General features: G+C 42.6%; 2 protein-coding genes across 8 annotated transcripts; both read right to left on the bottom strand.

Annotated features, from left to right (window-relative positions):
• Positions 1 to 94,210: 94,210 nt before the first annotated feature.
• Positions 94,211 to 123,464, bottom strand: aebp2 (AE binding protein 2). Its single transcript, XM_060903853.1, has 8 exons — positions 122,469 to 123,464; positions 117,037 to 117,247; positions 108,430 to 108,537; positions 108,087 to 108,273; positions 107,875 to 107,999; positions 103,401 to 103,468; positions 102,698 to 102,811; positions 94,211 to 95,047 (listed from the first exon to the last, which is right to left on the bottom strand). Exons 1-8 carry the CDS (start codon positions 122,900 to 122,902, stop codon positions 95,035 to 95,037), a joined length of 1,260 nt encoding a protein of 419 aa, XP_060759836.1. The 5' UTR covers positions 122,903 to 123,464; the 3' UTR covers positions 94,211 to 95,034.
• Positions 123,465 to 128,870: 5,406 nt separating this feature from the next.
• Positions 128,871 to 378,511, bottom strand: plekha5 (pleckstrin homology domain containing, family A member 5). 7 transcript variants are annotated; one of them, XM_060903850.1, is made up of 30 exons: positions 378,343 to 378,508; positions 378,142 to 378,218; positions 377,372 to 377,429; positions 219,746 to 219,829; positions 195,514 to 195,634; positions 195,179 to 195,283; positions 194,034 to 194,106; positions 189,388 to 189,488; positions 188,479 to 188,594; positions 177,310 to 178,248; positions 175,297 to 175,747; positions 175,111 to 175,182; positions 168,269 to 168,388; positions 167,504 to 167,557; positions 160,300 to 160,380; positions 158,972 to 159,034; positions 150,908 to 150,988; positions 150,597 to 150,746; positions 147,020 to 147,121; positions 146,816 to 146,924; positions 146,694 to 146,725; positions 146,350 to 146,520; positions 145,926 to 146,046; positions 145,723 to 145,835; positions 139,444 to 139,638; positions 135,003 to 135,092; positions 134,787 to 134,887; positions 134,519 to 134,649; positions 134,126 to 134,235; positions 128,871 to 129,894 (listed from the first exon to the last, which is right to left on the bottom strand). In XM_060903850.1, exons 1-29 carry the CDS (start codon positions 378,432 to 378,434, stop codon positions 134,138 to 134,140), a joined length of 4,101 nt encoding a protein of 1,366 aa, XP_060759833.1. In that variant the 5' UTR covers positions 378,435 to 378,508; the 3' UTR covers positions 128,871 to 129,894; positions 134,126 to 134,137. The 7 variants fall into 7 exon arrangements, 6 of the variants coding, with proteins under 6 accessions (XP_060759833.1, XP_060759829.1, XP_060759828.1 ...); XR_009651086.1 differs by lacking the exons at positions 146,350 to 146,520; positions 160,300 to 160,380; positions 167,504 to 167,557; positions 168,269 to 168,388 and adding an exon at positions 130,153 to 130,229 and having other exon boundaries at positions 378,343 to 378,505; XM_060903846.1 differs by lacking the exons at positions 146,350 to 146,520; positions 160,300 to 160,380; positions 167,504 to 167,557; positions 168,269 to 168,388 and having other exon boundaries at positions 134,121 to 134,235; positions 378,343 to 378,505.
• Between the last annotated feature and the right edge of the window lie 89,262 nt (positions 378,512 to 467,773).

Below are 467,773 nucleotides of genomic sequence, written 5' to 3'. Positions count from 1 at the left end.
TGAAAAAAAAGGTATAATAGTTACAGAGTACAGGTAATGTAATATCCAGGCCAGAGCGTGTGCACCAATATCATCCAATGGATTGCTGTTAACACAAACACCAAATCAGGCTGCATGGTACCAAGTGTCTAATTTCATATTGAGCTTGTCGGAAAAGGAGGCAGATGAGGGCAAACATAAAGACATTTTTGGCTGCGTAGGAAAATGTGGCATCTTTCCGATTCATCAGTGCCAAAGAAGAATTTTCTTGCTCATGGAGTCAAACATTTAAAAAGAGATTGCCCTCTTGGGTGGTCAGTGAAGGTTTGCAAAGTATAAGAGGCATTAATGCTAAGTAAAGATATAAGGTGCAGTGTTTATGAGAACATGTAACCTGATAAATTACATTAGTTAGACTAAAGAAATTAGAAATAAATACTGTACCAGTGACTGTTTCATTTGAAATTAATTGTTGCTGTTATATGGTCAGTGCACATTTGATACAGTAAAAACTGATAATTAAAATAAAAGTGTTTACATTAGTGTATCTCCTGTAAACCTACTTCCTGTTTGTGTTTCTGATAAGGCATTGTGCTCTGACTGATTTCTTCTTTTGAATATTAGTAGTTGATAGAGCCTGCGATGACCTGGCGACTTGTCCAGGGTGTACCCCGCCTCTCACCCATAGTCAGCTGGGATAGGTTCCAGCTTGCCTGTGACCCTGTACAGGATAAGTGGCTACAGATAATGGATGGATGAATGGATGAATAGTTGATAGAGTCAAACAGGTGTGCAGTGTTTTGCAGATTTAGTCCAATTTGACATTAAAAATTAAATGTCGTAAATTAAGTGAGGGCGGCACGGTGGTGTAGTGGTTAGCGCTGTCGCCTCACAGCAAGAAGGTCCTGGGTTCGAGCCCCGGGGCCGGCGAGGGCCTTTCTGTGCGGAGTTTGCATGTTCTCCCCGTGTCCGCGTGGGTTTCCTCCGGGTGCTCCGGTTTCCCCCACAGTCCAAAGACATGCAGGTTAGGTTAACTGGTGACTCTAAATTGACCGTAGGTGTGAATGTGAGTGTGAATGGTTGTCTGTGTCTATGTGTCAGCCCTGTGATGACCTGGCGACTTGTCCAAGGTGTACCCCGCCTCTCGCCCGTAGTCAGCTGGGATAGGCTCCAGCTTGCCTGCGACCCTGTAGAAGGATAAAGCGTCTAGAGATAATGAGATGAGATGAGAAATTAAGTGTAAAATAAACAAAACTAATCCAAATAGAGTAAATAATAAACATTATATGAATCCTCGTATAATAATTTAATAATAATCATCACCTCAGGCTTGATCATTAGGGATAAATAAATTTATTATGAATAAAATTATTACTTCTTATGTTTAAAATCTTTATTTTCCTGTAAAACTGCTTTGCAACAATGTCTATTGTTAAAAGCATTATGCAATAAATTGACAATGTTCTTTTTAATTTAAATAATCATTGACATTGCTTTTCAATTGTATTGTTAATTTATTTAATTTTATTTACATTTAACATAATACATCAGGTTATTCATTTCAAATTATTTTAAAAATATTAATTTTCAAAATTTCATACTTACATTGCCATTAAAGCTTACATAATAATCTATTATGTAATAGCAATACAAGTCTTAGAACAATACTTAACCAACTCATCCTCGTACATAAGTCATTGGTTTTCAGATTACATCTATAAAGTCAGATTTAGAATTTCAACATTAGATAATTCATTATAATTAATATTAATTATTACAATGCTATCTAGGGCGGCATGGTGGTGTAGTGGTTAGTGCTGTCGCCTCACAGCAAGAAGATCCAGATTCGAGCCCTGTGGCCGACGAGGGGACTTTCACCCGTGTTCGCGTGGGTTTCTTCCGGGTGCTCCGGTTTCCCCCACAGTCCAAAGACATGCAGGTTAGGTTAACTGGTGACTCTAAATTGACCGTAGGTGTGAATGGTTGTCTGTGTCTATGTGTCAGCCCTGTGATGACCTGGCGACTTGTCCAGGGTGTACCCTGCCTTTCGCCTGTAGTCAGCTGGGATAGGCTCCAGCTTGCCTGCAACCCTGGAGAACAGGATAAAGTGGCTAAAGATAATGAGATGAGACAATGTTATCTAATATTGAAATTCAAAATCTGACTTTGTAAATCTAATCTGAATGTATCAGATTTTTTCAACAAATGTAAATTATTTCTAAATTGTTTGTTATTTAAATTTACAGAGAGAGAGAGAGAGAGAGATGTTAAAATATTTTAAAATGCATGTGATGCCCTCTGTGTTTTCACTGTCAGGCTACAATCCCACTGAATTTTCATGTTGTGTATTCTTTCACCAGGTTGAAGCGAAGGATACAGTGTCTTGCAAAAGTATTCCTCCCCCTTGGTGTTTGTCCTGTTTTGTCACATTACAAGCTGGAATTAAAATGGATTTTTGGTGGGTTAGCACCATTTGATTTACACAACATGCCTACCACTTTAAAGGTGAAAATTGTTGTTTTATTGTGACACAAGCAATAATTAAGATGAAAAAACAGAAATCTGGAGTGTGCATAGGTATCCCCCCCAAGTCAATACTTTGTAGAGCCATCTTTTGCTGCAATTACAGCTGCAAGTCTCTTGGGGTATGTCTCTATTAGCTTAGCACATCTAACCACTGGGATTTTTGCCCATTCCTCAAGGCAAAACTGCTCCAGCTCCTTCAAGTTAGATGGGTTGCATTGGTGTACAGCAATCTTCAAGTTATGCCACAGATTCTCAATTGGATTGAGGTCTGGGCTTTGATTTGGCCATTCCAAGACATTTACATGTTTCCCTTTAAACCACTCCAGAGTAGCTTCAGCAATATGTTGAGACTCATTGTCCTGCTGGAACATGAACTTTCGTCCCAGTCTCAAACCTCTGGCTGACTCAAACAGGTTTTCATCCAGAATTGCCCTATATTTAGTGCCATCCATCTTTTCTTCAGTCTTGACCAGCTTTCCTGTCCCTGCAGATGAAAAACATACCCACAGCATGATGCTGCCACCACCATGCTTCACTGTAGGAATGGTGTTCTCAGGGTTTTTGGGTTTGTGCCACACATGGCATTTCCCATGATGGCCAAAAAGATCAATGTTCATCTCATTTGACCAGATAAACTTCTTCCATGTGTTTGGGGAGTCTGCCACATGCTGTTGGGCAAACTCTAAACGTGTTTTCTTAAGCGATGACTTTTTTCCAGCCACTCTTGAGTATACAGCTTAAAGTGGTCCTATGGACAGATACTCCCATCTCCGCTGTGGATCTTTGCAGCTCATACAGTGTTATCTTTGGTGTCTTTGTTGCATCTCTGATTAATGTCCTCCTTGCCTGGTCTGTGAGTTTTGGTGAGTGGCCTTCTCTTGTCAGGTTTGTAGTGGTGACATATTCTTTCCATTTTGCTATAATGGATTTAATGGTGCTCCCTGGGATATTCAAAGTTTGGGATATTTTTTATAACCGAACACTGATACATACTTCTTCACAACTTTGTCTCTGACATGTTTGGAGGCTCCTTGGTTTTCATGTTGCTTGCTTAGTACTGTTGCAGAGTCATGGTCCTTCCAGAAGAGGTTGATTTATACAGACATTATGTGACAGATCATGTGACACTTTGATTGCACACAGGTGGCTCTTAGTCAACTAATTATGTGACTTATGAAGTGAATTGGTTGGACCAACTCTTATTTAGGGGTTTCATACAAAAGGGGGTGAATACCTATGCACGCTCCAGATTTCTGTTTTTTCACCTTAATTATTGTTTGTGTCACAATAAAACAACAATTTTCACCTTTAAAGTGGTAGGCATGCTGTGTAAATCCAGTAGTGCTAACCCTTCAAAAATCCATTTTAATTCCATCTTGCAATGCAACAAAACAGGACAAACACCAAGGGGGATGAATACTTTTGCAAGACACTGTATGTCATATTTCTGGGAAAGTAGTGGTTTGGCAAACAGCTAACCATAGCTAACTAGCTAGCTTGTTACTAGTGATGCAGTGTTGAATCTGCAGACTGCTAAGTGCTGCTAGCTTGTTAAACAGTTAAATAGAATAGCATTAGCAGGTTCAGAGGTAACATTTTAGCTCTTGCTATAGAATGATTAAAATATATTTGAGGACCCTTCTGTAAATCACTCTGTGATGTTGGCATCCTCAATAAAGTTCATTCATTCATTCATTCATTCATACATACTAAAGTCCACACTGCTGTTGTATGAACAGGGAGTTCTGGAACCATAAAATGAGCAGGTGCTCCATGTTTGATCTTCAAGAAAGATATGACCCCAGCACACACTTCTTTTCTATCGGCCTTTCCCACAATTGCCATATTTGTGAGGTTACAGTTAAAAAAGATGAATTTGGCATGAAGGAAAGTCTGAGAAGGGAAATGCAAAATGAACCACCATTTTTGCATACTGTCAGGTCAACACCAGAATCAGCAAGAAGCTACATTTCCCAAAACACACTATGGCATACAAACATGGCCACCATGGACTACACTTCCCAACATCCACAAATTTTATCACATTCACCAACTTTCTAAATCACACACAGTAAAAACAGACTACCAATAGAAGAGGAAACCTTTATTTGTCACATGCTCGTTCGTGCACAGTGAAATTCGTCCTCTGCATTTAACTTATCTGAAGCAGTGAACACATGCATGCACACAATATGCATGCAATAAACACTGAACAATTACATAAAGTGAACAATGAACAATTACATTAACCTAACCGTATGTCTTTGAACTGTGGGGAAAACCAGAGCATCTGGAGGAAACCCATGCAGACAGGGGAGAACATGCAAACTCCACATAGAAAGGCCTCTGTTGGCCACTGGGCTTGAGCCCAGAACCTTTTTGTTGTGAGGTGACAGTGCTAACCACTACACCACACTCTCCATACAGTATATAAGAACTTCATTTCCATATCCACTATGCAAAGTAATGCTCACTTGACCTTGCCAAGCCTTGATTTTTTTTTTGTATTGCTATTCTGTTTTTGACTTTGCTCTGCTCCTTGGATTTTTTTGGATTTTGGCCTGTATTGTTTGCTAATTGCCTGACCCTTTGCTGGGTTTTGGGACCATGTTTCTTGAGCATTATTTTTGCATTTGCATGCCAGACTCATGAATAAAAATTCTAATTGCATTTGCATCCACCTTTGCCTACGGTTGATTTTGCCGGAATCCTGGATGCAGCATGAGAATAAGGCCAACTGGTTGGAGACCACCAACAGCACTTGGCTTAGTTAGATGCTAAGCTAAACATTATCTCACACATTCTCTCCACAACCCCTGCTATGCCACATACCCCAACCTGTCATGGTCCCAGCCATACATGCCCTTCCTTTCTCCTTTTTCCCCCCTCTCCCTAACTGTTTGTTTGTTTGTTTGTGTGTGTGTCTTGGAGGCTGGCTGCATTTCCTTCTAATTGATGGCACATCTGATCCTCATCCCCTCTCTGTATGTATACTCCATCTTCACTCCTGTTCACTGCCAGTTCATTGTTCCAGTCATTGTGGTTGCACACATTCTCAGCCTTTGTTTTGTTGACAGCCTTAATTGTGTGTTTCTTTATCTGCCTGTCTCATGTTCACCACTCCCTCTGCTTCTTAAGAACAACTTTATTTATCACACGTACACTTAAGCACACAGTGAAATTCCTCTCTGCATTTAACCCATTTCTTGAAACCTCACTCACCATCACTACACCAGTCCTCTCTCCAGTCTCCCACCCTCCTGCCTACTGCTTGCCTATCTGCCCTCACCCCACTCCAGATCCACACTTCACATCATCAGCCTCTTGCCTTGTGCTCCCCACTATTTCAGGGGTTAAACACCGTGCACTTGATGCAGCAATCTGGGTAAGATTGTCTCTCCAGCCCCAGTCACTCACCTGCTCTCTCCTCACTCCCCTTACCCTTTATTTATTGAATAAACACTCACCTTTGACTCTGTCTGTTGTTCCTGTCCTGCATTTGGGTCTGCCTGGTTGACAGAATGAACTGAATCCTCCAATAGGTCACGGAGAGTCTCTGCACCCTGACTGCCCTCATTACCCTGGTTGAAACCCAGGTGGAATAAGTTTCCCCATTCTTCATTCCAGAACAGCCTGCCCCACCAGATCAGATCAGATCAATCAGCATCACTCTCATCTCCACCCTCAACTTAGTCTATCAAGCCTCCTGTGCTGGTGCCAGCTCCTTACTCTGGTGACCTGGGAAAGAGCACAGACTTCTTTCTCCCATGCTCACTGGCCTTCAAGCAGCAGCCTCAGACCTTCCATATAGATAAGTCCAAAGTCATATTCATTATGGGGCTACTTAGGGATCAAACCCTAGATTGGGGCATATCAGTGTCGAAGAACCAGCCTGATGTGTGTTCCTCCTTTCAGGGCTTCAACCACCCTGTGCAGGGCAATAAAGCTGCCAAGCATCTCCTCACACTCCATCAGGGTTCCCAGAGTGTCGTGGAGTATGCAATGTCATTCTGAATGCTGGGGCAGATCCGAGAAGGAACTACAAGGCATTCCAAGGGGTTTTCCATAACAGGATCAGAGACCAGATTAAGGATGAAATGGTGGCTAGGGATGACCCCACTGGACTGAATTCCCTAATTTTCCTGGCCACCCAGCTCAACAATCACCTCCGGAAGCATTGTAGGGAGAAACTGGGCTGCTTCTCAGTCAATCACTTTGCGTCTCTGGCCCATTTCCTCTCTCGCTTCCTGCCCCAGTGGACCCTTCATTTTGTCCCTTTTTATCAGTGCCCTGAGTCACCACCATACCCATCATGCCTAGCACCTCCAGTGAGAAGCCCATGCAGCTGGTTCAGGCCTGTCTCTCACCCACTGTACATTCCCAAAGGCTTAGGGCTGTGCCTATACTGCAGACAAGCTGGTTACCTCCTTCCTCATTGCACAGGGGGAGACTTACCAGTAGCTGTGGGGACCCTGGTGAGCTTAACCCTGACCCCATTGTCCCCCAGCCTCACCTGTAGCTCCCAGCCATGCTCAGCCTCAACTAGATCACTCTGCCCCTTCTAACACTAGTAGACTCCAGTGCCAAGGGCAACTTCTTGGATGAGAAGCTGGCTATCCCTTGCAGGTCAACACCTTCAATGGTCGACTGCTGGCCTAAGTCTGAGTCACCCACAGTACTGAGCCCATACGCCTCCTCCTCTCAGGCAACCACAGTGAATCCATTCAATTCAACCTCATCTCTTCTCCAAAGCCTCCCTTAGTGCTAGGGCACCCCTGGCTCACCCTCCACAATCCACATTTGGACTGGCCTTCCAGCAGGGTACTTAGTTGGAGCTTGTATTGCCATCTCCACTGCCTCAAATCAGCCTGCTCAAACCAAATGACCTTTCCTCTGTTCCCACTCAGTACCATGTGCTGGGGGAGGTGTTCAGTAAGGCTCTGGCCCTTTCCTTACACCCACACTGCCTTTAACACTGACCTTCCCCTGGGGCTCCACTCCCCACCAGTTGCCTCTATAACCTGTCTCAGCCAGAAAGGGAGGTCATGGAGACATATATAAATGACTCCCTCACAGCTGACATCATTTTCCCCTCTTCTTGTCATGTGGGGACAGGCTTCTTTTTTGTCAGCAAATAAGATGGTTTGCTCTGCACATGCATCAATTACCATGGCTTCAACAATATCATCATAAAAACAAGTACCCCTGCCACTTCTCAACTCATTACATTACATTACAGACATTTAGCAGAAACTCTTATCCAGAGCGGCATACAGCTAGCACACACATACCCAAAGCCTGGTGAGCAGTTGGGGGTTAGGTACCATGCTCAAGGGCACTTTAGCAATGGATTTGCCTGCTGGTCCAGGGAATTGCACCAGCAACCCTATAGGCCCAAGGTTGCTTCTCTAACCTTTAGGACATGGCTACCCCTTGGAAACTCTCAGCCTTTGAACCTCTCCATGGAGCAACTGTCTTCACTAATCTGGAGCTGTAGAATGCCAACCATCTGGTCAGATTTTGGAAGAGAGATCAATGAAAGACCACTTTCAACACCCCCTTAGGCATTTTGAGTACATTATCATGCCCTTTGGCCTTACTAATGCCCCAGCAATCTTTCAGGCCCTGGTGAATGATGTCCTTTGAGATTTCATCAACCCATGCACCTTTGTCTATCTGTGATATCCTGATCTGCGATGATCCACAGGATCCATCAGGTCCAACAAATCCACCAGTGCTGGAGGACAAGCTCTTTGGAAAAGCAGAGAAGTGTGAATTCCATGTCTCCTCAGTCACCATCTTTGGCTACATCATTGAGGAAAGACAAGTGAGGACCAACCCAGCCAAGGTTAGAGAAGTGACTGACCCAAGCTCACTTCTTGTAAGCAACTGCCACAGTTCCTGTGGTTCATTAATTTTTCTAAGTTGATCAGGGACTACAGCCAGGTGGCCTTCCCTCTCTCACAACTCACCTCACCTGCCCTACCCTTCTGCTGGATCCCCAAAGCAGGTGCTGCTTTTGCTGAACTGAATAAATGCTTCTCCTCTGCATCTTGATGCAACCTGATCCAGCCTGGCATTATAGTAGAGGTGGATGCCTCCAACTCTGGTGTAGGGGAGATTCTCTCCCAGTGATCAGGACCAAACCAGAAACTGCATCCCTATGTCTTCTTTCCTGACAGCCTAACAACCACTGAATACAACTTTGCTGTTAGTAATGGTGAGACTGCTGGCCATTAAGAAATGGAGAAACTTGTTGGAGAAAGCTGAATACCCCTTCATCATTTGGACTGACCAGAAGAACCTGGCATGCATCCAAGCTGCCAAGCACCTCAACACCTGCCAGGTGTGTTGAGCGCTATTCTTTGGCCAGCTGAGATTCACGATCACCTAACACATGGGCTCCAAAAATAGTACATCCAATGCACTCTCCCACCAACATGCCTGTGAGAGTACCCCCTCCAGCTGGACACCATCGTTCCATCTTCCTGCATAATGAACACTGTTAAAAATTCCCAACAGACCCAACCAATCTTGGCAATGGCCCCCCAGGCCGCTTCTTTGTCCTTAATTCAGTCTGCTCTCAAGTCCTACAGTGGATCCATGTGTCCCATTTTGCCTGGCATCCTGGGACCAATTGCACCCATTCCCTCCTGAAGTGATATTGAATATGTATTTGAGTTCCCCACCCTTGCTGCAGGTAGTGGGTGGAATGAACCAGCCCTTAAAGCCACCTTTCATGAGGGTTTCAATTAGGAAGTCATCACTGAAATGGCCTGCCAGAATGAACAAATTAATCTAGACTCCCTGATTGGTCTCACAATCTGAATCATCTGCTTCATAATGCCAGAGGAAACTGAACCTCATAGCCCATGAGTAACTATCCTGAACCCATGCATGGGTCATACCAAGTTGAATGATGGCAAACCAAGATGAATAATGGTGAAAGAGAGAAGCACCACAGAAGCAGGCTATGTTACAACTGGATCAAACCTGACAACTTTGTGGGGCAATGCTCCTTCCATGCCAAGACACTAGCCAAACAAGACCCACAGAGTACCAACACCTTCACCCACACTTCAACAGTGAGTCCATTTAATTTACTGTCTCACCAGTCATTCACCCTGAAAGTATAAAAACACTCATTCTTTCTTTATTCTGACAGTGCTGATTGATTTGGGGTCTGCTGGTAATTTCATCAACCAAGCCACAGTAAACAGATTGCATATTCCCACACAGCCTTTACAACACCCTCTGTACACATCCATGCTATCAATGAGATATGCCCAAAGGATCAAACCCATAGGATCATACTCTGCAGTCAACCCCTCCTCCTCCAAGTCAGTGCATTTGCACGAGGAGCACATATCATTTCTGGTCAACATTATCTTGAAACACCCAGTCACTCTTGGGAGCCCTTGGATGCACCTACATGAACTACAGATCTCCTGGACTGATAAGGAAATCACTCACTGGTCATATCACTGTCTCAGTCACTGTCTTCAAGCGCCTCAGCCCTTGTTAGCTTCAACCACAGTGGAGAGACCAGCAATTCGTGCACCACTGAGCATCCAAACAAAATATTAGGATTTCGAGGGAGTTTTTAGTAAGACCAAAGTCAGTGGCTGCACCACCCCTATGAGTATGCAGTTGAGCTCCTTTCTGGGACCACCCTCTTTGCAACCAAATTTATCCACTCTCCATAGTGGAATAAGTGATGAAGTGATGGACAACTATATTCAGGACGCACTGCAACAGAGGTCTGACAACTCTTAGAAACTCATTCTACAGAATGAGTTGTATGTTAAAGGGGAGAAATGCGATATCCATGTGCACACAATTTTCTCTGTTGTAATATATCATCAGCCCAGAGGGACTAACCATGGCCCAGACTAGTCCATGTTTCTGCTGTGACAGAATGACCCACACTCAAAATGATGAAGGATTCACAGACATTTCTTAGCTTTGTGAATTTATACTGATGATTCATTCAAGATTTTAAGCTCCATTTCACCCTCTGACATCTCTCCTCAAAAAGGGGCCCGAAATCTGACATGGAACAGCACAGCCAAGGAAGCCCTCAGCAAACTCTAGAAAGTATTCACCATAATCTGATCTGAAAGCATCCAGATCCTTCCAAACCTTTCATTCTGGAAGTAGATGCCTTAGAAACAGGTGTAGGAGCCATCCTGTCACAGCGGTTTGGGGACAAGTCTTCATCGTATACCCTTCACCCTCTTCTCTAAAAAGCTCTTGTTGATGGAGCAAAACTATGACATTGGAAAACAGAGTAGTCAAGCTGGCTTTGGAGGAATGGCATCACTGTCTGAAGGGAGCCACACATCCTTCTTTTACCATATTCACAGACCATAAGAACCTTGAGTACCTCAAAACAGCCAAACATCTTAACCCTTGTCAAGTTCATTGGGTCTTTTTTTTTTCATACTCAGAGGAAACCGCTTAATGTAAGGGCTTTTTGCTGCAATTCTCACTCTATTTCTCCAGCCAGGAGGATGTTTTGGAACAACAAAAGATCACACAGATTATCAGCCAGCTCACTGTGCTAAATTGGTGCCACAATTTAAAGTGCTAAATTGAGCCACAGTGGTATGATTCAAGGAGGGGAACAATTGGCCTCCAACAACTGCTTTGTTGAACCATTGCAATGTGTCTTTGAACATTCCTATGAAGGAAAAGGCATCAGAGAGCAACTATTCACCATATCCAATTGACAGACCATAAGAACCTTGAGTGCCTCCAAAGAGCCAAACATCTTAACCCTTGTTGAGCTTGTTGGGCTTTGGTTTTTGTTTTGTTTTTGATGATTCAACTTCATACTTTTTTATATAGACCGGTTTTCAAGAACACTAAAGTGAACTTCCTGTCATGTTTGTATTCAGCTGTCTCCAGAGAACAAAGAGAGGAGTATATTCTACCTCTTTCTTGCTTTGTGGGTGCCATTGTATGTTCAGGATATTGATATTGATGAGGAGAAAGCATGCACCCCTACCTGGTAAATCCCCAGTTCCTATTCTCCAAGCAAAAATTGTTTGATTGATTGAAAATTGATTGATCATTGATTGATTCTCAAAATCTTTACTTCTCATTCCCCTGGCTGGTTTACCCACAGCCTTCTCCACTGCAGAACTAATCTTCACTCATGTGTTTTAATACTTTGGTATCACAGAGTACATTGTCATTGTTCACATCATGAGCCTAGTCAAGTTTTATAGGAAAATTAGGAGAGATAGTAAACCTAACTTCAGGATATCATTTGCAAACTAATGAGCAGGGTGAAAGAGCCAACCAGAAGATTGGCTGGTTTCTCAGAGCCTTCTGTGCTGAGAATCAGGAAGTCTGGTCTCAGTTCCTCCCATGGGCCCAGTACAGCCAGAACTCCCTCTGCTGCTCAGTCACACATCTAACTCCCTTTCAGTGTGTGTTTGGCTACCAGCCCCCTCTGTTCCCTTGGAATGCCAACCTCACAGATTCACCAGCAGTGATGAATGGTTTAAATGAAGTTTGGGGAAACACATACAGGTGATTAGAACAAGTGGCCCAAGTAAAGAAAGATATTACTCAGAGGAGATACACCACAATATCAACCCAGGGAGCAAATCTGGCTGGCTACCAAGGACTTCAGAAACACTCAAGGTTGTAAAAAATATATAGGCACACACACACACACACACACACACACACACACACACAATATACAGTATGTGTGTGTATATATATACAGTATATATAATCTTAGGATCGTGCGTGTGTGTGTGTGTGTGTGTTCCTATAAAAGATACTAAGATGCTTCAATGACATTACATGTAAGCTCTCTTGCTCTCTTTAAGTCATCAGTTTATTTGTATAGTGCTTTTAACAACAGACATTGTCACAAAGCAGTTTTACAGAAAAAAACCCTCCATAATAGATTTATTTATCCATGATGAGCAAGCCTGTGGCAAGGAAAAACTCCCTCAGATGACATGAGGAAGAAACATTGAGAGGAACCAGACTCAAACAGGAACCCATCCTCATCTGGGTGATAACAGATATATGATGATTGTAAATAACTTGCTTCTATAGCTGTGTCCTACATAGTCACAAAGTACAACTGTGTAACCAGGAGATTCATTATAGTTTTAGCATGAAGTCTATTTTATTGATGTTATCAACTGTTCATTGATGGAGACTTGAGTGCAAGACTGCTCATGACATCTGCAATCCTAAAGTTATCATGGCAATTGTAGGCCTCAGCCATCGTAACAAAACTGAAAGTGTCCAGAGCCATCTCCTGTGTCTTTCAACTGCCCATATGGGGCCATCCTCCACAGGAGAGATGTGATGAGATATTAGCCAGAAGTATGGCATCAGGATGAATCAAGCAGGTCTGAAGAGCAGAAGAAGTCAGCATCACCGGTGTCTCAGGATTGACATGTAACTCAACAGATGGAGGTAGACAGAGGGAGAGACAGAGAGAGGACTAAAGAGAGAGAGTGACAACACAAGTTGTTAGGTTTGCCTGGTGTCACCTAATGGTTAAGAATAGTATACATTTTGTGCTGAGTGCAAGCAAGGACTCTGGCAAGACTAACTATGACAGCATAACTAAAAGGGAGAGCCAGAAGGTGATACAGATGTGAGGGAGCCTTGGAACATAAAGCAGCCAGCCACTCCACCATCAACAAACTCGAGTGAATGCATGAAGGGGGCAACACCATCCATACATCCCAGTTTACCAAAACAGTCTATGCCTGAGAACCCTCCAGATCTACTCCTTTACCTAATAAAACTCTATTAACAAATGGCTTGACTAAAAAGATATGTTTTCACCTTAGACTTAAACACAGAGACTGTGGCTGAGTCCTAAACATTACTTGGAATGCTATTCCATAACTGTGGGGCTCTATAAGAAAAGGCTCTGTCCCTGATGTAGCATTCATTATATGAGGTCCCAACAGATTGCCTGCACCTTTTGATCTAGGTAGGTGCGGTGGGTCATAAAAGACCAGAAGTTCATAATCAATGCGAAACTTGATTGGGAACCAATGCAATGTGGATAAGATAGGGGTGATGTGGTTATATTGTCTAGCTCTAGTAAGGACTCTTGTTGCTGCATCTTGAACTAACTGGAGCTTGTTTATGCACTTATTGGAACATCCAGACAGTAAGACAACCTATAATAAGAATAATTACAATAATCCAACCTAGAGGTAACAAAGGCATGAACTAGGTTTTTTTGCATCATGTAGTGACATTATATTTCTTATCTTAGCAATATTTCTGAGATAAAAGAACGCTATCCTCATAATTTTATCGATATGAGTTTCAAATGAAAGACTGGAGTCAATAATCACCCTGAGGTTGTTTACTGCTGCACATAAAGAAACAGAAATGCCATCCAGAGTTACTATGTAATCAGCAAACCTACTTCTAGCTGTATATGGTCCTAGTAAAAGTACTGTACTTCTGTCTTGTCAGAGTGAAGTAGAAGGAAGTTAATAAGTATCCAGTGTCTAATGTCTTTTACACATTTGTCAATTTTATTAAGCTGGTGTTTCTCATGTGGCTTTGTTGAAAAATACAACTGTATATTATCAGCATAACAGTGGAAGCTAATACCAATGTGCATGAATAATATTACCCAGAGGTAACATATATAAAGAAAAAAACAGTGGGCCTAAGACAATCTTGTGGAACATCAAACTTTACCTCAGTATGCATAGAAAAATCACCATTTACATCAACAAACTGATAGCGATCGGTTAAATAAGACCTGAGCCAGGAGAGGGCTGTTTCCTTAACTCTCACAACATTTTCTAGTCTATCCAGGAGAATGGAATGATCAATGGTGTCAAAAGCTGCACTAAAGTCAAGCAATACAAGCAGGGAGACACAGCCCTTATCAGAGGCCAACAATAGGTCATTTACTACTTTAACCAGTGCTATCTCTGTGTTATGATGAGGTCTAAATCCTGACATACATTTAATGGATGTTATTCTTATGTAGATATGAGCATAACTGCTGTACTATTTAACCATGATACTGCCAACTTGCACCATCATGCCATGCATCATGCTTCAAATCCATCATAACAGGACCATTAGCCACCAATACTCACACCAAAACACTGCTGTACATCAAAAGACAACCATCTTACTTTTGAAATCAACTAAACTCAACTTATGTCACAAAAATGGAATATCTCATAGAGTAGGATGGCTATGGTCCAGAAAAACAGTGCTGGATTCCAGCCCATCCTTGACCCCATCTTCTGGCAAGAATTTCACAGCCAACATCAGGAACATCCAGGAACACTTCACTCCTGGAGTGAAGTCCTGGGGGGGATCAGCAAGAATCTTTGTTTCCCAGAATGTACTGCAGTATACAAACATGGCCACCCTGCACTACACTTCCAAACATCCACAAACTTTGTGGAACTTTGAACTTTAGAAAGTCAGTGACTGTGAACTTCAATCACACACCTGAACACAATCACTACCACATAATCTCTATGGACTCTATTTCTACATTAACTTTACACAGTAATGCTCAGTGTGTACCTGTCAGTCCTGCGCACTTTGGTATGTGCAGTCCAGAGCACATCTGAGAGTTCTTCTGGTGTGCGCGCACGCAAGCTGTTAATGATGCACACCTGTGCGTGATTAAGGCACAATCAGTGCACCTATATAAAGTCAAGTCAAGTTAAGTTCATTTGTATAGTGTTTTTAATAACAAACATTGTCGCAAAACAGCTTCATAGAATTTGAACAACTTAAAACATGAGCTAATTTTATCCCTAATCTCTCCCCAATGAGCAAGCCTATGGCAATGGTGGCAAGGAAAAACTCCCTCAGATGACATGAGGAAGAAACCTCAAGAGGAACCAGACTCAAAAGGGAACCCATCCTCATTTTGGCAACAACAGACAACATGACTATAACATTAATAGTTTTAACATGAAGTCAGTTTCGTTGATGTTATAACTCTTCATTGATGGAAACTTGAGTGCAAAACTGTTCATGACAACTGCAGTCCTAAAGTTAACAAGTCAACTGTAGTCCTCAGCCATAAAAGCATTACTGTAAGTGTCCAGAGCGTCCTCCAGGTGTGACTTTCAACTGTCCACATGGGGCCATCCTCCACAGGAGCGATGCAATGAGACTCCAACCAGACACAGGGCACCAGAATGGATCAGGCAGGTCCAAGGAGCAGAAGAGGTCAGCATCTCAATCTCAGGACTGACATGTAACTCAGAGGGACAGATTTTTTTGGGGAGGGAGAGAGAGAAAACACAAGTTGTTAGGTATGCCCAATAAACGCTGTTTAAACACATGCTCAGTGCAAAGTATTGAGTTCTTTGGACACATTACTGAGTCTTATTTCCTGCATTGTTTTCCCGGTTCCCTGAAGTCCTAGTTCCTGTTCCTAGTTTCCGCTTTTGTCTCTGCCTGATTTAGTCTGTTTGTGCCTTGCCCGACCTTTTGCTAGTTTCACATTTATGAGCTTGTCTGTCGATTTGGATTGTTTGCCTGATTGTCACAATGTTTTTAATAAACACTTCTGCACTTGCATCCATCTACTACCAATCCCTGACAGAATACTTTGCCAAACAATGGATGTAGCAGAAATATTCCAGTACACCATTCCATTTCGCTTCCAGGTTTCCGTATCTCAGCTCCTAGCCTTTTATTTCCAACAGCATTTTGGAATGAGCCCCCTCGCACCCTACAAGGGAATATATCATCCTAGAGCATTCCGTCTGCAATGTGACATTTTCTACACAGACCTAGAAGAGCCCAAGCCACCAGAAACTATCTGGGTAAGCTTCATGGTCACTTGCCTCTCTGGACGAGCACGCCAATGGGCAGATTATCTTATTAGAGTAGAGCACCTGTGCCTTTGGAGCTCACAGACTTTTCTAGCCATGCTCCAGTTTATTTATGAGTCACTTGAAAAGGAGGACCCCTATGAAATTTTTTGGGAGGGGGCTATCACGCTTGAGGCCAATGCAGCGGCAGCAGAGGAGGCCGTTGCTCCAAAGCCCCTCCTAGAGGCCGTCATTCCAGATCCAATCCCACAGCTTGTTCCACAGTCAATCCCAGAGCCAGCACCTGAACCAGAGCCTGCATCAGAGCCAGAGCCAGCACCTGATCCAGAGCACAAGACAGATCCATCACCAGAGCCAGAACCAGAGCAAGAGACAGCACTCAAACCTGAGCCAGTGCCAGAGCCAGAGTCAGCACCAGAGCCAGAGTCAGAGCCAGAGTCAGAACCAGTGCCAGTGTCAGCTCCAGAACCAGTGCCAGTGTCAGCTCCAGTGCCAGTGCCAGAGTCAGAGCCAGTGCCAGCTCCAGCACAAGAGCCAGTGCCAGAACCTGAGCCAGTTCCAGAACCAATGCCAGAGGACGATGGAGCGGCCTCTGCCTCAGCCAGCTATGAAGATGTCATTGTCCCACCATTGCCCAGCTATGAAGATGCCATCGTTTTGCCACTGCCCGGCCACGAAGACATTGTTGTCTCACCGCTGGGTCCTGACCAGAACCAGAACAATGTGCAGACAGAGCTCGAGCCCATGTCTGAATCCAGTCCAGAGTCCAAGCCAAGTCCAGAGCTCAAGCCCACTTCCAGTCCAGAGTCCGAGTCAAGCCCATGCCTGAGTCCAGTCCAGAGTCCAGGTCATGTTCAGAGCTCAAACCCAAATCCAGTCCAGAGTCCAGGTCATGTTCAGAGCTCGAGCCCAAATCCAGTCCAGAGTCCAAGTTATGTCCTGAGCCTGAGCCCAAGCCCCCACCTGAGCCAAGTATCTGGTGCCACGTTGGCTCAGAGCGACGTGCTGATGGCATGGCACCCAGCATTAGGCCCTCATCCCTGGGGCCAGGAAGGATGGAGCTTCACTCCTGTAGGGAGCTCTTTGGGGGGGTTCTGTCAGTCCTGCGTCCTTTGGCATGCACACCAGAAGGACACTCGGATGCACTCCGGACTGTGCGCACGCAAAGCAGATGCTTGCGCGTGCACTGTTAATGATGCACACCTGTGCGTGATCAAGGTGCAATCAGAGCATCTATATAAAGACTGTTTAAGTGTATGCTCAGTGTGAATTATTGAGTTCTTTGGACACATTACCAAGCCTTATTTCCTGCGTTGTTTTCCCAGTTTCCTGAAGTCCTAGTTCCTGTTCCTAGTTTCCACTTTTGTCTCTGCCTGATTTAGTCTGTTTGTGCCTTGCCCAACCTTTTGCTAGTTTCACATTTATGAGCTTGTCTGTCGATTTGGATTGTTTGCCTGATTTGTCACGCTGTTCTTAATAACACTTCTGCGCTTGCATCTGTCTACTACCAATCCTTGACAGTACCTACCTGAACTTGGCAAGCCTTGATTTTTGTGTATTGCTATTTTGATTTTGACCTTGCTCTGCTCCTTGTTTTGTGATTTTGGATTTTGCTGATATTTATGTTTGCTAATCACCTGACATTTTGCTGGTTTCTTGGACCATATTTCTTGAAAATTGTTTTGGATTTGTTTGCCAGTTTCATCAATGCAACTTCTAACTGCATTTGCATTTGTCTTCACCTCCTTCTTATGACATATACCATGCTTTTTCATACATTTTATCTGCATACAGTGTGGCTGCAGCTGCATAGTGAAAGTTAGCTCTAAACACAGTGAGTTGTTTTAATAACAGCTCACAAATATGAGAGTACATTGTTTTAGTGTAAAAAAGAGCAAGCTTTCACTTCATAGCTACCCTTACGTCAAAGCACACATGTGCCAAAACGTTAATCTTTAGTGAAATCCAAGAGTTTGCATGCCTTAGTTTAGCTACCAGATGATGCTGAAACACACACACACACACACACACTCTCTCTCTCACGCACGTATGCATGCACACACACACAGTACACACACTCTCTCTCTCTCTCTCTCACACACACACACACACACACACACACACACAGTACTCTCTCTCACACACACACACACACACACACACAGTACACTCTCTCTCTCTCTCACACACACACACACACAGCTGCTCCATTATGATAGTCTGCTTAGGGTTCAAACAAAGTGAAGAAAGCATTTGTGTGTAAATAAATGAAAATTAATCTGAAACATTCAATTTCTGTTTATGATTTTTACATCATTTTAATTTCTGGTCTCTCAAATCTGCCAAATTTTTAAAGAGTGAAAAATGTTTGCAGACAATAGATTAGCTGAATGCTGAACATTTTTGTACTTGTAAATAAACAATTCCATCCAGAGACATTAATCAGGATGACTGTTTGACCAGTCCATGGTCTGCACTACTGGATCAGTTTGCTCAGTACTTGGGCATGAAGGAAAACTGAATCTGGTTAAAAAGTGGCATAAGAAAACTCTTTCTTTGGGGCCTCTCTTCAACAAAGAAAACTACAGCCAGCATTTTAACAGTCTATCCATTTTTACCCATTCTCAGATTATTCAAGTTTATGTTTGGAAATCTGCAAAAGGCAGAAGCTTGTTTTAGTTTGTGTAAAGAACAGATAATGTATTTAAGCAAGGCATATGCTCAGCAATAAATATAAAATAAATATCACCCATAAGAGCAAACAAAATATTAGGCTCTCAGCCTTTTGGTCTTCTACTGTGAGTTAATATTGTTGCTGGTGTCCAACTTTTGTAGACAACTGGCTGACACTTACATTCTTTTGCTTGTACTGTGTTCACACTAGTTAATGGAGTCATGCCTGACATCACTTTAGGGTCATTCAGTCAAGTCAACACCCACAAAACAACTGGGCCAGATGGCATCCTTGGCTGTGTGTTTCAAGTATGCATGGATCGGTCAGCTGGTGAAATGACAGATATTTATTGTCTCTCACTCTGTTTACCACTCCTGCCTGCTTTAAGAAGTCTTATTGTGCTTGTTTCTAAGCATAACAAGGCAACATGTCTTAAGGATTGGAGACCTGTCGTACTCACCTCCATCATCAACAAGTGTTTTGAGAAGCATATCAGAAACCTGAACTGCACCATGCTCCCTACCACCTTAGACCCTTTGCAACATGCCTATCATTATAACAGAACTCCATTACAGTACACATCACCCTCGCATGGAAAAGATGAAGACGTATGTGAGAATGCTGTGTGTAGATTACAGCTTAGCATTCAACAGAACTCAGGACTGGACACCAATTTCAGAGACTCAGGCTTGAACCCATCATTGTGCAGCTGGATCTTCAACTTCCTGACAGGGCCACACCAGGTGGTATACATTCAAACACTTCCTCAACACTAACATGTAGCATAAGTGCACCTCAAGGATGCATGCTAAGCCCTCTCTTCTACTCAGTGTACATCTGTGTGACCGTGTGGCCACAAGGAATTCAACAACAAATTTGTGGATGACACAACATTTAGGCCTGATCTCCAACTGTGACTATGAGGCCTCCAGAGAGAAGGTTAGAACCCTAAGACTGTGATGGCAGGAAAACAATCTCTCCCTGAATGTAGACAATACCAAGGATCTGATTGTGGTTGATAGAAAACAGGATCAGACAGGATCACACACATTGCTCACCCTAAACAGTGATGCAATAGAGAGGGTCAGCAACAAATTCCTTGTTTGATACTCACATCACTATGCTTGGCAATATGTGATATCTCATATGTGTATGTGTGTCTGTGTGTGCACAGCAAATGTACATATTTTTTGTCATTTTCATGGTTTCAATTGCAAGTGTTTTATACTTTTGATTTACTCCCTGCAAAAATGACAAATTACACTGAAGTATTTGCAGAATTTTTGTTTATTCCTTTAATATATACAGTAGTACATTCTATACAGTAGAAGTACCATGTTCCTGTTTTGTAATTAAATGTGTATTTTCTTGTCAACATCAGAAATGGCCTTGGCATCCAGAACACAACACAGCCTACATACCGGTACACGGCCACTGTGGACTGCAACACCCAACAACCCCAAAGACTGTCACATTCACTTTCACTGGCTTACTGATCACACATCTGAACACTATCACTCAAAGGACTTTCACAACAAATATTCAAAGCAAAGTATACACTCTATATTACATACCAGCCAGTACCAAGCCTTTATCTCGTCATAGTCCCTCTGTTTTTTATCCAATTTTTGATATTCAAGTTTTTGCTTTGCCTTACCTAGTTCATGTTGTTTGTTCATTATCTGATCATCATCTATTTATTGACCACATGTTTGTCTCATGATTTGGATCTCTAGGGGCTTCGGCAGCAACTAGTCTATCTGCTTCTGCACTTATTGAATGCCTGGAGAAATATTCTAGGGGTCCCTTAGTATGCAAAGACTTCCTACTCCAGTGTTCATTCTCCTTCTCAGGCCTAGCGGGAGTTCCTAAGCACACCAAGATTGCCCAGTTTGTCAACCTACTGACTGACAAAGGGCTTGCATGGGTGATACCTGTATGGTCCCAAGAGGGTGAGAAAATGGTTTTGTACAAGTGCTTCCATCAGCTCTGAGGAAGCGGAGGACCCTAAGTGCTGCTGAATTTGCTCTGAGCTTCCAGACATTAGCCACTGGAAGCAGCTGGAATGAGCCGACTCTCAAGGCAGCGTATTGTCAAGGGCTCAACACTGATATTCCTCACTGAGCTGGCCTTCCAGGATGACCAAGCCACCCTCGACTACCTTATCAACATATATATTTGTCTCAACGTCATGTTTCGGAATCGAGGAAGTATCAAAGCCACTGCCATCCTGACTCCTGAAATCTATGCCACAGAACCTATGCAACTTGACCAAGCCAAGCTAACCCATGTGGAATGCCAAAAGTGTAAGAAGGAGAAATTTTGCTGTTATACAAGCCATTCATTTATAATCACACTATCTGTTATCACCCAAATGAGGATGGGTTACCTGTTAGTCTGGTTCTTTGCAAGGTTTCTTCCTGAAGAAGTCTCAGGGAGTTTTTTCTGAGCCCCCTCACCTCAGGCTTGCTCATTAAAGTGCCATTCCACCATTGGATGTATTCTTTGGCATAAAATACAATATATTTTATGACAACATGACTAGACAGAGAAATCTTTTAGCTTCAAAATGATATATCAAACATAATTTTTTGACAATGACAAGTATATTAATTTTGCGACCAAAGTCACCTACCCTTTTAATTTCCGCGCGGTAGTGAAACGTGATGTCATCGGCAGGTTCCCCTTCTTGTGTACCACGTGTCGGTCTATTTTTAGACCAGGAAACCCCCAAAGTGAGAGAGTCATTTCTCCTCGTATATGGGGGCCAAAAAAATTGCGAAAAATTGAGTTAATCTTTCAGTTAGCTAGATTTATTGGTATTAGCTAGATTTATTGGTATTAGCTAGATTTATTGGTATTATTTTTATCGCGTTCTATCCGCCATTGCTGATAATATGTGCCACGTCACACGTCACGTGGTACACAAGAAGGGGAACCTGCCGATAACATCACGCGCGGAAATTAAAAGGGTAGGTGACTTTGGTTGCAAAATTAATGTACTTGTCGTTGGCAAAAAATTATGTTTGATATATTATTTTGAAGCTAAAAGATTTCTCTATCTAGTGATACCATTTATATATGTTGTCAAAATATATTGTATTTTATGCCAAAGAATACATCCAATGGTGGAATGGCACTTTAAGGATAAATGTACTAGGGATAAATGTATTAGTTCATATGTTTAAAATCTTTACTTTTCTGTAATGTTGCTTTGCAACAATGTTTATTGTTCAAAGTGCTGTACAAATAAATTGACTTGACTATTACTGTGGCAGCCCTCAGCATCAACTAGCACACGGCTCCTCTAGGTGATTGAGCAAGGCACCACAGCTGAATCCTGAGCTAGTACCCTCTATTTCTTGCTCCCACGCAGTGAGTCACTCCAAATTCTACTCTCATCAAAATTTTGTATTCTCTGTTCGGATCAGCCAAATGTCTGTCATGTTACAGTGATGATTGGCACTGGTGTCACTGGACTCTTCATAGACAGCACCCTCGCCAAGAAGCTCCAGCTACCACTTCAGCCACTGCAACACCCTCTCCATGTCCAAGCACTGGATGGAGGCCCCATTGGGGGGGAGGTCCATCACCCACTACATAGAACTCTACATTAGAAACATGCACCAGGAATGGATATCCCTCTTTTTCACAGTCACTACCAAGTTCCCCATGGTGCTCAGGTTCCCTTGAATGCAGACACATGACCCATAAATTTCCTGGAAGGAGAAGATCACATGAAGGACAATGTATTATCATGAGAAGTGTCTCGATGCAGTTTGTTCAATCAACATGACATTCACAAACATTAAAAGCCCTAGAACTCAGTCCCAAGTGGAAATTCCCCCCGAGTACCACAGATTCAAAGAGGTCTTCAGCAAGGCCAAGGCCAGTGGATTACCAGCACATTGCCCACGTTATGCCATCAAGCTCATGGCCAGAGCCACACTACCTCATATCTGCATTTATGCCTTGTCAACCAAAAATACTCAGTCAATGAATGAGTACAATGAGAAGGCTCTGAAACAGGAGTGCATTTGTCCTTTGAAGTCACCAGCATCTACTGGCTTCTCTGACATGGAGAAGAAAGGGGCTGACTATGACCATGTATTAACTATTAAGTCACAGTAAAATATTGCTATCCTCTGCTACTCATCTCTTTGACACTCAAACAGCTATGGGAGGCCAAAATCTTTCCAAAGTTGGACCTGAGGAGATACCCTGCAGTCGCCCGGCAGGTTCGGACTCAGAACCTGTGTCCTGCGTGCTGTGAAGCAACAGTGCTAACCACCCATCATTACCTCATCTCATTTAAAAATGTGTCTTAGTTATAATATATGCATTTCACCACATTACAGCAGCAAGTTTGCAATCTTGTCAACTATTATACATAGTTTTAGTAAAATCTCTGAGTTGCCAACTGGTTCAGTTGAAGACAGGGTAGTTCATTCCATCACCTGGAATCCAGACAGAGAAGAGCCTCAATGCAGGTTGTCCATGTATCTTGAGGGTAGATTGGAGCCATGTCAGCGGCTCAAAGGGAACATGCTACTGAGTTGGGTTTGGTCAGGTAGGTGATGTCTGGTCTGTTTTTAACCACTGCTTTATTCTTTTAAATCTACAGGAAGCCAGTGAAGGGAAGGCAGAAATAGGGTGATGTGGGAAAACTTGGGGAAGTTGAACACAAGTTAGCTGTTCCTGGTATGCAGTGGTTAGCACCTATGACAAGTGGTCCAAGAAGGACAACCAGTGAACCGATGGACAAAGTCATGGGCACCTATGGCATTGTGATGCTCTGGGCAATGTTCTGACGGGAAACCTTGGGTCCTTGCATTCATGCGAATGTTACTTTGGCACATACCACCTACTTAAGCATTGTTCCAGACCAAATATACTCCTTCATGGTAACAGTATTCCCTAATGGCAGTGGCCTCTTTCAGCTGCATAATGCACTCTGCCACACTACAAAACTTTTCAGGAATGGTTTGAGGAATATGGCATAGATTTCAAGATGTTGACTTGGCCTCCGGGCGGCACAGTGGTGTAGTGGTTAGTGCTGTCGCCTCACAGCAAGAAGGTCCGGGTTCGAGCCCCGTGGCCGGCGAGGGCCTTTCTGTGTAGAGTTTGTATGTTTTCCCTGTGTCCGTGTGGGTTTCCTCCGGGTGCTCTAGTTTCCCCCACAGTCCAAAGACATGCAGGTTAGGTTAACTAGTGACTTTAAATTGACCGTAGGTGTGAGTGTGAATGGTTGTCTGTGTCTATGTGTCAGCCCTGTGATGACCTGGTGACTTGTCCAGGGTGTACCCTGCCTTTCACCTGTAGTCAGCTGGGATAGGCTCCAGCTTGCCTGCGACCCTGTAGAACAGGATAAAGCGGCTAGAGATAATGAGATGAGATGAGATGAGATGAGATGAGATGAGACTTGGCCTCCAAATTCCCCAGATCTCAAGCTGGTCAAGTGTTTGTGGGATGTGCTGGACAAACAAGTCAGATCTATGGAGGCCCCACCCACAACTTACAGGACTTAAAGAATCTATTGCTAACATCTTGGTGCCAGATACCAGAGCACACCTTCAGAGGTCTTGTGGAGTCCATGTCTTGATGGGTCTGTGCTGTTTTGGTGGAACAAGGGTGACCTCCAGAATATTAGGCAGGTGTTTTTAATATTATTGCTGATTGACTCATGAATAGCATTTGGTTCTATTGGCATTTATTCAGCCAAGCATCTGCTGGAAAAATCTGTTCTTCTCCTCTATGGTCCTGCAACTCGGGGGCCAAAAAACAAGAATACACACTGCAATAAATGATATAAAATGCAGATACTTTAAATAAAGGAAAAGTAATCTAATGTTTCTCATTATGACATTATTATCTGAAAATATAAGACAGTTAAAGCTTTTTCTAGACATATGTTATTATTTTGAGCTTAAAATTACCCTATTGAGAGATAACTTTGCTTCTTTCTAGAAATAAATGCTAAAGAATAGATTAAAATCATTTAAAGCTTGAAATGAATAAAAATATTTTGAAATTGGTTTAAAAATCTTGCATTTTTTTATGAATATCCATCCATCCATTATCTGTAGCCGCTTATCCTGTCCTACAGGGTCGCAGGCAAGCTGGAGCCTATCCCAGCTAACTATGGGCAAGAGGCGGGGTACACCCTGGACAAGTCGCCAGGTCATCACAGGTCTGACACATAGATACAGACAACCATTCACACTCACACCTATGGTCAATTTATCCTGTTCTACAGGGTCGCAGGCAAGCTGGAGCCTATCCCAGCTGACTACAGGCGAAAGGCAGGGTACACCCTGGACAAGTTGCCAGGTCATCACAGGGCTGACACAGACAACCATTCACCCTCACACCTACGGTCAATTCAGAGTCACCAATTAGCCTAACTTGCATGCCTTTGGACTGTGGGGGAAACCGGAGCACCTAGAGGAAACCCACATGGACAGCATGCAAACTCAACACAGAAAGGCCCCCATGGGCCACTGGGCTTGAACCCAGAACCTTCTTGCTGTAAGGCGACAGCACTAACCACTGCACCACCATGCCACCTGCAGTTGATGTCATTTAACCATTTAACTTTGTCAGCAGTGACACTGAAATGTCAGTATGGATTTTTAAATACTGCATTTTCACCACTGGGTTTACCAAACATATCCAGTCATCAGTGGTTCACCTGACACTGATGAAGGATTAGAGGTATATTAATGCAAATTGTGTATGGAAAAAGATGTAGCTATATTCATTAACCCTTTGATGCAAAACATGGGTCAAAAGTGACCTGGCTGAGTTTTTATCTTCTATATCTTTGCAATAAATTAATTCCATCATTCAGTATTCAAGGTATTCCTCAATTAACTTGTTTTTGATCATCATACATCCTTATTTTATTTTTTCCTTTCTTACTTTTTGAATAAAAATTCTTTTTGTATCACTACTCTTCTAATGCACAACATGGGTCAAAAACGACCTGCATTCATTTTTCAGGTTATTTCATGTATGGCTGAGTGTTTCTATGATATACTTTTGAAATAAATTCATTTTGTCATTTACTTTTCCAAATATGCAGTAAATATCTTGTTTTTGTTTAGCACAAATCATCATTTTTTATTTTTCCTTTCTTAAGTTATGAACAAGCACAGCTTTTGTAATTCTACATCAAGTTTACACACATGGGTCAGAAACGGCATGCATTTACTCCAGCGTTTGGTGGGAACTGTGAATTGTGCTTGTGTCAGACATTTCACAGCTCAGCACAGCGCCCTTTGCCCATCTAATACATGTAAGTAATGTTTTTCAATTGTTCTAACATTACCTTAGAAAAAAATTGATTATGTTTAGGTTACCTTGAGAGTGAGTAGATTACTTGTCAGAAAGTTACAAGTAATTACTATTAGCTACCTAGCTGTTGACATATTCTACTTTAGTTAGCTAATTTTATTGTAGTTGGCTTAGCTAACTACATAGTTAATAAATAAATAACTGGCCCCATTCACTGCTAAAGTAATTACTTGAAACAAATTATTATTATAGTATTAAGACATTTAATTTTAAATCACACTTGGATGACCCATGTGTAGTAATATAAAAAGTATTTTTGTTCATTAAGTAGGAAAGAAAAAATTAAATTAATGATTTGTGGTAATTAAAAACAAGATATTTAAATAATACTTGGAATTTTCAATCATAAAATAAATTGATTTCAAAAGATAGAGCAAAGAAAAACTCAGTCAGCATGAAATAACCTTGAAAATGAATGCGGGTCATTTTTGACCCATGTTGTGCATTAGAAGGGGTGTGCATATGTTTTGCATCAAAGGGTTAAGTGTAAATTCACAATGTACACTAACAAGCAGGTCTAAAACCCGGGCACCACACAGGCTGTCATATCACCACCATGTCAGTGTCATTGTTGTGCTGAGAATTATCCATCACCATTCTATATCTGGTGATGGGTGTGGTGGGCTACAGCCATTATATTTACACTTATGTGGTAGTTTTAACTTATACTTTACTTATCCGAGAGTCTGAAGAGTCAAATGAGGATTCTGTCTTTGACTTTATTTTGCTTTCTTCACTTTAAGCACACACACACACACACACACACACACACACACACACACGGCACTGGGTTGCTCAGCTCTCTCTCTCTTGTTACCAGCTTCTGCATGCAAGAACACAAGATACATAAATAAACTGCCAGGAATCAGACACTGGTGAAACTCATCACATTACCTGCTGGTTCTACCTGACTCCTCGCCGCCCACAGCCGACACTCGACCACACCCCCACTGCCACAGTCAGTTTTTGGTTCCCACTAATTTGCATGATTCATGCTCAGAATGTTTCAGTGACTGTCAATATTTTATGACTTTCTGAGTGCTGAACCACACACTCACTCTGGGGAAATGTGATAAAACACACATTTTCACAAACCAATTCCTGCTCTCTGTTGTTAATGGGACAAGATGGCTTCTGAGACAGACTCTGGACACATGGGCCACAGCTGTTGACCTAACCATCTCAGGCTCAGTCTCTTAGCTGTTACGAAAACAATCCTCATTTATGAAGTTAAAAATAAATCACTGAATAATGAGAAGTAAACTCATTGGTTGGCGTTCAGGGAGGAAAACACTGCAAATATGAGTAAGAATTCAACAAGTGTTTTTTTTAAATTTGATTTGTGAATATACTCTCATTTGTGCTTGCCTGTGGTGGGATTGCTATTTTTAGAAATGTTAAAGCAAAAAAAAAAAAATTACTTAAATCTAGCAACTTGTGTACATTATTCTTGTAAAACACACACACACACACACACACACACACACACACACACACACACACACACACACCTAGACAGAGGTTAACATTTAATGACACTGAGTTGTGAGCTTGTTAAATGTGTCAGAGTGGATTGGACCCCTCTGCCTCTGTTCCATATTTACCTTGGAACTCGGAGCTCTGACCTCAGCTACCAACAGAATTAGTCAGAGGGATCTCTATTACCCACAACAAATGAGAAAATTCAAACTTATGACCAGAGATGTAAACTAATAATGAACTGACATGACATTTTTACACTAAATTGTATTAGCAGGTCAATATAAAGTAATTATAGAGGTGTATAATGAAAGCCACTAACCAATAATTCTTATATCAAATGTTGTGTCTCATAAACATCCCATTAAAATATAAAAAAAGAAATAACCCATAAGTTATTTATACTATAAATAGTATAAATAGCATCCATCCTAAATGCTAAGTATTGTATCTCGATAACTGATACTTTTACGTGTCAAATGCTTTGTATTTGTTTTCCTTCATTCTATTCTTTGACTCACAATTTTTTTTTAAATCTAATTGATCTGGCACACCTTTAAAAATATTTAAAAGTCTTTAGACTTCCCCACATTCTGTTTGTAAGCTATGGAGAACGATGTAGAACAGCTGGAGTACAGGCTGTTTGCTTTAAGCCACATTGCACATACCCTTAAAAATGATTTACTCATTCATCGTTCACTTCCCGTTTTTGGGACCCAACAGAATGGCCATTAATTTCTGTAATTTTCTCTGATAATACCAAATAAAGCTATGCATCATACATTTTGATGCAGGGGTTAGTGTGCAATGTAATTGCTTTATGTTTGTCTAAGGGCTGCCAGAAAAAACAGTCTGGATCCACTTCAGCACGAGGAACAGGAGCCCAAGCACAAAAGTGTGCTTTCACATGGCTAAGCCCGAGGGGAAGCACACGGCTCAGGGCCTGGGAGGATGACTACTCACTTTCAGCTCTTCCTCATACCTTATGGACATAACTTTATGAAACACCAGGAATGTTGGTGAAAAGTTTTTTAAAGAAAAAAATGACAGCCAGCACCTGGAGAATTCCAGTGTATGAGTCCATCGTGTAGAGGGAAGTGCTACATTACACACTCAGTCAATAACATGTTGATAGTTATTAATGATTCATTCATAACCCTGGTTGGACTGTTTTATGTGCTGTTATGTGTAGTAAGTATCAGTCAAGCTTTCCAGTAAGCTTTCGCTTAACTAACATTATTTAACACATGAACATGAACATGAACAAATCACATACTTCAAAAAAAGTCACACAAAAGTAAAGTAACACTTTAACTAGGACTTTAGTTTTCAAAATAGTAAACATTTTAAGTTGATTTCTAAGTTGCTCTCTCTCTCTCTCTCTCTCTCTCTCTCTCGGTGTGTGTGTGTGTGTGTGTGTTTACTACAAAAAATATCCAGCAATTTTTTTTTTTCAAGACTAAACATGTCTTGAAGTAGTGAAATTCCTGTAATGGCATGAATATTTTTCATTTATTTTTCATGTTTCTTTAATTGTGATTGAATGCTAGTTTCCAGGGCATCTATTTAACATCTACTCAGTGTAAAAAAAAAAACAACAACTGTATGCACCTCTCCCAAAGTATTCTACATCAGTTCAAAAGGGGAAAGCAGAGGTGCAGTGGTGGATGATGCTAAGTGCCAGGTCTGGAAGAGAGCTAAGAAATATCATGAACATTAAAGCTCATACTGCTTCTGGAGCTCTTGCTAATTTGCCTGGCTGATTTTTGTCACATTAAGCAAACCTCATTGCAGAACCAGCAATGTTTCCATGTAACAGACTCGTCCCCTGAGCTTTGGTTTTCCTCTCTGTCTCCAGTCAAGAGGTTCTCAGACCAGCCAATCTTGTTCCCCAATCTAATCTGCAAGTCCAGGAAGTCCATCAGAAATGTGCTATTCCCCTCCAAGTGAAAACACACTCCATCCAACTCCTTTTGCATCAGCATGTTGATAAGCTCAGAGCTGCTAACCTTTCAGGAATTTACAGTTAAAGATTTTCTTTCTTTTAAATTTCCAGGTGAACACTAGCCCACTCAGCGTTGAAATATTTTCCATTATCCCTTCCAGGTGTGAGAGACTGATTGCTGAAACCGTTTTCAGGCCACTTGAAAGTACTGGGGTTTTCTAACATAGAAAAGAAGAATTTAAAAAATATCTAAAGAAAAGAAATGAAATAAAACCATACAGAGACAATCACTCAACTCAAGCACAGCAGGTTAGTAAAGGTTCACATTCCCTATGGAGAAGATCAAGACTGCCAACAAAGCAAATCAAATTAAAACCATGTGTATGGGATTGTAATGAGTTGGCAAAGAGAAATAATGAGAAATAATAGTGTAATGAATTTCTAGCACCTTTAAATGGCAAATTCCAGATAGGATTTGCTGTGGAATGCTGGATTACCTTTGATGAGCAAGCTCCAGCTTTCTGGGTTTATTAATGGAGACAGTAATAAACAGTAAGATAGTGCAATGACAATCTTGTGCAATGATTGCTGTCTTGAATCTGTATATTAAGTACTGTACTTTAAGTTCAGTTTGATATCTTCACAATTCTCATACTAAAGAAGAAGAATGATAAAATGTACATTTAAAAAAATACCAACACTTATGAAAACAAGGGATTTTTTTTTAATGTTTTCATTTCATGTACTTTGTGGAAATACACCTAAAATATGCTTTTCTGGATTTGTAAAGCAATACCTTTTAAGTAACATACATGTTTAAAATTATACTCAGTATGCTGTAAGTCATCACACATTAATAAATGGATGACAATGTACTGTAGCTTAATTAAATAAAAGCGTATTTCACTGTCATGTCAACTTGAGTTTACAAGAGTGTTTAAAAAAGCATTTAAATTATGTATTAGTACATTTTAGTACATAATTAGTGCACTTCAGTTACTTTAGTTTTCAATGAAGTAGTTGTGATACTTGGGGGAAAAAAAACTATCCAAACACAAGCATTTTTGTAAATTCTTTTTTAGGTCAGAAAAAAGGAGGGCTTACACATACTTTTGTACATTTTTCACTTTATTTACCCTCTACTGTCAAAGTGAACTGGCTGGTTTTTTTTTTTAATAATAATATAAATTGATAAGGAAACAATGAATAGGTAAGTATGTGTTTATGGTAACATGAAGCACCACAGTAAACCAAATCCAAACCACTTCAAATTGTCTTATTTATAACAGTCTAAAACAAATAATTAACAGTTTAACAGAAGTAGAAGGGAATTGTTGCCATTCAATTTGTAATCATCAATTTTTACTAACTTGACCTTCACAAAGTTTAGTAGATACTGCTGCACTAAAATATACTGTATGTATTGAAAAGAAATGGAGAATACATTGCAAGTACTGTATGTATATTTTAGGATGCATTCAAAAAATATACTTCAATGAGATTATTTTAACATACTTAAATAAAAATATTTTCAAATTAAGACTACTATATTACTAAAAGTTATTTTTTAGTAAAGCCATAAGGTATTAATTCATGCTTCAATAAACATATTATTGCTAATCTGTTTGTTTCATGAGAACTTTTACTTATGTTTGCACAAGTTTAGATACTGAGTGAATTCATGTTTGGTTGATCGTCAGAAGTGTGATTATTTGCTATTATTGTGATGTGAAAATATCAATGTACTGAATATCTGTGCATTTTAATATAACTCAGATACATAACTCAATTGGGCAGCCCGGTGGTGTAGTGGTTAGCATTATCACCTCACAGCATGAAGGTTCTGGGTTTGAGCCCAGTGGTTGACGGGGGCCTTTCTGTGTGGAGTTTGTATGTTCTCCCTGTGTCTGCGTGGGTTTCCTCTGGGTACTCCCGTTTCCCCCACAGTCCAAAGACATGCAGGTTAGGCTGATTGGTGGCTCTAAATTGACCGTAGGTGTGAATGGTTGTGTGTCTCTATGTGTCAGCCCTGCGATGATCTGGCGACTTGTCCAGGGTGTACCCTGCCTCTCACCCATGGTCAGCTGGGATAGGCTCCAGCTTGCCCGCGACCCTGCACAGGATAAACGGTGACAGACAATGGATGGATGGACATAATTGATGTAGCAATTAGTGTATCAAATATATGTGAGTGTAGTAGAATGTGTGATTTTGCTATGTATAGCTACTTAATCCAGAATAGAGCACATGTCAGCATTGTTGGCTCAGTCCAGAACTCTCAGTCACTTGGTTTGGGGACATGAAGCTCAGTGTTTAAGGCTTTCTGCTACTGATCTGAAAGTTATTAGTTGTATTTAATTGTTTCATTTTAATTGCATACCAGGCTTGTAGTACTCGAGTCTGACTCGTGCCCTAATTTTAAAGACTTGTGACTTGACTTGGACTTGAGCACTGATGACTTGGACTTGGACTCGGACTCGTGTATTAACTACATTCAGGAACAAACTAATGTTAATGGCACTAAAATGCCTGGAGAAAACACCCCTAGGATTGTCCACTTTGCTTATACAGACTTCTCGTGCAGTGGGAAAAAGCGCACTGCTATGTGTTCCATATGTAGAAAAACTATTGAGGAGACGACGGGGACAACCTCGAACTTCAATCGTCATTTGGCAAGACTCCACCCAGAGAAGGAAGTGACACGCTATATTCATTGCACTGTTGATAGTGGGTCTTGCTTGCTGAGCGATGAACTAGCTAGTGTTAACCCTCTCTCATGTTATCTGCCTTGTTGATAGTGGGCGGGGCTTGCTGAGTGATGAACAAGCTTTTTATCTGTAGCCTATTAACAAAAATGGGGCAGTCAAGCAGTAATGTTAGTCCAACACAGTAGCAGAGACAGTTTTACATAAAGGCAGCAACAGCCACCGTCAAATGATGCGGTTGGAGTCTTGTTCTCGGACTCGACTCAGATCAATAGTGGACTCGGCTTGAAATTTTCTTTAATGACTTGGACTTGACTCGGACATGAACACTGAAAACTCGAGACTGGACTCAGACTCGAGGTTTAGTGACTCGACTACAACACTGTTGCGTACTTTAGTATGCATTTTTATAAAAGTACACTTAAATGCATTTTCTGAATTTTAGTAAATGTATTCAGGTATATTTAGTGACACTGAAGTATTTTAAAATGTACTTAAGTGCATTTTAGTTGCAGTGCTGATGTACATGTGACGTGCATCAGGACACACATTAGTATATTTATAAATATACTTCACAATTGTGTTGATGAATTACACTCTTAAATCTACTTGAACCAAATGCATTTAAGATATTTATTTATACACAGCTTAATTTTAATTACTATTTAAACCAAGTTGTTATGAGTTATTCCAAAATAATCCATTTTGTATGTTTTAAAGAGTTAAGTCTAAAAGAATGAGCTTTTCATATTAATTATGATTTTCAAAAGTACACAAATGTATTTTTCTTTTATAATGCTATGAACCAAAGTGGTCTGCTGAGGTCACCTTCAACCCAAATAGCAGGCAGATCTGGATACCCACAAGGAAATACTTCATTTTTCAAGTCTCCAATCTATCAGCTTTGTAAAGTGTGGGGGAAAGAGTTGAGAGAGTCCATAAACATGAGAAAAGCCAGACATTTCATATGTAAGTTTTAGAGTGGGTAGTTTGTCACTTCTCCGACAGGGTTAGGGTGACTTATGCTCAGATCTCATTTGTTTCCCTTTGCATAAGACCAAGAAAGGTCAGAATTACTGTATAATGTTCATATTTGAAATGATTGTTTTCACTTTAAATCTATTTCAGCAGAGAGGAAGTGACAGCTTGTTTTTACTTTCTCCTGCAAGACCAGTAAATACTTAAATATATAAAATCATTCACAAAAATTATTTTTTTGGAGAATTCTCTGTAGAACTAGAAGGTTTAGACATATTATCATTTAAGCCTCTTATTTGTTATGGGTGGATGAGTATTATCCCCTACAAAAAGATGTTTTTGGGGGAATATTTCATAGTTACACCTCTGTGTTGCAGACAGAAAACTATAAAACAGTGAAATAATTGCAGCTTCTAATGATGATGGGGATTATTTCCATGTCAGGTGTCACTGATCTGTTCTAATTCTGTGAAATCTTAGATTGTTTCTGTAAAATATTTTGAGTCCAATGATAAAGAAATCTTAAATAATTTCTCCAGCCTGTAAGCGGTCACATCCATGTAAAAGATACAATACAGGTTTATGACATCAAACAGATGAGATCCATGTCAATCCAGTGCCATAACGACAGACATTTACAGTTCAGACTTATATTACAGGAGGTCAGAGACAGAGGCAGCAACAACCCCTTGACAAAATATGTCCATAGAACTTCATCCAGTAACACAAAGTGTCTACACATAAGCAAAATAACTTCAGTAAAGTTTATCTTTACTCCTGAGACAATAAGACAAATATTCATGAGGTGTATTTACTGTCTTTAAAGTGTTACAATTGTTATGGATATCAAATGCATACCAGAGTTTAGAGAAATGCAAAAGAAGGAAGTTATTAACCTTGCAGTATGAGTACAAAGAGGACCATAAAACTACGATTGTGTTTTGTGAGCCATCAAATTCCCACGAGGTCACCAACTTAAGGACTGTCAGAAATAGGGGTACAGCAGGAGTTCATTTCTCTCCTCCAAGGTACAATCTACACTAATGTACCCTCTAGGGCTCATTATTGGACCTCAAGGTAATTATGTGTAACTTTTTAGGAACAAAAAGTTACAAATATATTCCCAAGCATCATATAAAAGGTACAAATAAATACCTTAGAGGATACTTCCCCTGTGACAAGCTGCTGTACACCTAAAAGTACAATGATGTAGTTTCAGTTGACTAGAAGTAATTTTCAAATATTTAGGTATTTCCATGGCAACATGGTAACAGTTGAATGAATTGTATGCAACTGACAAGCCCAAGTTTTGCTCAGCATTATATATATATATATATATATATATATATATATATATATATATATATATATATATATATAAACTGTGCAAAAGTCTTAGGCCCCCTCTTTTTTGTCATACAAACTTTGTTATAGATTTCTATTTTAGAACAAAATCATTTTAAAGTTCCAAATGTTCGTGTTCATCTCATCTCATTATCTCTAGCCGCTTTATCCTGTTCTACAGGGTCGCAGGCAAGCTGCAGCCTATCCCAGCTGACTACGGGCGAAAGGCGGGGTACACCCTGGACAAGTCGCCAGGTCATCACGGGGCTGACACATAGACACAGACAACCATTCACACTCACATTCACACCTACGGTCAATTTAGAGTCACCAGTTAACCTAACCTGCATGTCTTTGAACTGTGGGGGAAACCGGAGCACCCGGAGGAAACCCACGTGGACACGGGGAGAACATGCAAACTCCATACAGAAAGGCCCTCATCAGCCACGGGGCTCGAACCTGGACCTTCTTGCTGTGAGGTGACAGTGCTAACCACTACACCACCGTGCCACCCCAAATGTTGATTCTCCAGCACAAAATTAAATGTTACAGAAAAAAATGTTTGTATCTGATCCACATATTCCATAAGAGAACACTTTCCAGATCAAAAAAGAAAACTTAATGAAAGCTACTGGGTTTCACTGCAAAATTAAGAAGCAAGTGTGACTGTCAAAGTTTCCAGAAGAACTGGGTGTCAGTAATAGCACGGAAGATCTCAGTTCAGAGCGGCCTCCAAACATGGCTGTGATGAACTACAATTCCCAAGCACCACAGTGCCCCTCCTCCCCTGAGTACTGACAACACACTGGTTCCCAGTTTCTCACTAATCAGCCCATCTTTTTAAGCATGACTCAGACAGACAGACTTTGCGAAGTATTGCTCAGCGTTCACCACCTGATCGCACCGAGCCATATTTGCCAGTGATAGTTTTACTGTGTATCTGACCTCATTTCTGTTTGTTTATTACCTCGACCTTTGTTTATTCTTTGACATTCCATTCACACATTGATCGACCCTTGCCTGACATTGACCTTGTCTTCCGGATCACGATTTTGATTTGGCTGCCAGTTTGCGATGCACCCACTCTCCCCTGCGCCTGCATCAGTAAATGTCTGCACTCTGATAGGATACTTTGCCACTATGGATGCAGCAGAGGAAGCGAAGCAAACTGCTCTGAATGCACAGGTACAACTGATGGGAGATCAGCAGATGTTAAGTGAACTAAATACTCAAATGTCACAATTAACTGCTGTTGTCTCACAGGCCCTCCTGACACATCCCACGTCATCAACCAGTGCTGCCATGATGGTTCCTCGACCAGACAAATTCTCTAGAGAGGTATCGGACTGTAAAAGCTTCCTCCTCTAATGTTTGCTGTATTTCACTACCCTAACAAGCGCCACTGAAGAACAGAAAATCACACAATTCATTAACCTTCTCACCAGCAAAACAATGAGGTGGGCTAGTGCCATATGGGAACGTGGTGGTGAGCATACAACCTCATATGACCATTTCATTGAGTTATTTAAGAGGGTTTTTAATCATCAGCCTGAGGGAGTAGAAGTAGGAGAAAAGTTACTCACTTCCGGCAAGGAGAGAGAAGAGGCTGAGTATGCACTGGAAGTCCGCATGTTTGTGGCAGGAAGTGGATGGAACAAACCGGCACTCAAAACCACATTCCGCCAGTGTCTGAAACCTGAAATCTTCATCAAATCGGCATGTTGTGATGAACAATTGTCTTTGGACTCCTTAATCGACCTGGCAATCAGACTGGCCCATCTGCTCCTCAACCAACCCTCCTTGCAGCACACACTAGTTCCGCCACTACCTTCACAAAACCCCACACCAATGGAGGTCTCCAACACTTGTATGCTGCACTTTGAGAGAGAAAAAAGGCAGGAGGGATTATGCTTCTATTGCAGAGGACAGGGTCATTTCCTAGCACAATGTCCAGTTCGACCACCTAACCCAAGAAAATCTGGCCAACCTCAACCTGAATCCAGCTCTGACAGCCCGGTGAGTCACAGCCTGACATATATTCCACAATCTCTCACACTTCGTGTTTTACTGAGACTATCAGACTCAACCCATGTTCTTTCTGCCCTCATAGACTCTGGGGCAGAGGGCAATTTCATTGATCATGAGGTCGTTCAGAGCCTCAACCTGCCCACAGAAGGACTCCCACACCCAGTAAGCCTAAAAGCCACTGATGGCAGACCCATAGGAGAAGGGCTTTTCACAACTCACACTGCATCCATAAAGATTCAAATTGGTGCCCTTCATGTTGAATACATTTTCCTGTTTGTCACCCATACTGCTTGTCAGACTGTGGTTCTGGGTTTCCCTTGGCTACAACAACATGTCCCATTCATCTCTTGCCAACATCAAGAAATCCTGCAGTGGTCTCCTTCCTGTTTTCACCAATGCCTACAACTTCCACAAATCATCCTGACATCCATGGCCCTTGAGAGCCCCTTGCCTGGGGCCACTGAACATGTTCCTGCCTGTTATCATAAGCTCAAAGAAGTATTCAGAAAAGGTAAGGCCAGTGGCCTAATTCCTCACTGCCCATACAACTGTGCCATAGATCTCCTCCCAGGTATGACCCTTCCACACAATTGCATTTACCCACTATCCATCATGGAAAAGGGAGCCATGGAAGAATGCATCCAAGAGGCATTGAAATAAGGTTACATCCATTTATCCACTTCTCCAGCATCCGCCAGCTTCTTTTTTCTAGAAAAAAAGGGGGTCTGCATCCATGCATCAATTACTGAGGGTTAAATCAAGTCACCCTTAATTACCCCATCCACTTCCACTCATGCCATCAGCCCTAGATCAGCTTAGAGAAGCCTGCATCTTCACTAAACTTGACCTAAGAAGTGCCTATAACCTGGTCAGTATTCATGAAGGTGACGAGTGGAAGACCCCCTTCAGCACCACCTCAGGGCACTTTGAATATTTGGTGATGCTATATGGGCTTTCTTGCACTCCCAGTGTATTCCAGTGTTTAATCAACGATGTCCTCTGTGACAAGTTGGGATGGTATGTTATTGCATACATTGATGACATCCTCATCTATTCCCCCAATGAAGTCACTCACTGGCAACATGTTACCTCAGTGCTCACTAGGCTCCTTGACAACCAACTCTATGTAAAAGCAGAGAAGTGTGAATTTCATGTAACTTGAATTTCTTTCCTGCAGTACATCATTAGTGCTGAAGGAGTAAGCATGGATGCTAACAAGGTTACGGCGGTCACTTTCTGGCCTATACCCTCCACCATCAAGGAATTACAACATTTCCTGGGATTCACAAATTTCTGTCATAGATTCATTAGAGGGCTTAGTGCCATTGCAGTTCCTGTCACCTCCCTACTGAAAGAGGGACCCAGATGCCTAGAGTGGAACCAAGCTGCAGAGGAAGCTTTCAAGCATCTCAAGGCCATGTTCACCTCAGCACCCATCCTCCAACACCCAGATCCCACCAAACCTTTCACCATAGAAGTGGATGCTTCAGAGACTGGAGTAGGAAGGGTATTGTCCCAGCACTTTGGGGAAAAACCTAAGCAGCACCCCATAGCCTTCTTCTCCAAAAAAATGTCACCGGCGGAACAAAATTATGACATCGGCAACAGAGAACTTCTTGCTATCACACTGGCCCTAGAGGAATTGAGATATTGGCTAGAGGGTGCCAACCATCCATTTACCATCCTTACTGACCATAAAATTCTAGAGTGCCTCAAGACTGCCAAGTGATTGAGGCCCCGTCAGGCCAGATGGGCACTGTTCTTCAGCCGATTTTGATTCTCCATTTCCTATCACCCTAGTTCCAAAAATACTAATGCCAACACCCTTTCCAGACTTCACACAACCTCCAGTACCAGCAGATAACCTGCTCCCATCTTGACCCCCAACTGTTTTGTCAATGCTATCTCATGGGAGATAGATAAAGCCATAGCTCAGGCCCAGTCCTGCGACCTTCCAGACACCTGCCCTCTGGGTCACATGTACGCCCCTCCACAGTTCTGAGGACAGCTCATCACCTGGGCCCATTCATCCCCAGCGACAGGACACCCAGGTCATCAGCGAATGCTACTCTTGCAAAATAAGTATTCATGGGAAAACATGATTTCAGAAATAAACCCATTTGTTTCCTCCTGTTCTACCTGTGCTCAAGTGAAAGTGCCATGAGCTCCACCCACTGGAAAACTTTGTTCTCTGTCTACACCTCAAAGACCATGGACCAATATTGCCCTAGATTTTATCACCGATCGACCCAAATCACCAGACAATACTGTTATCATCATAACCATCAATCAAGTCTCCAAAGCAATCAAACTCATTCCCCTGCCCAGATTACCCACAGCACTTGAGACTGCAGAACTCCTTTTCTCCCATGTCTTCTGGTACTATGGCATTCCAGAGGACATCATAAGTGACAGAGGCCCTCAGTTTATGTTCAGGGTCTGGACCAGCTTCATGAATAAACTTGGGGCTTCAAGATACCATCTGCAATCCAGTGGCCAGGTGGAATGGGTGAATCAGGAAATTGGGTGTTTCTTGAGAGTGTATTGCATGGAGAATCCCAAGGATTGGTCACAATTCCACCCATGGGCTGAGTACACCCAAAACTCAATCAAGCACTCAGCCACCCAGGTCACACCTTTCCAGTGTATCTTTGGCTATCAGCCTCTACTGTTCCCATGGGATGACTCCAGCTATCAACTCCTGGTTCTGGCAGAGTGAGCAGGTTTGGGAGGGAGTTCACCAATGCCTAGAACTGGTAGCCAGCAGGGACAAGTGCTATGCTGACAAACACAGAGGGGACACACCTGTGTACTCTCCCGGTGACTGGGTTTGGGTATCCACCAAGGACTTACCTGACCCCGGTACATGCCATAAGCTCCAAGCCAGTTACATTGGCCCTTTCAAGATACTCAGCAGAATCAATGAGGTGTCCTATAAAGTCAGTAATAGCAGCCTCCCAACCTGGCCGCAATGAACTACAATTCCCAAGCACCACAATGCCCCACCTCCCCTGAGTACTGATGACACACTGGTTCCTAGTTTCCCACTAATCAGACCATCTATTTAAAGATGACTTAGACAGACAGACTTTGCAAAGTATCACTCAGTGTTCACCACCTGATCATACCGAGTTGTTTTTGTCAGTGATAGTTTTCCCATGTATTTGACCTCATTTCTGTTTGTTTCCGACCTTGACCTTTGTTTACTCTTTGACATTCTGTTCACACATCAATCAACCCTTGCCCAACACATCTTCCGGATCACGATTTTGATTTGGCTGCCAGTTTGCGATGCACCTGCTCTCCCCTGCACCTGCATCAGTAAGTGCCTGCACTCTGACATGGTGGCTGGTTCTGCAAGATGCTCATTAAAACCTACAGTTCATTTCCTTATAAAACTGCATTCATTGTACCTGAGACTACTATTTTTTAAAGCAAAGGGTCGCCTCACACCAGCTATTGACTTTGTTTCATTTATTATGGCTTACTGCTGTTTATAATACTTTTCTTAATGTTGAAACATTTCATTTCATTATTTTTAAGTCATTTTTGGTCTACAGCATTTCTTTACATGTGCCTAAGACTTTTGCATAGGACTGTACACACACCGATCAGCAATAACATTAAAATCATTGACAGGTGAAGTGAATAACATTGATTAAAAAGCAAAGCACAATTTTATTCATCACACACTTGTGAAACTTCCTCTCTGCATTTAACCAGTCTGAAGCAGTGAACACACACATGAGCAATGAGCACACACACACACACAGAGCAGTGGGCAGCCATGCTAACAGCACCCGGGGAGCAGTTGGGAGCTAGGTGCCTCACTCAAGGGCACCCCAGCCCAAGGCCATCCCATATAAACCTAACCTGCATGTCTTTGGATTGTGGGGGAAACCGGAGCACCCGGAGGAAACCCACGCAGACACGGGGAGAACATGCAAACTCCACACAGAAAGGCCCTTGCCGGCCGCTAGGTTCAAACCCAGAACCTTCTTGCTGTGAGGCAACCGTGCTAACCACTACACCACCATATCTCATTACAATGGCACTTGTTAAGGGGTGGGATATATTAGGCAGCAAGAGGACAGCCAGTTCTTGAAGTTGATGTCTTGGAAGCAGGAAAAATGGGTAAGTATAAGGATCTGAGCGGCTTTGACGATTAGATTAGATTAGATTAGATTAGATTAGATTAGATTAGATTAGATTAGATTAGATTAGATTAGATTAGATTAGATTAGATTAGATTAGATTAGATTAGATTAGATTAGATTAGATTAGATTAGATTAGATTAGATTAGATTAGATTTAGAACAGAACCCCGATTCCAAAAAAGTTGGGACAAATTGCAAATAAAAATGTAATGCAATGATGTGGAAGTTTCAAAATTCCATATTTTATTCAGAATAGAACACAGATGACATATCAAATGTTTAAACTGAGAAAATGTATCATTTAAAGAGAAAAATTAGGTGATTTTAAATTTCATGACAACAACACATCTCAAAAAAGTTGGGACAAGGCCATGTTTACCACTGTGAGACATCCCCTTTTCTCTTTACTTTTAATTGACTTTAAAGTATTGCTGCTGGTGTACAAATCTCTAAATGGTACAGGGCCCAATTACCTCTCTGATATGTTGCAGCGGCCTAACCCAATCAGATCTACCAGATCGCAGCAGCAAACTTTACTGGTAAAACCTGTTGTTAAAACAAAGTGTGGTGAAGCAGCTTTTAGTTACTATGCAGTACAGCTATGGAACCAACTCCCAGAGGACATCAAAAATGCTCCTGCTGTTGGCAGCTTCAAATCTAGACTAAAGACCAAGCTGTTTTCAGATGCTTTCTGCTAAATGATTAATATTGTCATCTTTACATGTTTTAAACTTTCTTAACTTTTACAGTCTTTGCATGTTTTAAACTTTACTTAACTTTTATTCTATTTTATTCTGCTGTTTTTTTACTGAAATTTTACTTCATTTTATTATTTTATTTCTACTATTGTTTAATTCTTGGGGCGGCATGGTGGTGTAGTGGTTAGCGCTGTCACCTCACAGCAAGAAGGTCCTGGGTTCGAGCCCCGGGGCCGGCGAGGGCCTTTCTGTGCGGAGTTTGCATGTTCTCCCCGTGTCCGCGTGGGTTTCCTCCGGGTGCTCCGGTTTCCCCCACAGTCCAAAGACATGCAGGTTAGGTTAACTGGTGACTCTAAATTGACCGTAGGTGTGAATGTGAGTGTGAATGGTTGTCTGTGTCTATGTGTCAGCCCTGTGATGACCTGGCGACTTGTCCAGGGTGTACCCCGCCTTTCGCCCGTAGTCAGCTGGGATAGGCTCCAGCTTGCCTGCGACCCTGTAGAAGGATAAAGCGGCTAGAGATAATGTGATGTGTGATGTGTGTGTTTAATTCTTATTATTTTTCTTCCCCGTTTATTGTATGTAATTTTATTTTCTATTGTTTACTGTTTTGCTTTTACTTCTGTAAAGCACATTGAACTGCCACTGTGTATGAAATGTGCTATATAAATAAACTTGCCTTGCCTTGCCTTTACAACAGTCTGTAAACGTCTGGGGACTGAGGAGACAAGTTGCTCAAGTTTAGGGATAGGAATGTTAACCCATTCTTGTCTCATGTAGGATTCTAGTTGCTCAACTGTCTTAGGTCTTTTTTGTTGTATCTTCCGTTTTATGATGCGCCAATGTTTTCTATGGGTGAAAGATCTGGACTACAGGCTGGCCAGTTCAGTACCCGGACCCTTCTTCTACGCAGCCATGATGCTGTAATTGATGCAGTATGTGGTTTGGCATTGTCATGTTGGAAAATGCAAGGTCTTCCCTGAAAGAGACGTCATCTGGATGGGAGCATATGTTGCTCTAGAACCTGGATATACCTTTCAGCATTGATGGTGTCTTTCCAGATGTGTAAGCTGCCCATGCCACACGCACTAATGCAACCCCATACCATCAGAGATGCAGGCTTCTGAACTGAGCGCTGATAACAACTTGGGTCGTCCTTCTCCTCTTTAGTCCGAATGACACAGCGTCCCTGATTTCCATAAAGAACTTCAAATTTTGATTCGTCTGACCACAGAACAGTTTTCCACTTTGCCACAGTCCATTTTAAATGAGCCTTGGCCCAGAGAAGACGTCTGCGCTTCTGGATCATGTTTAGGTACGGCTTCTTCTTTGAACTATAGAGTTTTAGCTGGCAACGGCGGATGGCACGGTGAATTGTGTTCACAGATAATGTTTTCTGGAAATATTCCTGAGCCCATTTTGAGATTTCCAATACAAAAGCATGCCTGTATGTGATGCAGTGCCGTCTAAGGGCCCGAAGATCACGGGCACCCAGTATGGTTTTCCGGCCTTGACCCTTACGCACAGAGATTCTTCCAGATTCTCTGAATCTTTTGATGACAGATGATGCATCTCTACATCTCACTGTAGATGATGATATGTTCAATCTCTTTGCAATTTTACACTGTCGAACTCCTTTCTGATATTGCTCCACTATTTGTCGGCACAGAATTAGGGGGATTGGTGATCCTCTTCCCATCTTTACTTCTGAGAGCCGCTGCCACTCCAAGATGCTCTTTTTATACCCAGTCATGTTAATGACCTATTGCCAATTGACCTAATGAGTTGCAATTTAGTCCTCCAGCTGTTCTTTTTTTGTACCTTTAATTTTTCCAGCCTCTTATTGCCCCTGTCCCAACTTTTTTGAGATGTATTGCTGTCATGAAATTTCAAATGAGCCAATATTTGGCATGAAATTTCAAAATGTCTCACTTTCAACATTTGATATGTTGTCTATGTTCTATTGTGAATACCATATCAGTTTTTGAGATTTGTAAATTATTGCATTCCGTTTTTATTTACAATTTGTACTTTGTCCCAACTTTTTTGGAATCGGGGTTGTAGATTCGATTAGATTAGATTAGATTAGATTAGATTAGATAGAACTTTATTGATCCCTTTGGGAGGGTTCCCTCGGGGAAATTAAAATTCCAGCAGCATCATTACAGGATAAACAAAAAATAGAAAATAGAGAAAACTTCTAGATAAATTAAATTAAATTAAGTATTTACATATACAAATATAAAAAAGAATAAGATATGGGGAGAAAAAAAAGTCCAGCAGGAGAGGTATTGCACATTATATTGCACATTTCTATTGCACATTGTCCAATATTGCTTTTTGTCAGGCTAGGCTACTGCTCCTTCCATTCCTCTGTCCTCCTGTTACCCCCCCCCCTCCCCCCAGAGAGGAGAGGAGTTGTACAGTCTGATGGTGTGAGGAACAAAGGAGTTTTTAAGTCTGTTAGTCCTGCACTTGGGAAGGAGCATTCTGTCACTGAACAGGCTCCTCTAATTGCTGATGACGGTGTGCAGAGGGTGACTGGCATCGTCCATGATGTTCAGTAGTTTGCCCATAGTCCTCTTCTCTGCCACCATCACCAGAGAGTCCAGCTTCATGCCGACCACAGAGCCGGCCCGCCTGATCAGTTTGTCCAGCCTGGATGTGTCCTTCTTGGATGTGCTGCCCCCCCCAGCACACCACAGTGTAAAACAGGACACTGGCGACCAAAGACTGATAGAACATCCGCAGGAGTTTCCTGCAGATGTTAAAGGACCGCAGCCTCCTCAGGAAGTATAGCCTGCTCTGACCCTTCCTGTACAAGTGGTTGGTGTTGCAAGTCCAGTCCAGCTTGCTGTCCAGCCACAGCCCAAGGTACTTGTAAGAATCCACAGCCTCCACCTCGACTCCCTTGATCAGAACTGGTCATGACCTTGGTCTGGACCTCCCAAAGTCAATGACCAGCTCCTTGGTCTTCGAGGTGTTGAGCTGCAGATGGTTCCTGTTGCACCAAATGGCAAAGTCCCTCACTAGGCTCCTATACTCCTCCTCTCTGTCGTCCCTGATACACCCCACGATGGCTGTGTCATCGGCGAACTTTTGAATGTGACACAGCTCCAAGTTGTAGCAGAAGTCCGCGGTGTACAGGGTGAAGAGAAGAGGGTCCAGCACCGTGCCCTGGGGTGCTCCAGTGCTGCTAATCACAGTGTCAGACATGATATCCTTCAGCCTGATGTATGGCAGCCTGTCGGTGAGGTAGCTGGAGATCCAGGTGACCAGGCAGGGGTCCACTTGCATCCTGTTCAGTTTGTCCTGAAGCATAAGGAGCTGGATGGTGTTGAAGGCACTTGAGAAGTCCAAGAAGAGGATCCTCACTGTGCCAGTTCCCTTATCCAGATGCGAGTGGGCTCGGTGTAGCAGGTAAAGGATGGCATCTTCCACACCAACACCTGCCCAGTACGCAAACTGCAGACATTCCTGGGCATGTTGCACCTGGGGTCTGAGGAGGCTGAGGAAGGGCCCAATTGTGATGGCTAGATGACTGGGTCTGAGCCTCTCCAAAATGGCACATCTTGAGGGGTTTTCCCAGTATGCGGTGGTTAATACCTACCAAAAGTGGTCCAAGGAAGTACAAAGGGTGAACCAGCAACAGGATAATGGGTATCAAATGCTCACTGATGCACATGGGGAGCAAAGGTGAGCCCATCTGATCTGATCCCACAGAAGAGTTACTGTAGCACAAACTGCTGAAAAAGTTAATGCTAACACCTTTCTGTTTTAGCCAGCATTAACTTTTTCAGCAGTTTGTGCTACAGTAGCTCTTCTGTGTTATAAAAAAAAAAATCTCCTTCTCACCCCCGGCAGGGGGGGGTGGTATCCATGTCATCCTCAAGTGCTGGTCCTCTACCAGAGGCCTGGGAGTTTGAGGGTTCTGCGCAGTATCTTCGATGTTCCTAGGACTGCGCTCTTCTGGACTGAGGCTTCAGATGTTGTTCCTGGGATTTGCTGGAGCCACTCTCCCAGTTTGGGGGTTACTGCCCCAAGTGCCCCCACTACCACAGGGACCACGCAACCCTTGACCTTCCACATCCGTTCCAGCTGCTCTTTCAACCCTTGATACTTCTCAAGTTTCTCATGTTCCTTCTTCCTGATGTTGGCGTCAGCTGGGATCGCCACATCTATCACCACCACCCTCTTCTGCTCTTTGTCCACCACCACTATGTCCGGTTGGTTAGCCAGGATCTGTTTGTCAGTCTGGAAGCTGAAGTCCCACAGAACCTTGGCCCTGTTGTTCTCAGCCACCTTCTGTGGTATGGCCCATTGGGACTTGGGTACTTCTATTCCATACTGGTTGCAGATGTTCCTGTATACTATCCCAGCCACTTGGTTGTGCCTCTCCATGTACGCTGATCCAGCTAGCATCTTACACCCTGCTACTATGTGCTGGACTGTTTCAGGGGCTTCTTTGCACAGTCTGCATCTTGGGTCTGATCTACTCTGGTAGATCCTGGCCTCTATGGCTCTTGTGCTTATGGCCTGTTCTTGTGCTGCCATGATTAGTGCCTCTGTGCTGTCTGTCAGTCCTGCATTATCCAGCCACTGGTAGGATTTCTTGATATCAGCCACTTCCTCTATCTGACGGTGGTACATGCCATGTAGGGGTTTGTCCCTCCAGGTTGTCTGTTCCTCCTCATGGTTCTGCTGCCTGAGACATTCACTTAGCAGTTCATCCTTTGGGGCCATCTTTCTGATGTATTCTCAGATTTTCGATGTTTCATCCTGGACTGTGGTCTTGATGCTCACTAGCCCTCGGCCTCCCTCTTTCCGCTTAGTGTATAGTCTCAGGGTGCTGGACTTGGAGTGGAACCCTCCATGCATGGTGAGGAGCTTTCTAGTCTTGATATCTGTGGCTTCTATCTCCTCCTTTGGCCAGTTTATGATACCAGCAGGGTATCTGATGACTGGTAGTGCATACATGTTGATGGCTCGGACCTTGTTTTTACCATTCAGCTGACTTTTCAGGACCTGCCTTACTCTCTGGAGGTATTTGGCTGTGGTTGACTTCCTTGTGGCCTCTTCATGGTTTCCATTAGCCTGTGGGATGCCAAGGTACTTGTAGCTGTCTTGGATATCACCTATGTTGCCCTCTGGTAGGTCAGTCCCCTCAGTCCGGATCATCTTGCCTCTCTTTGAGACCATCCGGCCACACTTGTCCAATCCGAATGACATCCCTATGTCATCGCTGTAGATCCGGGTGGTGTGGATCAGCGAGTCTATTTCTCGCTCGTTCCTGGCATACAGCTTGATGTCCTCCATGTAGAGCAGGTGGCTGATTGTTGCCCCACTACGGAATCGGTACCCATAGCCGCTCTTCTTGATGATCTGACTGAGGGGGTTCAGGTCTATGCAGAACAGCAGTGGTGATAGTGCATCTCCTTGGTATATGCCGCACTTGATGTTGACTTGGGCAATGGGTTTTGAGTTGGCCTCTAGGGTTGTCTTCCACATTTCCATTGAGTTCTGGATGAAGGTCCTTAGGTTCCTGTTGATCTTATACAGTTCCAGACATTCCAGTATCCATGTGTGTGGCATTGAGTCATAGGCTTTCTTGTAGTCAATCCAGGCAGTGCACAGGTTGGTCTGTCTCTTCTTACAGTCTCGGGCGACTGTTCTATCAACCAGTAGCTGGTGCTTGGCTCCTCTGGTGTTACTGCCAATTCCTTTCTGTGCCTTGCTCATGTATTGAGCCACATGCTTACTCATTTTTGCCGCAATGATGCCTGACAGGGCCTTCCATGTTGTGCAGAGACAGGTAATTGGCCGGTAGTTGGATGGGATGGGTCCCTTCTGGGGGTTCTTCATGATTAGGACTGTCCTGCCTTGGGTTAGCCATTCTGGGTGGGTCCCATCCCTCAGCAGCTGGTTCATCTGTGCTGCTAGGCGTTCATGGAGTGCAGTTAGCTTCTTCAGCCAGTACGTATGGATCATATCAGGGCCTGGTGCTGTCCAGCTCTTCATCTTTGACACTCTTTCTTGGACGTCTGCCATTGAGATGGTTACTGGTTCTTGTTCTGGGAGGTTGCTGTGGTCAGCTCTTAAGTCCACTAACCATTGGGCATCAGTGTTGTGTGATGCCTTTCTTTCCCATATGTCTTTCCAGTCTTTTTCCACCTCAGCTCTTGGTGGGTCTGACCGGTTGTTGTTTCCCTGCCACTGAGAGTACACCTTGGCTGGTTCAGTGGAGAACAGCTTGTTTATTCTCCTGGCCTCTCCCTCCTTGGTGTATCTCTTCAACCGGGTTGGCCTCTAATCGTCTTTTCCATGGTGGATACTGTTTGTTATGTCCCGAGCCCACCTTGTGTCCAAGCATCTCCATGATTACTGTTGCTGTACTGTGTATCAGCTTGTTGGTCTCAGTGATGGTTCTTGTGGAGATTGTCTTCAGAGCAGCATTCACATCTACTAGTAGATCTTCTGAAGGTACTTGGCAACTCAGCTTCGGTATTCGTCAGGGGCTCCAGGTTTCCAGTTGGGTCACGATCTTCCTTCTCAGGTCAGCAGCTCTTGTGTTGAGGCTGTTAGCTGTTGGGGCTTGGTACCCAATCTCTGGTTGTGGGGATGATGATGACATCTCCCCGCTGACCTGTCTTCCTGGCTCCCCCTTGCCGTATTTCATCTCTAGTTGTGATAGTAGATTTCGATTACAGATGTTGGAACACTGGGCTAATAGCGGTTTAGCCTTGATTGTGGGTATCGAAGTATCCAATGGTCCCACATTCGCTGCATGTATCCCCTCTCTCTGGGATTGCTTGTATAGTAGCATTCCAGCAATTCCGTATTTTCTGTCCTCATCCATCGATGTCTTGTTCCAGTAGCCCATTTCTCATCAGTTTGCCCTGGTTCCCTAGCAACTGACGCAGACCTTGTTGACCCGGGTGATGTCTGAGCCGGTATGACTCTATCAGTTATGTCTTCACTCATTCCTGAGGTAGGCTGATATATCATGAGGGGTCTTGCCTAAGGACCCTTACTGGATGATGTTTTGCCCCGACCTCCTGCGTCGTAGTCAGTGAGCATTACCACTGTACTATCCAGCTAATATATATATATATATATATATATATATATATATATATATATATATATATAAACCTGGTATATATATATATATATATATATATATATATATATATATATATATATATATATAATAAGTGGAAGAGTTAATTAACAAAATTGACATAATAGTACTCTGCATGTATTTAGAATCTTTTATTTATATATTTACTAATGTATTCAATTTATATAAAAGATAAAATCTGAAAAGACTATGTAAAATCCAAAAGAATAATCTGAATAAAATTCTAAAAATCTAAAGTCCTTCCCACACCATGCCCTGGTTTTCCTAGTCAGTTTCCCATCCCAGTACTAACCAGACCCGTAAGGCACATCAGGCGGCACCAATCTCCTCTTCCGTAGCCCTTGGCCTTTCACCTATACAGCTAGGGTTACAGTGGGGGGGCTAGTCTTCTGGTAACCACGAGAATTTGATTCCCCGCTCACATCTGTACTGCAGCGTGCCTTGCCAGATGGCAGTACTACCATTTTTATGATGGTCTTTGGCATGACCCAGTCTCAAGTATAACTCACAATCTCCCGATCAAGAGGCAGACACACTCACCACTAGACCAGCTTGCGGTATAAATAAAATTAACAGGCTATTTTCTGAATCTCCCTGGACCTCTGCAACGATCATCTACTGTTATGCTCTCAGAAAAAGAATAGTAAGGGAGCACATCCAGAGAGGGAAACAAAGCTGTACTGAATAGTTTTAAAATTAATTTCTGTACTCCATTCCTCCTTGGAGACAGAGTTTGATGAAAGGAGCAGGTTGTAATGTAGCAGGAGCTCTTAAGCACATCATATAATTGAGCTGAAAATCACTCACCGCTGCTGAAGATGGCTTCACATGGACATCACCATGAAGATCACTATGAGATTACTGTGGATGGTACCAATTAGAAACCATAAGGAGGGCTGTGGATGTTCTTCCTTGGATAGCCTTCAGACTGCAATTACTAAGAGCAGTTTACACTCAAGTCTCAGTCACTGAACCGTGAATAAGTTCAACACAATAATAATGAATTAAAAAATAACTCTGATGCTCAGACTCATAAGTTGTTCATAAGCTGATAAGTTCCTGGTTACACAATTGCACTTTTTGACGATAGGACATAAAGTTATAAAAGCAAATACCAAAGAAGTTGGGATGTTGTGTAAAATGTAACTAAAAACAGAATGTGATGATTTGCAAATCATGAAAACCCTATATTTCATTGAAAATGGTACAAAGACAACATATCAAATGTTGAAACTGAGAAATTTTATTGTTTTCTAAAAAAAATGTACTCATTTTGAATTTAAGGCCAGCAACATGTTTCAAAAAAGTTGTGACAGGGCAACAAAAGACTAGAAAAGTTGTGTAATATTTAAAAAAAATTTTGGTTAATTGGTAACAGGTCAGTAACATGATTGGATATAAAAAGAGCATCCCAGAGAGACAGGCTCTCAGAAGTAAAGATGGAGAAGGGTTCACCACTCTGTGAAAGACTGTATGGGCAAATAGTGCAACAATTTAAGAAAACGTTCCTCAAGGTAAAACTGCAAAGAATTTGGGGATAACATTGTCTATGGTACATAATCTCATTAAAAGATTCAGAGAATCTGGAGAAATCTCTGTACACAAGAGACAAGGACGAAAAATGGCATTGGATGCCTGTGATCTTCAAGCCCTCAGGAGACAGTGCATTAAAAGTAGACGTGTCTGTAGTGGAAATTACTGTATGGGCTCAGGAACACTTCAGAAAACCATCATCTGTGAAAATATTTAATTACTGCATTCACAAATGCAAGTTAAAACCAGACATAAACAATATCTAGAAACACTGCCACTGTCTCTGGGCACGAGCTCTTTTACGATGGACTGCGGCGAAGTGGAAAACTGTCCCGAGGTCTGGCAAATCAAAAGTAGAAATTCTTTTTAGAAATCATGGACACTATGTCCTCCAGGCTAAAGAGAAGAGGGACCATCTGGCTTGTTATCAGTGCACAGTTAAAAAGCCAGCATCTGTGATGGTATGAGGGTGCATTAGTGCACATGACACGGGTGGCTTGTACATCTGGGAAGACATCATTAATGCTGAATGATATATACAGGTTTTGCAGCGACATGCTGTCATCCAGATGATGCTTTTTTCAGGGAAGGCCTTCCCTCTTTCAGTAAGGCAATGCCAAACTGCTTTCTGCACATATTAAAACTGTATTTTGATATTGATGAAATTCAGAGGAAAGGTGAGCCATGGACCGAGGAACAATTGATTAGATTTTGATGCAAATCCAGGATTTTTTTTGTCTGTTCCAAACGTAACTTAAAAAGTAGTGAACGGATTTTGATGAAATTTGGTGTACAACTTTAATATTGTCCTAGGTTCAAATGATTTGATTTTGATGTTGATAATATGTGACTTGACAGAGGTATGAATTGTACCAAGTGCCCTTCTACTTAAAGCTGTACTAGCTAGGTCTGCCTCACTGTCCTGTTGCACTGAAAGGCACAAGCCCCATCTAACCATATGCTAATTTGCTAATTTATGTTATTAATACACTTTTGCTTCACATTTTTATTAAACCTATCCTGGACCATGTTCCTGAGGATATTGAAGGACCTCCAAACACTACATCAAGGAAACACTCAGATGTTGAGCAAAAAAGCAGCACTACCAGCTGAAGACTACAATAAAGGGGTCCACAATCAACTACCCCAAACTTGACGTTCACCTGCCTTGGACAGGATCAGAGAAACCAGAGTGTCATCTGTTCTGTGTGATACAGAATATACAGTAAATGTAGCATATTTCAACAGGGTGATTGTGGCAGCAGGGGCATGGTCAAGCGTCGGTCTGTGAATGGAGGGTGGAGTCAGGGAAGGTAAGTGGCAGAATCACTGCACCTGATGTCAGTTAACCTGTGTTTGTGTGTCTTCCCCAGTGACCGCACCCTATAAAAGGAGAGAGCGAGCAGAGGAAGGGAGCTCTCTCCCCAACCAGATGACTTGTGTGTGCGCGTGCATGTGTGGCTGGGAGAGTGTAAAGTCACTGAAAAGTGCAAAAATAAAGAGCTTTGGAAACTCAGTTCTGGCCTGCTGTACTTCTGTGCTCCACCCACCTGCTCAAAGTTCTACAGTGGTGCCGAAACCCGAGATTCGGAGCACAGAGGAGAACAGCCCCATGGAGTCCTCCCCCTTCGCTGACCTGATCCACGCCCTCGCCACGGCCCAGCAGAGCCAGCACCAGGCGCTAGTTGCCCTCTGGAAAGAGCAGGAGCAAAGGTTCGAGGCCCTGGTGCTGGCGCAACAGGAAGATCGTCAGGCGTTCCGGCACCTCCTTGCATCGGCGGGGTCCACCACCTCCACCGCCGCGGGCCCTCCCCACCTCACCCTAACGAAGATGGGCCCATACAATGACCCCGAGGCCTTCCTCGCGCTCTTTGAGCAAGCAGGAGAGGCCTGGGGCTGGCCAGTGGAACAGCGCGCAGTGCTCCTCCTCCCCCTGCTAATGGGCGAGGCGCAGCTGGCCGCACTACAGCTGCCCGCCGACAGCTGGCTGGTCTACGCAGACCTGCGCCAGGCTGTCCTCCAGCATGTGGGGCACACCCCAGAACAACATCGACAGCGCTTCCACGCTCTGCGCCTTGAGGAGGTCGGCCGGCCGTTTGCGTTTGGCCAGCAACTCTGGGATGCCTGCCGGTGGTGGCTGAGGGCTGACAACCATGACGCTGAGGGAATAGTCGATCTGGTGGTACTGGAGCAGTTCATCACCCGACTTCCCAAAGGGACCGTGGAGTGGGTCCAGTGCCATCGCCCGGTGTCGCTGGATCAGGCCATCGAGCTGGCGGAGGACCATTTGGCGGCTGTTCCCATGGCAGGACAACATGTCTCCTCTTCTCTCCTCTCTTTCTCTCTCTCTCTCCCTCTCCCCTTCTGTTCCTTGTTTTCGTCCCGTTCGCCCACCGTGGAGGCGGGGGCCGGCTCCACCCCAGCCAGCCCGCCACACCTGCGGTGCCCACCCGTTTCCCACTTCCGTGTCTGTCTCTCCCCCCCCTCAGGTGAGTGAGCCCCAGAACATCAGTGCAGAGAGAGAGCCTGGGCTGGTTTGCTGGCGCTGCGGGGAGCCAGGGCACCTCCAGCATCAGTGCTCGGTAATGGAGGTGGGCGCGGTGGTCCAGATCCCCGACGCGCCAGGGACCGCCCTCGATCGGGCCGGAGCATATTGCAAACCGGTGAGTATCCAAGGGGATACATATCAGGCTTTGGTGGACTCCGGCTGTAATCAGACCTCAATTCACCAAAGCCTGGTGTAAAACAAACCATTGGGGAGAGCACAATTGGTGAAGGTGTTGTGTGTGCATGGGGATGTTCACAACTACCCTTTAGTGTTGGTCCACATTCTATTTCGAGGGGAGAAATTTAGTGTAAGGCAGCAGTTAATCCTCACCTTACCCACTCGATAATTTTGGGGACAGATTGGCTGGGATTTTGGGAATTAATGACTCATTTAGTGAAGAGTGGGGCCTGCCATAGTTTAACAGGGGGAGGTCCCAGTCAGTGTGGCATTGGTGGGAGCAGCTGTCACAGAGCCGTCTATGTCATCACCACGTCAGAGTGAGGAGCAGCAGGCTCCTCCTCCCTCTCTCAGGGAATCCCTTGCGGATTTCCCGTTAGAGCAGTCGCGAGACGAGATTCTGCGGCATGCGTTTGACCAAGTGAGAGTAATTGATGGTCAAACGCTCCAGCCAAATGCCACCCCGTCCTTCCCCTATTTTTCCATTATGAAGGATAGATTATACCGAGTGACGCAGGACACTCAGACTAAGGAGCCGATCACACAACTTTTGATCCCAAAGAGCCGCCAGGAATTGGTATTCCAGGCACCTCACTTTAATCCCATGGCTGGACACTTGGGGCAGGATAAGACACTAGCCCGAATATTGGCCAGGGATTCGCGGCGATGTCCATAGGTGGTGTACGGCGTGCCGTGAATGCCAGTTAGAAAATCCAGCGGCCATTCCAAAAGCGCCTTTACGCCCTCTGCCATTAATCGAGACTCCATTCGAAAGAATTGGAATGGATTTCGTCGGGCCATTAGATCGGTCAACACGAGGGTATCGCTTTTAGTTCTGGTGGACTATGCAACGCGATACCCGGAAGCAGTGCCTCTTTGCAATATCTCAGCACGTAGTATTGCGGAAGCATTCTTCCACGTTATCTCCCGAGTTGGAATCCCCAAAGAGATTCTGACTGATCAAGGCACTATGTTTATGTCATGCACACTGCGCGAACTGTATGGGTTACTAGGAATTAAGCCAATCCGCACCAGCGTTTATCACCCACAAACGGACGGTTTAGTCAAACAGTTCAATCGCACCCTCAAGAACATAATTAAAAAGTTTGTATGCGAGGATGCACGCAATTGGGATAAATGGCTCGAACCCGTTATTCACAGTGCGAAAGGTCCCACAAGCCTCCACGGGGTTCTCCCCGTTCGAATTATTATATGGGCGTAAGCCGCGTGGCATCCTAGCTGTACTGCGGGAAAATTCGGAGGAGGGACCTTCAATGAGCAAAAATGAAATTCAATATGTTATCGACCTGCGCGCAAAACTCCACACACTCACACACTTAACCTAGGAGAATTTGCGGCAGGCCCAAGAACGGCAAATCTGCCTGTATGACAGGGGTACGCGCCTTAGGCAGTTTGCACTGGGAGATAAAGTACTCGTGCTGTTGCCTATGTCAAGCTCCAAATTGATCGCCAAGTGGCAAGGACCCTTTGAGGTCACACGGCGAGTCGGGGACATTGACTATGAGGTTAGGCGAACGGACAGGGGTGGGGTGCTACAGATTTACCACATCAATCTGCTCAAACTTTGGAACGAGGAGGTCCCCATGGTGTTGGTTCTGGAGAAGGCGGAGCTGGGGCCGGAGGTTCAAAAGGGAACATTGACATCACTTACCTCTCCGGTCCCCTGTGGAGACCACCTCTCCCCGACCCAACTCACGGAGGTTGCCCAGTTGCAGACCGAATTTTCGGACGTGTTCTCGCCCCTGCTCGGCCGCACCCACCTCATAGAACACCACACTAAAATGCCCCCGGGGGTGGTAGTGCACAGCCACCCTTACAGGCTACCCAAACACAAGAAAAAGGTGGTTCGGGAAGAATTCGAGGCCATGCTCGACATGGGCATCGTCGAGGAGTCCCACAGTGACTGGAGCAGCCCGGTGGTCTTGGTTCTCAAGGCCGATGGGTCGGTCCAGTTCTGTGTGGACTATAGAAAAGTCAACGCGGTGTCTAAATTCAATGTGTACCCAATGCCTCGTGTTGACGAGTTGCTGGATCGACTAAGCACGGCTCGCTTTTATTCGACACTGGATTTGACAAAGGGTTATTGGCAGATCCCCTTGACTCCATTATCCCGAGAAAAAATGGCCTTCTCCACACTGTTTGGCTTACACCAATTTGTCACACTTCCTTTTGGGCTGTTTGGGGCACCCGCAACGTTCCAGCGGCTCATGGACAGGGTCCTCCGCCCCCACGCCACCTATGCGGCCGCATACTTAAACGATATTATAATCTATAGTAATGACTGGCCGCGGCATCTGGAACACCTAAGGGCCGTCCTTGGGTCGCTGAGGCGAGCAGGTCTCACAGCCAACCCGAAGAAGTGTGCGATTGGGCAGGTGGAAGTATGGTATCTGGGCTTCCACTTGGGCAATGGGCAGGTGTGTCCCCAAATTAATAAGACAGCAGCGATTACGGCCTGCCCGAGGCCCAAGACCAAAAAGTGGGTGAGACAGTTCCTGGAGCTGGCTGGCTACTATCGTAGGTTTATACCTAATTATTCGGACGTCACCAGCCCGCTGACTGATCTCACTAAAAAGGGGGCACCAGATCCGGTCCAGTGGATGGAGCAATGTCAGCGGGCTTTCTCTGAGGTAAAGGCTGCACTGTGTGGGGGGCCACTGTTACACTCCCCTGACTTTTCTCTCCCCTTTATGTTGCAGACGGACGTGTTGGACAGATGGCTGGGGGCTGTTCTGTCCCAGGAGGTGGAGGGGGAGGATCGCCCAGTGCTGTACATCAGCAGAAAGCTGTCAGTGCGTGAGGGCCACTACAGCACGATAGAGAAGGAGTGCCTGGCCATCAAGTGGGCGGTCCTTGCCCTCCGCTACTACCTGTTGTGATGCCCTTTCACCCTCTGTTCGGACCATGCACCCCTCCAGTGGCTCCACTGCATGAAGGATGCCAATGTGCGGATCACCCGTTGGTACAGTGGGGCAAAAAAGTATTTAGTCAGTCACCAATTGTGCAAGTTCTCCCACTTAAAAAGATGAGAGAGGCCTGTAATTTTCATCATAGGTATACCTCAACTATGAGAGACAAAATGAGAAAAAAAATCCAGAAAATCACATTGTCTGATTTTTAAAGAATTTATTTGCAAATTATGGTGGAAAATAAGTATTTGGTCAATAACAAAAGTTCATCTCAATACTTTGTTATATACCCTTTGTTGGCAATGACAGAGGTCAAACGTTTTCTGTAAGTCTTCACAAGGTTTTCACACACTGTTGCTGGTATTTTGGCCCATTCCTCCATGCAGATCTCCTCTAGAGCAGTGATGTTTTGGGGCTGTCGCTGGGCAACACGGACTTTCAACTCCCTCCAAAGATTTTCTATGGGGTTGAGATCTGGAGACTGGCTAGGCCACTCCAGGACCTTGAAATGCTTCTTACGAAGCCACTCCTTTGTTGCCCGGGTGGTGTGTTTGGGATCATTGTCATGCTGAAAGACCCAGCCACGTTTCATCTTCAATGCCTTTGCTGATGGAAGGAGGTTTTCACTCAAAATCTCACGATACATGGCCCCATTCATTCTTTCCTTTACACGGGTCAGTCGTCCTGGTCCCTTTGCAGAAAAACAGCCCCAAAGCATGATGTTTCCATCCCCATGCTTCACAGTAGGTATGGTGTTCTTTGGATGCAACTCAGCATTCTTTCTCCTCCAAACAAGACAAGTTGAGTTCTTACCAAAAAGTTCTATTTTGGTTTCATCTGACCATATGACATTCTCCCAATCCTCTTCTGGATCATCCAAATGCTCTCTAGCAAACTTCAGATGGGCCTGGACATGTACTGGCTTAAGCAGGGAGACACGTCTGGCACTGCAGGATTTGAGTCCCTGGCGGCATAGTGTGTTACTGATGGTAGCCTTTGTTACTTTGGTCCCAGCTCTCTGCAGGTCATTCACTAGGTCCCCCCGAGTGGTTCTGGGATTTTTGCTCACCGTTCTTGTGATCATTTTGACCCCACGAGGTGAGATCTTGCATGGAGTCCCAGATCGAGGGAGATTATCAGTGGTCTTGTATGTCTTCCATTTTCTAATAATTGCTCCCACAGTTGATTTCTTCACACCAAGCTGCTTACCTATTGCAGATTCAGTCTTCCCAGCCTGGTGCAGGTCTACAATTTTGTTTCTGGTGTCCTTTGACAGCTCTTTGGTCTTGGCCATAGTGGAGTTTGGAGTGTGACTGTTTGAGGTTGTGGACAGGTGTCTTTTATACTGATAATGAGTTCAAACAGGTGCCATTAATACAGGTAACGAGTGGAGGACAGAGGAGCCTCTTAAAGAAGTTGCTACAGGTCTGTGAGAGCCAGAAATCTTCCTTGTTTGTAGGTGACCAAATACTTATTTTACTGAGGAATTTACCAATTAATTCATTAAAAATCCTACAATGTGATTTCCTGGATTCTTTCCCCCCACTCTGTCTCTCATAGTTGAGGTATACCTATGATGAAAATTACAGGCCTCTCTCATCTTTTTAAGTGGGAGAACTTGCACAATTGGTGGCTGACTAAATACTTTTTTGCCCCACTGTATCTGGCACTCCAGCCCTTTAACTTCAAGGTGGTCCACAGGCCGGGGGCGCAGATGGTTGTGGTGGACTTCCTCTCCTGCTGTGGGGATGGCTGCAGGATGTTGAAGGACTTCCAAACACTACATCAAGGAAACACTCAGATGTTGGGCAAAAAAGCAGCACTACCAGCTGAAGACTACAGTAAAGGGGTCCACAATCAACTACCCCAAACTTGACGTTCCCCTGCCTTGGACAGGCTCAGAGAAACCAGAGTGTCATCTGTTCTGTGTGATACAGAATACAAATGTAGCATATTTCAACAGGGTGATTGTGGTAGCGGGGGCGTGGTCAAGCATCGGTCTGTGAACGGAGGGCGGAGTCAAGGAAGGTAAGTGGCAGAATCACTGCACCTGATGTCAGTTAACCTGTGTTTGTGTATCTTCCCCAGTGACTGCGCCCTATAAAAGGAGAGAGCGAGCAGAGAAAGGGAGCTCTCTCCCCAACCAGATGACGTGTGTGTGTGTGTGTGTGTGTGCGCGCGCATGTGTGGCTGGGAGAGTGTAAAGTCACTGAAAAGTGCAAAAATAAAGAGCTTTGGAAACTCAGTTCTGGCCTGCCGTACTTCTGTGCTCCACCCACCCGCTCAAAGTTCTACAGTGATAATATCAGAACCCCAAATTTGAAAGCAGCCAAACTAATATGGAAAGCATACACAGAGCTTAAGTAATATTTAAACACATGAATACTACTATCATACTTTCACAAAGGCAGTGTTTTAACCTACATTTGAAGCATTTGAAGTCAACTGTTAACAGGAAACCCAATCTTATCCAAACAGGAACTGCACCCTAAAAATAACTTAGGGTTGTGTACCTTGCTTATGGGACCAAAGGCTCATGCAGAGCTTGTTGTATATATTGAGGTTTCAGTGTCTGGATATGATGAAAACAGATTCTTCTCATGCCCTATTGGACTTTGGGTCATCCATTATTTTAGACATGTGGACACAGTGCCATCTAAATAGTAGAACAAATCCCAGAAGCCACCATGGTGTCAGTGACAGATGTTTACAACGGGGTCATAAAATAGCAAAATCAGGAACATTCTCAGAGCATATCACTTTCAGAAGCCCTAAATCTCCATGCTGGTCAGATGAACAATTGCAGTCTATGACACATGGGGACACACACACACACACACACACACACACACATTTCCTCAGTACATTCCCCAGGGCTCTGGACTATGATCAGGCTGACAATACTACATGGCACGTATGTATATGGATGTATTTATTTATTTAATGTGCAGTGAAAGATGTCATATTTATGGAGACCTTTTAACAAACTGATCTTATCATAACTGACAGGTTGATTTTGTAGTTTGTTAATCCTATCTACCATGCCTTTCTCTATCCCCTGACCTCTCTTTGTCAACATCATGTCTCTAACAGGGTCTTTTTATGTGTGGCAGTCTGACTCCCTCTCTCGCTGTTTACACATCTCTTCTTTTTTTCCATAGCACCATGCTCTGAAACTCTTAAAAACAGAAGAGCCAGACAGAAACAGACTGAGCCCAAGCAAGCGCATGAGAGAAGCAGCAGCTGAATCAAATCTAAACAAGAAGCCAGGCCACTGTTTACACCACATGCATACAGTAGCGCTCCACCCCATTAGTGAGGCTGTTGTGACGCAGGCACTCAGCTGAATTGGCCTGGCCTGATTGCATTAAGTGCAGTAAACAGTGGGTTCAAACAGGGTTAGCTTCTGTGCTGCTGCCAAATGTGGTGATGAAGTGTGCAATCACATTCTGGGGCAGCACATTAACTGTAACTCTGCACACTGTGCAGATGTAAATCAAGGTCCTCCTGAGGCATTCCAACAAAAGGAGGGAGGTGGTCTGTGTCTCAAGTAGTCTCAAGATACTAACAAAGCCATCAACAGTCTAGCAAGATCAGTAATCAAAGAACAATTGACCACAAAAGTTTAAAAGTCGAAACAAAAAATGATAAAGTTACTAAAGGGAATCTTTCCTGAGACTGCAGACCTCTGCTCAGCCTTAAATATTGCATTTAAGAATGGAAAGACTATAACCCAAAACTCTACATCAGGAAAGTTTTAAATACACCATACGGACACAAATATGTAGATATCTGATCAGTCACACCCAGATGTCCTAGTGGAATGTCCCATTTCAGATTTAATCCCCTTTTCTGCTATAATAAGCTACACTCTTCTGGGAAGGTTTTCGACTAGAGTTTGGAGCATGACTGTGGGGATTTGTGTTCATTCAGCTACAAGAGCATTAGTGAGATCAGACACTGATGTTGGGATGTTGTTGAGGCTCCAGTTCCAGTTCATCCCAAAGGTGTTCAATGGGATTGAGTTCAGTCAGGGCTCTGTGCAGGACACTTGGGTTCTTCACTCCAAACTTTAAACACCATGTCTTCATGGAGCTCACTTTGTGTACAGGGGCATCATCATGCTGGAACAGGTTTGGAGTGGAGGGAAGTTGTAATGCTTAAATACAGCATAAAAAGACATTTTATAGACAAGTCAAGTGACCAATTTGTGTGTTCAGCCATCTTGTGGTGCTGCCATTACTGCAGTGGTACATCGTCATGACTGTGTGTCTGCTGTCACGTGCTGACAGTCTGACAGTGACAGCAGCATTGGTAGTTGGACTGATGACATTAGGCAGTGACCCCAGTTACTGAAATTACCTATATATATATATATATATATATATATATATATATATATATATATATATATATATTCTTTCTTCTTCTTCTTTTGGCTGCTCCCGATTAGGGGTTGCCACAGCGGATCTTTCATCTTCATTGCTCCCTGTCTTCTGCATCCTTCTCTACCACACCTGTCACTTTCATGTCCTCTCTCACCACATCCATGTATCTCCTCTTTGGCCTTCCTCGTTTTTGTTTGCCTGGCAGCTCCATCCTCAACATTCTCCTTCCAACATGCTCTGCATCTCTTCTCAGGATGTGCCCATGTCATCTCAGTCTCATCTCTCTTAGCTTAATTCCCAAGCTCTCCACATGTGCTGTCCCTCTGATGTGCTCGTTCCTTATCCTGTCCAACCTTGTCACTCCCATTGCAAACCTTAACATCCTCAACTCCGCCACCTCCAACTTTGCCTCCTGTCTCTTCGTTAAGGGTACGGTCTCCAATCCATACATCACAGCTGGTCTCACTACTGTCTTATACATCTTACCTTTCACTTTTGCTGGGACTTTCCTATCACAAATGACACCCGAAATCCTTCGCCAACTGCTCCACCCTGCCTGCACTCTCTTTCTCACCTCACTATCGCAGCCCCCATTTTCCTGCACAGTTGACCCCAGGTACTTGAATTCACCAACTTTCTTTACATCTACTCCTTGCATCTTCACTACACTCTCATCCCCATTCTCATTGATGCACATGTATTCTGTTTTGCTACTGCTCACCTTCATTCCTCTTCGTTCCAATGCATACCTCCATCTCTCCAAACCCAACTCAACCTCCTTTCTACTTTCACCACATATCACAATATCATCCGCAAACATCATGTTCCATGGTGACTCTTGCCTCACTTCATCCGTCAAGCTATCCATCAATATGGCAAACAAGAAAGGACTCAAAGCAGATCCTTGATGGAGTCCCACCTTCACCTTGAACCATTCCCTTTTGAGTCTGGTTCCTCTCGAGGTTTCTTCCTCATGTCGTCTGAGGGAGTTTTTCCTTGCCACCGTCGCCACAGGCTTGCTCATTGGGGATAGATTAGGGATAAAATTAGCTCATGTTTTAAGTCGTTCAAATTCTGTAAAGCTGCTTTGCGACAATGTTTATTGTTAAAAGCGCTGTACAAATAAATAAATAAACTTGATTCAGTTGTTCCAACTGCACACCTCACTGCTGTTTCACTGTTCTCATACATGTCTTGCACCACTCTAATATACTTCTCATTCACTCCACTCTTTTTTATACAATACCATAACTCATCTCTCGGCACTCTATCATATGCCTTCTCCAGGTCTACAAACACACAATGTAGCTTTCTCTGGCCTTCCCTGTACTTCCCCATTAACATTCTTAAAGCAAAAATTGCATCCAACATGCTCTTCCTTGGCATAAACCGTACTGCTGTTCACAGATTGCTACCTCTCTTCTCAGTCTCGCCTCCAATACCCTTTCCCATAGCTTCATGGTGTCGCTCATCAATTTTATTCCTCTGTAATTACTGCAGTTCTGTACATCATTATTCTTGTATATTGGGACTAGCACACACTTTCTCCATTCATTTGGCATTTTCTCATTCTCTAAGACCTTATTAAACAATCTCGTTAGGAGCTCCACAGCCATCTCATCTAAACATCTCCAAGCCTCAATCGGGATACCATCTGGTCCGACTGCTTTCCCAGTCTTCATTCTTTTCATGGCTGCCCTCACCTCATCCTTACTAACCAACTCTGCTTCCTGATTTGCTGTCTCCAGTGAATCTGACCTTTTCTCTCTTGGATTCTCCTCATTTAATAAATCCTCAAAGTACTCTTTCCACCTTCTTAATACACTCTTTTTGTTTGTCAGCACATTTCCATTTACATCTTTCATCACTCTTACCTGCTGTACATCCCTCACTTCCCTGTTTCTCTGCATAGCTAGTCTGTACAGGTCTTTCTCTCCTTCTTTGGTCTCCAGTCTTTCGTACAACTCCTGGTATGCATCTGCTTTCACCTTCGTTACCACTCTTTTTGCCTTCTGTCTCGTCTCTCTGTGTAGCAGCCTGCTTTCCTCGTCTCTCTGATCATCCCAATTCTTCTTTGCTAGCCTCTTCTCTTTTATAATTTCCTGCACTTCTTTGTTCCACCACCATGTCTCCTGGTCTTCCTTCCTCCTTCCCAATGACCACCCTAGCATCTTCCTTGCTGCCTCTCTTACTAGTACAACAGTAGTATTCCAATCTTCTGGCAGACTTCCATGACCACTCAATGCTTGTCTCATCCCTAAACTCCTTCTGATGTTTAACCTCTTTTAGTTTCCACCACTTAATCTTCGGCTCCACTATTTCATGCTTCCTCTTTTTCACTTATATATATATATATATATATATATATATATATATATATATATATATATATATATATATATTGTGTGTGTATATATATATATATATATATATATATATATATATATATATATATATATATATATATATATTGTGTGTGTATATATATATATATATATAGGTAGTCGTCAACTTACGACCGATCGACTTTACAACTGTCTGGTTATGACTGGCAAGTGTTTCCCAGCTGAGCAAGCTGAGCGTACGACAGTTTCCGCGCCAGCTCCCAGCAGCGCCTCTCGCCGCGTACAACAGTTTCCATGCCAGCTCCCGGCAGCACCTATCACCGCGTACAACAGTTTCCGCCCCAGCTCCAGGCACACGCGCAGTCTCTCTCTCGCTCCCTCGCGCACTCCATCATACAGTTTCCGCCCCAGCTCCTGGTTTATGAAACGAGCAAATCCTCCTGCCAGCCCGAGCGCTGCAACAGCTGATAATGACATAGACAACCCACAGCCAAGCACCAGTGATGCCAGCGGTCACTAAGTTTTGTATTTTGCTATGTTTTACATTTGTATTTTGGTATGTTTCAAACTAAAATGTTTTCTATTTTTCACACCTGTATTTTGTATTTTTTTGTTTTGCACATATTAAACGAATTGTACTGTATGCAGTGTAGTATGCAGTGTTTGACTTAAACCAAATAATGAGCCAAGGTAATGAAATAAGAAAATGTTGATAAAATAAGACTTTAAGATGATTACAATATCATTACACATCACAATATACTTACGTTCATTTAACATAGGCCGACTTACGACCAGATCGGTTTATGACCGGTCAGTCGTAACCAAACGCAGTCGTAAGTCGACGACTACCTGTATATATATGGCAAATTTAGTTAGACAATGGTTACAATAGTCAGAAATAGATAATGAAGAAATAGACAAAAAACAGACCACTTGACTATCTACCACATTGCAAGTGATTAATTGTGCTAATGTCACTGTACTAGCTAGCATAATCATTCAAAAGTTTTATTTAGCCATTACAGACCAAGTAAATTTGAAAAAAAAAATTATTTAGATATTAAAAATTACTGAATGAATCTCCTGGCATGTGATGAGCCACTTCTGGTGAACATGTTGGTCCTCTGCATGCCCAAGGAATTTATGTATGGTCTTCACTATTCATGAAGTAAATCTCATCTCATTATCTCTAGCTGCTTTATCCTGTTCTACAGGTTGCAGGCAAGCTGGAGCATATCCCAGCTGACTACAGGCGAAAGGCGGGGTACACCCTGGACAAGTCGCCAGGGCTTGACACATAGACACAGACAATCATTCACACTCACACCTACAGTCAATTTAGAGTCACCAGTTAACCTAACCTGCATGTCTTTAGACTGTGGGGGAAACCGGAGCACCCGGAGGAAACCCACGCGGACATGGGGAGAACATGCAAACTCTGCACAGAAAGGCCCTCGCCGGCCACAGGGCTCGAACCCGGACCTTCTTGCTGTGAGGTGACAGCGCTAACCACTACACCACCGTGCCACCCATAAAGTAAATACTTGTGCATATTGCATTCAGGGTTTTTTATTTTTTATTTTTTTACAAAGTTGAACTTTGCCAGTACTGTTGGAGCAACCAGTTCTTCCTGATTTCCTAGACATCACCTAAAACAGAAGAAGTTGGGATGGTGTGGAAAATGTAAATAAAAGAAGTAAGCACTGATTTCTAAATGTACTTTGACTTGTATTTCATTGCAGACAGAATGAACCCAAGATATTTCATGTTTTGTTGGTCAACTTCATTTCTGCATTTCAGTCCTGTGATACATTCCAAAAAAAAGTTAGGATGGGGGCAATTTAGGGCTATTAATGAGCTAAAACAATTAAATAATGATATGATGTGAAACAGGTGATATCAACAGATGACTGTAATAATGACTTGGTACAAAATCAATATCCAGGAAAGGCCTAGCCTTTGAGGAACAAAGATGGGCTGAGGATCTCCAGTTTGTCAACAAGTCCATGAAACAATTTTTGAAATGTTTAAAAACAATGTTCCTCAAAGAAAGATAGGAAGGGATTTGGATATTTCACCTTCTATGGTGCATAATATCATTAAATGATTCAAGGAATCTGGAGGAATACCAGTGTGTACAGGGCAAGGGCTCAAGCCTAATCTGAACCCCCATGATCTCCGATCCCTCACACGGCACTGCATCAAGAATCGGCATTCATCTATAGCTGATAGAACTACATGGGCTCAAGATTACTTTGGCAAACCTTTGTCAAGCTACAATACAGTGTTACATCCACAAATGCCAGTTAAAACTTTACTGTGCAAAATGGAAGCCTTATGTTAACTGTGTCCTGTCACAAGCCAGCCGGGAACATTTAGGTCCTGATCCAATCTTTTAGTCCATTCTCTGGTTTTCCCCTGAGCCTTGCCGATGCTGTGGCCAACACACTTATCTCTCATCAGCTCATACACAGCTCTATATTATGCCGCTCAGATAATCGTTCGACGCGGGATTTTCTTCGCCTCAGGATGTGGTTTTCTGCCTTTTTCTTCCCTGTTTATGTATCTAATGATTTTGTTACTTTGCTGCACATTGTGGAGTGACTTCACTCTTACAGTGGATAACTTTACATCGTGTTTTGGGACTGTGAGTGCGTTTTTTCTGACATGGAAGCACTTTGAACTTTTGGACTTTGTTTTTGTACTAAGAGCTGTTTTCCCACTGTGGGGCTGCATTTCTGGACTCTGTCATATTTTCCTTTTTTTTCGTCCATGCTTGTCTGACAGCTGATCATGTACCTCCAATTACCCATTCCTGTATTTCTCCTGTTGGCTGCTCCTCCCCTCCAGCCTTCCATAATTAGGATTAAAGACCTGCCCTCTTCTGTCCAAGTCATGTGAGTCTGCTTTTGGGTCTAGTCTACTCCTATTGCCTTTAGAGCATGACATAACAATCCCACCAGAGGAATGGACCCAGCAGACCTTTAAAACAGTTAGAGCTGCTTTGACCAAACAAAGCTCTATTTTGGGTTATCACCAGCAGGAGACTGCAGCTGTCCATCAGAGCTTAACAGCCATCACAGACACATTACAGAAACTCTCCTCACAGATGGAAAGCCTTCAGAATGCCATCCCCAGTCAACTGGCACCTGCGCCAGTCAGCTCACCCACTGCTCCAACAGCCACGCCAGCTCCACAACCCCTCTGAGAACCATGTCCGCCCACCCCTCAGCCTTACAATGGGGAGCCTGGGACCTGCCGCTCATTCATTTCACAGTGCTCCTTGTTGATGGAACTCCAGGCATCCACTGTCACTTCTGAGAGCTCTCCAGTCACCTATGTCATCACACTTCTGACTGGTAGGGCTCAGGAGTGGAGAACAGCAGTCTGGGACGCTGGGGCCCTTTGCTGTTCGAATTACAATGAATTTTCTGAAAAAATGCAAAAGGTTTTCAACTGGTCACCCAAGGGCAAGGAGGCAGCTTGGCAACTAATGGGGCTCAAGCAAGGCAGCCAGCCGGTTTATGACTATGCCATTGAGATTTGTACCTTGGCTGTGGCTGTGGACTGGAATGCCAGTGCCCTGTATGAGGCATTTTTTCATGGACTAAACAGCTCTGTTTTGGATGAGATCATCCCTCATAACCTCCCTGAGACTTTGGACAGCCTTGTGGACCTAGCTGGCTGGGTGGATATCTGGTGACACCAATGAAGCCTGAGAAGGAACCCCAGGTTTGAACTTAAGGACTTTTCTCCCTCATCTGAGGCCACTGCTTTCCCTGAACATGCAGTTAAGAAGAACTCAGATCACCCCCGAGGAGAGAAGGCACTGCTGTGAGACTAGGTCCTGCTTCTATTGTGGCAAACCCTTCTCACTGGCCATTAAAAGGGCCTGCCCACCAGTAGCAGCAGGGATACGGGTGGGTATACTGACGCAGCCTTCCCCTGCCGAGAGGCCGGTGCTGCCTGCTAAGATCATCTTTCAGAATAAGGTGTTACCCAGTAAAGGTGCTCATTGACTCTGGTGCAGACAAAAGCTTCATCAGAACCTCCTTTGCAGAAGAGCTGGGGGTCAACCTATGGAAGATAGACTACCCTCTAACCACCAGGGCACTCAATGGCACCAAACTCAGTCTTGTCTCCCACATCACAGAACCGCTCACTCTTAAGATCTCGGGAACCACGTAGAGTTTATTTCTTTCTTTGCCATGAATAACTCTCATGAGTCTATTTTTTTTGGTCTTCCTTGGTTGTGCCTGCATAATCCCTACCTGAATTGGAGTAACGGTACAGTCTTCTCTTGGAGCACCTGCTGCTCAGCCACCTCTCTGTCCTCTGCTAAGATTCCCCTTGCCTCCCAAGTCTCCAGTCCTGATGAGTCCATTGACCTTTCCAACATCCTTGCAGAATACCAGGACCTTAGCCAGGTGTTCAGTAGGGCCCAGGCCATCTCTCTCCCGCCTCATTAACCTTACGATTGCACCATAGATCTGCTTCTTGGTACCACCCCCCTGAGGTCGCATTTCTCAAATTCCCTCTCTCCCCCAGAGAGAGGCCATGGACAAGTATATATCAGAGTCTCTTGTGGCTGACATCATTCGCCCCCATCATCTCCAGCAGGAGCTGGTTTCTTTTTCGTGGTCAAGACAGACAAGTCTCTCAGGCCACACATCGATTATCGAGGCTTAAATGAGATCACCATTAAGAACCGCTACCCACTTCCTCTCATGTCCATGGCCTTTGAGCTGCTGCAGGTGGCCCAATTTTTCTCCAAGCTGGATCTCCACAGTGGCTATCACCTGGTACACATTAGGGAGGGGGACGAGTGGAAGATGGCCTTCAATACACCCCGGGCACAATGAATACTCGAGCTTACCTTTTGGCCTCACTAACGTGCCAGCAGTCTTCCAAACACTGGTCAACAACATTTTATGAGATTTCATTAACCAGTTCGTCTTTGTATACCTTGATGACATCTTGATCTTCTCTCCCATGCTCAAAACTCACTGGTCCCACGTCAGATAGGTTTTACAGTGGCTACTAGAAAATCAATTTTTTGCTAAAGCTGAGAAATGTGAATTCCATAAGCACACAATCTCATTTCTGGGTTTCATCATCTCCTCAGGTAAGGTCCAAGTGCACCCGGACAAGGTCAAGGCAGTCTCGGACTGGCCCACTTCCTCCTCTCGCAGGGAGCTGCAATGCTTCTTGGGGTTTGCTTATTTTTATCAAAGGTTCATTAGGAATTATAGCTCCATTGCTGCCCCTCTTACAGAACTCACATCCTCCAAGCGTCCTTTTCTCTGGAACAACCATGCTGAAAATGCTTTCACTTCCCTCAAAACCAGGTTTTCCACTGCTCCCATCCTTATTGTCCCAGACCCTACTGCTCAGTTCGTGCTTGAGGTGGATACCTTCGACACAGGAGTAGGGGCTCTCCTGTCCCAGAGATCATCTAAGGATGACAAGATGCACCCCTGTGCATTTTTCTTGCACCACTTGACTCCATCTAAGTACAACTATAGCATAGGTGATCAAGAACTGTTGGCCATCAGGTTGGCCCTGGAGGAGTGGAGACACTGGTTCGAGGGGACTGAGACCCCTTTTATCATATGGACTGACCATAAGAATCTTGAGTACATCAAGTCTGCCAAGCAACTTAATTCATGCCAAGCCAGGTGGTCCTTATTCTTTTCATGTTTTAACTTTGTGCTTTCTTTCAGACTGGGCTCCAAGAATGCCAAGCCAGATGACCTCTCCAGACAGTTTTCACCTGACTCTCAGCAAGACACCACAGAGCATATCCTTCCTGCCCACTGCCTTGTGGCTGCCACCCGGTTTGACATTGAGAAGTTTGTCCAGGAGGCTCTGGCCAGCAATCCAGGCCCAGATAACGGACCACCTAATGTTCTGTTTGTGCCCATTGACATACATTCCCAGGTGCTTCAGTGGGGGCAAAGTTCTTTTCTCGCTTGTCACCCTGGGGTGGCCCACACCCTTTTCATCGCTTTTGGTGGCCAATGATGTGGCAGGATGTCAAAACTTTTGTGGCAGCCTGCGACATGTGTTCAAGAAGCAAAACTGGTAACCAGCCCATGGCCAGGCTATTAAGACCACTACCTGTACCTCATTGTCCCTGGTCCCTCATTTCCATTGTTCCATTGTCCCTCATTCCCCAGTTCCAAGGGTAACACCTGTATTTTAACTATTATTGATTGTTTCTCTAAAGCGGCTCATTTTTTCCCTCTTCCCAAGTTGCCATCTGCTAAAGAGACTGCTGAGCTCCTTATTAACCATGTTTTCAGGATCCACAGCCTGCCACTGGACATTGTGTCCAACAGGGATCCTCAGTTCTCTGCTCACTTTTGGAAAGAATTATCTAAACTAATTGGAGCCACCCCGAGCCTTTCCTCAGGTTACCACCCTTAGACTAATGGTCAGACCAAGTGCACCAACCAGAGCCTGGAGGTTGCCCTACAATGCTTGACCTCAGATGATGCATTGTCCTGGAGCCAGGCCCTGCCTTGGATTGCATAGACACACAATAGCCTCCCATCATCCTCTACTGGATTGACCCTGTTCCAGTGTTGTCTCAGGTATCATCCACCTCTCTTTCCTAAGTAAGAGGAGGAAGCATCTGTCCCTTCACCCAAGGCCTTCATTCAACATTGTCACAGAATGTGGGCATGTGCCAGGCGTCGTCTACTACACTCCAGCCAATTATATAAAAGAGGAAGGCAGACCAACGTCATACACTAGCCCCAGGCTACCATCTTGGACAGAGGGTTATGTTATCCACCACCAACCTTCCCCTTCAAACCCCCTCCCATAAGCTGGCACCCAGATTTGTTGGTCCTTTTCCCATTTCCAAAGTTATCAACCCTACTACTGTTCATTTGAAGTTACCTAGGTCCATGCGTCATGTTCACCCTTCCTTCCATGTCTCTCAACTAAGACCACTGGTCTCTAGGTACTTTCATCTCCCTCCAAGTCCCTCCAGGTTCATCGATGGAGGTGAGGCCTACACCATCAAGAAGTTGCTAAAGGCACATTGAAGAGGTTGGGGGCTGCAGTACCTGGTTGATTGGAAGGGATATGACCCAGAGGAGAGGTGTTGGATCTCAGTATGCTTCATCTTGAACTCCTCACTCATCAGGGACTTCCGCCGCAATAACCCAGAGTCCCTGTCTGGGATGCCCAGAGGCGTCCTTAGGAGGGGAGCTACTGTCACGAGCCAGCCAGGAGCATCTAGGTCCTGATCCGATCTTTTACTCCATTCCCTGGGTTTCCCCTGAGCCTCCCCTGCGCTGCAGCCAGCACACCTGCCTCTCATCAGCTCATCCACGGCTCTATATTATGCCACTGGGATAATCATTCGGCACGGGCTTGTCGTCATCTCAGGATATGGTTTTCTGCCTTTTTTTCCCTGTTTATGTATCTAATTATTTTGTTACTATGCTGCGCACTGTGGAATGACTTCACTCTTTCAGTTTCAGTCTTTCAGCACACTTTACATTGTGTTTTGGAACTGTGAGTGTGTTTCTTCTGACACGGAAGCACTTTGAACTTCTGGACTTTGTTTTTGTACTAAGAGCTCTTTTCCTGCTGTGTGGCTGCATTTCTGGGCTCTGTCATGTTTCTCCTTTTTTTCTTCCACACTCGTCTGACAGCTGATCGCGTCTTTCCAATTACCCATTCCTGTATTTCTCCTGTTGGCTGCTCCTCCCCTCCAGCTTTCCACAATTAAGATTAGAGACCTTCCCTCTTTCACACTCACATTCACACCTATGGTCAATTTAGAGCCACCAATTAGCCTAACCTGCATGCCTTTGGACTGTGAGGGAAACCAGAGCACCTGGAGGAAACCCATGTGGACACAGGGAGAGCATGCAAACTCCACACAGAAAGGCCCCTGCTGGTCTCTGGGCTCGAACCCAGGACCTTCTTACTGTGAGGCAACAGTGCTAACCACTCCATGTGTTGGCCCTGCGATGACCTGGCGATTTGTCCAGGGTGTACCCTGCCTCTTGCCCATAGTCAGCTGGGATAGGCTCCAGCTTGCCTGCGACCCTGTAGGACAGGATAAGCAGCTACAGATAAAGGATGGATGGATGGACCTCCCCTCTTCTCTCCAAGTCATGTGAGTCTGCTTTTGGGTCTAGTCTACACTGTAAAAAATTATTTGTTGGGATAACTTAAATTGTGTAACCTGGTTGCCTTGAAAATTTGAGTTAGTTCAAAATAATATAATAAGTTGTCACAATGAGTGTCATTGTGCCAATTTATTATATTATTTTCAACTAACTCAAAATTTTAAGTTATACCAACAAATTATTTTTTACAGTGTACTCTGTGGCAGTTCGTATGGGTGGGTGCAGCACAGAGGACGGCAGGACAGAGATCAGGGTTTGAAATAGGGCTTTTATTGCCACACTTTTCAGTGAACAATATTTGTCTCAAACAGATAGACACACACGACAGGCATCTTGTTCAGGGATGAGCTCCTCTGCTCTCGCTCTCCCTCCTTAAGTAGGGCGCGGTCACTGGGAAGACACACAAATACAGGTTAATTGCTCTCAGGTGTAGTGATTCTGCCACTTACCTTCCCTGACTCCGCCCTCCTGTCACAGACCGGCGCTTGACCATGCCCCTGCTGCCACATACCCCCACCGCCCGACTCAGGCCGGGCAGCTGTCCGGCCTGCAGCCGACTCCCCTCCCCCTTGACGGGAGAGGAAGTCCGCCACGACCATCTGCACCTCCGGCCTGTGGACCACCTTGAAATTAAAGGGTTGGAGTGCCAGATACCAACGGGTGATCCGCGCATTGGCATCTTTCATGCGGTGGAGTCACTGGAGGGGCGCGTGGTCCGAACAGAGGGTGAAAGGGCACCCCAGCAGGTAGTAACAGAGGGCGAGGACCACCCACTTGATCGCCAGACACTCCTTTTCAATGGTGCTGTAGCGCCCCTCACACACTGACAGCTTCCTACTGATGTAGAGGACGGGGCGATCCTCCCCCTCCACCTCCTGGGACAAAACTGCCCCCAGCCCTCTGTCCGACGCATCTGTCTGCAACACAAAGGGGAGAGAAAAGTCAGGGGCGTGTAAAAGTGGCCCCCCACACAGTGCAGCCTTTACCTCTGAAAAAGCCCGCTGGCATTGCTCCGTCCACTGGACTGGATCTGGGCCCCCCTTTTTAGTGAGATCAGTCAGCGGGCTGGTGACGTCCGAATAATTAGGTATAAACCTACGGTAATAGCCAGCCAGCCCCAGGAACTGTCTCACCCCCTTTTTGGTCTTGGGCCTCGGGCAGGCCGCAATCACTGCCATCTTATTAATTTGGGGACGCACCTGCCCGTTGCCCAAGTGGAAGCCCAGATACCGTACTTCCACCCACCCAATCACACACTTCTTTGGGTTGGCTGTGAGCCCCGCTCGCCTCAGCGACCTAAGGACGGCCCTCAGATGTTCAAGGTGCCTCGGCCAGTCATTACTATAGATGATTATATCATCTAGATACGCGGCCGCATAAGTGGCGTGGGGGCGGAGGACTCTATCCATCAGCCGCTGAAACGTTGTGGGTGCCCCAAACAGCCCAAACGGAAGTGTGACGAATTGGTGTAAACCAAACAGTGTGGAAAAGGCCATTTTTTCTCGGGATAGTGGAGTCAAGGGGATCTGCCAATATCCCTTCGTCAAATCCAGTGTCGATTAAAAGCGAGCCGTGCCGAGTCGATCGAGCAACTCATCAATACAAGGCATTGGGTACGCGTCAAATTTAGACACCGCATTGACTTTTCTATAGTCCACACAGAACCGGACTGACCCGTCGGCCTTGGGTACCAAGACCACCTGGCTGCTCCAGTCACTGTGGGACTCCTCGATGATGCCCATTTCGAGCATGGTCTCAAGTTCTTCCCGAACCACATTTTTTTTCTGTTCAGGTAGCCTGTAAGGGTGGCTAAGCACTACCACCCCCGGGGGCATCTCTATGTGGTGCTCTATGAGGTTCGTGTGACCGGGCAGGGGCGAGAACACATCCGAAAACTCGGTCTGCAACTGGGCGACCTCCGTGAGTTGGGTCGGGGAGAGGTGGTCTCCACAGGGGACCGGAGAGGTACAGGATGCCAATGCCCCTTTTTGAACCTCCGGCCACAGCTCCGCCTTCTCCGGAACCACCGACACCAATGCCATGGGGACCTCCTTATTCCAGAGTTTCAGCAGATTGAGGTGGTAAATCTGTAGCGCCCCACCCCTGTCCGTTCACCTCACCTCATAGTTGACGTCCCCGACTCGCCGTGTGACCTCAAAGGGTCCTTGCCACTTGGCGATCAATTTGGAGCTGGAAGTGGGCAACAGTACGAGTACTTTATCTCCCTGTGTGAACTCCCTAAGGCGTGTACCCTTGTTGTACAGGCGGGCTTGCTGTTCCTGGGCCTGCCGCAAATTCTCCTGGGTTAGGTGGGTGAGCATGTGGAGTTTTGCACGCAGGTCCATAAAGTATTGAATTTCGTTCTTGCTTTGTGAAGGTCCCTCCTCCCAATTTTCCCACAGCACGTCTAGGATGCCGCGCGGCTTATACCCATATAATAATTCGAACGGGGAGAACCCTGTGGAGGCCTGGGGAACCTCTCGCACTGAGAACAACAAGGGCTCGAGCCACTTATCCCAATTACGTGCGTCCTCGCTTATGAATTTTTTAATGATATTTTTGAGGGTGCGGTTGAACCGTTCTACTAAACCGTCTGTTTGTGGGTGATACACACTGGTGCGGATCGGCTTAATCCCCAATAACCCATACAGTTCGCGCAGTGTTCGTGGCATAAACGTAGTGCCTTGATCAGTCAGAATCTCTTTCGGGATTCCGACTTGGGAGATGACGCGGAAGAGTGCCTCTGCAATACTGCGTGCTGAGATATTGCGCAGAGGCACTGCTTCCGGGTATCGCGTTGCATAGTCCACCAGAACTAATAGAAAGCGGTACCCCCGTGCTGACCGATCTAATGGCCCGACGAGATCCATCCCAATTCTCTCAAACGGGGATTCGATCAATGGAAGAGGTCGCAAAGGCGCTTTTGGAATGGCTGCTGGATTCACTAACTGGCATTCGCAGCATGCCGTACACCACCTACGAACATCGCCGTGAATCCCCGGCCAATAGAATCGGGCCATTATTCGGGCTAGTGTCTTATCCTGCCCTAAGTGTCCAGCCATGGGATTAAAGTGAGCCACCTGGAATACCAATTCCCGGCGGCTCTTCGGAATCAAAAGCTGCGTGACTCGCTCTTTAGTTTGAGTGTCCTGCGTCACTCGGTATAATCTATCCTTCATAATTGCGAAGTAGGGGAAGGACGGGGTGACGTTCGGCTGGAGTGTTTGACCATCGATTACTCTCACTTGGTCAAATGCATGTCACAGAGTCTCATCTCACGATTGTTCTAATGGGAAATCCGCGAGGGATTCCCCAATAGAGAGAGGAGGAGCCGGCGGCTCCTCACTCTGATGCGGAGATGACGTAGACGGCTCTGTGACAGCTGCTCCCACCAAAGCGACACCGGGACCTCCCCCTGTCGAATGGCAGGACCCAATCTTTACTAGGCATGTCATTAAACCCTGAAATCTCAGCCAATCAGTCCCCAAAATTAAAGAGTGGGTAAGGCGAGGACTAACCGCCGCCTTCACTATAAATTTTTCCCCTCTGAAAAAAATGTGAACCGACACCAAAGGGTAGCTGTGAACATCCCCATGCACACACAACACCTTCACCCCCTGTGCTCCCCCCAATGCCTCGTTTTGCACCAGGCTTTGGTGAATTGAGGTCTGGTTACAACCAGAATCCACCAACGCCTGATACTGTATGTATCCCCTTGGATACTCACTGGTATGCGATACGCTCCGGCCCGATCGAGGGTGGCCTCTGGCGCGTCGGGGATCCAAACCACTGCTCCCACTTCCATCGCCGTGCACTGCTGTTGAAGGTGGCCCGGCTCCCCGCAGCACCAGCAAACCGGCCCGGGCTTTCCCTCTGCACCGGTGATCTGGGGCTCACTCACCTGAGGTGGGGGAGAGACAGACACAGAAGGGAGAAATGGGAGGGCACCGCGGGTGCGGCGGGCCGGCTGGGGGGGTGCCGGCCCCTGCCTCCGCGGAGGGGGAATGGGGCAAGGACGGGACACAGGAGGAGGGGGAGAGAGAGAGAGAAGAGGAGAGAAGAGAAGATGCCATCTGCTGTCCTGCCGCCGGGACAGCCACCAAATGGTCCTCTGCCAGCTCCACTGCCTGATCCAGCGACTCCGGGCGGTGGCACTGGACCCACTCCGCGGTTCCTGCTGGCAAGCGGGCGACGAATTGTTCCAGCACCACCTGATCGATGATTTCCTCGGCGTCGCGGTTGTCGGCCCTCAATCACCCCCAGCAGGCGTCCTGGAGCTGCTGGCCAAACGCGAATGGCCGGCCAACTTCCTCCAAGCGCAACGCATGGAAGCACTTGCGCTGCTGCTCTGGGGTGCGCCCCACGCGCTGGAGGACGGCCCGGCGGAGGTCCGCGTAGGCCAGCCGGTGGTCGGCGGGGAGCTGTAGCGCTGCCAGCTGTGCCTCACCCGTTAGCAGGGGAGGAGGCGTGCCGCGCGCTGCTCCATCGGCCACCCCGAGGCTTCGGCGACTTGCTCGAAGAGTGTGATGAACGCCTCGGGGTCGTCCTGCGGGCCCATCTTGGTGACAGTGAGGGGAGACGGGCCCGCGATAGGAGCGCTGGTGGACCCCGCCGACATGAGGAGGTGCCAGAAAGCCTCTCGAGCTTCTTGTTGTGCCAGCACAAGGGCCTCGAAGCGTCACTCTTGCTCCTTCCAGAGGGTGACGAGTGCCTGGTGCTGGCTTTGCTGGGCCGTGGCGAGGGCGTGGACCAGGTCGGCGAACGGGGAGGACTCCATGGGGCTGCTGGGCTGGTGCTCCACTTTCCCGGGTTTTGGCACCACTGTGGCAGTTCGTATGGGTGGGTGGAGCACAAAGGACGGCAGGACAGAGATCAAGGTTTCAAATAGGGCTTTTATTGCCACACTTTTCAGTGAACAATATTTGTCTCAAACAGATAGACACACATGACAGGCGTCTTGTTCGGGGATGAGCTCCTCTGCTCTCGCTCTCCCTCCTTAAGTAGGGCGCAGTCACTGGGAAGACACACAAACAGGTTAATTGCTCTCAGGTGTAGTGATTCTGCCACTTACCTTCCCTGACTCTGCCCTCCTGTCACAGACTGGCGCTTGGCCATGCCCCCGCTGCCACATACTCCTATTGCCTTTATGGCGTGACATGTCCAGAAGTGCCATCGACTTCTCAGGGCTCGGAGGCATCTGGGATGGACCATCACACAGTGGAAACGTGTATTGTGGTCAGATGAATCAGTATTCCAGGTCTTTTTTGGAAGAAATGGACACCATGTGCTCCAGACCAAAGAGGAAGAGGACCATTCAGACTGTTACCAGGAACAAGTCCAAAAGCCAGGGTGTGTTATGGTATGGGGTTGTGTCAGTACCCTTGCCAAAGGTAACGTACACTTCTGTGATGGAGCATTAATGCAGAAAAGTACACTGAGATTTTGGAATAACATATGCTGCCTTCAAGACAACATCTTTTCTAGAGAGATTTCAACAAGACAATGCAAAACCACATTCTGCACATTACAAAGGTGTGGCTGTGGAAGAAGAGGGTGTGTGCCCTCTGTCCCCAAGAGAGAATGAGTGGAGAATTTTGAAATGAAAAATACGTCAGTGATGACACCATACTGTTACACACCTTAAGATCTGTTTACAGGAAGAATGGGACAAAATAACACCTGAAACACTTCATCACTTGGTGTTCTCAGTCCCTAAACATCTTTTAAGTGTTGTGAGGAGGAATGGAAACATTATAAAGTTGTAAATGCCTTAAGGCCCTTTTCCACTACCCTTTTTCAGCTCACTTCAGCTCGCTTCAGCTCACTTCAGCCCGACACGGCTCGCGTTTCGACTACCAAAAACCAGCACGACTCAGCTCGCTTCAGCCCTGCTTAGCCCCTAAAACTCGCACGGTTTTGGAGTGGGGCTGAAGCGAGCCAAAGCGAGCCGAGTGAGGTTGGGGGCATGAGCAGACACTCCCCTGTGCACTGATTGGTGAGGAGGAGTGTCCTCACATGCCCACACACGCCCCGCGAGCGCGCTGGGATCTGTAAACACCGCAAACCCGGAAGGAGAAGAATTACGAATTACGAGAATTTCTGAAGCCTTATGCACCTCGCCTCATCTATACGCTCTTGCCAGTATCTGTCCGCGTTGTCGGTGACAACAAGCCACAGCACCAAGACCAGCAACACTAACGACACCATGTCCTCCATGTTTATTGTTTACTATTCGGGTCGTGAGACTACCGCTTAAAAGCTCACTGATGTCACTGTTTGCGCTGCTTAACGACATCATCTGACGTCCACCCACTTTCGCTAACTCCACCCAATGTGTCCACCCACTTCCAGCCAGCACGGTTCAGCGCGGTTGTAGTCGAAATGCAACTCCAACAGCCCCGCTCAGCCCGACTCAGCACGGCACGGCTCAGCCCGACTCAGCCGCGTTTGTAGTGGAAAAGCAGCATTACTGTCCTAACTTTTTTTTAAATGTGTTGCAAGAATCAAAACTGAAATGTGTTCATTTTGAAGGAAAAAAAAACAAAAACAAAAAAACAATACAATTCATGAGGTGAGACATCAAATGACGTGGTGTTGTATTGTTCTGAGTGAAATACAGGTCAAAGATTATTTACAAATCATTTTTAGTTTAAATTTCAATTTCAACATACCATCCCATTTATTTATTTATTTATTTATTATTTGTATTTGGGATTCAAACTTTACAAATAACTTGCATTCATGCAAACACATATTGTAGGGAGATGTCGCCATAGTAATGGCAACTTGTACTTCTGATACTTTCCTGCATTCATCTATCCAACTGTGTGCTTCCAACTTTGTGGGAACAGTTTGAGGAAGAACCACAAGTGGGTATGATGGTCAGGTGTCCATGTACTTTTGGACATATTGTGTATATTGATCGATCCCTGCAGGAAAAAATAACGCTCAGCCTCATCCTGTAATTTATAACATGTTACTCATTAGTCAGTATTTCCTGTAGCCTTTGAAGCTATCCGTGCTGCTGCATGTACATGACGTCATCAAACGTGTGTGTTGCTGAGGTGTTATATAACATAGGCTGTGGGTATGAAGATCATTTATAGCATACTGCTGCACTTCTTTAACAAAAACATTTCTTTGAGATAAAATATTTACCTTTGAAGGCATATGGTGAAAATGTATTTCAGTAGTATAAGCTTTATATGTGTGTGAGACAGTTCCATTTAGATTACCAAAACACCATGGACAAATAGTTCATCTCATCTCATTATCTCTAGCCGCTTTATCCTTCTACAGGGTCGCAGGCAAGCTGGAGCCTATCCCAGCTGACTACGGGCGAAAGGCGGGGTATACCCTGGACAAGTCGCCAGGTCATCACAGGGCTGACACATAGACACAGACAACCGTTCACACTCACATTCACACCTATGGTCAATTTAGAGTCACCAGTTAACCTAACCTGCATGTCTTTGGACTGTGGGGGAAACCGGAGCACCCGGAGGAAACCCACGCGGACACGGGGAGAACATGCAAACTCCGCACAGAAAGGCCCTCGCCGGCCACGGGGCTCGAACCCAGGACCTTCTTGCTGTGAGGCGACAGCGCTAACCACTACACCACCGTGCCGCCTGGACAAATAGTTATTAAATTAAATGAATGAATGAATGAATGAATGGAAAAGGCCCACTTTCTATTGTCTGATTATTCTCATTATCCAAGTACAAAAGTTTGATTTGGTCAACCATAACATGAGAGAATCAAATAAAAATGATCATTTCATTCCCGTATCAGACCGGGGCTGTATTCACTGTAATGACAGCAATTATTAAATGTTTTTGGACACTGTGCTCTGACCGAAGTGTTCCTGTTAAAAGAAACAATTGTTAGTGTTTAATAAGAGTTTTTAAGAGTTTGTTTTGAAATGTTTTATGGTGTTTTGCTAGTTGCAATGCATTTTGGACATTGAATGAACTGTGTTTGTAAAATAAGACTGAAGAGTTTTAAGAAAGGAGCTTGGCAGTGAATAATGTTTGTTAGAAATGGTAAAAACTGTAATGGATCCTGGGTGTTTTGTTGCTCTTTTGTTGTTATCTTCACTCTGATAAAACTGTTCATGCTCTGCACGTTGTTTGGTTTGGCCAATAATCCGATTTTCGAAAGCTTATAACAGGCTTTTTTTAGTGTGTGAGTGTGAACATGTACATATATGTTGCATAGACTCACTCAATAATGCATCCACTAGCTGTCTCTGCGTGGAGCCGTCACCAGCTCGGGGCTGTGGAAAAATCAGTAGTGAGGCAGACAGTCGATAAACGCAGGCTAAATGTACTTTTGTAAGGAAATATTCAGATCTACAGGACTACACTTTTGTTTTAAAGCAATGTTATCATTTTCATATGAGTTTTATGGTTAAATGTTCCCTGTTCAAGTGTCTCAGTCTACACAGGATTGTTACACATTTATTCCAATGATCTATCTGTTTGTGTCATATAACCTAAAAAGGCATCAGTGCTGGAAATGAACATTCATTTTAATTAGTATTATGCAATTTACCAGACAACTAACTGGTATTTGTTCAATTAATGTCTGTTCATTAAAAAAGCAAGATCTGAGGGAAATGAAAACACAAGAAACGACTTACATCTGCTATACTACAATTAAAAATGCAATATAAACAAACAAAAAAGGCTTCATTACTTGATTTGAATCCATTTCATTTATTCTGAGCATGGAGATCTTTCTCAGCTGTGGAATCTATTTTGGTGGCTTCAAGAGTTTGCAGAATTCATTGAATAAAGATAAGCAAAAAGATTTGAAAGTGGCTTTGATAGAATGGGATACAGCATGAAGTCACCTGATGCATAAGCTTCTGTGCTGGGAATCATCTCGCCTTATCTCCATATTCATAGCAGGAACTGAGAGAGTGCTAGGCATCGGTTGTAATGAGGTCAAACTCAGCTTGCAGATCACGACAGCGCTTGAGTGGATTGGGGGATGGGATAACAGCACACATTCAGGGATATTAAGCATACAAGAAGTCAACTCTATCTTTATTTTTACATTTTGGTTGGTGAGAGCTGACTAGTCAATAAATCGACCTGACAGATAAACTTTAAACAGTTCCTATAGTCATGGCTATGCAACTGTACTATTAGTAGCAATAAGATTGTCAGTGGAGGAAGAAATAAAATCATTAAATGTATCATCAGACAGAAAGAAAGAGTTAAACCTCCAGGGCAGTGAGTATTGAGGCCGGAAAGATAATTGGATGTCTACGCTGTAGGGAACATGTTCAGAAATAACAACTGCGTGATATTTCATGGGTGTTACTTTATGAACGAGAGCAGTGTGTATAAAGAAATAATAAATCTTTGACCATGTGTGATGTACTCTTGAAAAACAAAACTTTGACCATTAGTGGTCATAAAATTAAATTTGGAAGATCAGAAGTATAATCACTTCATTTGTCAAATGTACAAGCACTCAGGAATTTAACTTGAGTGTAACATATAATGTGCAAACAAGCAAATGATGGTGTCACTTTTATGGGAACATGGTAAGAGTTGAACAAATCAGATGTACGTAGGCTCTATGGCACATAGTTTACATCCTTACTAAATATCAACAAGGAGCTTCACAAATATCTTAGATGCAAAAGATGGGTAATTAAAGTTGGATGTGTAAACAGGATTTTGTAGGAACCTGTCTGCAATATTTTTATTTGCCCCCATTTGGGTTAAATCTGGTTACCTTTGCATTAAAAAAAAAACCTTAAGAAATTAAACCTGACTTCAATATAAATATTTATAGTCTATGACTATTATTAATTCATTCATCTTCAGTAAGTGCTTTATCCTGCTCGGGGTCACAGTGGATTTGGAGCCTAGCCACATGCTGGATTGGATACTAGTAGATCATAAGGACCTTCATTCACATCTAGTGGTGAATTAGGTTAAAATTTAGCATCGTCACTCCACTTCCATGCATATTTTTGAAAGATGGGAGGAAACCAGAAACCCAGGAGAAAATCCACACTGAAAACTCCACACACACAGTAATTGAGCTCAAGACAGAACTGGGAACCCTGGAGCTGTGAGGCCACAACAGTACCTGCTCCCGTTATATACTGGAATTTTACACAGGGTTTTTTGTTGTTGTTTGCTTGTTTGTTTGCCTTTTGGTGGAGTGCAGTTTGCGCAGCACTGGCCCCACCCTTTACACCTGGGGTTCTTCTACCATAGCCAACTAACTAGGACGGTGATAGCACGGTCCTCCGGTCATAGGTTTTACATCGGACTGTCCTTGTCCTAGCCTCTGGCTTAAAAACCTTCCCCGGAGGCACAGGGGCAGTGGATTACTTTTATTCTGGCCTCTATCCATTGACCTGTCTGGCTTGGGTGACCCTACCAGGAACTTAAACTCCGGCCAGCATAGCTCTCAGGGTCATTGGGGCACACAAACCCCACCACCACGATCAGGTAGTAAGCCAGGTTTTTGTTTTTTTTTTTTTGGGGGGGGGGGTTCTTTGTGCAGGCTGAAGGACACGTCCACTAGCCTGCAGTAGATATGGATGGCACCCTTCATAGATCTTTGTTCGCAAAACCAAGCCATAGAATACACAGTTATACTGTAGTCAGAAGTTTACACACAGAGACAACATCATGACATTATCAGGCTTTCAGTAATTTCTTTGAACTGTTTGTTTGTTTGTTTGTTTGTTTGTTTGTTTGTTTTTCCCCCCTGTGGCAGAATTATTGTAAAACATACATCTTTAAAAGAAGAAAAAAAGAATTTGGAAGGCAATTTATTCTGGGTTTTCTGAAATCAACACTGGGTGAAAATTCTACCAAAATGATACCAAAGTCCAGTATTCCATTGACATTTATGTCCGTGTATTATTTCTGATAGTAAATATATGCATATAATTGTAACTACTGTATTCACAAATATTATACACACCATATATCTCATCTCATCTCATTATCTCTAGACGCTTTATCCTGTTCTACAGGGTCGCAGGCAAGCTGGAGCCTATCCCAGCTGACTACGGGCGAACGGCGGGGTACACCCTGGACAAGTCGCCAGGTCATCACAGGGCTGACACATAGACACAGACAACCATTCACACTCACACCTACGGTCAATTCAGAGGCACCAGTTAACCTAACCTGCATGTCTTTGGACTGTGGGGGAAACCGGAGCACCCGGAGGAAACCCATGCGGACAATATGCAAACTCCGCACAGAAAGGCCCTTGCCAGCCACAGGGCTCGAACCCGGACCTTCTTGCTGTGAGGCAACAGCGCTAACCACTATACCACCGTGCCGCCCCACACCATATATTCTTTTCTAAATACAGTTTCTGAAATGGGACTAAAAGATTTGATGAGCAATTTTTTTTTTCCCCACAAAAATAATTATTTTATTACTTTCTCAACAAACAGTCAATCCCAGAATTATTGCCACCTTGGTTATGAAAATAAAAAAATGTTTTAGTGGTTTGTCGTCGTTCGTGTGATCCCTTATACGAGTAAGTTGCGAAGTTCCAACCACTGAAGAGTGTCAGTGTCCTTGGCAATATGTATTAGAGAATCAGTTTGCTGTCCTTAGTCATATTATAGGTTTCAGCTCGAAACAGTAGCAGAGTCACCACTAGCAGGGAAACAGCATGGCCCCTTTTAGAGATTAATTAGCCAAACATCATACTAAAAATATTCGATTTTGACCCGTGCCTATAAAGACACCTGAAAACAACACTTTTCTGATTTCTTAGCTAAACCGTGGTCATACCAAACTAGAATAAAAATCACCTGGTGGAAAAGCCAGTTCCTTGAAAGGGAAAGGACATAGGACATGAAAAACCCTGTTTGGATGGGATTAAATTTGCATTACCCACTTCCACAGAGGTGCTGTTCTGTGATTTTATTTCTGTCTTGAATGTCAGTGTTTTTCTCCTTTCTCTCATTAAAAAAACATCAACCAATTCTGCAGTTGTCTGATCTTTATATATGCACTCACTGGCCACTTTATTAGGAACATTCACCTGCTGTTTGATGCAGTTCTCTAATCAGCCAATCCCTTGACAGCAGCACAATGCATCAAACCATGCAGATACAAATCAAGAGCTTAAGTTAATGTTCACAATGTTCAAACATCAGAATGGGAAAAACTGTCATCTCAAAGTGCAACTTTCACTGTGGCATGGGTGTTGGTTTGAGCCAGATGGACTGGTTTGAGTATTTCAGAACCTGCTGATCTCCTGGGGTTTTCACACACAACGGTCTCTAGAGTTTACACAGAATAGTGTGAAAAACAAAAAACACTGAGCGAGTGGGTGACAGTTCTGTGGGTGGAAACAAATGGCTTGTTGATAAGAGAGCTCAGAGGGAAATGGCCAAATTGTTTGGAGCTTTTTGGCCAGGAAGGATATAGTAACTCAGATAATCACTCTTTACAACCGTGGTGAGCAGAAAAGCATCTCAGCATGTAACAGCAGAAGAATACACTGGGTTCCTGTCCTGCAGCCAAGAACAGGAATCTTAGAATCAACAACAAGTTCTTATTAAAGTGGCCGGTGAGTGTAAACAGCTATGTATTTTACAGTTCCGTGTTGACAAATGAAGGATGGATGAAGTGTCGTATATTACAGTAATTGTTAAGTATTTGTGTTGTGTTTTTCTGTCAATGGCAAAAAGTATAAAGACGATTTTTGGGTCTGTATACTGATGTTCAGTTAAACAGGTACAGACTGGAGATACACTTGTGTTAAATTTGTAACAATTCTATTAAATAAGCTTACATTCAGCTGGTTGGTCATAAATCCAAACATTTCTGTAAATTGTAGTTAAATATCAGCATTTTTATCATTTATGCTCTTTGCATGGAATTGACCTGTTCAACAACATCCAGCAGTTTACAATACAAATGTTTTATTCTCTCTCTCTCTCGCTCTCTCTCTGCCTGCTAGGATTTTTATGTTAGAAATGAACCTCTGTATTTCTGTAGTCAGCTAACATTACTGTAGCTACTACAGTTACAATTAACAAGTTGGCAGATTTGTTGGAAAAGTCAGTAGCTTCCCTTTCAGCTGAACTTGCAAGCAATCGAGACTTTTTATAATGCTGGGAAAATCGCCATCCGAAGTCTCTACAGGGTAATAGACTGTGGAGTAAACAGAGAGTTGCTTTTACAACTGTGCTGTTGTGAGTCCATGTACCTGGAGTGACTGTTTTAATGTCTTTTACTGAAACAAGCAACACACAAACACAGAGGGGAAGAACATTAAACAAAAAAGATTGTTTTTGTGTATATATATATATATATATATATATATATATATATATATATATATATATATATATAGTTAGGTACATATATATTTGGACACTGACACAAATTTTCTTTTTTTTACCTGTTTACTGAAACATATTCAAGTTATAGTTATATAATGGACATGGACATAAAGTCCAGACTTTCAGTTTTCATTTGAGGGTATCCACATTAAAATTGGATGAAGGGTTTAGGAGTTTCAGCTCCTTAACATGTGCCACCCTGTTTTTAAAGGGACCAAAAGTAATTGGACAATTGACTCAAAGGCTATTTCATGGGCAGGTGTGGACAATTCCTTCGTTATGTCATTCTCAATTAAGCAGATAAAAGGCCTGGAGTTGATTTGAGGTGTGGTGCTTGCATTTGGAAGATTTTGCTGTGAAGAAAACATGCGGTCAAAGGAGCTCTCCATGTAGGTGAAACAAGCCATCCTTAAGCTGCGAAAACAGAAAAAACCCATCCAAGAAATTGTTACAATATTAGGAGTGGCAAAATCTACAGTTTGGTACATCCTGAGAAAGAAAGAAAGCACTGGTGAACTCATCAATGCAAAAAGACCTGGATGCCCACAGAAGACAACAGTGGTGGATGATTGCAGAATAATTTCCATGGTGAAGAGAAACCCCTTCACAACAGCCAACCAAGTGAAAACATTCTCCAGGAGGTAGGCATATCAATATCCAAATCTACCATAAAGAGAAGACTGCATGAAAGTAAATACAGAGGGTTCACTGCACGGTGCAAGCCACTCATAAGCCTCAAGAATAAAAAGGCTAGATTGGACTTTGCTAAAAAAACATCTAAAAAAGCCAGCACAGTTCTGAAAGAACATTCTTTGGACAGATGAAACCAAGATCAACCTCTACCAGAATGATGGAAAGAAAAAAGTATGGCAAAGGCGTGGTACAGCTCATGATCCAAAGCATACCACATCATCTGTAAAACACAGCAGAGACCGTGTGATGGCTTGGGCATGCATGGCTGCCAGTGGCACTGGGTCACTAGTGTTTATTGATGATGTGACACAGGACAGAAGCAGCCAGATGAATTCTGAGGTATTTAGAGACATACTGTGTGCTCAAATCCAGCCAAATGCAGCCAAACTGATTGGTCGGCGTTTCATAATACAGATGGACAATGACCTAAAACATAAAGCCAAAGCAACCCAGGAGTTTATTAAAGCAAAGAAGTGGAATATTCTTGAATGGCCAAGTCAGTCACCTGATCTCAACCCAATTGAGCACGCATTTCACTTGTTAAAGACTAAACTTCAGACAGAAAGGCCCACAAACAAACAGCAACTGAAAACCGCTGCAGTAAAGGCCTGGCAGAGCATTAAAAAGGAGGAAACACAACGTCTGGTGATGTCCATGAGTTCAAGACTTCAGGCAGTCATTGCCAACAAAGGGTTTTCAACCAAGTATTAGAAATGAACATTTTATTTACAATTATTTAATTTGTCCAATTACAACCCCGATTCCAAAAAGTTGGGACAAAGTACAAATTGTAAATAAAAACGGAATGCAATGATGTGGAAGCTTCAAAATTCCATATTTTATTCAGAATAGAACATAGATGACATATCAAATGTTTAAACTGAGAAAATGTATCATTTAAAGAGAAAAATTAGGTGATTTTAAATTTCATGACAACAACACATCTCAAAAAAGTTGGGACAAGGCCACGTTTACCACTGTGAGACATCCCCTTTTCTCTTTACAACAGTCTGTAAACGTCTGGGGACTGAGGAGACGAGTTGCTCAAGTTTAGGGATAGGAATGTTAACCCATTCTTGTCTAATGTAGGATTCTAGTTGCTCAACTGTCTTTTTGTCGTATCTTCCATTTTATGATGCGCCAAATGTTTTCTATGAGTGAAAGATCTGTACTGCAGGCTGGCCAGTTCAGTACCCGGACCCTTTTTCTACGCAGCCATGATGCTGTAATTGATGCAGTATGTGGTTTAGCATTGCCATGTTGGAAAATGCAAGGTCTTCCCTGAAAGAGACATCGTCTGGATGGGAGTATATGTTGCTCTAGAACCTGGATATACCTTTCAGCATTGATGGTGTCTTTCCAGATGTGTAAGCTGCCCATGCCACACGCACTAATGCAACCCCATACCATCAGAGATGCAGGCTTCTGAACTGAGCGCTGATAACAACTTGGGTCGTCCTTCTCCTCTTTAGTCTGAATGACACGGTGTCCCTGATTTCCATAAAGAACTTCAAATTTTGATTCGTCTGACCACAGAACAGTTTTCCACTTTGCCACAGTCCATTTTAAATGAGCCTTGGCCCAGAGAAGACGTCTGCACTTCTGGATCATGTTTAGATATGGCTTCTTCTTTGAACTATAGAGATTTAGCTGGCAACGGCGGATGGCATGGTGAATTGTGTTCACAGATAATGTTCTCTGGAAATATTCCTGAGCCCATTTTGTGATTTCCAATGCAGAAGCATGCCTGTATGTGATGCAGTGCCGTCTAAGGGCCAAAAGATCCTGGGCACCCAGTATGGTTTTCCGGCCTTGACCCTTACGCACAGAGATTCTTCCAGATTCTCTGAATCTTTTGATGATATTATGCACTGTAGATGATGATATGTTCAAACTCTTTGCAATTTTACACTGTCGAACTCCTTTCTGATATTGCTCCACTATTTGTCGGCACAGAATTAGGGGGATTGGTGATCCTCTTCCCATCTTTACTTCTGAGAGCCGCTGCCACTCCAAGATGCTCTTTTTATACCCAGTCATGTTAATGACCTATTGCCAATTGACCTAATGAGTTGCAATTTGGTCCTCCAGCTGTTCCTTTTCTGTACCTTTAACTTTTCCAGCCTCTTATTGCCCCTGTCCCAACTTTTTTGATATGTGTTGCTGTCATGAAATTTCAAATGAGCCAATATTTGGCATGAAATTTCAAAATGTCTCACTTTCGACATTTGATATGTTGTCTATGTTCTATTGTGAATACAATATCAGTTTTTGAGATTTGTAAATTATTGCATTCCGTTTTTATTTACACTTTGTACTTTGTCCCAAATTTTTTGGAATCGGGGTTGTACTTTTCAGCCCCTGAAATGAAGGGATTGTGTTTAAAAAATGTTTTAGTTCCTCACATTTTTATGCAATCATTTTGTTCAACCCACTGAATTAAAGCTGAAAGTCTGAACTTCAACTGCATCTGAATTGTTTTGTTCAAAATTCATTGTGGTAATGTACAGAACCAAAATTAGAAAAATGTTGTCTCTGTCCAAATATTTATGGACCTAACTGTATGGGGAAGCACGGTGGTGTAGTGGTTAGCACTGTCGCTTCACAGCAAGAAGGTCCTGGGTTCGAGCCCAGTGGCCGAAGAGGGCCTTTCTGTGCGGAGTTTGCATGTTCTCCCCGTGTCTGCATGGGTTTCCTCCGGGTGTTCCAGTTTCCCCCACAGTCCAAAGGCATGCAGGTTAGTTAGGCTAATTGGTGGCTCTAAATTGACCATAGGTGTGAATGGTTGTTTGTGTCTATGTGTTAGCCCTGCAATGACCTGGCGACTTGTCCAGGGTGTACCCCACCTCCCGCCCATAGTCAGCTGGGATAGGCTCCAGCTTGCCTACGACCCTGTAGAACAGAATAAGCAGCTACAGATAATGGATGGATGGGTGGATGGATATACTAGTGCATCTCAAAAAATTAGAATACCATGAAAAAGTTCCTTTTTTTTCATAATTTAATTCAAAAAGGTAAACTTTCATATATTCTATATTCATTACATGCAAAGTGAAATATTTAAAGCCTTTTTTGTTTTAATTTTGATGATTATGGCTTATAGCTCATGAAAATCAGAAATCTAGTATCTCAAATTATTAGAATATTCCCTAAGATCAATCAAAAAAAGGATTTACAATACAGAAATGTCCAACTTCTGAAAAGTATATTCATTTATACACTCAATACTTGGTTGGGGTTCCTTTACCATGAATTACTGTATCAATGCGGTGTGGCATGGAGGTGATCAGTCTGTGGCACTGCTGAGGTGTTATTAAAGCCCAGGTTGCCTTGATAGTGGCCTTCAGCGTATCTGTATTTTTGGGTCGGGTGTTTCTCATCTTCCTCTTGACAATACCCCATAGATTCTCTGTGGGGTTCAGGTCAGGCAAGTTGGCTGGCCAATCAAACACAGTAATATCATGGTCAGCAAACCATTTGGTAGTAGTTTTGGCACTGTGGGTAGGTGCTAAGTTCTGCTGGAAAAGGAAATCAGCATCTCCAAAAAGCTCGTCAGCAGATGGAAGCATGAAGTGCTCTAAAATCTCCTGGTAGATGGCTGTGTTGACTTTGGACTTGATAAAATACAGTGGACCAACACCAGCAGATGACATGGCACCCCAAATCATCACAGACTGTGGAAACTTCACACTGGGCTTCAAACACCTTGGATTCTGTGCCTCTCCACTCTTCCTCCAGACTCTAGAACCGTGATTTCCAAATTAAATGCAAAATGTACTTTCATCTGAAAAGAGGACTTTGGACCACTGAGCAACAGTCCATTTCTTTCTCTCCTTAGCCCAGATAAGACACTTCTGACATTGTCTCTGGCTCAGGAGTAGCTTGATATTAGGAAGGCGAAAGTTGTATCCCCTTTCTTGAAGATGTCTGTTCGTGATGGGTCTTGATACACTGACACCAGCCTCAGTCCACTCCTTGTGAAGCTCTCCCAAGTTCTTGAATCAACTTTTCTTGACAAGCCTCTCAAGACTGCGGCCATCCCTGTTGCTTGTGCACCTTTTCCAGCCACCCTTTTCAGCATTGACCTTTTGTGGCTTACTCTCCTTGTGGAGGGCATCAGTGATCATCTTCTGGACAACAATCAAGTCAGCAGTCTTCCCCATGATTGTGGTTGTGTGTACTGAACTAGACCGAGAGATACACTGTGTTCATACTGTTTTACTCAAACTCGAAATGAAATATTCTAATATTTTAAGATGTTTTTTTTATGTTTTTGTATTGTATGCCATACTGACTAAAATTAAAATAGAAAAATGCTTGAAACATTTTAGTTTATGTGTAATGAGTCTATAATATATAACATTTTCACTTTCTTAAATAACTGATGGAAAATATTGAACTTTTTCACAATATTCTAATTTTTTGAGATGCACTAGTATATAAATGTGTGTGTGTGTGTGTGTGTGTGTGTGTGTGCTGAACTGTAGCCAGCTGTTCTATAAATAAATGTAATTCATTCATTCATTAAAACAGTTACAGAACAGTGTTTACAAACATTGGTTTAAAATAAAAATTTTACATTATATTTAGCATGAAATTTTGCTTCATTAATATTTATGATTTTTTGGCTTAGTATTTGTGAAAAGTGAATGCTTCAAAAATAATGGACTATTTTAACATTAGTTTTATGCATTTAAATAAAACATGCAGCTGTAATGTCAGTGCTGGAACCCATTCTGGATTCCACTTCCCTGAACACACCACAGCCTACAAACATGGCCATCCTGGACTACAGCTCCCACCAGTACATCCCTCAGCCTCTGATTACACACACACCTGATCCCAATCACACTCACACCTTATATATAAACAGACTGACCTTACCACCCCTTTATTCCTCTTGTTGTATTTTTGGCTTTGTGATTTTGCCCTGTTTTATATATACGTTTTTTTTTTCTTTGTACTGATGTTTGCTGATCACCTGAACTTTTTTTTTTTTAATCATGAGCATAGACAGCAGTTGCATCCCTCTTAAGCTTAGGTCACAACCGGCTGTACGTGCTCCTATGGCCGGTCTACGTGCAAAAAACGCAAGAAACGCACGGAGGGCGCGCGTGTGACGTGCTGATTTTCGAGCCGTAGACTGGCCGCAGACAGGCCACAGAGGTTCTTTATCATGTCAAACAAACTCTACGGGCGCTTACATTTTTTTCAGGTTGCAAGACAAACTTACAGCCAATGTGCGTCTTTTTCCACGAACAAAAAAATGCAGTGATTTGGGAAACGCCAAAAATCGCACGGCCAAAAAATCGTACGTCTGGTTGTGACCTAGGCTTTAGAGCTCCTTTATGACAGCAGCATAATTGAGAAACAGAGTTGATATTTAATCAAAAGTAAAACTGTGAGCATTAATCATAACATTTGGGCAGTTTGTTGTCGAGGCTTTAAGATTAGTGTCTCAGGTACAATGAAAGGTGTGCACACACACACACACACACACACACCAGTAACTAACCATGAAAACATTCAGTACAGCTAACATTGTCACGTCTTTAATTCTTGCTGTTGGAGAGATGCAGAGCAAGTTAAACCGGAGACTTTCTACTTTAAAATAATTTTATATCAACTCTTTGTATTCAACAACAAAGCTGTTTGTACTTTAGCATCTCATCTCATTATCTCTAGCCGCTTTATCCTTCTACAGGGTCGCAGGCAAGCTGGAGCCTATCCCAGCTGACTACGGGCGAAAGGCGGGGTACACCCTGGACAAGTCGCCAGGTCATCACAGGGCTGACACATAGACACAGACAACCATTCACACTCACATTCACACCTACAGTCAATTTAGAGTCACCAGTTAACCTAACCTGCATGTCTTTGGACTGTGGGGGAAACCGGAGTACCCGGAGGAAACCCACGCGGACACGGGGAGAACATGCAAACTCCACACAGAAAGGCCCTCGCTGGCCCCGGGGCTCGAACCCAGGACCTTCTTGCTGTGAGGCGACAGCGCTAACCACTACACCACCGTGCCGCCCTACTTTAGCGTCTGCCATTTGGATTCCCTGTGTCTGAGTGAAGTCCGCCACGCTGTAGTACAGATGCTGTGGTTTATATGTGTAGATGTTCCAAAGGACCAAGCAGATAAAACAAGTTAAGATTCTTCAAGGTTCTGAAATTTATGATGAAAAGGGTCCCGAGACTCAGATATGATTTAAGAGGTGATGGAAGCATGTTGTTAATTGTAATGATACCACACCCCATGGAGAAGTGATATCCAACTGAGATCCATCTGTCAAACACTTGGCTTTTCAGTATTTGTTTTTTAATCTTGACATATTAAATTTTAAACAGAAGCATTGGATTCATCAAAGTTTGAAATAAGATGTACAACTTCATTAAACAATATTAACTTTAAAAAAAAATTCTCACTCATACTGACGAACACTGAACATGCTGCTAAAGTACACGCAGGTAACTCACTTGGGTTAATGAGTTGAACACAGGACTTTTCTTTTTTATGAGTTTCCTTGTTATGTGTTTATCTCATGTTGTGTGTTTACAAAACTGAACAGACTTCCAAATAAACGCTACCGTTAAAAAGTAACCTGATCTAACTTTTTGTTGGACATGACTTATTGTTTCATCCTCCTCTTCAGCCGACATATAGGCCGATGGACGAACTATTCGGCTCAGGTTTATTATGAAATATGAACTGTATAACTTTGGCCCATTACTGAGGTGTTTAACAGCTTATCGATACATAAACCAAGGAATAATAGTATGTAGGTTCACCAACTGCATCAGGGTTTGTGACTTTTATTTTGAAAATGGTGTCTGTTTCCTCAGTTGGTGTTAAAACGTTACTAAGTTTGTATAGCTGAGGATTATTAAACACTGATTCCATATTAACAGATTAACACTAACGTTTTACATGACCGCATTAATTTATAACATAATTTAAGCATCTACAGTCATTGATTTGGATCTTTCCATTTTGTGTCTGAGGGAATGTTTGATGAAGAGTAAAGCTTTACTGCCCCCTCATGGTGTGGTGGTGTATCACAGCCAGCAGGTCCAACTCATCTTCCAGTCATTTCTCATCTCATCTCATTATCTCTAGCCGCTTTATCCTTCTACAGGGTCGCAGGCAAGCTGGAGCCTATCCCAGCTGACTACGGGCGAAAGGCGGGGTACACCCTGGACAAGTCGCCAGGTCATCACAGGGCTGACACATAGACACAGACAACCATTCACACTCACATTCACACCTACGGTCAATTTAGAGTCACCAGTTAACCTAACCTGCATGTCTTTGGACTGTGGGGGAAACCGGAGCACCCGGAGGAAACCCACGCGGACACGGGGAGAACATGCAAACTCCACACAGAAAGGCCCTCGCCGGCCCCGGGGCTCGAACCCAGGACCTTCTTGCTGTGAGGCGACAGCGCTAACCACTACACCACCGTGCCGCCCCAGTCATTTCTGCTGATTTGTAATTAAACATATATCTGTGCATCACAGACTGCTAATAAGGGTGTATCAGAGAGGCATGTAGTCTGTTCTGTTTGCTCCATCTCGAAATCATCCTTGAATTTAAGAAGTAATAGATTTTTGTAGCACAACAGGTAGTGTTGTCCAGGTGCTGGGTTGAGCTGCAGAGTTTTGCGTTTCCTCCCACATTAAAAACATGTCCTGTGGTTTGTCTGCTCTAAATGTACCCTATTCTGACCAGGATAAAGTAGGTTATTGTTGTTTGAGGTCAATACTAAGTGTGTTAGGAAGCTATTTGGCCACCAGAATAGTTTCATTGCACCTTGGCATTGATCCTACAAGTCTCTGGAAACTGGTGCAGGTGTCTGGAGGGATGAACACCAATCAGCATGAAGCTCTTTACAAGCCATGGGCGAATGGTTAGCGAAGCAGCTTTGGGAACAAAAGGGCACCGGTTTGATTCCCTGGACCAGCAGCAATGGCTGAAGTGCCCTTGAGCAAGCCCCCAAACCCCTGACTGCTCCCCAGGCTACTCTGGGTAAGTTTTACATCACTTTGGACAAGATCTGCTAAATGCCTGTAATGTAGTCCAAGAGTGGTGGTGTAAAGTGCTCCAGAATCTCCTATACATGTTCAACTGGGCTGAGATCTGGTGAGGGTGAAAGCTATTTGTACATGAATTTCCATCTCATCAAACCTTTCACACAAGTTCTTATACCCTGTGTGTGGGTGGATGGGGGCAGGGTCATCCTGGAACAGACCACTCCCATCAGGATAGAATCACTTCATCATAGGATAAAAATGATCAGTCAGAAGAACTTTGTATTGATTTGTTGTGGCTCTGCTCTGAGTGGACAAGTTCCCACAAACCATCCCAGTGAAAATGGAGCCAACAGGTTTTCCAGGACAGTACTAGCGACTCCTTCAGGTCAGGTCAGATGGATCCTGCTACTGGTAGCAGTGTAACCCAGTACAACCTGCCGCATGGACGTCGTCCATCTAAACTGGCTCCCCCACCAGTTAATACTGGTGAGGAGGGTGGCATGACACCCAGCAGGATGAAAAACAATACCTGTCAAAGGGCATATGAGCTCCGCATGAGCCAACGGCCATCATGCAACAGCAACAGGATGTTCCTGCGGCCGTCTTAGCACTGCTCTGCCGCTAATCGAACAGGGCACCTTGCCAAGAGGGTATCACATTGCGCTGGGTGGTACTGACATCTTAAGCACAGCCACACAGAACTTCATGAAATGAAACCTATAGTTTCTACAAATAATGCTACCGCGTTCAGGTGAACTGACACGCCACCTTCTATGGCAGTGGCAAGAAATACTAGTGACTCCTTTACATGTGGTCGGTGGGCAGATAAGATGCTATAAAACTCTGCTTGTAATCTAATGCACAGAAGACACCAATTTCAGCTCTGGAAAGTCTGTAGCGTTCAGAATGTGATATGGAAAGGCCTCCACACAGTAATCCTCCTCACATACCTAATCCCTGTTCGTAGGATTAACTTTCAGATGGTGATTGCTTTCGGGTTATTGTGCATGTAGTGAACACAGATGGGTTTCACTACTGAACACTGTTTCTTGTTTGTTTTACACAGCTAGGTTAAACTAACACACAATCCATCCATGGGAGTGTGTGACTTGATTAATAAATCAGTTTATAAATCAGTTTACAGGTGCTTACAAGCAGGCAACTGGTCATGTGGATGTGTGAAGACAAACACAAATAAAGGCAGACGAGGTTTGGTATCATTTTCTGTTTTTACTACAAAGACAGAGTTCAGATCCAGCAGTACATGGGTTCAGTCACTCCATAGACTACAGAGCACAACCATTATCGATTAAAAAACAAACAAAAAAAACCCCAAAACAAAAAAACCTTTTCTATACAAGTCTAAAATGCTAGTGTTTCCTGTAGCACCATTTCTTTGAGATGTCTTTAGGGTCCTTGGCTCATATATAAGTAGAGTAAGGTCACTATCAAAGAGCGCACACGTTAACATTAACATCATTCTGATCTACTGTAAAGCACACGGTAGCAGTACTCGAGAAACATCGCAGTGAGAAAAGGGGTCACTACATCTAGTCTTTGACTAAAAATGTGTTGGAACATTCACACCGTTCCAAGCTAAATAACTATCCCATTCTATCTCTCTGTGCAGTAATATTTCCTGAAGTTTGTGGAATCTCACAGGTATCTACAGTACAGTAAAATTCTTCAGTACAAAAATATATTACAAATCTCCAGGCATATTTACATGGGCACTTTCTCAACAAATACATCTATAGGATTTCTATAAAGCTAGTGAGGAAAGCTGTGGACAAAGGGAGAGCAATTCAACTTTAACTTTATAGTGGTGTTAAGAAAAACGAAGCATTTCAAAGTCTAGCACCAGTCAAGAGTCCAATATTGTGCAATTTCTTCCTCTTCAGAGATTGAAACATATTTAAAATTCTGGGCGTTAAAAAAAAAAAAAGAGCAGTAATAATTTTAACTCCTGCCTCAACAGATCCACAAGTCCACTCGAGTTTTGAAACATCAGCAGGTGATGATGCTCCCCATCTCCTAGAAAAACATCCTAAAAAACAAGCAAACATTCACATTCAATAGGAAAAACAGACATTTACACAGCAGATCATGAGTTCTATACCAAACCAAGATAAGATTCCCACAGGAGAGCCATATCATTGGGTTTCAGAATACATTCTCTCTCATTAAAACGTCTTCAGACCTGATTTATTTAAAGACGTATGATAGCATGTTTAACAAGTCCAGTGTGTAGATCCTGCCCTAACTGAATGAGTTCTGAAAGTCTGTTCTTCTACAGCACTCTTCAACTGGCAAAACGTGCTCCAAACAGTGGAACTGGTTAGCCTGGGCCCGCCCATCCTAAGCGTGACGCAACACGAGGGCCTGTTGCGAGCTTAGTCTGGCCAGGCAAGCTATCTACAGCTCTTCCAAGCTCCCGAAAAATCGGGAACCAATCAACTTTGAGCATCTCCAACGGCCCTGGGTAGAGGCGTGTTCAAGGCACTGACGTAGTAGAACTGCGACCGGAAGCCATAGATTGTTTACAGAATCTATGCCGGAAGCGCTTCATTCACGCTTCCGCATTTATTACGCATAGATGCTGTATTGAAAGCATTCAACGGGAAGTTCTCATTGAAAACGGAGCAAAGAGCAGCCCTGGAGGTATTTATTGAAAGGAAGGACGTTTTCGCCTTGCTCCCGACCGGCTTCGGTAAGAGTTTAATCTACCAGTTAGCCCCGTCGCGTCGCATACGTCAGAGGAAAGAGTGATGTGATTGGTGTAAGCTTCGTCACAGCCTTTTCTGGCTTCGACCAGTAACAAACTGAGGCATTTCAGGGAGGCGGGTCAACCACGGGCTCTGGGAAACGGTTGGGCTTAATATCTTGGCCAGACCAATAGCTCGTAGAGCTTTGTCGCGTTAGCCAGACTAGGAACTGGTATTAGTGTTAAGTTTCACTGATAACTGAGTGGACAGTTCTGACAAATCCAACTGTATGAGGAGGAAACCAGCAGTGCTGTGAGCAGTAACTTGGATTAAATGTTCACATTACCAGGCTGAAGTGCGAGCAGGCCAACTTCAAGGTTAAGGCACGAAGCGCACGCACACCATTAGGACTAATTACCATGCACCTGTTCCTGATTGGAGCTCAATCACAGCACACACATACAGTGGGGCAAAAAAGTATTTAGTCAGCCACCAATTCTGCAAGTTCTCCCACTTAAAAAGATGAGAGAGGCCTGTAATTTTCATCATAGGTTCACTTCGAGTATGAGAGACAGAATGGGGGGAAAGAATTCAGGAAATCACATTGTAGGATTTTTAATGAATTAATTGGTAAATTCCTCGGTAAAATAAGTATTTGGTCACCTACAATCAAGCAAGATTTCTGGCTCTCACAGACCTGTAACAACTTCTTTAAGAGGCTCCTCTGTCCTCCACTCGTTACCTGTATTAATGGCACCTGTTTGAACTTGTTATCAGTATAAAAGACACCTATCCACAACCTCAAACAGTCACACTCCAAACTCCACTATGGCCAAGACCAAAGAGCTGTCAAAGGACACCAGAAACAAAATTGTAGACCTGCACCAGGCTGGGAAGACTGAATCTGCACTAGGTAAGCAGCTTGGTGTGAAAAAAATCAACTGTGGGAGCAATTATTAGAAAATGGAAGACATACAAGACCACTGATAATCTCCCTCGATCTGGGGCTCTACGCAAGATCTCACCCCGTGGGGTCAAAATGATCACAAGAATGGTGAGCAAAAATCCCAGAACCACACGGGGGGAACTACTGAATGACCTGCAGAGAGCTGGGACCAAAGTAACAAAGGCTACCATCAGTAACACACTACGCCGCCAGGGACTCAAATCCTGCAGTGCCAGATGTGTCCCCCTGCTTAAGCCAGTACATGTCCAGGCCCGTCTGAAGTTTGCTAGAGAGCATTTGGATGATCCAGAAGAGGATTGGGAGAATGTCATATGGTCAGATGAAACCAAAATAGAACTTTTTGGTAAAAACTCAACTTGTCGTGTTTGGAGGAGAAAGAATGCCGAGTTGCATCCAAAGAACACCATACCTACTGTGAAGCATGGGGGTGGAAACATCATGCTTTGGGGCTGTTTTTCTGCAAAGGGACCAGGACGACTGATCCATGTAAAGGAAAGAATGAATGGGGCCATGTATCGTGAGATTTTGAGTGAAAACCTCCTTCCATCAGCAAGGGCATTGAAGATGAAATGTGGCTGGGTCTTTCAGCATGACAATGATCCCAAACACACCGCCCGGGCAACAAAGGAGTGGCTTCGTAAGAAGCATTTCAAGGTCCTGGAGTGGCCTAGCCAGTCTCCAGATCTCAACCCCATAGAAAATCTTTGGAGGGAGTTGAAAGTCCGTGTTGCCCAGCGACAGCCCCAAAACATCACTGCTCTAGAGGAGATCTGCATGGAGGAATGGGCCAAAATACCAGCAACAGTGTGTGAAAACCTTGTGAAGACTTACAGAAAACATTTGACCTCTGTCATTGCCAACAAAGGGGAACTAAAGTATTGAGATGAACTTTTGTTACTGACCAAATACTTATTTTCCACCATAATTTGCAAATAAATTATTTAAAAATCAGACAATGTGATTTTCTGGATTTTTTTTTCTCATTCTGTCTCTCATAGTTGAAATGTACCTATGATGAAAATTACAGGCCTCTCTCATCTTTTTAAGTGGGAGAACTTGCACAATTGGTGACTGACTAAATACTTTTTTGCCCCACTGTAAGAACTCTTAGTAACACACAGACTTTGCGAAAGCCTTGTATTTAGTGTCACTTTTCTGATTTTGACCCCGTTTGTGTTTTTGGGCCGAGTATTGTATTCCCTCCAATATCCTGTCTGTGCTTCACTCCACCACTGCCTGCTTTTTTGACTCTGCCTTTGTCTCCGTTTTGGATCGGTTTGTGAGCGCATTTTCAATAAAACTCTTCCTGCACTTGCATGACAGAAACTGTCAACTGTCCAACAAGCAAGTGGACTAATAAAACTGTTTTAACTCATTTTATACGAAATGGTCATGAATATTTTCAGTAGAATGTGTTAAATAATCCCACATAAATAAATAAATCAATCACTGGATAAATACCCATCTATTTTATGGAAATAAAGATAAAAATTTCACTGTCTGGTGGTCAAGTGTTTGAGACACTTTGCCTTGCACTTATGCTCGGGTTCCCTGTGGTGGTACACGTACGTACGTCGTATGGTCACAAAAGCCATCAAAAATCAGCTTGATGCCTTCTTTAAGTATGGAGCGCTGCTATATTTATAAAAAAATAAATAAAAAATCATATTTGATAAAACAGTCACCATGTCCTGACAGTAGTAAAGGAGACAGATAACTGGGTGAAATCAGGCTCCTCTGGTCTACCTGGTGTGCCCAACTAATGCCATCTGCAGGAATCCACCATGGCCAAATCAAAACAACCAGTCAGAGCCTGACAGCGTGTCAATCACCACTTGTGAACATGCTGTGGGCAGCCCCCCCCCACCTCCCTTGTGCATACTCTCACTCATGAACGCCTGAAAGGATCTTAAACTGATGCCGAGTTAGCCACATTTCTGCTCAACGGGTAATTACTTTGATTTTCAAAATAAATTAACCACAAAACTAAGTGTGTTACAGTAAGCACATCTCATGTTGCTGTGATGCTGCAATCGGCCTGAAGTTAGCTCGTTTCTGAGGCCAAGGCTTCTGGGTAGCGTTGTTTTATTTGAAGGTTGCTGTAAACATCTTTGTGAAGTGCTCAGGTAGTCGTATCGGCTTGGTGTCTGTCCTGATATGTTTGCCTGTGCTCTCACAGCTAAATGGTCTCTAACAGTTTACAGCTTATTTAGCTCTATTCACGACAGGTTCTGTTATCAAACAACTTCAGTTGCTGTGGTTGCTTTCTTGCACGTGCACTGAGGGGGAGGGGCTTTGGAGACAGGACTGGAATGCAGCAGAGAGAGGGGGAGGGACCTAGAAGTTTTACTTGTTCAAATTTTCAAGATGAAGTCCAATCCTAATGACTGCAGCTTTAATGTGGAGCTCACAGACTGGCTTGAGGAGGCTCAGGTTGCCAGGTTTTAAAAAAAGTGTCACCAAAAACCTAACTAAAAAGCCAAACAAAAACACAAAACTATCCCAAAATTCATTTCAAATTCAGGCACAGGTTCAAAAATTCTCTATTCCCCCACCCCATAGTCTGCAGAATGTGGAGATCATACTGAAAATCTGGCAACCCTGTTCACAGAAAAAATACCAAGCATATGAATGAGATGTACTGTTTGCGTTTGATCTGACAGCTGCCCGACTGAACTCCAAAATAAAACTATATTGCTACTGTATTTCTTTTACTGAGCCGATTCTAATTCAGTAAAATTCAGTTAAAACTCCTGAACTATGAGTACAGCTACCCACAAGGTGGTGGGCTTTCTCCTCACTGGACACTAATGACTTCACCTCCACGGACCCCTCTGTCAAAACTACACTACCATCATCGGCTTCACCCGTGACGGTCAGGAGTCTGCTTACAGACACCTGGCTGAACAGGTGGGTCCTCTGGAGCAGTCACAACCACCTGGAGCTGAACACGCTCAAAGCAGTGGAGATGTTGGGCGATTTCAGGAGAAGTGTCCTCGGTTCCAGAGAACTACGATCAGTAGGGACTTGAAGTGGGACAGTAACATCAACTCTGTCACTAAGAGAGCCATCAGAGATGATGTCCACCCTGCCTCAGGAGCAGGTTAAGTAGTTTTACAGCACCGTCAAAAAGTCCATCATCACCACCACATGACGATGTTCACAAACCGAGCGCATCATCAGGTCTGCAGAAAAGACCCTCGATGTAAGGCTAAAGTCACTCCACTCAACACCTGTATTTATTACGTCGGCAGTTGAACGCATTTTTGAAACAGATTCTTCAATGGGAGAGCTGCGTTGTCATCATGGTGCCACAATAAATCATACGGAGTAGGGGTCGACCGATAATCGGCCTGGCCGATATATCGGGCCGATATTCTGCATTTTTAGGATTATCGGTATCGGCCATAATTTCCACCAATATGCCGATAACATGCCTTTTTGCAGCCATTTCGTTCCTAACGCGACTGTCACTGCACGTCCTTTCCTGCACTCGCCTCCGAGTTCAAGAACACGGCCCCGCCCACCACAACATCTGATTTGTTTGGCACAAGAGATATAGCCAATCAACATGCGTAGCTAAACGCTGTGAACTGTTTCAAGGCAAGGTAAGGACACGCTGCTTTTGCCGCAATAAAGTCACAAACACACAAGCTGCAAAAGCACATCATTATATGTTTACATTCTTCATCTACTACTCGTTAAAATTGTCCATTTGCATCTGTGTAGCCAGGCAAACTTAGCTTACGGAAGGAAGCACTTGAATTAGCCTACAACCAACTAGTCTCGCTGAAACTACATGTAATGCTTCCTTCACTACAATATAATCCTCCTAAATTGGGAATATTAGGCTTGGGCATTAAAAGCATTAGAATGTAGATGGTTACTTGTTAAGTTGTTACATAATAGGGAGTGATAGCCGACTTTATGTTTGATTTTACTTTTTAAAAAATGCTGCAGGCAGCTCCCTACACTTGATTTATTTAACAACTACTTGAAGTTGGTAAGTCTTACTTAGTTCTTAGTGTAAAATAATCCAGAGTGTATTTTCATTTATTTTCCACTGAAAATGGTGAGCTGTAATATAGTAGGGAGTGATTTATTTTTTTATTGGTGAATATTTATTTTATTATCATTTTATTTCTCATTTTATTCTAACTAATGTTTGACTTTATTGTACAAATGCTGCTGGCATCTCCCTGCACAAAATTTCATGTTCAATTTTACAATTAAACATACATTTCATGGATATGAAGGTCTGTGTCAGTGTGTGCTATGTTTAATTTCATGTGAATTATAATGTTTACATTTATTGGTTGCACATATTGGTTATCGGCATCCTAATTCCATAATAATCGGTATCGGCCCTGAAAAAAACATATCGGTCGATCCCTAATACGGAGGGATGTGAAACTTGGGTCATCCGATCACTGATCACCCGGTTCACTGCTGCTGACCGGGGCTGGATCACACGCACTACCATGACTTAACCTAGATCTAAATTTGAAGCTGTATTTTAGGACGACCCAGAATACACATGGAATGATGACATTGTCCACAAAATCCTCCACCACGTCGTCTTTCTTTTTTTGTAAACGTATGTAGGCGTGTGAACAAAGTTACTGGCGCATTATATGAAGATAAGTTTTAATACGGTTAAATCTCATTTGTTAGTTAATACAACTATCACTTGTTATTTTCAAGTCATTTAGATCATTTCATCTCATCACGTTGTTTTTGCGTTTCGTACAAGTTGGACGTCTGGGTGGAAGTTGCAGAAATCGGGTGGGTTTGCCACTGAAACGGCTCATTAATCAGGATTTATATTACCCACATCATGCATTTATGTTTTTGTGGTAGTTTATGTTTACTCTGGTGATGAAAATTTTGCTAAATTCCAAGTAGTATGGAAGTCACGCCCGCTTTTTTTGGTTTGTGCCAAGTTTTTATTTAATTAGTTTTAATAATAACAAAGCTCAATTTATATAGTGCCTTTCTCAAAACCCAAGGCCGCTTTACAATTATGGCAGGGGGTGGGAGGAAAAAAAAAAAAAGTCCACCAAATAGGTCAGGATGTCATTCCATTGGCGTAGCAGCCACAGTCTCACCAAAACAAGTCCCACACTGCCAGCACAACCGCCGCGCCACCGCCGGGCAACATCACTTGGAACACCTCGCCACGGATCCACAAAGCGAGCACAGACGCACAGCCACGCAGAGTGCTGGTATGTCCTAAACTGCCTGAACAGCCACCGCGACGCCACTGAGCAACATCACTCGGAACATCACGCCAAGCACTAAAGCACCGCTGCACAGAGCACTGGATAACCACGATGTTAAAATGAGCAACGAGCTCACTGCAGTCCATAGCTAGGAGCACAGGCATCACCCACAGCGAACCAAGGCCTGGAGGGAACCGACGCCCAAAACTGGATCCAGAGCTACACCACAACCGGCGGACAAAAACACTCAAACAAACATCAAACTACACAAACAAACAAAAAAAAAAGGGAGAGAAAAATAAAATAAAAAGCTCCGGTGAGAAGCAGCAGCCACAATGCGCACGATGTACTCTCAACTGGAAACGGAGTGTGTCATTAATTAATAAACTAATTAATTTGCGACTTAATTAATAAATTATTTGCCATCATTTTCACAGACTTTAAATTACCTGGAACGCCTTTTATTTTACCGAGCCATGTCGAAAGATGGAGAAGTTATAACATTTCGAATGGAATCTTTCCAGGACAGTGGTCACACTTCCTCTGATCATTTTCATTTGCTCTTTATGGAGAACAATCGATCAAAATTAGCCCAAATTTTCAACATTCAAACTAGCATAAATTGTTCAAATTTGTCACAGAAATAAAATTTAAACTGAATTATAAGAGTTTATTTCAAGCCCTTTTCGGTGGTACCATTTTCTCAGACTGAGTGCATCATTTTTTGTTTTTTTGTCACATACCTTCTGTATACACTACTTAAGGACTAACTGATGAGGATGAAAGTGTACCGTCCGTCTCACCTGTAGATGTTTGGGTCCAGTAGTACGGCTGTATCCTGGGGCAGCTGTGAGAGATGCACCACTTTGGTCTTCATTTGTGGACGGTCGCTCTCACTCACCCACGAGTCTGGCAATCTGAGAGAGAGAGAGAGAGAGAGAGAGGACTTGATAAGTACTGAATCAATGTTTGAAGAATGAACAGCAATGTGGATTAATAATATTCATAAACCTTCTCTGGGAAACTCTCTTCTCCTACACTGACGTCTGCCATCACGCTAACTGATCCCTATTCATCTTCCTCTCTCACACAACCACCATCAGCAAACTAGTTGGATGTATGCTCGCAATACCCTCTCAGAAGATTAGAAACATTGTGCACAGGATGAAGCCTGGAGTGTTTAGTTCAGTGAGTAAATAAATGGAAACGTTTAACCATTCAGAGTCACGTACAATACTACTACAGGAATGACATTATAAATATGCTTTCATCAGATAACAGATCGCCAGTGCCAAAACAAATGAAAGCAACATTTAAACCAGACTTTCTATCCATCGTGGGCTTTGTATGGTAGAATTACCAGTTAATGGAGACACAATCTTATCCTCGCATAGCTAACTCGAAAAAATATGGCTGCGTCTTTAAACCATGAATGACATGTTCTCCATTAGAGGTGGAAGAGAAGCAGACTGATACACTGATAATAGTTTGGTGAACTGTACTCACATGTCCTCTGGAGTCCAGTGGAGCAGCACCTTCACCTTCCCTGAATCCTCCTTCCGTCTTGCAATGACCTATAAATTGAAATGCATACAAATTATTTTGGGGTTTATAGAGCTGAGGATATTTCAGGAAGACCTTGAGAAACGCAGTGCCCTGGTCAGCATAAACACAGCCAGGGTTTCCCCTAAAGCATCATAGTGTAGCGGCCCCGCTACGCTTAATTTCATCTCATCTCATTATCTCTAGCCGCTTTATCCTGTTCTACAGGGTCGCAGGCAAGCTGGAGCCTATCCCAGCTGACTACGGGCGAAAGGTGGGGTACACCCTGGACAAGTCGCCAGGTCATCACAGGGCTGACACATAGACACACACAACCATTCACACCTACGGTCAATTTAGAGTCACCAGTTAACCTAACCTGCATGTCTTTGGACTGTGAGGGAAACCGGGGCACCCGGAGGAAACCCACGCGGACACGGGGAGAACATGCAAACTCCACACAGAAAGGCCCTCACCGGCCACGGGGCTCGAACCCGGACCTTCTTGCTGTGAGGCGACAGCGCTAACCACTACACCACCGTGCCGCCTACGCTTAATTTATTACGGAGTTTTTCACAAAGAAAAAGCTCGGCAACAGTGGCAGATCATAGCTGTGAGACCATGACGGCCAATTCGCTGCATGCTGCTGACCAGCCGACATTGAGAGTATTTTGTCATCCGCACCATTACCAAAATTTAACGATCAGTATTTTGAACAACTTATGCCATGTTGCGTCACCGTTCACTTTCTTTGATGCAAAATAAATTGCAGTCTCCGCTGGAACAGGACACTGCTTGTGAGACGCAAGTGGGTATTGTATTGGCTTTTTTCCCCTGTTTTTGGGGTCGGAATTCAGTAAAATTGTAAGTAAAATATAGCCTTTGCCCCCAACATGTTGAACTGGTAAAAATCAGCTTGAGATGTCACCAGAAGCCACGAAATGAACCCTGATATTTCAAAATTTTCCAGGAGAGCACACCTGCCCCCAGACCCCCCCGCTTACACGTCATCTACAGGACCATGCTCTTTGCACTGAGGAAGAGAGACACGACACACTCCTCATTCCAGTTTTTCTTGGGGAAACCCGAACAGCTTAGTGACAAGTTCATTAGTGAAGGTTTTGGGAGGGATGAGGTTCTGCTCCACAGCTGTGATTGTGTGCTTTACCATGTTTCTTCCATCCACTAGGATGGTACAGTTTATTGCCTTTAACATCGGCTAATAAAGGTGGAATTCCTCTGAGATCTTTGGCCGACACCCGTTACCAATTCAACAACTATTTACTCTCTTCAATCTTAGGTAACATAATATAACGGCATATTAGGGCCATTGTTGGTTTTATATAAAAAATAAAGCCACACAGAGCTGAGGGAGGGGTAATCCACTGAGTCACAAATTTCCAAGGAGGGGAAAAAAAGTCCCCACTCAGTGCATATTTTTTTTTTGGGGTCAAGGAACCAGATCACTTTGCAAGATCAGATCGATGTCATCACACCACAGACACCACAGCTGAGCTGAGAGTTACAGGAAATGCAGTCTTTCTTCCCCGACTGCACACAATATAAAAGAATAAAGGGCTAAGAGATTTAACTACATTTCCCAGAATGCACTGCAGCCGGGAAGCATGTGATTGTAGTCTCAGAGAATATCCAAGTTTTTCCTCATATTTACATCAATCCCAGGAGTCCCCCTCCCTAGAACATTACCCCCCTCACCAGCTTTGTATTTTTATTTTTTTTAAACCTACAATGGCCCGAATACACCTCCGGAACATTCCCACTCTGTTTTGTATGATACACAGGTCTGAGACACAGCCCCTGTATTTCTGAGAAGTCTCAACAGTACTGAAGATGTGTTATAAAAATAAACTTTAAAATTTTTGTGAACAACAGTGTAGCTGTGAAGCGAGTACACAGCTACAGGCCTTAATTTAAAGCCAAGAGGGCAGCAGGTCAATCCTTCAGCTGAGAACGTACACAGCCGTCTGAGCAGTTAGCTGACAGGAGACAAGTTCGAAAGAAGGAGAAAAAGAGAATGTCAATAACAACTAGCTAATTTGTATTCAGAGATAACACATGCAATTTGCAAACTGCCTGGGTAATAATCATCCCAAAGCTTAAACACGGGGGGGGAATAAAACTAACATACCTGATGAGCAGGTGGTACATTTGACTAGCTTTTGCCCCAAAGACCCGGACACACCACCAAACCCACACCATTAGCCACTAGATTGCTAAAATAACTTCATCACTGGTAGCCATCCAACTTAACCCATTTGCTAGATAATTAGAGAACAAATAAAATAAATTGCATTACCAAGTTCAGTAATAAAAAGTGAATTAAGCTCAGTCTTTCTTTCTCTCAATCATGGATCAGACGCTCTCACTCCTCCACTTCACTTGTCTGCTTTCACACCTACCTGAAATCGACACACTTGGTTGGTTGGTTTGTTCTGGCCTGGTTTTACATTATACATGTTTATTTAAAAAAAAAAAAAAAAAAAAAAAAAAAACACAAGTGAAACAAACCTGCAAGTGCACGGAGAAAAAAAAAAATCTTGTTCTTCTGAGCACAGGGAACACGGAGCCGTGGATAAATAAATATCATTATAAATAATAGTTTAGCAGCACGGTAGTGTAGTGGTTAGCATGGTCGTCTCACAGCAAGAAGGTTCTGGGTTCGATCCCAGTGGCCGATGGGGGCCTTTCTGTGTGAAGTCTGCATGTTCTCCCCACAGTCCTAAGTAGGGGTGGGTATTGGCAAAGAAGTCACGATTCAATTCGAATCACGATTCACATGCTACGATGCGATACTATCACGATGCATCACGATTCTTGAATTATTGCGATGCATTGCGATATATTCAACATACTTCAGTGAAAATGTAAAAAAAAAAAAAATAGAGCATAATTACCAGTGGCTGTGTACGATCTGGATAGTGTCTCCAATTGATGCATAACTTGGAGCAACTCAGTTCATAACTGAATTTAATGAAACGACTTTGGAGGTAGTTGCCATTAAAACAAATACTGTTTCCATACTTAACGAGTGGACACACTAATGACAAAAATTGCATAGGATTTATAAAACTAAAAATAATAAAAGAAAACTAATAGCAGCAGTTTTCAATTTCTTTGCAGCACCTGCAGTATGGGAGGACAAGGCAATAATAAATATCAAAATATATATATACTATATTACTCAGTACATTAAATTATCATCATCATTATATTATTTGTTACATTACTTTACATTATATTTAAATGCCTTATGCATTTATAGTTTGTGGAGCATCCTCAAATTAGGAAACAATACACTCATTTAGCATATTTCTTTTAGCATGTTGTAGTACCGCAGCAGTTATGTCAGACTCGGTGAGTGTGCAGATGTCCTTCTCAGATTTACGTATTTCTGCAGACAGGAGTGCAGCGTGGATGGCAGGCTGTTGCTCTAAAAAGCGCTCAAGCATGTCGTGCGCGCTGTTCCAGCGAGATTTGTAAACAGAGTCGCAGTCGCATATGATGTCTATGCAGAATGTCTAGGTCGCAGTAGCCCGCCGCCGGAAATGCCACTGGCATGAAGGCAGCGGGCGTCAAAGACTCCACGGCGACATCTACAGGACTGGAAGTTGTATTCTACTTGTTTTTGGCTGATGTTCGCCAACCATTCATACAATTTTATTTATTCATTTTTTAAAATTAATAATCGATATTTGGCGTCAAGAATCGATGCAGTATATCGTGAAAGTTAGTATCGCGATGCATTGTCATGACGATTATTTTGCACACCCCTAGTCCTAAGGCCTTCAGATTCAGTAAAATACCCCCCCACTAGGGTTGCACAAGCCAGTGCATGCTTAGTGCCGGTCCCAAGCCTGGACAGATTGGGGAGGGTTGTGTCAGGAGGGGCATCCGGTGTAAAAACTGACACCAAATCAAATATACACATCATGATGATCCTCTGATGGGAGCAGCCAAAAGACGGAGATTATAAACAATAGTTTTTTAAAGTGGCTTTGTTTTTAATTTGGCATCCAAATATCCTGAACACACAGCACTCCTGCAGCACTACAGCTCTGTCCTTTGGCTCGCACACACATCAAGGAAACAAATGCTGCCTACAATCCAAATGTACGTCATGTCTGGGTCACTTCAGGATCGAATCACTTTCTCACAATCTAACCACGCTCAAGTTCAACTGGAACCAGACCAAGATCATGTCACTCAGATGGTCCGAGTTCCCAACAAACCTGACCCGAGCAGCGAGGGTGACTCGAGGCAGCTGAGAAACACCATGTTTAAGAGCATTTATCCCACTGACTTGATAATGACTCGTTTCATGTACAACAAATATCTGACTTGCAGCTTAAAGATATTTCCTGAAGGATGAATGGAACAAGTAAGTGTTCACATGCTTGCACACGTCCTGCACACTCACCGTGCTGTGAAACACCACACTGTGGCCCTTGCCCTGGCTCTCAATGTGGGTTGCCAGATTGAGACAGATGGCACGATGACGGATGGCATCCATCGTTTGTGCATCAAAGAAGTCATGTGGCCGAGCTGGAACAGGAAGTTTGGGTGAGAAAAGCGATACATAAAAGATAAACCACTGCTATTAAAAAAAGTGACTGGGACACCAATACATACGCAATGACCTCCTGCATTTGTTCTTCAGCTTCCTGCGTTTGCTGAGCCCTGCTTTGGAAGGCGACTCTTCCTTAAGCTTGGCCTGGCTGGACAGCTTGGATGAGTTCTGTGAGCTGAAGTGGGTGGGTACGTGACGCGCTAGTCCTCCCTGAGACGCAAAGGTGGCATTGCAACCACCCACTACACACTGGGAAAAAAAAAAAAAAAGAATGATTCAATGAAACCAGATGAAGGAGTGAATAAACAAATGCCAACTTTTTAGGAATTACTAAAGAGTGAAACTCTTGGTACACAAGCTGGGTGATGTAACGGACTCGCACTAATCCACAGAACTCGGTCTTACCTTGAAAGGTTTATCACCACTGTGGGAAAGCATGTGTCTCTGGAGCCAGCTCTGGCTAGTGGAGGGTGTGTTGTACACCTTACAGCCTTTCCACAGACACACAAACACCTAGCACACACACATTAAACAGCAAGGCTGGTCAATACGGTGAGAACATCGAGATACAGTTGAACAGAGCATGTTACATTGACGTGCCCAGATCATACACAACTGTATCACCACTAGTGCTGATGGAATCTTCTGCTCACACAGACACCAGCAGCTTTAGTTCAATGTCCAGGATGCACATCACACTCGAGGAGTATAAACAGCGGCAGATAAGTATTTAGATCATGAAACAAACATGTCAGTTACGGGTCTCCGTGAACACTGACCCCAACATACCGGAAGAACGTGTACTGTAATACTGTTCAGTTCTGATCCGTCTGAAAGTGTTTAAACACACTAGGGCTGAACGATCTATCGTTTTCGACCGAAAATCGCGATGTCAGACAACACGATTTTGTGATCGTCAAAGCCGCGGTTTTTCTCAGTGCTCCTAAACTGACCCATGTTTTGTTTCGTCAAATAAATTGTCCTCATTTTTTTACACTACAGACAAAAAAAATTACGTTCAGGAAAGCCTTGTGGCACTCAGTGTGAAAGAATTTTGTGAATATCTCCTTCCGTTTTCGTGTAAATCCCCATTGTTTGGAGGGAGCGCACTGAGGAAAAAGTGCGCTTTCTCTGTGTCTGAGCGCGCGGGTGGGGGAGGGGCTGATCGCTCTCTCTCACACACACAGGAGGGAGGGGCCCTGCAATAGCGACTGCTACAGCCACTGCATCATTCTTATTTCCCACAGGGGAATTGTTGGCTCTAGTTATAATTTACAATGCTTATGTACATTCTTTTACAAAAGTGCAATATTTTGATGCTGCTGAGCCATTGATCAGCCTTTTTTTATGTCTGATATGTTGTAGATGGGAAAAGTAAAAGAAGCAAAAGTTTACTTAAGAAAGATGGCTCTCTTTTTATTATTTTAAGTTATTATAACTTGTTCCTCAGGCACTCAATGTTAATAAACAGGCCTACATTTGAAATCTGTTGACCTCAGTTTTCATTCTTGCATTAGCTTTATAGAATTCATTGTATTAATTAATTTGCACTGAAACTTGATTTAAAGAAAAAAAATCGTGGTTGAAATCGAAATCGCAATATCTGCCAGAAAAATCACAATTCAATTTTTTCTTAAAATCGTTCAGCTCTAAAACACACCTTACAACACAACGCTTGGTGGCTCTTTAAAATAGTATTAAATGTATTAACTTATTAATATTTTGCAGGAAACTCTCTTATTGACATTTATTTCCCAACACCAATAAAGCAGATGAATCCTAACATCAGCCAATTGATACATGGGTCAGGCCCTAATAGTAACAGCCTTCCTATCTCCACTCACTGGCCACTTTATTAGGAACACCCATACATCCACCTGCTGTTTTCTGCAAGCCAATACCTTGACAGCAGCACAATGCATAAAATCAGAATGCAAAAAATTGCGATCTCAAAGCAGGCTTATAGTACTCGAGTCTGACTCGTGCCCTAATTTTAAGGACTCGTGACTTGACCTGGACTTGAGCACTGATGACTCGGATTTGGACTCGTGCATTAACTGCACTCAGACCCGTAAATTGGAGACGAGGACTCTGATTTTTTTTTTTTTTTGTAACATGCCATAATAATTTGGCATAAAAATATTTGTATTTACATTACTTTTTATACTAATTTTGTGCAAGAGAATGCACATTCACCTGTTCATACGTCATGTTCAGGAACAAACTAACGTTAACGGCGCTAAAATGCCTGGAGAGAACGCCCCAAGGATTGTTCACTTTGCTTATACAGACTTCTTATGAAGTGGCGGGAAAAAAAAAAAAGAACACACTGCTGTGTGTTCCATACGTAAAAGAACCATCAAGGAGACGACGGGGACAACCTCGAACTTCAATAGTCATCTGGCAAAACTCCACCCAAAGAAGGAAGTGATGCGCTATGTTCATTGCACCGGTGATAGTGGGCGGGACTTGCTTGCTGAGCGATAAACTAGCTAGTGTTAACCCTCTCATGTTATTTGCCTTGTTAATAGTGGGCGGGGCTTGCTGAGCAACAAACAAGCTTTTTATCTGTAGCCTAGTAACTAAAATGGGGCAGTCGAGCAGTAACGTTACTCCAGCACAGTAGCAGAGACGCTTTCACATAAAAGGCAGCAACAGCCACCGTCAAATGGTGCGGATGGAGTCTTGTTCTTGGACTTGAACACTGGGGACTCGAACTAGAGGTTTAGTGACTTGACTACAACACTGTCTCAAAGTGTGACTTTCACTGTGGCATAGGTGTTGGGTTGAGCATTTCAGAAATTGCTGATCTCCTGGGGTTTTCTCTCTCACACACACACCAGTCTCTAAAGTTTACACAGAATGGTGTGAAAAACATCACTGAATGAGTGAGTGAGTGACAGTTCTGTGGGTGGAAACAAACACCTTGTTGATGAAAGATCGGAAGGAAATGGCCAGGTTGGTTTGAGTCTTTTTGCCTGGAAGGATATAGTAACTCATATAATCACTCTTTACAACCATGGTGAGCAGAAAAGCATCTCAGCATGCAACAGCAGAACACACTGGGTTCCACTCCTGCAGCCAAGAACAGGAATCTTAGAATCAACAACACATTCCTATTAAAGTGGCCGGTAAGTGTATCGCTTGAGCAGAAATTAAAAACAAATCTGAGACATGGAAAGGAAGAGAACAGAGCAAAGATGTGCATTTTAAAATGAACATTCCCAGCTTGATCTGACTAACACATTTACAGTGGATTAAAGTGTGCTGATCTCATCATCTACAGCAGTATGGCTGTGTAGAACGTCATCCCTTCCCTCATTCCTTTATCATTCCAGCGTTTCCCAAAGAATGAGACTGTGTGTGGTGAGGGGGTGGAGATGTGTAGAAGGAGGCACACCCACAGTTCATGAAATTCAAATTATTAAATAATACCCGCAAACGTTTTTACTGCCAAGTACTTTGTGACAAATAAATAATCCAACTGAATGAGCAGACACACAGAGAGAGAGAGAGAGAGAGAGAGAGAGAGAGCAGGGCGAGGAGGGATGAGTGAATCAATGTGCAGCTCTGTAATGAAACAGGACACTGATTTTAAAGAGTAAATACTGTATGTGGCGGTTGGTGTTGATATCGTGGAGCGAGAACACAACTAACTCGAGGCGAGTGAAACACTGCATTCTGTAACCTCAGCCTGGTACACGGTGCCACTCCTACAGCCTCCACAACCAAGTATTCAACTGTGCACCAGTTTACACTAACAAAACAACTCGCCAATTTTCTTTCAATGCACATTCATTCCACAAAATAACTGCAGATCGATGCGATTTGTATCGGCTCACTACTGCCACCGCAAGGTCTTTACACATGCAGGGTGAAGCAAATAAACCGCGCAAAAGTCCAGGCTGATGAATTTAATGCAACATTAATATTAAACATTTCACATGAGATGCTTATGTGAACATTCTACAAAAATAATTATGTGATCGATTCATAACAGGTGGCGATGAGCTGGTGCTTCTTCTTTCATAATTAAAGAAAAAGTGCTGTGCCGGTGTTCCTCTGCTGAGCAGTAGGTGAGAGCGTGGGGAGTTTCACTGCTGGGTTCAGGAGTTATGGAGACTGAGATCAAGCTTCGGCTACAGACCACAGACTGGACACACACTGCTTTCGTTACTGAGATCCTTGACTGTTTTTCCCCCCGAACACTGTCTTTACACTATCATTTTCAGTTTCCTTGTGAAACAGCGCTGGGGTTTGAAACACAAACTGAGCGAGAGACTCGACCAAGCCTGCAGCAGGGTGTTCCTTTCACAGATGAAATATTAGAAAAATCTAACCTGCTACAAAAAAATTGCTTTTTCACATACGAACATTTGCCTTTCATGTGAAAGTGTTCATTTATGGGATAGTCACTCGAAGATGTATTTTTTCAGATGCTGTATGCGTAAAGGCCTTAAAGTTCAATAAACCACCAGATTCAGAATTCTTCACACAGAGCTCTATGCAGAAAAACAGTGTTCTGTGAGAGAAACCATAAATACATTCTTAAATTTCTTTAACACAAAAGCATTGTTTAACCCTCTGGGGTCTGAGGGTATTTTCTGGCACACTAACAATTTTGGCATGCTCTGATTTTGTCAAATTCTGAAAATACTGCTTAGATTTGTAAAGTCAGATGACTTCTTTTGTATTCAGCACAAGTTCAGCTACAATAATTTCTGTAGTATGTGTCATGATTGTACTGAAAGAAAAAAAAAATGTTGGAAAAAGCAGTTTTAGAACTGTGTTGGAATGTGTGAAAAAAACATGACCTTACTTATTGTGTTGAACCATTTGGGTCACTTGAGGTGAGTCTGTTCAGCACAAACTTAAATCTGCTCTATTGATTTGGACAATTAACCAGCCATCAAAAAAATTGTCTCTTATTGTTTTGGGATGAAGGGTTGGCAATGGGAGGGGTATTCAATGAGAAAAGTAAAAATTTCCATTCCATTCAATGAGAAGAGTAAAAATTTCCATTCCATTGCCAACTCTTAATCCCATCAGGTCAGGCCACAATGGGTAAGATCTTTCCCCCCCTGCCACACACACACACACACACACACATTCCAATACAGTTATAAAACTGCTTTTTACAACAGCTTCATTTATCTGGTATTTGACTATTCAGTGTGTCTTGAAATTAACTCTTGTACCATTTTACTCAGTTCAGAGCCCCAACCAACTCTGTTACACAGTTACTCTGTAATTTTGCTCCCAATCCAAATTTTACTCTAAACTCAAGCAAAATTAACTATTTTTGAGAAAAATACTCAGTCATTTTTCCTGTGTATGCACTACAGCACACATATCAACCTATCTCCTCATAATAAATAGAAGAAATATTTAAACTTACTTGAGTTGATCTTTGGCTGGATGAAGTAAAATAAAATAAATAGAATAAATAAATAGAAATTTTAAAAAGGCACTGCATCAGTGTCGCAGTTCTCAAGATCGAACTGAACTGCTGTCCTGAATCATTCGAAGCACATAAAATCCATGTGCCATCTCGCAACAAGTTTTACAGTGGTGCTTGAAAGTTTGTGAATCCTTTAGAATTTGATATTTCTGCATAAATATAACCTAAAACATCATCAGATTTTCACACAAGTCCTAAAAGTAGATAAAGAGAACCCAGTTAAACAAATGAGACCAAAATATTATATTTGGTCATTTATTTATTGAGGAAAATGATGCAATATTACACATCTGAGAGTGTCAAAAGTATGTAAACCTCTAGGATTAGCAGTTAATTTGAATGTGAAATTAGAGTCAGGTGTTTTCAATCAATGGGATGACGATCAGGTGCGAGTGGGCACCCTGTTTTATTTAAAGAACAGGGATCCATCAAAGTCTGATCTTCACAACACGTTTGTGGAAGTGTATCATGGCACAAACAAAGGAGATTTCTGAGAACCTCAGAAAAAGCGTTGTTGATGCTCATCAGGCTGGAAAAAAAGTTACAAAACCATCTCTAAAAAGAGTTTGGACTCCACCAATCCACAGTCAGACAGACAGATTGTGTACAAATGGAGGAAATTCAAGACCATTGTTACCCTCCCCAGGAGTGGTCAACCAACAAAGATCACTCCAAGAGCAAGGCATGTAATAGTCGGCGAGGCCACAAAGGACCCCAGGGTAACTTCTAAGCAACTGAAGGCCCTTCTCACATTAGCAAATGTTAATGATCATGAGTCCACCTTCAGAAGAACACTGAACAACAAATGGTGTGCATGGCAGGGTTGCAAGGAGAAAGCCACTGCTCTCCAAAAAGAACATTGCTGCTCGTCTGCAGTTTGCTAAAGATCACATGGACAAGCCAGAAGGCTATTGGAAAAATGTTTTGTAGACGGAGGAGACCAAAACAGAACTGTTTGGTTTAAATGAGAAGCGTTATGTTTGGGGAAAAAGGAAAACGCTTCATTCCAGCATAAGAACCTTATCTCATCTGTGAAACATGGTGGTGGTAGTATCATGGGTTTGGGCCCGTTTTGCTGCATCTGGGCCAGGACGGCTTGCCATCATTGATGGAACAATGAATTCTGAATTATACCAGCAAATTCTAAAGGAAAATGTCAGGACATCTGTCCATGAACTGAATCTCAAGAGAAGGTGGGTCATGCAGCAAGACAACGACCCCAAACACACAAGTTGTTCTACCAAAGAATGGTTAAAGAAGAATAAAGTTAATGTTTTGGAATGGCCAAGTCAAAGTCCTGACCTTAATCCAATCGAAATGTTGTGGAAGGACCTGAAGCGAGCAGTTCATGTGACGAAACCCACCAACATCCCAGAGTTGAAGCTGTTCTGTATGGAGGAATGGGCTAAAATTCCTCCAAGCCGGTGTGCAGGACTGATCAACAGTTACCGCAAACGTTTGGTTGCAGTTATTGCTGCACAAGGGGGTCACGCCAGATACTGAAAGCAAAGGTTCACATACTTTTGCCACTCACAGATATGTAATATTGGATCATTTTCCTCAATAAATAAATGACCAAGTATAATATTTTGGTCTCATTTGTTTAACTGGGTTCTCTATCTATTTTTAGGACTTGTGTGAAAATCTGATGATGTTTTGGGTCATATCTATGCAGAAATATAGAAAATTCTAAAGGGTTCACAAACTTTCAAGCACCACTGTACCTCAAACAGCCTAAACTAGGGCTACGTTTACATTAGACCGTATCTGTCTCGTTTTCTTCGCGGATGCACTGTCCGTTTACATTAAACCGCCTGGAAATGCCAGGAAACGGGAATCCGCCAGCGTCCACGTATTCAATCCAGATCGTGTCAGCTCCGGTGCTGTGTAAACATTCAGAATACGCGGATACGCTGTGCTGAGCTCTAGCTGGCGTCTCACTGGACAACGTCACTGTGACATCCACCTTCCTGATTCGCTGGCGTTGGTCATGTGATGCGACTGCTGAAAAACGGCGCAGACTTCTGCCTTGTATCACCTTTCATTAAAGAGTATAAAAGTATGAAAATACTGCAAATACTGATGCAAATACTGCCCATTGTGTAGTTATGATTGTCTTTAGGCTTGCCATCCTTCCACTTGCAAGTGATAAGTGATATGCGCTGGGATCACACACACAGCGGCTCAGTCCCGAATCACAGGTTGTTCACTTCACTCGCGCGCTCTGTGAGCTGCGCAAGGCCAGAGTGCGCACCCTCCAGAGGGCACTCGCTGTTCAGGGCGGAGGGATTTGGAGCGCAGGATGCCTGCGGAGCTGAGCGTATCCGTGTATTGGTATTGCTGTGTGCACGCAAATTGTGTATTGCTGTCGCTGTGTGCACACTAATCGTTTTAAAAACGTTAATCTGATGATCCGCTGATACGGTCTAATGTAAACATGGGCTAGGACTGACAGATTTTATCCTGTTTACGGTGGGCGTTCCCACCGTGAAAAAGAAAGCAATCAAAACTGAAAGAGGGAAAGTGATTATCATGCCGTTACCATGCGAACAGTTTTTTATGATTGTGTAAGTGGGCGCTCAGTGCTCCGACTCCAGTGTGACTGAGTAAGGGAACAAGTTTTATGTTTCATCTAATTTAAGTAATTTAAAAACTATTATAATATTTGGCAGTGGGTACATAGGAAAGTGTAAAGTTTCTGTCACCATATTTATCATGCTTATATGATAAAAAGTTGAAGATATTTAGCCAAATACATGATCTACTCATTCTAAACCTGCCGAGCTTCGCCAGTGAAGCTCTCAACCCCAGAGGGTTACTTTAGGAAATGTGTCTATTTTTTCCACTGAAGCTCTCCAACCAACAGAACTGGGTCTAAAACTAACTTCACGCCGGTTCAGAGAAACATGGATGTTTGGAGGGTCAAGAGTTTGGATGGCAAACTGAACAAAAGCGTGTTGAACGAAATCATGTACCTAAAAACGATCGAGGAAAGTGAGCCAGAGTGAATTTTCAGGGTGAGAGGAGTACAGCTGAAACTTCTACATGAAAACTGACCGTTCCAAAGTGAAAGTTAAGACTTAAACAGTCCTGCTTTTTTTTTTTAAACATTCAGAAACAAACGAGGCTAAAACTGAACGGACATAAAGAAAAGAACACATCTGAAGTAATTATTTCAGCCAAAATAATGAGGGTTACATTTGATATCTGTAAGACAACCATGACTGTTTAAACTTACAGATCATTAAACTGAAATTTCTGACCGCACGCACGTGCGCTGATCATGAATAAAAATAAGCGAGTCATGATGCTGAAACACGCGTCGAAAATGTTAGAGATGAAATCTGACCCAGTGTAGAGAGCATGAGAGTGCCATGACTGTACAGAAAGGCTCATTAACCACACCCTTGCAACTCTGCAGTTTACAGAAAAATAAAAATAAAAAAATTAAAAAACTGGTCGTTACTAATTGTAGTTAGTTATTTTAATTATTCCACATCCTTAATATTCATCACTGCGTAAGAACAGCAGTAACGGAGTGTGTTACTGACCCCTCCACGCTGACCATCGACGTGGACGGAGCGTATGTGCTCAGCCAGGTCTGGGCTGCTGGTGAAGAGCAGAGGGCACTGATCCCAACAGCAGGGATAAGAGGAACCTTTGGTAGATGCTGGAGCTGCTCCTCCGTGGCCGTTCATCATGGCCGGCGTGGAGCGTCCGCTGGATGCTGTGCTCTCCATGTCCATCAGGGTGCTGCTGATACTAAAACACACACACACACACACACAGTTCCAATTGTATTTATAGTTTAGATGAATTAACCCATGTTCACACTCACTAGTGAGGGACATCTGAGTTGAGATTTTCTTAAATCTATGCAAATTAAGTACAATGCAGGAAAGTGATAAATCTAAACAACTGGCTTGAATGACATTTTTTCCCCCGATTAACCCTTTGCTGTGAGTGGTCTGATCTTAATTCAGCCCCCACCTGAAATTGTGTACTATTTCCTGTGTGGAAGAAAAAGATACAACACTTGTCATTTCTGATCCTGGAACCTACTCGCCGACTGCCTACACCCTAAAAAATAAAGGTGCTTCAGTGGTTCTTCAAATCTCTGGATGGTTCCACGGAGAGTCAAAACTCTGTGATGAACCATTACATTATGCGAAAGGTTCTTCACATTGGAAATGGTTCTTCAGAGCCTGGCATTCTCTTACCATTTGCTGGTCAATGCACATAGGCTATGTTTACACAAATCTGTCTTCACTGCTCAAACAAATGGTTTAAATGGTTCTTTAAAGAACTGTTGCATGAACAGTTCTTTGAAGCCCTGAAAAAAGGTTCTTCTATGGCATCGCCCTGAAGAACCGGTACTGGCCCCATTATTTTTTAGAGTGTACTGGGTTTGCTGCTGTTCCAAATGACCGGCAACCTGACGGGTATCTGGGATTCACGGAACCAGTAACATTCGTGTTCAATTTCACCCCTCTTCCATGTGAATAACCCTGTGCCCCCGAGGTCAGGAGACCCTGGCTCATACAAGGTCACCTCGGAACCAGTTCCTGCATTCGCACATTTGTGGTAACTGCGTCTGGGTAAAGTGCACGGTGATGCCCAGGCAGCTCTCCTGGACTGGCACACCCTTCTGTAGTGCCCATAAGAACGACACACTCCTCGCAGAACGGCACGTCGACGTACAGGCTGGATGTCCAACCTGCTTGTAGGCCATGATGAGGAGGTCCATCACCCAGTGGGCCAGTCTTCACCCATTCCCTTACACAGAGAGAGACTGGTAAATAGCTGGTCCCTGTCATGAGCTTCAGAGAACACCATAAGGCACATACCGGACACAAAAGAGAACGTTCTGAAGGTTGGTCCTTGTCAAATGCTGTGAGGATATTTCGCTTGTTCATAAACTTGAGCAATGACTTCAGGCAGAAAGGCAGGTTGGGTGATGGAGGCCTTGAGGTCTGGACCAGCAAGTCCTTATCCCCGTGTCCTGTCAGTGGTCACCACTGAGATGTGCGGGGTATGGAACTGATGGTCATCTGTGGCTCTAAGAGATTTGTGGTCTTGTGAGCTCAAGAACCATAAATCTGTAAGCCAAAGGGTGGCGTATGGTGTTTTCCCCAGTGAAAAGCCAAAGCTAGCAGCTTTAGTGATGAAAGGAGTACGCTCTGGTGCACTACCAACCAGTGTGGGGGGAGAAAAGGGGAGGAAGCACCACTGTGAATCATGCCTTCTTACCCCTCCCTCAGACAAAGCAATGCCAACAAAGAACAATGAAGCGGTGTGAAAGGGTGAATAGGCTTTTACGGGGGGGGAGCTGTGCCTCTGTCCAACTTTTATTCTCTCTCTCGCTCTCTCTCTCTCACACACGTTTAAACAAAGGGACGGACAAGAACCCTACACAATTCCAGAAGCTGCCCCTCACCCAAAACCCCATACAGGGTTTAAACTGGAACGCTAAGAGTCTTTGTATACAGATGCACTCCATGTTTTTCTGGAGTTTAAAACACTACCGAGGGTGGTACCAATCAGTCCCAGGATCAGAACAGGAACTCAAATCATCGCGAAAGCATTTCATAAAGGATTCACTACTGCGACAATAAACTGTTAGATACTGGTTAAACTATAATCGTGCTATTCATACATTTGATCAGGACTTTGGTGATTTGGAGTAAATCAGTAACTCAGTAAGCAGTGATTCACACCAACTAAGAAAATGGTGCTCACCAGTATCAGAATTTAATAAACTGCTCGTAATGGTTAGTTTGTCCAGTCATGCAACTTGGTCCTGCAGATATTTTTATCCTTGGTTGGAGAAAGACCAGATGACCGTCGTCCAACGTTCACCTGCCCGGTTTTTTATGTCCAGGTGTGTCATGATAGTCTAACGGTATTGTTCGAGCATCAAAAAACACATTCAGTAGACTGAGAAAGTAGACTGTTTATATTTACTTACAAAATACCTTACGTTACTTGAGGTATCAAAGGTTTAAGATTAAGGTCATAATCAAAAGTAACCTCTCTTTATATTGACTACAGGGTTATTTTAAAAAAAAAAACCCGAGCATGCTGGTCTCACACGCTAATGCTAGTCAATTCAGTCCACAGCAGGCAGCAGCTGGATGGGATGACTTTCCCACAAGTCTAAGATCTGGTGTGTGGGAAAGTGTACGTCACTGTGGTCAGCCATGATGCTCACGGTCAGTGAGAGGTGAACACAAGATGTTTCTGATTTTTTTTTGTCCTTATCCTTTATCTATTTATATAAAAAAAAAAAAGAAGCCACACTGCCTTTACAGTACACTGACCGAATTTCTTTTTGGAACTGGAAGCATTTACATATAAAGAGACTTAACCATTTTCCTTTGCTAGGACTGGCTTTATTAGATAGTGAATGAAGTTGCTGTGTTGAATTTTGTGTAACGGGCATCATTTTGTTTACATGCCGTGTCGAGACGATCCCACTGCCTTTCTGCTGCTGAGCTGGAGGCTGTGTTTAGATTGGATTCTGAAACACGTCTCCATGGGAGGAGGTCAGTGCTGCTGCATCAGGAAGTGCCATAGTAGGTCACACCGTCGCTCAGGGAGAACAGTGGACAAGGGAATACGTTTTCTCACCATTCCTACATGGGAAAAACAAGATCCGATCTTGTGCATCAGTGGTGCCCGACACTGCTACGGCTCGCGACATGGCTCAAACCCACTGCCTAGGACTCAATCACAAAACTGAATGTTTTTGAATCCCATTGCAATTAAATACTCTTTTTTTTTCCCCTTTCTTCTCCATCAGGTTTGACCGATTTAAACAACTTTTGAGCCAAACAAAAAAGGTACGCAGGAAACCACCATTGCAGGCTCAGGTACCAGAGCACGTTCCTCACAAGATGGCGCCCTGTCCCAACACGACGTGATGCACCTTCACATTCCCCATTTATATACTTTAGTACATAAGTGATGTAAGAGCTGAACTATGAAGAGCTTCAGTTTAAAAAAAATTGTAATATTTAGTTGTCTTTTTTTTTTTTAACTGGATGAGTATAGATTTTGTCCGATACAGAAGGTTTTAGTATCAGAAGAGTTCTATCATGTCATCTCTACTCATGATACATGTAAATACCAAAATCTGGTCAAGCTGGCACCCCCAGCTGAAAAGAAACCAAAAGAAGATTCTTATCTGTGCTAGTTTGGTATTTGAATGACGCTATATGACCAAAAGTATGTGCACCCCTAACCAGCACACCCATATGCCCTTGTTGAACATCTCATTCCACTCCGTTCTTCTCTTCTGGGAAGGCTTTCCACTAGATTTTGGGGCGCGATTGTGGGGATGTGTGTTTGTTCGGTTCAGCTCTAAGAGCATTAATGAGATCAGACGCTGATGTTGAGTTCCAGTGAAGGAACGTGGCAGTGTACATTTGGCTGGCACGGTCGTCTCACAGCAAGAAGGTTCTGGGTTCGAGCCCAGCGGCCGGTGGAGGCCTTTCTGCGTGGAGTGTGCATGTTGTCTGCGTGGCTTTGCTACGGGACGGCCTTGGGCTGAGGTGCCCTTGAGCAAGGCCCCTGACTCCCACCTGCTTCAGGTGGGTTAAAGGCAAAGAGGATGAATAAAAGTTGTTCTACATAAATCGGGCGGCACGGTGGTATAGTGGTTAGCACGGTCGCCTCACAGCAAGAAGGTTCTGGGTTCGAACCCAGCGGCCGGCGAGGGCCTTTCTGTGTGGAGTCTTGCATCTTGTCCCCGTGGGTTTCCTCCGGGTGCTCCGGTTTCCCCCCAAAGTTCAGTTAACATGGGGTGACCTTGGGCCGAAGTGCCCTTGAGCAAGGTACCTAACCCCTGAATGTTCTGCAGGCGCTCTGGTGTGGCTGCGTGTGTGTTCACTGCTTCAGATGGGTTAAATGCAGAAGATGAATTTCATTGTGCATGTGACAAATAAAAGGTTTCTTCTTCTATATATTCTATACAAAACGTGTGCTGGTGGCACGGTGGTGTAGTGGTTAGTGCTGTCGCCTCACAGCAAGAAGGTCCAGGTTCGAGCCCCGTGGCCGGCGAGGGCCTTTCTGTGCGGAGTTTGCATGGTGTCCGCGTGGGTTTCCCCCACAGTCCAAAGACATGCAGGTTAGGTTAACTGGTGACTCTAAATTGACCGTAGGTGTGAATGTGAATGGTTGTCTATGTGTCAGCCCTGTGATGACCTGGCGACTTGTCCAGGGTGTACCCCGCCTATCGCCCGTAGTCAGCTGGGATAGGCTCCAGCTTGCCTGCGACCCTGTAGAACAGGATAAAGCGGCTAGAGATAATGAGATGAGATGAGAAAATGTGTGCTGGCGGCATGGTAGTGTAGTGGTTAGCGCTGTCGCCTCACAGCAAGAAGGTCCGGGTTCGAGCCCCGTGGCCGACGAGGGCCTTTCTGTGCGGAGTTTGCATGTTGTCCGTGTGGGTTTTCTCTGGTTAACTGGTGACTCTAAATTGACCGTAGGTGTGAATGGTTGCCTGTGTCTATGTGTCAGCCCTGTGATGACCTGGCGACTTGTCCAGGGTGTACCCCGCCTTTCGCCTGTAGTCAGCTGGGATAGGCTCCAGCTTGCCTGCGACCCTGTAGAACAGGATAAAGCGGCTAGAGATAATGAGATGAGATGAGAAAACGTGTGCTTCAAACTTTCTCCAGGAACAGTTTGGAGAAGAAGCGCATACGGTCAGGTGTGCGCGTACTTTTGGCCGTTAAAGGCCAGGTCTCAAATAAAACCAAACCAAAACTCAACTCCAACTTCATGGAGATGTCCAGGTCTGGTGCTGACCGAAAGAGATGGTTAAGAAGAATGTCTGAAAACCCCAAACAAACAAAAACTATGAAGAAACCGGCCTGAGAGCGATGGACAGTCCAGAGAAGCAGGGGGCTGGTGTGAGAGGGGCTGTGAGCAGGGTTACCCCGCTGGTGATGGGGTGTAAGGGACATGAGCGGTGTAAACAGACCTGTCCTCGGAGTCGATGCGGCTGAGCGGTTCTCCGTCCGAGGAGGAGATCTCCACACTGGCCCTGCGCTTCATCTCGGTGCCCGTTTTGTCTTCTCCCTTCCTCACGGCGCAGTGGAGCGGCGAGGACACGCTCTCCTCCTCCTCCCTTTGTTCTTGCCTCAGCTCCCCCGTCACGTCCGTCGAGTTCTCCGCACCGCCGCCGCCTTTCTGCACCAACGCCGCCTCCGTGTCCATCTCCTTCTCCTCCGGACCGTCTCTGCTCAGCCCTTCGTCGGTGGACGGGGTCTCCTCGGAAGCCGCGGGTTTCTCCTCCTCGTCCATCTTCACACACTCGCTCTCAGCCGGTTCCTGATCCGGAGCGCGCAGGCCCTCGGGGTTCGCCGTGCCGCTCTGCTCCTCGCTGGGGTTCGGGGAGTCCTGCTCGGAGGCCATCTTGGACAAAAAGACTGTCGAGTAGCTTAAAGTTTAAAGTTTCGAGGGCAGACAAGAGAAAGGAAATCGGTTCCCGTCAGGCCGCGAGCGCGCGCGCGCACACACACGCATACATACACACAGCGCGAAGGGACGTGAGGGGCGGAGCCACGGCCGTGACGTACAACTCCGTGCCTCCACGTGGTGATCACGCTGCCTCGCGCCTTCGCAAACTTCCAGCCAAACAATAGCCTGTGCTGGAAACCGAACCGAAGAGTTTCCGTCTTCGCAACCGCGAGCATCCGATCGAATCGCTGTCCAACTCGGAAAGAAGGCTCTCGGAAAACTCCGAGTCGCGGCTCCGTGACGTCACTCCAACATGGCGGCGCTCATAGTCAAAAGTCAGGACTTGAAAGAGCACCGCGAGTTAAGGTTTCGCATCTAAACCTGCCGCGTCGAGTCAGTGTTACAGGTTGAACCGCTGTTGAGCGATCGACAGGAAATCCTTTACAACTCGTCGACTGTGTTTACGGCTCACGCTGTGAGCGCCATGTTGGTGTCACGTCACACCGAACAACTCGAGAACGAGGTGGAGCACGTGGGTGACTCCCTCTGGTGTCGAGCTTGGCTTGTCCCATTTAAATTTTTTAATTTCTAACAAAATCAGAGAATTGCGTCTTAAACTATTACATAACATCTATTCTACTAATGCATACATCTCCAGATTTTCCGATATTATGACAGCTGTACCTTTTGTAAAAAAAAAAAGATAAAGTGTCATTCATTTATTTTATAAATGCCCATTTGGGGAAATTTTCTTTTCTCTAAAACTACAGTCAAGTATCACTTTGATGAGAAAATCATTATTTTTGGCACTTTCTCATACAATAATAAATCTCCTTATGGTGGCACGGTGGTGTAGTGGTTAGCGCTGTCACCTCACAGCAAGAAGGTCCGGGTTCGAGCCCCGTGGCCGGCGAGGGCCTTTCTGTGCGGAGTTTGCATGTTCTCCCCGTGTCCGCGTGGGTTTCCTCCGGGTGCTCCGGTTTCCCCCACAGTCCAAAGACATGTAGGTTAGGTTAACTGGTGACTCTAAATTGACTGTAGGTGTGAATGTGAGTGTGAATGGTTGTCTGTGTCTATGTGTCAGCCCTGTGATGACCTGGCGACTTGTCCAGGGTGTACCCCGCCTTTCGCCCGTAGTCAGCTGGGATAGGCTCCAGCTTGCCTGCAACCCTGTAGAACAGGATAAAGCGGCTAGAGATAATGAGATGAGATGAGACATTAATGGCCCTTTTCCACTACCCTTTTTCAGCTCGCTTCAGCTCACTTCAGCCCGACACGGCTCGCGTTTCGACTACCTTAGAGCGGCACGACTCAGCTCGCTTCAGCCCTGCTTAGCACCCAAAACTCGCACAGTTTTGGAGTGGGGCTGAAGCGAGCCAAACCGAGCCGAGTGGGGCTAGGGGCGTGAGGAGACACTCCCCTGTGCACTGATTGGTGAGGAGGAGTGTCCTCACATGCCCACACACGCCCCGCGAGCACGCTGGGATCTGTAAACCCGGAAGAATTACGAATTACGAGAATTTCTGAAGCCTTATGCGCCTCGCCTCATCTATACGCTCTTGCCAGTATCAGTTGGCGTTGTCGGTGATAAGCCACAGCACCAAGACCTGCAACACTAACGACTCCATGTTTATTGTTTACTATCCGGGTCGTGAGACTACCGCTTAAAAGATCACTGATGTCACTGTTTGCGCCGCCTAACGACATCACGTGACGTCCACCCACTTTCGCTAACTCCATCCAATGTGTCCACCCACTTCCAGCCAGCACGGTTCAGCGCGGTTGTAGTCGAAATGCAACTCCAACAGCCCCACTCAGCCCGACTCAGCACGGCACGGCTCAGCCCAACTCAGCCGCGTTGGTAGTGGAAAAGCGGCATAAGTGAAATTGTCTGTCATTTCAATTTGCCCTGTTTTATATCTCCTTTTCTTTCTTTAAACTTATTTCCATTTATTATTTTGTTATTTTCACTTATCTTATTACCCCTATTTTTTTTCTATATTATTTACTTTTTGATTTATGCCTTTGTCATGTCTTGGAATGTCTGTCACTTATTCTTACTGTTTTGTTGTTGTATTGTCTAATCTTAAATTAAAATAAATAAAAACCTAAAAAAAAAAAAGGTGGAGCACGTGGGTGATGGTGAGGGATTGGATTAAAGGCGGGGCTACATATGCCCCGCCTCGTTCTCCGGGCTGTTCCTGAGTAGGAATTCCGAGTTGATGGAGCGTTCGCGTTAGGGTTTCCTGGTCGGGAATTTCGAGTTACGACTTTCAGTCGAATGCAGCCCTCGAGCAGTCGCGTCGCTTTCATGTTCACGTTTGGGTGATCCAAATACTGACAATGAGGTTACTGTGGCATGAGCACAGATCATATTACACAACATGTGCTCCAAAAGTCCCAGGGTGGGAAATGGCCCTCTTACAGCTTGCACATCACCATAACATGACCTGCATTCTTGGTGTTCAGCTTGATGTGATTCCACCAGATGTGTGAATGAGGTATTTTATTGTACTGGAGTACTGCACTAAACACCTGGAAGAAAAAAAAAACTGCAGTAATGATTATGTTAAAAAAAAAAAGTAGACAGATGTTTTGCAGCATTGTGAAGTTCTTATGAAGATCAGCCAGTCCAGCAGGTGGGGCAATAACCACACAGAACAGGAACATGTCCAGCAGATGGCGCTAAAGATGCCAAATCGTGTGTGTGTGTGGTGCAATGCAAGATCTGCTGCATCAAAGTTATTTATCTGCTACAGTAAATAAAGGAGGGGGGCACAGTGGTGTAGTGGTTAGCACTGTCGCCTCACAGCAAGAAGGTCCGGGTTCGAGCCCCGTGGCCGGCGAGGGCCTTTCTGTGTGGAGTTTGCATGTTCTCCCCGTGGGTTTCCCCCACAGTTCAAAGACATGCAGGTTAGGTTAACTGGTGACTCTAAATTGACCGTAGGTGTGAATGTGAGTGTGAATGGTTGTCTGTGTCTATGTGTCAGCCCTGTGATGACCTGGCGACTTGTCCAGGGTGTACCCCACCTTTCGCCCGTAGTCAGCTGGGATAGGCTCCAGCTTGCCTGCAACCCTGTAGAACAGGATAAAGCAGCTAGAGATAATGAGATGAGATCATTCTTCTTTGGAAAATTCGTCACTGCCCTCACAAACCAGTTTATCAGCTTAAAGAACATCAGTGAGGCTCTGTTTTTTGTTGATTACTGTCGTGGTAAAAGATTTTTGACCCATGAGAAGTAAAACTGATTCATGGATTCAGTTAACAAGTGACTAATAGTTGTTGCATTTGCTAACAAATTACTTCATTATAATGCAGGATCCGTAAACCCAATGAGGTTTCAGGACATTCTCAGCTATAAGAATGGACTGAATTTGATGTGGTATTCTCAGCCTGCCTGCTTACTGCTGGGTAAATACAGACAAAAATGTGTCTCTCTCACATTGTAGGGGAAAGGGGGGGCATTAGGTCCCACACTTTGTTTTTAATTCTATGGTGTAAATAATGTTACTTTAATAACCATGTAATAAAACAAACAATTACAAAATATAGCCACAAGCAGTGATGAGGGGCCCGTGCACCTCCGGTTCCGTGACCCGTCACACATGTTCATCATACAGCATCTGAGATGTGCGACAAAAGCCTGGGTATGTGATGTGTGCACCACCAGTGATGAGTTTTTAGGCAATGGAGTCAGTAGTGTCCAGGTCCAAACGGTGGCGTTATACCAGAAGGTCACTTTGGGCATGTGGATATCATCAGAAACATCATATCCTATAACCTGTGAAGTTTGAGCTATATCAGGCAATGCATGGCAAATTTATGACATATTTCCTGTTTGCAAATACCACATCATTAATACAGCTAATGTTTTCATCTTTGTAATGGGGGGGTGGCAGCGACATTTCTGTTTTTCATGTATTTTGATCATGCACTGCATAAAAAAAGTGGGATTTTCCTCCCTGAGTGCACCGTAGACCGATTCTACAACTGCTTTAGTTAATTAGAAAAGACTATGGTCCACCAGTCCAGGAGCAGATGAAGCGATCTGGCAAAGATTCTAGCGCTCTGCTAAAGAGTTGCTCCTCAGCTCCACCAATCAACTAATTAATGTAGTGCCTACTAATTAAAGACAATATGAAAATCTCTGGGGCGGCACGGTGGTGTAGTGGTTAGCGCTGTCGCCTCACAGCAAGAAGGTCCTGGGTTCGAGCCCCGGAGCCGGCAAGGGCCTTTCTGTGTGGAGTTTGCATGTTCTCCCCGTGTCCGCGTGGGTTTCCTCCGGGTGCTCCGGTTTCCCCCACAGTCCAAAGACATGCAGGTTAGGTTAACTGGTGACTCTAAATTGACCGTAGGTGTGAATGTGAGTGTGAATGGTTGTCTGTGTCTATGTGTCAGCCCTGTGATGACCTGGCGACTTGTCCAGGGTGTACCCCGCCTTTCGCCCGTAGTCAGCTGGGATAGGCTCCAGCTTGCCTGCGACCCTGTAGAAGGATAAAGCGGCTACAGATAATGAGATGATGAGATGAGATGAAAATCTCTGGTACGGACACAGTTTAGATTTATAGACTCAAATTGTAGGCTAGCTGAAACAGATGTTTTTGACCCATGAAAGTAAATATATTAATTTAAATTACCACATATGCCATGAGTAATGGACAATGTATTTGAAAATATACAAAAACACACAACACAATTTAAATAAACAGTTCACTTAAATCCAAGCAATTTCAAGGTATGGTAATATTATTATTATTGAGGATATAAATGATTCCCAATCTCCCATAGCCTAAATTGTAGCCATAGCTGAATTGACGGCCTCGCCTAAATGACTAGCCTTAATCAAAATATGTAGTCCGTTACACATCATAACAAATTATACAAATTACTGACACTTTGGTAACATTACCACAAACCTACAGCTTTACATAGCCAGCTACTCTGTGGAATAACACACCAATTTGTGTGTCAGTTAGCTTGAACTGTTACAATTTTACCTCAGCTAGATTTCTGTTACAGCAACGCTACATCTAGAAACAACTTCAGCTGACTGATTGGCGCTGCACTGAGCTTTCTCCTGCTAGCATTGGCCGCAGTACGCTACGGTTTGTACGGCTACAGTGTGACAAGCAATGTTATGTCTAGACAACATCGCAAAATATAGTTGACACATTTAAAGGCTCAATAACATCGATGACCGTCGCTTCGGCCTACAAGAAAAGACTATGGTCCACCAGTCCAGGAGTGGATGAAGCGATCTGGCAAAGATTCTAGCGCTCTGCTAAAGAGTTGCTCCTCAGCTCCACCAATCAAAATACCGGAAAGGCTATCGCCAGAGGTGTTCTAGAACATCTCTGCTATCGGCCTGAGCCATCTTAAAGCGATCCACAAAACAATACGCAAGGCATCTGCTGAAATCTGGTAGATGTTTCGGTCTGTTTTTTTCCCCCCCTTCGGGTCTGTCGGTCATGGTTGAAAATGGGGACGTTTCCAGGGACAGCTCACCAAAAACGGGGACGTCTGGTCACCCTACGTAATACCCCCCCCCCCCCCCCCCCCCCCCCCCCCCCCACAGGTGAGTTTGAATGTCTGGAGGAGCTAATGCTGCTTGCCTGCGTTGTATTTCTTTTTCATTACTCCTCTTTCTTTCTCCCTTAAATTAAGTGCCAGGAAGATTAGCAAAGAACAAATTCATTACGTCATTCACTGAATGTGTGTACACTGGCCGAATTACATTAAGCCCTAGTCTGATTGGATTTGACTCATTAGATTGGCCAGATGCATCTAATGATGTGGAAGGAATTTATACCTGGTATTGATTTTCCTTCTTGTTATATCAACTTTGAATGTAATTGCAAGTCTCTTTTTAAAATCTCAGATACAGAACGGTTTAAATAATAATTAATAATAATAACAGCAGACACCTTTTATAACAACATTTATTTCACATGATATAAAACAGATGAGATTTGCATATTGACTCCTTAGATAAGCTTTTATAATTTTATTGTATGGTGTACATTATATACAATATGATCTTTACATCTTCTACAATAAAGTTAACACCAAAACCCTGGTTATTGCTTTTTACCTTTACATGTGCTATACTTCTCTTGATCTAGACCCCAACATGGACAGAGACCACACTAAACCAAATCTTCTTTAATACTCTCTTTAATACTTTAGTTTAAATATATCTCAGCCATAGAAATATAAACTGAATGTTCATGAACGTTCTGTTGGGGACCAGTGCTGCAGGAAATCACAGACTATCTAAAGTTTCTTTACAAAGCTAAAATAATGTATTTTCATCTGCAGTGATATAGCAGTGCTTTAATGAACACATCTTTCACGCTGTATGTGTTCTGTACAGATAATTTGATATCCACACGTTACTACTTTAAAAAAAAAATATCAGTGAGGCGTTATACAGTGCAAAAGATATGAATACTAAAACCGGAGTGTTTAACAACGGTAAAAGAGTCAGAGTTTTTAAATAACGAATTAAGCAGATTCTGTGCATAAGTTCTGGGTGTTTGAAGTACCATGTGTGCATGTGTGTGCAGCTCTAACCCACTTCCCACCCACTAAAGAGACCGTGGCTGCTCTTAATAATAAACCTGTAAATCAGTAGAGCCTCCTCACAGCACTGCTCAGATCCTTTTATACAAAATGCCTACTAGAACATGGAATAAAACTCGCAATCGTCATAAACACAATGAAACATGAACATAAGAACAATATTATAAATAATAATAACATTAATAACTCTAAGGTAACCTGTTTGTCTAATTCTTCTGTGGCAGTTGGTAAATAGAGCAATGGCATGAGCTACGACTGGGTTGGGTTTGCAGCCTCTCGCTCTCTACAAGGCTGCGGATTTGGTTCTCTCTTGTAGGACCCTCCGTCGCGCGTCAGTGTTTAGGAATGATGATGGCAACGCTGGCTGGGAGAGAGCACAAACAATTAACCATCACTTCAGCTGAAAATGTTATTTAAGCCATGCCAAGTATAACATGCTACCAGCTTTGAGTAGATCAACTTTTATAATAATGAAGTAAGCTTTAAACCCGTATATAGTATAACCTTAATCCTTATTTATACCTTAAAATCAGGCTTGAATAGACTAAACCTTACACTATAAGACTTAATACTAACTTAATATTGATGTTAAAAAACCAAGCAAGTGCAATGTAACTTCTACCTTGGATGGTATATTAACATCAGTTCATCTACAGTGGTGCTTGAAAGATTGTGAACCCTTTCAGATTTTCACACGTCCTAAAAGTAGATAAAGAACCCAGTTAAACAAATGAGATGAAAATTATACTTGGTCATGTAAGTACTGAGGAAAATGCTCCAACGTCACCCATCAACGAGTGTCAAAAGTATATGAACACCCAGGGTAAGCAGTTAATTTACAGTCAGGTGTTTTCAGGTCAGTGGGATGAGAATCAGATGAGTTCACCTTGTTTTATTTAAAGAACCGAGCTCTATCAAAGTCTGACCTTCACAGCACGTTTGTGGAAGTGCACAAACAAAGGAGATTTCTGAGGACCTCAGAAAAAGAGTAGCTGATGCTCATCAGGCTGGAAAAGGTCACAAAACTATCTGTAAAGTGTTTGGACTCCACCAGTTCACAGTCAGACAGATGGAGGAAGTTCAAGATCACTGTTACCCTCCTCAGGAGTGGACCAACAAACATCACTCCAAGAGCAAGGTGTTTGATGGTCCACGAGGTCACAAAGGAACCCAGGGTGACTTCTAAACAACTAAAGGCCTCTCTCTCATTGGGAAATGTAAATGTTCACGAGTCCACCATCAGGAGAACACTGAACACCAGTGGTGTGTGTGTGTGTGTGTGTGTGTGTGTGTGGGGGGGGGGGGGGGGGGGGTTTACAAGGAGAAGGATACTGTTCTCCAAAAAGAACATTTCTGCCCATCTACAGTTGCTAAAGATCATGAGGACAAGGCAGAAGGTTATTGGAAAAATTCTGTGAATAGATGAGACCAAAATAGAACATTTTGGTTTAAATGAGAAGCGTTATGTTTGGAGAAAGAAAACGCCGCATTCCAGCATAAGAACCTTATCCCATCTGTGAAACATGGTGGTGGTAGTATCATGGTTTAGTCCTGTTTTGCTGCATCTGGGAGGCATTCATATCGCAGGCTTGGATAATGTAGCCAAGTCCTGACTTTAATCCAACGGCAATGTTGTGTGAGCAGTTCATGTGAGAAAACACACCAACACCCCAGAGCTGAAGCTGTTCTATACAGAGGAATGGGATAAAACTCCTCCAAGCCGATGTGAAGGATCTGGATCAACAGTTACAGAAAACACTGAGTTCAGTTATTGTTGCACAAGGAGCTCACACCAGATACTGAAGTAAAGGTTCATATACTTTTGCTGTTCACTGATTTGTAATATTGGATCATTTTCCTCAATAAATAAATGACCAAGTATAATATGTTTTTCATTTTTGTCTCTTTATCTACTTTTAGGATGCGTGTGAAAATCTGATCTAGAAACAGAAAATTCTCAAGGGTTCACAAGCTTTCAAACACCACTGTGAGTGATGCAGGTGCTCATCTTACTAAATAAAACAAAATCCCCATAATGTCCACCTTAGCTGGATATTTGATGCCTTTTCGCACTGCGTGCTGTATTATTTTCTGACGGTTTCTCACTGGTTTTCAGGTAATGAAGCCCAATTAACTGGCTAATTACTGTTTCGTGTCCATCACTGCTATGTGAGGAAATAAAAATTAAATCATGAACACACAACAGTTAAAGATAAAGGCTTATTTTAAAACAAAGGCAAGAAAATTTAAAGATAAAAACAGAGGAACCATGACTTACAGCATGCTGAAGCTACTATATACATGCTGATATTATTCTGTGATACTACTAGAGTGGCGGATACAATTATCAACACCTTAATGATCTTTTGGCCGTTGCAAAAGTAGAAAAGACTTTCAATACGTAAACTGTGCATGAATAATTACTCAAACTTCCGCTGGAAAAAAAAAAAAGAGCTGATTCCCAATTACTTAGCGTATCAGATCATGTGACACCGTTCCATAATTATTGACACCTTTGTCCACAGTTAGACACCGTTCCACAATTATCGACATCCAGATGATTATCGATCTCAAAAAAAGAAAAAAAAAATCAGTACAAGTTAACAGTTTTTATTTAAAATTTGTTTTACATACTGTAGACTTGTATCTCATCTCATCTCATTATCTCTAGCCGCTTTATCCTGTTCTACAGGGTCGCAGGCAAGCCGGAGCCTATCCCAGCTGACTACGGGCGAAAGGCGGGGTACACCCTGGACAAGTCGCCAGGTCATCACAGGGCTGACACATAGACACAGACAACCATTCACACTCACATTCACACCTACGGTCAATTTAGAGTCACCAGTTAACCTAACCTGCATGTCTTTGGACTGTGGGGGAAACCGGAGCACCCGGAGGAAACCCACGCGGACACGGGGAGAACATGCAAACTCCGCACAGAAAGGCCCTCACCGGCCACGGGGCTCGAATCCGGATCTTCTTGCTGTGAGGCGACAGCGCTAACCACTACACCACCGTGCCACCCATAGACTTGTATTTAGTACAAAATATCTTTTATATAAATATGTCTGTGTTTACATAAATGAGGAAGTACTTCTTATGTTTGTAAACAAATGAACTGATAATGTTTAACCTGTATCAGAAAATCTTTTTGTTCCACTTTCTAAGTATTTTCGTAGATCACATTTTGTTAATCATTTGTTGTTTGTATTAATTTCTAGTTTTGTAGTTTACCAATAAATATCACCAGGCAATTGACATGGTAATTGCATGAAAATCCAGGTCAATGGTTGCATATCATTCCTCGAACCAAAATATAAAATGTCTACTGATACTGTAATATGTGGTAGAGATTTATAACTAAAAAAAAAAAAAATTCTGAATGGAATAGAAAAATCTGAATATTTCAAGCATGTACTTTTTTTTTAACGTATATGCTCGGAATTTAATTCTGGTCTAATTCTATTTATTGCAATCGGATTCCAAATACTCTGTAAAACATTCCATTCTGTTATGAATCAGAAAAAAAAAAATTATAAAATCACAACACTTATTATTATTATTTTTTAAAGTACTTGATCTATTTCAACAATGTTACACAAAGATCGATCCATAACAGTTGTAAATGTCCCTTAATTCCACAGCGTGTCGATAATGGTGGATACCGGTGAAAGTGATCACTATTATCGACACCTCACGTGACTTCTCAAACGCGCGTTTAGATATAAAATGGCGACTGACAAATGAAAGAGTAAGAGACAAAGGAGGTTTCGACGAGGAGATCATGAAATATCGGTGAATTTGAGAAGTAAAAACATGTCCATGATCTTTCCACCATGCTTACCTGCGATGATAATGTCTGGGTTTTCCTCAAATTGCTGATCGTGCTAAAAAAAATTCCATCTCAGGTAAACAAGCTGTCTCATCGGACGACAAGATCAAAGGGCGAGGTGGGCGGGTCTTCGGGTTGATTAATTAACCAATAATAACTGCTGTAACTGAAACTCACTTTTGTAAAATTGTTTATTGGTAAATCTGAAAAGGTGTCGATAATTATGGACCGTCCATAATTGTAGCCACTGCTCTAATTATTATTATGTATTTTATGTTCTTTTTCGGTGTGTTTAACATGCAAAACCACAAAATGACTGCTCAATGATCAAGTCACAGGACTGGGCGAGCCAACAAGCCCCCGTTTTGCAGCCCCTGCTGTCACATGGCTCCTTCTCTCAGGAGAAATTTGACTAAATTGTTGCTACATCCATGACTTTAGTCCTCAATACATCAATTGATTCACGATCAGTAATGAATCAGTGCGTGACCTTGTGACAAACAGTGGTGTTCTCTAAACCCAGACATTTTATTTTCCACTCAGTGTTTGTTTTCTTTCACTTTATGGTGCAAATACACATGAACATGATTATCTTTAAAAACCAACTACCTTTTATCTATTGATTTACTGAAGTGATTAATTAATAAATTTAACACTGTATTCATTCATCAGAACGACATTTAGATTCCAGTCATGACCGTTTCCAACAGCATCAGTAAAGTATCACAGTGAATTATAACAGGACAGTAAACCCTTACTGTACTTTTTTTCTCCACTACACACACATGAAGTGGGAACCGTCAGGGAGGTGAGGAGGGGAGGAAGGAAGAGGAGAGGAGCTTGGAGACTGAGGCGAACTGGAAAGGCTGTTCACTGCAAACCATTTGACAAAACAAGACCATAAACAGGCACCAAAGCACAAAATGTTCATCATACAGATTAAGAACATGCATTAAGCCATTAGACATAAAAACACACACTGACTGTCAGAGAGACAAACAATTTATCAGTAAAATAACTGGGGAATAAAACAAGAGAGTTTGTCTGATGACATCACGTCCCAAAGGGTTTTATTCCTCTTACACGCCACCAATCTGTCAATGCCATCAGTCAGCAAAATGCCATCGTGCTTTAATACGAGAGCACTTGATCTCACCTGAAATCGTCGTGCTGTGTTTGGAGGAGGTCAGATTGTATGAGTCTTTGATCTGATCTTGACTTTGTTCAGAGAGATTTTCATCGTCATTTTCCTCTGTGTCCACTCGCACCATCACTGCAGTCTGGAGACTAACATACGACACAGCAAACCGTACGTACTTGGAAAATTACACACACACACACACACATACACACACATACACACACACACACACACACACACACACACACACACACACACACACACACACACACACCCACCCTACCTGTCCTGAGTGCCCAGGGGTTTGTGGTGCTCTGGGCTTCTGCTGGCTTCAAAGACCTTTTCACCAAACTCAGACCCTGACATCACTTTCCCCTGCTCCTGCTGATTACAGAGAAAGAGGAAAAAAGCACAAGGTACAACAGACTCTGGTAAAAACAGCAAGTGAATTGTTTCAAAACAAGAAAGCCTTCTTCCATCCCAGGTCTTGCTGAGTTACCTCCACTGCTTTGCAGTTTTCTTTGAATGTTGTGGCTCTGATCTGGTACGAGTCTCCAGCTGATCCAGCCTCCCTTCTTTTTGTGCTCATCTAACACACACACACACACACACACACACACACACACACACACACACACACACACACACACACACACACACCAATATTCATTTGTGTGCGTAATGGGGAGGGGAAAAAATAGATACCCTGTGTGTACATATAGCTACTGCTTATAAATAAAATATTTTTTCTGATCCCATGTCCAAAGAGTAAATATAGCATATACTAGTGCATCTCAAAAAATTAGAATACCATGAAAAAGTTCCTTTTTTTTCATAATTTAATTCAAAAAGGTAAACTTTCATATATTCTATATTCATTACATGCAAAGTGAAATATTTAAAGCCTTTTTTGTTTTAATTTTGATGATTATGGCTTATAGCTCATGAAAATCAGAAATCCAGTATTTCAAATTATTAGAATATTCCCCAAGATCAATCAAAAAAAGGATTTACAATACAGAAATGTCCAACTTCTGAAAAGTATATTCATTTATACACTCAATACTTGGTTGGGGCTCCTTTACCATGAATTACTGTATCAATGCGGTGTGGCATGGAGGTGATCAGTCTGTGGCACTGCCAAGGTGTTATTGAAGCCCAGGTTGCTTTGATAGTGGCCTTCAGCGTATCTGTATTTTTGGGTCGGGTGTTTCTCATCTTCCTCTTGACAATACCCCATAGATTCTCTATGGGGTTCAGGTCAGGCAAGTTGGCTGGCCAATCAAACACAGTAATATCATGGTCAGCAAACCATTTGGTAGTAGTTTTGGCACTGTGGGTAGGTGCCAAGTCCTGCTGGAAAAGGAAATTAGCATCTCCAAAAAGCTCATCAGCAGATGGAAGCATGAAGTGCTCTAAAATCTCCTGGTAGATGGCTGTGTTGGCTTTGGACTTGATAAATTACAGTGGACCAACACCAGCAGATGACATGGCACCCCAAATCATCACAGACTGTGGAAACTTCACACTGGGCTTCAAAACACCTTGGATTCTGTGCCTCTCCACTCTTCCTCCAGACTCTAGAACCATGATTTCCAGATTAAATGCAGAATGTACTTTCATCTGAAAAGAGGACTTTGGACCACTGAGCAACAGTCCATTTCTTTCTCTCCTTAGCCCAGATAAGACACTTCTGACATTGTCTCTGGCTCAAGAGTAGCTTGATATTAGGAATGCGAAAGTTGTATCCCCTTTCTTGAAGATGTCTGTTCGTGATGGGTCTTGATACACTGACACCAGCCTCAGTCCACTCCTTGTGAAGATCTCCCAAGTTCTTGAATCAACTTTTCTTGACAATCCTCTCAAGACTGCGGCCATCCCTGTTGCTTGTGCACCTTTTCCAGCCACCCTTTTCAGCAATGGCCTTTTGTGGCTTACTCTCCTTGTGGAGGGCATCAGTGATCATCTTCTGGACAACAGTCAAGTCAGCAGTCTTCCCCATGATTGTGGTTGTGTGTACTGAACTAGACTGAGAGATGCACTGTGTTCATACTGTTTTACTCAAACTCGAAATGAAATATTCTAATATTTTGAGATGGGTTTTTTTTTTTTTTAATGTTTTTGTACTGTATACCATACTGATTAAAATTAAAATAGAAAAATGCTTGAAACATTTTAGTTTATGTGTAATGAGTCTATAATATATAACATTTTCACTTTCTTAAATAACTGATGGAAAATATTGAACTTTTTCACAATATTCTAATTTTTTGAGATGCACTAGTATACATGTTATCAATTATACTCTCCTCATCTCTTACAAGCATCACCAAGCTGTGAGCAGCATCAGGGCTTGGAATATTTTGGTTACCAATTTTTTTTTTTTACTGCGTTTTGTTTAAAATACAGTGCTGTGAACGAGATCGATTTTCAAAATGCTAAGAAAGCACTTGTTCATGAATTGTCTTAGAAGCGTTATTTAGTACTAATGATAATCAAAAGGTAAATTTTCTTAAAATAAACACCACATACTTGATATCGAATCAGTAGCCTTGGCAAACCACAAGGTGAATTTCATTTGTCTTTTTATCTGCCAATTATCTTCCAATACTGCGAAGTTATAACGAGGTTTCTCTTATTTCGTTTCTGGTTCCAAAGTTTATCAAGAAGTAGAACGGGTAATCGAACTTGATCAGGAAAAGTGCTGATTGGTTACAAAGTTTCGGTATTGTTACACTCATTCTTACAACACGATGACATCGTGGCTTCACCACTCGGTTCTTGTGTACCTTTGATAACGCGAGATCAGCTGTTTGTATCAAGATCACGACTTGCCGTTCTGGTGATTGTAATGCTTATGCGTATGCACAGTGCGCTATTGTTATACTCATTCTTACAACATGATGACATAGTGGCTACTGCCTTGCTTCGCCTCTATGAGGCAGTAGTCACAAAAACAAAAACACTGAACATTAACATTCGTATCCTAATAGTGCAGGCTGGTATTAAAGCTGAATGTCTGTAATTGTGTCCCTTTGAATTCATTATAATATTCACGATTATATTTAATTATAACCATTTACCTTCCATAAAAGCCACCAGAACTGTCAGAATGGCAGGAGTACCATAAAAACACCAACAAATCAGAATCTCACACTTCATCTTATGCAAAAAATTATATACGGTGGTGCTTGAAAGTTTGTAAACCCTTTACAATTTTCTACATTTCTGCATAAATATGACCTAAAACATTATCAGATTTTCACACAAGTCCTAAAAGTAGATAAAGAGAACCCAGTTAAACAAATGAGACAAAAATATTATACTTGGTCATTTATTTATTGAGGAAAATGATCCAATATTACATATCTGTGAGTGGCAAAAGTATGTGAACCTCTAGGATTAGCAGTTAATTTGAAGGTGAAATTAGAGTCAGGTGTTTGTCATCCCATTGATTGAAATCAGGTGTGAGTGGGCACCCTGTTTTATTTAAAGAACAGGGATCTATCAAAGTCTGATCTTCACAACACATGTTTGTGGAAGCGTATCATGGCATGAACAAAGGAGATTTCTGAGGACCTCAGAAAAAGCGTTGTTGATGCTCATCAGGCTGGAAAAGGTTACAAAACCATCTCTAAAGAGTTTGGACTCCACCAATCCACAGTCAGACAGATTGTGTACAAATGGAGGAAATTCAAGACCATTGTTACCCTCCCCAGGAGTGGTCGACCAACAAAGATCACTCCAAGAGCAAGGCGTGTAATAGTCGGCGAGGTCACAAAGGACCCCAGGGCAACTTCTAAGCAACTGAAGGCCTCTCTCACATTGGCTAATGTTAATGATCATGAGTCCATCATCAAGAGAACACTGAACAACAATGGTGTGCATGGCAGGGTTACAAGGAGAAAGCCACTGCTCTCCAAAAAGAACATTGCTGCTCGTCTGCAGTTTGCTGAAGATCACGTGGAGGAACTATTGGAAAAATGTTTTGTGGACAGATGAGACCAAAATAGAACTTTTTGGTTTAAATGAGAAGTGTTATGTTTGGAGAAAGGAAAAAACACTGCATTCCAGCATAAGAACCTTATCCCATCTGTGAAACATGGTGGTGGTAGTATCATGGTTTGGGCCTGTTTTGCTGCATCTGGGCCAGGATGGCTTGCCATCATTGATGGAACAATGAATTCTGAATTATACCAGCGAATTCTAAAGGAAAATGTTAGGACATCTGTCCATGAACTGAATCTCAAGAGAAGGTTGGTCATGCAGCAAGACAACGACCCTAAGCACACAAGTCGTTCTACCAAAGAATGGCTAAAGAAGAATAAAAGTTAATGTTTTGGAATGGCCAAGTCAAAGTCCTGACCTTAATCCAATTTAAATGCTGTGGAAGGACCTGAAGCGAGCAGTTCATGTGACGAAACCCACCAACATCCCAGAGTTGAAGCTGTTCTGTATGGAGGAATGGGCTAAAATTCCTCCAAGCCGGTGTGCAGGACTGATCAACAGCTCCCGGAAACGTTTGGTCGCAGTTATTGCTGCACAAGGGGGTCACACCAGATACTGAAAGCAAAAGTTCACATACTTTTGCCACTCACAGATATGTAATATTGGATCATTTTCCTCAATAAATAAATGACCAAGTATAATATTTTTGTCTCATTTGTTTAACTGGGTTCTCTTTATCTACTTTAAGGACTTGTGTGAAAATCTGATGATGTTTTAGGTCATATTTATGCAGAAATACAGAAAATTCTAAAGGGTTTACCAACTTTCAAGGTCTATTGTACTTTGTCTGATTAAAGCGACAGCACGTGCTGTAATGGTCATCAAATAGTCTGGAAAATATTGGAAAAAAAACCCCCAAACAAACAACGCAGGAGTATTTAATACTCCAACACGTTGCAGTTAATGATTTTGCGTATGGATGGTGTTGTTACCTGCAGGGTGTAGTAATAGGGGGTGTCTTTGGTGAAGGAAAGACTGCGGGACAGAGAACCATCTTCCCTCCTTCTCTCTCGCAGCGCGCCCTGCTGGTGCCTCCGAATCCGCTCCATCTGCTCCTCCACACTCATGCGCTGACGGACTCCCTCGACACTACTGCTGACGTGCTCCACTGTACTGTTTGGACGGTTCTGATGAAGATGTGCATAAACACACAGACAGACAGAGTGCTGTATTTTTAAAAATATATATTCACTAAGAGGTGTGCACACCTTGTACGTTTTCTCTTTTTTTCCCCTAAAATGTTTGTGGTTTTCACTTGAAAGTTGTTGGTTGCTGTAACACACTCAAGGTGAGAAAGATCCGGCACGATTTATTTATTCTGGTTTCGTTTTGTACTTCCTGAAACCTGTTCATTTTAACAGGAGTGCATGGACTTTTTATATCCTCTGGACACTGGGTTTGGGAAATCTTCACACCCCTTCACAATTAACTGTGTTATAGATTTCATTTAAAATGGACCATTATTAAGCCACACACCAGAACCAATAACCTCACCAAAACAAAGCAAAACCTGAAATATCTCCTTTAGATAAGTTTGATCCAACTATATGTGTACGTTCCTTTGTTAATTTATTGCTGCGTTTGGTGAAGGTGGGCAAAAAGAAGTACAACCTCGGTTCCAAAAAAATCAGGATGCTGTGTAAACTGTAAATAAAAACAATGCAATAATTAGACTTTTTTTTGAAACGTGTTGCTGACATCAAATTCAAAATGAGCCTACATTTTTCAAAATAAAATTTCTCAGTTTCAACATTTGATATGTTGTCTTTGTACTATTTTCAATGAAATGTAGGGTTTCCGTGATTTGTAAATCTTCACGTTCGGTTTTTATTCATATTTCACACAGTGTCCCAGCTTTTTTGGAATTGGGGTTGTACTTTAAAGTGAATTTAATGTCCCTAAACCCCACTTTTTTTCCTTGTACAAAGCAACAATCATGTTGATTGACCATGTGTTTTTGAACCATAGATGATCCAAAAGGCCATAAATTAATGGAAAATCAATACGATCAGCTGATTTTCACAAAATCTGCCGAGACTGAACCGGAAGATCCCGAAGGGGTGCGTGACGTCACACATGCAACAATCCAGGTATCAGTTTCGTTCCCATGTGCAGCAGCAGTGGTTAGACCAGTCTCAATACGTAATCACATTTTGGGGAGAATTCTGATAGTGATTGGGATTCTTATATGTTGGATGAAGGGGCAGATGATTATCAAGGATATTCTGGAGTAAACGGTTATCTTTTCAAGCCCCCAAGACAAGAAACTGCCAGTTCACGACACACTTCCTCTGTAGCGCGCGAAAGATGGATAGATAGAGAGATGTGCAGAACGCAGTGGTTACCTTTCATTGTTTTCCTGAACAAAACTAAAAACAAATCAAGTCTTGCAATCTGACAGCATTTAACACGTATCAATTAATAATAATAATAATAGTTATTATTAAGTTCAACTTATATAGTGCCTTTCACACACCCAAGGTTGCTTTACAATTGAGGGAAAGAAAGGAAAAAAATCCACCAAAAGAGGGTCAGGATGTGATTCCAATGGCGTAGCTAACACAGTCCCACCAGGTGCACAAAGATAAATCCCACACCGCCTGCACAGCCGCCGGGCAACATCACTCGGAGCACCGCACCAAGCACAAAATAATTCATGATTGCGCGTGAGCATTTTTCTTCCTGTTAAAGCGCATCAGATATGATAAGATCGGATGTCGCGAGTGTGTAAATGTTGCTCGTAATCTTGCATCTGGTGCGTGTGCAATAATGGGGGAAATTGACAAACTGTCCAAACGTCAGATCAAATGTCATTTATTAAATAAATGGGTTTCTTTTTTGCTTCAATAATTCCCATGTGGTTGTTCTGGTGGTGACGAACACTCGATGAATCAGATTGCTTATTAGTAGGCGACAAAATCTGCCCGCTTCGCTTGCACAAACTTCACCCACTGTCGCTTTAGATTAATGTCATTTCTCGGAAATGCATGAACCAAATGTCCTGTCGTATATGAACTTGAACATCCAAACGCAACGCATCACTTTCACATTGTTATTTTCTGCAAGATTCCTCCAACAATATCCAATTTCAGCGAGTAAATAAGCACGGAGTCAGATCAACCGAAATTACCCAGATAACCGAGGTTCCACGTGTGACGTCATGAGAGATTAGCCCTGGGGCAAGGCTTCCTTTTTCTGGTATCCGGAAGCCACGATTTATTGATAGTTTTGAGCTTGATAAGAAAATAAATAATTTATATTTCCCCCCCGCTTTATTAATTCATTTTGGCAGCTACTAATGATATATATTCATTTTAAACCATTACATACACTTTAATGAGAGAGTTAATGAACGTTTTGGACTGTCAGGTGATAATGCAACTTGGGTCTGTGGCAGGGGCTTTAGCCAACATGACCCATTCACTCGCAGGTCAGTTGAGGCCACATGCCTACCACTGATACTTCTGTCATGCCATTTGGATGTTGCCTTGCATATGAGGCACACAGAAAATTTGTTAACCATTCTGCTGCTTGGTTTGGACTGTATGATCGGCTCACTCAGTGTTGCTCATCACATCAAACCTGTGTGTGTGTGTGTGTGTGTGTGTGTGCATGCACCAGGGTTGTTTTTTTGGACCTGCTCTCAAAGACACCCGAGTGAGCTGCTTTAGATTTGAAAATGCTAGTCATTGGACAACAACTACCCACAGAACAGTGGACCCAGAAGACAATGTTGCAGGGGTCTAAACTTCAGTCCTGCCCCCTTATGGTACTCAAAGCCTCATGAACATCAGACTCCATCAAATTTGCTCCTTTGAGTTTCTTTTCACTTGGACAGAGACATGATTGAAAAAGGAAAGCCTCTGATCGCCAGAGCAATCAGCCTGTGTGGGACATGAGTGATGTCTGCACCCAGAGGTGGTGTCCCAGAGTTCTTCCAAAAGTAGTCTCCTTCTGGCTTGTATTTAGAGACAGGTTAATGTTTATCAACTCTAACAGAGGCCATTTTGGAGGATCTCAGGGCCGAGGGTGGTGTTTTGCTCAGGGTAGACACACGTGTGTGTGTGTGTGTGTGTGTGTGTGTGTGTGTGTGTGTGTGTGTGTGTGTGTGTGTGTGTGAGAATGAGATCTCTAAACACCTTTCCACTAAGTCTTAAGGTGAGATGGTTCTGGGTGGAACAAGACAGGTGAAATTCAGTGTCTGTAACTGTGGTTGGAGAAGACAGTGTTCCTACCAGCTGTCATTCAGAATGCAAGGGACCAGTATGACGCTGGTATTTACTGGGATGTCTTGATATACATACATACATACATACGTGTCTTGCAAAAGTATTCATCCCCCTTGGTGTTTGTCCTGTTTTGCTACATTACAAGCTGGAATTAAAATGGATTTTTGGGGGGTTAGCACCATTTGATTTACACAACATGCCTACAACTTTAAAGTGCATATCACAGGTAAATTCAGGAGCAAGATCGATGTAATTCTCCTATTTTATATTCAACTTTGGTCAAATATCTGTCACATTTTGCGCAATTTTTTTTACCTTGCGCAATACCAGAAAAATTAAGTTGAAATCAAGCCATTTGAGGTGAACTGGTCCACCTCTGAAAAAACTTGGCATTTGGATTTCCTGGCAAACATTGATTTTTCTCATTATTAGATGGGTAATGACCGAAAGAACAAGATCGCGGATACAAGCGGCCGAAATGAGTTTCCTTCGCAGGGTGGCTGGGCGCTCCCTTAGAGATAGGGTGAGAAGCACAGTCACTTGGGAGGAGCTCTGAGTAGAGCCGCTGCTCCTCCACATCGAGAGGAATCAGCTGAGGTGGCTTGGGCATCTCTTTCGGATGCCTCCTGGACGCCTCCCTGGGGAGGTGTTCCAGGCATGTCCCCCCGGGAGGAGGCCCCGGGGAAAACCCAGGACACGCTGGAGGGACTATGTCTCTTGGCTGGCCTGGGAACGCTTCAGTGTTCTTCCCGAGGAGCTGGCCGAGGTGTCTGGGGAAAGGGAAGTTTGGGCTTCCATGCTCAGACTGCTGCCCCCGCGACCCGGCCCCGGATAAGCGGATGAAGACGAGATGAGACATTGATTTTTGTGACGTCGTGTGCGGGACGCCTCCTTCTGAATCCTACGTCAGCGCTGGTTTGTTTATGAGAAAACGACCTGGTGATTTTCTGCAAATTTCTTCAACGTTATCACGTAATTATTAAAATGGTTAAAAGATGCATCATAGGAGGGTGTAGCAACACCAATCTTGATGGGATTAGTACTCATCGTTTCCCAAAAGACCGGACAATGAGAGAGAAACGGGAGTGCTTGGTCTACACAGGCTGTGCACTGAAACCGTGCAAAGCTCGCGCAGCCTGCTGGTGCTTCCGCAGGTAATGTCACAAATCTGGCTCCAGACTCCCTTGGGATTTTTCCAGATGCGTTTTGTTAGTTTATTTTTTTCTGCTGTAGACAGATGGCCTTGCGCAAAATTACCCTTCTGGATGATTGTGTAAAGGGACATACTTTCATATAAAAGAAACCCGAAATTGGTCCAGGATATGCACTTTAAAGGTGCACATTGTTATTTTATTGCAACACGAACAATAATTAAGATGAAAAAACAAATCTACCTGGAGTGTGCACAGGTATTCACCCTCTTTCATATGAAACCCCTAAATAAGAGCTGGTCCAACCAATTCACTTCATAAGTCACATAGTTGATTTAAGATCCACCTGTGTGCAATCAAAGTGTCACATGATCTGTCACATGATGTCTGTATAAATCAACCTGTTCTGGAAGGACCCTGATTCTGCAACACTACTGAGCAAGTAACATGAAAGACAAGGAGCCTCCAAACATGTCAGAGACAAAGTTGTGGAGAAGTATAGATCAGGGTTGGGTTATAAAAAATATCCCAAACTTTGAATATCCCAGGGAGCGCCATTAAATCCATTATAGCAAAATGGAAAGAATATGGCACCACTACAAACCTGACGAGAAGGCCCCGCCCACCAAAACTCACAGACTGGGCAAGGAAGGCATTAATCAGAGATGCAACAAAGACACCAAAGATAACGCTGAAGGAGCTGCAAAGATCCACAGTGGAGGTGGGAGTATTTGTCCATAGGACCACTTTAAGCTGTACACTCCACTTTATGGAAGACTGGCCAGAAAAAAGCCATCGCTTCAATAAACATGTTTGGAGTTTGTCCAATAGCATGTGGCAGACTCCCCAAATACATGGAAGAAGGTTCTCTGGTCAAATAAGACTAAAATTGATCTTTCTGGCCATCATGGGAAATGCCATGTGTGGCACCCAACACCCTGAGAACACCATTCCTACAGTGAAGCATGGTGGTGGCAGCATCATGCTGTGGGGATGTTTTTCATCTGCAGGGACAGGAAAGCTGGTCAGGACTGAAGGAAAGATGGATGGCACTAAATACAGGGCAATTCTGGAGGAAAACCTGTTTGAGTCAGCCAGAGGTTTGAGACTGGGATGAAGGTTCACATTCCAGCAGGACAATGACCCTAAACATACTGTTAAAGCTACACTGGAGAAGTGGTTTAAAGGGAAACATTTAAATGTCTTGGAATGACCTAATCAAAGCCCATTAAGAATCTGTGGTATAACTTGATTTCTGTACGACAACACAACTCATCTAACTTGAAGGAGTTGGAGCAGTTTTGCCTTGAGGAATGGGCAAAAATCCCAGTGGCTAGATGTGCTAAGCTAATAGAGACATACTCCAAGAGGTTTGCAGCTGTAATTGCAGCAAAAGGTGGCTCTACAAAGTATTGACTTTGGGGAGGTGAATACCTATGCACACTCCAGATTTCTGTTTTTTTCATCTTAATTATTGTTTGCGTCACAATAAAGCAACAATTTGCACCTTTAAAGTGGTAGGCATGTTGTGGAAATCAAATAGTGCTAACCCACCAAAAATCCATTTTAATTACAGCTTGTAATGTGACAAAAAACAGGACAAACACCAAGGGGGATGAATACTTTTGCCAGACACTGTACATACAAGAAGCTCTCCAGGTGATACTCACCACCCCTGGTCTTTATCTGGCATTCATACAGCCAAAGTTACACAACTAGCAACCTGAACTCATTCAACAAATGCTGGTTAACAGAAGTATACCCATGTGGCTTCAGCAATGGTTCTTAAAGCAAGCCACAGCAGAAAATTAGGTGAGTGAAGGGGACTTACTGATTTTGCTTCAGGTTTCTTGGCCTTCCTCAGAGTCACATAAGAAGCAATAGTGGAGGACACTGGCATCGGAGACTTTGTCCTTGGGCTCACTACTCCCACAGGATAGGACACTGAAACAAGGGATTGGTGAAAAATGAGGTTTGAAGGATGAAATGACTTTTGTACTCCAATTTGGTGTGGTAAAAAGTGCTTCAGTGCACCTTTAGTATTCGAGGACTCTTTCTCAGCAGACTGTTCAGATTTCTCCTCTCCATTGCTCTCATCAACTTCAGCCACTGTCGTCAGCTCCGGCTCACTCTTATACAGCCTGTAGTCTGGACCCTGGGGAGGATTGGGCTTCAAGTCGTCATATTACTCACACATCATCACCGTGTCATGTACATGAATGATGTGGGGAGATATGATGAGGCAAAATGTTAACTCTGTAATCTGACCTCAAAATTCAAAAGAGAATCAAAATCAGAGGAAACGAAAAGATTTTCCCAGAATAAAATAAATGAGGATACTGGGACACACAAAAAAAAACCCATTATAAAGTAAAGTAAAGCTCAGAGGACACTGCTGGTGAAGGAGCATGGGTATGATGGGGGTATGAGATGAGATGAGGGTTCAGCAGCCTCTTACGCTGTGACTGCCATTGCGCTGGGCAGCTTTGCGGTCTTCAGGCTGGTGAGGGCCTGTGCGAGGTGGGTGGAGCTGAGTGTGGCTGGGGCCGGGCAGGTGGGGCACGCACAGGCGCCCTCTGCCCTCATAAACATGGGGAAGTGGAGGACGTGGGGGCACTGAATCAGACTCCTACAGATTGAAAATATTCCCAAGATAGAGGTAAAAGTCTGGCCACTCTTTGGAGGTGAATCACATATCGGACCCTGACTGTAACACGGACATTTAACTCAAGTGTGTGTGTGTGTGTGTGTGTGTGTGTGTGTGAAAGAAAATCAGAGCCGGGCTGAGAAAAATATACAAACCTCCTTTTTTTGAAGGCCAGAGGATGGAAAGCCTATGGGGGGAAAAGAAGAGTCATGCAAAGATTTAATCTATGACATTTGGACTTGATATAGTTTGAATTTATGTTAAAAATGTGTGTTACTTGGCTCAGCGCTTCTCTTTGGCTTATTTTTGTTCAGTGCATCCATTACGTCCTGAATCCTCCATAGCTCCTTTTGAATCTGCACGTGCTGCTGACTTGGGGGTTCGGTCTGTTAACACACACAGACACTTCTTATCAGCTTGTCTTATATGTATGATGATAGCAGACAACATTTACTTTCAGTAATGGAGAAGTTGAAGCTACCTGTGGACTGCCGAGAGCCTCCAACTGATCCAGCAGGTTCCTCTTAGCCAAAGTCACGTCAGCCTCCAGATTATCGTACTCTTTCCAACTTCTATCCAGCTCCTAGAAAACAAGAAAACAAATACAAAATGCATGAGGAGGCCTGGATTTGCTTTTCGACCATCAAAATATAAGTAAAAGGGTTATGGAGAATGACCTCCAGAGGACTGCGACTTTCAAATGCAAAATAGTACGTGTTTATCGCGTATCTACCATTCTGGGGTGTTTCCACCTTTAGGCACAAACACCAGGGTGGTGTAAGAGCAAACAGACTAATAATAGATATAGCGCTTACAGAGGAATTTACTAAGCCTTAATCACCTGCGCTGTGTCCGAAATCACTCACTACTCATTATATAGTGGAGTATACAGTGCGTTCGCCGTTTTGTAGTGCTGTCCGAATGGATAGTGAGAATTATTACTCCTCCTATAGTGGACTCATAGTATCCCACAATGTACCGTGAAAAGTAGTGTACAACCTATGGTCACTAACCAAGCAATATATCATCATGCACTGTGGTCGCACTGAAAGGAAAGCTGTTTCATAAGAACCGTTAAATATTTTAGATTGAGTATAGCAGTAGTTTGTTTTTCCTCATGACAATGGGCACGAGACAAAGTTATAAGTAGTGGCGTGAAAATGTCAATAATATTGTAGTGTGTTGGGGTGAATGGACAAAGAACAACTTTATTCATCACACACTTGTGAAATTCCTCTGCATTTAACCCATCTGAAGCAGTGAACACACATGCACACACGTGAGCAAGGAGCACACACATATACCCAGAGCAGTGGGCAGCCATGCTAACAGCGCCCGGGGAGCAGTTGGGAATTAGGTGCCTCGCTCAAGGGCACCTCAGCCCAAGGCCGTCCCATATTAACCTAACCGCATGTCTTTGGACTGTGGGGGAAACCGGAGCACCCGGAGGAAACCCACGTAAACACAGGGAGAACATGCAAACTCCACACAGAAAGGCCCCTGCTGGCTGCTGGGCTTGAACCCAGAACCTTCTTGCTGTGAGGTGACAGTGCCGACCACGACACCACCGTGCCGCCCATGGAGGAACACATACATTATAAACGGACATTCAAGTACAATTAAAAATAGTAAAATAATAGAAAATAAGCTAAAATAGAATAAGACAGATAAAATACAAGCATACAAGTTACAGCGTAGAGCGAGGAATTAATCAAAAGCCTCAAATTTGATTTAATAAAAGGCAGTGGTAAAGAAGAAAAAGTATTCAGCCTTGATTTAAAATAACTGAAAGATGCAGCAGAGTACAGCAAAGTACTTTGTATTGATTAATGTGGGGAAAAAAAAACACTCAGTATAATATGGATTTATCACAAAAATACATGCATGCATTTATTTTGAAAGCCCACCAGCCAACTGATCTGGCACATTTTAATTGTGTGACAGTAATGATGTAAATAATGGCGCGACAGAGTAGTGTCCGAAAGTGTTTCTCCCCCCCTTCCAGTTCACTCAGTGCTCTGAATGAAAAGTCTGTGTTACACTTCCTGTCATGACAGATGCTCATGTGTGAAGGTGAATCTCTGTGTTTGTGGTGATTTTTTTTTTTTTTGAGAGAGAGAGAGAGAGAGAGAGAGACTTAGACTTGGAGAAAGAAAGACTTGGAGAAAAAGAGAAACTTAGAGAGAGAGAAAGAGAAAGAGACTTAGAGAGAGACAGAGACTTAAAGAGAGAGAAAGAAAGACTTCGAGAAAGAGAAAAAGAGATTTAGTGAGAGAGACAGAGACTTAAAAAGAGAGAGAAAAATAGAGAGACTTAGCAAGAAAGACAGAAAGAGAGACTTAGAGATCGAGAGACTTAAGAAAGAGAGACTTAGGCCGAATCCCATTTCACCCCTTGGACCAACCCCTTGGCCCTTCCCCTCCATTTTGCGCGTTCACGTGAAGGGGTAGGGGTATCCCAATCCCAGTTAACGCGGAGGGGTAGGGGAAGGGGTAAGGCTTCTGTACCCCTCCAAACGGAGATTTTCCAGGAGCTGACTCCGAACGAAGGGGTTTGAGTGATTTCCCACAATGCCATGCGGATTTCAGCGAGATTTCATGCGGATTTCAGAAAGATGGCGGTTCCCGCGGCGAAAGATTGTCATAAATGTATTTTCTCCATTATTTACGTGTTTTAAGTTGTTATCCAGAGGAAACACGCCGCTTGATTCGCTTTCAAGCTGAGAATGAGCAGCGATTTCTGAAATCCAAGCTGCTGCTAAAAAGCTTTGGGAGTGAGTATTGTTTTCGGTTGCTTGACTGCGTACGTTTTGTTCTGTTATTCTTGCTTTTATTGTTTACATGAGTGTTCTGACACCTCATTCTGTAGGATGTGGTGCACGAAGCGCCAAAGATATCCCATTCAGTGGTGTTAGTTAACAAATCACACCCTGCCAGCAGAGATCTCTGACTGTAGCGGCTGGTCGCAGCCAATGACGCATTTGGTCGCGTTTTGCTAACGTAAACGCTGACGGAGGTACGCGATGACGTATGCGATCGTTGAAGGGCTATCCCAATACGTAAGGCTGCTGGGCCATAGAAGGTTCACGCTGCACGCTGCACGCTACACGTTCACGTGAAGAACCGGACCCTGGGCCATTAAACTTCATGCTTGGATGTTCACGTGTTGCGTCTGTTCTACTTTGACCGAGTAACCAACAATACGGACTCTTCGGATGACGACGATTGCCTCATTCTGCTTTTACTGAGACAGAGGAAGAGAAAAAGGAACAGAATTTGGAGCCGAGAACACTTCCTTCTGAGAGAAACCCGTGGTGAATTTCACCGAACATTCTATAATCTGCTTGACAATCCCGATGAAGAACTATTTTTCAATTATACCATTCAATTATATTTTTTCTGAAGTTTTCCCCCTGAAAGCACAGAGTTATCTCCCTAGACCCGTTCTGATTGGCTGGCGCGGCGGTGACCGCATGCATTGACTGGAATTTCCATCTTCACGCCTAGAAAAAAGTGTGCATGTTCATTTCACGCTTCACGCGTGAAGTGTGCAGCGTGCAACGTGAACGCCGTTCTATGGCCCAGAGCAAGTCATGCTACGTTTGTCCACTTTTCTTTACACGCGTGTAGCGTGTAGTGTGCAGCATGCAGCGTGAACCTTCTATGGCCCAGCTGCCTAAGGGTTGAATTTCAAGCCCTATCCCTTGTAGCTCAGTTTCAAGGGGAAGGGCCAAGGGGAAGGCGGAGGGGAAGGGGGAGGGGTAGGGGTAGAAATTAGAATTGGGATTGGGCCTTAGAGAGAGAAAGACAGAGAACGAGACTTAGAGAAACTTGGAGAGAAAGAAAAATAGAGAGACTTAGAGAAAGACAGAGAGAGAGAGAGAGAGAGACCTTTAACCACAGGTGGACCAGTCGTTTTGAGGTATTATTTAAAACTTTTCATTGTCCATTTAATTTCTGTTTTCGGTATACTGTTGTTGCCAGACCTGATCACCAAATAAAATCTGACCGCTTTCCCCCCTCATTGTAATGCAAGTGTGTGTGTAGGGACCGACTCACAGCGCTGACCCGGGACAGTTCTCTACAGGAGCTCAGAAGGCCACTCTGCAGTACATCCCTCTGCTGTATGAGGCTCTGCACAGCCGCTGGGTTATCTGCGCTCATCTCGAGCTCCTGACTCGCTGATAAAAGTGCTGTTTCCAGGGTGTGCTACACACAGGAGACACACAACCCCACATACACACGTCATCTTTAAACTAAACAAATACAAACCGCACTTCCACTTGTGACCATCAGGCTTGGACCAATAATAATAATAATAATAATAATAATAATAATAATTTTTAAAACAAATAAATCTTCAGCTCTACCTTCTCTCTGTGAAGTTGCTGAAGCTTCTCCTCTTGTGTCCGTACCACTTTGCCTTGTTCACACAATCTGCTTAACTTAGCCTAAAGAAATACAGTCGGGTCCATAAGTATTTGGACAGTGACAGTTTCTGTAACGTTGCCTCAGTACACCACCACTGTAGATTTGAAATTAAACCATTGAGATGGGATTGAAGTGTAAAACTGTTCAGTTCTTACAGTTAGCCATTTTTACGCAGTCCCTACACAGACCCATTTTCACAGGCTCAAAAGCAACTGGACAAACCAACACGTTACAAAAAGATGCTTCGCCATCCAAAAACTTATGGACCTGACTAAGCAGGAGTAGAATTCCTTTTCTGACCTGAAGGTACAGAATAACAGAATATCAAACAGCTCATGAGTACCAAGGGACCACCACTGAGCGGGTATTAATTGTGTAGTAGTTCATTCTCAGTCCAAGAGGACCAGAAACTCAAATATCGTGTAAACTAGAAAATGTTACAAACAGGAAAGATGACAAGAGTGCTCTGAGAGCACAATATCCCCCGCTGGCAACTAGGCCATAACTCTGGTAAAATGCGACTGAATTGAACAAAGTTACAATATTCGTATTACCGACATATAACAAAGAATCTTGTTAAGTTTCGTGAAATTCCTCCAAAAACTGTGAGAGGAGTTGATTTCAGAAGGTGAGCATCCTTCCTGGGACGGACAGACATCGCCATGACACAATCCCCTTTCGGGCCTTTTGGCCAGCGGGGGATAAAAATTGTGAGGGAAGTTGATTTAAGAAAGCAAGCACACCTTGATGAAACTGCCAAAGTACAAGTTTGTTAATAATCAAGGGCATAACTCTGGTAAAATTTTCCAAATTAAACGAAATTTCAATATGCGTATAACTGTCCTATAACAAAGCCTTTTACCAAGTTTGGTGAAATTCCTCCACAAATTGAGAGGAGTCGATTTCAGAAGAACGTACACCCTCATGAAATTGTCAATGCACAAATTATTTAATCAAGGGTCAAAACTCTGGTGAAATTTTCACAAATGAAATTAAATCGCAATATGTGTATTACAGTCATATAACAAGGCATTTTGCCAACCTTCGAGAAATTCGTCCAAAAATTGAGAGAGGAGTTGATGTCAGAAGGCGAGCACATCTTCATGAAATTGTGAAAGTACAAGGTTGTTAATCAAGGGCTGTAACTCTGGTAAAATGCGACCGAATTCAATGAAATTACAATATGCTTATTACTGATATATAACAAAGAATCCTGCCAAGTTTTGTGAAATTCCTCTAAAAAATAGTGAGAGGAGTTGATTTCAGAAGGTGAGCACCATACCTGTCAACCCTCCCGTTTTTCCCGGGAAATCCCTTATTTTGACTTATTTCCCGCTGTCTTCCCGTTTTTTTATTTTCCCGAAAATATCCCACATTTTCACATTATATAAAAGTCCCGTATTTTCACAATATAAAATAGTCGGTAGGTCCAGAATTCATGACGCGCCTCTGACAGGAGTTTACAGCAGGAAGTCGGGCAATGACTTCACGTCCCCGCCTTCTCAGGCATCAGTAATTACAGAACTACGTCCGGAGGCGAGGCTGAACAAGTGATTAGGTCCAGTGTTGCCAGATTGGGAGGTTTCCCGCCCAAGTTGGGCGGTTTCAAGTGCATTTTGGCAGGTTTTGAACATATTTTGGGCTGGAAAACGTCAGCAGTATCTGGCAACACTGATTAGGTCTGAGGTGAAGATGGCGATGCTAATAGCTAAGAAAAACATTAGCCTCTCTTTCTTTGATGATTTCAACAAGTGCGTGGCTGGAATGTTCCCAGACTCTTCCATCGCAAATAAATTTTCCATGGGGAAAACAAAAGCCTCCCAAATAATCAAAGGTAAGCTACACAAGTTTACATTAAGTATGTCCTGGCTAAGACCTCATAAATAGCCTAGTGTAAACTAATTGGTGTATTAACCGTTTTATCCACTCATTGTCTATTTTATTTTCTATCTGAAACTTACCCATTTTAAATCACTCTTGGTTTAATATCTTATATTACTCTTTATCTCTTTATTACTCTATCTATCTATCTATCTATCTATCTATCTATCTATCTATCTATCTATCTATCTATCTATCTATCATTCCAAGGCCATGACTATGGTAAAGCCATAATAAATTGCAATGGAATTGAATTTATTGACTGGTTATATAATGACCTTTCTTATTTTAACATAAGATACGTATTTTAGCCCTTAATTTGGGAAATAACTGGTACCTCATCTCATCTCATTATCTCTAGCCGCTTTATCCTGTTCTACAGGGTCGCAGGCAAGCTGGAGCCTATCCCAGCTGACTACGGGCGAAAGGCGGGGTACACCCTGGACAAGTCGCCAGGTCATCACAGGGCCGACACATAGACACAGACAACCATTCACACTCACATTCACACCTACGGTCAATTTAGAGTCACCAGTTAACCTAACCTGCATGTCTTTGGACTGTGGGGGAAACCGGAGCACCCGGAGGAAACCCACGCGGACACGGGGAGAACATGCAAACTCCGCACAGAAAGGCCATCGCCGGCCCTGGGGCTCGAACCCAGGACCTTCTTGCTGTGAGGCGACAGCGCTAACCACTACACCACCGTGCCGCCCATACCTGGTACCACTGAAAGCAAATAAAAATAAATGTATAGTTTATTAACAAATGCACTCTATAAACCATAAGCATATTGAGTTTGGGTCTTGGCTATCACCAACATGCACCAGAGTACAGGAAATCACAAATACTAGATAGAAAATTGCCCCCCATTCAACTACACACCCACTTTTGGTGAAGGGTATGACTTTCTGAAATTTTCCCTTATTTTGAGTTAAAAATCTGGGAAATATCCCTTTTTTTTCAAACCTCAAAGTTGACAGGTATGGTGAGCACCCTTCCCGGGAGGGACACATATACATCGCAACGACAATCCCCCTTCAGGCCTTTCAGCCAGTGGGGGATAAAAACTTCACAACAGAAAAATTTACTTTCTTCCTATTCCAGGAAAATTAAGTTAAATAAAAAAAAATGTGCATATAAACCTTTCATATCTCAAACACAACACTTTCCCCTAAATGTCTGTTAGTTACTGTACAACCCTGTACACACACACACACACACACACACACACCTGATTGATTGTGCCGAGTGGTGCAGTAAAGCAAACAGCATTTTAATCACTTTCTCATCATCCTTATAATGATCATTAATGGTATACTTATCTAACGTCATCTTCGTCAAGCATACACGGACAGATTTTATTTCGCACTAACGAACTTAAAACATTCTCCGTTTACCTTGAGAGAAAGCAAGGACACTATCTTTTCAAGTAAAAACGAGAGGAGCATCCAGGGGGTGAGTTAATGTCACCTGCACATCTGTTAATCGTTCGAGACACACATGTTGAAGAACCGCCTGCTGTTTTTACTGTGGAAAAAGAAACCGACTCTATTGTACACATGATTGAGTGATAACCCGGAGCAGCATACGCTGAGGTCAGAATGCAGAGATCCTACAACACATAAGAAGCGCTCACTGCTCGGATAACCTGTGGAGGTCCAGTAGTCAATCCGTTCCACAGACTGATTACAAGTCAGTCATTTTACACCGACGGAGTACCTCCACTTGGTGGCGCATTGAATAAAATGGTCAAGAATTTTATGGACAAGACACAAGAAGTGACACATGCGTTGGCCTTGTGCTTTACTGACAGTAGTGCTTGAAAGTTTGTGAACCCTTTAGAATTTTCTATATTTCTGCATAAATATGACCTAAAACATCATCAGATTTTCACACAAGTCCTTAAAGTAGATAAAGAGAACCCAGTTAAACAAATGAGACAAAAATATTATACTTGGCCATTTATTTATTGAGGAAAATGATCCAATATTACATATCTGTGAGTGGCAAAAGTATGTGAACCTTTGCTTTCAGTATCTGGTGTGACCCCCTTGTGCAGCAATAACTGCAACTAAATGTTTCCGGTAACTGTTGATCAGTCCTGCACACCGGCTTGGAGGAATTTTAGCCCATTCCTCCGTACAGAACAGCTTCAACTCTGGGATGTTGGTGGGTTTCGTCACATGAACTGCTTGCTTCAGGTCCTTCCACAACATTTCGATTGGATTAAGGTCAGGACTTTGACTTGGCCATTCAAAAACATTAACTTTATTCTTCTTTAACCATTCTTTGGTAGAACGACTTGTGTGCTTGGGGTCGTTGTCTTGCTGCATGACCCACCTTCTCTTGAGATTCAGTTCATGGACAGATGTCCTGACATTTTCCTTTAGAATTTGCTGGTATAATTCATTGTTCCGTCAATGATGGCAAGCCGACTCTAAATTGACCGTAGGTGTGAATGTGAGTGTGAATGGTTGTCTGTGTCTATGTGTCAGCCCTGTGATGACCTGGCGACTTGTCCAGGGTGTACCCCGCCTTTTGCCCGTAGTCAGCTGGGATAGGCTCCAGCTTGCCTGCGACCCTGTAGAAGGATAAAGCGGCTAGAGATAATGAGATGAGATGAGATGATGGCAAGCCGTCCTGGCCCAGATGCAGCAAAACAGGCCCAAACCATGATACTACCACCACCATGTTTCACAGATGGGATAAGGTTCTTATGCTGGAATGCAGTGTTTTCCTTTTTCCCCCAAACATAACGCTTCTCATTTAAACCAAAAAGTTCTATTCTGGCCTCATCCGTCCACAAAACATTTTTCCAATAGCATTCTGGCTTGTCCACGTGATCTTTAGCAAACTGCAGATGAGCAGCAATGTTCTTTTTGGAGAGCAGTGGCTTTCTCCTTGCAACCCTGCCATGCACACCATTGTTGTTCAGTGTTCTCCTGATGGTGGACTCATGAACATTAACATTAGCCAATGTGAGAGAGGCCTCCAGTTGCTCAGAAGTTACCCAGGGGTCCTTTGTGACCTCGCCGACTATTACACGCCTTGCTCTTGGAGTGATCTTTGTTGGTCGACCACTCCTGGGGAGGGTAACAATGGTCTTGAATTTCCTCCATTTGTACACAATCTGTCTGACTGTGGATTGGTGGAGTTCAAACTCTTTAGAGATGGTTTTGCAACCTTTTCCAGCCTGATGAGCATCAACAACGCTTTTTCTGAGGTCCTCAGAAATCTCCTTTGTTCGTGTCGTGATACACTTCCACAAACGTGTTGTGAAGATCAGACTTTGATAGATCCCTGTTCTTTAAATAAAACAGGGTGCCCACTCACACCTGATTGTCATCCCATTGATTGAAAACACCTGACTCTAATTTCACATTCAAATTACCTGCTAATCCTAGAGGGTCACATACTTTTGCCACTCACAGATATGTAATATTGGATCATTTTCCTCAATAAATAAATGACCAAGTATAATATTTTTGTCTCATTTGTTTAACTGTGTTCTCTTTATCTACTTTTAGGACTTGTGTGAAAATCGGATGATGTTTTAGGTCATATTTATGCAGAAATATAGAAAATTCTAAAGGGTTCACAAATTTTCAAGCACCACTCTGTGTGATTATCGTGTGTATCTATTAGGAACCAGTGTTACTTACAGTGGTGTTTGAAAGTTTGTGAACCCTTTAGAATTTTCTATATTTCTGCATAAATATGACCTAAAACATCATCCGATTTTCACACGAGTCCTAAAAGTAGATAAAGAGAACCCAGTTAAACAAATGAGACAAAAATATTATACTTGGTCATTTATTTATTGAGGAAAATGATCCAATATTACATATCTGTGAGTGGCAAAAGTATGTGAACCTCTAGGATTAGCAGTTAATTTGAAGGTGAAATTAGAGTCAGGTGTTTTCAATCAATGAGACAACAATCAGGTGTGAGTGGGCACCCTGTTTTATTTAAAGAACAGGGATCTATCAAAGTCTGATAGATACAACACATGTTTGTGGAAGTGTATCATGGCACCAACAAAGGAGATTTCTGAGGACCTCAGAAAAAGTGTTGTTGATGCTCATCAGGCTGGAAAAGTTTACAAAACCATCTCTAAAGAGTTTGAACTCCACCAATCCACATTCAGACAGACTGTGTACAAATGGAGGAAATTCAAGACCATTGTTACCCTCCCCAGGAGTGGTCGACCAACAAAGATCACTCCAAGATAAAGGCGTGTAATAGTCGGCGAGGTCACAAAGGACCTCAGGGGAACTTCTCAGCAACTGAAGGCCTCTCTCACATTGGCTAATGTTAATGTTCATGGGTCCACCATCAGGAGAACACTGAACAACAATGATGTGCATGGCAGGGTTACAAGGAGAAAGACACTGCTCTCCAAAAAGAACATTGCTGCTTGTCTGCAGTTTGCTAAGATCATGTGGACAAGCCAGAATGCTATTGGAAAAATGTTTTGTGGATAAATGAGACCAAAATAGAACTTTTTGGTTTCAATGAGAAGCGTTATGTTTGGAGAAAGGAAAACACTGCATTCCAGCATAAGAACCTTATCCCATCTGTGAAACATGGTGGTGGTAGTATCATGGTTTGGGCCTGTTTTGCTGCATCTGGGCCAGGACAGCTTGCCATCATTGATGGAACAATGAATTCTGAATTATACCAGTGAATTCTAAAGAAAAACGTCAGGACATCTGTCCATGAACTGAGGCCAAGTTTACATTAGACCGTATCTGTCTCGTTTTCTTCGCGGATGCACTGTCCGTTTACATTAAAACGCCTGGAAACGCCGGGAAACGGGAATCCGCCAGGGTCCACGTATTCAATCTAGATCGTGTCTGGTTCGGTGCTGTGTAAACATTGAGAATACGCGGATACGCTGTGCTGAGCTCTAGCTGGCGTCGTCATTGGACAACGTCACTGTGACATCCACCTTCCTGATTCGCTGGCGTTGGTCATGTGACGCGACTGCTGAAAAATGGCACGGACTTCCGCCTTGTATCACCTTTCATTAAAGAGTATAAAAGTATGAAAATACTGCAAATACTGATGCAAATACTGCCCATTGTGTAGTTATGATTGTCTTTAGGCTTGCCATCCTTCCACTTGCAAGTGGTAAGTGATATGCGCTGGGATCACACACACAGCGGCTCAGTCCTGAATTACTGCTTGTGCACTTCACTCGCGCGCTCTGTGAGCTGCGCAGGGCCGGAGTGCGCACCCTCCAGAGGGCACTCGCTGTTCAGGGCGGAGTGATTTGGAGCGCAGGATGCCTGCGGAGCCGAGCGTGAACGTGTATTGGTGTTGCTGTGTGCACGCGAATCGTGTATTGGTGTTGCTGTGTGCACACTAATCGTTTTAAAAACGTTAATCCGATGATCCGCTGATACGGTCTAATGTAAACTTGGCCTGAATCTCAAGAGAAGGTGGGTCATGCAGGAAGACAACGACCCTAAGCACACAAGTCGTTCTACCAAAGAATGGTTAAAGAAGAATAAAGTTAATGTTTTGGAATGGCCAAGTCAAAGTCCTGACCTTAATCCAATTGAAATGCTGTGGAAGGACCTGAAGCGAGCAGTTCATGTGAGGAAACCCACCAACATCCCAGAGTTGAAGCTGTTCTGTATGGAGGAATGGGCTAAAATTCCTCCAAGCTGGTGTGCAGGACTGATCAACAGTTACCGGAAACAATTAGTTGCAGTTATTGCTGCACAAGGGGGTCACACCAGATACTGAAAGCAAAGCTTCACATACTTTTGCCACTCACAGATATGTAATATTGGATCATTTTCCTCAATAAATAAATGACCAAGTATAATATTTTTGTCTCATTTGTTTAACTGGGTTCTCTTTATCTACTTTTAGGACTTGTGTGAAAATCTGATGATGTTTAAGGTCATATTTTTGCAGAAATATAGAAAATTCTAAAGGGTTCACAAACTTTCAAGCACCACTGTAAGCATCGAGAAACACAAAGATACTTATTACAACAAGAGTCAAATATTTACACACACACAGAAATCCAACATCTGAATGCAATAAATCTGTTCTATTGATACACTGCTGTAAGCTTTATGAAGAATATACTATAGTCGACTTACATCAACGTCCAGTTCTTCAGGTCTGTAGCCATAAACGCTGTCACTGTACGCCTCAGGGCTCATCTGCAATAATAAGCAACAGTCACATGCAGGTCTGAAAAACCTTCAGGTGTGCAACCATGGAGCTACAGCTACCCTTACAGTGCAAGAACACTGAGAAGTCTTAGCATTACTGCTACTATCTCAAATGTCAGGATTAAAGCAAGGCACTCATCGTAGTGCAACATAAGAATGTTCTTGTGCTGCGGGATGACGATGTAATGCATTGGACATCCTACAAGTCGATCAAGTTTACTGTAGCAGAAATATCTGACTAAAATTCATAACAGAATTCATTCTCTCTCACGCGCGCGCACACACTCTCCAAGTTGATGACAAAGGAAGCAGGGGAGTGAGGATGAAAAGTCAGCAGCAGCACTTTTATAAGCATTTATGTTCTAAAAGTGGCAAAGGTGTGGTGCGTCACTGGCATACAACATGTTTGTGAAACATTCATAACTTGCCGTATTACAAGACACCAGGAGCAGAGAGCGACATACATACGGAAAGACAAGATTCCATATGGAGGGAAAAAAAAAAAGCTTGCATGAGCTGTTCCACAGAATGCAGGAGGAAGATGAATTTTCAAATCGGGCTTATGATGAAAACTAAAGGAAACATTTGCATGTCTCCATGATTCCTGTTCACTTTTAATAAAACAGTGATTTAAAATGCTAGGCTACGTTTGAGTTCTCAGCCGAGCCCGCTGCCATGGCAGATCCTCTCAGGGGATGGAAAGCAAGATGCAGCAGGGGTGGCTGAGAGGACGATCTCCATGAGCTGTACACGAGGTACAGCACCGATAGGCTCAATTACCACCACCACCACCACAATCATCATTCCTTTCAGCCTGTTTGGTCATTTCCAGAGTAGATATAAGTAATAAACATACAACAGAAATTCCACAACTAACTGGGGGAATGAGAGGCTCCAGCTCCCTTTAATCACAAAAAGAAATGTGACCACATAAAATGTTGGCTGTGTCCAGATAAGTCATCTTCCTTGTTTTGTGTGAAATAAAACTTTGCAGCCAGCATGAATGGGCATTGCAAATGACTTTCGATGGGGTGATTAGGCCAGCATCTGCCGCAGAATTTGCATGGCATTGTAGAGAACACAATACATTCAAGCCATGCCAACACCATTCGCAAGAAAATAACAACCACCAAAAAGAACAATGGAATGTGCTTTAATAGACCCAACACTGGATGAGACCGTGAGGGAGGAGTAACAGGAGGTCCTGTGATACGAGAGACAGGTGCAAAACTGGGTGTACATCAAGACCTTACTTGCTGGTATAGTTGAGGCCTCGGTGCTGAGCTCTCAATCATAGTGTGAATCATGAAGATTATAGGCTCATTCTGCTTCATCTGGTACAGTGAGGAGGAGGAAGAGCATTCAGCATACAACACAACTGCTAAAGAGCGTGTGTGTGTGTGTGTGTGTGTGTGTGTGTGTGTGTGTGTGTGTGTGTGTGTGTGTTCATGTCCTTGCTATACTGTGTATGAGAGCCTGCAAAAAACTTGAAGTCCTCACTGAAAAGTAAGCAACAACACACGGCAGAAAATGCACTTACACAAAAATAATCCACACTGAAGTGGTGTGATGCAGCCTGATGCAACGCAGAGTTACTGTTCCCACCCAGAAGTGGATTATTTACATATAACTGCACAATCTGGAGTGTTACTCCACTTATACCACAGCTATCAATATGTTTCACTTGTTAACGAAAGACATGTAGCACACGTTAACACTTTATAGTTATATTTAATGATGTGGAACACACGAGGGATGAGTTACTTTTCTCACTTGTGTTATACTCCACGAGGAAGTCGTTCCCTGACCTTCATATCTCACGCAACCCCCCAAAAAAGGGGGGGGGGGGAGGGGCAGCTTCATTTTACTGAGGAATTGGAAAGCATAAACTCCTGTCCTGAAGACTTTCCAATGTTGGGAAACTTTGCAGAGTACCATGACTGTTACAAAACACCGACACTTGAGACTCCTTCCATAAATGTTACATAAATGTCTACTGACAAAAAACATCACCACATTGATAAGTTATTTAACAAAGAAAAAATATATACATTTTTTAAACTCATTAATCTTTAGTGATGTAGAGCAGGGGTTTTCAACCTTTTCTACTTCAAGGCCCATCTATTCATACTTGTAAATAGTCGGGGCCCATTAAAAAAAGATCCCCAATTATTTTGGCTCATCTATTGTAAAATGTATTAATGGGATGCAACATCACTCCCTGTTACAGATGGGAGCCCAGGAATTAAATCAATGCAATAAAAGCAAACCGTTTTTAATTGTAGGTTTTGTATTTAAAACTGTACGGATGAGCCAGAAGCCGAACCATGCATACAGGGCACTCTCAGTCAAAAGGGATTAATGATCCAAAAGTGAAGTCTGGTCCATTAACACAAGAACTTATTGCCATGTTTTTGTTCAGCAAACAAGCACGTTATTAAAACCAAGAAGTGGATATAGAAACCACTCAGTGGGATGAGATCCTTACACGCGAACAAAGAAGGATTTTTCCTATGAAAGAAAAATGTACTCACTAAATTTGACATTAGCAGGATAAATTTTGTTCCTATTGCAGCCGTAACTAAATACAAAGACATTAGTTATGCATGCTATTAACTTAAAGGGCTGATGACATGAACATGACTCTATGCAATTTCTTAAATAAACTATACAACATGGCAAACATGTTAGATTTCTGTTATAATTACGTGAAAAGAAGCTGTTGTTACGCAAATATCCAACTTTTAATTGCACAGCGCAAGAAAACTGGGTCCATGGCTCGCGGCCATGCTGTGACGTCAGCGGGAGAACACGCTGCGGTTCACTCGCTGTCTACTCTGGTTCTACTCAATGGAAATGGCGCATGAAAACGCCAGTGAACTCTCTAGTGCTAGCTCTTCCTCTTCTGGGAGTCTAGAATTGTGTTGATCTCTTCCGAATAGAATCTATGATAGCCTACCCTCTTTACCCTTTGCCTCTCGTTGCTAGGCGGCAGTTACATGAAAGCCGCAAGCTTTCACAAGCAAATACATGACTGATATCACGCCGACTTTATGATTACATTTATGATTATCATGTAGAATCTATAGCTCTACGTACCTTTATCTTATGTCATTTCACAACACATGTTCTGACAGGAGGACTGTCTTTGGATCCGGCATAGCTACTAGTAGACCCCCTCCGGAATACTGGCAGTGTTGCCAGATTGGGAGGAATCCCGCCCAGTTGGGCGGTTTCAAGTGCATTTTGGTGGGTTTTGAACATATTTTGGGCTGGAAAACTTCAGCAGTATCTGTTGCCAGATACTGCTGACGTTTTCCAGCCCAAAATATGTTCAAAACCCACCAAAATGCACTTGAAACCGCTCAACTGGGCGGGAAACCTCCCAATCTGGCAACACTATGTAGGCACTGCTGATGGTAGTAACACACGTTTGTGCTGAACTGAACACCCAAGAGATTCTTTTAAGCTGGGAAGGGTGTCAAAACAATCCAAATCGAAGTGTTCAGAGCACAGGACGGATGTTGGTGAGGGCTCCCACTTGTCACGAGTGCGCCTGACTTGCTTCACCCACTTCGCATGCAGCTCGGGATCTCTGGGAAACTTGAATAAACTTACCCCATCCTTGTAGGTTTTGGAGCAAAAGCCGGCAACACAACGCGAAGGCATAATAACTTATATATATATATATATATATATATATATATATATATATATATATATAAAATAATGTATAATAATAATACTAATAATGACAAACTGAACACCTGTCGCATCAACAACAAACTGGTAAGTTAGGAGGAAGGTTCTTTCGCTGATGTCATATAGCTCCTCCTCCTCTTTCGTCTCCTGGGTGCTGCAGCCCTGTCAAATTTGCCCAAATAGCCACGTTTTTTTTTTATCATAACTTGTAAAATAGGCGCCTTCGTGAATTAATATATGGATCATCGGGAATTACTTTTTATGCTATAAAACATCGCCAAAGATGTCAAAAACGTGTCATCAGCACTTTAATGTGAAGATGATTAAATCAACAGATTTTAAGTTTTTTTTTTTAATATTGTGTTTATTTTTAGTCTTCTGTATTTGTAATTATTTGCATCTGTCCATGCACGACCCCACCAGCTCTGCTGATCAACTTATGTTTAAATGAAGTCATTCATTCATCCACTGAGTTGGAAAATTATTAATCCGTTGAGTTCCCTGAATACTCAAACTACCTGGTGCTGCAGACATCATTCTACACGGACACACAGATGAAAACCTGGAAGAACATGGAGGTGTACAACTTTTTATACATGTGGCTGAGTTAAAGATCTGGGGATCAGGACACTACAAGATCAATCCTGTATCGTTTTTGCCCGGGTAAGGAGGAATTTCTGAGCTTTTTGTACGTGTCTTTGCGATGGTTGCTAGGACACTACAAGTTTTAGTATCAAAAACCACAGATGCTCAATTCTCAATCCTCCCTGCTCTTCTCTTCCAGCAGGCATCACAGATCCATATATTTACCCACAAACATTTATTTATTCAGCCCACTGCATGCACGATCCATCTCTCTCTCTCTCTCTCTCTCTCTCTCTCTGTGTGTGTGTGTGGGTGCAAGAGGAATGTCACAAAAATAAAGGCTTGTTCTTCTTAATTTACCACAAATGTATTTATTCCACTTGAAAAGCGTTCGGGAAACCAGCTACCGGATTTGGGACACTATGACATCCTGAAATATTTAGTATTTGGCTTCAAACTTGGGGGGGGGGGGGGGGGGGGGGGGAGTCGCGGCCCATTGGCCTAGTGGTTGAGAAACACTGATGTAGAGCGTCTGCTGCACACATCCCTGTGTATGAGCTGTTACTAATAACGCATTAGAATGAGTGCATTAATATCAAACTGTCATTCATGTCATGGCTGGATCACATTCCAGAATAAGAGTTTCACAATCACTTTCTACACAAAACATTTTTTTAATTGAAGTGCATTAAGCGGATGGTATAAATACTCCACTTCCCCACAAAACAAACTCCAATAAATCACTCAGTATTAAGGACCACAAATAAACCTTAATGTTCATTACTTGATAAACAATACAATTAAAAACCATGGATAAAAGTAACTGGCTTAAATGTGAGCTGAATTTAATAAATAAATAAATAAATAAATAAAATACCCAGAAGTAGTCAGGACTTGGATCATGATTTTATTGATCCCAGAAGACATTTTTGAAAAATAACATTTTATAGGTAATAAAAAATATAGATGTACACATGCGAAACTTGGTTGCATGTATACCCAGTGACGGGCAATAAGGTTCCACAACGTGATACTAAAAAAAAAAATTCTCTTTAAAAAGTGACATGTCAGTGAGCAAATACTCCATCCATGTGTCCTTCCCTGTATCTCCTTCTCACATGCTCATTGGGCGATTACTCAATTAGTCAGTCATTCCTGGCATGTCATGATTGTGAACTCATGGATTTATCATGGTATTCCGAAACTAAATTTGTGTTTCCAAGTTCGTTTGTTTTTTAATATGGAATTTTATGTGGAACCCATTATATTAATGGGTTTACCTTTAGGGACGATATAACTGTTTTGGCCTTTAGTGATTCATGGAAAAGTCTTAATAATGTGCGCAGACTGAGTGTCTCCAAGCTACAGAGCTTCTGATCTGAGAAGCAGCAGAATTTTGAGTGGGACGACTTGGTCTACCAGCGAACATGATGGAACCCCTGGGTGTTTAAAATGGGGTTTGGTAGAAATGCTTGGTGTGCTTTGAGTATACGGCTGGCATGTCACTGTCCGAGCCAATCAAAATGGCCATTATGATCTCATGGTCTACTGGGAATGTCTTCCATTTAGGATACAGTGAGTGAGTGAGGAAGGGATAACAGTCCGAGGGCTCCTTGCCCCATGCTGGTGTGTATTACTCCCTGCCTAAAGCTTCTCCAGTGCTTCAGTTCATGACTACAGAAATCCTGCTTCACTGTCCACCAGCTCCTGTCCCAGCACCCATGGCCTCTGCTTCTGGACCCATATTAGCATAACCTCGGCTAGTAAACCTGTACCTGCTGAAAAATGCACATACAGCTCCAAGCTTTCATGAATCTAAAGAACATGCATCATAATCAACAGATGCAGGAAGCAGACCAAGATCTAACCAGCTGCAACCTTGTTTGGTTTCATGTGTCAGAGATTCCTCTTAGATTTATCAACAATTGCAACATTTCATTTATTAATAATAAATTACACATTTACACTTTTCTCAGAGTTACAGTTAATGTTACTCGAGTCTTCAGGACAGAAAGGTTTGCAGTTTCTCTGTAAGATGAAAAGCTGCACATTTTGCCTCATTCATTTCAAGAAAGAGAAAAGAAGAGAATCTGGTGAGGGAACAAGAAGGAGTTTCTCGCTGCTATAACTAACCCATGTCTCTGAAAACTTACGGCCTGCTCCTGTTACAGAGCACTGATCCCGGAGACTCCTTTCATAAACGTTACACAAACACCGCCTTCACCAAATCACTGATTATCTGTTTGCTTTATAATACATTTTCATTTGATTTATTATGAATTATGTGGAGCGTCTGCCTCGTGAACGAGCTGTTACAGGAACGATAATGTATTCAATTTAGTGTGTTAATATAAACCTGTCATCTGTGCTGCTATAGAAAATTAATCAATCCCCTCAGGTTCAAACTGTGGTATAAAAGTACTGTAATTACTGCGACCATATTCTTTAGAATAGTCCCAATCACTGCTCCAGGATTAAGCAGGAGTCCCGCCTCCTGACGGCTGAGGTCGAGTTAACCCCTCCTGCCATGACCTCAAACTTCTGCTCCTTCACTTGTTTGTGCTTTCTCAGGATCTGATCCTGTTTCTAAATATGCTCATGTGTCTTCTTTCAGTTCTTCTCTACCATATGTCTGTAATGTTTTATTTATCATGGTGTTTAAGGGTCTCTTTAACTGCTTACGTATTTTAAATCCATAACCTGAGAACTCAACACCCCCCCCCGGTATGTTTTGTGTTGAAGGTTCTTTTGTGTTCTGTATTATCAGGGATGACGAGAGCATTAGACATGTGTGCAGCTGCATATTTATACAACACTGATGTTCCAAGAGACTATAAAATTTATAACCTCTGGTTCAGAAAATACTATCCACCCACCACAACAAGTTATTTGGATAGGTTGTAGGGGGAGAAGGAAAAAGAAAAAAAAAAAAAAAAACACAACACACTTTGAGAGCCAAAAAAACCACAGAACTGCAGTGAGAGTGAGATTATTGCTTCATGTGAAAAATAGGACGTGCCAGATCCGGTGTTATTTTACAAGTTAGGTAGAAGCTGTATTGCTAAATTAAGACAAATTTGCAGTGATTAATGTGATAATTACAACCAGGACTATTCGTGCAGCAATATAACGGCAACTAATTAGAGGTTTATTTCAAATCTTCTCTTTTATATTGTGTATTAGTGGTTGTTTATTTGCTTCTATTTAAATTGTCTCCTGATCTGACGTTACATCGAATTGCATTTGGCAGCAAAAGGGGGGAAAAAAAATTCAGCATCTGCAGTCCACATTTTCTCTCTCATGTACGTTTCAGGGGCTTAAAACCCTTCGTCTAGACACTACTGGGGAGAAAAAGAATCACATACCCCAGGAAAATTAGACAATCTGTGCAAGCTGACTCTGAATAGCTGAACATTAACATATCCTCGGAGCTTAAGTCAGCACAACTGAAATGAGAAATATTACTGCAACCTGTGTTCTCATGAACGAGATGCGTGTGCGTGCTATTCAAGAACCTGTAAGAGTTTCAGTGCCCTTGTTTCTGTTTTGGGATCAGGCCATTTCAATTCTCAACTTAAATTCACTGATGGGGATTACAACGATTAACAGTAAAGTAAAATGCATCAGAAATATCTGGAAACAGTTTAGTTGAAAAAGGTGAATAATTGAAAAATAAATAAATAAATAAATAAATAAAAAAAACCTCAGTTTTTTTCTACAAATGTTAATTTACGCTTCCGTTGCCAATAAACCCTTTTCCAATGAATATTTGATTAAAAATCATTAGCTGGAAATGACATTTTTAAATATTAAGATTCATCTCAGCTTTGTATAGACTGAATGGTCAACGCCTGGCTTCATCGAAAAAAAAAAAAAAACAACACTTCATTATACATTAATTATCCGTGAACAAAAACCCTCTCCAGTGGTTACTGAACATGAATGAATGAAAGACTTATGTACAAAAGATTAGATATGCTCCTTAATTAATTACGGCCATAACAATCTCCCTTTGTGCCTTTTGTGGTTTATTACTGTACGCTGAAATACGTTAAAACAAGTTAATGTTTATCAGACAAGAAAGCCGAGTGATAGAAAGGAGTAATAATAATAATAATACTATTATATACACAGTACTCCTAGAGAGAGAGAGAGAGAGAGAGCCCTCACCTGGCTGTCCAGATACAAGAGATTCCTCTGCAGGTGATGAGAAAGCACCTTATTCTAGTGAAGGCAGTGAAAAAGAGAAAGAAGAGGGCTAAGGAGAAGAGTAGTGAGAAACAGAGGACTCCCTCAAGCAGGCAATAGATTCACACACACAAAAAAATTGACTAATAAGCCATTCACAACTCAAAAAAAAAAAAATAATAATTCAAGCGGTTGTCGGCTGGGACAAGTGCAGTGCAGGGGCTTAGTAACTTCATGCACTAGAGGGTCATAGAAAATACATACAAGCAGACTTAAGGGAAGCATACACACAAAAAACACTGGTTATAAAAGAAAGATACACAAGTGTCTGTGTGTAACTGTCCTTGGAGCCAGTCCCCAGGAAGAACACAATTACAGTCTCACACATACACACGCCACTGTAAACTGCGTGTACACGAGTCTAAAATACGATCAAAAATATTAAAATTGAATTATGTCATTCAGGCTGGAGCTCCTGGCTGTCAGTGGCACCTGTGAACTGGCCCCAGGTCCATAAACTGTCCCAGGACACACTGCTCAAACAGGAATAACAGTCTATTAACATGACAATACAGCTTGATGCAGATGTACATGTTGACTTTTACCACCGTTAGTATGGGGTAAGATGGACCAACCAAGAAATAAAAAGTAACACGCAGCAGCATGCTGTAAAGCGGGGGGCAAAAAAAAAGAAAAAAAAACGAGCATTCCTTCACAGACTCGCGCATATAATCCTCCAAGGCTGACCTTCGGGTTGGCGGCGTCAACGTTTAACTGCATTAGCTGAGCGAGAGTCTGTTCTCGGATGCTGTTGAGCTCAGCCTGCTGCCGTCGCAGCTTGATAAGCAGCAGGGTCAGCTCTTCTGGCTGGGGTCACAGGAAACAATATGGACAGGAACCACAGTTAGAAAACCTTCAGAAGTGCTGGAAATACCATGACGATGGCTCGGGAGGGATGAAGGGTTGGACTTGCTCTACGGGGAAAGGAGTGTGGAACTGTACTTATAACGTAAAAGTGCACAATAGTCACTACGTCCAATATCGAACCTAGTGTTTAACATATTCCTTCTCCTTGACCATCAGAAACGAGCTGTGTGACGTGAAATATCAAAGTTCCTTTGAACTAACTGAACATTTACACTCAGTAATTGAACTTAAAACTAGATTATCAAAAAAATAATAATAATGGAGTCCTGTATCAAGTAAAGTTCTGGAAGCACTTGTTTTCACAGGACGGCTTCCTGGATACAGCGAGTTTATTGCCGTTTCCACCCCTGTATTTTATCTCTGAATTACACTGAAAACAGCAGCCTGTCCCACAGATTTCATTAGCTTGGGTTTGAACGACACAAGATGTTGTGTGTCAGACAACGGAGAGTTATTTTAAATCTATGAAGCGAGAAGCTCTTACTGCTGTCTCCTACTGCTTGGGTCTTGGAGGCGTGAAGAAATCTGATCTAATACAGTGCTAATGCCAAGGCAAGAGCTGGAGGAGGAAAATATACATCACAGTGAGCTGTCTAGCTTGTTGTTAACAAAAGACAAATATGGAGGCATCCATGTTTTTTTTTTCCCCCTCTCACTTTGCAGCTCATGGAGGTCGAAAATTAGGTCATTTCAAGCTCCGACTTCCCACTCCCAAGGAAAGTTAAATACTTCACTAAGGCTGACTCTAGTATGACATTAGTGATCACATGGTGTTGTCCAGATGGGGAGAAGATACCCGTTTTCATAAATACCCGGTTACATGTAAACGAAGTATAAGGCATTCATTGTTGGATGATGGGGAAACTAATCTGTTAAGCTGAAGTCTGATAATGTTCAGGAAGGGTTAAACTGCTTCAAACACCATTTGTGGACTACTACCACCACCACTAATAACAACAACCTACTGGTGGAGGCATAAAAACGATTGATCAGACTTTCTTCCCTTTTTCCTCAGACAAGTTGAAGTGCATGACGGTGTCTGACATGAAGGCACATTTTATTGTTATCCAATTTAAATAAAAATGATGGCATGTCAACTGAGATGACGAAGCTGCAGTATTCCCGTGGCCAAAAAAGGTGATCGTTACAATGACTAAGCACTTTTTTGAAGAGAAAAAAAAAAAAAAAATTATGCACTCAAAATGTAATGCGTCTTTCTCATCTCTGACTCATTGTGTAATTTAATTTAACAAGAGTGCTCCGAGAGCACAATATGCCCTGCTATAAGATATTGCAAACAAAATTGCAATACGAGTATTACTGTCCTATAACAAAGCCTTCTGCCAAGTTTCATGAAATTCCTCCAAACATTGTGAGAGGAGTTGATTTCAGAAGGTAAGTACCCTTTCCTGGGACGGACTTACATACATCACCATGACATAATCCCCCTTCGGGCCTTTCGGCCAGCGGGGGATAAAAAAATGCAAGTAAGCTAAGTTCTAAACTCCTGAACTCTCATTTCATATTAAATATATGAGAAAAGTGGCTTCAATTAATCAAACTGTTATTTTGTTTTTGATGAAAACAATGTATTTTAGATTCATCCATCAGTTTAGTCTCCGCTTCTGGTCAGTGCATGTGTTTCACGAGCAGAGGTGGACAGTAGCAAAGTACATTTACTTGAGTACTGTACTTAAGTACATTAATGCCGCTTTTCCACTACCAACGCGGCTGAGTTGGGCTGAGCTGTGCGGTGCTGAGTTGGGCTGAGTCGAGCTGAGTGGGGCTGTTGGAGTTGCATTTCGACTATAACCGCACTGAACCATGCTGGCTGGAAGTGGGTGGACACATTGGGTGGAGTTAGAGAAAGTGGGTGGACGTCACGTGATGTCGTTAGGCGGCGCAAACAGTGACATCAGTGACCTTTTAAGCGGTAGTCTCACGACCTGGATAGTAAACAATAAACATGGAGTCGTTAGTGTTGCTGGTCTTGGTGCTGTGGCTTGTTGTCACCGACAACGCCAACAGATACTGGCAAGAGCGTATAGATGAGGCGAGGTGCATAAGGCTTCAGAAATTCTTGTAATTCTTAATTCTTCTTCTTCCAGGTTTACGGTGTTTACAGATCCCAGCGTGCTCGCGGGGCGTGTGTGGGCATGTGAGGACACGCCTCCTCACCAATCAGTGCACAGGGGAGTGTTTCCTCACGCCCCTAGCCCCACTCGGCTCGGTTTGGCTCGCTTCAGCCCCACTCCAAAACCGTGCGAGTTTTGGGGGCTGAGCAGGGCTGAAGCGAGCTGAGTCGTGCTGTTCTGAGGTAGTCGAAACGCGAGCCGTGTCGGGCTGAAGTGAGCTGAAAAAGGGTAGTGGAAAAGGGCCATGAGTATCTGTACTTTTGGAAACTTATGACTTTAACTTCACTACATTTGAAAGACAAAAATATCATACTTTTTACTCCATTACATTTCTATCAAGGTCCTCGTTACTATGAAGCAGCTTTGAAAGTGGATGTTTTTGTCTTTTCTAAAACGTGAGTGTTTTTTTTTTTGCAGGGGACACGGAGTCAGCCTATCAGTAATCACTAGGGTCTGGTCATGTACATAGGCTGTATAAAATCAAGTTCAATGATTTCTCAGCAGCATTATGTGAACACGATTAGCTGACGGCAGAATGGAAGGAGGCGGTTCTTCTGTGGAATGCCTGCACTCCCAGCCCATGAATCCATGTTTCAGTTTGCTGAAAGGATAAAAGATTCGTTTTGTTTTAAATGTTTTCTTTGTTTGCTGAAAACAAACCACATCACAGCCTACAAAAACTCACCGTCCGACCTGCGGAAGCATATTGAGGTCTGTAAATGTTTTATTCCAAGAGAAAGCTTGTAATGAAGTTGTCTGTGCTTTTAGAGCTAGCGATAACGTTGCAACAGCTATGCAGTCTGGTTAGTCAAATGACTTTCTATGGATTTGCCCACCAAGTTACCGCAGCCTTGTCCACGGCTAACATTAACACATAGCTAGGTAACTTGGACACTGTTAGTTAGCATGTAAAAACGGAGTTACGCTAACATGAATAACGTTGACTTATCTGAAGTCCTTTTAGAAATATGTTTTAGCATAATCTTGCCAAATAAACAGAAATCTTTCTTTTCTAGTAGCGTTAGCTACTCAATATGATTTAGAGTTTGAAAAGTGTTTGCCAACATGTCAGGTGGAGTTTCACCGACTAGCTAGCTTAACGGTAAACCACCATGATGGCATGACATGCGTTCATTTTCTGAATTCACATTTCTGTCTTTAGTAACGACATTAGGTTTTGTAAGTGTTGTGGCAATAATACAACAATGCGTTGACAGAAAATGTACTTTTAATACTTAAGCATTTTTAAAAGCAAGTACTTCAGTACTTTAACTTAAGTAAAAAATTGACTGTCCAACTTTCACTTGTATCAGAGTAACATTTGACCAGTGGGATCTGTACTTTGACTTAGGTCAATGAAGTTGGGTACTTTGTCCACCTCTGTCCACTAGTTACAAGTTAATTGATTTAAAAAGCCATCAAGTGCCATTAAACATATACACTCACCGGCCACTTTAATAGGGACTTCTTGTTGCTTCTAAGATCCCTGTTCTTGGCTGCAGGAGTGGAACCCAATGCGTTCTTCTGCTGTTGCATGCTGAGATGCTTTTCTGCTCACCACGGTTATAAAGAGTGATTATGAGAGTTACTATATCCTTCCTGGCAAAAAAAAAAAAAATCTAGACCCAATCTGGCTAGTTTCCTCTGTCCTCTCTTATCAACAAGGCGTTTGTTTCCACCTACAGAACTGTCGCCAACTCACTCGACATTTTTTGTTTTTCGCACCATTCTGTGTAGGGACTGTTGTGTGTGAAAACCCCAGGAGATCAGCAGTTTCTGAAATACTCAAACCAGTCAATCTGGCTCAAACCAACACCCATGCCACAGTGAAAGAAAGTCACATTTTGAGATCACAATTTTTCCCATTGTTTGAACATTGTGAACATTAACTAAAGCTCTTGATTTGTATCTGCATGATTTGATGCATCGTGCTGCTGTCAAAGGACCAGCTGATTAGAGAACTGCATCAAACAGCAAATGGATGTATGGGTGTTCCTAATAAAGTGGCCGGTGAGTGTAAACTCAATACGAGCCAACTTTTGGTGTCAAACAGTTTTGAGAAGGAGAGAGTTTGTGAAGACATTTTCATCCCTCATTCATCTCTACCAATCAGTCACTGACTGAGGGGATAGGAAGGCACACGCTTCAGTTTTGGAGAGACTTTTCCAACCAAATTGCTGGATACAAATCACCTTTTCCAACACACTGAAGCTGTTCAGAATGAAGCATTAAATCAGGCTTAATAATGCTGCTTAAAAGCCTTCTGATATTTACCTGTACATCTTCACCATTCTTCAAACTTGTGTTCCAGTAAAGACAGTTTGTACTAAAATAACCACTTTTATTTGTTCTGTTGGCAAAATGCACTTTGTATAAACTTTGTGCAATATAATGTTCTGAAACAAAACCAAAAACCGTTGCCTTGTATATTAAAATAGCAGCTTTGGAACGCTATTGATAAGGACATATCTGTACACACCAGCTTGTGGAATTTTACGGTTTGTGCTCCAACATATACCTATACAACCATCTGCAATGATTTACCAGAGTCTGTTATCATCAAAATATGCTGAAATGCAACGAACGTTACGCACATACAGCAGCTTTCGTAAATCCCCTGCTTCAAAATGCATAGACAAGTTGGCTGGCTAAATGCTCAACCTTACTGTGATGGACAGCTAAGCTGGTTTTTCTCTTCTTCTCATGAGTGCAGTGACACAGAGGCTTAATCAGGAATAATCAGATTATACGCTAAAAACATTTTATAGGACAGTTAGTTTACCTTGTGTATCTCTTAAGGCATGTAACATGATAGATTAAGCTGCAGAGGGCAACTATGCAGCAAATAATCCCTACATGCTTTAAAGTGTCCATGATCGTTCCTGTCCCAGAGTAACCCCAGACCACCTGCCTCAACAACTACTGCCCAGGAGCCCTGACCTCAGTTCTGATGAACTTGTCATGACCTCTTCACTTCCAACCCTAATACCCATTGTCAAGTTTGCTGATGACACTGTTGGGGTGAGCCTGATCTCTGATAATGACGAGACCAAAAGCTTGGAGCATTGGTGCCAGGAGAACAATATGAAAGTGGACTTCAACAGGAGAGGTGCTACCACCCCCTGAAGATCAATGGAGCCTCAGTGGACAGTTTTCATTACCTTAGTGTTCACATCATGCAGGACCCGTCATAGCCTGGTCAGATTAACACCCTGGTGAAGAAGGCTCATCAGCATCTTTACCACCATCAATGCTTAACAGACTAAGATGCTAAGGAACTTTTACACCTGCACCGTCCTGACAGAAAGCATCTCAGCCTAGTTTGGGAACAGCACCAAGCAGGACAGGTGAGCTCTCCAGTGGGTGCCGCATCCGCACTGAGCTCCCATCTCCAGCACCGCTTGCTGGAGATGGACTGCTTTTCCATCTCCAGCAAGTGGTGCTGGACCAAGGCCAGGAAGATGGTGAAGGACCTCAGGTCATCCTAACAATGGACTCTTCTCTCTGTTGCAGTCAGGGAAGTGTTTCTGCTCCCTGAAGGCCATTCAGGCCCTCAACCAGGACGACACCTATGACTAGAGCTTTGACTTGTTTGCACAACACCCATACCCCCTACATTCCTGTTAACATACAGTACCAGTCAAGAGTTTGTACACCTCTACTCATTTTTGACTATTTTCTACATTGTTGAACAATACTGAAGACATTAAAACTATGAAATAAATGGAACACATATGGAATTATGTGGTAAACAAAATATGGTTGATATTTTAGATTCTTCAGCATATCCAGCGTTTCCCTTGATGACACTTTGCACACTATTGGCATCATCTTAACCAGCTTCATGAGGTCATCAGCTGGAATGCTTTTCAATTAATAGGTGTGCCTCGTCAAAAGGTAATTAGTGGACGAGTTTCTTGCCTTCTTAATGTGTTTGAGATCAGTCTATACATGCAGTTTTCACAGGAAAATCCCAGTGCTCAAACCAAGAGTAAGCATTCAGAACTATTAATGAGTCAATCTAACAGCGCATAAGTGGGCAGCAAGAAACACCTGTGAGAGGCATATGTTCCATTATTTTTGATCACTTGAAAGGGTGGGTTCAAAAATGTGCAAAGTTCTAAGGTATGTAACACATCTAGATGCAAATATCAGGAAATGAAAGCTGAACTTCTGATCTATGGTCTCGGTCATCTTCTGATCTCAAACCGACGTCTTCAGTGTATCGCAAAAACAAAAGAACTGGCCTTTATGTTCCAATACTTTTGGAGGAGACTAGATATATCAGTATATAGAAGCAGCAGCTATGCTCCAACAGAATGGTCCCTATTTTGACTTCACAAAACAACAATCAGAAACAGGTATTATAGTTGACCATGAAACCCTTTTACTGTGGATGGTGCGGCCTTCACAGGCACAAAAGTACATAACGTCCTTTTCCCATTCGTTCATTAATTGTATTGTAATTAGGACCATGGAGAGTGTTTTACTGTAACAATACAGAATCAGAGAGGAGAAGTAGCCTACCGTTTTACCCTGCAGGGACTGCGGCGTGATGCTCTGAGCTGCTGGGACCCTGCAATCAGGTGGGTATGCATACTGACGGAGAGCCAAGCAAAAAAAAAAAAAAAAGCACAAAGCACCCAGTGAGGAAAAGAAAAAAAAAAATTATATAACTATGCTCATTTAAATGATACTTTGATCAGTTCCTACCTTTGCAAGGTGTGCTCTGTGACGCCGGTCAATGCTGACATCTCCACGGAACACAGGTGAGGAAACTTCAGAGCATGTGCTGGGATCGTAGGGCCGGTTGGGGGAGACAGAGTGGTACACAGCCAAGGAGCCATGTGAGGGCGATGAGGGGATGGACTCGGCAATATGGCTCAGAGTCTTGGGGCTGGGCATTGTGCTGTAGCCCATACGGCTGTAGGCCTGCCTCTGCTGCCACTCATACAGCTGCCACAAGGTGTCATCTCGCATAGAGCGCCTCTTCTCTGCGGTCATGGGCTGCAGCGCACAGTCGTACACCGAGCCTGCCACACTACAGATGCTGTCCGGCCGCAGCATGTTGCGTGGAAGCGTGCGGTAGCCCTCGGGATAGCGTGGCACCACGTGCGTCCGATGGCTAGGCATGTTCCTGGGCAGAGTCTGATATGAAGTGATGCTGAAACAGAGATGAAATATCAGCATCACGTGATCAGCCATGTCTTCCTGGCTAAAACGCTACATTATTCACCATTTGGGTCATTCCTTGTTTGTGCTTCGTTTCTTCTGTGTCTGGAAAAAAACAAGTCATGAAGTCTGAAGCATAAATCTTTAATTAATGCGTTTTGGTTCATTATATACAGGTTTGAAGGTGCTGAAAATCAAGGACTGCTATTCTGCACTCTCAATCGTCCCATTACAGCCCCATGTGCCTTTTGAATCCCATTCTGGACTCCGATCATTCTTTCTGCACCTCCCTCATTAAAACTCTTTGTAAAACAAATAGTGGTAGAAAACACAGTATTTAACATAAAATGTTGGTATGCAAAATACAGTCCCTTCAAAGCAATGCTAATTCTATATTCACATAATTAAGGAAAATTAAATCTCAATTAGGGGGAGAAAAAAAAGAAAAGAGCGACGTTGTCTGGCTGCTGTTTAGTTCTAATACCCTTAAAAAAAAAAAAACTATCCAGCTGAAACATGACATTGAATCTTCAAATGAGCAAGCAAAATTGGACAAGAACACCTGGAAGCAGTACATTTCTTGTACATGATGAATTTTGAGGCAGAGGTTATTCAGAGTAAAAAGCACCTGGAGGCCTCGGGGAAAGAGCTTCAACAGTAACACGGCCTACAGCCAAACTGACCATGGAGCAGCTCTACAATGGTCAAAAATGTCAGTAGGCTACACTGGGTGGGTGGGGGACGACTATGTGGTCAGGCAAAGTTAAGAGAAAATGTGTGCTCTATATTCAAACAAAAATCACATAATTGTGTAGAGAGTGAGTGTGATCCAGTGACCAAAGATTATGATTCAATCATGTTATCAAATCTCGTGAGATGATGAGGTGGTTCTTGCATTAAATTACTAAATAATAAAAAAAATAAAAAATAAAAATCATGTGCCGCATGGAGATGTAGTGGTTGACGTGGATACCTAATATCCTCAAGGTCCTGGGTTGGATCCTGGAGCTCAGGTGACTGTCTGTCTCATTCAACATCAAAAGCATTAAGACCCATCATCTGTTTAACTGCGAGATCAAATCCCGACAATGCCACAGGAGACTGGGAGGAGGTATGAGGGGCGTGAGGGGCACACACTCCCTCCGCTCTCAGGCACAGGTACACTAACCAATCACGACGTCTATGAGCTCAGGCATACGGAAGTGGGAGGATAGCGTTTTCCTCTGAGTGTGTGACGCAGCGTGATGTGATGCAGTTGGCAGGCTTGGTGCGTCTCGGAGGAAGCATTTGATAGCTGTTGTATGATGGAGGAGAGCTGATTGGTGGGTGGGAATTAATGGAGATTAAATGAGACAAAAATTAGGGAATAAAAAATAATTTATTCCAAGGCTTCAAATATATGCAGTGTGATCAAATCCATGCCGAGCATAAAAAAAAAAAAAAAGTAGTGTAACAAAGTGACTATGTTAAACTAATACATTTCATCTGTGTGGAGCCAATGAACACATTTCAATCAACTTTTTTTCAGTGTATGGAGCTGGAGTGTAAACGTACCTCTTATTGTCGTCATCCTGGACCCTGGTGCGGTGTGTCCTAAAATACTGCTCTAGCTGAATGGAATTCGACCTGCTTAAGCTCCTCTCTGGCTCTGCAAGCTGCTGGGGCTTTACTGCTGTCCTGTGTGGAATGGTGTTTTTCATTTCTCCTGGGCTCTGCTCTCCTCCAGAGCCATTCACTTGCGTAGCTTTATACTGAGCCGAGGCTCCTCTACTCTGCAGCTGCCACGAGGAAGACGCAGCCGGGACGACGCTGGCTGCCTGCACAGGCTGAAGCTTGACGGTGTCATGTTTAGTGAGTGTCTGTTCCACGCTCTCATCCTTCTGCGTGCTGTACTTCTCCTCTTCTCGCTGAAGCCTGGACCTCTCAGCTTCCTTCTGCACAGCGGCCTTCTGTGTAGGTCGTCCTCCATCTTTATGGAGATATTTCTCACCGTCTTTGTGCACACCATGTATTTTGTTGTCCTTTGGAAGCACATGCTTGTCACTGTCTTTGTGCAGAGTGTGTCTTTGCATTTCTTTCTGCAGCAGATCTATTTCTTCATCTCTCTGGAGGGCATGCCGTTTACCATCCTTCTGCAGAGTAGAGGCGTACTTTTCTCCATCTTTATGTACACCAACTGTTTCCAAATCTTTCTGTAGCATGTATCTATATCCACTCTTCTGAAGAGGACACTTCTGTCCATCTTTCTCTAGAGCATATTTTTCACCATCTTTTTGAACTTGGTACTTTTCGGAGTCTTTCTGAACGACACATTTTTCCTTCTCTCTGTGGATTCTGGGCTGTTTCTCCAGATGTTTCTGCTTTTTGTCCTCAAGCTGAAGACTCTCGCAGTTTCTCTCGTTATTTTGGATCTCGGGTTGAGTCAGAACCCAGTGATTTAACATATTGTTCATCTCCAGGGGGCTGCATTGGTCTACCTTTATGTTTTCCAGTCTGATATAGAAAAAAAAATACACAGAATACACACAGTACATAAGGAAAACATGTAAACAGACACTGTGTTATAAAGCTATAAATGCATGGCCCAGAACCTTCTACCTAGGTTTTATATTGCTGACAGAAAAATCACCATATTTACTTTCGGACTCAGGGTACCCCGATTTAACGTTCGAATACTTGCCGTCATGATTCAGAGGCACTTTCAGTCAGTCAGTCAGTCAGTCAGTTTATTATTCATGCTTGTTTTGAATTTACTGGTTGACTTATTTGAAGATCCTAAGTCATTTTAGGGGTGCTATAGCGAAAAGAAAGGCTTACATTTTGAGTAATATCCAGCTAAAGCTCTTAAGAGGTTATCCATGACTTCCTGTTTCACTGGGGTGTAAATATGAGGCGAGACAGAGGCCAAATTCCCTTAGGCAGTCATCCACATGGACTATTCATAACCAGCTAAAACTGGTGCATGGTTGGATCTTCACCTTATGAACCACAGAGACTTTTTTTTTTTTTAAACTAACCCTTAAAGGGGGGGGGGGGGGGGGGGGGGGGGAAGAGACCAACAACTTATTACCAAAGGGTGCCAATACTTCTAGAATCGACTGTAAGATGCACAAGCCCTGCACTCCTGCGGGACCCGACGCAAAGCAGTGCGGCGCGGGACAAATTTTGAAAGCTCATTGCGGGCGCTGGCGGGAGGGGGAGTGCACAATGCGGGAGCGGGCGGGAGAGGTGATAAGCTGCAGTCCCGCTAACTAAAAACGTGTTTAAAATACAATTTATAAATTATTAATTTATGTCTATCATATATAATTTGGCCCTGTGATGACCTGGCGACTTGTCCAGGGTGTACCCCGCCTTTCGCCCGTAGTCAGCTGGGATAGGCTCCAGCTTGCCTGCGACCCTGTAGAACAGGATAAAGCGGCTACAGATAATGAGATGAGATGAGATATATAATTTGTGCTGGATATTTTATTTGGCATTAATAAAAACATTTTAAGATGCCTAAATTTGCGGATGTGGTCTAATCTCGCGTACGTTTCCGAATCATATGAGAGGAGAATGAAATCGCGGTTGGAATCATAACGCCACAGACTCGGAAGTGGGAGTGCGAGTGCGCAAAGCGAGAGCTGTCAATCAAAGCGAGAGCTGTCAATCATGAGCGCATGCAGCGCTCAACATGGAATGTGTCAGCAGAATGTCAGAGTCTAAACAATAAACTTACAATAAACCTAACAATGCCACCTATAAATACACATGTAGATCTACATAACGTTATCTGTGCCATCTCACAGCAGTTTGCTTAGCTATTTTTAATCAGGGCAAATAGCCTTATAGCCAAAACTAGTATATGATGCTTTAATTTATGGAGATGCCTTTTGTTTACACGTGATTTCTTAAATGAGGAGTATTGCAATTTTATATTAGTCTAAATGAACATCTACACCAAGTTGCAAGCATCAGGGGAAGATTATGGACGCACCAAATTTGGCTTAACGGTCATTTAATGGTGAAATGGCGTTCGCACTGTCAGCCAACTTCGGGTTGTTTCTCTGAATTCCGACAATAAACGAGACCATCCGAACACATCTGAAAACATCGTGGTTTGAACTGTGTTGGTTCAAATCAACTTGGTTCAGACCAAGTTGTTACTACAGCTTTGGGAAACAGTCGTTTTTTGGATGTTAGTTAGTTCAAACTTGCATTGTACCATATTGGTTTAATGCTAACTTGGTTGGTTGTTTGGGAAACGCACCCCTGAATGTGAGCTGTAGATATTTATGCTCAAATCCACTCAAAGTAGGGGGCGGGGCACCATCACGCTGTGTCTTTAAATTATATTAATTTCTTATAGGCCTACTTGTATTTCCTAGAATGTAAATGTGAGGAGTGACATACAAGCTATGTGCAATGTACAATATTCTTAATATCCACTGTAGATTTTGGTAGGTGTGTTGGGTATCTCTGTAAAGCCTCAGCTGCGCATGCCGCCTGGCAACGCGCACCCTCACTACGTGCGCTAGGTGAAGGATCGGTCAGTGGAGAGCTCAGCTAAGCTCAGCATGTTTAATTCCCCAAGCCAATGACAAGAACTTTCGTGAGAAATAATGCGAACGTCTGCATCATGCGGGATTTGTGGGCAGGAGCAGGACAAAATATGGCAGGCGCGGGCGGGAGCGGGACTGAAAATCATAATTCTTTGCGGGAGCGGGACTGCACAATGTGGGAGCGGGCGGGAGCGGGACTGAAAATTCTGTCCCGGGCAGACCTCTAATGCACAATGCAGACATCCGTGACCAGGAGCCCAAGAGACTGGGAGGCATGTGAGGGGCACACACACACTCCCCTCTTGATCACAGTTACACAAACCGATCACGGGCATCTAAGAGCTCATGCATGTCGAAGTGGGCGGATAGCGTTTTCCTCAGAGTGTGTGACGCAGCATGAAATGATGCATCTGACTGGGTTTGTGTGTCTTAAAGGAAGCATTTGATAGCGGTTGTATGATTGAGGAGAGCTGACTGGTTTGTGGGAATGAATAAAGATCAACTTGGACAGAAAGAGCAAAATAAAATTGATAAAATTATCTGATAATTATCTAAAACAGTGTCGGAGGAAAATAAATAATTTGTTCTAGGGCTTTCAATATGCATGCTCAAACACATGCCAGGTGTTAATTAATAAATAAATAGAAGAAACTGTTTTAAATGCAGTTTAATTTAAAATAACATTGTATAAATGGAATTAATTACGTGTAAGAGATTAATTTCTGTTCAAGTAATGTACACATTTAAATTAAACTAAGCTCAGTTAACTTCTTGTTAGTGTCTGGAGTGAAAATGGAACAGCTCTGTCAGTAGAGTATATAATGGAGTATTTTATTAAATGAGGCTTCAAAACTGTACCTCTTGGTGTCATCATCCTGGACCCTGGAGCGGTATGTCCTAAAATACAGCTCCAACTGAATGGAATTAGACCTGCTTAAGCTCCTCTCTCTCACTTGTGTATGGATGCACAAACACTGATGAGCCATAACATCAACACCACCTGACTAATATAGCGTAGGTCTCCCTTGTGTCAGTAAAACGGCTCTGACCCATCAAGGCCTGGACTCCACAAGACCTCTGAAGGTGTGCTGTGGTATTTGGTACCAAGACGTTATCAGCAGATCCTTTAAGTTCAGAAATTTGTGGGTGGAGCCTCCATGGATCAGACTTGCTTGTCGATCGGATTGAGATCTGAGGAATTCAGAGGCCGAGTCAACACCTTGAACTCAGTCATGTTCCTGAATGGTTTTGCAGTGTATCAGGGTGCATTATCCTGCTGAAAGATGTCACTGATATTAAGGAATACCATTGCCATGAAGGGGTGAACTTGGTCTGTAATATTTAGGTAGGTGCTGCGTGTCAAAGTAACATCCACATGAACGCCAGGACCCAAGGTTTCCCAGCAGAGCATCACACTGCGTGCACTCGCTTGCCTTCTTCACATAGTGCATCCTGGTAAGTGACACACACACACACACACACACGCACCTGGGCGTCCACATGATTCATCAGACCAGGCCACTTCTTCTACTGCTACATGGTCCAGTTCTGATACTCAGGTGCCTACTGTAAGTGTTACGGTGGTGGACATGGGTCAGCATGGGCACTCTGACCGATCTGCATCTACACAGCTCCATACAGAGCAAGCTGCAACTAACTGTGTGTTCTGCCTCCTTTCTATTATAGCCAGCATCAAGTTTTACAGCAATCTGTGCTACAGTAGCTCTTCTGGGGGATCGGACCAGATGGGGTAGCCTCAGTTTCCCAGGCACATCAGTGAGTCTTGGGCGCCCATGAGCCTGTCACCAGTTCCCCGGTTGTCTTTCCTTGGACCACTTTTGGTAGGTACTAAGCACTGCATACCAGGAACACCCTGCAGGACCTGCTGTTTTGGAAATGCTCTGAACCAGTCATCTAGCCATCACAATTTGGCCCTTGTCAAGGTCACTCAGGTCCTTACGCTTGCCCATTTTTCCTGCTTCCAACACATCAACATCAAGAACTGACTGTTCTCTTGCTGCCCAATATATCCAGCCCCTTGCTACAGTTACAGCTGATCGGTGTGTGTGTGTTATATTAATTACACACACACACATATCCACTGTTACTCCAGGAAATCTATCTGCTGCCCAAACAAAAATTATTCTCGAGGCCTGATTTGTTCAAACCCTCACCGAAACACCTTGCTTTACCACCTCGCAAGGGTGTTAATTCATTCCCTGGTAGTTCATAGCTGAGAAATGATTCATCTGCTATACTGTTACCCTTGAAGGTGTTCTCACATTTAATTCATTGTTAGATTGTTTTGGCTTTAATCCAATCAGGTTCTAATGAGAATCAAGCAATCAGTGGGCATGAAGCTTCAGAGATGGAACAGGTTTTTTTGGTCTTCGCTGGTTTCTGTGTATACGCAATGTTGTCTATGTTTAAACAATCACATCATGCTTTTAAAAAAAAAAAGTTTTTACCATATGACCAAATGAATTAGACATTCTTTACCTGGAAACCTTATTATTTAATTGATGCAGTAGATGCGCTCAAAGCCCTTTTTAGTGACAAAAATTTTTGTCAAACATAATTGTAATAATAAGAACAAGAAGTTTGTCTCTCAAACATTTCATAATGGAAGTGTAGCTTCCTTTAACTCTCCAGCTTTGTTTTTTTGTTAGTACAAAGTGCTTGATGTGTGTGCACACAATCACAAAAGAGTAAAGATCATTAGAAAGGCTCTTCAGGTAACACAGGTTCCTATCAATACCACTTCCCAAATACCTTCAGACAGACTTAGGCTACATCCACACGACAACGGCAACGAGATGTTATTTAAAAATATATCGCGTCCAAATGGGCAACAATCAGTAAAATATCTCGTCCATATGGCAACGCAACGCTTGCTGAAAACGATGCAATACACATGCCACACCTCTAGGGGCGCTGCAAGACGGTCCCTTCGGAGACACCAGAACAATAGAAGAAGTAAGGACGCATGCGCATAATGCGCGAGACTTCATATTAGCCACAAAGTCAGGAAAATCTGTTTGTAAAATTACATTATAAATGACCAAATACAATGAAAAGTATTTTTCCAGTCTCACCTGTGAAAGGTAATCCCATGTGATCTCGTTTGGACGGCAAACCTGTTGGTACAGTTAAACGCAGCTAATCTTTATTCTCCGCTTTGACCTCTCCAATATGGCGGTGAGGATGACGTATGATTCTACGCGGAAGGCGGCGTCTTTAATGGTCCGTAATAAATTGAATACTACACGTTGATGGATTAATTTGTTTCTCACCTGTGAAAGGTAATCCCATGTGATCTCGTTTGGACGGTAAACCTGTTGGTACAGTTAAAGGCAGCACATGAATCTTTATTCTCCGCTTTGACCTCTCCAATATGGCGGCGAGGATGATGTATGATTCTATGCGGAAGGCGGCGTCTTTAATGGTCCGGAATAAATTGGATTAATTTGCTCCTCTACGCCCTTTTTGAGGAATGTATTGTTGGACTTAAATCAACATCTGAAGAGGTGAGATCGCTCCTTTTTTTCCCTATTTTTGCTGGCGGGATTGCACCATTACACAATAAATATTCACAGTGAAAATATTTTGTAAGCGCGTTTCATGAACCAAGTTATAGGATTTGTTGACAACTCGCATCGCAATGAGAAGATCATTGGCACTACTGGTGTTAAGAATCAGACCATTTCATAAATGAATATTTTGCTGTAGAGCTGCAGTGTTTGTACAATTGCATGTTTTTGCTTCACTATTACTGTCACTATTCTGCTTCTTGCATTACTACTGTGAACTAAAACTGAACATAATAATAATAATAATAATAATAATATCCAAGCTCGTGTTTCACTCTCACTAGTGCTCTGTAAGGCTTTTTCCTGGTGATATTCGTTACACTTCTACCCGGCGTGAAGCACTCACAGTCATGTGGTTGTGACGTCATCGTAAACAAATCCGTTCTACTCATCCAGACGACTTCACAACGGCAACGTTGCCAGATCTTTCCACTCTGGAACCCGTTCTCAAAAAGATTGCGTTTTGGGCACCCAAAACGCCGGTGACGTGTGGACACCAGGCCTAAACGATAAGCAATTGTATCGGAGTCACCTGAATCTGTTGCCGTGTGGACAGGGCCTTAGAAAGTGGGCAATTACCTTCGAATACTGCATCTGCTCTAAAAGCCCTAGGGAGAGAATTAAGCAGTCTCCAGTGCCTCAAGAAAATATTCACCCCATAGTGATTATTTCTCTTTTTTTTCCAATATTGCAACATCAAATATAACTCTAATCAGAATGGGATGTCTCTTTTTGGTCCTCTTCAATTGACTCGATACAGAAATAAAATTAAATAAAGAATTTCAATGTCTTTGAAATGATTTAGAAATAAAAGAAAATTAAAAGCTGCTGAGTATGCAGCACCCCAGACTGGAGCAGTTGCAGATTTGAACCATCTTGGATGTGTGCCCATAAGCTTTGCATATTTAGATTTTGGCATCCCCCCCCCCATTCCTCAGCGCAGATTTTCTCCAACTCTTCCAAATTGGATGGGAAGTCATGCCACAGACTCCAAACTGGAATTAAGTCGGGACTTTGACTTGCTCATTCCAAGATATACACACACTTTTTCGATACCCAATCTATATCCAGCTTTGGCTCACTGTCCTGTTTGAACATACACACAGTCATGGCCAAAAGTATTGAGACGGACACAAATTTTGCTGCTTCAGTGTTTTTAGATCTTTTGGTCAGATGTTTCTGTGGTATACTGAAGTACAATTATAAGCATTTCAAAGACTTTTATTGACAAATACATCAAGTTTATGCAAAGAGTCAATATTTACAGTGCTGGCCCTTCTTTTTCAAGACTCCTGCAATTCACCTTGCCATGCTGGATATCAGCTTCTGGGCCAAATCCTGGCTGATGGCAACCCATTCTTGCATAATCAGTGCTTGGAGTTTATCACAATTTTTGGGTTTGTTTGTCCACCCACTTTTTGAGGACTGACCACAGGTTCTCGATGGGATTAAGATCTGGGGAGTTTCCTGGCCATGGACCCAAAATTTCAAAGTTTTGTTCCCTGAGCCACTTAGTTATCACTTTTGCCTTGTGACATGGTGCGCCATCATGCTGGAAAAAGCATTATTCATCACCAAATTGCTCCTGGATCGTTGGGAGAAGTTGCTCTTAGAGGATGTTTTGATACCATTCTTTATTCATGGCAGTGTTCTTAGGCAAAATTGTGAGTGAGCCCACTCCCTTGGATGAGAAGCAACCCCACACATGAATAGTCTCAGGATGTTTTACTGTTGGCATGACACAGGACTCATGGTGGCATGCTCCTTTTCTTCTCTGGACAAGCATTTTCCAGATGTCCCAAACAGTCTGAAGGGGGCTTCATCAGAGAAAATAACTTTACCCCAGTCCTCTGCAGTCCAAGCCCTGTACTTCCTGCAGAATGTTAGTCTGTCCTTGATGTTTTTCTTGGAGAGAAGTGGCTTCTTTACTGCCCTTCTTGACATCAGGCCATCCTCCAAAAGTATTTGCCTCACTGTGCGTGCAGATGCACTCACACCTGCCTGCTGCCATTCCTGAGCAAGCTTTGCACTGGTGGTGACCCGAGCCCGTAGCTGAATCCTCTTTAGGAGACTGTCCAGACACTTGCTGGACTTTCTTGGGCACCCTGAAGCCTTCTTCACAGCAATTGAACCTCTCTCCTTGAAGTTCCTGAGCACCAAGTCACAAGGCAAAAGTGATAACCAAGTGGCTCGGGGAACAAAACATTAAAATTTTGGGTCCATGGCCAGGAGACTCCCCAGATCTTAATCCCATCGAGAACCTGTGGTCAATCCTCAAAAAGCGGGTGGACAAACAAAAACCCAAAAATTGTGATAAACTCCAAGCACTGATTAGGCAAGAATGGGTTGCCATCGGTCAGGATTTGGCCCAGAAGCTGATAGCCAGCATGCCAGGGCGAACTGTAGGAGTCTTGAAAAAGAAGGGTCAACACTGTAAATATTGACCCTCTGCATAAACTTGATGTATCTGTCAATAAAAGCCATTGAAACTTATGAAAATGCTTATAATTGTATTTCAGTATATCATAGAAACATCTGACCAAAAGCTCTAAAAAACCACTAAAGCAGCAAACTTTGTGAAAACCAAAATTTGTGTTGGTCTCAAAACTTTTGGCCACAACTGTACTGTACATGTTCACCCTAAAGGCAGATATCTGCAGATTCACCTCAGCAATTTGGCTCCATCCATACTGCTTGTAATGGCGACAAAATTTCCAGCTGAAAAGATGATGCTACCACCACCATCCTTGATCACAGGACTGATGGTACCTGGGTGTTTGGCTGTATTTGGTTTACACCAAACATAAAGCTTTAGAGCAAATTGCTCAACTTTAGTCTCATCATACCACAAAATCCTTCTGCAAAAGCTCTGAGATTTTCCCACATGGTCTTTCTCAGAAGTGGCTTCTTTCTGGCCACTCTCCCTCGAGGCCTGATCACTGAACAGCTGAGGGCTGCAGTGGTTTTCTGATTTCAGCCAGTGAGCTCTGGAACCCCTACAGTGTTGTAGCTGGATCCTTGGACACTTCTGACAACTGCTCTTCTTACCCAAGCATCTTAAGATGGTTCAAAGCTTTGCCAAGGTTTTAAAAACCCTCTCCATCCATTTTCCCTGCTGACAACTTCGTCTTGAAGCTTCACAGCCGGTTTCTTGATGCTCAAGAGAGCAGGAATGACCTGATCAGCCAATTTCACTCAGAGGTGTCCCAAAGTCAGAGATATTAATTGTGCAAACATAGAATTGGACACAGGAGGATTTTAAATGAACACTGGTGTACCCTGTTTAACATATTTAGTGTGAGCGCTTGAAAATGAAATACCAGTCCTATTTTAGATTGCTAAAAAGGGAGGAGGGGGATTGAACACTTTCAATGAATATGCAGTTTTTAGATTTTTTAGTTGCTAATCCTGAGAACGTCTAAACAGGGCAGTCTTGCGTTGTGGTAGAACAGGAGATTTGCCGTATGAATATAGAGCTGATAAATCTACAGCAATAATCTGGAAGAATCACATCGCCAGTGCGTTGTGGAATCCAGGCCATAAAGAACTGAGTCAGCTCTGAGAACAAAATGGGTCCAACCCAATTTTTTTTTTTTTTTTGGTTTCAGGCCAGAATCTGATAGAAAAATAAACCATAATAAAACCTCATCTGCAAGTTATTATGTGAACTCGGTTTTATACAATTCTGATTTAGGTAAGTAAATCTTAATTTATAAACACAGGCGAGCCAAATTTCCTTTCTGAACAAACAAAACCTTATTTCATAGAAATGAAATGCTGAACAGAAATAAACTGAGCCAAAATAATAAATGTAACCTCAAAAACCCATGCTGTGATATCCAAACATCCAATACAACTCCACGTCTAGGTCAGAACTGCTGTGGTGCCTCTTGCACACAAAGGTGAAGTAACAACAAATAAGCTGTGGTTTAATACAGCTCTTCGTAGGCATGTAACGATTCACCCAATTCAGGATTTGAGTCACGATATTTTGTTCAGGATTCGATTTCCCATGATATTTAAAAAAAAAAAAAAAAAAGGCCAGAAATTTTTCCTTTACCAAAAATTGCAACACTTCCTTTCCTATTGTTTATCAATTTAAATATTCCTTTTGTTAAATTAAAAAAAAGTTTCATTTTCTTAATAAACCAACAATAATAATTTGTCCACATTTGTAAAGGTTGGAGTAAAACATAATAGCCTATTAACTCAAATATTAACTTTTTTCCATTTGTAATAAAGTTAACAACAAATATTCATTTTCTTAATAAACTTTTATGAACATTTGTTTTGCTTCTCTTTTCTTCATCTTTCAGCAGTCTGTAAAAAGGGCTCCGATTTCTTGTTAAAGCAATTTGTACAGTCACACAGCAGCTCTTTACCATGTTTTTGTGGCATTAGAGCTGTGTTACTTGTGCCTACGGTGAAGTCACGTGCATTCCCACTCTTGTCTAAACAATGCAATTACAGCTGGGGAAAAACAGCCTGATGATCATGATTCATTTTTTTTTCTTTGATTCAAAACATCATAAATTAGTATCATGATTCATTGTTGCATGCCTACATCTTTTTGTTCAGCATCCTTTTACCTTTTGATTGGCTCAGTGTGGACCAGTGTAGCGTCAGTCATCACTTTTATCCAAGACTCCATTTCTTTGGCTGTGTCAGTGCAAAAGTAGTACGTCCGCATGTTTGGGTGTGTGGCCTGCTCAAGGGAAGACAAGATCAACAGAATGGCCTGGAAGAGGAAAAAACAAAAGGAAAAATGTGTTTGAAAGCAGACCAGAGTTAAAATGACTTTTGTGAAAGTTGAGTGACATGGAGATGTATATACTTTTGGTCATTGCTTATGCTTTCAGCAGTCGACTAACTCGGACATCACTGGTTTTATTATAAGGGTCATGTACTGCTCTGGTTAAAAAGGAAAATAAAACATTTTCTGCACACCCCTTTGTGTCGTGGTCTGGGAAAATCCGTTCCTGTGGTTGAATTCTGGCAAAGAGCCAACAAAAAGTGCAAAAATCAGTTTTTGCCCAAAATAGTTGTCTTCAATACTATATATAGTAGAAAACAACATTTCAGCATGTAAAGGGTTTTCCCAGGCCACTACACAAAGGCTGTGATAAGGCGATATGTCTCCTGAGAACTCACCATGTTAGTTGATCTCTTTTACAGAAATGCTCCAGTATACACAACCTCAAGAAACACAAATCGAAACACAGAGTCGCAACAAGAGCAGATACTTAATGAATTTACACATTATTTGACTAAAACAGCAAACAGGAAAAGACTAATCATGCAAAGTGCTCTTCCATTACAGATTTGTTAGCATGAATGATGAGATTGCTGCACTGTATAATGAAATGCTTCAGAAAGTTAGATATAAAAATGGTGCATTAAAATACTACATACAATTGCATATTAACATGTGAACATCATCTTAACCTCTGTGCTTGTTTGAGAGGGTAAAAAAAGAAACATGAGTGACAGACTCAGACCTTGAAGGCGTATTTCTTGCTTATGTGGTCATCCACAGATAACAGAGAGATATGGAAGCTCGGTAAAAGGATGCTCCCAAGGATTCCTTCTTCTTTCTCATCTAAGGAAAGTAAATTCAGGAAATTGTATGAATTTGCCTTCACATTGTGGCTATGATATCTGTGAAAATCATCACGCAGAATCGCTGTCCGCTTGTTTGAGATGGCCGTCTCGCACAGCACCTGACAGCCCGAGACGTTCAGCCAAGTGGAAACACTCATCAGATCCTTATGGCTGTTTGGTTCTGCCAGTGTCCGTGGCTCATTCTCTCCACCTGCCATGCTGTATACCACTGTTTCTCAAAGTGTGGTCTGCGAGTTGATGTCGTAAAATATCACATTTTATCAGCGTTTCTCAAATTGTCTACATGACTCCAAAAGCAAAGTTATGAGTAGCACAGATGAGTTGTTTTCTATATTAAAGAATAAAGTCCTGTGTAAATTCAAATTGTAGCCTACTATTTGAATTCATCTGGCATGAAGCAAGCCAACAGTTTTGCGCCTACAGCTACGTCAGTTGAGGTTACACTTTCATATCAACATCACCTCTGAATGTGGAGGGAAAGTGGAATGTGGAGAAACTACAAGTAACCAAATAAGACTTGGCATCAAACTGTCAAAAAGATAATAGATCGGTGTCTGAGGACCGGGTCAGTCAAAAGAAAAGCACAAGAAACATTCGACACGAGCAAGGACAGAGTGCAAAGACATGAGGATTCTTTGTTTGAGAAAACAAAGCAGCGCAACCGGATCAGTATGAGATTAAAACTGTCCAGTTTGGAGCCAGATATTGCTTCACCGATGGATCAAAATAAGCAGCACCATTCTTCCAATAATGCTTGGTTCACACATTGGCGTTTCATCCTTGTGTATGTACGGCGTATCAGGATACGTGGCAGTAAGAAAGGAACGTCACAGCATCGCCAGCTCACGTAGCCAATACTCTAGGATGCATAACACGATCTCCTTGTACACCAGGGTGCGGCGTATTTGTAAGTCTGCACTTAAAGATCCGTAGCAGCTTTGATACGTTACACGTCACGCGTACGCTGTAAAAACGAAAGCTACGCAGCAGGAACATTGCTTGAATGCCTATTACACCGTGCGAACGCTTTAGCTGACGTGTCTGATGAAGGTGGCTCCGGGGCTGGCTGGGTGGATGCGGCTAATGTCTTCCCTCTTCCTTTGCCCTCCTTGAATCCCGACTTCTTCATTGGCATGATGCTTTCTTGACTGTGACGAAGGACAACGAACGCAGTGTGGGGCCCCCTTTTATACCCACCTGTGGACGCCGCAGATATGCCGCAGCAATGTCACATGCAAGAACGAAACGGTTACGCCGCGGCAACACATCATACGCCACACATACACCTCAGTACACCATACCTTTACGGTACGTCCCTTGAACCCCATACAAACCCCCAGATACGCTACAAAAACATCACACATACGCCGTGTACATCACAGGACTTCAATTTTGGACAAAACACACCTCATTTCTTGGCGTTTGACCCACACACCACTTACATGGCAAGATATGAGACAGTGTGATTTTAGCCTTAAGAGAAGGACAACAAATGAGTGAGTTGGCGAAACTATTTGTAAAACTGTCATTTCATTAGTGTGTAATTTGTAATATACTGTTGATGTAGGCTCATTGTTTTTTGTTCGGGATATTTAGGGGATTAGGTGGTCCGCAATATATATATATTTTTTTAATGGATAAAGTGATCCTTGGTCTGAAAACACTGCTGTACACCTACACAAACTCTTGTTTTGGTACCACTAATCATCATCTGATTCGGATCCAAAAACACAATATACAGTGATGGAAACAATTAAGAGACCAGTGTTAATAATGTTCACCATTAAATGTGGCCTGTTAATTTTTCCCTTAGCTGTCCAGGACCTTCTCAAACATCTTTAGGAGTCTTGAAACTGCACGATTCCGGTCACTGCTTGTTGCAGCAATATTGATTATTTTGTCTTTTGTGAAGACAGACGCGTCTTCAGCTCTGTGTTCACATTAGTGAGCGATAGGTCACTTGTTTGCCTCGAGTGCATGAACTTTTCCCATTTGTCCGTCCAGCATCTTTAGCTCCATTGAGAAAGGGGAGTGGCCAAAACGTAAAGCTATGGCGGACGATTTACTCCAGTATACGCTTTGCTTTTAAAATTCATCTCAATTATTTCTAGTATTTTAATAAAGTGAAAAATGTATAAAAGTTGGTTGGTTGATATATGTGCATATTAGCCAGGCTTCATATTTGTTTTGCTAACAGAGTAACAGTGAACGCTCACTGTACTAGTGATGCACACTCACCAGCGGCACCATCATATGCCTATCTATAATTAGGGCCCGAGCACCGTAGGTGCAAAGCCCTATTGTTTTTTTAGCATGTTTTTTTCTTCTTGTTTTTTTTTCTTCCATGCGCCAACTCATTTTTGAAGCACTTGTGATGATCAAAAACTCAAGAATTTTGGCATGCTGATCAAATGTGCGTAAAATGACAAAGTTACATTGAGCAAGGGACTGGGCGTGGTCCCGAAGTGCTATAGAGCCCCTGAGAGCAAGCTATGGTTGAGATGAAGTTGTTCAGATGGGCACAAGATTTGGTGTGATCAATACTCGTGATGCAAGACAAAGTTCACTTGGCTGTATTTGACTCCGCCCAAAGGAAGTCAGCCAAGCTGGATAGAATGTGGGATTTTTAAACTTTCCTGTCTTGTTTTGAGGGGCTTATGATGGCTAAAACCTCATGGAATTTTGCAAATGCATTTATTCAATGATATAATTTGAGTTGATATGGTAAATCAGTCTAGGTGGGCTTCATTAACTACATAGCGCCCCCTAGTTCAAAAATACAGATTTGACACCTTGGAAATATTTGAAAACTCATGCACTCGTGAAAACAGGGCAAAAGTTTATTATTCTTAGGTTATTTGCCTTGGGCGAGGCTAGAAGACATCATAGCGCGAGGGCACTTTATTGCCACTAGCAGCTATATTTATTCTTCTATTTTGATAAACACAAAATGTTTGAAAATGTGTTGCTTGCTATGTAATATATCCGTCCATATGTCAAAGCAATGGCCGTAAACGAGATTCATTGAGACCTGTGCGAGACATCGTAGGACGGAAGTAAAATGTACAGTGGAAATCAAAGTGACCAACATCTGCCAACGTTCCCTGTGTCTGAAATCGCTCACTTGTTCACTACTCCTTATATAGGGAGTTACTATATAGAGGACTATATAGTGAGGCATTGGTAAAATGAAAAAAAAAAAAAAAAGCTTTCGGACACTTGTCCGTCACGCTGGTATTTACGTCATTACTGTCGCTCAATTAAAACGTGCCAGATCAGTCGGCTGGTGGGTTTTCAAAATAATAAATACATGCATGTGTTTTTGTGATAAATCCATATTATACTGAGCGTATTTCACACAATCAATACAAAGTACCTGCATCTTTCAGTTTGTTTATTAATTTATTTTAAAATCAAGGCCAAATACTTTGTTCTTTGCCGCTGCTTTTTATTAAATCAAATTTGAGAATTTTAATTTGATTTCTTTCAGTGCGGCCACAATGCACAATGGGATATATTGCTTTGGTTAGTGACCATCGTTGCACACCACTTTTCGTGATGCATTATGGGATACTTTGAGTGCACTATACAGGGTGTAAATAATCTTCACTAAGGTTTCAGACAGCACTACAAAATGGCGTCCTCACAAAATAGTGCCCTATATAGTGAGTAGGGAGCGATTTCGGACACAGGAAGAGTGACCAACATCTGCCAACATTGTCAAAAGACGCGCGCGCCCTCTTTCGAATGCTGATGTAATCAAGCCGGAAGTTTTGTTTGTTTTGATAGTAATCAGGAAAGTCTGAAAAAAGTAGGCAGTAATCGCCATTTAAACTCATTTTTGTGCAATATTTTATTTGGAAAACAGTTTTCAAAATGGCAGCACTGACACCTGGCTGACACTTCACGTTTCGAAGTCTCACACAAGTCTCGTGAAGATCGCACGGATAAGCGACGCCCGCCGTGGACCAAACGAACTAAATTCAACATGGCTAAAAACCGAATAGACCAATAAGTATAATATTTAATTGCCATTAGTTGCCAATACAAGTCATGATATAAGGTTACTAAAACCGAAAACGTAATTGAATAACACATTAATGAAAAAAATAAAGCAAGTTTAAAAATGACTTCAGTTCTCCTTTAACCAGCATACAATTAGTAGCTACAAATGCTTTCTGAAAGCTTTATTTTATCCCATGATGTTTGCATGAGACAAATTAAAATGAAACCACAGTGATGAACTTTTCTTCCATTTTCTGTCTGTCAGTAGATAGGAACTGAAGTTGTGAGAGGTGAACTGAAAAGAATGCTGTACCAGATCACTGATCTGAGGAATCATTTGAGTCGATCATTTGGATTTGTCACTTTGATGTGTTATACCTAATTTGAATAAGGATGAAAAATTCACAGCTTGCATTGCGACTTTGCTGCTCGTGAAGTTGAACTCGTGAAACTGAACACTCATCACTGTCACTCGCTGGGGTGAACACAGCTTAAGGCAGACAGATAAAAAGCTTACCTTTATAGTAGAAGAGGCACATGTCTGACAACACGAACCACCTCTTCTTCCACATCTTCATCCCTGTGCTGTCCTGTAGGAGTACACAGTCAGAGCATGCAACTACTGAGCTTTTTCCCCCTCAGAGGACAGCCTTCTGACACCCTCAGCTACGATGACTCATGTGTCGAAAGATGCTTCATGTGGCCTGCCTTTTTCTCTGAATTAAAATATCTTCAATGCAGTTTCCAAATGTACATCTTTCTACATCTTTGCGTACATCTGTTACTAAGGATGTAATTGCACAGAAGCTGCACAGAAAACGTCAATGAAGGAAACTGTCATGGTTAAAGCTATACGGCCTTTCAGATTTTAAGTGCAAGTCATAAAAAGAATTTTCCCCGACACCCAGTTATTTTTGTTCAGTGGACCGAAAGCTACTGAATTAGAATCACAGACTTCCAATTTTATTATTTTTTTAATAGCGCAATTCAGGAATTTATCTCCACGTGGCCCTAAATTCTCTGCTATTTTTTCCTGCTTCACCATGACCCAATTCAAGATACTACGTCATGCATCACGTAGTGGGCTTTCCCCATTCATGCAAGGCATTATGGGATACAAATTTGAAACAGGAGAGAAAAATGGAGAATGTGAGTGTGCGAATGAAATGTGAAAGACCGACTACAGGAACGGAAAGCGAGAAGAAAAGACGTTATGTTATATACGAAGGAAAGGAAACACAGGACCAAACTAATACCAAACTAATAAATATTGGTGCTCAGCGAGCACCTCGGTGCGATCAGCTGTTTGTTTAGCGACAGAATGATGGAACTGTCAGTGCACGCTCAAAGGTAAACCTGTAGATGGCAGTAATGCAACATTGTGGACGCCAGCTGCCGTAAAACCCAAAAGAAGGTGGTAAACCTGCGCATGTGCACACGGACTTCCTCGGTCTGCTTGACTGCCCAATTTCATGCACATTATTTGCTTTATTCCCCTCAAATTAAATCACTTCCCAGCCACAGAATGGCGTGTTTTTTTGAGATATTACACAAAAACATATCACAATGACCACATTTCAGAGGGAACTAAATTTCACCGATTTTATTAAATAGAAAGGCCGTCTCGCTTTAAATAATGCTGATGAACAGTGTTAGATGCACCTGTTTATAAAGCCAGCTGCGTTTCACCACTGGAGCATTTGGGTTTCTCTTTATGGAGTGTGACCGCTTGCCAAAATTGTGGACTTTTTTAGATGGCCTTGATTGCTAGTAAAAAAAGAAGGGGAAAAAAAAAAAACTATAAATAGTCAATTTCAGCAAGAATAATGTACTAGATTTTTCTGTTCATGCATTTTAAATACGGTTAGACACTGTTGAGTTTTCATCTCCATTAGAGAGAGCGTCTACATCACAAGTGGCCACTTGCAGCACAAAATGAGGAAGGCAAGGTACTTATTTTCCCTGAAAATTTTAACTAGAGAGAGAGACTGACTCACTCTAGTTGCTGGACTGCTTGGGTGTGTCACGTAGTCTGAGCCTCCTGTGTAGTTGGATGCCTCACTCATGATGCTCGTGGGTCGTTCCTTCTTCTCAGTGACCGGTGTTTTCACTGTTGGTCTGAGGAAAAGGGGGGGGGGAGAATTAATGAGGAAAAGGGGGCAGAGAATGAGGTCTATCCATGGGCATTGTTGGTACTGCCTAGACAAATCAACAGAAAGTTACAGATGCAGCAGAAACTGAGTGAAGCAGTGTTCCTCTGTCCAAAATACATCAAGCACATCTACCTGTCCATCCAGCTATTTACAGTGGCGCTTGAAAGTTTGTAAACCCTTTAGAATTTTCTATATTTCTGCATACATATGACCTAAAACATCATCAGATTTTCACACAAGTCCTAAAAGTAGATAAAGAGAACCCAGTTAAACAAATGAGACAAAAATATTATACTTGGTCATTTATTTATTTATTGAGGAAAATGATCCAATATTACATATCTGTGAGTCGCAAAAGTATGTGAACCTTTGCTTTCAGTATCTGGTATGACCCCCTTGTGCAGCAATAACTGCAACTAAACGTTTCCGGTAACTGTTGATCAGTCCTGCACACCGGCTTGGAGGAATTTTAGCCCATTCCTCCATACAGAACAGCTTCAACTCTGGGATGTTGGTGGGTTTCATCATATGAACTGCTCACTTCAAGTCCTTCCACAACATTTCGATTGGATTAAGGTCAGGACTTTGACTTGGCCATTCCAAAACATTAACATTATTCTTCTTTAACCACTCTTTGGTAGAATGGCTTGTGTGCTTGTTGTCTTGCTGCATGACCCACCTTCTCTTGAGATTCAGTTCATGGACAGATGTCCTGACATTTTCCTTTAGAATTCGCTGGTATAATTCAGAATTCATTGTTCCATCAATGATGGCAAGCCGTCCTGGCCCAGATACAGCAAAACAGGACCAAACAATGATACTACCACCACCATGTTTCACAGATGGGATAAGGTTCTTATGCTGGAATGCAGTGTTTTCCTTTCTCCAAACATAACGCTTCTCGTTTAAACCAAAAAATTACATTTTGGTCTCATCTGTCCACAAAAACATTTTTCCAATAGCCTTCTGGCTTGTCCATGTGATCTTTAGCAAACTGCAGACGAGCAGCAATGTTCTTTTTGGAGAGCAGTGGCTTTCTCCTTGCAACCCTGCCATGCACACCATTGTTGTTCAGTGTTCTCCTGATGGTGGACTCATGAACATTGGCTAATGTTAATGTGAGAGAGGCCTTCAATTGCTTAAAAGTTACCCTGGGGTCCTTTGTGACCTCGCCAACTATTACACACCTTGCTCTTGGAGTGATCTTTGTTGGTCGACCACTCCTGGGGAGGGTAACAGTGGTCTTGAATTTCCTCCATTTGTACACAATCTGTCTGACTGTGGATTGGTGGAGTCTAAACTCTTTAGAGATGGTTTTGCAACCTTTTCCAGCCTGATGAGCATCAACAACGCTTTTTCTGAGGTCCTCAGAAATCTCCTTTGTTTATGCCATGATACACTTCCACAAATGTGTGTTGTGAAGATCAGACTTTGATAGATCCCTGTTCTTTAAATAAAACAGGGTGCCCACTCGCACCTGATTGTCATCCCATTGATTGAAAACAACTGACTAATTTCACATTCAAATTAACTGCTAATCCTAGAGGTTCACATACTTTTGCCACTCACAGATATGTAATATTGGATCATTTTCCTCAATAAATAAATGATCAAGCCTAATATTTTTGTCTCATTTGTTTAACTGGGTTCTCTTTATCTACTTTTAGGACTTGTGTGAAAATCTGATGTTTTAGGTCATATTTATGCAGAAATATAGAAAATTCTAACTTTCAAGCGCCACTGTATCCAAGCTTATGATCAGCTCAACAAAGTCTAGTCCTTCTTGTTACTAATGTGTATACCAGTATTCCCTTAAAATATACTTCATACAGGCAAGAAAGTTACTGAAGAAAAAAAAGTATTCCAGACATGTGACCTTGCTGTGACCTTGACCCTGTTTAGCTCGATTCCAAAATCTAAATCGGGTTCATCTGCTGGTTACGAAAATAATTCCATACAAGTCCTACAAACACTGAACAAGAAATAGAAACACTGAAATGCATATAAATCCTGAATAGGACTCAAGGTTCTATGTACAGACAGATCTGAAGAATTGTTGAGATTGGCTTGATGTACAGACTCTGGTCATAAAGACCATCAGATCAGTCGTATAAAACTGATATAAAAGACTTGAAGTCTGTGGTTCAACAAAGATTAAACCGCAGTTGAGGTGTTGGTCCATCCTCAAGCACAAGAACAGCTTCAGAGTCTCTGGAGATCTACAGATCTACTTGAATGATGGAACACCATTCTTCCACAAGATCTACTGTATTCGATGACATGTTGAAAATTAATTTTTTATTCCCTGTTCATTACCAGGCTGCAAATGCTGGTCAATATTGGTTTTATCCAAAAATGTTGTAGGATAAGCTAAATCATGAGACACCAATATGATAAAAAAAAAAAAAAAACAGGCAAAGGTCAGGCAATGAACCAGGGCAGGATCAGTAACAACGCTTGGTATCGATGGGTGTTAAACACAGAGCTAATACTTCGCAGTGACCTGTTGTATGATCAGTCAGCTGGTGAACGTGGCCGTCTCTGTGGTTGTTGTAGTTTGTGGCAGACATGTTTGTTTGTAGGCTGTGGTGTGTTCTGGGTGTTGTAAATAAACGCCATTTTTGTTGAGAGGCTGCGCATGAATTTAAACAAATAAAATAAAATTCAGTACAAAATTGACAGATTCTTGCTGCACAAAATCAGGTAAATTAATATAAAAATACAGCGACAGTATTTCAGGGCCACAAGAATATAATTCATGTCTGAAACCTTCTGTTTTTAGTTCTCTTCCTCTCGGTCAAAGATCTTGTTCTCTTCAAACATGTTCACCTCATCCTTCAGAGGGGGAAAAAATATCACTAGAATCAAACCTCATGTGTTTATAGCTCATGCACAGTGGATATTAGTTTGATGACAGAGGTAGATATGGCTCTTTGCATTAAAAGCTATGCATTGAACACCCACTGTATTAAAATGAAGGTTCTTGCGAGTCATGAGTAAAATTTATTAAGCAATAAAGCAGAGTGTGAATTAATAAGTAATAATCTGTTCATTGACACTGGCTGTGTGTCTTATGTTTTATGAGCATTTGTCAGTATGAACACATTTGAGAGAAGTTGCAGAATTATGAATTAAAGACTGGAATCGTGTACAAGTCTGAAGTTACTCACTCCACAACAAGATCAACTGTGAGCTACTGCTCATTTACGTATCCACCCACTCTCGCTTGTATCAGAATGCAAGCAATCGAAGGAATAGGACACTTATTATGAATGTTGACCTCAATAAATAATTAACCCTGAAACAAGTTAGTAAAGAGCAGTGTTCTCCCCAGGGATTTCAAATAGCATCCTGGTAAACTGTCATTTTGCTTCTTGAAATAGCATCAAAATCCACCCTATGTTTCGTAAAAACATTCAGTTGGTAAACAGGAAGTTGACGTGTGACAGACCTGAAAACGATATACACAGTATAGAACCCCAAGCTGAATCTCGGTACCAAATATCAAGCAGTTGTGATTTGTAGTTGCTGAGAAAAATGTTATGAAAATTGTGTAAATCCACCCTATACGTTTCGTAACTACTGTACATTTAGTCGGTAAACAGGAAGTCGATGTGCGATAGACCTGAAAACGGTATAAAACCCCAAGCTGAAGTTTGGTACCAAGTGGCTATGATTTGTGGTTGCCGAGATAAAGGGTATTTCGGATGGACGAATTCACGGACGGACAGAGGTATACCTCCTTTGGAGCAGGGGGTATAATGATAAACACAGTCAGATGATTGATCATTTGCCCAGTTGTGTATCCTTAACATGGTTTGTTCATTCACAAAGCTGCAAATCTTTCTGCTGCTTTCATTGCTGAGGATCACTGCGATCTTCTCCGTGCTAGAATGTTCCAGTGATGACACTCCTGTTCTCCTGGACAGGCACCCAGCAGGGTCTACATGCTGATTAACACATGCTTATGCTGCATTACTGCATAAACACCACACCTCTTTGTGTAAAGAGTCCAGAATAAAATCCCATCGCTGTGGTGTGCAGAAAGCTCTGGGATGTTTCGAGCAAATGTTCAAACACCAAAGAATGCTATTAGTGTGCCACTGTTCCAGACTCGTACATCACAAATGTCCAACAAAAAAATGTACAAGGGAATAGAAGGAAGAAGCCAAATGCAATAAGTGGGCAATTTATCAAGTTCCTACACTGAGGCTAAAATACCAGGCCACTGCTGCTGGAGAGCAGCACACGTGCACAAAGCTACAAAGTGTGGAAAACACATTGACACCTCCATGGTCATGCTTTGTTAGCAACAAGTTAGCAAGCAAACTGTACGTTGACTGATCTAAAGTCAATACTTGTATATCCATGATAACTCATTGTATGGTAAGAAGTGATACTTTATTCACTCTTCATACTGGGAGTGGCCATGATGATTTGATGCCACCACTGGCTGAACTTGAGGATAAGGAGAACATCCAGGAATAGCAATTCCAAGCTGACGGTGTGTTTCTTTTGATTTCAAAAACTAAAATATTTTATTCACAAAAGTATCCAGAGCCTTTATGCAACACTTTGTAGAAGCCTCTTTGGCAGCGTTTATAACCACAAGTCTTCTTGGATACATCCCTACAAGCTTTGCATACCTGGATTTTGGCAGTTTATCCTAGTCTTCTTGGCAGATCCTCTCAAGCGCCATCAGATCAGATGGTTAGTGTGTGTGTGTGAGCTGCCATCTTCAGGTCTTTCTACAGTTGTTTGATGGGGTTGAGCTTTGACTGGGAACTCCAGTGATGTTTTAGCTCCATGTTTAGGGCAGAGGTGTCAACACTGACAAATGAAAAAGAGTAGCATCTTTGAGTGCAGTGTGGTGAAGCCAAGTGAAGCGAGGCTTCCTATTAGGCAGGGGGTCTGGGAGCCACCGAGGGCCCCAGAAACCAAACTTCAGGGAAGCTCAGAGATGCAATCCAGGCCATTTTGAGCTACTTTTTGAGGAAAATAAACACAGGGTTTACTGTACAGTATAAGCTCAATTATCCAAACTCTCTGGGGGGGAAAATCTGGCTGACTAAGAGGATGTTCAGATAAAAGGGGTTCAGATAATTGAGCTTATCCTGTAATACAGTGTTTCAGTCGTTTCATCATGATCAACAACAAAAGCCAGAGTAAAAGATTTATGTCTAGGTCTTTCAATAATAACAAAATTAATATTGTATTTACTTCCTGAACTGTGCACCAGTCTAATACTGGACTTAACTTCATAAAGTCAGTACTGAAAGATGGCCATCTGTACAACATTTAATTAAACTGAGCAAGCTGAAGTTACTCAGATAATTTGTTGCATCTAGCTGACTTTACTTTTGCCAGTGGACTTCTGTTGTATGACTGGCAGTGGCACACTGAACCTTTGGCTATCATGAATGGCTTGATTGTGACCATCTACACAGAGTACAGGTCAGCATGCTCATTGTCCAGCTTCGACTGTACAATATACGGCCACTCATTCAGCCAGAAATTGCTGTTCACACAGCCTCCTCTTTTTAGACAGAGACTCCATCATTCACAATCCATGGTCTGTCTTCACTTCACACCTGACACTAATTTGTGAGAAAAATCAAGTTTCAGTTCTGGAACACGACTGACAAAGACAGTTTACTTCCATGAAGATGACTACACATATCTACTGTGCGTTTCTGAACACTGCATTTAACACGCTCTCTGATTGGCTGAAGGCATGAATCAGGTCACCTCTCGGCCAATCACAGCACAGCTAACATACGGAAATTCCCGGAATTATCCGAATCAGTGTAAAAACACTGAAACGTGAAACAGTCAGAACGCTGAAAATATGTCGATTCGATCAACACACGGGCAAAACCGGTTTAAAAATGTATTATATTCAGGTCTACGCGTAGCACCACAATTGTGCTTCAAATCTGTAGCTGCTACGCCTGAATCCTGTATGTTGGCATCTCTGTTAGGGCCATCGTCGTGTTGAAACGTGAACTGTAACCCCAGTCTGAGTCTCTGTGCACTCTGGAGGAGGTTTTCTTCATGATGTCCCTCAGTTGTTACCAGTCTCTTGTCCCTGCCACTGAAAAGCAATCCCACACCATGATGCTGCCACCACCATGTTTCACTGTAGGGATGGTATTAGATAGGTGATGTGCAGACATAGTGCTTGCTGTTCTATGCAAAGAGTTTAAGTTTCTCTTTCTCAAACCAGAGAATAAATTTCCACATGTTGCCAGAGTCCTTTATGCTGTCAAATATCCTCATCACTCTACCAAGAAGCAGCTTGTTGACTGTGACCAAAAGTGTCAGGGCGACGTGAAACTTGCTAAGGGACATTAACCCTGCTAACTGTGCGTTATACAATCATTCTGAGACAGAAATAGAACAGTTTAAAGGAATCATTGAAAGCCAATATTGCCATGACATTCATGTCTGTAAACGTCTGACCTCAACCACACACTTTCTTTTCTGTTTTAAAAACCTGTTTATGACCCATTTTTTACTCTTGAATACTATAAATATTAAATATAGAATCTAAAATCTCCGATGTTATTGAAGCTGAATGTCTGCATCCGCTCTTCAGTACGACTGTCACTCTTTCTCCTGAATACGTGACACATCCGAGTTACATCGCCACGTTTCTTTTTCAGATCCTTTAACAGGATGTGAATCTCATTTGCACGTTTGCACACGAGTCTCTGCTGCATTCACAAGTGGAGCTCAGCCTGGACTAGAGGAAGTAAGGAGAGATATGAAAGAAGAAAAGTTGCATTTAAACCACAGAAGCACTGTTTTTGTGAACTGTATTAAATTCAGTTGCCAACACTGCACTTGTAGCAGTTCGTTGTATCGGGAACGATATTAGCACATATCTATCCAGTTAATTAACTGCTAGTAAAGCGTTACTAGTAAATCACCCTGGTACTCTGTTTATACATCAGTCCTTTTTCAAGAATAATTTACAGTCAATCAATGATCTATTTTTCTGTTAGTTAACTGTTGCCTTGACTCATTTCAGTCATTGGATAGATTCAGCCATTTAAAAGGCAATGTCTTTTAGTGTCATTTAACAGGGGAAAAAAAACACAACAGACAAAACTCAATATAATAATCATACATTATGACTATTTTTTCTTTTTTTTTGGGGGGGGCACCTATCAAGGTGACGACAGGGACAGCCTCAAACGTCATTTGGTAAGACTCCACCAAGAGAAGGAAGTGATGCGCTACACATGTTCATTGCTCTGTTAGCGGGGCTTGCTTGCTGAGCGATGAACTCGCTAGTGTTAACCCTCTCTCATGTTATTGGTCCTGTTGATAGCGAGCGGGGCTTGCTGAGCAATGAACAAGCTTTTTATTTGTAGCTTATGAAATAAAATAGGGCAGTCGAGCAGTAACGTTAGTCCAACACAGTAGCAGAGACGGTTTCACATAAAGGCAGCAACGGTCACCATCAAATAGTGCCGTTGGAGTCTTGTTCTTGGACTCAAAATTTTCTTGAAATGGCTTGGACTTGAACACTGGGGACTCGAGACTGGACTCGGACTCGAGGTTTAGTGACTCAACAACACTGCGAGTAACCCACTGAACACCCAAGTTTAGATACAAACTACACTCATACTGCAACATTACAGTCAATTCTTATAGAACGCTAGCTCAAGTTACCTTTAAGAACTTTAGGTTTTGTTGTAATGATTTAATATTAATAGCCAGAGTGCCAGCAACTCAGTAGCTCACACGGCTGTACCATGAGAAACCAGACTCATTTATAACTGGCCAAGTTGTTCATGAAAACAACTGGAACGATTTGATCTTTCAAACAAAACAATCAAAATCCAGTGAAAACTCAGGGAAGAGTAGTGATTTTCCTCAAAGTTCATTAACCGGCCTAATTAGTAACTTGTTAATAAGAAATCACAAAACCAGGGAGTAACTTTTGTGCAGACTGATTAGATCTTCCAAACAAAATCAAAATCCAACGAAAACTCAGGGAGGAGTAGCGATTTTTGTGAATTGTGGACGGACAGACCGATGCCACGTGATGGCAATAGCTCATCGGCCTACGGACATGTGAGCTAATAAATGAGTGGTAGAGGATTTAATTTAAAAAATAAAAATAAATAAATAAAAAAAAGCTCTTATGTTGGATATAGCCACATTACAACTAAAATAGATTCTAACCCTTTACAAAATCATGAACAAAGTGTGCAGTTACATACACAATTGCAATTTTGGGCCACTGTTTCAAAAACAAGCATGATTTTGAGAATAAAGTTATACTGTATAACTGTCATTTCCGTTTCTGGTTGAGAGTACACTGTGCACATTTTGGCTGCCACTTCTCACTGGAGCTTTTTCTCCTCCCTTTGTTTTTCTTTTCGTGTTTGTATAGTTTGATGTTTGTTCTTTGTTTGAACGTTTTGTCCACCGGTTGTGGTGTAGCTCTGGAACCAGTTTTGGGCATCGGTTTCCTTCAGGCCTTGGTCTGCCGTGGGTGATGCCTGTGCTGCTCGCTATGGACTGCAGTGAGCTTGTTGCTCTTTTCATCATCGGGATTGTCCAGTGCTCTGTGCGGCGGTGCTCCTGTGCTTGGCACGGTGTTTCGAGCGATGTTGCCACGTGGCGTCACGGTGGCTGTGCAGGTCATTTGCGACATACCAGTGCTCTGTACAGTGGTGCTTCTGTGCTCGCTTTGTGGATCCATGGTGCGGTGTTCCAAGTAATATTGCCCGGTGGCTGTGCAGGTGGTGTGGGATTTATCTTCATGTGCCTTTTGCTGGGACTGTGGGTAGCTACGCCATTGGAATTACATCCTGACCCTCTTTTGGCGGACTCTTCCCCCCCCCCAAATGTAAAGCGACCTTGGGTGTGAGAAAGGCACTATATAAATTGAACTAATAATTATCATTTATTATTATACCAAAGGGACACTTTTTCATGGAATAAAAACACGCATTCTATTCCCTTCTAGTGGGTTTACTGATTGCATGCAATACTGTTATCATATTGCTTATCCTCAGTGTATTACACCACTCTCCCCAATGGAGAATGAGTGTGCAATATTGTTATAATATTGCACATTGTCAAGACAACACATCATCACACGTTAAAGCTCATGCAAAGATCCAGTGACAAATTTTTTTGTTGCTCATGCGCAGAATCATTTCTTTGTCGGCTGGGAAAGAGAGAAAATCTAGTACTAGGTGTGAAGGAAATTTAGTGAATGAACATTCCTATTCTCTGTATTTCTGTGTGCTGAGCTCAAGTGGCCTAGTGTACTGAGAAAAGTTGTTTTTCCACATGCTGTAATCGCCTTTCTGTGGCCTTGGCTGGTGATAAGCAGGGTGTCTGGGTTCTCCCTAACCATGCATATGCCTGCACTTCCCAGAGCACACCAGGTGCACACTTCAACAAAGCTTCATGGAAAATCTTGAGCCAATCATGTGAAGACGCGAGCAGTAAGCGAATGCCTTTAGAGTATAATAGATAACAGCCACTAAAACACAACTCAGAGTGCGCGTACTCTCGGCATCACTGAAGTGGTGTCTTCTTTTCTTCTTTTTTCCTTTCCTATTTTATATATCTATTTTATATGTTCTACTATAATAAATAACTGAAAAGACAACTGCTAAGCGTTCTGAAGTGTTTATTAGAAGTTTCCATTACAATTTGGTGTCCCTGGGTGGGCCCTACCCGTCTGATCCTCGAATGACGAGACACTCCCAAGGCTACAGTGCGGAGCTGAGAACTCGGACGAGAGACCAGACCATCAGGGATCACCAAACCAGTAAGTGATAACTTTGCATTCTTATGTAAAGAAATTAGTGGAAACAGTATTTAAAGACTGATACAAGACATGAACAGAGATTTGTCCTAGTCAATGAAGACTGATGGACAAAGATTGTCCCAGTCAAGGAAGACTGATATAAGAGACAGACAGAAGTTTGTCTGAGCCCAGGAGGACTGCTAAGCTGTGGTACCATCAATATGTTTGCAGAAACGGATAAAACAATTTTGAGACAATAAACCGCGAGTAGTTTATTGGGTTGTGTAAGAGAAAATCCTCCTAAGTGACGACTGGGTAATGGCTCACCTACTTGAGTGAGGGAAGTACGGGTGCGTGTTTTGACGGATTCACGTTCAGCGATTCATAACTGGGAAAGAATTGAATCTTGCTCCCTTTGTTCTGTGTGAACAACTGGCCTGTCGTAGGAACGGGATAGAGAGGTTCGATCACGAAGTCGCCAAGACACACCGGTGTCCACGCAAAATATTGATGAATTAACAGAGTACTGTCCTCCTCCAAATTCTGAAACAGAGAAATAGATTTTGTACACATGCATGAGTTGTCTTTGAGGTTGTTGTGCTAAATGATACCTACTTTAGTTTAAGGCAAATGTCAGATAAATTGTTTACTAATAAGAACATAACTAAAGGATTATTGTGTCACATTTTTGGACATAGTCCAACTTCTTGTTCTTGCGATCCTGATAAAAACTCAGCCATTGTTGTCATAACCTACTGATACAACAGTGTACAATGGGGAACAGAAACGGTAAGTTAGGGAAAGAAAAGAAAAAAAGCAAGCAAGCCTGAGGCTACACGTGCTATAATAAGAATTGGGTGTTCCTATGACAGCCCAAACATCCAGTTTATGAAAACCTCGTATGGTGAGGATTGTTTGGCACAGTTTGACATACAGTATGGGTAAAGGACTTAGGATTCCCTGAGAAGGGCAGTTTTAGTCCCAGGCAGATAGAACAGTTAGAAGAAAAGTTGAAACGGAAGGAAAGAGTCTGCAGATAATGTTAAGTTCTTAGGGGACTGGAGGGCGTTTTCTGCATGGAAAGAAGAAACACTTAAGAGAGAGTACAAAAGAGAGAAACAACAGGCAGGACTATCACCCTCTTCTCAGTGTTTGAAATTTCAGATGGACCCTGACCTGGAGTCTGCCCCACCACCCTGACACACACTGCCTCCTCAGCAAGGCGGAGCATCACTCCCACAAGCGCCTCACCCACAGAAAGGGGGAGAAGTCGAGGCAAAGCAAAAAAAAAAAAAAAGAGCCTCTGGAATCTCTCCCAGCCTACCAGCCGCCTCCAGCGTCAGCGCTTCTCCATCACACGAGATCCGGTCTTGCATATAGCGATGGAAGAGACACTCTCCTGGACCTGACCACATGCTCACCAGTGGGTCCACAAGGCCGTAACCTAAAGTCTGAAGTCCTTCATCTTCCAACGGTGGAAGTGGCTGGAGCTGACGGTGTGCTTCTAGTCCACAGACCCTGGATGACAGCTGACATGAAGGAAAGCATGGCTTCTCTTCCCAACGTGAGAGAGGTAGGAGGAAAGAGATTTGGTAATGAACTGTTGATGTTTTGCAGAGAATTCCGGCCGACCACCCATGAACTTCGCCGCCTACTCATGACCAAGATGGGTATAGACTGGAACGAGATTTCCAGAGAGCGGCCAGAAGCCGACCAGCGGATGGCAATAGTGAGTATAGAAATACCCTCACTGCTCTCTGTGCTCGTCTGATTGAAGCTTTTCTCTTGAACATAGACATGACTAAGATCAGCATGTGTTAGCAAGAAGATGGTGAAGTGGGGTCAGCGTTTCTCGCTCGTCTCACCGCCATGCATGAGAAACACAGTGGCCTGACCAGACCCGTGACCCTGGCTGGAGTGGAAGGCACTCCTGAAGTCTGGGAAGCGCACCTGCGGAACAGTTTCATGAACGGTATGAATCCAGCAGTGGCCAAGTCAGTAAAGCAGCTCCGTCTCCTGTGGGAAACCGCCAGCCTCACCAAGATCGAGCAGTACGCTGTGCATGCAGAAAGGCTGCTGAAAGAGAAGGAGACGACAAAGTCAACAAAAAGAGACCAAGACCTACACGCCGCCGCTCTCACTCTTCTCCAGACTGCTCAGCCTGGACCTAGAGGAAGAGGTTGAGTAGGGGCCGAGGCAGGATGACCTGGGGTGACCCGTCCTGGATAAAAGGCGCAACCTGCTACAACTGCAATCAGAAGGGACACATTGCTTTAGATTGTCTCCACAGTAGCAAACAGAGGCCCCATAAGGAGTGCAGCAAAGCAGACTGACGGGCGGACTCCGGGAACAGGGCCCCGCACAGAGAACAGGGGAGGTAACACACACCTGATGATATACATACACACGGACAGGAACATTCACATAACATTCAACACATTAGTAGTAGCACCTGCATGCCACAGCAAGACGACACAGAAACGCCCAATATACCAGTCCAAACCGATACACCTGAAGTTGCATTAAGTTTGTTAAAATACACAACTACTCCCTTCTCTAAACTCCCTTGTATGCCCCTCACTGTATGTGGGCATGTGCGGGACACTCAGTCATACAACATGGGGTACTTCCAGTTGACCCATCGCTCAGCTCAAATTCTATTCAGACGATGGGCATCTCAGGACGACCTGTAACCGAAACTTTCTCAGTCAACCTCCCATGTAAAAAGCGAGGGAGGAATAGTTATGTCCCACTCATTCCTCATCTCACATACAACCCCGATTCCAAATAAGTTGGGACAAAGTACAAAGTGGAAAGTGAGACATTTTGAAATTTCATGCCAAATATTGGCTCATTTGAAATTTCATGACAGCAACACATCTCAAAAAAGTTGGGATAGGGGCAATAAGAGGCTGGAAAAGTTAAAAGGTACAAAAAAGGAACAGCTGGACGACCAAATTGCAACTCATTAGGTCAATTGGCAATAGGTAATTAACATGACTGGGTATAAAAAGAGCATCTTGGAGTGGCAGCGGCTCTTAGAAGTAAAGATGGGAAGAGGATCACCAATCCCCCTAATTCTGCGCCGACAAATAGTGGAGCAATATCAGAAAGGAGTTTGACAGTGTAAAATTGCAAAGAGTTCGAACATATCATCTACTGTACCATGCACAATATCATCAAAAGATTCAGAGAATCTGGAAGAATCTCTGTGAGTAAGGGTCAAGGTCGGAAAACCATACTGGGTGTCCGTGATCTTTGGGCCCTTAGACGGCACTGCATCACATACAGACATGCTTCTGGATTGGAAATCACAAAATGGGCTCCGGAATATTTCCAGAGAACATTATCTGTGAACACAATTCACCGTGCCATCCGCCGTTGCCAGCTAAAACTCTATAGTTCAAAGAAGAAGCCGTATCTAAACATGATCCAGAAGCGCAGACGTCTTCTCTGGGCCAAGGCTCATTTAAAATGGACTGTGGCAAAGTGGAAAACTGTTCTGTGGTCAGACGAATCAAAATTTGAAGTTCTTTATGGAAATCAGGGACGCCGTGTCATTCGGACTAAAGAGGAGAAGGACGACCCAAGTTGTTATCAGTGCTCAGTTCAGAAGCCTGCATCTCTGATGGTATGGGGTTGCATTAGTGCATGCGGCATGGGCAGCTTACACATCTGGAAAGACACCATCAATGCTGAAAGGTATATCCAGGTTCTAGAGCAACATATGCTCCCATCCAGACGACATCTCTTTCAGGGAAGACCTTGCATTTTCCAACATGACAATGCCAAACCACATACTGCATCAATTACAGCATCATGGCTGCGTAGAAGAAGGGTCCGGGTACTGAACTGGCCAGCCTGCAGTCCAGATCTTTCACCCATAGAAAACATTTGGCGCATCATAAAACGGAAGATACGACAAAGACCTAAGACAGTTGAGCAACTAGAATCCTACATGAGACAAGAATGGGTAAACATTCCTATCCCTAAACTTGAGCAACTTGTCTCCTCAGTCCCCAGACGTTTACAGACTGTTGTAAAGAGAAAAGGGGATGTCTCACAGTGGTAAACATGGCCTTGTCCCAACTTTTTTGAAATGTGTTGTTGTCGTCATGAAATTTAAAAAAAAAAAAACACCTAATTTTTCTCTTTAAATGATACATTTTCTCAGTTTAAACATTTGATATGTCATCTATGTTCTATTCTGAATAAAATATGGACTTTTGAAACTTCCACATCATTGCATTCCGTTTTTATTTACAATTTGTACTTTGTCCCAACTTTTTTGGAATCGGGGTTGTACATGTCCAGTAAATTTGCTAGCATATGATTTAATGTGCAAATTAGAAGTAAATCTCACATCCACTCCAGATGGACTAACTATTGAAGTAAGTGAAATGTAGTGTGCGCAGTATGGTCTTGGAAGCCCCCTGTATGTGTATGTCTGGTGGCTCTGCTCAGATCAACTCACACAAACTCCCAAACACCTTGTACAGCTCACACACTTGAACACCATCAGTTGACACAGATTATATGAAAAAGGAAGATTTGCATTGCACAGCACATGTTCACCAAGGGCAAGATGTCGAGTTTGAAAAGACTTGGTTTGCAGACCCCCACGCACGTGAAAGATTGACCCTCAAAACTATGTATTGGTCTAAACATTATTGCGCTGTGCAGGTCCATTTTACTCGTTGTCCAAACATCTGCATCAATGTTCATCGCAGTGTTCTCAAACACGTAATGCGCGGCCTTGTGTCAGAGGACTCTGAGGTCGGCTGCTGCCAGCATGATTTCTTTGACATCATTAATTCTATACCCCATGTCTCGTTAGCAAAGCCACGAGCCGCCCATTGGAAAGACGTGAGGAAATGGGTCAAGAAGTGCGCAGTCAATGGCAATGAATGGTCCCAAAACAGAGGACCCTAGTGTGTTGTTTTACCAAAAGCTTGGGGTCTACAAACAAAGTCATGCTGTGTGTGTGCATGTTAAGCACAGCGTAATATTAGCCACTGATAACCAGGGTCCTGGGGACCCCGGCCATAGTGGCCTGTTTGTCTGTTTCCACAGGCATAACTCCAGCAGGTGCGCACCCCAAGTTGGCGGGAGTTCCAAATTCCATTTGGGCGAAGGGTAAACATGATGTAGGCCGAATAAAGAATGCTGAACCAGTGGTGATCACCCCCAAATCATATTTCAGGCCTAAACAGACCCAGTACCCACTCAAACCAGAAGCAATCACAGGTATAAGACCGGTCTTTGATTCGTTGCTGAAGGCAGGTGTAATTGTCCCTTGCCAGGACTCTCCAGTGCGCACTCCTATTTTCCCAGTTAAGAAGGCAAGAAAACCGTCCCAGCCCGATGAGTGAAGGTTTGTCCAAGATCTGCAAGCAGTCAGTGCTGCGGTTGTTCCATGCGCACTTGACGTCCCTAAAGAGCACTCTGCAGACCACACCCACTCTGGGATTGCCTGACCCCAATAAACCATTTGTTCAAACTGTAGATGAAAAGAAGGGTTTCATGATCTCTGTTCTTTTGCAGAAGCACAGGGATAGATTAAGACCTGTAGCCTACTTCTCCAGCAAACTGGACCCAGTGGTGGCTGGACTTCCTGTTTGCCTGAGTGCAGTTGCTGCAGCTGAAAAGGCGGTAACTGCTTCCAGAAATATTGTGGGGTACTCTAATCTCACCCCTTTGGTCCCACATGCTGTCTCCCTGCTTCTGTTGGAGAAAAAAACGTCACATTTGTCAGCACAGAGATGGTTAAAGTATAACACTGTCATACTTGATATGCCCAACATCATTGTGAAACGTTGTTCTGTTCTGAATCCTGCCTCTCTTCTCCCTACAGAGGACAATGGAGAGCCACATGACTGTGTTGCTCTTACTAATGATTTTTGTTCCCCCAGGGCAGACTTAAAGAGCGACCCTTTAGGAAAATCCAGACATAGTCCTCTATGTGGATGGTTCAGCCTCCAGAGACCCAGAGACGGGAAAGAACAAAGTAGGTTTTGCTGTAGTGTCAGATCACGAGGTCCTCAAGGCGTCGTGTCGGTCCTCAAACCTGTTGGCGCAGGCCGCAGAGCTCTGTGCCCTTATCGAGGCATACAAATTGGCTGCAGGGCAATCTGTCAATATTTTTACGGACAGTAGGTACGCATTTGGCGTTGTGCACGATTTTGGCACCATTTGGAAACACAAATTCTCTCACTAGCACAGGATCTCCCATTGCACATCATAAACTGGTCTCTGAGTTGTTGGATGCTATTCTACTCCCTAGAGCCATTGCTGTGTGCAAGTGTGCTGCCCATACTAACAATACTGATCTTGTGTCTCAAGGAAATGACAGGGTGGATGCGGCAGCTAAGTGTGCAGCCTCAACTTCCAGTTCACCCTCTAACCTTGCTTTTCCTCAGGTTTCTACCCCCTGTTTACAGCTAGCAGACCTTCAGAGCACTGCCACCCAGGATGACCGACGAGTCTGGAAACGGGCCGGCTGTATCTTTGCAAACTCGGTCTGGGTTTGTCCCTTGGGCCATCCCTGTCTACCAAAGCACATGTTCCCTTTCTATGCAAAATTGGCACATGGGCTCACCCATGTGTCAAAAAGGGGGGATGGTAGCAAAAGTAACAAAGAGATGGTTCACAAACGGGTTTTCAAATTATGCTGCGAAATTTTGCAAGCAATGCTTGATATGCGCACAACATAATGCAGGTCAAGGTATCAAACTAACTCAAGCAGCACACCCAATACCAGACAAACCATTTGATCATCTCCAAATGGACTTCATTGAACTGACAGTGAGGGAAAATGGGTCCCTTAAAAATAAACTAAGCAAAGCTTGTGCAGAAACAGGGCTAGGATGGACAAAGGTTCTCCCTGTAGTACTCACACAAATGAGGATGCAAACTAGGCCTAAACATGGGTTAAGCACATTTGAAATTCTGTTTGGACAAGTACCCAACACGGGGATAGGGCCAGCCCAAGGAACACTGCTGAACACCACACTGTGTGATGATGCAATGTTGAATTACTGTGCAACGCTGTCCTCTGCTTTGAAATCTATCCACAAACAGGTAAAAGAAGCGCTTCCCAAGCCCTCTGAAGGACCTCTGCACGCTCTACAACCAGGGGATTGGATAGTGGTGAAGGACTTCCGACGAACCAAGTGGAACAAGCCATGGTGGAATGGCCCATTCCAGGTTCTGCTCACGACCCCAACGGCAGTGAAGGTCACAGGCAGAGTGACGTGGATCCACGCTAGCCACCGCAGGAGGGTTCCTGAACTGGCTGAGCAGGAGGAAAAGGAAGGCCTAAGTGACCCGGACGCTGGTAAAGCACATGAGGAAGAAAAGCATCACTGCATGGAACAGTGCAAGTATCACATCAATCACGCACGCACCCTCAATAGAGAAGAGTATTTCAGTATCTAGTCAGTAAACTGGTTTCAGAAGTCCCAAGTTTCTCCAAGCCCCGGTGAGGTGGGACGAAGGCTGATAGGGCATGCCCGCCCTCTGAGCACCAATACACGTCAAGAAGGGCAAGGGTTAACTCGGAGACATAGTTAACATAAAATGAAGGGGGTAAATCATAAGCTATGTCCAGTCATGGGCCTGAGCATCCTGATCCTGCTGGGGCTCATGGGAAGATTCGTGTGGTGGTCGATACAGGGAACCCAGGCTGACACAGAGTCGAAGACCGTTGGTTTAGTGGATCGAAGACTCTGATTCTATACACCATACCGGTCCTGGGTTTAGTGATTGTGACACTATGTTTGCTCCCTGTTTTCTGTCAATGTTGTATGTCTGTGTTTCAGAGGCAGCTGACAAATATTGATTACCAGATGGGAAAATAGACCCAGACGACTTACCTGACTGGCCTCCAAACCCACACGAAGACTATAACCCACCGTTTGATGACATCAGCACAGCTGATATGAAACTATATGACACTAGCTTAAAACACACTAATTTGTGGTTGTTTTTCTGTTCTATTGTTTCCTGATCTATGTATATAGCTTTCTAGCATTAACTTAAGACGTCTATGTCTTACAGAACAGCCTTAGCATTATCCCTGTATGCTCAATGACGTGTTAAGTCGAATCTCTCTGGAAACTCTTACCACTGAAATTGTGTACATTTCTTTCCTTTAGCAATTATTATCCTGTAGGATAAAAAAGGGGGGAAATGTGAAGGAAATTTAGTGAATGAACATTCCTATTCTCTGTATTTCTGTGTGTTGAGCTCAAGTGGCCTAGTGTACTGAGAAAAGTTGTTTTTCCACATGCTGTAATCGCCTTTCTGTGGCCTTGGCTGGTGATAAGCAGGGTGTCTGGGTTCTCCCTAACCATGCATATGCCTGCACATCCCAGAGCACGCCAGGTACACACTTTAACAAAGCTTCATAGAAAATCTTGAGCCAATCACGTGAAGACGCGAGCAGTAAGCGAATGCCTTTAGAGTATAATAGATAACAGCCACTAAAACACAACTCAGTGCACGCATACTCTCAGCATCACTGAAGTGGTGTCTTCTTTTCTTCTTCTTTTTTCCTTTCCTATTTTATATATCTATTTTATATGCTCTACTATAATAAATAACTGAAAAGACAACTGCTAAGCGTTCTGAAGTGTTTATTAGAAGTTTCCATTACACTAGGTTTAAGCACTAAATAAACAAACTGAAAACTGAAACTAAAAGACACGCTGAACACCCGAAAGGCTACCAAAACTTCATTAGATATTTTCACCCATATTTTCAAGAGAAAAACTGGAAGAGACACACATCGGAGATGTAAAACTTCTGCGCTAGTGAGTGACTGACAGTTTGTAGACAAACATGGCCGTGAGGTTTGCTTCATTAAAAGTGGAAGATTTAAAGAGAAAGACATGGTGAACACCCGAAAGGCTACCAAAACTTCACTGGATATTCTTCACACATATTTACAAGAGAAAAACATACCAATGGACATCGAAAAACTGGAAGAGAGACAGCAATATTGGAAATATTGTCAAAAGTTCTACTTGGAGGTGAGGAAAAGAGACAGAGACTTTTACAAGAGGACTTCACTTATGGACTTCACTCAGCAAAGCCCTTTTGTTTTGAGCAACTGTGATGTAACAATTATGACCAAAAGTAACTGTGAACTTGAACCGTCAACCTGGATATAGCTTGTATACAAGTTGGGTTGTTGTTCAGGCTTTTTGGACTTGTACTATTTTTATTGTTAGAACTTTGACTTTGTACATTGGATTGACAGAACTTTGAATTACATTCAATCAGACTCAGCATTCAGTATTATCAAGTTACTGCCCTGTTCTTAATTTTCTGTAAAATCTCTAATTGTTCCATAGAATGTATAATAATAATAATAATAATAATATCGGCTGGTTATTTTTGTGGACTATCAGATATATTCCATTCAGCTATTCGTCTTCGACTCATTCAATATCATACTAGCTGAATGGAATATATCTGATATACCACGAAAAAAGACAGCCAATATTATTTAAATATTATAAATTGAGAAAAAATCTGATATTATGAAATGTCATATTCCAAGAATAAAGTCATAATATTTTGAGAATAATGCCATAATACTCTGACAAAACAGCACACATCAGAGCCACATTGTGTTAAAATGAGGGATGTTCAGGATTTATTCAAGTTGTACTTTAGTATTGGTTCTACAAATAAAGAAACACTTACCCTTCTGTCCCATCGGCACCAGATTATTGTTATTAGTATTACAACCTTGAGAAGACCATGTAAGAAACTGTTTATTTACAAGGAAGATCCACAAAATTAAAAAAAATAATAATATTACAAGAAAAAGTTGTGACTTTTGAGAATAAAGTTATAATTCTGTAAAACAGTATTTAGAACGTTCATGTGTTAAAATGACATCAGTTGAGGATTTGGTGCAGAAATTGTCGGATGGTTATAACGTGGTTTGAACTTGGCATAAGGCTTAAGGTTTTTTTTTTTTTCCCTCAGAATCCACATGACAGAACACATTGGGGGCTTGACAGCAAGCATGCCACAGTTCCACTGCTTCAGGAACTGTAATTCACACAATTATTCACACGGTCCCCTGTGAAACTCCACGCCCTGATTGAATGGCATGCAGATGTAACTGTTTACCCCGTTCACACTCGCACTGAAGACCATTTATTGATGGTGATGATGCTGTAATGGTGTTGTGTGGGAACGGGAGCAAAACAGTAAGGTTTGGACGGGAACGGGAGCAAAACAGTAAGGTAACATTAATCTATCCCTTGGCGACCTAGTAACATTTACGATAATCTGTTGCCATGGTACCAGTGGGACCTGGAACCACTGGATTAATGCGTTGTGACTGGTCGTGATGATGTAATGATCTCGCGATAGAACTACTGAGACCGACATAATCTGAACACTCAGACTGCCTCACCAGCGGCAAATTCAAAACATGAAAAGAAATCAGCAGGTATGGCTGGATATGGCCTTGTGACTGAAACGTCATATCCGGTCTTGCACGTTTTACATGTCTCCCGGACATTTGTGCTCCATAAATACAGTCAGGTGGGAACAAATGAGTGTTACTTTACTGTTATGGAAGACTGAGTGGGAATGAAAATTTGGTGTCTACCCCATGCAGTCCCCCCCGATACATTACCAAGTTGCATATGTGAAAGGGGTTGTTGAGAGCCTTGAAAGTGACCACTCTCAGATTTTTTTCCTTCAACAAAGCAGACGATGCGAGTCGAAGTGCTGGTGTGTGTCTTGTCCCAAAGCCAATGCTACTAAATATACCCTGATCAAACAATGATTTGCTCGATGCACAGCAGAGTAGATTCGCATGACGCACATTTGAGATTCTGGAGGTGTGCATGTCCGCTTACCCATAAACCCCTTGTCTGTGTCCAAATCTCTCACACACATCTTGGTTTTGTGCAAACTCAGAAATTCCACGATTACACATGCTTCATGACATGCACTTCAGAACAATTTGGAATACAGCACAAAAGGCACATAAATGCACAACTGGCTGAAGATAAATGAGAGAAGTTCAGCCAGCCTTCAACATAACAGAAGATGAAGAAAGAAATAGAGAGGGAAAAAAAACCAAAGCGTCATTCCATGCCAAATCAACAAATATCTGACAAATTTATGCTCGACCATCTCAGATTTCAATGAAATTTGGAGGACTCAGAGATACTATTAAAAGAAGTTAATCCCCAAAACTTGAGCTTCCTATCACCAATAGTTTCAGAGATGCAGGCATTTGAATTTTTCGATTTTTTTGTTTTTTGCTCAAAACATACATATTTCAAAGTGCAATGTAATCTTTATTATGCAAGATAGAAACCTAAAATTTTGCACAGAGAGACTCAATGTGTTGTACTACAAGCTTCAACTTAGAATTTTAATGGTCATTGTATATTAGATGGTGATTTTAACAAGGAAATTAAAAAGACAAATTTGCATTTTTTGCATTTTTAATTCATTCTGGAAGCTTGCCTGTGGCAGTAATGCTTAAACTAAGAATGTTATTCAAATCTACACAGAAATATCTACCAATTTCAGTTTTACCAAGTCTCCACTATTCCTAGTTTGTCTGCAATAGGGTTTTGAAATTCGCCGATTTCTAAAACATGCCATTTTCAGTAGCAAGAAATCCAATGTGGGATAGCAGTTAGGAACTTGTACATTTTTTTCCAGTAATCCCCAAGACCCATATTTTATATTTCCAAATTTTTGTTCTGTGTCTCAAGTATTTTTAAACTACAGGGGTTTAAAAAAAAATCCATTTTCACCAAATTCCAATTTTTTATATATTTTCATACAACTGATATTTGAGGGTTAATAAATGCTTCAATAAGGCTCAAGTAGGTTAGGAGACATGTTTCTTCCTCAATTTTAAATAAAATTTCAATTAATGCTCAGTATTAATTATTTGTAAATTGATTTTAATCTAAGACTGTGTAACATTAGCAATCAATGACCAGCTATTGTGTACCAGTCAACAGCCAGCCTTATCAATATCAACACAGCACAATACCTTTGATACCAGAACAGGTGGCTCATATCTTATAGTTTTAGAGTCTGTAAACTGCATACTTGTTCAGATAACATTATATTGCTTGGATTATATTAAATACATTGCAATACAGAGCACTGAGAAAATTTACCAATGTTATTAACTGAATGTGTTTCTTTGCAAGGATTGGATATTTTGAATAGTTGACTAGGGAATTTAATTGTAGTTGCTTTCAATTTGAGATCAGTATAAAATGAGTTTGTTCTTAGACATCTAGAAATGGCTGAACTTCCTCCCTGTTCTATAGGAATTGGACTCAAGAAAGATTCTGACTGCCATAAACTAACATACAACAGAAATTGTAAGTTAAATACACTCTCTCAGTATAGTTTGGAGCAAATTTCATTAATTAATAAAATTTCATTTTAGAACGTAAAGTTTCTTCTACTCGTTGCAGCTTTGCTTTGCCATATGCAGCTTTCTGTTTGTGGCTATACTTGGCAATTTTCAGTGGAGAGCAACCAATTGACAAGGGTTTTGTCAAGTGATTCAGCTACCTCACCAGTGTATGTTGGATCCACATCTACACACATGCTCTCTTGTTCTGATTCTGTAGAACCTGCTGAATCTGCTTGGCTGAAATGTTCTTTCACTCTGTGAACATTTAGAACACAATTTTTGTCCAGGTTTAATATTTTTATTTATCAGTTTTGAAAGTGAATCTGCTGTTTCAGGAAGAATGGAACGTAATTCTGTTTTAACTTTTTTCTTGTGCCTTTCATATGGATCACAACAACTTTTCTGTAGCTCTTCATATTTCATCAGAAACAGTTTCTCATGATGCAGACATACTGTGTCTGTGCTTGAAATGTTCTCAAGTTCAGTTCTCTGTTTAATTAATTAAATTTGCTCCAAACTATACTGAGAGAGTGTATTTAACTTACAATTTCTGTTGTATGTTAGTTTATGGCAGTCAGAATCTTTCTTTAGTCCAGTTCCTATAGAACAGGGAGGAAGTTCAGCCATTTCTAGATGTCTAAGAACAAACTCATTTATACTGATCTCAAATTGAAAGCAACTACAATTAAATTCTCTAGTCAACTATTCAAAATATCCAATCCTTGTAAAGAAACACATTCAGTTAATAACATTGGTAAATTTTCTCAGTGCTCTGTATTACAATGTATTTAATATAATCCAAGCAATATAATGTTATCTGAACAAGTATGCAGTTTACAGACTCTAAAACTAAGATATGAGCCACCTGTTCTGGTATCAAAGGTCACCTATTGTGCTGTGTTGATATTGATAAGGCTGGCTGTTGACTGGTACACAATAGCTGATCATTGATTGCTAATGTTACACAGTCCTAGATTAAAATCAATTTACAAATAATTAATACTGAGCATTAATTGAAATTTTATTTAAAATTGAGGAAGAAACATGTCTCCTAACCTACTTGAGCCTTATTGAAGCATTTATTAACCCTCAAATATCAGTTATATGAAAATATATCAAAAATTCGAATTTGGTGAAAATGGATTTTTTTAAACCCCTGTAGTTTAAAAATACTTGAGAGACACAGAACAAAAATTTGGAAATATAAAATATGGGTCTTGGGGATTACTGAAAAAAATGTACAAGTTCCTAACTGCTATCCCACATTGGATTTCTTGCTACTGAAAATGGCATGTTTCAGAAATCGGCGAATTTCAAAACCCTATTGCAGACAAACTAGGAATAGTGGAGACTTGGTAAAACTGAAATTGGTAGATATTTCTGTGTAGATTTGAATAACATTCTTAGTTTAAGCATTACTGCCACAGGCAAGCTTCCAGAATGAGTTAAAAATGCAAAAAATGCAAATTTGTCTTTTTAATTTCCTTGTTAAAATCACCATCTAATATACAATGACCATTGAAATTCTAAGTTGAAGCTTGTAGTACAAGACATTGAGTCTCTCTGTGCAAAACTTTAGGTTTCTATCTTGCATAATAAAGATTACATTGCACTTTGAAATATGTATGTTTTGAGCAAAAAACAAAAAAATCGAAAAATTCAAATGCCTGCATCTCTGAAACTATTGGTGATAGGAAGCTCAAGTTTTGGGGATTAACTTCTTTTAATAGTATCTCTGAGCCCTCCAAATTTCATTGAAATCTGAGATGGTCGAGCATAACCTCTTGTTGATTTGGCATGGAATGACCCCAAAACAAACAAACAAACAAACAAACAAACAAACAAACAAACAAACAAACAAAAACACTTACTGTTCGTTGACAACAAAGATGCAGTTGTCTTGTGATGGTGCACCAGAGACCGGATGTTTGCAGGTCACTTTCCGCTCATTGTGACTGTGAGAGAGAGAGAGAGAGAGAGAGAGAGAGAGAGAGAGGGGCGCAATCATAAGTGTTGCTATACGCTTTGTATGTTTTGCCGTTCATTCATTCAGCTTCAATAAACACTTGATCCTGAGACCATCCAGAGAATACGCCGTGAAAGAAAGAAACGAACGAACGAAAGAACAAAAGGAACATCTTTATTCATCACATACTTGTGAAATTCCTCTCTGCATTTAACCCATCTAAAGCAGTGAACACACATGCGCGCGCACACATACCCAGAGCATTGGGCAGCCATGCTAACAGCGTCCGGGGAGCAGTTGGGAGTTAGGTGCCTCGCTCAAGGGCACCTCAGCCCAAGGCCATCCCATATTAACCTAACCGCATGTCTTTGGACTGTGGGAGAAACCGGAGTCCATTGAGTCTTTACCAACAGATCGTCCTCAAAAAAAAAAAGGAATAGAAAATAAAATTCTCTTCCCCTGCTCTGTATAACACCACTGAAATCACCATTCATTTGTTTAGAATTGAGTTGACCTGACGATTCAGCACAGCACACACCACAAACTGTAAAATTGCTGAATTTTGAGACATTGTGACCAAATTCTGGTGAAAACAGCTAAGATCAAGTTTTGGTTAGTTTTCTGCCCGAGAGACTGATGATAACGAAAAACGAGTGCGCTCTGAGAGCACAATATCCCCCGCTGGCAACTCTGCCATAACTTTGGTAAAATGTGACTGAATTATGCATAGCAACATATAACAAAGAATCCTGTCAAGTTTCGTGAAATTCCTCCAAAAATTGCAAGAGGAGTCGTTTTCAGAAGGTGAGTACCCTTCCCGGGACAGATGGATGGACATTGTGAGGGAAGTTGATTTCAGAAAGCAAGCACACCTTGATGAAATTGCCACAGTACAAGTTTGTTAATAATCAAGGGCGTAACTCTGGTCAAATTCGCCCAAATTAAACAAAATTTCAACGTGTGTAACTGTCGTATAACAAAGCCTTTTGCCAAGTTTGGTGAATTCCTCCATAAATTGTGAGAGGAGTTGATTTCAGAAGAACGTACACCTTCATGAAACTGTCAGGTGTTATTTAATCAAGGGTCAAAACTCTGGGAAAATTTTCACAAACTAAATTAAATCGCAATCTGCGTATTACCGTCATATAACGAGGCCTTTTACCAAGTTTCATGAGAGGAGTTGATGTCAGAAGGTGAGCACACCTTCATGAAATTGTGAAAGTACAAGGTTGTTAATCAAGGGCTGTAACTCTGGTAAAATGCGACCAAATTGAACAAAAATAACAATATGCGTACTACCGATATATAACAATGCCTTTTGCCTTTTGAGTTCAGAATGAACACACACTCTTGTAATTATCAACACATAATTTTGTTAATCAAGGGCTGTAACTTGTAAAATGTGACCCAATTTAATGAAATTACAATATGCGTATTAACGACATGTAACAAAGAATCCTGCCAAGCTTCGTAAAATTCCTCCAAAAATTGAGAGAGGAGTTGATTTCAGAAGATGAGCACCCTTTCTGGGACGGATGGACATCGCCACGGCATAATCCCCCTTTGGACCTTTGTCCAGCAGGGGATAAAAACTGCTTAAAAATGCACCAAATCTCTGGACCTGCATCACAGGAATGAACACTGTTCTTCCAAAATATAGTTGGTGTTTGATAGTGATTGTGGTTGAGAGTGCCGTCTACCATGTCATTCCAAAACCTCTAATAGTTGTTCATCCAGGTTGAGATCTATTGAGTGTGAAGGCCATATTACACACATTACTTTCACACTCTTCAAACTATTCAGTTATTCCTTCAGCTCTGTGGATGGAGAAGAGTCTTCCTGGAAGAGACCACTCCAGGAAGACATGTAGACATGGTTAGACGTTTCATCACAGTGTAAAGATGAGTCAAAATAACTTTGTATTGATTTGCAGTAATGCTTTTCTCTAAGGCAGAGGACACAGATGGAAAAAAAAATTGAACGTGATCGTATCAGACCTGACAACCTTCACACATTTTGCTGAGAATCACTCTCTGCTGCTGCTGATGGCCCCAAATGGAGAACCTCAAATTTGCCATGAGATTGCTGTGGATGGATTACACAGATACCCTAAAGTAAGCATATCAGACGCTCGCTGGTTGTGCTGTGAAAATTGTCCATATAGACACTCATCTAAGTTTCCAAATCTATCATTGCTTCACTCTTGAATATTTTCTATTGTGAACACTATCATTAAAAAGCTTACAATCTCTGCTTTCCAAAGAAATGTATCTGGTTAAGATCTGTTCAGTACTTTGGGAGTAACGGCAGGTTGAAGTCGGTACAACAGAGTAAAACCTCTGCTCGCGGGACGTCAGGAAACTGCCGGTACTTTTCTTTTTGAGTCACAAGAAAGTGGTCAGGCTCTCTCTCTCTCCTGATCAGTTTCCCACTGGATTACTCATGGATATCAATCAGCTAACTTTTTTGGGATGTTCTCCCACTCTCCCTGTTTCTAATGAAGGATTAAGCAAAATTTTCTGTTTGCTAGTTTTGATGTCATGATTCACAGGAGACTTTGAAATGAGTTTTCATAGCTTTACCTACTTATTTTTTTCAAATCAAACTGATTCATATAAATAACTAACTAGTTTAGAATATAACTAGTTGTTTTGATGAAAAATATTGAGATCTTAGTGGTCGGAATGAGATTTAAAAAAAACAGAAGTCAGAAACGTGTCAATTTCAATTCAGTTAATGTGAATTGTTTATTGGATGTGGATCAGACAGTTTTTTTGAGGTTCACCTTGAAAAGCTGTGAATATTAATCGAAATAATCATTTATATTCTTTCATATAAACACTAGTAGGTCCTACTTTCTGAGAAATACAAAGCCCTACAGAGCACAAAGAGGGTATTAGAAATAACATTTTATTACTTTTTACTGAGTGTACCGATTTAATGGTTTACCTAATTAGCATAATTAATATTCATTTGCATCATTAGTTTTTACAAATTTTTCAAATTACGTATTCAGTATACAACCATCTGTACGCCTGCCAATTTCCATGCAAATAGCTTGAAAAATAAAGTTAAGAAAAAACATTTGATTTGACATTTATTATCAAAATATTTCTCATTTTATTAAATATCGGAATGCATTTTTGATCGCTATTTTGTCACTGCTATAGCAAGTTATGAGTGTTTGAAATATGCTATGTAATACATCAGTCCATATGTCAAAGTAATGGCCGTAAACGAGATTCGTTGAGACCTGTGCGAGACATTGTAGGACGGAAGTAAAACATACAGCAGAAATCAAAGTGACCAACATCTTCCTCATTTGTAACATGGTCCTGCCATCTCACTTGGCAATTGGGACAGCTTCCCACTTTGGTATAGGAGTTCGCACATTCCAGGTTCCAATCTTTGTTATCCTTTTGGCACTCGGAATCCGGCACTTCGAGGCCCTAACTTCCTTGTGGCTTTCATTAGGGTCAGTCATTACAGGGTTTTGTCCATCACTTTCTTCTTTGCGCTGACTTCTTTGACTTTCACTTGCTGTTTCCGTAGCATTTTGAGATTTTTACAGGGTCGGGCTGCTAACCCGGCACCTAACCAGCTATGGTGGGGTGTTTGGGCCACTAAAAAACAGTGTCTGAAAATGTCAATAAATGTCCTGAAAATTGTGTAAAAACAAGTAACAGCAGGAAGAAAATAATGACGATGAAAAGAGAACACTGATAGAAAAAAGGAAATTAAATTTCCAAGATTTGCATGTACATGCCACTCATCTCATCTCATCTCATCTCATTATATCTAGCCGCTTTATCCTTCTACAGGGTCACAGGCAAGCTGGAGCCTATCCCAGCTGACTACGGGCGAAAGGCGGGGTACACCCTGGACAAGTCGCCAGGTCATCACAGGGCTGACACATAGACACAGACAACCATTCACACTCACACCTACGGTCAATTAGAGCCACCAGTTAACCTAACCTGCATGTCTTTGGACTGTGGGGGAAACCGGAGCACCCGGAGGAAACCCACGCGGACACGGGGAGAACATGCAAACTCTGCACAGAAAGGCCCTCGCCGGCCATGGGGCTCGAACCCAGGACCTTCTTGCTGTGAGGCGACAGCGCTAACTACTACACCACCGTGCCGCCCCACATGCCAATCAGTTGAGAAAAATTATTTTTGTTTGTGAAGGTGAAATTTATCATGAGAAAAAAGTCGTATTACAAGTAATAGATGTGACAAGTAATTAAACTTAACTTTGGCACGTGAAACTGATGTTTTGACGTCACAGCAACACGTTTCTTGCACATGCGTTGACCATGGCTATAGATGCATTTCCACACTACGGTGGATATCCATTTCTGTTCACAGAGTGCTCAATTAAAAGAAAACAGCATTAGAGAAGTGAAAATTTTTACCATCTATCCCATTGTTATTTCAATGACAGGTTTAAAGAATGATGCAAAAACACGATAGTTATTATTCAAAGTGCAAGCTGTTCATCTGATTGACTTGTGCGAACTGTCTAATCTGTGCACTGCGGGGTTTTTTTTTCACACAATCTACAAATGAGTGTTTGTGGCTTATTAATTTGATAATTTAGTGTTAATGTTTCTTAGCAGTTGATAGCATTGAACAAAAAAAAAAAAAAAATCCATCCATCCATTATCTTCAGCCACTTATCCTGTGCAGGGTCGTGGGCAAGCTGGAGCCTATCCCAGCTGACTATGGGTGAGAGGTGGGGTACACCCTGGACAAGTCGCCAGATCACAGGGCTGACACACAGAGATAAACAACCATTCACACTCACATTCACACCTACGGTCAATTTAGAGCCACCAATTAGCCTAATCTACAGATCTTTAGACTGTGGGGGAAATTGGAGCACCCGGAGGAAACCCACACAAACACAGGAAGAACATGCAAACTCCACACAGAAAGGCCCCCGTTGACCACTGGGCTCGAACCCAGGACCTTCTTGCTGTGAGGCGACAATGCTAACCACTACACCACCGTGCCACCCCAAAAAAAGAAACACTGAAATCAAATATAAACATGCTGCAAAGTGAATTTCCTTGTAAACTAGCTACAGCTTTAAGACTTGTCTTGATGATCAAACAACCCTTACATCTCAGCGTAATCTCTTCTTCTTCATCATCATCTTGCTTCACAATTGCCGTATTATCAACAATTGATCTATTAATTTTGGTCGTTTTGTCATTGCTGAACGTTTATATTGCATTTTTATTTAACAGTCAGTTGAATTTGTGATTTGATCAGAAGTGACTGAAGTTATCTATGAAGGTGCCCACAATTCAAGGTTTGTTATGGCTTAACTACAAATACCCAAAGACACCAAAGAATAGGATTTTCAGTCCACGTTTCGGGGATCAACAACTGATCCTTAGCATGCACAGCAGCAGAAATTCCAGCTTCCAGTCCCTAAACAATCATAAGAAATCCCTTTTGATATCAAGATGAGTATTTTTTTTTCAATTACTGTGACCATAATCCAGAGCTGTGCTCAAGAACAGAGTTGTGCTAAGTGACTTTGGATTTGTGTGAAAATACTTTTGTGTTAAATAACCAGATACCCTTGGGGATCACCACATGACACAGGGGCCACAGTAGAGGAGGCATTACCCATGACTACTGCGAAAGTTCTGCTTGACGAATATGCTTGAGACCAGTCTGGAGCAGTCTCCCTGATGCCAACCCACCATCAGCTGCAAGTAAAAGGTCTTAAGGTCACTTCAACGAGACCAGTTTGGTGACATGACATATATGGAAGCCAGATTGAAATGTGTCAAAAATGTCATTTTTGTTCATAAAAATGTGTGGTACCACACAGATACCCTAAAAATTGTAGTGGATGGATCACACGGATTATAGCCTAAAAATTGCACTTACTGAAGTATCTTTCATTATCCAGTGGATAACTTCACTTAGATACTATACAGTGGATATAAAACGTGTACACACTGTTAAAATGATAGGTTTTTCTGATGTAAAAAAAAAAATGAGACCATGATAAATAATTTCAAAACTTTTCCCACCTTTAATGTGACCTAGAACCTGTACAATTCAATTGAATAAACAAACATCTGTTGGGGAAAACATGAAAAAATAAACATACAATAAGCTGGTTGCATAAGTGTGCACACCCTTAAACTAATACTTTGTTGAAGCACCTTTTGATTTAATTACAGCATTCAGTCTTTTTGGGTCGGAGTCTATCAGCCTGCCACATCTAGACTTGGCAATATTTGCCCACTCTTCTTTGCAAAAGCACTCCAAATCTGTCAGATTGCAAGGGCATCTCTTGTGCACAGCCCTCTTCAGGTCACCCCACAGATTTTCAATTGGATTTAAATCTGGGCTCTGGCTGGGCTGTTCCAAAACTTTTTTGGGGTCACCGTCATGCTGAAAGATGAAATTCATCTTCAGCTTTCTAGCAGATACCTGAAGGTTTTGGGCCAAAATTGACTGGTATTTAGAACTGTTCATAATTCCCTCCACCTTGACTAAAGCCCCTGTTCCAGCTGAAGAAAAACAACTCCAAAACATGCTGCTGCCACCACCATGCTTCACTGAGTTCTTTTGGTGATGCACAGTGTTGTTTTTGCGCCAAACATACCTTTTGGAATTGTGGCCAACACATGCTTTTGGGAGAGTTGATGTATTTTTTTGCAAAATTTAGCTGGGCTTGGATGTTTTTCTTTGACCCTACCTCATAGTCCAGATATATAGAAAATATGGGAGATTGCGGTCACATGTAGCACACAGCCAGTACTTGCCAGAAATTCCTGCAGCTCCTTCAGTGTTGCTGTAGGCCTCTTGGCAGCCTCCCTGACCAGTTTTCGTCTTGTGTTTTCATCAATTTTGGAGGGAAGTCACTGTTGTCCCATATTTTCTCCACTGCTTGATGACTGTCTTCACTGTGCTCCATGGTATATCTAATGCCGTGGAAATGTTTTCGTACCCTTCTCGTGATTGATACCTTTCAACAATGAGATCCCTTTGATGCTTTGTAAGCTCTCGGTGAACCCTGGCTTTTGCTGGAGGATGCAACTGAGTAAATGTCTGAACTTTGTTTGGGGTTAATCAGAGTCATTTTAACTGATGGCAGATGTGAACCCAAAAAGACTGAATGCTGTAATTAAATCAAAAAGTGTTTCAACAAAGTATTAGTGCACACTTGTGCAACCAGCTTATTGTACTTTTTTTTTATTCATGTTTTTCCTCCTAACAGATTTGTTTGTTTTTCAATTGAATTGTACAGGTTCTAGGTCACATTAAAGGTGGGAAAAGTTTTGAAATGATTTATCGTGGTCTCTTTTTTTTTAACATCAGAAAAACCTATCATTTTAATGGGGTGTGTACACTTTTTATATCCACTGTAGATTACAGAAGCTAAAGACTAATGAACTCCAAAAAGACACTAAAGTTAAGGTACTGTTTGATTGTATAGCATACAGTTGTGGAATATTTCACAAATCGGTGCATCAAGTTTATGGAAAGCTCAGTGGAGCACAAAGGAAGGCAGCTGTGAGAGTAACAAGGTCTTACTGGAGCAGCTGTCCCTGACATTCAAGGTGACCTTACACAGAGCCCCAGGCTGGAGTCTCACTGTCACAACACATCCTGCCTCAAACGCTGACATGAAATTACATTTATAGTTACCATGGTTTCTGGTGTTTAGCTGAGACGCGAACTGTGAAGACAGCATTTTTGTGTTCCATCCTAAAAAATATCCTGTGCACTATTACATTTGTTTGCACCACCGCAGGCAAGATATGCAAATATAAACCGCCAGTCGCCATCAGAGTCACACACCAGCAGTGGAATGTACATACTGGAATTAGTCACAAAACCAATAATGGAAATGAGAATTTTTCTTAACTCGAGCTAATCTTACAGCTCCACCGAGACATCTGAAAACATAATGAAAATCAGTTAACCTATTTGGATATGGCTGATTTTATTAAATGTACTAATGGTTAATTAAAACATAAAAACAACAAAGTGACCATGCAGCCAAGTGTCGCGCCTTCTGTTGTTTAAACGGCTGAAATGCAGACAGCGTTCTTTGTCTTTAGCTTGCTCCTGACCTTTGGGAGATGAAAAACAGAGGTCACCTCCCTGTGGTGCTGCTGCTGTCATTTACACCAGCTCTGTGTGTGACCTGAACACTAAACGTTCTCCAGCTCCATATCAGCTGATAAATTAGACCTTTAAAGCATTAAACTGGTGCTCTGTTTAAAATATGAAGGAAAAAAACCCTATAATAATAATAATACAAAACAGGAAGTTGATTATAAACAATGAGAAAGAAAATGAGTGCTGCAAGTGAAAGTATCTAGAATATGGTCAAATGTATCTTGCATTTCCTATTTTAAGATAATAACAAAAATAAGATTATTAAACCTAAAAATTGATCAAGCTTCAAATTTTCTTTTGCGACTGACATATAATTTTGCTTCTGTCTAGAAATGAATGCCAAAAATTAATAACATTACCTGCCAAGAGAACAAGACTATTTCAAGCTTGAAAGTAGTAAACATGTCTAAAAATAGGTTCATTGGTGTAAACATACAATAGAAAATAGTAGATATAGCTGAAAGATATCTTCACTTGCCAAGATGTGATTTTTTTTTTCCCCTGTGGAGTGCTGGTTAGGGACTGTGCAAATATTTAAAAACAAGACTGCATTTAATAAACCCTTGCATCTTGTATTGGACAGTGCTGTCGTCGAGTCACTGAACCTCGAGTCTGAGTCCAGTCTCGAATCCCCACTGTTCAAGTCTGAGTCAAGTCCAAGTCATTAAAAAAAAAAAAAAAAAAGTCCGAGAACAAGACTCCAGCTGCGCTATTAAAGTGCCATTCCACCATTGGATGTATTCTTTGGCATAAAATACAATATATTTTATGACAACATGACTAGACAGAGAAATCTTTTAGCTTCAAAATGATATATCAAACAATTTTTTGACAACGACAAGTATATTAATTTTGCGACCAAAGTCACCTACCCTTTTAATTTCCGTGCGGTAATGAAACGTGATGTCATCGGCAGGTTCCCCTTCTTGTGTACCACGTGTCGGTCTATTTTTAGACCAGGAAACCCCCAAAGTGAGAGAGTCATTTCTCCTCGTATATGGGGGCCAAAAAAATAGCAAAAAATTGAGTTAATCTTTCAGTTAGCTAGATTTATTGGTATTAGCTAGATTTATTGGTATTAGCTAGATTTATTGGTATTATTTTTATCGCGTTCTATCCGTCATTGCTGATAATGTGTGCCACGTCACGTGGTACACAAGAAGGGGAACCTGCCGATGACATCACGCGCGGAAATTAAAAGGGTAGGTGACTTTGGTCGCAAAATTAATATACTTGTCGTTGTCAAAAAATTATGTTTGATATATCATTTTGAAGCTAAAAGATTTCTCTATCTAGTGATACCGTTTATATATGTTGTCAAAATATATTGTATTTTATGCCAAAGAATACATCCAATGGTGGAATGGCACTTTAACATTCATTTGTTAGAAGGTGTGTTTATTAATACAAGTGAAGACCGGTAAACAAGCCAGAACGGCAGACAAAATAGTAAAACGGTGAAACAGGCAATAGGTCAGGCGAGGCACAAACAAGCTATCGTAGACTCGACAGAATCAAAGAAGAGAAAGAGGAAATCAGGGATCAGGAAACCAAACAAGGAAATAAGGCTCGGAAATGTGTCAGCAACGCAACTCAATACTTCGCAAAGTAAGTGTGTTTTCACAGTTTTTATATCAGCGTGCTGATTGCACCTTAATCCTGTGCAGGTGCGAGTCATTAACAGTGCATGCGCTGTCCAGAGCGTGCCCGAGAGTCTATCTGATGCATGTGCCGAGGTGCGCAGGTATGACACTCTGGCACGAAATTAGTACAAAAATTAATGTCGATATAAATATCTTCTGCCAAATTGTTATGGCCTGTTACAAAAAAAATAAAGAAAAAATCTGAGTCCTCATCTCCAATTTACGAGTCCGAGTCATCAGTGCTCAAGTCCAAGTCGAGTCACGAGTCCTTAAAAGAGAACTGAAGGCAAATTTATCATCAAAATTCTATTTCTCATTTTATTAAATATAGGAATGCATTTTTGATAGCTATTTTGTCACTGCTATAGCAAGTTATGAGTGTTTGAAATATGCAATGTAATACATCAGTCCACATGTCAAAGCAATGGCCGTAAACAAGATTCATTGAGGCCTGTGCGAGATATCGCAGGACGGAAGTAAAATGTACAGCGGAAATCAAAGTGACCAACATCTGCCAATGTTGTCAAAAGACGCGCGCGCCCTCTTTCGAGTGCTGATGTAATCAAGCCGGAAGTTTTGTTTGTTCTGATAGCAATCAGGAAAGTTTGAAAAAAGTAGGCAGTAACAGTCATTTAAACTCATTTTTGTGCAATATTTCGTTTGGAAAACAGTTTTCAAAATGGCGGCACTGACACCTGGCTGACACTTCACGTTTCGAGGTCTCGCACAAGTCTCGTGAAGATCGCGCGGATAAGCGACGCCCGCCATGGAATAAAACGAACTAAATTCAACATGGCTAAAAACCGAATAGGCCGATAAGTATAATATTTAATTGCAATTAGTTGCCAATACAAGTCAAGATATAAGGTTACTAAAACCGAAAACGTAAATGAATAACACGTTAATTAAGAAATAAATTAATTTTAAAAATGACTTCAGGAGCGGCACGGTGGTGTAGTGGTTAGCGCTGTCGCCTCACAGCAAAAAGGTCCGGGTTTGGGCCCCGTGGCTGACGAGGGCCTTTCTGTGTGGAGTTTGCATGTTTTCCCCGTGTCCGCGTGGGTTTCCTCCGGGTGCTCCGGTTTCCCCCACAGTCCAAAGACATGCAGGTTAGGTTAACTGGTGACTCTAAATTGACCGTAGGTGTGAATGGTTGTCTGTGTCTATGTGTCAGCCCTGTGATGACCTGGCGACTTGTCCAGGGTGTACCCCGCCTTTCGCCCGTAGTCAGCTGGGATAGGCTCCAGCTTGCCTGCGACCCTGTAGAACAGGATAAAGCGGCTAGAGATAATGAGATGAGATGACTTCAGTTCTCCTTTAAAATTAGGGCACAGGTCCTGGACTCTAGCACTACAAGCCTGGTATTGGACACATGATGCCAGTGTAAACTTGTTTTCTGCAAAGTCTTTTGTAAAATATGAATTTGCACAAGTCTGATTCCGTCGACTTGGACATTAATCATGAGGTTAAAGTGAACATGTTGAGCTGAACTACCCCATTATGTGAACTGTATGCCTGTACATTGCCTTTGCCCGACACCTTAAAAACATGTAGTTCTGCCTTTTTGTCACAGCTCAAGTTCTGGAAAAGAAAACAAGTGAGTACTTGAATTCCTGGGTGAGGGTTTGATGTTGCACGATGCATGAAGTTTCACATGTTCTCCTGGTGTCCACCTTGGGGGAGTTTGCACTTTCGTAGAGAGGCTGGTGAGGGAACGACTGTTTATAGCTGCTATAACGCAAATGAGAACCAGGACTAACTTGTCTCGCAGGTGTTCCACAGTGTAACCTGAGCGTGAATCAGGACTACACCCTGGATAGGATGTTTCATACACTCGTTCAAAGCTCATGGCAGTCTTGGGTCACTGGTATACTTTTTAAAAGGTGACAGAAAACAGGCTCTCCAGTTTTCTCTCACCTCTAAAAAGTATACCAGTGACCCAAGACTGCCATGAGCTGTGAACGAGTGTATGAAACATCCTATCCAGGGTGTAGTCCTGATTCACGCTCAGGTTACACTGTGGAACACCTGCGAGACAAGTTAGTCCTGGTTCTCACTTGCGTTATAGCAGCTATAAACAGTCGTTCCCTCACCAGCCTCTCTACGAAAGTGCAAACTCCCCCACCCTTAAAACTTACTGATCATTACAAACACTCGAGATGAAATCTTTACAGGAGCGTAAACCACCAATGTCATGTTGCACAGTGATACTAGGACAATCAATTTCTGCATTAACAGACAGAAGAGAGAGCAGGACAGCATCAGCAATGCATCCAACTGTAACCATGGCTTCAATACACTTTGGGTAATTTTGCCTCATTCTCCACCACCACCAGAATATTTATCCTGTTATTATATCGTATCACAATTACACAACCTGCTCAACACATTGTAGAGTTTTGTGACGTCTCCTAGACACACGTCTCCGAACACCATCCTCCTGTGAAAGAGACAGTCCCGAGCGCTTCTGACGAGTCCATGAAGTGTGTATGATGGTGCAGTAGTGAAGCACACACTCCTGCCTTTCACTTCAAAACAGCGCTGTGCCAAAGCCCCGTTTGCTGAAGCTTGCCTGATGAGAGTTAGCCAGTGGACTCCTACATGCACATGACAACCACACAAAAAGGACACTTCACATGTAGAAATAAATATGGTTCTTAGTATTTTTCGATATACAGTGGATATAAAAAAAAGTGTACACACCCACAGACCACAATAAATAATTTCAAAACTTTTCCCACCTTTAATGTGACCTAGAACCTATACAATTCAATTGAAAAACAAACAAATCTGTTGGGGGGGGGGGGGGGGGGGGGGGGAGTACAATAAGCTGGTTGCATAAGTGCGCACACCCTTAAACTAACCCTTTCTTGAAGCATCTTTTGATTTAATTACAGCATTCAGTCTTTTTGGGTTCACACCTGCCATCAACTAAAATGACTGATTAACTCCAAATAAAGTTCAGACATTTACTCAGTTGCATCCTTCAGTTCACAGACAGCTTACAAAGCATCAAAGGGATCTCATTGTTGAAAGGTATCAGTCAGGAGAAGGGTACAAAAAATTTCCATGACATCACGTGCAGCAGTAAAAGACCTCGGAGTGATTATTGACCCCAGTCTTTCATTCGAAACTCACATTGATAACGTTACCCGGATCGCTTTCTTTCACCTCAGAAATATTTCTAAGATAAGAAATTTAATGCCACTACATGACGCGGAAAAACTAGTTCATGCTTTCGTTACCTCCAGGTTGGATTATTGTAATGCCTTACTGTCTGGATCACGGGCGATTGCTTAAGACAACGAGGGAGGCTCAGCCTCCTCTAAAAATGACGAACATCGAATCATAGAAATATATGTGCTCAACCCAACTACAGTGCGAAATCATTCCGTTATAACTTTCCCCAGTTCACCTAATGTGTGCATGAGTTTTTCCCCCTCGTGACAGCGCGATGCAGCCCAGACTCAGTGCACTTCAATGGCATTGGGAGCTCTGCGCTTTCAATCTCAAAAGGCAAGACGGTTATTGGACAAATACTGCGAAAATGCCCGCCCACGGACTCCCACGGACTCCCAGCCTCAGTGGACTTCAATGGCATTTGGGAGCTATGCGCTTTTCAATCTCAAAATGCAAGATGATTATTGGACAAATACTGCGAAAACGCCCACCTACGGACTCCGAGCCTCACATGGGAGGGACATGGCAGTTTCCGCGAGGAGACTGGTGATTGGTGAAAGTGGCCGGATATTTTCTTTGATTGACAGCTCGTTTCAAATGTAGACAGGCAGCGGCGGATTTCAGTTCAGTCCCATGCGGATTCGCAAGTGCTGTGGTGTATTGTAAGAGATCAGCTTACATTTCAATTTCATTCATTACATACGGTTTCTACCAGCTTTTTTGAACTTGAGGGGGCTAGTCAGCTAGCAAGAAAGCTGCGCACGGATGCCAAGCATTGCTGATTTAATTTTGGCGAAGCCATTTGCCAGTCTTTCTTTCGAGGAAAAAATTAAAGAGGAGGGTAGACCAACGCCTCAAATTGACTTGGTGAAAAAGGTAGGGAATAATACTCATTCCTTTCAGCTCTCCTGGTACGAGAAAGTGAATTGGCTAACAGCAAGTGACCCACATCAACAACAGTAAATAGGCTACTTTAGTAATATGTCATGGATGGACCAAAAATATAGAATCTATTTAAAATGTTTATGCTGAGTATATTATATTGGAATATATATTTTTCTGGATATGAATTAAACACAGCTACAATTCGGAAAACATTTTTAAACAAAAACACAGCCGAGAACATTTCAGACTACAGACCTGGATTAAAAGTGAAGGGTTATCAAAATTGTCAAAACATTTCTCAGTCAAAATAAGTAAAATATAGGGAAAGTGTCATTGAATGCTGAGCAGGCTTTTAGGCAGGATTTTTTTTTAGGGAGTCTAACTTTTTTGCAGGTGTCACTGTATGTGGCGAGGTGTAGCGGCGCGTTGAGCGCCGCTGGCACGAGTGTTTTAGGGGGTTCCGGGGGTACTCCCCCGGAAAATTTTGAAATTTCTAATGCTCTCAAATGCTATTTCCTTCATTTTGACAGCAAATTTTGAGCAATACAGCCAAGTGTTTTTGCCTTTGTTACAACATTCTTGTATCAATAGTATGAATAGGGTCCCTTTCAATGTACAAAGGAAGCTGCAAGTCTCAGGTACGACTGGAAGGTGGTATTTCTACTTTATGTCGTTGTGTTCAAAAGATATGGGCTGTCAAACACACTTTGACAGATTGTGACACCCTATAGGGTTGGTTGTCACAATGTTATTTCAATGGGGCGGTACAGGAACCGAAAATACATACATATTTTTGAGAATTATGTAAAAATGTTAAAGAAAATGTATTCAAAATACATGTAGGTATAACAGATTGGTAATACAATATCAACTTTGGGAACACCAAAACAAAATACACTGCAAACTGCGTATATTTTTAATGAATATTATTATTAAAATGGGTATATTTCTGGGATTTTTTGAGCTGGAGTTGCATATTAAGCATGACAAATTAGCTATAAAGCTTTCTGATCGCAGAATACTACATAAATAAAGCTTGTTGTAGCTGTGTTTGTCTCAGTCAGTAGTGCACCTATTGCAATTGCATTACATGTGACAACCAACCCCGAACACAGTGTGACAACCAACCCCGGCTGACCAGTTTTGCTTTCAAAGCCGCTAGCGTCCAAAGATTTAGTATAACAAAGAAAAAAACACACAGGAAATATGGCTAAGTCTTCAAACATTATAATGGTATTCGTTTTTTCAATAGAAACCCATTAATTACAAAGCTAGAAGCTATCTTCCTTACCAAATATCCCACGTGTTCGTCCTTTTCACGTGCGTTCTTTGGAATCCCAGCATCCTTTAGAACGTGTCGTATTTGATTATTGTTTAGCCTACTAGAAATACTACCCGCCGGCTCGACTACCACACTCTCCACTACGTAGCCTGTAATGTTGGGAAAATCTGCATGAAAATGTGTTATTTACTGTTAAAAGGATTTATTCGGGATAAATAACATGTCAGGTAAGGCCGGTTTTCTATAGACTACATTCCACATTTAGCTGCGGCAATATAGTCTACGGCTATATTGTCTGGATATTTATGCCAGTGTCTCCTAGGCATACATCTTTTCCCCCTCTGCTCTGGGAACGCATATTACAAGTGCTTTGTACACCAAATTTATTTAATAACCCATTTATTTATAACGAGGGCTCTCACAACTTTGAAATTAGTGCAGCCATAGAAACGCGTGTTTCTGTAGCTCTGCGGCGGGTGCCTATATTTTGTACTCTGGGCTCGTGCTGTTGCTATGGTAACCCTGGGCGTCTTCGGGAAAGACAGCTGTCAAAGCGAGACTTCTGAAATTTCCAAAATGGCGGTGTCAACAAAGCTTGTAGATCCTCGGAAAGCTCAGACTCGGCGATTTTTTAACATATTCAGCTAAGTTACCGGACATAACACGGGCGGAAATATTAGGGCGTCGTACTAAAAAGTAGGGCGTCCAATTTCTTGTTTTTTTCAGTACAGGGCGTCGAAAAGACGCCCAGACGCCCCTCTATCTAAAAGCCTGATGCTGAGGTTCCTGACAAAGAGCTGCTTTCAGTAATGATCAGTTTTTAAACAACATGCCACAATTTTAAAATATAAAATGTTAAAATATACCCCCCCCCCAACACCACTATCATGTATATTGGACAGTAGGCTAATGGGCCAAAAGAACCTGTTATTTCATAGTTTGTGACCCTGCCAACAATCAGCCAGATCAGAGGCAAGAGTATGGGCAAAACTGATGTTTTTTTCTTTTAAAATTTGGAAATATCATAACCCACCAGCCTCCCCTGTTTGAAAGACTACCAGCCGCCACTGGTCTGGATGTTCCAATAAGTGCATAAACAAGCTCCAGTTAGTTCAAAATGCAGCAGCAAGAGTCCTTACTAGAACTAGAAAATATGACCACATCACCCCTGTCTTATCCACACTGCATTGGCTCCCAATCAAATTTCGTATTGATTATAAAATACTACTATTGACCTTTAAAAGCACTGAATGGTCTCGCACCACAATACCTGAGGGAACTTCTGCTCCTTTATGACCCTCCACGCCTACTTAGATCAAAAGGTGCAGGCTATCTGCTGGTACCCCGTATAGTGAAGGCTACATCAGGGGGCAGAGCCTTTTCTTACAAAGCCCCACAGTTATGGAACAGTCTTCCAAGTAGTGTTCGGGAATCAGACACAGTCTGAGTGTTTAAGTCTAGGCTGAAAACATCTGTTTAGTCAAGCCTTTTGTTAATGGTGTTTATGAGGTAAAGGTGTAGATCTGGAGGGTCCTCAGACAGTGTTTTGATAAACTGGGATGTATGGATGCTGTCAGTCCCCCACTCGCTTGCTCACTCGGGTTTGTTGACGGTGTAGTGGCTGACTGCTTTATGTCCCGGGGCTCCTTCATGCCTGTGTTACCTTCTGGCTCTCCCGTTTTAGTTATGCTGTCATAGTTAGTTGCCGGAGTCCCTGCTTGTACTCAGTGCAATATGTATACTGTTCCTACTTATTCAGGGGACATTGGGCATACCCAACAACCTGTGTTTTCTCTCTCTTCTCCCCCCCAAATCTGTCCCTCTGAGTTACATGTCGGTCCTGGGATCGAGATGCTGGCCTCTTCTGCTCCTCGGACCTGCCTGGTCCATCCTGGTGCCCTGTGTCTGGTTGGAGTCTCATCGCATCACTCCTGTGGAGGGCGGCCCCATGTGGACAGTTGGGGGTCATGCCTGGAGGACGCTCTGGACTCCTGCAGTGGTGTTTGTGTGGCTGGGGACTGCAGTTGACTTGCTGACTTTAGGACTGCGGTTGTCGTGAACGGTTTTGCACTCGGGTTTCCGTTGGTGGGGGGTTTATAGCATCAACAAAGCTGACTTTGTTAGGACTGTTAATGTTATAGTCATGTTGTCTGTTGTTGCCCGGATGGGGATGGGTTCCCTTTCGAGTCTGGTTCCTCTCGAGGTTTCTTCGTCGTGTTGTCTGAGGGAGTTTTTCCTTGCCACCGTCACCACAGGCGTGCTCGTTGGGGATAGATTGGGGATAAAATTAGCTCATATTTTAAGTCGTTCAAATTCTGTAGAGCTGCTTTGCGACAATGTTTATTGTTAAAAGCGCTATACAAATAAATTTGACTTGACTACATATATCATGGAGCACAGTGAAGACAGTCAGCAAGCAGTGGAGAAAATATGGGACAACAGTGACATTACCGAGAACTGGATGTCCCTCCAAAATTGATGAAAAGACGAAAACTGGTCAGGGGAGGCTGCCAAGAGGCCTACAGCAACACTGAAAGAGCTGCAGGAATTTCTGGCAAGTACTGGCTGTGTGCTACATGTGACAATCTCCTGTATTCTCCACATGTCTGGACTATGAGGTAGGGTCAAAGAAAAACATCCAGGACTGGATAAATTTTGCAAAAAAAAATACATCAACTCTCCCAAAAGCATGTGGGAAAATGTGTTATGGTCTGATGAAACCAAGGTTGAACTTTTTGGCCACAATTCCAAAAGGTATGTTTGACGCAAACATAACACTGCACATCACCAAAAGAACACCATACCCACGGTGAAGCATGATGGTGGCAGCATCATGTTTTGGAGTTGTTTTCCTTCAGCTGGAACAGGGGCTTTAGTCAAGGTGGAGGGAATTATGAACAATTCTAAATACCAGTCAATTTTGGCCCAAAACCTTCAGGTGTATGCTAGAAAGCTGAAGATGAATTTCATCTTTCAGCACGACAGTGGCCCCAAGCATAAATCGAAATCAGCAACAGAATGGCCCAGCCAGAGCCCAGACCTAAATCCAATTGAAAATCTGTGGGGTGACCTGAAGAGGGCTGTGCACAAGAGACGCCCTCACAGTCTGACAGATTTGGAGCGCTTTTACAAGGAAGAGTGGGCAAATATTGCCAAGTCTAGATGGGGCAGGCTGATAGACTCCGACCCAAAAAGACTGAATGCTGTAATTAAATCAAAAGGTGCTTCAATAAAAGTATTAGATTAAGGGTGTGCACACTTATGCAACCAGCTTATTGTACTTTTTTATTTTTTATGTTTTTCCCCCGAACAGATTTGTTTGTTTTTCAATTGAATTGTACAGGTTCTAGGTCACATTAAAGGTGGGAAAAGTTTTTAAATTATTTATCATGGTCTCATTTTTTTACATCAGAAAAACCGATCATTTTAACAGGGTGTGTACACTTAATATCCACTGTATAAGTAACTAAACACAGTTTTCCTTTATGTATTGACTTGCACTGTGTTCTAATGGAATCCTGTTACAGGAGTAAAGGAGATCAAAACTGCATCTTCCACACATGGAAACAAACTGGTGCACGCTTTAGGATTGAGAGACCAAAAAAAAAAAAATTCTTTAAAAAGATCCACCTGGTATACATTTATTTCTCAGGCTCTATCTGTTCAACATCTTTTTAATAATAAGGTCTGATGCCATTTTCAACCTGTCCACAAGATGGCGCAATGAACTGAACAGACTCGACCAGATTTTTTTTTTTTGCGCCCCCCTGACTGGAATGTAATTGGAAGTGGTCCTGCTGTCAACCATTTGAGTCCTGCAATGAAAACTGGGCATTAATGGAACTGAAGACCGAGAGACAAAGTCAAAGATGGGTTTGTGAGCATCCCTGAACAAAAAAAAAAAAAATGTATGTGCTGCATGGGGAGCAGTACTGAGTCGACAGGGCTCAATGTTCAAGCTTGTTGCTGGATCATAAGGAAGAGCAAAACAACACATCACATCCGAATGGAGTCAAAGGCACAAATCACAGTCAGACAAAAGTAAATGTTTATGCCATGAAGTAGAGCTGGGCGATCTGGCAAAGATGTATATATTTTTTAAAGCTGGATAATGATCGCAAGCACTTATTATTATTATTATTATTTTCATGCTGGTTTTCAAGCCTGTTCAGAGCAATCAAAAACTAATTTCCTTGTTGATGAAAGGCATGCTCACTGTCCACTTTATGAAGAAAATCAGCCAATCATGTGGCAGCAGTACGATGCATTAAATCATGCAGATACAGGTCAAGAGCTTCAGTTAAAGCTAGACTGCCTTTCAGATTTAAGTGTAGGTCATAAAAAGAATTTTCCCTGACATCCAATTATTTTTGCTTAGTGGACCAAAAGCTACTGAATTCAAATCACAGACTTCCAATTTTATTCGGCTTTTTTTTTTAACAGAACAATTAATGAATTTAAGGCCATGTGGCCCTAAATTCTCCGCAATTTTTTCCTGCTTTACCATGACCCAATTGAGCATCACATCACGTGGTGGGCTTTCTCCATTCATGCAAGGCATTGTGGGATACAAATTTGAAACAGGAGAGAAAAATGGCGGACGTGTGTGAATGAAATGTGAACGACAGACTACAGCAACAGAAAGCAAGAAGAAAAGACATTATGTTATATACGAAGGGAAGGAAAGGAAACATAGGACCAAACTAATAAATATCTGCGTTCAGTGAGCACCGCAGTGTGATCAGCTGTTCGTTTAGCAACAGAATGATGGAACTGTCAGTGCACGGTCAAAGGTAAACCTGCGCATGCGAACACACACACACGCACTTCCTCTGTCTGCTTGACTGCGCAATTTCATGCATATTATTTGCTCAGGAATCCCCTCAAATTAAATAACTTCCCAGACACAGAATGGCCTGTTTTTTTTTGTTTGTTTTTTGAGATATTACAGAAATAACTAGATAGAATTCAACGCCAACGGCGTCGATGGGGATGCCTCCGCCCGGTAGACTACACGCCTTAAGTTGTGATTTGCGGATGGACATTTGACCTCACAGTAATCTTGACCTGGTGAAATTACGTGTATCAGCCTTGGAGATATTGTGTTCACAAGGTTTTCAGACAGACATTTGACCTCACAGTGACCTTGACCTTAGACCTTTTCATCTCAAAATCTAATCAAATCAGTTTGTCTTTGTCCCCAAATGCACAAAATGGTGAAATTCCTTTGATTTGCCTTGGAGATAGTGTTCACAAAGCTTTCGGACAGACATTTGACCTCACAGTGACCTTGACCTTAGACCTCTTGATCTCAAAATCTAATCAGTTTATATTTGTCCCAAAATGCACAAATGGTGAAAGTTTGGTGAAATTCCTTTCATTCGCCTTAGAGATATTGTGTTCAAAAGGTGTTCGGACGGACAGACATTTGACCTCACAGTGACCTTGACCTTAGGCCTTTTGATCTCAAAATCTAATCAGTTCATGTTTGTCCCAAAGCGCACAAATGGTGAAAGTTTGGTGAAATTCCTTTCATTAGCCTTTGAGATATCGTGTTCACAAGGTTTTGGGACAGACGCACAGACAACCCGAAAACATAATGCCTCCTGCACCTTACGGTGGTGGAGGCATAAAAAAAAACCCAAACCATCTGGAACAAAATCCGACTTCCACCTCCCCGTGGTGTGCTGGGGGCAACAGGCCTTGCCTGGCTAACGAAAGCGGTAATTTACCAGGTAGGTGACCTTATTCTCTAGGCGGTTCATCTTTGTCCCCAACTGCACAGATGCTGAAAGATATTGTGTTAACAATGCTTTGGGATGAGCATTTGACCTAACAGTAACTTCACCTTTTGACCTCAAAATCTAATAAGTTCATCTTTGTCCAAGTGCTGAATATTAAGTGACTTTCCTTTCATGTGCTGTTGAGATACTGCGTTCACAAGGTTTTGGGGCAGACATGTGACCTCAAATTAACCTTGGCCTTGGGCCTTCATATTCTTATCATTTCATCTTTGTCCCCAGGTGCACAAATGCTGAAAGTGTGGTGAAATTCCTTTTATTAGCCTTTGAGATATTGTGTTCACAAGGTTTTTGAACAGACATTTGACCTCACAGTGACCTTGACCTTAGACCTTTTGATCTCAAAATCTAAATCAGTTCATGTTTGTCCCAAAGTGCACAAATGGTGAAAGTTTGGTGAAATTCCTTTCATTAGCCTTTGAGATATCGCGTTCACAAGGTTTCGGGACGGACGCACGCACAACCCGAAAACATAATGCCTCCTGCACCTTATGGTGGCGGAGGCATAAAAACACATCACAATGACCACATTTCAGAGGGAACTAAATTTCAATTTCACCGATTTTCTGAAATCGAAAGGTAGTCTATAGCTTCAATGTTCACTTCAAACATCAGAATGAAAAACATGACATGGGTGTTGATGCCAGTTGGACTGGTTTGAGTTTTTCAGAAACTGCTGATCTCCTGGAATTTCCACACACAACAGTCTCTAGAGCTTAGAAAGAATGGTGCGAAAAACAAAACACATCCTGAACACCTTGCTGATGAGAGAGATCAGAGAAGAATGAATAGATGGGTCTGAGCTGACAGGAAGGCAACCCAAATAATCACTCTTTACAACCATGCTGAGAAGAAAGGCATCTCTGAAGTGGTTGGTAGGTCATGGCAGATAGTAGGGTCAGAATTTGGTGATTCCATGGACTCAAACTGCTTTGTATCAATAGGTTGGCTGGTGGTGGTGATATAACGGCGTATTAACGGATGACTCTAGCATGAGATAAGTAAGGAGTAACAGATGTGCAACTATCCAAAGATGATCTTCACCAGGGTGGTGTGATGCGACAAAATGAAGAGTTCTTGTCACCAGCACGAAGTGAATCATTTTCATATACAGTAATTACACATTCTGGAGTGTGTTATTCCACTGATACCACATCAGATATATAGAGGATATTACACAGTTGCACAAAGATATGAAGTTTATCTTCGGGTGGTGAACATAGTCATGATTGAGCAACACGAACGAGTCAAATATTTTTCAACACGAGAAGATAAACTTCATATCTTCGCACCACTGTGTAATGTTCTTTATATTATATGGACACATTCGCAAAAAATATTCAAGTTAATCAAAAGAATCTTCATTTTGAACTGATTTGCCATTTTGACAACACGTGCCAAATCAGCGGGAAAACAATGGGAGTGATGTAATCGGAGTGAAATATCGGGAATTATTATACATCCAGGACACATTTTCGATGGAATAAAAACGTGTTCTATTCCCTTCTAGCGGGTTTCATTCATTTGGTTTGATAGCATGCAATATTGTTAACATATCGCTTATCCTACGTGTACGACATCACTCCACCCAACGGAGAATGAGCATTGAATACAGTTTATGATATTGCATGGTTGTCAAGACAACATGACATCAGATGTCGGTGCTGATGCAAATATCCAATGAGAAAGTTTTCTGCTGCGCATGTACACAACTATTTCTCTGTTGTTTGGGAAAGAGAAAGACAAGGCTAATCCAGTGCTAGGATTAGCCATGCTATAATAAAGCACTAAATAAACTAAAAACTGAAACTAAAGATGCTTTGAACACCCGAAAGGCTACCAAAAAGTTCATGTGATATTCTTCACACATTTACAAGCAGTGGCAAGCCGTTACTATTAGAGCTGGGACTTGAGCTCAGCCAAACCTTAGCCAGACACCAAAAAAGCAACAGGGCAAAGGATTTTGTAAGGGATTAGCGGCAGGCTGCCAGGTCACTCCGTTGTGCGTAGCTGTCGATGTGGATTTTAAAAATAACTCGGTAAATTGCAATCGGGAAATGAATACGCAAGTATGAATGAAAAACACTGTAGTGAGCATGCATCATGGAAGAAGAGTCTGGAGACAGAAATCTTAGTTTCTCAGTCATTAGCCTGTGCTACTTGCTCTCGATAGCATGGTTTGACCACTACTGATGAACGCTACACCGGCTGGAAGGCTCTGACGGCACTGACTCGTGGTTAAGCTTGCATTGGCCCTTGAGAAGGCTGAGGACAATAACATTTTGGTCCCTCCCACTATAAATCAAAATCTGATTGGTTAATTCATCTGTCACTTTCTACATAAACGTACACTGACATGGCCTTCTGTCCCGGCAATGAAGTCCTAACCAATGAGTGAGCAGCTCTAAACTTCTCAGCCTAGACACAACAAAAAAATCTCATTGGATAACTCGATTTTAATGTTTTCAGGACAGCAACCCTTTCATTTCTGAAGCACTTTTAATAGAAAATGAGGCCAAATTAGAAGAGAATAAATTATAATGGAATTATGAAAGAATGCGAGCAATTAAAGAATGAAAGAAATGAAAGGCTTATTTGTCCTGAAAACATGAACTCCATTCAGTTTGTCTTCAACTTGTTCAGTTTCATGCTAGCTGAATGGAATATATCTGATAGACCACTCAATGCCAGTCAATATTATTTAAATTTGTCACTCAGATCTTCTTCAAAAACTCATTTTTCACACGAGTTTTTCAACACAAGATAAACTTCATATCTTCAAACCAACGTGAGATTATTTTTATTATTTAGACACAAACAAAAAGTCTTCAAAATTATCAAAACAATTCATCAATTTCCTCATGAGTGAAGATACTGGAAATTATTATACATACGGGCCACTTTTTCCATGGAATAAAAACATGTATTCTATTCCCTTCTAGCAGGTTTATTGATGACATGCAATATTATCATATTGCTTATCCTCCATGTATTACGCCACTCTCCCCAATGGAGAATGAGCATGCAATATTGTTTATAATATTGCATATTTTCAAGACCACACGACGTCACACATTGGAGCTCATGCAAAGATCCAATGACGAAACTTTTCTGCTACGCATGCGCACAATCATTTCTTTGTTGGCCGGGAAAGAGAGAAGCTCCAGTGCTAGGTTTAAGCACTAAATAAATAAACTGAAACTAAAGACGCGCTGAACACCCGAAAAGCTACCAAAACTTCATTAGATATTCTTCAGGCGTATTTACAAGAGAAAAACATACCAACAGACATCGAAAAACTGGAAGAGAGAGCAACAGCGGAAATATTGTCAAAGTTCTACTTGGAGGTGAGGAAAAGTGACGGAGACTTTTACAAAAGGACTTCACTCGTGGACCTCACTCAGCAAAGCCCTTTTGTTCTGAACAACTGCAATGGAACAATTAACTACGACCAACAGTAACTTTGAACTTGAACTGTCTACCTGGATATAGCTTGTATAAAAGTTGGGTTGTTGTTCAGGCTTTTTGGACTTGTACCATTTTTATTATTAGAACTTTGAATTTGTACATTGGATTGACAGAACATTGAATTACATTCGATCAGAATCAGCACTCAATATTGGCAAGTTACTGCCCTGTTCTTAACTTTTTGTAAAATCTATAATTGTTCCATTGAATGTGTATGTATAATAATAATAATAATAATAATAATAATAATAATGGCTGTCTTTTTTTCGTGGTATATCAGATATATTCCATTCAGCTACTCATCTTCAACTCGTTCAATATCATGCTAACTGAATGGAATATATCTGATGTACCACGAAAAAAAGACAGCCAATATTATTTAAATATGTTACTCAACGTCCCCCGGATGTAGTTCATATGAAAAATACAAAAGTGGTGTATTTCCCAGTAAAACAGTCGTGTCTGTGTAATAACTGTTTATTTATTAATGATGGACATACTGTGCTCTATAAAAGGTTTATAGTTAAGATTTAATGTTATGTCCCAGAGACAAGTTAATTTCTGCTATCACTTACACTACCAGCCCCCTCTTCCTGCATTGGGAATCTTCGCAAAACCCTGTGACTCTGACAATGCACAAACACACAAGACGTCTTCCATAAATGTCATCACAGCAACAATTATGATTTTTCTTTGTTACACATTTAAAAAAATCTATTTATTATTAGCCTGAGATTATGTGGATTCTCCGCTGTTCATAAGCTGTTATTACAGAAACTAACATTAAATTAATGCTCTCGTTTTAAACCTAACATTCATGTTCGAGACAGAACTACTGCCTGAGCCGTGCTCCTTTACAAAAACACACACGTCTTCTGACCAATCAGACTCAAGAAGTCAATTGTGCTGTGGTACAAGTATGTAGAACATTCTGAAACAACATTCTGGTCAATCTCCTTATCGCATTATGTCAAGGAAATAAACACATTTTATAACGTTCGAGATGTTTTTCATTTCTGTTCGCTGCGTAGGTGCACTTGGCCTACTTGTATAGGTGGCTCCCATGCCACAGCTCTTGGATGTCCAGTTTGAGTGGGGCATACATCCTTCTCTTATACACCCACACAGAGCAGCTCACTCGTACCTCTCACAGAGCATACGGCATGATTCACACTCTCCAAGCCTGCAATGTTCTTCATGCAATCCTGATATTGTACTCAGCATGATGCATGGAACTAAATTTCTGGTGTTACAATCTTTTCAGTGCTTGTGTACACATAGAAATTAACATCCAAACCTTAGGATTTGCTCATCTCCAAAATGAAAACAGTCTTGCAGTATGTGCACCATCAAGCGAATGTGCCATCAATTTTAATATCTCTCTCATGCCTTTTGGGTATTTTCAGTCCAGTGCCAATATTTTTCTAGGCAGAGCACACACAGCTCTCCTCAGTCAGTCATTTTCTCAGCCTAGTTTTAGAGCTGTCATATTACACATGAACTCTCAGCTCCGTGATGACGCAGAAAGATGGATCTGTGGTTGGCTCAAAGGACAGGGTTCTTGTTTTTTCAAACAAATTAAAGTGGCCCACTCTTTATATTTCCTGATGGTCAGTAGGAGAAGCGAGTGGCCACAGTCCAGAATATCTGGAGATATTCAGACACTTGAGGGATTCACTCTATAGAAAAAGGTGAACATTTTTACGAACCGAGTGGTGACATGCAGTCTGCTCCAGCACTGTCAAGTCATCAGCACAGTCAGACATTTTGACTGTGAAGCACACTTGTATAACTGCAGGTATACATGCAGCTGGAGGAAAGAAGAGGAAAAAAAAAGAAAACCCCACCCACGATAAACTGTGAGCTACCGCTCACTTGCATATCCCCCTGCTCTCGCTTATCAGAATGCAAAGAATTGACACTTATTATGAATGTTGACTTCAACAAATAATTAACCTTGAAACAAGTACGTAAAGAGCAGTCTCTCTCCCCAGGGATCTCAAAATCCACCCTATATATTTCGTAAACACATTCAGTCAGTAAACAGGAAGCCGATGTGCGACAGACCTGAAAACCTTATGCATGGTATAGAACCCCAAGCTGAAGCTCAGTACCAAATATCAAACAGTTGTGATTTGTAGTTGCTGAGAAAAATGTGATGAAAATTTTGTAAATCCATGCTGTGTGTTTCGTAAATACATTCAGTCGGTCAACAGGAAGTCGATGTGCGACAGACCTGAAAATGGTAAACACGGTATAGAATCCCAAGCTGAAGCTCAGTACCAAATATCAAGCAGTTGTGATTTGTAGTTGCTCAGAAAAAGTGTTATGAAAATTTTGTAAATACATTACTGTAAGTTGGTAAACAGGAAGTCGATGTGCGACAGACCTGAAAATGGTATACACAGTACAGAACCCCAAGCTGAAGCTTGGTACCAAACAGCTATGATTTGTGGTTGCTGAGAAAAAGGATGTTTCGGACGGACAGAAATACAGTGATACGGACGGACGGATGGACAGACAGAGGTAAACCAGTATGCCCCCCTCCTTCGGAGCAGGCGTATAAAAAGAAAGCACATTGTCTTCAACAAGGCATGAGAATGAGAAGAGACTGTAATGGTGGAGACTGCAAGAACAAACGAGAGTGTCTCCAGCACATTCAGTGAAATCCTGGAGAAAAGCACAGAGCTGTGATCAAGTCCACTTATCCATCATGTATTCCACGAGCTGGCTATTCACTGTGCATCCTGCGAAAAGGTGTCATGTACAGTACCCAGGTCCAAAATTAATTCTGCTCATTTTGTTCAACCAAGTGTTACCTAGGTAAAATGAGACTTTCATTCATGACAGGTGATTGTGCAAACACAATGGAGCTAGCTAATACAATTTTCATTTATTTCTTACTTGCACAAATAACCTGGAAAAGATGGAGAATATGATAAAAAAAAATAAATAAAATAATGGTTTTAGCCATGGCCTCAACACGAGTATTACGTGGCCGAGAAAACCCATCTAGATCAACACTGTTCGAGTCCAGAGTGTGTTTTTACCTGGGTTTCCTGTCTGTCATTTTATAGACACTCCCCCAACCCCCCTTCACCGCAGTGTGTTTGGAAAGCCAGATTATTCTGTTGGAGCAAGAACAACTCTTTGCACACTTTTACTCCTGAAGACAGAACTATTTTAGCACAACACAAATAAGAACAAGAGTGCTCTGAGAGCACAATACCCCCCTGCTGGCAACTATGCCATAACTCTGGTAAAATGTGACTGAATTGAACGAAACTGCAATATGCGTATTACTGACATATACGTAACAAAGGATCCTGCCAAATTTTGTGCAATTCCCCCAAAAATTGTGAGAGGAGCTGATTTCAGAAGGTGAGCATCCTTCCCGGGATGGACAGACAGACATCGCCACGACATAATCCTCCTTCGGGCCTCTCAGCCAGCGGGGGATAACAAATACACTTCCAAACCAAGCTATTAATTGAGACAACCCTTTTTTTTTTCGACCAAGTCTCAGTCTGAAGCTGCATCCAGTTTCTTTTTTTCAAAACACTCTTTTAGACAGACCACATCAATATACATTTGTCATGTATTTTCTTGGCATTCAGGATCATAGCCGAGAGCTATAAACAACAACACGGACACAAAAAGAAAGGCCGTGTAAATGACTTTACATAACGTAAGAAAGACAGAATTTTAAAGGAATTGTCTGTCCAGTAGTCCAAACAACAATTTATCACACATTAAATTACCAATATTATTATATGCTGGATAGTTTTTTTTTTTTTTAACTTTTAGAGGTCATAATTATGACATTTCATTAGATCACGACAATTCTGTACTGCTCTGTCATGGTGCATAGCAGCTACTGAAAACACTTAACTAGGAAACAAACACCAAAATACTCAAGATACACCAAAGTACAGTTACTCAATATGTCTGATTTTCCACCCACACCCTGGCTATTTTAAACACCTTTTATGAATGATTGAGCTTATGTGAGTACTGAGAAGGGCATATTGCAAAAACAGAGTTTATTGTACTCATTTACCCTTGGACAAGTTTCAGAAATTTGAGAACTGAAAAGAATCCCAGGAATTTGATCATTTGAGGGTGACTGCTGCTGCTGTTCACCATCTCATTTCATGTCCCAGTGGGGCTTTTTAGGATGCACGGCACTAACAGACTACAATCTTCAGCTGCAGTGCAAAACAGGGCAATGAAATGCAAGACAAAAGACTGAAAATGTTCCCCACAGAAGCTGGAGTTTTTCTCTTTTGATTCCCTTTAACAAGCAAATTGACACCAATCTAAAGACTATGAAGGAGAATATAGAGCAGTGAAAACCTTCACTAAACATGTTACTATGCCAGAAAAGATTACTGCAGCTCTGTGATTTGACGGAATTAGGCTAAGTAAATATGGTGTAAGGCGAAGTGAGAGCAGGTCCAGGTCTGTTTCAAACATTTCAGCTCACCATACTACTCAGGGTGCATGTATGGATCTTCCACAACACAGCAGGTCGCTTCATGTCATGTCAACTAACCCTTGAAAAAGCTATAGCTTGAGGACAATTTAAAGGTTGGACAGCTTCCAAGCTGAGGAAAACAGGCTTCTGATCGCAATTAAAAACTAGAAGATATGTTGGTCTCCGTGTTTCCAAGTGGTTGCCTCAGTCTCAAATTATAGTTTAGAGATAGATCTGAGCACAGCCTACAAACTGCAGGTGGCTTAGCATTCATTCATCATAAAGTGACAGCTACTGGCACACTTTCAGTTTGTTCTCTATCCAGGTCTACTGTAAACCCTGCTGAAGCGTTAAATCCGAAGAGATCACAATTTGATCAGTGGTCTAATTCTTTGTCTATAAATATCAGATAAAGCTCATATCCTGGCTCAAATGGGGCACTTGTAGTCTTTAAGAATGTATTTGTTTCCATAAGGTCCACAAGCAGTATGGTTGCATATCAGAGCAAGCTCAGAAGTGACATACTGTACACTTGTGACTCTGTATCACAGCACAAGCTTCATGGGCAAGGTAAAAAAAATTGCAGAGAATGCAGAATGTTACAGACATTTGACCAAAGTTTAATATAAAATAGGAGAATTATTATCTTGCTCCTGAATTTACCCATGATATGCACTTTAAACCTATCCAGTGAACTGTCATACCAGTTGTCTCATACTCTGCGAGTTATGCATTCTTTCCTGTTACATGGTGTGATGGTGGCTCAAAGAAACCCCCGCCTGAACATCACGTCACTCTTCACTCTGCCACCCTCATGGTGCTGAAAAGACCGCTCCGCTTCAGCACCAGTGTTTCAGCACACAAGAGACAGTGTGGCCACGGAGTGGAGCCAGCCAACTACAGCACAGTAGTTGTGTAGAGTGGTCCTAGGGCCACTCAGCTTCCCCACAGAACTCCTCGCTCCCCCGTCTGAGTAAATCAGAATGCTCTAAAGCCTGACCAGATGTATCCACATCCCTGCAAGACAATCCCATGCCCACCACTCCCAAGACACAAAATCGCCAGACCCAGCCTAGAAGCCTTGGCTCACTGGTTGCATGGTACACATTCCCCAGAGCCCTCATCCTCCAAGTGTCCCTTTGCAAGCGGAAGGACATCCATTTTGAGTCCTGCTCAATTCTGGCAGTACCATCATCCTGGCCTGCAGGACACGGCCGCGCACTCAAGGTCACCTGCATACATGGGGACACATGATGTCCAGATCCACAACAAAAGAGGTGAGTGGATGCTGACTGTTGGTGTGATTGCTGACTTTGCGGTCCCTCTCCTACTAGAGCGAGTTTGGCTTGGCTTCCCCAAGCTGCTTCCTGCCATAAGGAGGGCGAGATGCCGACAGCTGTGCCAGAGGTCTTGAACCCACTCCATGCCACCCCATGATATGTGCTTGGTTGGCAAACGAGGATGATGGCAACAGAGCCACTGAAGACGAGTCAAACACATTCACTATCCCATTTGTGTGTTTAAGCAAGTGACCAAGGAGGGGAACTTTGGGTAGGAACAAAAGCAGGATTAGCAACTAAAGCATAGCTAGAAGCAGGTACGACTCATCGAGGGCGGGGGTCAACAACTGGGGTGGTTTCTCCCAGCCTCCTACTTCTTTGTCCACCAGGGGGGCTTTTCTACCATCACATGGTGCATCGTGGCCAGTCCACTGAGCTACTCCTTGTTCCCTGCTCAAAAATGGACCTGGTAATGCACCTCACCTATTCCCAACCCTTGGGTAGGTCACCTGGTGGCACAGAATACCATTGAAAAGATTTGGGACCAATTCCTCTGACTGGAAATGAACACAGAGGTGAAAATTTTCTGCCACTGCTGCCCCCAATGTCAACACACTGCCCTGAAGAAACTTGCCCCAGGACCACTCATTCCCCTGCCCATCATCAGAGTCCCCTTCAAGAGAGTGGGCAGGGATCCCCGCTGAAATCTGTTCGGGGTCACAAATATATCATCATTGTGGACTATGCCACCTGCTACCCTGATGCAGTCCCTCTCCGAAAAGTGTCCTCCAAAAACATTGCCAGAGAACTGGTCCTGCTATTCTCGCATGTGGGCCTCCTAATGGACCAGGGTACACCTTTCATGTCAAAACTTATAGCTGCAGAAGCTGGCAGACATCTGTCAACACAGGTCTGCATCATCCCCAAAATGGCAGTCTGGTCGAGCGCCTGAACCAGACCCTGAAGAGGATGTTACAGTGTGTGGTACATGAGGACAGCAGGAACTGAGACTTTCTCGTCACCTACATCGTGTTTGTGGCACACGAGACCCCCTAAGCTTCCAACAGATTCACACCGTTTGAGCTCTTGTTTGAGAGGAAACCCCAGGGCTTGCTGGATGTCACAAAATAGGCCTGGGAGAGACAGCTACTCTCATTTCACATCACAATCGAGCTTGTGCAACAGATGCAAGAGTAGATTGACAAGGTGGCACTGACTGTCCATTGTTACATACATGAGACCCAGGCCAAGCAAAGGAGAATCTACAATCACCTTGCCCAACCCCAGGAATTCCAGCCTGGTGACCAAATCCTGTTGCTGCTTCCATCTGCCAGTTGCAAGTTCCTTGCATGCTGGCAAGGGCCTTTCATGGTAATGAAATGTGTCGGCTCAGTCACCTATCGCCTGCAGCAACCTGTAAAGCAAAAGTCCACTCAAGTGCATCATGTTAACCTTCTAAAACATCGCCACTTTCAGCTTTGGCTACTGTTTCCACAGAACCTCCAAGGCACACTCTGGTTCAACAAAACCATCGTCCGTGAAAACAGTTCGTTACTGCATCCACACATGCAAGTTAAAACCAGATATAAACAATATCCAGAAACACTGCCACCTTCTCTGGGCCTGAGCTCTTTTACAATGGACTGTGGCAAAGTGGAAAACTGTCCCAAGGTCTGATGAATCAAAATTAGAAATTCTTTTTAGAAATCATGGACACCACATCCTCCAGGCTAAAGAGGAGAGGGAGCATCTGGCTTATCATCAGTGCACAGTTCAAACGCCAGCATCTGTGATGGTATGAGGGTGCATTAGTGCACATGACATGGGTAGCTTGTACATCTGGGAAGGCATCATTAATGCTGAATGATATATGCACGTTTCAGAACATGCTGCCATCCAGACAAATTCTTTTTCAGGAAAGGCCTTCCTTCTTTCAGCAAGACAATGCCAAACCGCTTACTGCACATATTAAAATTGCATGATTCCGTAGTAAGAGTCTGGGTTCTAAATCAGCCTGCCTGCAGTCCAGACCTGTCTCCCATTTGACACATTATGATGCGCAAAATACGACAAAGGAGACCCTGAACTGTCAAGCAACTGAAATTGTATGTCAAGCAAAAATGGGACATTTCGCTTTCAAAACTACAACAATTGGTCTCCTCAGTTCCCAGATGTTTACAGTGTTGTTAATAGTAGAGGTGATGAACACAGTGGTAAACATGCCCCTGTCCTAACTTTTCTGAAACATGTTGCTGACATCAAATTCAAAGTGAGCATATATTTTTCAAAAAGCAATAAAATCTCAGTTTCAACATATGCTGTCTTTGTACCATTTTCAATGAAATATAGTTTCCATAATTTGCAAATAATCACATTGTTTTTATTGACAGTTTACACAGCATCCCAACTTTTTTGGAATTAGGGATGTACATTAAGTTAACCTAGTAAAGTGGAGTCAGATAATTAAATCAAATCAAGCATACATTCAACTGCCACCATTTCTGTCCTTGGTTATAGGATAGCAGCAGGGTAATGTAATATGACTATATTTTAGCTCGACACAAGTTCTACATTTAAACTCCTGAATTTATTCTTTTTAAATAATAAAAATGCACAAGCTACGACTCAATTTGTTTTCTTTAATCTTGCATTTTCTATTAATATCTTTAAATACCTTTAAAAAGTTTATATACCTTTTCAAGCATGCTCTATGACCACATTATAAACTCGTTGTGACCATAATTAAGTGTAGGTAAGCAAGCTGCTCTCTGCCAAGCCATGGTTCCTCTGTCCACACGTCTCATTTGTGTGTGTGACTTTTCGACACTTAGTGGGAGTAGTCCCAAACGCTGAGAAAAATGGAGGAAGAAAATGGAGAACATTGTACAAAAATAATACAGATAGATATTTAGTCAGTGCCTGAAAGAGTTTCTGAGCAAAATATTTGCAAAAGTACAAAATGAAACCAAATGGAATAATTTTATAGCATATGAACCATCGAATTTTGTCGTGCATGTCATTTTAATAAATAACTGCATTGTCTTGCAACAGTGAGATCAATAATGAGATACGCATCATACAACCCCGATTCCAAAAAAGTTGGGACAAAGTACAAATTGTAAATAAAAACAGAATGCAATGATGTGGAAGTTTCAAAATTCCATATTTTATTCAGAATAGAACATAGATGAGATATATATATATATATATATATATATATTTATTTATTAATGGGCGGCACGGTGGTGTAGTGGTTAGCGCTGTCGCCTCACAGCAAGAAGGTCCTGGGTTCGAGCCCCGGGGCCGGCGAGGGCCTTTCTGTGCGGAGTTTGCATGTTCTCCCCGTGTCCGCGTGGGTTTCCTCCGGGTGCTCCGGTTTCCCCCACAGTCCAAAGACATGCAGGTTAGGTTAACTGGTGACTCTAAATTGACCGTAGGTGTGAATGTGAGTGTGAATGGTTGTCTGTGTCTATGTGTCAGCCCTGTGATGACCTGGCAACTTGTCCAGGGTGTACCCCGCCTTTCACCCGTAGTCAGCTGGGATAGGCTCCAGCTTGCCTGCAACCCTGTAGAAGGATAAAGCGGCTAGAGATAATGAGATGAGATATATATTAATGTTTAAACTGAGAAAATGTATCATTTAAAGAGAAAAATTAGGTGACTTTCAATTTCATGACAATACATCTCAAAAAAGTTGGGACAAGGCCATGTTTACCACTGTGAGACATCCCCTTTTCTCTTTACAACAGTCTGTAAACTTCTGGGGACTGAGGAGAAAAGTTGCTCAAGTTTAGGGAGAGGAATGTTAACCCATTCTTGTCTCATGTAGGATTCTAGTTGTTCAACTGTCTTAGATCTTTGTCGTATCTTCCGTTTTATGATGCGCCAAATGTTTTCTATGGGTGAAAGATCTGGACTGCAGGCTGGCCAGTTCAGTACCCAGACCCTTCTTCTACGCAGCCATGATGCTGTAACTGATGCAGTATGTGGTTTGGCATTGTCATGTTGGAAAATGCAAGGTCTTCCCTGAAAGAGACGTCGTCTGGATGGGAGCATATGTTGCTCTAGAACCTGGATATACCTTTCAGCATTGATGGTGTCTTTTCAGATGTGTAAGCTCCCCATGCCACATGCACTAATGCAACCCCATACCATCAGAGATGCAGGCTTCTGAACTGAGCGCTGATAACAACTTGGGTCGTCCTTCTCCTCTTTAGTCCGAATGACACGGAGTCCCTGATTTCCATAAAGAACTTCAAATTTTGATTCGTCTGACCACAGAACAGTTTTCCACTTTGCCTGCCACAGTCCATTTTAAATGAGCCTTGGCCCAGAGAAGACGTCTGCGCTTCTGGATCATGTTTAGATACAGCTTCTTCTTTGAACTATAGAGTCTTAGCTGGCAACGGCGGATGGCACGGTGAATTGTGTTCACAGATAATGTTCTCTGGAAATATTCCTGAGCCCATTTTGTGATTTCCAATACAGAAGCATGCCTGTATGTGATGCAGTGCCGTCTAAGGGCCCGAAGATCACGGGCACCCAGTATGGTTTTCCGGCCTTGACCCTTATGCACAGAGATTCTTCCAGATTCTCTGAATCTTTTAATGATATTATGCACTGTAGATATGTTCAAACTCTTTGCAATTTTACACTGTCGAACTCCTTTCTGATATTGCACCACTATTTGTCGGCGCAGAATTAGGGGGATTGGCGATCCTCTTCCCATCTTTACTTCTGAGAGCCGCTGCCACCTCCAAGATGCTCTTTTTATACCCAGTCATGTTAATGACCTATTGCCAATTGACCTAATGAGTTGCAATTTGGTCTTCCAGCTGTTCCGTTTTTGTACCTTTAACTTTTCCAGCCTCTTATTGCCCCTGTCCCAACTTTTTTGAGATGTGTTGCTGTCATGAAATTTCAAATGAGCCAATATTTGGCATGAAATTTCAAAATGTCTCACTCTCGACATTTGATATGTTGTCTATGTTCTATTGTGAATACAATATCAGTTTTTGAGATTTGTCAATTATTGCATTCCATTTTTATTTACAATTTGTACTTTGTCCCAACTTTTTTGGAATCGGGGTTGTAGTTACGATACATATTTATTCCTTTCTTTGACACCACATGCCATGCGCCAGAAACACCACAATATTTATGTTGTGACTGTGCTGGGTGCCTGGTGGACAGCAGTGAACCAACACTTTCACTTTACAGTAGTACTGTAGAGTTACCATCCAAAATCACACTCAAGCTAGGAGCATGCAGAGTCATTAGGACTAATTACCATTCCTGATTAAAAGCTCAATCACAGCGCAGACAGACATATAAGGACTCTCAGTAACACACAGACTTTGCAAAAGCCTTGTATTTTGTGTCACTTTTCTGGTTTTGACCCAGTTTGTGTTTTTAGACTGTGAGTATTGCATTACCTCTAATATCCTGTCTGTGCCTCACTCCACCACTGCCTGTTTTTCGACTCTGCCTTTGCCTCCGTTTTGGATCGCTTTGAGAGCGTGTTTTCAATAAAACTCTTCCTGCACTTACATCTGTCTATCGCCCTTACATGACAAACTGTCAACTGTCCAACAATCGAGTTGACTAATAAAGCTGTTTCGACTCATTTTATATGAAACTTGTCAATATTTTCTGTAAAATGTGTTAGTAAATAATCCCACTTTTTTTTAAAAAAGCATATTAAAAATAAGTCTGGATAAAAACCCATCTATTTTATGGAAACAAAGATACAGATTTCACTGTCCAGTGGTCAGGTGCTTGAGATACGTTGCTTTGCACTTACGATCGGGTTCCCTGTGGTGGTACACATTTGTATGCACGGACGTCACATGGTCAAAGATCATGTTGATGCATTTTCTTAAGTATGGAGCTCCACTAACGCCTGCTTCAATCTAGCTTTTTTTTAATTATTATTACGAGGGTTGGCTCAATCTGAATAAAATGTCATGCATCACAAAAAATGTATAGTAACACTACGAATCTTCACAAACACATTGAGAAGGTTCCTCTGCAGGGTTGCTGGGTTTACTCTATGTTATAGTGCGAGTTGCACAACAGAATCATGCTGCTGCAGTGATGTCCAAGTCTATTAAACCAAATGATACTCCACAGCGTCGCTCCATGGCTTTAGGTTTTATTTTGTGTGAATTTTTAATTTGTTAAAATAAAAACAAGCTTTTGAATAGGACTGTTTTTTGCCCAAGCCTAGCATTTAGCTTGCATCAAAACACAACAAATCATGCTTACAGCTATGTGCCATGTAGCACCAAAATAAAATGTATACAAATTTTTAGTCCAAGGAAAAATAATGCACAATGCTGTCTGCAGTGTTTTAGCGTTTTAACTGCAACTAGTTAGCCATGAAAAAATGAGGATGTGCCAATGCACAGTGTGTGCTCGTAAATGCAATCAATCAATTCCTACACATGAACAATTTTGTACACCAAGTCTGCATTGAAAAGTGTGAAACATGCCACAGTAACCAACTATAGAGTTTGTTGCCGAGTTGCAAACCATAAACAATAGCCTTAGCATGAATACTTTTCCACATTAATCACTAGATCTCAAACTTCTACGTGAAAAAGGTGGACAGTAAACATAGCAACATTCCAGCCTTCATCTACTCGTACAAAGACAAGATGAGGTTAGTCAGGTATAAAAGGCAGTGCATTAGGTTCTGGCCTGAATTCAGATGACATGTTTTAAAAGAATGGTTAAAGATGGCGGCTGCATCGCCAACAATCACTAAAGTTACAACCAGGCTTGGAGTACTCGGACTCTAGTCCGATTCGTGTCCTAATTTTAACGACTTGTGACTTGACTCGGACTTGAGCACTGATGACTTGGACTTGTGCATTAACTGCATTTGGACTTGTAAACTGGAGACAAGGACTCGGATTTTTCTTTATTTTTTTTGCCATAATAATTTATTTATATCTACATGAATTTTATATTAATTTTGTGCAAGAGAATGCATGCTCACCTGTTCATACATCATGTTCAGGAACAAACCAACATTAATGGTGCTAAAAGGTCTGGAGAGAACGCCCCTAGGATTGTCCGCTTTGTTTATACAGACTTCTCGTGCAGTGGGGGGAGCACTGCTATGTGTTCCATATGTAAAAGAACCATCAAGGAGACGACAGGGACAACCTCGAACTTCAATCGTCCTTTGGCAAGACTCCACCCAGAGAAGGAAGTGACACGCTATGTTCATTGCTCTGTTGATAGCGGGGCTTGCTTGCTGAGCGATGAACTAGCTAGTGTTAACCCTCTCTCATGTTATTTGCCCTGTTGATAATGGGCGGGGCTTGCTGAGCAACGAACAAGCTTTTTATCTGTAGCCTATTAACTAAAATGGGGCAGTCGAGCAGTAACGTTAGTCCAACACAGTAGCAGAGACACTTTAACATAAAGGCAGCAACAGCCACCATCAGATGCTGTGGGTGGAGTCTTGTTCTCAGACTCGACTCGAAATTTTCTTTAATGATTTGAACACTGGGGACTTGAGGTTTAGTGACTCAACTACAACACTGGTTACAACACAGATCAGCTTCTTGGCCTGTATAAACTATTTGATCCACCAATCATGTGGCAGCTACACAATGCATAAAATCATGCGGGCACATTTCAAGAGCTTTCTGAAAGTGGAAAGTTCCCCTGTTCTTGGCTGACAGAAGTGGACCCTGCTACAATCTGAAATGAACTCTGCCTCAAGGTTCGACATGTTATGGTGATGATACACGGGGCAACTTTTTGGGCAATGTTGCCGAGCAATGTTGCTGGGCAATTGCGTTTTGACTCTTTTCTATTGAGATTGGGCAACATTGCTTCTTTCTGAATGGTTTTGATAATCTCTGGCAACTTTTTGAGATAAGCCAATCAGAACGCGAGTATCGAGTCATGTGACCTCCGGTGAGGTTCGGATCAGAAATTTCAAACAAATATGGCGGCCGCTCAGTGAGATGGAGAGACTCCTCATCTGTTTTTACGCCGGTAAGTTATTTTAATATTCTATATGGAGGAATTTACCTCACCAAAGCTCTAAAAAACAACAGACAGCTTGATTAAATGGTCACAGCAAAAATTAAGACATCGATTTTTTTTTAGCTAACTGTAAACTGCCGTTGCTAACTGTTGTTGCCCTGAAAAGTTGCCCTGTGTCTCACCTAGTTGCCCGTTGCCAGCAACTTTGCTCGGCAACATTGCCCAAAAAGTTGCCCCGTGTATCATCACCATTAGATACTTTTCTACTCACCATGGTTGTAAAGAGTGATTATCCAAGTTACCTGTCTGCTGGACCCAGTCACCAACATGCATTTCCACCCAGGTGTGCACATGTTCTTAGGTGTACATGTTTGAACACGCTAAACATCCTGTTAAAGTGACTGATATTGCTGGACCAAATGAAAATATAATTAACACTTTCCTCTTCTGGTAATCACTCAGCAGTAAGGGATTGTTCACCTAGGGCTGAAATGAAGGTGATGGTTACATAACAGCCTCCTGGTCTTATAGGGTGTGTTGTCCTATATATAGCTTCCAGTAGGGGCTGATCATACATCAGCAATGTGCGAACGTGTGTGGGTGTGCATCTACCTGCCTGGAAATGTGTTCATACTGTATAAGAGTCTGATGTCAATCAGTGGAGAACAGGGGAAGAAAATTTCAGCTGGCACAAGCTTCACAAAATACATGACTGCCACAGGACATGCGTATGGCTTTATCTACAGTACAGGTACACGTGTCTGTATTTACCTGAGAAGCATACGTAAAGAAAAATAAATATATACACACTTTTCCAGGATATATTTAGCAGAAACTATTCAAAGGAAATGTATATGATGTGTTGGATTTTACTAAAGAATACACAGCTCATTTTAAACCCACTATTTAAAGAGAAAAGAAGACATCATTTAGGGCATTGTAAAGCATCATCAATAAATAAATAGCATTTAAAAAAAAAACAAAAAAAAACACTAGACTGAAAAACATCCATTCATATGTCCCATCTTAATTCCATGAGCTCAGTATGTGAGCTCCATCAAACCAGAAGCAATGACGGGGGGAGGAGAAGAAAAAAAAAAAAGCTTTCTGCATCCTTCTAGCTGCATGTTCACATGAATAAGAGCATCTAAATTAGCCTGCTCTCTGCCTGCACCATCACATCTATTCATTCAGAGTAAACAACATAAGCAGCTGGCAGACTTTATCTTCTGCAAACACAACAGCAACATAAAGAGAGAGAGAGAGAGAGAGAGAGAGAGAGAGAGAGAGAGAGAGAGAGAGACTCACAGACAGACAGACACTCACAGATCGAAGATGTGATTGAAATGCTGCTGCTGCTTCCAGAGCTTCTCCAAGCTGCACCTCACATGCGTCTCTGTGGTGAGAGGCTCAAACTGAGCATGCCCAGAACACTACACACAGGTTTATACACAGCAACACAGCTGAGGTTACCGGCGATACCTCATTCACCACCGCACAGGTTACTGCCCACACTCAAACCTGATTACAACATCACAACCCTCTGAAAGCCAAATCCTTTTCTATCAATTCAAACTGGCTATGAATATATGACCAATTATGCTGGGGTGTGTGTGTGTGTGTGTGTGTGTGTGTGCACACGGTCCTGCTGAGCTTTTATTTTTTACCATCCTGTGGTAATGGTTCTATGCACAGTCTTTGTGAAACTAACTAGGTCATTGGTTTAAGTACAAGAAACCGAGAGGAAAGATGGACAGAATGAGAATATCACCATCTCATCACCTCCAACTGTGTTTTAATAAGAAATAAATATAAACTCTGATTGGAATCAGCTTGGTTGATGCTAAAATTCTGTAATGTAATTTTTGCATTTGACATTTGTTCCCTTTTTGTGAATTCATTTATTTTTGAAGACATTAAATTCAAATCTCATTAAGGTACTTTAAACGCAGCATGACCCTTTTACTGGCAGTTTGTTAGCAAACTATATTTATATTTAAAAAAAAAAAAAAAAAAGTGCTCAGAGCACAATATTCCCTGCTGGCAACTCTGCCATAACTCTGGTAAAATGCAACTGAACTGAACGAAATTACAATATGCATATTACCGACATATAACAAAGAATCCTTTCAGAAGAACGTACACCCTCATGAAATTGTAAAAGTTACTTAATCAAGGATCAAAACTCTGGGAAATTTTTCACAAATGAAATTAAATCGCAATATACATATTACCATCATATAACAAGGCCTTTTGACAAGCTTTGAGAAATTCATCCAAAAATTGTGAGAGGAGTTGATGTCAGAAGGCGAGTGCACCTTCATGAAACTGTGAAAGTACAAGGTTGTTAATCAAGGGCTGGAACTCCGTTAAAATGCAACAGAATTGAACAAAATAACAATATGCATACTACCGACATATAACAAAGCCTTTTGCCAAGTTTCGTGAAATTCCTCCACAAATTGTGAAAGGAGTTGATTTCAGAAGGAAAATTGTCAAAAGTATAATTTTGTTAATCAAGGGCTGTAACGCTGGTAAAACGTGACCGAATTTAATGAAATCGCAATATGTGCATTACCGACATATAACAAAGAATCCTGCCAAGTTTAGTGAAATTCTTCCAAAAATTGTGAGAAGAGTTGATTTCAGAATGTGAGTACCCTTCCCAGGACGGACAGACGGACATCGCCACAATATAATCCCACTTCGGACCTTTTGGCCAACAGGGGATAAAAGTATATCTATGTTTTTATATAATAAAAATCAGTCAGGACTCTTCATAAGTAAACAATTTCAGTTACAAAAATAAAATTCTTTTCCAATTCCAATATTTGCCATTTGTTCTATGATCTGATATCCTTTGGGCTAAACAAGCAAAAACATGGTGTCACAAACACTGCACACATTGAGGATGATTATTAGGGAATAATAATAATAATAATAATAATTCCTTTAATAATCACTGAGCACTTTAGTAGGAACACTACAGTAATACTGAGTAGATCTCCATTTGCTCTCAAGATGATGGAAACATTTCTTTGAGATTCTGGTCCATTGTGACTCGGTTGCATTACGCAATTCCTGCAGATTTTTCAAGAACACTTTCATGCTGCGAGTCTCCTGTTCTACCACATCCCAAAAGGTGTTCTACTGGATTCAGATCCGGTGACTGAAGGCCGCTGAAGAACACCGAACCCATCGTCATGTTCATGAACCCGGTTTGAGACGACGTTTGCTTTGTGACATGGTATATTATGCTGGAATGAGCCATTAGAAGATGGCAAGTTGTGACCATGAAGGGATGAACATGATCAACAATACTCAAATACGCTGGCATTCAATCCATGACTGACTGGTATTAACGGCCCAAAGCATGCCAAGAAATCATTCCCCACACCAATACGCTACCTTCATCATCCTGGACTGCTGACTCAAGGCAAGTTGGGTTCATGTTGCTGGTACTACAACCCCGATTCCAAAAAAGTTGGGACAAAGTACAAATTGTAAATAAAAATGGAATGCAATAATTTACAAAATCTCAAAAACTGATATTGTATTCACAATAGAACATAGACAACATATCAAATGTCGAAAGTGAGACATTTTGAAATTTCATGCCAAATATTGGCTCATTTGAAATTTCATGACAGCAACACATCTCAAAAAAGTTGGGACAGGGGCAATAAGAGGCTGGAAAAGTTAAAGGTACAAAAAAGGAACAGCTGGAGGACCAAATTGCAACTCATTAGGTCAATTGGCAATAGGTCATTAACATGACTGGGTATAAAAAGAGCATCTTGGAGTGGCAGCGGCTCTCAGAAGTAAAGATGGGAAGAGGATCACCAATCCCCCCAATTTTGCGCCGACAAATAGTGGAGCAATATCAGAAAGGAGTTCGACAGTGTAAAATTGCAAAGAGTTTGAACATATCATCGACAGTGCATAATATCATCAAAAGATTCAGAGAATCTGGAAGAATCTCTGTGCGTAAGTGTCAAGGCCGGAAAACCAGACTGGGTGCCCGTGATCTTCGGGCCCTTAGACGGCACTGCATCACATACAGGCATGCTTCTGTATTGGAAATCACAAAATGGGCTCAGGAATATTTCCAGAGAACATTATCTGTGAACACAATTCACCATGCCATCCGCCGTTGCCAGCTAAGACTCTATAGTTCAAAGAAGAAGCCGTATCTAAACATGATCCAGAAGCGCAGACATCTTCTTTGGGCCAAGGCTCATTTAAAATGGACTGTGGCAAAGTGGAAAACTGTTCTGTGGTCAGACGAATCAAAATTTGAAGTTCTTTATGGAAATCAGGGACGCTGTGTCATTCGGACTAAAGGCCAATTTATGCTGACAACCCAGTCCTCGCAGACGGTGTCGCAGATAGTGTCTGCGTAGCCCCCCCACCTTCGCAGACGCTCTGCGCGCACCTCCCAAAAATTGTGACCACCGCAGAAGCCTCGCAGACAGCGTCGCAGACAAGAGGGCTCTGATTGGTCCACTCTACATCCGCTGTACACGCACTTCCGCTTCCCTACTTTCCCGGTTTGTTTTGTTTTCACGACCGGCATTTTTAAAAACACGAGCGAAGATGGAGCAGCACGAAGAGTGGTTGATTGAGGGAGGGAGGAAGTACGTACATCTATACGACTCCAGTTCTAGTCATTATAAAAAAAAAGTTCTAGTTATTATAAGTAACCGGAGGATAAACACTCCACTAACCACACCCACCAACTACTCCTAGCGACTTCGCGCCCCCTTGCGTTGTGCCGGTGAATAACATCGCGCATGCCTATTACTCCCCGCTCAACAATAAATTACAACTGTCTGCGAAAAGCTATCTGCGAAAGCCTTGTCGCAAGAGCATGCAGAGGCCTTAAAGAGGAGAAAGACGACCCAAGTTGTTATCGGCGCTCAGTTCAGAAGCCTGCATCTCTGATGGTATGGGGTTGCATTAGTGCATGTGGCATGGGCAGCTTACACATCTGGAAAGACACCATCAATGCTGAAAGGTATATCCAGGTTCTAGAGCAACATATGCTCCCATCCAGACGACGTCTCTTTCAGGGAAGACCTTGCATTTTCCAACATGACAATGCCAAACCACATACTGCATCAATTACAGCATCATGGCTGCGTAGAAGAAGGGTCCGGGTACTGAACTGGCCAGCCTGCAGTCCAGATCTTTCACCCATAGAAAACATTTGGCACATCATAAAATGGAAGATACAACAAAAAGACAGTTGAGCAACTAGAATCCTACATTAGACAAGAATGGGTTAACGTTCCTATCCCTAAACTTGAGCAACTTGTCTCCTCAGTCCCCAGACGTTTACAGACTGTTGTAAAGAGAAAAGGGGATGTCTCACAGTGGTAAACATGGCCTTGTCCCAACTTTGAGATGTGTTGTTGTCATGAAATTTAAAATCACCTAATTTTTCTCTTTAAATGATATACTTTCTCAGTTTAAACATTTGATATGTCATCTATGTTCTATTCTGAATAAAATATGGAATTTTGAAACTTCCACATCATTGCATTCCGTTTTTATTTACAATTTGTACTTTGTCCCAACTTTTTTGGAATCGGGGTTGTAAATTCTGACCCTACCATCTGTGTCCCTCAGCAGAAACCAAGATTCATCAGACCAGGCTACGTTTTTCCAGTCTTCAGCTGTCCAGTTTTGGTGACTCTGTCCCCACTGCAGACTCAGCTTTCTGTTCTTGGCTAAGAGAAGAAGAACCTGATGTGGTGATCTGCTGTTGGTGCTCATCAGCCTCAAGGTTTGATGTGTTGTGTGTGCTGAGATGCTTTTCTGCTCACCACAATTGTACAGAGTGGTTATTTGAGTTACTGTAGCCTTTGTCAGATCCAACCAGTCTGGCTGTTCTCCTCAGACCTCTCAACAAGATGTTTCCGTCTGAAGAACTGCTGCTCACAGGACCTCCCCCATATTGCACCATTTTATTTAAGTCGAGAGACTGTTGTGTGTGAAAACCCCAGGAGACCAGCAGTTTCTGAAAAACTCAAACCAGCCCATTTGACACCAACCACCATGCCACAGTTTAAATCCCAGAGACAGATCAGACTTTTTCTTCATTCTGATGTTTAATACAAACATGAACTGAAGCGTTTGCCCTGTAGCGGTATGATTTTACACATTGCGCTGCTGCCACATGATTAGCTGATTAGATAACTGTATAAAACAGCAAGTGTTCCTAATAAAGTGGTCAGGGAGTGTATACACATTACCTTTCATACATACAGTGGAGCTCAAAGGGCTTCACAATGAAAGAGATAAAAATATGTTCTAACACATTTTTAAAACAAATATTAAAACTGTAGGATAATTATAAAAGGCGGAAAATAAGAACAAAAGAAAACAACCCATAAAAAGAGAAAAAAGAAAGAAAGAAAGAAAGAAAGAAAGAAAGAAAGAAAGAAAGAAAGAAAGAAGAAAAAATATCAAGATAAATCAAAGTACAAGAAACAAACAAAAAAAAGCAAGAAAACATGAAACTGAAGCACTGAACTTAAAAGCCATGCTAAAGAAATTGATTTTTTCGCATCTTTTTAAAGGAGTTCATCAAGGGGTACTGACTGATATAGACTGGGAGTGAAAAGTGGACAAAGTTTCTTAAAGTTAAAAAAAAAAAAGGGAACATTTTGGGAAACTAGCATTTGTTGGCAAACTGATTTTGGGTATAATCCATCAGGCTCCACACCAGCTCTTCACTAAACAGAGCCACAAACTCTGAGTGACCTTCACACTTTAGTGAGTTCGAGACAGCACACTGGTCAGTGAAAGGGGTTTCCAGAAAGAGATGAAAAAGGCAGATCTAGATATGAACATGAGATGAGGGACTCTCTGGAATGCACAGTTAAACCAGTCATTAGTAACATACTCCTGGGTGAATACTGCCCCCTTCCTTGGGGGGCAAACAAACAAACAAAAAAAACAATTTTTTTGGCACAACTGAAACTCCAATGCCCCAAAATCAATTTTACTCTTTTGCCTGAGGAAAGGTACCGACACACAAACATACTTAAGCAATCAAGTGCATCTGAAACATGGAAATCAATATGCAAGTTTTTTGAGATGAGATTTGTCAGTCTTAATTGTTAGAGGTCTTATTTCGTAACCTGAGTGAATTGAGGACAAACGGACTTTCGAGATAGAGAACATTAGCCGACTACCTTCAGCTTACATTTTGTCCACCTTTTGTGACCTTGATCAAGTCCTGAATTTCTGAATACAGTGACATTCTTCTCAGTGGAGAAGTCAAAACAGACCCCCTTAAAATAATAATTACTGCTTTTATCTCACAGTAACCCTGTATCTACAGTTCCAGAAAAAAAAAGAATAAATGAAAAAGGGAGACTGACAGATTGCCAGAGAGAGAGAGAAAGAAAAAAGAACCACAACCCATCAATGCCATCCCTGCACTACCTCTGTCTAGTTGCCATGGCTACCATCTGTCTCTAATGCACACACACACACACACACACACACACACACACACACACACACACGCTGTTGGAAAAGGGCAGCACACTGTGCCAAAGGAACACACTCCCCTCGTGCCTCACTGATCCTCAGTGACAAGTACCACAGGGCATCAACATAAAGCACGTCCGAGCCCCTTAGGCAGTCCTCAAGGCCAAGAGAGACCGAGCCCCTTAGGCAGAGTTGCCAAGGCTGTGAGAGTCCGAGCCCCTGAGGCCGAGAGAGACAGAGTCCAAGCCCCTTAGGCCGAGTCCCCAAGGCCGAGAGAGACGGAGTCTGAGCCCGTTAGGCAGAGTCCCCAAGGCTGCGAGAGTCCGAGCCCCCGAGGCCAAGAGAGACGGAGTCCGAGCCTCTGAGGTCGAGAGAGAGTGTCCGAGCCCCTTAGGCCGAGTCCCCGAGGCAGAGAGTCTGAGGCCCCGAGGCAGAGAGAGACGGAGTTTGAGCCTCTGAGGCCAAGAGAGAGAGTCCGAGCCCCTTAGGCCAAGTCCCAGAGGCTGCGAGAGTCCGAGCCCCTTAGGCCGAGTCCCCAAGGCCAAGAGACACACAGAGTCCGAGCCCCTTAGACTGAGTCCCCAGAACCGCGAGAGTCCAAGTCCCCGAGGCCGAGAGGGGTCATAGTTTATCCCTTAACTTGACGTTACAGAACCCATTGTTACACTCATTACTGACCTGCAATCATCTCAACTTCTTTCTCTGATCTAATCAAATTAGCATCACGGTTTAATCAAGCCCACAAAGCATTTCCCCTGAAACCCTTGACTGTATCCCATCATACCTCACTGTACCTCATTAAATGTGAATGAAGACCTTAGGACAGAAAATTAAGCTTGGAAGGAAGTAGCAGAGCTTGTTGAGTATCTGGAGCTAGTAAAGTTAGCTTGCTTTGCTCTCAGAATTGCAACGTTACTAAGAACATCCGCATGTAACATGTAAATCCAACAACCGCTCATCAATCAGATTCATACATTCTCTAGTTTAATCTTTAATGAGTTAGAGCTTTAGAAACTATACACACAGCTACGCTGGTTTCTCATCAGAACTTAAAATAATACTGGACAGGCCACACCCACAAGCAATGATAGGAAAGAGCAGAGATTTTCTAGTGTGAGGACTGTGTTCTACCAGGATACTTTGGAATGAAATTCCCTGGAATGCAACAGAATTCACAACGCCATCAGTCTTCACCAGCACCCACAGACACCCAGCCACAAAACAGCACCAAAGCATCATGAACAGATTTTATTTGCACTACAAATCCCAGTGTTCTACTAGAAGATCAAGTTTGTGGTTTGATTGATTTATATACAATTTTACCAAATGTTTTCAAATTTCAGATAACTAAAGCATCTTACATACAGAACAAGGAAAAGGAGAAAAGCTTACCTGTTCCGTTGTTCACAAAAATCCAGCAGGACATGAAACAGAACAAGACAGAAGTAGTTTTGGTTAATAGTGGAGATGTTACAGGATCAAACCATCTCAGTAACGACTTAAACAGCTTGCTAAAAATATCAGAATGGTGATTATGCGATTTTCAGTTTATGATAAACATTTATGAACGAACTCGGCCAGACGGGCTGTGTTCCCTCCCTGAACTGGAAAATGTCAGCATTTCACTGAAAAAAGCTGACATCTGAAACACATCCTGCGCAAACACACAATTTACACATTATGGTAAGACACTTCATATGAGTGCGTCCATGGAAAGGTTTTATTTCATTACTCTGAAAAAGTCATAGCCTTTCACTTTTACCCGGATCATTAAACTAGCGAGCCAATTATTTCCTTTGCAAAGACGAACCATTAATGACTCACCCACTAAAAATGACAGCTATTGGACAGCAAAATGACAAAACACTGTTTAAAAAAGTGAGGCACTTCTGGAAGAAGGTCGAGACTGACATAATAAGAATATTCAGATCACAAACGGTGTGTGCGTGATGGAAAGAGGTTTAAAGTGGAATTACACAGGAATCCTGATGTACCGTAGCTAAATGACAGCAGTTAAGCCCAAAGAATTCTGGGTGCTTCCATGATAAACAACTACAAATCTGCACAAGCACTCGACATTGACTTCCACAACATTGTGAAAATGGATATTATGAGACAATATTTTGTTTCTAACACTTTAAACAGGTTGGAAGACTGCAGGACTTTCTGGATCAGACTTATTCCGGATCCTGGGCTTGCTCAGTCACCACTGGCATTACTTGGATACTATCTAGTCCTGGGTGTGACTTTAAACTGCAACCGGTGGAGAGTCTCAGATCCGGGAGGACTTGCGTATTGGGAAAAGTGGAGTTACCCCTTAATCACCATTGCTCCCAGGTCCGCTCTGACCCAGAGTGGTAGCACCTGCCTGGGTTCCAGCTGTGGGTTAAATAGTGCATCACCAATAAAGCGCTGGCAGCAGGGCACTTTTTGGTGCGATGTGGTAGATGAACCCAACAGGGTCAATGGCACACCATCAGATGGCATGCGGAAGAGCCACTCAAATGGCCAACGGATGGCATCACTCGGCAAGTCAGTCATCGCTGTGGGGCAGCTTCCATACCCGTCAGGTCCATGGCACTTTTGTGCACCACTTGGCCTCAAGTCTGGAGGTCCAGAGACAAAACACGATGGGGGCACGACATTGTCTTACCTTACCGTGCAAGGTGCTTTGTTTTTTTTTTTTTTAAGATTTTTTGGGGCTTTTTTCACCTTTATTGGATAGGACAGTGTAGAGACAGGAAATGAGCGGGAGAGACGGGGAGGGATCGGGAAATGACCTCGGGTCGGAATCGAACCCGGGTCCCCAGATTTATGGTATGGCGCCTTAGTCGACTGAGCCATGGCGCCCCCGCAAGGTGCTTTGTTAGGAGAGAATAATACATGAGAGCTCACGAGGCCATGGCGGCTCAGCCGGGCCATTTGTGCCGCTGCTGCGGGCCGTGTGACCCATCTGCATTTCTGTGCATCCTAATGAAGCAGTCATCATCACTAGTGATGGACAGCCAACAACTCTACGATCACTAGAACCTCCAGAGGTCTGATCTTGTACCCATTATTCAATATTTATATGAATAATCTCATCAGGTTCAGACCCAAACTGTGTCTCACAGTCATGCAGATGGTACTCGGGTACACGAGTCTCTCTTGCCACATGATTACAGCCCAGTACACAGGGTCAATTTTATCAAAAATGTATGCAAGTAAAACAAATCGACATCATCTTCAAATGAAGCAAGCACAAAATAGTTTGACAGCACAAGAGTGACTCAGCCCAGTTTTGATTCCATGCCTCGAAAACGACTATTTACTTACTGATTACAAAAAAGTATTTTTTTTCTATTTACCTGTAATTATTCTTATTTTAATGGAGTGCTTTGTTGTTGGGAGCCTGAAAACCAAATTTCATTCACCTTTTATGCATTTTAATTCCTGCGTAGACTGTAAAATGTACATGATTTACTCAGTTACTGCTCTGAATGAGTCAACGTCTCAGGAACAGGAATGTATTACTGTATTTTATCCTATGTTGACTCAATAATGACTTTTTAATTAATATTTTTAGCACAGAGAGATTTTGTGCACTGACTGCAGCCTCACCATTTTAGTTACTCTGATCAGGAAGGAACATCTGGTTTAAATTAAACGTTTGGAGATGTGGATTAAGGAAAAGCGAACGAGTCCAGCACAGCATGTGAATTTCCATCTGAATTTCAGCAGCTCAATGTGGAACAAGAAAAATCAATAACACACTGCCATATTAATGCTACTGTTTTACTCAGTGGTTTACTTAGGAAGCTGAATTAAGTACTGCTGAACTGAAGATGAATAAGGAACTAGCTCCCCCTGCTGGACTGCAGCAGATATCACATCAAACCCAAATAAAACAACATTAAAAATTATTCCACTACATTACAGCAGCAGGAGGGTTTTGGCGAGAGCTTTTGCACGCAGATATTACAGGGTTACATATAGAATGTTAATTAATTAACACACACACACACACACACACACACCCTTGCCTATGCTGACTACAATTCCAGTGGGTTGACATTTTACACTACAGCACTGCAAAAAGGTTTAATTATAGTCTTAACAAATGGTCTGTAATTTAGTACTCAAGATATTCTAAGCTTTTCAGGCTTTGTCTAAAAAGTATGTACAACTTATGTACACCTTCAACAGTCCTTTATTCGCTAAAATATTACTTGTGATCAAATTGCCGAGCGTGTGGCGTCCATCCAGCATTGATGAGAAAGAGCAGTAGCCAAAATGTAGACTGTGGCACACAATTTAGTCGACTTTAAAACGAATTCACATTGTTTCATGCGTGTACTGTACGTTTATATTAGCCAGCCTTTGTATTAGCATTGCTAGCAGGTTAGCAGTGCAAGCTAACTGCATGAACAACATCTCTGTTGACCAGAGTCAACACCATACACCAATACATCATCTCCTAACTAGTTTGAGATGATAAAAATCAGGTACCACATGAGGAACTCGCTTTGTGCTCAGGAGCATCATCATGCTGGAACATAAGCCCATTGGGATTGTTGCTTGGATTTGTCACTTTACTGTGTCAAGTTGAGAAAATCTATTCCGGTACGTTGCTTTGTCATGTGCCGCTGTTGCTGAAATTGTGGCTCTGTGTCTCTCACACACAAAATTAAAGACACCTGTCACTTTGTTGCTCTCGTGTGAATCAGTTCAACATAGTTAATAGAAAATCTGCTACACAGGCACTCTATGACCAAAAGTAATGTCCAGCATGTGCACACCCACGTGTGGTTCTTCCCCAAACTGCTGCCACAAAGTCTGAAAAAGTGTTCTCTAGAATGTCTTTGTACGCTGTAACTTCAGTTTCCCTTCACTGGAACCAAGAGTCCAAACCTGTTCCAGCATGATGATGCTCCTGAGCACAAAGCGAGCTCCATGAAGACATGGTGTGTGAACGTTGGCGTGAAGAACTCGAGTGTCCTGCACAGAGCCCTGACTGAACTCAACACCTTTGGGATGAATTGGAACACTGACTGTACCCCAGGCCTCCTCACCAGGAGGAGGAAGAGAATCATTCCAGTCTTCATCTGTCCAGTTTTGGTGCATCTCTGCTGTTAACCGTTTCAGATTCCTGTTCTTGGCGGACAGGAGAGGAACCTGATGTGGCCCTTCTGCTGTTGTAGCTCATCCACATCAAGGTTTGATGTGTTGTTGAGATGCTTTTCTGCTCACCATGGTTGTAAAGAGTGCTTATTTGTTCAAGCTCCCATAGACTTCTGGTCATTTTCCAACAAGGTGTTTCAGCCTGCAGACCCTCTGCACACAGGATTCCTCCCCTCCCCTTATCCAGCACCATTCTGTGTAAACTCGAGAGAATGTTGTGTGTGAAAACCCCAGGAGAGCAGCAGTTTCTGAAATACTCAAACCAGTCCATCTGGCTCAAACCGGCACCCGTGCCACAGTGAACGAAAGTCACACTGAGATCACAATTTTTCCCATTCTGGGGTTTGAACATTGTGAACATTAACTGAAGCTCCTGATCAGTATCTGTACGATTTAGACAACATGCTGCTGTCACGATTGGCTGACTGGATAACTGAATGAATTTATGTATTTAGGGCCACATTTATAAACTGAAGTGTTATACCCAGAGTGTATATATTTCTTGAAAGCTGCTCTGTGGTGAAGCCCATTGTTAAAATTGCTGTACAAATAAAATTGAATTAAATGAGCAGTTGTACAAGTGTTCCTATTAAATTGGACAGATACACTGCACACACAGAGCATTACTTCAACCTAAACCATACATCAAAACACTCTGCTATAATACTAGCACTATTCTGACCTTCATTCTCTTTTATTACTTCATTTACAGAATGGTGTTGTGCAATTTTGGCTCAAGTTCAGATGCAGGCTATAATTAGCGGGTGGCGTCCGGGTGGAGCAGGAAATGCTAAATCATAACTGAAATCAGTGTGTGGTCCTGGGGTCATAAACGTACAGACAATTGAAGTGCTGATCTAAGACAAGCTGAACTTTAAATAGAGCCTTTCATATGGGTGTTCAAATAAAGCAACACTTCCACCGACAGGTCAGAGCCACAAGGCCACAATTAGCATCACCTATATACTGTACTTGGCCAAGTTCTTCTTTCCTGTGTTAGCAGTTTTTTTAGCTTGCAGATTTGGTTTCCATCAATTTAAAAAAAAATAAAAATAAAAAATGAAAAATAAAATACACCCGCAACCAGGAACGTCTTAAAGCAAAGATGTCTGAAGGAATGCAAAGAAGATGCAAATTTATACGCATCCAATTACAACCTGAAGATGATTCAAGGCCTCCTTCTCTGAATTTTCACAAAATTCATTTTAACACCTCAATCTTCCTCGTTGGTCTTTATGGGACATTTGTTTGCTCAGAGATGCTATTTGCCATGCTCAAGCAGATAAACAAACACATTATGAATTGCCAAGGTAATAATTAAGGCGAGTGTATGCGATTGCTTGGTGGTAAGGGTATGAACTGGAGGGAGGGGTTTTCTCTCTCTACCCCCGTGCCTCTGTATTCATGTATGCAACCAGGATTACCATTATTAACAAGATTTAAAGTCAGAGCACATTTCAATTACACTGCACATTAGCATGAACAGAATGGGAGGCCTGGAAGAAAAAAAAAAAAAAAACATATGGGCTGATTTCTGCAGCCCCTGAGGAGGGAGGAACATCCATCCATCCATCCATTATTCGTAAATCGCTTCTACTGTACAGGGTCGCAGGCAAGCTGGAGCCTATCCCAGCTGACTATGGGCGAGAGGTGGGTTACACCGTGGACAAGTCACCAGATCATCACAGGACTGACACAAAGAGAAAATTCACACTCACATTCAAACCTACGGTCAATTTGGAGCCACCAATTAGTCTAACCTGCATGTCTTTGGACTGTGGGGGAAACCAGAGCACCCGGAGGAAACCCACGCAGACACGGGGAGAACATGCAAACTCCACACAGAAAGGCCCTCGCCGGCCACTAGGCTCAAACCCAGAACCTTCTTGTTGTGAGGTGACAGTGCTAACTGCTACACCACCGTGCCACTGAGGGAGGGACAGTGACATGAATAACAATACAAGACCCTTAAACTTTATCAGCAGAAATCACATTTTGTTCTGATTCATTAATGCTCACCGTTTGCCGAAACTCCAAACCCAGATGACTAAAGTCTAATGCTGCAATCCACTCAATCTTGAAAATTTCCAAATCACTTTTCCCAGTTCTAATTAAAGTGCATTCTCATACTTTCAGAAAAAAAAGGATGCCCAAAAATAAGGTAATATTAAAATATAGGGTTAGTCAAAATTATGTTAACACTAATGGATTATTTTTCTCCTGAATGTGTGGTGCGTCATGACCGCTGCTGGCATAATTGGGCCCTACTTTTTTGACACCCCAACAGTGATGTCAGACGTCTACTTACAGATGGTGCAGCAGTACGCCATTGATGAACCTCCACTACAGATCCGATTGGCAAGGTATTTCCAACAGGATGGCGCACTGCCACATTTTGGCCGTACTGTTCGTGCTCATCTCGAACATACATTTCCAGGTCGATGGACAGGTCGCAGTGGACCATTGCCGTGGCCTCCACACTCCCCTGATTTGACGCCCTATGATTTCTGGTTATGGGGTATGGTAAAGGAGCGCGTGTGTATAGCAGGAAAGTTTGTGATATCAATGACCTCAAGGACAGAATAAGGACTGTGGGATCATCTATTCCCCACGAAATGTGTGTCCGGGCTTTAAATGGTACTGTTGCTCGCTGGTTTTTGTGTGTTGAACACGATGGCGAACAGGTTGAGACTGTCCTGTAAATCATTTTGCACATATGATGCACGTTTTGTGAACAAATGGTTCCTACCATTGAAGTGTTAACAAATTTTGACTAACCCTGTAATTAGGATGGATATCAATACACAGGCGATTATAGAAAATCGCACGCGCTGATTATCGAGAAATGGTCTGAATTTATAGTCCAATCACATCGAGCGACTCGGCAAAATGGCAGCCAATCACGTAGTCACCGTAAGTGAGGAAGAATTACAAACGATGAAAGAAAATGCTGTTCGTAAAAGCACTAAAGATGCTATGAAGTTTGGTCGAAACTATTCAAAAGGTAAGGTAGGATTGTGATTTATTTCAGTGATTTCTAAACTAAGTATTTTATGTGACTTGGCGTAGATAAGTGACAAGTCTGTGCCACTATTACATTTACACGAAGACTTTAAAGATTGAAGTAACTTAAGACGATATTAATTTTCTGAAAAACACAATTGTTCACCTCAGGCTCAGTGAATATTGGCGAATAAGAACCTCGACTTCATCTCGATTATTATTCACTTCACCTTCAGAAAATAACTGTTAAAGAGTAATACGGTAATATTGTAGTCTTAAGGTAATAGTGTAATAATTAGGATTAGTAATAAAGTAAATAGTAATACACTAGTGTGTTGGGCTAATCTCTGAATTTGCTAAAAAGTCCGACATGAATTATTTTTGCATTTTGAGTGATGAGAAACAACATAAAAACGAGTCAACTGTCTTGTTCATCTTTGCTCATAAAAATGGTCACAATCACATTAGTAAAACTGGGCTGAACTCAATGGACTTGTTACAAAGTTGTTAAAGTATCTTCACAAAACAAAAGCACACACCGATACTGTTTCGTGTCACGTGTGTTTATTACAGAGAACTTGGGCGAGGTGGACGTTGAATGTTCGAGTTGCGCATTTCCTTGTTTGATTACAACGGATTGAAGTGCTCCGAGTCATGTTTCCGCTCTCTCGCTCTGACTGTAAGCATGTCATCACCACAAAAACAAACAAAAAAGGGGCTGAGGTCTTAATCTCATGCATTAACTAAGTGCCATGGTAAGTAGGTCTTTCTGTTAGCTGTGGAATCAAATAGCAGTCACAATGCTGTAATGCAAGTCGACTGAGACAGGAGTGGACGGTCCGAATCATTCCAGAAGCAGCTCACGTGCTCTACTCAGAAATGTCCCATGTGTCTCTCTCATTCACATTCAATATCACAGCCCTGCACAGCAACATGTGTAAATGTGGGTGCGGGCCATTACATTACAGAGTTTGCAGCAGGCTTCTTACAGAACACATCTGGAACGCTAGCCAACAGTGCAACAGCTTCATGATTTCAGGGTGTAGAAAAGGGCAAAACAATGAGACTGAAAGAACACAGATGATGTCTGTTACCTCGCCTGGGACGGAGTCAACCAGGGGGGCGAGGTACTGTTTTCGGTGAGGTTTCTTTGTTAGCAACATTACGGGAAAATGGCTCGACCAATCAGCATGAAACTTTCAGGATAGATGGGCACTGGTCTCAAATAGAACAGTCAACATTTTAAGGGTCATCCGGTCAAGGTCACCAAAAAGGTCAAAATCTTTTTTTTTCCCCTGCAATATCTTCATTCATATTCCAAAATGTTCATCTTTCAGTTCTGCTTCCACTGATATGCTACATGACGGGATATATCTCAGTTTTCTTTCAAACTTTCATTTGTTTGTGTCTCTGTCAACAATCTAGCGTCTGGACGGTTGCACCGGTTGACTTCAAATTTTCAGGGTAGGTGGGCAATGGTCTCTAGATTACCTGACTAAATTTTGGGGGTAATTGGGTCAAGGTGAAGGTCACCGGAAAGGTCAGCCTTTTGGTCAAAATAACATTTTTCATTATAACTCAAACAGTTGCCGATAGACAGATGTTTACTATTATGAGCATATAGGAACTCCCATATGGCCTTTCATTTGGCACCATGATCTCTGACCTTGAAAGGTCAAACTCAAGGTCACAGATTTTCAAAGGGCTGTAACTTGAAAATGGTTGATGGAGACAGATATTTACCATTATCAACTTGTATGAAGTGCCATATGGGCTTTCATTTAGCACCATGACCTTTGAAATGTCAAACTGAAGGTCATGGATTTTCATAGGACTATAACCTGACAGCTGATGATGAAGAAATATTACCATCAACATATAGGTATACAATAAGCACTGCCGGGCAAGGTTTGTTTTGCCTGGCAACACTTTTTTTTCCCCCCCTTCCTGAGATGCAGTGACACCTCAGGGGTTAAACTTCTAATTAGAAGGTACCGATTTTGAATGCTGCATTTAACTTGCCTCTGAAGTGGGAACTCGGAGCTCGAAACTTGGAATTGAGTATTATTTGACCAAGTTACAAGTGAATATGTTTGGATGTTGATTTATTTCTGGAAATTCTTGGATACACAGTCAGTGTGTGTGTGTCTGCCATGTTGCATTGAGGTCACATGCTGAACTCTGACTTGATTCCGAGGATTCCAAGTTCCTTCGTAGGAATTATTTATTTTCTGTAATAAGAAGTTAGGACTCGCACATTATCTTTTCCTACATTCGGTGGCATAGAGCTAGTTCTTTTAGAACATCTCCATACATGTCAACCTATACGGAATGTCCGTATTTTATACGGATTTGATTCAATAAACGTAGTATACGGGCGTATAAATAAAGTTATACGGATTCTTTAAAAAAAAAAACTTCAATATTTATTTAGAGCTATAATCAATTCCCACGATGATAAAAGAGTGCATAACATTTACAAACGTACTGTACACTACAGAAAGCACAAACAGCCAGTAAAGAGTCTTATGAAATCGCGTGTTATCTTGTGGTAGCGAGACTTCGTTCCACTTTTGATCATGCGCACACCACATTGCAAGAATCCCGCCAACCGTGAAGTCATAGACATATAAACATAGACGCCGCCTTCTGCGTAGAATCATACGTCATCCTCGCCGCCATATTGGATCTGGCAAAGTGGAGATTCTTCAACCGTCTCTGGTATAGCGTCTAGACAGTAGCCGAGAATAAAGATGCCTCATTCATGTGCTGCGTTTAACTGTACCAACAGGTTTACCATCCAAACGAGATCACATGGGATTACCTTTCACAGGTGAGACTGGAAAAATACTTTTCATTGTATTTGGTCATTATAACGTAATTTTACGAACAGATTTTCCTGACTTTGTGGCTAATATGAAGTCTCGCACATAATAGCCGCTCGGTGAAACCTGTCTCCAAACAACGAAGTATTTCCTTCGTAACTACGCTGATAACACTTTGTGTTTTTGTCAAACATTGGAGCTTTTTATTCATTCTAAAGGTTTATTATTATTAATATTGAATAAAAAGTAACTGGGATATATCATTGTTAATTATCATTCAAATTTTAGGTAAATTATTTTAATTTGCATCTTATACGGATTTTATAAGGGAAATACGGATTTTGGAGGTTGGTTATACAGGTTTGATTGACCAAAGGTTGACATGTATGCATCTCTGGAATTAAAAAAATAAATAAAAAATATTATATATCTGAATTTGAGAGAAAAACAGAAATGGAGCAAGCGAGTGAGCGAATACCACAGTGCCAAATATATCTAAACAATGTGAAATGATTACGTGTATTATGTTTCTCATAGACAGTTTAATAGCCGTATTCTTGTACCAACCACGTTTCCTGTTTCACTGCTAGTGCACAACAATTTCCAGCCATAGTTGCTTAGTCTACTGTAGGCCTTCACTTTGTGTCATAGTAGAAAATGACCAATTCTTATAACTGCAGTTGTTTTAGTATTAAAGAATAAGGGAGACGATGTGATTTTCTTTAGCATGTATGATGCTCAAATATAATTTCCACCCACAAAAAAAAAAAAACTGAAAACATTGGAAGAATAAATAACTCCAATGCAATGGCACCGTCCTGTCAGTTTTGCAGGACTTGACTGAATCTGAGCAGAAGCTAAAGCTCTATACACTTCAGAATTCATCCTGCTACTTCTATCAGGAGTCACTTCATCAATAAACACCAGTGACCCAGTTCCACTGGTAGACGTACACACCCACATTCATCACGTTTGACAGATGAAGTGGTATATACTTTGGATCATGAGCCCTTCTTTTCCTTCACCATACCCTTCTCTTCCCATCATTCTGGTACAAGTGAATCTTGGTTTCATCTTCCAGCCAATCTTGTTCCAGAACTGAGCAGAATTTCTAGCCAAGTCTAATCTGGCCTTTCTGTTCAAGTGTTACCAGTGATTTGTATCTTGAGGTAAGCCCTATTTACATCCATGAAAATATCTTGATTGTAGACAATGACAGGCCAACCTCCTTAAGTGCGCTCTTGACTTGGCTAGATGTTGTGAAAGGGTTTTTCTTCACCAAGGAAAGAATTTTATGATCATCCACTTTAGTTGTCTTTGGCGGGCTTTTGGTGTTGATCTAATCAGTGCATTCCTTCTTTTTGAGAATGTACCAAAATTATTGATTTGGTCACTCCTAAAGTTTCTGCTACATCTCCGATAGATCTGTTTTGGGTTTTTTTTTTTCAGCCTAATGATGGCTTCCTTCACTTGCATCAACACCTCTTTGGCTTGCATATCGAAAGGTCGTTAATTTATCATACAATGATGAGGAAACAAGCAAAAACTGGCTGATTATTTTTGAGCCTGTTAAAATGGAGGGACAATTTTAGATATGTTAAACCGATTGAATTAAAACTGAAAAGGCGACACTTCAATTACATCTTCATTTCAAGTCCACCGTGGTGATATACAGAGGCAACATTACAAAAAACTAACTGTCCAAATATGCTTTACAATTACAAGATCAAGAACTTTGACACTGAAAGCTGAGGCAAGCTGAACATGTCCATTATAGGCAATTATTAAAGGATGGAGGTCCATTATGGGAGGGTGCTGGGGGCGGTTTCACAGAGGGAAACTATTTCACTGCCATTGTCCTGAACATTGTGCCTGTGACAAATAAAACCTGAACGTGAATAACTCCTTGTTTCTTGACAGAAATTTTAGGTGAGCAAAGCAGGTCTGTTAAAAGCAATATAAATTAGACATGTTAAGTTTTCAACAGATGCCTGTTCTTGCTTAAATTCTTAGTTAGCAAGATAACCATCTTCATAAACTTTTGGTCATATTTCTACTGTGCTTCATGATAAACATGTCTGTGCAGTAACCGTGAGCACGGGGAAGTAGCCCATGCTGCATTACCTCTCAAGACAGCAGCAGTATTCAGACACACGGTTCAGCCAACATGCGTATGTAAAATAAAAAAAAGCCAGGATACAAGATTTATTTTTAATTTAATTTTACACATTTATTAAACGTAAAGGTTGTCCCACAACACTGGATCTCCGCATCCCCATGTAATCAGCACCACTAAAGCTCTGATCATCAACAACAAGGTCACTTGTACAAGACCTAGAATGCCTCCATGCAGAACTCACTGCAAAACACCAACCTCATGTTCATGCAACCATTTCTGTATTGGTTTAGATGATCATTAGTGGTTAGCACCATCATCTCACAGCAAGAAGGTTCTGGGTTCGAGCCCCATGGCTAAAGGGGGCCTTTCTGTGTGGAGTTTGCACATTCTCCTCATGTCTGTGTGGGTTTCCTCCAGGTGCTCCGGTTTCCCCCATAGTTCAAAGACATGCAGTTAGGTTAACATGTGGCAGCCATGGCCTGAAATGCCCTTAAGCAAGGCGCCCAACCCCTACTACTCCCCAGGTGTTGTAGCATGGCTGCCCACTGCTCTGGGTATGTATATGCGATCATTGCTCACTTGTGTGCATTCACGGCTTCAGATGGGTTAAATACAGAGGAGGAATTACACTGTGGGCTTAAATCTGTGCTCAAGTGTACATGTGACAAAGGCTTCTTGGATAAACATTATTTAGTTAGAAAAATCAGTCTAAACCACCTGGCAGAAGCAGCCAGGCTTTGTGCTAAAATATCAGTCTGCCCGTCCACCCGATTTATATTGCTAGGAATTTTATTCAATCCTTTAAAAGCATTCACCCATATCCATGAAGTTTAACATAAAATCTGATAATATAACATTTTATAAATAAGGCCTCAGAGGTGCAGTGTGAAGCCACTCCCACCAGAACCCCACTAGACAGCTAGAGTTGTTACCCATTCAAAGAACCTTGTCAACAGATACCTCAGAAGCTATGATTAGCAAAGCTAGCTAATCAGCAAAACCTCTTTAGCTTGCTCCAAAACCTACAGCATGGTCTTGTCCTGATCCAGACCTACTGAGAGATAGCTTAAAGAACTATAGTAACTTGTGATTTTTATGAAGCTTTAAGAATGTCTGGTAACTGCAGATGCTGTGGAGAATTTCTGGCACTCCTTTGTCGAACTCTCTCAATTCAGACACAATGGAGGGCTTCTGAATGAACTTCCTGCTTCTGGTCCGGTCATGGCTTCTCAATGGGGTTCACGCAAAGACTTTTTACTAGGCCACTCTAAAATCATAAATTTGGTTTCTTCTGAGCCATTCCAAGGTGGACTCGCTCTCGTGCTTCAGAACACAAACTAATGACAGTACATTCTTACTCAGGATCTTCTGGTAGACAGCAGAATTCATGGTTCTGTAAATTAAAGCAAGTTGCTCTATTAACAAAAAAAGCATCCCTACATCACACTACTACCATCATGTTTAAAGGATATGTTTTTATTTTGAAATGCTATGCTGGCTTTATGCCAGATATAATGGGAGCCATATCTTCCAGAAAATTCCACTTTTGATTCATCAATGAATAGAACATTAGCCCGGAAGGGTTGAGGGGTCATGGGTGAGACGAGCTTTTATGGTCCTCTTGGTTAGCAGTGGTTTTCGCCTTGCAACTCTCCCATAGATATAATCCCCCCAGTCTCTTTTTAATGCTTGAATCATGAACCTTATATGAAAAAATAACTTCCTCTGGGGTATTTTGTAACTTCCTGATGTCCGTGCAGTTTTGGAGGAATTCTGGTAGGCCAGCCATTTCTGGGAAAAAAACACCGTTCCAAGTTGTATCCTCTTGGAGATAATGGCTGCCACTGTGTAATGAACCAACCAATAAACAAACAAAACAAACCCCTTGGACATGAAATCTTTCTCTGAGCACCCGAGCTACTGATTCGTCAAACCCTGAATCATATGTAAAGCATACAGTATGCAAAAGAAATTAGTATATCCCTGTAATGCAATAGTAATTGCATGACTTCTAAGTTGAACAGTAGGGCATTTGCCCTTACGTAAAATTAAAAACTCACAGTTCAGATTTACAACATGAGAAACACAGACCCCACAGGAGGAAGTCAACACAACAGATGTCAGTACATCTTTCTGATATGGACAGTCTAAAGACACACTTAGAAGATAGCTCTGGACACTTAGTTTTGCTATGATGGTTTGGGACTGCGGTTGTCAACTGGTTTTGCGTTCGGGTCTCTATCAATGAACAGATGGTGGCTTTAACAAAATAGACTTCATGCTAAAACTATAATAAATTTCCTGGTTACACAGTTGTGCTTTGTGACACACTTCTAGAAGTGATTTATTTATAAAATCACGCTATCTGTTATCACCCAGATAAAGATGGGTTCCCTTTTGAGTCTGGTTCTTCTCAAGGTTTCTTCCTCACCACTGTCGCCTCAGGGCTTGATCATTAGGAATAAATTTATTACTTCATACAGTGCTCAGCATAAATGAGTACACCCCCTTTGAAAAGTAACATTTTAAACAATATCTCAATGAACACCAACAATTTCCAAAATGTTGACAAGACAAAAGTTTAATATAACATCTGTTTAACTAACATGAAAGTAAGGTTAATAATATAAACTTAGATTACGCATTTTTCAGTTTTACTCAAATTAGGGTGGTGCAAAAATGTGTACACCCCACAACAAAAACTACGACATCTAGTACTTTGTATGGCCTCCATGATTTTTAATGACAGCACCAAGTCTTCTAGGCATGGAATGAACAAGTTGGCAACATTTTGCAACATCAATCTTTTTCCATTCTTCAACAATGACCTCTTTTAGTGACTGGATGCTGGATGGAGAGTGATGCTCAACTTGTCTCTTCAGAATTCCCCATAGGTGTTCGACTGGGTTCAGATCACGAGACATGCTTGGCCACAATCACTTTCACCCTGTTCTTCAGAAATCCAACAGTGGCCTTAGATGCATGTTTAGGATCATTGCCATGTTGGAAAAGTGCACGACAACCAAGGGCACGGAGTGATGGTAGCATCTTCTCTTTCAGTATAGAGCAATACGTCTATGAAATTCATGAATTTCATCAATGAAATGCAGCTCCCCAACACCAGCAGCACTCATGCAGCCCCACATAAGGACACTGCCACCACCATGTTTCACTGTAGGCACCATGCATTTTTCTTTGTATTCCTCACCTTTGCGACGCCATACAGTTTTGAAGCCATCAGTTCCAAAAACATTTATCTTGGTCTCATCACTCCAGAGTATAGAGTCCCAGTAGTCTTCATCTTTGTCAGCATGGCAAACTCTAAGGAGGGCTTTTTTGTGCCTGGGCTTTAGGAGAGGCTTCTTTCGTGGACGGCATCCATGCATGCCATTCCTCTGCAGTGTACGCCATATTGTGTCACGGGAAATAGTCACCCCAGTTTGGCTTTCTACTTCTTTAGATAACTGCAGTGAACTTGCATGCTAATTTTCTTCAACCCTTCTCATCAGAAGACGCTCCTGTCGAGGTGTTAACTTCCGTGGACGACCTGGACATCTCTGTGAGATGGTTGCAGTTCCACCTTTCTTAAATTTTTGTACCACTTTTGCTACAGTATTCTGACCGATAAGTAAAGCTTTGCAGATCTTCTTGTAGCCTTCACCTTTGTTGTGGAAAGAAATTATTTTCTTTGAGGAATTCTGAAGAGACAAGTTGAGCATCACTCTCCATCCAGCATCCAGTCACTTAGAGGTCATTGTTGAAGAATGGAAAAAAAAGGTCGATGTTGCAAAATGTCGCCAACTTGTTCATTCCATGCCTAGAAGACTTGGTGCTGTCATTAAAAATCATGGAGGCCATACAAAGTACTAGATGTCGTAGTTTTTGTTGTGGGGTGTACTCATTTTTGCACCACCCTAATTTGAGTAAAACTGAAAAATGTGTAATCTAAGTTTATATTATTAACTTTACTTTCACATTATAAGTTAAACAGATGTTATATTAAACGTTGTCTTGTCAACATTTTGGAAATTGTGTTCATTGAGATATTGTTTAAAATGTTACTTTTCAAAGGAGGTGCACTCATTTACACTGAGCACTGTATGTTTAAAATCTTTACTTTTCTATGGAGCTGCTTTGCGACAATCTATTGTTAAAGTACTATACAAATACATTGCCTTGACCTTTCATTACAGAGATTCAAATCTTAAATTTTTTTCAATATTTTGTATGTCCACCATTATTTTTGATGACTTAGGATACCAGTGTTGCACAAATTTCTGGGAGAAATGTTTTGCCATTCTTCAGAGGCAATTTCTTTCAGCTGCTCTTTACTGAAGGAGTTGTGCTTCTCTACCTTTCTGTTTAAAATACTCCAAACGTGTTCTATTGGATTCAAGTCAGACGACATACTTGTCCAGGTCATAATTTTCACTTTTTTCTTCTTGAGAAACTCTTGTGTGATTTTGGCAGTGTGCTTTGGAGCATTACCATGCTGAAATATTCCTCTTCTGCCAAGCTTCTGGGGACTGGGAATCGTGTTGTCAGCCAGTATTTTGGTATATCCACAGGCATTCACTGTGGTAGTCCTGGCCAGGTCCATACCAAACATACTGGACACCATCTGAGCTAAACAAATTTATCTTGGTCTCATCTGACCAAAGAATGTACTCCCAGTATTAATCAGGCTTCTTTTCATTTTCTTTAGCAAAGGTTAATCTTGCAGTTTTACGTGAAAGAGCAAGGAAGACTAGGGTTTCCCCCCATGGATGCTGTCCATAGAGGTTGATGTTATGCAAAGTCCTTCGCACTGTCTGAGCTGTCAAAGAAACTCCGATTTCCACTGATGACCTCTGAGACAAGTCCGAAGCACTTGTCCATCTGTTATTCAGACCTAGACCATTCACTGTTCGAGGTGTCATTTTAGAAGGATGGCCACTGCAGCTCTGATTAGTGGTACTATGGCTTGTCTTATACCTCCTGATTACTGCTGCAACTGTGTTTTCATTTATTTTTAATTGGTCATTGATCTTGTGGCTATTTCCATATTTGTGAAGTCTCACAATCAGGTTCTTCAGTTCCTCTGGAAATTATTTTCCATGTGGAGCCATGACACAGGTAGACTCAGCCCAAGCGGTCCAAAACTGAGAAAAGTTCTAATGTTCACAGGTCATTTTATAACCATGTTCATACAATTAAGCCGATTACAAATCACAAGTGTACTCAATGATCACAGGTTTTCTAACCCTTTACTTTTGTTGCATTGGGTTTCTACTTTGGGGTCTGTATTTTCAGTCTAGTCTGTTTTTGACTGTTCATAAGAGGAAATGTTTGACGTCAATTTAGAAATAATGCAATTATCGAGAGGGGATACAATTTTGAATAATTCGACATTTAACTGATATTACAAAGGGGTGTAGTCACTGTTATATATACACTGCACATTTATACTTTGCTTAGCTTGAGATCAGACTTGGGTTTCAGTTCATTGTTAAGAAAAACTTAACCTTGGACCTTCAAAAAAAAAAAAAAAACAGCACTTGTAAATTTGTTGTGAACTGAGATATGTGCCTACAATCAAAGCTGCAAAATACCACCTAGCCCATAGCCTAGGAGGATACGCTAACAAACAAGCCGAAATTCAGATAACCCTTTACACCAGGGAAAACACCACAGTAAACATGAAAAGAAAACGGACTCGTGTAACCTCACACAGCACTTACTGAAATTACAGGTTGTGAGGTTTGTGGCTACACAGCATCATAATGCTGCCCTGGTATCCTCTAGAAACTACAGAGGCTGAAATGTGAAATGCCTTTGCGGATGTGTGCCCTCTCTCTGTCCCTCAGACAGCTGCTGACCTCGAGATGAAGACAGGAAGATGAAAGTAGGCTGCATCAAGAAGGACAACACGGCCTCCTCAGGATCAATGCAGGAGAACGAGTCATAATACCAGCAGAGGGCTCTTTTAAACACACAGCAGCTGGCTGTTTATATCAGGGGAATCTGTTTAGTGCTTACAGGAATAGCAAATTTATACAATTACTTCTGAATATTTCACAGAACAGAAATGATTTTTACAGTAATATGTTCAAGCTAAGCACTGGCTTAGACATAACCGCTCATTTTCTTTTCCAAATCAACTCGATGTCTTTTGTCTCATGTTTCAGACAGAGTTCCCCCACCACCACCACCTTGCAATTTATCTTTCTACAGAAAATGACAAGTGACTGGGGGTCTTGTAACTGCTATCTCGCTGAACCACAAGGCGGTCTTTTCCAACTCCCACGCAGACTGTGTGAATAAGAGTTGATGGAGACGCAATCCAACTCTCACACACACACACACACACACACAAGAATAGCTACATTTTCCAAAGCCAACAGCCAACCTTGTGTCCCGATGACTGAACACTGCATAATCCTCAGCTGTTCTCGTTGATGCTGACAAGCTTTTCTTAAACTATGCTTAAGGCCAAAAGTTTAGACACCTTGGCTAAACGCTACACATTTCACTATAATCATACATTTCCTGTATTAAGTCAATTAAAGCATCTACTCGTTTTATTTAACCCCAACACTAGGTTATTCTACCCATCCATCCATTATCTGTAACTGCTTATCCTGTGCAGGGTCACAGGCAAGCTGTACCCTATCCCAGTTGACTATGGGCAAGAGGTGGAGTACACCCTGGACAAGTCGCCAGATCATCGCAGGGCTGACACACAGACAAACAACCATTCACACCTACAGTCAATTTAGAGCCACCAATTAGCCTAACCTGCAAGTCTTTGGACTGCGGGGGAAACCGGAGCACCCAGAGGAAAGCCACATAGACACGGGGAGAACATGCAAACTCCACACAGAAAGGCCCCTATTGGCCACTGGGCTCGAACCCTGAACCTTCTTGCTGTGAGGCGACAGTGCTAACCACTACACCACCGTGCTGCCCCTAGGTTATTCTAAAACGTTCTAAAAGGAAGATTTCAAAAATTGATGGAATAATTTTTTACAAGTTTCTGACTGGATAATTTTCAGAAATCAGGAGTTGGGGGCGTCGTGGCTCAGGTGGTTAAGGCGCCATACCATGAATGCGGGCGACCCGGGTTCGATTCCGGCCCGAGGTCATTTCCCGATCCCTTCCCGTCTCTCTCTCTCCCGCTCATTTCCTGTCTCTACACTGTCCTATCCAATAAAGATGCAAAAAGCCCCCAAAAAAAAATCAAAAAAAAAAAAAGAAATCAGGAGTTAATTGGAGAATGCATGTGAGGGGTTAACGGAGTGCATGTGGCGATATTTAAGGGCCTACATTTAGAGACCGTGCCTTTATATCTTGAAAATCCATGCAATTCGGCCAAGACCTCAAATAAAATTGGACCTCCACAAGTCCAGTTCCTCCTTAGAAACACCTGAAAGTAAGCAGAGCATCTGTACAAACTGCATACAAAATATGGTCATGTGAAAAAAAAAGTACTGTACATCCCATGGAAACCATAAATTTTTTTCCTCAACATATTTAAACAAGCACACATTTCACCCTTTTGATACAGTGCCTACAGATAAAGGTGATGAACAAAACAAGGAAAATAAGCACTTTTGTTGAAAAAAATTAAAGCATCAATAGAAGTCATATTCTTCAGTGGAGAAAATAAGTACACCCTTTGCTTCAGAAGCTAGTATTGCCCCTTCAACAGAAATAACTTTTAGGTGTTTTGCATAATCATCCACCAGTCTCAGACATCGGCTTGCTAAATTTTAGACCACTCTTCAGGCAAAATTCCTTCACAATTGCAAGATATTGAGGGCTTTCTTGCATGTTCTGCCCTTTTCAAATCTCCCTACAAAGGGGTTTAAATCTGGGCTTTGACAAGGCCATTCCACAACCCTCCGTTTCTTCTTTTTGAGCCGTTCCTTGGTGGATTTGCTCATGTGCTTAGGATCATTATCTTGTTGAAAGGTCCACCTCCGGTTCAACTTCAACTTTCAAACAGATGGCCTCACATTATCTTCAAGCACTCTTTGATATTATTCAGAATTCAGAGTTGAATCAATGAATGCAAGCTTCCCAGTCCCTGAGGCAGCAAAGCAACCCCAAACCATAACATTTTCACCACCGTGATTCACAGGTGGTATGAGGTTCTGCTCCTGAAAAGCCGTCTTTGGTTTGTGCCACACACGTGGACTCTTACTGTGGCTAAACAACTCTACCTTTGATTCATCTTTCCAGAGAACATTATTCCAAAAGGCCTGGTCTTTGCCTGTATGTTCATTGGCAAACTGTAGCCTTGCTTTAACGTTCCTTTTGGAGAGTAAATGCTTTTTCCTGGCACGCCTCCCATGCACGTCAAATGTGCCCAATCTCTGATTGTAGATGTTTCCACTTTCACACCAACAGTTGCAAGAGTTACCTGAAGATCCTGTGATGAAATTTTTGGGTTCTTAGAGGCTTCTTTTAGCAGCACGCGGTCTACTCTTGGGCTGAATTTGCTGCCAGTCCTGGACAAATTGGCAGTTGTTTGAAATCTACAGCTACGGAAACCCCTTGCCGATTCATCGGCATCCACAGCCTTTTTTCCCCTGAGGTCCTTAGAGAGCGCTTTAGATCTTAGCATGAGGATACCCCACACACTTCAACAGCAAAGAGAACACCAGACCCGAGATGTCAGGTTTAAATAAGACGGGTTCCACCTGCAGGAGGTTCTGATCGATGGCACCTCATCTGGAACACCAGAGTCTAATTTTATGGACTTGAAAGTGTGATAATTGTAAGAGTATACTTATTTTTTTTTTTAAATCTAAATTATGAAAATGACTTCAAAATGTAAATTGTGTGCGTCATATGTTGGAGTATATTCCTTTTATCTGTAGGTGCTGTATCAGAGAGAGTGAAATGTTTGCTTGGTTAAATATGTTGAGAAAAGTCTACAATTTCCATGGGATGTACTTATTTTTTCACATGACTATAAAAAATTTTTGGGACCACACATTGCATCATTCAGGAAGAAAGCACAAACTGGAGTTGGCAGCATCATGTAGCAAAATATCTACATCTCCAATCAAAGCCTTTACTCTAAGACCAACATTAAAAAGCCAGTCTGAAGTTTGCAGATAATCACCAGTCGTGTGGAGGAGTGTTCTCTGGTCAGATGAAATAAAAATTGAAAAGCTGGCCATTTCTGGACCATAATGATCAGTGCTGCGTATGGAGGGAAAAAAATAATAGAAAAAAAAAGAAGAATGAGGCTTTTAATGTGAAGAATACTATCCCAAATGTGAAGCATGGGGGTGGTAGCATCATGTTGTGGGGGAATACATTTTGTTGGAAATGTAAACTGTTGGCCTCAACTGTAAGTGATCAAAGCCTCAGTGTTGTTGTTTTTTTGAGTAGAAGAACTTTAATAGCACATTCTTGCATGACCAGTGTGCTAAGATTCAAGCTCAGGCCTGATGATCAGCTGATGAATAACTAAAAACACTCCCCTTCTCTCTCCCTCCATTACACACACAAACTCAGTTTTCATATGTAATATATTGTCTTCTGTTCAGATACAAGCACCAAAACCAACAGGTTCTTCTACTCCTTACACACACCAACCCAAAAAGACACACACCACTCACTATCTCTGCTACACAAAACCTCATTATTTTAATTAACAAACTTGAGTACAACACCAACACATTTTGTAACTAGAATAACCTGTCCACTGATCAAAATTAAATTCAAGTGCATGTTACAAATCCTACATACGCTGGCGGGGGCTGCCATGGTCCCAAAGCAGTGACTCAATCATGTTCCTAATGGCACAAGTGAGGGGGAAGAGTCATATTCGTGATTCAGAGACAGACCGGTCCTGCTGGGTGAGATTCATGAGTTTTCTACATGTCGGTGCCAGTAAAAAGAGCCTCCATCTCTTACTGAATACAACTAACAGAGTTCAATATCCAATATTCAACTGACATGAACCTTCGAGCAAACACTGCAGTGTCCCCCACACACACACTTTTTTTGGGTTTTAGTTGAAATGCTATACTGATGGTATTAATTTCTATCAGTAGCATTGTATTCTGTTTAATTTTGGATACTTATCTGTTAAATTGGGGGCAAAAATATTCCAGAACTGTTTCTGGAATTTGACTGGAAAACAGTCAACCGTCAGCAGTGTTTACCTTCAACGTACGGTAACTTCACAACTGCACTGACTTATGAGAAGAGCAACAAATTCCAGTCTAATCCCAGAATAAAGGAATGCAACAGTTTGGTGATGTCAGCAGGTCACTGGCTTGATCCAGTCCTGGATAAATTGGCAAGCAAGGGATACGCTTTCGTTCAAGTGTGATTCACAGAAGATTATCTGTTCCTATACTTCTGCTCACTTGAAAACTGGGTGGTCTACCAGTGTTGTAGTCAAGTCACTAAACCTCGAGTCAGAGTCCAGTCTCAAGTCTCCTGTTCAAGCCAGTCGTTTAAAAAAAAATAAATAAAAATTGAGTCAAGTCCACTATTGAGCCGAGTCGAGTCCAAGAACAAGACTCCAACTGCACCATTTGACGGTGGCTGTTTCAGCACCATTAACATCAGTTTGTTCCTGAACATGACATATGAACAGGTGAATGTGCTTCTCTGTCAGGGAGTGTGAAGTATTCTGTCAGAGATGGTGGGGAGATGGATGCAAGTGCAGAAGGTGTGTTTATTAATACAAGTGAAGACAAACAATCCAGAACGGCAAGCAAAATTGTAAAACGGTGAAACAGGCAATAGGTCAAGCAAGGCACAAACAGGCTATCGTAGACTCAGCAGAATCAAAGACGAGAAACAGGAAATCAGGGATCAGGAAACCAAACAAGGAAATAAGGCTCGGTAATGTGTCAGCAACACAACAATACTTCGCAAAGTAAGTGCGTTTTCACAATTTTTATATAGGCGCGCCGATTGTGCCTTAATTCTGTGCAGGTGCGAGTCATTTATGGTGCACGCATGCTGTCTGGAGTGCGCCCGAGAGTCTCTGATTCAAGGCACACAAGTGTAACACTCTTGCATGAATTTAGTACAAAAATTAATGTAGCTATAAATATCTCATGCCAAATTATTATGGCATGTTACAAAAAATAAATCAATTTAAAAAAAAAAAGTCCTCGTCTCCAATTTACAAGTTAATGCATGAATCCGAGTCATGAGTGCTCAAGCCCAAGTCAAGTCATGAGTCCTTAAAATTAGGGCACGAGTCGGACTCGAGTCAGAGTCCTGGACTCGAGCACTACAAACCTGTTGTCTGCCACCAAAGCTGCCATGTTCCAAGTTGTTTAACACCTCTAGATGTAAATATCAGGAAATGAAAACTGAAATTCTGATCTACTGTCTCATTCATTTGATGATCTCAAACCCAAGTGTCTTCAGTATACATCACAAACCAATGAATTGGTCTTGTCATTCCAATACTTTTGGAGGGGACCGTATACGGTATAAGAACTTCGTCAAAATGACCACAGAACTCAGAATTACAATTGTGCCCTGGTCTGTGTCCAACAAAATGACCAGAACACAACACTATGTTAAAGGCGTTCTTTATATTGTTTTATGGACCAGCCTGTGCAGGTGTCGTGAGCAGATATGTGCAGTGGTCTCTGCCAACACTTGCTCGTGTGTACTGGAGGGCATGTAACGCATGAGTGCATACAGAGAATAAGATGAAAAATGTGTGCAGTATGTGCACTGCTGAAAGGGAAAAACCATCAGTATAGATCTTGTGTTGAAATGTTAAAAGCAAAAGAAAGACTGAATAATGTTGATATGACTTATATCAGTTCACATTTGGTAGAAATGAGTTATATTTCTCATATAAAAATATTATGAGCAGAAATAACTGCTGGAGTCGTTTGGGGAAAAGAAATAAAAATGAACAGAAAATGGATTCGGATTGACAAAGCTTTGTTGCGATTCTGGAGGTGTGCACGTCTCTTCCTCTGTAAGCTACGCTCACTCCAGCGATTATCTAAAGCACAGTCATGTACATACACACGCCCACAGCTGTCCCACAGTGCACTATACTAATGCCAGATTTCAGACAGCTCGCGTCTGAGAAAATAGATAAGAGGAGGACACAAGGACACCAAGTCGTGGGAACTTCCAGCCTGTTATGGTTAGATGTGATGTACACATATATATATACACGAGCTGTTCTTGGTTAAAATGTGAAAAAGCAGCCTACACAACCTGACACATAACAGCACTTCCTCTTTCAGCATTAATACGTCTTTCTGGACCAGCGATGGACAACTGAACACGAGCACATAGATGTAAGGGTGGACAATAATATATCACGAAACATGATACAATGACCCATATTATGAGATCATTTTGCTCACAAACTGCTACTAAATGTTAAATTTCAGAAGAAAGAAAAAAAAAAAACCTGTTCCATAATGTATGCCAACAAAAACGTTCTACAGTGGATACATTAAAAAAAAAAAAACTACGTTAAACCACGGTAGAACCTTTTTCACCTTTATTGTGAACAACAAATGAAAATCAGGTGACAAACAACAAGAAATGTTTTTGGGGAAAAAAGAAAAATAAAAACTTTCAATACCAGCTTATACAAGCGTGCACGCCCTTTCATAATTGGGAAAGTGTCCGTGTTCAGAATCAACCAATCACATTCAAACTCATTAAATACTACTTCGTATACACCTGCCATCAATTACAGTGACTAACCCCAAATAAAGTACAACTGGTCTTATCGGATTTTCCTGACATCATCTTGGGAATATCTAAATGGAAAAGCCGGGGGCCAGAAAGAGCTTACGGGATCTCATCGTTGAAAAATATCAACCAGGAAAGGGTTACAAAAAATTCCCCACGAATTGAATATACCATGGAACACTGTACAGACAATAAATCAACAAGTGGAGCACATACGGCACAACAGGGACATTACTAAGAACAGGACGTCCTTCTAAAATTGATAAGGAGAAAGCTGGTCAGGGAAGCTGCCAAGAGGCCTACAGCAACATTAAAAGAATTGCAGCAATTTTTGGCAAGTACTGGTTGCTTCCTACATGTGACAATCTCCTGAATTCCTCATGTCTGGGCTACAGGTTACAGTGGCAAGATGGAAGCCTTTTTATAAACCCCCCCCCCAAAAAAAAATAAATAAATAAATAAATAAATAAAACCCACAGGCACATCAGCAAAAGAACACAATCCCCACAGTGAAGCATGGTGGTGGCAGTATCATGCTTTAGGGCTGTTTTTCTTCAGCTGTAACTGGGGCTTTAATCAGGCTTCTGCTAAAACACTCAAGATGAAGAGGAATTTCATTTTTCAGCATAACAAAGACCTAAAGCATGCCTTCAAATCGGCAAAGGCGTAGCTTCACCAAAACAAGTTCCAGGTTTTTGGAATAGCCCAGATCTAAACCCAGTCATATATCCGTGGGGTGACCCAAAGCGGGCTGTGTATAAGAGTTGCAGACAGACAATCTGACAGTGTTAAAATATTGCGAAATCTGATGTTGCAAACTAAGATGGTGGCGCGTACACACGCAGCAGCTCCTCTCTGTCCTGACAGAATGGTGTTTTCTTGTTTGTGTTTTAAAACAGCGTGCATCTGTTCATCTTTGTCACGTCAATCAGTCTTAAGGCGCACATACTCCCGTGAGTTTCTGCTCAACATCCGCAGAACTATATTCACGGATATAAATCCAGCAGACGCGGAAGTGCTATGCGACTACGGTTTGCTCCGGAGGCCTGCTCAACCACCGACCCCCACTCCTGCATCCAGCCCACAGTGGAGGTGCCACAGGCGGAACATGCAGAAGCAGAAGAGGGGCAAGCGCGGAGGTATCCGGGCTAGGCTAGCCCTCACCGGCCGGCTATCCCTACCATCACTCTGGCCAACGTACGCTTGCTGGACAACAAGCTGGATTATGTCCGCCTACTCCGCTCATCTTCCAAGTCTGTGAGTGAGTGTTGTGTCCTCGTGTTTGTGGAAACATGGCTTAACGACAGCGTCCTGGACTGTGCCATTCAGCTAGCCCGGCTAACATCCTACCGGTCAGACAGAGCGCTAGCCGGGGGGGAGGCTCGTGACGGAGGACTCTGTGTTTACATCAGTGATGCCTAGTGCCGCGATGCTGTTGTGGTCTGCAAACACTGCTCACCACTGGTGGAGTTTATAATTAAGTGCCAGCCATTCTACCTACCAAGGGGATTTACAGCCATATTGCTGGTAGCAATATACATCCCTTCCAGCTCCAATAGCAAGAGGAGTGAAGCACTGAATGAACTCTATCAGCACATCAGTGAGCAGCAGATAGCCCACCCAGATGCCTTCCTCATCCTGGCTGGGGATTTCAACCATGCAAACCCCAAGAGCGTGTTTCCAAAACTCTATGGACATATCAACTTTCCCACACGTGGAAACAATACTCTGGACAAATGTTTACACCATGCATAGAGGCACCTACAAAGCCCTACCTCTCCCCCACCTTGGGGCCTCAGATCACTCCACTGTTATGCTAATGCCAGCACACAGGCCACTGGTTAAAGTCACCAAACCAGCTACAAAGCAGGTACGTGTGTGGCCAGAGGGGTCCTCAGAGGTACTCCAGGACTGTCTTTCCACCACTGACTGGAGCATGTTCAGACAGGCGGCCACCTATGACAACACTACAGATCTCCAGGAGTACACAGAGACTGTCACTGCCTACATGAGGAAGTGCATGGATGACGTTACAGTCACTAGAATCATCTCCATTCGGGCAAATCAGAAGCCATGGCTGACAGGGGAAGTCCACAGGCTCCTGAGGGCTTGGAATGCCGCCTTCAGAGCTGGGGACGAGGTGGGCCTGAGGACAGCTAGGGCCAACCTGTCACAAGGCATCAGGGTGGCCAAGAGACAGTATTCCAGGAACATTGCTGACTACTTCAACGACAGCAGTGACACCAGGAACCTGTGGCTGGGGATTCAGACCATCACAGACTACAAGCCCTTGCCACAGACCTGTGATAACTCCACCTCTCTGCTGAATCAGTTGAATGCCTTCTTCGCTCGCTTTGAGGCAGACAACAGCACCACGGCACAGAAGACCCCACCACCTCCCGGCGACCAGGTGTTGATGCTGTCCCCAGACAGAGTGAGGAGAGCTCTCAGGACAACAAATGCACAGAAAGCCCCGGGTCCTGATAACATTCCTGGTCGTGTCCTGAAAGACTGTGCCGAGGAGCTCACAGATGTCTTTACAGACATCTTCAACATCTCATTGAGCCAGGCTGTTGTCCCCATGTGCCTCAAAACCACCACCATCATCCCGGTCCCAAAGAAGCCGTCTCCCTCCTGCTTCAATGACTACCGCCCGGTCACACTCACTCCCATCCTCATAAAGTGCTTCAAGCGGCTAGTCATGCGGCATATCAAGTCTGCCCTCCCCCCCGCCCTGGACCCTTTCCAGTTTGCATCAGTCCAACCGTTTGACGCCATCTCCACTGCCCTCCACTTAGCCCTCACCCACCTGGAGACAAAAGACTCGTATGTCAGAATGCTGTTCATAGACGTTAGCTCAGCATTCAACACAATCATTCCTCAGCAGCTCATTCATAAATTGGACCAGCTGGGACTCAACACCTCCCTGTGCAACTGGCTGCTGGACTTCCTGACAGGGAGACCACAGGCTGTACAGGTCGGCAGCAACTCCTCCAGCACCATCACACTGAACACGGGGGGCCCCCCAAGGATGTGTGCTGAGCCCCCTCCTCTTCACTCTGCTGACCCATGACTGCACACCAATATCCAGCTCCAACCTCTTCATTAAGTTTGTGGACGACACGACTGTGGTGGGTCTCATCAACAATGGCGATGAGACAATCTACAGGAGTGAGGTGAGCCGCTTGGCCATGTGATGCAAGGACAACAATCTCCGCCTGAACGTGGAGAAGATGAAGGAGATTGTTGTGGACTTCAGGACAGCGCACACCCAGCATGCTCCACTAACTATCAACGGTGCTGCAGTGGAGAGGGTGAGCAGCACCAAGTTTTTCGGTGTGCACATCTCTGAAGACCTGTCCTGGAGCAACAACACCGCATCACTGGCCAAAAAAGCCCAACAGCGTTTGTACTTCCTCCGCAAACTGAGGAGAGCAAGAGCCCCGGCCCCCATCATGCACACATTCTACAGCGGCACCATCGAGAACATCCTGACCAGCTGCATCACCATGTGGTATGGCACCTGCACCATGTCCTGCTGCAAGACTCTGCAGCGCATCATGAGAGCAGCTGAGAGGATCATTGGTGTCTCTCTCCCTTCTCTTATGGATATCTATAACTCCCGCCCCACCCGCAAAGCCATCAGGATTGCAGGTGACCCCACCCACCCATCTCACAACCTCTTCAGCCTGCTGCCGTCTGGGAGGAGACTGCAGAGTCTCCAGGCCAAAACCAGCAGGCTCAAGGACAGTTTCTTTCACCAGGCGGTCAGGAGGCTCAACTCCCTCCCTGTTCTGCCCCTCCTCCCCCCTGCCACAGATTCTGCCCGTACACCCCCCTGCCCCCCCTTCAGCATTTGACATCATGTCACCCTCACAGCCCCCCCCAACGCACACGCACACACTCCCTCTCAACATTCATTCGCACACTGAACTCAGGGACTGCACATTTCACTTTACCTCGCTCATTTGCACTATTCCGCACTACCTCACCTTAACAGCTATTAGTTTATTGTTTATACTGCTTATTTCATGTTTACCTGCTATACCTCAAGTGCTCTTGACTGTCCTTTTGCTCCAATATTATATATGTCTATTTCTTATCTAGAGTGCTTATACTGTTTATATTGTTTATTTCAGTTATTCTATTTTTATTTACTGCATTGCCTGTTTGCACCGTGGGTCAGAGAGAACTGAAATTTCATCTGTGCTGTATGTCGAGCATGTATAGCATATTTGACAATAAAGTTGTCTTGACTTGGTCCACTCTTACCCAAAGAGACTAAATGCTAGGATAAAATCTAAAGGTGTGTCAACCAATTATTTTAGAGGTGTGCACACTTGGACAAACAGGTTACTTTAAAAGGATGCAATTTCACAAAAAATTAGGAAAGATTTATCTTGGTTTCATTTGCTATACAGTACATGTATAATCCCCCCTCAACAAGTCATTTTACATGGTAAAATCCTGTGGGGGGGAAACAGAACACCATCATAAGAGTAATAAATAAGAGTAAACTGTAAAAGAATAAGAGCAGATAAGAGCTAGTGAGCATACAGAGGAAGCAAATCCTCTCCTTCCCTCCCCGATTCAAACTGCATTCACATTTCGCAAAGCAGGAGTCATGTGTGCAGGAACCGACTGATGACTCAGCCTGGGCAAGAAGGCCTGCCCACAGCCAGTTGATTGACAGCTTGGATGCTCAAGAAACTCGAGCAGAATGCAACACAGAAAAATAAAAGCATGTATTTTCTTATTCTTTTGCAACACACACACACACTTGTAAAAAATGTTATCATCTGTAAATATTTAACATCAAATCAGCTGCTTGTAGACAGGTTGTGATTATTTTTTTTTTAAATGGAAGAGAGTACTGTGAAATAAATGATCACAATATCGACGTTACCCAATGCTAAATAAACACACACAATAACACACTTTCAGATTAAAGCCATAGTGTGGGCGATTCGATGAGTTCAGATTGTGAATGGTTAAAATGTCTCCCCAATCGCTCCGTACAGAGATCATGTGTACACTCCGACGTAGCACTCCAAATTGTTTAATGAACCAGACTTGACCCCATTCTCTAGTTCACCTCGCGTTCTCCCTGACAAACATATGAACAAACCAATAATAATACACAAGAGTAGGTGCTTTCTTCGCTTACACACGTCCATTTCTTAAGCACCTGGATGTCCATTACATGCATCGAAGTCACCTGTGACCTGGGTGATGTATGCCCCCTGCCCCAGCACTAAAGGTACATTCACGCAGGAAGTGACCTCTTGCCGCCATCTCGCGTTGGTACGGTAAGTAGGTTTCAGGAGTGTACAGGCATCACTGGTAGTCTTGTAACTCAAGACAAGTTGGAGCTGTGAACTTTTGCCTTCCAAAGACTGCGATTAGCCTTTTATTTACAGTTAAGTGTTCCGTAGGCTAAGTAAATCTTTTTTCCTTAAGCCGTATATGAGTGGACTCGCTCTGATTCGGCAGTCTAAGAGGAATAACCAAGTTCGTGATCAGGCGGTGTCTCTCGCCTTACTGATCTTGAAAGCAATTACTTTCAGTATCAGGCTGAGATCTCCCCTCGTAGCTCTGCGTTACGAAATGCAAACTGTGTTAGCATAAGAGGCCTTTGAGAGTTGGACGGTAACTATCCACTTTCATGTGCAATTGTTATCAAAGCCTGGCTACTCACCTAGATTAATGAATAAACTACATTTAAGTTAGGGGTTATTCCCCGCGAATTTTGTTTATATTGTAGAATTGACGTGTTGTTTGTAGGGAAGTTTAATTATGCAATTAGGCTGTGTTCATTTATAATTAATGAAGCACAAAGCGGTTGTTCGCCCCTAACTGCACCAAATACACTTGCTGCATAGTATTTCACTTACACAGCTACCTAGGAGAAACCTTAAGAATAGGCTACTGCATCAGCCTCGGTCTAGTGGAAGCAGTAGTTGATGTTTATGATGTGCACTGATTGCCAAGCCCTTCTTGAGCCAGATGATGGCTATGATCAATGTCCCCCTTACTTTGGGGTTGAACACTTAAGGCAGGGACTGACAGAGCTGGCATGCATGAACTGCAGCTGCATGAGTCAAGCAACACGGTCGGCCAGGCTAGCCCAACGAGAGAGCAAAAATAAGCTCTCAATTGCCTTCGGCACAGAGGAACAGCGCTGTGTCTCCTAATGTACACAAGCGCCGCAGGTCTAAGTCACGGGAGGCTCCCACTAGGGGCAAACGTAGCCAAGTGGAGCCCCTAGCCCAGAAGGAAGGTTGAAACCTACAGGTTACACAGGCTAGATAGCAGTTTGCCAGTCTGCGCCATGACCCCTCCCCCCTCCAGACAGAGCCCCTCTGTGGCATTAAGTACAGCTCAGACAATACCACGGCCGATAAGGACTTGTATTCAAACCACTGCTGACTTCTGGCAGTCAGATTCACTGTTTGTCATGCAGGGCATAGGCGAGATCATGCCTTGTCCAAGCAGCAGCTGTCGAAATGGATTGTAGATGCTATTGTCTATGCCTATGGGGTAGTGGTTTCCCAATCCCTCAGGTGAGGGGTCACTCAACGAAGAGTGTGTCATGGGCGGCCCTACGAGGGGTTCCACTTTCAGATATCTGTGCAGCTGCATCATGGACATCAACCTGTACATTTGCAAGATTCTATAGGGTTAATGTGGTCTCTCACAGCCCAGTGGCAACAGCCATTCTTCCTATTCCTTCACAGCTCTCTTAAAGGGGAAAGGTGGTCTTCCTTGTGACCTTGTTGGTATTAATCATCCAAGTGCTTAAAGCACCACCTCTGGCAGTCAGTAGAAATGAAACAGAACAATGGTTATGTATGCAACCGTGGTTCTATGAATTTCAAATGACCGCCAGAGCTTGGCAGTCACTAGGAATACTCGCGAGAAGATTGCCAAGAGGTCACTTCATGGGTGAATGCGCCTATAGTGCCAGGGCAAGGGGCATACGTCACCCAGGTCACTTTGTTGATACAAAACACTCGACTTACACGTACACGTGATGGACATACAGGTGCTTAAAGCACCGCCTCTTGCGGTCATCCAAAATTCATAGAACCACGGTTACATACGTAATTATCGTTTTATAAACTGCTGGAATGTTCACACAGTCCAAACAACGACTGTTTGCAAAATAGGCAAAGACAAGACTGGTACATTGAAGAAGCACAAGGAATTTGTTTAACCACGTGAACAGCACTGCAGCCAGAAAGACTGCTGAAGTTACCACAATAGCAAGTTTATTAGACAAAGGCACTTCTTATCAGAAAACAAGCAAGTCCTGGAAAGATAACTGTACTGATGCCGTGACATTTTACCTGGTCAAAGATATGGTTTTTGATACGTATTGATAGACATTTTACCTGGTCCATCAATACGTTCAAAAACAATATGTTCTTCAGCTGTACACAGAGAGAAGTGCAATAAAAGAACCCCAGCACAATGAAATGCACAAATCACTTATTTTAAAAAGGTTAAACCAACTCAATGTCAATGTATTCAGTATCCACGCATATTTAAATACTTACCCATCAATCATCTTTCCATTTACTGCATAATACCGAAGACATTCATGGAGGCAAAGCATTTTTTATTTAACATCTTTTTTTTTTTTTAGAAATAATTTCTGCATTTTATGTTTCCTTGTAAAGCTGCAGTACAATTTTCAAAAGGAAAATTAGCTCAGCAACTTCATAAAATAATCTTAAAAACCAAAATGAAAAACAAAATCATGATCAACATCATGGATCGTGATCCAGCTTCCAAAAAATAAATAAGTTTTATATTATACATTAAAAAACCCTGATATTTTGGCCAGATCCCAGAGCCCTAAGGCCAACACTAATACATGCACACAGAGTGGAGGTCATGAGCTCTTAAATTATTCAGGGAATTTTGGAGAAGCCTCGCCTCACACTGCTGTCAGACTGGAAGCTCGTCAGTGACAGACCGTTAACAATACAACTAAAAAGATTTTAAAGCCTAGGTGAGACAGAGAGTCCTCTCTAATACCCCGTGTTCACCTTTTGCACTTTGAACCTCTGAACCGTTTGAAGTTTGCACAGTCGACTGCACAAGATGGAGAACGGCGACTTTATAAAATTTTTATATGCGCCGTGTTACAACCTAGAAGCAAGCAGTGTTGCAAAAAAATTACATCACTGTATTAGAAGACGATGCAGCCTTTGTCACATGCACACAAGCACAGTGAAATGGGGTGACGTGACGATATAACATCGATATCATAGTCAATTGTGCCACAATCACCTTCACTGAGATAGCATGATTTCTTTATATATCGTTTTAATGAAAACTGGAAGCAGCTGATTGGGTTAGAAGTATTTTTATACTTAATTCTGTCTTAAAATTGTATTTTTTTTCCTCAGCAGATAATGTCCCTCCATCTCCTCCTGTCCTCCGTATCTTCTGTCACAACAACTGTCCTCCTTCACCACTAATTTATATATATGATTAAATATATACATTTTTAAACAAAATTTAGTTAATTTTTTTTTAAATGCAGCACTTTTGCTGGCAATTTATTTTACTGCAGTCAGTCAGAAACTAAATGATAAATCATGAATATAAATAAAAGTCAGGGCGGCACGGTGGTGTAGTAGTTAGCGCCGTCACCTCACAGCAAGAAGGTCTGGGTTCGAGCCCCGTGGCCGACAAGGGCCTTTCTGTGTGGAGTTTGTATGTTCTCCCCGTGTCCGCGTGGGTTTCCTCCGGGTGCTCCGGTTTCCCCCACAGTCCAAAGACATGCAGGTTAGGTTAACTGGTGACTCTAAATTGACCGTAGGTGTGAATGTGAGAGTGTGAATGGTTGACTGTGTCTGTCAGCCCTGTGATGACCTGGCGACTTGTCCAGGGTGTACCCCGCCTTTCGCCCGTAGTCAGCTGGGATAGGCTCCAGCTTGCCTGCGACCTTGTAGAACAGGATAAAGCGGCTAGAGATAATGAGATGAGATAAACAAAAGTCATTTTGACCTGTAAACAAATGCCGTTTTCCTTTTGTTCGTCACTCAGAACATCTCACATTTGTGCATGAACACTACAGTTCTGGACTTTGGCTCAGTTAAAAAGAGGCTACAGTCATACGTATAAGCAGTGAGACATGCATCACTACGTTCAGAGCCAAGCAGGAAGCCAACGGCTGTTAAAAAAAAAAAAGTGTGGGGGGGGGGGGGGGGGGGGGTGGCGATGATTTACTGTAAGGTCTAGAAACACAGCAATAACGGAGCCACTAGAACACACTGATCAAATTCAGTTTCGGGCAATAAAAACAGGAAGCAGACATAGCTAATTAAAGCACAATTAATTAGGATTATTAAACAATTCAAATACAATAAGAGCATTAAATCACATGCACTAGTTTTTTGTTCTGTTTTTAATTAAAAAAAAGGACACTGCTTGGGAGATTATTATACAACTAAAGAGATGTCACTTTGTGATTTCAAAAATTAGTCAACTTAAGCTAAAACATTTAATCAAAAATAAATAAATTAATTAAAAAAAAAAAATGCCAAGGGGGGTCCAGGAGAGCATAATCAGCTGTGTGTTCCAAGTGGGAGGAATGGCCTTCATCCCTTTGCTGTCTATTACAGCACCACTACATAATCATATCAGAGCTCCCGTGTGTATACGACAGCAGTTCGTGCTCTCCTTTAATCACATTCAGCCATCCTGTGGTCAGAGTGTCTCTACGCTTATCTTAGGCCTCGCCATCCCCGGGTGGTCACGAGTCGGGAATTAGAAATTAACTGTTTTTAGCACAGTGTTATTTGATTGCAACTGTTGAAGCCTCTTTTTATTTATTTATTTAAACATTTTGTGTTAAAGGAGAACTGAAGGCAATTTTTTAAATTATCAAAATTCTATTTCTCATTTTCTTAAATATAGGAATGCATTTTTGATTGCTATTTTGTCACTGCTATAGCAAGTCATGAGTGTTTGAAATACGCTATGTATTAGATCAGTCCATATGTCAAAGCGATGGCCGTAAACGAGATTCATTGAGACCTGTGCGAGACATCGTAGGACGGAAGTAAAACGTACAGCGGAAATCAAAGTGACCGACATCTGCCAACGTTCCCTGTGTCCGAAATCACTCACTCGTTCACTACTCCCTATATAGGGAATCACTATATAGAGGACTATACAGTGACCTCATTGGTAAAATGAAAAAACGCTTTTGGACACTTGTACGTCGCGATGGTATTTACATCATTACTGTCACACAATTAAAACGTGCCAGATCCGTCGGCTGGTGGATTTTCAAAATAATAAATACATGCATGTTTTTGTGATAAATCCATATTATACTGAGTGTAATTCCCACATTAATCAATACAAAGTACCTGCATCTTTCAGGTTTTTTTTTTTTAAATCAAGGCTGAATACTTTCTTCTTTGCCGCTGCCTTTTATTAAATCAAATTTGAGACTTTTAATTTGATTTCTTTCAGCGCGACCGCAATGCATGATGGGATATATTGCTTTGGTTAGTGACCATCGTTCTACACTACTTTTCGTGATGCACTGTGGGATACTTTGAGTGCATTATATAGGGTGTAAATAATCCTCACTAAGGTTTCGGACAGCGCTATAAAACGGCGTCCTCACTATATAGTGCCCTATATAGTGAGTAGGGAGTGATTTCGGACACCGGGGTTGTCAAAAGACGCGCGCGCCCTCTTTCGAATGCTGGCGTAATCAAGCCGGAAGTTTTGTTTGTTTTGATAGCAAATCAGGAAAGTTTGAAAAAGTAGGCAGTAATCGTCATTTAAACTCGTTTTTGTGCAACATTTCGTTTGGAAAACAGTTTTCAAAATGGCGGCTGACACTTCACGTTTCAAAGTCTCGCACAAGTCTCGTGAAGATTGCGTGGATAAGCAACGCCTGCCGTGGACCAAACGAACTAAAAAATTCAACATGGCTAAAACCCCGAATAGGCCGATAAGTATATTATTTAATTGCAATTAGTTGCCAATACAAGTCACGATATAAGGTTACTAAAACCGAAAACGTAACTGGATAACACTAAGAAATAAAGCAAGTTTAAAAATGACTTCAGTTCTCCTTTAAAATGATGTTTGTGTAAAAATAAGGAAATGGACATAAGGCTGTGTTGGACTTTGTTCATGACGCAAGCAGCCGTGTTGATTTGAGGTCACTTGCTGAACCCAAGTTGAGGAGACCATCCTGAGGTCCTTAGTAGGAATTCCGAGACGAGGCGTACGTAGGTTTTTTCATACTTCCTCGTTAGAGTTACCATTTTTGGTCGAATGCAGTATTATAAGTGATAAGTAATGAAGGTGACGAGATGGAGTAGGAAGGGAAGTTATGGTTTTTAGGCCGTGGAAAGACACAAAGATGGAAATGTAGAAACTATTTCAGAAAAAAAAAATCGTGACATAAAATGACAGCCATTTATTTTGGTACTCGTATTTTGGATTGTTGATGGCCATCAGCCTTTTGGATCGCTGCCAGTCTTTTGTTCACAGTCACTTAATTTGACTGATTAGAAACGATTCTGTCAGCTGGACACACTGCTTCATCACACAGTGGTGGGTTAAAACCATTTACCACCACAACAGCAGCAGAAGCAGAAAGATCTCCATATAGATTTGATCACTGTGAGTGACCCCATGTCACCCCAGACATTCTCTGGAGGTGGCGCTCATAACAAGCCACAAATCTGTAACATCATACCACCAGAACGACCAGTCAGGGGTTAACATTATACTGCCTGAGACTCTGCTCCTTTCTCAAACCCAATAACTGCTCGCTGATGGTAAAATGTTATTCAGTCAATGACAATTAAAATACAGCACAAACAGCCCACATTATTACTCCCCCCAAGAGTTGTTTTTTTTTTTTAATTGAAATCAAATCAGTCCTCAGCACAGTGGCTGCTTCTTCCTGAAACATTCCGATTCTTTATTAACAAATTCTATTTAACACATTTATAATTAACTAAATTCCCATAAAAGGAGACACACTCGCTCGCTCTCATCTCATCTGAGCAGCTTGGATTTGTGCTTTATATTCCATCTGTAATATTTGCAGTTTCCTCTCTCACAAAAGTCTCAGAAGCTTTCAGTGTAATCTTTTTGTGTTTTTTTTTTTTTTTCCCTGATGTAGCTGGCTGTGTCTCGAACCGCACACCAGCACACTACATACATCAAAACTGCTCACTGCTGCAGTTGATCTGAGACAACAAGCTACTGGGCAATAGGACGATATAAATATCATGATAACCTACACAATTACACAATACACTTTTCCCAGATATTGTCGGTATCGTTTTTATAATAGCAACAACAAACAGCTAATCCGGCGTTAAAAAGGGACACTTTTTTTTTTTAATTAAATTAAAAAAAAAAAAAAGGGATGTCGCTATTTTTGTACACATTACAATAAAAAAGTTCAAATACAGCCAGTTTAATTCAACATTTCTAATAAAATTGAGAAGAACGTACAATGGAACATGGTGGTGGATGCACTGGATGAGCCCTGAGCTAACACCGTCAGGTTAAAGACAGGACTGAGCATTTCACAGCTATCCTTGATTAGAGTAATGAGATGATTACAGATCACTTTTGGCCAGAATCCTTTATCCTGGACACTGGAGACTGAAGTGATAATCTGTTAGTGTTAGCACTGCCAAGGCAGCGAGCCTGCTCTTCATCACTACAGTTAGCACAATGTACAATCTGCAGAAAGAACAGCAAGGAATCATGACAAGACGAGATGAGTAATGTAGGTGATGAGAGAATTAGCGACAGATGTTAGCCTGTCAATTCCCTCAAAACGGTGTCGCTGTAGGCACACAGGGAACAGTGTAAAGAAACAAGGTCAGCTAAAGATGAGCAGAACTTTTCTCAGCAAAAGAAGGAGGACAGTTTGGCACTGATGAGGTCATTTCCTCTGCCGGCTCTCTAACGTACGTCACTGCGCAGATGTACATCAGCAGGAACCTGGAGCGCTAGGCTAACTAGACAGGCGAGAACTCCAAGAGGTGCCTTACAGCTGAAATATATCTTTCACATGCCGAATCGACTGATCAGAAGAAAACACCACAGAACAGCAACCCAACACGTCACCCTCACTTTCATCAGGACAGTGTTCTGAGGAGGCGACATGAGGTCATACGATATCATCTTAAATCTCTTCACAGCCATAAGTAAAGTGCCTTTAGCTTTCAGCACTTCACTGCAGCGTTTACATCACAAGTTCCCAAACTAACACAAACAGGCTCACGAGGAAACTTGGAGATTAAATGTTAGAGAGATTGAAGATGGATTATGGCGCTAATATTCTGAAATGTTACTAAGAGTTGCTTTTCAACAAGCCACGTTTGCATCAAGTATAAACGTTGCATTTAATCCTTCAGATGTACACAAGGTCTTCAGATGAGTGTGTGTGAGAAGAACACCACTCGTGTTGCTACTGCTTCTGCAAGCACACGCAATCAAGTGTTGGATATGATCCAGGCTGCTTCGTTTCAGGCCGTATCACACCACCGTGGCGTTGATTAACTTCCAACAATGCAACACTTCCCACTTTACTGTTGAGTCTGTGCAAGGGATGTTCTTTTGGTTTTTAGTTACTTACACTACCGTTCAAAAGTTTGGGGTCACCCAGAAAATTTTGCGTTTTCCATGAAAAGTCACACTTTTATTTACCACCATAAATTGTAAAATGAATAGAAAATATAGTCAAGACATTTTTCTGGCCATTTTGAGCATTTAATCGACCCTACAAATGTGATGCTCCAGAAACTCAATCTGCTCAAAGGAAGGTCAGTTTTATAGCTTCTCTAGAGAGCTAAACTGTTTTCAGCTGTGCTAACATGATTGTACAAGGGTTTTCTAATCATCCATTAGCCTTCTGAGGCAATGAGCAAACACATTGTACCATTAGAACACTGGAGTGATAGTTGCTGGAAATGGGCCTCTATACACCTATGGAGATATTGCACCAAAAACCAGACATTTGCAGCTAGAATAGTCATTTACCACATTAGCAATGTATAGAGTGTATTTCTGATTAGTTTAAAGTGATCTTCATTGAAAAGAACAGTGCTTTTCTTTCAAAAATAAGGACATTTCAAAGTGACCCCAAACTTTTGAACGGTAGTGTATATTAAACAGACATATTAGTGAAATGAGATCAACTGTGAGCTACTGCTCGCTTACATACCCCCCCCGCTTATATCAGAATGCAAGCAATCGAAGGAATAGGACACTTATTATGAATGTTGACTTTAACAAATAATTAACCCTGAAACAAACAACTAAGTAAAAAGCAGTGTCTCGCCCCAGGGATTTCAAATAGCATCCTGGTAAACTGTCATTTTAAAATAGCATTCTATTTCTTGAAATAGCGTCAAAATCCACCCTATATGTTTCGTAAATACATTCAGTCGGTAAACAGGAAGTCTATGGGGGACAGACCTGAAAACGGTATACATGGTATAGAACCCCAAGCTGAAGCTTGGTACCAAATATCAAGCAGTTGTGATTTGTCGTTGCTGATAAAAGTGCTACGAAAATTGTCAATCCATGCTGTGTGTTTCGTAAATACATTCAGTCGGTAAACAGGAAGTCGATGTGCAACAGACCTGAAAACCTTATACACGATATAGAACCCCAAGCTGAAGTTTGGTACCAAGTGGCTATGATTTGTGGTTGCTGGGAAAAAGGGTGTTTTGGACGAACGGAAATACGGACAGACAGAGATAAAAGTAGTATACCCTGGACAAAAGGAGGACAAACTAGAACAAAAAACACAGGAGGGCCAAGGCTGAACGTTCATTTGGGGTCATTTCAAAGAACAGCAACTTTATTCATCACACGTACACTTGTGAAATTCCTTTCTGCATTTAACCCATCTGAAGCAGTGAACACACACAGACCCAGAGCAGTGGGCAGACATGCTACAGCACCTGGGTAGCAGTTGGGGGTTAGGTGCCTCGCTCAAGGGCACCTGAGCCTAAGGCTGCCTCATGTTAACCTAACCTGCATGTCTTTGGACTGTGGGGGAAACCAGAGCACCTGGAGGAAACCCACACAGACAACATGGGGAGAACACGCAAACTCTGCACAGAAAGGCCTCCGTCGGCCGCTGGGCTCGAACCCAGAACCCTCTTGCTGCGAGGAGACAGTGCTAACCACTACACCACCATGCCGCCCTTTAGCCAAAAAGTTTCGAGACCCCTGGTTTACATAATCTCTGGAACACATGATTGATAAAAGTCAGAACTTTTTTTTTTAAATTATTTGCAACAGATTCTTTTTTATTTAAATAAATCAATTGTTCCAAGCGTTCCCTATTTTGATGAAACTAAGAAGTGTGAGACATGAATACAAAATGAAAAGCGTCAAAGGTCTTTTGTTAAAAATGGAAAAAAAAATTCAGGCGTTAAATGCATTAAAATCAGCAGGTCAGTGATGCACAGGTACTGCTGGGTCAGACAGTGAGCAATAAAGTTTTATTCTCATTACACTTTCCAAAGGATCCATACTCGGAGATGACTGATAAACACCTACAGACCCCCCCCCCCAAAAAAAATCATCATTTTTGCTCAGCACTGCCTGAGGCTCTCTCCTGTCTCACACGGCTTTTCTACACTGTTTTTCAAGACTATTTCCACTCTTGGTGAGCACAGTTGATTACAAGCCTGTTTAACAAGATAAAATGAGCATTAAACGACAGGAATCCACATGGGACAGAAGAACCCTAAACCATGAAGACAAACATGCTGAAAGATTAAGAGGAGGCTGATGCTTTAACCACTGTGCCTTATCACTGACTCAAGCAGAGCTCCAGCTGCTCGCGAGTGGGGTTAAACACTAATGAATCAGGAACGTCATGTGCATTTTAAACATGCTTCCTCGACGAAAAGATGAACGTTAGAATTTAACATCTCATTGACAAACCCACGTAAAAGCACGTGGTACATCCTAATCTAATACTAACCCACATTCCGGAAATCTGAGACCTTCACAGAGACATATAACAGTAACGAGGTACATTTCGGTGGGGGGGGGGGGGGGGGGGCCTGATGAGGGAATGACTGTTTATTATGCTGCACTTGATTTACCTCATGAGCCACAATGCCCTCATGAATATCATTCCAAAACTATTTTCAGTATTTTTTTTTTTTCAGGAACACAACTGAAATGTGTTCAGTTATGAGTATGAGGAACAGAAGCTCCTGAGTGTTGGGGGGGTTAAACTTAATCACAGAGCCTGCCTTATGCTCATCACTCAAGGCCAAGGAGATCACAGACATGATTTACACACATCCTGTCTCGAGCTATTTATTCCCTGTAGTTGCTTACCTGCACATATACAGAGACCATCTTAAAAAAAAAAAAAAAAGATTTCTATTTATAGATACAGTCCAGACGAGAGAGAGAGAGAGAGATTTAAAGCTGCCTTTATTTGCATGTTACATTTCTCTAAGAATGAACAGAAACAGGGCTCGACATTAACTTTTAAACCCACTTGCCCCGGGGGGGGGGGGGGGGGGGGGGGGGGGGGGGCAAGTAGAGGTAAATTTCCACTTGCCCCCTATTTTGAGAGTACTTTTTTTTTTTAGGAAAACCATAGAATAGTTGTGAATTGCAACATAAAATGAAGATCACACATCGAGTTGAAGTTTGGTTATTGGTTACTTTTTACGGACAATAACAATTTTATCCAAAATAGTTTTTCCTGCCTTAGTTGATATATTTCCATTGCACATGCATGCAGCTGTTGCAAATTCAGTGTGTTTGTGTAGAACTCTCTCAGACTGTAGGTTCATTACTTGATAATGTAGAAATCATAAAATAAAGTTGGTATGAAGAAAACAATAGGGTGCCAAGATTTTTGAATAGTACCGTGTTTGAGAATATTTATATATTTTTTTTTGTTACATCATCCACCTCTAGGTTTAAAAAAAAAAAAAATTTAAAATAAAAACCCACACCCCGCGCTGCATCATGACAGACAGGATAATGTTTGAGTCTGAAATTATTTAGTGTGTAGGTTGTGGGTGTTTTATACAAACCTGGCAACCTGTAACTGAATCAGTGCAGCTGGTCTGTCATGACACAGCGCGGGTTTTTTTTGTGTGTTTTTTTTTTTAATAAACCTAGAGGTGGATGATAGAACAAAAAAAACAAAACAAAACAAAAAAAACCCTGATATATAAATATTTTGCACAGGACTGTGTTCCTCTGAGAACAGAAACAAAGCTCCAGCTCTCTCTGCTGTTATGCCATGCACACATGTAGCTGGGTATTTTTAAAACCGAACATTTCCCCCCCTCCGTTTATAAAAATGTTTTATCCACACCACCTCGTCTTCGAAAAAAAATCCCTTCCACACATAACCGAACATCTGCGTTTTCAATCACACTCATAAGCATTCCAAACCTGTAGATGGCATTATTTCCCCAAATCCTACCCCCTAATCACATCGCCTGTGCTCTTGGAGCAGTAGTTGGGCTTCTAAAATTAAACATGTAAATAGCACCTGCACAATAATTAACGCTTTCAAGGCACTACTCCGATCCATTACTCTTTAGCTAGCCGCACACTACGCCGATTTTCAGCGTACCGAGCCAACTGAAGTCGCGAGTCAGGCGTAAAGACTAGTTTTCGATGGTACCGACTCATCTCGCAGCCGATTCGAAAAACTAATCGGGAGCCAGACTGATCGGCGAGAGTCGCTAGCAATAGCCAATCATATCTTTCGCATATAACACGTGACATCATTAATCACAATTTCTAGCACGAGAAATACGTGTTGGTAGCACCTAATGCAGGTATATACTGTAATTCCATAGACTGAAGCTTTATCCATAGACACAGTGGGCTGGAAAGCCACTCTGCTCAAGTTGTGTGGCTGAATTCCAAATCGCTTTAACTCCCCTATATAAGTGCACTATTTAAGGTTTGAAATAATAGCTCATGCAGCCTAGATAGTGCGCTACATATTCCATGTTGTGTCATTTGTAATTCAGCCTGTAGCATCTTCAAGTGTTGGATTTAACAGTAACTATATCCAATAGCCAATCACAAAGCTATTAAGTTGTCACGTGTCGCTTCAATCGCGACTGCACTCGTCAACAGTCGGGGGATGTGTGCGTGCCCTGTCGGGAGTCGGCTCTGAAATGGGTCGGTTCGGTACCGCGTGGATCGCCGTAGTGTGCGGCTAGCTTAAGTCCATGCTTAATCTGGCTTCTGCAGTAAACAAAGGTCGCACGTTTGACGTCAGGGCAGATTTGTCGTCATTTTTTGGCGCAGATTGTGACATTCTAAAACGCAAAACTCCGGTTATCTCTGTCTACATGAAAAGGCATACACGGAGTTTTCAAAAATCTTCACTTTGCCCGGAGTTTTTTTAAAATTCGTTTTTGATGTGTTTTCATGTGGATGTCAGGCCAAAACGTAGAAAAATATCTTCGATTTAGCAGATACCCGGCTACGTGTGGACGGGGTCACAATCTGTTCTGTTCTTTCAGGATTTATCGTGCATGTCGCTCCTTGTTGAGGTTTTTTTTTTTATGCCCAAGTTGTTTGAAACCAATCTGGGTTTGTGTCGAATAAGGAAGCTGTGTCGCCTGTAAGAAAATCAAACACTTTCATGAAGAAGCTGACTCGAATGCGAGCAGAAAATAAATAAATAAGACAAGATTCTTAAGCAAACTCTTCCATCCTCACTTCCGACTTTGTTTTTGTAAAATACATTTTAAATACAATTGTGAATTTCTCTGGAGTTTTCAGGCTGAGCTCCTCTCCTTGTCTTCTTTAACCACTCATTTCCTCGTTGTTCTTGAAGCATTTGCTTCTATTTGTTAACATTTTTCTTGACAGCGGGGAGACGGTAATGCCTTTTATCTATTTATCTGTTTGAACAAGCAAAACCAGCGCAAAAATGAACCATACTGAAGACGGATTAAGCCTTGCTTCCATGAAAGACGGTGTCTGTCTGACCCCAGCTGTAATTATGACGTGATGCCATGCACAGGGTGTCTAAACAGTACGCATACCATACTACAACAGTGGGGGTATATAAAATAACTTGTAAAGCAGTAAAAGAAAACAACCAAGACATAATGGCAGATACATAGTGAGGGACGCTTTTAGGAACTGAAATGAAAGATCAAAAAGCCTAATTTTTGTGGTGCGAGTTCATAATATATGCTCATTCCAACTTGCCCAAATGCATGTTTCACTTGCCCCGGGCAATCGGGCAGTCCTTAATGTCCCTGAGAAAATAAAGCCGTTATTCAAACAGATGTTTTGAGAAGAAGATAAACACTTTAGAGATGACTACAAATGAATGTGTCTATTAATCTACAGAAGACAAAAACCTGACCCTGTGCCCACACCTGACAAAATCCTGGCAACCTGTGAGTCACCTTTAAAGAAAGCAAATTCAACTGAGTCTGGTTTTTACTACAGTATGAGAGAGAGAGAGAGAGAGAGAGAGAGAGAGAGAAGGAATGTGTGTGTATCAGGGAGTATATTTCCCACCATGTAAGGGCAGGTCGGGGCAGAAAGCAAGAGGACAGCAGCTTTCGGAGGAGATGCAGTCAGAGATATTGCAGAACACTTTTCTGCAACATAAATATCAAATCCACAGCCATGAGGGACGCTCACGGCTCATCCACGCTGTTTGGTTTTCACTGCAGCAGTATTTACTCGAAAACTCCACAAACTGTCCATTTTATTGTGTTATAGTAACAGCATAAGAAGCCGTCCAGACTGAAATTTACTTTCGTTTTTCTGCCTGCGATTTCATCCTTATTTATCTCAGCACAAATCTCCTCGTAGACAGCACAAACACCAGCTTATGATCCCTGCAAAACTGAATCTCAGCGACGCTCTGATGTGAAATATTTTCATCTGATAGTTTCCACAGATTCTCAGAGGGATTTTTTTGGTTCAGCTAGCTCCAACATGCAAGTGAACATACATACATTCAATCAGCAAAGATGACACTTTAATAAACACAGATGGCTCGTACACACACGCCTATGTGGAGTAATCTGGGTTTGAACTCTCAGAAAATAAAACCGTGACATTTATTTCCGGTAGGTTTCCTTTTAGTTTGTGTGTGTGTGTGTGTGTGTGGGGGGGGGGGGGGGGCGCAAGAGTGCTCCGAGAGCACAATATTCTCCACTGGCAACTATATCCAAGTGCTTAATACACCCTCATGAAATTGTCGAGGTACAAGTTTGGTAATCAAGGGCCATAACTCAGAAAAAAATTCAACTGCATTGAACTAAATTCCCATATGCACATTATCAGCATATAACAAGGCCTTTTGCCAAGTTTCGTGAAATTCCTCCAAGAATTGAGAGGAGTTCGTTTCAGAAGACAAGCACGCCCTCATGTATTTGTCAAAGTATAATTTTGTGAATCAAAGGCTGTAACTCTGGTAAAATGCAACTGAATTGAACGAAATTACAATATATGCATTACCGACATATAACAAAGAATCCTGCCAAGTTTCGTGAAATTCCTCCAAAAATTGTGAGAGGAGTTGATTTCAGAAGTGAGCACCCTTCCTGGGATGGACGGACAGACAGACAGAGCCAAGACAATCCCCCTCTGGGCCTTTCAGTCAGCAGGGGATATTATAATTAAAAAAAAAAAAAAAAAAACACCCAGAGTTGCTTGGCATTGTGATTCAGTTTCTCTCAGTTGGGTCCCTTTTCTTTTCTCTTTTCCCTTCTCCAAAAACTCCAACATATCCCACACAAAACGTTCATCACAAAGCCACGTTTCTGTGCTTGAATTCCACGAGTTTCTGCGAATTTCAGCAATAGCTCTTCTTTATCTTTCTGTAAGCTGTAAAAAGTTTGCTCCAATTTTTTGTTGATTGATTTGTACAGTCAGTCAATCGCAAAACAGCTCTTTCACTTTTTTTTTTTTGTGTCCACTTATGGCAATGTCACATGCACGACTTCATCCTCTCGTTTTGGACTGAAGAGCAGTCTTGACATTTCGATGGCTCACTATCGCCTCTTGAGGTGCAAAGTGGTATTACAAGATAGATGGCGTTTCATGTCTCTGGGCTAGCTGGTTAGCATGCTAACTTCAGGAGATACAGTGGGGCAAAAAAGTATTTAGTCAGTCACCAATTGTGCAAGTTCTCCCACTTAAAAAGATGAGAGAGGCCTGTAATTTTCATCATAGGCACATTTCAACTATGAGAGACAGAATGAGAAAAAAAATCCAGAAAATCACAGTGTCTGATTTTTAAAGAATTTGTTTGCAAATTATGGTGGAAAATAAGTATTTGGTCAATAACAAAAGTTCATCTCAATACTTTGTTATTTACCCTTTGTTGGCAATGACAGAGATCAAACGTTTTCTGTAAGTCTTCACAAGGTTTTCACACACTGTTGCTGGTATTTTGGCCCATTCCTCCATGCAGATCTCCTCTAGAGCAGTGATGTTTTGGGGCTGTCGCTGGGCAACACGGACTTTCAACTCCCTCCAAAGATTTTCTATGGGGTTGAGATCTGGAGACTGGCTAGGCCACTCCAGGACCTTGAAATGCTTCTTACGAAGCCACTCCTTCGTTGCCCGGGTGGTGTGTTTGGGATCATTGTCATGCTGAAAGACCCAGCCACGTTTCATCTTCAATGCCCTTGCTGATGGAAGGAGGTTTTCACTCAAAATCTCACGATACATGGCCCCATTCATTCTTTCCTTTACACGGATCAGTCGTCCTGGTCCCTTTGCAGAAAAACAGCCCCAAAGCATGATTTTTCCACCCCCATGCTTCACAGTAGGTATGGTGTTCTTTGGATGCAACTCAGCATTCTTTCTCTTCCAAACACGACAAGTTGAGTTTTTACCAAAAAGTTCTATTTTGGTTTCATCTGACCATATGACATTCTCCCAATCCTCTTCTGGATCATCCAAATGCTCTCTAGCAAACTTCAGACAGGCCTGGACATGTACTGGCTTAAGCAGGGGGACACGTCTGGCACTGCAGGATTTGAGTCCCTGGCCGCGTAGTGTGTTACTGATGGTAGCCTTTGTTACTTTGGTCCCAGCTCTCTGCAGGTCATTCACTAGGTCCCCCCGTGTGGTTCTGGGATTTTTGCTCACCATTCTTGTGATCATTTTGACCCCACGGGGTGAGATCTTGCGTGGAGCCCCAGATTGAGGGAGATTATCAGTGGTCTTGTATGTCTTCCATTTTCTAATAATTGCTCCCACAGTTGATTTCTTCACACCAAGCTGCTTACCTATTGCAGATTCAGTCTTCCCAGCCTGGTGCAGGTCTACAATTTTGTTTCTGGTGTCCTTTGACAGCTCTTTGGTCTTGGCCATAGTGGAGTTTGGAGTGTGACTGTTTGAGGTTGTGGACAGGTGTCTTTTATACTGATAACGAGTTCAAACAGGTGCCATTAATACAGGTAACAAGTGGAGGACAGAGGAGCCTCTTAAAGAAGTTACAGGTCTGTGAAAGCCAGAAATCTTGCTTGATTGTAGGTGACCAAATACTTATTTTACCGAGGAATTTACCAATTAATTCATTAAAAATCCTACAATGTGATTTCCTGGATTCTTTCCCCCATTCTGTCTCTCATAGTTGAAGTGTACCCATGATGAAAATTACAGGCCTCTCATCTTTTTAAGTGGGAGAACTTGCACAATTGGTGGCTGACAATACTTTTTTGCCCCACTGTATCTCTGCAACACGATATATAGATAACAGAAATGACGTCAAACTTCCATTCTGTTGATAATTTTAGTTCATCCTTTGAATGTTTTAAATTCACCTTTAATTCTATACCCGCTTAAAAAAAAAAAAAACTCAGAATTATCACTGCCCACTTGGAACACAGCATTCAGGTTTTTTTGGCTGTTTAATTGTTCCCACACTTGTGGCAATTCCTTCAGATTAAATCCAATCCCTCACATGGTACACGCTTCAGTCAATAGTGTTTCTGCACAATGTTTGTGCATTCCACCCAGAGTGTGTCCTATTACCCGTTCAGAGAGAAGGCACTGCTGAAACTGAGAGTAGAGGTTAGAAAAGACCCCCACAGAGCGACTTTGAGGACCTCAGTGGAATGAATCCATGACTGGCTCTCACAGCATGAAGGGAATGGACAGAACTGGTCAGAAATCTACAACCATCCTCTCCTTCTGTCGCTGTTCTCAGTGAGCTGAGACTGAGTCCCATGATGGTACAGACCTTCCTGACCAGATTAATGATGTGCTTGGCATCCGATGCAGGAATAAGTGGCCGGTCACTCATGAATACTACACGGTCTTACCTTGGAAGTAGGAACTTAGAATTACATAATTTCAACCTCCACGTGTTCAAGCTGCCAAGTAGGAAGAAAACCACAGACGCCTCCATGTTCATCTTTTGTCATCAACAAGCTCGCCAACAAACCGATGACTGATGTGTAGTTGTTACCTCCTCAAAACACAGAATGGCGTTATAGGTTCATGACCATGTCTGTATGCTGATTAATCTAAAGTAAATACAGGAGTTGTTTATACAGTTCAACTCATTTAAAGCAGAATGAAAGCAAATTTATCATCAAAATTCTATTTCTCATTTTATTAATTTTATTAATTTATTTATTTAGCTTTTGCCATAGGAATATATATATATATATACACACACACACACACACCATGGCATGGGAAACCACAACAGCTTGCGCCAATTACAGTGGCCCCATTGTACCGAATCTGCATGTCTAAACTGTGGGGGAAACCGGAGCACCCAGAGGAAACCCACGCGGACACGGGGAAAACATGCAAACTCCACACAGAAAGGCCCCTGTCGGCCACGGGGCTCGAACCCGGACCTTCTTGCTGTGAGGCAACAGCGCTAACTACAACACCACCGTGCCGCCCTGCTGCGAGTTTATGAGTAAAAATTCTGAGTTGAGGGGCGTTTCTTTGGTTTATCAGAGTTGATGTGTTGAATGCAGCAACAGTTCGTGACTCTACAGGCATCGACCTGCATCATCAGTTTGTTCCCCAGTCAAAGCAGCAGGATGGTATTAAAAGCAGTGAAGAAATTAAAGAACGTGATCCACACACTGGGTATGTTGTGTGCAAAACACATGACTGATTTACTGCACTAATATGGCTGGCCAATCAGAATGCCTTAGCAAGATTACTGTCCAATCAATGTACAGACTTTTCAGTAAAAATGAAAATATCCACCAGCATATTTTACAGTGGAGTATCAGGTGCTTTTCCTTCAATGCAGTCACCCATCTCTCCCTCTCATGCTAGTATACATGCACTAAAAGTCTGTGATTTCTGTGAATGTTTGCTGATATGGGGACAATTTTTTTTAAATAAAATGACGATGCAAAAGTGGAAATGAGGATGAACTTTATGAAGCTCCCATGACAAATATGTTGCAGTCATTACAGCCCATTTTAAACCAGGTGAACTAATCACACATTAAAACTGCTTCTGTGTTAATCGCTGTGACCTTTTACACCTCAGATGCGCATACCCATCAAGTGTCTAACAAGAAAAACTACCATATAATTATCGAGTGCTTATTTCGATATTCTGTAAATGCTATAATACTAAACTGGGGTGGGTTTCCCAAAAGCATCTTAACACTAAGAGTGTCTTAACTAGCAGAGAGAGAGAGAGCATTCATTGTGTTGCTCGCGCTACCATTTAACTATGATCTTTGTGCTGCGATGCTTTTGGGAGACTCCGGCCAGATTGGGATCACATTCCTGATGGCATAGAATAAGAGAGAGACACACATATAGAAGAGAAGAGTATGGAGGAGGAAAGGAAGGGCTCATGATCCAAAGCACACCACATCATCTGTCAAACATGGTGGATGTGGGCGTGTACACCTGCCAATGGAACTGGGTCACTGGTGTTTATTGATGAAGTGACTGCTGATAGAAGTAACAGGATGAATTCTGGAGTGTATAGAGCTTTAGTTTCTGCTCAGATTCAGTCAAATGCTGCAAAACTGATTAATAAAGCTTCAGGAGTACAGATGGATAACAACCCAAATCAGACCATGTAAACAACCCAAGAGCTGCTGAAGGGGGAAAAAAAATGGATGTTCTTTAAATGGCAGAGCCAGTCAACCCATTTGAGCTGCTTTTTCATTCACTGAAGTCGAAACTGAAGGCAGAAAGACCCACAAACAAGCAGCAGCTGAAGGCAAATGCAGTAAAGACCTGGCAAAGCATCTCAAAGGAGGAAACTCAGCATATGGTGAGGTCCATGGGCTCGCATCTAAAATATTAAAAATTATGCTTATATTTGTAATTACGTTAGTTTGTCAAACTAATTAGAGCCTGTGAAAATGGAGGGGCTATGTAAAAAAAAAAATGGCTGTAGTTCCTAAATGTTGAATTCGATCCGAAAGTCTATACTTCCATCCCATCTTGGTGACTTTGTTTTAAATCCATCTGAAACGGAGGGCCTGCAGGCTGAAACACTTTGCTGATGAGAGAGATCAGTCTGAATTGACTGGAAGTCTATCATCAAATCACTCTCATTACAACCATGAAGAGCTGAAAAGCATCTCTGATCACACAACACATCCACCCTTGAGGTGGACAGGCTACAACAGAAGACGACCACATCAGGCTCCACGTGTGCACAATGGTATCTTAAAACCTCAGCTAACAGTGTAAATCAGCAGTTGGTCTACTACTGACAGCAGTGAGCATGACAATATGAAAGTACTGATTCTTTTATCCCATAGACAGCTCTTTGGTCTTCATGTTGATTTGTCCTTTTTAACAACAAGAATAGATGTTCAGAGCTATTAATTGTTTCAACAATCTAACAGGACACATCTGGGCAACGAGACCGTCAGTGATGGTGTAGCTCACTCCGGCCCAGTCTAGTCCAGAAGGAACGATCTAAAGTGGGCCACCTTGTGCAATAAGCGTTGCAAGCTATATTACACTATATACAAGCTATATCCACCCTAGGAATACAGACCTATTTGCCAGAAAGAATCCAAAACGGTGAGGAATTGACCAAGAAGTCGTGATTTTTGTGGAACTGCTCATTAAGGCTCAATTAGTCCATAACTTCATTAATAATTAAGCAAATCTGGGTAGAAGTTATATGCACCCTAGGTACCCCTACCTTCATGCCAGAAAGACACTGAGGAATTGAGTGAGGAATTCGGTGAGGAATTGAGGGAGAAGAAGTGATGTGTGGAAACTGCTCATTAGGGATTGGTTAATTATTAACTGCAATTATGCAAATTTGGGTAGAAGCCATATGCAGACCTACCTTCCTGCCAAAAAGAATAAAAATCAGTGAAGAATTGAGGGAGAAGCGATTTTCGTGAAATGTGGACGACGCCAGATGGACAACACACGATGAGCGCAGCTCATCACCCGTCAGCCGGATGAGCAAACAAGAAACGCATGTTCCAATACTTTTGATCACTTGAAAAATGGGTGGGTTCAAACAAAAGGCACAGTGTTCCAAATCATTAAAACACATCTCAATGTAAATATCAGGAAATAAAAGCTGAAATTCTGATCGACTGTCTCGTATTCATCTTTTGATCTCAAACCCAAATATTTTCAGTGTAGAGAGCTTTGCATTCCAGTACTTTTGAAGGGGACTGTCGAGGTGATTTTCACTGCCAGTGAAACCAGTGCTAGCTAGCTATATATATATATATATATATATATATATATATATATATATAAAATAAAAAGAAGAAGCCTTTATCTGTCACATGCACACTTCAAGCACAGTGAAATTCATCCCCTGCATTTAACCCATATGAAGCAGTGAACACACACACACGCGCACACGCACTCAGCAGTGGGCAGCCACACCAGAGCGCCCAGGGAGCAGTCAGGGGTTAGGTACCTTGCTCAAGAGCACCTCAGCCCAAGGCCACCCCACGTCAACCTAACTGCATGTCTTTGGATTGTGGGAGAAACCGGAGAACCCGGAGGAAACCCATGCAGACATGGGGAGGACATGCAAACTCCACACAGAAACGCCCTCGCAAGCCGCTGGATATATATATATATTTTTTTTTTTTTTATGTTGCACGGTCAATTTGTGATTTTGCTTAAGGTTTCTGGAAGTTCATTTGTATAGTGCTTTTAACAGACATTGTCGCACAGCAGCTTGACAGAAAATTAAAAGACTTTCAACATGAGCTAATATTATCCCTAATTTATCCCAGTGAGCAAGGCTGAGGTGACGGTGGTGAGGAAAAACTCCCTCAGACGATACGAGGAAGAAATCTCGAGAGGAACCAGACTCAAAAGGGAACCCATCCTCATCTGGGTGATAACAGATAGCGTCATTATAAATAACTCGCTTCTATAACTGTGTCTTATAGAGTCAAAGTACAACTGAGTAACCAGAAAATTCATTAGGAGTTTTACCATGAAGTCTGTTTTGCTTGAAGTTACAGTATAAACTGTTCATTGATGGAGATTTGAGTGTAAAACTGTTTATGACAACTGCAGTCCAAAAGGTACATGGTGATTGTAGTCCTTAGCCATCGCAGCAAAATTGTAAGCGTCCAGAGCCACCTTAAGCGTGTGTTCACACACAAAAGGGTATCCAGATTATTCTCACCAGCCCTGTTAGTTATACAAAACTAATTTCTTGCCATGTTCAACACAATTCCATGTTATCTCCTGAAACTGTGCTGGGGAAGGGAGAGAAGGAACGACGGTAATAAAACTTCAGTTAACAATTACAAACATCTCCTCTATCTGCTCTGTGCACCTGGATTAAGCAATTACTCCAGCAAACATCTGCACAGCTATTTACTAATCATGCATTCCATCACCAAACAACTCTTCATTAATCCTTTACATGTGCCGTCAGCTTCAGTACATCGCAGATTCAGCTCAAACAACAATTAGCTCGTCAGCTAAATTATTCCATCAGCAACAGCTGCTCATGCTTGGGTTCTGAGACCAGACTGCCAAATTTCAAAATTCTGTACATCACAGAGGAGGAAAACATTTCTGCACAACTCAGTGCTGACCGTCAATGCAACCTACACACAGGTTTTGGGATGATCTATAGTACTGTGCAAAAGTCTTAGGCGCGCACACACGTAAAGAAATGCTGAAGACCAAAAAAAAAAGGCTTAAAAATACTATAAACGGTAATCAGTAGGCCATAATAAATGAAACAAAGTCAATATTTGGTGTGAGACGACCCCTTTGGTTTTAAATAAATAAATAAAATAAAGTAATCAGTAAGCCATAATAAATGAAAGTCAATATTTGGTGTGAGACTACCCTTTGCTTTTAAAAAATATACATAAAAATACCATAAACAGTAAGCCATAATAAATGAAACAAAGTCAATATTTGGTCTGAGACGACCCTTTGCTTTAAAATAAATAATAAAATAAAATAGTCTGAAGTCCACTGAGTGCAGTTTTATAAGGAAATGAGTTGTAGTTTTAACTGAGCATCTTACAGAACCAGCCACAGTTCTTCTGGACACTTTGTCACACTCACTTCATTTTGTACCAAAACCCAGCAGAGTTCGTTATGTTTTCTTTTTTAATCCGAAAAGCACTTCCTTATATAATATGCTGCTCAGATATAAAAACATTTGTTTCTCTCTTACATTTTATTTTAAGCTGGAAAACGAACGTTTGGACTCTAAAATGTTTTTGTAATGTTATGAGTCAATGTAGAAATCATAAAATAGAAATCTATAACAAAAGTTAGTTTGAAGAAAAACAAGGTGCCTCAGACTTTCCACAGTACTGTAGGTTTCACTGCTGGACGTCTTGTTTTCTAGGATGCATGTGTTCATGCTGGGTGAAATCATTATTTGTGAATCATACTGGAATGAGAATAAAACTACCGTACATATGCTTTTTGTATATTTCAAAGTAAATAACAGCTTTGCTTCAGAGCTGTATAATCCTATTAGATACAGGGTGGTATGCATACAGAATACAGTTCCTGTTGAAGGCAGAAATCCCACAGATGACAAAAAACGAAAAAGAAAAATCCTATTCTGCCAAATCCATATGCCTCTCAGTCCACATCACCCCAAAACCTCATATTACATTTAATCATTATTTATCTTCACCCTGCCTGCCAAGTTCAGCATCTGCAAAAGAATACAAGGTTAAAATCCACAGCAGCCTGATCCTCAGACGATGAAGATCGGTGGTTAAAAAGCCACCTTCGTTAATGGGTATCTTTGTGTAGAAGTCTGGCCAGAGCATGGGAGGAGCCCACGAAAGGCTGCAGTTAGCGTTTCCTGCAGTAGCAGCAGGGTTCCAGACAGGATTCAGTGGGGATTACTGGAAGTGCAGACTATATGGAAAGTGTCGTTATAGCCAAATATCTGCAGGATAATACGAGACACAGAATCCTGTCCAAATAGAGCTAGACTGCATCAGCTGTTTGCCATGGAGGGCTGGAACACTCGAACATGGACTTGTTTTGGTGGCTTGGAGAGACTTTTACGATTCCTTGGCTAAAATGCATCTATAAACACCTCCTGAAGTAGGCCAAGTGACTGTATATACACAAGAAAAAAAAAAAAGAAATAAGAAGCAGAACACTAGCAAGTGTTCAAGAAATTCATCCAGGATGGCAACTCGGTCAGAAAGTAATGCAGCGGAGCTTTAAAGGGGAACTGAAGGCAAAATTTATTATCAAAATTCTATTTCTCTCATTTTATTAAATATAGGAATGCATTTTTGAGAGCTATTTTGTCACTGCTGTAGCAAGTTATGAGTGTTTGAAATATGCTCTGTAATATATCCGTCCATATGTCAAAGCAATGGCCGTAAATGAAATTCGTTGAGACCTGTGCGAGACATCGTAGGACGGAAGTAAAACGTACAGCGGAAATCAAAGTGACCAACTTCTGTCAACATTCCGTGTCCGAAATCGCTCACTTGTTCACTACTCCCTATACAGGGAATCACTATGTAGAGGACTAAATAGTGAGCTCACTGGTAAAATGGAAAAAACGCTTTCGAACACTTGTTCGTCGCGCTGGTATTTACGTCATTACTGTCGCACAAATAAAACGTGCCAGATCAGCCGGCTGGTGGGTTTTCAAAACAATAAATACATGCATGTGTTTTTGTGATTAAATCCATATATTATACTGAGCGTATTTCCCACATTAATAGTCGATACAAAGTACCTGTATCTTTCAGGTTTTTTTGTTTTTTTTTTTAAATCAAGGCTGAATACTTTCTTCTTCGCCGCTGCCTTTTATTAAATTAAAATTGAGACTTTTAATTTGATTTCTTTCAGCGTGACCGCAATGCATGATGGGATATATTGCTTAGGTTAGTGACCATCATTGTACACTACTTTTCGTGATGCATTGTGGGATACTTTGAGTGCACTATACAGGGTGTAAATAATCCTTACTAAGGTTTCGGACAGCACTACAAAATAGCGTCCTCACGATATAGTGCTCTATATAGTGAGTAGGGAGCGAGTTCGGACACGGGTTGTCAAAAGACGCACGCACCCTCTTTCGAGTGCTGATGTAATCAAGCCAGAAGTTTTGTTTGTTTTGATAGCAATCAGGAAAGTTTGGGGAAAAAAAATAGGAAGTAATCGTCATTTAAACTCATTTTTGTGCAATATTTCGTTTGGAAAACAGTTTTCAAAATGGTGGCACTGACACCTGGCTGACACTTGACGTTTCGAAGTCTCGCACAAGTCTCGTGAAGATCGCGTGGATAAGCGACGCCTGCGGTGGACCAAACAAACTAAATTCAACATGGCTAAAAACCGAATAGGCCGATAAGTCTCATCTCATCTCATTATCTCTAGCCGCTTTATCCTGTTCTACAGGGTCGCAGGCAAGCTGGAGCCTATCCCAGCTGATTACGGGCGAAAGGCGGGGTACACCCTGGACAAGTCGCCAGGTCATCACAGGGCTGACACATAGACACAGACAACCATTCACACTCACATTCACACCTACGGTCAATTTAGAGTCACCAGTTAACCTAACCTGCATGTCTTTGGACTGTGGGGGAAACCGGAGCACCCGGAGGAAACCCACGCGGACACGGGGAGAACATGCAAACTCTGCACAGAAAGGCCTTCACCGGCCACGGGGCTCGAACCCGGACCTTCTTGCTGTGAGGCGACAGCGCTAACCACTACACCACCGTGCCGCCCTAGGCCGATAAGTATAATATTTAACTGCAACTAGTTGCCAATACGAGTCACAACATAAGGTTACTAAAACCGAAAACATAATTGAATAACACGTTAATTAAGAAATAAAGCAAGTTTAAAAATTACTTCAGGTCCCCGTTAATTTTGGCAAACATGCAGCTCGACCCCTGAGCGAGAGACGTCACTCTGACATCACCTGTGCCTTCTGGTTGCCAAGACCTAGCAGGAGACGAGTGATTTCTAAGAACAAAGCCAGAATTAGTTTTCGAAAATGTAGTGTTGAGTGTCAGAATTGTAAGTACTCATAATCACACTTGTTTTAAGTGCATACAATTGAATCAGACACCTTTCCAAGCCAGCAGAAGACGGTTGCAGTTACAGGATTTCATGTCTCGTAAAGGAGTGCTATATTAGTCTATTTGTGTGCACTGGTGTCTTAACACTTTGCCTAAGGGTGTAATTAGAAGTTGGTCAACTGCTGACGCAGACAGAAGAGACACAGCTTGAACATGATAATTACTTCTTTACTACTGCCTTACTTACTGTGAGAAATAATAGCAGTCGAGAACTCATCCATAGGATAACATGAAGCACACCCGTGCAAGAGAAAATGAAGCAAGGTGAGCAGTCAGATATTTTGAGATATGGGGATGCGTTCCGCTTGCAAAAAGCAGGTTCCTCAGTACAGTTGGACTTCAATGATGCATTTAACACTTTCATTAATAGCTTATTTAACCCTGTGGGGTCGAGAACTTCTCCAGCGAAGTTTGACAGGTTTAGAATGAGCAAGTCATGGATTTCGATAAATATCTTCAAGTTTTTAATCATACAAGCATGATAAACATATTGACAGAAGCTTTATACTTTACACTTTCTCCTGTGCCCACTGCCAAATATTATTATAGTTTTTAAAATTACTTAAATGAGATGAAACAAAGCTTGTCCCCTTCCTCAGTCACACCAGAGTCAGAGTGCTGAGCGCCCACTTACACATTCATAAAAGACTGTTCCGATGGTAACGGCATGATCATCACTTTCACACTTTCGGTTTCAGTAGGTTTCTCTTTTGTGGTGGAAACGCCCACCGTAAACAGGATAAAATCTGTCAGCCTTAGTTTAGGCTATTTGGTGGTAAAACTTGTTGCGAGATGGCACACGGATTTTTTTTTTTTTATACGCTTCGGGTGATTCAGGACAGCGATTCAGTTCAATCTTGAGAACTGAGACACTGATAACGGTGCCCTTTTTTTTTTAAACTTCGACTTGATCCAGCAAAAGATCAACTCCAGCAAGTTTAAATATTTCTTCTATTTATTACGAGCGGATCGGTTGATATGCATGCGCTGTAGTGCATACACAGGAAAAATGATGGAGCAATTAAAAGTAAATTAAACGGAGCAATTAAATGTATTAAATGACGGAGCAATTAAAAGTATTTTCCTCAAAAATAGTTAATTTTGCTCCATTTTGAGTTTAGAGAGTAAAATTTGGAGTAGGAGAAAAATTACAGAGCAATTGTGTAACAGAGTTGGTTGTGGCTCTGAACTGAGTAAAATGGTACAAGAGTTAATTTCAAGACACACTGAATAGTCAAATACCAAAATAAAGTCAAATACCAGATAAATGAAGCTGTTGTAAAAAGCAGTTTGAGAACTGTGTTGGAATGTGTGTAAAAACATGATCTTACCCATTGTGACTTGAGCTGATGGGACCAAGAGTTGGCAGTGGGAGGGGTTTTCACTCTTCTCATTGAATGGAATGGAAATTTTTAGACTTCTCATTGAATACCCCTCCCACTGCGAACCCTTTATCCCAAAACAATAGGACATAAATGTTTTGATGGCCAATTAATTGTCCAAAATCAATGGATCAGATTTAAGTTTTTGTGCTCGATCCATTCCTAAGACTGAATAGAATCACCTCAAGTGACCAAAACAGTTCAACACCATGAGTAAGGTCATGTTTTGTTTTTCCATACATTCCAATGCAGTTCTAAAACTGTGTTTTACAACATTTTCATTTATCTGTTTATTTTAAAAGGATAGTTCAGGATTTTTGACATGAATCTGTATGGCATCCCCATCAATAGTGTCGTGCAAACACACTGACTTACCCCTGACAGCATCCTGTGAGTCCAGTTCTTGTCCAGTTTTGGTCCAGACGAAAGTAGTCCGGCAAGTTTGTTGGGGTCATGAAAGTAAAAGGGTTTTCGTCTCAAAACAGTATGTGTTCAAAAGAGTGATATATTTGCATCACAAAACCGTTGCTAAATAAGAAGTCAGACCTCGAAATCGCTTGGCACTATTTTCTCTCCCTTCTTATCACTGCGCGCTGCCACCAGGTGACAGCCACGGCTGTTTCATTCATTGTTTTCGTGATGAGAATTTCGGCTCTTTTTCCGGAGCCGGCTCTTTTGGCTCTTCTTACTATAAGGAGCCGGCTCTTTCGGCTCCCAAACGGCTCCTGAGATTTTATTTTTGATTTAATTGCTGCAATTAACTAGTTAATTAATTACATTATTATTTATATTTTATCAATAGGATGTTTTCCATTTTATTTTTTAGTTTTTGTAGCCATTGTAAAGCTTTGTAAAGTATAGCAGTGTAACAATGTTCTAGCTATAGAAATAAAACTTACTTACCAATTAATAAATTATTTCCTCACAAACATAATGCAAAACTGTGTTATATTACCAATATAAAATACACAGAAGACATCAACTGTTTATCCTTTATGGCTTTATTTCACACTCGACCTTGAACAAAATGCCACAAAATAAATTATGAAGTATAAATCAGGCCTAAGAAACTATGAAGCAAAGTTGGAAATTATTTTAACAAACACAGAACAATGTGCAACAAAATATGTGGCACCTTGAGCGCATGGAAAAAGAGAAAAAAAGTGCCGCACTCTGCTCCACCAGTAATGAGAAGCCTCTGGAACAGCAAATACGCTCCTGTTATAATGACTGCTGTCTCGTTGTATACCGCAGATTAATCTGGCCATGCCAAGGCGGTTGCCGACCGAACCTGTCAATTTATGAGCGACAATTTATATCATGAGCTTTAGGAATTCACGGCAACAAAACAATGATCATGGTTGTCAAATAGACAATCATCCTTCAGCTGAGCTGAACTCTGTCTCTCTCTCTCTCTGAGGCACCTAAGGACAAAAAACTAATTCGGCTCCCACCGAAGAGCCGGCTCCCGTCGTTCACTTCAAAGAGCCGGCTCTTTGAACCGGATCGTTCGCGACCGACACATCACTACATTGTTTACTGCTAGCAAAGTTAGCGACAACATGTCTGACTACGACGGTGAAATGTGTGCGGAGATTCAGCCACATCTTTGTTGCTACAGCCTGGATAGTCGCAAGTGCGCACCATTTTCACAAATATATTATTGTATAGGTTATAGAAGGTGATAAATTTGTCGCTGTTCTTACTCTCAAATTAGCTTGTTAGCGCTGCTGATCTGAACTCCTAATCACTGCCAAACAATGGGAAAGGTGTTGATTCCTGTGCAGATGTCAACATGACAGCGCGCAGTGATGCCGAGGGAGAGAAAATAGTGCCAAGCGATTTCGAGGTCTGACTTTTTATTTGGCAACGGTTTTGTGACGCAAATATGTCACTCTTTTGAATACATACTGTTTTGAGACGAAAAATGTTTTACTTTCGTGACCCCAACAAACTTGCCGGACTACTTTCGTCTGGACCAAAACTGGACAAGAACTGGACTCACAGGATGCTGTCAGGGGTAAGTCAGTGTGTTTGCACGACACTATTGATGGGGATGCCATACAGATTCATGTCAAAAATCCCAAACTATCCCTTTAAGTACAATCATGACATACATACTACAGATATATTGTAGCTGAACTTGTGCTGAATACCAAAAAAAAAAAAAAAGTCATATGACTTTGACGAAACTGAAAATCAGGAGCATGCCACAATCATTAGAGTGCCAGAAAATACCATCAGACCTCAGAGGGTTAAAAACATCCTTTAAAAAAAATAATAATAAATTTTATTTATATATATATATATATATATATATATATATATATATATATATATATATATATATATATGACCCTTTCCATATATCGCAAATATTAAAAAGGAATATCACTAGTGAAAAAGGATAGCTAAAAATACAAAATGTTCCAATGTTTAAACAATAGTTCAGCTCTAACATATTTAATGTAGATTACCAAATTATAGAAAATATCATTTTTGAACAATATAAACAATAGAAAGACATTTATAAAAGTTCAGGACTGTTGCATGATGTATCTGATTTCAGAAGTTTACAAAAATCTTTACAAAATAGTTTTACAAAAGCGCTCATTTCTGTCTAAAATAAAAATCATTACCTTAATTTGGTAAAGATACACCAGAGATGTGCAACATCGAGATCTAGAGAGCAACAGAAATCAGGACAATGATTTATATTAAATTATAATAAGGGTCTCTTTCTGGTTCCTAAAAAGCAGCCTTAAACTGACTGTACACAAGTGTGAACACAGCACGAAAGGGTTAAATGTGGAATTTCACATTCTGCCTGGAAATCAAAGGAATGATATTAAGTTGATTAGTATCGGGGGCTTTCATTCGGTTGGTCAGAACCACAACGGCTGTTGCAACTCAAGCTATAACTGAGTGCAGTACTAATTCACACAAAATGAAAGCAAAACAATGCACACCAAAGCACAATATGACTTCATTTCTGTTAGTAGAGTCAGGTTCCAGTTTATTAGGTACACCTGCCTCGTACCTGCACTCCCTGGACGTTTTATTAAGATGTGAGTGCAGATGTATAGCTTCCGTCATAATCTCAGGGTTAAATCCAAAACTAGGAAGAAGTCTAAAATAAGAAACATTAATTCCACAACAGAAATGCTGGACAAACTGGACATTCAGGTCAAGGTTAGAGAGGGAGAAACATCGCATGGCTGTTGTAGCAGGATATCCAGAGCAATCACAGCATCTCCAGCCGCTTCGGTTTACACCTGCGACTTTATGTCAAGAATCTCTGATCAGATACACTCCTGGTACTTTAGACACTTTAAACAAGCAGATGTAATTTAAACTGATCCAACTCTGTTTCTCAGTCAAGGCATGTTTTTCTTCCACCATTTCACTGCTCTGTGTGTGAGTGCTGACCTCAGAGGCTACCCATTATAAAACTAACGAGAAAATGAGCAAAAATACCAATATCAAAAAATGAATAAAAGCAGGCAGATTAAGTATTCCGAGCTTCACATATTTTCTGAATTATAAGTAGCTTTAGTCCTGGGACTTGTTTTGTTCAATAGAATTTGTGAAGGACTATGAATCATGAAATCATTTTAATTAATTGACTTTTTAAAAAAAGAAAAATTGCTTCTTTAACATGCTTTACCCGAAATGCTTTATTTTCAGTCAGATCTTCTGTAAAGCACTTCGAGATTTTGAACTCAAAATGAAAAGTACAGGCCTATAAATAAATATTATTTGATGCTGCTGGTGATGCATCTTGACCTTTTCATGTTTCGCATTCTGTAAGCTCTAACATGATACTTGAGTCACTGCAGATACACCGGGGCTCGTACATCCAGCCAAAGTGTAAAAGCCGCAGGGAAAGCCATGGTGATGGGTTAGGGGATGCAGCACACTGAATACAAATTCACCATCGGATATTTATTCACAATGACTGCGTATGTGTGAGATTTTATAACAACTTCCAATGCAACACTCAGGTTTATTACGATGCATGCCATTTTCTCATGATAGACTTAACAATACACAATAAATATTAAGGTTTTAACTCAAATATACCATTTTAGAGTCATGAATGAAAAATAAATTAGTCCCGGTTTGAAATTCATAACATCAAACCAAAAGTGTGATTCTGGATCATCAAAGTCAGTATCTTGTATGGCCACCTCCGGCATTACACAGCCTGAATTCTCCAATGTACTGAGTCGATCAGTTGCCAGATTTCAGCCCGTGTGATGTGTTCCCATTCCTCACGAACTGCCTGGCGCAACTGTAGGATTGTGAAGGGTTCTGGATCACGCCTTCTCACCCAACGATCCAGAATATCCCATAGGTGCTCTGTAGGGTTTAAATCTGGGGGAAATGCGGGCTAATCAAGACACGGAACATTGTTCTGCCTCAGGTATTCCTGACAGACTCTGGCGATATGTGGTCTCGCATTATCCTGTTTCAGCATTAGGTGGTAGCAAGTCACCAGTGGAACCACGACAGGGGCCAAAACGTCATCATGATAATGGGCTGTATTGAGGTTTCTATCGGTGAAAACAAGCACAGTCTTGTGTCTGCTGCTTATTCCTGCCCACACCATGACAGCTGGTCCACTCCAGCAGTCACACTCCAGGACAGTGTCAGCATAACGTTCCTGTCCCCTACGCCAAACTCACTCAACTTGAACTTCGATTTGTTAGAAAACAGGCCCCTGTTCCACCTGAGCGCATTCCAGCCCAAATGTGCCCTTGCCCATTCCAGACAGACATGGCAACAAGCAGGAGTCAACACCAGACCACAACTGGGACATTGGTTGTGCTTGCGGCTTCACACAAGCAACTGTGTACTGTTTGGTCGCTGATCCTGTTCTGGTGATGACCTCTGGTCTGTGCAGCGGTGACTGTAGCTGGCAGAAAGAGATTGCAAAGGTTCTGGAGACGAATATGGCGGTCTTGCTGAGGGGTGGTGGTCGTTAGTGCTTTCTGTGCCATTATACCAGGTCCAGAGACGCGAAATGGTCGACACATTGACGACCAGAGCTCTTGCAACCAGTCTTTGTGATATTCTGCCAACAAGCATACCGATGGCTCTTTCTCGCTGATTTTGACGTAGTCGTGCCATGGTCGAACGTTGCACCAGTACAATGCCAGTGAGTACTTAAATTGCCCATTGCTGTGGCTATTTATTGACCAAGTTTAAGAAGGACTGGTCAAGGAGTTCTACTCAACCCGAGTGGAGTCGCAAACTTCTAAACAATGTGCATTCAAGTGGAATGAACTGCCCATGCAATTGAATACAAACAAATCTCGTGAGCTTTTAAGGTGTAGTTTAGGCATCATTACCCAAAACCATCATCTTATTTTGCGTACACAATATTTCAAAATTTGAAGTCTTGCGTTGGAAGTTTTGGTCAGTGTATATAAATAAAATACATACAGTTGGAAAAGATGCAGAAGGGACTGTGATGGCAAGAGGCAAGCATGGGGACAACAGCTGAGCTGGACTCAACTATATACAATCCAAGTTATTTAAAAACAATAATAAAACAAGCAGCTAAACTCTCTCAGCCTAGTAACGTCTGACCTCAGCTTGTGCGATTCTAATTTTTCCCTGATCACAATTTTCCATTTTAAAATATCAAATTATTTATTGGTCCAGAACCTATAAGGGGCGGCACGGTGGTGCAGTGGTCATCACGGTCACCTCACAGCAAGAAGGTTCCGGGTTTGAACCTCACAGCCGACGGAGGCCTTTCTGTGTGGAGTTTGCATGTTCTCCCTGCATCTGTGTGGGTTTCCTCCCACAGTTCAAAGACATTCAGGTTTGGTAAAATACTCCCCAGTGGGGTTGTACCAGCCAGTGCATACTTAGTGCTGGGCCCAAGCCCAGATAGATTGGGGAGGGCTGCATCAGGAAGGACTAGTAAGGCCTTAAAAAGACAGAAAAACAAGCAAAGAGAGTAGGCAAGGGGTTTATAATATTTACTATTGACAAGCAGTGTATTTAAATCACTTAAATATAATCCCTATGAACTTTATTTTTGAAGTGTTAACTTTGACACTTTGTTGTTGGACTTTATAAAGGTCATAGGCAATGGTCAGAGATGAAACGTAGAATATCAACTTTATTGTCTAGAAGAGTGACCCAAAAAGCAAATTCAATCTTCTTGGTGTCTAATTTGCACCCGAAAATTGAATAAAACTGTTAAAATATACTGTTTTGCCCAATTTCCAAAGGTTTGTTTACATCTCATTGATGCGCACTTTCACCACCAGAGGACCGTCGTCGTGACGTCATTTAAGGCAAACAGATCGGGAGCAGCTCTGTGTTTACTTGTGAACCAAGCACACGTGTACGGACATTGGTCATGAGAGGTTGTGTAAAATGTCTGATCGCGATTTTGAAGTAGGAACTCTACAAATTGAATCTCGAGAGGTGAAACCATACATGTATGAACCTATGGCCGTTGTGAAGCAATCGGTGAATGCGGCTCACTGGTTTGACCGTGCGGCCTCGGAATCGGACAGTGATTCGGCCGACTCTGATCGCGGTGACCCCGGACCTCAACAAGACTCACGCCCAAATGATTTATCCTGGTAGTTATGATAAATTCCTATTCTCATCGTAATACTAAATAAGAGCCCTTTTGAAGGATAATTAAACCGCCCTCCCTAGTGGATATAGGTAGCGATTACTTGACAGTGCGCCGGTAGGCCACATTAGCCTGCCATCTGCGACATTATACAATTTATAGCCGACTCTAAGCGAGGAAATATCCCTTTGTCTCATTTCCACAATGATTGTACAGGATCCCTCAGGATTCTTGACTTGTCAATTGCAAGCAAAAGTAAAAATGTTTACCTCCAATCTTCTCCTTTTTGCTTGAGCGTTGCTGGTCCGTTTCTTCTTTGACTGCTTGATTTTGTTTCACGCGCACAATCCACTCTCTCCGCCTTGTCTCCTCTTCCGGAAAAAGCCAACCCTCTCGCTCCGCCTCTTCTCCTTTTTCGGAAAAAGCCAATCCACTCTCTCTGCCTCTTCTCCTCTCTCGGTAAAAGGTAGAAACTTCTTCCTGAACCAATCCCATTGTTACAGTTCACTGCACAACAATAAGGCATGGTTTTTCTTTGGAAATTCCTGAACACACATCTGCACTCAAGCCGAACGGCAATGTAAGTAAACGGAAGTGGACTCAACTCAAGCGGTTTGTTTGTCTTGAATGATGCCGAGTGGTCATGAAAAATCGCCAAATAGAAATTCGTCACAATCCGCGATAACTTATTTTAATTATTACTTATTAACAATACTTCTTGGGACCAGAAGAAAATTACAGAGGGTTTCAAAATGTGCATAAATTGTAAATTGTTGCCGATGACCTTTAAGGTCAAACTCGTTGTCCTTGCTCCTCTTTGAGATAAAAACTGCCTGGGTGAAATTTTCCAACATATTCAAGTCTAACATACACCGATATTAATGAACTCAAAACATTCTCCATTATCGTTACAGAAAATGAGGATGCCACACGAGGCCCGTCAAGATCATGTGAGTTTGGGGGAAGGGCTTCCATTCATCCATCCATTATCCATAACCACTTATTCTTGTACAGGGTCGCAGGCAAGCTGGAGCCTATCCCAGCTGACTATAGGCGAGAGGCAGGGTACACCCTGGACAAGTCGCCAGTTCATCACAGGCCTGACACAGAGACAACCATTCACATTCACACCTACGGTCAATTTAGAGTCACCAGTTAACCTAACCTGCATGTCTTTGGACTGTGGGGGAAACCGGAGCACCCGGAGGAAACCCACGCAGACATGGAGAGAACATGCAAACTCCACACAGAAAGGCCCCCCATCAGCCTCTGGGCTCAAACCCAGGACCTTCTTGCTGTGAGGCGACAGCGCTAACCACTACACCACTGTACGGTTTCCATGCAGCATCAAACAGATCATCTGCACAGGTTCACATGCTGACTGGTGCGTGTATCATTTTACTGGGGGAAAAAAAACAGACTCCCCTTTTGGCATATTTTAGAGCGATACCTTGTACTAGTGTACTCTGATGTTAAAGGGAAACTGAAGGCAAGGTTTTTTTTTTTTACCATCAAAATTCTATTTCTCTCATTTTCTTAAATATAGGAATGCATTTTTGATTGCTATTTTGTCACTGCTACAGCAAGTTATGAGTGTTTGAAACATGCTATGTAATACATCCGTTCATGTCAAAACAATGGGCGTAAACGAAATTCATTGAGACCTGTGCGAGACATCGTAGGACGGAAGTAAAACGTACAGCGGAAATCAAAGTGACCAACATCTGTCAACATTCCCTGTGTCTGAAATCGCTCACTCGTTCACTACTCCCTATATAGGGAATTACTATATAGAGGACTATACAGTGAGCTCATTGGTAAAATGAAAGACACTTTCGGACACGAGTCCGTCGCGATGGTATTTGTCATTACTGTCACACAATTAAAACGTGCCAGATCAGACGGCTGGTGGGTTTTCAAAATAAATACATGCATGTATTTTTGTGATAAACCCATATTATACTGAGCGTATTTCCCACATTAATAAATACAAAGTACCTGCATCTTTCATTTTTTTTTTTTAAATCAAGGCTGAATGCTTTTCTTTGCCGCTGCCTTTTATTAAATCAAATTTGAGACACTTAATTTGATTTATTTCAGCGCGACCACAATGCATGATGGGATATATTGCTTTGGTTCGTGACCATCATTGTACACTACTTTTCGTGATGCATTGTGGAATACTTTGAGTGCAATATATAGGGTGTAAATAATCCTCACTAAGGTTTCGGACAGCACTACAAAATGGCGTCCTCACTATATAGTTTCGGACACGGGTTGTCAAAAGATGCACGCACCCTCTTTCGAATGCTGACGTAATCAAGCTGGAAGTTTTGTTTGTTTTGATAGCAAATCAGGAAAGTTTGAAAAAAGTAGGCAGTAATTGTCATTTAAACTCGTTTTTGTGCAATATTTCGTTTGGAAAACAGTTTTTAATATGGCGGCACCGACACCTGGCTGACACTTCACATTTCGAAGTCTCGTACAAGTCTCGCGAAGATCGCGCGGATAAGCGACGCCCGCCGTGGACCAAACGAACTAAATTCAACATGGCTAAAAACTGAATAGGCCGAGATGTATAATATTTAATTGCAATTAGTTGCCAATACAAGTCACGATATAAGGTTACTAAAACCAAAAACGACATTGAATACCACGTTAATTAAGAAATAAAGCAAGTTTAAAAATGACTTCAGTTCCCCTTTAAAGCTGGAGTATGTAATCACCACCACCAAATATCATGGGAGTGTGATATCTTCGTGCAGAGACAATAAAATCATTATAAATCGCACAAACTTAGTATGACCAATAATGCAACATGATTGCAGATACAAAAAAAATAAAATAAAAGTTTTATAAAGGATTCCCAAGCTGGTGGAGTTAAATAAATAAATTAAAAAAAAAAAATCTGCTGTTTATCAGTCCACCCATCAAGGTAGCCAGAAATAAAATGAACATCTATTTAAAATCTACACTTCCATAATGAAAAGGTTGGTCTGTAAGCCTTGTTGTAGACGGACATGTGGTAACGTACCGTCAGACACCCACGTGTCTTCAAGTTGGTACCATCTCATTGTCTTGCAGAAGCTGGTTATTTCCTTGTTCACCTGGCCAATGTAAACACGTCACGTCATGTCATAATATCGAGGAAGGAGACGTTATACAAATACAAAACAGCCGTTTGAGCATTTGATGATTATTTGTTAAACGAGGCGATGTGGCAACCGTCTGAAAATAGAGAACAGTAGCAATGAAATCCATGTTAAATAGATGGAGGTGTGGAGTATAAACTCCAGGCTGGTGGTGTAAAAATCAGGACCTCCAACACTGGAAAACAGATCAGCACAGGGCTTTTAGCAAAGCTGCTGAAAAAGAAGCACAGCCTCATGAAATTAAAAACACGACCAGATTCTCCTCGCACAGAGGAAGCTATTCACACAAACTGCAGGGAGGGTCATGAGTGGACGTAAAGAGAGCGAGCTGTGGTGAGTCTTAGCGGTAGGTCACAACTCTGAATCTCACACACACACACACCAGAGCCTCCCTGCAGATTTCTCTTACACAATAATGAATCCAACACGTTAACACATTGTGAAATATGCCAAGGAGAACAAGAGCGCCTGTTCATCCGAGCTGTGGATGGTCTAATGTGATCAGAAATAAGTTCATGTTTAGCATATCAGTGTGTGCATAACATTCCAACAACGTTTTTAAAATGCAGTACAAAGTCTATACTTTCTGGTTTCTCAGTAAAATGACTACCTTTTTTTTTTTTTTTTTTAAAGAGAGAGATGCTTGTGAGGGAATGACTGTTTATCGCAGCTATAACAGACATGAGCAGAAACAGGAACCAACTTGGCTCTCAGATATTCCACAACACTAAATCACACTAAACCATTCAAATGTGCAACGCGTCATTCATTAATAATAAATTACACATTGTAATCTTTGACAAACCAATACGGTATGAGCAAAATCAAAAACACACACCCCATGTGCTTATGCCAACATAATCCACCTCAGTTCTGATAATTCCACTAGCAGCAACTATACTTCATCTGCCACATCATTAAGTATAAATATGCAAGTGATTATAGAAAATCACGCGTGCTGACTGGTCAAGAAATTCAGACCATTTCTCAATATTCACCTCGAGCGACTCGGCACAATGGCGGCTGATCACTTCTTCACCGAAAGTGAGGAAGAATTACAAATGATGTAAGAAAACGCTGTTTCTAAAAGCACTAATGCTTAGTTCACACATTGGCATTTCAGCCTTGCGTATGTACGCCGCATCAAGAAGAAAGAAACGTCACAGCATCGCCAGCTCATGTAGCCAATACTCTAGGATGCGTAACACGATCTCCTTGTACTCCAGGGTGCAGCGCATTTTTAAGTCCACACTTAAAATCCGTAGCACATACGTAGCTGCTTTAATAAGTCTCATGTACACCTTATTACGCCATAACTTTACGTCCCTTGAACCCCATATACGCCACAGGAGCGCCACAGATACGCCGTGTACGTCACAGGACTTTAATTTTGGGCAAAATACAGGGATGTGATTTGGGGCTGGTGAAATTATCTGAAAATTTTAGGCGGGGGTCTGGGGGCCGCAGGCCCCCAGCTGGTCCAGGGCAGCGCCTTGGTGGGGGGACAAGGGGGGAAGCCCCCCGAAGCTCCTGGGTTTTGGGGTTTTCTGACTTAAAAATTGTACTAAAATGGCAAGCAAAGCACACAAGAAAAAACTTGTCATGATTAACAAATTCAAGCCAATTTAATGGTCAACATGCAACTCTGACACACACACACTCTCACACACACTCTCACACACACTCTCACACACACTCTCACACACACTCTCACACACACTCTCACACACACTCTCACACACCCCCAAAGAACCAGCGCGAGCAGGGCACGCTAGCCCCGCGCTTTGGGACGTAATTCGTCCCGAGGCGAGCCGCGGCGCTCCGCTTAGGTTTCGTTTCTATCCCGGGCTCCAGCCCGACTTTGGACGCTCGTAGCTCAGGCAGGGGAGGTCCCAGTATCCCCAAACTTGACAGCCAGATACCTCTGCCCTCTCCCCAAAGAACGAAATCGCTGAACAAATGTCTCACAGTCTTATGTCCAACGTCTGTAGCAACCTCTTTCTCCAACCATTCCCAGCGGAACTTGTTTTTCACTATTCTGTCGATTTCTTTAACTCGATTTGCATCTTTACGCTCGATCACGGAGGCTGCCATCTTTCAACTCTTTGTTTGAAGCGAGCTTACGTACAGCTATCTAACAAGCGCGTTCATTGGTTGTTACAGAGCGATGGGCCAATCACGTACCTCGTTTCGTCTCAATGACGTAATTGCGTAAATGACGTAATTAGGTCAATGAGATGAAACGAGGTACGTGATTGGCCCATCGCTCTGTAACAACCAATGAACACGCTCGCTTCAAACAAACAGTTGAAAGATGGCAGCCTCCGTGATCGAGGCATAAAGATGCAAATCCGAGGCTGCCATCTTTCAAACAAAGTCGGAACGAATAGGATACGAATGTGGATTTGAGGGAAAAATCGGAAACATTTTTTTTTTCAAGTTTTGAGGTGAAAAAAGCGGAATTCCGCGAATTCGCGGAAAAATCACATCCCTGAAAATACGCCTTCTTTCTTGGCGTTTGACCCACACACCGCTTACGTGGCAAGATACGAGACCGTGTGATAGTAGCCTAAAGATGTGCTGAAGTTTGCTCTAAAACTATTCAAAGGTAAGGTGGAGTTGTGATTTATTTTATCCGTTTCAAAACAAAAAGCATTTTATGTGACGAGTCTGCGCTGCGGCATTATTACGTTTATAAGTCGCTTTTGAAGACTAAAATGGATTTTTTTTACCATCTTTAAAAAAAAATGTGTTTTAATTTTTAAAAAATAATAATTCACCCGTGTATTTATACTAAAACAATTATCCACCTCAGGCTCAGTGAATATTAATGATCATTATGCAATATTGTAATCGATCATATCGCTTATCCTCCACGTATTACGCCACTCTCCCCAATGGAGAATGAGCGTGCAATATTGTTATTACATTGCACGTTGTCAAGACAACACGACATCACACGTCAGAGCTCATGCGAAGATCCAATGACAAAACTTTTCTGCTGTGCACGCACACAATCATTTCTTTGTCGGCCAGGAAAGAGAGAAGACGAGGCTAATCCAGTGCTACTGCTAGGATTAGCAATGCTATAATTAAGCACTAAATAAACATGAAACCGAAGATGTGCTGAACACCCAAAAGGCTAGCAAAACTTCATTAGATATTCTTCACACATAAGAGAAAAAAAAAAAAAACATAACAGACATCGAAAAACTGGAAGAGAGACACATCAGAGATGTAAAATTTCCACACTAGCGAGGGACTGAGAGTTTGTGAACAAACATGGCTATGAGGTTCACTTCGTTAAAAATGGAAGATTGAGAGAATTTTGGCTGCTAGGTTGCTCCGTTTTGTGTAGTTGTCAATGTTGATTTAAAAAAAAAAAAGTAACAAAGTAAATTATACAGGGAAATGAATACTTAAGTCTGAGTGAAAAATACTGTGGCGAGCGTATGTGGAAGAAGAGTCTTGGGACAGAAACCTTAGTTGCTTGGTTGTTAGCCTGTACTACTTATGAACCCTACACCGGCTGGAAGGTGACTTCACTGCCGCGCTAACAGCGCCAATTTGCAGGTAAGCTAGCGTTGGCCTTTGAGAATGCGGAGTGTATAGGTATAATAATAATAATGGCTTTTTTCCATGGTATATCAGATATATTCCATTCATCTACTTGTCTTCGACTTATTCAATATCACGCTAGCTGAATGGAATATATTGGACATACCACTCAAAGCCAGCCAATATTATTTCAAATCAGTGTTTCTCAACCATTGGGCCAGCGCCATCTAGTGGGCTGCAAATCCCCCCCAGGCTGAAGCTAATTTTTACTCGTAGTAGGGTACAATTGCTGGGTTGCATCTGACATCACATCCACCTCATTAAGCTATGTCGTACGACAGCTCGCGATGCTTTGCGATAAGTTATTGATGAAAATGAGGCATTTTGGTGGCAATACAGGGGAGCTAAAAGTTGTGGTCACTCAGTATGCAAACACTTGACTGTCACGCCTTCACGCACTTAAGTCTGGCGCAGCTCAAGCGGCCCCGCTCGCTCACAGAGCATGTGGTGCGTGTTCTTGGGACCCAATCATTATGGGAAACACCTGATATTGCTTTGAGCGCAATCAGCAAATACGGACATGGACGCTGTTTTCACAGAGGCTTTCCGAAGTATCACCACGGTCACGTTTGTTTCTAGCCAAGTTTATAACACTGTTTAAAATATTCTGCTTTATGATTCTGCTTAGTTTGCATTTTGTTTTTGTAAAGATCACGCCTGCTAACAAAACACTCTTCCTGCACTTAGATCAGTCTACCGCTGTCTATCTTGTGTCCTGATCCCCAGATCTTTAACCCAGCCACATAAAAAATTCTTCTCTTCCATGCTCTTACAGGTTTTCATCTGTGTGTCCATGTAGAACGATGTCTGCAGCACGAGGTAATTTGAGATGTCGGGAACTCAACGGATGGATAATTTTCCAACTCGTAGAAAAAAATCCTTCTTTGTTAGCGTGCAAAGATCTAATCCCATTGAGTGGTTTCTATATCCACTTCTTGGTTTTAATAACTTGCTTGTTTGCTGTACACAAACATGGCAATAAGTTATTGTGTTAATGGACCAGACTCCACTTTTGGATCATTAATCCCTTTTGGCTGAGAATGACCTGCATGTATTGGTTTGGCTTCTGGCACATCAATACAGTTTTAAATACAAAATCCATAATTAAAAAGACAGTTTGGTTTTATTGCATTTATTTAATTCCTGGGCTCTCATCTGTAACAGGGAGTGATGCTGCATTCCATTAATACACTTTACAGAAGGATTATCAGATTCTAATAGAATAGATGGGCCAAAATAAATCTGGGATCTTTTGTAATGGGCTCCGACTCGTTACAAGTATGAATAGGTGGGCCTTAAAGTAGAAAAGGTTGAGAACCCCTGATTTAAATAATAACCTCAACTTCATTTCAATTATTATTCACTTCAACTTTGGTGAATAATTGTTAAAATAACCATCATCTGCTGTACATTACTCCTTAAATCATCAAGGTTAACTTCATCAATAATTACAGTACGTATACTCCACAGAGTCGCATAAATAACACATGACTATTGCTAAAAGCATACTAAATGTGGATTTTTCTCAGCTTAAGTGGATAAACGGGCACGTTCGTCTTCAAAAGGCACAAAGTTGTGACCTGGATGTGAAGTGTTTTTGCACAGATGGCCTGTTTGGCTCGATTTCTTTCAGCATTTTGTTTCTATGAAATAAGGGTCGGTTATGCTGTTCACAAAGGAACTTGGCTCACATGCCTTTGGAAATGAAAACTTAATTCAATCTTGCTTCAGCTCAATCAGACATAACAGAACTGAAATAAAAAGTTCACAAAACTACCAAGGCTGCAAAAGGATTTCGTTTTCTTGCTGATTTTGACCTCATACTGCTTTATAGAAACCATCTCTCTCACATGCATCCATAACCGTCTAGACACGCCTACATTATTTCAGCTGCACAGACATCGTTCCTCTGATCTTGGATAGCTGTAGTCTGCTGAATGCTTGCCATGTGACTGGCTCACAATTATAATTTAATGTTTCATGTAAATTAGATATACGTGAGAGGTGTGTGTCATTTGCATATGGTATTTAAATGTGGACGAACTCTCCAAACAGGTATTTATTTTTATTAAATAATACTTTGTTGCCACACAACTGAAGCTGACTCAAGTGTCCTCAAATTACTCATACTCCGGTCATTAAACAGCTCAGCAGTCTGACCGGAGCAGACTACATTACTGCGGATTGGTCACGTGGCAGTGTGGCGGGTGAGCAGTCCTGAATCACATACCCACTCGAATGTGCACTGTAGCCCCACATAAATCAGCTGTAACACACACAGACAGATCCGACAGACCAGCGTCAGCAAAACACTCCTCTGAGCAAACCCAGCTCTCACACACATTAAGAGGAGAGCATCAAATTAATCAGCACTCCAGCATCCCTCATGCTGGTTGTTGAGCTATTTAGTGAACACTCATCATCATGACAAAACAATAAATAACAGCATTAGAAGTGGATAACCTCAGGGGAAGTGCTGACATCAGCATGACAAGTGACCAGTGAGCTGCGAGCTCGCACGGTAATTTCTCTCATATAACTGAACTCCACCAATTCTACCATGAAGAGTTTCCTACTTGCAAATAGCTCCAATGTAATGCTTGAGTAAAAAAAAAAAAAAATTATATATATATATATATATATATATATATATATATATATATATATATATATATATATATATATACACACACACACACACAGTTGTGGTCAGAAGTTTACATACAGTGACATCATCTTGGATATGAATGTCATGGCAATATTTGGGCTTTCAGTAATTTCTTTGAACTGTTCTTTTTCTGTGGCGTAATGATTGTACAGCATACATATTTAATAAAAAAAAAATAAAAAAAAAACACTAGAATTTGGTGCACAAGTTTTAATTTTCTTTGGGTTTTCTGAAATCAACACCGGGTCAAAATTATACATACAGGGTCAAAAATTTACATACACCCACTTAAATTATTAATTCAGAGGTGCTGAAACTTCCAAAATCTCTCTTATCTTGCCAAGGCCGAGGTCCCTTAACTTCCTGTTAGTGATCATGAGTGACTACAGCTGGTAGCTTCTCTGTGTCTTTGTAAAAAGGGTTTATTTACAGCACTCACTGGATTGACCAACACAGAGTTAAATGGGAACGTCCAAGGAGCTCAGTGCAGATCTGAGAAAGAGGATTGCAGATGTACACAACTCCAGAATGTCTCTTGGAGCCATTTCTAAACAACTGCAAATTTCAAGATCAGTTCAAACAATTGTATGCAAGTTATTGTGAGGTGTAGTCACTTTGCATCAAGAAAACCCAAACTGTCACCCTCAGCTGAAAGGAAATTGGTTTGGATAGTCAGGAACAACCTGGGAACCACCATGGCACAGCCCTGGCATGAACTGGAAGCTGATGGATCACTGTCTACAGTTCAGATCACCATGGAATAAGAGGCTGCTATCCAAGAAGTAACCCCCTGCTCCAAAATTGACACCTTCAAGCTTTACTAAAGTTTGAAGCTGACCACACGGACAAAGAAAAAGCCTTCTGGAGGAAAGCTGTATGGTCAGATGAGACAAAGATCGAGTTGTTTGACCACAATGACCACCATGTACAGAGGGACACTGTACCAGCTGGTGGTGGTGGTAGGATCATCATGCTCCAGGGCTGTCTTACTGCTGGTGAAATTGGTTCATTGCACAAAGTGGATGGAACAATGAAGGAGGAGGACTATCTCAGAATTCAGCATAACCTCAAACCATTGGAAACTTGAACATGATTGGGAGTCACAACACGACAGTGAACCCAAACACACATCAGAGCTGGTTGTGGAGGATAAAGCAGGCTAATGTTAAGCTTAAAACAAGTCCTGACTTCAACCCTATTGAAAATATATGGACCATGCTTACAAGTCGAGTTCATGCCAAGAGAAAAAAAAAAACAAACAACTAACTTAATTGAACTCCACCAATTCTACCATGAAGAGTTGTGAAATACCCAACCAGAATTCTGCCAGAAGCTTGTTCATGGTAAACAAACATGTTTGGTCAAGGTGAATCTTGCGAAGAGACATTTTACCCAAATATTAGGTGTGTTGTATGTATAATTTTGACCCTGTGTTGATTTCAGAAAACCCAAAGAAAATTAAAACTTGTGCACCAAATTCTAGTGTTTTTTTTAAGATGTATGCTGTATAATCATTCTGCCACAGAAAAAGAACAGTTCAAAGAAATTACTGAAAGCCAAAATATTGCCATGACATTCATAACCAAGATGATGTCACTGTATGTAAACTTCTGACCACAACTGTAACTGTGGTTTCATCCTGCCATATACAACCGCTCATTAAATGTGCATACAGATATTATAAAGAGAAATAAGGCTTGGATGAAACTAGCAGCCATCGTTGGTACCCATGGAAAAAGTGTTTTGTACTGTAGCTAGTACAGTTAGCTTGTGCTGCCAATCGCTAACAAAGCCTCGCACATAACATGAAAAATTAGTCAAACCATTTTCACACTGTTTAGCATGGTATTTAATCTGTATTGTTTTAGAATACATGTAGATATATTGCAGTGCCTCTGGGGAGTTTGTTTGGTTTTTTTTGTGGCAAGGACAGATCATCCTCCTCCTCCAGCCTCAGCCAGGATTCCTCTTCCAGCACCGCACCTTCCTGTCAGCCCTGGCCATATGGAGATCTCGTACCCCAATCCTAGTGTCCTGAGAGATTATGGCATGGAAGGAGAGTTTGAGATTTCACTGGGTGGCGGCTTGGGCTCCAGAGGGGTGGCGGCTTGGGCTCCCAGAGGAGAAGTCGAAACATAGCTTCTCCTTCGGCTCGGAAACAGCACCCAGAGAACAGCACGCTCCTCTGTCCAAGTCCTACAGAGACAGATGGGAAGTCCCCATAGAGCTCCTCCAGGGTGGAATGAGCAGACCGGTGGATATTTTGCACACATTGTAGAAGGTTGGGGTCCGTCCCATCTAGACTTTGCTGTAGTTCGAGTGTTCGGGCCCGTGTCTCAGCATCGTAAAGGAGGATGGGTTCGACGACAGATCTGAACAGGTTTATCTTCAGTTTGCTGGCAAGGTTAGAGCGCCATATTTTGTCATCAAGAGTGTTACAAGCTTTCAAGGCCAGTGGAAAGGAAGCCCAAGTATAAAGGAGCCCAAGTACTTCAGTGTTCCAGCTCACTTTCCAAGACGGCGGAGTGCCAAGGATGATCACAGGCACGTTTGCGCTCATCACGATAGAAAATTAGCCACACTGAGCAACTGTGCCAGGTAGATTACTTTTGTAAAATAAAAGTAAGCAATCCTGAAACTTCTGAGTTAACCAGTTTAATAAAGCCAGCATTTGAGAGCAGGACGCACATTCTGGAGAGCAGGGCGCGGCTCCCTGGTCAAATAAACTAGCTGAACACTGTACCTGAAGTGATTAAAGGGGAACTGAAGGAAAATTTTTATGATCAAAATTCTCTCATTTTATTAAATATAAGAATGCATTTTTGATAGATATTTTGTCACTGCTATAGCAAGTTATGAGTGTTTGAAATATGCTAAGTAATATATATATCAGTCCATATGTCAAAGCAATGGCCGTATACGAGACTCATTGAGACCTGTGCGAGACATCATAGGACAGAAGTAAAACATACAGCGGAAATCAAACAGTGTCCGAAATCACTCACTCGTTCACTACTCCCTACATAGGGAATTACTATATAGAGGACTATATAGTGAGTTCATTGGCAAAATGAAAACACACTTTCGGACAGTAGCCCGTCGCGATGGCATTTATGTCATTACTGTCGCACAATTAAAAATGTGCCAGATCCGTCGGCTGGTGGGTTTTCAAAATAATAAATACATGCATGTGTTTTTGTGATAAATCCATATTATCTCATCTCATCTCATTATCTCTAGCCGCTTTATCCTTCTACAGGGTCGCAGGCAAGCTGGAGCCTATCCCAGCTGACTATGGGCGAAAGGCGGGGTACACCCTGGACAAGTCGCCAGGTCATCGCAGGGCTGACACATAGACACAGACAACCATTCACACTCACATTCACACCTACGGTCAATTTAGAGTCACCAGTTAACCTAACCTGCATGTCTTTGGACTGTGGGGGAAACCGGAGCACCCGGAGGAAACCCACGCGGACACGGGGAGAACATGCAAACTCCACACAGAAAGGCCCTCGCCGGCCCCGGGGCTCGAACCCAGGACCTTCTTGCTGTGAGGCGACAGCGCTAACCACTACACCACCGTGCCGCCCTAAATCCATATTATACTGAGCATATTTCCCACATTAATCAATACAAAAGTACCTGCATCTTTCAGTTTTTTTTAATTAAGGCTTAATACTTTCTTCTTTGCCGCTGCCTTTTATTAAATCAAATTTGAGGTTTTTACTTTGATTTCTTTCAGCGTGACCACAATGCATGATAGGATACAGTGGTGCTTGAAAGTTTGTTAACCCTTTAGAATTTTCTATATTTCTGCATAAATATGACCTAAAACATCATCAGATTTTCACACAAGTCCTAAAGGTAGATAAAGAGAACCCAGTTAAACAAATGAGACAAAAATATTATACTTGGTCATTTATTTATTGAGGAAAATGATCCAATATTACATACCTGTGAGTGGCAAAAGTATGTGAACCTTTGCTTTCAGTATCTGGTGTGACCCCCTTGTGCAGCAATAACTGCAACTAAACGTTTCCGGTAACTGTTGATCAGTCCTGCACACCGGCTTGGAGGAATTTTAGCCCGTTCCTCCGTACAGAACAGCTTCAAATCTGGGATGTTGGTGGGTTTCCTCACATGAACTGCTCGCTTCAGGTCCTTCCACAACATTTCCATTGGATTAAGGTCAGGACTTTGACTTGGCCATTCCAAAACATTCACTTTATTCTTCTTTAACCATTCTTTGGTAGAATGACTTGTGTGCTTAGGGTCATTGTCTTGCTACATGACCCACCTTCTCTTGAGATTCAGTTCATAGACAGATGTTCTGACATTTTCCTTTCGAATTCACTGGTATAATTCAGAATTCATCGTTCCATCAATGGTGTCAAGCCGTCCTGGCCCAGATGCAGCAAAACAGGCCCAAACCATGATACTACCACCACCATGTTTCACAGATGGGATAAGGTTCTTATGCTGGAATGCAGTGGTTTCCTTTCTCCAAACATAACGCTTCTCATTTAAACCAAAAAGTTCTATTTTGGTCTCATCCACCCACAAAACATTTTTCCAATAGCCTTCTGGCTTGTCCACATGATCTTTAGCAAACTGCAGATGAGCAGCAATGTTCTTTTTGGAGAGCAGTGGCTTTCTCTTTGCAACCCTGCCATGCACACCATTGTTGTTCAGTGTTCTCCTGATGGTGGACTCATGAACATTAACATCAGCCAATGTGAGAGAGGTTTTCAGTTGCTTAGAAGTTACCCTGGGGTCCTTTGTGACCTCACTGACTATTACACGCCTTGCTCTTGGAGTGATCTTTGTTGGTCGACCACTCCTGGGGAGGGTAACAATGGTCTTGAATTTCCTCCATTTGTACACAGTCTGTCTGACTGTGGATTGGTGGAGTCCAAACTCTTTAGAGATGGTTTTGTAACCTTTTCCAGCCTGATGAGCATCAACAACACTTTTTCTGAGGTCCTCAGAAATCTCCTTTGTTCGTGCCATGATACACTTTCACAAACGTGTTGTGAAGATCAGACTTGGATAGATCCCTGTTCTTTAAATAAAACAGGGTGCCCACTAACACCTGATTGTCATCCCATTGATTGAAAACACCTGACTAATTTCACCTTCAAATTAACTGCTAATCCTAGAGGTTCACATACTTTTGCCACTCACGGATATGTAATATTGGATCATTTTCCTCAATAAATAAATGACCAAGTATAATATTTTTGTCTTATTTGTTTAACTGGGTTCTCTTTATCAACTTTTAGGACTTGTGTGAAAATCTGATGTTTTATGTCATCTTTATGCAAAAATACAGAAAATTCTAAAGAGTTCACAAACTTTCAAGCACCACTGTATATTGTTTTGGTTAGTGACCATCATTCTACACTACTTTTCGTGATGCATTGTAGGATACTTTGAGTGCACTATACAGGGTGTAAATAATCCTCACTAAGGTTTCGGACAGCACTACAAAATGGCGTCCCCAATATATAGTGCCCTATATAGTGAGTAGGGAGCGATTTCAGACACAGGGGTTGTCAAAAGACGTGCGTGCCTTCTTTTGAATGCGGACATAATCAAGCCGGAAGTTGTTTGTTTTGATAGCAATCAGGAAAATTTGAAAAAAGTAGGCAGTAATTATTATTTAAACTCGTTTTTGTGCAATATTTCGTTTGGAAAACAGTTTTCAAAATGGCAGCACTGAGACCTGACTGACACTTAACGTTTCGAGGTCTCGCGGATAAGCGACGCCTGCTGTGGACCAAACGAACTAAATTCAACATGGCTAAAAACTGAATAGGCCGATAAGTATAATATTTAATTGCAATTAGTTGCCAATACAAGTCACGATATAAGGTTACTAAAACTGAAAACCTAATTGAATAACACGTTATTAAGAAATAAAGCAAGTTTAAAAAATGACTTCAGTTCCCCTTTAATTTGCTGTACTCCATGGGCTTGCACTGCTAACCTGTCTACAACACAAATACCAATTGTTCCCATATTATTAAAATACATTGTAAAGACGTGTCCTGTAGGCTATACTTTTGTTTTTACTTTTACTCATCAGAATTAAAATGCTTGGACGGTACAACAGTAGGGTCGGCGCCATGGCCATAAGAGACGAACAAGTGACACAAGGTTAAACCATTAGGATCTCCATTTCTTGGGTGTATCTGAATAAACACACTGGATTGAAAATGCAGTCTCATTTCCAAACTAACCAGCAGATTCCTGGAGCTCTGTTCAGAACACCACAGATAAGTCTCAATAACACACAGAAACCAGGCAATTATCCCACACGTGAAGTGCAATTTGCAGTCAGCGGAGTGCAGCACATTACAGAGCCCGAGTACAGCACAGCACAGATGTGCGCATCACTTGGTTTCAGGATGGAAAAAGGGAAAAAAAAATAAAAAGTACAAATTTATCAAACAAATGAATAAAATATTAAGAGTTAAAACTGGCGCGGCACGGTGGTGTAGTGGTTAGCGCTGTCGCCTCACAGCACGAAGGTCCTGGGTTTGAGCCCAGCGGCCGGCGAGGACCTTTCTGTGCGGAGTTTGCATTTTCTCCCCGTGTCCGTGTGGGTTTCCTCCGGGTGCTCCGGTTTCCCCCACAGTCCAAAGACATGCAGGTTAGGTTAACTGGTGACTCTAAATTGACCGTAGGTATGAATGTGAGTGTGAATGGTTGTCTGTGTCCATGTGTCAGCCCTGTGATGACCTGGCGACTTGTTCAGGGTGTACCCCGCCTTTCGCCCGTAGTCAGCTGGGATAGGCTCCAGCTTGCCTGTGACCCTGTAGAACAGGATAAAGCGGCTAGAGATAATGGATGGATGGAGTTAAAACTGAAATGTGGGTGTAATACTGTTGTTTTGAATAGCAAAATATTCTGCTACCTTTGAATACCTCAGCATGACTTGTGTATTCCTCTTATTATAAAAACCTATTATGCGCGCGCACACACGAGACGACACTCAGGGAAAGACAGACTGGCAGCACCATTTGTGATTGCTATTTCTTTAAATCAATGCCGTTTCTCTTCAAATTGCAAGCAGAGTAAACAGAAAAGCTGCACTTGCCATTAGCCAGCTCGTTCCTTCAAACCACACAAAACCTCAATTTGTGTCATTTGTCCCAATGTGTAATTTGTACTTTGAGTGCTCAATGTCTGTTTGGCTATTTTCACACTAGACTCAATACTCGAGTCCACACTCAGGACTGCTTCTCATTTGGGGTGGGGTTCAAACACAGGTGGGTGGGTGGGTGTGTGTTCACATGAACTGTGGCTTGACTGGTAAATATTCAGGAGGAATTGTGCAATCAATCAATCAATCATTACTCCATATATTATGTATGGTTTAATTTCTTGGGGTAATGCATGCAAGACCTTTTTAAATCGAATCCTCGTCCTCCAAAAGCATGCATTACGTCTTATTTTGTCCAAACAAAGGAACACGCAATACCTCTCTTCTTAAAAAGGCAAAACTATTACCGATAGAATGTTTATTTTACGAAATTGTCGCCAATTTAATGTACGATGTACACGCAAATACTGCTTCAACATATATATTGAAGCTGTTTACCAAAATCTCAAGCGTCCATTCCTATGGAACCCGTTCCTCAACCGCCGATGATTTTTACATAAAACATTCAAGACTTAATATTCAAAAAAAAAAAAAGCTTTTTCACACATCGGAGTGAAGATCTGGAATGAGATCTTCAACCAATCTAAAAACTCTTTTAGAAAAGTTTTAAAAGTAAAACTTTAAGATTTTTGAAAACGAAGATAGTTATCTTGAACAAATGAAACAGTAACTTCCTTGTTTATATTTATTAACTTATCTGGTAATTCTGTCACCAAATTTCTATTGTTTCTCAGCCTCTTTCTCCCCTCTCAAATGCTTTGCTTCTTTTGTCGCTGTTCGAAATTATGGTGTTTGTAATTTATGTACAGACTGGCCTGCCTTGCTTAGTTTTAGTACGACCTGCAGGCCGGGCCAATTCATTTTCATGTATTTTATCTGACCGAATTTTATTTGACTTAATAAAGAGATGAAGTATAATAATTCCACACTTGTGGATGCAGGTTTGTAAAAACGGTACACACTAGCTGAACCAATAACCTTCCTTGGCATGTGACGGCGACCAGCTTCCACACCTAATGTGGACCGTCATGTTTTTGTTAAACGGACACCAAGATGACCACGATCAAGAGGACCGGGGACTGGATTTCTGGACACTCAAGCATTTCACCAGTCATACTAAACCTTGGGGGGACCAAACCAACCAAGTACATTTGCTTCTAGATCACCATTCTAAGATATTTAGAAAAATTCACGATCAGAACAATAATCCGCTTCAGTTGATTTTATGATTCAGGTGTGCTTTTTCCAATCTACGTTCACTTCCATAAATTTGTCCCAATGCACATGAAATCAAGCGGAGCTTTCAAATGTAATGGCTTTAACAGTGATTGCATAGGCAAAGACTGGTCAACAGATCGGGCCAAGTGAGAACAAATATAACATCTAAGGGAACTGAAAGCTGCTGAGAGGATCCGGAGTCAGGTGTAGGAGGCGAGAGTAGGTTTAGAAGTTGTTCGTGAATATTCTGGTCACATTCAGAAAAGAAAATATAAAGCGTTCTTTTTCATTCTTATGATTATCATTCACTATTTGACCTGAGAGACCCAACAGGATATATAAAAACTGAAACTGTATGCAAATACACTTCCCTAATTACTCCGTTATTTGGATAACCACAAGGCTGCCTTTTACAGAGACGCTTATCAACACACTGCACCTTTTTGATTCATTGTCCAGTTCTTTGGTTTGGACTGAAATCATCAGCACTCACATTAAAGCTGTACTGCCTTTCAGATTTTTCACGTTTAGGTTATAAAAAGAATCCCCCCCTCCCCAAACACCCGATTATTTTTGTTTAGTGGACCGAAAGCTACTGATTTCTTATCACAGACTTCCAATTTTATAACTTTTTTCCCCCCTAAAAGAACAATTAATGAATTTAGATCCACATGGCCCTAAATTCTCCACTATTTTTTCCTGCTTCACCATGACCCAGTTCAAGATACTACACCATGCATCACATTACGTGGTGGGCTTTCCCCAGTCGCGCAAGGTATTGTGGGCTACAAATTTGAAACAGGAGAGAAAAATGGAGGACGTGAGTGTGCGAATGAAACGTGAAAGACCGACTACAGTAACGGAAAGCGAGAAGAAAAGACGTTATGTTATATGAAGGAAAGGAAGCGCAGGAAATATCAAACTAATAAATAAAATCAACGCTCAGCGAGCACCTCGGTGTGATCAACTGGTCATTTAGCGACAGAATGATGGAACGGTCAGTGTACGGTCAAAGGTAAACCTGCGCATGTGCACACTTCCTCAGTCTGCGTGACGGGAGCGATTTCATGCACATTATTTGCTCAGGAATCCCCTCAAATTAAATAACTTCCCAGCCACAGAATGGTCGTCTTTTTTTTTTTTAAAGATATTACAAAAATAGGTGGCACGGTGGTGTAGTGGTTAGCGCTGTCGCCTCAGAGCAAGAAGGTCCGGGTTCGAGCCCCGTGGCCGGCGAGGGCCTTTCTGTGCGGAGTTTGCATGTTCTCCCCGTGTCCGCGTGGGTTTCCTCCGGGTGCTCCGGTTTCCCCCACAGTCCAAAGACATGCAGGTTAGGTTAATTGGTGACTCTAAATTGACCGTAGGTGTGAATGTGAGTGTGAATGGTTGTCTGTGTCTATGTGTCAGCCCTGTGATGACCTGGCGACTTGTCCAGGGTGTACCCCACCTTTCGCCCGTAGTCAGCTGGGATAGGCTCCAGCTTGCCCACGACCCTGTAGAACAGGATAAAGCGGCTAGAGATAATGAGATGAGATTACAAAAATAAATATAAAATCACAATGACCAAATTTCAAAGGGAACTAAATTCACCGACTTTATGAAATCGAAAGGCCGTCTCACTTTAAAGAGGAGTTTCACACACTGTCACACTTAAGAGTGCAGGAATAATCCTGATGTTTTCCATCTTCAAAGGGAAGAAATACTGATATTTTACTTCTTAGAAATCTTCAGCTAGTACTTACATACAGTACCAGTCAAAAGTTTGTACACCTTTACTCTACTCATTGATAGGTGTTTCTATAGTGTGACTATTCTCTACATTGTAGAACAAAACTGAAGACACTGAAACTATGAAATAACACCTGGAACATAATTCCATATATGTGGGAAAGTTTATTAAAAAAAAAAAACCATTTGATATTTTAGATTCTTCAGCATATCCAGTGTTTACCTTGATGGTACTTTGCACACTATTATCGTTATCGTAACCAGCTTCATGAGGTCGTCACCCGGAATACTTTTCAATTAACAGCTGTACCTCGTCAAAAGGTAGTTCGTGGAGGAGTTTCTTACCTTCTTAATGCTTTTGAGATCAAATAATAAATACATAGCCCTATTCTACAACTGTAGTAACCCATATATCAAGAACCGAACAACTAAGTAAAGACAAACAACATCCATCATTACTTTACGACATAAAGTGACTTCTCATCTCATCTCATTATCTCTAGCCGCTTTATCCTTCTACAGGGTCGCAGGCAAGCTGGAGCCTATCCCAGCTGACTACGGGCGAAAGGCGGGGTACACCCTGGACAAGTCGCCAGGTCATCACAGGGCTGACACATAGACACAGACAACCATTCACACTCACATTCACACCTACGGTCAATTTAGAGTCACCAGTTAACCTAACCTGCATGTCTTTGGACTGTGGGGGAAACCGGAGCACCCGGAGGAAACCCACGCGGACACGGGGAGAACATGCAAACTCCACACAGAAAGGCCCTCGCCGGCCCCGGGGCTCGAACCCCGGACCTTCTTGCTGTGAGGCGACAGCGCTAACCACTACACCACCGTGCCGCCACATAAAGTGACTTAATTTATAAAAATAAATTAAAAAAAATATTGACTAAGCAGTAGGCGTGTCCAAACTTCTAACTGGTACTGTATGTTTGTTATTAAAGCCTGATCCATATACAAAACCTTCCATGGCTATTCATTAAGCAAAAACATCTGTGTAGAAATTTCCAACTGTGTAATGAATGACTTGTTCAGCACAACACTATTTTAGTATATATTACATTTACATTACATGCATAATTCACACATTAAAGCAATATTTCAATATAAAAATGGATCTACTTGCAAATTTCAATACCTTCTAATGCAGCAGGGTTTTTCCCCCTCCATAATGTGTAGATGAATAATAGAACCATTAGCTTATCAAAAAAGCAGCACGGAATTAACAGGTGGGTATAAAATATTCCCTTTTGAGACATAATAAATATCGACCCTATATTCTGTATCAGTTAATCCCATTATGTCAGATCTGTTATGGACACCTTTGTGTGATAAAGTATTTATCTGTACACGCTCTTACACTGATGATATTCAGGAAGTTTGACTCTGCGTCTCCGATTGTTACATGCCCATGTTTGCCATGTATCTGAATTCTATACAAGGTAGCACTTTATACAGACACAAAGACTACCTTGGCAAGCAAGCATTTCAATGTCTGGTGGGGGAAGAAAAAAAAGGCACTCAATATTTACACCATGAATAAAATATTACTGCACCATGACCTCCCTCCCCTTTTAAATTTCTACCAGTTATTTACAATATTATGAAGGTAAAGCACATTTCTGAATATACGATTCTGTGCAATACCCCTCTGGTCTGGACATATGATCCTAGAATCAATGCCCGTGTCTCCATGTCTATTGTTTTGACAGACATGTTTGTTTGCTAATTATGTTTCATTCTCATAACTGCAAAAGGAACAAGACGAACTATGAGCTACTGCTCACGTATCACCCCGCTCTCGCTTATATCAGGATGCAAGCTATCGAAGGAATAGGACACTTATTACGAATGTTGACTTCAACAAATAATTAACCCTGAAACAAGTAGGTAAAGAGCAGTGTTCTCTCCAGGGATTTCAAATAGCATCCTGGTAAACCATCATTTTGAAATAGCCTTAAAGTCCATCCTACGGTATATGTTTCGTAAATACATTCAGTTGGTAAACAGGAAGTTGATGTGTGACAGACCTGAAAATGGTAATACACGGTATAGAACCCCAAGCTGAAGCTCGGTACCAAATATCAAGTGGTTATGATTTGTGGTTGCTGAAAAAATAAAAAGGGTGTTTCGGACAGAGGTAAACCAGTATACCTCCCCTCCAGAGCAGGGATATAGACCCCTTCGCAGTAAACGTCATTCATATGCAAGAGGAAATTGCGCGCACAGCCTGGACCCAAAAAAGACTCAGCGACGGTAGAGACGAGAAGAAATGCCTAGTTGTTGTGTTGTCGGTTGTCAGAATCGTAGCAGTGATGGGGTTAAAATGTACAGAATTCCAGCAGGATCTTACCCATTCCAAAAAATATATATATATATATTATATATTCGCCGACGTCTATGACTACAAACCATCAAACGTGTAGACTGGGATGAAAGCGCCATCAAAAATACGCGGGTTTGCAGCGCCCACTTCATCACAGGTAAGATCAGGCTATTTATTAAATCTTTCTTTTTTATTCTTTCTAGTCTTCGTTTATTGATGTAGCAAAATACTTTGGTAACGTTTGTCTGATTAGCTGGGTCATAGTTACACAATGTAATGAATATTGTTAGCATGTTAACTTAGCTTTGCATGCAGTTTTGTTTGTAGGAGAGGTCTCGCTTGACTCAAGCAGTCCAGATTTTGTGCCATCATTATTTGTGTATGCCGAAAATCACAATTTTAAAGCAAGGATGGAAAGGTAAAATTGTGTGCCCTCACTCTAAATGCCAACTTACGTTGACTGCTCTAACCTAGCTCCCACCCTGTTCAGTTTCATTTCTGGTCTCTGCCTCTCGTTTTTTACGCAGCTCTGATTTCTCTTTACACTCTTTACACTATCATTCCTTTCATGCCATTACCTCCTGCAAATTGCTGTTCAGTGTTTGTATTTGCTGTTGTAGCTAAAGCCACATTGCCATCACATCACTGGCATAATTTGATTAAAACAAAATGAATATGAATGTCCCATTGTTAATCAAGTTGTAGTCTCACTGTAACCAGAATGTTGATGGCAGGCTACTTTTGTAAATAGTTTTTTTTTTTTTTTTTTGAGTTTGACATTTTTTGTAAATAGTATGACTGCCTTCAGGTATCAGAGGAAAAAACTTACTAACATCGTCCGTCCACTCTTTAATTAAATACGGATCCGGTAGGCGATGTCCGCTTGTTAGAGTTAACTTATTTATGTAGCATTCTCGATCTTGTAAAGACAATTGTTTTGCGTAATCTGACAGCTCATAATGCCGGTCTATGGGCAGCGCCATTGTTTCTGAGTCCAGGCTACGCGCGCATCCTGGCAACGGTCGGTTTGTTTACAAACATGCGAAGGGGTCTATAATAAGATGGGATTCAATTTGGGAGATTTAGTACTTATTTTACTCATTATTTCTACTCGTTTTAAGATTATTGTTGCTGTAATGTGACCATCACATCTCTGTTTGTGTACTGTGCAAGATCCACTGCTATTATTTTTTTCCATTATCATTTAAACGCATCACAACAATAAATAAATACTTTGCTTTATTTGAGTCAGTCAGCACCAACACTGCAGGCTGATAAACTCACTCTGACCCCGTCCACAAACATATGCATATCGGGGGGGGGCTGATGACTTGGAACTACTGCTTGAGGTTACACTTGGGTCTTATCCAAAATGCCCGTTTGCAGTGGAGTGGTGGATTCAGGAGCGGTAGAGCACATTCAGATAGTCAGGCCCCTCCACATGCGGGTGCAAGAATAAAACCAAATTACACATATAGAATATGAAATTACACACTACAAAATAACCTGATCAACTGCTGTGAAAAACAGAGTCCTGGAACATTCAGAACATGCACAAAATTGCAAAGGGTTAGCATCAGAATGGGTCAGATTTAAAACTAACTTTTTCATTTTTAATTGATTAATCCATCAATTAATTTTCCAATTAATCTATTTTCTGACTGCTTGATTAATCCTTTGGTTCACTTTCCAATAAATAACCATAACTTCCACCATTAATCTTTCACCTCAGCAAAATAAAATCAGTAACATATTGCAACATGAAACTGATGAATGAAGGAACCATTTCAAACTTTTACCTAGTGATACTATTCATCACAAAAGTTAAGAGTAACGCTGTGTCGGCTGAATTAACAGTGGTTTTTACGCCATCAGACCATTAATTCCCATAGATAGTGTTGAGTAGGATTTACAGAAATGGACTTGTATTATTTATCTGTGAAAGGTTTCCTACACCGATTTACAGCATGAAGGTAATGGAAAATCGACGTTGTTTAGTTTTATAGGTTCCGTGTGCATGTACACAAACTGTTTACAAGTGGAAAACACTCAGTGCGTTTACATGCACATCCAAATCGAGCTACTGTCGGTAATCAAGCTAAGGGTCCCAGCAGGGGTGCCAGAGAAATCCAATCCTACATGCACACAAGGAAATCGAGCTATTGTGTGAGGTACATTGTGCACCCGAGCCACAGGTGGCGCTACACGCCCCATCGTGTTGCTACACTTCCGGTTGTCGTCATGAAGAGGAGGAGTGATTTCCACTTTACATTCACACCACATGTCATTGCCACCTGTTGGCTACAAACTGTCCTGCGCAGACCACTGTTTTGTAAGACAACTTATTTTGCACAATTGTATAATTTTTCTAAAGTCCATTTTTTGCTTACAATTTAACTTATGTCTTAATAAACACACAAAAAGTTCAATTGTTTTTGTTTTTTGTCTCCTTGTTCCTCCTGACCTCTTCTGCTGCTCACTACTACTACTACTGTTGTCATGCCGACCGAGGCTGTTGTGTTTCCCGCTTGTGGTCTCGTCACTCGTCACTTCCGGAAGGGAAGTAAGTAGCTCGACTACGTAGCTCGATAGGGTTTACATGCACCAAGTAGCTCGGCTACAATCGCATAATCTAGGTCGCGTAGCTCGATTACGAGAAATCCAGTTCGTTTCGATTTCAGCCGAGCTAAGGTGTATCCATGGCATTTAGAACTTCGATTTCAGTCAAGCTATGGCAGAAATTCGATTTTCTCTATGTGCATGTAAACGCACTCAGTGTTGCCATACTATCCATTAGCATCTGCTCTAGTGAGTCTTCGTTCAGTTCTTGTCTACAAGACCTCACACAAAGACACAACGACTCCCAGGCACGGACATCAACCAATCAGACAAAACTCACTGGAATGTCAGGGAGACCCACACTTTCTTTTGACATGTCCATGCATAGCAGTCGTGCTGCACCATTTCAGGTTTTACAAAGCATGCAGAGAACCATTTTATTATTAGGTTCCTGCTTAAAGGATAAATTATCATATTCCACATGCCTGGGAATTGCTGGGTTTCACGTGACGTCACATCCGCCTCATTAGATATTCAAAACTTTAGCTGGTGGTCTACCAAAGCTCAGTTGACAAAGCGTTTATACGGAGAAGGTGCATTGCTCGCATGAAAAATGCCTTACGCTTGCGTTGTTCGAATCAATCAAACCGTGAAACTGATCCAAGTTTCTTCAGGGTTCCCCGTGAACTAATAAAGGGTGAACGAGCACAGGATTTCACAAAAAGACGTCGAGAAAGGTGGCTTTTCAGTGAACCCCTCACTGAAATCGAAGGGAGCCAATTTGAAGCATGCTCAAGTTTGCAGTGATCACTTGGTGAAAGGTTTGTATTTCCCTCTCAGCAATGTCCTTAGTGTTTTCCAAGTACTTTTCTTGCCATGTGTCGTTATTTTACAGTACTTTTTTTTAGTCCTGAAGTGATAAAGTCCTCAGCTGTTTCTTTGTTTACTCCTCAAATCCATATGCATGAAGACTGCGACAAAATTCTTCCCCAGCTGTACAGATACAATGTGCCGTGATCACTTCTCTGTCTTACTTAATCCAGGTCTTTAAAGGGGTTTCTGATGATCTTTGTGAATGATTTACCTGAGAGATAAGAGTCAACACAAGTGAGAATCAAGCGAACTGTTGTTTGTTTACACTTCAACTTGCAGCGCTTCGTTGTAAAGACGCAAACGAAAAGCTTAAAACATACTTACACGGGCAAAAACGATACAGGATTCATTCGGCAGCGACTTGATACCAAGGTCCTTTACCCAGCCACATACAAAAAAAAGTTATAAGCCTCTATACTTTTCCACGCTTTCATCTGTTTTGCGGTGTAGAAGGATGTCTGCAACACCAGATAATTCGAGATGTCAGGGAACTCGACTGAAGGGTAGTTTTCGAGATCGTATGACAAATCCTTCTTTCCCAGACCGTAGGGGTCGATTCCATTGCACATAGCGATCTTCTGAATATATCTAAAGCGAGCAGTGGCTTCTAGAGCGTACTCCGATAAGTTATCACTAGTTGTTTGCACTGCGGCAGCCGTTTAGACCACCAGCTATTTCACTTCTGGTAAAACTTTCCGCTAAGAAAAAAAAGTCACATGACTGAAACCCAGCAATGGAAGATGTGAACATATACAGTGCAATGCATCGACATATTTACATCAATTATGCTGCCACGTCGTTCCAGCCCTAGTAAGGTTATCATCAGAATGGGTCAGAATCTTCTGAAGCATTTTCAAAAACATATGTTCTCTCATTTCACATGAAAGGAGTGAAAATAGAGTTTCCACCTTAGAGGGTGGGCTTTTCAAAAGCTTTATTTTTCAGTAACCAAAAATGTTCTGTGGAGGCAAGGTCTGAACACAGAATAAACGAAGGAATAAAAACCACCTATATACGTGTCTGTATCTTGTGCTCAGTAGAAGCTTTTTGAGGAATACAAGCAACACCACAGCGTGGATAAAAGAATACTTGGGCCTGTTTTTGTCAGAGACCAAAGAAACCAAGACTTTAAATTAGTAATTTACTCGTCAATTAGGTCGTTACATAGCGAGTATGCAATACTGCTCATACTCATCCATCCAAGTAGCCACATGTTCCAGTTAACAATCCAAACTGTATACTTTCAGCTCTGCAACATCACCACGTCCTGACAGGAGGTGACCAAATAAGAGCTGAATCTTATCAGAAGTAGTGCAATGACTTTTGACCTCGGCACCACAGCCAATGGGGAGGAATCAACCAAATGAGGTGGGGTTGCGCGCGCACACACACCTGTAGCTGAATTTTTGGTGAACAAAACAAAACAGCATGGCTCAGTATATTCATGTCTGATTCTTTAAGGATGGGCAACATGATAAAAATAGGAGATCATGAACATTTTAACATGCTGTTTATGTCAATATTTAAGTTTGGTAAATAACTGCCTGATAAAGAGTAGCGTTTCATTTAAACCCCCAACCCCATAGACACACCCCTTTCATAGCTATATCAAGAAAAATAAAACTATAATAAATAGAAACAAGAGTGCTCTGAGAGCACAATATCCCCCACTGGCAACTCGGCCATAACTCTGGTAAAATGCAACTGAACTGAATGACATTGCAATATGTGTATTATTACAGACAAAGAATCCTGCCAAGTTTCGTGAAATTCCTCCAAAAATTGAGAGAGGAGTTGTTTTCAGAAGGTGAGCACCCTTCCCGGGACGGACATCACCACGACATAATCCCCCTTCGGGCCTTTCAGCCAGCAGGGGATAAAAATTGAGAGGGAAGTTGATTTCAGAAAGCAAGAACACCTTGATGAAATTGCCAAAGTACAAGTGTGTTAACAATCAAGGGCATAACTCTGGTAAAATGTGCCCAAATTAAACGAAATTTCAATATGCATATAACTGTGATCTAACAAAGCCTTTTGCCAAGTTTGATGAAATTCCTCCACAAATTGTGAGAGGAGTCGATTTCAGAAGAACGTACACCCTCATGAAATTGCCAAAGTACAAGTTATTTAATTGTAGGTACAGTCCGTCTAAGAACTACAACACAGTCCCTTTAAGGACTACAACTCCCATCACCAGCTTCCGCGTTGACCTACGTCACGCGTGGGCGGGATCATCTATGTCACTTCCTCCACGACTCCATAAGGGAAGCGGAAATCCGCCATACTTTCTCTTTCCATCTGGACCAGCTGCCTGGACACAAGGAGGATCGCTCGTTCCGCCAAGCACTCAAGATGAGACGTGTTTTCTTCTCTTTCTTGCAAGATCCACGATTTAACGCGATTTCTTGGTTTACCTTTGGCCACGGTAGACTCTAAGATCACACGATTTTTAAACTCAGCTTGAGTTACAACCGGTTTTATTCATTATCAGTACGTACGACTGTAGCCCAAGCAGTTAATTTAAAATTAGAAGCGACTGGATCCTTCTAATTAATTCTCTGTGCACATTGTCTGATCAGAGACTTTCTTTCCATCAAGAGCGACCACAAGTCAGACCAAGAAATTCTCTGCGCCTCACGGAGGTCTCCACAACGGTGAAACTCCAAAAATCTCGGAACATCAGTCTCATAATCTCGAGTAGAGGCGAGATACTGAAGTAAGACTTGGCATTTGGGGCAAAAACCTAGTCTTAGGAATTAGCTTTTATGAAGTGTGAATTTAAACTCAGGAACGGTTTAAATGTGTACACTGTAAACACACAGCGTGTTGAATTGATGATTGTTCTATTTTATTTTAATCTCTCAATTGTTTTATAGATAGGCGTTGCATGCTTCTCTCTCTATTCCTGGCTAACACTTTAATTTCATTATTACATGTATTTTGACCTCATCAAGATTTCAGTGGATTTAGTAATGTTATAAGCTAGTGAAATTAGCCTATGGCTAATTCTTTTGTTCCATTAGCATCCAGGGCTAATTGTATTGTCTCAAGGGAACACGTGGCGGCCCTCCTCCACAGGCCTCACAAACACACCTTAGCTAGCATCCCTTTGTCTTAGCTAGCGACACAAGGCTAATCTGTGTCTCCACACGTGGCCAACACATCTTAGCTAGCAACCAGAGCTAAATCCTTTGTTCTCAAACCCCACGTGGTGACACCCCCCCCCCCTTAGCTAGCCTTCCTTTGTCTTAGCTAGCAACACAAAGCTAATTCTTTTGTCTTAGCAACCAAAGCTAATTCTTTTGAGTTAGCTATCGGAGCTAATTCTTTTGTGTAGGCCACACACACAAGGCCTCTCACACCCACCCCCACACGCTCATCAAGTATATATCATATTTGTATATATTTCATTTGACATTATTCATTTTTATCTTTGTTATAATAAATTCATTTATTATTGAAACCGTTTGTGTTCCAATATCTTTGAAGTACCAAATCTCAAAGAATTCAAAAGGTGCATATGAGTTATGTAATATGGTAAGTGATCATAATTTGGAATATACCATAATTTAGCTGTTTGATAATTTATTATTAAGCACCAAAATTAATGGTATTAATTAATGAGACTGATCCAATGAGACTGATTCCATGAGTGATTTAATGATATGAGACTGATTTAATGACAATAATTAATGAGACTGATTTAATGAGAATGATTCAATGAGACTGATTCAATTTAATTATTAACCTTCAGATTTAATGAGATTGATCACTCAATTACCCATTGCACCTACATAATCAAGGGTCAAAACTCTGGTAAAATTTTCACAAATGAAATTAAATCGCAATATGCGTATTACCATCATATAACAAGGCCTTTTGACAAGCTTCGAGAAATTCGTCCAAAAATTGTGAGAGGAGTTGATGTCAGAAGGCGAGCACACCTTCATGAAATCGTTAAAGTACAAGGTGGTTAATCAAGGGATGTAACTCTGGTAAAATGCGATTGAATTGAACAAAATGTATGTACTAATGACATAATGCCTTTTGCCAAGTTTCGTGAAATTCCTCCAAAAATTGGGAGAGGAGTTGCTTTCAGAAGGAAAACACACTCATGAAATTGTCAAAGTATAATTTTGTTAATCAAGGCCTGTAACTCTGGTAAAATGTGGCCCAATTTAACAAAATTACAATATGTGTATTCCTGACATATAACAAAGAATCCTGCCAAGCTTCATGAAATTCCTCCAAAAATTGTGAGAAGAGTTGATTTCAGAAGGCGAGCACCCTTCCCGGGATGGACATCGCCGCGACATAATCCCCCTTCGGGCCTTTCATCCAGCGGGGGATAAAACCACAACATTTGTACATTCTTGTACAATACAGTAAATGTTTAAGGCCCTGTACAAGATTTTTAAATTGGATCAGCTCCTTCCAAGCAGGTTCTCGTTGCTATAAAAAAAATAAATAAAATAAATCACAAAGCCTGTGATCTCAGAAAAGTGCGTCATGACAACCTGCTACGATATCAATATTATAGTCATATTGATCCATCCTTCACCACACATCAGCCAGCTACGTCTCAGAGCAAGAAAAGTGGATGTGGATTTCAGTTCTTCCTCCAAATCCGTGTCATTCTGAGGTAAATGGTGAAGCCCTCCCTCATCCCCTTCGACAGTCAATCACAGGTCGCATACACACTTCTATCAAGCTCTACATCATCTTTTCCGATGACCAGAGGGAAGAGAACAGGGACAGAAGGAATCACATATGAGCTCCTGCTGCATAGCAGCTGCTGTGAAGACAATCTCTGAATCACAATACTGTTCCTAGGTGACATTGAAAAAGCAGATTCTCAGACTGCAGCATGATGAATATGCATCTGCAGTGTGCTTTTCACGGCATTTTACAGAAGATGGCTTTTGAGTATGATGGAACATTAGAGACGAGTGCTCGTTTTAGGGAATGAGCAGCAGCCGCAGACAAACAGCACGTCTGAAAGCACAGCAATGTCCTGCGTGTGCAAAATAGAGTGACCAAGATACAGAAATCCACTTATGAATCTTCTTTTCAAGCTGGAGTAATGAACGGTCCCATATCGTTCTAAATCTCTGGCTGTCTGCCATCTACTGCTGCTGTAATTGAAGGAATTCTGCTGTGCACACAGCCACCGGTCAAAGGGCGCTGGCAGGAACTGGGCTTTTATGCTGAGCGAAGATGTGGCTTGTCATTTCTCTTGTCATTGGGTTTAGAGTGACTTCTAGATCAGCATAAAGCCTTCTTCTTTGGTGTTATTGATGGAAATGCTTCTGAGGAAGCAAGAGCCAGCCTGATGGAATCTGTACATGCTTTGCGGGAAGGCATTCACAGATAATCCACGTCACGAAACGAGAAGAACGTGCAGCCAAGTGAATGTACAATGAACATAATGCACAGCCCTGAGACTCTGCTACCGATGTTGATATGAGATCACTCTATCTTCTGTGTAAACAGATAAAGATATACAGCGTCTACAGACTTAAAAGGGAACTGAAGTCATTTTTAAACTTGCTTTATTTCTTAACGTCATTCAATGACGTTTTCGGTTTGAGTAACCTTATATTGTGACTCGTATTGGCAACTAATTGCAATTAAATATACTTATCGGCCTATTCAGTTTTTAGCCATGTTGAATTTAGTTCGTTTGGTCCACGGCGGGCGTCGCTTATCCGCACGATCTTCACGAGACTTGTGCGAGACTTCGAAATGTGAAGTGTCAGCCAGGTGTCAGTGCCGCCATTTTGAAAACTGTTTTCCAAACGAAATATTGCACAAAAATGAGTTTAAATGACAATTACTGCCTGCTTTTTTTCAAACTTTCCTGATTGCCATCAAAACAAACAAAACTTCCAGCTTGATTACATCAGCACTCGAAAGAGGGCACGCACGTCTTTTGACAACCCATATCCGAAATCGCTCCCTACTCACTATATAGGGCATTATACAGTGAGGACGCCATTTTGTAGTGCTGTCCGAAACCTTAGTAAGGATTATTTACACCCTATATAGTGCACTCAAAGTATCCCACAATGCATCACAAAAAGTAGTGTACAACGATGTGGTCACTAACCAAAACAATACATCCCATCATGCATTGCAGTCACGCTGAAAAAAATCAAATTAAAAGTCTCAAATTTGATTTAATAAAAGGTAGCAGCAAAGAAGAAAGTATTCAGCTCTGATTTAAAATAAAACTGAAAGATGCAGGTACTTTGTATTTATTAATGTGGGAAATACGCTCAGTATAATATGGATTTAATCACAAAAATACGTGTGTGTTTATTATTTTTGAAAACCCACCAGCCGTCTGATCCGGCACGTTTTAATTGTGCGACAGTAATGACAAATACCATCGCAACGGATTTGTGTCCAAAATCATTTTTTCATTTTACCAAAGAAAAGTAGGGAGTAGTGAACGAGTGAGCGATTTCGGACACAGGGAACACTGGCAGATGTTGGTCACTTTGATTTCCGCTGTATGTTTTACTTCCATCCTACGATGTCTCGCACAGGTCTCAATGAATCTCGTTTACAGCTATTGCTTTGACATATGGACAGATATATTACAGAGCATATTTCAAAACACTCATAACTGGCTATAGCAGTGACAAAATAGCTATCAAAAATACATTCCTATATTTAATAAAATGAGAAATAGAATTTTGATGATTAAAAAAATGTGCCTTCAGTTCCCCTTTAAAGTCTTGTATCTCATGGCATATTGAGGAGGAAGGTATATACACACACACACACACACACACACACACACACACACACGCTAGGACTTCCTTGCTCAACCTGGAAAAGGTACATTAAAGTGATTGCTGCTGTCCAAGCCCAATCATTCCAGTCAAGTGTTTAGTACTCGTGGTGGGGGGGGTTGCACGGAAAAGGGTTAAGGCCTCTGCATGCTCTTGCGACAAGGCTTTCGCAGACAGTTGTAATTTATCGTTGAGCGGGGAGTAATAGGCGTGCGCAATGTTATTCACCGGCACAACGCAAGGGGGTGCGAAGTCGCGAAATCGCTAGGAGTAGTTGGTGGGTGTGGTTAGTGGAGTGTTTATCCTCCGGTTACTTATAATGACTAGAACTGGAGTCGTATAGATGTCCGTACTTCCTCACTTCCTCGATCAACCGCTCTTCGTGCTGCTCCATCTTCGCTCGTGTTTTTAAAAATGGCAGTCGTGAAAACAAACCAAACTGGGAAAGTAGGGAAGCCGAAGTGCGTGTACAGCGGATGTAGAGTGGACCAATCAGAGCCCTCTTGTCTGTGACACTGTCTGCGAGGGTCACAATTTTTGGGAGGTGCGCGCAGAGCGTCTGCGAGGGGGGGGCTTCGCAGACGCCATCTGCGACGCCATCTGCGAGGACTGGGTTGTCAGCATAAATTGGCCTTTAGACCACAAATCACACTCATCACTTATTGACTCAAACACACAGGAAAAGGAAGGGAGTGCCAATTAATCAGATTGCTATGTGCAAGATTTTGTTCATACAAAACCAACAGAGTGGTGGAAATGAAGGTCACCAATCAAGCATCAACCCAACAATTCTTCAAGAGGAGGAGTATACAATATATTGTACAACCCCGGTTCCAAAAAATTGGGACGCTGTATGTAATGATTTGCAAATCGTTTTTGACCTGTATTCAATTGAATATAATGCAAAAAGACAAGACATCCATCCATTATCCATAACCGCTTATCAGGGTCTGTATAGGGTCTCAGGCAAGCTGGAGCCTATCCCAGCTGACTATGGGCAAGAGGTGGTGGAAAGAAGACCCTGGACAAGTGAGCAGATCATCGCAGGGCTGACAGATGCCCCTTTTCCACCAAAGCAGTTCCAGGGCTGGTTCGGGGCCAGTGCTTGGTTTGGAACCGGGTTTTCTGTTTCCACTGACAAAGAACTGGCTCTGGGCCAGAAAAACCGGTTCCAGGCTAGCACCAACTCTTTGCTGGGCCAGAGGAAAGAACCGCTTACGGGGGGGGTTGTTAAGACCAACAACAAGACCGCGGAAGATCGCCATTTTTAAGTGACGAGAAGCAGCAGCTGTACAAACGCGAAGTCATCCATTATTATTATTAATGCTGTTGTTGTTGCTGCTGCTTTTTCTGTGTTGTTTTTGCTTCGATATTCGCGCCAAGGTTTATACAAACGTAGCGACGTAACTGACGTATACAGCGATGTAATGACGTATACAACGACGTAACTGATGTATACAGCGACGTAATGACGTGGCTTCCCTTAGTACCGCGAGCTATGGAAAAGCAAACTGGTTCTCAGCTGGCTCGCAAGTTGAATGAGTTGTGAACCAGCACCAGCACTGGCCCCGAACCAGCCCTGGAACTGATTTGGTGGAAAAGTGGTAACAGAGAGACACAACCATTCACACTCACATTCACACCTACGGTCAATTTAGAGCCACCAATTATCCTAACCTGCAGATCTTTGGACTGTGGGGGAAACCGGAGCACCTGGAGGAAACTCACACAGACACTGGGAGAACATGCAAACTCCTCACAAAAAGGCCTTCATCAGCCACTGGGCTCGAACCCAGAATCTTCTTGCTATGAAGCGACAGTGCTAAAGACAAGACATTTAATGTTCAAACCGAGACACCATTTTATTTATTGAATACACTCACTCATTCTAAATTTAATGTCTAATACTTTCCAGAAAAGTTAGGACAGGGACAACAAAAGATTGACAAGATTGCGGAATGCTCAAAACACACCAGTTTGGGTAAACAGGTTAATTGGTAGCAAGTGATAGTATCATGACTGTGTATACAAGGCATATACACAAGTAAGGATGGGGTGAGGTTCACTACTTCGTGAAAAACTGTCTGGGCAAATAGCCCAAAAGTTGAAGAACAAGGTTTCTCAACATATAACTGCAAAGAACCTTCTGATTTCACCAACAATCCATATCATCATCATCCAAAGACTCAGGAAACCCAAAGAAATCTTTACACCCAAAAAAAAAAAAAAAAAAAATCTAGTGCCTCTGTATTAAAAACCAACATGATTGTAGAAAGGACATTACTACATGGGCTTGGGAACACTTTGGAAACCCGTTGTCAGTAAAACACAGTTCCATCACTGCATCTACCATGCAAAGTGAAAACCATACAGCAACAACATCCAGAAACGTCACTGAATTCTCTGGGCCTGAGCTCATCTCAGATGGACTGATGCAATTAGGCGTATCAGACGCTCACTGGCCGTGCTGTAAAAGATGAGCGTCTGCATGCACAGTTAAGTTTACAAACCAGTCATTGTTTAACTCTTGAATATTTTCTATCATTAAAAAGCTTATAATCTCTGCTTTCCAAAGAAATTGATCTCTAAGAACTGTTCAGTACTTTGGGAGTAACGGCAGGTTGAAGTCGGTACAACAGAGTAAAAACTCTGCTCACGGGACATCAGGAAACTGAAAGTGGTCAGGCTCTCTCTCTTCTGATCAGTTTCTGACTGGATTACTCATATCAATCAGATAACTTTTACAGGGATGTTCTCTCGCTCTCAATGTTTCTGATGAAGAATTCAGCAAAATTTCCCACCTGCTTGGTTTGTTATGAAGATTCATGGGAGACTCTGAAGTGAGTTTTCATAGCTTTAGCAATTTAATTTTTCAAATCAAACTGATTCATGTAAATAAATAACTATTTTAGAATATACCTGCAGTTGTTTTGATGAAAACATTGAGATCTTAGTGGTCGGAATGATATTTTTAAAAAAAAACGGAAGTCAGAAACGAGAGCGTCAATTTCAGTTCAGTTAACGTGAATTGTTTATTGGATGTGGATCTCTCAGTTTTTTCGAGGCAAGCCTTGAAAGCTGTGCATATTAAATCAAAATAATCACTTATTTTCTTTCATATAAACACTAGCAGGCCCTACCTTTGAGAAATACAAAGACCTACAGAACACAGAGGGGATTATAAATAATCTTTTATTACTTTTTTATTGAGTGTACCGATTTAACAGTTTTACCCAATTAGAATAATTAATACTAATTAAATACCAACTTCCATAATTTGCTTTTACTAATTTTTCAAACTTTGTATTCAGTATCCAACTATCTAATGTGCCTGCCAATTTCCATGTACGGTAAATATCTTGAAAAATAAAAAGTTTAAAAAAAAAAAAAAAAGAAAGAAAAACATTTGATCTCATTGGTTAATAAGGCCCATTTTGGACCATGTGATCCTCATACAGAATATTACGTGAGCTTTCTAAAAATTAAGCCATTTTTTCAATCTTTGATTTCTAGTATCTCAAAAATGGATAAACATTTTAATTCTGTAAAAAGTCTGTTCTGCATTCAATTCGAGCAGTTTCAAGCTATTTGGATTGAATTTTCACCTGATATGCCTAATGTAAAATGGAAGTGTGCGCTGTGGTCTGACGAGTCCACATTTCAAACTCATATCATCTCTAGCTGCTTTATCCTGTTCTACAGGGTCACAGGCAAGCTGGAGCCTATCCCAGCTGACTACGGGCGAAAGGCGGGGTACACCCTGGACAAGTCGCCAGGTCATCACAGGGCTGACACATAGGCCAAGTTTACATTAGACCGTATCTGTCTCGTTTTCTTCATGGATGCACTGTCCGTTTACATTAAAACGCCTGGAAACGCCGGGAAACGGGAATCTGCCAGGGTCCACGTATTCAATCCAGATCGTGTCTGGTCCAGTGCTGTGTAAACATTGAGAATACGCGGATACGCTGTGCTGAGCTCTAGCTGGCGTCGTCATTAGACAACGTCACTGTGACATCCACCTTCCTGATTCGCTGGCGTTGGTCATGTGACGCGACTGCTGAAAAACGGCGCGGACTTCCGCCTTGTATCACCTTTCATTAAAGAGTATAAAAGTATGAAAATACTGCAAATACTGATGCAAATACTGCCCATTGTGTAGTTATGATTGTCTTTAGGCTTGCCATCCTTCCACTTGCAAGTGGTAAGTGACGCGCATGCCCGACATGCACTGAGATCACACACACAGCGGCTCAGTCCCAAATCACTGCTCGTGTGCTATACTCACGCGCTCTGTGAGCTGCGCAGGGCCGGAGTGCGCACCCTCCAGAGGGCACTCGCTGTTCAGGGCGGAGTGATTTGGAGCGCAGGATGCCTGCGGAGCCGAGCGTATCCGTGTACTGGCGTTGCTATGTGCACGCGAATCGTGTATTGGCGTTGCTGTGTGAACGCTAATCGTTTTAAAAACGTTAATCTGATGATCCGCTGATACGGTCTAATGTAAACCCCACCATAGACACAGACAACCATTCACACTCACATTCACACCTACGGTCAATTTAGAGTCACCAGTTAACCTAACCTGCATGTCTTTGGACTGTGGGGGAAACCGGAGCACCTGGAGGAAACCCACGCGGACACGGGGAGAACATGCAAACTCCACACAGAAAGGCCCTCGCCGGCCACGGGGCTCGAACCCAGGACTTTCTTGCTCTGAGGCGACAGAACTAACCACTACACCACCGTGCCACCCACATTTCAAACTGGTTTTGGAAATCTTGGACATTATGTCCTCTGACCTAAACAGGAAAAGGACCATCCAGATTGTTACCAGCACATAGTTCAAAAGCCAGCATCTGTGATGGTGTAGGCAGTGCCTATGGCAGGGGTAACATGCACATCTGTGAAGGCTCCATGAATGAAGAAAGGTAAGTACAGGTTTTGGAGCAGCAGACAACGTCTTTTCAGGGACGTCCCTGCTTTTCCAGCAAGACAACACAAAGCCACATTCTGCATGTGCTACAACAGCGTGGCTTCATTGTAAAAGAGCACAGGTGCTAAACTGGCCTGCCTGCCTCCCAGTGAAAATGTGTGGCACATTATGAAGTGCAAAATACAACAACAGAGACCCCAGACAGTTCAGCAACTAAAGTTGTAGATCAAGCAAGAATGGGAAAGAATTTCACTTTCAAAACTTCAACAGTTCGTGTCCTTGGCTCCCAAATGCTTACCGGGTATTGTTAAAAGTATGCAATAGTGGTGTAACACAACAGTAAACATGTCACTGTCCCACTTTTTTGGAACATGTTGCAAGCATCAAATTTAGAAGGGGTGTATATTTACCAAAAACAAAGTTTATCAGTTTGAACATTAAATATCTTGTCAGTCTCGTCAATTGAACATATGGCGAGATTTGTAAATCACTGCATTGTGTGTTTATTTACATTTTACACAATGTTCCAGCATTTTTTGGAATCAGGACTGTATAATAGTCACCGAGTAGATGGCTTGTTTGAACAAAGCAAAAAATAAAAACAACCAGGCATGCTGCTATAGGAAAATAATAACAGGGTGGTGTGATGCAGCTGATTAACTTTAAAGGGGAACTGAAGGCAAATTCATCAAAATTCTATTTCTCATTTCATTAAATATAGGGATACAGTTTTGAGAGCCATTTTGTCACTGCTATAGCAAGTTATGAGTGTTTGAAATATGCTATGTAATATAATCAGTCCATAAGCAATGACCGTAAACAAGATTCATTGAGACCTGTGTGAGATATCGTAGGATGGAAGTCAAGTCAAGTTTATTTGTATAGTGCTTTTAACAATAAACATTGTCGCAAAGCAGCTTTACAGAATTTGAGTAAGGGTATCTCACTGGGCTGTGACAGCTTGTGACAAATTGTGAACGTCATTCGTGAGAGAGTTCCAAAAGTGTCTTGAAACATACGCAGGGCTTCTCAATGTCCTCGCATGAGTGGCAAAGTGTCACTCCTTCGTCGCTGAAATTTTGAACATGTTCAAAATATCAATTCAGTGTGATTCCAAGTGAAAATTGTCTCTAATTCACATATTTTATCGCAATTGTGTCTCCAACTAGTTGCAGGCTGTCGCACCCCAGTGAGATACTGGCTTAAAATGTACAGCAGAAATCAAAGTGACCAACATCTGCCAATGTTCCCTGTGTCTGAAATCGCTCACTCGTTCATTACTCCCTATATAGGGAATTACCATCGCAATGGTATTTACGTCATTACTGTCGCACAATTAAAATGTGCCAGATCAGTCGGCTGGTGGGTTTTCAAAATAAATACATGCATGTGTTTTTGTGATAAATCCATATTATACCGAGCATATTTCCTACATTAATAAATACAAAGTACCTGCATCTTTCAGTTTTTTTTTAAATCAAGGCTGAATACTTTCTTCTTTGCTGCTGCCTTTTATTAAATCAAATTTGAGACTTTTAATTTGATTTCTTTCAGCGCGACCGCAATGCATGATGGGATATATTGCTTTGGTTAGTGACCATCGTTGTACACTACTTTTCGTGATGCATTGTGGGATACTTTGAGTGCACTATATAGGGTGTAAATAATCCTCACTAAGGTTTCGGACAGCACTACAAAATGATGTCCTCACTATATAGTGCCCTATATAGTGAGTAGGGAGCGATTTCGGACACAGGTGTTGTCAAAAGACGCGCGCGCCCTCTTTCGAATGCTGATGTAATCAAGCCGGAAGTTTTGTTTGTTTTGATAGCAATCAGGAAAGTTTGGAAAAAAAAAAAGTAGGCAGCAATTGTCATTTAAACTCGTTTTTGTGCAATATTTTGTTCGGAAAACAGTTTTCAAAATGGCGGCACTGACACCTGGCTGACACTTCATGTTTTGAAATCTCGCACAAGTCTCGTGAAGATCGTGCGGATAAGCGACGCCTGCCATGGACCAAACGAACTAAATTCAACATGGCTAAAAACCAAATAGGCCAATAAGTATAATATTTAATTGCAATTAGTTCCCAATACGAGTCACGATATAAGGTTACTAAAACCGAAAACGTAATTGAATAACATGTTAATTAAGAAATAAAGCAAGTTTAAGCAATCTGATGATCTTTTGAGAGATTAGTTAGACTCCTTGGAGCAAATGAAGCAGTTGTAGACTGTACAGAAGCTGTAACATAAGGACTAATTTATCCACAGGTGAAAGGACATCCTTAATATATAATTACTGAAGCCAGGGTTTAAGTGCAAAGTAACCAAGATCACAATTAACTAATAATATTGCAGCAGCCTGAGCTGTACAGAAAAAAAGCATAAAAGCTGCTGTAACAGTCTCGAGACTCGAGTGCTGCCAAATTTTGCTAATTTGTTGTCAAATTTAGTTTTGTCAATGCAAAAATATTTTTGCTACCAAGCTATTTGCGCCATTTTAAAACATATCTGAGGATTAATTTCATTCAGTGGACTATACTCATGTCTTATGATAAGCATATTTGTTGATCCCGTATTGCTGGGTTTCAGTCACGTGACTTTTCTTATGAATGAATGAACGAACCCTTTATTGTCACTGTTACCAGTGAAATTGACCATCAACCTGTTTTAGCGGAAAGTTTTGCTGGAAGTGAAATAGCTGGTGGTCTAAACGGCTGCCGTAGTGCAAACAACTAGTGATAACTTATGAGAGTACGCTCTAGAAGCCACTGCTCGCTTTAGATATATTCAGAAGATTGCTATGTGCAATGGAGTCGACTCCTACAGTCTAGGAAAGAAGGATTTCTCGTACGATCTCGAAAACTACCCTTCAGTCAAGTTCCCTGAAATCTCCAACCATCTGGTGTTGCAGACATCCTTCTACACCGCAAAACAGATGAAAGCGTGGAAGAGTATAGACGCTTTTTTTTTGGGGGGGGGTATATGTGGCTGGGTAAAGGACCTCAGTATCAAGTCACTGTTGAATGGATCCTGTATGGTTTTTGCCCATGTAAGTATCTTTAAGCTTTTCGTTCGTGTCTTTACAACGAAGTGCTGCAAGTTGAAGTGTAAACAACAACACTTTGCTTGATTCTCACTTGTGTTTGCTCTTATCTCTCAGGTAAATCATTCACAAAGATCATCAGAAACCCCTTTAAAGACCTGGATCTTAGTTAAACAAGATGGAGAAGTGATCACGGCGCATTGTAACTGTACGGCTGGGGAAAAATTTTGTTGCGACCTTCATGCATATGGACTTTGAGGAGTAAACAAAGAAACAGCTGGGGACTTTAGCACTTCGTGACTAAAAAAAGTACCGTAAAATAACACATAGCAAGAAAAGTACTTGGAAAATACTAAGGACGTAGCTGAGAGGGAAATGCAAACTTTTCACCAAGTGATCACTGCAAACTCGAGCATGCTTCAACTCAGCTCCCTTCGATTTTAGTAAGGGGTTCACTGAAAAGCCACCTTTCTCGACATTTTTTTGTGAAATCCTGTGTTTATTCACCCTTTTTTTATTAGTTCACGGGGAATTTCATCAGTTTCACGGTTTGATCAATTCGAACAAGGCATTTTTCATGTGGGCAATGCACCTTCTCCATACAAACGCTTTGTCAACTGAGCTTTAGTAGACCACCAGCTAAAGTTTTGAATAACTAATGAGGCGGATGCGACGTCACGTCAAATCCAGCAATAGTAAGGGTCATCAAGAACGCATTTCAAAGGAGCATTTGGGAAAACAATCAACTTATAAAATAACTATCTATTCTTCAGTGACTCGTGTCCAGCTTGGCTTCTGTACCTGATCCTCTGTTCCAGCTTGCTGTGATTTATCCAAATCACATGCATTTATATACATTATTTTTAGACTTTTAGCTCATCGGATCACAGACTAGTCACAGGACTCGAGTTCAGAAAGAGCAGTTCTCACAGGCTTTCATACATTTTTCACTCTATTTATCCTCTCTGATCTGATTAGTAAAGTGACAACACAACTTGTTAAAAAAAAAGTTGACAAGCAAAACGTGTGTGTGTGGGGGGGGGGGGGGGGGGGACGACACTATCTCATCTATTCAGATTCCAATATTATGAATAGCTAAATTAATTAATCATTTGGAACAAAATGATAAGTTTTAGCTATCCAGTCATGCTAGTTGCTGATCTAAACCAAATAAATTTAGAATACTTTCATACATGCAGGATTTAGTGCGTGAATCGAACCTTCGATATATTCCTCTTTGATGCAAGTAAGAACACCGCAATTTCACTCGCATGCACACAAAACAGTCTGAGACCATTTGAGCGATGTGATTTCAGTCTGGTTCAGATGCAGTGGGGAAAAAAGTCATTTGATCCTGAATCGACTCGACCTCAACGTGAACCAAACTTGCCATGTGCAGACATTTCCTGCAGACGCGAACAGCTAAAATAGGCTGCAAGGTACAAACCGAGCCAAAAGAACAAAACTGTAGAGCCGCAGAAATGTCATGTGTTCTGGATATTTGGACCAAACAAAATGAGAGAATAAATGGTGGATCCATACACAAGGTTTTTGCGTTACTATACTTTATCTCGCAAACATTTATATAATTATCTGAATTACATTTATCTAAATTATACACAATTACATAGTAATTAATAATATACTTAGCAATGTATTATATAAATTACATAATTATCTAGTAATTCATCGTCAGATCTGTGATCTCTGTGCTTCAGGGGATTTTTGAGTTCAGTGCACACGTGGTAAAGATTTGTTTAGTTCCCCCCCACTGCAATATTTCTAAGTGAAAGAGTATTATGAGTTTTTCATTTGCACACTCCTTTCAGAAATTATTATTTTTTATTTCTGCTCTTTGCTTCAGGTAAAGTTTTACACAAACAGTAATACTATATGGATTCTGAATTTGTAACACCACAGAAAAATGTGTTCTTGACCACTCAGCCAAAGCAAACAATTTTGCCAAATATATAAAACTAGGTTTTCAAAATTGTGGAAAAAAAAAAAAAAGCAGTACTCTACTCCGAGATGCTGAGGTGGGGGGGCGTGTCCACTGAAGGCACTAAAACCACGCCCATGTATGGGAAAAGTGCAGCCTCTCTTACCTGTCAAATACCACTAGGACCTCAAAAATTAATGTTAGCAGCTTTATTGGAGGCGTACAGCCGTAGATGTTTGAGCCACCAGAGCCATGATCGGATTCAGAATCAGAGGGACACTGACCGACCCGAAAATCAACCGCCTTCCTCTCGGTCTGCAAAAGAATGCTAATTTTCTGTCCCATTTTTCTGTCAAGTTAGCAGTATGCAATACTGATTAGCATAACCTTGCCAAAATAATCAACTATCAATAAATGGCATGGAACAAAACACTGTCACTTTATCAGAGTTTTACTTGTATACGTATACAGATCAAACAACAACCATCTTCTGCACTCCACCATGTTAAGGGGAGAGACACTTGGCACGAACCAAGTGAGGCCTTAATGAGGCCTGTTAGCCCACAAAAGGGATATAAGCTCCAGGGAACCAAAAAGTGAGAGCAGGATGGGTGAAATAGTACATTCTGCCTGGTAAACAGCTCTAATCAACTAAGTGCCTGAGTCGGGACTTGAACCGTGAGCACCAACAGGCCACATCACATGGCTAGCTCCCAAACTGTTTGCTATGGTACATGTAATAACTTAATCGAGCAGGATAACCACTGATGGTAATGCAGTCTGAATTTTGAGAACATTATAGTGTCAGGGGAAGGGTTATGCTGAGTTCAGCTCCAGGGAGTCATCGAGCCACTATTTCTGACCCGGACAAAAAATCCTGAACACAGAAATGATGAAAAACTAACACTCACGCCACAGTCTTTTCAGCAGCTATTTTCTAACATGTATAATACGGTGGTCCCGAAATGTATGGGAAAATTTTTTTTTTTTTACCAAAACATTCCGACCACCCTACCATTTTTTTTTACATAGGCTAAAAGAAGGCAACTAGCAAAATTTCAGAAAAATTGGTTAATATTTAGAGGTGCCACACGAGGTTGCAAATCGGGTTAAGCCATTAACATTAGTTGGTGCGTAGACTGTTGCAGAGGAGATCTCAAACCCCCAAAAAGTCACAGTTCTAGAGGGAATATGCCACTTCTATGAAAAAGAAGAGGCAGGAAGAGTTTATAGACTGATAGAAGGTCAACTTTCATGCACTAAGGGTTCTTAAACAATGAGCACTGATCGTAATATGCTGATGAAGTTGTGAATGTTTTTCTTTCTATGTTTTTCAGATGGCTAGCAACAGTAACACAAGTAATACCGGTGGTGCAAAGCACAAAACCAGAAAGGACAATTATGTTTGGCTAATTGGTCCCACTTCCAAGGAACTGTCTGGGAGAAAGCTTCCTTCTGCTAGGGAAGTCCTTAGTGTGTTCTTTTATCTCCACAAGATACCATAATACCGAAGGGTTTAGAAAATCACAGACAAGTAATAGCTATTGTTACTTTGAACACAGGAAGTTATATTACTGTATTGTTTGTATTAATATGAAACAGTTAATAAGCCACATTATTTTATATTGTGTCTTGAGTGAAAACTTTAATGGCTTTGTGGCACCTCTAAACATTGTTCAATCTTAACCAAATTTCGCACAATAACTTCTTTTAGGCAATGTAAAAAAAAAGGTAAGGTGGTCGTAACAAAATCCTAAAAAAAAAATTTTGGGACCACCCTAATGCATAATGTGCTGAATGGCAAACCTTTAAAGGAGAACTGAAGGCAAGTTTCTTTTATCATCAAAATTCTATTTCTCATTTTCTTAAATATAGGAATGCATTTCTGATAGCTATTTTGTCACTGCTATAGCAAGTTATGAGTGTTTGAAATACACTATGTAATACATCAGTCCATATGTCAAAGAAACGGCCATAAACGAGATTCATTGAGACCTGTGCGAGACATCGTAGGACGGAAGTAAAACATACAGTGGAAATCAAAGTGATCAACATCTGCCAACGTTCCCTGTGTCCGAAATCAATCACTCGTTCACTACTCCCTACATAGGGAATTACTATATAGAGGACTATACAGCGAGCTCATTGGTAAAATGAAAAAAAAAAAAAACGCTTTCGGACACTTGTCCGTCGCGCTGGTATTTACATCATTACTGTCACACAAAACGTGCCAGATCAGCTGGCTGGTGGGTTTTCAAAATAATAAATACATGCATGTATTTTTGTGATAAACCCATATTATACTGAGCATATTTCACACATTAATCAATACAAAGTACCTGCATCTTTCAGTTTTATTTTTTAAATCAAGGCTGAATACTTTCTTCTTTGCCGACGCCTTTTATTAAATCAAATTTGAGACTTTTAATTTGATTTCTTTCAGCGCGACCGCAAAAAAAGATGCGTGTGCCCTCTTTCAAATGCTGATGTAATCAAGCCAGAAGTTTTGTTTGTTCTGATAGCAATCAGGAAAGTTTGAAAAAAGTAGGCAGTAATTGTCATTTAAACTCATTTCTGTGCAATACTTCATTTGGAAAACAGTTTTCAAGATGGCGGCACTGACACCTGGCTGACACTTCACGTTTCGAAGTCTCGCACAAGTCTCGTGAAGCTCGTGCAGATAAGTGATGCCTGCCGTGGACCAAACGAACTAAATTCAACATGGATAAAAACTGAACAGGCCGATAAGTATAATATTTAATTGCAATTAGTTGCCAATACGAGTCACGATAAGGTTAATCACGAGTCATGTAATTGAATAACACGTTAATTAAGAAATAAAGCAAGTTTAAAAATGACTTCAGTTCCACTTTAAGTATGTATAGGGTAAAATCAAAACAAACAGCAAACAAAACCAAAAGGAACAATTTCAAGCAGTGTCAGTAAATGGACGAACAGGTGTGAAAGCTCCCTTACGCAGTTGTACTGTCACAGATTTTAGTGGAAAAGAAGAAGCAGCAGCTGTTATTTGTCACAAATACACTCAAGCACAGTGAAATTCATCCTCTGCATTTAAACCCATCTGAAGCAGTGAACACACGCACGTACATACATACCCAGAGCAGTGGGCAGCTATGCTATAGCACCTGGGGAGCAGTTGGGGGTTAGGTGTCTGGCTCAAGGGCACCTCAGGCCACGGCTGCCCCATGTTAACCAACCGCATGTCTTTGGACTGTGAGGGAAACCAGAGCACTCGGAGGAAACCCACACAGACACAGGGAGAACATGTAAACTCCATACAGAAAGGACCCCATCAGCCGCGGAGATCGAACTCAGAACCTTCTTGCTGTGAGGTGACAGCACGAATCACTACACCGCCGTGTCGCCCCCAGACAGTGTCATTTTATATTCCATCGATCACCCTGAACTGGAAGCCTCTCAGGTTATTCTCTGTGTAGGCCAGGGTGAATTTTACACTTTCTGAGCAGACATTAGCAACTGTCCTGTACTCAGTATGGCTGTCCGGATCGTCACAACACAGCTTCAGGTTATATGAAGTGCGACAGGAAATTCACCACCAAGTGAGTAAAACCTGACTGAGTTTCCTTTGCATGAGCCTGTGCTCCCGACGCCCAATCACTGATGGCTAATGCTACCAAACAGCCAATCACTGCCCACCATTGTTTGTTCTTCATACAGTATGAAACTTCTTTCTTGCAATATTTACAATAACAAAAGCAAATCATTCCATCTGTAACCATTTCCTGTGGGTCTATTCCCCTCACTACCCAACTTCATTTTGTCTACCTCCATGATCGAAATCATTGTATTTTGAAAACACCTAAATCAACCAAAGAATTTTTTATTCTACATGAAAAAAAAGTTATGACTTGTTACATTATATTTGCTTACAAATCAGTCGATGATGAGGTCACCTGCTGGCTTTGAGCCACTTTTTCAGCATGCATGAGCTACCTTGTTCCGAAACAAGCAGTCAGCATTCAATGTCTGTCAGCCACACATGCTTGAAAGAATACGAGCGAGGGTTTTTCTGGCTGAAAGCAGGGTATTACAACACCGTTTTGTGATCAGAGGCAGGTGGATATAGATTCATTTGCATTGCAGAGATGCAGACTTTCAAAGTGGGCCGTGCACAAGTCCGCAAAGTGAATATTAATAATGTTTAGGTCCCTGAGGAGAGAAGAGCCGACAAGAAGAACCTGTTTAGCCAAACCCACAACTGAGTCACTCATGTCTGCTCTCACTCAGCAAAGGAAATGCGAGTTATCCCAAGTGACTCCAGTGCACGACGGGACATGACTGAGGAGCACAAGGGCGGCAGTGGGTGGGTGGGTGAAAAAGAGAGAGACAGACAGAGAAAGAGAAGACACAGCTAATCAGACACACACGCAAAAAAAAAATGAGATGATCCACAAATAGCTACAAATCAAACTCACTTGATGAAGCAGCGTGCTCCCTCGAACGTATATCCTTCCTCCCATCCGGTTGGTAAATCTAAGGAGGCAAACAAAAATAATAATAGTTAGCCTTTTTTTTTTTTTTTAAATCTTGGTCTAGATTTGCCTCTCTAGAAGAGCGAGCCTGCCCTAGCAGCTGGAGGAAGAGAGCAACAGCTTCCTGAAGCTACAGATCTGCAGTGCTTGGTGGTCAAGATCACAGCTCTTCTCTTTAGCTGGGCTTCAGGCAACTCTTAGACACATTATTATTATTATTCACCAACACCAAGCTGTCACCTGCATGCAACTTACACTGTTTACAAATACAATGTATCTGTATTATATACAAATTGTAATACAAACGCTCTTTGTATTATACATCATGTTTGTATATATAAAGGAAGCTTTGATGTTTTAGTGATCAAAGTGAGAAGAGTCACTGAGGTTTTGTAACGCACAGGCCACGTTAAGCGTGTGTGTGTGTGTGTGTGGTGGGCTGTCAGCTGAATACGGGATGCGATCAAAGCACATCAAAGCAAGCACACCGATGCTCGCGCGTGAGACGTGACTGTGTGCCAGAGAGCGGAGCTGAACGTGTGGATATGCTCAGAAGGTGTGTGTGTGCACTACTCTCTCTCTCTCTCTCTCTCTCTCTCTCTGCCACTGCTGCTGTGACTGCTGCAGAATTCCGTCATGACTTCTGGGCTTTTTTTCCTCTCTCTGCGTCTCCTTCTTCCACACAACCATTCCCTCTTAGGGAAAACCATTACCTGGAGTTTTCCTGTGCCCAGTAATCACCGCTTCACCAGTGACAGGATGAAGCCAAGTCGTGCTCTTTGCTTCTTCACTGTTGGGTAAAAAAGAAATAAGAGCATGTAAAAAAGCAGCACTCGAACACCACCGCGGGGGGCTTGCGTTCAAGCCCAAAACACTGCCATATCCAAAGGGTTTTAAATCCACATGATATTTACTTGATGAAGAATACTCTTCCGTCCCGGATCACCCCGTAACTCCAAGAAGAAGGTAAGCAAGAGAGCCAGTCAGGGTTTAGATCCGCCGCCATGTCTACACTACACCACACCACACTACACTACACTACAACTGAAGAGCAGCCAGCAGCGTGCACGAGCCGCGCGTGTCCGCCGCTCTTTCTCTCTCTGTCTCGCGCGTGCACGGCATCCCTGAGCAACAACCCTGTGCGCGCACACGCACGCACCACAAACTACTTTGATTTAAAATCTCATCTCATCTCATTATCTCGCAGGAGCCTATCCTAGCTGACTACGGGCGAAAGGCGGGGTACACCCTGGACAAGTCGCCAGGCCATCACAGGGCTGACACATTCACATCACCAGTTAACCTAACCTGCATGTCTTTGGATTGTGGGGGAAACCGGAGCACCCGGAGGAAACCCACATGGACACGGGGAGAACATGCAAACTCCGCACAGAAAGGCCCTCGCCGGCCACGGGGCTCGAACCCGGACCTTCTTGCTGTGAGGCGACAGCGCTAACCACTACACCACCGTGCCGCCCAAAATGAGCATTAAAAAAAAAAAAAAAAAAACACTAAAATTTCTGCTTCAGCATTTGATATGTTGTCTTTGTACTATTTTCAAGAAATATAGGGTTTCCATGATTTGCAAATTATCGCATTCTGGTTTTATTTACATTTTACACAGCATCCCAACTTTTTTTTTTAGAATTGAGTTGTATATTTGGTTTCTTGTAGTCTTATAATAGAAAAATACTACAAAAATAGAACTTGCTAAGATGCCGGGGTTTTTTTTCTTCAGTGAATTCAGAACTGAGCTGAATATAAATTCCAGTAAACCAGAGTTCATTAAGTTCTCGATATATAACATGGTGTATTTTAATTTTTCCTTATTTATGTGGACTTTTTTTTTTATTTATAGATCAGATAAGCATTAGATAATGCAGGTGTATTTCATTAATAAAAATATGAATTGATGCATGTGTAAACTTACATTCTTACTGTACTTTGTTAACAAAGTTCACAGATTGTTAATGTTAATTAATGCACTAAATCATGTTAGTTAAGGGAACCTTAATGTAAAGTGTTATGGCTGTGGTGAATAAATCATAGTTAAGGTGGTTTACAGCCAGTTCTCTGTGCTATGATTGATTCATGAGTTCTTATGGGCCTGCTTTAAAAGGTACAGGAATTGGGGCTGTTTGTCTTCATAAAGGGAAAACTACTGTCACATTATCATCAAACCTTTTTTTCATTCAAATATGATTCACACGCCATAGTCATTTATTTTAATGAGAAACACAGTCATACAGCTTGATATTCATTATCTATGAAAATACATAATTGAAGAGCATTCTGGTGGCACCATGGTGTAGCAGGTAGTGTTGGTGCTTTTACAGCCCAATAATTTGATCCTGAACTCTGTTTGCAGTTTCATATGCTTCCCTCTGTGTCCGTGTGGCTTTCCATCTGGTACTCTGCTTTCCTCACAGCTCCAAAACCATGCCAGTAAGTGGATTAGCTGCTTGAAATTGACCACTTGGTGTTAACACGTGTGTGTTTATGTGTGTGATGACTTGCAGTGGAGTGACAGCCCATCTAGAGTGCATGCTGCATACACCTAGAGGATGTATCTCATAATTCTTGACCTCTAACTTGGAAAAAAACAAAACAAAAAAATGCTCCTCGGTTCCTACACTGAAAGTCGGGGTGGTCTCCACAGATCCCAGTTCCTCAAATGCCCCTTTTCCACCAAATCAGTTCAAGGGCTGGTTCGGGGCCAGTGCTTAGTTTGGAACCGGGTTTTCTCTTTCCACTGACAAAGAACTGGCTCTGGGGCCAGAGAAACCGGTTCCAGGCTAGCACCAGCTCTTTGCTGGGCCAGAGGAAAGAACCGCTTACGTCAGCAGGGGGACAGGGGCGGAGTTGTTAAGACCAACAACGATAGCAAGACCGCGAAAGGTCGCCATTTTTAAATAAGCGACGAGATATCATGGATGCAGTAAAGCAGCAGTCATCCATTATTGTTGTTGTTGTTGTTGCTGCTTCTTCTTCTTCTTCTCCATGTTGTTGTTGCTTCGATGTTTGCGCCAAGGTTTATGCAAACGCAGCGACGTAACTGACGTATACAGTGATGTAATGATGTGGCTCCCCTTAGCACCCCGAGCTATGGAAAAGCAAACTGGTTCTCAGCTGGCTCGCAAGTTGAACGAGTTGTGAACCAGCACTGGCCCTGAACCAGCCCTGGAACTGATTTGGTGGAAAAGGGGTAAAAGTTCAGCAGGTGGCATCAAATCCACATGGCTTGTAACAGCATGAACAGGAAACAAAGTAGTAGTACTACCCTTTAACCCTTTGATGCAAAACATGGGTCAAAAGTGACCTGGCTGAGTTTTTATCTTCTATATCTTTGCAATAAATTAATTCCATCATTCAGTATTCAAAGTGTTCCTCAATTAACTTGTTTTTGATCATCATACATCCTAATTTTATTTTTTCCTTTCTTACTTTTTGAATAAAAACCCTTTATGTATCACTACCCTTCTAATGCACAACATGGGTCAAAAACGACCTGCATTCATTTTCCAGGTTATTTCATGTATGGCTGAGTGCTTCTATGATATACTTTTGAAATAAATTCATTTTGTCATTTACTTTTCCAAATATGCAGTAAATATCTTGTTTTTGCTTAGCACAAATCATCATTTTTATTTTTCCTTTCTTAAGTTATGAACAAGCACAGCTTTTGTAATTCTACATCAAGTTTACACACATGGGTCAGAAACGACCCGCATGCATTTACTCCAGCGTTTGGTGGGAACTGTGAATTGTGCTTGTGTCAGACATTTCACAGCTCAGCACAGCGCCCTTTGCCCATCTAATACATGTAAGTAATGTTTTTCAATTGTTCTAACATTACCTTAGAAAAAAATTGATTATGTTTAGGTTACCTTGAGAGTGAGTAGATTACTTGTCAGAAAGTTACAAGTAATTACTATTAGCTACCAAGCTGTTGACATATTCTACTTTAGTTAGCTAATTTTATTGTAGTTGGCTTAGCTAACTACATAGTTAATAAATAAATAACTGGCCCCATTCACTGCTAAAGTAATTACTTGAAACAAATTATTGTTATAGTATTAAGACATTTCATTTTAAATTACACTTGGATGACCCATGTGTAGTAATATAAAACATATTTTTGTTCATAAAGTAGGAAAGAAAAAATTAAATTAATGATTTGTGGTAATTAAAAACAAGATATTTAAAGAATACTTGGAATATTCAATCATAAAATACAACCCCGATTCCAAAAAAGTTGGGACAAAGTCCAAATTGTAAATAAAAACGGAATGCAATAATTTACAAATCTCAAAAACTGATATTGTATTCACAATAGAACATAGACAACATATCAAATGTCAAAAGTGAGACATTTTGAAATTTCATGCCAAATATTGGCTCATTTGAAATTTCATGACAGCAACACATCTCAAAAAAGTTGGGACAGGGGCAATAATGGCCCTTTTCCACTACCCTTTTTCAGCTCACTTCAGCTCGCTTCAGCTCACTTCAGCCCGACACGGCTCGCGTTTCGACTACCAAAAACCAGCACGACTCAGCTCGTTTCAGCCCTGCTTAGCCCCTAAAACTCGCACCGTTTTGGAGTGGGGCTGAAGCGAGCCAAACCGTGCCGAGTGAGGCTGGGGGCGTGAGCAGACACTCCCCTGTGCACTGATTGGTGAGGAGGCGTGTCCTCACATGCCCACACACGCCCCGCGAGCGCGCTGGGATCTGTAAACACCGCAAACCCGGAAGAATAATAATTACGAATTACGAGAATTTCTGAAGCCTTATGCGCCTCGCCTCATCTATACGCTCTTGCCAGTATCTGTTGGCGTTGTCGGTGACAACAAGCCACAGCACCAAGACCAGCAACACTAACGACTCCATGTCCTCCATGTTTATTGTTTACTATTCGGGTCGTGAGACTACCGCTTAAAAGCTCACTGAATCAGTGACATACAGAGCATCGTGGACGAGTTCGCGGAGCGCAAGGCTCGTCGTATGCCCTTCAAATAATGCGCGCAGTAGGCTATTGATGTTTTATTATGAGCCATGTACAGTATGTCACCTGTTTTTTTGTTTCTGAGTTACATGTTCGTTTGAAGGACTTAATGTACAAAATAACATAGTTGCACCCCGTAGTGTTGAAATTGGTAAACACAGTGCATTCAGTGAGGTTTGCACCGCCCTCCTTTTATTTCTGACTCTTCCTGTCACCGTTGCAACCTCTGAGCGCTCATTCGTATGCCCTTCAAATAATGTGCGCAGTATAGGCTATTGATGTTTTATTATGAGCCATGTACAGTATCCTAATGTTTTTTGTTTCTGAGTTACATGTTCGTTTGAAGGACTTGATGTACTAAATAACATAGTTGCACCCGGTAGTGTTGAAATTGGTAAACACCGCAGTTGCGGACATTTTGTAGCCTAAAATGATGTTATGATAAGCTTTAATAAAGGGCCCGGTCATTTGCCCCGCCCCCGGCCCGGCTCTGACTTGTTCCGCCACTGTCACTGATGTCACTGTTTGCGCTGCTTAACGACATCACGTGACGTCCACCCACTTTCGCTAACTCCACCCAATGTGTCCACCCACTTCCAGCCAGCACGGTTCAGCGCGGTTGTAGTCGAAATGCAACTCCAACAGCCCCACTCAGCTCGACTCAGCTCGACTCAGCACGGCACGGCTCAGCCGCGTTTGTAGTGGAAAAGCGGCATAAGAGGCTGGAAAAGTTAAAGGTACAAAAAAGGAACAGCTGGAGGACCAAATTGCAACTCATTAGGTCAATTGGCAATAGGTCATTAACATGACTGGGTATAAAAAGAGCATCTTGGAGTGGCAGCGGCTCTCAGAAGTAAAGATGGGAAGAGGATCACCAATCCCCCTAATTCTGTGCCGACAAATAGTGGAGCAATATCAGAAAGGAGTTCGACAGTGTAAAATTGCAAAGAGTTTGAACATATCATCATCTACAGTGCATAATATCATCAAAAGATTCAGAGAATCTGGAAGAATCTCTGTGCGTAAGGGTCAAGGCCGGAAAACCATACTGGGTGCCCGTGATCTTCGGGACCTTAGACGGCACTGCATCACATACAGGCATGCTTCTGTATTGGAAATCACAAAATGGGCTCAGGAATATTTCCAGAGAACATTATCTGTGAACACAATTCACCGTGCCATCCGCCGTTGCCAACTAAAACTCTATAGTTCAAAGAAGAAGCCGTATCTAAATATGATCCAGAAGCGCAGACGTCTTCTCTGGGCCAAGGCTTATTTAAAATGGACTGTGGCAAAGTGGAAAACCGTTCTGTGGTCAGACGAATCAAAATTTGAAGTTCTTTATGGAAATCAGGGACGCCGTGTCATTCGGACTAAAGAGGAGAAGGACGACCCAAGTTGTTATCAGCGCTCAGTTCAGAAGCCTGCATCTCTGATGGTATGGGGTTGCATTAGTGCATGTGGCATGGGCAGCTTACACATCTGGAAAGACACCATCAATGCTGAAAGGTATATCCAGGTTCTAGAGCAACATAATTATGCTCCCATCCAGACGACGTCTCTTTCAGGGAAGACCTTGCATTTTCCAACATGACAATGCCAAACCACATACTGCATCAATTACAGCATCATGGCTGCGTAGAAGAAGGGTCCGGGTACTGAACTGGCCAGTCTGCAGTCCAGATCTTTCACCCATAGAAAACATTTGGCGCATCATAAAATGGAAGATACGACAAAAAAGACCTAAGACAGTTGAGCAACTAGAATCCTACATGAGACAAGAATGGGTTAACATTCCTATCCCTAAACTTGAGCAACTTGTCTCTTCAGTCCTCAGACATTTACAGACTGTTGTAAAGAGAAAAGGGGATGTCTCACAGTGGTAAACATGGCCTTGTCCAGACTTTTTTGAGATGTGTTGATGTCATGAAATTTAAAATCACCTAATTTTTCTCTTTAAATGATACATTTTTTCAGTTTAAACATTTGATATGTCATCTATGTTCTATTCTGAATAAAATATGGAATTTTGAAACTTCCACATCATTGCATTCCGCTTTTATTTACAATTTGTACTTTGTCCCAACTTTTTTGGAATCGGGGTTGTAAATTGATTTCAAAAGATAGAGCAAAGAAAAACTCAGTCAGGATGAAATAACCTGGAAAATGAATGCAGGTCATTTTTGACCCATGTTGTGCATTAGATGGGGTGTGCATATGTTTTGTATCAAAGGGTTAAATAAGTTACACTGTTTTTACAAATATTTGCTTGTTAGCTGGCTAGCTTGTTGTTAACAGAAGATGACAATGAATATATCCATGTTTCTCATCTGTGTTTATTCTCTGCTGAATCTGAGGCAAGTAAAATGCAGAATTATTCTTGCCTTGAACCCATTGGATTCAGTATAGAAATTCATGACAAAGTATTTTGAAATATTATTAAAAGCTGCAACATTCTTTCACTTTAACATTTTAAATCAACATATACTGAGCTTGGTTCAGATTTTTCATCTCAGAGGGTGCCTCTCCATTTTCTTACCAGTGTCTCTGTGGTCTGTTTGTCCAGAGAATTTTCTGTGTGTGTGTGTGTGTGTGTTTGTTCTTGCTCCCTGTTGGCTGGTAAAGGATCACTAGGTCAGAGGGGAATGGAAAAGAAGAAGAGATCTGGAGTTAACTCTTCAGCAGTCAAGCTACGCTCCCTTCCTCACATCCTTTAGTCTTTGGCAGTGACTTCACTCTAGATTATTTTTGTAAAATATGTATTAAAATGTGAATTTTCAGTGACTTGTAATCCAAATGCATTCTGGGGCCTATGTGGCATTCACCATGCTTTTCAAAACTCAATACTTTCCATTGTTGAGCCATAATATATGTTTGAGTCAAACTTAACAAGTTGAACTGGGATTGAGGTAATCAGAAAGTATTGTATTTTCATCTTACTAAAAATGGAATGGTATTATTATTATTATTATTATTTTAATTAATTAATTTTTTTTAAGATCATGCTGCTGTTCCTATGGAGCAATATGGTCATATCCTTTGACACTGATTTTACCCCGGGCCTACCTTTCAAGCACAATGGTAGAGTTGCTATAGAACAGAAATTATCTAAATAGTTTTAAATAAATAATTAATTTTCCTGGTGGCACGGTGGTGTACTGGTCAGCGCTGTCGCCTCACAGCAAGAAGGTCCGGGTTCGAGCCCCATGGCCAGCCAGGGCCTTTCTGTGCGGAGTTTGCTTGTTCTCCCCGTGTCTGCGTGGGTTTCCTCCGGGTGCTCCGGTTTCCCCCACAGTCCAAAGACATGCAGGTTAGGTTACCTGGTGACTCTAAATTGACTGTAGGTGTGAATGTGAGTGTGAATGGTTGTCTGTGTCTATGTGTCAGCCCTCTGATGACCTGGTGACTTGTCCAGGGTGTACCCCGCCTTTCGCCTGTAGTCAGCTGAGATAGGCTCCAGCTTGCCTGCGACCCTGTAGGACAGGATAAAGCGGCTAGAGGTAATGAGATGAGATTAATTAATTTTCCTTTTACACATGAAAACTTGACAGTAATTTAATTTCATCAGGTAAATATAGTTACTTTTTAATATTTGAGTATATTTAAAAGTATCAACTTTTTTTTTTACATTCACTTGAGTACAATTTGAAATACTTCCACCAAGATTGGAAGATTTTGAAAGTACACACACACACACACACACACACACAGTGTGCTTGAAAGTTTGTGAACCCTTTAGAATTTTCTCAATTTCTTCATAAATATGACCTAAAACATCATCAGATTTTCACACAAGTCCTAAAAGTAGATACAAAGAACCCAGTTAAACAACTGAGACAAAAAATATTGTACTTGGTCATTTATTTACTGAGGAAAATGATCCAATATTACATATCTGTGAGTGGCAAAAGTATGTGAACCTTTGCTTTCAGTATCTGGTGTGACCCCCTTGTGGAGCAATAACTGCAACTAAACGTTTCCGGTAACTGTTGAGCAGTCCTGCACACCGGCTTGGAGGAATTTTAGCTCATTCCTCTGTACAGAACAGCTTCAACTCTGGGATGTTGGTGGGTTTCCTTATATGAATAGAATAGAATAGAATGCCTTTATTGTCACTATACACATGTACAATGAGATTAAAGCATCTCCAATAACAGTGCAAACAGCGTATATATATATATATATATATATATATATATATATATATATATATATATATAGAGAGAGAGAGAGAGAGAGAGAGGAAGGGAAAAAAAGGGGGGGTGTAAGTAGGGTAAGGTGCACAGTCCTGAGGTGTATGTGTTGTGTTACACATTATGGAGTGAGGTATTGCTCATTGCACAAATAAAGTATTGCACACAGAGAGTCACATTATAAATTATTGCACGAAAGAGTCACATTCATCTCATCTCATTATCTTTAGCCGCTTTATCCTGTTCTACAGGGTCGCAGGCAAGCTGGAGCCTATCCCAGCTGACTACGGGCGAAAGGCGGGGTACACCCTGGACAAGTTGCCAGGTCATCACAGGGCTGACATATAAACACAGACAACCATTCACACCTACGGTCAATTTAGAGTCACCAGTTAACCTAACCTGCATGTCTTTGGACTGTGGGGGAAACTGGAGCACCTGGAGGAAACCCACGAGGACAACATGCAAACTCCGCACAGAAAGGCCCTCACCGGCCATGGGGCTCGAACCCGGACCTTCTTGCTGTGAGGCGACAGCACTAACCACTACACCACCGTGCCGCAGAGAGTCACATTATAAAATAAAATATTACACATTTATGAAGTATTTCAAGGTAAGATAAGGTGAGACTTGAGGTGTATGTGCTGTGTGTAAGGTGCACAGTCCTGACATGTATGTGTTGTGTGTAAGGTGCACAGTCCTGAGGTGCATGTGCTGTGTGTAAGGTGCACAGTCCTGAGGTGAGGTGAGTGAGGTGAATGTGTTGTGTTTCACATTATGGAGTGAGGTATTGCACATTATAAAAGTATTGCACAGAGAGAGTCACCTTATAAAGTACTGCACATTATAAATTATTGCACGAAGAGAGTCACATAGTAAAATAAATAGACTATAAAGTCAGAGCATATCCGAGTTCAGGGCAGTTATGGCTTTTGGAAAGAAGCTGTTTTTGAATCGGTTTGTCTTTGTCCTGATGGACCTGTAGCGCCTCCCTGAGGGCAACAGGTCGAACAGATCAAAGCCAGGGTGGGAGCTGTCCTTGATAATGTTCTTAGCTCTGATAAGGCAGCAGGAGGTGTAAATGTCCATCAGGGAGGGGAGAGGGCAGCCAATGATCTTCTGTGCTGCCTTAACTACCCTCTGGAGCCTCTCCCTGTCTATAGCAGTGCAGCTGTCATACCATACTGTAATACATTACGTCAGCAGGCTCTCAATGGATGAGCGGTAGAAGGTCAGCAGCAGGTTGGAGTTTAGGTTGTACTTCCTGAGGACTCTTAGGAAGTGTAGCTGCTGCTGAGCCTTCTTAATGACTGCTGTAATGTTTACTGACCAGGAAATGTCAGCGGAGATGAGGACGCTGAGAAACCGGAAGGTGTGGACCCTCTCCACATACACGTTGTTGATGTAGAGGGGGGCTAGGTCAGTGCTGTGCTTCCTGAAGTCAACAATGAGCTCTTTGGTTTTCTTGGTGTTCAGAGCGAGGTTATTTTCTGAACACCAGGCTGCCAACTTCAGGACCTCCTCTCTGTAGGCTGCCTCGTCTCCCTTTGAGATGAGTCCGACCACTGTGGTGTCGTCAGCAAACTTGACGACGAGGTTGTTGTTGTGGGTCGAACTACAGTCGTGGGTGTAGAGACAGTACAGGAGGGGGCTCAGCACACAGCCCTGTGGAGAGCCAGTGCTCAACGTGTGGGTGGAGGAGAAGTGGGGGCCAAGTCTCACAGTCTGGGGCTGGTTAGTAAGAAAGTCCTTTAACCAGGCACATGTGAGAGGGGGGAGGCCGAGAGTGTCCAGTTTTCTAATAAGGATGTCCGGGATTATTGTGTTAAAAGCTGAACTGTAATCCACAAAGAGTATGCGGATGTAGCTCTGCTGCTGCTCCAGGTGGTTTAGCGCAGAGTGGAGAGCTACGGCGATGGCGTCCTCTGTGGATCTGTTTGTGCGATATGCGAACTGGTAGGGGTCGAAGTCTGGAGGGAGGTGGTCCTTGATGTGCTGAAGAACTAGTCTCTCGAAGCACTTCATGATTACTGGGGTGAGGGCCACAGGACGGTAATCATTCAGGCTGGTGACGGGAGACTTCTTTGGCACTGGGATTATTGTTGCTGATTTTAGGCAGGGTGGAATGACTGCCTGAGCCAGGGAGAGGTTAAAGCTCCTGGTGAAGGTAGGGGTGAGCTGGTGGGCGCATGCTCTGAGCACCTTGCCAGGTACTCCATCTGGGCCGGCAACTTTCTTGGGGTTCACTGCCAGGAGCACCAGTCTGACATCGTGCTCCTGTACAGTGAAAGAAGTGGTGTAGGAACTGTGTGGTGGTGAGGGCAGGGCAGGAGCAGAGGAGTGCTGCTGAGATGTTTCAAAGCGAGCAAAGAAGCGATTTAGCTCCTCTGCTAGCTGCGCACTCCAGTCTCCTGTTGGCGCATCACAGTCTCTGAAGTTTGTGATGTCCTGAATGCCCTGCCACACCTTCCGTGTGTTGTTGCTGGACAGGTGGGACTCTATGTGCAGCCTGTGGTCTGCCTTGGCTTTATTTATTCCTCTTTTCAGATCAGCTCGAGTGGCTCTGTACAGAGCTCTGTCACCTGACCTGAAGGCAGCATCACGAGCCCTGAGGAGTGAGTGGACCTGGCTGGTCATCCAGGGTTTCTGGTTTGGGAAAACCCGGATGTTTATATCCACCGTCACATTCCTGATGCAGAACTTGATATAGTACAGCACCATTCCTGTGAATGTCTCCAGCTCCTGGTGTTCAAATAAGTCCCAGTCTGTTAATTTAAAGCAGTCCTGTAGTTTGGAGAGTGCGTTGTCAGGCCAGGTTGCGATAGGGCACAGACAAGATACGTGGGACAGAGGAAACTAGCACTAGACAACATAGCATAAAGACTCCATGACTAGGGGAACAAACAGAGGGGTATTTATACACAAACTAACAGGGCGGGGCAGGAAATAGGCAATCAAGACAAACACAAAACACAGTGGCCAAAACAAACATGACAAGATAAACATAACAGCAGCCTCTAGAGGCCAAAACAGTCCCAGTCCTAACAGGACCCCCCCCCCCCCCCAGGAGCATCTCCTGATGTTCCCAGGGTGATCCGGATGGGCCGAATGGAAGTCCCGACAGAGTCCTTTATCTAAAATGTCCTGGGCGGGGACCCAACAGCGTTCCTCAGGGCCATAGCCCTCCCAGTCTACCAGATATTGAAGCCCGCCGCGGACCCGGTGGGAATCAAGCAGGCGATGCACAGTGAACACAGTCTGACCCTGGAAGATGCGGGGGGATGGGGGATTCCTAGGGGCAGGGGCATATGTGGACGTCAGTACGGGCTGCAACAGGGAAACATGGAATGTGGGGTTGATCCTCAGAGTCCGGGGCAACTGGAGCCGGTAGGCAACAGGGTTCACCCTGCGCACCACCTTGAAGGGGCCAATGTAGCGAGGAGCAAGCTTGCAGTTCTCCACCCACAGCGGAAGGTCCTTGGTGGACAGCCAAACCCGCTGCCCAGGGCGGAAAGCGTGGGTAGGTCTTCTATGGCGGTTGGCCTGAGTCTGGTTGGTTCTGGAGGTCTGGATGAGGGTCCTCCTGACCTTGCTCCAGGTCTTGCGACACCGTCTCACATATTGGTTGACTGAGGGCACCCTCGCGTCCTCCTCCTGGTCCGGGAACAGAGGTGGCTGGAACCCGAATTGGCACTGGAATGGCGACAGCTTGGTGGCCGATGACTGCAGGGTGTTGTGGGCGTCGATGAAGTCGACTGCCACGTGGGACCAGGGACACCGGGGAATAGTCAGAGGATGCAGGAGGCCCTGGGGATGCTGTCGTGGGTTCTTGCTTCTGGTGCACACCTCGCAGGAAAGGACGAATGATCTCACTTCCTTCTCCATGCTTGGCCACCAGAAGCGTCTTCTCAAAAAGTCCAGGGTCCTTCGAGCTCCCAGGTGGGCAGTGAGAGGGGATGAGTGACCCCACTGGAGAACCTTGACCCAGGCTTGATGTGGGACATACAAGAGGCCTGGTGGCCCCGTCCCAGGACCGGGGTCCTGGTGTTGGGCTCGTTGGACGGCCTCCTCAATACCCCAGCGGACAGGGGCCACAATCCGGGACACAGGGATAATAGGCCCAACTTCGCTCTCCCTGTTGGTGGGAGCGAATAGCCTGGAAAGTGCATCAGGTTTGGTGTTTTTGGAACCGGGGCGGTATGATAGGGTAAAGTCGAACCGACTGAAAAACAAGGCCCACCTAGCCTGTCATGGATTGAGTCTCTTTGCTTGCTGGAGGTACTCCAGGTTCTTGTGGTCCGTCCAGACCAAAAATGGATGTTGCGCTCCCTCCAGCCAGTGCCTCCACTCCTCAAGGGCCAGTTTAACTGCTAGCAGTTCTCGATCCCCCACGTCATACCGGGACTCCGCAGAACTCAGGCGGTGGGAGAAGTATGCGCAAGGGTGCAACCTTCCTTCCCAGCGTTGAGAGAGGACCATGCCGACGCCGCTGTCCGAGGCATCCACCTCGACGATGAAGGGTTGCGAAGGGTCCGGGAGGACCAGAATGGGTGCAGTGCTTGAGGTCTTTGAACGCCTTTTCCGCCTGAGGAGACCAGACATACGATCCACCGGTCCCTTTGGTGAGGTCCGATATGGGTGCTGCTACAGAACTAAAGTTCCTGATAAACTTGCGGTAGAAGTTAGCAAATCCTAAGAACCACTGAACCTCTTTGACGGACTTGGGGGTGGGCCAGTCCCAGACGGCCAGGGTCTTGGCTGGGTCCATTTGGAGTTGTCCCGTCCGTACAATAAATCCCAGGAAGGAGACCTCAGGAACATGAAATTCGCATTTCTGGGCCTTAGCGAACAGATTGCTCTGTATCAGCCTCTGGAGAACCTGGCGGACATGGTGGCGGTGCTCCTGCACGGTCTTGGAAAAGATTAGGATGTCGTCGAGGTAGACAAAAACGTACTGGTTAATCATGTCCCTCAAGACATCGTTGATTAGGGCCTGAAAAACAGCTGGTGCGTTGGTGAGTCTGAAGGGCATCACCTGGTACTCGTAGTGCCCAGACGGGGTGTTAAAGGCAGTCTTCCACTCGCATCCCTGTCGGATACGGATGAGGTGGTATGCGTTCCGTAAGTCCAATTTGGTGAAGACAGTGGCGCCTTGGAGCAGATCGAACACTGTGGATATCAGCAGAAGGGGATAGCGGTTGCGTACAGTGATCTTGTTCAGACCCCTGTAATCAATACCTGGCCAGAGCCCCCCATCCTTCTTGCCGACAAAGAAGAAGCCAGCACCAATGGGTGAGGTGGAGGGTCGAATGAAACCAGAGGCCAAGGCGTCCTTGATGTACTCCTCCATGGCCTTGTTTTCTGGCTGAGAGAGGGAAAACAGTCTGCCACGAGGAGGGGTAGTCCCAGGGAGCAAGTCGATGGCACAGTCGTAGGCATGGTGCGAAGGAAGAACGGTGGCCCTGCTCTTGCTGAAAACTTCCTTGAGATCCCAGTACTCTGTGGGAACTTGAGATAACTCAGTGAGATCAGGAGGCTCGGCAGGAGACACAGGAGAGCTAGAGAGCAGACAAGAGGCATAGCAAGCAGGACCCCACTCCACAACCTGGCTAGTGACCCAGTCTATATGAGGGTTGTGGCGGGTCAGCCAAGGAAGACCTAGAATAACTGGGAACTCTGGTGAAGGAATCAGGTGCAGGGATATTTCTTCCTTGTGACCTTGAGACTGGAGAAGTTACTTGGGTGACTCTTCCGGCACCTAAGGCTTGGCCATCCAGGCCAGACACAGACAGTGGGACTTCAAGAGGTGCAGTCGGGACATTGATACTTTGGGCGAAGTGAACATCCATAAAGTTTCCAGCTGCCCCGGAGTCTAACAAGGCCTGACAAGAGTGGACGGACTCACCCCAGGAGATGGAGACAGGGATGTAGACTCCTTGGCCGGGAAGTTCAGGAGAGAGGGTAGGCCCCATCACAACCCTCCCTTGGCTGGACGGGGCGGTCCTTTTCCCGAGAGCTCAGGACATGATGCTTGGAAATGGCCAGGTTTGCCACAGTAGATGCAGCACTTGTCCTTCCTTCTGCGCTCCCTCTCAGCTGTGGAGAGACGAATACGGCCAACTTGCATGGGCTCTGGACAGTCACTGGAGGAGGGACACGGGCTCCATGTTGAGGCAGTGAGGCTCAGGACTTGGTGGCGTTCTCTAATCCTGTTGTCAAGACGAGTAGAAACTGAGATCAAAGTTTCAAGGTCACTTGGGCATCCGATAGAGGCCAGGCCATCTTTGATGGGGTCAGACAAACCATGGTGAAAGGCTGAAACCAGGGCTGCTTCATTCCATCCACTGACTGCTGCAAGTGTCCAGAACGTGATGGCGTAGTCCGCGACGCTTCCTTCTTGCCGGATGGACATGAGCTTCCTGGCTGCGTCTTTACTGGTGTCTGCCTGATCGAAGACATGAAGCATCTCCTCCATAAACAGCTTGAAATCAGAGCACTCGGGTCCCTGTCTCTGCCAGATGGCTGTTGCCCAAGCTTGTGCCTTACCAGCTAAAAAGGTTATCACAAAGGCGATCCATAGTGTAGGTGGTAGGCTGAAGCTCAAAGGTGAGTTGGCACTGGGTAAGGAACTCCCGGCACTCACCGTGCTTGCCGTCATACCTCTGTGGTGCAGGAAGTCTGGGTTCGCGAGGTGAAGGAGACAGCGTGGCGGGAGGCACTGGAGCAGGAGCAGATGGTGGAACAGGAGCCGGATCAGGATGAGGAGATGCGGGCAGAGGAGTGCCAGGGTTTTCCCAATTTGCTGAAGCAGTACCTCGTGGTGAGCAAGGGCCTCATGTTGGCTCGTAAGTGTTCATCCATGAGTGTCCATGGTAGCTCCGAAGTGTGTTAAAGAAGCCATAATTCCCTGAAGGTTAGCCAGGTAGACCATTGAAGACGCCTCTGCTGAGTCGGTCATGACGGAGTCTTTCTGTTAGGGTTTTGCTGGGATTCGAACCCAAGTTGCTGGTGTGATAATCCAGCAAACCCCCACTAGGCCACCAGGGGGATGACGCAAGTGCAGAGGTGTGAGGCGAAAGTGGAAAGTAGCAAAAAACAGTTTATTTATACTATATACACTATATACAATCCAGGCAAAAAACAAAAAGTATAATCCAATGGAAAAAACAAAAAGAAAATCCAAAAGCTCAGTAGATAAACCAAAATAAAAATATCCAAAGGTTCAAAGTCCAAAAACAAAAGGAAAGGCAAAAATGCTGAATGCTCAGAAGATCAAAAAGTACGAAGTCCAAAGAAAACAAAAATATCAAAAAACACAAGGGCACAGGCAAGATACGTGGGACAGAGGAAACTAGCACTAGACAACATAGCATAAAGACTCCGTGACTAGGGAAACAAACAGAGGGGTATTTATACACAAACTAACAGGGCGGGGCAGGAAACAGGCAATCAAGACAAACACAAAACACAGTGGCAGCCTCTAGAGGCCAAAACAAACATGACAAGATAAACATAACAGCGGCCTCTAGAGGCCAAAACAGTCCCAGTCCTAACAGGGCCTGGCTCTGCGTCTGAGGGGGATGTGGGCTGGGGAGAGCAGGAGGGAAAGATGGTCTGACTGGCCGAGGTGGGGGAGGGGTATGGCTCTGTACGCGTGCTTGATGTTGGAGTAAACATGATCCAGAGTGTTCTCCCCTCTAGTAGAACACTTAACATGTTGGTAAAACTTCGGCAGTACAGTCTTCAAGTTGGTCTTATTAAAGTCTCCTGCTATTATGTGAACACCGTCAGGGTGGGCCCGCTGCTGTTTGTTAACGGTGTTCAGCAGGAGAGAGAGCACTGTGTTTACACTGGCGTCAGGTGGAATATACACAGCTGTGATAATCACTACAGTTAGCTCTTTTGGTAGAAAAAAAGGCCAGCATCTTACAGACATGTACTCAACGTCTGGGGAACAGTGTTTATCTATAATTGTTCCATCGTTACACCAATTATCATGCACGTAAACACAGAGCCCTCCTCCTCTGCTCTTACCGGAGTCCTCAGTCCTGTCCCAGTGGAGCAGAGTGAGGCCTACTAGCTGCAAGCTAGCATCGGGTATTTCCGGATGAAGCCAGGTTTCTGTGATAATTAAAACACAGCAGTCCCGAACATAGTGATTTCCAGCGAGTTGTAATTCCAGATCATCCGTTTTATGCACCAGGGATCTGGCATTGGAGAGATACAGGCTCTGTAGAGGTGGCTTGTGTGGTTGTTTTCTTAGCCTTAGCATAGCACCAGACCTGTGGCCCCGCTTCTGCTTCCTCTCCCTCCTCTGTCTGCGCCGCCTCCTAGACCCGACAACAATCCACGGAGAGCCCAGCGGTCTCGCTATGTCATCTGGGATGTTATGCGTGAAGAGAAAGTCACTCAAAACAGATATCTGGTGTTTAAACTGCTTGCTTCAGGTCCTTCCACAACATTTCAATTGGATTAAGGTCAGGACTTTGACTTGGCCATTCCAAAACATTAACTTTATTCTTCTTTAACAATTCTTTGGTAGAACGACTTGTGTGCTTAGGGTCGTTGTCTTGCTGCATGACCCTCCTTCTCTGATTCAGTTCATGGACAGATGTTCTGACATTTTCCTTTCGAATTCACTGGTATAATTCAGAATTCATTGTTCCATCAATGATGGCAAGCCGTCCTGGCCCAGATACCGCAAAACAGACCCAAACCATGATACTAGCACCACCATGTTTCACAGATGGGATAAGGTTCTTATGCTGGAATGCAGTGTTTTCCTTTCTCCAAACATAACGCTTCTCATCTCATTATCTCTAGCCACTTTATCCTGTTCTACGGGGTCGCAGGCAAGCTGGAGCCTATCCCAGCTGACTACGGGCAAAAGGCGGGGTACACCCTGGACAAGTCGCCAGGTCATCACAGGGCTGACACATAGACACAGACAACCATTCACATTAGAGTCACCAGTTAACCTAACCTGCATGCCTTTGGACTGTGGGGGAAACCAGAGTACTCGGAGGAAACCCACGCGGACAACATGCAAACTCCGCACAGAAAGGCCCTCGCCGGCCACGGGGCTCGAACCCGGACCTTCTTGCTGTGAGGCGACAGCGCTAACCACTACACCACCGTGCCGCCCATAACGCGTCTCATTTAAACCAAAAAGTTCTATTTTGGTCTCATCCGTCCACAAAACATTTTTCCAATAGCCTTCTGGCTTGTCCACGTGATCTTTAGCAAATTACACGCCTTGCTCTTGGAGTGATCTTTGTTGGTCGACCACTCCTGGGGAGGGTAACAATGGTCTTGAATTTCCTCCATTTGTCTGACTGTGGATTGGTGGAGTCCAAACTCTTTAGAGATGGTTTTGTAACCTTTTCCAGCCTGATGAGATTTCTGATGTCCTCCGAAATCTCCTTTGTTTGTGCTATGATACACTTCCACAAACATGTATTGTGAAGATCAGACTTTGATAGATCCTTGTTCTTTAAATAAAACAGGGTGCCCACTCACACCTGATTTTCATTCCATTGATTGAAAACACCTGACTCTAATTTCACCTTCAAATTAACTGCTAATCCTAGAGGTTCACATACTTTTGCCATTCACAGATAGGTAATATTGGATCATTTTCCTCAATAAATAAATGACCAAGTATAATATTTTTGTCTCATTTCTTTAACTGGGTTCTCTTTATCAATTTTTAGGACTTGTGTGAAAATCTGATGATGTTTTAGGTCATATTTCTGCAGAAATATAGAAAATTCTAAAGGGTTCACAAACTTTCAAACACCACTATATATATATATATATATATATATATATATATATATATATATATATATATATATATATACACACACACTATTGTTCTACCTGATGACGGGTCTGGCTCTGATAACCATCAGAGTAACTAGGGAACATTACCGTAGTGGTTTCCTGTTGCCTTCTACTGGATTACTATGGAGGTTTTCGCCTCTCAACCATTCACACCTATGGGCAATTTAGAGAAGGCAGTTAACCTAACCACATGTTTTTGGACTGTGGGAGAAATTGAAGCACCCAGAGGAAACCCACACAGACACGGGGAGAACATACAAACTCCACACAGAAAGGCCCCGTCGACCACTGGGCTCAAACCCAGAACCTTCTTGCTGTAAAGCGACGGAGTTAACCACTACACCACCATATATATATATATATATATATATATATCCATCCCCACTCACCCCACCTTTGGGTGGTATTTTTTCCCTCAAGCTCAGGTCTTCTACCAGAGGCCTGGGAGTTTGAGGGTCCTATGCGCTTTTCTGGACAGAGATCTCAGATGTTTTTCCTGGGATCTGTTGGAACCACTCTCCCAGTTTGGGGGTCACTGCACTCAGGGCTCCTATCACCATGGGAACCACTTTTATCTTCATCTTCCACATCTTTTCTAGCTCTTCTTTCAGCCCTTGATACTTCTTGAGATCCTTGGGTTGGTTAGCTATTATCAGTTTGTCCATCTGTATCTGGAAGTCCCACAGGATCTTCACTTGCTCATTCTCAACCACCTTCAGAGGTGTGTCCTACTTTGACCTTGGGACTTCCAGTCCATACTCGGCACAGATGTTTCTGTACACTATGCCAGCCACTTGGTTATGGCATTCCATGTATGCTCTTCTGGCTAGCATCTTACACCCTGATGTTATGTGCTGGATTGTCTCGGGGGCATCTTTGCACAGTCTGCACCTGGGGTCCTGCCTCGTGTGGTTGACCCTGGTCTCTATCAAGCTTGTGCTTAGGCCCTGTACCTGTGCAGCTATGATTAGTGCCTCTGTGTCATCTTCCAGTCCATCTTTGTTCAGCCACTGGTAGGATTTTTTGATCTCAGCCACTTCCTCTATCTGCCAGTGGTACATCCCATGCAGTGGTTTGTCTTTCCATGATGGAAAGACTCTTGCACCTCCTTCTCAGGTTTCTGCTGTCTGAGGTATTCACGAATCACTTCCTAATTTCGCTGGTACTTGTGACTAGTGACAATAAAGGGTCATTCATCATCATCATTCGGGGCCATCTCCCTGATGTACTCGTGGATCTTTGCTGTTTCATCATGGATAGTGGCTCTGACACTCACTCGTCCTTAGCCTCCTTCATTCCTCTTAGCGTACAGCCTCAGGGTGCTGGACTTGGGGTGAAACCCTCCGTGCATTGTCAGGAGTTTTCTTTTTCCTGATGTCGGTGGCCTCTATCTTCTGCTTCACCCAGCTTATTATGCCAGCAGGGTATCTGATGACTGGCAGAGCACAGGTGTTGATGGCCTGGACCTTGTTCTTCCCATTCAGCTGACTTCTCAGGACTTGCCTTACCTTCCATAGGTATTTGGCTATTGCTGCTTTCCTAGCAACCTCTTCATGGTTGCCATTTTTCTTTGGGATTTCAAGGTACTTGTAGATGTCTTCCACATCTCCTATTATGCTGTCTGGTAGCATCACCCCCCCCCCCCGAATTCTGACTGCTTTTCCTCTCCTTATTACCATCTGGGCACACTTGTCTAGTCCAAATGACATTCTGATGTCGTTGCTGTAGATCCTGGTGGTGTGGATCAGTGAGTCAATGTCTCGCTCAGATCTGGCATACAACTTGATGTCATTCATGTAGAGGAGGTGGCTGATGGTTGCTCCATTTCACAGTCTGTATCCATAGCTGCTCTTGGTGATGATCTGGCTGAGGGGGTTCAGTCCTATGCAGAACAGCAGCAGGGACAGGGCATCTATTTGGTATATGCTGCACTTGATGGTGACCTGTGTTATTAGCTTGAAGTTGGCCACTAGGGTTGTTTTCCACAGCCTCATTGAGTTCTTGATGAAGTTTCTGAGTCCTGTTGATATTGTACAGTTTCAAGCTGTAACAGTTCCTGATGTGGGTGGAGCACAGAAGCATGGCAGGCAAGAGTTGATGTTGACACAAACCACTTTATTTAGCTTTTCAGCTTGCTTGCTTGCTTGCTTACTCACTCACTCACACATGCGTTGTGGTCGGGGAGAGAGCTCCTTTTCTCTGCTCTCTCTATCTCCTTTTATGCTCCATCCCTGTAACAAACCCACACACCCACACACACACATTAATTGACAGCAGGTGGAATGACTTAGCCACTTACTTTCCCCGACCCTGCCCTCCATTCACAGACTGCTGCTTGGCCACGCCCCCGCTGCCACATACCCCCACTGCCCGACTCAGACCGGGGAGCCGTCCAGCCTGAAGCTGACCCCGCCCCCGATGGGACAGGAAGTCCGCCACCACCATCTGTGCCCCCAGCCTGTGGATCACCTTGAACTTAAATGGCTGGAGGGCGAGATACCAATGGGTGATCCACGCATTGGCATCCTTCATGCGGTGGAGCCACTGGAGGGGCACGTGGTCTGAACAGAGAGTGAAAGGGCAACCCAGCAGGTAGTATCGGAAGGCGAGGACTGCCCACTTGATGGCGAGACACTCCTTCTCAATTGTACTGTACTTGCTTTCACGCATCGACAGTTTCCGGCTGATGTACAGCACAGGGCGCTCCTTGCCCTCCACCTCCTGGGACAAAACAGCCCCCAGCCCTCTGTCCGATGCATCAGTCTGCAAAATAAAGGGGAGAGAGAATTCAGGGGAGTGTAAAAGTGGCCCCCCACACAGTGCAGCTTTTAGCTCAGAGAAGGCCTGTTGGCACTGCTCCGTCCACTGGACCGGATCTGGAGCCCCCTTTTTAGTGAGATCGGTTAGCGGGTTGGTGACGTTTGAATAATTAGGTAGAAACCTACGATAATAGCTAGCCAGCCCCAAGAACCGTCTCACCTCCTTTTTGGTCTTGGGCCTCGGGCAGGTTGCAATCGCTGCGGTCTTGTTAATTTGGGGACGCACCTGCCCATGGCCCAAGTGGAACCCCAGATACTGTACTTCCATCCGCCCAATCGCACACTTTTTCAGGTTAGCTGTGAGGCCCGCTCGCCTCAGGAACTTTAGAACATCCCTGAGGTGTTCCAAGTGCCGTGGCCAATCATGACTGTAAATTATGATGTCATCTAGATAGGTGGCCGCATAGGCAGTGTGAGGGCGGAGGACCCTGTCCATAAGCTGCTGGAACATAGCGGGCGCCCCAAACAACCCAAAAGGGAGTATGACAAATTGGTGTAAATCAAATGGTGTGGAAAAGGCCGCTTTCTCTCGAGATAGAGGAGTGAAGGGGATCTACCAATATTCCTTTGTTAGATTCAGTGTCGAATAAAAGCGAGTAGCGCCTAACCGATCAAGTAACTCATCAATGCGAGGCATTGGGTATGCATCAAATTTAGACACCACGTTGGCCTTTCTATAGTCCACACAGAACCGGACCGACCCATCGGTCTTGGGAACCAGGACCACTGGGCTGCTCCAGTCACTGTGGGACTCCTCAATTATGCCCATTTCAAGCATGGCCTTGAGTTAGTCCTGAACCACCTTTTTCTTGTGTTCAGGCAATCAGTAAGGGCGGCTGTGCACTACCACCCCCAGGGGCATTTCGATGTGGCGTTCTATGAGGCGGGTACGACCAGGAAGGGGCAGAACACGTCGGAAAATTCCTTCTGCAACTTGGCTACCTCTGTGAGTTGGGCCAGTGAGAGGTGGTCTCCACAAGGGACCGGAGTGGTCTGAGATGTTATCTTTTTCACCTCCGGCCCCAGCTCCGCCTTCTCTGGGACTACCGACACCAACGCCACGGGGACCCCCTCATTCCAGCGTTTTAAATGGTTGAGGTGGTAGATTTGCAGTGCCCCACCCCTATCTGCTCCCTTCACCTCATAGTTGATGTCCCCGACTCGCCGTGTGACCTTGAAGGGCCCTTGCCACTTGGCGACTAATTTGGAACTCGACGTGGGCAATAATACGAGCACTTTGTCTCCCGGCCTGAACTCTCTAAAGCGCGTGCCCCTGTCATACAGCCGGCTTTGATGTTCTTGTGCCTGCTGCAAATTCTCCTGGGTTAGGTGCATGAGGGTGTGGAGTTTTGCATGCAGGTCAAGAATGTACTGGATTTCATTTTTACTTGGTGAAGGTCCCTCCTCCCAATTTTCCTGTAGCACGTCCAGAATGCCACATGGTTTATGCCCATATAATAATTCAAAGGGAGAAAACCCCGTGGAGGCTAGCAGGACCTCTTGAACTGCGAATAACAGGGGCTCGAGCCACTTATCCCAATTACGCGCATCTTCACTTACGAATTTCCAGATTATGTTTTTGAGTGTTTGGTTAAATCACTCTACTAAGCCATCCGTTTGTGGGTGATAGACACTGGTGCAGATAGACTTAATCCCCAGTAACCCATACAGTTCGTGCAGTGTGCATGACATAAATGAGGTGCCTTGGTCTGTCAGGATTTCTTTCGGAATCCTGACCCAGGAGATAAAGCGGAAGAGCGCTTCTGCAATACTGCATGCTGAGATATTGTGGAGAGGCACTGATTCTGGATATCGCGTTGCATAGTCCACCAAAACTAAAATAAAGCGATATCCCTGTGCTGACCAATCTAACGGCCCGACGAGATCCATCCCAATTTGCTCAAATGGGGTCTCGATTAGAGGAAGAGGGTGCAAAGGCGCTTTTGGAGTGGCCATGGGATTTACTAATTGGCATTCATGGCATGCCGCACACCACCGACGGACATCCCCGCAAATCCCTGGCCAGTAGAACCGGGCCATTATTTGGGCTAGTGTTTTATCTTGCCCTAAGTGTCCAGCCATGGGATTAAAGTGAGCCACATGGAATATGAGTTCCCTACAGCTCTTTGGGATTAACAACTGGGTTATTCATTCATGAGTTTGAGTGTCCTGCGTCACTCGGTACAATCTATCTTTAATAATAGCAAAATAAGGGAAGGTCAGTGCCGCGCTTGGCTGAAGAGTTTGACCATTGATTACTCTCACTTGGTCAAACGCATGCCGCAGAGTCTCATCTAGCAACTGGTCTAATGGGAAATCCCCAAGGGAATCCCCGAGAGAGGGAGGAGGAGCAGGCTGCTCCTCACTCTGACGCGGAGTTGACATAGATGGCTCTGTGACAGCTTCTCCAGTCAATGCCACACCGGGATCTTCCCATGACCTACTAGTGCAGGACCCACTATGTGTTAAATATTCCATTAGTTTTTTAAACCCCGGCCAATCAGTACCCAAAATCAACAAGTGGGTGAGACAAGGACTAACCGCCACCTTTATTCTATGCATTTGGCCCCAGAATAGAATATGGACAGACACTAGAGGGTAAGGGTGAACATCCCCATGCACACACAAGACTTTCACCGCTTGTGCTCCCCCCAATGCCTCACCTTGCACCAGGCGTTGGTGAATTGAGGTCTGATTACAACTGGAATCCACCAAAGCATCCCCTTGAATACTCACCGGTATGCGATACGTTCCGGCCCGATCGGGGGCAGTTTCTGGCACGTTGGGGATCCAGATTACAGCACCCACCTCCCTTGCGAAGCTCTGACTCTGGAGATGTTCCAATTCCCCGCCGCGCCAGCACACTGGCCCAGGCTTTCCCTCTGCACTGGTGTTATGGGTGTCGCTCACCTGAAGGGGAGACAACACAGACACAGAAGAGGGAGATAGGAGGACACCACGGGTGCGACGGGCCGGCTGGGGAGGAGCCAGCTGCTGCCTCCGTGGCAGGGGAACGGGGTGGAAAGGGGGACAAGAGACGGGGGGAGGAGAGAGAGAAGCAAGGGGAGATGCCTCATCTGCCTGCCATTGGAGCCACCTCCAGATGGTCCTCTGCCAGCTCAATGGCTCGTTCCAGCGATGCCGGGCGGTGACACTAGACCGATTCCACTGTTCCTTCCGGAAGTCGAGAGATGAACTGTTCCAGTGCCACCAGATCGATGATCTCGTCAGCGTCACGGTCTTCCACCCTCAGCCACTGCCAGCAGGCATCCCGGAGTTGCTGGCTGAATGCAAACGGCGGCCGACCTCCTCCAGTGCCAGCGTCCGGAAGCGCTGGCGATGTTGCTCCGGGGAGCGGCCAAGCCGCTGCAGGATGGCTTTCCTCAGGTCAGCATAGACCAGTCGGCTGTCAGCAGGGAACTGCTTCACTGCGAGCTGCGTTTTGCCAGTCAGGAGCAGGAGGAGGCGCACCGCGTGCTGCTCCAGCAGCCACCCCCATGCCTCGGCTGCTTGCTCGAAGAGAGAGAGGAACACTTCTGGATCATCCCGCGGTCCCATCTTCATGAGGGTGGTGGCAGCGGTGGCTGATGGCCCCTGCTGACATGAGCAGGTGCTCCTGTTCCTTTTGGAGGTTGATCAGCGCTTGATGCTGGTTCTGCTGAGCGGTAGTGAGGGCAAGGATGAGCTCTTCGAATGGGGAGGACTCCATGGACTCCCTTCTGTGCTCCTGGGTTTCAGCACCATTGTAACAGTTCCTGATGGGGGTGGAGCACAGAAGCACGGCAGGCAAGAGTTGACATTTACACAAACCACTTTAAGCTTGCTTGCTTGCTCGCTCGCTCGCTCACTCACTCACTCACTCACTCACTCTTTGTGGTCAGGAAGAGAGCTCCTTTTCTCTGCTCTCTCTCTCTCCTTTTATGCTCCATCCCTGTAACAAACACACACATCCACACACACACACACATTAATTGACAGCAGGCAGAATGACTTAGCCACTTACCTTCCCTGACCCCGCCCTCCATTCACAGACTGCTGCTTGGCCATGCCCCCGCTGCCACACAAGCATTCCAGGATCCATGTGTGCAGCATCGAGTCATAGGCTTTCTTGTACTCAATCCAGGCAGTGCATAGACAGTGCAGTAGCTTGAGAGTGCAGAACCAGACATACCAGTCTGGTTCTGCACTGTCTATCAGTAGCTAATGTTTTGCTCCTCTGGTGTTCCTACCAATTCCTTTCTGGGCCTTGCTCATGTATTGAGTCATGTGCCTACTCCTCTTATCTGCTAAAATGCCTGACAGTTGTTTCCATGTTATGCAGAGGCAGGTTCTTGGGCAGTAGTTGGATGGGACTGCTGCCTTCTGTGGGTCCTTCAGGATCAGGACTGTCTGACCTCCAGTTAGCCATTCTGGGTGAGTCCCATCCATGAGCAGCTGGTTCATCTGTGTATCTGTGGTTACTGGGTCTTGTTCAGGGAGGTTGCTGTATTTAGCTCTCAGGTCTATTCACCACTGAGCACTGTTGTTATGCGCTTTTTCCTTCTCCCATATCCTTTTCCAGAGTTGTTCAGTCTCCAGCCTTGGTGGATCTGGAACCATCTTGTTATTACCCTGCCATTGGGTGTACACCTTTGATGGTTGAGTGGAGAACATCCAATTTATTCTCCTGGTTTCAGCTTTGCTTGTGTACCTCCATAGACAGGTAGCCAGGGCTGTGAATCTTTGTTTGGCAGTCTCTCGGGCCTCAGGTATGGACAGCTTGCTGTATTTCTTCTCAGTGAACCATTTTTGTGTTGATTTGGACAGATGCTTCAGATCACTGTCCTGCTAGAATATCCAGTGATGACCCAGTTTTAGTTTCCTGGCAGATGCAGACAGATTTTGATTTAAAATGTCCTGGTATTTCATGGAGTCCATGATGCCATAGACCCTAACGAGGTTTCCAGGGCCTTTGGAAGAAAAACAGCCCCAAAACATCATAGAACTTCCACCATATTGTACAGCTGGGATCATGTTCTTTTCATTATCGCCATCCTTCTTTTTACACCAAACAAAACCTTGAGTGTTTACTGCCAAAAAGCTCCCTTTCTGTTCCATCAGACCAGAGAACACAGTTCTAGTCAAAGTTGTAGTAGTGTTTCACAAACTCCAGGTGCTTATGTTTGTGGTTAACTGACAGAAAAGGCTTTTTTTTCCCTCTCAGACCTTTGTAGGTATCATGCCGCCATCTTGTGTCAGAACTACAATTCCCAGGCAACTTCTGTGTGACCTACGTCACACGTGGGCGGGATCATCTACGTCAGTCCGCCATGTGCACATAAAACAATGGGACAACGCTTCCATCTTTGTCTCTCGCGTCCGGATTCCGATGAGTCTAGATGCATAAAGAGACACTCTCAAACCCGAAGACACTTCTTTCTTGCGAGATTCACTATCCAGCGCGTTCTGTGCCTAACCACTGGCCAAGGTAAAAGTCCAGAATAGCGTGATCTTTAAACTCAACCTGAGTTACAACTGGTTCATCCGTATTAGAAGTGACGTCACGACTGCAGCCCAGGCAGTTAAAAGTTAAGAAGCGATTGAATCCTTTTTAACTCAAAAGCGCTGTGCATCTTATTCTGATCAGAGACTTTTCCTCACGAACGCTGAGGTTCGGACCAAGGATCCTCTGCTTTCCACGGGAACCACCCAAGTGCTCCGCTGGACCCGAAAGTTTTCTATGCTTCCATCACGAGCGGCTCACGTGCTCCCACGGCGAGGCCCGAAACTACACTGGCGAATAGTTCTTCATATCTTGCTAAAGGCAGGATTAAGTAAGATTTTGGCATTTGGGCATAATTAAGATAGTCTTAGGAATTTGCTTTTATTTGAAATGGTGTGAATTTAAACCCAGGTTTATCTGTTACACTGTTAGACACACAGCGTGTTGATTTATTTTGGTTCTATGTTCTCTCAATTGTTTAATAGATAGGCTGCGCATGCTTTTCTTTGCTTACTAACATTTTAATTTCCTTATCATACATTTTGACCTTATCAAGGCTTCAGTGAGTTTGGTAATGTTATGAGTGTGGAATCTTTTTGTTACTGAGAAAACACGTGCTCAACAGGCCTGACCAGGCCTGATACACTTTAGATAGCTTCCCTTTGTCTTTAGCAACACGTGCTCAGTAGGCCTCACCAGGGCTAACAAACACACTTTAGCTAGGCCATAGGGCCTTTCACAAACACACTAGCAACACAAGGCTAATCTAGGCCTCCACCACGTGTAGTTAGCTACACGAGGCTAAACACATGGTCAAGTCCCTCACACACACACACAAGCACACATTTGCAACAGAGCTAATCCTTTGTTCTATTTAGATAACATTCTTTTGTTTTAGCTAGCAACAAGCTAGGCCATACACACACACCACACATGTATATACACACCTCACTGCTTGTATATATTGATTTATTATTTTTATCTTTGTTATAATAAATTCATTTATTAAACAAACTGTGTTTATTTGTGTGAACGATATATGAAGTCCCCAATCCCTCAGATAATTCAAAAAGGTGCATATAAGTTATGTAATATGGTAAGTGATTGTAATAATTTGGAAATATACCATAATCTAGCTGTTTGGTAATTTATCCAGGATTAATGGTACGATTCACTAAATGATTCACTAAATGATTCATGGTATGATTCACTGAATGATTCATTGAACGATTCACTAAATGATTCATTGAACGATTCACTATACAATTCACTAAATGATTCATTGAACGATTCACCTCAAATGACTGATTCTATGGTATGATTCAATTCAAAGGAGTCAAAGTAAACGATTCAATGGGATTGATTCATTTTAATTATTAACCTTAGAATTTAATGAGACTGATTTAATGAGATTGATCACTTAATTTCAATAATTAACTGATTGCACCCACACCTTCCAAATAATCTGTTGGTGTGGACGTGCCGTCTGATGGTGGTTTTGGAGACTTGAAAACCCCAAGATTTTACTTTTTCTTCTAATTCACCAAGAGTGATCCTTGGGGATTTTATTTATTTATTTATTTATTTTGCCTCTCTTACCCTCCTCCTCACTGTATATCCTTGGGTCCTCTTCCAAGCGAGTTTGTCACAGTTCCAGTTGGTATCCACCTTTTTATTATTGCCCTAACAGTAGAAATGGACATTTTCAGGTGAGTAGCTATTTTTTTAATAATCATTCCCTGACTGATGAAGGTCAACACACTTCTCCGTCATTTGGTTTCTGTGTTCTCTTATCTTTCCCATGTTGAAGGAGTCATGTCTGTACTTGCTTGCACCCAAAATGCCACTTCTCACAATTCACAGCAGCCTTCAAATATGGCTGTCATAGATGACAACACCCATCCTGCTCACAGTCTCCTGAATTCTAATCACCATCCACCTGTTCACATTTCACCTCAGCACTTTATTAAAGGACTCTAAAGCCCGGCGCACCCGGGCGACTTCTCGTCACAAGCATATTGTGATTTTTGGATGTTCAGTTCTCTGTGTCTGACTTTCCCAAGCCTTGTGATCATCATTCTGGTTTAACCTGTTTATTACTTTGGATTTTACCCTTTTGATATTGCCTCTGATATAGTGTTTGTGGCCATTGCCTGTTTTCTGATTCTGCCTTTTGCCTTATGATTAGGATTTGTCTGCCAGTTTGTCTGAATAAACTTTCATCTGGCTTTTACATACAGTACGTTTGTTGCCTGTGTTGCAGAAAGATGGATGACGAAGGGAATTTGGCTTCTGTCACCTCATATTTGTACCCAGTTAATCAGGAAGTCATGGATTATAGCTTGAAAGTTCCTACACACTCCAATTAACTCAAAAATGTACAATTTTAAATGGGTTTATGCATGAGTTACGTTGTGATCCCTATAATTTCCAGTGGTGCCAATAATAGTGGCACGTTTTTGTTGAAAATATTTCTTGATGAGGGATTTGTTTTTCTCTGAATAAATTTATTTCAGTTAAAGGTTGGATTTTTCTCATTTTTTTCAGTGTGATATGAAGTGACTTCACCAAAAGGTGTTTTTTTTTCTAACCTTTTCTTCACCTAATCTTTACAAGGGGTGCCAGTAATTATGGAGGGCCCTGTAATTGCAGCAATCGGTTTTAAAATGATAGTCTGATTTCATTCAAGCTTTAATTAATAAACCTGCACCATCTGAAAGACCAACAAGCTGAATTTCATTTGTACAAATGAAAGTGAGTTGGCAGTGTTACGTCAGAGATGCTTGGATTGATCAACTAAGGGTACTGTATTGTTTGACTTTTATTAGTGCTGGGAGTGCTGGCTTGAGAGAACTTTTCATTCTCTCATCGAAAAGTGGTGTATAGAGGTAGTCAAGTATTGTCAAGTTGACTTTCAACATCCTATTATGGGGTTTCTTGAAAAATTCACTGGATAGTAGCTTATAGTATATACCAAGCTTGATTTTGTTTGAAGCACTATAAATGTAGTCATTGGTAATGTCTCATCTCATCTCATTATCTCTAGCTGCTTTATCCTGTTCTACGGGATCGCAGGCAAGCTGGAGCCTATCACAGCTGACTATGGGCAAAAGGCGGGGTACACCCTGGACAAGTCGCCAGGTCATCACAGGGCTGACACATAGACACAGACAACCATTCACACTCACACCTATGGTCAATTTAGAGTCACCAGTTAACCTAACCTGCATGTCTTTGGACTGTGGAGGAAACCGAAGCACCAGGAGGAAACCCACGCGGACACGGGGAGAACATGCAAACTCCACACAGAAAGGCCCTCGCCGGCCACGGGGCTCGAACCTGGACCTTCTTGCTGTGAGGCAACAGCGCTAACCACTACACCACTGTGCCGCCCATTAAATGTAACTATAAACAGATAAATGTATATACAGTGGTGCTTGAAAGTTTGTGAACCCTTTAGAATTTTCTATATTTCTGCATAAATATGACCTAAAACATCATCAGATTTTCACACAAGTCCTAAAAATAGATAAAGAGAAGCCAGTTAAACAAATGAGACAAAAAATATTATACTTGGTCATTTATTTATTGAGGAAAATGATCCAATATTACATATCTGTGAGTGGCAAAAGTATGTGAACCTTTGCTTTCGGTATCTGGTGTGACCCCCTTGTGCAGCAATAACTGCAACTAAACATTTCCGGTAACTGTTGATCAGTCCTGCACACTAGCTTGGAGGAATTTTAGCCCATTCCTCTGGACAGAACAGCTTCAACTCTGGGATGTTGGTGGGTTTCCTCACATGAACTGCTCGCTTCAGGTCCTTCCACAACATTTTGATTGGATTAAGGCCAGGACTTTGACTTGGCCATTCCAAAACATTAACTTTATTCTTCTTTAACCATTCTTTGGTAGAACGACTTGTGTGCTTAAGGTCGTTGTCTTGCTGCCTGACCCACCTTCTGTTGAGATTCAGTTCATAGACAGATGTCCTGACATTTTCCTTTAGAATTCGCTGGTATAATGCAGAATTCATTGTTCCATCAATGATGGCAAGCCATCCTGGCCCAGATGCCGCAAAACAGGCCCAAACCATGATACTACCACCACCATGTTTCACAGATGGGATAAGGTTCGTATGCTAGAATGCAGTGCTTTCCTTTCTCTAAACATAATGCTTCTCATTTAAACCAAAAATTTCTATTTTGGTCTCATCCATCCACAAAATGTTTTTCCAATAGCCTTCTGGCTTGCCCTTGTGATCTTTAGCAAACTGCAGATGAGCAGCAGTGTTCTTTTTGGAGAGCAGTGGCATTTTCCTTGCAACTCTGCCATGTACACCATTGTTGTTCAGTGTTCTCCTGATGGTGGACTCATGAACATTAACATTAGCCAATGTGAGAGAGGCCTTCAGTTGCTTAGAAGTTACCCTGGGGTCCTTTGTGACCTCGCCGACTATGACACATCTTGCTCTTGGAGTGATCTTTGTTGGTTGACCACTCCTGGGGAGGGTAACAATGGTCTTGAATTTCCTCCATTTGTACACAATCTGTCTGATTGTGGATTGCTGGAGTCCAAACTCTTTGGAGATGGTTTTGTAACCTTTTCCAGCCTGATGAGCATCAACAACACTTTTTCTGAGGTCCTCAGAAATCTCCTTTGTTCGTGCCATGATACACTTCCACAAACATGTGTTGTGAAGATCAGACTTTGATAGATCCCTGTTCTTTAAATAAAACAGGGTGCCCACTCACACCTGATTGTCATCCCATTGATTGAAAACACCTGACTCTAATTTCACCTTCAAATTAACTGCTAATCCTAGAGGTTCACATACTTTTGCCACTCATGTATATGTAATATTGGATAATTTTCCTCAATAAATAAATGACCAAGTATAATATTTTTCTCTCATTTGTTTAACTGGGTTCTCTTTATCTACTTTTAGGACTTGTGTGAAAATCTGATGATGTTTTAGGTCATATTTATGCAGAAATATAGGAAATTCTAAAGGGTTCACAAACTTTCAAGCACCACTGTAACAGCATGTTCAATCCATCCATTATCTGTAGCCGCTTATCCTGTTCTACAGGGTCACAGGCAAGCTGGAGCCTATCCCAGCTGACTATGGGCAAGAGGTGGGGTACACCCTGGACAAGTCGCCAGGTTATCGCAGGGCTGACACAGAGACAAACAACCATTCACACCTACAGTCAATTTAGAGCCACCAATTCATCTAACCTGCATATATTTGGACTGTGGGGGGAAACCAGAGCACCCGGAGGAAACCCACGCAGACACGGGGAGAACATGCAAACTCCACACAGAAAGGCCCTTGCCAGCCACTGGGATCAAACCCAGGACCTTCTTGCTGTGAGGCAACAGTGCTAACCACTACACCACCGTGCTGCCAGCATGTTCAATCATTAAATAAAATTTTTAATCCTTGGCAAATTTCTGTGGTATAAGGGGACATGCTGTTATTGTAAAATTATCAACTTTGGGATGGCATATTTTAGTCCTTAAGCTTACTGAAGTAGCCTTACTTATCCTTACTTAAGGAATTAACATTAATTCCTTAACTTAGATTTTATTTGCGATAAAAAAAATTAAAATCTGTAAAACCCAACCCAAATTCAATGTCTTGTTTTGTCACTTTAGTGGAATAATATCAAAACAATTTAAGCAAACTAATTCCTTCAGCTTTAGGAGACTGTGTATTTCTTTGTTTATTTACTAGAAAAACATACATGCATATAAATTCACAAAAGTGCTGAAATTCTCTCTCACACAAATGTCTCCTGGTAAAATAAGAAACCCAGTAATTTCCACTATAAAGCTAATATATTCAAATTAACAAATCATCCCCTTTAGCAAACATGTTTTGGTACCTCAGCCACATGAATGAGTTTTTAGGCTTCACCCAGTAAGCATACTGACTTACTTTCTATTTGATAAAGCTTTGTATTTGTCATACTATACCAATCTATTGTCTACGCTAATAAAAGACACTATTCTCTTCCCCACAATTTTCCACCTATTATTCCACTGCTGGTTGTTTTCAAAGAAAAGTGTTGGTGTTCCTCTCTGGAAAAAAAAAAAACCCTGCGTGCATGATACTTTCCCTCTACCCGATCTGTACGCAGTCACTATTTAGGAATTTAAAACCTCTCAGTGCATTTACAGTTATTCATTTTGCAGATACTTTTATACAACTGAGAAAGCATACTGCCCCAACACTGGCTCTCTGGTGGGCCTGAGATACGAAGTCACAATGTTCCAATCTTTGGCAGGGGAAGGAAGAAAATCTGTTCATTAAAAGACTGGAGGTTTGCTTCCTGTTGGAAGCCAGTATCTCTGGAGTTATGGTCTAAACAACTCTATCCATTCATTAGTGTGATAATACTATTTGTAATGGGGGTATTGAATGCAGTGGCAGGGGTTCATCATATATACACATGCCCTTTGGAGATCTGTTTCATCTGAGTACTTATCTAAAAATAAACCCATTCATTTTTGTTCATACACTGAGCAAAAGCCTGAACTGCAGTGAGATACAGCAGTACAACTAAAATGGCTATTAATAACATGACAGAAACAGTCACATGGAAAATGAGTTATTACTTCTGAAGAGCCGAGCAGAGACAGGCACTGTGGACAATGGGCCCTTAGCACATCTCTTTCTGTATAACCAGCCATCAATCCAACAGCAGTCAAAACACCATTTACTCAGGGGATAGAGACTATTATCCTGGAGTGCTCTCAACCAATTTGTTTCCTTCTAAAATGTGACTTTTCACCTGTCTCATTTTCATAATCCTAGCTTCACTGCAGCAGTTACATGTTTTCTGACCACTGGAGTAATACTCCCTGACTCCTTTTGTACTTTTCTCAGAGACTATAGCCATGGTGCCAAATGAAAGGCCATATGGGAGTTCCGATATGCTCATAATAGTAAACATCTGTCTATCGGCAACCGTTTTTGAGTTATAATGGAAAATGTTATTTTGACTGAAAGGTTGACCTTTCTGGTGATCTTGACCTTCACCTTGACCCAATCCCCCAAAATTTAATCAAGTAATCTATGGACCATTGCCCACCTACCCTGAAATTTTGAAGTTAATCGGTGCAACCGTCCAGATGCTAGATAGTTAACAGACAGACACACAAACAAACAAAGCAGTCAAAACAAATCAAATCAAATCAAATCAAATCAAATCAAATCAAATCAAATCAAGTTTATTTGTACAGCGCTTTTAACAATAAACATTGTCGCAAAGCAGCTTTACAGAATTTGAACGACTTAAAACATGAGCTAATTTTATCCCTAATCTATCCCCAATGAGCAAGCCTGTGGCGACGGTGGCAAGGAAAAACTCCCTCAGACGACATGAGGAAGAAACCTCGAGAGGAACCAGACTCAAAAGGGAACCCATCCTCATTTGGGCAACAACAGACAGCCTGACTATAATATTAACAGTTTTAACAGGTATAACCCTCAACTGTCCTCATGGGGCCGTCCTTCACAGGAGCGGGGCGATAAAACTCCGACCAGACACAGGGCACCAGGATGGATCATGCAGGTCCGAGGGGCAGAAGAGGCCAGCATCTCAATCCCAGGATCAATATGTAACTCAGAGGGACAGATGGGGGGGCGGGAGAGAAAGAAAACACGTTGTTAGGTATGCCCTAAAAATGACAAGTATTAAATCTGTGTGGTAGGCTCGCAGAGACGAAAGTCTTTACATCAGGCATGACGCACAATGGCATGTTAATATGGTAAAAAATATATCATGACCCTGCTCTGGCTGGATGCTTGATTGGGTGATGGGAGCACACTCCTCAGCAATGATGAGATGCAGATGGGACCGTTAGGCCTGGCCAAGACAATTCAGTTACATTTAACCGGGTCTGGGACATGCGACAGAATGTCTGACGGCCGATTCCCTGCAGGCTACGATAGCCAGTCGAGGTCCCCACCGTCTCCACCAAAAGATTTCCTGTTGACTCCATGTAACTCAGAGGGACAGATTTGGGGTGGGGGGGGGAGAGAAAGAAAACACAGGTGGTTAGGTATGCCCAATGTCACCTGAATAAGTAGGAACAGTATACATATTGCACCGAGTACAAGCAGGGACTCCGGCAACTAACTATGACAGCATAACTAAAAGGAGAGAGCCAGAAGGTAACACAGGCATGAGGGAGCCCCGGGACATAAAGCAGCCAGCCACTGCACCGTCAACAAACTCGAGTGAGCAAGCGAGTGGGGACTGACAGCATCCATACATCCCAGTTTACCAAAACACTCTATGTCTGAGGACCCTCCAGATCTACTCCTTTACCTCATAAACACCATTAACAAAAGGCTTGACTAAACAGATATGTTTAAACACCATTTACTCAGGGGATAGAGACTATTATCCTGGAGTGCTCTCAACCAATTTGTTTCCTTCTAAAATGTGACTTTTCACCTGTCTCATTTTCATAATCCTAGCTTCACTGCAGCAGTTACAGTACACATGTTTTCTGGGCACTGGAGTAATACTCCTTGACTCCTTTTGTACTTTTCTCATATAGACTATAGCTACTGGAGTTGTAATGCAATGCTATTTCCTCTTATCTGTTTTCATGTTTGGATTTAATGCAATCTGCAGAACAAAACTTTATGAACTCCTGAACAGAGACACCCTGTGGAACTTTCTACATTCTCTTCAATGTAAGCGATAAAGCAGTAAAACTATTTCAAAATCTTTCCAAAATCAAGAAACTGATATTTAGACTACAGTTGACAACAATATAATATATAATAATACTTTACAAGATTTCTGTCAGGTTTTAGGTGTGTTACAATCCACAGAGATCAGAAAAGTTTGAAGAAGAACATGCTGTTAGAATGTACTATGAAACCTAGATGTACTCAAAGTGCTTCTGCGAGTCAAACTTCTGCGAGTCAAACTAGGAGCAGCATTTCATTCTAGACTATATGATTTTCCAAGTTGATTTTCTTTTAATAACCATAGAGAGTGAACATGAGGAAAGATGAAAAGCATGTGCAACAAGTGTTATCAGGCAAAACAAACCTCACCCGGCAGCACTTATTTTATACCTATACAGAAATATGAAATAGGTCATATTTCTGCATAAATATGACCTAAAACATCATCAGATTTTCACACAAGTCCTAAATGTAGATAAAGAGAACCCAGTTAAACAAATGAGACAAAAATATTATACTTGGTCATTTATTTATTGAGGAAAATGATCCAATATTACATATCTGTGAGTGGCAATAGTATGTGAACCTCTAGGATTAGCAGTTAATTTGAAGGTGAAATTAGAGTCAGGTGTTTTCAAACCAATGGGATGACAATCAGGTGTGAGTGGGCACCCTGTTTTATTTAAAGAACAGGGATCTATCAAAGTCTGATCTTCACAACACATGTTTGTGGAAGTGTATTATGGCACAAACAAAGGAGATTTCTGAGGACCTCAGAAAAAGCATTGTTGATGCTCATCAGGCTGGAAAAGGTTACAAAATAATCTCTAAAGAGTTTGGACTCCACCAATCCACAGTCAGACAGATTGTGTACAAATGGAGGAAATTCAAGACTGTTGTTACCCTCCCCAGGAGTGGTTGATCAACAAAGATCACTCCAAGAGCAAGGCGTGTAATAGTCCGTGGAGTCACAAAGGACCCCAGGGTAACTTCTAAGCAACTGAAGGCCTCTCTCTCACATTGGTTAATGTTCATGAGTCCACCATCAGGAGAACACTGAACAACAGTGGTGTGCATGGCAGGGTTGCAAGGAGAAAGCCACTGCTCTCCAAAAAGAACATTGCTGCTCGTCTGCCGTTTGCTAAAGATCACGTGGACAAGCTAGAAGGCTATTGGAAAAATGTTTTGTGGACGGATGAGACCAAAATAGAACTTTTTGGTTTAAATGAGCAGCATTATGTTTGGAGAAAGGAAACCACTGCATTCCAGCATAAGAACCTTATCCCATCTGTGAAACATGGTGGTGGTAATATGGTTTGGACCTGTTTTGCTGCATCTGGGCCAGGACGGCTTGCCATCATTGATGGAACAATAAATTCTGAATTATACCAGCAAATTCTAAAGGAAAATATCAGGACATCTGTTCATGAACTGAATCTCAAGAGAAGGTGGGTCATGCAGCAAGACAACGACCCTAAGCACACAAGTCATTCTACCAAAGAATGGTTAAAGAAGAATAAAGTTAATGTTTTGGAATGGCCAAGTCAAAGTCCTGACCTTAATCCAATCGAAATGTTGTGGAAGGACCTGAAGTGAGCAGTTCATGTGAGGAAACCCACCAACATCCCAGAGTTGAAGCTATTCTGTACAGAGGAATGGGTGAAAATTCCTCCAAGCTGGTGTGCAGGACTGATCAACAGTTACCGAAATGTTTAGTTGCAGTTATTGCTGCACAAGGGGGCCACACCAGATACTGAAAGCAAAGGTTCACATACTTTTACTACTCACAGATACGTAATTTTGGATCATTTTCCTCAATAAATAAATGACCAAGTATAATATTTTTTGTCTCATTTCTTTAACTGGGTTCTCTTTATCTACTTTTAGGACTTGTGTGAAAATCTGATGATGTTTTAGGTCATATTTATGCAGAAATATAGGAAATTCTAAAGGGTTCACAAACTTTCAAGCACCACTGTATATGCTGATAATGGTAATATTTCTCAATCATCAGCTGTCAGGTTAGAGTTCTATGAAAATCCATGACCTTGAGTTTGACATTTCAAAGTCATTCAATGTCCAAGGTCCTGGCAGCAACTGAAAGCCCATATGGGACTTCTTATAAGTTGATAATGGTAAACATCTGGCTATCATGAAGCATTTTAAAGTTATAGCCCTTTGAAAACCCATGACCTTCACTATGACCTTTCAAGGTCACTCAAGGTCAAAGATCATGATGACAAATGAAAGCCCATATGGCACTTCCTGTAAGTTGATAATGGTAGATATCTGTCTACTATCAACCATTTTCAAGTTACAGCCCTCTGAAAATCTGTGACCCTGAGTTTGACCTTTCAAGGTCAATGATCATGGTGCCAAATGAAAGGCCATATGGGAGTTCCTGCTCATAATCTTAAACAGGAAAAATAAAGGTGGAGGAGGAGTGGTGGTGTATGTGAACTGTAATTTGAAGTATAAGTTAATAGATGGTATGACAACAGTGATTGATAACTTATTAGAATGTTTAACTATCAAAATTAATACTGAAAAAAGTAGAAATGTATTAATTAGCTGTATATATAGAGCGCCAGAAACTACGTAGTATAGAGGTGTTTAAGGACTGGGTAGAAAAGACATTTACAGTAGATAATAAAGTTATCTTCATTTGTGGGGATACTAATATTGATCTGTTGAACCCTAATAAGCACAGTATGACTGAGGAATTTATTAATACCATGTACAGTATGAGTCTCCACCCAAAAATTACCAGACCCACCGGAATTACTGACCATAGTGCTATACCTTAATAGATAATATATTTACCAATGATATAGATAATAACATTATAAGTGGAATATTAATCAATGATATTAGTGATCATCTACCAGTTTTTACAATTTATGACTGTAATCATAAGAGAAATGTGACAGACCATAAACTTAAGTATAGAAGAGTTAGGACTGAGGAAGCCATGTTGGCATTAAATCATGATTTATTAATCCAAGACTGGGAATCAGTTTATATAGAGAATAGCACTGATAGAGCATATGATAACTTTTTAAGTATATTCAAATTATTATATGATAAAAATTGCCCACTGAAGCAATATAGTACTAAACAAAACTATAATGACCAACCTTGGATTACTAAGGGATTACAAAATGCCTGTAAGAAGAAAAACACTCTATATAGAGAATTTATTAAATTAAGAACCAAAGAGGCAGAAAATAAATATAAAAAATATAAAAACAAGTTAATGAGTATCATAAGGAGATGTAGGAAGGATTATTATGGTAAATTAATATCTCATCTCATTATCTGTAGCCGCTTTATCCTTCTACAGGGTCGCAGGCAAGCTGGAGCCTATCCCAGCTGACTACAGGCGAAAGGCGGGGTACACCCTGGACAAGTCGCCAGGTCATCACAGGGCTGACACATAGACACAGACAACCATTCACACTCACATTCACACCTACAGTCAATTTAGAGCCACCAGTTAACCTAACGTGCATGTCTTTGGACTGTGGGGGAAACCAGAGCACCTGGAGAAAACCCACGCGGACACGGGGAGAACATGCAAACTCCACACAGAAAGGCCCTCGTCTGCCCCGGGGCTCAAATCCGGACCTTCTTGCTGTGAGGTGACAGCGCTAACCACTACACCACCGTGCCGCCCCGTAAATTAATATATAATAACAAAAATAATATTAAAGGAATATGGAATATATTAAATAGTATTATTAAAGATGGCTCTGGACAAATACATTACCCTAAATACTTTAATGACAATGGTATTGAAAATTATAACATGGATGTAGTTGCTAATAGTTTTAATAATTTTTTTGTTAATGTTGGACCAAGATTAGCTCTAAATATCTCTGATCCGGTAACAAATGATGATTGTATAGATAATATTATAAAGAGGAATTCTTGTTCTATGTTTCTTACACCAGTCAATGAGAAGGAAATTATTGATATAGTTAATAAATGTAGTAATAAAATATCCACAGATTGTAATGATATTGATATGAAACTAGTGAAAACTATTATTGGGGGGATTTCTAAACCATTAACATACATCTGTAACTTGTCATTTCAAACCGGTACATTTCCAAGCAATATGAAAATAGCGAGAAAAGTAATTCCATTGTATAAATCTGGGGACAAACACAACTTCACAAATTACAGACCTGTTTCCTCACTTCCTCAATTCTCCAAAATTCTTGAAAAACTATTCAATAACAGATTAGATCAATTCATTGAAAAATACAAACTACTCAATGATAGTCAATATGGATTTAGAACAAATAGATCAACAGAGATGGCACTAATGGAATCAATTGAAGAAATCAGTAACTCTATAGATAATAAGAAATATGTTGCTGGGATATTTATTGATCTTCAAAAAGCTTTTGATACTATTAATCATGATATATTAATTAATAAGATGGAACAATATGGGATAAGGGGAGTTGTATTAAATTGGATAAAAAGTTATTTGAGCAACAGGACACTATTTGTGAAGTTGGGTGACTCTGTCTCAACTCGTTTGAATATTGATTGTAGGGTCCCTCAGGGGTCAGTATTGGGTCCTAAACTATTTTTCTTTATATAAATGATATGTGCAATGTATCAAGGATATTTAAGATGGTATTATTTGCAGATGACACAAATATGTTTTGTTCTGGAACAAATTTACATGAGTTAGAAAACATAATCTCTTCAGAATTGTGCAGGTTAAAAAGTTGGTTTGATCGAAATAAATTATCATTAAATCTGTCTAAAACAAAAATCATGTTATTTCATAATTATAAAATAAATAGGGCAATAAATGTACAGGTAGATGGTGTTGATATTGAAAGAGTTTCTAATAAATTTCTTGGGGTAATAGTAGATGATAAAATTAATTGGAAATCACATATAAAATACATACTAATGTAACCATCAAGAAGTATATCTGTGTTGAGTAAAGCTAAGCATGTCCTGGACTATAATTCACTCCGCATTCTTTACTGTTCCCTGGTTTTACCGTACTTAAATTACTGCTCAGTGGTGTGGGGAAATATGTATAAATGTTCACTTCATGCAATAACTATACTTCAGAAAAGAGCTATAAGAATAATTCATAGTGCTGGTTACCGAGCTCATACTAATTCACTATTCTTAAATTCAAAATGTTTAAAATTCAGGGATATTATGTCAGGGACCAGACAGGAGAGGAGATCAAATGCACTCAAACCACAGTTTATTAATAACAGGGGAAAAGGGAGTTGGGAGAATGTGTGAAGTTCAGTGGCAGGAGGACTGAGAGGCAGGGATGGCTGGCGGGAGCGTGATGGTGATGTCTGAGGTCTCCCATCCAAGTACTGACCAAACCCAGCCCTGCTTAGCTTCTGAGATCAACCAGGATCAGGCGTTGTCAGAGAGGTGTGGCTGTAGGCTGACAGCACTTGGGTTTCAGGCAGTCTCCCAGCAGTAGTCCCTCAGCAGGCTGGAGTTAGGGAGCAGGCTGGAACACAGAGTCACAGATCAGATAGCAAGATAGGGGACAGAAATGCAGGGTCAGGTTACTGGGGCTGGAGAGTAGGGCTCCAGGCAGGGCTGCTCACACCAGGCTGATGGAGAGGCAGGCGAGCAGCAGGGCTGGGCAGGCTGGAGATCAGGCGAAGGTATAGGAGAGGCAGGCAAGAGGCAGAGTCGACAGGACAGAAGGCAGATCAGGTTACCGGGGCTGGAGAGCAGACAGAGTCAGACGGAACAGAATATCATCAGGAGTCAGAGTAGTAGGAACACAGAGCAGGTTATCATGCTGGAAGTTGCAGACGATCTGACACAGAAGCTTGGGAGGACTGCAGCTTAAATACACACAGGGGGGAAGCAGGTGATCGGCAACAGCCAATGACAGCCACTGGAAGTTAATATGAGGAAGTGAGTGCGGGCGTGGCCAGTAATGCTGAGTGGAGATGTTACCTGAAGAGAGAAGCCCACAGGTAGGACCATGACAGAACCCCCCCTCAAGGGACGGCTCCAGAAGTCCCTAGCCACAGATCCACCAAGACGGGCGGGAGGAGGGGGAATACCAGTGGAGGGTCAGAATTCCTCTGACCGGTCCGTGTCCAAGGCCTCAGGATCTGGTTCAGAATCGGATTCGGACACAGTAGCGGTAGGGGCATCGTCATTCCGACCAGGGCCCTTTGGTCGACCCCTCCGGTTGGCCGGCTGGTCTGGATGCAGGCGATGAAAGATGCTGATGAGGGTACGGTCTAAGATTCTCCCAGCAGGAACCCACATCCTCTCCTCAGGACCATAGCCCTCCCAATCCACCAGGTATTGGAGGCCCCTGCCCCTGCGCCGTGACTTCAGCAGTCGCCGGACGGAGTAGACCGGGCCACCATCGATGAGACGAGGAGGAGAAGGTGCAGCTGGGACCAGCGGGCTCTCATGCACTGGCTTAATCTTTGAGATGTGGAAGGTGGGGTGCACTCTCATAGACTTGGGCAGTCGGAGCCGGACAGCAGACTGGCTGATTATCCTCTGGATCGGGAATGGTCCGATGAACCAAGGTACCAGCTTACGAGACTCTACCTGGAGGGGCAGGTCCTTGGCTGACAACCACACCTTCTGGCCCACCCGGTAGGTGGGTGCAGGCGTCCTCTGCCGGTTGGCTCCAATGGAGTAGCTGGTGACTGACTTGAGGAGTGCAGCGCGGGCTTGAGACCAGGTGCGGTGGCATCGGCGTGCATAGGTGAGGGCAGATGGACAGGTGACCTCTCCCTCCTGGCTGGGGAACAGGGGTGGTTGGTAGCCATACACGCAGTGGAATGGGGACAGTCCAGTGGCTGAGCTGGTGAGGGAGTTGTGGGAGTATTCCACCCACAGCAGGTGCTCACACCAGGCCCTAGGGTTGCGTGACGCCATGCACCAAAGTGCCTTCTCCAACTCCTGGTTAATCCGCTCTGACTGGCCATTGGACTGGGGTCGGAATCCGGAGGTGAGGCTGGCGGTGGCCCCGAGTAGGTGACAGAATTCCTTCCAGAATGAGGAGGTGAATTGCGGCCCCCGGTCCGAAACGATGTCCCTGGGCAGCCCATGGATGCGGAAGACCTGCTGCAGGACAATCTGGGCGGTCTCTTTGGCCGACGGTAGTTTAGGGAGGGGAACAAAGTGTGCCATCTTGCTAAAGCGGTCCACGATGGTGAGTATGACAGTCATCCCGTTAGAAGGGGGCAGACCCGTAACAAAATCCAGGGAAATGTGGGACCAGGGTCGCATTGGCACGGGCAGAGGCTGGAGCAAACCGGCAGGAGGCCGGCTGGAGGACTTATTCTGATTACAGGTAGGGCAGGCTCGGACGAAGTCTCGCACATCCCTGCTCATAGAAGACCACCAGAACCGTTGGGCGAGCAGGTGGTAGGTGCGAGTGGAACCAGGGTGGCAGGCTAGACAGGAGTTGTGTCCCCATTGTATAACCTGGGATTGCAGGTCTTCAGGAACAAATAGGCGACTTGCAGGGCATGCAATGGGGCTGGGTTGGTCACGGAGGGCTTCCCGCACTCGTTCTTCAATGTCCCAGGTCAGAGCAGCAACGATACAGGGGTCAGGTAGGATGGGAGCCAGATCCTTGGAGGGGGCATCATCCTTTTGGAACTGGCGGGAGAGTGCGTCAAGTTTGGTGTTGTGAGATCCGGGCCGGTATGAAAGGGTAAAATTGAATCTGGTGAAAAAGAGAGCCCAGCGGGCCTGTCTGGGGTTGAGTCGTTTGGCGGTGCAGATGTATTCCAGATTCTTATGGTCTGTCCAGACCAGGAATGGGACTACGCACCCCTCCAGCCAGTGACGCCATTCCTCCAGGGTGAGCTTGACCGCCAGCAGTTCCCGGTTGCCTATGTTGTAATTGCGTTTGGCCGGCGATAGCCGGTGGGAGAAGAACGCACAGGGGTGGAGTTTGTTGTCATCCGCTGACCTCTGTGAAAGCACTGCCCCAACTCCCACATCCGAGGCGTCCACCTCAATGATGAATTACCGCTCCGCATCTGGCATCTGGAGGACGGGAGCAGTGGTGAACCGAGCCTTGAGGGTGGCAAAGGCTTCGTTGGCAGCCGGAGTCCAGGTGAAGGGCTGTTTTGTGCTGGTCAAGGTGGTGAGGGGTGACGCAATGGTGCTGTAATTACGAATGAATTTCCTGTAGAAATTTGCGAAGCCCAGGAACTGCTGAAGCTTCTTCCTGCTTTCTGGTACTGGCCATGAAGTCACTGCTGAGACTTTGGCAGGGTCCATCTGGATGCTCCCCTCTGCCACGATGTACCCCAGGAACCCCACAGACTTGGCGTGAAACTCACACTTCTCTGCCTTGACGAAGAGGGAGTTTTCAAGGAGACGACGGAGCACTTGCTGGACATGCTGGGTGTGTTCGGACAGGGTCTTTGAGAAGATCAGGATGTCGTCGAGGAAAACGAACATGAACTTGTTCAACATATCTCGCAAGACATCATTCACCAGAGCCTGGAATACTGCTGGCGTGTTGGTAAGGCCAAATGGCATCACCCGGTATTCATAGTGACCGGTGGGGGTGTTGAACGCGGTCTTCCACTCGTCTCCCTCCCTTATCCGAACCAGGTGGTAGGCATTCCAGAGATTGAGTTTGGTGAAGACCGTGGCTCCCTGGAGCAGCTCGAAGGTGGAGGTAAGCAGTGGGAGAGGGTATCGGTTCTTGACGGTGATGTCGTTGAGACCCCTGTAATCGATGCAGGGGCGCAGGGATCCATCCTTCTTTCCCACGAAGAAGAACCCAGCGCCGGCAGGAGAAGAGGATGGACGGATGAGGCTGGCAGCCAGAGAGTCACTGATGTAGGCCTCCATTGCCTTCCTTTCTGGGACGGACAGAGAGTAGAGACGGCCCTTGGGTGGTGCAGTGCCTGGGAGGAGATCAATGGTGCAGTCGTAGGGCCGGTGAGGGGGCAAGGAAGTGGCCTTGGCTTTGCTGAATACCTCCCGAAGGCTGTGATAACACACTGGGACATTAGTGAGGTCGGGGGCAGAGCTGGCAGGTGGAGTACGAGAGGTTAGAGTGGCGGCTCGTAAGCAGGTCCGGTGGCAGTCCTTGCCCCATTCTCTTATTGCTCCAGTGGCCCAGTCGAGGTGAGGACTGTGCTGGCAGAGCCATGGATAGCCCAGGATGAGAGGTTGGCCGGGGGAACGGAGCAGGTGAAACTGGATGGTTTCGTGGAGGTTACCAGACAGAGTCATCAGGACAGGGGCAGTGAGGCGGGTGACGGTGCCAAGGAGATGGCCATCCAGCACCCTGGCTGGAACGGGAGAGGATAAATGATGGCTTTGCAGACCCAACTGGCGCGCAAGCTCGGTGTCCATGATGTTAGCCTCGGCGCCAGAGTCAACCAGGGCGGCAGTGGAATCCGACAGACAAAGGCAAACTTGGAGCATAGGTTTCTGGCTGGTGGAGGATTGGAGGATCATTGAACCCAGCCGGGCCCCTCCTATGTCCGGCGAGCTCGGGCTTCTCCATGCGCTGATGACTGACTGAGTCTGGTGGGCCCTCTCTCGTCGCCGGGTCTGGACCCGGCAGTCAATGCAGACGGCCAGGGCGATGGCCTCATCGAGTGTCGACGGTTGTTCGTACGAGACCAATTCGTCCTTCATGTAGTTGGCCAGGCTGTGCAGAAAGGCGTCCACCAGCACCTGCATGTTCCACTTGCTGCGCTGGACCAAGGTCCGGAAATCGATCGAGTAGTCAGCCACTGTACGTCTGCCTTGGCGAATACTCATCAGTCCTCCGGATGCCTCTACTGATGACGAGCCCAGGTCGAAGACCTTAATCATCTCCGCTGCAAACAGGGAGAAGGAGGCACACGCCGGTGTCCGGCGTTCATACTCAGCAGTCCCCCACAGGCGGGTGCGGCCAGTCAGATGACTGATGACGAAGGCCACCTTCGCCATGAAGGTTCTGGGCTGCAGGTCGAACAGCAACCGGCAGCTGGTCAGGAAAGCACGGACTTGGGAGGGGTCACTGTCAAAACGCTCCAGACTGCCGACCTTGGGTTCCAGGGCATCGAGTGCAGCAGGAGCACCTCCCGGAGCTGGCAAGTCAGTGGCGGGTATGACAGGGTCTGATGCAATGAGGGGCAGCGGTGGTTGACTCGGAGGTGCTGGGGGTGCTAGGGTGGTGAGCAGCTGGAGTGCTTGGTCCAGTCGTTGTTGCTGATGACCAAGCTGGATCAGGGCTGCAATGTTGGCAGACATCCGACTGACATCTCCTTCAGTGCGCTGCAGCCAGTCTAGGGCAGAGGGTTCGGGCACTGACTCCATGTTGGTCAGATCGTTCTGTCAGGGACCAGACAGGAGAGGAGATCAAATGCACTCAAACCACAGTTTATTAATAACAGGGGAAAAGGGAGTTGGGAGAATGTGTGTGAAGTTCAGTGGCAGGAGGACTGAGAGGCAGGGATGGCTGGTGGGAGCATGGTGGTGACATCTGAGGTCTCCCATCCAAGTACTGGCCAAACCCAGCCCTGCTTAGCTTCTGAAATCAGACGGGATCAGGCGTTGTCAGAGAGGTGTGGCTGTAGGCTGACAGCACTTGGGTTTCAGGCAGTCTCCCAGCAGTAGTCCCTCAGCAGGCTGGAGTTAGGGAGCAGGCTGGAACACAGAGTCACAGATCAGATAGCAAGATAGGGGACAGAAATGCAGGGTCAGGTTACCGGGGCTGGAGAGTAGGGCTCCAGGCAGGGCTGCTCACACCGGGCTGATGGAGAGGCAGGCGAGCAGCAGGGCTGGGCAGGCTGGAGATCAGGCGAAGGTACAGGAGAGGCAGGCAAGAGGCAGAGTCGACAGGACAGAAGGCAGATCAGGTTACCGGGGCTGGAGAGCAGACAGAGTCAGACGGAACAGAATATCGTCAGGAATCAGAGTAGTAGGAACACAGAGCAGGTTATCATGCTGGAAGTTGCAGACGATCTGATACAGAAGCTTGGGAGGACTGCAGCTTAAATACACACAGGGGGGAAGCAGGTGATCGGCAACAGCCAATGACAGCCACTGGAAGTTAATAAGAGGAAGTGAGTGTGGGCGTGGCCAGTAATGCTGAGTGGAGATGTTACCTGAAGAGAGAAGTCCACAGGTAGGACCATGATAATATTATAGAATATAAAACTGCCTTAGTAATGTACAAAGTAAGGAATTATAAAGTACCAAGGAATATCCAAATAATGTTCTCGGATAGAGAGGGGGGCTATAATTTTAGGGGGAAATTGAAATTTAAAATTCGCAGTGCTAGGACAACGTTAAAAATGTTCAGTATTTCTATTTGTGGAGTAAAGCTATGGAACAGTTTGAATGTGGAGCTCATTAAATGTACAACTACGGTATAAACCAGTTCAAAAAAAGGTATAAGGAACAGATCTTTATGAAGTATAGGGAGGAGGAATTACAATAACATGCTATTGATAATATAAGTGTATATATTTGGGTATGGGTACATACGGATATATTATATAAAAAGTATTTTTGTGTGTATATATATGCATAATTGTATATAATATATAAGCATAATATGCATAATTATGATATGGGTGTCTGTGTACGTATGGATGTGTATAGTTATAGGTATGTGTATATGTATGTACTGTATATATGTATTGTATGCACAACATAAGTATTTGTATATATGATTTCATTTGGTCGATATTATACCATGTTGGTATGTCTTGGTATGTTGGTATGTTTTTTTTTGTTGATTTTGCTTTCTTTTGTATATATAGTTTATTATGGTGGAAAGTGATGTTTGATTAATGGTGGTATAGAGGGTTAGGATTTGATAAGTTATTTACTTCTTCTTAATCCTTTCTGAACATTATTATGTTATTGCCTTGTGGCTATGCTATTCTGTTTGTTTATGACGATGTTTTGATGACTGCATTTTTTATTTTTATTTTTTGTTTTTTTTTGTTTGTTTTTATATCTTCTTTACTGTTCAGAATAAAATAAATAAATAAATAAATAAATAAACATCTGTCTATTGGGAACCGTTTTTGAATTATAATGGAAAATGTTATTTTGACCGAAAGGTTGACCTTTCTGGTGACCTTCACCTTGACCCGATTACCCCCAAAATTTAATAAGGCAATCTATGGACCATTGCCCACCTACCCTGAAATTTTGAAGTCAACTGGTGCAACCGTCCAGACGCTAGATCGTTAACAGACACACACACACACACAAACAAACTGATTACAATACCTCACCCTGCTTACTCCGTTGCAGGCGAGGTAACAAACGTACACTTTATGAGCTACACTATGAGCTACACTTTATGGCCAAAAGTATGTGGACATCTGACCATCACATCCATACGTGGTTCTTCTGCAAACTGTTGCTACAAAGCTAGATGCACACAGCGGTATCAAACTTTGTTTGCTGTAGCGTTAATGTTTTTCTTCACTGGAACTAAGACCCTCAAACCTGTTCCAGCATGACGATGCTCCTGTACTCAAACTGAGCTCCATGAAGACATGGTGTGTGAAGGTTGGAGTGAAGAACTTAAGTGTCCTGCACAGAGCTCTGACCGGACTCAACCCCACCTTTGGGATGAACTGGCACACAAACTGCACCCCAGACCTCCTCACCTAACATCAGTGAAGCAATGTTTAGGACAGGTTAAGGCTGAACAATGCATCTTGCATTTGTACTTGGTACTGGTTTCATGACCAAGGCTGGCACTTTCCTACAAAAGGTGAAAAGACTTATTTAGACAATTTTAAATATGAAGTTTAGTAAATTCATATTTCGATAGACTTGTGTTAGACAACTAAAAGTAGACCAAGGGATCTGAGACATTCATTTTTTTCTGCATTGGATAAAGACTGATGTTTTTAGGCAGATTTAAAAAAAAAACAATTAAATAAAATAATCTGCTACAGAGACAAATGATAGTGGAGTGTATTTATATTTACAAAGGCAGGGGGAACCCTGGATAAGTTTCTCTGCTGGGATGTCTGATGAAGGATGTTTGATGCTTATAGTCAATAGCAGGGGGCGGCACAGTGGTGTAGTGGTTAGCGCTGTCGCCTCACAGCAAGAAGGTCCTGGGTTCGAGCCCTGCGGCCGGCGAGGGCCTTTCTGTGTGGAGTTTGCATGTTCTCCGCGTGGGTTTCCTCCGGGTGCTCCGGTTTCCCCCACAGTCCAAAGACATGCAGGTTAGGTTAACTGGTGACTCTAAATTGACCGTAGGTGTGAATGGTTGTCTGTGTCTATGTGTCAGCCCTGTGATGACCTGGCGACTTGTCCAGGGTGTACCCCGCCTTTCGCCCATAGTCAGCTGGGATAGGCTCCAGCTTGCCTGCGACCGTGTAGAAGGATAAAGCGGCTAGAGATAATGAGAGAGATGAGAGAGAGTCAATAGCAGGGGAGCTGAAACTATTGGCCAGAAATATGAAGTCATGGCTGATCACTTGACATAAAATAGCAATGATGTATTGGCTGATCTATTTAAACTATTTTATCATGATATTCAAAACCTGGTTAAAAAAATTTAAATAAATAAAATAATAAATAGTCTCTCTGTGAGTGTATCATTGTATATTGGTATGGGTTCTCTGTCCAAGGAAGAGGTGAATTTCTCAGTGGGCTCATTGAGAAAGCCAATATTCATGTCGGGTCCATGTTCGAATGAGACTGCAACATGAACTCTACAAATTCCCACACCAAGTCTCAGCTAGTTATTGTGTTCGTCGTGCTCTCAAGAGTATGTAGTGACTAAAATAAGACACTCATCAGTTTGCAAAGCTCTCTCTCGTAAACAGGAATAAAGCAGTGAGCATATGGTTCTTCTCTGAGCCTGGCCCTGGCCATAAAGGAGTTGTTGCACAAGTCACACAGTGTGTGTATGTTGCTGGCCAGGCCCAGTCATGAGGTTTATCAGTGCTGTTTAGCCAGTATTCCAGTTCAACTCAGATATGCAGAAAACTCAAAGAATGTGGAAGTTATTAAACGTTTGCTACTGACCCAAGGAAAAAAACCCCAAAACTCATATCTATCCAAGCATGGATCAATAAACATAACACATGTTAGGAATGCAAGTGACAGATAGATGTAAAAGCTGAAAGAGAGTTAATTCAGGCAATCAGACAGACAAATCCAAAACATGAGACAAAATCAAGAATCAGGCAAAGCCCAAACAGGAGATCAAATACCGAGTCAAGAGGCAAACTCCAAAAATACAAAACAAGGTTGAAACCAGAATATCAATATAGAATCTAATAAAACTTAGTGAAGTCAAGTAGGATACACTGAGCATTTACTTCACAATGAATGCATGACCTGAGAATCCTTCAATAGTGAGCTGTGCTGATTGTGAACAGGTGCATGTGATGAGAATTCAGGTGACTGTGAACGGTGAGGTGTGTGATGGGAGCTGAAGTCCTTGGCGGCCATATTTGAAGGCCACTGTGAATGCTGGGAAGTGGAGTAAATTTCACTGGTAATGTCTCATCTCATCTCATTATCTCTAGCCGCTTTATCCTGTTCTACAGGGTCGCAGGCAAGCTGGAGCCTATCCCAGCTGACTACGGGCAAAAGGCGGGGTACACCCTGGACAAGTCGCCAGGTCATCACAGGGCCGACACATAGACACAGACAACCATTCACACTCACACCTACGGTCAATTTAGAGTCACCAGTTAACCTAACCTGCATGTCTTTGGGGGAAACCGGAGCACCAGGAGGAAACCCACACAGACACGGGGAGAACATGCAAACTCCGCACAGAAAGGCCCTCGCCGGCCACGGGGCTCGAACCCGGACCTTCTTGCTGTGAGGCGACAGCGCTAACCACTACACCACTGTGCCGCCCCTCACTGGTAATGTAATTCAGTAATTTAATGCTTCATTGTTACCAATAATTATCAGTGTGTTTTGTGAGATTCACTGACACAATCAGGAGTGCAGTCCTGTGGTTCACATGCTGCAAAAAAAATAGGAACACCTGGACTCTGACTCATTTATGCAGTTACCCAATCAGCTGATCACATTATAGCAGCACAATGCATAAAATAATGCAGATACAGATCAAGAGCTTCAGTTATTATTCACATCAAACATCATGTGAAAAGTGTGATTTCTATGACTTGTCATGGATGTTGGTACCAGAAGGGCCGGTTTGAGTATTTCAGACATTACTACAGACTTGAGGATGACCAGTCTGAGCATTCTCCTCTGATTTTTCTCATCAACAAGGTGCTTCAGCCTGCAGATACTCTGCAAAAAGGATGTTTTTGTCTTTTTTTTTTTTTACACAATTCTGTGTAACTCTACAGACTGTTGTGTGTGAAAATCCCAAGAGATCAGCAGTTTCTGAAAAACTCAAACCAGCCCATCTGGTACCAACAGCCATGCCACAGTTAATGTCACAGAAATCACACTTTTTCTTCATTTTACTGTTTGCACATATTCCTAATAAAGTGGACAGTCCCTAATATAGAGTGCAGTTAAGTTCATCATGTAATGATCTACCAATAGAATGAGAAAATGTAAAGTTTGAAATGAGTAAAAATGGAAATTGGTTTAATGAGCTCATACAAATATTTGGTTTGTTGTAATTTTGGAATAGTACATACTAGATAACAACCATGAGTTGGCCTAGTGGTTAGCATGTCCGCTTCTCGATCAGGAGATTGTGAGTTCTACTCATGGTCAGGTCATACCAAAGACTATCATAAAAATGGTACCTACTGGCAAGGCGCAATGCGAGTGGGAAGTCAAACTCTCGCGGTTACCAGAGGACTAGCCCCCCACTGTAACCCTAGCTATCAGTGGCGGCTCCTGAATTTTTTTCAGGGGGGGCAATTTTCCCCCGTTATGTCTACACGGACCATAAATGTCCACACGGACCATAAATGTCCACAGGACTGAAGTAAATTGACCTAGGTAGCAAGTCAACTGTTCTACAGAATGTTCTGTAAATAGATTTTGTACTTCAAACTCCATGACCAGCAAGAATTTTACAGACTGTGCAACTTAAGGACCAACAGGAAAGTGCACTTACTGTAACAAAACATCGTAAATAGTTGGCTAACATAACAATAGCAGTTGAATAAATAGATGAGTGGATCTTTAGATCTTGCAATTACTGGTATTTACCAAGGATATTACCAAAGTGTTAACTCTCAGAGCAAAGTGTGGCAAATATAAAAATGCATATTGAAAACATCAAAAGTGAACGGATTCTGTGACTGTGTGTGTGTGTGTCACGAAGTCAACCAAACCCAGAAAAACACCACGGTGACTGGAGCCCTCAGTTTCGTCTTTGCCTCGTAGAGCTAACTCGAACACTCCACAAAATTTCACGCATTGGATGAGCCGGTTTAATATGTGCCTGTTCTTGCTCACCTCATCGTTGTGGCGGTGAACTGCTAGCCTGTAGCCCTCATCCAGTTGTGTAGCGATGTTCACTCTCCCAAAAGCCGAAAATTTCAGGCAGCTGCCCATGTGAATCTTTGATGACTCATGTTTTTTTATTTTCTCCGACAAATGATGCATGTCTGAAACTCCAGTGACCGTCCAAGCAGTGTTGTCCGTGGAGCCACCTCCAGGGTGGAAAATTAAGCAGGGGGAGCAGAAAACCGCTGAGGCGTCCTCGCAGCCAGCTCGCCAGGATTTGCGCTGGGACCATGTTGAAGTAAACCTTGAGTATATGATTTCCTCCCCTTGTCAAAATTTGTTTTATGTTTAGATTTGGTCGAGGGGGGTCCAGCTTGTTTTGTTGCCAATTTAGCTCGATTTGATCGCTGACTAAATGGAACTTCTTTTAAGGACCGCACTGAATTGCTTTCTGTATCCATCTCACCTCAGAAACTGAGCAGATTGAACGCAACTTTGCCGCGCTTCGCAGTGACGTAAGCACGTTAGGGCAAGCCCCCCCGGAACCCATAGAGATTGCACTGAAGTGTCAGTCAGGAGAAAAAAAAAATATTAACATGGGACTCTATCAGTGAACTCTTGGGTGATTTTCAGCGTGACTGAAATTGCCCCAAAAGGGGCGGTACTCTAGAAGCAAGACCACCCTGATTGGACAATGATACCCAGAGACAGATTAAAACGGCCTCGAGCAGCGCTGGTGAAAGTTTGTTTTAAAAAAAGAAAAAAACCTTTTTTTTTTTTCGTTTTGGCAGTGCGTCGCCCAATCGCCATTATGCACCAGCCGCCCTTGCTAGGTAATAGGCAAGAGGCCGAGGTCTACAGAAATGGAGATCGGCACTGCCCTATGTACCATGTGAAGCGGGAAGGACTTTTGACATACAAGATAACAGCTAGTTGGCCTAGTGGTTAGTGTGTCTGCCTCTCAGCTGGGAGATTGTGAGTTCTACTTGTGGTTGGGTCAAACCAAAGACCTATTATAAAAATGGTACTATCATCTGGAAAGGCATGGTGCAATACAGATGTGAGTAGGGAGTCAAACTCTCCCGGTTACCAGAAGACCAGCCCCCCACTGTGACCCTAGCTATATAATAGGTGAGAGGCTGAGGGCTATAGAAACTGAGATCGGTGCCACCCAATACACCTCAAGAGACTTTGGGATGAGAGACTGCCTGGGAAGACCAGGTCCTGGCACAGGAGGAACTTTGACTTGACTGACATACGAGATAAACTTGACTATCTTCAAAAGATTTTTCACTGCTAAGATTTTTTTTTGTTTGCAGCGCAACAAAATCAAATAGTGAAATTAATTTTTGCAGTACTTCATTTTCGATGAAAAGAATCACACAATGTTTCTGACTGGGCCTGGAGGTCCTGTTCTAAATTTACCCAGCAGTTTCCACTTGTGGATTTTCCAATAGTTATTTATTAGATGATTTGCACCTTACTCTCTTGCTCTCTGTGGCTTTCTGTTAGATCTGGAGGTGATTATTTGCCACATGCCAGCTGTCTGTTGTGTTTAAGCCTCTAGCAGTGAAGAGCAGCCAACTGTTTAACAAACAAAAGACAGCCATCTTGAAACACACCCAGCACATGCTGTGAAATCTCCCATGTTCCTGTAGAGAGGATCATGCACGACTGCTGGCTCTATGCACCCATAATCAATATACACTCGCTGACAGCTTTGCCAGCAAGGCTCAGTGCTTATTTATTCAACATGTGGAATTGAATGCAGCTTATTTTCTTATTTTGGATGCTATCAAATGAGAATCAAACATCGGAAAGTGAATCATAATGAGTCTGATGATTTGTTTCTGGTTGATTTGATCAGGATGCTGGCATCGTTTCAAGCTCTATTCAGAGCAGTTCAAAGCAAACGCTGGATACAAGAACATACTGTATTGTTGGACATGGAACATTACTCCATTGTCATTCGTCTGAAGCAATAGGCATTTTTTACCACAGTGAAACCAGTAGGAAAAGGCATGTTTGGAGTGTGAGATCTCATCTCATATGGAATAAAGTTTTGACCCACTGATAGGTCCTGGGAGGTTACAGGGTTAAATGAACGATTTTAAAAAATCTCAATGCTTTTTAAAGCCATTATTATGACTATGAACGCTTGCCATTCTTTTCTTAACCGGTGACCTGTCCCCAGATATGATGAGTCTTGAAAATATTGCTTTCTCCACAGACTATTAAATATTTGTATATTTTAATTTCAATTATGTAAATTATCTATCAAAAGAATCTTTAAGAATCAGACAGAATCTAATTTAAATCCTCAGTGATATTTTAGTAAGTGAAAATATCTTGATTACATGCAGATTTATCTCGTATCTCCTCTTAAGACATGAGTATAAGTTAAATGTAAGATTATTCAGCCTGTTTCCAGCTTCATTGTAAGCTTTAAATTTTATGAGGGCAGGTTATTTTTCTACATTTTAGAAATAAATGTTAAAAATGAGAAACATTATCTGCCAATAAAACAAAACTATTAAAAGCTTGACATGAACAAAAAAATGGCTCGAAACAGGTTTAATAATCTGACATTTGGTTTAATCTTGCTGTCATTTTTTGCATTGTTAAACATGAAATATAACAATACAACTAAGGAGTTCAGTACTTTAAGTGCATTTACAAAAAAGCAAGAAAAAGTAAGAAAACAGACTATAGGGTTTTCATACAAACTAACTCAATATTAAATGAAAACTAGTGATAAGTATATAAGAAATTATGCCTTTTAGATCTGAATGTAATCCAGAAAACAAGTGGAATGTTGTGTTATGAGATGACTTTCAGCTTCTCCATCCATCCATTATCTGCAGCCGCTTATCCCGTACAGGGTCACGGGCAAGCTGGAGCCTATCCCAGCTGACTATGGGCGAGAGGTGGGGTACACCCTGGACAAATTGCCAGATCATCGCAGGGCTGACACATAGAGACAAACAACCGTTCACACACACATTGACACCTATGGTCAATTTAGAACCACTAATTAACCTAACCTGCATGTCTTTGGACTGTGGGGGAACCAGAGCACCCAGAGGAAACCCACGCAGACACGGGAAGAACATGCAAACTCCACACAGAAAAGCCCTCATCGGCCACTGGGCTCGAATCCAGAACCTTCTTGCTGTGAGGCGACAGTGCTAACCACTACGCCGCACTTTCAGCCAAAATGCATTACAAAGGGACAGGAAGTAGTTCAGATGACTATTTATAGAACACTGTCTAGAGTGACCTAGTCTCTGAGAATAGTCCAGCTGCAGACGAATGAAGTTAATATGAACACAGAAATTCAATAATTCATGCTATTTATGTTAGGTACTTTGGTTCTTCCTTTCTTTTTCCATCTACATTGACAAGTTTTAACTAATGAAAAGTGAAAATAAATTGACTGACAGGACCAGAGTGAGTACATAATGAGAGCATTTTCTTTGTTCAAGCTTCAACAAACAAATAATAATTTTAAAAGCAGTGTCGTAGGTAGATAGATCCAGTTGATACAGTGAAGAATGTTCAGCCTGTACCCAATGCTCTAGAATTTGTGTACAGAGCCCAGTTTGGATAAAGGCCCTGGTTTCTCATCTTTGGCCAAACATGTTGCTAAAAGAAGATCAAACATAACCAAGCATAACAACAAATAAATTTGGATTCCACAGAACTGTACACTGCACTGACAGAGGCCTCACTGCAGCCAGGGGTTGAGGGTTGGGAGTGGGTCAAGGGGGCACTGAAAAACATGACATCTTGGGAAATGAAATTATCTTGAATAACGATTAATTCATCTCATTTCTTATAATGAGATTAATATAACTCAAATATTTTTCTCAGTTATCCACTTGCAGTGGTGCTTGAAAGTTTGTGAACCCTTTAGAATTTTCTAAATTTCTGCATAAATATGACCTAAAACATCGTCAGATTTTCACACAAGTACTAAAAGTAGATAAAGAGAACCCAGTTAAACAAATGAGACAAAAATATTATACTTGGTAATTTATTTATTGAGGAAAATGATCCAAAATTACATATCTGTGAGTGGCAAAAGTATGTGAACCTCTAGGATTAGCAGTTAATTTGAAGGTGAAATTAGAGTCAGGTGTTTTCAATCAATGGGATGACAATCAGGTGTGAGTGGGCACCCTGTTTTATTTAAAGAACAGGGATCTATCAAAGTTTGATCTTCACAACACATGTTTGTGGAAGTGTATCATAGCATAAACAAATTAGATTTCTGAAGACCTTAGAAAAAAGCGTTGTTGATGCTCATCAGGATGGAAAAGGTTACAAAATCATTTCTAAAGAGTTTGGACTCCACCAATCCACAGTCAGACAGATTGTGTACAAATGGAGGAAATTCAAGACCATTGTTTTCCTTCCCAGGAGTGGTCGACCAACAAAGATCACTCCAAGAGCAAGGTGAGTAATAGTCGGCGAGGTCACAAAGGACCCCAGGGTAACTTCTAAGCAACTGAAGGCCTCTCTCTCACATTGGCTAATGTTAATGTTCATGAGTACACCATCAGGAGAACACTGAACAACAATGGTGTGCATGGTAGGGTTGCAAGGAGAAAGCCACTGCTCTCCAAAAAGAACATTGCTGCTCGTCTGCAGTTTGCTAAAAATCACGTGGACAAGCCAGAAGGGTATTGGAAAAATGTTTTGTGGACGGATGAGACCAAAATAGAACGTTTTGGTTTAAATGAGAAGCGTTATTATGTTTGGAGAAAGGAAAACACTGCATTCCAGCATAAGAACCTTATCCCATCTGTGAAACATGGTGGTGGTAGTATCATGGTTTGGGCCTGTTTTGCTGCATCTGGGCCAGGACGGCCAGCCATCATTGATGGAACAATAAATTCTGAATTATACCAGCCAATTCTAAAGGAAAATGTCAGGACATCTGTTCATGAACTGAATCTCAAGAGAAGGTGGTCAAGCACCAAGACAATGACCCTAAGCACACAAGTCATTCTACCAAAGAATAGCTAAAGAAGAATAAAGTTAATGTTTTGGAATGGCCAAGTCAAAGTCCTGACCTTAATCCAATCGAAATGTTGTGGAAGGACCTGAAGCGAGCAGTTCATGTGAGGAAACCCACCAACATCCCAGAGTTGAAGCTGTTCTGTACAGATGAATGGGCGAAAATTCCTCCAAGCTGGTGTGCAGGACTGATCAACAGTTACCGAAATGTTTAGTTGCAGTTATTGCTGCACAAGGGGGTCACACCAGATACTGAAAGCAAAGGCTCACATACTTTTCCCACTCACAGATATGTAATATCGGATAATTTTCCTCAAAAAATAAATGACCAAGTATAATATTTTTGTCTCATTTGTTTAACTGGGTTCTCTTTATCTACTTTTAGGACTTGTGTGAAAATCTGATGATGTTTTAGGTCATATTTATGCAGAAATATATAAAATTCTAAAGGGTTCACAAACTGTCCAACACCACTGTATGCACTACAATAAACAACATCCTACCAAGTGGAAATATCTCGGATTTCCTCTTATAAGATTATAGTAAACCAAATATAAGATTATTAATCATACTGAATTTTGGTTCAGTGAGGCCTAGCCCTGTTTTCAGTGGATCCAGTCATTTTTTAGAGTCACATAAGGCTTGGTGTAAGTATCAATTAATCTCCCTACACACAATCTGCCTGTGGTGCTTAGTTCAAAATGCATGTGTACAGCATTACACTAATGTATCAATTGATTAATTACACTGAGCCATTGTTCAAGATCGATCAGTCTGCCAGGTTCACAAATATACATGAGCAAGCCTGCTGCAAGTCTCTGTCTGCAGAAAAATGGAGGTTTTTTTATCTTCTTTATTACATCTTTTTCATCACCCTACATAACTTCACGACACTACATTACACCATATTACATTACTGGTTAACCTGAGTTGTGCTACTGGGATCCCAAAACAACTACTTAATCAGGTCACAGATCAGTCTGCCATTTTCATCCTCTTACTTACAGTGGTGCTTGAAAGTTTGTGAACCCTTTAGAATTGTCTATATTTCTGCATAAATATGACCTAAAACATCATCAGATTTTCACACAAGTCCTGAAAGTAGATAAAGAGAACCCAGTTAAGCAAATGAGACAAAAATATTATACTTGGTCATTTACTTATTGAGGAAAATGATCCAATATTACATATCTGTGAGTGGCAAAAGTATGTGAACCTTTGCTTTCAGTATCTGGTGTGACCCCCTTGTGCAGCAATAACTGCAACTAAACGTTTCCGGTAACTGTTGCTCAGTCCTGCACACTGGCTTGGAGGAATTTTAGCTCATTCCTCTGTACAGAATAGCTTCAACTCTGGGATGTTGGTGGGTTTCCTCACATGAACTGCTCACTTCAGTTCCTTCCACAACATTTCGATTGGATTAAGGTCAGAACTTTGACTTGGCCATTCCAAAACATTAACTTTATTCTTCTGTAACCATTCTTTGGTAGAACAACTTGTGTGCTTAGGGTCATTGTCTTGCTGCATGACCCACCGTCTCTTGAGATTCAGTTCATGGACAGATGTCCTGACATTTTCCTTTAGAATTGGCTGGTATAATTCAGAATTTATTGTTCCATCAATGGTGTCAAGCCGTCCTGCCCCAGATGCAGCAAAACAGGCCCAAACCATGATACTACCACCACCATGTTTCACAGATGGGATAAGGTTCTTATGCTGGAATGCAGTGTTTTCCTTTCTCCAAACATAACGCTTCTCATTTAAACCAAAATGTTCTATTTTGGTCTCATCCGTCCACAAAACTTTTTTCCAATAGCCTTCTGGCTTGTCCATGTGATCTTTAGCAAACTGCAGATGAGCAGCAATGTTCTTTTTGGAGAGCAGTGGCTTCCTCCTTGCAACTCTGCCATGCACACCATTGTTGTTCAGTGTTCTCCTGATGGTGGACTCATGAACATTAACATTGGCTAATGTGAGAGAGGCCTTCAGTTGCTTAGAAGTTACCCTGGGGTCCTTTGTGACCTCGCCGACTATTACATGCCTTGCTCTTGAAGTGATCTTTGTTGGTCGACCACTCCTGGGGAGGGTAACAATGGTCTTGAATTTCCTCCATTTGTACACAATCTGTCTGACTGTGGATTGGTGGAGTCCAAACTCTTTAGAGATGGTTTTGTAACCTTTTCCAGCCTGATGAGCATCAACAATGCTTTTTCTGAGGTCCTCAGAAATCTCCTTTGTTCATGCCATGATACACTTCCACAAACATGTGTTGTGATGATCAGACATTGATAGATCCCTGTTCTTTAAATAAAACAGGGTGCCCACTCACACCTGATTGTCATCCCATTGATTGAAAACACCTGACTCTAATTTCACCTTCAAATTAACTGCTAATCCTAGAGGTTCACATACTTTTGCCACTCACGCATATGTAATATTGGATAATTTTCCTCAATAAATAAATGACCAAGTATAATATTTTTGTCTCATTTGTTTAACTGGGTTCTCTTTATCTACTTTTAGTACTTGTGTGAAAATCTGATGATGTTTTCGGTCATATTTATGCAGAAATATAGAAAATTCTAAAGGGTTCACAAACTTTCAAGCACCAATGTAGCATTGATCGTCGTCAAGTTGTGTTTCCACCATGAAAAGAGTATTGAGGAAGGCATTTGCCAATTTAATGAAAGTGGATTGAAAGTGCATGCTATGCAAGCATATATTACATATTCCCAAAGATTATTATCCCCATGTTTTATGTGCAAAAGGCATAGTCAGTGATTTTTGTAAAACTCAAAATATTTAAAAAAAAAAAGGGATCTCCCTTCCCTGCCAGGAATTCATTGCAGGGGGGAAGAATTATGCCTACTTAGATCAAAAGCTACAAGCTATCTGTTGGTACCTCATATAATGAAGGCTACATCAGGGGGCAGAGCCTTTTCTTACAAAGCCCCACAGTTTTAGAAAGACCTTCCAAGTGCTTGGGACTCAGACACAGTCTTGCTGTTCAACTCTAGGCTGAAAACATATTTGTTTAGTCAAGCCTTTTGTTAATAGCTTTTTATTAGGTAAAGGAGTAGATCTGGAGGATGCTCAGGCATAGTGTTTTGGTAAACTGGGATGTATGGATGCTGTCGCCCCCCCACCCACTCTCACTCATTCACACGGGTTTGTTGATGATGGAGTGGCTGCTGCTTTATGTCCCAGGGCTCCCTAATGTCTGTGTTACCTTCTGGCTTTCCCTTTTAGTTATGCTGTCATAGTTAGTCTTGCCAGAGTCCCTGCTTACACTCAGTGCAAAATGTACACTGTTCTGAAGAGAACAGACTCTTGTTCTGAAGGAGAGAAGACGACAGCCTCCACGCAGCCTCCCCTGCGAGTAGTGAGAAATGGTGTAAGACCAACTCATGAAACTAATGTCGCTGAAGAATCATTGAGCTGGCAGACCAAGGTACAAGCCAAGGTCAAGACCATAGCAGAGAACGTCCTCCTTAGGATGGGCGGATACCCCCACCATCGAAAACCAAGGCCTGTCAGTGCTCCAACTCAACGTCAAGGGCTTTACCATCGCCAAACTTGAAGTCCTTAGACATCTCGCTGATTCCAATAAAGTGGCAGTTGTTATCCTGCAAGAGACACACTGGGTTTCTGATGACAACCTCAAGCTGCCTGGGTTCCTCCTTGCTGGGTCCATCCACAGCAAGACGCATGGAATGGCAACCTTTGTCTGGGAAGGATTAAGTTGGTCAGCCACCAGCCATTCTCCACCTGGCTGCAACATTGAGTGGCTGGTCACCAAAATCCAAGAAATGTCTGTTGTGAATGTATACAAGCCTCCACCAACAGCACTGACTGTATCACTTCCACCTGTGCCTGCTCCCACCATCTATGCAGGTGACTTCAACTGCCAACATACAGATTGGGGTTACAACCACACATCACATGATGGTGAAGCGCTGAGTGAGTGGGCTTCTAACATTGAAGCACTGCTGCTCTTCAACCCAAAAGAGCCCCCAAGCTTCTTTTCTGCATGCTGGAATTCTTACACCAACCCAGACCTGGCCTTCACCGTATGCCGCAGTAACGATCTGAAACCGGAGAGACGTGTCTTGGACAGGTTCCCTCGTTCATGCCACCGGCCATCCATCATCAAAGTACCATTGCTGGTACAGCCGGTAGCTGGCAAACCGGTCAGGAGATGGAATTTCAGGAAGGCGAACTGGCAGTTGTTTATGGCAAAAACAGAAAGAATAACTGCTGGTCTGCTGGACCCAGAAGCAGCTGATGTGGATGCTGCATACACCGCTTACTGTAAAGCTCTCCTAAGGGCAGCAAAGCACAACATCCCGCATGGCTACAACAAGAACTACATCCCGGGCTGGGATGAGGATTGCAGCTGCCTGCTGCGTCAACACCAGCAAGCGAGCTCCAGGGAAGAAATGGACACAACAGCAACAACCTTACTGCAGAAGCTGGACGACACCTGAAGGACTAGGTGGACTGAAGTAATGGAATCTATCGACTTCACTCACTCTAGTTGGAAGGCATGGCAGACCATCAACCTGCTTTCAGAGAGAAAAACAACACCCCGCAGGTGTCAAGTGACAGCAGATGCCATTGCTTCCCAGCTCCTGAAAAATGGCTGCTTCCCAGATGCAGACAAAAACTTCACATGACTGATCTCATGTGAGGTATTGTCTCTCTCCAGGGCAGCCAGCGTCGATGCCAACCTCTCAGGAAACTTCACAGCAGTCGAACTAAGAGCAGTAATTAACAAACTGAAGCCGGGCAAGTCACCAGGTCGAGACAATATCCACCCAGAGTTTGTCATACACCAAAGTGAAAGAACATCTTGCTGGCTATGCTCGTTCTTCTCAGCATGCTTCTGGAGGTCCAAGCTTCCAAAGACCTGGTGCCATGCTTCCATCATAGCCTTGCCAAAGCCGAATAAACCCACTGAAGATCCGAAGTCCTACAGGCCCATTTCTCTGCTCTGTGTCCCATATAAGATCCTGGAGAGGCTGATCCACAGCCACATTGAGCCAGTGGTGGACCCACAACTCCCACCGGAACAAGCCGGCTTCCGCCAAGGCAGGTTAACAGTGGATCAGGTAACCCTACTCACTCAGGACATCGAAGACAGCTTTCAGGATAACGAGAAAGTTGGAGTAGTATTCCTGGACCTGACAGCCGCCTATGATACCATGTGGCACTGTGGACTACATTTGAAACTGTTGAGGACAATCCCAGACTGGCACATGGTGAGGTTCATCATGGAGACGCTATCAAACAACAGCTTGATCCTACAGACCAGCGATGGCCAGACCAGCAGGCTCCGAAGGCTGAAGAACGGTGTCCCGCAAGACTCCGTCCTTTCATCAATGTTGTTCAACATCTACATTCGTGACCTGACGGATATAATATCTACCAAATATGGCTATGCGGACGATTTGGCCATCATGCTTCGATGCCCAACATGGAAAGCAATGGAAGATGGTCTCAACTGAGACATGGGCATCCTGGCAGATTACCTCCAGAAGTGGCACCTTCAGCTCAGTGTGGGCAAGACAGTGTCTGCAGCATACCATCTCAACAATCGAGAAGCAAGAAGGGAACTGGACGTGTATGTTGGCAACAACTGCCTGGAGTTCCAGCAAGCCCCCAAGTACCTCGGTGTATGCTTGGATCGGAGACTGTCCTATAAGCAATACCTGGATGAAGTGAAGGCCAAGGTAACAGCAAGGGTCTCAGTCATCCACCGTCTGGCGGGTTCGACTTGGGGAGCTTCCCCCCAGACCCTTCGCATATCCACGCAAGCCCTTGTCCTACCCGTAGCCCAATACTGTGCCCCTGCCTGGAGCAGAAGTCCACACCTGAATAAGGTAGATACTGCCATCAACAGTGCCCTCCGGATAGTAACTGGTTGTCTGAAACCCACCAGCTAGTGGCCTAGTGGTTAGCATGTCCGCCTCTTGATTGGGAGATTGTGAGTTCTACTCACGGTCGGGTCATACCAAAGACCATCATAAAAATGGCACCTACTGCCATCTGGCAAGGCACGCTGCAATACAGGTGCGAGTGGGGAGTCAAACTCTCGTGGTTACCAGAGGACTGGCCCCCCACTGTAACCCTAGCTATGTAATAGGCGAGAGGCCGAGGGCTATGGAAATGGAGATCGGCGCCGCCCTATGCGCCACATGGCATGGGAAGGACTTTTTTTTTGGCTGAAACCCACCCCTGTGTCCCACCTGCCAGTCCTTGCTGGAATCACCCCAGCCAGTCTCCGACGGGATGCAGCTACCTTCACCCTGGCAAGAAAAGCCCGGAAGTATGACTGGCACATCCTGCACAAAGCCACAAAAACACTGGCTCCACCAGACAGGCTCAAGTCTCGCCATCCCTACAACAAGGCAGCACAAAAGATGCTACAGTCTATCCCTGAGGACTTGTCCAGAGACGCCTGGCTGGCAGCATCCTGGAAACAGACGTGGGAGACGGTTGGGCCCTCCCGCATCCAATGATACATCAGGGACCCAGGAGGTGGTGTAAAAGACTTGCCACGCCACCTGTGGACCTCACTGAACCGTCTATGCACTGGGGTCGGCCACTTCAAGTCATCTCTGAAGAAGTGGGGCCTATCGGACAGTGCGTCATGTGAGTGTGGCAAACCTGAACAGACTGCCGAGCACATAATCATTGGCTGCCCCCTATACAGCCCACCCTCAGAAGCTGGCCTCTTTGACTTAGGACCAGAGATGAGGGCATGGCTGCACGACACTGAGTTGGCCATCTGATGATATATGAAAGAAGAAGAAGACTGTTCTGAACCATTAGGTGACACCGAGCATACCTAACAACCTGTGTTCTCTCTCTCTCTCTCTCTTCCCCCCCTTTCTGTCTCTTTCTATTGAGTTACATGTCGATCCTGAGACACCAGTGATGCTGACCTCTTCCGCTCTTCAGACTTGCCTGATCCATCCTGATGCCCTACGTCTGGCTGGAGTCTCATTACATCACTCCTGTGGAGTATGGCCCCATATGGACAGTTGAAAGTTGCACTTGGAAGATGGCTCTGGACACTTACAGTTTTGCTATGATAGCTGAGGACTACTAATGACATGATAACTTTAGGACTGCAGTTGTCATAAACATTTTTACACTCAAATTTCAAATCAATGAATAATTGATAACGCCAACAAAATAGACCTCATGCTAAAACTATAATGAATGTCCTGGTTACACACTTGTACTTTGTGACAAGATAGGACACACTTATAGAAGCAAGTTATTTATAATCATGCTATCTGTTATCACCCAAATGAGGATGGGTTCCTTTTTGTGTCTTTTTCCTCTCAAGTTTTCTTCCTCATGTTGTCTGAGTTTTTCCTTGGCACTGTCACCACAGGCTTGCTCATCAGGTATAAATAAATTTATTCAGGGTAAAATTAGCTCATATATGTATGTTTAAAGCCTTTATTTTTCTGTAAAGCTGCTTTGTGACAATGTCTGTTGTTAAAATATCTTTTGTTCGTGGTTAGTGACCCAGAAGTGTAACCACACCTTAATGGCTGCTTCATAGTTTTTAAGCTCTCACTATTTTTAGCTTTAATTATTATAACTCTTGCTCTTGTGGCTACATATTATCACTGTTTTAGTGATGGCTGCTGTTGGATTAAATAGGCTAACCCATACAAGTTTCTTCTTCAATCTTTAAGGAGCCATGGCCGAAAGAGAGTCAAATCATCTATTTATTTTAACCTAAAGAACTGTCATCTTTTGAGATTTGTACATGGGAACCACGCTGGCCATTCAGTAAAAGAGCAGCAAGTAAAAACAACAACAAAGCCACAGCCAATTCCTCTGCTCATTAATTATGCAAGGACATCTACTAGGAAATTATTTATGAATCCTAGAGGTCATGTACTGGATAACTGCGTAAAAATACCAACAGGATCCAGAAAGACCTCTACAATACCTTCTGTGTTCGCTGTGAATGCATGTCACACATCAAACAAGGTTGATGAGCTTTGAAGGATTGTTGATCTTAACAGTGTTGACATCACCATCATCACAGAATCATGGCTTTCTAACAACATACCAATGTCATATTATTTCAATTGGCGAAGACTACATTACAAAAGGATTGTGAAGATCATCAAGGAGGTGGAGTATTAATCTATACTAGAAATAATCTGAAGTCTACTGTAAGTGCCTTATAGATATGGAAGATGAGAAGAGAGAGGTATTATGGCTTAAATTATAACCCTCGAGACTCCCATGACCTTTTAACTGTATTTTTGCAGGTGGGATATATTACTCTCCCAGAAAGAATGTATCTGAAGGAAGAGATATGACTGACCACCTCACACAATCTTTGGACACTATGCTTGCAAATAATCCATCTGTGGGCATATTATTAGGAGGGGATTTTAATAATTTAGACCTCAACAATTTATGCAGAAGATTTGGATTGCGAAAATTGGTTCAGGAGACATGGTGGTGTTGTGATTATCACTGTCGCCTCACAGCAAAAAGGTTCTGGGTTCAAGCCCAGCGGCCAACAGGGGCCTTTCTGTGTGGAGTTTGCATATTCTCCCTGTGTCTGCATGGGTTTCCTCCCAGTGCTCCGGTTTCCCCCACAGTTCAAAGACACATGGTTAGGTTAACATGAGGTGGCCTTGGACTGAAGTGCCCTTGAGCAAAGCACCTTCCCCCCAACTGCTCCCTGGGCACTGTAGCATGGTTGCCCACTGCTCTGGGTATGTGTGTGTGCTCATGGCTCACATGTGTGCATGTGTGTGTTCACTGCTTCAGGTGGGTTAAATGTAGAGGAGGAAATTCACTGTGCTTGAGTGTACATGTGAAAAATAGTTGTTGTTGTTGTTGTTGTTGTTGTTCTTCTTCTTCTTCTTCTACTCATGGGAAAAATATTCTTGACAAAGTATTAACCAACATGGCCTGCTTATACGACCCAACAGTACATCATCTGCCTTTGGGTAAGTCCAACCATCAATGTATCCTGGTAAAACTGAAGGTCTGTGCTAAATTAAAACCAATCTTTTAGAGTATCAGAGTTATGAAACCGAGAAATATTGCAGTGTTGACTATTCACTTGAATGAAGAGAACTGGTCCAAAGTGTTAGATGCTCATGAAGTTGATACAAAGGTTTGCATATTCAATGAACTTTTGTTAAACATCCTCAATGAAACAATGCCCGTCCAGCGAATTAGGATGCATCCAAGCAGTAAGCCATGATTGACTGCCAACATAAAGAGCGTAATAAAGGAAAGACAGTGCGCCTATACAACTGGTAATATGGAGGGTTATGAACAACTATGCCAAAAGGGAATGGTGCTGATATCCAAGGTTAAAAAAGTCAAGTCAACTTTATTGTCATATATGCTATACATGTTCGACATACAGCACAGATGAAATTTCAGTCCTCTCTGACCCACAGTGCAAACAGACAATGCAATAAATAAAAACAGAATAATTGAAATAAACAATATAGACAGTATAGACAGTATAAACACTCTAGATAAGAACTAGACATAGACTAAACACTCATATATATATATATATATATATATATATATATATATATATGGGGTGGCACGGTGGTGTAGTGGTTAGCGCTGTTGCCTCACAGCAAGAAGGTCTGGGTTCGAGCCCTGTGGCCGGCGAGGGCCTTTCTGTGTGGAGTTTGCATGTTGTCCGCATGGGTTTCCTCCGGGTGCTCCGGTTTCCCCCACAGTCCAAAGATATGCAGGTTAGGTTAACTGGTGACTCTAAATTGACCGTAGGTGTGAATGGTTGTCTGTGTCTATGTGTCAGCCCTGTGATGACCTGGCGACTTGTCCAGGGTGTACCCCGCCTTTTGGCCGTAGTCAGCTGGGATAGGCTCCAGCTTGCCTGTGACCCTGTAGAAGGATAAAGCGGCTAGAGATAATGAGATGAGATGATATATATATATATATATATATAGGCAGCACAGTGTTGTAGTGGTTAGCACTGTCACCTCACAGCAAGAAGTTCCGGGTTCGAGCCCCGTGGCCAGTGAGGGCCTTTCTGTGTGGAGTTTGCATGTTCTCCCCGTGCCCGCGTGGGTTTCCTCCGGGTGTTCCGGTTTCCCCCACAGTCCAAAGACATGCAGGTTAGGTTAACTGGTGACTCTAAATTGAGCGTAGGTGTGAATGTGAGTGTGAGTGAATGTGAGTGTCAGCCTTGCGATGACCTGGCGACTTGTCCAGGGTGTACCCCACCTTTTGCCTGTAGTCAGCTGGGATAGGCTCCAGCTTGCCTGCGACCCTATAGAACAGGATAAAGCGGCTAGAGATAATGAGATGAGATGATATATATATAAATTGGTGCAAATAAACAGTCAAGGGCACTTGAGGTATAGCAGGTAAACATGAAATAAGCAGTATAAAACAATAAACTAATAGCTGTTAAGGTGAGGTAGTGCGGAATAGTGCAAATGAGCAAGGTAAAGTGAAATGTGCAGTCCCTGAGTTCAGTGTGTTAATGAACGTTGAGAGTATGTGTGTGTGTGTGTATGTTGGGGGGGAAACTGTGAGGGTGACATGTCAGATGCTGAAGGGGGGCAGGGGTGTGTGTGAGCAGAATCTATGGCAGGGGGCAGAGGGGGGAGGTGGGGCAGAACAGGGAGGGAGTTGAGCCTCCTGACTGCCTGGTGAAAGAAACTGTCCTTGAGCCTGCTGGTTTTGGCCTGGAGACTCCGCTGTCTCCTCCCTGATGGCAGCAGACTGAAGAGGCTGTGAGATGGGTGGGTGGGGTCACCTGCAATCCTGATGGCTTTGCGGGTGAGGCGGGAGTTATAGATATCCATAAGAGAAGGGAAAGAGACACCAATGATCCTCTCAGCTGCTCTCACGATGCGCTACAGAGTCTTGCAGCAGGACTTGGTGCAGGCGCTGTACCACACGGTGATGCAGCTGCTCAGGATGTTCTCGATGGTGCCTCTATAGAATGTGTGCATGATGGGGGCTGGGGCTCTTGGTCTCCTCAATTTGCAGAGGAAGTACAGACGCTGTTGGGCTTTTTTGGCCAGTGATGCGGTGTTGTTGCTCCAGGACAGGTCTTCAGAGATGTGCACACCGAAAAACTTGGTGCTGCTCACCCTCTCCACTGAAGCACCATCGATAGATAGTGGAGCATGCTGGGTGTGCACTCTCCTGAAGTCCACAACAATCTCCTTCGTCTTCTCCACATTCAGGTGGAGATTGTTGTCCTTGCACCACAAGGCCAAAAGGCTCACCTCACTCCTGTAGATTGTCTCATCGCCATTGTTGATGAGACCCACCACAGTCATGTCATCCGCAAACTTAATGAAGAGATTAGAGTTGGATGTTGGTGTGCAGTCGTGGGTCAGCAGAGTGAAGAGGAGGGGGCTCAGCACACATCCTTGGGGGGGCCCCCGTTTTCAATGTGATGGTGCTGGAGGAGTTGCTGCCGACCCGTACAGCCTGTGGTCTCCCCGTCAGGAAGTCCAGCAGCCAGTTGCACAGGGAGGTGTTGAGTCCCAGCTGGTCCAGTTTATGAATGAGCTGCTGAGGAATAATTGTGTTGAATGCTGAGCTAAAGTCTATGAACAGCATTCTGACATATGAGTCTTTTGTCTCCAGGTGGGTGAGTGCTGAGTGGAAGGCAGTGGAGATGGCGTCATCAGTCGAACGGTTGGACTGATATGCAAACTGGAAAGGGTCCAGGGCGGGGGGAGGGCAGACTTGATATGCCGCATGACTAGCCACTCGAAGCACTTCATGAGGATGGGAGTGAGTGCGACAGGGCGGTAGTCATTGAAGCAGGAGGGAGACGGCTTCTTCGGTACCGGGATGATGGTGGTGGCTTTGAGGCATGTGGGGACAACAGCCTGGCTCAATGAGATGTTGAAGATGTCTGTAAAGACATCTGTGAGCTCCTTGGCACAGTCTCTCAGGACACGACCAGGAATGTTATCAGGACCCGGGGCTTTTCGTGCATTTGTCGTCCTGAGAGCTCTCCTCACACTGTCTGGGGACAGTGTCAACACCTGGTCGCCAGGAGGTGGTGGGGTCTTCTGTACCATGGTGCTGTTGTCTGCCTCAAAGCGAGCGAAGAAGTCGTTCAACTGATTCAGCAGAGATGTGGAGTTGTCACAGGTCTGCGGCGAGGGCTTGTAGTCTGTGATGGTCTGAATCCCCCACCACAGGTTCCTGGAGTCTCAGCTGTCATTGAAATAGTCAGCAATGTACCTGGAATACTGTCTCTTGGCCACCCTGATGCCTCGTGATAGGTTGGCCCTAGCTGTCCTCAGGCCCACCTCGTCCCCAGCTCTGAAGGTGGCGTTCCGAGCCCACAGGAGCCTGTGGACTTCCCCTGTCAGCCATGGCTTCTGATTGGCCCGAATGGAGATGGTTCTGGTGACTGTAACACCATCCATGCACTTCCTCATGTAGGCAGTGACGGTCTCTGTGTACTCCTGGAGATCTGTCGTGTTGTTGTAGGTGGCTGCCTGTCTGAACATGCTCCAGTCAGTGGTGGAAAAACAGTCCTGGAGTGCCTCTGAGGACCCCTCTGGCCACACACGTATCTGCTTTGTAGCTGGTTTGGTGACTTTAACCAGCGGCCTGTATGCTGGCATTAGCATAACAGTGGAGTGATCTGAGGCCCCAAGGTGGGGGAGGGGTAGGGCTTTGTAGGCATCTTTATGCATGGTGTAAACATTGTCCAGAGTATTGTTTCCACGTGTGGGAAAGTTGATATGTCCATAGAGTTTTGGAAACACGCTCTTGGGGTTTGCATGATTGAAATCCCCAGCCAGGATGAGAAAAGCATCCAGGTGGGCTGTCTGCTGCTCACTGATGTGCTGATAGAGTTCATTCAGTGCTTCACTCCTGTTGTTATTGGAGCCGGGAGGGATGTATATTGTTACCAGCAATATGGCTGTAAATTCCCTTGGCAGGAAGAATGGCCGGCACTTAATAATTATAAACTCCACCAGTGGTGAGCAGTGTTTTCAGACCACGACAGCATCGCGGCACCAGGCATCACTGATGTAAACACAGAGTCCTCCACTGCGAGTCTTCCCCCCCTCGACTAGCGCTCTGTCTGACCGGTAGCATGTTAGCCAGCCTAGCTGAATGGCACAGTCTGGGACGCTGTCGTTAAGCCATGTTTCCACAAACACGAGGACACAACACTCACTCACAGACTTAGATAAGCGGAGCAGGCAGACATAATCAAGCTTGTTGTCCAGCGAGCGTATGTTGGCCAGAATGATGGTAGGGATAGCCGGCCGGTGAGGGCTAGCCGCTAGCCTAGCCCGGATACCGCCGTGCTTGCCCCTCTTCTGCTTCTGCATGTTCCGCCTGTGGCACTTCCCCTGTGGGCTGGATGCAGGAGTGGGGGTCGGTGATTGAGCAGGCCTCCGGAGCAAACTGTAGTCGCTTAGCACTTCCGCATCCACTGGATTTATATCTGTGAATATAGTTCTGCGGATGTCGAGCAGAAACTCACGGGAGTATGTGCGCCTTAAGACTGTTGGACGTGACAAAGACGAACAGATACACACTGTTTTAAAACACAAAAAACACTAAAACACTGTTCTGTTGGGACAGAGAGGAGCCGCTGCGTTTGTACGTGCCGCCATCTTGGAATACGTATCAACAAGAATACTACCTAGATAAGGCTTGTAGCTCACACAAGACAGACCCAGCAAAATGGTTTAGATCTATTTCCAAACTATGCGGGGCAATAGAATCCAAATCAAACCTGACATCTGCATCTCATGGCAACATGTCCAAAGTTGTGAAAAAATTCCAGGAAATATTTACTAGACTGTGAGCAGGTTATGCTCCTTCCATGGAACCAGTTCAGCCACATGGTCTCCCCGACCTTCCGCCTCATTTTCCAGGTGAAAGTCAGGTTAAAATGACCTTGAAACACCTGAGCTTGAAGAAAGCATCAGGTGCAGATAATATAATAACCTGGCTTTTAAAGAACTTTGCTGAGGAACTGGCCTTTGTTGTGCATGACATAATCTCCTCTAGCATTAGCCAGAGAATATATCCAACTCCTGACAAGCACACACTTGTAAGCCTAGTACCTAAAGTACAGTGGTGCTTGAAAGTTTGTGAACCCTTTAGAATTTTCTATATTTCTGCATAAATATGGCCTAAAACATCATCAGATTTTCACACAAGTCCTAAAAGTAGATAAAGAGAACCCAGTTAAACAAAAGAGACAAAAATATTATACTTGGTCATTTATTTATTGAGGAAAATGGAGGAAATTCAAGACTGTTGTTACCCTCCCCAGGAGTGGTCGACCAACAAAGATCACTCCACGAGCAAGGCATGTAATAGTCCATGAGGTCACAAAGGACCCCAGGGTAACTTCTAAGCAACTGAAGGCCTCTCTCTCACATTGGCTAATGTTCATGAGTCCACCATCAGGAGAACACTGAACAACAATGGTGTGCATGGCAGGGTTGCAAGGAGAAAGCCACTGCTCTCCAAAAAGAACATTGTTGCTTATCTGCAGTTTGCTAAAGATCACATGGACAAGCCAGAAGGCTATTGGAAAAATGTTTTGTGGACGGATGAGACCAAAATAAAACTTTTGGTTTAAATGAGAAGCATTATATTTGGAGAAAGGAAAACACTGCATTCCAGCATAAGAACCTTATCTTATCTCTGAAACATGGTGGTGGTAGTATCATGGTTTGAGCCTGTTTTGCTGCATCTGGGCCAGGATGGCTTGCCATCATTGATGGAACAATGAATTCTGAATTATACCAGTGAATTCTAAAGGAAAATGTCAGGACATCTGTCCATGAACTGAATCTCAAGAGAAGCTGGGTCATGCAGCAAGACAACGGCCCTAAGCACACAAGTCGTTCTACCAAAGAATCGCTAAAGAATAATAAAGTTAATGTTTTGGAATGGCCAAGTCAAAGTCCTGACATTAATCCAATCGAAATGTTGTGGAAGGACCTGAAGCGAGCAGTTCATGTGAGGAAACCCACCAACATCCCAGAGTTGGAGCTGTTCTGTATGGGGAATGGGCTAAAATTCCTCCAAGCCAGTATGCAGGACTAATCAACAATTACCGAAACGTTTAGTTGCAGTTATTGCTGCACAAGGGGGTCACACCAGATACTGAAAGCAAAGATTCACATACTTTTACCACTCACAGATATGTAATTTTGGATCATTTTCCTCAATAAATAAATGACCAAGTATAATATTTTTGTCTCATTTGTTTGACTGGGTTCTCTTTATCTACTTTTAGGACTTGTGTGAAAATCTGATGATGTTTTCAGTCATATTTATGCATAAATATAGAAAATTCTAAAGGATTCAGAAGCTTTCAAGCACCACTGTACATCCAGGGACATAAAAACAGGACATAGAACATAGAACCAGAGAGGACATAAAAACAGATTTTAGGCAGATATCAGTGCTCCCCATCCTCGCCAAGGTTCTGGAGAAAGTTCAAATCTATCTGAACAAAGATGTACTGAAATCAAGAGCAAATCAACATGCCTTTACTGAAGGGAGATCAACTGTCTCCATGTTAATCAACATCACTCAGACATGCACTGCAAAAAATGATCTCTTGTTGAGAGAAAATATCTTTAATATGGGTGGATTTATCTATTATTTCTTATTAGAAGTTTACTAGAACTCAAATATAAGATTATTTAGCTTACTTTGAGACACTTTACTAATTTCAAGCCTTAATTTTTCTTATTCTATTGGCAGATAATTTTGCTTCTTTCTAGAATTGAATGCTTAAAATGAGCAAAATTATCTGCCAAGAGATTAAGAAAATTTAAGGCTTGAAATTAGTAAAAGCGTCTCAAAGTAAGCTAAATAATCTTATATTTGAGTTCTAGTAAACTTCTAATAAGAAATAATAGATAAATTCACCCATATTAAAGATATTTTCTCTCAACAAGAGATCATTTTTTGCAGTGTGGTTTAACAGGATGGATAACAGGCTGCAGGGTAAGAAAAATATTCATGCATTCTTCCTTGATTTTTCCAAGGTATTTGACCTTGTGAATCATTAGCTCCTTTTAACCAAGCTGAAGCACCTCAATATCAATAAAACCTTATGGTTCAGAGCTTCCAATCTGGACAAATGCAAGAAGTAAAGCTTCATGGGGTTCTCTCTAAAACCAAGCCCTGCTCTGCTGGCGTCCCCCAGGGTTCTGTAATCTTTCCGTTGTTGTTCAATATTTTCATTAATGACATCAATGATGCAATACCAGAGGATATTTATGAGTGTATTGCTATGTGCAAGTATGCTGATGATTGCACCTTGTATGAGAGTACGTTGAAGGTATCTGAGTCCACAATGCAACTAGTGCTTTATAATCTGCATGAGTGGTCAAGTTCCAGTGAAATGGTTCTCAACAGCAAGAAAACAAAAGACATGTGGATGTCCTTCAACCAGGCATACACCCAGGCTGACAACTTGTACATTGCTGCCATCAAGAGGGTCTTGACATTTAAACTCTTAGATGTTTGGCAACAACAAGATCTGCGCTTGAACCACCATGTTCATGAAATAATTAAGAAAGCTAACAAAATGTTACACTACCAGTCCACACAGAACCGGACCGAACCATCAGTTTTGGGAACCAAGACCACCGGGCTGCTCCAGTCTCAATGTGGTGTTCTATGTGATCAGTGCTACCAGGGAGGGGCAAGAACTCATTGCAGAATTTCTACTGCAAACTAATAATCTGTGCTCTCTGGGACGGTAAGAGGTGGTTTCAACAGGGGACCGGGGTGAATTGGGTTGCACACTGCAAAAAAATGAAAACTGAATTTGAGGAGAAAATTCCTTAATACTAGTGAAATTATCTTGCTGCATGGACAGATAATTTTACTTGACAAGACATCTTGGAATAAGTTGGTTACAATCTAGAATTAGTTTTAATAATCTCAGAGTTGGTGTCTTGTATTATTCTACACTGCAAAAATGATATCTTAACAAGTTTTAATATCTTGAATATAGTTGAAATGATCTAGCATTTCCTATTAGAAGAATACAAGACACCAACTCTGAGATTACTAAAATTAGTTCTAGATTGTAGCCAACTTATTCCAAGATGTCTTGTCAAGTAAAATTATCTGTCTATGCAGCAAGATAATTTCACTAGTATTAAGGAATTTTCTCCTCAAATTCAGTTTTCAGTTTTTTTTCCAGTGCATTTTTTAGACTTACCTCTAGTCCCAGCTCTGCCCTCTCCAGAACTACCATCACCAGAGCCACAGGAACCTCCTCTCTCTATGGTTTCAGGAGTTTGAGGTGGTAAATTTGACATTTGTCACCTCTATCTGGACATTTGACCTCATAGTCGACCTCCCCAATTTGCCACATGACCTCAAAGGGCCCTTGCCACTTGGTGAGTAATTTTGAGCTTGAGGTGGACAGTAAAATGAGGACTTTATCTCCCTTAGATGTGCCCCTCTGTTGTACAGGTGAGATTGATGTTCTTGGGCCTGTAGCAAATTCTTGTGGGTTATGTGACTTAGTGTGTAGAGTTTTGCTTTCAGATCAAGAATGTACTGAATTTCATTTTTGCTTTGAGAAGGCCCCTCCTCCCAATTTTCTCTAATGATGTCTAAGACACCACAGGGCTTGTGCCCATACAGCAATTCAAATGGGGAAAACCCGGTGGAGGTTTGCAGGACCTCGCACACTGCAAACAACAAAAAGTCTAGCTACCTGCCCCAGTTTTGAGGTGCTGCCATGATTTAGTGGCAGCATGGTGGTGTAGTGGTTAGCACTGTTGCCTCACAGCAAGAAGGTTCTGGGTTTGAGCCCAGCAGCCAACGGGGGCCTTTCTGTGTGGAGTTTTCATGTTCTCCCCGTGTCTGCATGGGTTTCCTCTGGGTGCTTTGGTTTCCCCCACAATTCAAAGGCATGTGGTTAGGTTAACATGGGGCAGCCATGGCCTGAGGCTGGGCTGAAGTGCCCTTGAGCAAGGGCACCTAACCCATAACTGCTCCCCGGGAGCTGTAGCATAGCTGCCCACTGCTCTGGGTATGTGTGCTCATTGCTCACATGTGTGTGCATGTGTGTGTGTTCACTGCTTTAAATGGGTTAAATGCAGAGGTGAAATTTCACTATGTGCTTAAGTCTGTGCTTGATTGTACGTGTGACAAATCAAGGCTTCTTGGCTTGGCTTCTACTTCTTCTTCTTTTAGTGTCCCCATAAATGAATTTATGAATCATGTTGTTTAGTTAAAACGTTCGACCAGCCCATCCGTTTGCAGATGATAAACACTAGTACGAATCGATTTAATCCCTAAAAATTCATACAACTTGCGCAGTGTGCATGACATAAAAGTAGTGCCTTGATCAGTCAGGATTTCTTTCGGAATCCCAACTTGGGAGATAATGTGGAAGGGTGCCTCCGCAACACTGCATGCTGAGATATTGCAAAGAGGTGTAATGGATTGGTAATTAATCAATATGTAGTAATGATTCAAAGTATAATCAGATACCCCTACACATTTTTTTGTTATTCTGTTGATTGAATTATTTCCTTACTAATATGACTAACAGACAATACCCCTTTTCAGTGAGATTTAAGCTTTTCTTCACTAGTTATATACCACACCTCTAGATGGCGCTATGCCAGCAGTGATGGGGAGAAGCCTTGATTCTGACAGGGAGAAATCCAAATCATTAAAGGATTCGTCAGAACAACTTCCGTATAAACCTGTGTCCGGCTGTCTCCTTATTTTATCACTTATTTCAGGTGGGTAATCTCATTGAATACGACACGGGGTAACTGTTAAAGCATTTAGGAAGATGCAGAGACTCTGGTAAATGCATATTACGTTTGTGTAGTCATTATTTTGAAGTCCTATGAATGTTAATGTGCTAATGAATGCCCGCAAATGATTGTATGCTAGTACTTGGAACAAAAAAAACCCAGGCTTACTAAGGTGAACAAGGGAATCATTTTGAAGTTATTATTATTGCAACCTGCAGGAGTGTACCTGCTGGTGCCTAAACTTAACGAGTTGGAATGCCAAAAGTGTCATGTTTATTGCACCGTTCTAGCGCCAAATAATAAGAGTGCGTCACAGTTTTAAAATGGCGTCCCCCGTGAACTTTCATGCGCGCCATGTATGATCAGTTGAAATGCTGTCTTTGTACAACATTGCAATGTTCTGAAAGCAAGAGTCACGAGCATTTCTTAGTGAAGAGTTAAACAATATTCCATGTTTTACTGCTCAGTTATTTGAATGGGTGTAATGTTACTGGTTTATGTTTGACGTGATGGCACTATTGGTCATATGTAAAAGCTAAGTTAGAGAATGAAGATGTTAAAGGGAAATAAGACAAGACAACGAGCCACAGGAATTTATTATTTCAGTTTATTATCTGATTTGCATATTCTAAAGAAGATGGGATCAACTTAAGTAGAGATTGTGCCCTTGTGAGGCTGTGTACTGAAGAATGGACTGATGATGAGGAAGAATGCTTGTTAAATTGATGAGTTATAGTTGAGAAATAAAATAATTAAAGGATTCGTCAGAACAACTTCCGTATAAACCTGTGTCCGGCTGTCTCCTTATTTTATCACTTATTTCAGACATCCTGGCGGAGAGAGGTAACAATTTGGGGGCTCGTCCGGGATACGGCGCCTCATGCTGGTAGACGGCTGCTGATCCAAAAACAATGTGGACCAAGCGTCAGGGCGACAGAGCGTGCAGGTGCTGCTTACCTGGTCTTCTGATCTTCGTAGTATCCAGTGGAGATGGCGTCTTCAGATCCTCGCAGAGTTCTACAGTGGGACATCCAAAAGAAACTCCTCCAGTTGAATGAGCCACAGCTTTACAGGCTGGCCGTAGCACTGGAGGATGACAGAGGAGTGGAAATTCCAGCAGCAACAGGTAGCAATGAACTTGAACTTTTTGATCACATCGTCGGCTACATGAACAGTGAATCTTTACAGAATCGGGAAGATAAGGGAATGTCCAGCCTGCTTGTGCTGAATGACAAGATTGATGAACTGAGAGTTAACACGGGTGACACACTAGCAGGGAATACTGGGAGCAGTAGGGATGAAAAGAGAGCCGAACCGGTAGTGCATCAGGCAGCTGAGTTGGTAAGACTTAATGAGATTGCTGCACTATTGCCCCGCAGAGAGTTTAGGTTGCATGGTGGGTTCATCTCTGACTCAGGTTCAGATATGAGTTACAGTAACATATGCAAGCAGATCGATGATGGTCTTAAAGAAAAGTTCCCCGAGTCTGAAATCATTCGCACAGTGTTAAAGTTAACCAAGCCTGGGTCCTTTAAAGACATGTTGACAAACAAAGAGGATCTGTCCATAGACGAATTGAAACGTTTCTTGTGATCCCACCTTAGAGACAAAGCTAGCACAGAGCTTTTTCAAGAATTAAGCAATGCTCGCCAACAAGACAAAGAAACACTTCAGCAATTTATGTACCGACTAATGGGTCTTAAACAGAGAGTCCTCTTTGCATCACAGCAGGGTGATACAGATTTCACTTATGATAAAAGGCTAGTGCAGAGGGTGTTTCTTCACACACTGTATCAGGGACTAAATGAAAAATCAAGCAATGTTAGGAGAGATATTAAGCCCTACATTTCTGACTTGACTGCTACTGATGACTTCATTCTTGAACAGATAACTAAGGCTGCTGCTGAAGAAGCGGAAAGACAGAAATGCTTAGCTGCAGTTTCCAAACTCAAACACCCAACTGCTAGTGTGTCTCAGTTACATGATAATGAGCCAGATATACCGACTTGTCAGAGAGATGTTGATGGCGAACTCCAAGCAAGCCGCTCTGCTATCATGGAGCTGACAGCTCAAGTCTCAGCTCTCACCAAAAATGTTGAAACGATGCTTAGCCCGGATCGTACTGTGGCGAAAAATCAGAGTAGCTTGCCACCTGCAAATCAGAAAACTACCCAAAAGAATGAAACCAAAGGGAAATGTTCACCATGTATTAAGAAAGGAAATGAAAGATGCACACACTGCTTCTACTGTGGCCAAGAGGGCCACAGGTCCATTGGCTGCTTCAGGAAAGGATCACGGTCGGGAAACGGGCAGAGGCCACTGGCAAGGGACACTCAGTGGCCAAAACAAGCATAATGTCCCATCCCAAAGTAAACTCTATGGGTACCCCAAAACTTATGAGTCCCTCCCAAAACTGTAATACGTCACCCAAGAAGCGGGTAGCACAACTGATTGGCAGGAGCTGCCTACTCTTGTGTCTCATTGATGGTGCCCACACAGAAATGTTATTAGAGACTGGTGCTCAGGTTAGTGTAATTAGAAAAGAATGGCTTGAAAAAGAGCTACCAAATGTAAAAATTCAGTCGATCGCAAGCTTACTTGGGGACCAAGAGCTACACATCACTGCTGCAAATGGAACTGTCATTCCTTTTGACGGATGGTTTGAGGGGCACCTTGAACTCAGAAGTGATGTACATGGAAGTACTGCCATACACGTGCCTTTCCTTGTAAGTCAGAGCTGTACAGACACTCCTCTGTTAGGCTTCAATGTAATTGAAGAGTTGATTCGAGAAAGTAGTGAGCAGTCCAGTGGTGCACTTAATCTGACAGCCCTACTTAGTGAAGCCACAAAGTGTCGTGTCCACTGTCCAGGCGATGGTGCCAGAGGAGCAGGAAAGTTGTGTTCTCAGGTCGGGGAAAAAGGGACTTGTGATAAGCAAAGGCCAACTGTGTGAAGTGAAGTGTCAGATCAGGTCATGGCCAAAGGAAGGAACAATGCTGTTTGAGCCTGTCATGGAAGACTCTTACCCTGAGGGTTTGGGACTCTTTCCTACACTTGTCGATGTTCCTTGTGGTTACTCAAAGCTGGTGAAAATACCGATCCAGAACACAACACAACATGACATTTACCTTCCCCAGAGAACAGTGTTAGGCTCTGTCACACAGATATCTGAGGTCAGGCCTGCAACTGAACCTATTGGTCCCAGTAGGGCAGAAAGACAGGAGCTTAAGTGTCACAAATCCCATGTTGTACAAGACAAGTGGCATCCTCCTGTCAATTTAGACTACCTTCAAGAGCATGAGCAGCAGATTGTTAGAGAAATGCTTTACAACGAATCAGATGTTTTTGCAAAAGAAGATGGAGACATTGGCTGTATCCCAAGTCTGCAGCTAAAAATCAACCTTAGGGATGAAGCTCCAGTTCAGAAAACTTATAACTAAATTCCCAAGCCACTCTATAAAGAGATTAAGGATTATGTCCAAAATCTTCTTGATCGGGGCTGGATTAAGAAATCTACATCATCGTATTCTTCGCCAGTCGTATGTGTTAGGAAAAAGGACAGTAGTTTACGACTGTGTGTCGATTATCGTGAGTTGAATCGCAAGACCGTCCCAGATCATCACCCACTGCCACGGATACAAGATCTACTTGACAGCTTGGGGGGTTCACTTGGTTCTCTATCCTTGACCAGGGCAGTGCGTACCATCAGGGTTTTGTAGAGGAAAAATCTCAACATACCACAGCCTTTCGCACGCCCTGGGGGTTATATGAGTGGATTAGAGTCCCATTTGGCCTAACCAATGCTCCGGCCTCTTTTCAGAGGTGCATGGAAACCATTCTGGAAGGTCTTCGTGATGAGTGTTGCTCTCCATATCTCGATGATGTCTTATGTTACTCCAAGACTTTCAGTGATCACGTAGAGGACTTGAGAAAAGTACTTCAGAGAATGCGAGAACATGGCATCAAACTTCGTCCAGCTAAATGTGAGCTTTTTAAGCATCAGATCAGATATATCAGTCGACTGGTTTCTGGAGAGGGCATATAAATAGATCCAAAAGATTTGGAAGCAGTACTGAAACTCAAGGAGAAAGAACCAAAGACTGTTGGTGAATTACGAATGTTACTGGGATTTCTGAGCTATTACAGGTCTTTCATACAGGATTTCTCTAGGCTTGCTCAACCATTGTACAAACTGCTACAATGTCCTGAGGATAAGCAGGAGTCAGTCATTACAAAATCCCGTAAAGGGAGACAGCCAAAGAATAAAAATGGCAAGGGCCAGCTGTCATCAAGCACTCCCATTAAATGGACCTCAGAGCAGCAGGTCGTTGTAGACAGACTCATTGATATGCTTACCCACCCACCGATATTGGCTTATCCAGATTTTGACCTGCCATTCGTGCTCCACACAGATGCGTCCAACAAAGGCCTAGGTGCTGTTCTTTACCAACGCCAACAAGGAACATTAAGGGTAATAGGATATGGATCTTGGACTTTGACCCCTGTGGAGCGCAACTATCACTTGCATGCGGGGAAGCTTGAATTCCTGGCCCTCAAGTGGGCAATCTGTGATAAGTTCAGGGATTATTTATACTATGCACCAACATTTACTGTGTATATGGATAATAATCTGCTGACTTATGTTCAAAGTACAGCTAGACTCAATGCTGTGGGGCATCACTGGGTCGGTGAGCTGGCAGATTTCTGTTTTGATATAAGGTACAGGCCTGGAAGGCAAAATGCCGATGCGGACACCCTCTCATGATATCCTATGGATCTAACAGAAAGTATGTTGGAGTACACAGAAAACTTGCCTTCTGATGTAGTTGCAGCAGTGTGGCAAGGAAATAAGGCAATTGTGGAGGATGATGTGCCATGGATAGCAGCTCTGAGACTGAGGTCATCAGAAAACATGGAGGATGTCCAGCCAGGCCATGTAGTTGAACCTTTCTCTCAAGCAGACATCCAAAATGCGCAACTTGATGACCCGATTATCAAAGAAATAATCACACTGAAAAAAAATGACTGGGTTCCAAATGAGAAGGACAAATGTACGATGAACAGAGAAACAAGGAGACTTGTACATGAGTGGAATAAACTGGAGTTTGAGGAAGGAATTCTGTACAGACGTTCTGGTACTCGCAAACAGTTAGTTCTACCACAGAGATTGAGATCACTGGTGCTGAAGAACTTGCATAATGATATGGGTCATATCAGGTCTGAGAAAGTAATTCATTTAGCACGGGAATGATTTTATTGGCCCTTTATGCAATGGGAAGTTGAAGAGTACGTAACAAAGAAATGTGCGTGCATCAAGCAGAAACGCCCAACCGTTCCAGAAAGAGCACCAATGGGATCCATTAAAACAAGATCACCATTCGAACTGGTGTCAGTCGATTACCTCCACTTGGAGAAGAGCAAGGGAGGCTATGAGTACATCTTAGTGTTGGTTGATCATTTTACGCGCTTCGCGCAAGCTTACCCTACTCGTAACAAGTCAGGGAAAACTGCTGCAGAAAAAATATTTAATGACTTTATTCCACGCTTTGGTTACCCTGAGAAGTTACACCACGACCAGGGGCGCAAATTTGAAAATGGCCTATTTCAGCATCTTCAACAACTTGCAGGTATCTCCCATTCACGTACAACCCCTTACCACCCACAGGGGAATCCTGTTGAAAGACTGAATCATACCTTGTTGCAAATGCTTCGCACTCTCGAGGAAGAACAGAAAACTGAATGGAAGGAATACTTGCCACAGATGGTGCATGCCTACAATTGTACGAGACATGACTCAACAGGATATTCCCCGTTCTTTCTGTTGTACGGAAGACCACCATGGTTGCCGATTGACTTGATTTTCAATAGAAAGCTTGAGAATGAGGAGCAGACACCACAGGTTTTCGCACAAAAGTGGGCTAGGAAAATGCAGGAAGCCTACAAGATTGCGTCAGAGAACAGTCAGAAATCATCCACGAAAGGAAAACAGTATTATGACAGAAAGGTAAAAGGGACAACTCTTCAACCAGGCGACTGGGTCCTCATGTGAAACCTGTCGGAACGTGGGGGTCCGGGAAAACTCCGCTCTTACTGGGAGGAAAAAGTACACCGGGTGGTAGAAAGAGTAGCGGATGGACCAGTGTACAAGGTTCAACCTGAAACAGGCAACACAATAGTGCGAGTCTTACATAGGAACCTTCTGTTGCCTGTTAATGACTTACCTATGGAGCAAAACATCCCAGAAGTGCCAGGGAAGGGAAAAAGACAGAGAAGAATCGAGAGTGATCTACCTGTTAAAAGAAATCCGAGAAAAGCTGCAAAGAAAAATACAAGGATGACAGCCGATGAGTATGAAGAAATAGCTGAGAGCTCTGAGGAAGAACAATGGTGCTATCCCTACACTCAAGTCCCGCTGAGCCAGAGTAATCTCAGACCGAGAACCCCTATTGCAGAAGGGACTACTAGATCAAGTGCAATGACTGGAGATTTCTATCCAGTCACCACAACAGAAGCAGAGCTTGAGCACAGTGAAGTCCAGGAAGGCGAGGATCAAGCTCTGGACATGGAGAGCATACCAAATGAAGATGAGGGTGTTGAAACAGAGGAACCACGGCAATCAGGGGAAATGGCTGAAGGACAAGGAAATGAGAGTGACTACAGCGATAAGGAGGAAGAACAGCAGGTTCTAAGAAGATCTAGCCATGTCGTTAGACCAAGAGAAATATTGACTTATGACACTCTAGGTGAACCATCATTTACACAAAACCAAGTCAACCCAGTTCAAGCCTACCTAGTACCACTAACTTACCCTGTAGCCAATCAGTCCCCCTACTGGCAAGTTATACCTACATGGATCTATTAGGTGACTGACTACAAAAACCGGACTAACATGTAGATGCCTGGAGACATCTAAATAAATTAGGGGAGAGTGTAATGGATTGGTAATTAATCAATATGTAGTAATGATTCAAAGTATAATCAGATACCCCTACACATTTTTTTTGTTATTCTGTTGATTGAATTATTTCCTTACTAATATGACTAACAGACAATACCCCTTTTCAATGAGATTTAAGCTTTTCTTCACTAGTTATATACCACACCTCTAGATGGCGCTATGCCAGCAGTGATGGGGAGAAGCCTTGATTCTGACAGGGAGAAATCCAAATCATTAAAGGATTCGTCAGAACAACTTCCGTATAAACCTGTGTCCGGCTGTCTCCTTATTTTATCACTTATTTCAGACATCCTGGCGGAGAGAGGTAACAGAGGCACTGCTTCCAGGTATCACGCTATATAATTCACAATGACTAATACAAAGCGATACCCGTGTTCAGATCGATCTAATGGCCCGATGAGATCCATGCCAATTCTTTCGAACAGGATCTCAATTAATGGTAATAGGTGCAATGGCGTTTTTGGTGTGGCTGCTGGATTCACCAGCTGGCATTTACGACAAGCTACACATCACCTGCAGACATTGGCGCAAATCCCTGGCCAATAGAAATGGGCCATGAGATGATTTCGTGTTTTTTCCTGCCCCAAATGCCTATCCATAGGATTATGATGAGCCTCATGGAATAAAAGTTCCCTATGGCTATTCAAGACCAATGACTATGTCATCTTTTCTTACGTTTGAATGTCCTGCATCACTCGGTACAGCCTATCCTTAATAATACCAAAATATGGGAAGGTGAGTGCAACGTAAGGTTGGAGGATTTGGCCATCAATTACTTTCACTTGGTCAAAAGCATGTTTCAGAGACTCATCACAATGGGAAATCCCCTCAGGGATTCTTCAGAGAGAGAGGAGAGCTCTCCCCCCTCTCCAGCCAACATTACGGCAGGATTCCCCCATGGACACGAATAGATATGATGTTATTCAGAATTTAACCTTTAATTGTTTGAGGCATGACGCACTATCAAGCAATCTTGCCACAATGTTCAAAAATCCTGTAAACCTAACTAGAAACAATTAAATACAAAATATTTTATAGGCTTTTAAAAACATGATTATCAGACACCGACTTAGAATTTTACTATTCAGTAATGGCAAATCAGTACAACATGACAGTCATGTCATCTTCATTAGTCTCATAAATTTGCAGGAATTAATTTGATTCAAGTTTAATATTTGGCACATTAGAACTACAACTCTGTTTCCAAAAAAGTTGGGATGCTGTGTAAAATATAAATAAAAGCATAATGTGATGATTTGCAAATCCTCAAAAACCTTATATTTTATTGAAATTAGTGAAAAGACACCATACCAAATGCTGAAAATGAGAAATCTTATTGCTTTTTGGAAAATATATACTTGTATGAATGTGAGAAACATAAAAAAAAAGTTGGGATAGGGCAACAAAAGACTGGAAAAGTTGTGTAATGCTAAAAACCCCCGAATTAGGTTAATTGTCACCAGGTCAGTAACATGATTATGTATAAAAAGAGCATCCCAGAGAGGCGGAGTCTCTCAGAAGTAAAGATGGTAAAAGTTCACCGCTCTGTGAAAGACTGTGTGGGCAAACAGTGCAACAATTTAAGAATAATGTCCCTTGGTGTAATATTGAGGTATTTCACCTGACGTCACAGGGTCACGTGACGACCCGGTGTCCGCCATTTTGAAGGTCAAGCTAGCTAATGTCAACAACATAGTAGCTAGTATGTTACTGTAGCAATGTTTATGTTCAGTCATTTGGATGACTGTTAAAACCTTTCAGTCTCAAGTTTTTCCTTTACTGTATTTACTAGTTTACTGTAATTATGATCCGGCAGCTATTTACACCGGATCCAGTGTAAATAGCTGCCAGAGTGCGCTCCGGCTTGCTCCCCCTCAAATTAAGCAGCGCGCTCCGGCTTGCTCCCGGAGTGCTCCGGCCGAGGTTCCGGAGCGCGCTTCGGCTTGCTCCCCCTCAAATTAAGCAGCGCGCTCCGAGGAGCAAGCCGGAGCGTGCTGCTTAATTTGAGGGGGAGCAAGCCGGAGCGTGCTCCGGCAGCTATTTACACTGGATCCGGTGTAAATAGCTGCCGGATCATAATTACAGTAAACTAGTAAATACAGTAAAGGAAAAACTTGAGACTGAAAGGTTTTAACAGTCATCCAAATGACTGAACGTAAACATTGCTACAGTAACATACTAGCTACTATGTTGTTGACATTAGCTAGTGCTAACAGCTAGTACACTGCTACAACACAGACACCGACCCTAATAATATAGTTCTTGGTCATTGCCTGGTAACAGCAAATTTATAATGGGCCATGTCTCAACAGACTAAGAAGTTATTTCAATGACATTTAATAATATTTTGTTTATCCTGAGGACCGAAAGTAAATGAAAATGTGAACAAACCTTAGCTGTAATAAGATGGCGACCACCGGCTCCAGGGAAGACCCACTGATGTAGGCATGTTACCCAGCCTGACACAAAATATTTGTAGGCATCCAAACTCTTATATGCTTTCAGATCAATACCTGTGTATGGCGATGGGTTTTTAATGACATAGGTATACAGATCATGTGGGCCGAAGTCAGGTAAAGACGAGGGCTTCGTGTACTTCCGTACGTCAGTGAACAATCCTGGTGGTAGCAGGTAAACATCGTTCTCTAAGCCTGCTAACCTCAATTTTTGCAAATACCTCTCCCTCTGCTCGCCCTGTAAATGCCCTACGTCGCTGGATAGTGAAGGTGTTTTCTGCATCTTGCTCCTTTTTCTTTAGTTTTTCGTTTGTCGCCTTCCTCGCATTCAAACTGATGTGAGCCGTGACATCCAAAATGGCAGCCTAACAATGCATCACATGACTTGGTCACGTGGGTGAAAAACCTCAATTGCAAAGAATTTCAGGATCATATCATCTATGGTACACAGTATTATTAAAAGATTCAATGAATCTGGAGAAATCTCTGTCCAAAAATCAACATTGGATGCCCCGTGATCTTCAGACCCTCAGGAGACACTGCATTAAAAACAGCAACGATTCTGTAGTGGAAATCACTGTATGGGCTCAGGAACACTTCATAAAACCATAGTCTGTGAAAACAGTTCATGCATCCACAAATGCAAGTTAAAACCAGATATAAACAATATCCAGAAACACCGCCACCTTCTCTGGACCCGAGTTCTTTTACAATGGACTGAGGCAAAGTGGGAAAACTGTCCTGTGGTCTGATGAATCAAAAGTAAAAAAAATTTTTAGAAATCATGGACACCATGTCCTCCAGGCTAACTCCACACAGAAAGCCTCCGCTGGCTGCTGGGCTTGAACCCAGAACCTTCTTGCTGTGAGGTGAAGCTCAAAAGTTCAGTTTAATCAGCAGAAAACATAGCTTTAATCAGTAATGAACTCTTACTGGATATAAAATGGTCACCACATATGCAGGTGTAATTAACTTTTTCCTCATTTAAGTTCTTCCGATGCATGTTTTTGAACCACAGTGCATGGCATTCTCTGGACAGTTCTTCATCTGTTTTGTTGCCGTTTTTAATTATTTTGGGAATTCTGAAGAATCGTTTCTTTTTGTCATGAGTAGCATAATTGCCGCAATTATATCCCACACACAATGTAGGTATTGTCTTTCTTCAAACGTAATGAAATCATAAGAAAATCATGAAGTGTTGCAGCAGCTCACACATGAAGCACTGGTTCCTGGTTGTTGTTATCATCCAACATGGCGGACTTCCGGTTTGGAAAATAAGCGTGCCGTCACTTGCACACGAAGAATTTCATGAAGGAAGGTGCTGACTTGAAGCATGATACTTCACAATGACTGAATGTTGTGAATGTGCTTAAAAAGTGTGTGCAAGTGTGCATGTGTGTTTGATCAGTAATCAGGTAACTGTGAACAGGTCAGTGGGTGTGAGTGATAGGAGTTGTGGTCCATGTCGGCCATGTTTGTAGTCCATGGTGTTCTCTGTGAAATTGAGTGCGATTCCGTGGAAGCCATGGCCTAATGGTTAGCGAAGCAGGTTTAGGACCAAAAGGTCACCAGTTTGATTCCCTGGACCAGCAGGAATGGCTGAAGTGCTAACCAACTGCTAACCTAATTCCCCAGGCTGCTCTAGGTACAGTGGTATGCAAAAGTTTGGGCACCCCTGGTCAAAATTGCTGTTACTGTGAACAGTTAAGCAAGTTGAAGATAAAATGATCTCCAAAAGGCATAAAGTTGAAGATGACTCATTCCCTTTATATTTTAAGCAAAAACAATTTTTATTTTCATCTTTTACATTTTCAAAATGACAAAAAAGGAAGAGGGCCCGAAGCAAAAGTTTGGGCACCCTGCATGGTTAGTACCTAGTAACACCCCCTTTGGCAAGTATCACAGCTTGTAAACACTTTTTGTAGCCAGCTAACAATCTTTCAGTTCTTACCTGGGGGATTTTCACACATTCGTCCTTGCAAAAAGCTTCCAGTTCTACAAGTTTTTTGGGCTGTCTTGCATGCACTACTCTTTTGAGATCTATCCACAGATTTTCAAAGATGTTTAGGTCAGAGGACTGTGAGGGCCATGGCAAAACCTTCAGCTTGTGCCTCTTGAGGTAGTCCATTGTAGATTTTGAGGTGTGTTTTGGATCATCGTCTTATTGTAGGACCCATCCTCTTTTTAACTTCGACTTTTTTACAGATGGTGTGATGTTTGCTTCCATAATTTGCTGGTATTTATTTGAATCCATGCTTCCCTCAACCAATGAAATGTGCCCTGTGCTTCTGGCTGCAACACAACCCCAAAGCATGATCGATCCACACCCATGCTTCAGAGTTGGAGAGGTGTTCTTTTCTTGGAATTTGACATCCTTTTTTCTCCAAACATACCTTTGCACATTGTGGCCAAAAAGTTCTATTTTGATTTCATCAGTCCACAGGACTTGTTTCCAAAATGCATCAGGCTTATTTAGATGTTCATTTGCAAACTTCAGACACTGAATTTTGTGGCTAGGATGCAGGAACAGTTTTCTTCTGATGACTCTTCCATGAAGGTCATATTTGTTCAGGTGTTGCTGCATAATAGAACAGTGCACCACCACTCCAGGGTCTGCTAAATCTTTCTGAAGGTCTTTTGCAGTCAAACAGGGGTTTTTATTTGCCTTTCTAGCAAGCCAATGAGCAGTTCTTTCAGAAAGTTTTCTTCATCTTCCAGACCTCACGTTGATCTCCACTGTTTCTGTTAACTGCCATTTCTTAATAACATTACAATCTGAGGAAACAGCTCCCTGAAAACACTTTGCTATGTTCTTGTAGCCTTCTCCTGCTTTGTGAGCATCAATTATTTTATTATTCAGAATGCAAGGGAGTTGCTTAGAGGAGCCCATGGCTGTTGATTTTAGGGACAAGTTTGAGGAGTCAGAAAATTTATACAGCTTTGAAATCTGCATCATCTGACCTTTCCTAATGAAGGAATTTGAACAAGCCACAGCTCAATAAGCTAATTAAAGTCTGGAACCTTGGTAAAAGTTACCTGAGAACTCAAATGTATTGGGGTGCCCAAATTTTCACATGGTGTTCCTTTTCTTTTTTCACTCTCCAATTGTACAAAACAAAAATAATACACAAATCTTGCAGAAAACGCTGAAAAGAAATGTGTCATCTTTACCTTTATGCCTTTTGGTGATCGGTTCATCTTCTGCTCACTTAACTATTCACAGTAACAGACATTTTCACTAAGGGTGCCCAAACTTTTGCATAACACTGTATGTTGTATGTTGCTCTGGATAAGAGCATCTGCTAAATGCCTACAATGTAATGTAATGTAATTCCAAATCTCGCATTGACATGACACTATCACTATGCCCTGGAAATACTGGAATACACAGGGGAAAAAACAGGGCTGCTGGTAAAAGAAGTCATTTTCATTCACAAATTGTAACAGCCATCCATCCATCCATTATCTGTAGCCGCTTATCCTGTGTAGGGTTGCAGGCAAGCTGGAGCCTATCCCAGCTGACTATGGGCGAGAGTTTGGGTACACCCTGGACAAGTCGCCAAGTCATTGCAGGGCTGATACAAAGAGACAAACAACTGTTCACACTCACATTCACACCTACAGTCAATTTAGAGTCTCCAATTAGCCTAACCTGCATGTCTTTGGACTGTGGGGAAAACCGGAGCACCCAGAGGAAACCCACATAGACATGAGGAGAACATGCAAACTCCACACAGAAAGGCCCCTGTTGGCCACTGGGCTGAAATGCATAACATTCTTGCTGTGAGGTGACCGTGCTAACCATTACACCACCATGCTGCCCAAATTATAAAAACAAATAGCAATTTGCAGCTCCTGAATCAGATGCCCTGTGGAACTTCTTCCATCTAATGTGAGTAAGCAAGCTATTTCAAAGCAACAGTTCCTTTTTCAGATTAAGCAACTGTCATTTAGAGTTAACAACAATAGGCACCTAATAATAGTTTAGCAGATTTACTTTGGTTTTTAGTTTTCTTGCATCCCAGAAAGATCAGAAGTTTGCTGGACTATCAGAATCTACTACAAAGCTGAAATGATCTATGAGCATTTCCATTATTCAAACTGTGGTCCTAGGGTATAATAATAATGACCATATGATTCTGAGAAAATTTCCTTTTCATAACAACGAAGAAAAATCATTTACGAATTATGAAAAAGGCACACAAACATACAGCACAAGGTTTAAAATGATTTGAAAGATTATTTTTGGAGAGCTCTGCAGAGATATGCTGCCCTGTGCACAGTGCACTGTCTGCATGGGCTATATGGAGCAACTGCTCAAATATGAAAACAGATTTCTTTTGTTTGTGTAGAAATATGGTCGAAATATGATTTGATTTGGGAGTTCAGTGTTTAGTTCAGCCTACTGGAGTGAACAACAAACATAATTTAAATTTAAATTTTCTCCACTTGTTTCTATACTCTACAAGCAACAAATAATGAACATAAAATAACAACCTGCTTCTTATTATGACCAATGATAGCTGTGATGGGCCAATAATACATTTTTCTTAGGAAGGGAGAATTTGTGAAATGTTTGCAGGCATGCTGTATCAGGGTAACTTGGGGCTCTCCAGACAATGCTCATGTCAGTTGTGTACAGCCAGTTGTCCCCA

This window comes from Neoarius graeffei, chromosome 21, assembly GCF_027579695.1.
Source record: "Neoarius graeffei isolate fNeoGra1 chromosome 21, fNeoGra1.pri, whole genome shotgun sequence".
Classification (NCBI taxonomy): domain Eukaryota; kingdom Metazoa; phylum Chordata; class Actinopteri; order Siluriformes; family Ariidae; genus Neoarius; species Neoarius graeffei.
This window is presented reverse-complemented; position numbering and strand designations above follow the sequence as displayed.

Coding starts and splice junctions, on each gene's coding strand:
- aebp2 (XM_060903853.1), bottom strand. CDS start 122,902: ATGGCCTCCGAGCAGGACTCCCCGAACCCCAGCGAGGAGCAGAGCGGC. Junction 108,274..108,429: donor GTGGTGATAAACCTTTCAAG/GTAAGACCGAGT, acceptor TTTTTTTCCCAG/TGTGTAGTGGGTGGTTGCAA. Junction 108,000..108,086: donor CAAATGCAGGAGGTCATTGC/GTATGTATTGGT, acceptor TTCCTGTTCCAG/CTCGGCCACATGACTTCTTT.
- plekha5 (XM_060903850.1), bottom strand. CDS start 378,434: ATGGCGGCGGATCTAAACCCTGACTGGCTCTCTTGCTTACCTTCTTCT. Junction 160,381..167,503: donor TCTTGTATCTGGACAGCCAG/GTGAGGGCTCTC, acceptor TCACTGTACCAG/ATGAAGCAGAATGAGCCTAT. Junction 139,639..145,722: donor AGAAACCTGAAGCAAAATCA/GTAAGTCCCCTT, acceptor CATCTTCATCAG/AACCGTCCAAACAGTACAGT.